This window comes from Schistocerca cancellata, chromosome 6, assembly GCF_023864275.1.
Source record: "Schistocerca cancellata isolate TAMUIC-IGC-003103 chromosome 6, iqSchCanc2.1, whole genome shotgun sequence".
In the NCBI taxonomy this organism is placed as follows: Eukaryota; Metazoa; Arthropoda; class Insecta; order Orthoptera; family Acrididae; genus Schistocerca; species Schistocerca cancellata.
Genome location: NC_064631.1, coordinates 268,400,005 through 268,887,591, shown reverse-complemented (window position 1 = coordinate 268,887,591; position 487,587 = coordinate 268,400,005). Strand labels below are relative to the sequence as shown.

The following is a 487,587-nucleotide window of genomic DNA, read 5'->3' as shown; positions in this document are numbered from 1 at the left end:
ATGTTGTACTTACCTAATGGTGATCATAACTTTTTCAGGGGTAATAGCCATTCTGAAATTTGTGTTTTGCTTCTGTAATCTATTTGAAACAGACGACACTATATAATCAAATGTCTCTGTACTCATTCTGGATAACTCCAAAATTTATCCTCATCTTTTCTCAAATCACTGTACCAATGATGAAATTCTCCTAAAGCCCTCCTCTCCTTGTTGACTTCAAGCACCCATTCACGACTGCGTAGAATTCTCAAAGCACTGTTTTCTAATAAAAAAAGAATTTACTGGGTCGAGGAAACACGACATCGTGCCGAGACTGCTCAATTGCTGGCCAGATCGCGCGCGCGCGCGCTGTATCGTGTGCAATGTGAACGCTCCATCGTATTGCATCGCTTTGGCCATTATGCTTCGCATCGCGCCGCATCGCATCGCAGGCAGTGTAAATGTACACTAACATAGCGCGGTGGATTTAGTGACGTGTATTTGATATCACTGCATCTTCATTTCATTTAACAGCATACAAAGAAAAATATCCAAAAAATTCGCACTGAACAAGGTGACTCCAATGGCTAGTGCACTTGACATTCTGGATGACGGCGGTTGAAACTCGCGTGCGGCCATCCTGATTTAGATTTTCCGTGTTTTCCCTAAATGCTTCAGGCAAATGCTGGGATGTTTCCTTTGAAAGGGCATGGCCGATTTCCTTCCCCATCCTTCGCTAATCCTATGAGACCTCCCCCAAATTAGCCTATAAATACTGCACATACAAGGGATAAACAATTATTTTTGCCAGAAAAGATAGTGGACACTTTAAGTTCCAGACATTCCAAATCAGTGTGTCAATTACAAGGAGGTGCGGTTTTTCTTTTTCTCATCTTTTTATTTTCTTTCTTTTTTTCATCCAAAGAAGTGACAGTTTTATACATTATTAGTTTTATTTCAGGTGTTGATGACCACGAGTTTATTACTCCAACACAGACGGTTCTGTGCCGAGAGGACATGTACGTATGGAGAAGATCACAAACATGTCATGTAAGTTATGGCGACAGTAGGCTACGTGTTTCCTTTGCAACATCTATGGATCACACAAACTAGTGTGTTGAAAGACAAGCGCTTACATTGTTATGAGCAGGCATTCTGTTGAGAACAACTGTTGTGAGTACTATACACCAGACTTGGGAACATGCTGTACAAGATCCTGCTTCTGACGGTTGAAAAAAAGTTCTTTAAGTAGTTAGTGTTAATAGAAACAACTGGTAGTGTATTATATGTGGATATTTAAATAGCAGTATTGATTTAATCTCAGTACTGTTTGGGGGCACTTCATTACTGATGTCTCGCATTGGTTTGTCTCTACCACAACATTCCCCACAAGAATAGAGAGAATATAGTGCCACTGTAATTGATAACTTATTTTTAATTCAAATGCTCTTTCTTGAAGTAGATGTGAGCCTATAATGAAATGTTTATGTGCTTATGGTGATCAAATGATACATAGGCTACCTATCAACCATATTTTGCTAAGAGTATAGTCTCACAAAATTATAAGTGCTGTCTGAGTTAAACTATTCAGAGATAATTTAGGGGAGACCAGGGTAAACTGTAAACACTTTCTACTGATACAAGTTATACTTTACCCTACACAGCCCCCAATAGCAGTTATCATCAAATGTGAAAACTAATCTTATTTCTACATTTTTCTTTTATTAAAAAGTAGGGTTTAGAATACTGGTACATGTTTTAATTTAGTCAGTCCTTTAATAGGTTGTTTACATTATCACTCACTGAGAGATGTAATTATACACCAAAATTACTGGTACTGTATAGCTGTAGAAATGAAATATGTATTACTAAACATTACAGGCCTAGAGTTGTTTAAATTGCTTTTTTTTCTCTCCTTAATTTAGATACAGGTATACAATTACCTGTGTTCACTTTTTGATGGGTGAGAAGTCTAAGAAAAATGAAGAATACAGTTACAGTGTATTATTAAATATGTTTACAAAGTCACATCTGTTTGAGGAAATACATAGCCATCATAAAACCTTTAATATCTTAATCAAATGTGAAAATTCTAATTTTATAAAAATCAAACAATGGGAACTTCAGGTTGGAATATCAAAAATATCAGGAAAAGGATAAATTGCTACTCACCATGAAAATGACACCTTGAGTTGCAGACAGGCACAACAAAATACTTATAATTTAGTATTTGGCCAAAACCTTCTTCAGGAAAGATAGCAAACACACATTCAAGCACACTTCATGAACACATGAGCACCATCTCTGGCAGTTCAAACTGGAATGCAACTGTCACTTTGAACAAAAGCAGCAATCTGTAGGGGCCAGGGAAGGGAATGAATAGGAGGGTATGGATTGGAGGAGAGAAGAATGCTGTTTGGCAGAGTGTGCAGGGGCTAGGTGGACACATAAAGGCTGCCAAGCATGGCATAGGGGACAGTGGAGTAGGGATGTGTGGGGGGGGGGGGAGGGGTGGAAAAGAGAGGAGGTGGGAGGGGAAAGACAGACAGGTGCTTGGCAGAGGGCAGCACACAATGAGGCTGAGGGGATGTGAATGAGTGGGTGGGGTGGGGGGTGATAGGACAGAGGGGGTGGAAACTATTGGGTGGAGGGTGTTGAGACAGTAAGTTACTGTAGGTTGATGGTACCATTATAATTTCATGAGTGGAGAATGTGTTGTAAAGGTAACACCTGTCTGCATAATTCAGAAAAGATGGTGGTGGATGGGAGGACCCAGATGGCCCGGATTGTGAAGCAGCCATTGAAATTAAGCATGTTATATTCAGCTGAATGTTGTGCCACAGCATGATCAACTTTGCTCTTGACCATAGTGTGGCAGGGGCTGTTCTTCCTGATGGACAGCTGGTTGGTGGTTATACCAGTATAAGAAGCTGTGCAATGATTGCAGCAGAGCTGGTATATGATGTGTCTGCTTTCATCCCAGGCCTGGCCTCTGATGAGATAGATAAGCCTGTGACAGGACTGAAATGTAAGTTCTGTGAGTGTGGATTGGGCAGGTCTTTCACCTGGGTCTTCCACAGGTATATGATCCCTGTGGGAAGGAGTTGGGATTGGGATAGTATACTGATGGAAGGCATGTTGTCTAGGTTGGGTGGTCACCATTTAAGGGGGGGGGGGGGAGGCAGTTGGTGGGAAGGATCTTGGGTAGGTTATCCTTCATTTCAGGGCATGATGATAAGTAATCAAAGCTCTGAAAAAACGTGTGGTTCAGTTGTTCTAGTCCGGTGAGGTATTGGGTGGTGAATGCAGCACTCCCTTATAGCTGTTTCTTAGGGGTGGTGGGTGGATTGGGGATGTGCGGGGATGTGGCACAGGAAATCGATCTGTGGAGTAGCTCTGGGTGATAGTGCCTGTCACCTTCAGCATAGTGGGCAAAGGAGCTCTTGTCACAGCAAATATACAGTCCCTGGGCGCCCAGGCTCTATGGGAGAGGTTTTTTGGTGTGGGAGGAATGAAAGCTGTCAAAATGCTCATTCTATTGGTAGTTGGTGGGTTTAATGTGGATAGAGATGTGGCTGGAGCCATGAGAGATGATGTCAACATTGAGAAAGGCGCCCTGAAATAAGGGATATCCTACCCAAGAACTTTCCCACCCAACATACTAGTCCTTCCCTATGACACTCCCAAACACAACCACTTGCCACAGGGATCATATCCCTGTGGAGGACTCAACTGGAAGACCTGCCTGATCCACACACCCAGCACTTACTATTCTAGTCCTGTTACATACTTATTCTACCCTGCCAGAGGCTGGTGTCATATACCAGCACTGCTGCAAAAATAGCACAACCTTTTATATTAGTATGACAGCCAACCAGCTGTCCACCAGGATGTATGGCCACCTCCAAACTGTGGCCAAGACCACAGTGGAGAACAAGCAAAGTGGTGCAGTGGTTAGCACTCTGGGCTCACATTTGGGAGGATGACAGTTCAATCCCGCACCTGGCCATCCTGATTTCGGTTTTCCGTTATTTCCCTAAATGGCTCCAGGCAAATGCTGGGATGGTTCCTTTGAAAGGGTACAGCTGAATTCCTTCCCTGTCCTTCCTTAATCCGATGAGACCAATGACCTCACTGTCTGGTCTGTTCCCCCAAACAACACAACCACAGTAGACTACCTGGCAGCACAACATGCCAGCTGAACATAACATGATTGATTTGAATGGCTGCTTCACAACCCAGACTATCTGGATATTCCCTCGACCACCAGATTTTCTAAACTGCGCAGATGGAGTTATAACTGTTCCCAATGGTTTCCACCCCCTGTGCCCTATCATCTTGTTCCGATTCACATTCCCTCGCCCTCAGTGTGTGCACTTCTATGCCAATGCACCCACCCATCTTTTCCCCTCCCTGCTCCACTTATTTTCCTCTTCAGCCTTTCCCTCTGCCCCCCTCCCACCTGCCTGCCCTATAGCCTCCCCAACCCTGTGCATGGCAGTCTTCATGTCTCCATCTGGTCCCTCCAGGCTTTGCTAGACAGTGCCCTCACCAATATCCTGTTATCCCTTCCCCTACACCACTCATCCAGATTGCTGCTTTTCTTCAGCGTTACAGTTGCATTCTGGTCTGAGCTGCCAGAGATGGTCATCACATGTGCACAAGTTGTGCTCGCTTGTGTGATTGAATGTGTGTGTGTGTGCTTTCTTTTCTGAACATGGCTTTGGCCGAAAGCTAAATCGTAAATCTATTCGCTGTGCCTAGCTGTGACTCAGCATGTCATCTTTATCGTGAGTAGCAATCTATCCTTTTCCTTATACTGTTAATTATATGAAAACATATTCTTATACAAAAAGCTACAAAATTTTTATTGTTCAATGAATTTTAACAACACATAGATCTTTATTCAGTCTTACAAAATTTCAGTTGTATGAGGAAATTTTAGTTTGAAGTTCCCCTCTGAACTTATAGTTGTAGCCATATGTTTTTGTATCAGAAAGATCAACTGTTGATGTATCTAGGATTGATGGCAAGAAGAACTGTGCTCTCCCTTTCTATAGAAAATTGACTGTAGCATATGCTTCACACAGATCTACCACCTGCACTGCATAAAATCTACATCATTTTTCCTTTGGAATTTGACTAGAACCCAGACCTCCAACTTTGGAGCAAGTTCTTCTTTAAAGAACTCTTCCTCTGTTGTATTTGGTTCCTTGCCACTCAGTTTGTAAACTGTTCCCTTTGTCAACCAGATACATCCCCTACTGGTTTTCTGACATTGAGCATTCTTCTGATTTTCTTTCACCAACTTCCCTTTTATGACTTTTGGTTGCCGCCTTCTTATACATTAAATTTTCTTCTATTTTTGATTTTCCTTTATGCTGTGAAGATCTTGCACTTGCAGCTTCATTAAGTCTCTTCATTATTCTCTCCACAGTTAGAACTTCACTACATTTTGCCTCTTTTAACTGAAGTGTAAGAGTTCTCTTTCACTAGTTTTGCTCCTATCCTCAGATCAACTAATTCCTTTTCCCTTATTTCACTTGCAAAAATGTCAAGTACTATATCTGTAGGTTTAATGGAAGATTTGTGTCTTATTCTGGTGCTCAAGTGTACAATTATTGTTTCCACTTTCTGCTATGTTGTTCTTCTTTTATATGGCTGCAAGTCTTTATCTGTAGTCATATTATCCAATTCAACAACTAGCCTAATCCTAGAAATGTGTGAGTTACATCATCCTACAGTGCCTTTTGATTGGACCTTTTTGCAGAGTTTGTATCACCTGGAAAGAAAAGGTTTGTGTCAAAATTAGGTGGGTCTAGAGGAAAGATGTTTGTGGATTCAAAACCTTTCTCACATTTTTCAGGCTTTATTCCAGCCTTCCAAACTGAATTTAACATTTCGAAGAACCTTCACTTACTCAGTCATCCACATCCAATACCCATTCCTTCTTTGCTGAATTTTACCAGTTCTTTATTCCACATGATTTTTAAGGGTCCAAATACACACTTATCAAGTGGTTAATTAAAGGACTGGGTAATATGACGAGACAAATTTTTGACAAAGTTGCTTTTTCAGATAGGTGAAGGCTAATGTGGCTGGCATGTTCATCAAATATCGATATTGCTTCTGGTCTGGTGTGCTGTCCATGTACCCATTGAACGTGTGGAATAAATACATCCATAAACCATTGGCAAAATATTTCTTTGATCTGTCCATTCTTTGTTGTCCCATATGTAGTTCCAAGGAATGCATCTTCATATGCCCCAATGACCTTGAACTGCCTCTCACATTCAATCAGTTATGGGAAAGCTGTGCCATCACCACCTATGCAAGCCAGAACTGTAGTGTACTCTTGGCTGGAACCATCTGAAACACAGTTGAAAGGCTTTCCTTACCCTCCAATGGCCCTCAGTTTTGTTGGATCACTTCCCATCAGCATTAAATACAAATACTGCCTTGCTGATTTCTACTTTTTCATTTATACATTTGAAGAGAGAATTTAAATTATAAAAAGAGTATACAACATCAGGATTCTGTCACTATTCAAACCTTCTGAAGACGTTTATGCCCTTTTAAAGAAATCTGGATTCTGAATAATGAAACCACATTAAGAGTCATCACCTGGCACATCATTTTTAAATGGGATAAAAATATTATTAGCTTTAATTTAACATGAAAGTACCTCTTTATGGTATGGATAAAACATTTTTGCAGGAGCTATCGAACACTGATCAACTTTTTCCTCCGTGTGAAAATAAAGAACTGTGCTTCTCACAGCTCCAGTTTTATTTGTTGATACTTTCATGCCTTTAATTGTGTGAAATATGACCGATATTGGAACTGCATACCACTCCCCAAATTCACAATAACTACTGTTATGATTTTCAACACCCCTGCCAGCATTTTGCAAACCCTTAACTGTATAGCTGGGTGGAGGCAGCTTCCCAATATAGTTTAGCATTGAAGACAGAACAAGACTTGTTAATAGTTACCTTGATTTCACAGAGTACTTGCCCACGATAGGCATAGCTCCCGAGTTCGGGTCTTGGTCCAGCATACACTTTCAATCTGCCAGGAAGTTTCACGCTGATTTCATGTCTACAATTAACCCATCAATTGAAAGTATGAAGTAAATGTAAATGAACCATAACCTGCGGAAATTGGTTATGACGAAGTCGGAAAATTAATAAACATATGAAATCTACAGCATACACACTGAAGAGCCATGACGAAGTTGGAAAATTAATAAACATATGAAATCTACAGCATATACACTAAAGAGCCAAAGAATCACACCTGTCTAATATCACCTAGAGCCCCCGCGAGCATGCAGAAGTACCTCAACACAATGTGGCATGGACTGAAGTAGTGCTGAAGGGATTTGACACCATAATCTTGCAGGGCTGTCCATAAATCCATAAGAGTACGAGGGGGTGGAGATCTCTTCTGAACAGTACATTGGAAGGCATTCCAGATATGCTCAATAATGTTCATCTGTGGGGAGTTTGGTGGCCAGCAGAAGTGTTTAAACTCAGAAGAGTGTTCCTGGAGCCACTCTGTAGCAATATGGGATGTGTGGGGTGTCACATGTCGTGTTGGAATTGCCCAAGTCCGTCAGAATGCACAGTGGAGATGATTGACTGCAGGTGATCAGACAGGAAGCTTACCGGTATGTATGTTTCACCTGTCAGAGTCATATCTAGACATCTCAGGGGTCCCATATCACTCCAACTGCACACACCCCACACCATTACAGAGCCTCCACCAGCTTGAACAGTCCTCTGATGAAATGCAGAGTCCATGGATTCATGAGGTCATATCCATACCCATACTTGTCCATCCGATCGATACAATTTGAAACGAGACTCGTCTGACCAGACAACAAATTTACGGTCATCAACAGTCCAATGTCAGTGTTGATGGGCCCAGGCAAGGCATAAAGCTTTGTGTTGTGCAGTCGTCATGTGTACAAGAGTGGTCCTTTGGCTCCGAAAGCCTTTCATTGAATGGTTCGCCCGCTGACACTTGCTGATGGCCCAGCATTGAAATCTGCAGCAATTTGCATAAGGGTTGCACTTCTGTCATGTTGAAAGATTCTCCTCAGTTGTCATTGGTCCCGTTCTTGCAGGAGATTTGATGTTTTACCAAATCACTGATAGTCATTTGTGAAATGGTTGTACAGGAAAATCCCCTCTTCATCACTACCTTGAAGATGGTGCGTCCCATCACTTATGCACTGACTATAACACCATATTCAAACTCACTTAAAACTCTATATCCAACCATTTTAGCAGCAGTAATCAATCTAATAACTGTGCCAGACACTTGTTGTCTAATATAGGCGTTGTCGACCGCAGTGCCGTATTCTGCCTGTTTACATATCTCTGTATTTGAATATGCATATCTATACCAGTTTCTTTTTTGCTTCAGTGTAAATCATAGAAACTGAATTCCAAGAAAAATAATAGTATGTTTTCACTTACTGAGACAAAGAAGAAGTAAGAGCTTGTTTTCTGTCTTTTTTATACACTTTCACAACCTGTTTAGAAACAAACAGCTGTGTAGAATTGGCACCAAAATACATTGACATGTTTGCTGACATACACACCCTAATTTTCACCACATTTCAAGTCTTTCTACTGGCAGTCTTAAATTTATAACTGCTTATGTTGAAATTCACCTGCTGTTTACAGTTACCATGATGAGCAATGGGAAGAAGTGTGCCAAGGACACAGAGTAAAAGAGAAATTTAATTCTTTCCAAAACAAATATGCTTACACTACCACTACTCCAATTTTATTGTGTGATAGATAGGACTTCAGTTGAAGCTAAGAGATATGGTGGTTAACATCTGAGATCAAGATATCTGGTGTCAAGAAGAGAGAACTTTGTTTAAAGCAGATTACTAGCTCTAATCCAGACTGAAAAGCTCACTACAAACAGTAATCTATTGAAAAATTATTTACCATATCATCCCAAAAACGGCACCACACACTATGCACAAAAAATTCCAAATACAAAGCAAAAGAATTTGGAGTATTATCCTGCATGAAATGAATGAAGTAGTAAGGTATTGTATTGTATTGTGTGGAACTGGGGACCTAGAAATGATGGAGAGGCTTCGTCCCTGCCATAGCCCTCAGTGGTACACAACCCCACAACAGGCTACAGCAGTCCACTCACCCCACTGCCGCCCCACACTGAACCCAGGGTTATTGTGTGGTTTGACCCCGGGAACTTCTCACACTAGACGAGTATTAACCCCAATTTTTGCATGGTAGAGTAATTATGGTGTACATGTAGGTGGAGAAAATGTTTGCGCAGCAATCGCTGACATAGTGTAACTGAGGCGGGATATGGGGAACCAGCCTGCATTCGCCGAGGTGGATGGAAAACTGCTTTCAAAACCATCCACAGACTGGCTGGCACACCAGACCTCGACACTAATCTGCCAGGGCGATTCGTGCTGGGGACTGGCACGTCTTCTCGCTCGGAAAGCAGTGCATTAGACTGCATGGCTAACTGAGCGGGCAAATAGTAAGGTAAATTATACTCAACTCCCAGATGACAATAGCCGGAACACAAATGATATTAATTCAAATAATTGGGCCCAAAACTCAGTCTTCTAATGGCCAAGAAAACACAAGGACAAAAAGATGACCATTGTAAGCAGATCAATTGAAATTAAACTAGACACTGAATAGCCGTGGAAATGAAATCACATAAATCATTAGGTCACTGAAATGCACTACTGTTCTGGTTAAGATGGTATTTTAATGAAAATTATTAAAATTTTTTGGTAGTGTGGCTTGGTCTTGAGTTACTTTTCGTAACCAGTCAATGAATTTAGATGTATTTTGTTGAACACTGAAGTATGCAGTAGTAACAACTTTTTGGGAAAGTGGAACATTGGAGGACTTTCCAAAAAAGGTTTGCTGATGATGCGATTGGTAAACAGTCCAAACATATTCATTCCAGACACAGTGTGGAGAATAATGGAACAGACTTACAACTGATAACAACTTACAACAGGTAACAACTTACAACAGGTAACAACTTAACCCTTAATTTTACAAACACTCATGCTATGTAATTTAAAACAAATACAAACAAAATGACTCACAGATAACAGAAGTAAAGCTCAATGAGTATACACTGAATAAGGCTCCAAATGTGAAGTGCTTAGGGATCCACAGAGATAATTCATTGAGGTGGCGCCAGTGTAGTTAACCAAAAGATCAGTTTTTCATGCTTAGCACTTAGAAGTCTCTCCCGCAGTGTTGCCTGTAGACAGGATTGCTAGCACACTTTGATTACTTTCATTGAAAGCTATTCTGTAGTACAATCTTTTGGAGCAGTGCAGCTTAAGTTAAAAAAAAATTATTCTACAGAAGTATGTAGTTAGCATATTCTGCAAAGTTGATAAGCAAATATCTTGCAGAAGCCTCTTCAGGGACCTAGGGATTCTTACCCCTTCATGTCAGTACAGGTATTCCCTAATGATATTTGTGATTAATCACAAGAGTCAATTTAGAATGATGTAGGCAATGGAAAATTGGAGAATATTTCATATAAGTTTCCTGTTCATGTTATAGTTTTACATGGAGACTGCAACCTACCAGCTATGTACTGGGAGACTGAAGACATTAAGATTGGCTGTAGGGACAGGGAACAGTGCGAAATTGTTCTGACTGCCTTATCCAAAAATTACCTTGACAGTTTATCAGTGAACATACTCAAAAAGAAAACATCTTAAACCTGCTAATGATCAACACATCTGAACTTTTTGATGCAGTTAGCATAGCACACAAAATTGGTGATCATAAGCCCATTACAGCATCACAGTATTTGGCTGTAAATAGGAATACAAATAAAACAGGAAAATCTTTCTGTTCAGCAAGAGCAGAAAGAAACAGATTTCAGATTACCAGAGAATTCAACATAAAAATTCCATATGCAGCACTGACATTGTCGAACAGCAGTGGACAAAGTTCAAGTGCATTGTAAAACACTGCGGACACGTAAGTGCCAAGCAAAATTGTGAGTGATGGAAAATGCCTGCTTTGGTTTGACAGCTGTATTAGAAAGCTGCTATGAAAACAAAGAGAGATTCACTGCAAATTAAATGTAGCAAAGCCTCACAGACAAACAGAAACTAAACAAAAACAAAATTAGTATAAGGGGGGCAATGTGTGAAGTATTCAACGAATTTGAAAGTAAAATAGAATCTACCAACTTGATAGAAAAACCTAAAACTTTTGGTCTTGTGCTAAAGAAGTAACCAGATCGATGTCATCTATCCAGACACTGTGACCATAATGGCATTGATGCAGAGGATGGCATCTATCCAGACACTGTGACCATAATGGCATTGAGGCAGAGGATGGAATGGAAAATACTAAATGTCTTTTTCCATAATTGTTTCACAGCAGAAGATAACACTGTAATTCCTCTCTTAAATTGTTACACGAATGACAAATATCAAACTAAGCGACAAAGAGATAGATAAGAAACTGAAATCACTCAGCAGAGGAAATACTGCTGGAAAAGACATGGTACCAGTACAACAGCAGTGTACTATTGGATTCTGAAGGAGCTAAGTGTTTATAATGATTGGAAAAAACATTTTTGCATGTAATCAATGCAAATGTGGATAAAGCATATTCTTAAAGCCATGCACTGGAATGGGATAAATCCACATGGCATCATGTAACTGCCAGCTGTTTGGAACTGATAGGTCCATGTGGAGCAATCTGCCACTGACCACTCCCTCATTGCTGCCTTCCATCCCACTCTCACCTGCTGCCTGGCTGAGCTAGCCTCAGCAGTCGTGTGCGCACGCTCGTTAAGCATGACCCGTGATCAAACCTCTCTCTCCATATGACAACAAATGACTGTCGTGTAACTACATATCGATCCAGTAAATGTTCAACTATTCTTTTAAACTTGGGCCATAGTTACTCTGCATGCTCCTGCCCTGTGATGAAAGTTTCAAGTTTCTCATTGAGATATGACACTACTGATGTTTTATCCAGTTTACCGAAAATATCTATCTTTATGCTTATTTCAGTTGCCCTTAGTACTTTGGTGATCATTGTTGCCACAACTGTGCCATGATCACTGATACTTGTTTCAATGTGGAATCCTCAAAGAGGTCAGTTCTATTTGTTGCCATTAGATTCTATATATTTCCATCATCAATGGGTTTTGGATTAGCTGTGCTAGGTAGTTTTCAGAGAAGGCATCTAGTAATGTTTCATTGATTGTCTTACCACATCCACAACTAACAAAGCTGTATTTTTCCCAATTGATTGTTGGACAATTAAAGTCTCCACCAATGATTACGCTATGATTGGGGAAATTTATGTACAACTGAACTGAGGTTTTATCTAAAGTTGTGTAGGTGTGACCTGTGCTTACTTCAAACTACTGGGCACAGGTTTTGTTCAAGGGCTCTACAATAGATTATAGATAAAACAGGGCTAAACCAGCCACAAATTTAGTGTAGAATCTCATAGGGATTCCATCGGGCCCTAGGGCTCTGTTAAATTTCAACAATTTTAGCTGTTCCTCAACACTGCCGACACTAACACTTATTTCAAACATCGAGTCAGTGATATTAGGATTAAATTGTTGCAATTCTCCTGGGTTTTCCTTTGTAAGGGAATTTTTGAAAATGAAGTAGAGCATTTCAACTTTAGCTTTGCTACTGTCAATTTCAATCCCTGTTTCATTTACAAGTGACTGGACACTAACTTTGGTGCCACTAACAGCCTTTACATAAGGCAAGAATTTCTTTGAGGTTTTTGAAAAACCATTTGACAATATTCTGCTACAGTAATCATTGAAGGGTTCACACATTGCTCTCTTGACAGCCAAGGGCATTTCGTTTAGCACCTCTGTATCTATAGTTCTATGCTTTGCGTTATGTCTTTTATGCAGTAGTCTGTTTTTCTTTAGAAAGTTCAGTACAGTTACTCCATACCATGGAGGGTCCCTCCCATTATGAACTGTTCTACTGAGTACATATCTATCCAATGTATGGTCAACTATTTTTTTAAACTTGAGGAATAGTTCCTCTACATCAGTGATTCCCATCCTGCCTGAGAACATTAGCCCCACGTGCAGTCACGTATTAGCTAGTAGCCCCTCTTCCTCCCTCCAACCCATCACCTTCAGCATTAGTACCTAACTAAATTTTTGGATGAAATAATTTTCTTTGAACACTTAAATTTTAGAAAGGTATAACATAAATGATATTCGGCCGGCCGCGGTGGTCTCGCGGTTCTAGGCGCTCAGTCCGGAACCGTGCGAATGCTACGGTCGCAGGTTCGAATCCAGCCTCGGGCATGGGTGTGTGTGATGTCCTTAGGTTAATTAGGTTTAAGTAGTTCTCAGTTCTAGGGGACTGATGACCACAGATGTTAAGTCCCATTGTGCTCAGAGCCATTTGAACCATTTGAACCATAAATGATATTCCTCTGCCCCCCCCCCCCCCTCAATGAACCATGGATCTTGCCATTAGTGGGGAGGCTTGTGTGCCTCAGCGATACAGATAGCCTTTCCGTAGGTGCAACCACAACGGAGAAGTATCTGTTGAGAGGCCAGACAAATGTGTGGTTCCTGAAGAGGGGCAGCAGCCTTTTCAGTAGTTAAGGGGCAACAGTCTGGATGACTGACTGATCTGGCCTTGTAACATTAACCAAAATGGCCTTGCTGTACTGGTACTGCGAACAGCTGAAAGCAAGGGGAACTACAGGCATAATTTTTCTTGAAGGCAAGCAGCTTTACTAAATGATGATGGCGTCCTCTTGGGTAAAATATTCTGGAGGTAAAATAGTCCCCCATTCAGATCTCTGGGCAAGGCCTACTTTGGAGGACGTCATTACCAAGAGAAAGAAAACTGGCATGCTATGGATCGAAGTGTGGAATGTCAGATCTCTTAATCGGGCAGGGAGATTAGAAAACTTAAAAGCGAAATGGATAGGTTAAAGTTAGATATAGTGGGAATTAGTGACGTTTGGTGGCAGGAGGAACAAGCCTTCTGGTCAGGTGTGTACAGGGTTATAAATACAAAATCAAATAGGGATAATGCAGGAGTAGGTTTAATAATGAATAAAAAAATAGGAATGCAGGTAAGCTACTACGTAGCATAGTGAATGCATTATTGTAGCCAAGATGGACATGAAGCTCACACCTACCACAGTAGTACAAGTTTATACGCCAACTAACTCTGCAGATGATGAAGAGATTGAAGAAATGTATGATGAGATAAAAGAAATTATTCAGATAGTGAAGGGACACCAAAATTTAATAGACGTGGGGGACTGGAATTTGATAGTGGAAAAAGGAATAGAAGGAAAAGTAGTAGGTGAAAATGGATTGAGGGTGAGGAATGAACGAGGAAGGTGCCTGGTAGAATTTTACACAGAGTGTAACTTAATCACAGCTAACACTTGGTTTGAGAATCATGAAAGAAGGTTGTATACATGGAAGAGGTCTGGAGACACTGGGATGTTTCAGATAGATTATGTAATGGTAAGACAGGGATTTAGGAACCAGGTATTAAATTGTAAGACATTTCCAGGGGCAGATGTGGACTCTGACCACAATTTATTGGTTATGAAATGTAGACTAAAACTGAAGAAACTGCAAAAAGGTGGGAATTTAAGGAGATGGGACATGGATAAACTGAAAGAACTAGAGGTTGTAGAGAGTTTCAGAGCGGGCATTAGGGAACAATTGACAAGAACAGGGAAAGAAATACAGTAGAAGAAAAATGGGTACCTTTGAGAGATGAAATAGTGAAGTCAGCAGAGGATCAAGTAGGTAAAAAGACGAAGGCTAATAGAAATCCTTGGGTAACAGAAGAGATATTGAATGTAATTGATGAAAGGAGAAAATATAAAAATTGCAGTAAATGAAGCAGGCAGAAAGAAATACAAACGTCTCAAAAATGAGATTGACAAGAAGTGCAAAATGGCTAAGCAGGGATGGCTAGAGGACACATGTAAGGATGTAGATGCATATATCACTAGGGGTAAGACAGATACTGACTACAGAAAAATTGAAGAGCTCTTTGGAGAAAAGAGAACCACTTGTGTGAATATGAAGAGCTCTACATCTACATCTACATCTACATCCATACTCCGCAAGCCACCTGATGGTGTGTGGCGGAGGGTACCTTGAGTACCTCTATCGGTTCTCCCTTCTATTCCAGTCTCGTATTGTTCGTGGAAAGAAGGATTGTCGGTATGCCTCTGTGTGGGCTCTAATCTCTCTGATTTTATCCTCATGGTCTCTTCGTGAGATATACGTAGGAGGGAGTAATATACTGCTTGACTCTTCGGTGAAGGTATGTTCTCGAAACTTTGACAAAAGCCCGTACCGAGCTACTGAGCGTCTCTCCTGCAGAGTCTTCCACTGGAGTTTATCTATCATCTCCATAATGCTTTCGCGATTACTAAATGATCCTGTAACGAAGTGCACTGCTCTCTGTTGGATCTTCTCTATATCTTCTATCAACCCTATCTGGTATGGATCCCACACTGCTGAGCAGTATTCAAGCAGTGGGCGAACAAGCGTACTGTAACCTACTTCCTTTGTTTTCGGATTGCATTTCCTTAGGATTCTTCCAATGAATCTCAGTCTGGCATCTGCTTTACCGACGATCAACATTATATGATCATTCCATTTTAAATCACTCCTAATGCGTACTCCCAGATAATTTATGGTATTAACCGCTTCCAGTTGCTGACCTGCTATTTTGTAGCTAAATGATGAAGGATCTATCTTTCTGTGTATTCGCAGCACATAACACTTGTCTATATTGAGATTCAATTGCCATTCTCTGCACCATGCGTCAATTCGCTGCAGATCCTCCTGCATTTCAGTACAATTTTCCATTGTTACAACTTCTCGATACACCACAGCATCATCTGCAAAAAGCCTCAGTGAACTTCCGATGTCATCCACCAGGTCATTTATGTATATTGTGAATAGCAACGGTCCTATGACACTCCCCTGCGGCACACCTGAAATCACTTTTACTTCGGAAGACTTCTCTCCATTGAGAATGACATGCTGCGTCCTGTTATCTAGGAACTCCTCAATCCAGTCACACAATTGGTCTGATAGTCCATATGCTCTTACTTTGTTCATTAAACAACTGTGGGGAACTGTATTGAACGCCTTGCGGAAGTCAAGAAACATGGAATCTACCTGTGAACCCGTGTCTATGGCCCTCTGAGTCTCGTGGACGAATAGCGCGAGCTGGGTTTCACATGACCGTCTTTTTCGAAACACATGCTGATTCCTACAGAGTAGATTTCTAGTCTCCAGAAAAGTCATTATACTCGAACACAATACGTGTTCCAAAATTCTGCAACTGATCGACGTTAGAGATATAGGTCTATAGTTCTGCACATCTGTTCGACGTCCCTTCTTAAAAACGGGGATGACCTGTGCCCTTTTCCAATCCTTTGGAATGCTACGCTTTTCTAGAGACCTACGGTACACCGCTGCAAGAAGGGGGCAAGTTCCTTTGCGTACTCTGTGTAAAGTCGAACTGGTATCCCATCAGGTCCAGAGGCCTTTCCTCTTTTGAGCGATTTTAATTGTTTCTCTATCCCTCTGTCGTCTATTTCGATATCTACCATTTTGTCATCTGTGCGACAATCTAGATAAGGAACTACAGTGCAGTCTTCCTCTGTGAAACAACTTTGGAAAAAGACATTTAGTATTTTGGCCTTTAGTCTGTCATCCTCTGTTTCAGTACCATTTTGGTCACAGAGTGTCTGAACATTTTGTTTTGATCCACCTACCGCTTTGACATAAGACCAAAATTTCTTAGGATTTTCTGCCAAGTCAGTACATAGAACTTTACTTTCGAATTCATTGAACGCCTCTCGCATAGCCCTCCTCACAGTACATTTCGCTTCGCGTAATTTTTGTTTGTCTGCAAGGCTTTGGCTATGTTTATGTTTGCTGTGAAGTTCCCTTTGCTTCCACAGCAGTTTTCTAACTCGGTTGTTGTACCACGGTGGCTCTTTTCCATCTCTTACGATCTTGCTTGGCACATACTCATCTAACGCATAATGTACGATGGTTTTGAACTTTGTCCACTGATCCTCAACACTATCTGTACTTGAGACAAAACTTTCGTGTTGAGCCAACAGGTACTCTGAAGCCTGCTTTTTGTCACTTTTTCTAAACAGAAAAATCTTCCTACCCTTTTTAATATTTCTATTTACGTCTGAAATCATCAATGCCGTAACCGCTTTATGATCGCTGAAACCAGTTCTAAGCAAAGAAGGGAAAGCAGAAAGGTGGAAGGAGTATATAGCACCCTATACAAGAGCGATGTACTTGAGGACAATATTATGGGTATGGAAGAGGACATACATGAAGATGAAATGGGAGATCTGATACTGTGTGGATGATTTGACAGAGCACTGAAAGACCGAAGTGGAGACAAGGCCCCGGGAGTAGACAACATTCCATTAGAACTATTGATAGCCTTGGGAGAGCTAGCCCTGACAAAATTCTACCATCTGGTGAGCAAGATGTATGAGACAGGCGAAATACCCTTAGACTTCAAGAAGAACATAAGAATTCAAATCCCAAAGAAAGCAGGTGTTGACAGGTGTGAAAATTACTGAACCATCAGTTTAGTAAGTCATGGCTGCAAAATACTAACACGAATTCTTTACATGCAAATGGAAAAACTGGTAGAAGCTGATCTCAGGGAAGATCAGTTTGGATTCCATAGAAATGTTGGAACACATGAGGAAATACTGACCCTACGACTTATCTTAGAAGATAGATTAAGGAAAGGCAAACCTACGTTTTTAGCATTTGTAGACTTAGAGAAAGCTTTTGGCAATGTTGAGTGGAATACTCTCTTTTACAGGGTGTATACGACCCGGGACAACCGGGAAATCCGGGGAAAACCCGGGAATTTTTTCATCCGGGAGAAAATCGAGAAAAACCCGGGAATTTTTCATTGTTTTAGCTTTCAGTTAAATTTTTTTTTAATTTTGGCTGCAGAATTGATTCTCTAGCAAAGAATGTTATTGTATCCTGCTACTGGAGAATGATACTGCAGCAATAAAATATAAACGAGAGGGGAAAAAAGTAAAACTTTAGTGACAAAGGAAATGTGCAATTTACAACAACAAAAAACTGTGCACGTACAAGCGTTTGCAAATAGCAAAAATATGTCAAAGGCCATAGGGCACAGACTAATTCTTCGTAACAATAAACTGCTTGCTATGAGCTTGACGTCACAACTGTTCACATTAGGTTCGTTTGACCAATTGCCAGCGGTCTGTTGCGCATGCGCTTTTGACTCGCGTATAAGCAGTACCTTCTCCCGCTACTTGAAGTTTGACTGTTAGCTGTGTCGGTAACAGCAGCAAGCAGCCTGATGCAAACGAGAAAAATTTTTCTCGCGCGCCATAGCTGCCAGATTCACGCTTGCACAGTGTTGTCCGAGATGTAGTGGGGAGGGGGTTAACCTCCACGTGACGCGTGTTTACCTTAAGTGATTTCGCTGCTTCTCTTCGTGTACAGCTCCCAAGTCAAATGAAAACAAAACGGATTTCTGTGGCCGGGGAGCTATCAAGTGAATTAAAATATATTCACATAATTATGGAGGGCAAAAATATATTATTAATTTCAGTTTTCTGATTTTATTTTATTTCCAAGTTAGTAGCAGTCAAGCATTAATCACCTTGCAGAACAGTGAAGTTATTTTTGCAAGTTTGCTAAAGAAATTTGGCTTTATTAATCTTTCCGCTGAGGCAATCATTTTATTTGAAACGAAGTGTTTCATTCTACAGTATTGGCTAATTCCAACTTTTCGCTGAATTTCAAGTGCACGTTATCATCTTCTGCCATACATAGCATTATGCCATAATAAAGAACCAAAAATGAGATCGTAGAGTACTGGTACTCCAAGAAAATTTACATCCCAAAAACCACACTGGAAAGCTTATTATCAGATGGGACATACTTCATTGTGAATCTGGAAAAAGCCAATTCGCATTTCAAGCCGAATTATGCATTTTAGTATGGTTTACGAAATTCCGATGCTCTTTGGAGTACCCTCTGTGCCCTGTTTCTTTTGTGGTGTAATGTAAGCTCTTTTAGTGCTTTATACACACGAACATATGGGCTTCCTACACCACTGCAGTTGCACACTCACAATAATGCCTGTTTTCTGGCGCTCTCTGGAAACTGGTAAATCGAACCTATTTCTAACAGTCTTCGGATAGTATTGCGAACGGTGGTTAGAAAAGCTTTACTTTCAAAGTAAATTTCTTTTTACCCAAGATGAATTATGTTACGTGTGAGAAAGTGGGATGGATATCTAAATCACAGGGCGTTCGAAACTGAACAGTTTGAGGACCAGCCACTTACAAGAATTTCGAGCCGAGACATTTATGTCATAATATTAAATTTACTGGCACATTTGTGTGATGTATCTTAAAGTATAACACACGCAAAAAAGATCAATATTACATGTGAAAGCTAAGATTATGTTGTAGCGTGTTACTCTTAGAGACTAATATTATATGTGAAAGCTTAGCTTTTATTGTAGATATACGGTACTGTGTACATTAATGTAAACCGTTAACTTTTCCTCTTGTGTGTTCGCGCTATTTAACCAGTGATCTTGCTATTGGCTGACTATAACACGTGTCCTATGCTCTGAATAGCTGCTGTCATCGGCTGACGAGATCTGGTGGCTTGAGATACGGCTCGCTTACAAAATGACATCGCAACCTCGGTTTCAACGATACGCAAACTAACGCGCTGTGTTTGGTGCAATTCGAATTTATACTTTCGTAATAAGAATATATGCAACGTATATGTTGCTGCAAACCGAAGGTCTTTCCAACACTTCTCTCCTTTTATTTTTTTATATTTTTATTTTTTATTAAAAGTCTCTTCAAAACTTCTCTGCCCGTCTTTTTTCTTTTTTCTTTTTTTTTTTTTTTGGAAAGTTCTACGCGATTGTATAAAACGTTAACCATTCAAAGAATTGATAAGTTTTACAGTTCCGAGGGAAAATCTACGGAAAATCTGTCACTTAGCACAGAAAAAGTGTATTTTCGCCCGGGAAAAAGTGTATTTTTTAAACGGGATATCCAGGAATAAACCGGGAATTTTTTTCCTTGTCCCCGTATACACCCTGTTTTAAATTCTGAATGTGGCAGGTGCGAAATACAGGAAGAAAAAGGCTATTTACAATTTGTATAGAAACCAGATGGTAGTTATAAGAGGCAAGGAGCATGAAAGGGAAGTAGTGGTTGGGAAAGGAGTGAGACAGGGTTGTAGCCTATCACTTATGTTATTCAATCTGTATATTGAGCAAGCAGTAAAAGAAAGAAAAGAAGAAATTGGAGTAGGAAATAAAATCTATGGAGAAGAAATAAAAACTTTGAGGTTTGCTGATGACATTCTAATTCTGTCAGAGATGTGGAAGAGCAGCTACGAACAATCCTGTTGGAAGAACATCCACAACTGTGCATGTTACTAGAGGTTGAAAATCCACTTCAGTTGTAAATTTCTTTTTTATCACGACTGGTTTTGGGCTCTCATAAGCCCAGCCTCAGGTGTTGCAACTGTGCTGTGGCCCCCAGGCACGGCGGTGGACATGTACTAGGGGCCGTGTGCTACCTCTGAGCACTGGGGGCGCCACAGCACAGTTGTGACACTTGAGGATGGGCTTACGAGAGCCCAAAACTGGTCGTGATAATAAAAGAAATCTACAACTGAAGTGGATTTTCAACCTCTAGGAAGAGCAGTTAAACGGAATGGACAGTGTCTTGAAAGGAGGATATAAGATGAACATCAACAAAAGCAAAATGAGGATAATGGAATGTAGTAAAATTAAATCAGTTGATGCTGAGGGAATTAGATTAGGAAATGACACACATAAGTAGTAGATAGAGAAAGTGTTTAGTAATGTTTCACAGGATGTCTTGTCATGTCCGCCACTAGCAAAACCATAATTTTCCCAAGTAATTGTTGGATGATTAAAGTCTTCACCAATGATTACAGTATGATTGGGGAACTTACATACAAGTTCACTGAGCTTTTCTCAAAAGTTTTCGGTTATTTCAGGAGATGAGTCTGATGGGTGATAGAAGGATCCATTTATCATTTTATGTCCATGCCTGGCACTGAGTTTTGTCCAAACAGTCTCACTTGCATCTTCTATTTCTATCTCAGTGGGTTTGAGTTTCTTGTCTGCTGCGACAAATACACCACCTCAATTTCCCGTTTTCTTATCTTTTCATTTTGCACTTAAACTTTTTGCAAATATTTCACTGCTATCAGTTTTAGGTTTCAGCCAGGTTTCTGCACCTAGTATTGTGTGAGCATGTCAGACTGCTATAGCAAGAACAAACACAATTTATGTAACATAGTCCTTTATAGAGCAACACATAAGATACGATGAAGTACAGGTTCCATCTGGCGCTGAACACACTGACTGGACAACAGTAATACAGTTTACAGAACTGGCTGACCACTCATTTGTGATTGCTTAAGTAATACTCTTTCTTTGGCAGCTCACCAGAAAGCATCAGAGGACTGATCCAAGTGGCCTCTATAAGCAGGCCTGTGAACTGCATGGGCTCATGATCTCTGAAATCGTATGCTTCATCAATGAAGGTACACCACTCCTCCCTTCTAATGGTGGGAAAACCACATATGTGCATAAAAACACTAGGCACTGAAAGATACATGGTACAAAAAATGCATGGTACAGAAGATAAGTACTGGTACCGGAAAAGCACTGGTACTGAAGAAGCAATGGTTCCACATAAGCACTAGTATTGTGGGGGGAAAATCTCTCAAGGCACTGAAATCACAAACCATGGGAAACACCAATGTTGGCGTGTCGTGCCATCAGTCGGTAATGGGACTGATAATGATTACAGGAAAAGGAAGAGAGCCCACTGCTGCAAACAATTAGCTGCCTTGTCCTGCACAGAAGCAAAAACGTTAAAAAGAGCAACCAACACCTTGTGATCTGTGATTAAATGGAACATAGAACCATAGATGTGAATTTTCTTCAGGGTGAACACAGTCGCTAAAACCTCCTTTTCAATCTGAGAATATAGTTGCTGAGTGAGAGTTTAAGACTTGCAAGCATAAGCAATGGGTCTTTCACATAGTTGTCTGTCAACACCACACCAAGACCATGTTGAGAGGCATCTGTAGCCAACACGAGATGCTGAGCTGGCTGAAAAGTGGCCAGACATGGGGCAGACTGAAGCTTAGATTTAAGCACACGGAACAGAAGAAAGCCACATTTTTATGCAAAAGCATGAAGGGGCTGAGCCAAGTGGATGCCTCCAGTAAAAGCTTACAGTAGTACACAACTTTAGCTAGAATTGTCTGCAGTTCCACAGCAAAGCCATAGTTTTGTCAACAAGGTGACACAATGACTTGACCCTTGTGCTAGAAACCTCAGAACCTAGCTACTCAAATAATGGCTGAAAAAACTGAGATTTGGCTAGTTTTCACTTGAGACTCTCAGACTGCAAAACAGAAAACAACAGTTGGAGATTTCTAAGTTGGTCTTTGTTGAAAGAACCTGAAACAACAATATCATCAACATGGTTGATGCAGCCAGGCATAGAGGCTGTTAGCTATTCTAACAAACACTGAAGAATTGTGAGTGTGCTAGTGACACCAAAAGCCAAGCTTTGATATTTGTATAGGCTGAAAGGTGTATTGACAATGATAAGGCACCCAGTGGTCTGATCCAAGGGGAGCTGCAGGTATGCTTCTGACTAATCAGTCTTGGAGAAGTAGTGGTCACCTGATAATTTTGTGAGCAAGTCATCAGGGCAGGGCAGTGGTTATGTATCTATCACAGACTGTGCATTAATTGTGACACTGAAGTTGCACAGAGATGAAGTTTACGCATCAGCTTCTTAATGATGACCAGTAGTGCGGCCCCTTCACTGGAAGAAGTAGGCTGAATGACATCAAGCGACATAACATAATCTAAATTGACCTGACAGAGTCGCACAATGTGACAGGCACCTGCCACGCAAAAAAAAAAAAAAAAAAAAAAAAAAAACCCTCAGAGCAGAGCGTCTGCAGTTGCTAAATTTACCTCATTGGTAAACACGGTGTTAAACACATATAACCCAAACAGGTCTGCAGTATGGGAATGATTCACAACAAGCTATTTATTGTAGCTAACTAACTTTCATTAAACTTTTGTGAGGGGAGTGCAGCCCAAGTTCTAGTACGTTTGTGCATTTACTAAAGTCACTGCAGCTTTCGTGTCCTCTTGCAGTTTTAGCAGTTTATTAAACACATGCGTTTCAATAAACAATTTATTTGAGGTGACAGTCATGTAGAGACACAGTTTATGTCTGTTGGTACTACTGTGTCTGCCATGTTTGTCAAGGAGTTACACACCGATGCAATGTGACCTTTCTTTTGACACTTGCTGGAAACAGCCCAATGCTTAGGGCACACAGCATGCTCGTGTAGGATGAAGCAGTGTGGGCAAGATGGAAGGGGGGGGCATGGCTGCTGTTGTGACATGGCCTGTTGCTGCCGCCCCATGTGACACTGAGTCATCGGTTGTAGTGCTGCAACGGCTTTATCGTACTCCTAACTACTTGCAACATGCCTAACAGGGGTTGACTGAGCATCTTCAGTACCTCCCTGATCACCTGTGGCCCATGACACTTCAAAGGACTGTGCTATATTGAGCATATCCGTAAGTGTCAGATTCTCACACTGAAGTGCTTTTTCCCACAGGCTTGCGTATCCAGAGTCAGATGAATAATAACTTCGTGCACCATGTGATCAACATAGGATTCATGATGGATACTAGTGACAGATTTACAACAATGGCTTAGCCCACGTAATTCTGCAGCCCAGGCTTCGTAAGATTGGTTTGGACCTTCCTGACAATGATAAATTCTACACATGTCGTAATGATATGCGCCCCCACAGTAATAGCTTGAGAGAAGCTTGCACATTTAATCAAATGATAAGGTAGCCGGTTCTTGCTAAGGCACAAGTTGGCACAACAACTGACAAATGCACAGTGAAAGTGAGAAAAGAAAGAAAGCCTTACACAGGTTGGCATCACACATGCAAAAAACCTGGAAATGTTGGCGTAACCATGTCTCATAGGAGTCCCAGTCTTCAGCTGATTCACTATGCACCTGAAAGGGAACTGGTTCTAGTGATGGGTGAGTAACTTGCCGCAAACAACTTTCCACATGATGTAGAGCAGTGACGACAGCCTGCTGTTGTTCCATGAAAGCTTGCTGCTGGGCTGTGATATGTTGGAATATTTCTTCTATCATGATGTCATGGGACTTGACACTGACACTAACATGTGGAGAAGATGTAACCCTCACTCGTCACCAAGATTGCTATAGCAAGAACAAACATGATTTATGGAACATAGTACTTTACAGAGCAGCACATAAGGTACAACGAGGCACAGGTTGTGCATAGCACCGAACACATTGACTGGACAATAATTATACAGGTTTCAGAATCAGCTGACACTCGTTAGCAATCGCTTAAAAAATACTATTTCTGTGGCGGCTCTCCAGAGTGCGCCAGAGGGGCAACCCAGGTGGCCTCTATAAGCGGCCCTGTGAACTGTATGGACACATGATCTCTGAACTCGTGCAGATCATGAGTGAGGATACATCACAAACTCTCAAACTGTGGCACTTTATTGCAAATACTTTGGTAGTTGCTTACTACTGGGGTATAATACTCTTGGTATGGGGGGCATTCTTTTGAATCTCACACCTGTGTTTCTGAGTGTGTTACAGCTGATGTTATCTGGACTGGATGGGGAGTCATATGATATTAAAATCCCTCGTGTGGACTGCACACACAGTTGGCAAGTTGGGTGACAGCTTCTAATGTGTAGTGTGCACCTGACCTATTTAAGAAGACCTTGCCTGTCTCAAACCTATTTACAAGTCCAGGAAGTCACAGCCAGCCCTTCCACTCGACTTAGAACCAGTGGGCTACAATCACTTCTGGGAACAATTCAGCTAATTGGGAGTTTTGTTGAAACTCTGTGCACAAGGCAGGTCTTCTCAACCTTATCTGCCAAATGCTGGAACCATCCAAGTATGACCTCTGATCCCAGTTGATATTGCTTGTTCCAACATGTGCCACAGTCTGCAACTGAGTGCACCGTGTTCCTGTCTTGGTTGCTGGCATAGCCTCTTCAACATGTTGAATGAGGCCCCCACACATACACACTGAGTGCAGTTGCTGTTCCTTCCTGTCCCTTGCTGCCATTTCCCAAAGGGGTACCATTATTCGCTGTATGTTTGAACTGCCAATAATTAGTAGACCCCCTTCCCTTTTGCATTTGCCTCATCATGACACAGGGCAAAGCAGGTTTTCCCAAAACAAGAGAAGTGAGTTCCTTTGACTCAGTTTCAGTGAAAGACAGCTCCTCAGACTTGTTTATTATGGGGATCAGTATAACATACTGGGTCCTCTCTGGTCCTTTGCTACCCTGCACAGGATCTACTAGTGATATACCACTCACAGTCAAGTGGACCATTAATAACATATCCAGTATTTCTTGCAGAGGAGACAGCAACAACTGGAGAGGATAGTACCTCAGGTACCTCTGTTACATGACTCTCAGGAGCTCTACTAACACACTAATTTTCAGCAGCTGCCAGTTGTTTGACAGCAGTCTGGGTGATTTCCAGCTGCTTACAAATGTCACCTAACTCATCTTGTGCTTGAGAACACAATTCACAGTGGGACTGCATTGTGGCTGGTGCAGTGTTTTACAGGACAGTGAAAAAATAACTTTAAACTAAGTCTGCTGACTATCTTTTAATCTGTTAAAAAGAACACAGCAAGTCATTCTCAATGGAGAGAAGCCCTCATATGTCAAGCAATCTTGCGCAATCTTCAAGGAAATGTTATGTGACCATTACTTTTCACAATACATACAAATGATCTAGTGGATAGTGTTGGAGGTGTCAGGAGGCTTTTCATGGATGATGCTATTGTAATAGAGAAGTTGCAATGCTAGAAAATTGTTGCAAAACACAGGAAGACCCGCAGCCAGTTGACACATGGTGCAGGAAGTGGCAATGAATCCTCAACATAAACAAATGTAACATGTGTTGAATAAATATACAGGGAGCCTTTTATATTATGATTATATGTATGATTTCAAAATGATCACTTGAAGCTGTTACTTCCATAAAATATCTAGGAGTGTGCATACGGAATGATTTGAAATGGAATAACCACATAAAATTAATCACTTGTAAGGGAGATGCCAGACTGACAAGGGAATGGTCAGACTTGACATGCCGAAACATGTATTGCTTTTTTTAGCACTGTTATTTAACTGTGCAAAAAGGTCCGTATGCAAAATTATAGCTGCTGACATGAACTGGAAGTCACCTAAAAAAAATCACGAACATGGCTGTGTTTCCTGCTTGGCGCTTGCAGTGACGGCTGGTCACCCCTGGAAATGACGAGTCGCGAGCGTTGTGCGCATGGTCGGGAAGTGCGACCGTCGTATCGCGGCGCTCACTAAAGAGGAATATCGCTATGCGGTTTTGTTGGGAAGGGGAAATGAATATTCGTTTCTGTGGCATGCACGTCCTTTTAATTTCTGGTACGTACTTCGAAACATACCATCCTGAAACTGGTTAGAGATGTGAAAGATGTTCTGTACATGTTCATCTATACTCCGCAAGCCACTTTACGGTGACGATTCAATCTCCCCTCACAGGTGATGGTGAACCCTGTAAATAGTTTGCTGCTTGCCATGGAGATATACCACAGACGTCAAATGAAGCAATCAACAGAAAACACGCGTGAAGACTATGTGTTGTGCGACATGGTTGTTAAACTTCTAGACGAGCATGTAAATGGCGCAGACATGTGGCTAGAAACAACTGAAAAACTCGATATTGCAGACTGTGAATCTACAGACGGCGAAGGTACCGACGAAAGTTGCACTCATGAAGACTCTTCTAGTGATAGTGCCACGTACCATCATCAATTATCTCCGAAATTAACAGCAGCAACTACAATTACTTTATCAGACAAAGAAAAAGCGGTGACGTACTGATTGAACGAAAGTAGTAAGAAACGCCTACGTGGGTAGTACTGTTCAAAATAAGTATCGCTTTGTCCGTTCTGAACGTGAATTGTATAGATGGAAAAAGGAAGTCGCTGGATGACGTAAGAGTCAACTGGAAATTGCGCCGGAGATAAATGCACGACTTTTTGAGCTATTTACCGATGCCAGACAACAGTCATTTAGTGTCAGCAATACAACTTTGCGTAATTGGGCGTTAGAGATTGCCAACGCGATAGGCGGTAAAGAATTTACAGCTTCTCAAAGTTGAATTAGTCGCTTCAAAAGCTCACATAAAATTGTGGCACGAAAAATAACAAAATTTGTATCGAGAAACAGGTTGGAAAATGAAGTGACACAAATCGAAATGATAGCTTTTCTTACGAATGCAAAAAAGTAAGATCGCTAGTTTTAGTGAATCGTACATGTACAATGCAGATCAGTCAGGTTTTCAAAAAGAAATGGGTATGAAAAGAACACTGTCATTCAAAGGGGAAAAACATATTGAGGCGATTGTGCAGTCCACGACTTCACTCACCCATTCATACACTATAATGCCCATAATTAGTCTGGATGGTTCATTGCTGCCTAAAATATATGTGTGTCTTCAAGAAGCAACTGGTCGTTTTGGACCATGTGTCAAAAGAACAATGTTCTACACAAACAATCTTGCGGTAGACGCATCGAAGTCTGGAAAAATGGGAAATGAAAACGTTACACTTTTTATGCGTCATGCTTATATTCCGATCTGCGGGAACAAATCTCTTCTCCTAGATTCGTGGTCAGGTCATAAAAGGTCTGATTCATTAAAGCTGTATTTCGAGCGCACCCTGACAAAGAAGTAGAGATACTTCAGATTCCACCCGGCACGACGAACATAATCCAACCTTTAGACAGAGAATTTTTCCGTCAGTGGAAGGCATTTTACAGAAAACTAACAGAGAAAATTATTGTGTGCAGATATCTGCAATTTCCTGTCCATCACCGTGACAATATTCTCAAGCTGCAATCAGTAGTACATTATCAATTTTCCTCCCCACGGTTTCAGAATTTGATTAAATATGCGTGGCACTCCTCGAAATATACTGATACAAGGCCTGATTCATTCCTAACACCAGCCCAGTTTTGTCTGCGGACATCTAACAACGTCTGTGATTCGCAGGGTCGTCTTTGCTTGTATGTTCTTGGTGCACAAAAAAACCTAGGTTTTGAACATTGTATCAATATTTCGCATTTTTGCGGTGATTACAAGAAATAAAATTTGGACATGTTCTAAACCGTATATTTATTTGTGTCTATTTCATTGCTATTTGGAGAGAATGTTATAGATAACATATCAGCCATATTTGTCAACGAATGTTTAATGATCATCCGATCGCTTTCACTGGGGAATCAGCTCTCTCACTGCTGTGGCAAGAGAGCGGCGCGTAGCTAACGCCACCTTGTCCCTAGATGGCGTTGGTATAACGTAGCGAGAGGTCAGGGTTGTACAAGAGGCAGTTATAAGCGCGGAAACCATGCGACAATAATGTCTTACTTCATAAAATTGTTTACAGACTTCCAGGTCATGTCAGCAGCTAAAATTCTGCATACAGACTTCTTGCAATGTTAACTCACAGTGGTTAAAAAAAGCAACACAGGTTTCGACATGACAAGTCTGACCATTCCCTTGTGAGATTCATTCGAAGAATCCTCAGGAGATGTAGTCCATCAACAAAGAAAGTAAACAACAGGAGCGTACAACCTCACAACATGATTCTAACAAATGAAGTAGCTTACAAATCATTCATTCTACTAGTAACTGAATATAGCTCATCAGTGTGAGATCCATATCAGTTAGGTTTGATAGAGGAAATAGAGGAGATTCAAAGAGAACCAGCATGTTTTGTTACAGGTTCATTTCATAATTGTTTCTATTGTGCAATCTTCTTTTGAATCCAAATTGTCTGCTGAAGCCACACTAGTGGACTTAAACAAAGCATTTGATTCTGTAAACCACACAATACTGCTGGAAAAACTATGCTGTTATGGCATTAGGGATCTGGAACTCTCCGTCATTAAATCATATCTCAGTAACAGAAAGCAAACTGTAAGCTACAACAGTCAAAAGTCACAGTTACTGAATGTCACTAGGGGTGTACCCCAAGGATCAGTGCTTGGGCGATTACTGTTTATAATATTTATAAATGACCTACCCAGCAATACACCATGCAAATCTGTGCTTTACGCAGATGATACAACTTTCATCAATTCAGGGAAGGACATAAATAAACTGAAGGAGCAAAGCAAAGGTTTTCTCAGATTATCCAATACGTGGTTCGAAGCCAATGAGTTAGCTATTAACTATGAAAAGACTGTAAATATATCCTTCAGCTTATACAATGCTGATATTGAGTACACTTCTACCAAACTTCTTGGCATATACTTAGATACGAAATTAACCTGGTGGAGTCACATAGGCAACATATCTCGAAAGCTTTCGCGAGTTATCTATCTACTGAAAAAATTACGCACCTGTGTTTCTGAAAGCCTGCTGATTAATTCCTATTATGCATTCTTTCATTGCTATATTAGCAATGGTATTCTTCTGTGGGATAATTCTCCATGGTTCAGGAAAATTTTTATGTGGCAGAAGAAAGCCATCAGGAGCATCTCTGGGATTACCAAAAATAACATATCATGTAGGTCATACTTCAAAGAATTACAGATAATGACAGTCCCTTCTCTTTTTATATACAGCTGCCTTTTGTACATAAAAGAAAACTTTAACAGTTACAACCTTAAGCAGTTCGTTCATAATCATAACACTCGTCAAACATTTAAGATACAACAACTCAACTCAAGAAAACACAAGACAGTTGGGAATACATGGGAATAAGGCTTTTCAACACATTACCTGTGCAGGCACATTGTGTCTCTCTTAATATATTTAAAAGAAAGACTAAAAATGGCTGAAAGACAAAGCTTTTTACAGTGTTAAAGAATCTGAAAACTCTTCAAAAATAGACCTGACTTACAAAACAAATTACAACTCTATTTGTACCTCTTCCTAACCTTTTTTTTTGTCTCTGTAGTTACACATTTATCTGTTAAACATGTGGAGAAATCCTTATGCATGAAATGTATTCTTTTATTATGCACATTCTTTAAAGTGCGCACTTTAGTTATGTGGGATATCTTTATGTATCAAATGTATTCCTTTATTATGTATATTCTTTTAAAATGTATACTTTAGCTTTGTGTGATACCTCACAATAATTATATTTCTTAGTATGTAAATTGTACATTACTCATGATGACATCAATTGCATGTATATGCTTAAAGATGGATAAATAAATAAATAAATAAATGCTCAGCCAACTCCAGTGGGGGATGCTGCAAGAGAGATGTTTCGCATGGCTGTACAGTCTACTGTTAAAGTTCAAGAATTTATGTTCATAGAAGAGTCAACCAGTATATTAATCATTCCTGTGTGTGTCTCACAGAAGGACCATGAAGATAAAATTAGAGAGATTCAAGCCCACACTGAAGCATATTACCATTTGTTCTTTCCACAAACCATATACAACTGCAGCAAGAAAATGGGGCAGTGATTCTGGTGCACAAAGTACCCTCTGCACCTACCATAAGGTCACTTCTGGAGAATAGATGTAGATGTAGATACTTTTCTGTCTCCATTATTGAACACTGGAGTTATTATTCCCTTTCCCCATTCTTCAGGCACACATTTCTGACTCTATATGCATCTTAAAACACTATATAACCATTGTAGCCCATTAGGTCCACAAATTCTTATCATACACTTATTTCATTTATCCCAACTGTTTTTTGTGTTTTTGGTCTTCTACCTGCGTCTTACACTTCTAACATTTTATATATTTCTCTTCTTCTAGGTCCATGTTCCCTTGTCATGGTTCCATTCCCTTTTCATTGCTATTTTGCATATTTATTTGTTTGTTGAATTACTATTTCCATTTATTCCTTATCTTCTCTGGTTGCGTTACTAGAACTCCACATTCCTCTTTCACCAGCTTTATGTTAGTGACTTCCTTCCCCTTACTCCTTATAATTCCATACAGCATCCTTGTACCCTCATTAACATCCTCTTCCAACTCCCTTGTGAATTCCTCCCAACTTTTTCTCTACTGTCAAATGGGCTGAAGTTGACCACTAGGGTGATTGATTTATTGATTGATTGATTGATTTATTGATCCATTTTCATCTACAGCTGCACAATGTGCAAGAGATATTTGGATTTTTTTTGTTAATATTAACAGTTTTAAATATAATATACCTATGTACATAATAAAACAAGGATGATGAGACTTACCAAACAAAAGCGCTGGCAGGTCGATAGACACACAAACAAACACAAACATACACACAAAATTCAAGCTTTCGCAATAAACTGTTGCTTCATCAGGAAAAAGGGAGGAGAGGGAAAGACGAAAGGATGTGGGTTTTAAGAGAGAGGGTAAGGAGTCATTCCAATCCCGGGAGCGGAAATTACGAATGAGACTACATTGGGTAAACACACCAAAATTTAGTTTTGTCGGTATTCATTTACTGTGTAAAAGCAGTGATCAACCAAGTACGACTTCCGTTTAGATTTGAAGTGACCAATGTTTTGTATGTGTTTAATGGTATCTGGTAAGGCATTGTATAGTTTGATACTAGGATGGATAAGGCTGTTTTGAAATATCTTTGTGTTGGCACTTTGAACATGTACAACCAATTTTTGTCTTGTAGCATAGCTGTGTATTGTGTGATTTTGAGTGATGAGTGGTCGTTTTGTATGTAAGTTTTGCTTTAAATACATTATATTTTCAAGTATATATATGCTAGGAAGTAGCAGGATCATCTTTTTTTGAAACAATGGTCTACATGATTTGTGATTATCTACCCCTTCCATTATTCTTATAATTTTTTTAAAAATTTTGAATGTTTTGATGGCATCTCCAGAATTTCCCCAGAACGTAATCCCATACCGAAGGTGAGAGTGTTCAACTGCATAATATACACACTGAAGGGTGTTGTAGCTGGTACAATTTTTTAATGTACGCAGCACAAAACAAGAAGTATTTAATTTTTTGTTCATCTGCTCAATATGTGCTTTCCATTTCAAGTTGTCTTGTAGATGAAGTCCAAGAAATTTGGTACAGGCTGTTTTGGCAATTGTCTGTCCGTATAGCTCTAGATTGGGTGATATCAGATTTTTTGTTTGTGCTGTGTGTATATCCATAGCTACAGTTTTTTCAGTGTTTATTATTAAGTCATTGTCATCAAAGTAACATGTTAGCCTCTTTTATGTTTTTTACAAGAGTTTCTTCTGAGTTTCCTGTAATTAGAACACTCGTATCATCAGCAAATTGAAATATTTTACTGCTGTCATTGCTTATGTTTAGGTCATTTACATAGAGTAAGAACAGAGCAGGACCCATTACTGATCCTTGTGGCACTCCATATTTAACAGTCAGTAGCTTGCAATTATATTTCCTAATGACATTGTCCCTTTCTTGATCTATTTCCACATATTGTTCCCTGTTTTTAAGATAAGAGCTGAGCCAGTTGTTAGTTGTTCCCCTAATGCCAAGATTTTCTAGCTTGTGTAGCAATTTGTCATGATTTATGGTGTCAAATGCCTTTGACAAATCTAAAAAGTTGACAGAAAAGTTAAAAAAATTCTACGTTAAACGACTCCACATTGGCAATGAAATTCTTTTCTTTTGGCTATTATAGTCACTATTCGAAAGCTCTTAATTTGTGGCAATGGCTAAATGTACAATATTCTGAACCTCATTGTTTTCAGAAGGACACTTTTTTTAACTTTTTTGATAAGCTAAAACTATTGTTTGTGTGATCAGAAAAACACAACACATTTGTCTAGGTCTTATGTATATTGGACATTGATCATTCACAGTGGCAACTAGAGCAATAACAGAAGTTAATCTATTGCACTTACCTATTCATAGACATATAACTAAAACTCTGCAAATTCTTGGTGGAATCAGGATAAAGTTGATCATCTTCTCTTGAGAAGTTTTTTAATGAAGAAACATTCAGAGTGCAGCAAGAATGTGACCTAATGAAAGCAACAGTATGACACAGTGTATGCAACAACAATTGTCTATAACAGTCTAGGGATGCAGTGACGATGTCACTATTACTAGCATCTGTGTATTAATGTATAAATTTCTCACTTAGGTAACAGTTCTGTTTTTGCATCATACATATCACAAGAGTTGTCAGTATGAAAATGCCACTTGTTTGAATATGTAAGCTAGATGAATTGGAGAAGTATGGTTTGTATGTTTTAGAACTATGTCTCACAGAAATTTTAAATGGAAAAACAAGCATTAGTAAGGCTAGCCAAGTGTATAAAATTTCCAAATGAACCCTAATAAACAGGAGTCATGGCCATTATGGTAAAACATAATGTGGGCCGCCAGTTCACAGTGCTAAAGAAGAGGAGAGGGTGTTTCTTCAGAATTCCAAAAAACAAATTTGTGGTCACACCCCCAGATGGAGTGAAGTTGATCGACACAGCTTTTTTCTTTTTAAATTTTATGATTTCGCAGAGCAGTAGGTAATGAAGTTCAAAAATTTTGGTACTACAGATCAACATCCATGCTGAAAGAAAAACCAATGTATTAATTTTGTTGGTTTCAGAAATATAAAATTAAAGTCCAAAATTGATCAACTTCACCCTATTTGATGGTACCACTTTCTTCCATTTCGTAATGTTTTGCTGGTATTTCATTTTCCTTTATTCCTTTATTTCTCTGTTCCATTCTTGCCAAGTTTTCTTCTTTTCTCTTACTGCTTATTTCACCTGCTTATTACATCATGGTGTCTCCCTGTTCCTCACTTTTCCAGATATTCTGCCAAAGGTGTTTACTAGACCAATGTACTTCCAAAATAGTTTCTCAAAGTCTTCCCAAGAATTACAAGAATCTGTGACCTCATCTGCCCATCCATGAGCATTTCCTTTATATAACCCCGTACAGGTGACATTATCTCCTTTTCTGCTCAGTTTCCAGGCAAATGATTAAATTCTATAATGAAATCGGTAGGGTGAACATCAACGTTAGGTTCAAAATTAGTAAGCTTTTTACACTTAACAAAAGCTGCTTCATTAGATACTGTACATATGTTGTCAGCAACATTTTGTACATTGTTGACTTTACTTTCAATTTCAGAAAACTTAGCTTTATATATAGCCTGCTATTTTTCCATAGATTCATTAACCTTACCAATTCTCTCTTCAATAATTGATGTACATTTGCCTTCCACCTCAATTCCTTGGTTTCTATTTTCCTGTTTATATCTAACCTCATCTTTACAATTTGTGACTTCAGTTTACCGTTATTTTTAACACACATTTTTATCAACCCTTGAGATTTTCCCAAACGGGAACAAAAAACTTCTTCTATCCAATCACTGCAATAGTTTTCACTTCGTTTGCCGTAGTTACACATTCATTTTTCTAATAGAATTTAGTTTTGTTTCCAGGTCTCTGTTCACATTTACTGGAAGCTAAGTAAGGCTGACTTCCTCTCATTTACGTACTTGCATGACTTGTGTTCACAGTTGTAGTGCTCAGTGAAATACTGATAACCATTAACTCCCCCCAAAAAAGCATCCCAGTGTTTGTGACATCACATCTGCAGAACTGTGTGTCACACAGTGATATGATTTCTCAGTTTTTAAGACATCAAATCTTCTGAACTATGTGTCATACAGTGACACGATTCTAGTGGTAAATTCCATGGTATATTTGGATCCTGATTGGAAAATAATGTTGTGAATAGAATTAGTATCAAAGAAATAATAAATTCAAATGTCATGCCTGATGCAGAAGTTTTACTGCATGGACAGTGAAAATGTAGTAAGTGAATAACTTTTCACTTTTTATTTAATGGTAAGACAGAGATATAGGAACCAGGTTTTAAATTGTAAGACATTTCCAGGGTCAGATGTGGACTCTGACCACAATTTATTGGTTATGAAATGTAGACTAAAACTGAAGAAACTGCAAAAAGGTGGGAATTTAAGGAGATGGGACCTGGATAAACGGAAAGAACTAGAGGTTGTAGAGAGTTTCAGAGCGGGCATTAGGGAACAATTGACAAGAACGGGGAAAGAAATACAGTAGAAGAAGAATGGGTACCTTTGAGAGATGAAATAGTGAAGTCAGCAGAGGATCAAGTAGGTAAAAAGACGAGGGCTAATAGAAATCCTTGGGTAACAGAAGAGATATTGAATGTAATTGATGAAAGGAGAAAATATAAAAATTGCAGTAAATGAAGCAGGCAGAAAGAAATACAAATGTCTCAAAAATGAGATCGACAGGAAGTGCAAAATGGCTAAGCAGGGATGGCTAGAGGACAAATGTAAAGATGTAGAGGTTTATCTCACTAGAGGTAAGATAGATACTGCCTACAGAAAAATGAGAGAGACCTTTGGAGATACGAGAACCACTTGTATGAATATCAAGAGCTCAGATGGAAACCCAGTTCAAAGTAAAGAAGGGAAAGCAGAAAGGTGGAAGGAGTATATAGAGGGTCTATACAAGGGCGATGTACTTGAGGACAATATTATGGAAATGGAAGAGGATGTAGATGAAGATGAAATGGGAGATACGATACTGCGTGAAGAGTTTGGCAGAGCACTGAAAGAACTGAGTCGAAACAAGGCCCCCGGAGTAGACAACATTCCATTGGAACTACTGACGGCCTTGGGAGAGCCAGTCCTGACAAAACTCTACCATCTGGTGAGCAAGATGTATGAAACAGGCGAAATACCCTCAGACTTCAAGAAGAATATAATAATTCCAATCCCAAAGAAAGCAGGAGTTGACAGATGTGAAAATTACCGCACAATCAGTTTAATAAGCCACAGCTGCAAAATACTAACACGAATTCTTTACAGACGAATGGAAAAACTAGTAGAAGCCGACCTCGGGGAAGATCAGTTTGGATTCCGTAGAAATACTGGAACACGTGAGGCAATACTGACCTTACGACTTATCTTAGAAGAAAGATTAAGGAAAGGCAAACCTACATTTCTAGCATTTGTAGACTTAGAGAAAGCTTTTGACAATGTTGACTGGAATACCCTCTTTCAAATTCTAAAGGTGGCAGGGGTAAAATACAGGGAGCGAAAGGCTATTTACAATTTGTACAGAAACCAGATGGCAGTTATAAGAGTCGAGGGGCATGAAAGGGAAGCAGTGGTTGGGAAGGGAGTAAGACAGGGTTGTAGCCTCTCCCCGATATTATTCAATCTGTATATTGAGCAAGCAGTAAAGGAAACAAAAGAAAAATTCGGCGTAGGTATTAAAATTCATGGAGAAGAAATAAAAACTTTGAGGTTCGCCAATGACATTGTAATTCTGTCAGAGACAGCAAAGGACTTGGAAGGGAAGTTGAACGGAATGGATGGTGTCTTGAAGGGAGGATATAAGATGAACATCAACAAAGGCAAAACGAGGATAATGGAATGTAGTCGAATTAAGTCGGGTGATGTTGAGGGTATTAGTTTAGGAAATGAGACACTTAAAGTAGTAAAGGAGTTTTGCTATTTGGGGAGCAAAATAACTGATGATGGTTGAAGTAGAGAGGATATAAAATGTAGACTGGCAATGGCAAGGAAAGCGTTTCTGAAGAAGAGAAATTTGTTAACATCGAGTATAGATTTAAGTGTCAGGAAGTCGTTTCTGAAAGTATTTGTATGGTGTGTAGCCATGTATGGAAGTGAAACATGGACGGTAAATAGTTTAGACAAGAAGAGAATAGAAGGTTTCGAAATGTGGTGCTACAGAAGAATGCTGAAGTTTAGATGGGTAGATCACATAACTAATGAGGAAGTATTGAATAGGATTGGGGAGAAGAGAAGTTTGTGGCACAACTTGACCAGAAGAAGGGATCGGTTGGTAGGACATGTTCTGAGGCATCAAGGGATCACCATGTTAGTATTGGAGGGCAGCGTGGAGGGTAAAAATCGTAGGGGGAGAACAAGAGATGAATACACTAAGCAGATTCAGAAGGATGTAGGTTGCAGTAGGTACTGGGAGATGAAGAAGCTTGCACAGGATAGAGTAGCATGGAGAGCTGCATCAAACCAGTCTCAGGACTGAAGACCACAACAACAACATTATTTTTTGGATGTGCCAGCGTGAAAAAGTTTCAAAAATGTTTGATATTCTGTGTAAAATTTGTTGGCAGTCACTAAGTGCTTCCATTATCAAATAATGCATGGGTATAGTTTGGGTAACGTACAGTGCAAATCAAATTTTTGTTGGCCATGGTAGCCACTAGATAAGTAACATGCAAGTGGGTCCGGGTGACCATTTTAATTTTTTAGTAAAATAGATGGTGGGTACACATTGATTTTATATTGCGTAAATTGTCACACTGTGAAAGTTGTGAGAGTTTGTCAATATTATAGTTCATAAATCATCTGCAGATGTACTTATCAAATTTCTGGGAAGAATGATTTTCAGATTATTACTATTTTAAGAGATATTGTATGATTTACTAGCTGTATGTGACCACCCATTGCTGTGGCCCTTCAGGTTAAATGGAGAAGAAAGAGAAGAAAAAGCACATCTTTCTAATATGTTTAATTTCACAATGCTTGTCAATAAGCACTATTTTTTGTTGTTCTGTTCTGTGCATATATAGAGATTTTATGGTTTCCCAACTCTAGGACATGCAACACATAATTATCTGTGTGAGAAGCACTCATTGTCTATATCTAAACTGGCCCTGAGCTTTATTGATGGTGGCTGCAAACACCAATTGAATTTGGAATTTGAATCTTTTAAATTGAAATAACATACCCATTGGAATCACAGAAATGTGAGGAATGAGGATATCTTCACCTTTGAATGGTACTGTCATGATTGTTGCTTCTTCTATGTTGCTTATGAATTATTTTACTGCAGGCCAGGTGCCACTGCAAATCTTTGGGTGGTTGATGTTTTGTAGTGTTATAATTCGCACACTGATTTTCGGTGGCAGTACATGCAGTAGCATTCCTGGCAGATTGGGTGAATTCTGAATTTCTGTTGGATAATTAACCACTTCATCTGCTTCTACTACAGTGTTGATAAACTCCTATGTGACTGCCTCACTTTGAATGTTAGATTGAATAATACGAGGATGACTCGTAAAGTTCTTGGAATCAGCAAGGGGGGTCAGCGCTAGTGCAACGAGTTGTTCACGTAATATTCATTGGACTGTTACCTGTAAATATGTGTCACATCAGTGCTCTTGGAAGAGAGCTGTGGTGGTGACATGGCTCTGTTGTTGTTCCCGTGTAGTTATTTGCAAAGATGGAAGAAAATTTGAGATTTGACCAGCGATTAAGTACTTTAAAGAAAGGTATGCAACCAAAGGACATTCATGCCAATTTCCAGAAGACACTGGGGGACTCTGCTCCTTCCTATTCAACTGTTGTCAACTGGCAAATGAATTTAAATTTGGTTGGGAGAGCTTAGATCATGATCTGTGCAGTGGCGAGCCAAGACGTGTCACTACTCCAGAAATCATTGCAAAAGTGCACAAAATGGTCATGGAGTATTGCTGACTGAAAGTGCACGAAATTGCTCATGCTTGTCAGATGTCATCTGAAAGGGTATATCACATTTTAACTGAAGGATTAGAAACGAAAAAATTATCTGCAAGATGGGTGCCGCGACCCTTGACACTGGATCAAAAATGCATGAGAAAGGACATATCGGAACAATATTTGGCCTGCTCGAACAGTCCACGGGTATACTGCCGGTTCATAGTGGCCAACCAGGAGAAACTGAAGAATCACAATATTTGGCCTATTTTAGGAGATATGAACAAGATTTTTTGTGCTGGTTTGTGATCACAGATGAAACTTGGGTGCACTACTATACCCCAGAGACAAAACAAGAGTCAAAGCAGTCAAAAAATGCTGATTCTCCACCAGCGAAGAAAGCAAAGACAATTCCTTTGGCGGGAAAGGTCATGAAATCAGTGTTCTGGCATGCGAAGGGGATTCTGTATGTAGATAATCTCCCCACTGGGCAAACATTACTGGAGAATACTATGCTGACCTCCTGGACAAATTGTAACAAAAGATACATGGAAAAAAACCAGGTTTAGCAAGGAAGAAAGTCATATTCCATTAAGACAAGAATGCCCGCACACATGTACCATCGCCATGGCAAAATTACACAAACTAAAGTATGAATTGCTGCCACACCTGCCTTATTCACCTGATATGGTCCATCAGACTTCCATCTCTTCCCAAAACTGAAAATTTTTCGTGGCGGATGAAGATTCACTTCAAACGAAGAATTGAAAGCTGGAGTTGACAACTATTTTGTAGGTCTGGAGGAAACTCATTTTCAAAATGGGATCAAGGCACTGGAACATCATTGGACCAAGTGCATTAATCTACAAGGAGATTAAATTGAAAAATAAAAAAGTTTCAGTGATGCAAGTACTTTTTTCCTATTCCGTTCCAAGAACTTTTCAAACCACCCTGGTATTGTTAAGTTCGAAGACATCTTTATTCTTGGTGGCAAGCATAGCTTATACATTCAGCCAGTTATGATTCTTATAATTGGTTTGAATATTGGGTAATACTTTTTTAACCACTTCTTCTTTTGACATCACTAAGTTGCAGAAGTTATGAGGCAATTAAATTCCTCCTGAGGTCAGATCATCCAGTACCTTTCCATTCCCAATTTCCAAAAATTGGTGTGAGAATATCTCAGCTGATTGATCATTTTGCAGATGTTCATGCATATTTGTACTGGATTTCAATGTCTTTATGTGTTTCTGCAAAGTAGAGTATTTCAGGCAAGCATTTACTTCATCTGCTTTTTCCGATTGAGAAATTACAGATAGTGTTTGCTGAAATATCCTGCAACCAATATTAATGCCCACTCCAGTGGTCTGATGTTTCCATGTAAATCTTGCAATGATTCATCAAGAACCTTGAGTGAATTTTTTGTGTGCCATTGTGCATTCATTCCAAACTATGATTCTGCATTCCTGCAATATTTTTCCCATGCCAGATGCTATGGAAATGTTACATGTGGGAGTTTTAATGAACTGCATGTTCAATGGCAATTTCAAAGTGGGATGAGCAGACCTTCCACCAAGTAGCAATGTTACAACTGTTCTGGATGATGCAAGAGTTAAGAGTATGTCATTTTGGAGTCAAATTGCTGCCAGAATCAATGTACTTTCAAATAACTTCAGGGAATTCAGCCAGGTAACACTTTCCCAACATTTGCCAAGGTTGTGCACCATATTAATTCTCCTGCTGCCAATCGCATCAAGCAACGTGCTGGCTTGGCTCTTGTTCGTGAAAGGATTCGATGTTTGGATTCTGTTTCTAAAGAATTGTATCGTTTTCATTTAATGGTTGCATCTGAAGTATCTGATTTCACTTGTGATTGGTTGGTCGGTGCCTCATGGACTCAAGCTGACTGGGAATAAAACTCCGTCACTGTCCGGCATTTGGCAAAGTTTAAACATTTTAATCGTGTGGAGTCGGATGTTATATCTTGACATTCTGTGATAAATCTCACAGAGAAATCTTTTGACGATGCAACTTTATCCGTGCTAGGGAAGGGTTTAAATTTTGCACCCACTCCGAAGAGTTTGCCGGTAGTTGATTTTATTAGTTCAATTGAACAGGCAGTTTGTAAACTACCTCCTGACGCTGCAGAGGAGATTAGGAGGGAGGCATGCCGTGTTTTGACTAGGGCTCGTCCACCCAAGAGTAATGTAACAGCAGCAGAGAGGGCTGCTTTACGCTCTCTCAAAGTTGATCCTGATATTGTTATTTTACCTGCGGACAAGGGCAATGCCACCGTTGTTTTAAATAAACCTCGATTATGTACAAAAGATGCAACGTTTACTATCTGATTCAGCTTATCACAGAATTGATGCTGACCCCACAAAAAGCGTTGAGAGAAAGACCAACAGCCTCCTGAAGAAAAGTGGTTTGTCTCAGGACACTATCAAGAGTCTTAACACCTTTAGTGCTGTTCCCCCTAGGTTATATTGCCTTCCGAAGGTTCACAAGGAGGGGGTTCATTTCTGTCCTATAGTGAGTAACATCGGCACTCCGACATATCATGTAGCGAAGCGTCTAGCTTCTCTGTTGAGTCCACAAGTAGGTCAGTATGAACATCATATTAGGAACTCAGCTGATTTTTTACGTCGTTTGGGGGGACTGCGGTTGAATGACCCTGATATTTTAGTGAGTTTCGATGTGGCCTCTCTCTTCACTTGTATTCCTCTGTCTGATTTGTTACGATTAATTGAGGCCAGGTTTGGTGCTGAATTAACTGATCTCTTTCAGCATGTGTTGACATCCACTTACTTTTTATTTAATGACCAGTATTATGAGCAGACAGATGGAGTTGCGATGGCTTGTCTCCCGTGATCGCAAATTTGTTTATGGAAGACTTCGAGGAGCGTGCATTGGAGTCGGCGCCTTTGAAACCTGCCTGTTTCTTTAGATACGTTGATGATACCTTTGTTGTTTGGCCTCATGGTAGGGAGAATTTGAATGTCTGTCTAGAACATCTGAACTCGATCCACCCGAACATTCGTTTTACAATGGAGGTGGAAGAGGATGGTTGCCTTCTCTTTCTTGACATGTTGGTTAGGAGGAAGGATGATGGATCATTGGGACATGCAGTCTACAGGAAACGTACTCACACTGACTTGTACTTACAGGCTAATAGTTGTCACCATCCGGCTCAGCGAGAAGGGGTACTCCGTACCTTGGTACACAGGGCACGTGTCACTTCTGACGCTGAGACTTTGCCAGCTGAGCTGTCCCATCTTGAAGTTACATTTCATCAAAATGGTTATAGTGATAGACAGATTGAACGTGCGTTGCACTATCAATCAACTGTACATTGGGTGATTGATGATAATTCTGAGTCAACACCTAAGTCTACTGCCTTTTTGCATTACATAGGAAACACGTCCAACAAGATCGGTCGTATTTTATGGAAATATGATGTGAAATGTGTTTTCTGACCTCCATCTACAATTAGAGCACTTTTGAGTTTCGTTAAGGATGATCTTGGACTGCGTAAGGCGGGTGTATATCATATTCCTTGTAGCTGCGGCATGGCATATATTGGTCAAACTATCAGGACTGTGGAGGACCGATGTACTGAGCATAAACGGCACACACGATTACAGCAGCCAAGTAGATCTGCTATTGCTGAACATTGCTTGGATAATGGTCACCCCATGTTATATAATAACACCGAGGTATTGGCATGCACGTCCAGCTATTGGGACAGTGTTATTAGGGAGGCAGTTGAGATTAAATTAGCAAGCAACCTCGTTAACAGGGATGGAGGTTTCTGTGTAAACTCTGTTTGGAATCCGGCTCTCTCCCTTGTCAAAAAACAGAGGGACAGAGTCAATGCTACCTCACCTGCGAATTCATAGTCTCACTATCGATAGCTCTGACTTTGGTCATCTTTGGTGGCACTAGTGTTTAGTGTGTGTGTTATCTTTCCTGCTTCAGTCCAAGAACTGAGGTTTTAAATTTTCATGTACACCGCCTGCCCGTTGCAGTTTGCCTTGAAAATGGTGGGGTGTTCTCCTGCCGAAATATCAGCAGTCGCTGAAAGTGTTACCTGGCTGAATACCCGTAAGTTATTTGAAAGTTGTGTACACCAGGACAAACTCAGGTCTCAGAATCAATGTAATTAGAAATGTTTTACAAATACCACCTGTTGCATCTAAGAAGATTTCTCCAACCCCATTATTGCTAGGTTGCAGTATTTGATCATAAATGCCTTAGTGCTCAAGTGTTAGCTAAGGAATAAGTGGTTGCATATATGACAAACAGTCATCCGTGTTGTAATTTTTTTCACAACACAATCTTGCTTTGAATGAAGGAGCATAAGATCAGTTTGGTGATGGCATTCTGAATTGATCGAGAACTCTTATGTGTGATTTCTTAGCTCAAATGTTGAGTCATTATCAACACTTCATTTTAGTTTTTTGCTGTGGAATCTGTGTTCATATTTGAATTTTCCTCAATTATTTGAAAGAAAATATCATCAGCCATGTGCAGTTTATATTTGTCCTGTAATTCTGTTGGGGATGAAAGAGAGCAAGGGGTCAGTAGGATTTCAAACAATGTATGAATTTGTTTGGATATGATATCATTAATGCATACATACCAGAAAACTCAGGACATGACATGCACTACAGAATGTGGCATGTGTAACACCTTTGACAGTTCTCAGTTGCTGGAAAGACTTTGGACCGGACACATTTACCAACAGCATGCAAAGAAAGAAGCATTCTTCTTGATTAAGATGCATGATATACAGTCTACCTATTGTAGTTTCTTTGGATATGTCAGATTTTCCATTAACTCACTCTCATCATTTGCACCATTCAAATGATTTTCTGCTTGTTTCCATGGGTAATATGTAGGCACTCATGAATACAGCAGTGTTTTTGACAAAAGCATAATTTTAACTGAGACTGCAGTTGTGTGTGATGTTTGCATGAGTGCGTGTGTGCATGTGCGCTTATGTTTGTCTTTTGGTGATGAAGGCCTTAATGGCTGAAAGCATAGTTGAGTCTTTTTGTTGTGCCTACCTGCAACTTAGCATCTCTGCTGTATGGTGAGTAGCAACTTTCCTCTCATAATATTGAAAGTTAAAAAGAAATAGATGGCATTGAAAAACATTAAAAGCAGAAAAAAACTAAAAAAACAAAGAAGATATAAAACAATACTAACAAAATATTCTAATATAAATGAAAACCAGTCAACACAACTCAAGTCCAGTGCCAATTGCATTGAAAAATAAGCAAAACAGTTTAAAAAATTAGATGAAAAACAATAAGAAGGGAAAAACTGTAGTCGCGAAATGAACACTATGGTGAACAACAATGCAATGTCATATGAAATAGTTAAATAAAAATGAAAATAAATGTAAATGGTTTTTATTAGTCGTTTATTCTGTAGTCTATCAGAATATTTTGACACATAGATGTAAATCCCAGTTATTTCTGAAGTTTGTTTTACACAGATTTTTAAATTTTCTGGTGCATATATTGCTGTTAGTGTCCTGTGGCGTCAGTTAAGTCACATAAATAAAATAGTAGATAAGAACAATAGCTTAGCAGTGTAAGAGGAAGACTATTTTTTTTTCCAAAGTAGCTGCTTTACTCGTGCATGTTGTGGGCTGTGGATGCTTCTGCCTGTTGCAGTATAATGGAAGGTCATGAAATGTGAAACTGATACAATTCTAACTGCCTCTGAATATTTTTAAACAATATTTAAACTTGTATAGACTGGGATTTAAAATTCCTATAGGTAAATGATGGTCATCCCATCTTTCCCTTTGTGGAATTAATGAATTTCTGAACGTCCTTTCCTTTTTATACTGATAGACAAGTCTTTCATTTCTGTGAAGAACAGAATAAGTTACATATTTATAAGGTAATTTAAAATATTCTTGTAAATTCTCTATATTGTTTTTTCCTTATACTTTAATTTAATAATTATCTGCTTCATAAAACTTGACACTTCTCTAATTGCAGGACTATTTTTTGTTTATCACATCACTCAATGAGACAATTAAAGGAAAACCACTTTCAGTTGACTGTGAAAAGTCTCCAATCGTACATGAAATAGCTACACTGCTGGCAAAAATTGAGGAGTGGATTGATCAACATGTGCCTACTACCCTATCTCTTAGAGGAAGAAGTGAAGTTTTTAAGATGTGGCATGCCAGACTAAAGAATGTATGTTGACTTTACTCTGTCATTATAAAAAGCACATGCTTTTTAATTAATTACTAATTGTTATTAATTTCATAATTGTATACAGAGGGTTGAATAACACTTAGGCGGTTTTTTATTCTACTGATTTTTATTTGTATGAACTAGTTTTCAGTTTATTAGGCCATCTTCAGATAACTAATGGCTATTGTTTACAAGGAGCTTGTGTTCTTACCAACGAAACATTCTGCACTAAGATCCAAAGCACTTACATACGATCTTCAGTTGTGGTATTGTCTTTGAAATTGTCAAACGGGTCTTTTGACTTTTCGTTCTGTACAACTGTTCTTTAACATAATAAATCAGATTTTATGGTTTGTCAGTACCATGTATGACAACAATTAGAAATATTTAGAATACACATTATTACAAAATTACAATTTTTTGGTATTTGTTGTGAACAGTTGCACTGGACACTAATTGTTTACTTATTTATTTATTTATATCCCATAAATCCAATACTGCGAAACATTCACATGGATGCAGGATGTGCCAGAATTATTACAAATAATACAACAGGAATACATAAAAGTACCTCTTGCAAGAGGATATGTGTTATAAGACTAAATACACATTAATAGGTATAGAAAAAATTACATTAAAAAATATGGTAGATTTTAATATCTAAATGAAAGACACAGTAATGTTAATAGTGATGGTGAGTATCATAATGCACAATAGTACATCAAATTAGTAAGTGATAAAAATCAATTACAGTTAACTCTACTGAAATATTCTTCTACCAAATGGAAGGAATTATCCAATAAATACTGTTTGAGCTGTTGTTTAAATTTGGGAAGCTCTTGGATAAGTAATTTCGGTGATGGTGGGAGAGCATTGAATACCTTGCAGCTCATGTAATGGACTCCTTTTTGTACAATAGCAAGGTTTTTTGATTCATAATGGAGGTCCATCTTCTTTCTGGTATTGTGGGTATGGTATGAATCATTGGTTTTGTACGATTGTCCATTTTTACCAATGAAACATAACAGGGAGTAGATATATTGGCATGCAGTTGTCAGTATCCCTAATTTTCTAAAAAGGTTCCTATAAGAATGTCTAGGCTGCCCAGAAAACTATGCCATACAGCAATAATGCATGGAAATAACTAAAATAAGCAGTTTTTGTGGTGTCTCAGTCACATACCATGGAAATAATATGAACAGTGAATGTTGCTGAGCTGAGTTTTTTGTGGAGGTGCAAAATATGTTCAGACCATTTTAGACTGTTGTCAAAGTGTACACCCAGAAACTTGGTTGACTCAACTTCTAGTAACTCACTACCATTCAATGTAACACTTAATTGATCCTCTTTTTTCCTTGCTTGGAAATGCACAAACTGGGTCTTATTAACATTTAGTAATAACCCATTATTTACAAACCAATTACATACTTCGCTAAAGGCAATATTGGCCGATTCCTCAAGATTGAGGTTGGGAGTTTTGTTGATGAGGATAGAGGTGTCACCAGCAAAAAGAGTAAAGTGATTTTTCTAGCTAGTATGCAAGGGAAGGTCATTGATAAAGATGAGGAAGAGAAGGGGGCCATGTACAGAGCCCTGAGGAACACCACAGCCAATAGAGCCCAGCTAGATCACACAGAGTACCGCTCAGTCGTTCAACATGACCTGCTTTCTTCCAGCTAGGTAGGATTTAATCCATGAGCCAACTGAGCCACTTATACCATAATATTCAGCCTTTGCTAAAAGGATTTCATGATTAACTCTATCAAAGGCCTTAGAAAGGTCACAGAAGATACCAACAGGAGATAATTTATTATTGAAAGACTGTTAAGATTTGATGGGTGAAGGAAAAAATAGCTTGTTCTGTTGATACACCCTGTTGAAATCCGAACTGGCTACTGTTTAATAACTTATAATGCATGAGGTGTTCAGTAAGTCTTTTCTGAACCAGTTTCTCAATAATTTTACAAAAGGTTGTTAAAAGGGAGATAGGCCGATAGTTGGTAATGTCGACTTTATTGCCTTTTTTAAAGAGAGTTTTGACAATAGCATACTCTAGTCTCTCAGGAACAATCTCATGCTGGATGGATTCATTGAATATGTAACACAGTATTTTGCTTATTGGCTTATAGCACTCCTTCAGTAATCTTGCCAACAGAATTCTTGCTCTTCATTTCTCTAATTATATTCTCAGTTTCATGTACTGTGACAGGAGACACTTTAATCTGCTTGGTTTTTTTTTATTAATAGCTTTTTGAAGGGATAACATGGCTTCATTAACATAACACGTTTTTCCAGTTTGTACTGCTGATGCCAGAAAGTGGTTGTTAAAAATGTCAGTGATTATTTCAACATTATCATGAATGGTATCACTTGTTTTAATTTCTATTGTGTTTTCTGCAGCAGGGATTTTACCTGTTTCCCTTTTTATTATGCCCCATATGGTTTTAATTTTGTTACTAGAGACATCAATTTCTGATTTTATAGAAATACTCTTTGCCCTTCTTAGAACTTTTTTAAGGACAGAGCAGTTTGTAATGTTTTTCTCCTTTTCTACACTATAACTGGATTTTAGTGAGGCATACAGATTCCTTTTCCTTCTGCAAGATGTTTTAATGCCCAGAGTTAGCCAGTTTTTATTAGAGTAGGTCTCGCATTTGGATTGACAGTCCTTTTAGAAAAAGCTGCTTTGAATAGGCAGATAAATTCATTTAGAAAAGCATTGTACTTGTCATTAACATTGTCAAAGAGCTCAATCTGGTCCCAGTCTACTTCTTGTAGGGAATTACAGAAGCTATTGATAGACTGTGTGTTAATTACTCTGAAAGTTTTACTGCAGGAATTGTTCTTACAAAGAGGGCTAACATTATCAATTGAAAGTAGTTGACCATCATGGTCTGAGAGCCCATTCAATATACGCTTTACAGCTATGTTTAGAATTCTATTGCTGTCTAAGAAGATGTTGTCAGTTCGACTTGTAGAATTAGCTGTGGCTCTGGTGGGAAAATCCACCAGTGCTGTTAAGTTAAAAGAGTTCATTAAATGTGATAAATCATTTCTTCCCATGTTATCTATAAGAAAGTCAACATTAAAATCACCTACAATTATAATATCTCATGTTTGCAAAGAGATGAGTTAACAGAGATTCTAACTGCTTTAGAAAAATATTCATGGACAGGCTTGAAAAAACAGTTCCTAGAAAATGAACCCCTAAGTAATAACATTAAATACTGGTACAGATATGTAGATGATGTACTGTGTGTGTGTGGACAGGTACCAACAGACAACTGAACACATTCCTAGAACATCTAAATTCACAACACAGAAACATACACTCACCATGGAGCTAGATGAAAAATCCATTAACTTTTTAGACCTTAACATAAATATCACCACAAATACATATACTTTCAAAATTTACAGAAAAACCACAACAGACACAGTATAACCATCATGTTCACAACAACCAATAACACACAAAAATCAGCCTTCCATTCCATGGTGCATCGCCTCACATCCATACCAATGTCAAAACAAAATCTCCAAACAGAAGTAGACACCATGAAATATGTTGCTTATAACAATGGCTATAACCATAAATTAGTTGACAAAATCCTGCATAAGAAACAAAGAAGGAAAATCTTGGCCTACATTTATGCCCCCTCTGCAATAACAACCACACCAAAAACCAACTGGTGTACTACTCCATATCTAAGTAAGCTATCAGACAAACTAGCCAAAACACTGAAATCCCAAAACTATAAAACATCATGTTATGTAAGAGGCACTACAGCTAATCTCCTATCCGACAGCAAGGACTAAACAGTGGGGTCTACAAAATAACCTGTACTGACTGCAATAAACTGTACATTGGTCAAACTGGCCGGGCCATATCAACAAGGTTGACTGAACGCAAACACAGCTGGAGATTAAATAAATCAGACTCCACCTTTGCTGAACATGTGCTCAAAGGAGGATTCAAATATCTAACACACACAGAAGTGCTACATATAGATAACAAAGGCAGAAAATTCAGCCTACTAGAAGCACTTGAAATTAACAAACACTTACCCCTAAATCCCCAGCTGGTTCTAAATGACCAATTGCAACTAAACACATCACCACTCTTAATCTTTACACAATACAGTAAACCTGCTACTAACCACAAAGTGTCCCAATAGTAAAAAAATTCACACCCCAATATAATGTAATACCCCTTATGTGTTTACATTACTAATTGTAACAACTGTAAGAATGTGTGGCAGTTATCGACTGCAAGAGTCGACTGCCTCATCTTTGAGAACAAACTTCTTTGAAAACTGTTGATCTCAGTGTGTTCCGAACTCTGTATTCAAGTGGATGTGTTTGTACCGCTATGATCAAAATAAAGTTAATTCATTATAAATGAGCGAATACTGAATGTTGGGTGAGATATTACCGTATGTGACATCTCGATCCCTATACTGGTGACCCTGATGCTCACAAATGCTGCTTACGATGCCAGAAATGTGTACTGGAACATTGGCATGGACAAACAATGCAGCAACGCTTTGTCGGATTTCTACATCCATCTGGATGCAGTCTACAGGGAAGTGTAATTAGTGTGTAAATTCCCGACTCTTGTGTGAATGGTGTTCTTTGGTAACTTTCGCCACCTTCTCACACATTGACAATGCAACCGAGGCGCACACGTCGTCTGTCGAAACCCGCTCAACGCGTCGGTAATTTCACTTTTGGACAGTGCAGTGCTTCTTCACCGATTAATTTGGACTATTTTGACTTGCTTTTGTGTAATGAATTAACTTTGTGAAGTGCTTCGATACCGGACAATCATGCCAAATGATGGACTGCAACAAACGGGGACTATGTTGCAAATCCCAGTTCGCACGGACTCCGAACTACGGCTAAATTGCATGTCTGGTCGAATTCACAGGAACAATTTCATCAAGGACATCCTACTGATCAACGACAATGCATCAATTACACCGACAACAATGCCGGCTGTTTCTCAGTGCAACACTGGATGTGCCATGCCTCCCTCTACGCAGAACCTGAGCCACACCGACTCTGCCCGACCACTACCGACAGCGACGTCACGGCTGCCACCTGCTGGCTCACTGACCTCGACCCAGTCAAAACAAACAGCTGCGCGACATGCGATTCCGCCACGGCTACCGCACCCACATCTTGTCAACAACTCACCGACACTATGCACGCTTACCGCCCGGCTGTTCACTACTCGATCACGCCCGCAACTTGTTCACCCACCCTAGAAGACGATTTCAGCTGTATCAATGCTTCATACAGCAGTGAACATGTTCTCACTCCGCCGTCGCAGAGTACTGAGTTTCACATTCACGATCGCACACACGATCTCTTCTACTCGAACTGTTACGTCAATACTGTACCGCCGACCGTGTCTTGTACGCCAGGTTACCCTTTGATAGAGACAGATTCTGGTTTCAACCCCATCTTACTCAGTGATACACAGCAGACTGCTTCAGGACATACATTTTTGCCTGAACAACTGCAGCAGCTACGTGAGCAAATTGCGACATACAACTTGTTTGTACAAGATCAGTTACACATGCTGCAGGTGACACCGACTGAGCACGACATGCAATGAGATGCTCCTGTCATTGTTCCGCCTCTGACTGCTGACGATCCTTTGCCATTACTACCAGCTACAACTAATACCCTGACAATCACGCTACATGGATCTATGTCCCAGATGTCACAACTGTCATCATCACGCCGCCACAAGTGGAAATTCTACATTACTGATGTGATACAAGCAACTTATTTATGCTGCTGCCACCTTTCCTTGGTAGTTCCAGACACTTCATTTCTGTACCACAACATAACCAGCTACATTCCAGTGCTGCTTGCTTTGCCGCCCTCTTCACTACCTCCGCAATGTACGACCAACACATCTGCCATTTCTGCTTCGACGAGTGAGCATTTTTCCGCTCCGACACATGACCGTGCAGCAGTTTCATGCGAGCAGCTTGCAGCCTTAAGACTCGACCACAGCGCCGACAGTGACAGCACACACGCAGCTCCAGTTCCATCGAACTGTGTAGCCTCTCCGCCACAGACCAGTAGTTAATTTGCTGATTCGGCTTCTTCACGTTCACATTACGTCTCATCGCCTTCCTGCTCCGACCATGGTTTCGCTGACCACGTCCGCCTTCCACCACCTCTCACCGTCACCATGCCTCAAGCACAGAGCTCACGGTCAAGGCCCCCCAACCTTCGATCACGGCTGTTTCGCACATCGAAACACCGACACTGTCAGCTCCGCTTGAGACATCCTGCCATCTACCGCTGTAACACACACACCGTCCACGGACTCTGAGGTGACGCTACCATCTACACCGAAGTCATCTGCCTCCAAGATCAATCATATGCAGCTTGCTGTTTTCTCCCCTGCTGCGACATCAAGCGCGTCTATAACTCTGTCATTACCGCGAGTGTTGCTCATCCGGCATCTCTTACGCAACCTGTTAAGCCACAGCATGCTTGCTCCTTTATGTCATATAGCCAATAACATACTGTTACCAGATACATTGCACTTAACATGGCGCTCGCCGGCAAATACTTTGGCAATACATCGCATCGTATCTTCGACACACTCCGTGCCTTTGATCGAATCAAAACCCCGCTGCGCTGCATGGCCTCGCCCACGACGATGTTCTCCCCACCAACACGCTGCCGCCTTCTGCTTCCACCGTGCCATCAGCAGCATGGCACGGTCAACTTGTGGATGCCTTCCGTGCCTCCTTCCCTCCGCTGACCAGCACCTGTGCTCCACACTACCGGCGGGGGCCCTGTGGCAGTTATCGACTGCAAGAGTCGACTGCCTCATCTTTGAGAACAAACTTCTTTGAAAACTGTTGATCTCAGTGTGTTCCGAACTCTGTATTCAAGTGGATGTGTTTGTACCGCTATGATCAAAATAAAGTTAATTCATTATAAATGAGCAAATACTGAATGTTGGGTGAGATATTACCGTATGTGACATCTTGATCCCTATACTGGTGACCCTGATGCTCACAAATGCTGCTTACGATGCCAGAAATGTGTACTGGAACATTGGCATGGACAAACAATGCAGCAACGCTTTGTCGGATTTCTACATCCATCTGGATGCAGTCTACAGGGAAGTGTAATTAGTGTGTAAATTCCCGACTCTTGTGTGAATGGTGTTCTTTGGTAACTTTCGTCACCTTCTCACACATCGACAATGCAACCGAGGCGCACACGTCGTCTGTCGAAACCCGCTCAACGCGTCGGTAATTTCACTTTTGGACAGTGCAGTGCTTCTTCACCGATTAATTTGGACTATTTTGACTTGCTTTTGTGTAATGAATTAACTTTGTGAAGTGCTTCGATACCGGACAATCATGCCAAATGATGGACTGCAACAAACGGGGACTATGTTGCAAATCCCAGTTCGCACGGACTCCGAACTACGGCTAAATTGCATGTCTGGTCGAATTCACAGGAACAATTTCATCAAGGACATCCTACCGATCAACGACAATGCATCAATTACACCGACAACAATGCCGGCTGTTTCTCAGTGCAACACTGGATGTGCCATGCCTCCCTCTACGCAGAACCTGAGCCACACCGACTCTGCCCGACCACTACCGACAGCGACATCACGGCTGCCACCTGCTGGCTCACTGACCTCGACCCAGTCAAAACAAACAGCTGCGCGAAATGCGATTCCGCCACGGCTACCGCACCCACATCTTGTCAACAACTCACCGACACTATGCACGCTTACCGCCCGGCTGTTCACTACTCGATCACGCCCGCAACTTGTTCACCCACCCTAGAAGACGATTTCAGCTGTATCAATGCTTCATACAGCAGTGAACATGTTCTCACTCCGCCGTCGCCGAGTACTGAGTTTCACATTCACGATCGCACACACGATCTCTTCTACTCGAACTGTTACGTCAATACTGTGCCGCCGACCGTGTCTTGTACGCCAGGTTACCCTTTGATAGAGACAGATTCTGGTTTCAACCCCATCTTACTCAGTGATACACAGCAGACTGCTTCAGGACATACATTTTTGCCTGAACAACTGCAGCAGCTACGTGAGCAAATTGCGACATACAACTTGTTTGTACAAGATCAGTTACACATGCTGCAGGTGACACCGACTGAGCACGACATGCAATGAGATGCTCCTGTCATTGTTCCGCCTCTGACTGCTGACGATCCTTTGCCGTTACTACCAGCTACAACTAATACCCTGACAATCACGCTACATGGATCTATGTCCCAGATGTCACAACTGTCATCATCACATCGCCACAAGTGGAAATTCTACATTACTGATGTGATACAAGCAACTTATTTATGCTGCTGCCACCTTTCCTTGGTAGTTCCAGACACTTCATTTCTGTACCACAACATAACCAGCTACATTCCAGTGCTGCTTGCTTTGCCGCCCTCTTCACTACCTCCGCAATGTACGACCAACACATCTGCCATTTCTGCTTCGACGAATGAGCATTTTTCCGCTCCAACACATGACCGTGCAGCAGTTTCGTGCGAGCAGCTTGCAGCCTTAAGACTCGACCGCAGCGCCGACAGTGACAGCACACACGCAGCTCCAGTTCCATCGAACTGTGTCGCCTCTCCGCCACAGACCAGTAGTTAATTTGCTGATTCGGCTTCTTCACGTTCACATTACGTCTCATCGCCTTCCTGCTCCGACCATGGTTTCGCTGACCACGTCCGCCTTCCACCACCTCTCACCGTCACCATGCCTCAAGCACAGAGCTCACGGTCACGCCCCCCAACCTTCGATCACGGCTGTTTCGCACATCAAAACACCGACACTGTCAGCTCCGCTTGGAACATCCTGCCATCTACCGCTGTAACACACACACACCGTCCACGGACTCTGAGGTGACGCTTCCATCTACACCGAAGTCATCCGCCTCCGAGATCAATCATATGCAGCTTGCTGTTTTCTCCCCTGCTGCGACATCAAGCACATCTATAACTCCGTCATTACCGCGAGTGTTGCTCATCCGGCATCTCTTACGCAACCTGTTAAGCCACAGCATGCTTGCTCCTTTATGTCATATAGCCAATAACATACTGTTACCAGTTACATTGCACTTAACATGGCACTCGCCGGCAAATACTTTGGCAATACATCGCATCGCATCTTCGACACACTCCGTGCCTTTAATCGAATCAAAACCCCGCTGCGCTGCATGGCCTCGCCCACGACGATGTTCTCCCCACCAACACGCTGCTGCCTTCTGCTTCCACCGTGCCATCAGCAGCATGGTACGGTCAACTTGTGGATGCCTTCCGTGCCTCCTTCCCTCCGCTGACCAGCACCTGTGCTCCACACTACCGGCGGGGGCCCTGTGGCAGTTATCGACTGCAAGAGTCAACCGCCTCATCTTTGAGAACGAACTTGTTTGAAAACTGTTGATCTCAGTGTGTTCCGAACTCTGTATTCGAGCAGATGTGTTTGTACCGCTATGATCAAAATAGAGTTAATTCATTATAAATGAGCGAATGTTGGGTGAGATATTACCGTATGTAACATCTCGATTCCCATAAATGTAATATTTGGTATTTATTGATGCACAATTTTCTAATAACAAAATGTAACCCCCAAAGTAAACATTGCTGTTGTAGAACCAACAATTAGTGTCCAGTGCAACTGTTCACAACAAATACCAAAAAATTGTAATTTTGTAATAATGTGTATTGTAAATAATTCTAATTGTTGTCATACATGGTACTGACAAACCATAAAATGTGATTTATTATGTTAAAGAACAGTTGTACAGAAAAAAAGGCCAAAAGACCCATTTGACAATTCCAAAGACAATACCACAACTAAAGATCATATGGAAGTATTTTGCATCTTAGTCCAGAATGTTTGGTTCGTAAGATCACAAGTTCCTTGTAAACAATAGCCAGTAGTTATCTGAAGATGGCCTAATAAGCTGAAAACTAGTTCATGCAAATAATAATCAGTAGACCAAAAAAAAATGCCTAAGTGTTATTCAACTGTCAGTATGGAAATGTTCTATCAAGAAGTGACAGAAAAATCCATAAATGAAATTGTATACAGATTAAGTACTACACATAATTATTTTTATGTGGTATCCTTCGTATAAAATATGCACCTGTTTGAGTTGTTGTGTGTATTTTTTGGCTACAAAGCCATGAATACATTGGAAGTGACATACCAACAGGGACTTCCTTGTAGAATAATACAACTTGCCCCTCTTTCCTCCACAAGGAAGTAATTAATAATTTTGAAAGCTAAAGTTATGTTGTCTACTTTATTGTGTGTCTATTGGCAGTAATAAATATCTTGCTTCCTGAAGGCAAGTAAAAGCTAACAATTCTGTCTCATAATTTTATAGTTTTGTCAAGTGAATTTTCCTTTCGATAAATATAAACTGCTGTCCATTAAAATTGCAATACCAGAAGCACAGCACACAAGGGAATTTTACTTAGTGTGTGTACATTATATTAGGAACAATAAATAATTAAATTTATCGTGAGGAAGGGACATGCAATGTACAACGTATAGTACATTGTTACCAGCACTAGCAACATTAATGGCTACTATCCAGCTGGGCATCAAGTCAGACTGAACTTGGATGGCAAATACAGGTACATTATTCCACACAGCCTGAACTCTGTGGTACAGTTCATTAGTTACAGTAGTGTTATACCCCAGCCTCTTAGCATCCATGACCAGATTTTATCAGTGGGTAATATATCTGCAGAATATAATGGTCAGGGCAACAACTGAACAGCCTCTGTATTGAGCACAAGCAACTTGTGGTACTGTAAGCAACTTGTGGTACTGTTTTATCTTATTGAAAGATAATGTCGAAGACAACTGGAAAATAGGGCATAACCCCTGGCCTTAGCATGTCAAAAATGTAATGGCTGGTGCCCAGATTACTAACAGTATCAAACAGACAGAGCCTCACCTAGTCATACTACCTGCAGACTAAAGTCTGCTACTGGCATTATGAATCTTGGTGACTACTTGGTGCAAGACCTCTGCTAGTTGTCTGACTCCTCCACCTGTAAACTCTGCCAAAGTGATCCCATCGCAGAAGTACAACATAACCTGCTTAAAGCCTTAGGACTATTCCCTGAATCTGTTTCCCTCCTTACCCCTATGATACCCCACAAACCCGCTTTATAAATGCTCCCAAATATCCACAACAAATCCCCCCATTGTAGCTGGTTATTGTGCCTCCACTAAAAGAATTTCAGCCCTCACTGGCCTCCAATCAATTGTCCTTGTCAATGACACCAACCACTTCCTTCACTGACTCTCCACCGTCACCATCTCATTACCTCCTGGAGCCCTACTCGTCACTGTTGATGCCACTTCCCTATACACCAGCACTCCTCATGCCCATAGTCTTGCTGCTATTGAATACTAATGATATGCGTGTATTGATTCCAATCCATTGTATGATTAGCAGAGTGAGTTGGTGTGCAATTGGTGTGAGGGTGTGGAAGATAGAGGAGGATCCCATAGATAGTGCTCTAGTTGGAATCACATGCTGTGTACACATCCATAAGAGCTATTTTTCTGGGAAGTGTTTGTACAGGACTAGTGACAGTATGGAGTCAGGTGTTTGGGCACAAATGACCAGAGCCAGCTGTAGGAAATGATAATAACAGTTAACTGTTTCATGCTTTAAGTTGTCTAATACCATTTTGTCTCCTTGTGTGTGAACTAGTGTTTGCCAGTTGCTTTGGGTGCCAGTCAGTTACCTTGTTTGGAGCTTGCTTTCGAATGTTGGGACCTTGTTCTGCTTCTATGAACTAACGAACTTGTTTTATTTTGTAATAAACCTTTGGGTCAAGGTGCTGTGTAAGATAAGTTTTGGACATCATTGTGCTGGTGTACTAGTTGGCATATCAAATTCTTGTTGAACACAAGCTCACACCACTCATGGCTCTGCCAATGTCATAAAGTTTATTGAACAGTCATTCATTATTTCCACCACTTGGTGTGGCTGATGGTGCATTAAACTGTAAGTTGTGTGTACTTTTTGTAATAAGATGATGCATCCTGTCTATGAATCCTAGGCACATGGACAATATATTTATTGCAATGTTTATTTGCTAGAAACTATTGGATCAGCATGACAGATTTTGTCATTATTTCTTGTTAAGGTATTTGTTGCCAAGATTGTCTGACTAGTTGTTCAGTACTAAGTCTGTCACTAAGTAATTAAAAATTAAAAATGTTATTTCTGTTTGTTACTTTTAGTGGGCTAGAGCCCTTGATCTGAGCAACTGTGTAAAAATTTTGCTACCACAAAACAGGCTAGAGTTATCTGTAAGATTGCCCTAACTATTGGTTAAGGCCTACATGCACTGTTATCTTGGTTAGATGTTACGTTTTAAAAATTGTGTCTTGAATTGGTTAGTTTGTGTGAGCTAGTGCTCTTCCTATGGATTTATTGTTACTGTTTCTTCTCTTTTTTTTTTTTTTTTTGAAAAAGAGGAGTTATTTTCAATTGTTAATGTAAGTGGGCTATCACCGTTAGCTTGAGCAACTATTTAAATATTTTGCTACCACTAAATCGGGCTAGTGATACCTACCAGAGTGCCCTTATTAGTTACTAAGGACTTAGTCCATTATTCTATAGATCTGAGCTTACTGTGTTTAAAATTGTCATTTTTCTATTTGCCAATTTTAGTGGGCGAGGGCCCTTAACTTGAGTGCCTGATGCTTTCTTTTGCTAGCACCAGATCTGTTTGCTGTTTCTCATTAAACCCCCCTAATTAATTTTGGCAACCTGGGTCTGTGATTTTATTGATTTAAAGTTACTGTTTTATAAAAATTGCCTTTTAAATTTGTCAATTCATGTGAGCAAGCACTCTTAACTGACTTTCAATTACAGTATAACCTCATTAGAGCAAATGTGCATAAGATGAACTCGCTGTTAACGTGAAAAAAATATTGGTCCCACCAGGAATACATTAGTTCTTATGGTATGTTTTATCGGTTAACACGAATTTCGGTTAAGGTGAATTACAAACTCTGTTTCAGTTCCTAGTGTAATTAAATTTCACTGTAACACAAACTTCTGACCTTAGAGCATTCTAAAGCGTAATTTCTTTTTCTGAAATGAATTTAGGAAATGTAGCTACAAAGCTAATTATACTTATTGATGACTTGTTTTTAACATATTGTAGGTCGGTAGCCACGATTATCACCTCAACAATCAGCGTATGCTGTGCATTGTAAGACATTCAATAATGTGTGCAGCAGCATTTAGGAACCTACTCAGTGCCAAATTTGACAAGTGTTCTGTTAATCATAGCTTTATCGAGTTGGAATACTGAATAAACACTACAGTTGCAGCCAGTACCGTAGCATACGAAAATGGCAAAGAGGAAACAGACAGCACTAAATGTACAGTTAAAGCTTAAGATTCTAGATGAAGTGGACCGTGGTACCAAGAAAACAGCAATTGTAGAGCAGTTTGGAATACCTAAATCTACTTTATCTATGATTATTAAGAATCGAGAAAAAATTATTAATGCTGCGGCATCAGGTTCTGGAAACAAATCTAAACAACTTCGTACCGCCAAGTATGAAGACATCGAGATGTTACTGCTAGAATGGTTCAAACATATGTGTGCATCTAACATACCTTTAACTGGCCCTGTGATTCAGTCAAAAGCAAATGATATTGCTAAAGATACGGGCATCAAAGACTTCCGTTGTTCTGCTGGTTGGTTGTATCGGTTCCAAAAGAGACATTCAATTTCATCTGTACAAATTTGTGGTGAAGCAAATAAAGATGATGAAGAAAGTGTGAACAGCTGGTTGCATGAATTCAACCGAGTGAGGGAAAAGTATGCCTTCTGTGATGTGTTTAACATTGATGAAACTGGATTTTTCTACAATCTTTTTCCAACTCACACTCTGGGGATAAAAGGTGATAAGTGTCATCGTGGAGCACAAAGCAAACAATGTGCCACCGTTGTACTGCGCTGTAATGCTGACAACAGTGAGAAGTTTTGTCCCTGGGTTATCGGTAAATCCGAGAAACCACATTGTTTTAAAAACATAAATATGGACACTTTTGTGGAGCCGTCCAGCTTGTCGCTGCCGTCTGCATTGCTGCATAAGAGAACAGTAATTCTCCGCTTGCTCATTCTTTCTCCATGGCATGCTTCTCCTTTAACACTTAAGGTTTTAGAGGGTATGAGCTGGTAAAACAGGCCGGTTTCACTCACATTGTACACACCCAGAGATTTGAAACCTTCTAAGAGGGGCGGCAGCGCCTCTTATTTCCAGTGTTCAACACTTTCAGCACTAACTGCAGCACTCTCTCCGCATACTGCCCTGCAAATTATCACACAGAGTTTTTTGAACCTATCCAGCCAACCATTCGAAGCTTTGAATTCTGTTAGCACAAGTTTCCCTGATATCGTAGATGCTTTCATATTTATCAATGCCCCATCGATTGGTAAGTTTTCAGCATGTGCACCATTGAACCACTCCATTAGCTTCAATTTCATTTCTTCGTATGGTGACTTTTTAACATTTTTTTCTCTGCTTTGCTTTTGAACCGCACTGTGTTTCTTGATCCAGAATCTTCTCCTTATTCTTCAATATTCCTGACAATGAAGACTGTGCAAGTCCCAGGCATCAAGCCATTTCACTTACGGGCACATTTGCATTTCTCTCCACTTCCTGAATCAAGTTCACTTTCTCAACGACAGACAGAGTTTTTCTTTTTGCTGCCATAGTCAACTTCGCTACAACAACAAATATGAGTGAGCAAACTTATATAGAGCTGGATTCTCCCCACAATACACAAACTGATACAAACTTTTGTAAACTGATTCTATACTGTAATGCTGCTATGAACGAACATACTCGGACACAGCTCGGCTGCGTGCAAGCATGCAAAGCACAGAACAAGAAAAAAGAGAAACGCAACTCCCGTGTTAAAAGTGGGAAACACAGACCGACAGCAGCACCTCAAGTGGTATGGAGATGAACTAAAATATGAAAACATTGTGGGTTGCATCCACCTCTAGTTTACTTACGTTGTAGGCTTTTATTTTTCTTTTAATTCTATTACCTTATTTTTCTGGGCGTGCTATGTAATTATTTTGGCCGGCATCATAATAAAATAATTGAAACACAGCTATAGCACACTGTACTACAGCAGAGAGAAACTTATTCAATAATATTTTCAGTCTATTTTTGACGTTTGCGGGTGACAGACAAGAAAACATGATAGAAGCATCGACTGTCAGGTGCAAACGTCAAAAATAGACTTTTAAATTGACATGCTTATATTGTTATCTATCAACATGTAAAAGCTCCAGCATGTTTTATGGCTCATAAGAACCAAATGCAACACTTGAAACTGAGAGTCAATCGAAACAAGCTTGTAGTGTAAATAATTGAAGCAAAAGAAAAATAACATTGTAGCAGCTAAACTGGACTACAAATATTTCTGAATACTATCATAATTTTTACGTCGTACAAGCTGCTGGATCAATGGAGAAAAAAAGCCTATTATTAAGAGAATAAACAGCAGTTAAAGAGGTTGAATTAAGAAATATTTATCACAGTATTAATTAATGAAGAATTCTAAAATTTGTTACAAATATGTTTCAGGACTATAAGTTCTGAGTAACTGCCCAGCAAACTTGCCCTACTGACCATTAATTTCTTAAAAATGTTCATACATCTTACTACTGTAAATGCTTCAATACAAAAAAGAAAACATCAATACCAAGTACCAAAAGCAGGAAAGGTGGATAAAAACAGTGAAATGAAAACAAAACTTACTTTTTATTTCTCAAACACACAAGAAAAATTTTCTTTTAACTGTTATAAAGCTTTAAACCGTTTACTGAATTTGCCTTTGACAATATCAAGTCTTTTATTACTGATGGTGTGTTTCCAATCTTTCACATATTTGTAAATCAATAGAGGACACATTGTCTTGAAATATACCGTTCAGAAAAATGGGCCTTGCAAAATGTTATTTCCTCTGGAAACTTAAACAGTGAATAGAATGTATTCTCCACTGTTCCTGGTGTCCACATTTATCTAAGAATGCATACAACTGACTATGAACATTTGCTACGAAGAACATTAAGCTGTCACTGGCATACTATAATTTTGGGTTTAAGGCATTATATTCTTTGAAACTTGAAAATAAATGATGCTCTGTGGGTGTTGGTGAGAACAGGGTTGTTTTACAGTCACTACAGTTGGTTTCAGGTGTTATACCCATTTTTTGTAGAATGTAACCAGCTACATATGCTAGTGCTTGCCTGTCATTTCTTACATCAGCCCCACCACTACCAGCAGCAGCAGTCCTGAGCTGGGGACTGGTCAGTGCCGCCAGTCTCCTGTCACCGTAAACCACGGACATGCTTCAGTGACCACCGCATGGCGCGGCGGTGGAATGTTGTGTGCTGCGGGGAATGGTAATCTTGGCTTGACCGCCTGGATTGCGAGGAAGGTAAACCTCTATAAAAACCCCTCAATCTTACGGTGTGCTGCGCGCCTATAAGATGCATGGCTGTTGGGGTGGAACAGTCGCAAGCGGGCAACCTCTGGGGCACCTGCCGCACCCCAGTTGTATAAGGCTTACCTAGGCACGCGGGGCTCTGTCTAGGTGGACTTCTAGTTCCCTAGCTGCTCGTGGGGCCAAGATGGAACCCTCGAACTTTTATTCTTCTCCTGCCAGCGGAAAGGGTGGACCGCTGGTGGGTTCTAACACCCAATCCAACAAGAGGGCTCGTGTAGCCAGTCCTCCTGATTCAGGTACTAGTAACAGAACGCATGCTGCTTCGCAGAATGTGTTTTTCATAATTAAAAGAAAAGATGGGAGTTTTGAAAAAGTTTCGCCATTTTATATACAGAAGGGCTTAGAAGGTATTGCTGGCACATTAAAATCTGTAAAGCGCTTGCGAAATGGCACCTTGTTGGTTGAAACATCTAGCTTCCAGCAAATCCAGAACCTTCAGAAGGCACAATTTCTTGGGGAGTTTGTGATAGAGACTGAATTTCACAACACCTTGAACTATAGCAAGGGTGTTGTGACTTGCAGAGATCTCGTTGACATTCCCCAAGACGAAGTGAAGGCTGAATGGTCCCGGGAAGGAATTGTCGACGTGCAACACATTGTGAAACGGGTGGATGGTGCTCTCATAAAGACTGACTCATTTATCCTTACATTTAACAGCACCAAATTGCCAGAGCATGTGAAGGCAGGTTTCCTACGTCTCAGTGTACGGCCTTATTACCCCAACCCCATGCGGTGTTTTAAATGCCAACACTTTGGACACAGTACTCTCGGCTGTAAAGGGGAAGCCACTTGCGGGAATTGTGGTAAAGCCGCCCATGAGGGAGTTGGTTGCTCCTCTCCTCCCAAGTGTGTCAACTGCTCTGGGGATCACCCTGTGTGGAGTAGGGAATGCAGAGTTTTCCTTGAGGAACGGAAGATCCAGGAACTAAAAACTACAAAACGCATCCCGTATGGTGAGGCGAAGAAAATTTACAAGTCCATGCAGCCGCCCACGTTCGCTGCTTCCTTTTCTTCCGTTCTCAAACAACCAGTCTTGAAAACCGATGTCGCTACACAAACGGAGGTTGCTACTGTTAGCACTAGCACCTGCGCTTGTCAAAGTACGTGTGCTGCTGCCGTTCCTGTGACGCCTGCTGCTCCTCCCCGGCCTTCTGACCAGGTAGTGGTAGCTGACATCATGGAACTTCCTGCCCCTTCCCGGGTCCAGTCTTGTGCACTGCCCAGCACTGCTACACTCCCTACTGCTTCTGAGGTTTTGGCTCCAATGCCACCTCAGGCCAGAACATCGAAGCCAAAGACAAAGGTGAAGACTCGCCCACTAAAGGAGACTGCAGTTATACAGTCTCCTGATGTGGATGTAATTCTCTCTGATGTCTCTCTTGACTCCTCTTCTGAGGCGATGGAGGTTGATGTCAGACTGTGGCATTCATCTCGCCCCAAAACTGAGCCTCCACCTGTTGTGGCCTCTCCTCCCCGACAGAAAGTGAGGATGAAGGTACTCCCACCCTGATAGATGGCTCCCATTATACAGTGGAACATGAATGGATTCCGGGCACTTGTGAAGGAAGTGAACCTCATAGCACGGCAACACCCCCTGTGCTTGTGTTTACAGGAAACGCATTTACAACCATCTGATGCTCCTGTACTAAGAGGCTATATGTCATATCGCAAAGATGACCTGACTGGAGAAAGGGCCAAAGGCGGAGTCGCTGTGTTTGTCAATAATGACCACCACTCCTCTGCTCTCCCCCTGGATACTGACCTGCAAGCAGTTGCAGTTGAAATTCATTCACCTCAGAGGCTTACCGTTTGCTCCCTTTATTTACCCCCTCTGGATGCAATGACCTTAGACGCTCTCACAGATCTTATCGACCAACTCCCCCGCCCATTTCTCCTCCTGGGAGACTTCAATGCCCATCATGTCCTGTGGGGCTCCACTTCTCTTTGCACTCGAGGTCGAATTTTGGAGAGCCTCCTAACTTCTCAAGTGTTGTGCATCCTCAACACAGGTACTCCGACTCATTTCTCTACTGCTACAGTGTCATTCTCAGCCATTGACCTATCTTTCTGCTCTCCAACTCTCACCGACTCTGTTTACTGGGTGGTCATTGACGACCTTCATTCCAGCGATCACTTCCCTATCCGCATTCATCTCCTGGATGGTGTATCGCTGGAGCAGCAGCCACCATTGTGGATGATTGGCAGGGCTAACTGGCCACTGTTCACTCGGTTGGCTGTCTTTGTCCGCCACAATAACGTACAGGAATGGGTGGATCACATCACGCTTGTGGTCCATCATGCTGCTGACCTGTCCATACCACAGTCTTCTGGCACTCTTAAGCGGCGCGTTGTGCCTTGGTGGACAGAAGAGTGCCGTTCAGCCATCCGGGACAGGTGTGCGGCTCTTCGCCGATTTAAATGCCGCCCAACAGCGGTCAATCTTACCGCCTTTCGAATCGCGAGAGCTAGGGCATGCCGTGTCATTAAAGAGAGCAAGAAAAGGTCATGGCAGGAGTTCCTGGACTCCATCAGCCGTTCCACTTGTTCCACAAGAGTATGGGAAGCCATCCGGAGGATTTCCGGTAAACATAGCCGTTTACCAGTAGCTGCTGTCCTGAAACAGGGATGCCTCCAAATGACACCCAGAGCCATTGCTCAGACGCTTGCAGAGCATTTTGCACAAAGTACTGCCACTGCAAATCAGGATCCAGCGTTTCGTCGCTACCGTGCGACTGTCGAAAGAGCGACCTTGGACTTTCGGTCGAACAGTTCTGAGGCCTACAATTCCCCTTTCTCCATGTGGGAACTTGAATCAGCACTTACTGAGACTTCTGACACTGCACCAGGTTACGACCGCATCCGGTACTCCATGCTTCGACATCTGCCAGCGGCATCAAAGGAAATCCTCCTCGAATGTTTTAATCTCATATGGCAGACAGGAGTGTTCCCCACCTCGTGGAGGGAGGCAATCCTCATCCCTCTCCTCAAACCAGGAAAGGACCGCACATGTCCCGGTAGTTATCGTAGTATCGCCTTGACAAGCTGTGTCGGAAAGACCCTGGAACGGATGGTTAACCGGCGTCTGGTCCGGCTGTTAGAGACCAGACAGCTCCTTAGCCGCTTTCAGTGTGGATTCCGAAAATTTCGGTCCACGGTCGACAACCTGACCCTCCTAGAGGCGGCTATTCAGCAGGCTCTTCTCCGTCAGCATCACTGTATCGGTATCTTCTTTGATATCAGTAAGGCATATGATACTACTTGGAGACACTATATTCTTGCACAACTGCATCAATGGGGCTTTCGTGGCCGCCTCCCCATTTTCATTCGGTCTTTCCTGTCTCAGCGGTTTTTTCGGACCCGCGTTGGTAACACACTGTCTGATCGCTTTGAGCAAGAGAACGGTGTCCCCCAGGGCAGTGTTTTAAGCGTTACACTCTTTGCCATAGCCATCAACAGTATAACGTCTACAGTGAGGAGTCCAGTGAGGAGTCCAGTAGAGTGCTCCTTATTTGTGGATGACTTTCCTGTTTTCTGTTCCTCCTCCAGTGTTGCAACCGTGAGCCGTCAGTTGCAGCTAACAGTGCGGCGGTTAGAGGAGTGGTCTGCAAAGACGGGTTTTCGGTTTTCTGCCGATAAGTGTGTTTGTGTTCATTTTAATCGTTCTCGTCGTCTTTTTACTTTGCCTGCCTTGCATATGGGGGATACTGTCCTACATTTTAGAGACACAGTGCGGTTTATGGGCCTAATTTTTGACTCCAGGTTGTCATGGCTGCCACACCTACGTGACTTGAAAGCCAGAATGCTGAAGGCACTGAACATCCTCAAGTGCCTCAGCCACAGGTCTTGGGGTGCGGACAGGGCGCGTCTCCTTCAGTTTTATGGAGCTTTTGTGCGTTCACGGCTGGACTATGGGTGCACAGTATATGGGTCAGCGAGGCCATCTTATTTGCGGATCCTTGACGCTGTTCACCATGCTGAGATTCGACTAGCCACGGGTGCTTATCGGACCAGTCCCGTACCCAGCCTTTGTGCTGAGTCTGGCGAACCGCCACTTACCATCCGGCGGCAGCTCCTGCTGGTGCGCCTGGCTTTTAAGTTTCTTGCAGCTCCCAACTCGCCTGCCCACCGTCTTGTTGCCCATCCACCTCTGGACCGCCTTTTTTCCCGCCGTCCCCGGGCTACGTTGCCGTTTGGAATGCATGTGCAACGTGTACTAGAGTCCCTCAGTGTAGAGTCTGTACAACCCCAAATCCAAGGTTTTAACCGCCTGCCACCCTGGTTACTGAAGAGGCCCGGAGTGATTTTAGATTTATTGCAGTACAAGAGAGATTGCACTCCTGCCACCGTTTTTAATGCAGCATTTTCTGCCATTTTATCTGAGCACCATGACTATGTAGCTGTTTTTACGGATGGGTCGAAACAAGGGGATTCTGTTGGTTGCTCAGTTGTTTTTCCGGATCGTGTCCTCAAGGTCCGACTGCCTCAGACTTTTACTGTCTTTGATGCAGAATTGTCTGCGATCTTGTGGGCACTGGAGCACATGAGACATTCTTCCTCTCCTAAATTTCTTGTCTGTTCCGATTCACTCAGTGCCCTTCACTCACTGCAACGTTTGTATCCGGCAGACAAAATTGTCCAGACCATCCAGGATGCCCTTCTCCGACTACAGCGACTGGAGGAGGTTGTAGCTTTCTGCTGGGTTCCGGGGCATGTCAGCATTGCTGGGAATGAAAGGGCAGATCTCGCAGCCAAGGAGGCGTGGCTCGCCCCACAAGTATCCCAGTGTGCTATCCCCTTGCACGCACTCACCTCGCTGTTGAGCTCACGGGTAATGCGTCAGTGGGAGGATGAGTGGCTGGAAGTGACTGACAGTAAGCTCCGTATAGTCAAGCCCACAACGCGTGTGTGGTGTACTTCCTCTCAGCCCCATCGACGGGACGAGGTTCTCCTCACTCGGCTTCGAATAGGCCACAGCCCTATGACGCATGGCTTCCTGCTCCGGCGAGAGGACCCTCCAATGTGTGGTGCTTGCGGCGTCCAGGTCACTGTGCGCCATGTTTTATTGGATTGTGTTTTATTTTCTGACCAGCGGGTCGCGGCTGACTTGCCAGCGGACCTGCCATCTCTTTTAGGCAACACTCGGATGAATGTGGCTAAAGTTTTAAAGTTCTGTGCCCTGTCAAATGTTTTTACAAAGATTTTAGGGAGAGGATTTTAATTTGCTCACACATATTTTATGTAAGTGGCCAGCCAATAACAATTTCCTGTGACATTCTTGTTGCTATGTTTCCCCTTTCCTTAGGTTTTAATTTCTTATGTAGCATTTTCCTTCTTTTCCTGCTTTCTTTGAGTGTGTGCTTTAGTTTTCTTAGGTCTGTCCACATTTGTTCCTTTTAATGTGTGTCAGGGCGCTGATGACCTCGATGTTGAGCGCCCATAAGCCCCAACACACCACCACCACCATCTTCTCCTCTTGTTTTGCCTCTGTATGTGAGGATTTGTAACTGTGTCAGGTCTGTGTCTTTTAGCCGTTCTCCTTGTTTGGTGTCCGTCTTCGTCCCTTCACTGCATGTGTTCCTGTTTCTATGCGTTTGGGCGCTGATGACCACGCTGTTTAGCGCCCGAAAACCTCAAACCACAGACACACTCATTATCAGCAAGGGCACAATATAAAGCACTTTGATCTATAATGGAATGGTCTGTTGTGGAATCAAGAAAGTTGTCATCACTAGCTCCCAAAAATTGCCTTAAATTGCTTAATGGCATGCATCTATCATCCTCACAATTACCTAGTGACTTTGTAGGTAAGGATATGTTATTGACTATAACTGTTTTCAATGCTGCTTTGAACTGAAAGCAAGTTGGGGTGGTGTTTGCAACACCATGCTGCCTCACACAATAAAATACATTCTCCACTGGGTCTTGATTGAAAGCCCTCATGCTTAAAAAATTAAAGCCATTTTTTAATCTATTCCAAATGAACATCAGTGATCTTATTGTAGTTTGCCACCCACTTATGAAACTGAACATATTTGTCTTATTTCTCCCTGTGCCTATCTCCAGCACTTTCCAATTTTCCATTTCCTTCAACAGACTGTACCACATTTCAATATGTGGGGACTCTGCAGAGAGGGCACACTTATAAGACTTGCCATCTTGTGGATAACAATAGGAAATGTTCAGTGAATCAAATAAACAATCCATCTTTTCAACAAATTCGGCAGTGTATATTGCCTCAGCAGGTAAGATATTAAATGCCACATAAGTTTCAATAACTGCAGCAACTGTATGACTAAGCTGATTCCTGTCTTAAACATCTTCTGCTGATCCAGAATAAAAGCCCTGTGAATATATTCAAAACTGGCCTCTTTTTTTAAATCCAAACTGTATTTTATTTCCTAGCAGAGCATTTATAGTATTTTTTAATAGATGTGGGACATCATAAATGACTGCAATAGGTTCACCTCTGACTACAAAATGAAATAATAAGCAACAGCCTGCTTCCAGTTTTTATGTATGCCTCTGACCATGAAAACTAATGCATGATTTGCATGAACATTTGACCTCCATAAATGTCCTAAATCTTGAAACCCTGAAATTTCTTGTTTGCTTGCATTATAATACACCCCTCTTTCTAAAGACATTTCACCAAACAACAAAGCACAATATTTGTCATTGTTGTTCATTACTTCAACTTCTGCTTTCATTACATTCATCACCGAAGTATTCAGTCCTGGTTCAAAAGGTATAGAAGACAACAGACATTTCAGATACCTCACAGAAGGAAGATAAAAATGAACTGACAAATATTTGTATAGGCGGGGACTTTGTTTGTATAAGGATAAAGCAAATACTTTGTCCTCGGGTGTCCATTGCCTTGCATTTGCTGATCGATGAGCATTTCGTAATTGGCTGTTTATGAAATTTTTGGCAACAGAGTTTAAATTAGATTCTGTGACAGAGAAAGCACTGCTGTCATATAAATCTTTAAGTACTTTCAGTTCTGATTTTTCATGATGTAGCTTTGCTTTCAGTTTTGATAGCCTTGTTAGAGTATTCCTATGAATCTTGTACATTTTTGATTTTGTTGGAGTTAAGTCTGCTTTTGAAACCCCTGTACCTAAAACTCCACTTTCCTCATTACAAAATGTTTCAGATAAGAATGTGTACTCACTATCTGCAGATTCATTTTGAGGGGAGATAAAAAATTTAGGAGGTGCATCACTCAATGAATTACTCTGCTCAGCACAACTAGTGCTAGGTAATTCTCTAACACCAGTTCCACCTCTGGTATTGGCACCTGTATACTAAAGATTTTCCATGGTACCACTAGTGCTTGGTAAGTCTAATTCACTATTAACACCAGTTTCACCTGATCCACCTCTGATACAAACACCTACATGAGAACTACTTGCCACAGCACAACTAAGGCTTTGTAGTTCATTAACACGAGTTTCACTTCTGGTATTAGCAGCTGTAAAATGAACAGTTGCCATAGCACCACTAATGCTTGGTGGCCCAATTCACTATTAACAAGTGCTGATTCACTACCGATTTTGGCAATTCACAAAGAACACCTGTCACATGTTTTGGAAACACACCACTGTTTAGCCTACACCTACTTTTATTCATAAAATCTTCTTCGAAAAAATGATCTTCACAAACAAAATAAGAAGCACAGTTCACATCTGGTGACAGTTTACAAACACTCTTCCACTTTAGAAGCAACTCTTAAGGTTGTTTTGGAAACCTGTAGAAATGCTTGTTGCAAATTTTCTCCATTGAACCCACGTAATAGCCAGATGAACAGCTGGGGAACTTGCAGGAGTATTTCAACGTCAATCTGTTGTGTTGAATATTCTGAAGAGAAAAAAAGAAAAAAAATGGAAACCACACTGTTTAATTCATGATAGAATAGAATACTTTTCATTTATAAGCTACGAGATTATTTAATGAAAAATTAAATGTCTTAGCTCACAATTAATTGTGGACATTTTTCAGCAGGAAATTTCTCCAATTCTGTGGTGAGGTTTATGAATTTAAAGTAAAAAATGTGTTTATAATGAAGATGAGTAGTATGTACATATGAAACAAATACAAAGACGACTGTAACCGAGGACCACAGACTTCAGTGCAGAGCAAGACGATAGAATATTTCAAAACAACCACCATTGGAGTTTAGACAGCTCTCATTGGTCAATTCAAGCTTCGTTTGACCCCTAGTGCCTCTAGTAGTCTGGAATGGAACTACGTGGCCTTCCCCCCCCCCCTTCCATGGGGTGGGCTGGCAGCAGCATATGCGCTGCTCTTCAGCCGAAAGACATAGAACAAAAAATATGGTGAATATAGATATAAAAAAGGGGAACACCATGGAACGCAATAGACAAAAAAAGGGGCGACTGTAAAATGGAGATAAAAACTGTAAAAAAGTAGTGCACACAAAAAACCGCATAGTGCGACAATTAAAAGAACACAAGGCACAGTATGATCGGAGCACAAAAGTATTGACGGATGGTGTAGCACAGAACAAACACTGAGAGCGAACCACAAGGCAGCACACAATTAAAATCACACCTCTTGACGCACAGGAGAAACAGCACTAAACACAACACTGACGTGGCACACTGACGTGGCACACTGACGATGATCAAAACGGAAGATCTGCCAGGCGCAAGGAGATGAGGGAGACCGGAAGAGGGGAGGGAGGGGAAGAGAGGGGGAGATGGGTGGGGGGCATGCTGAAGAGGGCCAGGTAGGGAGGGATGTGGGAAGGAAAGAGGCAAGGATGTGGTGCAGGGTCTCAGGGGGGGAAGGAGGAAAATCCGCTCTGGTAGAAGGAGGGGAGAGGAAAAAGGGAGCCCTAGGGAGGGGGGGGGGGGGGGGGGAACAAGGCCATGTTATAGTTGGAAGGAAGGGTAGATGTCACGGCAAAGTTCATCATCCGGGAGGGGGAGGCGCTGGAAATTGCCCTGATGAAGGAGATGGAGGGTGTGGAGGTGGAGAGAGGGAGGGATACAGCGATAGAGGCGTGGAAACGGGCAGGGGGTGGAGAGGAAGGAGGAAACCTGAGGGTGGGTGGGATCAAGCCTGCGGACAATGTAAAGGACGCAGAGATGTTAGAGGAACAGGAGGAGGTGGGGGAAGGGGATCAGTTCATACAGGAGCCGTGTGGGGGAAGGGAGGTGGATGCGAAAGGGAAGGTGGAGCGCATGGCGTTCCAGGATTTGGAGGGCCTTGTAAAAGCACACACACACATTCAATCACACAAGCGAACACAACTTGTGCACATGTGATGACCATCTCTGGCAGCTCAGACCAGAATGCAACTGTAACGCTGAAGAAAAGCAGCAATCTGGATGAGTGGTGTAGGGTGAAGGTGAAGTGGGCTTGGTTGTGGGAGTAAGTGGCAAAGGTGTTCAGGTGGAAAACGGAGTGAGTGGCAAGGGAGATTTGTTGGAAGGTGTGGGGGCACTGAAAAGGGTGAATGTTTTGGAGTACAACAGTGAGGAACCAGATGATGTCCTCAGCCGTGGGGGGTGGATGGAAGGAATTGTTGGGATGGACAGGGGGATCAATGGGACGAACAGTGACTGTAAGCTCGGGGTTGGCTGGAGGGGGTTTGGCTTTAGACTTGTGGGAGTAGGTGGGATGGGGGCCATTGCAGGTGTTACAGGAAGGAGGAGCAGTGAGGTTGGGGCAGTTCTTAAGAGAGTGGGAGGCCTTGCAATGTGGACAGGTGGGGGGATTTTTACAGTTGGGAGTCAGGTGGTCATTGTACATCAGGCACCGCTGGCAACAGTAGGATTGGGGAGGGGATTTGGAGAATTCAACAGGGTGGCGACGGTGGTATATCAGGGCACCCTGGGTGAGGAGATGGTCAATGGAGGGGGCGGACTCAGAGAAGACCCACATGAGGTAGTTGGGACCAGAGGCATTGTGGATACAACGGGCAGAGCGGATTTCCAGGTCTGGGTGGGAGTTTAGTTCCACCAAAACTTCATCCTCCGTGATCACCGGGGTGAGCTTGGTGATCACAGTGGTGTAGGTAGGGGGGGGGGGGGGGGCAACGGGGAGGCTGGGGCTGACAAGGAGTGGAAGAGGAAAGGAAGGGTGTCAGAGATGCATGGGGACCAAACATAACTCGTGGGAGTTTACGGAGGAGGTCCGTGTGAAAGTGGGGGGATGGGAACTTGATAAGGACTGAGTCCCTGCGAGGAATGAGTTGGGAGATGGGAGCACCAGTTAAATACTTTCGTATCTCCATGGTGAGGGAACAAACATCGAGGAACTTAGTTGACAGGACAAAGGTGTGGAGGGTGGGGGTCGGGGTATGGGTGGCTGGAGGAGGGGTGGTGTTCATGGAGACGACAGGAGGAGGGGGAGGTGGTGCCGACTTTTTGTGGGAAGTGGCGGGAGCAGAGTTGGTAACGATGCGCTTTTGGGGTTTTTTGGAGACTGGAGGCTGGTAGAAGGGGAGAGGGATGGGGAGGAGAGGGAGGTGGCAGGTGGCAGATCCATGTGGCGTAATGGAGGTGCCAGGAGAAGCAGCCGGTTCAGTGGTGGCGATGTTGGCTCGGCGTGACGTGATGCGTGCAGGAGATGCAGATGACAAAGTGATGGGGTGGGTGAGAGAGGGGAAGCTGACCAACTGAGGGGTGGCAGCAGAGGTGGCAACAGAGGCGTATGTGAGGGTGGGGGTAGTAGTGGGAGCTGTTGAGGGTGTGGAGGCTGGAGGAAGGGTGTAGAGCTGGGGGTATACAGCAGGGGAGGATTTAGGGGGATGGGTAAGTGGGGGAAGGGGAGGTGAGGTGTAAGGAGGAAGGCCAGGGGTGGCACTCTAGGAAGTGACTGTGGAAGAGGGAGAGGGGGAGGTGTAAATGACAGTGGAGGTGGGAGAACTCATGGCGGACGAACGGCGACGGACAGACAGACAGCAGGTGACGGCGGCAGCGGCGGCGGCAACGGACGGATGGACGGACAGCAGGCAGCGGCGACGACGATGGATGGCGAGCAGGCAGGCGGACAGATGAACAGCTACAGCAGTGAGCGGCAGGCAGACAGACAGACAGACAGACAGCAACAGTAACAATCCTCGAAGACGGAGTTCCACCCTGAGAGTAGCCCAGGCTTTGCAATCAGACGTTTTCGATGGAGGGGATCCAACCCTCTAGATTCCCTACGTGGCTTGTTGCCTCTTCGCCCATATAGCTTTCACCCCTGTGATGCAAAGCGGCGTGAGTTTTAGCATACTGTACATTGTTAGTCTTCGGCTGCAGTTGGCTAAGTTCGAGCTTGCTTGTGCATGTAGTGAGGAATCGATATGGAAGATGATCAATCGTATCCAATATAAATGCTGGAGTTCATAGGTTCTTAATGCCTGTATTAGACAATGCTTGCACTTGGAGTGAAGTAGGATGTCATGCACAGTGGCCACTTGGTCAGGTCAGGATACCAAAAGCATTATTTCAAAATGTACTCTTCGACCTGCTAGGGCCACTGCCTAACTCTGACTGCTACCAATTCATTCTCTTGGTCATTGACTGTCTACCCTTAGAGCAGGGGTGAGCATTAATTTTGGCTCAGGGCCACTTTGTGGAAGCAGGGGTTAGTGGAAGGCCACACTTTTTAAAATGGTTGCATGCATTAGTTAACTTTGCATATCAGAAAAGACATAAATCATTATATAAAAATTCTGTCTGTTTTGGTGGGCCACACAAAAGCCAATAGCAGGCCGCAAGTTGCTTTTGGCTGCTATTAGCCCATACCTGACTTGGAAACATCACTGCAGAATCAATGGTCAGGGCTCTCGTTGATACTTGTATCTCCCATTTCGGTTGCCTGGCTTCTCTAACCACCGATCAAGGTTGGCAGAAGCACTTGCTCTACTGGCAGACTACATACTCCATGCACTGCTGATATCATCTGCAGATCTGCCCATCTTCACCGACATGTCAAACAGCACACAGCTGCACAGCCCTCCGAGAACCTTCATCCACAAGGCACTGACCAACTGAGCTTTTGTCATGCTTCGCAATGATACCATTTGGTCAGCACTCCAGCCACCATACAAAATCACTCACAAGGTTCTTAAATGTGGTTTCCACACATTTTACATTTTGCTTCATTGCAGTCCTACGATGGTCACGATCAATCAGCTGAAGCCAGCTTGGAACTTAACATGACAAAACTTCAATTAATGATGCAGTGCCTGCTTCAAACCATTCAGCCTCACCTGTGGCTGCACAACTGTATGCCATGACTGCCAACCCCTCCACATCCAGTGTCTTCGAAGGGCCCCTGAATGTCCAGTGCTTTCTGCCAGATGATCTACACATCAAACTAGTTGACAACTTGCTGGTGGTTGAGGAGTGGCAAGCTGAATGAAAATTCAAGAATGGATTTATTGCCTGTCAATTCTCACATAGTTACAACCTACCTAACGATGGGGATGCAGCTGCCATCACATCACGCCTATCGTCTGATGGTTTCCTCACATTAATGGACACCATGCCAGATCACTTCTACTTCAGTTGACCCAGATGCTTATAATCATCCCTATTACAGTCATCCCCATCACCCTCACTGCACCTCCAGAAAACCATATGTCTGCCATGACTTGGGGGAGGTATCCTTGCAATGGTGGTTCATGGGTACCTGTATTACTATTAATTACTATTAGTGGGGGATGGAGAAGGGAGGCGGGGAGCTCTGTGGGGATGCCACAAAGGAGGAACCTTGTGACGATCAACTCTGTCCTTGCCTGCTAGTATGTCCTTGTAAGGTGGACTCATTTTGCTCTATGGCTGCCAAGCAGTGTGATGTACTTTTGTATTTACACCATAAGTTAAACGAAAATGTTCTAACCAGCACCATGTCTTTACTAATTGAAAGATTCTACAAACCATTTAGCACTTCTTGCAGATAAAGAGTTTGTTGTGCAACCCTCACACCATGTGAGTGCATTTGCAAATTCTAGTTGAGAAAGCTGAATGGTGTTTCAATGTATACAGCAGCTTGCTTCTTAACCCTCAAAAACTAAGGGTAAGAAGGTTTTAAATGCCACATAGAACTCATCTTTTCTATTCATTGGCTTAAATAGTTTAAACAATGTATATTGTGAATATATGCCTCTTGGCATATAATATGACAATTTTAACATTTGATTCTTAATATGATGATGACAGTTGGGAAATTAAATATATCTTTGTGTAGCTTTGCAATATATTATCTAAAGTGTAATACATTTGAAAAGTCATAATATTTTGACCACATTCATTTCATTTCTGTGATAGACAAATAGTACTTAGAACATTCATCTCTTTTACATTTGTGAAACAATTTATGAGACCCTTAATTATGAAAAATGCTTTTAACTTGAAATATATAGAATTTCAATGATGTTGGCACTAAGTTGTGTTTTAACAAGCTCATGTTCACTAGCAGTTTATTTTCAGGAAGCAAATAGACTTCTTTCTGAGGCTTTACCTGAAGAATTTTACAATAGTGTAATGGAAATTGTGGTGTACTTCATGGAATCATTTGGAAGTCCAGTTCATTTTAACTATGGCCCACGCCATGAAATGTCATTTGGATTGTTTCTGTGTTGCCTCATCAGGATTGGAGCACTTACCGCAAAAGATCAAGAGGGAATAATTACTGTTGTGTTTGTCAGGTATGTTACAAGAGATCATTACTTTATTGTAATATAAAAAGAAATCATTCTTCTGCTAGTGGACACATAAATTTGTTACAAAAATATGAAGTGTGGACAATTTTGTAATATATCTTATTGTAATTATTGTAGTTATAGTACTGATTTTTCTGTACACTAAACATGAAGATAGACAAAACAACAAAAAATATGGACAACAGGGAATATAATCCCTTTCCATCTTTACAGTGGAAAATAGAAAGAAGGAAATGAGGCCAAATAAATAAATTCTTCATTTACAAAACAAGAATGCAAGAAGACAAGAAACTCTTCAAAAACAAAAAAAAAGCCTTCTTTATTGGAAGAAGGACACGTAAATCATGGAAATGTGGCAAAAACTTAAGTTCCTTCATAAACAGAAAGGATGAAAAATCAAAAAACACATAGTATATCTGTCTCCAATACTACACTCATTATGGTATCTGGCAGGTTCATAGAAGGAAAGACAATTGTAACAACAAACTCTTGTAATACCATGAGACTTGTTGCAACTGACCAATAGTTATAGCACATTCTCTCTTGCACGGTCAGTTAATGAGGACTCTGTACTGTGTGATTCTCTCCTGGACTGTGATTTGGACTTTCTTGTTACCTACCAGTGCTGCTTTGTTAGCACATGTACTTGCTGGCAGTAGCTTTAAACCACTTAGGACTGATGCCCTCATTGTAATAACACCCTGTATATGGGTATGCCAGGTTCCTTGTGAAATAGGAGGAGTACTATGCTGGGCCTGAGCCAGTATTTTCTGGATAAAAGGTATTAGATAGGAAGAAAAAAAGTTCAGAATTATCTACGAAAATCTGACCACAAGAATTCTGTCCTGTCATCTCAAATTGCAATAGAAGTTGAGAACAATTGGCTGCTTGAAACTCAAAGAAATTCTTAGGTAATTAACATCACTGGTGACATTATATGTGATAGATTTGCATTCAGAACACTTGTCAAGAATCATCAATTTACACATAAACTGAGGACTGGAACCCAAAGAACCTGGACACAAGAGTGGAAGAGGACTTTCAGAAAAGAAGATTAAAGACATTTTGGTACAGGAAGAAAGCAAAATAATCAACAAAATAATGTTAAGCCCATTCTCAATTGGGCATAAATCTATAAAAATTGATACTATTAAAAAAAGTCAAAGGTAAATAAAAGTTATCAGGAGTAACATAAGAGAGTGTGTGAACAAAGGACAACTTATGTGAATTAAGGACAACACATAGATAATTTATGCAAGGTATTATCTATATATAATTTCATTATTCGTGTGACAAACAAAAAGTACTGATCGCAAATTACTGTTACGTCATATACCCTCAATTCTCGTATTCATTTTGCTAGCTAGTAATTAAACAAGTAAAACACCTAAAAAGAGTGCTTAAAGATAAAAAAGAGCCTCTTCTGTTGAATTTCTAAGGTACTCCTGATAATTCTTGTGTGTTTTTTTATTTTTTATTTTATTTTATTTCTTTATTTATTTAAGATTGTGAAAATGGATACTCTACACACACACACACACACACACACACACACACACACACAAAGTGTTATGAGTCAAAGTTATGTGCTGTAACTGAGACAACTACTTCACTAATGATCTGTCACTCCGATGTCATTTGTGATAACTTTTACCAAGGGCTGTAAGAAAGCTCACATTTATGTCAACCTACTACAAATTGAAATAACTGCTTTTTAAAGAACTCTTCCGTATTTTCTTGCCCTCGTACAACAGCTATAACATCTGCGAACAGATCTCCTATTAATCAGAACATCATCTCCAATATGAATCACAGAGCAGAGCAGAAGAGAATGACCTTCCTCTTGAGCTACTCGAAACTGTTTCTGTGCATTGTCATTGTAGGCATGCCTCTTGCTTTCTACCTTCCAAAACAGTGCTGAGCTGCAATGCCAAAGCCTAAGTGACCCCTCCGTAGTAGATGGAGATGCCTAGTCATCATTATACCTTTGTGCTGTTACATGCTCGCACATACCACTCCGACTCTGTACATTGATAAAACCAGGGCACACACACTGGAAGGTTGTCTACAGGCTAACTACATAAACATTGTTTCTACATAGACATCTTTCATCTGAGTGCAAAGAAGAGGTGGAACAACATGTCACGCCATTATGCTGGTCACAGTTTAGTTCTCTTAAGATGGAATTCAGTTTTATCCCTTCACAATACAAAACTTGTGCATTTGTATTTCTTACTTCAGTCTTTTCAATGTGTGATTACTAGGTTCTACAATGATTGCCTTTCCCTTTTGATTATGTCTTTATCACATATCAGTGCTTACTTATCTAAAAAAAAGTGTCCTCTTGGTGCTTCATTTCTTTATCCTTCCTCCTTTTCTTATATTACTTTTGCCATTCAACTATTCATAATTAATTGCTAGATTTTCATAGTGAAGAGAACTCATAAAGGTTTATCTTATTTCACAAGGATTGATCATTATTTCATTGCTTTGACTCAAAGTTTATTTGCACCTGATAGTTTGTAAATCATCATCTACAACAGTACAAGATTCTCAAATTTTTTGAGACAGAAAAGGTTTATGTCTTTAATTATCATAAGGTGTAATGTACTGACATTTTAATCTGCACAACTTTCCACTGTCTCAAACCCCAGATATGTGACAACTGAACGTTTATGGAAAATGAATATTAATAAAACCAATCATCACCGAGGTTGGTCTAATTGTTTTGGACTATTTTGCAGAATACTTCATTAGCGTGATTAGCAGTCACATTAAAGTTTGCTACCTTAGTAAGAACTATGTTTACACTTGATACTGTTTGTGATGCTGGTCTCCCTCTCCTTACCCCTCTACAGAAAAGGAATGGTACAGGTCATTCCCTTCCTAGATTCACATGACCAAGGATTAGGCCATCCCTTCTCTGAATTCATCTATCCTTCCTCTCTCACATATCTTCATAAAATTGGGTCCACCACATACACACATCAAAAAAAGTTTTGCAGCACCCTAGTTCCAAGAACTCCTGAAGATAGAAGTTCACTGTGGATATTGTATCACAGACATAGTCCCTTTGACTGTTCAGAGATGTCACTAAACCTGCCCTTGCAAGAGCAGCGCCTACTAAATGGAGGGGGTCCGGCAGCCAATCAGTTCCAGTCATTCCAGCAGGAAATAGGTACAAAACTCGTGTTGTCTGTAGTTCAACCATGCCTAGATGGTCAATACCGCAGTTTGATCATGTCCGCATTGTTACTTTGTGCCAGGAATGGCTCTCAACAAGGGAAGCGGCCATGTGTCTCGGAGTGAACCAAAGCATTGTTGTTCAGACACGAAGGAGATACAGAGAGACAGGTACTGTTGATGACAGGCCTCGCTCAGGCCACCCAAGGGCTACCACTGCAGTGGATGACCGCTACCTATGGATTACGGCTCGGAGGAACCCTGACAGCAACGCCACCATGTTGACTAATGCTTTTTGTGCAGCCTCAGGATGTCATGCTATGACTCAAACTGTGTGCAATAGGATGCATGATGCGCAACTTCACTCCCGACATCCATGGCAAGGTCCATCTTTGCAACCACAACACCATGCAGCATGGTACAAATGGGCCCAACAACATGCCGAATGGACCGCTCAGGATTGGCATCATGTTCTCTTTACTGATGAGTGTTGCATAGGCCTTCAACCAGACAATTGGGGGAGACATGTTTGAAGGGCAACCTGGTCAGGCTGAACGCCTTAGACACACTGTCCAGTGAGTGCAGCAAGGTGGAGTTTCCCTGCTGTTTTGGGGTGGCATTACGTGAGACCGACATACACCGCTGGTGGTAATGGAAGGCACCATAATGGCTGTACGATACATGAATGCCATCCTCTGACTGGCAGTGCAACCATATCGGCAGCATCGAGGCATTCATCTTCATGGACTACAATTCGCGCCCTCATCATGCACATCTTGTGAATGACTTCCTTCAGGATAATGACATAGCTCGACGAGAGTGGCCAGCATGTTCTCCAGACATGAACCCTATCAAACATGCCTGGGATAGATTGAAAAGGCCTGTTTATGGACAACGTGTCCCACCAACCACTCTGAGGGATCTATGCTGAATTGCCGTTGCAGAGTGGGACAATCTGGACCAACAGTGCCTTGATGAACTTGTGGATAGTATACCACAATGAATACAGGCATGCATCAATGCAAGAGGACGTGCTACTGTGTATTAGAGGTTCTGGAACTCTCAGAACGGAGGTGATGCAAAACTTTTTTTGATGTGTGTATAAAAAATCTGAGATTATAGGGGCAGCTTAAGACCAATAGCTTTTTAACTTTCAATGATGAAGTCTCTCCATGTCCGAATGACTTTACCTGGCTATTTCAGATTGATGGTTCTTGACTTCTTCCCGATATTCTTACACATGATGTCAAAGGATATTCACTCCTGGTTTATTTTTGTTATTAGGTTATTATTTTCATATTTTTGGATCATCAGAGTGGTCACATTATGTTCTAGTGGAGCCTAGGTAGACACATAATAGCTACAAGAAGAAGTGGCTTTGGAACATACTCTCTTTTTCACTTCTTTACACCAATACCCTCTATGTATATGATAAGGTAGCTTCTCACTTTCTGCTGAAAATACTTCTACATTTGCTGTTAATCTCTATTCCATCACTCTTAATAATTGTAAAATACAAAATCTTTATTTAATAGCTCTTTAATTCTTCATTCTTAAGTTAAAAGGCATAATATATCCATAATTATTGCATTTTTATTATATTCACACGCACTTCTCAGAGATAACACAAGTTTTTGAGATTAATTTCCCTCCTCATCTGTTAAAAAAGTTATTAACACTCAGTGCTCTTTTGCAAGTGACAACATCCATTTGCATTTAGCATAGTCCATAGACTTGCATGTTCCACTGTTTCCTTTTCAATGATATGTTAGCTTGTTACAATCTCTTTTAAGGATGAGTATTAGCTTCCATCCTTTGCACTGCCTCCCCTTCTCCATTTATCTGGTATTGCTAACATACACTACAGACCACAACAGCAAAGATTTGTTAGCTTATCATGCGTCTGAAACACAATTGTCTACGTCAGTATGTCATATACAGGGTGTTACAAAAAGGTACGGCCAAACTTTCAGGAAACATTCCTCACACACAAATAAAGAAAAGATGTTATGTGGACATGTGTCCGGAAACGCTTAATTTCCATGTTAGAGCTCATTTTAGTTTCTTCCACCTACGCTCAATGGAGCACGTTATCATGATTTCATACGGGATACTCTACCTGTGCTGCTAGACATGTGCCTTTACAAGTAAGACACAACATGTGGTTCATGCATGATGGAGCTCTTACACATTTCAGATGAAGTATTCGTACGCTTCTCAACAACAGATTCGGTGACCGATGGATTGGTAGAGGCGGACTAATTCCATGGCCTCCACGCTCTCCTGACCTCAACCCTCTTGACTTTCATTTATGGGGGCATTTGAAAGCTCTTGTGTACACAACCCCGGTACCGAATGTAGAGACTCTTCATGCTCTTATTGTGGATGGCTGTGATACAATACGCCATTCTCCAGGGCTGCATCAGCGCATCAGGGATTCCATGCGACGGAGGGTGGATGCATGTATCTTCGCTAATGGAGGACATTTTGTACATTTCCTGTAACAAAAAGTTTGAAGTCACGCTGGTACGTTCTGTTGCTGTGTGTTTCCATTCCATGATTAATCTGATTTGAAGAGAAGTAATAAAATGAGCTCTAACCTGGAAAGTAAGCGTTTCGGGACACATGTCCACATAACATATTTTCTTTCTTTGTGTGTGAGGAATGTTTCCTGAAAGTTTGGCCGTACCTTTTTGTAACACCCTGTATTTATTACCCTGGGTTACTTGAATTGTCATATGACTTTATCTACAAAAACAAGATGTAATCAGCTCAATGTGGTGGTGATCAAAGATGAGTTTTAGCAGTAGAAACATATGAATCTGGACAGACAGAAGGAAATATTAGAATAAGTGTGTTAGGACTGAAGAAATAAAGAATACAGATCCCACTCCACACCCCAAGGTACTCTGCTTGATGGGTTCTTCACTGAGATGCTAGAGGATGAAGTGTGGTCGGCATGCCCTACAGAATGGACATGTCTTGGTTTCTCCTGTACAGGAACCTAACTACTCTCCTATGAGCAGCTAATAGAGACTGGTAACAACACACCAGTCGTCAGTAGTAATTAGTCTTGTCATCATCAGTCTTTAAATCAGTGGTCACTCACCAGTACAAGTCCTATTCATAATTTCTATTGCTGATAAACCTGCAGACGTATGGGGTAATTCATTCAGTATAGTCTGGTACTCAGGAATGAATTTAGCTGATGTAGTATGTTTGTTACCTTGCCACAGTGGTAATACTGGTTCCCATCAGATCACGGAAGTTAAGCATTGTCAGGCTTGGTTAGTACTTGGACGGGTGACCATCCAGTCTGCCGAGTGCTGTTGGCAAGTTAGGTGCTCTCAGACCTTTCGAGGCCAGTTGAGGAGCTACTTGACTGAGAAGTAGTGGCTCCGATCATGAAAACTGGTATGGCCAGGAGAGTGGTGTGCTGACCACATGCCCCTCCATATCCACATCTAGTGGTGCCTATTGACTGAGGATGACATGGTGGTTAGTTGGTATTGTTGGGCCTTCTGAGGCCTGTCCAGAGTTTAGTTTAGTTTAGTTTTTAATTAGTATGTTTGTTGGAACAGTAAGTTCTTTATAGACATCCAATTTCCTTCATTATGTGTTCACAAGAATTTGATAGCAGATGATATTTTGAGATGGCTATATGTTTTACACCTTTCCATGGCAAAAATTCCTAGAAGTTATTATTTGTAAATAGTGATGCGTTATCAGTAAGGAGAATACAAGGCTTGCCTACATCTCTAAAATAGCCTGCATTGGCTTGTTTAATGTAGTAAAGTTTACTGTACTTAGACCAACACTGTAGAAGTACCAAGATACAAGTTGCCCCTCCTTGACCTCACAGTAACTATTCAGAAAAACCAGCAGCAACAAATCAAGTAATCCTTTTGGTGTTATTGGATATAACTTACATATTAGATGGCTGTTATCATCTTTAGCCATTGACATACCTCACAGGAGAACAATAAGTTTACTTCTTTCCTGCTTAAGTTCTTGTTGTTGTTGTTGTCTTCAGTCCTGAGACTGGTTTGATGCAGCTCTCCATGCTACTCTATCCTGTGCGAGCTTCTTCATCTCCCAGTACCTACTGCAACCTACATCCTTCTGAATCTGCTTAGTGTATTCATCTCTTGGTCTCCCCCTACGATTTTTACCCTCCACACTGCCTTCCAATACTAAATTGGTGATCCCTTGATGCCTCAGAACATGTCCTACCAACCGATCCCTTCTTCTGGTCAAGTTGTGCCACAAACTTCTCTTCTCCCCAATCCTATTCAATACTTCCTCATTAGTTATGTGATCTACCCATCTAATCTTCAGCATTCTTCTGTAGCACCACATTTCAAAAGCTTCTATTCTCTTCTTGTCCAAACTATTTACCGTCCATGTTTCACTTCCATACATGGCTACACTCCATACAAATACTTTCAGAAATGACTTCCTGACACTTAAATCTATACTCGATGTTAACAAATTTCTCTTCTTCAGAAACGCTTTCCTTGCCATTGCCAGTCTACATTTTATATCCTCTCTACTTCGACCATCATCAGTTATTTTGCTCCCCAAATAGCAAAACTCCTTTACTACTTTAAGTGTCTCATTTCCTAATCTAATACCCTCAGCATCACCCGACTTAATTCAACTACATTCCATTATCCTCGTTTTGCTTTTGTTGATGTTCATCTTATATCCTCCCTTCAAGACACCATCCATTCCGTTCAACTGCTCCTCCAAGTCCTTTGCTGTCTCTGACAGAATTACAATGTCATCGGCGAACCTCAAAGTTTTTATTTCTTCTCCATGGATTTTAATACCTACTCGGAATTTTTCTTTTGTTTCCTTTACTGCTTGCTCAATATACAGATTGAATAACATTGGGGCGAGGCTACAACCCTGTCTCACTCCCTTCCCAACCGCTGCTTCCCTCTCATGCCCCTCGACTCTTATAACTGCCATCTGGTTTCTGTACAAATTGTAAATAGCCTTTCGCTCCCTGTATTTTACCCCTGCCACCTTTAGAATTTGAAACAGAGTATTCCAGTCAACATTGTCAAAAGCTTTCTCTACAAATGCTAGAAATGTAGGTTTGCCTTTCCTTAATCTTTCTTCTAAGATAAGTCGTAAGGTCAGTATTGCCTCACGTGTTCCAATATTTCTACGGAATCCAAACTGATCTTCCCCGAGGTCGGCTTCTACTAGTTTTTCCATTCGTCTGTAAAGAATTCGTGTTAGTATTCTGCAGCTGTGGCTTATTAAACTGATTGTTCGGTAATTTTCACATCTGTCAACACCTGCTTTCTTTGGGATTGTAATTATTACATTATTCTTGAAGTCTGAGGGTATTTCGCCTGTTTCATACATCTTGCTCACCAGATGGTAGAGTTTTGTCAAGACTGGCTCTCCCAAGGTCGTCAGTAGTTCTACTGGAATGTTGTCTACTCCGGGGGCCTTGTTTCGACTCAGGTCTTTCAGTGCTCTGTCAAACTCTTCACGCAGTATCGTATCTCCCATTTCATCTTCATCTACATCCTCTTCCATTTCCATAATATTGTCCTCAAGTACATCGCCCTTGTATAGACCATCTATATACTCCTTCCACCTTTCTGCTTTCCCTTCTTTGCTTAGAACTGGGTTTCCATCTGAGCTCTTGATGTTCATACAAGTGGTTCTCTTGTCTCCAAAGGTCTCTTTAATTTTCCTGTAGGCAGTATCTATCTTACCCCTAGTGAGATAAGCCTCTACATCCTTACATTTGTCCTCTAGCCATCCATTCTTAGCCATTCTGCACTTCCTGTCGATCTCATTTTTGAGGCGTTTGTATTCCTTTTTGCCTGCTTCATTTACTGCATTTTTATATTTTCTCCTTTCATCAATTAAATTCAATATTTCCTCTGTTACCCAAGGATTTCTACTAGCCCTTGTCTTTTTACCTACTTGATCCTCTGCTGCCTTCACTACTTCATCCCTCAAAGCTACCCATTCTTCTTCTACTGTATTTCTTTCCCCCATTCCTGTCAATTGTTCCCTTATGCTCTCCCTGAAACTCTGTACAACCTCTGGTTCTTTCAGTTTATCCAGGTCTCATCTCCTTAAATTCCCACCTTTTTGCAGTTTCTTCAGTTTTAATCTACGGGTCATAACCAATAGATTGTGGGCAGAGTCCACATCTGCCCCTGGAAATGTCTTACAATTTAAAACCTGGTTCCTAAATCTCTGTCTTACCATTATATAATCTATCTGATACCTTTTAGTATCTCCAGGGTTCTTCCATGTATACAACCTTCTATCATGATTCTTAAACCAAGTGTTAGCTATGATTAAGTTGTGCTCTGTGCAAAATTCTACCAGGCGGCTTCCTCTTTCATTTCTTAGCCCCAGTCCATATTCACCTACTATGTTTCCTTCTCTCCCTTTTCCTACACTCGAATTCCAGTCACCCATGACTATTAAATTTTCGTCTCCCTTCACTATATGAATAATTTCTTTCATTTCATCATACATTTCTTCAATTTCTTCGTCATCTGCAGAGCTAGTTGGCATATAAACTTGTACTACTGTAGTAGGTGTGGGCTTCGTATCTATCTTGGCCACAATAATGCATTCACTATGCTGTTTGTAGTAGCTTACCCGCATTCCTATTTTCCTATTCATTATTAAACCTACTCCTGCATTACCCCTATTTGATTTTGTGTTTGTAACCCTGTAGTCACCTGACCAAAAGTCTTGTTCCTCCTGCCACCGAACTTCACTAATTCCCACTATATCTAACTTTAACCTATCCATTTCCCTTTTTAAATTTTCTAACCTACCTGCCCGATTAAGGGATCTGACATTCCACGCTCCGATCCGTAGAACGCCAGTTTTCTTTCTCCTGATAACGACATCCTCTTGAGTAGTCCCCGCCCGGAGATCCGAATGGGGGACTATTTTACCTCCGGAATATTTTACCCAAGAAGACGCCATCATCATTTAATCATACAGTAAAGCTGTATGCCCTCGGGAAAAATTACGGCCGTAGTTTCTCCTTGCTTTCAGCCGTTCGTAGTACCAGCACAGCAAGGCCGTTTTGGTTATTGTTACAAGGCCAGATCAGTCAATCATCCAGACTGTTGCCCCTGCAACTACTGAAAAGGCTGCTGCCCCTCTTCAGGAACCACACGTTTGTCTGGCCTCTCAACAGATACCCCTCCGTTGTGGTTGTACCTACGGTACGGCTATCTGTATCGCTGAGGCACGCAAGCCTCCCCACCAACGGCAAGGTCCATGGTTCATGGGGGGGGGGGCTTAAGTTCTTAAAGTAATAAAATTTATTCATGTGCTTAATGCAATGGGAAAACCATATTAGATCTTCTTCCACACTCTGAGGTATGCATAATTTCCAACTAAATATGGCATTGTTTAATATCCAGAATAAAATACCATTAATAGCTGTCCATAATTCCTGCCTCGTCTGGTAACATTCTTGCATGTGTGCATTGCTGAAATTTGATGCTGAAATATTCATCCATTCTTGCTGTATCCTTGAATCAAGGGTTCTTACCTAATTATTGGTGATAATTGAAGTTAAAAAATTAATCACAAAAATGCCACCAGGTCTCTCAGTACATTTCATGTCATTTGTACCTAAAGGTAATTTTGATAGTGCATCAGGAACTTGGTTCAGAGAACGCTTTATGTATTTCTATTTGGAATTCTTGTAAAGACAATGCCCACTTCATTAGATGGTTAGGTAGTAGTCTACTTTCCACCAGGAATGCTAGTGCTTGATGGTCATTAGAGATAACTATCTTTGATCCCCAAATTGACATTTGGAATATTTATATATTGCAAACAATAGCTTATTACTCCTTCTCTGTGGATATGTAATTTAATTCATGCTTGTTGAAGCTGCTTCTTGTCAAAGCGATAGTCTTATTTTCACCAATTTCCAATTCTCCTTGAAATAATTAATAATTCTGCCATGACACCATATTCTGACGCACCTGTTCCTAACTTATATGCCTCATGTTACACACTTCACTTCACTTTCATTAGTGCTTCTTTAATATTCTTAAATGCTTCTGCTGCCCCTTCATCACATAAATATTTAGTTCTCGCAAAAGGAGGCCATGATGTTGGGATCACGGATTTACTTGAAACTTTGTAAACATTTAGTGGGCCATTATAGCAACATAATGTGCAAGTAGTAAGATGCACTTGTCTGGCAATTCTGAAAAAATCACAAGAGAAGTTTTACACTTCTGTCATGCAACTGATGTATCTGTGCATAGGTGTTGGATATTTATGTTCATGTTGGTCAAGTAGTTAGCATTCAAGCATCATAAGACAAACGTGTATGAGACAATGTTTTGACTCCCACACATACCTTCATTTTTGCAGTACAAGAATAAATTCTGTGATATTCAAAAAATTTATACCTGCGCTATTCATTCTTGCTAGATTAGCTACACTGTACCACAGGTTAACTGCCGAATGGGGCCGCCTGCTTGAAGCATCGAGGTGCAAAGTAGTTACACATACCTTACCAGACTGCATGTATAAGAGATTTCACAAATCATGACAGGCATACATTTTCAGGAAAACTCCATGCGTTTCTTCATTTGCTTGTCAATAGCTAGAAATATGTTTGTTCTAGTAATTAAATTTAATTAAAAATATTAAGTAGTCAAATGACTAAATTCACTAAACCTTCATGCAAATAAACGTGTTTTTTTTAATTATAATACCTCTCAAATGCCATGTAAATTAAATAATATGACCAGTAATAAAAAAATATAGATTAAAAATTAAGTTTGAATGGGAGTTGAAAAATTGTCTGATACTTGCACGCCTTATGATGCTCAAATGCTAACCATTTGACCACTGTGAACTGTAATTTACTGCACCTACATACAAATACATCTGTAAGATGATACACACATAAAACTTCTCTTGCGAATTTCTCGAAATTGCCAGAGTATTGCATCTTACTACATGCACATTATGTTGTTTTAATGGCCTACTAAAGGTGTACAAAGTTTGAAGTAAACCTATGATCCCAATGTTGAGGACTCCACTTGTTAGTTTTAATAATGATAACAGTCACGTATCATTCATTGCTTGACCTTGCACTTATCAATGATAAAATCAAGCTAATCTGATAACAAGTGGAACTGTTTTATATTCTGAGGTTGTCGCCAGTCATTTATGGCTCTTATTCTTTCCAGATCCATTTTAATGCCATGTATCCCTACCAGATGTCATAAGAACTTTAATTCCTTCCTGTCAAAATGAGACTTTGCTAATTAATAGTAATATCTTTTTCATAAAACTTTTGTAAAGTTTTTGGTAATAAATTGTGATGCTCTTTGCATGTTTTAGAAACTAATAAGATGTCTTCTACATATGTAATTAGTTACTGCAATAATTCTTTCACCAAAGCTCCAGCTGATGCTCAGAAAAATACTGAAACTGAAATATTTAAGCCAAAAGGTAGAACTTTAAATTGATATGACTTTCCATCAAACAAAAAAGCTGGATAAAGTTTCAGATTTTCATGTAATTTTACTTATGAGTAATCCACTGTCAGAAGCATTGAACTGAAATATTTGGCTTGTTCCAACCTAGCAAGCAATTCACTGATGCACATACGTAGGTCTATCTGTTTCAGTGTCTATGTGAATTTTTAGGATATGTGCATCTATAAGACCATGTGCTTTCTGCCTGTGAATTTTTTTAACAACTAGCAACAGATTGTTATACTCACCTATGCTATGACCAATAGCTTGATTTTCTATCATTTTATTTATATTTTCTTGTACTGCAGCTTGTAACCTTAAAGGTATAGGGTTTACAATAGAAAGAACTCTTATCCTTTATTTTAAACTGAAAAATGTAATTATCTATTATTCCCATTTATCAGAGAATACTGAACAATATTTCCATAGGATGTTGTATAGCTCTTTTTTCTGCTCCTCCCTGAAGAGGATAGATTCATAATCTTGAGTATATATTTGTTGTTATCATCTGCATACAGCTTGTAGGTTCTTCCTGGCTCATTAGTCTCACTTTTACAATTAAATGTATATTGTTGACTAATGTGTCTTGTTTACTCAACACTGAATTCACCTCAAAAGGTACTGCTGTTTTCGATAACACTAACTCTGCTTTAAAATCTAAAGTCACTTTATACTTCAATAAACAGTCTACACCAAATAATATTTGTAAATTAGCATTTGTTACTATCAATAAATTTAGCATAAATTGGCAATTACCTATACTTTTAGATACATGTGTTTCTTGTTTAATTAATTACCCTTACTTCCAGTAATCATTCTAAGAACTCATGCCTGAGTCTATAAAAATATCTACTTTCTTTCCATATAGTTCCCTAACTACTACAGGTTTTGGTGGGTTTGTTTAACTCAATTACCTAATTTTCATCTAGTAACCTTTCTTGTACAGGTATTTTATATGTAAAGGCTATAAACTTTTCTGTATATAGGCCTATGACTCTATTGTCACATCTTGGATTCTGGCCCTCTTCCCGGGATGTTCCATGTTTTCCATTATAATAACAGGATAATTCCCTTTTAGCACCCCTTTATAGGCCACAGATGTATTCATAGGTATTACATTACCCATATCATTGTTGGTTGCATTTTGTGCAAACACTTGCAACTGTGTGTTATTCCTTCTCCACTGTCATGAGTGACTTTGGCTATTACTTCTATTACTCACACTACATAAATCAGATTCTCTCTTTCTTGCAGAACTGTTGGGAAAGTGTTTACCTTCTGTATTAGTATTGTTCAGGTTCTCTTCTTGGATATTTTAATTACATTATTTACTGTATTTTATTGACTGTAAAACGCTATGGTCTATAACAATGCTATGAAAAGAAAAGTTGCCACTCACCATATACTGAGTCACAGATAGGCACAACAAAAAGACCATCACAGGATAAGCTTTTGGCCAACAAGGCCTTTGTCAGAAATAGATGACAGATAGACAGACAGACACACACACACACACACACACCCACGCACACACACACACACACACACACACACACACACACACACCTGACTGCAATCTCCGCCAGCTGAAGCCACACTGCAATCAGCAGCAGCAGTGTGCATGATGGGAGTTGCTTCTGGGTGGGGGTAAGGAGGAGGCTGGGGCAGAGAGAGGAAGGAATAGCAGGGTAAGGGTGAGGGACAATGAACTGCTGCTGGGGAGCTTGCAGGGATGATGTGGAGATAGGGTATGGCAGCTAGGTGCAGTTGGGAGGATAGATAGAAGGCTGGGAGGGGGGGGGGTGGGGTTATCACAAAAGGGGAGAAGTAAAAAGAATGGGTGTATTGGTGGAATTAGGGCTGTGTAGTGCTGGAATGGGAACAGGGAAGGTGCTGGCTGGGTGATGACAGTGACTAACAAAGGTTGAGGCCAGGAGGGTTAGAAGAACATAGGATATATTGCAGGGAGAGTTCCCACCTGTACAATTCAGAAAAGCTGGTGTTGGTGGGAAGGATCGATATGGCACAGGCTGTGAAGCAGTTGTTGAAATGGAGGATGTCATGTTGTGCAGCATGCTCGTCAGCAGGGTGGTCCACTTGTTTGGTGGTCCACTTGTTTTATGGCCACAGTTTGTCGGTGGCCATTCATGCAGACAGACAGATTGTTGGTTGTTATTCCCACATAGATCACAGCATGGTGGTTGCAGCTTAGCTTGTAGATCACATGACTGGTTTCACAGGTGGCCCTGCCTTTGATGGGATAGGTGATGTTTGTGAACAGTCTGGAGTAGGTGGTGGTGGGAGGATGTATGGGACAGGTGTTTCATCTAGGTCTGTTACAGGGATATGAGCCATGAGGTAAAGGGTTGGGAGCAGGGGTTGTGTAGGGATGGATGAGTATATTGTGTAGGTTGGGAGGATGGCAGAATATCACTGTGGGAGGGGTGGGAAGGATAGTGGGCAGGACATTTCTCATTTCAGGGCATGACAAGAGGTAGTTGACACCCGCAAGGGTAATTCAGTTGCTCCAGTCCTGGGTGGTACTGAGTTACAAGAGGAATGCTGCCGTGTGGCTGGACAGTGAGCCTTTAGGAGGTGGCGGGACACTGGAATGATAAGGCATGGAAGATTTGCTTTTGTACATGGTTGAGAGGATAGTTACAGTCTGCGAAGGCCTCAGTGAGACCCGCGGTATATTTCAACAGGGACTGCTCATTACTGCAGAATCACGACCACGGGTGGCTAGGCAGTATGGTAGGGACTTCCTAGTATGGAACAGGTGGCAGCTGTTAAAGTGGAGGTATTGCAGGTGGTTAGTAGGTTTGATATGGACAAAGGTACAGATGTAGCCATCTTTGAGTTGGAGGTCAACATCTATAAAGGTGGCTTGTTGGGTTGAGTAGGACCAGGTGAAGCAAATGAGGGAGAAGCTGTTGAGGTAGTGGAGGAATGTGGATAGTATGTCCTCACCCTTGATCCAGATCACAAAGATGTCATCAATGAATCTGAACCAGGTGAGGGGTTTACGATTTTGCACGTTTAGGAAGGATTCCTCTAGATGGCCCATGAAGAGGTTGGCATAGTATGGTGCCATGCGGATGCCCATAGGCATACCCCGGATTTGTTGTAGGTAATGCCTTGAAAGAAGTAATTGTGGGTGAAATATAGTTGGTTGTGGTGACTACGAAGGAGGTTGTTGGTTTGTAATCCATTGGGCATTGGGTAAGGTCATGGGCATTAAAGATGTTAGTGTACAGTGAGGTGGCATCAATAGTGATGAGCAGGGCACTGTGTGGTAAAGGGACAGGAACTGTTCATGGAGTCGGTGGAGGAAATGGTTGGTATCTTTTATAGGAGGGTAGGTTCCAGGTAATAGGCTTAAGTTGTTGATATATGAGAGCAGAGATTCTCTCAGTGGATCACAGTAACCAGCCACAATTGTGTGTCCTGGGTCATTGGGTTTATGTACTTTAGGAAGCATGTAGAAGATAGGAATGCGGGGAGTGGTAGGGGTGAGCAGAGAGATGGACTCCTGGGAGAGGTTCTGGGATGGGCCTAAGGATTTGAGGAGAGAGTGGAGATCCTGCTGGATTTCAGGAATGGAGTCACTGTGGCAAGCTTTGTAGGTAGATGTATCTGACAGCTGGTGGAGTCCTTCTACCAGGTAATCCTTGCGGTTCAAAACAACAGAGGTGGAGCCTTTGTCCACATGTGGCATTGTAACACTGGAATCAGTTTTTAGATGGTGGACTGCGGTTGTTTCTGCAGATGTGAGGTTAGTTTGCATGCTGAGGGATTTGAGGAATGATGGTGAGGCAAGGTTTGAGGTTAAGAAATTCTGGAAAGTTAACAAGGAATGATTTGGAGGCAGTAGGTGTGGACCACAGTTGGATGGAGGAGAGAACTGAGTCAGGCAGGGTTCAACATTGGTCTTTCTTGAGTCTGATTGGTAGGGTTGGTGACGAAAAAGTGTTTCCACTGTAGGGACCAGGAAAAGGGGAGAAGGTCTTTAACAAGTTGTGCATGATTGAATTTGGGAGTGGGGCAAAATGTGAGGCCTTTGGAAAGGACTGATGTTTCTGTGGGGCTAAGGCTGCTGGGGGAAAGGTTCATGACTGTATTTTGAGTCTGTTTAGGTTCTGGATTCTGTGTGGTGGTGGGAGGGAGTTTTGGAGTGTGGGGAAAATGTAGTAGGTCTGTGAGACAGAGTTTGTCAGCTATCAGAGGACATGGGGGAGGTTTGGAAGTTGTTGTAGAGGTTGTGGACAGTGGTACTCCAAAGCAGAAGTTGGAAGTGAGCAGGGTGGAGAGTTTTCTGAGGTGGCCTTCACCTACACCAGCCCGTTCACAAACATCACCTATCCCGTTCAAAGGCAGGGCTGTCTGTGAAACAATTCATGTGATCTACAAGCTAAGCTCCAACCACTGTGCTGCATTCTACCATTCTAGCCAACAAGCTGTCTGTCTACATGAATGGCCACCAACAAACTGTGGCCAAGAAACAAGTGGACCACCCCATTGCTGAGCAAGCTACCCAACATGACACCCCGCATTTCAATGACTGCTTCACAGCCTGTGCCATAGGGATCCTTCACACCAATGCCAGCTTTTCTGAACTGTGCAGGTGGGAACTCTCCCTGCAATATATCCTGTTTTCCCATAACCCTCCTGGACTCAGCCTTTGTAAGCCATTGTTGTTACCCATCCAGCTCCTTCCCTCTTCCCATTCCAGCACTATACAGCTCTCATTCTACCAATGCACCCATTCTTTTTTACTTCTCCCCTTTTACGCTAACCCCCCCCCCCCCCCCCCCCCCACTTCCTGCCTTCCCTGCCCTCTGTCTAACCTCCCAACTATCTACCCTGCCCTCCGTCTAACCTCCCAACTGCACCTAGCTGCCCTACCTTCTCTACACATCATCCCTGCATGCTCCCCTCCTCCTTACCCCCACCCAGATGCCACTTCCATCATGCACTGCTGCTTACAATGTGGCTACAGCTGCCAGAGACTGCAGTCATGTGTGTGTGAGTTGTGTTTGTGTGAGTGAGTGTCTGTGTTCTGTGACAGTTTTTTTGTTGTGCCTATCTGCAACTCAGCATCTCCACATCTCCACTATATGGGAGTGGCTACTTTCCTTTTCATAATATTGTTACATTCCATCCTGGATTTTCCATTGTTTGGTTTTTACTGTGGCCTATAAGATGGACCTTAATTTTTAAGCAGATTTTAAAAAATAACATTTTACCATTTTTATTATTTGTAAAGCCAGTTTAGTTTATAAAACCAAACTGACCTTTAAAATATCGGAAAATCAACATATTAACTTTCCTCTTCTTCTTCTTCTTGTTCCTCTTCACCATCAGTGTTGCCCTCTTCATATATAAGATTGTCTTCACTTCCACCAAGAGCATAATTTATGCTGCAGTTCTTTAAAGATTTAACAGTAATTTCTTCTCTCACTCTAGATAACTGATTTATCCACTGAGACACCAGTTTGACTGTTGGTAATTTTGAAGTTCCCTTCTGCATGAATTCATGTTGGGTTTCATCCATCATCCATATGTTCCATTCCTCTCTCGTACACACTTTAAATGGTTTATTTTTCATGACATCAAGAAGTTGCATTGTGAAGTAAGTTCTCCTGGAATAACAGCAAGCTCTGTATTTCCCTGTCTCAAATTCTCTTTCACAGAATTTTTCAAATGACTACTAAACTGATCTAGCACAAGAAGTGACTTCTTCTTTAATAATGCACCTTTCCTTCTCTTCCATACACTGTTAATCCATAATTTCATACCAGCTTCATCCATTCGAACCTTGTTATGTATGTGAGCAATGGCACCTGGAAATTAACTAACATCTAGACCACAGTCCAGATCTAATCCTAAATGACCAGACACAGCTCACCACTTCCCCTTTCCTAAACTTCATATAATCATCTCTGATGTTCATTACTTCTCACTCTGTCTGTACCTACATATTCCCATTTTCCTGTACTTGCTAAGTTCTATTATTTTATTGAAGTTGTCTGTGTATTCCATATAGACTGTAGTTCCAATTGTTAAGGCTCTCTTTTAACTGGTACTTGTATTAATGTCCATGTTTAATACCTCTTGTAGTTGTTTCATCAAATACTGTTTATATTTTACTTGGTTCATTTATTTAATGCACATTGTTGCATAGCCACAGTTTTGAATATAACGTTAATGTTTTTCCTGTTTGCTTCTTTTGTATTTGTGTATTGTTCAGCCTTTTTATCTTTTTAAAAGTGCAGTACCACAACACTCTCAAACATTGCATTCCCTGTATGTTCCCCCAAAATCCTCCATTTTCCTGCATTTATTAATTTATTTATTTCTGTTTTTCTATTTGATATTGCGTAAGTTCCATATGTATTCTGCTGTTACATCGATAATTTTTTTCTTCTTTTAATTGAGTTGTGTATCACTCTCCATGTTTTATACCTCCTGAAGTAGCCTTGTAAGGCAATAATTTTATTTTATTTTATTATTTTTGTTTATTAATAGAAACTGTTATGTAGGCATGCTGTTCCTATTTTGTGTTAAAGTTTTGCCTGTTGTGGTGACTATCGACTCTACGAGTGATATATCTCCACCATAGCAGGCTCTCTGACCCATGCGGACTTATTGTGGGCCACCATATTGCATTCCATTCTGTTGTGTGCTGCCAACTGTATAAGACGTTGTAAATATTCTCGCAAAATAAAGTTGTATTAATGCATGTTGGTGTGTTATTTAATGATCGCTGCCACTCTGCATATCAGGAATAACCACATTGGTGACTCCGATCTGTTTTAGTTCAATTCGCAAGTGCTATTAACAGTGATTTGTATTGTGCTACGAACAATGTTTCAACAACCGTTCAGTCCCTGTGATGCACTCCACAACCTAGCTCACCCAGGCATCAAAGCCTCCACCAGATTGGTCACGGAAAGGTATGTCTGGCCCGGTGTTAAACATGATTATTGGATGTGGGCTCATGCCTGCATACCGTTTCAGAGAGCTTAAGTGGGCCGCCATGCACGTCCTCTGCCAGGCACTTTAGACATACCTAAAGGACGTCTACAACATGCCCATATTGATATTGTAGGTCCCCTCCCTCCCTCCAAGGGCTTTCGATATATCCTGTCCGTTATTGATAGGGTCACTAGATGGGTCGAGGCAGTCCCTCTGGAAGATATTTCGGCTGAGTCTGTGGCTCGGGCCTTCGTTGCCACTTGGATTTCCTGATTTGGAAGCCCTACCTCACTGACCATCGACCAAGGTAGGCAGTTTGAATCACAGCTGTTCGCGTCCCTCTGTTCGTACTGTGGCGTCGCAAAGTTTCACACAACCGCTTATCACCCCCAGGCCAATGGACTTGTGGAGCGCTGGCACCGCACGCTTAAAGCTGCACTTATGTGCCCCGGTGGCCTGTGGTCTGACGCTCTCCCCTGGGTTTTGCTAGGCCTCCACACTGCATACAAAGAGGACTTGCAAGCCTCCCCGTCGAGATCCTTTACGGGGAGCCTCTGGTTTTACCAGCCGAATTCGTCGAGGATACGCCGTTACCAAGCTCTTCCGAGCTCCCAGCACTCATCGAGAGTGTCTGAGGGCACATCGCGCTCATCGAACCTCCCTTGCCCTCTGCCCACTGTAGGCCTCGTGTGTTCATGCATAAGGAACTAGCCACTTGTGAATTTATCATGTTACGTGACGACACAGTACGGACAACCCTGCAGCCTCCCTACACTGGTCTGTTTAAAGTCCTGTCCCGAGGCCCTTTCACATTGTCGATACTTAACAATGGCAAACCAGTAGCTGTTCCACTCCACCGGGTGAAACCTGCGTGGACCTCGCAGGAGCACTCTGCAAGTGACCCCAACGTACACGACACCTGCCCTCCTTCCCAGGAATCCGATCATGATTTGGATGGGCCCACCACCCCTCCTCCCCTTCCTCCCCCATTGCAGCCTACATCACGGGCCGGACGACCCATGTTTCCACTCCGTTGGCAACGTGATTATGTCCTAGCTTCAGTCGAGCTGGCTACACCTACTCCCAAGTGTTGTGAGTGTGATTTCACCATGGACAAGTGCTTTTGTGACCATCAAGTGTCCCACCCCCACCGGGCTGGCACAGAACTTGACGCACCACCGTGCTCCGCACTGCAAGGGGCGGGCTCTGTGGCGACTATCGACTTTACGAGTGATATATCTCCACTATAGCAGGCTCTCTGACCCATGCGGACTTATTGTGCGCCGCCATATTGCATTCCATTCTGTTGTGTGCTGCCGACTGTATAAGATGTTGTAAATATTCTCGCATAATAAAGCTGTATTAATGCATGTTGGTGTGTTATTTAATGATCGCCGCCGCTCCGCATATCAGGAATAACCACACTGTCTTCTCCATTTTTATTCACTGTTCAATTTTTTACTTTTTCAATGCATTAACACCACACTGTCAAAGATGTTACTTACTGCATGTCTCTGCTTCAGTCTAGACGTGTAACTTCTCTTCCAATGTTGTTTTCAAACATTGCAACTTCTTTGGTGACGATACTTGGTAAATGTCTGAAGATGGCCTTGCAAGCCGAAAATTGGTTAACACAATAAAAGTAAAACTGTAGAACAAAAGCAAACTGGTGCTTTTCATTTATTGTATATATTGGCCACGACATCTTGGTAGATGATTGTTGCAGTGTCTGTGTGTTTATGGGTTGCATTTTTTCATATGACTTGTCAAGCCAATGGCAGCACGGCATCTCTTGCCGCAATTGTCACAAGTGTATCTGGCTGCAGAGGCAGGAGCAGTGGTAGCATTGCGAAGCTTTTTCTGCCTTAATCTGTCTAACAAGTCTTCATCATGTTTTGACATTCCAGATGATATATCATCACGCCACTCTGGTCTCATGCTAGCCTGTGCCTCCCATCTGTTTGTGTCGATTCCAAAGCTCTCCATATCTCGTTTACAGGAGTCCGTGAATCTCAACACAGGACGTCCTACAGGTCTTTTGGCTATAGAGATCTCTCCAAGCATCACCTCACGTGGTAATCTGTCAGGATCCATACGGTGGACGTGTCCCAGCCAGCGGAGTCGTCTCTGCTTCAAGATAGCTGAAATACTGTTGCAGTTAGTTTTAGATAGCACTGCTTCGTTGGTCACTCGGTCCTTCCACGTTACTCCGAGGATGGATCTCAGGCACCGCATGTGGAAAGCATTAAGACGACGTTCTTGTTTGGCATAGGTAGTCCATGTTTCCGATGCATACAAAAGGATGCTGAGGATGCAAGTTTGATATACAAGAATTTTGGTGGTCAAAGAGAGTTTGTTGTTTTTCGAAACACGTGTAGAGAGTTTGCCAAAAGTTGTCGCATTTCTTCCGATGTGATCATCAATTTCCTTGCCAACAGATATGTTTGATTCTATAGTAGATCCAAGATAGCAGAAGTTATCTACGACTTGCAGAGTAGTGCCATCTAGTGTGATATTCGGCTTTGTGTTAGTATCCTGAACCATAATTACAGTCTTACTGCTGTTTACACTCATCGAGAATAGGTGGCATGCGTGACTAAATCTTGATACTAGCTCTTGCAGCTCTTCTGCGGAGTTGGCAACAATTGCAGCATCATCAGCATACAGGAGTTCATGAGCGACTATCTCGTAGCGCTTTGTCTTACTTTTCAGAAGACTGACATTGAAAAGCCTCCCATCTTTCCTAGTATGCAGATGTACTCCAACATTGCAATTCTCAAAAGTCACTTGGAGCAGACCCGAGAGGAAAATTCCAAAAAGTGTAGGTGCCAACACAAAGCCATGTCTTACGCCACAGTTCATACTGAATGGTTTAGATGTACTGCCATGCATATTGTCATGAAAAGATCTTATTAAAGACAGCAAAGTTGGGGGATGTCCAATTTTTTCCAGTATGCTGTAGAGTCCCTCCATACTGACGGTGTCAAAGGCTTTGTTGAGGTCAACAAAAGCCACATATAATGGCACTCTGTGTTTGTGACACTTCTCTTGTAGTTGGCACAAGGTGAATATCATGTCACTTGTGGATCTGCCAGTTCGAAATCCACACTGTGACTCAGGGTAGATCTGAGCAGCCAAGGTTTCCAGTCTCTTCAGGATTATCCTTGCATACGCCTTTCCAGCAATGCTCAAGAGAGATATTGCTCTATAGTTGTTACAATTACCTCTGTCGCCTTTTCCCTTATAGATTGTTACTATATTTGCATCTCGCATGTCTTGAGGTACTGTGCCTTCTTCCCAGCACTGCAGTAGGATTTGATACAATACTGGCAAAACACAGTCAAGTTTGATGATTTCTGCTGGTAAGTTATCACTGCCTGTACTCTTGCCTAGCTTTAGACTTTTAAGTGCGAGTTTTAATTCGTCAACAGTGGGAGGATCATCAAGCTCAGACATAACTGGGTAAGTTGGTAAAGTACCCAGAGCTTCTGAAGAAATGTTGACCTCTTCTGAGTATAGTTTAGCATAGTGCTGCACCCACATATCTAGCTGCTGGTTTTTATTGTTGATTGGGTCTCCATTTAGATCTTTTATTGCAGCGAACTTTCTGCTTGTTGGTCCAATGGCCTTTTTGATGCCTTGATACATGCCACTATAATCTCCTTTGTCTCGGCAGATCTGAATAGTTTTACAAAGGTTGGTCCAATATCTATTTGCACAATGGTGAGAAACTCATTGTAGATCTGCTTTGCAGGCCTTGTATTCAGCTGTTGCTCGTTGGTCTTAGGATTATTCATAACCTGTATATGAGCATTACGTTTCTTGTCTATATATGGATGCAACTCACTTTCACATTCAGTAAACCAGCCACTTTGAGTCCTACCCTGCATCCCAAATGTTCTGATAGCTGTCTGCATAATATTTTCTTTAGCTAGATGCCACATATTTTCGGCACTCTGTGCAGTTATAAATTGCTCAGGATTCAGTTTCATCTCAATTTCTTCACTGAACTTTTTGTACAGCGCATCATCTTGAATGGCTTTGGCGTTGATCTTCACTCTTCGACAAATGCTCTCAGCTGAGTGAATCTTCTTTGGTGTGAACTGTGATTTGGTCATAACTAAAGAGTGATCAGTATCACAGTCAGCACTGTGATATGTGCGGGAATTAAGGACATGACGTAGGCTGCTTCTTCTGGTTATGATGAAGTCAAGCTGATGCCAATGGCCTGAACGTGGGTGTTTCCATGTTACTTTGTGCACATCTCTGTTCTGGAAGTAAGTGTTAGTGATGCAGAGAGAAAGAGAGGTGCAAAGTTCCAGCAGTCACTGACCATTCTCATTCATATTTCCAATGCCAGATAGAGATAGGTTTCCTGTGGCATAAAATTTAAGACTGGCACGAATTTTAAATCAAACACTGGGCACTTTTATATTAATATTGAATGTAAGATGCACCCAAATTTTGGAGGCAATTTCTTGAAGCAAAAAAGTACATCTTATACTCCATAAACTATGGTCTTTAATGTGCCTAACTGTTTAATGGCAGTCAAGAAATTGTTAATGGTTCTTCATTTTCTACATCAAATTTTTTTTCTTGCCTTATGAGAAAATCTTTGTACTACTATTTTCACAAGGCATGCTTCTTCTATTGGTTTATTTAAATATTTCAATCTATTTAAATGCCATTCAATATATTTCTTGTAACTACTACAAGAACTATTATAGTATATTGGGTCTAATAATTCTACATTTGATTTTTCCTGTGTACTTGAGGACCCAAATTTTTCTTAAATTCCTCCTAAAATTATCCCAGGGTTTAAAATTCTGAATTAGCTGTTCCTCTTTTGGCTGTGTCTACTACCAAGTAAAGATGATTTTCTTCTTATCTTCCCTCTTCTTAGGTAATGATCTAGAAACTACTTGCAGAAAATAAGTAGGGTGCACTTCTTCATCAGGTTTAAACTTCTGTGAATATTTTGATAAACCCATATGAATTCCAAGTTGAAGTTCCTCTACTACATCATTTGATAGTCCATCAAAATAAAGTATTATGACTCAAGTTAAGGGTTGTAACTGTGTCAACAATTTCGCTAACAATCTGCCACCCTGATGCTCTTCGTGATAACTGTTACTTTTATTATTTTCTTACAGTCACCTTCTCATAGTTTCTTGAAGCTGTGGACCTGCTATGCAGAAAACACCTTGTGCTATGTGACTTCTTGTCCAGCTGCAGAGGGTTGAGGGGTGTAAAAGAGCTCACTTCTATGATAACCCACTTTGAAATGATGTTACTGATTTTTAAAGAACTGTTCTGTATTTTGTTGCTGTTGGATAACAATTACTACATTTGGTGAACAGATATCTTATTAGTCAGAACAACATTGATATGAATCTCTGAATGGGACAGAAGAAAATGACCTATTTTCTTCAGCTTCTCTCAACTGCTTCTGGGCATTGTCATTGTAGGCAGCACCTCTTGTCCTCTGCCTTCCTAACCGCCATCAAGCCGTGGTGCCAAAACACAAGTGACTCCTTCACAGCAGGTAGAGACACCCAGTCACAGTATGCCTTGCTGACATTGTGTGCTTGCACATCTCACTCCAATTCTCTTCACTGATCAAACTAGCATGTGCACAGTGCGAATTCGTCTACATGGTAACTAACTAAACATAGTTTCACACAGGCATCATTCATCTGATTGAAAGGAAGAGGTGGAACACCATGTTATACCACAAACCCCCCTTCCGCCCACATCCCCCCCCCCCCCCCCTGCCCCTGCACACACACACACACACACACACACACACACACACACATTCTCATAATGGGTGCTTCACAGGTGACCAGACACTTTGTACATATTACCTTAAATTCTTAATGTAAAAAGGAGGTAGACTCTTTGAAGACAACAATATTTAATAGGAAAAAATGTATATAAATAATGGATCTTTATGTACAGGATGAACCTGAAGTTTACTGACAAAATGTCAGAGGTTGTTCGTTGTTCGTGGATATTTTCTGAATATTTTGGTATAAGGGACACACAATATCTGGTGACTCATCACACAGTAATTTCACTTGATATAATTTCTTAAATTATTTATCTCTGAATCTCTATTACACTGATAATTTCTGCACAACAATGGAAATTACTATGGTACTGCTGTATGTCTTCTTTGGAAACAAAATTGAGATGATGATGATGTTTGGTTTGTGGGGCGCTCAACTGCGTGGTTATCAGCGCCCGTACAATTTCCCAATCTTTGCTCAGTCCAATTTCTCCACTTTCCTGGATGATGATGAAATGATGAGGACAGCACAAACACCCAGTCATCTCGAGGCAGGTGAAAATCCCTGACCCCGCCGGGAATCGAACCCGGGACCCCGTGCTCAGGAAACAAAATTGTTTCATTCACTAGTGGTACTTGCTGTTGACAGCAGTAATGCCCATTTCGCATTTTGCCATCACATTTGCATTTGGTACTACTTGGTTCTGTCATGAGTTTGTTTTTATGGTATTGTTAGTTGTACATTAACAGTGACACATTGTAATATGGGATGTTTTGCTGATTAAGAGTAGGCCAATATGTCTGTTCCTATAGTAACAGCAGCCACATCAGACTAGTTTTGCATCTATCTGAGGGTTGTTTCATTATTCTGTGTTTTGTGTTGTATGTTGTGGTGAGTGTAATTACAGAGTTTTTCACTGTTATGAATGTATTTTCACAGCTACAAAGGTAACTGAGGTAACAAACTGAATAACCCATAACTATGTTAACTGAATCTTCCACCAGTTCTTGGTAGAACAACATTATAGTAAATGAAATACTATAGAACAAAAGAAAACTAGCAGTTTTAATTTATTATAACCCTTAATTATATTATTATTCTATAATAAGCCATCAGACACTGCGGTTCCCATACACAAAAGTCAATAATAGACTGTCTGGTCAAAGTATCCAGATGTCCTTATGTAATGCAAAAGTGACCACTAGATGTCAAGAGAACCACTGACACGATGATTGACTGGATCAGCATGATAGTGCACCAAGTCATAAAGCAGCATCTGTAAGGCAACTGTTTGTGGTCGGTAACATTTCTGAAATGGACTGACCTGCCTTGGGTCCTGGTCTGCACTTATGAAACACCTTTGAGATGAGTTGGAATGTTGACTTCACTCTGGAAGCCAGTGTCCAACAACACCATCTTCTCTGGTTTCGCCTCTTGAGGAATAATGGACTGTCTTTCCTCCATGTCCATTCCCATAATTCTTTGAAAGTGTACCCAGCAGAGTTCAAGTAATCATAAGGGCAAAGGATGGACACACCCTATATTAATGTCCACTGATAGGTGTCTGGATACTTCTCATCAGATAGCGTATGATAAGTGTTAATGCATTTTGTTCTTGCATGCTGCTATAACTATGTAACCCACTCCCACACCCTCATGAATTTTATGTGATATGGTAGCCCTTCATAAAGATCCATGAAGAAGGTTTTGCTTTGAAATTACAAGTATTGATTTCAAAGATAAGAGTAGGGGCATTGCATCAAATGTTATGGGAAGTTAGGGAAGCAGCTCGGAAACAGGTTCCAGAGTAGCCAAAACTGGCTAGAATGATTATGAATGTTCTATAATATTCCAAGCAGGATATCCAAGAACATTGTAAGATTTTCTAGAATGTTCAATAACATTGTTGAATGTTCCACAGTGTTATAGAATTTTACAGGAGGTTTGGAATGTTCTAAAATTTTACAGAATGTTCAAGAATGTTCTAGAATGTTTGTATTGTTTTGGAATGTTACCAGAAAAATAATTAAAATAAAAATGAAGCCAAGTGGGTCTTATTCTGTTAGTATTCAAAGAAAATATTCATGAACAACTGCCAAAATTTTGACAGTGGAATTCGCATTCACTTTATATAAACCCCCTTGGCGAACCTAAAAGTTTTTATTTCTTCTCCATGGATTTTAATTCCTACTCTGAATTTTTCTTTTGTTTTCTTTACTGCTTGCTCAATATACAGATTGAATAACATCAGGGAGAGGCTACAACCCTGTCTCACTCTCTTCCCAACCAATGCTTCCCTTTCATGCCCCTCGACTCTTATAACTGCCATCTGGTTTCTGTACAAATTGTAAATAGCCTTTCGCTCCCTGTATTTTACCCCTGCCACCTTCAGAATTTGAAAGAGAGTACTCCAGTCAGCATTGTCAAAAGCTTTCTCTATGTCTGCAAATGCTAGAAATGTAGGTTTGCCTTTCCTTTATCTATTTTCTAATATAAGTCATAGGGTCAGTATTGCCTCATGTGTACCAAAATTTCCACAGAATCCAAACTGATCTTCCCCAACGTCGGCTTCTACCAGTTTTTCCATTTGTCTGTAAAGAATTCGTGTTAGTATTTTGCAGCCGTGGCTTATTAAACTGATAGTTCGGTAATTTTCTCATACATCTTGCTCACCAGATGGTAGAGTTTTGTCAGGGCAGGCTCTCCCAAGGCTGTCAGTTGTTCTAATGAAATGTTGTCTACTCCCGGGGCCTTGTTTCGACTTAGGTCTTTCAGTGCTCTGTCAAACTCTTCAAGCAGTATTATATCTCCCATTTCATCTTCATGTACATCCTCTTCCATTTCCATAATATTGTCCTCAAGAACATTGCCCATGTATAGACCCTCTATATACTCCTTCCACCTTTCTGCTTTCCCTTCTTTGCTTAGAACTGGGTTTCCGTCTGAGATCTTGATATTCATGGAAGTGGTTCTCTTTTCTCCGAAGGTATCTTTAATTTTCCTGTAGGCAGTATCTAACTTACCCCTAGTGATATACACCTCTACATCCTTACATTTGTCCTCTAGCCATCGCTGCTTAGCCATTTTACATTTCCTGTTGATCTCATTTTTGAGACGTTTGTATTCCTTTTTGCCTGTCTCATTTACTGCATTTTTGTATTTTCTCCTTTCATCAATTACATTCAATATCTCTTCTGTTACCCTAGGATTTCTATTCTTTTTACTTACTTGATCCTCTGCTGACTTCACTATTTCATCTCTCAATGCTACCCATTCTCCTTCTACTATATTTCTTTCCCCCTTCTTGTCAATCGTTCCCTAATGCTCTCACTGAAATTCTCTATAACCTCTGGTTCTGTCAGTTTATCCAGGTCCCATCTCCTTAAATTCCCACCTTTTTGTAGCTTCTTCAGTTTTAATCCACAGTTCATAACCAATAGATTGTGGTCAGCTTCCACATCTGCCCCTGGAAATGTCTTACAGTTTAAAACCTGGTTCCTGAATCTCTGTCTTACCATTATATGATCTATCTGATACTTTTTAGTATCTCCAGGCTTCTTCCATGTATACAACCTTCTTTGATGATTCTTGAACAAAGTGTTAGCTATGATTAAGTTATGCTCTATTGAAAATAGTACCAGTTGTAACATTATAAATAGATGCAATTTGCATGGACAATAAAACTTTTTTGCACAGTTATTTATTACAGAGTTACTGAAAAAAAACTATATTATTTTTTGCGCAGAGAAGGCAGTTACACCATGGATGGGGTCACAGCCTATCCCATGATCATGATCATGTTGAGCAATAAGGGCTAGTGTAGAGCACTTGAGTTGTAGGTGTTTTGATCCTATTGTTTGGCAAGGAGTCTGGGTGAGACCAGGCTGTTTGACTGATGAAACTCCTAGAAGTTGTAATGGGCAGGCCATTATACATAATGAGGAACCATTACCACAGGAATTTCTGTGTGTGTGTGTGTGTGTGGTGTTGCTGACATCTACAGCAGACAATATCACACTGTATGTAGGGTCATTCCATATCAAGTGGGCCAACTTTAGGAATTATCCCCACTTGATCATCTCCAATTTGATCTAAACAAAGGTTCTGCAGAATTTGAGCATAAGATACAAATAAATTAAAATTTTAGAATGCTTTCATAGGAGGGCCATAAAATGTGTGAATTCTATGGCAGTTTTGGTCTAATTTAACCTGGCCTAAAATGCAACTAGTAATTGTGTTACGAAACTACTTGGGTTAGATATACAACTTGCACTCTCCACATCATTAAAATTTCAGGGCTGAGTCAGTCACTTTTTTATGCTATATGAGGTCAAATTGAAGAAAAATCAACCATGATAATTTTTCAGCGATTTTGTGATGGTAGTAACTTGGGAGAAACAAATAATATTGAGTGTCATTTAGCAGACATAAAAGTCTTCTTAGTATGGCACTGAGTCCTAATGTAAGAAACTGTACTGGAGAAACCAAAGTTTTGACCATGGTTACAGTGGTCTTCTTCTGTGTTACTGGCATGCTTTAAGAGTCACTTATATTCCACCATTACTACTCACTGAGCATGAAATTGTGTCACTGTTTTTAAAAAAAAATCATTGTTATAATTGGTCTATTAGGGCAGAAAGAGTGGGAAATTCATTATAATAGGTTATTACAATGAAGGGAGTGGGGATCTGCTGATATCTATTGCTTCTTGCATTGTGTGTCATGATCAGTGGTCATCGATGAATGAGTCATGGGCTTCTGTTTTCCTCCTGCTGATGCAGGCTGTGCAGCTGCATTACTCTCTGGTAGCACTCACATCTCAGATGCTAAGTACACTTAGTCAGAATGGGGCAAGCCCTGAGACCGTCCTCTCTATTCATGTTGTTATGGAGTTTTTGAATTTTGATGGCTCCTTTGAGCTTGCATTTTAGCTAACCCGCTTGCTTGGCTAGTTTACTATTTTTGTTAAATTTTATTTCCTTGCTGGAATCTTGCTGATGTTTGAGCACTGCAGGCCCATGTTCTTGTATACGTGTTGCTACTGGACTGCTGGGTTCACTGACATATACTTCTCCACACTCACATTCCATCTGGTACACACATGCATTGTGTAAAGCATCTGCCGTGTCCCTGGTTGAGTCTAGCACATCCTGGATCATGAGGCTGTTGTAGAAGATGGACTGGTATCCAACCTGGCAAAGGCATTTGCCAATCCAGTCAGTGACATATTTCACACAGGCTAAGTGTGTTGTCAGCTGCAGTTTGTTCATATCTTTCCTATGTTGTTTTCGTTTGTTCATTGAAAAAGGTGGGTGGCTCAATTTATGGTCGTAACCATTGACAAAGAACATTGTTCACAACCTTTTGAGCTTATGTGCTATGTTTTGAGCATTACATGAGTGATGTACACAGATAACCAGTGAATGGATAACTGACTCCTTCTGCACTGGGTGGCGGTAGGATGGGGCGTGCAAATACCTGCCCATATGTGTGGGCTTCTGATATAACCTGTGTCCCACTGTGACCTCCATTGTGCTACATACTTCCACAGCTAGGAATGGAATTGTGCAACTCTCCTCTACCACAAGTGTGATCTGTATCTTGCTGTGTCTTTTATTCAAATATCTGTGAAACCTGTGTAACTCCATTTCACCATGAGACCATATAGTGAATGTATTGTCCACATATCTGAACTGGCATCATGGGTATAAGGGACTGAAACAAAGTGCCTTTGCTTTGAAGGCCTCCATAAATATGTGACTGTGAACAGAGACAGGTGAGATCCCATTGCTATGCCATATGTCTGCCTATAGTAATTTCTTTGCCATTTGAAGTACCGGTATGTTGAAGACAAACATAAGGTCGCATATGTCTGATGGTACAAGCTCTTGTAATGCAAAAAGATTCATTTATGGTGCATTTGTGAATAGTAACTTTACTTCCAACCTGATCAAGATGTCCACAAGTAAAATTGTTTCTTCTTTTATACTTTCTATAAAATGTGTCAAGTTCTTCACATAAAAGTCTTGTTTTGCCAACCAGATGTCTTAATTTGCAGACTAGATACTTTGCCATATTATATGTAGGTGACTTGATTCCATTCACAGTTGGCCTTAATGGATAATTTTCATTGTGTATTTTTGGCACTTCATAAATTCTAGAGCAATTTGTACTCTGGGAATGGCTGTGTCAGCATCAACTTTTGAGTCCTTGATTGAGGTCTGTGTCTTTCAAATCACCTTGTCCATTGGGTCCAACCTTAGTTCATTGTAGGTGGGACCATTTAATAATTTTTTCACTTTGTCTTCATACTGCGTAGTGTCCAAGATGACGGTGCTTTTAATGTCATAATATTGTTGTTCCTCTTCAGTTGTGTGATAGCTGCCCTTTCCTTGTGGCTGAGGTTATGGTTCAGTGGCTTGGCACGTAGGAAGGTTCAAGTGGTTTCCTGCCTAATTTTCTCAGCTTCTTTTGTGGAAATGTGCTGGATTGCTGCTTCCACAGACTCAGTGATCTTTTCTGTAGAGATCCACTCAGGTGTGACAATGAAGTTTAGTCCCTTAGCCAGTGCTTCTGTGGCTGAATTACTGTTAGAATGAGATGAGAGGTTTATCACTGTTTGGGATGTATTGTCTTTCTCAGTTTGATCCTCTTCCAAGTCACCATCTAGAACTTTCACTTGTTCTGCATATTCTTCTCCAGTGAGATCCAACAAATCTTGCTTATGTATCATATCTTGCATTCGAAATTTGCTGTTTCCGAAATTGTTTCCATCAAAAAATGGAACTCTATATTTGCTGTCATGTTCTTCATATATCTTTACAGTCCAAGCTGATGAACAGAAATTTAAAAATGCTTGTGCAGTAGTTACATTCTAAACTTCCAACTATTTACTTTCCATCTCTGGGTGTTGGATACATTTCAAACTGTAATATGTGCAGCTCGTGCAACAATTAAATCCTGAAAATTATGGCCAGTCCCTTCAGTTTTACATCACAATGCAGCAAGCACTTGAGGATGAACATTTCGCTCCCAAGCTGATACTCAGGGATGATGGCACATCAGTGACATTCATTGAAGGTTAATGTTTCCTTTACAAGTCACAGACAAAGCTGTGTGGGTGGTTAATCTTATGTGAAAAGACTGTGATGGGTACATGATACCTTGATATGTTGCAGTTGTGGTTGTTTCTGCAACTGACTGCTGACTCAGAGAAATTCATCTTCCAATAAGATGGGGTACCCACCCATTGGAGCATCAATGTTCATTGCTACCTAAATGATGAACTCCCGCATCAGGCTTAGTGGTGTAAATGATGTGGCTCTGTTTCCTTGTGGCCCCCCACCAGCACCCAAAAGGTTGCCTGGCCTAATGCCTTGCCTTGTAACCTTTTCCTTTGGCGGTATATTACAGACCATGTTCACATATCCCCACTACCAACAACGCTGGAATAGCCCAGAAACACATCAATGTTGATGTGAGCTAGTATCACCTGTGAGTTTTTGTACTAAAAGGTTCCTTTCTTATTGCAAGATCAATGTGCATGTCAGAAGTTTTCACTCACCTGTGACGTAATTGTTTACAAAAAGAGCAAAGGTTGGTCCTCCTCATGTTTCTCTTTTAAAATATGAATATATTTAAAAACAGGTGTTGTGGTGAGTAGAGATGAGTGGATAGGCTCCTGTTTTTGCTAGGTCCCCAGTCATTTTCCTGGATTTTGGAGGGTCATGAGGGAAGTAAAAAGTGTGTATATCTACATCAACATCAATACTCCACAAGCCACCTGACAGTGTGTGCTGGAGAGTAGTTTTGGTACCACTAACTAACTCCCTTTCCCTGTTCCACTTACAAATGACACATGGGAAAAATGATTAATGGCAAGCCTCTTTATTATCATTAATATCTCCAACTTTTTCATCTTGGTTATTTCACAAGATGTATGTGGGAAGAAGTAATATGCATAGCATATCAAACACCTGTTCTGAATCCTGTTCCGTCATTGTTATGAGTGTTAATATTACATAGACTGTTAACCAAAGCTGTTCAATCTCAGCTATTTAGCTTTCAGGGGAGAGAGGTGACAGCATAAAGTTCCTGGAACCAGATTGTGCATGTGTGTCCTGGATTAAAAAGTGAACCTCTCTTGTCTGCCTATTAGAGTGAGGGTATATGACCCCGTTGGTGGTGGTCTGTCCACTATAGTTAAGCTCAGTGGTCCCTTTCCTGCTAATAAAGAGGGGTAGACTGTGTACCTGTTTAATATCCTACCAACAGATGACACTGATAGTGGCTTGGATATAGTACTGTTCATGAGAGAAAAACACCACAAGAATTGTGAAAGGCATGCCACATGGGCTCAGCTACTCACAACAGTGGGCTAAACAATTAGTTACCACTCAGTATCAAATAGTATGCTACAGGAGCTCTTTCAAATATTGCCTAGTTGCTATTTGGAAACTGACTTGGCTGTGGACTTGGATGTTCTGATTACTATTATTGATATTCCTTCCATGTTTTGCTCATGATATACTTCAATATATTTGCTTGACGTTACCAAAGTTTGGGGAAATCTAGAATAATATGAAATATAGAAGGAAAAAGTTCAACACCCAAGATCACTGACTACAACTTTAATTTTGATGACCAATTTTGGCAAACTAAGTTGCCACCATCAGATCTTATGCAAGTACATCTCAATGAATCTCCTTCATCTGTAAAGTATTCCATGCCACGTCGTAATAAGTCATTCCAGGAACATGAAGTAAGTGATACATTGTCATCTCAAGTATAAAACAAAGTTTACATTAATGTCAGGCATATTCCACTGACTATGCGAGCTCATGTCCGTACAACAGTCAAATGAAGAGTGAGATCCAAAAGCCAGCAACAAACAGTATGTACTATCACCATATAAATCTGTGATAGTGAACAGACAGAAGTACATTTAAACTTATAATTTTTGTTGCATATTTCCAAGTGCAGGTTGAAAGTATTTCAACTCTAGAATATATTTAATTTTGTAAACTGCTTGGCATTTTATTAGCCTCAAAGAGTACTGTCATCTGTTCCAGATAAGAGTGGGTCTGCTAAGTTCAGATTGGCATATTTATTGTAAGGAGAGGTTAGTTGCCATTGGTGGTGGCGTTTTTATTGCAGTAAAGAATTTGATAATATGTAGCAAAGTTATCACAGACATCAAAGGTGAATTAATGTAGGTGAAGTTAGGCATCAAAGGTTAGTCAAAAATGTTAATCGGATGCTTTTATACATTGCCTGGGTCTGGAGCCATAGTGGTAGAGCTCCTCAGAGAGAACTTACAGAATATCATTAATAATTTTCCTGATCATACTGTTGTAATGGTTGGAGGTATAGATTGAGAGAGTGATGCTATCAAAACTGGTTCAGAAACAAGGCTTCATGTGGTATTATTCTGAATGTCTCGTCTGAAACTTACTTTGAACAGATAGTTAGAGAGCCAACTAGTGAAGGTAGCATCTTAGCCCCCACAGCAACCAAAAAATTTTGGCTTATCGAATCAGTTAATCCAAAGGAAGGTATCAGTGATCATAAGGCTGTGATGGTAACTATGAATACAGGTTTTACAAGGAATATTAAGAAATGTAGGAGGATATTTTTCCTTAGCAAAAGTGACAGGATACAAATTGCAGGGTATCTGAGAAGTCAGCATCAAATATTTAGTGATGACATCGAAGATTTGGAGCACAAATGGAAAAAAATCAAAAGCATCATTCAGTATGTCTTGGACAAGCATGTTCTGAGCAAGATCTTAAGGGATGGGAAAGACTCACCCTGGTTTAATAGCCATGTTAAAAAATTTCTCTGTAAACAAACAGAACGTCATCTCATATTGAAGAGAAACCAAAACCTAGTAGACAAACTAAAGCTGAACAAAGTGAAAATGAGCTTAATGGGTGCAGTGACTTTGAAAGAAAAATTTTGTCAATTGATGTAAGTAAAAACCCTAACAGGTTTTAGTCTTATGTACAATCAGTAAGTGGTTTGAAATAATCTATTCATTCACACAAAGACCTTACCGGCACTGAAATGGAAGATAACACAGAGAAGGACAAAATACTGAATTTGGTCTTCCAAAATTGTTTCATCACAGAGAATCATAACGTAGTCCCTTTTTTCAACCATCGTACTTACGTCAAAACTGCATATACTGAGATAACTGATCATGGAATAGAAAAGCCACTACAATCACTTAGCAGTGGAAAGACATCGGGACCAGATGAGATACCTGTAAGATTCTACAAATATTATGCAAAATAACTTGTGCCCCTTCTAGCATCAGTTTATCACAGATCACTGGAGCAATGATGTGTACGTAGCAAAGGGAAAAATGTGTGTAATTCCCATTTTCAAGAAGTGCCTCAGGACAGAGGCACACAATTACAGACTTATATTACTGAGGCCAGTGCGTTGTAGAATTATGTAACATGTTTTATGTTCAAGAATTCTGATATTTTTGGAGAATAAAAATCCTGCAAATAGAGATCCCACAGAACTCAGCTCACTCTGTTCCTCCATAAGATCTGTAGTGCTGCAGAAAATGGCACTCAGTGTGATGCCATGTTCTTTGACTTCAGGAAGGCATTTGACACCGTCCTCCACTGCTGTATAGTGAGAAAAATACAAGGTTATCAAGTATCAGACCAGATTTGTAACTGCATTCAACATTTCCTTGCAGACAGAATTCATATGTCCCTCTTAACAGAAGAAAATTGACAGATGTAAAGGTAACTTCTGAAGTACACCAAGGAAGTGTGACAGGACCATTATTGTTTGTGAAGTATATAATTGATCTAGTAGAAAGTGTTGGATGCTTTTATAGACTGTTCACAGATGATGCTATTGTCTACAGCAAATTAGCAGTGCCAGAAGACAGTATTGATGTGCAGAATAAATCTGTAGAGGACTGATGAATGGTGCAGGCTCTGGCAGTTGACCCTGAACGTAAATAAATGTAACATATTGTGCATACACAGGAAAAGAAATTCACTACTGTAAACTGCAATTGATGAGAAAATGCTGGAAATAGTATCTAACAGTAACTATCCATAGTGACCTTAAGTGGAATGAGTTTGAACTACCAGGTTGGACTGATAGAAGATCTGGAGAAAGTCCAACAAAGAGCAATGCATTTAATCTTGTGATCATTTAGTTGGGACAAGAGCATTACCGAGATGCTCAACAAACTCCATTGTTACAAGAGAGGCGTTGTGCATAACAGAGAGGTTTACTATTGAAATATCAAGTGAGCACTTTCCAGGATGAGTCAGACAATATATTACTTCCTCACTCTTACATCGCATATGAAGAGAAAATTCAAGAAATTAGAGCCAATACGGAAGCTGTTTTTTCATTAATACCAAATGTGTAAATCGTTCCAACTGTATATTGTTAATACTGCTTTAATTCCTCAATTCATTTTTCATTTATTACCTCAATTCATTTTTAATTTATTACCTTTGTAGTCCTCCCCCCCCCCCCCCCCCCCCCCCCCCCGCCCCCATGAACCATGGACCTTGCCATTGGTGGGGAGGCTTGCGTGCCTCAGTGATACAGATAGCCCTACCATAGGTGCAACCACAGCGGAGGGGTATCTGTTGAGAGGCCAGACAAACTCGTGGTTCCTGAAGAGGGGCAGCAGCCTTTTCAGTAATTGCAGGGGCAACAGTCTGGATGATTGAACTGGCCTTGTAACACTAACCAAAATGGCCTTGCTGTGCTGGTACTGCAAACGGCTGAAAGCAAGGGGAAACTACAGCTGTAATTGTTCCCGAGGGCATGCAGCTTTACTGTATGGTTAAATGATGATGGCGTCCTCTTGGGTAAAATATTCCGGAGGTAAAATAGTCCGCGATTCGGATCTCCGGGCAGGGACTACTAAAGAGGACATTGTTATCAGGAGAAAGAAAACAGCATGGAATGTCAGATCCCTTAATTGGGCTAGTAGGTTAGAAAATTTAAAAAGGGAAATGGATAGATTAAAGTTAGATGTAGTGGGAATTAGGGAAGTTCAGTGGCAGGAGGAACAAGACTTTTGGTTAGGTGAATACAGGGTTATAAATACAAAAAATAGGAGTGCGGGTAAGCTACTACAAACAGCATAGTGAAAGCATTATTGTGGCCAAGATAGACAGCAAGCCCACACTTACTTCAGTAGTACAAGTTTATATGCCAACTAGCTCTGCAGATGATGAAGAAATTGATGAAATGTATGATGAGATAAAAGAACTTATTCAGATAGTGAAGGGAGACGAAAATTTATTAGTCATGGGTGGCTGCAATTCGATAGTAGGAAAAGGGAGAGAAGAAAATGTAGTAGGTGAATATGGATTGGGGTTAAGAAATGTAAGAGGAAGCCGCCTGGTAGAATTTTTCACAGAGCATAACTTAATCATAGCTAACACTTGGTTCAAGAATCATGAAAGAAGATTGTATACACGGAAGAAGCCTGGATATACTAGAAGGTATCAGATAGATTATATAATGGCAAGACAGAGATTTAGGAACCAGGTTTTAAATTGTAAGACATTTCCAGGAGCAGATGTGCACTCTGAACACAATCTATTGGTTATGAACTGTAGATTAAAACTGAAGAAACTGCAAAAAGGTGGGAATTTAAGGAGATGGGACCTGGATAAATTGACTAAACCAGAGGTTGTACAGAGTTTCAGGGAGAGCATAAGGGAACAATTGACAGGAATGGTGGAATGAAATACAGTAGAATAAGAATGGGTGGAGTTGAGGGATGAAGTAGTGAAGGCAGCAGAGGATCAAGTAGGTAAAAAGACGAGGGATAGTAGAAATCCTTGGGTAACAGAAGAAATATTGAATTTAATTGATGAAAGTAGAAAATATAAAAATGCAGTAAATGAAGCAGACAAAAAGGAATATAAACGTCTCAAAAATGAGATCAACAGGAAGTGCAAAATAGCTAAGCAGGGATGGCTAGAGGACAAATGTAAGGATGAAGAGGCTTATCTCACTAGGGGTAAGATAGATAATGCCTACAGAAAAATGAAAGAGACCTTTGGAGAAAAGAGAACCACTTGTATGAATATCAAGAGCTCAGATGGAAACCCAGTTCTAAGCAAAGAAGGGAAAGAAGAAAGGTGGAAGGAGTATATAGAGGGTCTATACAAGGGCGATGTACTGGAGGACAATATTATGGAAATAGAAGAAGATGTAGATGAAGATGAATGGGAGATATAATACTGCGTGAAGAGTTTGACAGAGCACTGAAAGACCTGAGTCGAAACAAGGCCCTGGGACTAGACAACATTCCATTAGAATTACTGACAGCCTTGGGAGAGCCAGTCCTGACAAAACTTTACCATCTGGTGAGCAAGATGTATGAGACGGCCGAAATACCCTCAGACTTCAAGAAGAATATAATAATTCCAATCCCAAAGAAAGCAGGGGTTGACAGATGTGAAAATTACCGAACTATCAGTTTAATAAGTCACAGCTGCAAAATACTAATCTGAATTCTTTACAGACAAATGGAAAAACTGGTAGAAGCCAACCTCAGGGAAGATCAGTTTGGATTCCGTAGAAATGTTGGAATATGTGAGGCTATACTGACCCTATGACTCATCTTATAAGATAGATTAAGGAAAGGCAAACCTGCATTTCTAGCATTTGTAGACATAGAGAAAGCTTTTGACAATGTTTACTGGAATACTCTCTTTCAAATTCTGAAGGTGGCAGGGGTAAAATACAGGGAGCGAAAGGATATTTACAATTTGTACAGGAACCAGATGGCAGTTACAAGAGTCGAGAGGCATGAAAGGGAAGCAGTGGTTGGGAAGGGAGTGAGACAGGGTTGTAGCCTGTCCCCGATGTTATTCAATCTGTACATTGAGCAAGCAGTAAAGGAAACAAAAGAAAAATTCAGAGTAGGAATTAAAATCCATGGAGAAAAAATAAAAACTTTGAGGTTTGCCGATGACATTGTAATTGTGTCAGACACAGCAAAGGACCTGGAAGAGCAGTTAACAGAATGGACAGTGTCTTGAAAGGAGGATATAAAATGAACATCAACAAAAGCAAAACAAGGATAATGGAATGTAGTTGAATTAAGTCAGGTGATGCAGAGGGAATTAGAGTAGGAAATAAGTCACTTAAAGTAGTAAAGGAGTTTTGTTATTTGGGGAGCTAAGTAACTGATGATGGTCAAAATAGAGAGGATATAAAATGTAGATTGGCAATGGCAAGGAAAATGTTTCTGAAGAAGAGAAATTGGTTAAAATTGAGTATAGATTTAAGTGTCAGGAAGTCATTTCTGAAAGTATTTGTATGGAGTGTAGCCATGTATGGAAGTGAAACATGGACAATAAATAGTTTAGACAAGAAGAGAATAGAAGCTTTCGAAATGTGGTGCTACAGAAGAATGCTGAAGATTAGATAGGTAGCTCACCTAACGAATGAGGAGGTATTGAATAGAATTGCGGAGAAGAGGAGTTTGTGGCACAACTTGACTAAAATATGGGATCAGTTGGTAGGACATGTTCTGAGGCATCAAGTGGTCACCAATTTAGTATTGGAGGGCAGCGTGGAGGGTAAAAATAGTAGAGGGAGACCAAGAGATGAATACACTAAGCAGATTCAGAAGGATGTAGGTTGCAGTAGGTACTGGGAGATGAAGAAGCTTGCACAGGATAGAATAGCATGGAGAGCTGCATCAAACCAGTCTCAGGACTGAAGACCACAACAACAACAACCTTTGTAGTTTTTATTTATTTTTATTTATATCATGCATTTTTAGCAGTTGACCATCATAGAATGAGAGACCATTATCTGTGCGAATTACACTTTGATTTTGTAATCTCATTCTGTCTATCAAAAGTTACCAATAGCAGCACTGCTCCTGTTGTAAATTGTACGAGGGAAGTTAGATTATATAAAATGATAAGGGACTCAAATGGCTGGCTGGTGTGGCCGAGAGATTCTAGGTGCTTCAGTCTGTATCCGCGCGTCCACTACGGTCGCAGGTTCGAATCCTGCCTCGGACATGGATGTGTGTGATGTCCTTAGGTTAGTTAGGTTTAAGTAGTTCTAAGTTCTAGGGGACTGATGACCTCATATGTTAAGTCCCATAGTGCTCAGAGCCATTTGAACCATTTGACTCAAATGTAGCTCTAGAAATGCATGCTCTGAAAAATTAAAAATGCAAATCTCCACATAACATTACCATATACTACATGCAAGATAAGAAGTTTTATAATACACCAAACTGCTTCATATATAATTCAAAATTACCAGATGGAGCTCTGTATGTTGTGACTATTACTATTAATTTACCATAAAAATCTTACTTCTGAAGCACAAGCTTCAAAAGAATGGTTAAAGCAAAGTCTTTAGTTAGCAATGATTTTATATTTGAATCTGTTCATAATGTAAATGGAAACTACTCTCTCCATAGCTGACCAGCAGTAGCTAGATACTAAGTGATATACATTAATACTCAGTACATCTGCAGTGGTGATCAAATGATGTTCAGAAACACATATTATGTTGACATAGTTCATAGAGTGCAATTCATCCAAACAATTCAGTAGTCAATATATTTTATTCTTTAATGTTCTAATGTTTTGCTGTGATAAGTGTACTTTAAACTCGTTTCTGTCTTCAAGTGTATGAGGTTCCAAATTTTCAGTTATGTAAAATTATTTTAATGCTTATAGACTGACATCTGCGTTTCCCCTAAGGAATGTTGCTGGCCTTCACCAGTAATTACAAGGACACTACCATGACTTTCAGTGTTGCTCCACCATCCCTTTCCCGTTGAAAGAATATTTCATAAACCCAGCCAATTTCCCTTCCCATACCTACTAAGAAGCAGGCCATGACTCATAAAACCTACAGGCCAGAAGCATCATCGGAAACCAGATATACATTTGACCTTATAACTGAGAAAACCAGGCAATCTAACTTGATGCTGGCTTAACTCAGAGAGTTGTGCAGATGAGGCTAATTGGTATGCTTTGAAGCAGAAAGAAGCTTAACATTTGTATAGTTTGTTGCTGAAGCTATTGTTACTGGGTCACTCTTGATACTGTAGCCCTGAGCCCTGTCGGTACTGTTTTCTGCCACATCCATTATCATAATATTTTCCCTAATTCTCCCTACAACAACTATCCCACATTCTTCCATGACTGCTACCTAACACCAAGACTTTCTTACTTTCTCTGGAACCACAGGTTTCCTCTTGAAGGCATGATGTGCCTTGGGCACACCTAAGTCTGCTGGTGACTTTTCCTTTTCCAACCAAGATAGAATGGCAAAGCTGTGATGAAACTACCAGATACTGTTCTCTTCCTGTAGTCTCTGTTTCCTGCTACAGCTTCCCACTTCTCACTATCTATCTCCTGGAAAAAAAATATCCTAGCTACAGTCATAAGCTAAGTTATGTGGCACATTACATTATCAAATCCCAAGACAGTTAAAAAAAGGACCTAGAGAAACTTATATTTGATATGAAATGAAATACAAATCAGAAAATGAAATCTTCAGTATTGCTTACAGATCTGAATTTTGGACTGTACCAATTGGAGTACCATAGGGAAGTGTTCTAGGAACTCGCTTACTTCTAATTTATGTGAACGACATCAAAATTCCAGTTAGTAATACTCATATAGCACTGTTTGCTGATGATAGAATTTTTTTTGTAACTGATGTAAACCTAGCGTTGTCAACATCTGCAACTAAGTTATTCTATCTACCAAGACAACAGTAAATTCCATGGCTATAACACCAGAAACAAAAACAATCTATATTTCGAAATGAAACGTCTCACTCTGGTACAAAAAGGAGTTTACTACTCCAGCATTAAGCTGTTCAATGCCCTACCACTACATATCAAATGTGTTCATACAGAACTGCCAAAATTTAAACAAGTTCTCAAAGATTACCTGACAGAGAAATCTTTTTATACTGTGGAGGAATATCTGAAAGAAAATGTATACCACCACTAAACGTATTGTGTCTAGAAGTATTTCAATTGATTTTATTGTGCATTTGTGCATTAGCACACTTTTTGTAACAACAAATTGGCTGTACCTGTATTTACTCCTGTAGGCCTAATATCTGATTTAACTTTGTGCTCTTATCTTTAACCTTTATTTGAAACTCCTTTTTCTGTTAAATGGTTGTTATGTTATCTAGCTGACATTGTATCTATTACTGTATTTATAGTATGTCTTACTTAAACTATATAGAATTTGACATTGAATTGCCCTTGTATTTATTATAAGTTTAAATTGAAACCTGTACAATTTGACACATTCCATATCCTTGTGATTGACTCACTAACTGGATCTATGTAACAAGAAATGAATGAATGAATGATGAAATATTTACAAAAATGGTTTGAAATGAAGAACTTAACTTTAAATATTTCAAAAACTAATTACATCCATTACGGGAAAACAGTCACAAAATGACCTGGACCTCAGAATACAAAATAAATAAGTTAAGAGAGAAGCTGTCACAAAATTTTTAAGTGTCCAAACGGATGAAAATTTAAATTGGAAAGCCCACTGTCTCACTAACAAGTTAAGTTCTGCTTGCTTTACACTATGTGTAATTAGTAATGTGTCTAGTAAACAGTGTAGCAGAACTGTCTACTTTGCTTACATTCACACTGCTATGACGTACAGCCTCACTTTCTGGGATGACAATACGACAAATCTAAAAACCATCTTCACACTACAAAATCGAGCTGCCAGAATAATTACCAACAGTTCAAGGCTAACACTCTCCAAGCAGCTATTCCAAAATATTCTATCTTTACCAATACTCTGCATACAAAATGTAAGTAACAGAAAAAGGTGCATTGAAAATTTCAAAACCAACTCAGATCTGCATTAATATAAAAAACAAGAACGTACAATGATATCCATGTGTAAAGAGTAAACAGTGCTATTGTGCAGAAACAAATAAACATTCAAGGTACAAAATTGTATAACAAACTTCCAGCATGTATTAAAGAAATTAAAAAAAAAAATATCTACATTTAAGAAAGCAATATTCAAGTTTTTAGTGATCAGCTGCTATTACAGTGAAATGAATACCTCAACAACCTATCAGCAAATAATTACATTCGTGTAATTTGTTGATCTCATACCCCACAGAGAATGTCAATAGTATTTTCTGTCAAATGTTTGCTATGATCCGAATTAATATTCTCAACAATAAGTGTTACAACAATTATTTGTTTTTATTAAAATCTTAACAAATAAGTATTTCATGAAAAATATCTTCTATGTAATTAATAAAAGTTGTATATGCAATTTTAATGTAAGATTGTGTAGGGTACTGTGCACTTTTGTATATGTAGGGTACTATACATCCTTATATTTGTACATGTGTGTATATTTATTTATTTATTTTTCTATCTTTCGTATTTTATGATGAAATCCATACATTTATAAATTGTCTCTGGATGAATAAACTGCTACTACTACTAATACTACTACTAATGTTTCATATAGACAGGATACTAATGTGTATGTAAAAAGATCACAATCTCTTTAAACATACACTTAATACTCTTGAAAAATGGTTTGATTTGTGCTCTTGAAAAATGGTTTGATTTGCACACTTAAAATAATGGTAGAGATACTTAGTCAGAGAAATTATATGCTGAAATGGTGTAATATCATCATGAAAAAAGGACAGTAGAAAAATTTTGGTAATCAATCAACAGGGTGTAGAATTATATTTCACAGTTTATAGCAACTATAATGTACTGAAAAGTTTTTTTTTACAGTTACATAAAAGTGATTCACAAACTGCAAACCACGTATGGCTTGAGATATGCTCGGAGACATGGCGTCTGGCAATTAGATGATCCTATGTACCTACCATACATATGGGGCAGTTCTCAGCTCATAGGTAAGAGAAGGGAAATGACATGTATCTTTTATAATGTATATTATTTGCAAATCCCTGACCCCACCCCTTTCAAGGCTTTATCACAGATACAAATATGTTGACAAATACACACTTTCTCTCTTTAAACATTTTTTTGGAAATCTTATCTATGGTGCACAATTATACAGTATCGTTATTGTGTTCTGTTTCATTGTACTGCTCACTCATATGCAATGCTAGGTGGGGTACCTGGCTTCACTCAGGAGCTTGATACAAGACTGTGTGGTAGTTGGAACAAAAGGATTAAAGTATGTGAGGTAATTTTTTAAAATGAAAACTTATTCTAACTATTTACAGTACTTGTCAATGTGTAACAAGTAAAAAAGAAATATTGAAAACATATTCTAACTTTTTGCAAACCTTGTTTATAAACAATATTTTTGTTTTGTTATACAGAGTATATATGTTCAAAGTTTTTGGATTTCTTACTCAAAAGTGAGCTACATACAACTGACCCTGAGAGAGACAGAAGTTTTTGAGGTTGATACCACACTATTTTAAAGTCTGTCCTTGCACTTCGTTAATTGGAAGACTGTAGACTAATTTGGTTGGAAATTGCAGTCTTTGAAATTGGAAGGGCAGTTCAGTAGTATTCTGGGGATAAATGTGTTTCCTTTGTACTTTCCAGTCACAAGTTCAGCTTCGATGATGTTCTTTGATAGCTGTTTGACAAACATCCTTGTTCCATTACATAGTTTTGGTGAGTTGAGATTTCTGAGTAGTATGGTCAGAGATCCAATTTTAAGTTGAAGACAGTGTAATGGCATTGCTGATACCTGCAAAGAGTTTGAAAATTCTGTAGGGAAGTTCCCACTTTTTTCAGTATTTACTATCGTGTCAGTCATTTGTATATTCTCTCTTCACTGGGAATTTTATTTTGAAAGTAAAGTTGACATTATTGCCAATATTATTTTTAGTTGCCAAAATTTCCGTTTCAAATAGCCAGTCCATATTGGTATAGTTGTGAACAATGTTCGCATAAATTTGGTTGATGTGTTCGTTTTCATAAAAGTTGTTAGCAAAATGTGCTGTTCTTTTGTCTTTCGATAGTTCAACTCTCAAATTTTTTGTTAGCTACAGTATTTGTATTTGTGGCTAGAGGTGTGAAATTTTTTTAGCATATGTTGATTCATCTTCTGGTGTTGATTTGGGGTACCTGGAAGAGTTTGTCAAAAATCTCCAGAGAGTACAAGTAGAGCTCCTCCCATCACTTCAGAGTTTCCTCACAAGTCTTGTAATGCTCTGTCCATGGCATTGAGTGATTCTTTTATGTGCCATTGTGCATTTGTCCCAAAGGATAATTTTAGATTGCTTTAGAAGTTAACCTCATCCGGAGAGTTTACATGCCAGGAACTGTTCTTCAGATGCATTCATTGGTAGTTGTAGGGTGGAATGGGCAGTTCGTCCTCCTTCCATAAGTGTGGCTGCAATGCCAGATGATGCAGTGCAAGTGCAGTGTATTATTTAGCATATATTTCCACCAGCAATAGATTTATTAGAAACATTTTCCTCGTGTCGCCTGATGCTTGCATCCCGAGTTGTACTAAGGTCCGGTTGTTTATTGCTGAAAATTTATCTTTGTGGCAAATGATTGTTTCATTGAAAATGTCATCACTGAATTTGATGGTCAGGTCGGGATAAGCTTGTAGGATTTGGTACAGTATGTCATCACTCATGCTCTCTTTGAAGGAGTTCTATAGCTATTTTGGATTTGATAGATTACATGTTGTTAGAATTATGGTGAATAAGTCTCTCATTTGTTTAGCTGAGGCTGTGAGTGAGGCTTCTTGTAGTTTTAATTCCCAGTGGTTGTCTTTTTCAGTAGTCCTAAGCATTGGAATGCTTGCCTGTACATCTGGCATAGGTAACTGTCAACAGTCTTGAGATCTGTGAATTTTGGTGTAGCACCATCTGGAGATAGAAACATCGGCATTGTTCATATTTACAGTGTGTAGTCAGCCTAGTGCACCAGTTTTCATGATTCCTGGATGATCTTCTACTTGAATTCCTTGTTTTTATCATTGAAAAAATTTGTTTGTTGTGGTCCACATATAATAGGTAGGGATATTAACATACAGTAATGTTTTCACAAATGTATCCATTTGGCACAGTTGGTAAAAAGCTGTTAATGTTGTGTTCTGAGGTGGTGTGCTTGTAATTTTGCTGGTGGTGTTTTTTATGAAATAAACTCTCTGTTCCCTGTCCCTGTTTTCCAAATGTACTGCTACATGTTGCACAGTTGGTTCATGTTCATGAATGGGAAAACCAAAAATCCGCCATGTAGCTTTGTTACCGTTGATGTATCTTCCCATTTGGTACATGAGGATCTCATCATTTCTGTTTTGTTGTTCACTGTCTTTGGCTATTTGAAATACTGCCCTGTCACTGTGGAGGGTATGTTCACATACTTACAGACTTATTTGAAAGATTTCACCGACCTGCAGTATTCTACAGTTATGTGTGCTTGGAACGTTTTGAAAAGTAGTGTGTTATGTGGTACTACCGACTGATTATCTATTTCCAGTTCGTCACTGCCTCATATTCATATTTTTGCTGTGAAGTCACTGTTTTCAGGTGATCATCTTCTGTATTTGGGATAGCCATCAAGTACAGTGTTTGTGTCGTACAAGTATGGTTTTGGGTATCTTTCTGTACATTTTTCAACATTCATATATGGCGAATTTGGGTTTAATGGCCTGCGTGGTCCATGAATCATACTTTTCACTACTATGTCATATAGCTCCAGATCTTCTAGTGGATTGGGAAATCCAGTTTGGATGATTTTGTTGATATCCTTGGGATGAATTCTGTTGTATGGCCATATGAGATTCTGTGAGTGAGGCAGTCCTTGTTTTTGCTATTTGATTGCATGCATCCAGCTTCTAATGCTTCCAAACATGTGGTATTTTGTAATGCCTTCAATAAATCTCATTTGTGTTCGTCAGAAAACTTAGACTGTTACGTAATGTCAGTTCATGGGAGTTTGCCCGTATCTTAGTTGTTCTTTCATTTCTAGCCATGATGAGTTGCACGTGAATGTAATGAAGAAGTCTTATGTAGGTCAAGGATCTTGAGTGTATTCGTGCATGTGTCTCAGAATTCCCATGTACGATGAGGGTAAGATTACCATTGATCCAATCTCTTCATTGTCTCCGACATTTATGACTGCATCTAGAAGGTGAATGTATTCTTCCACACGTACTTTCTTCTGATTCAGTCTTATGTAAAGCATCCATTCTGCTTCTATTATTGCATGCATATCTACGAGGAATTATTGGAATAAACTGTGAATGTTGAGAATGTGATTGTATACTTCATTGTCTCTGGTCATTAAGCAGTAACTATAGAACTCCTTGGAAGTGACTTTTTATTTGTTTCTACGCCTGCTTCAGGCTGGATTTTTTCACATTAAAATGATATCCATCCTTTCCATGCAGAAATATTAATAGATATTGGAGGGCATCATATAAATGATGTGTCTCTGCAATATGTTGTAGTCCTTCTCTTCTTCGTTGTACAATTATGTCACAGCTTGTGTTTTCATTGTTCATTGGTGGCAACTTTGCCTATCTGAGGTGTGTTAAATCAATGTTTGTGTTCTCCAGGTGGTCTTTTGTTGGCTTGAATTATAACTTTATAGTCATCAGAAATCATTCAGTCTAGTGCTGTTTTGAATATGTGAATCAGTTGATTGTATTTGTGTAAGATCCTCTGTTAATCTTGGACTACTTCTCATCTCAATCCACTGATATTTGTGCATGACTGATAAATGTCTGTTTCTTCATTTCTTTTATTTATTTGTATACTTGTTCCATAGATCTGTACATATGAGCAAGTCACCCAGATGTGGAACGTGTCAATGTACATAATAAAATACATAGAATAAAGACATTGTTATAGTATTAATAACAGTGCACAAAAGTCATACTTATTAGCTTAAAAACTAGTCAACATAAATGTGAAGATAGCAGTTTCATATTTAGGGCTATTGCATCTATTTTAACCTTGAACAGTAATCAAAACTTCCCACTTTAAAAGTGACCCAAAAATGGAAATGAGAAAAACAGGAATTTTTACATTAGGGCATTATTACATTAGTTTAACAGTAAACAGTGTCAAAAAATTTAAAACATCTTTCCAATCTGGGTTTTACTTATTTCTCTGAAAGAATTCCTCTAGTGAATAAAGTGAGGTCTCAAGTAAATAATTTTTCAAGCTACGTTTAAATACTGATGTACTACTCCTTACACTTTTGATGCTGTTGGGTAGGGAATTGAAAATTTTCATTCCAGTGTACTTTACCCCTTTCTGAATAAGTGTCAAGTTCTTTAACTCACAGTGGAAATCCTCTTTTCTTCTGGTGTTATGTTTATGATGTGGGCAATTCGTTTCATACAGAGTGGGGTTATTTATTATGAAGCACATCAGTGAATATATGTACTGAGATGTTGCTGTCAGTATTTCAAGTCGTTTAAAAAGATTTCGACATGAGGTTCGTGGGGGTACACCACAAATGATTCTTATTGCTCTTTTTTGTGCTGTGAGGATTTTCTTTGTGGCAGGTGTATTGCCCCAGAAGATGATGCCATAACACATGACTGAATGAAAATAGCCAAAGTAAGCTGACTTTGAGATGGTAATGTCATTGAAGTGTGACAAAATTCGTAAAGCAAATGTTGCCGACGTCAGCCGTTTTAGTGTTTGTAGAACCGTGATGTTCCCAGTTCAGCCTACTGTCCACGTATACGCCTAGGAATTTTGATAAGTACACTTGCTTTATCATCTGATCATTCTGTGTGATAACTATTTCTTTTGGGTTTTTGTGGGTTGTCTGGAATTGGATAAAATTGGTTTTTTTCAGGTTTATTGAAAGGGAGTTAATACTAAACCAATCCAGAACTTCTTTAAGGATATCATTGACCTCGGATTCTAAGTCAGTAGTTGACGCATTATCCACCACAATGCTCGTGTCATCAGCGAACATTGTAAATTTACACTTCTTATTGATGGATAAAGGCATGTCATTAACATATATGAGGAACAGCAAGGGCCCAAGCACTGATCCCTGTGGCACTCCATGCTGCACAATTCCCCACTCAGAGTCCACTATATATTGTGATACACTATCTGAAACATCTAGAATAATCTTCTGCTTCCTATTTTCGAGGTACGATTTTAACCAGTTCCCTACAGGTCCTGTAATTCCATAATGACAGGCCTTCTTGAAGAGTATCTGGTGATCTACACAGTCGAACGCCTTTGATAGGTCGCATAAGACACCAATTGGCAGCCTCTTGCTGTTTATAGACTCTAGAACATCATTTGTGAATGAGAAAATTGCGTTATCTATTGAAGCTCCCTTTTGAAAACCAAACTGCTGACTGTTAATGATGTTCAGGTCACCAAGGTGTGCCACAATCCTGTTGTACAGAGCTTTTTCCAGGACTTTTGAAAATGTTGTTAATAGAGAGATAGGGCAATAGTTTGACACATTTGTAGCATCCCCTGCTTTGTACAGAGGCCTGACAACAGAGTATTTCATTCTGTCTGGAAACACTCCTTGTTGCATGGATGTGTTGCAGATGTGAGACAAAACTTCGGTCACTTCACTGCAGCAAGCCTTCAACAGCTTGCTTGAAATATCGTCGATACTAGCAGAATGTTTATTTTTCAAAGACTGTATGATTTTTTTGATTTCATTGGCAGTAATGGGAAGCACACTTATTTGACTGAAAGGTTCTGGAAAATTATTTTTCATTATACAGGCAGCTTTATCTACAGAACCATGGCAACCTATCTGTGTTGGGACAGTTAAAAAATGTTGGTTAAAGATTTCAGCAATTTCCTCACTATTAGTTATCTCTGAGTTGTCAACAGTTAAAACAATATTTTTGTCTTTGGTGTAGTTTACAGTCGCTGTTTCTCTCTTTATCACATTCCAGATTGTTTTAATTTTATTTTCAGAATTAGTAATTTCAGATGCTATACACATACTTTTAGAGTTTTTAATTACTTTGGCAAGAATTTTACAGTAGAGGTTATAATGTTTTAGCTGAGCAGGGTTGTTAGAAGTCTTTGATGCTATGTAGAGTTGTCTTTTTCTCTGACAGGAAGCTATGATGCCCTTAGTGAGCTATGGTTTTTTTGCAGACCTAGCAGGTTGGACTCTGTATGACTTTTTTGGAAATACACTTTCAAAGATACCTACTATCTCATTTGTGAATAAATTGTATTTTGAATTAGCAGTTTGTGCTAGATAAACAGGTATGCTGAAGACATGATCTGAACATTTGAATAGCTTCCTCACTTATTTTCCTTACTGTTTTCCATCTAAGTGAGGTGTCACTCAGAGGAATTCCCAAGCTGTTGAAAGTAACTCATTGTCCGTCATGGTCAGACAGACCATTTATAACCATTTCAATATTAATATGGTTGACTTTACTCTGATCAACAAAAACGTTATCAATGAGAGTACTGGAAGAGGTTGTGGTTCTGGTGGGCGAGCTAACCACGGGAACAAGGTTGTACGTGCACATGAGATTTTCAAACTCCATCTTGCAGGGAGAATTAACCAAGAAATCTATGTTAAAATCCCCAACAACTACCATGCCCCTATTTTTTCTACTTAAGTACAACAAAAGAGTATCTAATTGTTTAACAAACACTTTAAAATTTCCATATGGTGCCCTGTAAACTGCCACAACTGTTAATCTGGAGACAGTGTCTGGCACCTCTATAGCACATACTTCAAAATGTAGCTCAAAGCAGAGTCTTTGTACATCTATTGTCGTGAACAAGACATTGTTTTTTACATATACAGCTACTCCTCCTTTGTCCATATAGTTCCTGCAATAAGACGTTGCCAAAACATAGTTGGGAATAGGGACCACTTCAATACCAGCAGTGATGTGGTGTTCTGTTAGACACAGAATGTGGGCACTGTTTATACCTTTTGTGTCTTCTATATTTGCTGTGAACTGATCCAGCTTGCAGTATAGGTCTCTTATGTTCTGATGAAACACTGTTAACTTTTGTTTGTCTTTAATTGTATTGCTATTTGAGTGAACTTTCGTTTGTGTATTAATTACTTGTTGCAGATTTTTGTTACTGGACCAAATCCTGCTAGGGTTGGCCCAGCTCACTAGTTTCCCTCGTTAGTTAGGGCTATGACTGGTCTGCTTTCATGATCGTTATTGTTTAGGCCTATTATTTCATGAAAAGCTTTTCCGATGTCTGCTGCTAGTTTATTTTTGCCAAACTGATTTAGATGTAGTCCATGCTTTGTGAAGCAGTGTCTCTCATACCTGTCTGTATCCAGTAGTGTCACATTCGTAAACTTAGTGCAAAAGTGTTTCAGTTTACTATTCGTTAGGCGAATTTCTCTGTTCACACAAGACCAGTCTGCCAGGTCATATCTCGTGGGCACAGTTGTTAGTTCTGATGAAATATATGCGCAGAAATTTATGGTCTTCATTGGGTAGTGGTAATAGTGATCCCATGTTGTGGTAGATTTGTCCTTGGATGGAAAAAACATAATTGATTTCATCTCTGTTAATGTTGATTGAAGTGACACTGAAAGAAATCATTTGGAAGTGTGTGTTGTACACCTCCTTGTTCATGTTATGTAAAAATTCCTGCAGAGGTGCTGCCAGTGGTGGTAATCAAATTTTTTTCATTCATGTAAAAGAATCCTGGTGTTTCGATACTGAATTTTTTCATATTGCAGAATTGGCAGATGTTATCCACTTCTCCAATTACTGTGTGTTTGAGTTTGTTATATTCGTTTGTTGAGTCTTTGTGGAATGCTTAATTTGTTAGGTTGTATTGTTTACTTACCCTCAACAGCATTTCTCATAGGGTGGTATTTTAATGACTGCCTTGAGTTCGCTGTCTTTTATGATGAGATTCTATCACAGTTCTTGATCACTCAATTCATTTATTTTGTTGTTCTTCAGTTTTTCTGCTTCTCACAGTGCTCATTGTCATTCATTGGGAACTTAAACATGCTTCATGATCTTCCTTTGTTTTGGTTTTTCTCTGTTCTTTTTGTTTTCACTGTTTTGCTTCAGAACTGGCAAGATCTTCTCCTCTTCTACATCTGGGCATTGTCTAAAATATAAATCAAACCAACTTTTACTAACAAATACTCTAAGTATTTACCAGCCAATGATCTTCTTCAGTGCGGATGCACTCACATTGCCCAAATTCTTACGGGAATCGGTAGATTGACTGCCGCGAGTTGTGAGTATAGTGGGCAGGGGCACTACAAATGTAGTGTGTGGACAGTAAGTTGCAAGTGTGGGTATCATGGGGAGTGTGCCAGAGATAAGTCACTGCAGTTGCATTATCCTCTGTGTCCTCGGTGGCTCAGTCGGACAGAGGGTCTGCAATGTAAGCAGAAGACCCCGGGTTCAAATCCCAGTCGGGGCATGCATTTTCAACTGTCCCTGTTGATATTTATCAATGCCTGTAAGCAGCTAATGGTCTGGATTTCAATGTAATTTCACTCTAAGTACACTTAACACACTTTATTTTTGATTTATATTCAGTCAATCACTTTGACTACTCACACTTCACTGTTTGTTTTTATTCACTCACTGCACTAAGTTTTCAGTTCCTCCCTTCATCACTGATGTGATGTGATGTCATGTGACTAGGTCCTCCTGTCGGGTAGACTGTTCACTGGGTGCAAGTCTTTTGATTTGATGCCACTTCAGCGACTTGCATGTCAATGGGGATGAAATGATAGTGATTAGGACAACACAACACATAGTCCCTGAGCGGAGAAAATATCTGACCCAGTTAGGAATCAAATCCGGGCCATTAGGACTGACATTCTGTTGCACTGACCACTCAGCTACCGGGTGTGGACTTCGTCACTGATAAGAAACTGACATTCTAACCCACACCAGGTCTTGCTTTGTACACCCCTACCAATGGGTGGGAATTTTTGGAAGTGTTCCACACTATTTCCAAACATTCCAGAACATCCCAGATCATTGCGGAACATTCCGGAATGTTGTGGAATATATTGAATGTTTTGGAATGTTCTCAAATACTTTCAAATCTTCTGGAATGTTCTAGAAATATCTAGAAAGTGAAACTTCCTAGCCCTTATATCTCAAAAGCATGCCCTTCAGGTAAAAACGGGAACCTCCTTTACGGATTGGGGTTAGAGGGCTAACACATCTTGTAACTACCTTAATTTTACTGGGACTGTAACTTTTAGCAGCATGTCCACTGTACACTTACTTTTATAATATGTATTGATTAATATTGGTTTCATGTGCAGATATAAAACTCTTTGACAATCTACCAGACCCACTACTAGGATTTTCAGCTCCTCGGTAAGCATTCTTAGGCCTCTCCCCCAACCTTTTGTTTTAAGCTTTGGTTTTTTGGATAGTCAGAAAACTATAATACAAAAAATCAAAGAAAGCCTTTTTATGATACTTTTTAACTGTTGAAGTTTACATAAATTCAATACTCTACCAACTTGTACTTTCTTCCAAGGTTTTTCTAGATGCAAACTCTTTTATAACCCAGTATAATCCAATGAGCAGGCTAACTCTGACTCTTATTATGATTTTAGTTAATCTAGCGAGCCATTCTTGACACATTGTAGTTCTCAAGCAATTCTTAACCCTTGTAGGAATGCTGAACAACCACCCTGCTTGGGCAACAGTAACAGGCAAAATACAGAGAATCCATAAGGCTACCATTATATTTGGAAATATTTATTAAAATGGCATTCTTAGAGAACATTGAGATGGTGCAGAGGGGGTAGTGGCTCAGAGTCAAAGTTACCAGTATGAATCTTCTTTAACTGCAAAATTTCTCCTTTTGAAAACTCTTTAATAAACTCTGTACAAAGATGCCATGTTTTCTATGCTCTCTCATAATGTAGAATCATGACAGATTATGTAGTTACATTAGAAACCAAATGTGTCCATCAGGTTGTCTGTAGCAGCATACATGATAGTTAAGTTCGCAACAACTGTATCTAGAATAACAGTGAAAACATTTAGTTTCAAACTGTCCTCTAGGCTCACATATAAATCTTCTTCTGGTGTTTCATCTACAAAGCATGTATTTTTGCCTTTCATTTCTCTGCATTGCATACTGTTGCATTCATTTCAGGTGATATTCCAATATTTTCCCCTAACATGCAAATTTATGTATAAGTAATATCCCAGTTATTTCTCAATTTATTTACTCCCTTCACTAGATTACTAATATCAGCACTTTCAACATCTACTGTGGCTTCCATTGCACAAAGCACAATGTTATGTGTGTTAATTGTATCTAATACTTTCTACTACACTGAAGGCATTGTGACACACTGAAATTATTTCAAATACTTCTGAATGCCCTTTGGTTCAGTATGTGCCTCTTATATCAAATTAAAGTTAAAAGCAAGTTCATCTGCTCTTCATAACCCTGGCAGATGCTTAGCAAATGTACTCAGATCTGCACAGACCATCTCTTTTCTGTAGCCCTTGCAGGACAATCCAATATTTTCATTATAACTTTCCATCATTGGGGACTAGAGTGAAAAAAAAATGAGTTTTTGAAATGATTCTGAAAAAAGAGACTACACTATTGCAGCTCTCTGCAGCATGGGTGCCACAAAGATTTAATGATTGAGTACCAGAAGGAGAAAAATCGCCAATGGATTTTCTTTTAATTACTGCACTTAAGCTCCCTATATATGCAACTCACATAGCCCCCATTGTCGTCTCTGCCGATTACAGTCTGAAAGCTGTAAGCCATAACGTTTCAGCTTCTTGCAAATCATTTTAGCAATTGACTGAAGAGTCTTCTAGCCACAGTCAGCAAAGTTGAAAAAAACACTCTCTAATTCTATATTGGTTCTCTTCATTAATGGCAGTGAAGTACAGTAGGGAAATATCTTGCTCCCTTTGGGCTTCATCAGGAGCTGCATCTACTGTGACAGAAAAATATTTATTATATTAAACCTCTGTTAAAATAATTTGGTGAACAAAGTCTCCAGCAATTTCAAGAAAATCATTCTGATTATGGCATGATATATAATGAACCATGCATTTTCCTCCTTGCTGTGACACTTCAAATTTTCTTAAATGCTGATTCATCGATGGAAAAAAATTCACAAAAAAAAAGAAACCCAAGAAACTGCCATTTTGATGATCTCCAACAGAGTCCCTATCATCTCTTGCAAACCTAAATTTCTTTCCACGAGAAAAAGAATCACTTTGATTACACAATGCAATACTTCAGTCCAGTACTGCTCTTTGATTACAACATTTTGGTCTGAAAGATTTTCTGTGGCTGAACTACTATTTCTAATTTGCAAAGTACAAAGTGCAAAGTACAAAATTTTGTGCTCAGAACTAATTTTGTGCCCACTCACTTTTTGTTTTAGCTTTTTCCAGTATTTTGATAACCCTAGTTGTAGCTTAGAGCCAAATTACTTGTAGGAGACATCAGTGCATTGCAAAAACAACTGGCAAGCAATGAAAGTAAGTGTTTTCTTATCTTTATTTCATCAAGCCAGCACCTTTTTGAAATTCCTCCATTTTTAATATGCAGTCAAATTCATTTGAAGGGAAAGATCCATTGCTGTTTCAGACCCTCAACACTTGGTGTCTCCTCATTGCAAATGCCAACCTCACTGTTGTCTCTCTCTACATCAGTGTGGTCTCATTTCCGCACTGCTGATGCTACACATGCTTCTAAATACTGTCCTCTGTGCATATCAGCATTTGCAAAATTTTGAAAATGTCACTAATTTTTGCATGAGATGGTCGTACCTGCACAGCAACAACCGGGGACTGATGACCTTAGCTGTTTAGTCCCCCTTAAACATCCTAACAACCACCACCACCACCAACAACCTTAATAAGTGGAACTGTCTAACTAACGATGTACCTTGTCTCTGAGGCTGAGGTGACCAGAGATGGTAGTCTTGGGTGTGTGTGAGGTGTGCCTCCTTGTGTGACATGTTGTGTGTTTTCTTTCTGAAGAAGGCTTTGGCCAAAATCTCATGTGTAACAGTCATTTCATTGTGTCTATCTGCAACTCAACATGTCACCTTTATGGCGAGTAGTAGTCTATCTCTCCTTTCCACAATATTTCTGGTATTCCAAACTGGACTTTATATTGCTTGTACTTAATAAATTTTTTATTTTTGAGTTATCAGTTTTCTGATTGGTTTGATGTGGCCCACCACAAATTCCTGTCCTGTGCCAACCTTTTCATCTCAGAGCAGCACTTGCAACCTCTGTCCTCGATTATTTACTGGACATATTCTAATCTCTGTCTTGCTCTACAGTTATTAACTTCTACAGCTCCCTCTAGTTCCATGGCAGTTATTTGATGGTGTCTTAACAGATGTCCCACCATTCTGTCCCTTCGTCTTGTCAGTGTTTTCCATACATTACTTTCCTTACCAGTTCTGTGGAGCACCTCCTCATTTCTTACCTTATCAGACTATCAAATTCTTAATATTCTTCTGCAGTAAGACAAATGCTTTGATTCTCTTATGTTCTAGTTTTCCCACAGTCCATCTTTCACAACCATAGAATACTGTGGTCCAAACGTACATTCTCAAAAATTTCTTCCTTAATTTAAGTCCTTTGTTTGATACTAGTCCACTTGTATTAGACAGCAATGCCCATTTTGCCAATGCTAGTCAGCTTTTTATGTCCTTCTTGCTCCATCAGCCATGTGTTATTTTGCTGCCTAGGTAGCAGAACTCCTTAACTTCATCTACTTCATGATCAAAATTTCTGATCTTAAGTTTCTCACTATTCTCATTTCTGCTGCTTCACATTACTTTTGTTTTTCTTTGATTTACTCCCAATCCATATCCTGTACTCACTAGACTGTTCATTCCTTTCAACTGATCACTTTCACTGAGAATAGCAATGTCATCAGCAAATCTTACGATTGGCATCCTTTCACCTTGAATTTTAATTCCACTGTTGACCCTTTCTTTTATATCCATCATTGCTTCTTCAGTGTATAGATTGAACAGTAGGGGCAAAGGACAAAATCCCTATCTTACCCCCTTTCTAATCCAAGTGCTTTGTTCTTGGCCTTTCTCTCTTATTGTTGACACTTGGTTCTTGTACACATCGTATATTACCCATATTTCCCTATAGCTTACTCCTGTTTTTCTCACAATTTTGAACATCTTGCACCATTTTACATTGTCGAATACTTTTTCCAGGTCAACAAATCCTATGAATGAGTCTTGATTTTTCTTCACTGTTGCTTAAGTTAACAATCACAATGTTAGAACTGCCTCTCTGGTTCCTTTACCTTTCCGAAAACCAAACTGATCCTCAATTTTCTTTTCCATTCTTCTGTATATTATTCTTTCAGCAACTGGGATGCACAAGCTGTTAAGCTGATTGTGCAGTAATTCTTGCATTTGTTGGTTCTTGCAATTGTCAGAATTGTGTGGATGATGTTTTTCTGAAAGTCTGATGGTATATTGTGTCTCACACATTTGACACATCAATTTGAATAATTCACTTTCAGTGAACTGACTTCTAACAACATAAGTTGCCGCTCCACGTTCTTATAAAGCACAAAGACAGAGTATTGCCCTGGCAAAGGAATTCACTGTTTGCTGTAAGATACATCCTGACATAGTGGCCGTTCCAACTCCAGGCACCCAAAGAGCCAGTACATAATTGAATTAATAAGTCTGATCATCACTCTCATGTTGACTTGAAATTTGACTGGCTACCCATCCACAACCAACGTCAACAAAATATGATGGGGCGACTCACACAGGACATTAGGGATAGCCCCAGAGTCCATGAAAACATAGGGCCATCCAATGACTGACTTGTGGCTCGCCAACTGTTACAAACAGTTGCCAAATGGCCTATCTGATGGCTTGCCCAACACATGGCTTCCATGTGTGGACAGCCTTTCAGATGTGCAACAAATGGCAATCAGGACAGGAACACTGGCTCATCCAGTGTGCAGAAGGCGAACAATGCTGAGGATGCAAAAACTGCTGCAGACAGGAATTATGATGCAGTGACCAGAGCAAGCCTGCCAAACTTCATGCGTGTGATGACAGGCAGCACCTAGATGCCACTGCATCAGAATTGTTAATAGCATCAATGCATGCTGATTTGATGGCAGGTGAAACCACCTGTGGTATCCTGCAGGACACTGGTGGCTGTTTGCCATGCATACCTCATTGAGCCACCTGCTAGTTATCAGAAAGGATGACCCTTGCCATTACTGTCAGCTCGCGTAAGACCACAATCTGGGTAACTTCAGCTAAAGAAGGGTCGGAAAAAGTCAACGCCCTAGTATGAACCTCAGTATCATGTGCTAATCAGACAATCCTATTGTGAATCAATGAGTCCGCAAAAGAGGTAGTACATTTGGTACACTCAAGATGACACTTGCACAAGTGTCCCTGCAAATCAGTTATCCAGGCCACATATGACTGCCTTGGGCACTTGTGGTGCTGGTTAAACTGCAATCGTGCTGCCACTGTATGGGTTTCATGTCTAAAATACTGTCAGCAACTGACAAAGCTTATGAAAGGCGAGTTTCTTGGGCTCACTGGACAACAATAAGGCAGCCTTATCAACTGCCCAAAATTAACACAAGGAAAAGTAAAACAAAAAATAATGGTGTTACGTGCATGAGAACATCCTTCATTACAGCTTTAGTATCTGCACAGGCATGACAATACCAATACATTACACTGTTGACATGGGTACTTCTCTGGTTGATGGTGGATTAGTAATACTTGTGGAACAGAACCTTCTGAAATGGAAAAAAACTTGTCGTGTGAGTCAATTTACAGGAAGTAGAACTCTGAATCCTCGTAGAGACATGTACAGGCATAAACTCAGCATGTGGCTGGCATGGACAACTGTCAACTGAACATTCAGCAACAACACTCGGCATGTAGCACAAGGCGAAGTCTGTGGTAGCTGAACTTAGTGTAAGCACTGGTCTGTTCTGCCTATGGCTGCCTGCAGGTAAACACTTCTGTCAGTGGGTCTCTCCATACTACACACTGCATGCACCCTCCATGGTAGTTTTCCTCACAGTTCACTGCACTACCCACAGCAGCTCATATGCCTCCATCATGATGTCTGCTGGCAGGGATACCAGAATAACACTGATATAAAATGTAGAAAACAGAATGTACTTCATATATGCATTGAGTAATATGGGTACTGCAGTTTGAAATAGAGCTGGCATTGATCTGTTTTTAATGTCTTGTTCCATTCTGTTACATTAAAAATTTTCCATAGCAGATGATACAGAAAACAGATCACTTCGCCTTCCTAGAGTGTGCAAAACATATCCATAGGGCGTAACTTCCACTCTCCAGCATCAAAATCTTTAAAATAAATAGATCATTTTCCTAGTGCAGTCATAGTTGAGTCATTGATACATTTCTGCAGTGGTTTTGCAAATTTAGTAAATGATGTGTGTCACTCAATTTTCTTAGCCATATGATTCATTGCTTCACAATTAGCAATACACGAGATCTCATCTAATTATTCACTCATTAGCAATGAAAGCCTGGTCAGGCAGTTCACTTTTATTTTGGTTATGGACACCTCTTTGTTTTTGTTTGACACTTGGATACATTTGTATTAATATAACCAAATCCACCACAGCTGAAACATTTAAGCTTCTTTTTGTCTGTTGACTTTTCAAACTTATTTGATGAAACAACATTCCTGCTCATTTCTTTAACATTTGCATTGGTCGTGAATAGAGTGACGCAATCGTTTCATTTCTCCCTTACAGAAATGAGATAACTCATCCATTAAATATTTTAGTCTCTGTTGATCCTTAGATCTTGCCCACCATGACTGTAGTAGATTTTCGTAACTGTCAGGCAGTGTTTCAAGTAGCTACACCATTAATGATGATTCATTAGGTTTCACATTGTGTTGCTGCATATGAAGCACCAAGTTCTCAAAATCGGCTAGATGTGTCACAATGTCATCACTAGATGTGTCACAATATCATTACCAAAGACCATATGGAAATTGAAAAATTCTGACTGAACAGAGTTTGCAGCTTTCTTTCAAAGTGTGACCACACTTGAAAGCTATGTGCATTAGTGTTGTGACATCCGTGAAAATGTGCGAAAGAGCAATACTGTGAACTTCTGTTAGAGCCTGCCTCAGGTTCCTGTTGAAACCCTATCGTGATATGCTCAAGCTCAGTTAATATTTTATTACTGATTGCATACATTTGCCTCATCTTATTGTGTTCAGTGTATGTTATGGTGATTTGTGTACATGTACAGTCTAATAAAGTGTACTAACATTTTTGTTTGTGTTGTGTGTCTAAGTTACATCATCTTTGTTTTCCGTTCAAAGGTGGCATGTAGCTTGTCCCACGTATCTCTTGTAGTCTCACCTGCAAGCAACAGTGCCATGATTTTTTGCTTCAACAGTTGTAATGATGATGTGAATTGCTGCACAATCAGCTTTGTGCCATGTTTTTAGCACAGCATTGAACACATCTGCTTGTGGTGTTGTAGCACCCACTGAAAAAGCTGCCAGATTTTGCACTTTGTTATACCCACCTCATTCATGCTGTATGACAAACGGAATTTGTTTCATACTGAAAACTTCCGTATGGTCTAGTTTTCAGCTCTGTACAATTTTTCAGTGCCATGGGAATCAATGATAGACCCATAAAACAATTCAAATTTACAGCTGCAAAAATTCCACACAATAACAGTTGTTCATATACAGTATGAACCATGTAAATCACAGAACACACACAAATACATTTCACATGTTGAGATGTACAATAGCAGTACCCAATTTCTTTCATGAACCATGGACTGGGCTCATTACCTATTGTTATGTTGTGTTAACTAGGGACCTAGAAATGATGGAGAGGCTCCATCCCCGCCGCAGCCGCAGTGGTCCGCAACCCTATGACGACAACCGCAGTCCACTTCACCCCTCCGCTGCCACACACTGAACTCAGGGCTATTGTGCGGTTCGGCCCCCGGTGGACCCCCCAGGGAACGTCTCATACCAGACGAGTGTAACCCCTATGTTTGCATGGTAGAGTAATTGTGGTGTACGTGTACGTAGAGAAATTGTTTGCGCAGCAATCGATGACATAGTGTAGCTGAGGCAGAGTAAGGGGAACCAGTCTGCATTTTCTGAGGCAGATGGAAAACCGCCTAAAAACCATCCACAGACTGGCCGGCTCACCGGATCTCGACACAAATCTGCCAGGCAGATTCGTGCTAGGGACCGGCGCTCCTTCCCACCCGGAAAGCTGTGCATTAGACCGCATGGCCAACCGGGCGGGCTTACCTGTTGTAGGAGACAACATAAAGCACACACATGGCATGGCATAGTTCTTACTGCAAGGCAACATGATATTTAGGAGAACAACATGACATTTAGACATTGCACAAAGAGATATACTACATAGCAAAGAGTTAATACTTTAACAAGATTAACTAACTAATACACTGTTGCATACAGATAACTGGAGAGGGACTTGATGTTGGCCCAGTAATCCTGCATTCTCTGGCTATGTTTCTCCTTTGTCCAAAGGGAGTCAGTCTTTTTATGGGGTGATCTGTCAGGAAACCTCTTTTCTTTAAGTATCCTTCTTAGAAGTGCTTGGTTTCTAATATCACTTTCAGTTATGTCTAGTTCCTGGACATCTTTCTTGACTTCTGTCAGCCATGGTGTCATGGTATTCCTGCTCTTCCAGTAGTTGAGAAGTGAGTTGGTTAGTCTTGTATGGCCCATCCTTGTGATATGTGCGTAGAAAGTGAGATGTCTCTTCCTGGCTACATCTGTGATTTTCTCAGTATGATTGTATAGCTCCTGGTTTGATTGTCCTCTGTACTCACCATCTGTTTTGACCAGTCCCAGAATTTTTCTCAGGATCTTGCTCCCCTGAATCTCTAGTTTATCTGTCAAGCCTTTCCTGTTCAGATTCAAGCATTCTGAGGAATACAGGGCTTCAGGGCAGATAACTGTTTGGTAGTGTTTTAGTTTGGAATTGTGAGATAGGCATTTCATATTATAGATGTTCTTGGTTAATCCATATGCTAATTGTAACTTATTAATCGAAGTTGTTAGTGTTGTTCCTTCTGATAGATTAGGTTCCAACCATTCTCCTAGCTACCTGGATCTGTCAACTTTCTCAATTTTACCTTGTTCCAGCCGTAGTTCACTGGGAGTATCACTGATGTTGGTGAGGTATTTTGTCTTTTCTAGAGACAATTGAAGTCGTACCTTGGCAGCCTGGAGTTTGAGCATATTGATCTGCTTTACTGCCACTTCCACTGAGCTTGCTATAAGTGCCAGATCATCTGCGGAACCTAAACAGTCTACTTCTAGTCCCTTCTGTTTGTGTCCCAGATAAATACCACTCAGTATATTTTGTACTTCCATTTCTTTTTGTCACTCTCTGATCACCTTGTCCAGTGCACAGGTGAAGAGAAGAGGTGAAAGTCCCTGTCTAACTCCTGTCTTTATCTCAAAACTTTCTGAAAGTGTTGCCCTGAACTTGACTCGTGATCTAGTATTACTCAATGTCTTTTGGATAAGGCTGTGGGTTTTCTGGTCCAGGCCCATTTCCTCTAAACCTTTATTGATTACTGGGGTCCATAGTTTTGAAACATAAGAAATTTGTGAACTTTAAGTTGCTAGTGATTTATTGCTAGCCCCTGTCATCATAACATTCAAACAATATGCTGTCTAGTATTTTTGGAGTAGATATTCTTGAATGCTGTGTTCCACTTTCAGGCTCTTTATGAAGTAGCTTACCGTATTTACTCGAATCTAAGCCGCACTTTTTTTCCGGGTTTTGTAATCGAAAAAAACGCCTGCAGCTTAGAATCGAGTGCAAAGTAAGCGGAAGAGCTGAAAAATGTTGGTAGGTGCCGCCACAACTAACTTCTGCCGTCAATACATGTAGCGCTACACAGCCATGCTTTGCAGGCACAAAGATAAATATGGGCCCAAAACCTCTGCATCAGTAAGTAAATTAAAAAAAAGGTGGAAGACGAGCTTTTTTTCTCCACCCCGAGTTTCAACCACTGCATTTTCATACATTATCCAACGAAGTAAATACAAATTCCGTATTGTTCATCTTCGAATGTAGCAGCATTTCAATGTACTACGAAAATCCGACTGGCAAGACTATTTGGGATGTTTGTCAATATGGCCAACTCTACGTTCTGAATTTTTTCCTACCTGTGAGAATGATGATTGCTAATAGGAACTTTTATGAATTGTGAATCACATGCAGTATTCTCTTCACCATAAGAATAATGCGAATATAAACATTTTGCCATGTATTCTTTCGTGTTTGCTGCTATCTCATTTAAATCCTGTCTGCCTAATAAACTACGAAACTAGAGTCAGACAACAGCAAACGCGGAAGAATATACAAATTGTGTCATGTTTATATTCGTATTATTCTTATGCCTAATAGTGGTACAGTCAGAAATGAAGCACGGCAAGTGACTAGATTTTTAAATCTAAGATGACTCTAATTTCTGTGCAGAATGTAATGTACTAAAGAGGCGTCTGCAAAGATTTTCAAACGGAGAAAAACTCTCGTTCAGAACATCTTGTATCATACGCAGTCTATTATTTGGTTCTTGTTGAGCATTATCAAAGAAAGCAGCAGGGTAAATAACAACAAATAGCAGTCTCTTACCATTGTTTCTTTACTGAGACAATTCCTCTTTTTTTTTTATTGTAAGCGGCGGTAGCGCCCGTAAAAGCAAGCCATGTGGCGACAGGTCGTAAACACCCATTATCAGAATGCGACAAACAATGCCTGACACAGTACAGTAATGCATTTTCAGCTTAGAGTGACGTAAACACCTATAACAAAGAGAACGGCACTTATCAGATCAAAGAAATATAAGCAATCAATTCAAGCCAGACGAAGGACGTGAAAAAGGAAGGGTACCCATATAAATACGGACGGAGCGCCTGACGCATAGCAATGGCTACCTGGTAAAGCTTAAATGCTAAGCTAAGCTTACGACTCGAACCAAACTACTGTAGCTGTATCGTCATTCATTCGATCTAAATTGTGTCTCATATTACAATGGACCAACTTTGTTTCGATCTGGAGGTGTGACCTAAAACTTTTCTCTCTCCTTGAATTTCGAGTCTCAAATTACAGGTGCGGCTTAGATCGGTGATAATTTTTTTTCCTTGATTTCGAGTCTAATTTTTCAGGTGCGGCTTAGATTCGAGTGCGGCTTAGATTCGAGTAAATACGGTACTAATCAAGCCGGGGGTATATGCTGAGTATGAAACAAAAAATATATGTATAATGGCTGTATTGTATGATGCAGCATGGTCTGCTTCCTCAGCAACACCCATTTTTGTGGTATAATCTTTATGCTGCTCTCTGCAGCCCCTTCTATTAATAACAATAAAGTTTACAAATTGTACTCACAGACAGTAAGCATCATGGTTGCATTTGGATGTGGATTTATGTCTAGATTCATTGTGTTGAAGAATTTGGAAGCTGGCATGAAATAATAATTTCATTTGCATTTACTTAGCAACTTTCCAATTTGATAATGTTTCATGCATAATCCACATTGACATCAACATCCATACTCTACAAAGCAAGTGCAAGGCAAAGCATGCATTCCATTGTACCAGTTATTAGGGATTTCTCTCATTCCATTCATGTATGGAGGGCAGGAAGAATGATTGCTTAAATGCCTTTTTGCAGATTGTAATTAGTCTGGTTTTGTCTTCTTGATCTCTGTTGGGGTGAAGTAGATTTTTACAGAATAGTTGGAGTCTTTCTTCAAGCATCTGCCAGTTCAGTTATTTCAGCATCTTTGTAATTCCTCCCATGGATCAAACAAACATGTGGCCATTTGTACTGTTCTTCTTTCTGTGTGATCAATTCAGTTACTACTTTGTCACTTGTATAATTCATTTCTGCTTATAAATATTATTGTGTGACCAATTAAATATTTTCTGTGATGTGGCACTTGTTTAATTACTGTGGTATCTAAATATTGTGTGTTTCATTTTGTTCCTGCTCATTACTTTGACAATACCTTTTGCGAACTATTAATGGTTGTTGATTTCTTTTTTTTATCTGTTATCATAAACTTTAAACAATAAATTAATGTTTCAATGAGCTCAGTGGTCATTGCTGTTCCTTGGCACTTCTGTCAATTAGATTTATATAATGGATATACAGAATGAAGTGTGTAGTATACAATAAGTCATAAAATTTTGTGTTGAACATTAACTGAGTAGTTATTGCCATATTACTTCAATACCTTATATCACATATTTTTTCTTTTCTTTTTAGGTCATCCACATGTTTATCCCAGCTCTATTACTGAATCAGAATGTGTAGATATGTATTCACAAGATTATATGTTTCTGGCATGTGTAAAACATATCAATGAGGTACGTAACATAATCTAAAATCAACAAAAATTTTATCTGTGTAATGTGTAGCTCCTTCTGTGCGCTGGGTAGCACTCTGTAGGCTACTGAATGAAGTTTGGTGCAGAATGCTAAGTATATCATTGTCAGAAGGTTCCCATACCTTTCTATTTATGTATGGTGTATGGGGAAGAACAGTTGTATATATGGTTTTGTGTAAGTGCACATTTCATTGTAATGAGAGATAATGGACACTATATTCCACTCCATTTGAACCATAGTGCTGGTACAGTGCAGTCAGCTGGGTCAGTGTAGCTGCATAGTAATCTCTGAAGGAGGACATCACTTATAACATCAGCAGTGTTTTCAGTCTTATTTCTATGTTATCAAATGTTCAATCACTGAGCTACATGGTGATCTGTTACAACGGTTACTTCATTTATTTATATTTCAGTCTAGGACTTTCTGTTATTATAATTAACTGATTATGGCAGTGCATGAGCAGACTCACTGTGACATGGTGCAATATACTGATGAATGAAATTAGATAGCATGTGAATATGTAACATTACTTTTAGAGAGTAATTATATGCAAGTGCTATTTCATGTAAAAATCTCATAAATTAACATTTTGTAATTATAAAATGCAGGGTACAGAAATTATAGCCGGCCGCTGTGGCCGAGCGGTTCTAGGCGCTTCAGTTTGGAACCGCGCGACCTCTACAGTCGCAGGTTTGAATCCTGCCTTGGGCATGGATGTGTGTGATGTCTTTAGGTTAGTTAGGTTTAAGTAGTTCTAAGTTATAGGAGACTGATGACCTCAGTTGATAAGTCCCATAGTGCTCAGAGCCATTTGAACCATTTGAAAAATTATAACACCACTGTGTAAGAGCTTCTACATACACAGTTCAGATTTGTGTATAACAGTTGTACTAGTTAGTTATTAAATTTATTTGCTTTTTTATTAATTTAATTTGTCATTTTATGGTGTAAACTAATTAGTTTGATCTAAAATATTACAGTTGAGTAATTCGTTGTATTAGAACTGAGGTTTGTTATCCTAGTGTCTGAGTTACATCAATAGGCTTAATACTAATGAGCTTAATATATTGAATCAACAAAAGTGTGTTTCAAAAAACAAATCCAAAGGTTTGGCATTGATTCTTCCCTGCTCACAGGATTTTTTTGTTATAACATGTTTCACTTCTGGCAGTGCTTTGTATCTAGAAAACATTCCAAGTAGTTCCATGGTTCATATTTCATGTTAAACTGAAGATTCTGCTGTACCTAACAAAGGCATGCATGCATAATGTCCTATTTTGATTAAACTGTTTAGAAACAAGATTTCCATGAATAAACCCTCATCTCCCTGTCTTCATAACTAGAGAGTTTAATATAGGTAGATGGCTCAGTATCTCAGGGCTTCAGTTCTAAAGGCCTGGAGTTCAATCTCCAATCAGTCTGTCACTTATACCTCTTTCAGTTCTGGAAAAGACATATAATTTGATAATGTTAAGTTGTTCCATGATTCAGAGGCCATGTTAAAATGTAAGTCCCGCTGTAAGGGGGTGGGTAAGTCAGTTTAAAAGTTAGAGGAAAGCATTGGTTTATTGACTCCAAGAGGACAATACCTAGTATAGCACTGATGTGTTCAAACCAACATTCAGGATGATGGGAGCTTTACGTTATTGAGATAAAATATGCTTTATAATGTTTAAAGTCAAAGACCATTCAAGATTCTACACTGCCTAACAAAACATGGTATCCTCGAAAGTGGCACTGGGAGGGAGTTGAAGTCCAAGCTGGAAATCCTGCTGGGCTTGGGAGAACCACAACATCATGCAGACAGCTATTAGAGACAAAGACCATGTGTGGACAAGCATTGTCCTGTTGAAGAATGGCACCATGCTACTGTCAGATGAGAAGTAGCACATGAGTATACAGGATGCTTGTCGATATACTCTTTTGGCATCAGATTTCGCTCAGTCATTACCAGCTGTAACCTGGAGTCATACTCAATGACTCCCCACTTCCTGACTCCAGGAGTAACACTGCTGTGCTTCTCGAAACAATGGAAGAATGAGACCATCCCCAGGTCGCCACCATACTTCCTGATAATGACCATCTAGGGTAGTGCAGAACCTCAATTCATCAACACAGATGTGAAGGGGCTATGATGTGGTTGCTCCACAGTATGGCAATCCTCTGTTGTGGTGGTCAGATATTATCAAGTGGAACATTAATGATGAGTATGCCTGCCCTCACATCCCCATGCTGCCTCAAATCACATTACAGTCAAATCTGAATGCCTCACAAATCTAGGTACTGCATGATTCAATCAGCTGGCCAAATGGAGAGCTGCAATGTGGCCCCTTCCAAACTGTGTCAGGTGCTCATAAATGTGTCTCACATGAGTCCACGACATCCTCGTTTTCTTCATAGTGATCCCTGAACCACTGTCGCTCTTCATGCCACTCATATACATATATTCTACCAGCCCTGGTAACTACAGTAAACACAAACAATGCAAATGCCACTGATATGTATGTGTACAAAGTTACATAATAACTGGCTGTGTCTTCGGGGTGTCCCACTCTTTATGTCAGGTGGTGTATTTCCTTGTTATGACAATTTATTGAAAGATTGAAGGATTCCCTCTAAATCTTCTTAGCAAAATAATATTTGCAGGGTATTACCCACACCTTTAATATGTCCTCTGAGATAAAACATTGGTCCCACCTTACCTGCTGTTATTGTGCTATAGATATAAGCTAATTAGGAAGATCTTGGACAGGTGGTGAATTGGGTTGTAGCATTTATTGGGAATTTCTCAGAGATGGAAGCTTGATCATGGTGAAGTTTCACTGCAAATTTTTTGATGTCTCTCCTGTACCTGAATTATATAAGTTATCAGACTAATTCATAACTTATTACTATATTAGGAAAGAAATCTTCTTCTCTATGTAGATATATGTTGTGCTGGTTATATACAATAAGTCAAAACTGTCATGAGTTAAGAATCAAACTTGGCTCATTATTTTTTAAACTAAATTAGATGTTCATTTTGTTCTAATTGATCCATTGTGAGGAGATCCCCGGGGATTATACACTATAAATATTTACAAAATAAGAATAGATATATGAATGTACCTTCCACAGACCCAAATGAAATTGCCCTTGTGGATGTGGAATTGGTAAAAAAATTTTAAGCTTATTTACATTTAAAAGATATAAAACTTGCACAAAATTTTGGTAACATTTTTGGGAAAACAGTGCTCTTGTAATCTGTATTAAATCAGTGAAAAAACAGTCTCGATTGTGATGGTTATTTTATTAAAATGACTGGTATCGGGGAAGGCTTCAGACAGCACCATCAGCTGAAGTTGGCGATGCGTGGAACAGTCAGCTGAATGCAGTCACAGTTTCAGTGCCTGAGGTCAACTGACTTTTCCACACATCAACTTTAGCTGATGGTGCTGTCTTATGATTGCCTAAGCCTAGACCAAAATTGGACATTTTAATAAAATAACCATAATGATCAAGACTGTTTTTCATTGATCTGATATAAAACATGTCACCAAATTTTAAATGTTCAGTACATTTGAGTGCATATGATAATTCTTAGGTTATTGTGGCCATAGAAAAAAAGGAGTACAGCACTTATTTACAATGATCACATTACTGCACAAAATTTGAAGAGAAGTCAGATTGTACAGAATATTCACATTGTGTGATATTATTAATAACATACAAGTATCACACTGTTCCACGAGGAATTCTTGAATGAAGCACCAATAAATCTGTCAGATTCTTCTCAAACTGAACTTTATTATTAAACTTTTTGTGGCTGCTGGAATGTTATTGAAAATGAGTAAAGCTGAATAGTGGACACCTTTCTGAACCAAACTAAATTACGTTTGTGAAAGTTATTCTGATTTCTAGTGCTGATTCCATGAACTGTTGGTTTGAAAAAAAGATATATTTTTAATGACAAATTTTATTAAGGAATAAATATATTGGGGAGCAGTAGTTAGTATTGCCAGTTCCTTAAACAGCCCTCTGCATGACTTTCTTGTGTTCACACCACAAATAATTCGTATTGCACATTTTTGGTCTTGGAAAACTGCAGCTTGGCTTGATGAGTTTTCCCAGAAATTAATCTCATATGACATTACAGCATGAAATTAAGCATAGTACTTTAACTTTTTTATTTTTATTTCCTACTCTGACAAAATTCACATAGCAAATAGAGGTTTGATTTGATACTTCAGCAGTTCTGTGGTTTGCTCCTCCCAGTTAAATTTATTATCAAGCTCTAATACCAAGAATTTAACACTGTCAACTTCTTCTATCCACTTGTTGTCATATGTGAAGTGTATGGTTGGCAGGAAACCTTTATTAAGTTCTGAACTGCATAAAATATGTTGTTTGAAAGTTTAGTGACAGAGAATTTGCTAGGAACCATTATTAATGTCCTTGAAAATTTCATTAGCTGTCCTTCCTAAGACTATACATGATTTACTATTTATTGAAATGTCAGTATCATCTGCAAACAAACTTGGCATCTGGTAATGTTAATGATGAAAGGTCATTGATATAAACAAGAAAAAGGAAGGGTCCTAAGATAGCACCTTGAGGAACACCACATATTATTGGTCCCCAGTTGGATGATGCCTGATAGCTTAATACACATCTTTCCTATTGACACCCTTTGTTTTCCACCAGAGATATAGGATTTGAACCATTCTGCAGCATTTCCTATTACACAATAATAATCTAATTTCATTATTTTCATCACGGCAGCAACAAGACAACCATTACAAAATTGTCTTGAATGCAGTCCTAGTGGCAGAAGACATACGGTGCCATATGTAGTTTTACTTATGTTCGCAACAGGTTTATATCTGTTGAAGTTATTTTATTGGTCTTGACTCAGCCGCTGAGCTAAGACTTCTGAAGAAGGCTATATTATTGTAGCAGAAACCATGGTCAAGGTTGAAAATAAACATAATTTAGTGCAACTGTGGGCTGTTTTTCATTCGAGAAGTCTAATTTACATAAAAGGATATTGTCATTTACTCAGTTCAATGCTTTTGAGAGATCTCAAAATATACCAGTAGCCTGTAATTTATTGTCTAATGAATTAAGTACATTTTCACTGTATGTGTAGATAGCTGTCTTAATATTGGAACTCTTTAGAAATCTGAATTGTGAGTTGAACAATATTTTATTTGTGGTCAGGTGATTAAGAAGATGACTGTCGATTATCGTTTCTAAATTTTTTGAGAATGCTGGCAAAAGTGAAATTGGGCAGAAGTTTGATGGTATTTCTTTATCTTCTTTCTTATACAAAGGCTTAACTTCAGCATATTTCAGCAATTCAGGAAATGTTCCACTGATAAAGACTGGTTACACAAATAACTTAAACTCTCACTAAACTCAGAGGCACAATTTTCAACCAACTTTGTTAATATATTATTACAGCCATTAGAATTTTTTGATTTTTAGGGTTTTCTGGTGGACATTACTTCTACTGGTGTTGTGAGGGTCATACTCATATTATTGTAGTTATTTGTAGTGAGTGGACAGAGATATTTAATGGCAGCATCTACTGAACCTAATAACCCCATCTTTTCAGTAACAGTTATGAAGCGCTTTGTAACATTCTCCTCCAATCGTTAACACTTAAATTTCATTTGCCTGGGATTCATTGATGATTGAAAACAAAAGTTTCAAACATCACAAAATTTATTGACAACCAAACTGCACACTCCACATGTAAACAAAACACTGACTGATGACCTTCTTGCACCATCGCTTTATCTAGAATTTTAACAAAAAAATTTCAAAATAACTCATTATTACTTTTGTACAATTTTGATGTTACAATTAAAATTACAAAATGTAAAGAAGCTGATGTTACAGCTAAATAGGATATAAAATACAATATCGAATGACATAATTTTTTGTAGTAATATTTGTCGTTTTCCATAAGAAAGTCAATCTGAACTTTAATTGCAATAATGTCTCTTGTATTACTTTCGTTAAGTGATTCATTACAGTTTGGAATTGGTTACTAACATTCAGTGGCACTAAAGAACTCATGCTTTATCCAATTACATACATAAAATGCACAAATAAGGCCTCTTCTTCTAGAAATAAAAAAGTTGTGTGTATTTATTTATTTATTAGCAGCAAATGATGTTCATCTATGGAGTAAGTCCAAGTACATTTTTGCTTTGTCAGTTTTTCAATAAAATAGACTACTTTTACTGATTCTAACTACAGTTTTGCTAAGATAACTAATAAATTTTAGCCACAACATTTATGGAAATTAACATCATAGTTACAAAATTTTAGATACTGTAAACTGAACAGATTTTATGAGGCATACATAATGTATGTACCTAAATTACAGAACATTTAATCGCAATAATTCTATACTATGGGTCCATCATTTTATATATACGGTATAATACAGTCATATAGCACATACATATTCTATATCCTGTTTTGTTTACATTAAAAAAAATAACAGCAATAATACTGTAGAAAACAAAATATTTAGATAAAACAATGCTGTTAGGAAGTTAACACATTTTACTATTTCTTATTTCAGAAATAATGTCCATCATAAAATCTTTAAAATCAAAAACATCTAGTGGGTATGATGAAATATCAACAAAGTTAATTAAAGAATGTGATTCTGAGCTAAGTAACATATTAAGCTATCTGTGTAACCAGTCGTTTATCAGTGGAATATTTCCTGAATGGCTGAAATATGCTGAAGTTAAGCCACTGTTTAAGAAGGGAGATAAAGAAATAGCATCAAATTTCCATCCAATTTCACTGTTGCCAGCATTCTCAAAAATTTTCGAAAAAGTAATGTACAGTCGTCTTTATAACCATCTTATCTCAAATAACATACTGTCAAAGTCACAGTTTGGATTTCTAAAAGGCTCTGATATTGAGAAGGCTATCTACACTTACAGTGAAAATGTGCTTAATTCATTAGACAAAAAATTGCAGGCAACTGGTATATTTTGTGATCTGTCAAAGGCATTTGACTGTGTAAATCACAATATCCTTTTAAGTAAACTAGAATATTATAGTGTAACAGGAAATGCTGCAAAATGGTTCAAATCTTATATCTCTGGCAGGAAACAAAGGGTGTTATTAGGAAAGAGACATGTATCAAGCTATCAGGCATCATCCAACTGGGAACTAATTACATGTGGGGTCCCACAAGGTTCCATTTTGGGGCCCTTACTTTTTCTTGTGTACATCAATGACCTTTCATCAGTAACATTACCAGATGCCAAGTTTGTTTTGTTTGCCGATGATACAAACATTGCAATAAATAGCAAATCAAGTGTAGTCTTAGAAAGATCAGCCAATAAAATATTTGTGGACATTAATCACTGGTTCCTAGCCAATTCTTTGTCACTAAACTTTGAAAAAACACACTACATGCAGTTCAGAACTTGTAAAGGGTGTCCCAAGAGTATATGTCTAACATACGATGACAAGAAGGTAGAAGAAGTGGACAGTGTTAAATTCTTGGGATTACAGCTTGATAATAAATTCAACTGGGAGGAGCACACCACAGAACTGCTGAAGCGTCTTAACAAATCTCTGTTTGCAATGCGAATTTTGTCAGACATAGGGGATATAAATATGAAAAAGCTGGCATACTATGCTTACTTTCATTCCATAATGTCATATGGGATTATTTTTTGGGCTAATTCATCAAGCCAAGCTAAAGTTTTCCAGGCACAAAAACGTGCAGTAAGAATTATATGTGGTGTGAACTCAAGAACATCCTGCAGAAGCCTGTTTAGGGAACTAGGGATACTAACTACTGCTTCCCAATATATTTATTCTTTCATGAAATTTGTCATTAAAAATATATCACCTTTTCAAACCAACAGCTCAATTCATGGAATCAATACTAGAAATAAGAATAATCTTCACAAGAATTTAAAGTCACTTAGTCTTGTACAAAAAGGCGTGCATTATTCAGGAACACACATTTTCAATAACTTGCCAGCAGCCATAAAAAGCTTAACAACCAATGAAATTCAGTTTAAGAGAAGCCTAAAGGATTTATTGGTGGCCAACTCCTTCTACTCCATTGATGAATTTCTTAGTAAAACTAACTGATTTGTATATAAGTACAACATAACTTCTGCACAATTTCAGTGCAGTAATGTGTTCATTGAAAATGTGTGTGTGTGTGTGTGTGTGTGTGTGTGTGTGTGTGTGTGTGTAAGTATAATCTAACTTCTGCACCATTTCAGTGCAGTAATGTGTTCATTGTAAATAAGTATTACAGTAGTTGTATTACATGTTTATTACCTTATAAATAATGAAAAAACTTTTTTATTTTAAATTCAGTGCATTAGTATTTGTAAAATGACTCTTAGTGTTCATTAAAAAATGACGATCATTCCACTTGGGACCTGTGAAATGGTACATTAGCTTATTTGTTTTAGTTGTAAATATTTGTCATGTATTGTTGTTTTTCTGACATGTTCCACATCGAGGAGAACCTCCTCACTACGGATCAATTTGAATGAAACTAAATCTAATCTAATCTAATCTATACCTGTGTACATATTTTTTTTAGTGTACTGTACCTGTTTGCTTCAGTTATTTTTGTTTGAAATAAATTCTCTGATTGAATATAAAGGCGTTTCTAATAGCAGTTTTTTGATTGATTGTTAAACTTATCCTTTGATTTGGTATTAGTGATGTGTGGTGGTAAAGAGTTGTACAACCTTACTGCCATGTAACCACTGCTTCTCTCATATTGAGTTGTGTTATACTGTGTAATTCTTAATTTCTTGGTGTTTCTGGTGTGGTGGTGGTGTACATCTTCATTTTTGTTGAATTTGTCTTATGATCCCAAGCAAGGAGCAGAATTTTATATATGTACAAGCTGTAGAAGGTTAGAATCTAATATTTTTTTTTGAAAAGAGGCTTGCAACTATCTCTTGTCCTTTTGTTTCCTATTATTCTAATTGCTCTCTTTTGTAATTTGAATATTTTAATTGCCTCAGTCGAGTGGCCCCAGATTTCTATGCATAGTTCGTTATAGTATTGAAATATGAAAACTACACCATGCAAACATAATCTTCAGTTATTAGTGGCTTAATTCGTCTCAGAGCAATGCCAGCACTGCTAAGTTTATTGCTTATATTGGAAATATGATCTTTCCATCCTAAACAACTGTCTATGGTGATCCCTAAAATTTTAGCAGTTTAAACTACTCTTACATCTAGCTCTTGGAAATTTGTCAGTTCACTTGTTTTTCTTTTGTTGTTCCTAAATAGGATTGCATTAGTTTTCTCATTATTGAGAATTAACCTATTCACTGCAAGCCAGTGGGTGATCATTTCAACTGTTTGATTACTTTTACTTATGGCCTCCTGTAAGCTTGGTCTCACAGTTATGCTTGTTGTGTCATCTGCGAAGAGTATCAATACACTGTCTGCGTTACAAGGTAAATCATTTACGTATATAAGGAAAAGGAGGGGTCCTAGAATACTACCTTGTGGCACCCCATGTTTTATATCTTGTAGTTCTGATAACTGTTTCCCTTGATTTTCTCACACTTCCACTGCTTGTTTTCTGTTCTGCAGAAATGACTTTATTATATCAAGAGCAGTTCCTCTAATTCCATAGTGGTGTAGCTTCATTATTAACACATGGTGATTGACAAGATCAAAAGCTTTAGATAAGTCACAAAAAACACCAACCGGGATTTGGCCTTGATCTAGGCCTGCAGAGATTATATTAATAAGTTCAAATGCGATTATATTATTAAGTTCAAATGCAGCTGACACTGTAGATTTTTCCTTCTGGAAATGTGTGATGTGAACAATTGGAGGGTTAGGAAATGTAATTACAAAGAATATTAATTATTGAGGAGGACATAAAAATAAATAACAAGTGAAAATACATCGCTTGGTAATAACTTTTAAGCTGTTTCTCGAGGTAATGAGGTTCTATGTGTTACCCCATTAATCAAGTGCAATTATGGTAATTAGAGCCATTATTTATTTATGCCAACATTTCCACAGCCTCTTAATGTTTGCTCCTATATATTTATTACTTTGATTTCTCAATTAGATCTTTGATTTAGCATTTGTACATAATTTTGTTAATGTCAACAATCTTTTCACAATTACGACAATATGCGTCCTTCCAGAATATTCTATATGTTTTCACAAAAATACTCGGTGTTTTAGCAAATAGGATAGGTCGATATCTATAAAGGTGCACATACAAGGCCTTTGGAAGCACAATATCATCTGATAACTACCCGGATGCATATAAAAAAAGGCTGTCACTCCGGCCACTGGTTCACAATGCACATCTTAAGGAATTGGCAACTCACAGTCATCGGTCCTTTTGCTGTGTCCATCTTGTGCCTGCAACCCCTCTTTTCCTGGCAGTCTCTATGCTGTAATAGCACAGTCCACTATTAGTTTTACAGTTTCTAATTTTTACTTCCAGGTCAGGTGAGGATCTTGGATAGAGTTCTCTAGGTAGCAACTGGGATGAACTCGTTACTCAAGGTACTCGTGCAGGTTACAATTAAGGTCACATCAAGTATAAATATGTCAAAATCATTCACATATTATCCTATTCCTTAGCATATTTGTAAACAAAGTCACACAAAGGTAAGCATAACCAAACTGTAAAGATTTAGCTATATACAGATTAAAGTCATTGAACAAAAATAAATTATATCTGTATTTTTTTCTTTTTGATTAATATTTCAGTATATTCCACTATACAGTATATTTGACCCCCAGATCTCATTTAACTCTTTATCATATCAAACAAACTCACAGGCTGTTCCTCATCACACCATCTTGTAATGACAAACTTTTCACAAAATGTCTTTTGTCGCAGTGCAACTTGTCCATTTAGTAACACACGCATGTCTTTAACATTGTCCATTTGTAAATATCATAAAATCATGATCATGTCTGTAATTCTAAAAGAAGCACCCACAAATCAAATACATGCTCTACAGAGTATAGCTACATTAACTGGTCAATCACTACTGTAGGAAAGTCAAATTTAGTACATAGTTTACGTTTTCAAAATATTCCTCAAATAATGTCACTCAAAATTCATATTACATACAGAAAACTTATACTACAGAGAATGGATAGCATTTAGCATTACAGGTTTATAGACGAGTAAAAGATGTAGCATCTGAAAATGAAAAGAAGAGAATAGAATGCTACATAGCTTGGAGACCTAGTGCTCGCCATGCACTTGACACAAAGATGTGGTGTCCTCTTGAGGGCTTTAACATCATCTTATTTTTTCTTGGTGTTTGACACTTGCTTATATGGTTTCAGTTCAGGAATGTTACGTAAACCAAATAACCTTCCAGACTTTGGATACACTAACCTGTATGCATTTGGGTGTGGCATAGACTGAATTTTGAATGGACCAATGTAGAAGTCAAAGAATTTCTTTAATTCATTGCTTATAGTCTTGGATTTTTGATGGGTCTTCACCAGGAACAGATCATTGATTTTAAAATTTGTAGGGCCTAACTTCCTATCATGTTTGTTTTTCCTCAATTTCCCTTGTTGTTCCATTACTTTCTTGACTATTTCTTCTCTTTTCTGTGGACTCATAGCCTTACATGCTGGCAATTCAATTAATTCATCGATCAGATTCGTTGGTTTCTTGTGGAACATTATTTCATATGGATGGAAACCAGTAGACAAATGTTGTAAGCTGTTAAGTATATCTTCAAAGCTGTCTACGTAATCTATCCAACTTACATGATTTTTGTTGCAATAAGTTCTAAATAATCTCCCTCTTTCTCTCATGTAACATTCAGCCGAATTGCTTGACTGGTGATAAGCAGATATCAGAATATGGTTTGTGTTCTTATCCTCAACAAATGTTTTCCAAAGTTTAGAAGTAAATTGTGCTCCATTGTCAGAAAGTATGCTCTTTGGTTTTCATTGTGTTGTTGTTGTGGTCTTGAGTCCCGAGACTGGTTTAATGCAGCTCTCCATGCTATTCTATCCTGTGCAAGCTTCTTCATCTCCCAGTACCTACTGCAACCTACATCCTTCTGAATCTGCTTAGTGTATTCATCTCTTGGTCTCCCCCTACGATTTTTACCCTCCAAGCTGCCCTCCAATACTAAATTGGTGATCCCTTGATGCCTCAGAACATGTCCTACCAACCGATCCCATCTTCTGGTCAAGTTGTGCCACAAACTTCTCTTCTCCCCAATCCTATTCAATACTTCCTCATTAGTTATGTGATCTACCCATCTAATCTTCAGCATTCTTCTGTAGCACCACATTTCGAAAGCTTCTATTCTCTTCTTGTCCAAACTATTTACCGTCCATGTTTCACTTCCATACATGGCTACACTCCATACAAATACTTTCAGAAATGACTTCCTGACACTTAAATCTATACTCGATGTTAACAAATTTCTCTTCTTCAGAAACGCTTTCCTTGCCATTGCCAGTCTACATTTTATATCCTCTCTACTTCGACCATCATCAGTTATTTTGCTCCCCAAATAGCAAAACTCCTTTACTACTTTAAGTGTCTCATTTCCTAATCTAATACCCTCAACATCACCCGACTTAATTCGACTACATTCCATTATCCTTGTTTTGCTTTTGTTGATGTTCATCTTATATCCTCCCTTCAAGACACCATCAATTCTGTTCAACTGCTCTTCCAAGTCCTTTTCTGTCTCTGACAGAATTACTATGTCATCGGCGAACCTCAAAGTTTTTATTTCTTCTCCATGGATTTTAATACCTACTCCGAATTTTTCTTTTGTTTCCTTTACTGCTTGCTCAATATGCAGATTGAATAACATCGGGGAGAGGCTACAACCCTGTCTTACTCCCTTCCCAACCACTGCTTCCCTTTCATGTCCCTCGACTCTTATAACTGCCATCTGGTTTCTGTACAAATTGTAAATAGCCTTTCGCTCCCTGTATTTTACCCCTGCCACCTTTAGAATTTGAAAGAGAGTATTCCAGTCAACATTGTCAAAAGCTTTCTCTAAGTCTACAAATGCTAGAAATATAGGTTTGCCTTTCCTTAATCTTTCTTCTAAGATAAGTCGTAAGATCAGTATTGCCTCACGTTTTCCAGTATTTCTACGGAATCCAAACTGATCTTCCCCGAGGTCGGCTTCTGCTAGTTTTTCCATTCATCTGTAAAGAATTCATGTTAGTATTTTGCAGCTGTGGCTTATTTATTTTCATACCTTTGTGAAATAGTCTCTTCTAATTTTCAAAACAATATTCTTCCTTGTTGTTTTCTTTAACAGATATAGTTTGTGGTGCCGATGAGATCGACACCAGTATAAATCTTAGTATCATCTTTGGACTAAGCAAAACATTATCTTTGTGTAGTTCCGCCATCCAGTTCTGTGTAATCCTTTCTTGTGTGAATAAATGAACTCCTGATTATAAGGTGTTGTTTGGTGTATCTCACCCGAGCATCCACCTCACTGGTGACCCCGAGTTGTAACTTCTTCCGTTTTTGCCATTTTACTGTGTCCGTGGCCTCCGCGTCAGTTATTTTTGCGTGTATTACATCAACACAACATTCGAACAATGGATTCGGCTCAACGCCTAACATCGGATTTTGTGATCGACATTCATCGTATTGCGGGTGATGTACACCTGCCAGGACTGCAACATGATGTCTCTCACTTGTCGATTATGCCAATTTCGCTGGACATTTTCATGCCTGCAACAATAAGTGAGATTAGGAGTGTGCATGACTCCGGCTATCAAACGCCTTTGTTCCCGCCACATGTGCCCTCCCTCATCGACGGTGCAGCTACCTCTTACGGATCTCCGTGCAGTGCGGGATCAATGCCGATTTCTGCAAATATTTTGTTGGATAACCTACCACCGCCAGGACAATGGTTTGCCACACCACAATCCGTGCAGTACCACATGGATTCCTGCCACGTGGCCGGCACTGCTTTGTTCACAGGTCCACCTCCTCAGCATCCGACCACGCCTGTGCCTGCCTCGGTTCAGCATCAGCACATGCCTTCCTGCTTCAATACCTCGGCCTGCAACAGGAACAATGGCTTGTTATATGTGCCTGACCTCCATCTCCGTCCTACTGCTATGCCTCAGTGTTTTGTGCCACGATATTCACCTTATCCGCACACTGTTTTGAGTGAAGTGACTATGAACAGTGAACATTCACACATTCTGCCCGATGTTCAACATCATTTTCCTCACTGTGCTTCTGGACACTCCGCATCTCCGCAGCCTCCCTACAACACAGGTGGCTCTGACTCTGATAACATTTCGAGTTTTCCGTGGACCATCGCGTGTTTTCAAACTTTGAACTTTTTCTCACCTGTTGCCCGCGCACCGTCTCCAGTCGAACTTCCGCAACTGCAATTGACACATTATGATGTCTCACCCACATCGGCTTTCCTCATCGCGACAGATCGTGCTCAACCACAACGCATCACCTTCACACTGCCACCCGACCAGCTGTCGTCGACACATACCCTGGACACATACTCTTCTGGAATACTGCAGCAGCAACAGCTCGTTTCAGGCAGTGCCCCGACGAATTCAACTCAACCTGTTCTTACGAAAACTCTACAATGCTCTACAACGCTGCCGCCGTTCAATCCCAACAGGGTAACCACCTGGTTCAAAATTGTGGATGAAGTGTTTGACCATTTCAAACTCGACGAATCAACCAGATTTCTGTGCCTTATCACCCACCTGCACGACCAGGAGGACTTGATTGCTGACCTGGTCGATGCCCCGGACTCTGCTACCCGGTACTCTAGCCAAAAAGACAATTCTACGTCAGCTTGCGCGCTCAACTGAGACAGCAATATGGCAAGTGCTCCACATTGAGCAACTAGGCAATGACAAATCTTCACAACTCTGGAGGCGGCTACGGGCCCTGGTCGGCGGTGATCTACTCTCTGACACAGCTCTCCTCGCCATTTGGTCAGATAAACTACCTCCTCACATCCGCTTTGCTCTGTCACAGAGGTCTCCCGAACCTGTTGAGCAGCGAATGACAATTGCTGACAAACTACATGATGCTTCACTGCTCTATTTCGCCAGCCACTGCCTACCTGGCAGGGCTCAGGTTCAGGCTCCTCATCCCACGGCCTGACGCGGCCGGAGACACACTGTACCAACTGTTCTGCTTGCTCCTGGATGCAGTAAAGAAGCCACTGGGACGTCACCGGCTCTGCCCTCAGTCATGCCCCCTCCTGCAACCGAACCGGCTGCAGCCACCGAACCTCAACCACCGCTTCTGGGAACGAACACTTTCCACAGGAAATGCAACCGCACTGCCCATACTGTTACTTCCACACACGGTTTGGTGAGGCGGCACAGAACTGCAGACCACCCTGCTTCTTCCCAAATGCCAATCGCAGGTAGGTCCGGGTGCCGCCCCCTGTGCACAACATGACAGGCACCTCCTAGTGCTCCATTCTGTCCAGGAACAATCGGATAGTTATGGACGACTTTATATTAAAGACATTTCATCGGGACACTTTTCCTAGTGGACACAGGCGCTGATGTTTCGTTGCTGCCTACGACCTTAGTGTCGTCGAACATCTGCCCTCATCATACTTCACTGCAAGCTGTGAGTTCTACATAACTACAATGCTCGGGTTCAACCTCCCATGTCGTCTCACTCTCCGCAAACTGCAAACTCGAGTGGACTTTTTTAGTGTGCAATATTGAGGAACCTATACTAGTCATTGACTTCTTGCAACACCACAAACTTTCACCAGACCTAGTGCGAACACTGTGTTTTATCACCCGTCCAAAACTCACTTCCCCTGTGCTCTGTCGAGCAAACCCCCCCCTCCCCACGTCCCCCCATGACACGTTGGTCTGGGCTCATCTCATCAGTACATGCTCGGCTCTGTCGACGACGTTACAAGAAACAGCGCACAAGTGGCTTGAAAACGTCACTTGCCTATGCAAGGAAAACTTCGAGCTCTCCCTCCAACTCCATGAAACTCGGCTACAGCTATGCGATGCAGCAAAGGAATTACAGACACTGCAGCAAGGACAAAGCAAGGTCAGTAAGTGTGCCGAATCTGCTTTTAGTCCCAGCAATCGAGTCTCCGTGTGCTTACCACCTGCTACCCCTCGCAACTGTGCTATCAAGTCTACCTTATCGTCTACTGACAGTTCCACAGGACCACACCCCCCTAACATGGCAGCATTTGACACTCGGCTGGACACAAGTGCACATGCACGACGAGTGTCACCTCAAACTATGCAACGGCGGCTCCTGCGCGCCGCCGTGCAACCGCCACTGACAACACAAACACTGCACTCACGCCTAGCACTTCACCCGTGACCGTGCTGCCACAGGCCGCGCCCTCGGACAACGGACTCCCTAACACTTCATGAGCTCTACCGAGCCCATCCGACCACGGTGCCACTGCTTCCAGCCAGTGGCCATCTTGTCACATTGACTCCTGGGACACTTCACCACCTTGGCTCCCGTCTGATCTGCTGAGTGGCTCCAAACACCACGACCTCGCCTCGCCTGCCCCGCCCGCCGCCCATTGTAAACAAACCACCTCCCGTGCCGCCGGCAACATTTCCGTCATCACCAACGGCACGGTTCACAAGCTTCGCCTCACGCCAGGACGCCCCATCTCCAGTAAACCATGTCGACTTTGTCCCGAGTGCCTCTCTGACCTTAAAAAGCAGATTTCTGAACTTCTAAGCTCCGGTCTCATCGAACCCTCTGCCAGCAGCTGGTTTACACCCATTGATATGACACCCAAGAAAGACGGGTCCTGGTGCATGTGCGGAGACTACCATCGACTAAACGTACAAACAATCATGGACACCTACCCCATACCCAACACTGCCGACTTTACCAGTTCCTTCACAGGTGCAACCACATTCTCTGTCATTGATTGCAAATGGGTCTACCACCAGATCCCCATGGCTCCTGAAGACATTGAGAAGACAGCAATCACCACCCCAATCGGGTTATTTCAACTTCAATTCATGTCCTTTGGTCTGAAAAACGCAACCTAGACCTGGCAACACTTCATCAACGAAGTGCTATTCAAACTAAAATTCTGCTTTGCATATCTTGATGACATTCTTGTGTTCAGCTCCTCTGTTGAGGACAACATTTGACATGTGCAAACTGTTATAGACACTCTTGCGGCAGCAGGAATTGAGACCAACCAGAACAAATTGCAGCTACATCAACCCGCTGTCACTTTTCTTGGTTTTCGGGTCTCTGCTGACGGCATTTCACCACCCCCTGACAAATTACAACAATACTAAACCTACCCAGACCTCTGTCATTCAAAGAACTCCGGCGCTTACTGTGGACGGTTAATTATTATCGCCGTCATCTACCTTGGGCTGTGGAGATTCAGGTTCCACTGACGGACGCCTTGGCAGGCACCAAGACTTCTGGATCTCCGCCCCTTTCCATGGACCCCTGCTATGACTGACTCTTTCACTGCCCTCAAAAATCTTCTTGCTGAGGCCTGCACCATTGCGCATCCTCATCCCAATGCGTAGGTTTTCATCACCACAGATGCGAGCGATACTGCCATCGGCGCTGTCCTAAGCCAGGCAGTCGACGGCCACACTTCACCTCTGCAGTTTTTCTCGCACAAGCTCACCAATGCACAACGGAAATATTCCACATTTGACAGAGAGTTGCTCATGGTCTACAAAGCGATCAAGCATTTTAAGACCAATGTTTGGGGATGCCCTTTCTATGTTGTAATAGACCACAAGCCCCCGGCTGCGGCCATTTCTAACCCGCCAGCTGACCCACCTCCTCGCCGTTTCAGATACATGGACTTCATATCTCTGTTCACCACCGATGTCAGACACATAAAGGGTGCCGACAATATAGTTGCTGATTTCTTTTCACTAGTCGATGCCATTCATTTGCTGTTAGAACTCTCTGAACTGCCTAACCTCTAACCCGCTGACGAGGACACACAAAACCTGATTTCAGACTCTACCTCTTCACTACACTTCGTCCGCACCACCTTCTCTGGCATTTCTGGTGAGATCTGGTGCGACGACAGGACGGGCACATTACGCCCCCTCATCCCAACCACACTCCGTCGAGCTGTCTTCAACCCACTGCATAATTTAGCCCACCTCAGTGTTCGTGCGTCCGCCCGCCTCTGTAGCGGAGCGCTTTGTGTGGAGAAACATCAACAGGGACTGTCAACAATGGGCACGCTCCTGCGTCATGTGCCAACACTGCAAAGTACACAAGCACACTTCATCCCCCTCGGCGCCTTTGCAATCCCTCCTTGGCGTTTCCAACATATTCACATTGACATTGTCGACTCTCCCCCCCCCCCCCCCTAACGGCTTTCGTTATGTTCTCTGTCTATCGACCGAGCAACTCGCTGGGTTGAGGCTGTCCCCCTCCCCAATATCACAGCAGAAACTGTTGCTCGAGCATTTGTCGAGTCATGGGTATCGCGTTTCGAATGTCCAGCTATCATCACGACTGACCAGGGCAGACAATTTGAGTCGGCCCTGTTCAACGAGATTTGTAACATTTGTGGCATCCGGCGCATCCATACCACAGCAAATCACCCAAAAAGTAACGGGCTAGTTGAGTGCTGGCACCACACTTTCAAGGTGGCTCTTTGATGCCATGACTCTCTTTGGATGGAGACCCTTCTCCTTGTGCTACTCGGCATTCGTGCGATCTACAAGGAAGACCTCAAAGGCACAATAGCCGAGTTCATATAAGGCCAGAACATTGTTTTCCGTGGCGAACTTGTGAGCCCTTCCGCTTCTCTCCCTCAGTCTGACTTACCTTCCTTCGTGGACCGTGTCAGATGCCACTTCATCAACCACCACATCCCTCCACCCGCCAGCCATTCCCGCCCTAAGGTTCATGTCCCGAAATCTCCTGAACAATTGCGAGTATGTCATGCTCCGAGATGACACTGCCTGTGCTCCCCTCCAACCCCCATATACCGGCCTGTACCGAGTTCTTCAGCGCTCAGGCAACACCTATGACATCTAGATGAAAGATGCAACTGTTACAGTCTCTCTCAACAAACTTAAGCCTGCTCATGTCAAGCCTGCTTCTACCCCCCTTCAGGCCACAACCACGCCACTCACTGTCGTGGCTCACGATGCTCCGATCACTCCCTCCACGTCGGATTTACTCACTCAGTCGAGTGACTTCGAGCTCCAACCGTCGAACTCTTCTCCGACCTTGCACTCTACTCTGGTCTCACGCACTCCATTGAGTGATCATATGCTCCTCACGTCGAGCTTCCCTACGATCACGCCCTCACCACTGGGCCCCTCTCCGCTCCCTTCGATCTCTCCCCCATCGCCTGCCTCGCCCTGTTGAGGTTTCTCACGCCCCCCCCATCTTGAACGTGCCCTCACTCGAGGTGTTTGTGCCTGTCCCCCCGGACATAATCCACAACATCTCTATAATACTATGCGATGAGACACTGTTCGTCGTGTGTTTCCCTTCATCTGGTGCCCATGACACAACCTCCGCCATTCCCTGCCACCTGATGAAATGTGTTCCCCTCTCGCCCGACGTCGAGCTGGACATGCTTCGTGTGTTCGCCACGCCCACCGGAGACATCGTTGTCGTCGCTCCGTTCCTCCTGCAACCCGCCAGCCTACCTGTCACCGCAAGACCATCACGCCTAGTACGATGCCCGGCGCACTTCAACGACTTCTAGGTTCGGTGGCCAAACCTTCCTTCACGACATCTACCCACACAGCTCTCCGACGACGCTGTCGTGCTGACCATGGTCCGGCTCCCACGGTCCACTCCTGCTGTTAGTCACCCCCTCCCCCCCTGCCGGCCTCTCAGAAGTACTCCGCACTGCTCTGTTTACAACTTTGCTGTACCTACCAGTTGCTCCCTTAATTTTGATTCCAATAACAGCATATTCATGAAAGTCAGCACTATGTCTTATCTGGTCTCTAAATTTTTCAGAAATAGCACAAACAGGACTACCTGTGTCCAAGAGGCAAACTCCCTCATAATTTGCAAATTTTATACGTATATATGGGCAACCTAAAACTTTTTCCATCCTGCTTTCCTCATCTTCATGCAACAAATCATCTTCAGTCTCCCTAAAGTCCAAGTCATTTATACCATTTTTGTGTACACAATTTCTCTTACTTGTCTGTATTTTACTCAGAGCTACATCAGATGATTGCTTGATGTCATGTCCCTCTTTTACACACTGTCTACTTTTCCCAGAACTGATCTCACTGTAAGCCTGCTGATTGGTTATACCTTCCCAGTTGGAATGCAGTTCTTCACAAATAATCTTGATGACCCTTTTTACTCAGTTACTGTTACTATAACCCTTGTAAGTATCCCATAAAGTTTCTAGCATCACATCTAAATCATAATGGCTGTCCACATGTTCCTTATTTGATGATACCTTCCAAGTTTCCATTGGTACAATCTGGTTCCCATATTATTCCCAAATACTACTTACATCATCTTCTTCACCAATTATTAAATCTTTTTTAACCTCCATATACACCATGCCATCTAATTCTTCCTCCCATTCATCATTACTGCTGACACTTTCACTATCAATATTATCACACATGCTATCATCTCCAATACTAGACACTTCTACAACATCTTTACAGTGATCATCAGAACTGTTGACAAGTACACTAGTACAAGTATCATCCCTTAAGTGCTTAACAGAGATACATTCTTCCTCCATTAATTTACTTAATCCAAACTCATCAAGATTATTATCGGAACAAACATTTTCTTTGCAAACTTTCACCATGCTGATTATATAGAATTGAGATAGTTTCCTCCTCTAACGGAACCTCTTCAACATTCTTACAGACGCAATTACTTCTATCTTCATACTTTTCTAGAATTTACTGTCAAACTGTAATTTGCTAATCTGATGTGCTCTTCTTACATTAGTTCTGTCATTTCCACTCCAATATCTTTGATTATCCTGCCTTATGTATATACTTTCAATGGCTCTAGGCCAGTGGTGTCTAGCCTGATTTTGGTGGTTATTTCTCGCCCCAAACTGACAGGCTCCCAATGAGGCATCCATCAGTTTAAATTGCCTTGTCTTGATTGTTGATTATCTGATTGTCTGTTACTATTCTCCCAAGGGCTCTCCCTGTTGTCATGTCCTCTGTTTCCGTTCCAGTTCCTATGGTTGATCTATCTATTATCACTTCTCTTGTAGCCACTATCATTATTCTGATTTTCAGCATCACTCCTGCCTTGCTTGATTCCTGCTCTCATTCCAGCCCCCAGATGATTGGTTGGCAAATCTGCCATTATTTAACCTTTTGTCTCTCTCAAAGGCTCTATCCAACTTATTTATGTATCTCAAGAACTGATCTACAGAGTTTTCTGGTCCATAAATCAACTCCCACTGTACTCTGTTTGGTAATCTCCTTTTTAAGGCATCTATTTGTATTAGTTCATCAAAAGGTTTGTCTAAGTGTACTAATTTCCTTAATTTGTTTTCACAAAAACACTTCAAGCTACCATCACCTTCCCTATAGATTCGATGATTCAAAAACTCACTTTTAATCCTAGCTTGCTCAGATTCTGACCAAAACTTATTTAAGAACTTTCTTTCAAATTCATCATATGACATGGTAGAATGTACATTCTGATTGGCCCATGAGATTGCTTCTCCATCCAAAAATTGCTTAGCAAATTTAATTTTAACATTGTCTGTAATGTCATTAATAAAATTATCCCAGCAATGCTGTAAAAAATCAACAGGATGCAATTTCCCATCTCCTGGAAAGCATTTTAAAGGTATGCCACCCCATGCACAATTATTATTGCTAACAAAATTTCTTCGAGCTACACCCTCTTGTAATTCTACAACTTTCTTACTAAAATGTACATTATTTTTACACAAATCAATTTTTTCATCACACTTCAGTTCTACATTACTTTTTTGATTGGTAATGTCTGTGAGTTTTAGCTCAGAGTTCCTTTTGTAAGCTTCTACTTCTTCTTCTAAGATTCTCCTAGTCTGAACAACCTCTACTTTAAGTTTAGAATTTTCTACTTCTACATGTTTATGTAGTTTTTCGGATCTCTCCTCATTTTTGGACAACTCTTGTGTGAAATTAGCTTCTAATATCTCTAACCTTCCTTCTACTGCTCCTACACAAGTATTGAGTTCACCCTGTCCTGTCTCAACAATAATTCTTAGTGCTGCGAAACCCTCCTGGATTTCCCTTATCTGATTAGTATTTTTAGTAACAGTATTCTTTAATTCTGCCATTTGTTCAATAAATTACTGACTTAACTGTAGACCTTGCTGACCAGTATCCTTAATCTGTCCCATCTGTTCCGTCACTTCTTGCCTAATCTGTCCCATCTGTTCCTTTGCTTCTCTTATATGCTGCATTAATAACATTTACAAATCATCTCCTCCTACTCTTGATTGTGCAATTGGGGTACTCATGGTGATATTTTCACTTGAATCCTCTCCACCAAAACTTCGATCTACACTTAGATTACTGCCTACCCATTTTTCCTCACTTATTTTTATATTTTTGTTGTCACCCATTGTAAATTGCAAAATATAAAAACTTCCCACACAAATGTTTGTCACTGTCACAAAACTATTTAAAAAAATAAACTGTTACTCATCTGATGGTTGACGGTGCTGTCCGAGAATTTGGTTCTTTTTATCCACACCAACTCTTCCCATGGGGCAACTTTCATTTGTTCTGTGCGTCCATAACATAAGTTTTTCAAAACAAGTTTTGCTTGGCAGTCGTCTTACATTTACCTGAAGCAGTCACTTGTTAAACATAGTTCCACATTTCAAACATCCATCCCAGCTCAACTCCACCAATTATAACATTTTCCTTGGATCGTTAACACTTGACTTAAATTTCTTTTGCCAGGGATTCATTTGATTTGATCTGATTTGATTTTTTATTGGTCCATTTTTATCATACAGCACAAATTGTACAATTGCTATTGGACAGGTCAAAGATAAGTCACAATAATACATAGTATTAGCAAAATAGTAGGCAAATTAAAAATAGGTGCCTATTACAATTAATTTTGTTATGTATTCAGAAATTCTCTGCTTTATTAGAAATGCCTTTAGTTTAGCTTTAAATACTGGATGAGCAGCATTTTTTATTTCCTCTGGTATCTTATTGTGTAGTATTACACCAATGTTAATTATGCTCCCCTGATAGGTGGTTGTTCTGTGATATTTTTGATGTATATTTGATTACCCTCTGGTGCCATAGTTGTGTAAATTTTTGTTCTGTAGCAGTTTGCCTGTTTTCAGGAGGTAGTCCCTAGTGAACAAGATAGTCTCATAAATAAATAAACTTGGAACATTTAGAACACCAAGCTCAGTAAGATGGGATTTACAGGACTCCATCTTTTTAAGGCCACAAATTATTCTTAGAGCTCTTTTTTGTGTTCTAAAAACCTTTACACTGTGAGTTGAGTATCCCCAGAAAACGATCCCATATTGGACTAGTGAGTAGAACTGTGCTTAGTATGCCTGCAGTACTGTTGTTTTGCTTGTTGTAGCCTGTAAAATTCTTAGGCCATAGCGCACAGATGATAGTTTTCTAAAGAAGTTATTTTTAAGTGTGTCCCACTTTAAGTCTTGCTGAACCATAGGCCCAAAAATTTTGTGACACTTACATTTTCTAGGGGGTCATTTTTTAGTTGTGCTTGAATATACATTTGATTAGTTGGAGGAATTAAATGAAAATTGACACACACAGTTTTTTCAGTATTTATAATGAGTTTGTTTCTTGTGAACCACTCAGAAAGTCTTTTCATAGAACTTCATAGAACTTTCTGCTGTGGACTGCAAAGTTTCTGGACTGGATCCAGTGAGCAATATGCTGGTGTCATCAGCAAACAGGATAGTTTTTGTGGGACTCATATATTCAACTAAGTCGTCTACATTGATCAAGAAGAGTAGTGGACCTAAGACTGAGCCCTGCGGTACACCATATTTTATTGGTAATTCGCTAGAAAGAAAGGAATTGTTTCTTGTTTTATTCATTTTGTTGAATTCATACTGAAGTGATACTTTCTGCCTGCGGTTTTTTAGGTATGAACACGAGCAGCTATGTGCTACACCCCTCACTCCTCATCTTTCTAATTTTCGAGCAGAATGTTATGGTGCAGGACATCAAAGGCTTTTGATAGATCTAGAAAAATACCTACAGCTAACTTGTGTTGATCAGGGGATTTTAAAATGCAGTCTAAGAATTTGGAAACTGCTGTCTGTGTAGATTTAGACTTTCTAAAACCATGTTGTTGTACTGTAAGAGGTGCATATTTATTTATGAAACCAAAAAGCCTGTCATAGAAGAGTTTTTCTAGAATTTTTGAGACACGGGTTGGTAGTTTGATATTTTTTCAGAAGAACCTTTTCTTAGCAGTGGTGAAACTTTTGCTATTTTAAAAATATCTGGAAATACACAAGTTTTTAAAAAAGAGGTTGAAAATTTTTGCCAAGGGGTTTGCTATGTGGTGAGCACAAGCTTTTAATATGAAATCAGGTACTTCATCAAGACCACTTGACATTTTATTGCTTAATGATTTAATTTTACTTATAATTTCATTGGGGTTTGTTTCATAAACATACATAGAAGCAGTTGAGATCACTGGCTAGCTGGAGAGACTTGGGACTGGTCCTTGACAGTGTACTTGAATGAGGTCTTCAGCTAGTGAAGTGAAGTATTCATTGAATTTTTCTACAATTGAATTTGGGTCTGAGACTTTTGAGTCTTCTAGTGTTAATGATACATTCTTTTTCTTTGGAGTTGAACTACAACTTTCTTTCTTTATAACTCTCCATGTGGATCTCATTTTGTTAGATGAGTTTTGTGGTGTCACCGCCAGACACCACACTTGCTAGGTGGTAGCCTTTAAATCGGCCGCGGTCCGTTAGTATACGTCGCACCCGCGTGTCGCCACTATCAGTGATTGCAGACCAAGCGCCGCCACACGGCAGGTCTAGAGAGACTTCCTAGCACTTGCCCCAGTTGTACAACCGACTTTGCTAGCGATGGTTCACTGACAAAATATGCTCTCATTTGCCGAGACTATAGTTAGCATAGCCTTCAGCTACGTCATTTGCTGCGGCCTAGCAAGGTGCCATTACCAGTTACTATTGATACTGAATCATGTACAGTCAAGAGCGACATTCACCATTAATGGATTAAAGTTAAGTATTCCACCAGCTACGTCCATTTTTTCTAAATTCTAATGTCCTTGTCCTGTTCCAGACCTCACGCCAGCCTGCGTGAGCTAAAACGGGTGCCTTTCGGCTTCCTCTAGTAACACAGTGTTGGCTCTTCTGCCAACCCACAACAAGTTTCTTATCAAATTGTCATTCCACATAAGTTTTGCCTCTTTGACTACTCTACCATAGATTCTTGTGTAGGCTTTTGAATAATCTGCGAATTTTTGGGTTACTCTATATTTCTTACAACAGTACTGCAGAAATCTGTTTCTCTCATTGGAAATTTTTATGCCTTTAGTTACCCATTGCTTATTATTGTTAGGTTTTAATGTTTTTACTACTTTTGGAAATGCTAAGTTAAAATAGTTAAGAAAGATACTCTGAAAACTCACGTACATGCTATCAACATTGTTCTGAGTGGCCATGCTTTCCCAGTTTTCCTTCGCCAGTAAGAGATTAAAAGTTCTAATGTTAGCTTCAGAAAAGGTTCTTTTTTCAACTACTTTTTTGGAACTACTACTAATTGTTGGCATTTCTCTACACAGCAGCTGTGCCTCATGATCACTATAATCCATCCTCAGTACTCTGCTTGTGAAACTGTAATTTGTTTCTGATATGAATATTTGGTCAATAATGGAATTTGTGCATTATGTTAATCTTGTTGGGCAATGTATTGCGGGGATCATATTGAATGTGTTGGTCATATTTATATTTATCAAAGCATCTCTGGTCCTGCTGTCTTTCGAAAAATCAATATTGAAATCCCCACAAAGCACTATCTTCATATTTAGCGTACTGATCCTGTCCAGCAGAACCTCTAGTTTATTCATGAATAATGGCAGGTTTCCACTTGATGCTCTATATATGTTAATAACTATGAAATTAAGCTCTGGCAGTTTAGTGATGGAAAGTTCAAAGTCTTTTTCAATTGGGTCAATGTAACTTTTACTGACATCGCAGAACTTTATTTGTTCTTTCACAAAGATATCAGAGCCACCATGTTTGGAAAACTCTCGGTTAAAATGACTTGCTAATCTATATCCTGAGGTTGAGGTTAATTTCACAGCCAATGTTCAGTAATGCAAATTGTGTCTACATTTAGTGCATACTGGGGTAGTGCTTCCAACATGGAAATTTTATTTGAGAGTGACTGAATTGATGATTGAAAACAAAAGTTTCAAGCTTCACAAAATTTATTGACAACCGAACTACACACTCCACATGTAAACAAAACACTGACTGACTGACCTTCTTGCAGCATCCCTGCATCGCTTTACATAGAATTTTAACAATAAATTTCAAAATAGCCCATTGTTAATTTTGTACAATTTTGATGTTGCAATTAAAATTTGCAAAACATAAAGAAACTGATGTTACAGCTGAATAAGGTATAAAATACAATATTGAATGACAAATTTTTTGTAACAATATCTGCAGTTTTCCATAAGAAAATCAATCTGAACTTTAATTACAATAATTTCTCTTGTATTATATTAGTTAAATGATTCATTACAGTTTGGATTTGTTTACTAACATTCAACAGCAGTACAGAACTCGTGCTTTATCCGATTACATACATAAAATGCACAAATAAGGCCTCAAATTCTGGAAATCGAAAAGTTGTGTGATGTAATCAATTGGAGGGTTAATTAGAAATGTAATTACAAAGAATGTTAATTACTGAGGAGGACATAAAAATAGATAACAAATGAAAATATGTCACTTGGTAATAACTTTTAAGCTGTTTCTCGAGATAATGAAGTTCTCTGTGTTAACTCATTAATCAAGTGCAATTATGATAATTAGGGGCGTTAGTTATTTATGCCAACATTTCCACAACCTCTGGACATTTGTTGCTATATATTTATATATTCGATTTCTCAATTAGGTATTTGATTTAGCATTTGTACATAATTTTGTTAATGTCAACAATCTATTCACAATTATGACAATATGCGTCCTTCCAGAATATTCTATATGTTTTCACAAAAATATTCGGTGTTTTAGCAAATTGGATAGGTCGATACCTATAAAGATATACATACAAGGCTTTAGGAAGCATGGTATTGTCCGATAACTACCCGGATGCATATAAAAAAGGTGGTACCAGACACTTCGTATTAATTTGGGGAAGGCTGTATTGTTATAGCTTATTGAAAAGTTCAGCAACACTGCACACATCTGTTATCCATATATCATTTACTCTTAATAATATATGCTCCTCTTCCTCTCTGGTTCTAAATGTTTCTTCCTTCACTATATCCCATACTGTCTTTATTTTGTTATATGATGTGCCTATCCTTTTCTGATAATGCATTCGCTTTGATATCCATATTACTATCTTCAGTATTTTGCAGTATGTTTTGTAGTGATCTATGACATTTACATCAGAGCTGTTTCTGACCAATAGACACAATTTCCTGTTTGTCTTACAGGATACATTTATTCCTTAGAATCCATGGCTTTTTATAGACTTTGGTCTAATCTAGATTAGGTTGAGGGAAAACAGTTTTTGTTTAAGTTAGGACATTATTGTATAGGTGTTGTATCTCTCATTCAAGCTAAGGTATTTAACACAGCACTCCAATTCATGTCTTTGAGGTGTTTCCTAAGCGAATAAATGGCAAAGGCCTTACCGGCCAAAAGCTTTATTTATGACAGTCTTTTTGTTGCGCCTATCTGCAACTCAGTATCTCTGCCATATGGTGAGTAGCAACTTTCCTTTTCATAACATTGTTACATTCCATCCTGGATTTTCCCTCTCTTGACAGTCTGAATTAAGTTGAATGACAATGTTAGTGACTGCAATAAGTTCTTACTGGAAGAATTTTCAAGAAAATCTACAATAAAATCAGCAGCAACCACTAATTCTTAATTTTGTTGTTGTTAAGTAGGCCAATACCACTTCAAAGTGACTTATGAACAGATTAAAACAGATTAAAATTACCTGCTGGACTCAGTAAACACTTACTATTATGAATGATTTATTATGAAATTCTGTTTTTGTTGCACATGCTTCAATGCTCAATGCAAATTTTGTTATTAAATTTATGGCAGTTCCTGATGAATATGCAACTCCTCCATCCCCCCTTTCTGTCCTATGAAAGTGAAAAGCTAAGCTAAGTATCACTTAACGCATCTATACCAGTGGTCATATGATGTTCAGAGAGGCAGATTATGTCAACTAGATTGGATGACTGTAATTCATCAGTGCAGATAATATTAATTGTACTTCTTAGCCCTCGAATATTTTGACGCACTAAAGATAATTTGTATTTAATATTGACTGAGATAAAACTGGGTGAAAATAAAATTTCTACTGATTGGTGAAAGTTATAAACTAATGTCTGTGTTTGCTGAATCAAGATGCCACAATTCTGCTGTTTAGTTTCTTTCTCAAACTGAATGCTCATTTCATTCCTGACCTCTCTTAGAACTTGACTTCTTTCTGGCCTACCTACCTAAAAATGGTGCTGTTCCAACACCTGTGGTATTTTACCACTCATGGCAGTACCTCCTTCCCTTAAAATTTCCTGCTGTTGGCCCAGCCAGTTTATGCATCTCTTTCCTGTTGGGGTGTAGGCCATACCTAGTATAATCCCACCTACTCAGAGAATCAACAGGAACAACACCAATATGTGACCCTGCACCTGACCCAAGCAGCCATTCCAAATGCAAATTAATCCTCCTGACAGAAGGGTTCAGATGAGGTTGGTCATGGTGCCTCATAACAAACACAAACTCTATAACCGTATGTCTTGATGCTGATGAAATATTTTCCAGGTCACACCCCATGTTGTACCCAGGATCTCTGTCAGTACTGCTGCCTTCCCCACCGACAATAACCATGGTGTCTTCCTTGGTAAAGTCTTTACAGAATTAACCTAAATCCTCTGTCACCTGACACAGACTAGCACTAGATTTAAAAAAAAAAGTGGTGACCTGGTATACTGATTCTAGTTTACCATGCAGAAGTTGCCATAATAAGTACCTAACAACAAATCTTTATTTCTCTTTGCTGACTTCCCTACATTCTTAATTTTATACTGAAAGTTTCTTGAACCCTTTGCAGACTTTCAAATAATGATGAAATGATGTGGCCCTCACCTACGTACCCTCAGACTCAGAGTTGAAATATTAAAAGTTTTGGCTGGTTTCGTTGTCTAGAGGCTGGGATATGTAGTTGCCACATTACAGGCCAAATACTGCTGAGTCTGCAGTATACAATATGAATAAACACATGAGTGAAATGCTCGAAGGTTCCTATCACTTTGCAATTGCAAATTTTGAATGAATAGATATTTATAAATGAAAGATTGAAATTAAATAAAATCTGCAGGTGCTGTTCTTAATGACTTTAAATGATGAGTACGATAGTAGACGTACCTATAAGAATGCCGTTTATTACTACAAAACACTTATTGGTGTTGATGGTCCAGCAATTAAATAAAATATAAGTTGAATGACAGGGAAACAATAGATTTCTACCTCACGTAATTAGTTATGAACAACAACATAGCTCGCGAGATATTCACTTCTAAACGCATACTACATCTTCATTTCAGAAGCCACAGAAATCTCACAAGTGCACAAGCCGGCACTACGAAATATTTCTGTCTTCCGCTACCATGCATAAAACTCATCCACTCACCAAGTCTTTCCCACGACTGTGCATCCATCGCGCCGTACTGTCCAGGAATCTCTCATGTCCTCTCCCGTACTGTCCAGAACTCTCTTTTGTTCTCTCCCGTACTGTCCAGAACTCTCCATGTCCTCTCCCATACTGTCCCTCGCACTGCAGTCTTCAGAACTCCCCCTCCATTCACTTCTGTGGTCGCCTCCATTAGAAATGAGTGCTGTGATTGGCGATAGCACTCCCGTCATGTCTCCTAGTCAACGCACACTCACAAACATAGTGAAACACATTCAATACGGCTGGACCTTAAACATGCTCTAACACATGTTATTAAATACATAAACAAATCAAATAAACATATATAAAAAGGAATAGAAACAAAAGGTAGGCTAGTAGACTAATGTCTCTGTGCTTTCTAAAACACAGTAAATATTTGACCATTTTCTTCATGGATAGTATATATCTGATATAAACAAAGACATAGACGAATAAATATTTTTATGAGCATTCTGCTACCTTTTAATCGTGTCACTGTTTTGTACTTATGGCCTGATGCAATCTATAGTAATCAGCCACTTTGACCTCAAATAACTTATGTACTGTTCAAGTTACATGCCTGTAATTTATATCAATTTAGGTTTACACTAATAGCCTTCTAAAGACACATCGATCGACAAAATCGGATGAACCACTTAGATTTTGGAAATTCATTTCTGGGTGTTACTTGTATAATTTATCATCAGATATTAAACTTTAAACTAATGAGGATATTGAAAATCTGATTACACCATCAGAATCATCTTGCAAATAATGATAATGTACATGTTTCTTTTTGAGGTATCATGATTCCTCTGGCTACCATTAAGGTTTCACAAAGTCCGTCATCTTTGGCACTTCCGGCATGTCTCCTTCATCGACACAGCGTCACTGTAGAGTTCCCAGCCGTGCGGCCAATGGACCATGTGGTCCAGCCATTGTGCGGCATCATGAGGTTGATAACGAGCCGCGGCTTGCCAAGCGCCCCAGTGGTGGCCGCCAACTCTGAACTTAGAATATTTTCAGGGCACCACAACTCGCCCGTTACCTCACACCTTTCTACACTTACCTTTGCCTGAGGCTCCTCTTTGTAACTGAAGCAACAAGTCAAACTTTTTTTTACATTCATCACAAAGGTGTCAGATGAAGTTCTAAGTCTGTTTCTTCTATTGTGTGTTGTCACGTACCACCTCTCTTAACCCTTCTCCCTCCTTAACCTGTGCATATCGCCCATAGCCTGAATTTGCATTTGAATTCCAGCGTTGCAACTTACAGAGTTGTTGCAGTCTTTCCTTGTGAAGCAGAATTATAGCTCCTGAATTACATCTATATTAGCTGATATCTGCTAATAAAATCATGGCCTGCAAGAAACTCTTAAGAGAGAACACAAGTGAAAGTGACCAAAATTGTGAATTTTTTTTTGTTGGATCTTCATTTACTACATGGTACTGAAATTTGAGTTCCTGAATATTACATTCCAATTCTATTCCCCAGTGTGATAAAAGTAATAATTAACACAAGCTTACACAGGGCCATTCCCCTTTGTTGTTCTGTAATTCCTCATATTACTTATTCGTGTGATGTTCTCTTCCAGTTTTATACAGTCACAATGTTCGGAATAATTTGGTGCTTAGCAGATCTAGAATTTCTACAAAAGTGTGTGCAATGGAAAAGGTCAAAATCCTAATGAAAGTTACAACTCTCTGATAGGAAAACTATGCCCCTTGACAACATCTGTTTCCACAACTGCTGATGAAGTTGCAGTGTATGATGCTTGTTCAGTTTTTAACTGTACTAATTTTGACAGACTAAGGACTCTACAGTGGCTAGGATTTGATCCATGAGCTTTCACACCATTGATATTGTAGGAAATTGATAACAGGAGAATTGATGCAGCTGATATTGATGTTAGTCAGTTTAAGCTAAGAGGACAAGCAAAAATAAATAAATAATAAATAAATAAAATAAAATAAAAATAATAAATAAAAATAAAAATGACTGCTTGAGGAGGAGAATGTGTATAGTTTGCACTAATTCACTCAAATAAGGTAAGGCTAATACAAACACTGTCAAATCTTTGATTCAGGTTTCCCGCAACTTACATTTTGCAAACTTTATGTACCTTTTCCTCACAATCCACTGACATTATAGTGCTTAAATTTGGCGTGAAATTAGTACTGTAGTGAAACATTCTGTGGAAGGAATATTCATATATTATGATAGTAAGGCATTTATGTAACAGAAAAGCACTCAGATTTGGTATAATTACTTTCACAAAAATTTTGAGAGCTGTAAAAATATAACAAAAGAAAATATCAGTATTCTGTTCCACATATATTTCTGATAATGGTGTATCAACTTTTGTGCAAAAGTACTTAATTTCATTCTGACAGATCTTTCAAAAAAAGAACATTTGCACTCACGTTACTGAAAAAATTTCAGTTGTTTATAATTACAAATGTATAACTTCAGTAAGCATGGAAATATATGTGTATATCCATATAACATTCCTTAACAAGTGTGCCAAATTTAGTTACATTGCCTTGAAAACTTTGAGCTTTATAAGTTTTTTTTCCTAAAGTAATGCAACTTTGCATGTGTTACTCCTTAAATATGATTTTATTTCCCTGCTATGAACACTTTCAATGAGGTGTGTGAATGGAGGAATACCAGCCCATTCTGCCCCAAAGCCAATACCACTGAATGTAGTGATGTTGGATGCTGCAGTCTGGATCAAAGTCAACTTTCTTATTCATCCTAAAGATGTTCCATTGGTTTCAGGTTGGGACAATGGGCAGTCCAGTCTATTTCAGAACATTTGGTTACATAATTTGAATATACATCAGGAGATAGTACAGGTTCCTTGACATTGTCTGAACCTCACTCTTAATTAAGTGGTGTCCCATTCTGTTACTTTAACACCCCCTCAAGGGTTGTGCAGAAGAGACTTTGCCGTAGTATGCATGCACCAGAACTGGTGTATGTTATGCGGTAATTTTGATGTCTGCATCTGTCTGTGTTGCAATCTCCATGTTCTTCAGCTTCTCCATAGAATCATTAGTACAATAGGAATACATGTTCAAATCATCATCAGGAGGCATCTCACTTCTCCTTGAGCCTTTTTTTCCAGAATGTTTTGTTTGTCTCTGAAACAGTACACAGTATCTATTACCAGTAACTCTGTCAGAACACAACTATAGACAGTTTATAAGGTATTATTACTAGTATTTTCTTTTTCAAATGATGGATTCATGATTAAAATCTTATAAGTTCGAACAGTGTACAATTAAAATTTAAATGGCTTAGGTAATTATACTATCAACTAATTCAGGTGTAAGACAAAATGGCATCATATATATGTTCTTAACAAATAGCAGTGGGGATGCACACGGCTCATGTGGAACCAAAGTTAACAAAATTTGGTAATCATGAAATGTAATACTGTTTTGTCAACTTATCCAGTAGTCCGTACACTGAAATATAGTTTTTAAACTTATATTAGTATTTTATGTATCATATAACTTTAATATTTGTGACATAATAATCATTTCATCATTTTCAGTAGGTGTAAATTGCATTTCCTCTTAATGACATGTACTCAACTTCAGTGTTAGGCAATAGGTTTCAAAGTGGTATTATATACAAATAAATGTTAGTGTATAAATTTTGTAGTTCTCTCAGAATGGTCTTGTAGTATGAATATCATTAGTACTGTCATAAATTCATCATTCACAGATAAGATAAACAGCACATACACTGTACATAGATAAATAATTTCTCTCCTTTCTTCTGTATATCTTCACAAGTGTAATAAAACTGTTGTGTCTAAGTTCAATCTGCAATGTAGCAGTTTCAAAAAATATAACACTTACACCATCAGCAATAACTGTAGTGACAATAAGAATATTCACACTGTATGTTTCGTGGTTTAATATATAAATCTGTTGTTGTTGATGTCTTCAGTCATGAGACTGGTTTGATGCAGCTCTCCATACTACTCTATCCTGTGCAAGCTTCTTCATCTCTCAGTACTTACTGCAACCTATATCCTTCTGAATCTGCTTACTGTATTCATCTCTTGGTCTCCCTCTATGATTTTTACCCTCCACGCTGTCCTCCAGTACTAAATTGGTGATCACTTGAAGCCTCAGAACATGTCCTACCAACCAGTCCCTTCTTCTTGTCAAGTTGTGCCACAAACTCCTCTTCTCCCCAATTCTATTCAATACCTCCTCATTAGTTATGTTATCTACCCATCTAATCTTCAGCATTCTTCTGTAGCACCACATTTCGAAAGGTTCTATTCTCTTCTTGTCTAAACTATTTATCGTCCATGTTTCACTTCCATACATGGCTACACTCCATACAAATACTTTCAGAAACGACTTCCTGACACTTAAATCTATACTTGATGTTAACAAATTTCTCTTCTTCGGAAACGCTTTCCTTGCCATTGCCAGTCTACATTTTATATCCTCTCTACTTCGACCATCATCAGTTATTCTGCTCCCCAAATAGCAAAAACTCCTTTACTACTTTAAGTGTCTCATTTCCTAATCTAATTCCCTCAGCATCGCCAGAGTTAAGTCGACTACATTGCATTATCCTCGTTTTGCTTTTGTTGATGTTCATCTTATATCCTACTTTCAAGACATTGTCCATTCCGCTCAACTGCTCTTCCAAGTCCTTTGCTGTCTCTGACAGAATTACAATGTCATCGGCAAACCTCAAAGTTTTTATTTCTTCTCCATGGATTTTAATACCTACTCCACATTTTTCTTTTGTTTCTTTTACTGCTTGCTCAATATACAGATTGAATAACATCGGCGAGACGCTACAACCCTGTCTCACTCCCTTCCCGACCACTGCTTCCCTTTCATGCCCCTAGACTCTTATAACTGCCATCTGGTTTCTGTACAAATTGTAAATAGCCTTTCGCTCCCTGTATTTTACCCCTGCCACCTTTAGAATTTGAAAGAGAGTATTCCAGTCAACTAGTCAAACTCTTTCTCTAAGTCTACAAATCCTAGAAATGGAATGTTGTCTACTCCCGGGGCCTTGTTTCGACTTAGGTCTTTCAGTGCTCTGTCAAACTCTTCACGCAGTACCATATCTACCATTTCATCTTCATCTACATCCTCTTCCATTTCCATAGTATTGTCCTCAAGTACATCGCCCTTGTATAGACCCTCTATATACTCCTTCCACCTTTCTGCTTTCCCTTCTTTGCTTGGAACTGAGTTTCCATCTGAGCTCTTGATATTCATACAAGTGGCTCTCTTTTCTCCAAAGGTCTCTTTAATTTTCCTGTAGACAGTATCTATCTTACCCCTAGTGAGATAAGCCTCTACATCCTTACATTTGTCCTCTAGCCATCCCTGCTTAGCCATTTTGCACGTCCTGTCGATCTCATTTTTGAGACATTTGTATTCCCTTTTGCCTGCTTCATTTACTGTGTTTTTATATTTTCTCCTTTCATCAATTAAATTCAATATTTCTTCTGTTACCCAAGGATTTCTACTAGCCCTCGTCTTTTTGCCTACTTGATCCTCTGCAGCCTTCACTACTTCATCCCTCAGAGCTACCCATTCTTCTTCTACTGTATTTCCTTCCCCCATTCCTGTCAATTGTTCCATTATGCTCTCCCTGAAACTCTGTACAACCTCTGGTTTAGTCAGTTTGTCCGGGTCCCATCTCCTTAAATTCCCACCTTTTTGCAGTTTCTTCAGTTTTAATCTACAGTTCATGACCAATAGATTGTGGTCAGAGTCCACATCTGCTCCTGGAAATGTCTTACAATTTAAAACCTGGTTCCTAAATCTCTGTCTTACCATTACATAATCTATCTGATACCTACTAGTATCTCCAGGATTCTTCCATGTATACAACCTTCTTTTATGATTCTGGAACCAAGTGTTAGCTATGATTAAGTTATGTTCTGTGCAAAATTCTACGAGACGGCTTCCTCTTTCATTTCTCTCTGGCAATCCATATTCACCTACTATGTTTCCTACTCTCCCTTTTCCTACTCTCGAATTCCAGTCACCCATGACTATTAAATTTTTGTCTCCCTTCACTACCTGAATAATTTCTTTTATCTCATCATACATTTCATCAATTTCTTCATCATCTGCAGAGCTAGTTGGCATATAAACTTGTACTACTGTAGTAGGCATGGGCTTCGTGTCTATCTTGGCCACAATAATGCATTCACTATGCTGTTGGTAGTAGTTTACCCGCACTCCTATTTTTTTATTCATTATTAAACCTACTCCTGCATTACCCCTATTTGATTTTATATTTATAACCCTGTATTCACCTGACCAAAAGTCTTGTTCCTCCTGCCACCGAACTTCACTAATTCCCACTATATCTAACTTCAACCTATCCATTTCCCTTCTTAAATTCTAACCTACCTGCCCGATTAAGGGATCTGACATTCCACACTCCGATCCGTAGAACACCAGTTTTCTTTCTCCTGATAACAACGTCCTCTTGAGTAGTCCCCACCCAGAGATCCGAATGGGGGACTACACTCCTGAAAAAAGAACACATTGACACCGGTGTGTCAGACCCACCATACTTGCTCCAGACACTGCGAGAGGGCTGTACAAGCAATGATCACACGCACGGCACAGCGGACACACCAGGAACCGCGGTGTTGGCCGTCGAATGGCGCTAGCTGCGCAGCATTTGTGCACCGCCGCCGTCAGTGTCAGCCAGTTTGCCGTGGCATACGGAGCTCCATCGCAGTCTTTAACACTGGTAGCATGCCGCGACAGTGTGGACGTGAACCGTATGTGCAGTTGACGGACTTTGAGCGAGGGCGTATAGTGGGCATGCGGGAGGCCGGGTGGACGTACCGCCGAATTGCTCAACACATGGGGCGTGAGGTCTCCACAGTACATCGATGTTGTCGCCAGTGGTCGGCGGAAGGTGCACGTGCCCGTCGACCTGGGACCGGACCGCAGTGATGCACGGATGCACGCCAAGACCGTAGGATCCTACGCAGTGCTGTAGGGGACCGCATCGCCACTTCCCAGCAAATTAGGGACACTGTTGCTCCTGGGGTATCGGCGAGAACCATTCGCAACCATCTCCATGAAGCTGGGCTACGGTCCCGCACACTGTTAGGCTGTCTTCCGCTCACGCCCCAACATCGTGCAGCCCGCCTCCAGTGGTGTCGCGACAGGCGTGAATGGAGGGACGAATGGAGACGTGTCGTCTTCAGCGATGAGAGTCGCTTCTGCCTTGGTGCCAATGATGGTCGTATGCGTGTTTGGCGCCGTGCAGGTGAGTGCCACTATCAGGACTGCATACGACCGAGCCATACAGGGCCAACACCCGGCATCATGGTGTGGGGAGCGATCTCCTACACTGGCCGTACACCACTGGTGATCGTCGAGGGGACACTGAATAGTGCACGGTACATCCAAACCGTCATCGAACCCATCGTTCTACCATTCCTAGACCGGCAAGGGAACTTGCTGTTCCAACAGGACAATGCACGTCCGCATGTATCCTGTGCCACCCAACGTGCTCTAGAAGGTGTAAGTCAACTACCCTGGCCAGCAAGATCTCCGGATCTGTCCCCCATTGAGCATGTTTGGGACTGGATGAAGCGTCGTCTCACGCGGTCTGCACGTCCAGCACGAACGCTGGTCCAACTGAGGCGCCAGGTGGAAATGGCATGGCAAGCCGTTCCACAGGACTACATCCAGCATCTCTACGATTGTCTCCATGGGAGAATAGCAGCCTGCATTGCTGCGAAAGGTGGATATACACTGTACTAGTGCCGACATTGTGCATGCTCTGTTGCCTGTGTCTATGTGCCTGTGGTTCTGTCAGTGTGATCATGTGATGTATCTGACCCCAGGAATGTGTCAATAAAGTTTCCCCTTCCTGGGACAATGAATTCACGGTGTTCTTATTTCAATTTCCAGGAGTGTATTTTACCTCCGGAATATTTTACCCAAGAGGACGCCATCATCGTTTAACCATACAGTAAAGGTGCATGCCCTCGGGAAAAATTACGGCTGTAGTTTCCCCTTGCTTTCAGCCGTTCACAGTACCAGCACAGCAAGGCCGTTTCGGTTAGTGTTACAAGGCCAGATCAGTCAATCATCCAGACTGTTGCTTCTGCAACTACTGAAAAGGCTGCTGCCCCTCTTCAGGAACCACAAGTTTGTCTGGCCTCTCAACAGATACCCCTCTGTTGTGGTTGCACCTATGATACGGCCACCTGTATCGCTGAGGCACGCAAGCCTCCCCACCAATGGCAAGGTCCATGGTTCATGGGGGTAGGATATATAAATCTCTGTGTTCAATTCATGCGTGATCTGTGTAGGTGTATGATCACAAGCATGAGAGTGTTAACAGTACAGAGCATTCCATACAAAATGTGATTATTAGTGCGGTAATAAAGGTATTAGGTGAAAAAGTGTCTAATTAATTCTTGAGGCCTTTTGATGTGTATACTGTGAAAGGATAATATTTTAATATAAATGAAAATAATCTCTAAGTGTATTCAACAAACTTTTCAGTGTGTACCACTTTAACATTGTGAGCAGCTGTATGAAGGGAAGGGAAGAGTGTGTGTGTGTGTGTGTGTGTGGGGGGGGGGGGGGGGGGGGGGGGAAAGGCTTGTCAGGATAGATTAGCATGGGCAGCTGCATCAAACCAGTCTTTGGATTGAAGATCATAACAGCAACACACAACAACTAACAGGAATACTTACATTAAATACTACCAATTTTAACTGTATTATTTACCCTAGCCAAAAATATCGTATACTACTAATCAAAAGCTGTATCATCCTCCAGGCAGACTTGAGAACTCTTCTGCAATGTATCACAAATCATCATGATCTCACCACCTCATCAATAGGAAGAACATATGGCCAGGAAAAACAACAATGTGTCAAAGGCACCAGACATCCCTTCATTTTATGTGCAATTCTGAAGAAGTTACAAATACTGATGATGACATGGGTACTCAAATGTGCACAGGGAACATGTAAAGCCCTTGATAACCCTTCTTCCATCAAAGTGTCCTCACCTTGACAGAAGTATAAAGGGAGAGATAAAACAGGAACCCCATTGCTAAAATAGCTCTCATTTTACAATAAAGTGTAAATGAGTTCAGACTAAGTGTGGAGGAAACCCCAATAAAGAGTAAATATTAATTGTACTTATATCTGCAAGAAACACATTCTAAATTATTTCATATCTATGTGTTGGTGTTACAGCCATCATAAGAAATATGACCTAAGTTAGAAGAGGGTGAATGGTTATGTGAGGAAACAAATGAGGACTTCTCTCAGCTGTAACCAATTTTTACACACACAATTAATGACCCTATCTGTTGTCCATGCCTAGAGCACAGCAGTGACATCAAAGCCTGTTGTGGATTCATTTTAGAGCTAGTAAAGAAAGCTTTCACAATAAATATAATGTTGTCTATGCATAGAGCACAGGAAAGAAAAGTATGTTTTGCAAAATTACTTCAAAATGAAACACACAGTTTTGAAGATGATGTTGTGTTTTATGTGTGTGTACCTGCTAGAGAGTCGCATTAATGAACAGTAATGTGTTTTACATATACAGCAAGCACTCCCTGTGCCCATGTAGAAATCTGTCTATTTTGCTGAGTTATTCTGAAATTAATGGTTTCACTAAATATTGAAAACCTGGTTAGACTGGCTACCCTTTGTTTCAAGACCTAAGAATGGGTATTTTGAAATGTTGTAAGTTATAGAAACTTGTAGGGCTGTATGATTTTGGAGCAATGTTCATTTATTACTCTGTCAAAAATGAAATCTTTATGAGTTCTTTCAGAGCCGACAGCTGAACATAAATGTCTTTAATAAATTTACATTCATTTATTTTGCGGACTAGGGTGATACTTTTTCCTGAGCCTCAGTGTGTGAAAAATCCCTGGATGTTAAAAAATTATAAACTCATAACAGATGCCCAAATGGGAATGTTATGAGTGATCTGGTTATTTGGAATGGTTACATTTTGCTCAGGTTGAAAGTAGTCACTAATTAGTTGAGGGTGGATATTCTGTCCAGTGTCCATTCCACCAGATGACAGCTGTCTGACCAGGAGAGAGTTGTTGCGGTACAATTGTGCTAGTTGTGCTCTGCCTCGAAACCCATGTTATGTGTGAACTTCGATTATTCATCTAGCTAGCTGGCAGACTCAGGAAGACTGTACTTCCTCATTTTTGGATTCTAAATTTTGTTGAATAGCTTAAGCACTGTAAACATAATACACTGCTTCTCAAGTAATATCAACATATAATACCATGTTGTGAGTGGATTATTTTCATGTTAAGAAACTTTAATTGAACTTTATGTTTTTAAGAATCCACTTTGGAGTGAGTAATTAAGTGAATTTTGCTGACATAACTTGCAACTTTTTTGTCAGTTTATAAAGCTAAGGTAAGTGCAAGCTCTAAACATCCAAGTGTGAGGGGAAACTATGTTGTATTATTACATAATTAACTGTTGTAATGGACTTAACTGTGTTATTTTTTAAGAGCATGTTTCAGAATATATTTAGTCATCTACAGAGTGTGTTTTTCTTGTAAGTAAACAGTTGCCACACCACTAAATCTATTTCATAGCTTCAGCAGAGGAGTTGTTTTCCATAGAAAACACCAGAATTAGCCCACAAGTAGGTAGACAGTCAATGTCGCAGCTTATTCCAGTAATTTACAGTTGACAATACCATCCATCTGAGCTGACCATGGAGAGTGAGAGGGAGAGTTCACATTTTTGTAACTTAACAGGCAGTAACAATAGAACTGCACACATCCTCAAATCAGTAACTGTGTTAGGGCTTCAAATAATAACTGAATATTCCATCTTTCTGCTCCCTCTAAAACAAATCAACCAAGAGCTCTCAGCTGTCTAAGCATACATTTCCTTATCTTTCCTTATCTATGAGAATTTTGACACACACTTTATGTTACCACCTATTTCTACATTCAGTTTCTTGTTATGATCTTCTGCCATTGGTCTGTCATTTCTTTCTGATAACCATTTACAAATTTGTGTACATATGCCAGACAGAGTGGTGCTGGCAAGAGAATAGCAGGGATGGATGCTCAGCTAGACAGACTGCATGCTTCACATTGCCAGCACAATCCAGTACACCACTCATGCAACCATTCTAAAATTCTGAAGACAGCTAAGAAGGCGCTCTGTTTTCTGGTGGTTTGATAAGTGCTTTTCTGTAATCAGTGACAGATGGGCAGGTTTATGGAGGTCCAAGTGCAGTTCCACTATTGAAAACATTGAGAGCAAGTAGAAACCTTGGCAGGAATTTTTCATCTCTATCAATCAAGGTATTAAACCACTGATAGTGTGGGAGACAGTCAAGAGGATTTCTGGGTGGACTCAAGGTGTACTATTAATGCTGCAATGAAGCATGAGATTCTCCAAATCAATAAAGAAAACATCTGATTGAATCAGTACCATTGTTAACCAGCAACCATTGTTAACCAGCATTCATTTTTTCTGTTACTGAGAGTGTTCAGTGAGAAAAGAGGATGGGACTTCAGTGCTAGAAACCATGAAGTCTAAAGCTATCCTTGTCATCATGGGCGCGAGATTTGGCATTGTCTGTTTCGTGTCACCATGTCATGATAAGATCCACTGCAGCATGTTGTGCCACCTCATTACAAGTGCTAAAGAAATCCTGCTAGGGATTCATATACAGATCATAACAATTCACTAACTTGTGAAAACAAATTCTATCTTTATACCCAGCCTTAAATCTCAGAGAGCTCATGCATAATGAAGTGATGATAATCTTGTTCTCACTAGCTGTGTGGAAATCTCTTTGGACTACATTGGCAGCCAATACTTTGTCTGCATCTTATAAGGCAGGTAGCTACTTAGGTGCATTTAGTTGTCATTCTGAAAGTATCTTACCTTCATTGACAACCTGACCCTATATGAGATGGCAGGTTTTTATTTAAAGGCATCAATAAATAGAATGCATTGAATTGGAGTTAAAATGTGAGCTTTTGAAGATTAATATCATATTCTTTGTCAGGAGATAACTATCAGCTGGGAGCAATATCTATTTCCCTTTTAAGTGGCATTCAAGCTTGTGATTTGCTAGGTGATGCTGTTTTGAATTGTAACTTCTATTAGCAGTGGCATCACATGGAAGTTGGGACTGGCATACCCAAATGGAGGAAATTGGTGATGTTGCAGTATGCCCCCCTCCCTTACTGCGCTGGGATTAAGGGCCTGAAAGGAAATAGAGACCACCCTCAACATCAAATATCCTCTCATGAGCTGTGATTTGTGGTTGTATTTCTTTGAAGGCATTGTGTGTTAACTGCTCATCTTCATGCATTTTTCAGATTAAGTTGACCTTGTGCCATTCTGTAAGATTGTGTTCAGATGTCACTGATTTCTCAAAATTTCTGTAGTTAATGTGCGATCTTTGTTTAGTGTAGTGCTTGGCTATGATGTGGATTATCTGCCACATGTAGTTCTCATCTCCTCATCTCCTCTCGCATGGCATATTGTAGACAATGGGTACTCTTAAATAAATGCTATCTTTCACTGGACACAGCAAATTCTTACTTTTCTGTGGAGGTTGAAACACTATTCTAATACCATCTTTACATAATATGCACTCAGGTTTTGTTGGAGGCATTCTGTAGAATGGAAGGAAGGCCATGTGTTTGTCTCCTGTAGGCTGGATGGGTTTGTGATTATGTTTACCAGCAAAAGAAGCTCTGTCTGATGTACTTTGTATCTGTTTTTCCTGAACATATTCTTAAGATATTTCATTTTAGATACTGTTTTCACAGTCTGAATTTGTCTGCACCATGTATAATAAAGTGTTCAGGAAAGAATGCTTTTGAGTTGGATTGTGGAAACTCTGCTCATTTAAATAAAAATCTTTGTGTCAGCTTTCTGTGCATAAGATGATCCAACCATCCAATGAGTTTATGCCCCACCAACATGCCCAAAAAAGACAACTTGCTACTTCCATAAAAAATTTGATGTTTACATGTATGGGATTCAAGTGCTCCAAGAACTGAGATAGTGCTATCATTCCATAAATCCAAACTGAAAACGTGTCATCCACATACCTCTAAAAAGTTGTGCAGAGAGGAACAGAATGTAAAGTCCATTCTTTGAGACCTTGCATAAAGAAGTCAGCAACAGCTGATGATAATGGAGAGCCCTTAGCTTTACCATCAGTTGTTTTGTATTATTTCTCACTGTACAGAAAGTAAGTGTTTGTCAAAAAATGTTTAAAGAATTTGGTAATGACAGGTGGAAAATGGCCAGCTAGATGTTCCAATGCATCTGCTGTATGTACTTTTATAAATATCCTACAAGGATTTCATAATAAAAGAAGTGGTAAAAACATGCATTAACAGCTGTAACAGAAATTGATGTTATAATCTGAGTGGTGCCTGGAGACGAACACTTGAGACAAAACGTCTTCAAATAAATACAAAAAAAAGGTCATAATTCTTAAGGGGGCATGTGATGCTGGAGTTGTTCTACATTCCCTTTCCACCCCTCTACCATGATCCTGTGGGGGAAGGGTTCATACAGCTGCATTAACAATTTCCTTCATTTGCACATATGAATCCTGCCACATAGATGATATTACCCCAGCAGAAATCAGAAATTGAGGTGACAGCACAAGCTTGGACACCATATAAATGAAGCAGACTTAACTCCTGGCAAACAGTTGTCTTCTTACAGAAAAGTTGGTGTTCATCTCCAAAAGCTCATGTTTTAACTGTGATTGGACATGGTCAGAACATAAAGATGATGCTGCAAAAAACTTTGATGTTTTCTTAATCTTGAGAAGGTCTATGGTAATACTTGGAGACATACATGGGGTCTTGGGGGATGCCTTTCTGGATTTTACAGTCCTACTTCTCACACTATATAATAAATATAGTGCCAGTGATGTTTTCTCTGTTTTAATCAAGAGCATGATATACATTGAGGTAGGTTTTACATTTGCCTCTGTTTTTAAGAAAACTGTGAAACATGGAAGACAGATGTGTGACCTTCAGGTAGAATTAGAGATGGCTTATTTTGAATCAGATAGTTTGAAGGATCAACAAAACAATGGGAGCTGGTAGGCGAAAGGAGAAAACCTCAAACGTCACATTTCAAATTCTGACCAGCAGTCAGTTTGACTTTTTACCTGAAATAGAAGAAGAGCCTCAACCAGATGTTCAGCATAGCAGAGTGCAGCAGACTCATAGGAACAACTTTAAGGCCAGGCTGGTAGAAAGGCCAAGTAGAAAGAAAATATTCCAGATGCTAGGTAGCAATCATGGGAGGGGTGTAGGCCAAATGCTACAGGAAAAGCTAGGTGTAGAATACTATGTAACAAGCACCATGAAATGCAGTGCCAAGCGTAGTCAGAAGGCAGAAAACACAGGGGCTTATGCAGAGATTTTGATGGAAAGTGTCAGGTACTTAACAGTAGGAGGATCAGGGAACAGCCTGGCTAGCAACTCAAAGAGTATAGTATTAACGGTGGCCTGGAGGAAATAAGAGTAGCAACAACACACACTGGTGTGGGGCTTGTGCAGGTTCACCAGCACTGTGACTATCCCAGAGTTGACACAACTGTTAGCCATTTAAACAAAGAGCTGAGTGGATTGTTTTTGACTGTAACAAAGTCTTATATCTGTGCTGAGCCTGTTGCTGCAATTGGGATATGGGGTACAGAAATTATGGCCTGCAACTGAATATGAGGGGAAGGAAAGCATAGCTGGGCAGCTTGCAAAAAGATTGTAAGGGGGACCAGAAGGACATAAGTCAAAATTCCTGTGGTTACTTTTTTTAGGTTAGGGTTAGATTACAAACAGACAGTATCGAAAGAAATTGGAGCAGAACAGGAGACTGTAATATATGTAACAGTTTCCAGACAAAATTAATTTGTTTCATCAAAACATTTGGGGGTTGAAAAACAAGATAGATGAATTTCTTGTATGCTTACAAGATGTGAAAAATTCTGAAGTGACAGATGTTCTGTGTCTCTCTGAATACCTTGTAACCACGGGGAAGGAGAAGTCAAATATCAGGGATTGCAGACTAGCATCATTTTCATGGAGAATTAACATTGAAAGAGGAGGAGTTGCAACATATGTAGAACATCTACATCTACATTTATACTCCGCAAGCCACCGAACGGTGTGTGGCAGAGGGCACTTTACGTGCCACTATCATTACCTCCCTTTCCTGTTCCAGTCGTGTATGGTTCGCGGGAAGAACAACTGTCGGAAAGCCTCCGTGCGCACTCTAATCTCTCTAATTTTACATTCGTGATCTCCTCGGGAGGTATAAGTAGGGGGAAGCAATATATTCGATACCTCATCCAGAAATGCACTCTCTCGAAACCTGGCGAGCAAGCTACACCGCGATGCAGAGCGCCTCTCTTGCAGAGTCTGCCACTTGAGTTTGTTAAATATCTCCATAACGCTATCACGGTTACCAAATAACCCTGTGACAAAACGCGCCGCTCTTCTTTGGATCTTCTCTATCTCCTCCGTCAACCCAATCTGGTACAGATCCCACACTGATGAGCAATACTCAAGTATAGGTCGAACGAGTGTTTTGTAAGCCACCTCCTTTGTTGATGGACTACATTTTCTAAGGACTCTTGTTGGAGACAAAGACAAAATGAAACAACGTTTTTTTTTTGGATCAGAATGTAGAAGTGTGTGCCTGTGACTTGTTACTGCAGAATACTTCTCCAGTAATTGTAACAGTTTACATGCCCTTCCTAGGAAAGTTTCAGCTACTTATGAGAAACCTAAAAAGCATTATTGAGCCTCCTGTCAGACAAGATTAAACAATTAGCTGTTGGTGGAGATTGTAGTACAGATTTATTAAAATATATGGACAGGAAAAATTAACTGGAATCATGATTTAGGTGTTTCAATGTAATTTCACCAGTTAATCTTCCACATTATGTGCAAAAAGATAGTGGGATATTGACATTTTTACAGACAATTCTCAGGCAGGAACAATTTGTACCCAATTTTTGATGGTTTTGTAAATCCTCATCACAAGTTTTGTAAAGACCTTGTTGTTACTGCTGTGGAGGCCAAGTTGCCACTGTCATTACGGTAGGCTGAGTTTAAGAGTTCATGAAATGGCTTCTCATGCAGTACACTGCTAAGATAATTTCTCCCTGCCATTATTACTCACCTATGCCCAAGGGTCAGGTAACAGGATAGGAGAACGAAGGTTCTACAACACTCCAACTAATTAGTAACAAAGTCACACAAATGAGTTAAGAAGGTTTACTTATGTTTGTGACATGTTGAATAATGAAGTCAGCAACACTGCTTCTAATATAACACAAAAAAGGCCCTCAATGGCTAAGTGCAAAATAGGTAAACTTCACAGTACATAGCAAATGCAATTTACAACAACTGTCTGTTCACTTCTAAGAGTTCACTAAATGACATTCCCTTTCTAAATCAGTCCTGGACAATGATCTATAACCAACTGGGCGAGAGCTGCTCTTCTATCTTCCGAGTAGGCTTCTGTCCATTGTCATCCAGTCATTGGTGGATTGTACTTGGCTGACAACTGGCCAAGGCAAAGTTGATATTATCATCCTCAGCACCATCCATGGTGCTGGTGGAACTCACCCAAGTGGCGAGTCTCTATGGCACCGGCACCAGCTTGCATCTTTGCACCTGTGGTGCTTTCGCCATGGCTATGTCTTGTTTGGATGACACAGCTAACAGAAATAAACAATATAGCACTTTATACCCCTGAGGGAGGTTCATACAAACCAGTGAGGCCTATTAATGAGAACAGATTACAATGTTTTGTAAGCGAGTTAAAAGAGGTAGTATATGATGAGATATACAGGGTGAGTCAAAAAGGACTTTACAACTTTGGAGTGATATAGAAATTTACTGAGATAACTTACAGAATTGGTAGATGTGTCATTTTGTAGCAAACAACCTCAAGTTTGATTCACATAGTGCATCAGTACCCTGTTCCACCTCCAGGAGCAGCAGCACAGTGCGCAGTTAAAATGAATATTTTTGCGGATGTGGAGCATGAAACAAACTCAGCAACAACTGTTCAGCATAAATTTCACAACAAATATGCTACAGAAACTCCAAGCAGGACTACAATTTACTCTTGGCACAAGAACTTTGTTGAGATGGGTTATTTACCACATGATAAATCACCAGGTCACCCACCTGTTGATGATTATGTCAAACAAGTTAGGGAGAGTTTTGCCCACAGTCCACAAAAATCAGTGTGACAGATCATTAAAGATTGTGTGTATGTTCCTCTCCTACCAAACAATATAGCTAACCTGAAAAATCAAATCTATGCCATTGCACAAGTTACACCCAATTTTCTGCAATGAGTGTGGGAAGAAATTGATTACCATTGGGATGTTTGCCACATCACAAATGGTAGTTGCATTAAATCAAAATGACACTTGACACTTTTATGTGAACCTTGCCATTGTTTGTTACAAAATTACACATCTACCAATTCTGTAATCTCAATAAATTTCTATATAAGTCCAAAGCTGTAAATTCCTTTTTGACTCATTCTGTATACAAAATGAGATACTAATGTGAAATTCATTTTATTCAGTATAAATTTTTGTCCATATTTGAAGAATTGCTAGTACTGTAAAGATGACATGTTGAATTGTGGATAGGCATGGTGAAAAGACTGTTTCACATTTCAGCCAAAGCCTTCATCAGAAAACAAAAACACACACACCTTCACGCAAGAGAACAAGCACATCTCACAATCACACATAAATGCTATCTCTGATTGCTCTGGAAAACCTTTAGGGATGTTGTGGCTGCTCATGGCAATTAGTGATCCAAAGTTCTACTTGACCATCTGCAGTGCTTATTATCATCACTGGCAAGTAGATTTTCTTTGTGAGACTGAGTAGCTACTTGAAGTTAAAAAAAGTTCATAGTTTAACTGGGTATTGGGATTGATGACTGGGACGCATCTTGTTGATGACGATGGTAAGACAACATTTCAAGTGGTAAACAACTACCTAGAGCATTATTTGTGATTGTTGGAATAGCTTCATCAATCCTGAGTTCTCATCCTCCTCAATCTATGACAGCTTGTGATACTTGCAAGAAGTCCTATCCAAAAATAACATTATGAATACATTCTGTTGAATCAATAAATTTCTGTGGCTATTTTCTGTCATTGACAGTTATTCTTCCAGTATATGTTTCTGTCAGACATGCTGCCCATTTGCAACTTTCAGCACAAAAAAAAGCCCCCTGAGTCAAACAGCACCTGGACAGGTTTACCGTTGATGATGAGGTCAGAGGGATTTCCTGACAACTGCATGATTGTCATCCATGGAGGATTTTGTTGGTTGTGGTCTCATCTCCATAGTTGGTTGTGTGACATAGGTCTTCTCAATTTGGTGGCTATATGATCTGCTGCTATCTCTATACAGTGATGGAGAATGGCTGTGACTCATTGGGGAGCAACCTTGTTTAGGGCACTGTGATAGGCTTCATCCCACAGATTGGTTATAATCATCTACAGTTGACTGGCATGAACAGAACTGTTGTATTGGTTGACATCTGGTGGTGTAGTTATTGTCAAACACACACCTTCTTTGTCTGCCGTAGAGTATAACATGTCCATTATGTCCACAGTGGAAACTTATCAGCACATTGTCCCCTGTCCTCCAAATGTTTGTTCTTGTTGGTGGACGAATTGGTTGTATCTCTGTTGATTGGATGCTGGGTTGTCATCCAATATCAGTGACATTATCACAAACACACTCCCTGTTGCTAATAACAACAATCAATTATTCTTGTGCACTTTTTTAGGAATCATATCACTTTAGGAATCATATCACTTTCTTAAACAAGAAAGAAGTTAAAAATAATAATAATTAATAAACTAGATGTATTCATCTGGCTTTCATAGCTCTTCATTAAAACTATGGCTTGTTGAAAAACATAGCACTTTTATTTCCTTCATCTCATATTTTAGTAAAATGTTACAAATCCAATTTCCATTCTGGTACAATCCTTTCATTGAAGTATAACAATTTCATGAATTTCATGTTAACTTCATGGCTGCCAATTCACAACTCTCACCAAAACCATCAACCAGCTTCTAAAAGCTCATTATTTGTTGCACAGATCGACAAAATTACAAAGATACAAGAAGTTACAGTTTAGCAGTGTTAAAAAATATGGATTTCACATCCAAAGAGTTTCACATATATAATTAGATGATTCTTTTACAATTTTTTCAGAATAAAGTGTACAAATAGGAATAATGACAATAATTTTAAATTATAATTACAATTTCAAATTAAATTGGAAATACATATTGTGTCAGTATTTTATATATTACTAGCTGAAAAGACCTGCTTCACATGGTTTTTATTTTCATTTGTTTTCTGTGAACATTTCAGATCACTCAAGAACAAAATAAACATGAATATTTAAAAAAATCATATAGAGTTAGTATGCCACCCTACAAAGTACCCTTGTGTGGTGCGCGTACTGTAAGACCTTCGGTACACACACCATCAGATTATTTGACTTGTCGCTCTAACAAAGTAGGTGAGTGTCAGCAATATGTCTCGTGGTCTTATCGTGGTGAGTTTATCTTCTGCCGTTAGGTCAGACGATAGAAATGCCACTTGCATGCTTAGAGTAGCAGATTGACGGTGACCAACTTTAAACAGAACTTGATTAGTTTTCACACACATTTATTAAAATAATAACAAGCATAAAAATAACTTAACTTGGTTCTGGATGCTGTTTGAAATTGACAATCTGAAGTTCCTTTGGTCTTGGTACGTTAATCTTATTCTCACATATCTCTGATACTTGACAAAGTGTATATACATTTCTCTTCATAGCTATGTACAGGAATATGGTAATCTTATTAGGCGCAGACTGGAACTTGACTGCAGACTAGTGTAGACTCGTACAGACTGACTAATCGGAGGTCTGTACAGACTGACCCCTAATCGGAGGTCTGTACACTCGTTATAGTACCTCATGTGTTCAGGTATCACTGTGCAAGTGTGATCCGCAAGGAGAAAAGGTTCTACGTTAGCAGCAATCTCATTGGCTGCGTTACATATTAATACGCGGATTGGCGGAAGCAGAATTTGGTCCGTCTCTAAGACAGCGCCATCTCGTAGTGCGGAGACAGACGAGCGCTGTGCCTGCGCTGTTGTGCTTAGCGGGGCGCGCTCTAGTGGGAAATTTGTGTACGCACTGACTACGCAGAACTATGTACACAACACCTTGAATGCTCAAAAATATTCTCCAGTGCTCTTAAATCTACAGAAGTATTTAACAATAACATAATCTGAAACAAAGTACTGACAAAGTACTGTGCCAGTCACTTCTTTATAGAATACCAAGAATGTTCCAAAACATTTAAGAATGTTAAAAAAAATGAGGAACTTTCTAGAACATTCTAAAATATAGAACATTCAAGAAAATTTTAGAACATTCAAAAACATTTTTTAACATTCAAAAACATTTGTTGACATTCAAAAATATTCATACAACCTTGATAACATAGGTAAATCTCAAATTTATTCCCTTAAAATATACATTCATGCAATAGAGATGGAAGGTGTCTGAACGTTATCATTTCCAGTCAATGACTGGTTCAGTTGGACCACAGGACCAAGTCAATTCCATGTAAACACAGCCCACACCATAATGTAGCCACCACCAACTTGCACAGTGCCTTGTTGACAACTTGGGTCTATGGCTTTACGCAGTCTACCCTACTATCAGCTCTCACCAACTGAAACTGGGGCTCATCTGACCAGGCCATGATTTTCCAGTCATCTAGGGTCCAACCAAAATGGTCACAAACCCAGGAGAGGCACTACAGATGATGTACTGTTAGGAAATGCACTCATGTCAGTCGCTTGCTGCCATAGCCCATTAACGCCAAATTTCACCACACTGCCCTAACTGATATGTCTGTTGTATGTCCCACATCGATTTGTGTGGTTATTTCACATGATGTTGCTTGTCTGTTTGCACTGACAACTCTATGAAAACACTGCTGCTCAAAGTTGTTAAGTGAAGGCCATTGGCCATTGCATTGTTCATGCTGACAGATAATGCCTGAAACTTCATATTATCAGCACAGTCTTGACTTTGTGGTGCTCAGAATATTTAATTCTCTAACAATTTCCAAAATGCAATGTCCCATGCTTCAAGCTCATACTACCATTCAGCATTCAAAGTCTGTTAATTCCCATCGTGCATCCATGATCACACCAGAAACATCTTCACATGAATCACCCAAGTACAAAAGACAGCTCCAACAGTGCACTGCCCTTTTATACATTGTGTACACGATACTGCCACCATCTGTGTAAGTGTATATTGCTACACACACTGAAAGAATCAACCTTTAGATACAGACATTGTAAAACTATACTATATTCTCAACCAGATGTACTTAATTTAGTGAAAGAAAATTTTGCTTTGTCTTTGCTATATTTCATACTTAATAAACTTGTTCTATCAAAATACTTACAAATAGCATTTGTCATCTTGTTATTTGGTGAGTACATGTAAAAATTCTTTGGTTTTCCCACCCCTAGACCAAGCGACATGTAATTGACCATGAGAAAAGTATGATTTTTTTCAAATTAATACCATCATAGTATTTGCCTTTGTGCCATACTAATACTAAATGCTAATCTTGATGGGAATCATAGTCTTTTGAACTGAAGTTGCAGTTCAGTGGATATGAGTGAAATAATTGGTAAATGGTGTTTTTCCTTTCTCATTTCTTGATATTATTTTTGCTTCAATTATATTCTTTGATACCTGTTTACAACCTTTCCTTGTTTTGGAAGTTTAAATTAAAATCTACTTCTTGATTTCTTATTGCTAAAATGATTGCTTCAAATAATCAACTTGAGTAATTTCGGACAATGTTCTGCAAAACTTTATCTATTAATTTATTTGGCATGCTGACAGTGTTACATGTATCATTTGTAAATTAAATTTGGCCAGTTACACAATCAATTGTGTGAGTGCTTTCACTCATTTGTAAGAGTTGTTCAACAAAATGTTTCATTTCTTCATCATTGGAAAGTTGAACTCTCATATTTGTTGTCACTGAGATCAAAGAAATGATTTCTTCAGATAAGCATTGATTTCATCTACTGGAAGTTGATTTTGGAATAACTGGAAGCATCTACAGAAAGTGTCCAGAATGAGCATGTAATGTACCTCTTTTTAGTTCTGGATTACCTCAGATATATAGAACATTCTTAAATGTTCTGAAAAATTCTAAAACATTTTGCAACATTCTACAATAACTGTGAATGTTGTTGAAGGACATTCTGGCCAGTTTCACTTTGGCACTTGTTTCAAAGTTGCTTCACCACCTTCCCATAAGAAGTCCATTGAAGTGATGCCCTATTTTGACACTCATACCTTTCAACCTAACCCCTGCAGTTGTAAACCAGACCTTCCTTATGGATGAGGGATGGAGGGCTGCCATTCTATGTAACCCTCATGAGGCTGCAGGAGTTATAATAGCATGCACACACAAACATACAGTTATTGCATTAAATTCCCTCTTTGGATGCTGATACCTTCATAACTGACCCCTGCAGTTCCAAAACAAAATCATCTCCATGGATGGAGATTTCCCAGACAATATAACCTCTATGGGACTGTGACATTTGCTTCCAGGTGGGGAGGCTTGCTTGCCTCAGCGACTCAGATAGCTTTACCATAGGTGAAAACACAACAGAGGGGTGTCAGTTGAAAGGCCAGACAAGCATTTGGTTCCTGAAGAGGGCAGCAGCCCTTTCAGTAATTGCAGGGGCAACAGTCTGGTTGATTGACTGATCTGGCCTTTTAATATCAACCAAAAGGGCCTTGCTATGTTTGTACTGCAAATGGCTGAAAGCAAGGGGAAACTTCAGCCATAATTTTTCCTAAGAGCAAACAGCTCTGTTGTATGGTTAAATGATGATGGCACTCTCTTGAGTAAAATATGCAAGAGGTGAAATAGTCCCCCATTCAGATCTATGGGTGGGAACTACTCAGGAGGATGTTATCAGGAGGAACAAAACTGTCATCCTACAAATTGGGGCATGGAATGTCAGATCCGTTAGTCAGGCAGGTAGGTTAGAAAATTTAAAAAGAGAAATGGATAGGTTAAAGTCGGATATAGTGAGAGTTAGTGAAGTTCAGTGGAAGAAGGAACAGGGTATCTGGTCAGGTGAATACAGGATTATAAATACAAAATCAAGAATGGGTGATGCAGGTGTGTATTCAGTAATGCATAAGAAAAGAGGACTGTGGGTAAGTTACTGTGAACAGAATAGCAAATGCATTATTGTAGCCAATATAGATTTGAAGCTCACACCCGCCACAGTAGTACAAGTTTATATGCCAACTAGCTCCACAGATGACAAAGAGATTGTAGAAATCTATGATGAGACAAAAGAGATTGTTCGGATAGTTAAGGGAGATGAAAATTTAGTAGTAATGGAGGACTGGAATTCAATTTTAGGAAAAGGAAGAGAAGGAAAAATAGTAGGTGAATGTGGACTGGGGAAAAGGACTGAAAGAGGAAGCTGCCAGGTGGAAATTTGCACAGAGCTTCACTTAATCATAGCAAACACTTAGTTTAAGAATCATGAGAGAAAGTGTTATAAGTGGAAGAGACCTGGAGATACTGGAAGCTTTCAGATAGATTAAATAATGGTAAGCCAGAGATTTCAGAACCAGATTTAATTAATTCTCTTTCCAGGGGCAGATATGGACTCCGACCACAGTTACTGAACTGCACATTGAAACTGAAGAAACTGGAAAAAGGTAGAAGAAAGAACCAAAGGTTGTAGAGGGTTTCAGAGGGAGCATTAGGGAATGATTGACTGGAACAGGGGAAAGGAATACAGTGGAAGAAGAATGGGTAGCTCTGAGAGATGAAATGGTGGAGACGGCAGAGTATCAAGTAGGTAAAAAGACAAGAGCTTGTAGAAATCCTCATGTAGCACAAGATAAGAAGAAAATATAAAAATGCAGTAAATAAGCTGGGGAAAGGGAATACAAATGTATAAAAAATGAGATTGATTGGAAGTGCAAAATGGCTAAGCAGGAATGGCTAGGGGTCAAATGTAAGGATTTAGGAGCATATATCTCTAAGGGGAAGATAGATGCTGCCTACAGGAAAATTAAAGAGACCTTTGGAGAAAAGAGAACCACCTGTATGAATATCAAGAGCTGAGATCAAAAACCAGTCCTTAGCAAAGAAGGGAAAGCAGAAAGGTTGATGGAGCATGTAGAGGATCTATACAAGGGTGATGTCATTGAGGGCAATATTATGAAAATGGAAGAGGACAAAGATGACAGGGCACTGACAGACCTAAGTCAAAACAAGGCCTTGGGAGTAGAGCACATTCCGTCAGAACTATTGATAGCCTTGGGAGAGCCAGCCAGGACAAAACTCTTCCAGCTGGTGAGCAAGAGGTATGAGGTAGGAGATATACCCTCAGACTTCAAGAAGAATATAATAATTACAATTCCAAAGAAAGCAGATGTTGATTGGTGTGAAAATTACTGAACTATCAGTTTAATAAGTCATGGCTACAAAATAGAACAGTAATTCTTTACAGAAGGATAGAAATGTTACGAACATGCGAGGAAGTACTCATCCTGCAACGTCTCATAGAAGATAGGATAAGCAAAGGTAAACCTTCATCTATAACATTTGTAGACTTAGAGAAAGCTTTTGACTGTGTTGACTGGAATACTCTCTTTCAAATTCTAAAGGGGCTGGTATAAAATACAGGGAGCAAAAGGCTGTTCACTATTTGAACAGAAACCAAATGGCAATTATAAGAGTTGAGGGGCATGAAAGGAAAGCAGTGGTTAAGAAGGGAATGAGACAGGGTTACAGCCTCTCCCATATGTTATTCAGTCTGTATACTGAGCAAGCATTAAAGGAATGAAAGAAAAATTTGAAGTAGGAATTAAAGTCCAGGGAGAAAAAATAAAAACTTTGAGGTTTGCCGATGACATTGTAATTTTGTTAGAGACAGCAAAGGACTTGGAAGGAGTGGACAGTGTCTTGAAAGAAGGATATAAGATTAATATCAACAAAAGGAAAACAAGGATAATGGAATGTAGTCAAATTAAATCAGTTTATGCTGAGGGAATTATATTAGGAAATGAGACACTTGAAGTAGTAGATGATTTTGCTATTTGGGCAGCAAACTAACTGATGATGCTTGAAGTAGAGAGTGTAGGGCGGCGGGTGGAATAATTGGAATAAAAATGTTCCTACTATTTATTTATTTAATGCTGTTGTTTGCCGTTCTGAACACTGGCTCTCTAACTACAATAACGGCAACCAGAAAGTGATTAGCAAAATGTGAAGCCTGTAATTAGAATTCCTAGTGCCCACTTCATCTGAGAAATACATTTATAGCTACAGCTTATAGCTCTGAGGAATTAGGAGATTGTCTGGGATTCATAATCAAAAAACCATTCTTTCTAAAATGCTCACTATATTCTGAAAGTCACAGACTAAAAAGGATCCACACAATCCAACTACCAGAGCAGTTCAGAGTCTAATGATACATAAACAGATAATTATATCTTAGCAGTCTTTTCTAAACCTGAAAGAAAATTGCACAAGTCATGGCATTTTCATTTTTACACATGTGGTTGTAGCCGCTTTGGCTGGCGTTCTACACTTCCATTCACAAGGGTAGAGGAGGGGAAGTTGCTATGGTGTGCGTCCTTCACTTTCACTCTAAATTACATCGGGAAAGGGGAGGGGTCACTGTGAGTTGTGTCCAAGTCACTCCACACTTTCACGCAGCTACCAGGCTGCCATTATCTGGTTTGTCCTGTAGAACAAACAAAAAGAGTGCCTCAGACTCTGTTCACTTAATATCTAAGGGTGGGCCACAATGAAATGGGGATGTATACATTTTATCTTTCAATATGTTACTGGAACAAAGTTAACAGAACTTCTTCAATTTTACTCTCGCGGTTACTTAACTGTCATAAAATCGATAAACAAATGGCTCAAAACGCCGTTAGTCATGTACTAGAGAAAATTTATGCTCAAGGCATACAATCTTAAATCCTATTTAATTTCAATTTATTATTTCTGGGCCGGAACACTGAACCAATGCTCGGTACATTCCTGATACATTTGTATTTTATTTACTTAGCTGACTCATCTTCGATTACCTTATTCTTAGAGATAGTATGAGTATATTTGATTAGTAGTTGTCTTCTCAGCTTCTTTGTACATGTGAGTAACTTGTGGTAATAGTACAGTTCTGAGTGTTAAAAACACACTACGTTTAGTTGACTACTAAATCCACTTATTGGTGCTCTGCTGCTGTGTCAGTTCCACATCTACAATTATGTTCTTACTTCATCAAAGTCTATTTATGCTGAGCTATAAATAATGTTTCACATCTGCCATTATGTTACTCAATTATGTTGCTAGTGTATGTACTTATTTAACACTCACTCTATTAACATTTAACACATAGGATAGCACATTTATTTCATATCTATAGTGTATTGCAGCTGAACAGTTTGCTCATGTGGCAATTCATTTCCACTCGATCAGACGCTGAAACCACAGGTAGTCTCTCTCGACCTACCACTAAAGTGCATTAAGTAATTATGGACGAGTGTAATGCTAAATTCCTTAAACCTTTAGGACACCATGAGCTGCTCTGTCTCATCTAACATAAGAGAACCTATGGTCGCATTCACGCCTCCAACTCATAACCTCAGTACCTGTAGGGGTGTCACCGCACACCCAACACCAAAATAATGGCCAGCTCCAACCTTATAAATACTTCAGGGACGTGTCCTTCACGTCTCAACCACAAACACTACTCAATTCTATTACACTGCCATTCCTTGCTACACAAGGTGAGTTCATTTTTACAACTTATCTGTCTATTTTTCATAACACTAAGCACTCTCTCTTACCATTTATTAGTTAGCTCTACAGCATACAATAGGTTTCACTGCCACTTCAGATCCTGCTTGTACACAAATTTGTATATCTTTTTAAATTACTGTTCGTGGACCATTTCCAATAAAACAACAACTTTGTACTTATAATGTTACCAGGGTTCTATACATACTTGTTACTCAAATACCTTTGTATATTAATTACATCATACTTCTCTGTTGTTTATGTCACTGTTAGGTTTGTCACATTAGGTATTTTCTTCACTAATCGGTGGATAGAATGGTTACAGAACTCATGGCTTGATAGCCATGACGGAAAATTTTTGTATTGCAGAGAAGGAGTCGAAACTTTGGTGGATAGGAAAGATGAAGAATGAGTGAGACCTGAAATTGAAAGAAGATCTCACACAGCTGGGACTGCACAGCTGCCACACTGTGTAGAGGTTACAGAACAACCTCCTCCCTACAGAATTCATTAGTTTATTATTGGCTTGATAACCATAACGGAAAATTTAATTTGTTGGAAAGAAGAGGTCGAAATTTTAGGTGGATAGAAAAGATGAAGAATGAGTGAGACCAGAAAAGGAAAGAAGATCTCACACAGCTGGGACTGCACAGCTGCCACACTGTGTAGAGGTTACAGAACAACCTCCTCCCTACATAATTCATTCACTACCTATGAACTTCTTTAGGTTGATCACGTTCCTGAGACCGAATAGCTTTTTTAAAACCTGTCTCAGTTCTTCCTTCTGATTAGCTGAAATTTTATCGATTTCCTGCAATTCAGCTTCTATTTTGTCCAAAATAATTGCTTCTTCTTCTTCTTCTTCTGTGTTTAGCTTACTTTTACTAAAATTATCACCTTCGTCCCAATATCTCCTATTTTTCAGAACTCGTATAGGCAGCTCCCAAGTTTCAACATTAGTTACTACATGTTTATAAATAAAAGGCACCATAATTGCTCCGGTTATCGGCAAGACCATTTTTAACTGGCTTCTTTCAAAGTCAACAACACTCTGATATTTTGACAGGAAATCTATACCAATTAAAACCTCAGTACTGAGATTGTTTACAATTAAGCATGGATGATCAATTAAATTACCATTAATATCAAAGGGCAGGAAAGCTTCTTGCTTTACCGTTTTTGACACCTTGCCAGAAGCACCAGTTATTCTTAGTCCTGATACCCTCATTACTGTAAGCTTGTCTTTATCAGTTAATGCATCAAAGAAGGACTGAGATATCGCACTCACCTCACTTCCACTGTCTAAGAGACAACGTACATTGATACCCAACATATTCACTATTATTATAGGGTGGCTTATTCTAGTTTGTCCAGGTGGTTCCTCAAACTCATCCAATAGTTCCTTTTGGATTTGTCTCCAACTAAAGTGATCGACATCTGTCTTCATTACATTTAGGTCAAAGTGTGTAGGGGTTTCCTGAATTACATTTTCAGCTGCCTTTTCCAGTCGGTCTATTAATTTCAAATCGAAACACCCCATGACTTCATTACACTTAGTTTGCTGAACATGACCCAAATTACTGTAGTCTGAGCGATTCTGCGCCTCCAGACTGGGCATAACACTAGTTACAGCTAAACCACTTTCACTATTATCGTCGGGTTCCTTCTCAAGTGACAACTGGTCACAGCTACTGGGTTCATCGAGCCCCAACAGGCTATCCTCTGCATTCTCACTTACCTCCTGTCCTAAATCTATTAGTACAGTATCAACATCCTGCACAGGCACTTTAGATAAGAGCACATCATCCTCATCGTAAATGTAAGCATGAGCTACTTCTGCTTCTTCACCTGACAATTTAGTATTTGGTAGCTCTTCCCTACCATTACACTGCTGCGCCTTCTCTTTCTCTTCCCACTTAGAAAGTGTCTCTAACACGGTATCTATCAAATACTGTGAGTGATCTAATATTTCTGCTGTATCCTTAGATGCTACTGACCCCTCAACCACATGTTCAGTCTGAGTATTCTGATCTGTCTTACCAATTACTGTAATTACTGGCTTAGGAAAAGTAACCGCCTGGTGAGTGCCAGTGTCCTCATAGACGGGAACTAGTTTTCCTTCCTCGGCCTACTACTGTTTCCTTTATTTCCATTATAGTTAACTGGCACAGCATTGCTTTCCGCACTGTTGTTTACCTGCATAATTTTGTTCAGAACAAAATTACTATCGTTTGGATGCCATTGTTGGTTCTGATAATTATTTCTGCAATTCCTACCTCTCTTAAGATGGCGAACACCTACTGTTCTGATGTTTACATTGCCATTCTGCTCATTCTTAAAATTACTACTAGTGTTATTAGCATTTCTGTTATTACGTGCTTGCTCCTCATTGGCAGCCACATGCTCTACACATTCCAAATATTCAATGAAACAATCCAGTTTGTCTCTAGGGGCAGATATAATTCTAGTTTGCCAATACCATGGCAGTTTGGCTTCAACACCTAGTATTATCATTTCAGGTTTTAGCTTTTCGGCCAAATGTGACAAACGTGAGATCCATGACCTGGCAAACTCTTTAATAGATTCCTTGCCTACATTGAAGCGTTTTCCACTCCAAAATTCTCTCAACACTTCATTTTGCTTATTGCTAGACCAATACTCATTAATGAAAGCTGTTTTAAATTCCGCTAATGTTTTACGCTTAAACGTAACATCAGCTGACCAACGCATGGCATCACCTGTTAAATGGCTTCTAATAAATGAGATTTTCTCTCGTTCAGACCAAGTTGGTGGAATCACATCTTCAAAATCGTTCCAGAAATCTAGCGGGTGGATATTTTTATCCTGATCGAACTGCAAGAACTGCTGACATCCGATAAAAACGGCGTTTGCAGCTACAACTTGTTGCATACTACCATTACCAGAAGTTACTGAAGCTACTTTACTCTCAATGTTAGCAATGTTAGTACTAATATTTTCTACTCTCATTTCAACATTATCTACTCTTTGCACAATATGAGTAGTATCCATTTTGATTGCATCTACTTCTGCTTGACATATGTTTACTTTTATATTAACATCTTTAAATCTATCTGAGCACAATTCAGATTCCGCCTCGATCTTTTCTGTTAACTTGTGCTCCAGCTTCGCATCTTCCATTTGGAAGTCTTTGCGAACCTCAGTAACTTCGGATTTTACTGTTTTATACATTTCAGAAAATTGTTGAGCAACCTTTTTCTTAATATCCTCATGATTGTAATCAATTTTATAATTAAAACTGTCCAGATCCTCTTTCAACTTATTGCAACCAGCCTTGAAGGTATTGTCCATTACCTCCAATTGTTTATTAAAACTAGTTTGGCTGGCCACAATCTCATACTTCAATTCAGCTGTCATTTTAGCATTACTGGTAGCTATTGCTTCTAATATAACATTTAAATCAATAGCCCCAGTATCTTTGGGTTGCCCACTAGCTGGTTTTTTTATCACACTCGGGTGACAAAAAACTAGCTGCAATACCAGAATCATCAAAACGAAATGAAACATCTGATTGATCAGTCAATCTAACTTATCCTTTTTAAACTCTACCACCTCTGAAGACTGTTTCGTTTTTAACTCATCAGATAAACTATCATCCAATAAATTAACAATTTCTGATTTCTGCTTTACTCCAGGGGTCTCTATTATTGAATCATTGCCCCTTTTCACACTACTGTCAGGGGACAATACTTCATATTTCACTTTAACATTACTATTTTCATGCATATTTACACTTGAACCGTTGTCTGGATTTACAGTTCCCTCAACAGACATAGGTTCTGATTTAAGTTTAACCTCAGTTTCTTCTGGCGGTTCCATCGCCGACAGTCTTTTAGTGCAGGTTATTAAATTTTTTAACAGCTTTTCACTTAACTTAGTTCCTTCTGCACGACGTATGGCATTGCCGGCGCGACATACCAGGATTACTGATGCGACATGGCGCATTGAACTGGAGACGGCACTTCGACGGCTGCTGTGTGTTTGCGTGGCCCACAACTGCAGGTGCGGCTCCGGTTGCTCCGGCAGATGACTGCGGTGAGGCGAAATTGGCTTCTCGCAATGCCGGCAGCACCGCTAGACTCAGTGCCAGCTACGTCAATCCAGATGCGTTGTTAATCCAATTGCGTCATCCACATACACATGTAACACTATCACTGTTCTATTACTCAGTTGCATGTCGCATTTCACTCCCGAATCCGAATATTTAAAAATCACTTTCACTTTTACTCAGTTTCTTTCCCAGCCGATTAGCACCATATGTGGGGCGGTGGGTGGATATATCGTAAATGAAAATGCACCTCTTATTTATTTCCATTATATGCTGTTGTTTGCCGTTCTCAACACTGGCTCTCTAACTACAATAACGGCAACCAGAATGTGATTAGCAAAACATGAAGCCTGTAATTAGAATTCCTAGTGCCCACTTCATCTGAGAAATACATTTATAGCTACAGCTTATAGCTCTGAGGAATTAGGAGATTGTCTGGGATTCATAATCAAAAAACCATTCTCTCTAAAATGCTCACTATATTCTGAAAGTCACAGACTAAAAAGGATCCACACAATCCAACTACCAGAGCAGTTCAGAGTCTAATGCGCTGATGCAACTGTAACTGTTCAAATTAAATGTTTAAGTGAATGCTCACCATAATTTGATGATAATGTTCATCAAACGCCACGCTAAATAATGGTAGAATGTCTGTCCCGCAGCGGCACATGAAAATACCACATACGCAAACTGAAGATAGATCATTAAAGTCATCCCAGAATTAACACTTCACTCGACAACAATTTCATGGTTACGCGTATCCCGAGTAACTTATTACGGCATCCAAGGCTGTTTATAACAATGATACAGACGCGGCGTAACTCCCGGCACAGGTGGTGCGCTATTCAGCGTCTGGAGAGAACTGGGGCCTTTTTTTCTCGCGCAGCATTCTTACATATAAAGCCGCGGTGCGGACGGCTAAGGGAACGCCTGATCAAATCTGCTCTCCTGACTAGCCGCTGGGCTAGTAATGCACCACTTTAAGTTATCGAATAAATCATTGCTTCCTTTGCTGATGGCCGATGAAGCTCTCAATTTAATTGTGCAATCAGCACACAAGTAAGTAATCATGATAAAAGTCTGACGTGGCTAAGTCAAATATTTTGGGCGAAAGAATTCATTTAATTAACTACATGCAGTAGACGAGCTCTGAACTTGCTCTTTGGAGATACGCTATAGCTATAGTTTTATAGTTGTTCTGTTGAAACTTCTCACATCTTTATGATTATAGCGGATCTCCCTTCTACTTAAATTTAAACATCCTAGCCTTATTTATTCGCCTACTTAATCTATCTTGCTTCCTTAATTTCTAAGACAAAAACCAGAAAATCATGAATTTCAACTAAAATTTTAATTTGTGAGATCCAGAATACTATTTCTACTAAATTATTATGCAAAAGGAATCTAAATATAAATTTTTAAGTTTCTAGCTCTTTTCTGTTGCGCCAATGATTTTTACACAAAAACATCCAAATTTCGAAAATGGTTAAAGTTATTGAACTGATATCCAACACATATTGATTTAGTATTACTCCTGACATGCTAGAAACGTTTCAGGTTATTTATTTGATTTTTAAAGTATTGCACAACATTTATGATGTCAGAGCTAGTTACAGTGGACTAGGCTGGCACACAATGGAAAGACTGATGTGAATTTTATAAGGCGTGAGTATGCTGCTTCCCTATAAGAGAATATAAAATGTAGACTGGCAATGGAAAGATATGCGTTTCTGAAGAACAGAAATTTCTTAATGTTGAGTGTAGATTTAAGTGTTAGAAGTTTTTTTCTGTAAGTTTTAGTGTGGAGGGTAACCATGTATGGAAGTGAAACATGGACAATAAACAGTTTACACAAGAAGAAGCTTTTGAAATGTGGTGCTACAGAAGAATGCTGAAGATTAGATAGGTAGATCACGTAACTGATGAGGAGGTACTGAATAGAAGTGAGGAGAAAAGAAATTTGTGGTGCAACCTGACCAGATGAACGGATCGGTTGGTAGGACACATGGACACATTCTGAGGCATCAAGGGACCACCAATTTAATACTTGAAGGAAGTGTGTGGGGTAAAAATCGTAGAGGGAGGCCAAGAGGTGAACATAGTAAGCAGATTCAGGATGATATAGGTTGCAGTAGTTGCTGACAGATGAAGAGGCTTGTACAGGATAGACACAGATATGAAAAAATATAGGAATGAATTATGTTCTCAGATTTAAAATTGTGATTCCATTGAATCATGTCATGAATTTAATCAGAGTATCATATTCTACAATATGTGACAGAGATAAGAGCACTGACTAGTTCCATTACAATGTCCATCTGTTGTAGAAACAGAGATTATATTTTGAGCTCCAATACAATGAGGTACTTGGAACAGAATGGTCTCATCCATGCCAACCAACATAGGTTTCTGACATCAGTGACTGAAACCTATCTTGCACTTTCCTCGTGTGATATTCTGAAAGCTATAGATCAAGGCAATTAAGTGGCTGCATATTCTTGACTTCTAAAAAGCATTTGACTTGGTTCAATACAAATGCTTATTAATGAAAGTAGGATGATATAGGGGATCAACTGAAAACTGTGGCATGACTGAGAATTTCTTGACAGGTAAGACCAGCATGTTGTTTTGGTTGCTACCCTAGCTGTTGGTGTTGTATATTAATGACCTAGCAGACAGTATTAGTAGTAACCTTAGATTTTTTTGTTGATGATGCAAAATGATGCATACATGTACCTGTACCTGAAAAATGTGTGTCTTTATTCATTGAGATCTTGATACAATTTGAAAGTGATGCAGAGATTGGAAACTTGTTTTCAGTGTTCCAAAATGTAAAACTGTGCATTTTATAAAACACAAAGACAGTACCGATGAATCACAATTGTAATCAGTCAAATCATCCAAATACGAGGGTGTAACAATTTATGGGCATATAAAATGAAATTACTGCATAGGCTTGGTAGGAGAGCGCTGGGAAAATGCAGTCTATTCTTACAAAACAAACCATCCTTGAATTCTGTGCAAGTATGTGGAACCCAGACCAAATAGGATTTGAAGAATTGCACATTTGCTATTGGCTGTACAAATTTTTTACTTATTTGGTACTGGTTTTGGTCCTATCAGTCATGTTCACAGGAAGAAAAAAAGCTGTATATTAGATTGATAAGCAATTCAACTTTCCATTGGGTAAATTGAAAACCATTGGGGTTGTAAAAAATTTACAGGACCATGTATAACAGGCAAAGATTTTGATACCAGTGCAAAATTGACTGATTTCATATTACTACTTTAATGCTCCTTGTCTTTAACCCTAGTTAAATCAATTCTGTGCTGATATTGAAATCATGGTCTGTTATATGTGGTTCTGTAAACATTTTATGACTGATGGTTTTTAATTTATCCAGTGGGAAGTTTAATTGCATATCCATCTAATATACAGCTGTTTTCCTTACTGTGGAGATGGTCAATCTGGTTGAATGCCTGCTGGAGGAAACAGACCTGTTAGCAACCCCCCTCATGTTACCATGTGTACATACTGGCCAGTTATTTTCCTTGTGACCAATATAAATACGGCTGTCCAATGAATGATAAGTCAGTTCTGTGCTCACATCTGATATTGTTGATTACTGTGGCGACATCATGCAGTTACGTATTGTTGTACTGTGTGTCGTGTGTGTGTGTTTAGAAATGGTCACACTGTCAAACATTTTGTTTTGGATTTTCTGCTGTTTGGTTATGTTTTTTATTCTTTTTGTATCTTTCATACTGTTGATTAGTTCAAGAATAGTTACGAGACAACTCTGATGTTTTGTGTCCTGCATGTTAAGGTGTTTTCAATTGCAAGCTTGGAACAACTGAAAAAGTCATGTATTATTTGTTATCTCCTGTGGCTATGAACAATAAAGCTAACGCTAATATCGTTCGAGAGAGTTTTTGTGAAGTGTGGTTCTGTCATATTAAGTACACACTAGTTCTAATGGTTGAACGACTGTCTGCCCATCTTGTACGTACGAAGTGGTGGCCCCGATGTGATTTACCTGCATAATATCACTGGATTAATAAGTGCTTGCAGAAGATATAATGGCTGTAAGACTGCCACCTTTCTGGCCACACAATCCAACTTTTGTGGTTTTTGCAGGTGGAGGCCAGTTTTTTTTTTTTATTCTGGTTCAACAATACCCCATGGAGGTGCAAGATATAATCACCTCACCACCAGAGGATAATTCCCATGACTGTTGAAAGCACAATCGATCTGGCAAGTGTCAGCATCACAAGAAAAGCAAATTTGTCAGGTTCTCACTCAGGAGACATTGGAGACAGAAAGCCTTTGCAGTACTTACAGCAACTAAGAAGCAAAGCAAATGTCAGAACAGTTCCAGACAGCTTACTGCACACAATATGGAGCAGGCTTTTGCCACGACCTGTCAAAGCAATTATAACATCACAGTCTGACACACCCTTGGACATAGTAGTAGAGTTAGCCAATAAAATCCAGGATGTGATGACACCGGCCCCTGTCAGCACAATCACTGCGCAGTGCACTAGTGTGACACCAAGTGTTTTGTCTGCAGATTACTACACCTTGGCAGCCAAGGAAGATCTACTGATGCAGGACATCTGTGAACTGTTATCTTGATGTGACTCGAACAATAACAGAGGCCGGAATCGATACTGCCAATGCTCGTGCAGCAGGTCATTGATGATCTCTCCTCAACAGCAAGGTACCTGCTACTATCACTGGAAATTTGCAGAGCAAGTGTGCAGATGTACAACCCCTTGCACTTACCCAAAAGTCAACAGCGATCAGACGTAGACACCTCTTGTGATTGCTGATCAGTGTCTCTGTGGCTGTTTGTTAGTGATCGGCTGTCAAGCTGGAAATATTTAATAGACACTGCGTCTAATTTGTCCATTTAACCATGAACAAATGTTGAATCACCCATGTTATTCTGTCTGACTGCTACAAACAATTTGGTGATAACAACATACAGCACTCTGTGCTTGGAATAGACCTGTGTTTACGACAAGCCTTTGCATAGGATTTTACTGCTCCTGATGTCGCTGAACCTATCATCAGAGCTGACTTCCACACCCGTTATAATCTACTGCCGGCCATGAAGTACTCACACCTGGTTGACAACACCACGGGCTTAACAGCATCCAGATTTTGGCGAAATGCAGCCATTCATACTGCCAAAGTAACACAGGTGGCAAACGGCGAGTACGCAGAGCTACTGAATGGGTCTCCGGCTCTGATATGACCCCCTGGAACACCTAAGGAGGTAAGTCATCACGCTGTCCACTACACAGAGATGACCATGGTCCCTCACATCTCGCAGACCAAGATGTTTGACTCAAGATCATCTTAAAACTGTGAAAGCAGAGTTTGACAGAATGATTCATGAAGATGTAATGCAACCTTCCAGCAGTCTCTGGTCCTCATCGCCACATTTGGTCCCAAAAAAGGATTGTGCCTGGCAGCCTTGTGGTGACTATAGAGATGCCAGAACAATACCAGACAGATAACCAGTCTCACTGTTAGATGTCTATAACTGTGCATTGAGTGGTGCTGTTTTTTTAGCATCCTAGACTGTGAAAAAGTGTAAACACAGATCCCTGTAGCTGAACGAGATATTTCCAAGGAAGCGATCACCACTACTTTTCACCTGTCTGAGAGCAAATTTATGACTTTTGGGCTCAGGAACACTGCTCCGACTTCCCTTCTTGACTCTGTGCTACAGGGCTTAACTGTTACTTTAGCTTATCTGAATGATATTTTAGTTTCTTTGTCATCAGCAGGGCAACATCAGCAGCATTTAACAGCAGTGTTTAAGCAGTTGGAACACTACAGCATCATCTTGAAACAGTGCAAATGTGTCTTTGGCCAACTGCAAGTGAATTTCCTAGGGCATAGGATAACAGCAGCAGGATCACTAGGCATTAGTGGTTGACACTAACCAGATGGCGATCGGCGCAACATTGCAACAATGATGTAGTGACACATGGCAACCGCTCGCATTTTTCTCACACAAATTATCCCCCCCCCCCCCCCCCCCCCCCAAACACTGTGGAGTGCCTACGACAGAGAACTTTTGGCTGTTTATGAATCCATAGTATATTTCAGACCTCACCTGGAAGCTAGAGAGTTTATTATCCACACCAATCACAAACTGCTAACTTACTCCTTTTGCCAGAACAACATGAAACTGTTCACTTAGGCAACACAATCAACTAATGTTCATCTCACAATTCAGCACAGATGTCCAGCACATCTCTGGCATCGACAATGTGTTGGCTGACTGTTTGTCTCAAGTCGGAAGCATTACCAGCATGACTGATTACGCCAAACTCGCCACTGCTCAACAGAACTATAAGGACTTTTATCAGCAGGAATGTCGGCATTGACCTGCAACTTATCCAAATTCCAGGGAACGATGTCAAGCTGCGTTGTGACATGACCACATCGAAACTGCAGCTGTTCCTACAAATTACCTTCAGAATGGACATCTCCAATATGCTACATGAGTTGTGCCATGCTGGTATTTGATCGACAACCCATGGGTGAGGTGTTGTCTTAAAATGCCAACTCAGCAAGACACACAGCCACATGCAAGCACCATTCGGAAAGTTCCCTATCATGATGGCTCATTTTAATCATGTTCACATCGACATCGCTAGTCCATTGCCATTGTCTGATGGCCAACATTACATACTTACAATGATAAACCATTACACCCAGTGGCTGGAAGCTGCACTGGTGAACAACATCACAGCAGAAACTCTGGCTTTTACTTTCATGTCATATTGGATGTCACACTTTGGTTGTTGTTACACATCATGACAGACAGAGGATGACAATTTGACTCTGACCTGTTCAGACAATTCGTGAAGTTTTGTTACACAACTCACCACAAAATGACGAGCTGTCAGCCATCCAGTAACAGGATGGCATCGCTCACTTGAGGCAGCAATAATGTACCATGACAGTGAGTCGATCAAGGCCCTTCCCATGGCAGCATCTACCATGTAGTCACAAGGGAAGACAAGACAGCTGACATAACAATTAACGGAAAGGTGTCCACTGTTTCTATATATAGCATTAAACTAGCTTACATCTTCCAAGAACCAATAATACCAGAGTTTCCAAGACTACAGTCTCACCCACCAGCTGCCTCATCACAGCCTCTGTGGCTGCCAGTGCAGAGTACAACAGCAACGGACCTACCAACATATACCTCAAGATCCAGTCACCACATTCCTTTCCAGCCCACTATTTGGAATAACGCTCCACTTTCACCACGGGGCAACATCTCACTGTTATGTAGTGTTGTATCATGCATGTCATGTGTGTTTGTTTAAGAACAATCACACCATCAAACATTATGTGCCAGCCGCCAGAGGCACTTTGTTTTATACATCTGTGTAATGATTTTGTTATCCTTTGATTATGCATTATGAGATAACTCTGATGTTTTTTCCCTGCATGTTAAGTTATTTCAGTTGTAAGCTCAGAATGATAGAAAAAGCTCTGTATTGTTAGCTGCTTCCTTTGGTTGTGATCTGTAAAGCTAACATTAATATAGTTCGAGGGAGGTTTTTTGTAGTTCTGTTGTATTAAGTACACATAGGTTATAATGATGGAACGACAGTCTTCCCAGCTTGAACCAATAATTACTATCATCATTATACTATGGACTATTCAATAAGAACCCCGTTAGGCATTTGGTCCTTGTCTCTGATCATGATATGGATTGTGTCTCTTTTTACTCTTGACCTGCTGACACCATTGTGGTGAAGGTTTCCACTTTACATTTTGTTGTTTACATAAGCTGCTTTGATCTTGTTCATATCTGTGTCTTGTCTGGCATCAGTCAGCCATGTTTAGCTCAGATACCACTTGGTGTTATATTCTCTTCCACAGGTAGCCTGTGCCGCACAGCGTAGCTGTACGGTCTAAGGCATCTTGTTACGGTTCATGTGGCTCCCCCCGTTGGAGGTTCGAGTCCTCCCTCGGGCATGGGTGTGAGTGTTTTCATTAGTCTAAGTTAGGTTAACTTAGATTAATTAGTGTGTAAGCCTAGGAACTGATGACCTCAGCAGTTTGGTCCCACAGTCCTTACCACAAATTTCCAAATTTTACAGGTGGCCTGTCCACCTTGTGGCTTCAGGTTTTTATCTTTTGGGTTCTGAAGCATGTGCTGATATCTGACTATTTGCAGATATAGCACTTGATACAACCAAAACTTGTAGAAAGTATACAATAAAATTGTACAGCTAAAGGCAAATATGGAAGTCATAAAATTACTGACAGTCAAGTCATCTGATTAAATGGTCACATACATATTTGTTTGACTCATAGGAAAACATAGTGGTACTGCTAAAAAATGACCTTCGGAGGCAGACATGAATTGTCCTGTGAAAGCCTACTTAATAAAGTTTGAAGGACCTGTTCTAAGTGAGAAATACAGGGATTACTACAACCCTCCATGTATTGCTGTCGTAGGATCTGTAATATTGGACTAATTACAGTGCACGTATAGGTATATAAGCAGTCATTTTCTCTGCATTTCACACAAAAATGGAACTGGAAAAAATATTAACATGTGGGATGACTGGAGGTACTCTACTGTGCACTTCACACTGGTTTGCAGGGTATGGATTCAGATGTACTCATGAAACCAAGTCTCTCAAAGAGCTCTCACCTGCTTCAGTTTTACAGACATTTTAATGATCTTGATTAAATTATGGTTGCTCTGTTTATTGGTTAACAGGCCATCTTACCAGAAGATGCTAGATTCCCTCCACATTAATGCAATCAAACTGACTACAGGGTTTTTTAGGACCATAACTATCTCCAACTCTGTGCACAGGCTGCCACTTTCCATGCGGTGGAAACTCCTCATGACGTGACAGACCTACAAAATCTGCAATAGCCAACCATTACAAGCACACTCTAGTAGAATCACCCCCTCCCCCTGTTCAGGGTGTGATATTTTAACACATATTTTCAAGCTGTTGCATTTGGAAAATGTAAATGTTTTACACCTGCCTGCAGCAAAATGCTGCTGGGTTCCTTAAGAGGATCAGAATGATTTTAGATCTTATATATTTTGAAAGAGAAAGTACTGCAAATGTAGTTTTCTAATCTTCTGTTCATGAAATGTTTGAGAAGCACAGCAATTTTATTACAGTTTAAACGAGAAGTCCAAAATGGGTGGGAGCACCCTTGATTGCTGTGTGTTTTCCCTAGTCATAACCTTAGGATACACCTGTCAGAAATATTCATAATGTACAAGACTGTTTCCTACAAAATCTTGAGGGCACTGGGAGCAGACAATGCACAATCAAAGGAGAAATTTTCTTGTAATCAATTTTCTCAGTGTGCTATAGGCATTCAGCATTTCTGTCCAGCAGAGAAAATGATTTGTATATGATCCTCTTCTCCTGCTAAATATGCGAGAGAAGGTTATAGTATTTTGTTGGGTACCAGGGAATGGTGTGAGGCTGGAAAATAGGCAGACAGACACAGCAGCCAGAAAAATTTTGTCAGAAATGTCCTATGGTCTTTAAGCACTGTTTCTTTGTTATTTTACTGTTCAGTCATTAGGTCATGATCCATTGGAAGGATGAGTAGGTGGAAGCCACAGCCAAAAAGCTGCAGTTGAGAAACCAACTGTCTCACCATGGCACTTCTGCTTACAGGAATGGTACAAAGTCATGCTGATCTATCGCTTTACACTGTCTTGTCCACTGACAAATGGCTTTCTGTTCTGAAAAGAGGTCTCGGTTGTTGTGGTGCATGTGATGTACCCATTTCAGTTTTCAGTATTTTATAAAACTACATTTTATATTCTGACAAGAGGACAGAAGCAAACTTAAGTGGGTGCCTGACCTCGACTTTAACTGATGTCAAAAGAATGTGGTACATGTTTTAAAACTTTGTGAACAGTAAGACTCCACCCTACACTATTTTACTGTAAATTTTAGCATGTTACAGTGTCGTGAACTTCCATTTGTAGTTATGTGATTAGCCACTCATATGAATCTGGTGTAGCATTTCAGTCTATTTTTTTGTCATCTTCTGAACTAATTTTTATCAGTTTTAAATATCATTAAAATAATCTAACATTTTGGTCCATATGTGCATGCATGTGCAGTGTGTGTGTGTGTGTGTGTGTGTGTGTGTGTGTGTGTTTAATGCTTAAGACTCACTGTCAAGTTCCATAAAACCCTTTCAACATCTTCATCATGGAATGAAAGTTTGCAACACAGGAAGGTGATCCAGACTCAAATAGACTGTACTTGTAGGATTAATAAATACTGATACTGACCAGGAGTTGGAGTGAGAATCAGATTTATATGCAGACTGGTTTTCAGTTTATTGCTTCTAATGCATAGCTCTGATTCACAAAACTAGCAGAGTTTGTTTTAAGTGCCAAAATATTTTATCTCCATTACTCACATTTGTCTTCAAACTTGTTTCTCTAAGGCACATCATTAGAAAATCCTCATATTCCTTGAAAGTCTCATTCATTTGGTAACGTCATACTACAGCATGAAAGTCTATTTGAAGGATGTTGATGTGTATATTCTGAGCATTATAAATAACATTTCTGGCCACATTGTCAACTTTATCTTCAACCCTGAAGTCAGTTCTCAGTTCTGTGGAATGTCTTGAAGTGTTATTGACAAAGTACTATTTTTTATTTGTTACTGATTTGAAATTGCAGTAGTGCTAAAATTTAAAATGGGATAAATGCTGCTGTACTTTGACATGTATGGTATTTTTGCTTTATGATGACTACATTTATCTTAATTACTTTCACCATTGCAGATAAGAGCTGGCAGTATTGCTGAACACTCCATCCAGCTGTGGAATCTTAGTGGTGTTCCTTCGTGGCCCAAAATAAATGAGCATCTACTTAACATAAGATACCGGGAAGATGTGAGTATGCTTTAACTTGTAGTGTGTGTGATGAGTGTTAGTGCAATTCCAGAAATGAATGCTACAGGGATAATGGTCAATGGGACTGGAACTTTTGGTAATTAGTATCAGCTGACACTCAGCGTGGTGATTGATTGGTTGTTGTTGTTGTTGTTGTTGTCTTCAGTCCTGAGACTGGTTTGATGCAGCTCTCCGTGCTACTCTATCCTGTGCAAGCTTCTTCATCCCCCCGTACTTACTGCAACCTACATCCTTCTGAATCTGCTTAGTGTATTCATCTCTTGGTCTCCCATACCCGATTTTTACCCTCCACACTGTCCTCCAATACTAAATTTGTGATCCCTTGATGCCTCATAACATGTCCTACCAACCGGTCCCTTCTTCTTGTCAAGTTGTGCCACAAACTTCTCTTCTCCCCAATTCTATTCAATACCTCCTCATTAGTTATGTGATCTACCCATCTAATCTTCAGCATTATTCTGTAGCACCACATTTCGAAAGGTTCTATTCTCTTCTTGTCCAAACTATTTATCGTCCATGTTTCACTTCCATACATGGCTACACTCCATACAAATACTTTCAGAAATGACTTCCTGACACTTAAATCTATACTCGATGTTAACAAATTTCTCTTCTTCGGAAACGCTTTCCTTGCCATTGCCAGTCTACATTTTATATCCTCTCTACTTTGACCATCGTCAGTTATTTTGCTCCCCAAATAGCAAAACTCCTTTACTACATTAAGTGTCTCATTTCCTAATCTAATTCCCTCAGCATCACCCGACTTAATTCTACTACATTCCATTATCCTCGTTTTGCTTTTGTTGATGTTCATCTTATATTCTCCTTTCAAGACACTGTCCATTCCATTCAACAGCTCTTCCAAGTCCTTTGCTGTCTCTGATAGAATTACAATGTCATCGGCAAACCTCAAAGTTTTTATTTCTTCTCCGTGGACTTTAATACCTACTCTGAATTTTTCTTTCGTTTTCTTTACTGCTTGCTCAATATACAGATTGAATAACATCGGGGACAGGCTACAACCCTGTCTCACTCCCTTCCCAACCGCTGCTTCCCTTTCATGCCCCTCGACTCTCATAACTGCCATCTGGTTTCTGTACAAATTGTAAATAGCCTTTCGCTCCCTGTATTTTACCCCTGCCACCTTAAGAATTTGAAAGAGAGCATTCCAGTCAACATTGTCAGAAGCTTTCTCTAAGTCTACAAATGCTAGAAATGTAGGTTTGCCTTTCCTTAATCTATTTTGTAAGATAAGTCATAGAGTCAGTATTGTCTCACGTGTTCCAAACTGATCTTCCCCGAGGTCAGCTTCTACTAGTTTTTCCATTCGTCTGTAAAAAATTCACGTTAGTGTTTTGCAGCTGTGACTTATTAAACTGATAGTTCAGTAATTTTCACATCTGTCAACACCTGCTTTCTTTGGGATTGGAATTATTATATTCTTCTTGAAGTCTGAGGGTATTTCGCCTGTCTCATGCATCTTGCTCACCAGATGGTAGAGTTTTGTCAGGACTTGCTCTCCCAAGGCCGTCAGTAGTTCTAATGGAATGTTGTCTACTCCTGGGGTCTTGTTTCGACTCAGGTCTTTCAGTGCTCTGTCAAACTCTTCACGCAGTATCGTATCTGCCATTTCATCTTCATCTACATCCTCTTCCATTTCCATAATATTGTCCTCAAGTACATTGCCCTTGTATAGATCCTCTATATACTCCTTCCACCTTTCTGCTTTCCCTTCTTTGCTTAGAACTGGGTTTCCATCTGACCTCTTGATATTCACACAAGTGACTCTCTTTTCTCCGAAGGTCTCTTTAATTTTCCTGTAGGCAGTATCTATCTTACCCCTAGTGAGATAAGCCTCTACATCCTTACATTTGTCCTCTAGCCATGCCTGCTTAGCCATTTTGCACTTCCTGTCGATCTCATTTTAGAGACATTTGTATTCCTTTTTGACTGCTTCATTTACTGCGTTTTTATATTTTCTCCTTTCATCAATTAAATTCAATATTTCTTCTGTTATCCAAGGATTTCTACTAGCCCTCATCTTTTTACCTACTTGATCCTCTGCTGCCTTCACTATTTCATCCCTCAGAGCTACCCATCCTTCTTCTACTGTATTTCTTTCCCCCATTCCTGTCAGTTGTTCCCTTATGCTCTCCCTGAAACTCTCTACAACCTCTGGTTCTTTCAGTTTATCCAGGTCCCATTTCCTTAAATTCACACCTTTTTGCAGTTTCTTCAGTTTTAATCTACAGTTCATAACCAATAGATTGTGGTCAGAGTCCAGATCTGCCCCTGGAAATGTCTTACAATTTAAAACCTGGTTCCTAAATCTCTGTCTTGCCATTATATAATATATCTGATACCTTCTAGTATCTCCAGGATTCTTCCAAGTATACAACCTTCTTTTATGATTCTTGAACCAAGTGTTAGCTATGATTAAGTTATGCTCTGTGCAAAATTCTACCAGACGGCTTCCTCTTTCATTTCTCTCCCCCAATCCATATTCACCCACTATGTTTCCTTCTCTCCCTTTTCCTACTCACGAATTCCAGTTACCCTTGACTATTTAATTTTCGTCTCCCTTCACTACCTGAATAATTTCTTTTATCTCATCATACATTTAATCAATTTCTTCATCATCTGCAGAGCTAGTTGGCATATAAACTTGTACTACTGTTGTAGGCGTGGGTTCCTGTCTATCTTGGCCACAATAATACGTTCACTATGCTGTTGGTAGTCGCTTACCCGCACTCCTATTTTTTTATTCATTATTAAACCTACTCCTGCATTACCCCTATTTGATTTTGTATGAGGGACCGTAAAGGATTCTGCCATTTACACTTGCTCCCATCAACCACCACATTTAGTGTCAGCTTAGACTGCAGAGTACATGCTTTTAATTAGATAGGATAAACTTTTCTAAGAGAACACAGTGAACCGCACAATTAAATACTTTTAACAAATTATATGTCGTGTGACTAGGGCCTCCCGTCGGGTAGACCATTTGCCGCGTGCAAGTCTTTTGATTTGATGCCACTTTGGTGACTTGCACATTGATGGGGATGAAATGATGATGATGAGGACAGCACAACACCCAGTCCCTGAGCGGAGAAAATCTCCGACCCAGCCGGGAATCGAACCCGGGCCCTTTAGGATTGACATTTTGTCCTGCTGACCACTCAGCTACTGGGGGTGAACAACAAAGTTTAGAAAATACCATTTGGCAATATTCTGTTGTTTAAAAATTGTACAGCCAGAATTGAATATCTTTGCAGATAATGTTAGGTATGGGAAAGCTTTTCTCTTTGCTGATGACAGAAATGTTGTATTTACAGATAAACACAAGAACTAATTGTAGAGAAAGAAAATTAAACCCTCAGGGATGTTTACAACAGGTCAATAAATAATAAACTAACATTGATCCTAAAGAGAAAAAGCAGCATGAATTTCAGTTTCCAGGGGGAAAATGATACTATCACATTAAATGTAAGTGATAATTCCAGAGACCCAAAATATTTTTAAATTAGCATATGGTCAAATAGAAAAATTACTCACCAAAAAGGCAGCAGGAGAAAACATGTAAAAGATATGTTAACACTTGAACTTTCATAGATTATGTCTCCTTCTTCTGATGGAATGACTGAAGGGAAAGGAATAGGAATGAAGGAAAAGGAAATATTTCAAGATGAATATTGTCAGTCATTTGAATTGGGATGAATACTACTATTATGTACACAGTCTTAATTATAGTATAATTTTTTTTAGATCGTGCAAAAATATGGCTGCAATGGTATAAGTAATCTCCTTGGTGACAGCTATGATGAAGTTAGGGTGCTCATTTGTCCTAGGGTTGAGAATTTTATCCTAAAGGCCAATGAAGTCACTGACAATCAATGGCAGGAGACCAGGCAAGTAGAAACCTCTGCATCGAAGATACTTAGGGATATGTCAAGGTCTGTAGCCAGAATGAACAGAAAGAAGGAAATAAATGAGACAACTGATCATAATAATCAGAGCCCAGGGTCCAGCAGGGGAAGGAATCACTGCAAGGCTTCTCAGGTTGCCATTCAGTGAAATCCTCATAAAACCTCATAAAAGTAATAGAAAATTTTAAAGTGTAACATGGAATATGAGAACTCTACTTAAAGCTGTGAAATTACTATAATTAAGAGAAGTCATAAAACATGCTGAACTAGCACAGGTGACAGGTGTCTCAGAAACTAAATGGGAAGGCTTATGGGTAAAATGGAAGATCAATTTGACTAACATTTTAATGATAGTCTACTGATGATTTAGCTGAAAGCTTCTCCAGTAGATCTGTCCCTAATACAAGTTTACTTCCCAACAATAAACAGTAAAGATGAAGAAAGATGAAGCTATGTACTGATAAAATAGAAGAACTGGTAGGAACAACAAATAAGAAGACAATATGATGATAGTGGCAGACTTTAATACCTCTTGGTGCAGCCGTCACAATTCAAAATTGGATGGCAAATTTTGAATTGAAAACATGGGTAGCAGAGGCAAAAAGACTATTAGAATTCTGTGGAAATATGAGATGGTCCTAACAAACACATGGTTTAAAGTTCCTAACAGAAAAAGGTAAATGCAGGAAGCACCACAAGATAGTGGTAGATACCAAATGAATTATATTCTACTCAAAGATAAGAAAGCAAATAAAATCTAGTTATTCATAACCTGATTTTGACACTGATAGTTTTCATATAACAGTTATAGCTAAGTGCAATATTAGGTTTAAAAAAAGCAGTAAGTACAGTTAGGACTAAAGATAGCCTAAAGAATGAAGAAACATCTGAGAAATTCAGACTGGAGATGGGCAAGATATCTCAAGAAACCATAATGAGAACAAGCTCCTCATACAGGGAATGTCGACTGGCCATTGTGTCATCCTCCTCACTGAGGCATCATGAATAGAGTATGGAGGGGCTTGTGGTCAGCGCATTCCTCTAGTGGCTGTTTTTCCATCTGTCTAGACTGTGGAGCAACTACTTCTCATTCAAGTTGCTCCTCTGGGTGCACCCCAGTCCTTCCACCACCAAATATGCTTGGCAGGAACAGGAATCAAACCGGGGTCCTCTGCATAGCAGCCATCAGCACTGGCCACACAGCTATGGAGCGAGATGAGGAAACTCTTAAGCTGGAAGGAAATTAGATGTTCTATCACTAAAGGAGCACAGAATGTACTGGAGAAGAAGAAATCAAAGCCAAGGAAACTATTGATGCTACAAGAAATACTGGGTCTCATAAAAGAACAAAATAGCTTGAAAAGAATACATTTTGGCTGAAAGGCAAAACTCAGAAATGAAATAGCAACTACTCACCACAAAGAAACAGATAACTGCATCAGACAAATAAGTATGGAAATAGAAGAAGACACTGCAAAAGCAAATTCAGACAAGATGTACTAAATAATTGGACCACTACACTTTGAATGTAGAACTTGTAGTGACATAACATGGTCCAGTTACATTAATGTGACCACTATGTATGTTTGATGTCAGTGTGCAATAACCAATCTCAGACAGCAGGTGGCAGCACTAGCAGTGGGGGTATAAAATGTGTGTCAGGAAAAGTGGAAAATAGTGCAGTTGTAATGCAGAAATAGAGCGATTTATCTGACTTCCAGAGGGGTGTGATCATTGGCTTTTGGGCCAATGGTGGAAGCATTTCCATAGTGGGTAAGTTTGTAAAATGTTTGAATGCCACTATGGTTAAAGTATACCATGCATGATAAAATGGCACTATCCAAAACTGTCACAAAGGCAACTGTGGTGCATCATTGGCCACAGATGATGGGGATGAACGATGGCTATGGAGATATTTATGGGTGAACAGAGGTGCAACTGCTGAACAACTGACTGCGCAGATGCACCAAGGGGCTACCAGCAGCATCTCCTCGATGACCATTCAGCAATTGTTGCTGTTTATGAGCCTCCACAGAAGGCATATGGCTCATGTATCCAAGCTGACTGTTGCTCATTGGTGAGGAAGGTTGGAACTTGAACACACCAATACCACAACTGGACATCCACTGAGTGGTGACAGGTGGCCTTTAAAGATGCTCCATCAGGCAGATGGCCATTAGCACATTCAGCCTTGTAACAATTATTGGAAGGCTCCATGCCCGAGAAGGCAGTGTTATGGTCTGGGGAATGTTTTTATGGCATTCCCTGAGTGATATCATCATTCTGAATGGTGCTGTGGATCAACACAAGTATGCATTTATCCTTTGGGACCATGTTTGCCTCTACATATAATTTGTTCTTTCTTCAGCTTGATGGTATCTACCAGCAGAACAATGCAACATGTCACACAGCTCGAGGTGTTTCTGTGTAGTTCGAAGAGCACCAGGAATGAGTTTACTGTATACCCCTGGCCAGTATACTCCTCAGATTTAAAAGCAATCAGGATTCTGTTGAACCACCTTGATCAGGTTGTGTGTGCTGTGGATCACCAGCCAAGAAACCTGTGGAGCTGGCCATGGTACCGGAGTCAGTATGGGCCCACATCCCTGATGGTACCATCTAGAATCTCACTGACACACTTTCTGAATGTCTGCACTCCAAAATATGGTTATTCGAATTTTTGACAGGTGGCCACATTAATGTAGCTGGATCATTTACTTATAGATGAAAAAGATAACATACTATGGGAACAATTGATCTAGCAATTGAATTTTGGTATATGTTACCTTAATATAAACTTGTGTCTATGAATTCTCTTCCAGTTCTTAGTGCTGCTATGTAATAATGCATATCATGCGTTGCAAGAAATAAATGCACTTCTGTACAATTAAGAGACAAGTACATTATTATGTGTTGATGTACCAGCCCTACCCATGTAATTGACGTCCTTGACAGTGAAGAAAAAAGTTTCAGTGTGGATAATTTACTTTATGGTCATTGAAATATGACACCATAATGGAGGAAAATCATAATGTTTCGTACTTCACTGATGCTGAAATTAAAAAGTAAGATTGCCATGAGATTCCGGTTTTGGAGCTCTCTCTCCCTGCAACACAAACTGTAGTTACATCACAATGTAAAGAACCAAACAGCAATACAATGCAAAAGCCTTCATTAGCCTAAGATAAACAGCAGTGCATTTTTCACACCACAGTGCATTGCATATTTCTGCTATGTGAGGAAGTGAGGTAAGCCAAATGATAATAATAATAAAACTTACTGTTCAAGTGATTTCTTCTGCACCACAGCCATGTTCACAAGGAATAAAATGTCTATCTGTCAACTCAAGAGGTTCTTCCATACTGCATTTGTAGTTATGACACCACAATTCATGTCCGAACAGTGCAAATTTGTTGATGATCATGGAAAATATTGTCATGCTACAACACATCCCAGATGATCATGAATGATTTATGTTATTTATCAGCAGTTTGGACCAGCAGGCAACTGTATTAATGTCAGCAAGCTTACTTTGACTTCTGTGCTTGGTGGACTGTTCATTTCATTCAGTATGTCCTGTAATTCTTCCTGGCTTTCCACTGAGGATAGCAATGTCACAATGAATCATTATCATTGACATTCTTTCAACCCAAATTTAATTCCCACTACTGGGCCCATCTTTTATTTTTATAATTGCTTCTTCAATCTACAGATTGAACAGCAAGGAGAAAGACTACATCCCTGTCTTACACCTTTTGCAGTCCACACAGTTCATTGTTGGTCTTCCATTCTTACTGCTCCATCCTGGTTCCTGTACATGTTGTATATTACTAGTCTTTCTCTACAGCTTACACCTATTTTTCTGAGTATTTCAGAATTCTTACATAAGTTTACATTGTCATCCTATGAATGTGTCTTGATTTTTTCTTAGCCATGGTTCCATTACAAAGCACAATGTCATATCTGCCACTCTTGTGCCTTCACCTTTCCTAAAGCCAAATTAATTGTCACCAAATGGATGCTCAATCTCCTTTTCCATTCTTCTGTGTATTATTCTTGTCTGCAGCTTGGATGCATGAGATGTGTGGCTGATTGTGAAATAATTATCACACCTATCTCACCTTGGCATCCTCAGAACTGTGTGGATGATGTTTCTCCATAAGTCTGCAGTCTACACACTAACTTGAATATTTGTTTCATTGCTATTTCCTCCCAATGATTTTAAAATTTTTGGAGAATGTTATCTAAACCTTCTGCTTTATTTGATCACAAGGCTTCCAAAGCTCTGGCAAAGTCTGACTCTATGACTTTATCCAATTTGTCTTCCAAATCAACTTCCATTTCTTCTTCTGCCATGTTAGTAGATAGTTCCTCCCCCTTGTAGAGACCTTCAGTATATTCTTTACACCTATTTGGTCTCATGTTTGACAGTGGAATTACTCTTGCATCCTTCTTGTGGGCACCTTGGTTTTAACTTTCATCTGCCCTTGTAATGATCATATTTTTTTCAGATTTTTTACATTTTTTCTGTAACTTCCTTGCACTTCCAGTTTAAGTCCTAAGTATTCCTGTTTTTCGTTGTACAGTTTTCTACTTTCTCCTTCAGTCAATGGATAGAAGTATTTCTTCTCGTACCCAAGGATTCTTCACAGTTACCATCCTTGTATCTACATTTGTCTGTTCAACTTCTGTGACTGCCCACTCCTCTTCAACTGAACTGCCTACTGTGGTACTCATTACTGCAGTATCTACAGCCTGGAAGAACTTCAAATGCACATAATCATTCCTCATTACTTCAGAATCCAAGTTCCTTCTGTGATGATTCTTTCTGATGGTGCTCTTAGAAATACTTGTCATCATTACTAGATTTTTGTTGGGAACTGTGTCTATTTCTGGATGCACTTCACAATACAATATCTATTTCAGAATCCCTCTCTCATCATGATGTCATGATTGTCATCAGGAATTTTCCAAATATAACTCTTACTCTTACAATATCTGATTTCAGAACTTTTTCTCACCATGATGTTGGTACTTCCCATGTCTCCAGATCTTCTCCTAATATACTCCTTACTCTTGTTGTTTGAACAATCTATTTGCCATTACTTGATGAAATTCACAAAAGAACTCTTATAGTCTTTCACCTCTCTCATTACTACTGCTGAATGAATATTCTCCTGTAACAATGTCCTCCATACCTTCCCCTATCACAGCATTTCAATTCTCCGCTGTTATTAGATGATCATCTCACTTTACACACTGAGTAACATGTTCAGCCCCCCAGGGAGCTTAGGGTTCTTTAGTGAGTTTGTGTGTGGTGCACACGGGGCCCCAGGCTATTGCAGCCCATTCGTCTTTCCCTGGCTGTATTTCTTTCACCCTTGCCTTCCTCCCTCCTTCCCTGTTGCCCCCTTCATTCCCTCTCTCAGTGTTCTGATATATACTGACCTGGCTGTCGAACTGGTTTCCTGTCTTGCTTGCAATTTTGTTCCTTCTGCCTGTTCTTTCTTCCTTTTTGGTGTTTAGACCGCGCTTGAGGTTTGACCACGTCTAAATTTTCTGTTTATGGTGTGAGCCATTTGCGGAAGAACCCCCTCCCTAGCATCTACAGTGTGGATTCCTCTCCTCCCCCCCCCCTTCCTTCCCTGCTGTAGCCCCCCTCCACCCAGATAGGTCACAAGCACATGTAGCCAGTCTGTGTGGTGGAGCTGTTATGTACCCATTTGCCTGAGCCCCCTGACAACACAAGAATCACACTACTGATACCTGAGCTGTGTATGTCAAGTAATAGTTGCTTGTCTTCCTGGAGCATCGGAACTCCTGGCAATGGCCACTGTGCCAGGTGGCCCTTGCTGTGGCTGGGTGGCGCCCATGGGGAGAGCCCCTGATTGGAGAGGTGGTATCAGGGTGGAAGCTTGGCACATGAAACATATCAAGCTGAAAAAATATGGCTGTTCTCAAATGGCCATCTCTTTGAATGGTGAGGGATCATTGAATGCTGCTTTGTATGACCTGGCAGCCTTCCCTTCCCTGGCTACACACCATGGGAGGAGGGCCAGGCTCACCCTCTTGGGACAAAACACTTTCACCGCTACCTTGCCTGTACTGGGATGGATGGGGACACATTCACTTCCACAAAGCCATTGGTCTTTGGGGAGAATATAGAGGACAAATTTGGTGAAGTGAAATCTCTCAGTAAGCAGTTGGGGTCCCTGTCAATCAAAGCCTCGTCTGCCACCCAACCTGCAGCTCTTCATGCTTGTGATTTTCTTGGCAATATTCCAGTGTCTATTACCCCTCACCCATCTCTGAATATGGTCCAGAGAGGGATTTTTCATAGGGACCCTGTTTTGCAAACTGATGAGGAACTCCGTGCTAATCTGGAGCACTGCAGTGTTCACTTTGTTTGCAGAAGGGTCGCAAAGACAACCACACTGATACCAGTGCCTTCATTCTGGCTTTTGAGGGGATACCTCCCAGAGGAGGTCAAGTTTATGTGCTGCAGATGTGATGTGAAGCTGCATGTCCCACAACCCATGATGTGCTTTCAGCACCTGCATTTTGGGCATATGTCTTCCGGCTGTACAGCGGACCCTCTGTGTGGTGACTGGGCACCCAGTCAATGAGAGAAGCCCCTGTGTTCACCATCTCTGTGCGTCAGTTGTCATGACCACCACTCCCCTTGCTTGCTGGATTGCCCTGTTCATCAGAGAGAAAAGAAGATCCGAGAGTACAAGTCCCTGAATCACCTGTTTTATGCTGAGGCTTGCCAAAAATATTTAACTCCATCCAGCGTCATTTTCTTCAGTTTTTGCCTTTGTTACATCCTTTCCCCCTCCTGCTCCTGCCTCTTCCTTGTCCCTCTTTCCTACACTTCACCTTCAGTTCCCACACCCTCCCATTCAAATGAGGATTAATCTGGAATCTTTTGCAAATGGAGAGATCATCATGACACTTTTTCAGTTACAGACAACACGTCTTGTAGGTACACAACATGTGTCTTTAATACAGTGGTTTCCATTCCTTCCACATCATCATGCTGTTGATCATTGTTGATTTTCTCACCTTTTAGGAGCTGTTTCCCTCTCCAAGGGCAGCTGAGTGCGTCGGTCCTCTATCTGCCCCTCCACCCTCCTTGACATGGCTACTGGCAAAACAAGGGTGACTCCTTGCACCAGAAGCCTTTTGTAGCTATTTCTGATGATTTTAATTCAAAATTTAAGCATTGGCTGGGATTGAACCCAGGACATTTTAATTACAAGCCACCACCAACCACCAGGAAAATTCAACAATACTTTACACAACTTGAACTACAAAAAAATGACTAGGACATATTAAATCCCTGCTGAGTTAGTAAAGAATGCTGGAGATAAGGTGAAAGTACTGCTGTACAAATTTATGTGTGCCAGCAATGTGGATGGAACACTGCCAGTGGAGTTAATAAACAATAAAACAATACCGTCCCTATAAAAGGAAATTCCAATGACTGTTCAAATTATAGAACCTTGGTAGTACTAAGCCATGCTTCAAAAGTTCTATTCACTATTGTTAAGGAAAGATAAAAGCTAAAATTAACCAGTATTTAGATCTAGAGAAGGCTTGTCATAGAGGGAACTGGAAGATGTTGTTTGGAAAATTGAATAAATTTCTAATATAGTTGAGAAATGAAGGGAAGGAAGAGCAGACATTAAGTAGAAAATAAAATACTGCTTGGTAAATAGGGGAGAGTGTTGTACCTTGGTTCACTTTTCTGCCTTTTACCTCCAGCCCTGTAATAGAAGCTAAATATATTTTTTATTCTATTTTTAAAAGATGGCATTCACTTTTTATGTGCTGTGGTCATTTTATGAAATTACTAAACTTACCCCTGAAAATTAAGGTTTCTCCTGAAAACATGTTCCAAAGCAAAGTAAAACATGGCCATGTACAGTGGTTCGACAAAAAGATGGAAACACCGTGAGAAACGCATGCCTGAACATAAATACAGTTGCTACCCAAGACTGCATGTTGTGCTGTTGAATGTGACCAGAAAGCCACCTGTGCAATATCCTCAATGCAATGCTAGTGTCAGTTGTGGTCAGAAGAGTGTTCTATGTAGTTGTGAGTGCGTTATGTCAGAACTAAGTGACTCTGAACGTGAACAAATTGTTGGTGCTCATATGGTGGGTGGTACTGTAACCAAGGGAGCTGAAGTATTTGGTATTTCAAGAGGAACTTCATAAGCAGAGAACAGCAGTACAAGGTATAGTTTGACAACAGCTCATTGGTGATGTAAATGCCTGTAATAGAAAAATGTGGGTGTGAAGCCATAAAACATGGATTATGGGGCAATGGAAGAAAGCCATTTGGTCAGATGAGTTTTGTTTCACATTACCTGAGTTTATGTCCCAAGAGGGAAACAGGGCAGGGGTTTGATGGTGATTTGGGCAGTCATATCATGGTATTACAAGGGGCCCATAGTTACTTTGCTAGGTCACAATACTGCTGAGGATTATGTGACCAATTTGGCTGATCAGATCCATCTCATGGTGCAATGTGTGTTTCCCAATGGAGATGCTGTGTTCCAAGATGACAGAGCCCCTGTTAATAAGGCTCATGTCCTGCAGGACTGGTTTTTTTAAGCATAACGATGAATTATTGCATCTACCCTGGCCACCACAGTCACAGTAGACATGTAATCTACTTTGGAGAGAAGGGTGCATGATTGCTATTCACCTCCACAATTTTTATCTGAATTTGCCACTATTTTGTAGGAAGAATTGTATAAGATTCCTTTGGAAATTATACAGGACTTGTACCGTACTTACTCGAATCTAAGCCGCACTTTTTTTCTGGTTTTTGTAATCCAAAAATCCGCCTGCGGCTTAGAATCGAGTGCAAAGCAAGCGGAAGAAATACTGGTGGCAAAACTTCTGTGTCATTAAAAAAAAAAAAAAAAAAAAAAAAAAAAAAAAAAAAAAAAAAAAAAAAAGAAGAAGAAGAAGAAGAAGAAGAAGAAGAAGAAGAAGAAGAAGAAGAAGAAGAAGAAGGTCGAAGACAAGCTTTTTTTCTCCGCGCCGAGTTTCGAGCACTGCATTTTCATACATTATCCAACGAAGTAAATACAAATTCCATATTGTTCATCTTCGAATGTAGCAGCATTTCAATGTACTACGAAAACCCGACTGGCAAGAATGTTTAGGATGTTTGTCAATATGGCCAACTCTACGTTCTGATTTTTTTCGTATCTGTGAGAAGAGATGGTTGCTAGTAGGAACTTTTATAAATTGTGAATCACATGCAGTATTCTCGTCACCATAAGAATAATTCGAATATAAACATTTTGCCATTTATTGCTTCATGTTTGCTGCTATCTCATTTAAATCCTGTCTGCATAATAAACCACAAAACTAGCGTGAGACAACAGCAAACGCGGAAGAATATACATATCATGTCATGTTTATATTCGTATTATTCTTATGCTAAACAGTGATACAGTCAGAAATGAAGCGAGGCAATTGACTAGATTTTTAAATCTAAGATGACTCTAATTTCTGTGCAGAATGTAATGTACTAAAGAGGCGCCTGCAAAGATTTTCAAATGGAGAAAAATTTTCGCTAAACTCTCGTTCAGAACATCGTCTATCATACGCAGTCTATTATTTGGTTCTTGTTGATCATTATCAAAGAAAGCAGCAGTGTAAGTAACAACAAATAGCAGTCTCTTGCCATTGTTTCGCTAATGAGACGATTCCTCTCTCTCTCTCTCTCCTTTTTTTTTTTTATTTTTTATTTTATTTGTAGGCGGCGGTAGCGCGCACAAAAGCAAGCCATGCCGCGATCGGCAACAGGCCGTAAACACGCAGTATCAGAGTACGACAAACAATGCAGGACACAGTACAGTAATGCATTTTCAGCGTAGAGTGACGTAAACACCTATAACAAAGAAAACTGCGCTTATCAGATCAAAGAAAAATAAGTAATCAATTCAAACCAGACGAAGCACGTGAGAAAGGAAGGGTACCCATATAAATACGGACGGACCGCCTGACGCATAGCAGTGGCTACCTGGTAAAGCTTAACTGCTAAGCTTACGACTCGAACCAAACTACTGTAGCTGTATCGTCATTCATTCGACCTAAATTGTCTCATATTACAGTGGACCAACTTTGTTTCGATTTGGAGATGCGACCTAAAACTTTTCTCTCCCCTTGAATTTCGAGTCAGATTTCAGGTGCGGCTTAGATTCGGGAAATTTTTTTTACTTGATTTAGAGTCTCATTTTTCAGGTGCGGCTTAGATTCGAGTGTGGCTTAGACTCGCGGCTTAGATTCGAGTGCAGCTTAGACTCAAGTAAATACGGTATTTATCCATTAGAAGATGATTGAAAACTATTTTAAATGCCAAAAGTTTTCCTGCACCATATTAGGCATGGCAATGTCTTGTGGCAAGGTGTTTTCATTGTTCATATTTTTATCCAACAAAAATTCTATTATGAACTAATATACTATTGAAATTTAAAAGTGTTGCAATCATTAAAATCTAGACAACAGTGTATTTAGTCACCTATTTTGTTATTTCTCTACTACAGACCAATAATCGGTAAGTGAAATCAAATTTAGCAGAAGTATTATCAAAAACCAATTACAAGCTAAACATGTTTTGAAACTGAAGTTTTAGGGAACTAACACAAATAACCATTTTTAAGGTAGGTAAAAAATTAAGACATTACCAAAACTCTGTTAATTTGCAACTGTTGCAAGTTCCATGGTACAAGACCTCCTTCTGTTTCTCAGTACAAAGTGATGCGTGACCAATGAGGTATCTCTCAATCATTCACACGTTATATAACTAGTTTTAAAAACATGTAGAATTTTGCTTGCCATAAAAGTCTGTAACTGAAGAATTAACAATATACTCCAAATGGCTTTAATATATTACACAGCATTTTAATGTGTAAAACATGAAATATTTACAAAAGCTGCACAAAACCCAACCTCATCTGTAAACATATAAAAAAAACTGTGGAAAATGGCAGAAACTGCTTTTAGCAATGTAAAATCAGCCACTAGACTGAAGTACTGACCTAAAACCATTATATTTTCCTAAGTACACTGTCCTCCAGGTGCAACACTCTTCCCTACAATAATAGATGACAACATAATGGTGTTAAAAGAAAAACTGTAATGTCAAAACAAGCATTCAGAAATGTCAAACTTACTAACAAATAACAACTTCAACATAAAAATAAAATATAAATTCATTGAGGCATTTATTTGAGGCATTTTAAGCTAGGGTTGTAAAGGACAGACTGTGGGGAAACAAGAAAAAATGAGGGCCAATAGAGGTGTGGATTTGCAGCAGAGCCACACAAACGTCACCAACTGAAAGAAAATCTAATGAGAAAATTCTAAAAGAAATTAAAGAGAATAGCACATCAATTAAAATGATACAGAGAAGAAGAACTAAATTAATTTGACACAATATCTTCATAAAAAACACCTTGGAAGGAAAAATCCTGGAAAAAAAGTCAACACAAAGGCCTGACCACTCATATTACAAAATGCTATCAGTGGAATGAACTACAGCCACAGCAGCCAAATCAAACAGATAGCAAGGGACAGAAAAGAATAATCACACCAATGTATTGCCTTTAGTGACCACTGAGGATGAATATTGGTAACACCAACTGCCATATTGTGTATACTCTCTGTAGTTTCTTAAGTTCTGTGCATATTCTTTCAATCTCAACTTCTGGGAAAATCACTTTTATATACATTACTAGCTTTTTACCTACAGTATGGATATGTATTGTAGACATCTCCTCCTCCCCGCACCCTATATCCTTAGTCTACCCCTCTCTCTCTTTCCTTCTCCTCCTTCTCTCTGTTCATTACCTCCACCTCCCACTCTGTTTACTTAAATCAAGATTGCCTAGCTTTTTGGCATTGGCAAGCACCTCTTTACCCAAATTAAAAGCCTTTGCCACTCAACTGTTCATAGCCACACACTGTTGTTCTTCTGCAGTATCACCAGTGTGGGTCATTCAGCACGTGATTCAGTATAATTTTATTGGAATTGAATTTTATTTGATCCTGTAAGATTACATTGTGTACAGTAAATGTATGTGTAATATAGGACATGTCAAAGTAGTAACATTCATTATCACTTATTTTTCTACCCCTTTAGCTTACATTTTTACATCATTGCTAATGAATAACAATATATACAAATTTAATGGTGCAAATATTCTGCAACACTGTAAAACTCTTTTTCAATGAGATAGTCTTTAAGTTTCTTTGGAAAGTCATTGTCAAGTACACTATCTTGCAGGTTTTTAGGCAGACTTCTTAGAGTGGCCTACAGTGTGCGGGGTTATCCGATGTGAATGGGCCCCTGACACTGAGATTACCCTACCAAAGAACGGGAGAGTCCCGCTGGGGAGGTTTGCAACCGAAGTTGCAGGAAGTTGAGCTGAAACTCTTGCCACTTAGCGCCCGGAAGCGTTAAGCGGCTTGCGCTAGTTCGTGCCACTCAGTAGAGTGTCACTGGCAGCTATGCCAGTTGCAGCTTATTTGAGACCACTCCGAGGAGCTATCAACGGGCAGCTACGCCAGGTGCAGAGAGCAGCGTTCCGCTCGGGTCGGCTGCTCGACTGCGAGTCGGTCTGATACCAGAGTACTGGGGTCCTTTTTCTAGCATTGCCAGTTGGTGGGGTATGCTCCATACTTCATTGTTCCTTCTTGTATTGTGGGTGTGTACACTAGCATTTGTAATCCAGTCCTTACTACTTTTTGTGATGTACATTATTGTTTTGTATATATACAATGATGAAAAAGTTAAGATGCCTAACTTCTTGAAACTGTTTCTGCACGTTTCAGAGGTCTTTCTTCTTAAAATTGTCCTAATTGCCTCTCTTTGTGTGTGTGTGTGTGTGTGTGTGTGTGTGTGTGTGTGTGTGTAATGTGAACACTCATTTTGTCTCTTGTTTGTTTGAGTTTCCCCACACAATCATTCCATACTGTAAGTATGGTTCGAAAAGTCCATGATACACTGTACACAGAAGGTTCTTGTCTGAATACTGTGGTAGCTGCATCATTAAGAATATGACAGAACTCAGTTTCTTACAGACATTATTAATGTGTTTTTTTTTTTCCATTTCAGTTCATTATCCACAAGAATACCTAAGAAGCTAGCAGATTCTACCTCTTCTTACTTTACCACAACTAATGAGCTGTCATGAGCAGAGTTAGCTCTCTCTGCTTCCCTATATTTCCATTTTCCTTGTTCCTACTTTGAGAGCTACTTTTTTGCTATAGGCACTGGATATGGCTTCATTATAGTTTGATCTCTAGCTTGTATTAATATTTTTGTGTTATTTCAGGTCATTTCGAAATTGATTCTTCCTTCTGTTCACTGTTGACATTTTCCAGCTTGTTCAATTTTGCTACTAGCTGGCCCTTGATACCTCTATTAACCATTGTTGTTTGCTTGTTAATCAATGTTTATAAGGGATCATATTATTTCTTCTTTCTTTGTTCTTTTCCTTTTATACATTTAAGCTATAGATACACAAAGCCAAAGGTAAATTAATGAGTTGCTTTGTGGCAAAAATATTGTTGTCATACAAACAAGAGAAGAGATACACTCTTCAATTGATTAATTTCTGTATCTTCACCTGTGGTAGCAGGCGGACATATGACGAGATCCATTGTACCAGTATTGTTTAAAAATGTGTATTTCAGGCGTACATTAAAAGTGTTACAACAAGTTATTAGGAAGGTAAAATTTTAATCATATGTTCACATCGACCACACCTCTCCGTTCATCATTTCGCCCCTCCGAGAATCCTGCATCAGGAGGTTCAGATCAGACAAGAGGAGTTTGCACGAGCAGCTGAGGACCAATCCTGCAATGGCATTGTTATAATCAGGGCTACACACAATGGAATTAATGTGAAGAAGTACGTGGGTTAAATGATGAACATTGATCTTAAATTTACTGACATTGAAGGTCTGTTGATATTAGTACCAGTGTCAGTACAATGATATTTGTACCTTCCAATTTCTTTCAGTTATTCTTTCCAATTATTTTTTTTAATTATTCAAACAGCAATTATTAATCAGTTTCCATTATTTATCCACCAATCTATATGCCACTATTCAGTGGCAACCTTTTAAATGACGGCACCAAGCGGAATATGAACAGACCTTTCAATTGCTGAGAAAAAAAAATTTTTTTTGAGATAAATGATTCATTTTCACATATTAGATTGTGTTGACTGAGAAATGTCATTAGTCTAGTATAGATAATTTTTTCAGTTACCCCAGATACGATTGAGATGGGTTGATAATTTTTAGTTTTAGATTTATCATCTGTCTTATAAATCGGGGTACTTATGCTATCTTACCTGATGCAGTTACATCATTTGCTGCTGGGGGTGGCATGGCATCAGTTATGTTATTTATGTGCCTTTTTAATGTGTTGATAGATAATCTATCATAGCCTGCAGATCTATTTTTAGTGACCTTACTATGTATTTTATTTCCTTGCTGTTAGCTAGGGTCAAGCATGTGCTTTGTTTTGCTAGAATGCCCTTATATCTATACTGAATATTGCTGAAACGGTCATTGATTGACTTTCCAACAGGAGAAAAGTATTTATCAAAAACATCTGGTATTGGCTTTTGATGATATTCTCTTTATAGTTGGTGGTAAGATCACTAGCTGATATGTCCCTACAACCCCTAAAACTATTTATAGCTTTACAAACAGCTATACGAATGTTAATTGAGTTAGTTTCTAACAGCAGATCTTTGTAATAATCAAGATAGTTCTTAAGTTATACTTTTGGTCTATTATATTGCTATTCTTTAGCATTGCACATTGGAGAAATTTTAAGTTTTCATCCTCTTTTTCAGTTTTCACTTCAGTTATTTTTTTGTATATTTTTTGTATATTTTTTGCAGTCATGTACTAGAAATGTCATTTCTGGGCATGTGACAAAGGAACATTAATAATAGCTTGATGCAAAAACACTTAAAATTATGCACCTCTCTTCATACCATTGTAAGCTTTTCAGCATGCTGTTGAGATCTGCATGGGTGGTTCTTTTTGTCACATATTGTTTCTTTTTGCTTCTGACATGAAGATTTTGAGCTTCTATCACTACCTGAACAGCATGGTGGTCAGAAATGGCAACTTCAGAACTAATGCATTGTATGTGAAATGAATTAAGTGAGAAATGTTATTTATAATGTTGTCAATGAATGATTTGCTGCTATTGACCTCTCTAGTGGGCTCATTTCTCAGGAAAGATATGTTACAAGGCATATCCAGGAAGCATGTGTCCCTATTTTTAAAGACAAAGCAACATAGTTACATGAAAAACTTTATTGACAACAGGTCCAGCAATGTTTGAGCTATTTTTTGACTTAGTCACCAAAAGAATGAAGACACTTGTCATATCATGGGATTAACTTTTGTATTCCTGTGTCATAGAAGTCTATCACCTGTGAATGGAACCAGTGTGTGACAGTCGTCTTCAGCTCTTCATCATTGTTAAAATGCTGGCCAGATGACAGGAAATTTTTGAGGTGCATGCAACAAGGATTATGATATCTGTGGAGCTTCGTAATCATGAAGTGACAGTTCTCCAGAATGCACTCAACCAGGTGGTCACTGATGAAGAATGGTCACCCACTGTGCTCTTCATCATGGACACTTTAAAGACCTTTGGAAAAAAGACTACACGAGCAACCCAGTGTATGTTTGCTCATGATGTTGTGCCCATAGACCTGACAGGGCCGATGATGAATTTCGATGGGCAGTATGTTTTGTGCATTAAGGAACCTTACACTGACTGAACCTCGCAGGTGGGGGGAGAAGAAATAAGAGACACCATTTCGGGGTGGTTCTAGCACCAGGCAAGACCTGTGCAGCTGGCATTTGATTGTCATGTATTAGATCAGTTGCACATGCACAATTTTCCTGGCTAAATGTGTCCACTTTAAAGGAAACAACAATGGGAAACGTACTTTCTGAATGCACCTCATAAATTCAAGGGTTCCTAGACCCGAGAGGGGGGAGGGGATGAGGGAGGAAGGGGTGCTGACCACTCTCTCTACTCTGAGGGTAAGGAAAAATATAGTGTAGTCAGGTCTTTTCTTTCAAGAAACTGATTTAAAATTCAGTATTAAGCAGGTTTTTAATAGGGCCAGAACTGGAACTCTTCTGTGGCTATTTACAAGCCGTCATTTGTCTCCCACAATATTAAAACTACACCATACACCCAGGTCTAGCCCCAACCCCCCTCCCGCCCCCCACCCTCTACCTACAAGCTATCACGTGGGTTAAACTGATCTAGTATTAGGATTGATTTATTTGAGCTGGAGTTAGTAGACAGCAAGTCAGTGTTTGTATCTCCAGTTAGTATGCTGTTAACCCAGCCATTTTTATTGGAGTGTTTACTGTCTCTGTCAACAAGCAGATCATTAAGAACTACAAAGGAAATATCCACACTACTACATGGAAATCTGTGTAGGCCTATAATAATTAAATTCTCTCTTCCCCACTTGTAGTTAATTGTTGCAAGTTCTGTTATATTTTCTATGCTGAAAGTACCTACATCTATTACACTATAGTTGCTACTTCTCACTGCATAGATAGCTACCCCACCACCATATTTCTCTTTTCTGCTGAAGGCAGAGAAAATGATTGTGGAGAGCAGATGTTGTTGTTGTGGTCTTCAGTCCTGAGACTGGTTTGATGCAGCTCTCCATACTACTCTATCCTGTGCAAGCTTCTTCATCTCCCAATACGTACTGCAGCCTACATCCTTCTGAATCTGTTTAGTGTATTCATCTCTTGGTCTCCCTCTATGATTTTTACCCTCCACACTGCCCTCCAATACTAAATTGGTGATCCCTTGATGCCTCAGAACATGTCCTACCAACCGATCCCTTCTTCTTGTCAAGTTGTGCCACAAACTCCTCTTCGCCCCAATCCTATTCAATACTTCCTCATTAGTTACGTGATCTACCCATCTAATCTTCAGCATTCTTCTATAGCACCACATTTCAAAGGCTTCTATTCTCTTCTTTTCCAAACTATTTATCGTCCATGTCTCACTTCCATACATGGCTACACTCCATACAAATACTTTCAGAAATGACTTCCTGACATTTAAATCTATACTCGATGTTAACAAATTTCTCTTCTTCAGAAATGTTTTCCTTGCCATTGCCAGTCTACATTTTATATCCTCTCTTCTTCGACCGTCATCAGTTACTTTGCTCCCCAAATAGCAAAACTCCTTTACTACTTTAAATGTCTCATTTCCTAATCCAATTCCCTCAGCATCACCCGACTTAATTCAACTACATTCCATTATTCTCGTTTTGCTTTTGTTGATGTTCATCTTATATCCTCCTTTCAAGACACTGTCCATTCCGTTCAGCTGCTCTTCCAAGTCCTTTGCTGTCTCTGACAGAATTACAATGTTATCGGCGAACTTCGAAGTTTTTATTTCTTCTCCATGGATTTTAATACCTACTCCAAATTTTTCTTTTGTTTCCTTTAGTGCTTGCTCAATATACAGATTGAATAACATTGGGGAGAGGCTACAACCCTGTCTCACTCCCTTCCCAACCAGTTTCCCTTTCATGTCCCTCAACTCTTATAACTGCCATCTGGTTTCTGTACAAATTGTAAATAGCCTTTTGCTCCCTGTATTTTACCCGTGACACCTTCAGAATTTGAAAGAGATTATTCCAGTCAACATTGTCAAACACTTCCTCCAAGTCTACAAATGCTAGAAATGTAGGTTTGCCTTTTCTTAATCTAGCTTCTAAGATAAGTCGTAGGGTCAGTATTGGCTCACGTGTTCCATATTTCTACGGAATCCAAACTGATCTTCCCTGAGGTTGGCTTCTACCAGTTTGTCCATTCGTCTGTACAGAATTCACGTTAGTATTTTTGCAGCCGTGACTTATTAAACTGATAGTTCGGTAATTTTCACATCTGTCAACACCTGCTTTTTTTGGGATTGCAATTATTATATTCTTCTTGAAGTCTGAGGGTATTTCACCTGTCTCATACATTTTGCTAACCAGATGGTAGAGTTTTGTCAGGACTGGCTCTCGCAAGGCTGTCAGTAGTTCTAATGGAATGTTGTCTACTCCCGGGGCCTTGTTTCAACTTAGGTTTTTCAGTGCTCTATCAAATTCTCCACACAGTATCATATCTCCCATGTTATCTTCATCTACATCCTCTTCCATTTCCATAATATTGTCCTCAAGAACATCGCCCTTGTATAGACCCTCTATATACTCCTTCCACCTTTCTGCTTTCCCTTATTTGCTTAGAACTGGGTTTCCATCCGAGCCCTTGATATTCATACAAGTGATTGTCTTTTCTCCAAAGGTCTCTTTAATTTTCCTGTAGGCAGTATCTATCTTACCGCTGGTGAGGTAAGCCTCTACATCCTTACATTTGTCCTCTAGCCATGCCTGCTTAGCCATTTTGCACTTCCTGTCGATCTCATTTTAGAGACGTTTGTATTCCTTTTTGCCTGCTTCATTTACTACGGTACGGCTATCTGTGTCGCAGAAGCACGCAAGCCTCCCCACCACCAGCAAGGTCTATGGTTCATGGGGTGGCAGGGGGGGAGGGGGGGGGGAGAGCAGATGTCATACACTAATTAGTTCATCTGTATACCAATATTCACTTATGACTAAAACATCAGTCATCAATCTCTGCAGTGGTATCAAACTCATTGTGCTTATTGCCAAAACTTTAAAAGTTTTATTGCATTAATTTGAATCTAAATCTGGGTTGCTGAATGCTGGTTGAAGGTGGCACCCTACCAGGTTTGTCCACTTTACCTGACACGTTCCTGTAATTCCCATTTTGATGATTATTACATGCATTTTGGTTCTGGACATGGATTATGGTGGTAGTGGCTACAAGAATATTCATTCTATCTTCAGAGTTTTTTTTTCTTTAATGTGGAGTGATTATGGTTTAATAGTCATGGGTGACTGGAATTCGATAGTAGGAAAAGAAAGAGAAGGAAATGTAGTAGGTGAATATGGAATGGGGGTAAGAAATGAAAGAGGAAGCCGCCTGGTAGAATTTTGCACAGAGCATAACTTAATCATAGCTAACACTTGGTTCAAGAATCATAAAAGGAGGTTGTATACATGGAAGAAGCCTGGAGATACTGACAGGTTTCAGATAGATTATATAATGGTAAGACAGAGATTTAGGAACCACGTTTTAAATTGTAAGACATTTCCAGGGGCAGATGTGGACTCGACCACAATCTATTGGTTATGAACTGTAGATTAAAACTGAAGAAACTGCAAAAAGGTGGGAATTTGAGGAGATGGGACCTGGATAAACTGAAAGAACCAGAGGTTGTAGAGAGTTTCAGGAGGAGCATAAAGGAACAATTGACAAGAATGGGGGAAAGAAATACAGTAGTAGAAGAATGGATAGCTTTGAGGGATGAAGTGGTGAAGGCAGGAGAGGATCAAGTAGGTAAAAAGACGAGGGCTAGTAGAAATCCTTGGGTGACAGAAGAAATACTGAATTTAATTGATGAAAGGAGAAAATATAAAAATGCAGCTAATGAAGCAGGCAAAAAGGAATACAAATGTCTCAAAAATGAGATCGACAGGAAGTGCAAAATGGCTAAGCAGGCATGGCTAGAGGACAAATGTAAGGATGTAGAGGCACATCTCATGAGGGGTAAGATAGATACTGCCTATGGGAAAATTAAAGAAACCTTTGGAGAAAAGAGAACCACTTGTATGAATATCAAGAGGTCAGATGAAAACCCAGTTCTAAGCAAAGAAGGGAAAGCAGAAAGGTGGAAGGAGTATATAGAGGGTCTATACAAGGGTGATGTACTTGAGGACAATGTTATGGAAATGGAAGAGGATGTAGATGAAGATGAAATGGGAGATATGATACTGCGTGAAGAGTTTGACAAAGCACTGAAAGACCTAAGTTGAAACAAGGTCCCGGGAGTAGACAGCATTCTATTAGAACTACTGACAGCCTTGCGTGAGCCAGCCCTGACAAAACTCTACCATCTGGTGAGCAAGATGTATGAGGCAGGCAAATTACCCTCAGACTTCAAGAAAAATATAATAATTCCAATCCCAAAGAAATCGGGTGTTGACAGATGTGAAAATTACCAACCTATCAGTTTAATAAGTCATGGCTGCAAAATGCTAACGCGAATTCATTACAGACAAATGGAAAAACTGATAGAAGTTGACTTGAGGAAGATCAGTTTGGATTCTGTAGAAATTTTGGAACACGTGAGGCTATACTGAGCCTACGACTTATCTTAGAATATAGAGTAAGGGAAGGTAAACCTACATTTCTAGCGTTTGTAGACTTAGAGAAAGCTTTTCACGATGTTGACTGGAATACTCTCTTTCAAATTCTGAAGGTGGTAGGGGTAAAATACAGGGAGCGAAAGGCTCTTTACAATTTGTACAGAAACCAGGAAACAAAAGAAAAATTCATAGTAGGAATTAAAATCCATGGAGAAAAAATAAAATTTTGAGGTTCACCGATGAAATTGTAATTATGTCAGAGACGGCAAAGGACCTGGAAGAGCAGTTGAACAGAATGGACAGTGTCTTGAAAGGAGGATATAAGATGAACATCAACAAAAGCAAAACGAGGGTAATGGAATGTAGTCGAGTTTAGTCGGGTGATGCTGAGGGAATTAGATTAGGAAATGAGACAGTTAAAGTAGTAAAGGAGTTTTGCTATTTGGGGAGCAAAATAACTGATGACGGTCAAAGTAGAGAGGATATAAAATGTAGACTGGCAATGGCAAGGAAAGCGTTCCTGAAGAAGAGAAATTTGTTAACACTGGGTATAGATTTAAGTGTCAGGAAGTCGTTTCTGAAAGTATTTGTATGGAGTGTAGCTATGTATGGAAGTGAAACATGGACGATAAATAGTTTGGACAAGAAAAGGATAGAAACTCTCCAAATGTGGTGCTACAGAAGAATGCTGAAGATTAGATGGGTAGACCACATAACTAATGAGGAGGTATTGAATAGAATTGGGGAGAAGAGAAAATTGTGGCACACCTTGACTAGAAGAAGGAATCGGTTGGTAGGACACGTTTGGAGGCATGAAGGGATCACCAATTTAATATTGTAGGGCAGTATTGAGGGTAAAAATCATAGAGGGAGGCTAAGAGATGAATACACTAAGCAGATTCAGAAGGATGTAGGTTGCAGTAGGTACTGGGAGATGAAGAAGCTTGCACAGGATAGAGTAGTATGGAGAGCTGCATCAAACCAGTCTCTGGACTGAAGACCACAAAAACAACAACAATGGTTTATTTGGTTGGTGCATAGTAGTTTGCCTTGAGTGTCCTACTATTATTGTCTATGTTAAATGTGCTACACTCAGTTGCATTGCTCATACGATCTACACTGTTTTTTTCTACTTCAGTGTGAAGTTTTCATTTGTTAGAGATTGAGATCTGTCAGATGTAACACAGTCACTGGGAATGATGTTTAGTTCTCTATAGCTGAGTGGTATCGTGGGACCAATTGATAAATTTTCGTCCTTCACAGTTTTTAATATGAAATTTGTGATTGCACTTCTGCCTAGGTTGTTTAAGTGAAACCTTGGGATTTGCTTGCTTTAATTACTGTAATTTTTCTGTATTTTGAATACAGTTTATAGATCTCTGATTTTATACTAGTAATACTAGTAATTCTTTGTTCACACAAGACCAGGTTGCAACAATATCTCTAAATGGCACATCAACTAAAAACACTTTCTTTGATACAATACAAGGTACTTAATTTGTTAAAGTATTTATTAGATGTTGACTATTGTTGCAGGCAGCATCATTTGTTCCTGTTGCTGTCACTACAATATCAGAAGTGCATGTTTTGGGAGTGCTGTGGTTAATGTTTTTCAGGATGAAAGTTGCACTGGCCTTAGAGTAAACATAACCTAAACATTTGATGTGTCTTTATTTAGAAATTCACATACATTGTGACCTTGGCTGTTTCATATTCATCTAACAGCCAATCTTCCATCTCTTGTGTGTACATGGGACACACCCTTTTGTACTTTTGTACTATCCTTATCCTCTTTGCCCAGTGGCTTCTTACTCTCATGAATATTGCCATCTGCTTCAATGACTACAGCATCTGTAAAACCATTACAGGTGTTGTCTAACATTACAGCCTGCCTGGTCAGACACTATTTTAATCGTGCAGCTCCTGTACATTCATCCCTCTGAATTTAAAAAATAATTCAGTCCTTCATCAATATATAATTACTAATTAGGGACATGGTTGTGATGAATTCTTCTTTTCTGTTTTATTTCCTTGTTCACTGTGCTCTCGTGCAGTCTCATCTTCCTCATCATTCTATTCCTCCTTAGTGCCTTCATATTCTTCTTCTTCCTCTCCATTGGTCACTCCTTTCTCCTGTTTACTATTGCTTGTCAATTTCTTTCCTACCTTCATCCTTTTCCCCACAGACCTTCTGCTTCTGTGTCCTGTGCTTCCTTCTCTTACTTACTGAGTTCTCCATTTTTTCCCTTCTCTTTTTCTTCATCCATATGATGTGACTTTCTGCAAAATTGTAGCAGTAGTCACTATACAGTGAGTCCCATAAATGTTGTGACAAAAGTTGAGAGGCTGTAGAGGGTGTCTTGAGGAACAAAGAACCCATGTCCAGAAACAGAGAGTGTTGAAGCTATAGGTGCTGGCACTTGCCTCTATGCCACATCTTCAACAGCAAATGTGACTTTGTACACTGGTGGACTGTAGGCAGAATGTCTTGCAGTGTTGATTGTTATTCAGTGATGGCAACTGATTGCCTTGATTGCCAGTGGAGAAGATGGATGTAGTTGCTGCATACACAGGCCTTGTCTTCTACGAATGTGATGTTCTGTTGCACTGGTCGATAATGGTTTTGGATATGGGTTTCCATCTGCAGTTTATTTTCCTCCAAGAGGGTTCCATCAGAAAAATAAATTTTGGATGTTAACTGATGTCCAAAAGTGTCATCCACCAAGGCAACAGAGCATCACATTCATGGGAGATAAAACCTTCCTATCCAGTAGTTAGCTCCATCTTCTCCACTGGCGATCATGGCAATCATTAACTGTCACTGAATAACAAGCAACATTATGAGATGTTCTGCCTATGGCTCATCAGCTTAAAAAGTCATGTTGGCTGTCATAAAAAGGTGGTCAAGTGGCATGCACCAGCACCTATAACTTCGATGCTCTGTAGTATCATGGGATGATGTTTCCTGACACATGGTACTATTTGCTCCTCAGGACACCCTCTACAACCCCTTGAAGTTTGTTGAAACATTTCTAGGACACCCTGTACAGATCTCAGTTGGCACTCTTCAATCTCCCTCATTTTTACTGCACAATACATCATTATTGCTTACAATACCTCAGCATTCCTCGGTGCACTTGTCATTTGTCACTGAAATAGTTCTAAACAACTGACACCACCAAATTTCTGGCCATGATGTTGCTGTTGATTTACAAATGTACAATGATCTTCTTGCTGTTACTACCAATTTGATCCTGACTGCAGTCTTATGATTATGAGAACCTTCCATACACATTACTACATTTTCCTGTTTATTTGAACCTTGTTTTCTCTATCTGTCTTCTTCTCTCGCCATTCTTCTGTAGTTCTCCCCATTATTTTGTCTCCTGCGGCCTCCTCTGCTGCACCATTCACATCCATTGTTTCTGCTATTTCTTGGTGATCAACTTATATAAATCACATATGGTTCTGGTACTCTATGATAGTTGAAATTAGCTTCAGCTCATCCCACTTTCCTCATAAAGCTATCTAAATAACTCCAAGGGTCTCCTCCCACAATTCTCTGTACAGCCTTTGGCAGTTACATTCACAATACTGCAACCTGCAATACGTTGTTGGAAGACATCTCTATATGACAAAAGTTTGTTAATCATTCTCTGGTAGTAAGCTGGAACATTGCCCTCCCTATAACTAGGGCTCCATACAGATTGTCTCGCCACATTTGCCTGGATTCCATTGTCTCACCACATTTGCCTAGCTTCCATAGGACCAATATTTTTGAATGAATTTCTGAAAAAACTCTTCAAAGATTGGACTCAGATTTTGAATTTCATATGCCCATATCTTCTTTCATCAATCTGCAAGGTCCTTCTGTCTTCTACTCTTTGCTCCAGCAAATAGGAGTATTCTTTGTCAGTCCTTGTACAAAGTCCCTGGGGTGCATTGATCCTTCTCTCTTAAATACCAAATTACTAAATTTCACCTTTTCACAATGTCACTCAAAGTTTTCGCAAGGCACTCAATACCTGACAACCCTTCTTGAACCTTCTTGTTAGCCCACCTGATATATTTCTTCCTCTAAAGCTATTTGGTTCATTCCTGCAATGTTTCTGTTGTAGCTGTGGTGTTTTCCCATTTTTCAACAAATTCTCTTGCATTACCTTACCAGCTTAATTTGGTCAGATACTTTTGCTGCCAATTGATTTGTGAATTGTGTGATTTTCTTGTCCGCTGCCTTTTCTATCTCTTGTTTTTACTGTTTCAGTCTTCTGATCTAGTTCTTGCAATAGCATTTTCATCTCATTTCTACTTGCATGATTTCTATCCTGCTTTGATTACTTTTCACCACTGCTATTGCAACTTCTATTCCTTTCATTGCTCCCTATAGTCAACTCTGACCTGTTTCTATTTCGATTTTGCTTAAAACACTTCTTTTAACACTCTTCTCTGCAAGTCACTGCCCAAATACCTCACTACAACCTTTCCCCCTTACAAAACATCATAAGTCACCACACTAACATACAACCATTTCAGCTATCAACTTTCATTGTCCTCTATGACTTATAAGTATAGGTTACATTTATTCCTAACTGGGTATATCAGATGAGTCAATTTATGACAATTTATACAACACACAATTATGTAACAGAAACTGTATTCATGAACAGTTCATACTTATGTGCAAAGAAAATATACCAAGAAATATGAAAAACATTCCCACCAAAACAAAAACAAATAGAGAACATGGAATAACTTCTAACCAGGACAGATAATCACTTAACGAAATTCTTTATAATGTGCACAGAATATGGCACCCTATTTGAATTGCATAAAAAGGCCACAAGAACAATAACTGAAAATAATAATTGGGTTCATTGTAATAGAAAATCCATTTACAGAGTTGAAGATTCTAACTGCCTTATCTGAATACATATGCCTGTCAGTTATGGTATGAAAAAATATTATGAAAAGGATAGTTGCTACTCACCATATAGCAGATGTGCTGAGTCACAGACAGGCACAAAAAAGGACTTTAAGAAAATGAGCTTTCAGTCAGTCAATAAGGCCTTCATTGGAAATAGAAAAACACACGCACACACACACATATGACTGAAGTCTCTGGGTGCTGAGGCCATACTGCGAGGAGCTGCACATGATGTGAGATGGAACTTAGTGGTGGGGGTAAGGAGGCGGATGAGGTGGGGAGGGGGAGGGATAGCAGGGGAAGTGATGTAAGGTAGGGGTGGGGGACGATAAAGTGCTGCTTGTGGAAGCGTACAGGATGAGGTGGAGATAGGTGCAGTTGGGAAGTGCACAAAATAGGCACATCCCCTCATAGCTGAAAAACCCTGCCTCACAGACCTGTTACATTTACCTCACCTTCACCTTCACCTTCAAAAACTTCCTCCCACCACCACACAGAATCTAGAACCTAAACCAACCCAAAACACAGTGATGAACCTTTTCACCAAAAGCCTTAGCCCTGCAGAAGTATCGGTCCTTTCCAAAGGCCTCACCTTTTGCCCCACTCCCAAATTTAAACATGCAGGAACTTGTTAAAGACCTTCTCTCCTCCTCCTGGTCCCTACAGTGGACACATTTTTTCACCACCAACTCTACCAATTATACTCAACCAAAGGCCAATGTTGAACCCTGCCTGACTCAGTTCACTCCTCCATCCAGCTGTGATCCACCCCATTGCCCTCGAATGACCCCCTGTTAACTATCCAGAACTTCTTAACCTTGAACCTGCAAACTAATCTTACATCCATGGAAAGAACCACAATCACCATCTAAACCTGATCCCAACATTATAATCCTACCTGCTGACAAAAGCTCCACCACTGTTCATTTGAACTGCAAGGATTACCTGGCGGAAGGCCTCCACCAGCTGTCAGATTCATCCACCTACAAACCCTGCCCCAGTGACCCCATTCCAGAAATCCAGCAGGATCCCTAGTCTCTCTTCAAATCCTTAGGCCCATCCGAGAGCGTCTCCATGGAGTCTCTCTCTCTCCTCATGCCTATCACTCTCTGCACACCTACCTTCTACTTGCTTCCTAAAGTCCATAAACTCAACCACCCAGGATGCCCCATTGTGGCCAGATACTGTGCCCCCACTGAGAGAATATTTGCTCTCATAGACCAACACCCCCAGCCTATTACCTGCAACATACCCTCCTATATAAAAAACTACCAACCATTTCCTACACCATCTCTCCACAGTTCCCGTTCCTTTACCACATGGTGCCCTGCTTGTCACTACTGATGCCACCTCCCTGTACTCTAACATTCCTATTGCCCATGGCCTTACCGTCAGTGAATACAACTTTTCCCAGTGTCAGATGGATTCTAAACCTGCAACCACCTTCCTAATCACCCTAACCAACTACATCCTCATCAACTGTTACTTCACCTTTGAAGGAATTACCTTCAAACAAATCCTGGGTACAGCTATGGGCACTCACATGGTGCCATACTATGCCAACCTATTCATGATCCCTCTAGAGGAATCCTTCATTAATACCCAGGATCCCAAGCGCCTCATCTGGTTCAGATCCATTGATGACATCCTCAAGGGTGAAGACAACCTATCCATATTCATCCAGAACCTCAACGCTTTCTCCCCCATTCCCTTCACCTGGTCCTACTCAACCCAACAAATCACCTTCCTCAATGTTCACCTCCACCTCAAAGATGGCTACATCAGTACCTTTGTACATATCAAACCTACAAACCACCAGCAATACCTCCACTTTGACAGCTGCCACTCGTTCCATACCAAGAAGTCTCCTCGATAACAGCCTAGCCACCCATGGCTGTTGCATCTGTACTGATGAGAGGTCCCTCTCAAAATACAGTGAGGATATCACTGAAGGCCTTCACAGACTGTAACTAGTCTCCCAACCTTGGACAAAACCAGACCTCCCATGCCTTATCTCTCCAGTCACCCACCACCTCCCAAAGTCCCAGTATCTGGCCACTGATGAGCATTCCCTTTGTGACTCAGTACCACACAGAACTGGAGCATCTGAATCACATTCTCCACCAGGGTTTTGACTACCTCTTGTTATGCCCTTAAATGAGGAATGTCCTACTCATTATCCTTCCCACCTCTCCCACAATGTATACTGCCCCCCTCTGAACCTGCACGATATCCTCATCCATCTCTTCACAACTTCTGCTCTCAAGCCCTTGCCTCATGACTCATATTCCTGTAATAGACATAGATGCAAGACCTGTCCCATACACCCTCCCACCACCAGCTACTCCAGTCCGGTCACAAGCATCACCTATATCATCAAAGGCAGGGCTACCTGTGAAACCAGTTATGTGACGTACAAGCTAAGCTGCAGCCACTGCGCTGCATTCCATGTGAGTGTGACAACTAACAAGGTGTATGCCCACATGAATGGCCACTGACAAACTGTGGCCAAGAAACAGCTGGACCACTCCACTGCTGAGCACATAGCCCAACACAATGGTCTTCATTTCTATGACTGCTTCACATCTTGTGCCATCTGGAACCTTACCACCAACACCAGCTTTTCTGAATTGTGCAGGTGGGAACTCGCCCTGCAATATATTCTACTTTCCCGTAACTCTCCTGGCCTTGACCTTCATTATTCCTTGTCTCTACCCTCTAGCCACTACCTGTTCCCATTCAAGCACTAAATAGTCCTCTATTCCACCAATGCACACAATCTTTTTACTTCTCTCCTTTTCTGCTAACCTCCCACCCTCTGTCTAACCTGCTGACTGCACCTAGCAACCCTATCCTCTCTCCACCTTGTCCCTGTATGCTCCCACAAACAGAACTTTACCATCCCCCACCCTGCTATCCTTCCCCCTCCCTGCCACAGACTCCTCCTTACTCCACCATCCAGTTGTGTCTCCCAACGTGTACAGCTGTTCACAGTGTGGCCTCAGCAGCCACAGTGTGGCCTCAGCAGACAGAGACAGCAGTCATGTATGTGTGAGTTGTGTACATGAGTGTGTGTGTGTGTGTGTGTGTGTGTGTGTATGTTCTATCTCTGACAAAGACCTTGTCCATCAAAGTTCATTTTCTGACAGTCTTTTTGTTGTGCCTGTCTGTGACTCAGCATCTCTGCTATATGGTGAGTAGCAACTACCATAAATATGTTACATTCCATCCTGGATTTTCCCTCAAGAAAAATATCGGTTGTTATAACATTAACAACTTTACATGATCATGTAACAATAGCCAGATTTGATAAAAAATACCAAGAACAATTAAACAAAAAAATTAAAATGTTATTTTCTGCCATGAATCAAATTTTATAATAAATTGTCCAAGAAAATAAAAGAGATAACCAATAGCAGCATGTTTAAAAAAGCAGCTGAAGCATACACCAATACTATACAGCAATGGATTACTTAAATAATACAGAGGAGGAGGCTGGCAAAAAATGTATGGTACATAAAATTAAAAAGTAAATCATCTTTGTCATTCTACAATATGCTTTCAGAGTACAATGAAAGCTACCAGAAAATTGTATACCAAAGATCTGCAATGGAAAATTTGAACTTTCTTTTGTCTTCCAGAACTCACTACTCCTTCATTATGGAGTGATGGCTCAGTTTTCAGAGAGTCAAATGGGGATGTAAAAAGAATGTTATAGAGAGTCTGGGATATCACTGTAGTACTGATGTTAGTAGTAGGACATGCATATAGTGTGTGTGGGTGTAGTGTGTGCAATTACTCTTGATGAGATGTGAATAAATAGTGTAAAATTAATTTTGGAATTAACTAAATCTTTAAGTAATTATGTGCCTGCATACTTGTCAAATTTTAACTGTGTTGCATGAAGCTGACAGGTCTTTGTCCATGTCAAATGGAGGTTGTGTGAATAAACAACTAACTGTGAATGATCCCTAACCAGTACTTGCTTCAGATCATTGTGTGTTGGACTTGTGAAAAAATGGCAGCATACAAAAGTAGTATCATATTAGAACAGATATTATATTCTTAATACATTGCAGTTTGGGCTCAAGAAGGCTTGCTCAACTGAGAATGATACTTATATATTCACTAATGAAATATCACAAGCCTTAAATAAAGAAATATTTCCAGCTGCTATTTTTTGTGATCTATCCAAATCATTTGATTATCTAAACATGCTATTCTCCTAGACACGTAAACTGTTATAGAATTAATTGTATTAAAAACAACTGTTTTCCATGATACTAACCAAAGAGAATGCAAAAATGGTGCTAAACAAGTTAAACAATACAGAGAGGAGAGAAAATATTAGTGAATGGGAAGAAATCAGCAATGGAGCAGCAGGGGGTCAAGTTAAATTCAAGTACTTCTCTTTATGCAGGATATGTGAATGACATACTTTTTAAGACATGTCAATCAGAGTTAAAAGTTGTTTTGCATGTGACACAGGTGCAACAGTTAACTCTGTAAGATAGACTGCTATGGAAGGAATTTGTAATGTCTTTAAAAAATTATAAAGTGAATTTTTTAACTTATGTCTTTCAGACCCGGGTCACACAAATGATATCATAATTTGATAGCAAGTAGAGTACTTTACAAAGTAACTCATCAAAGTACAACTTCACATGATACTGTGGTGAGTTACTATGTAAAATATTCAAATGATCTGATGGTGATTTACTAAGAAGTTGAAACTGATTATGATACCATTTATGTAACCAGAGACTAAAATATAAAAGAAAAAAATGTGCTCTGCATTCCAGCAAGGCAGTGTGCCTGGTCTGTGTAATTATTAAGTGATTGTCTATAGAAGTACACTGTAATAAATAAATTTCAAGGAAATCTGCATGTATATTTTTGTACACAAAGTGGAAAAAACACAATTGATAAACATAACATGTGAACATGATTTTATAACTAGGGTAGAACGCATCTGAGTTGTTGATAAAAAATTGAATTTTAAGAAACATTATTGAGCTTTTCAAACAGCTAAGTAAGTAATTTTTGCTCTTCACATCATTTCTTATCTCGTGGACAATCCAATCAATATCTTAACACATTGCTACATTTTCACTAGGTGATGTTTGTTGAAATAATGAAATGAAATGTGCGTATGACATATTTCAGGCTGGGAGTCGCATTTTGGGGAGTTCAGCTGGTTGGTGTAAATATTTAAAAAAAAAAATTTGAAGCCACTTTGTTGACTTTCATGTTGATGATGATGAAATAATGAGGACAGTACTACAATCAGTCCCCCAGTAGGCAAAATTTGTGATCTGGCTGGGAATCAGAGCCACGCCCTTCACAAGGCATTCAGCCATGCTAACTACTCATCTACATAGGCAGCCCCTTGACATAATATGCTGGGTTATACCATGACATCTTGAAATATGTGGAAAGGTAAACTTCAGGGTATCTGTAGTGCCACCTAGTGAAAAATAGAAGCCCTGTTTCTCTTAATTTTCATAGCTATCATAAGCATTCATGGCTTAAAATATATTTGCAAACAAGAAGTGTGTAATACTATATTTTTTTAAATAGAAAATTGCACTTACCAAGTAATGATCCTAGCTCCTATTGCAGTAGTCCCCTTGGATATCTATAAACTGTTCCCAACATTTCTGGAGGTCTTGGAAGCAACCAGGGAAATTTTCAACTGAGATGCTACTAAGCTCATTTGTCACAGCCTGTTGGATGTCTGCAATATCTTGATGAAGCTTTCCTTTCAATCACCTGAAGAAAAAATTACATGGTGAGAGGTCAGGTGAATATGGTGGATGTGGAATGGCAGAAACGGAATGTCTGGCCAAACACTCAGTAACAGATAAAGAAGTATACAAATGTCTGCTTGTGTCTGTGTATGTGCGGTTGGATATGGGTGTGTGTGCGAGTGTATACCTGTCCTTTTTTCCCCCTAAGGTAAGTCTTTCCGCTCCCGGGATTGGAATGACTCCTTACCCTCTCCCTTAAACTCCACATCCTTTTGTCTTTCCCTCTCCTTCCCTCTTTCCTGATGAAGCAACCGTTGGTTGCGAAAGCTTGAATTTTGTGTGTATGTTTGTGTTTCTATCGACCTGCCAGCGCTTTCGTTTGGCAAGTCACATCATCTTTGTTTTTTATATAGAGGGGAAACACCGGTGGCTAAACATGCCTTGGTGCACGGCCAGCACATCTTGGCACAGTGTTACACCGTCCGGGTTATCTGGATACTTCCCACTGACACCAACCTATCAGAGCTCCGGAGATGGGAACTTGCCCTTCAATATATTCTCTCCTCCCATTACCCACCAGGCCTCAACCGCCGCTAATTTAAAGTTGCCGCCCCTCGTACCTCACCTGTCATTCATCAACATCTTGGCCTCTGTACATCTGCCTCAACTGACATCTCTGCCCAACCTCTTTGCATTTACATATGTCTGCCTGTGTCTGTTTATGTGCGGATGTGTATGTGTGTGTGTGTGCGAGTGTATACCTGTCCTTTTTTCCCCCTAAGGTAAGTCTTTCAGCTCCCGGGATTGGAATGACTCCTTTCCCTCTCCCTTAAAACCCACATCCTTTTGTCTTTCCCTCTCCTTCCCTCTTTCCTGATGAAGCAACCTTGGGTTGCAAAAGCTCGAAATTTGTGTGTGTGTTTGTGTGTTTTTTATTGTCTCCTATCAACATACCAATGCTTTCGTTTGGTAAGTTACAACATCTTTGTTATATATTGCAAAGAGAAGAGCATCATTATTCAGCATGAAAAAACTACAGAAGGCTATCAAACAAAGTAAAAATTGGTAATCAGCTGGCTTGGATGATATACAAACCAAACAAATCAAACACTTTGGCTTAAATACAAAGAAATGGATTCTCCAATTTTTTGATGACTGTGTAAACAGAAACCAAATTCCAAAGATATGGCGAAAGAGTCAAGTGATTGCTTTGCTGAAACCTGGCAAAGAAGGAAATGATCCAAAGAATTTTAGACCAGTTGCACTACTTTGTCATCTTTACAAATTGCTGGAAAGACTGATTTTAAATCGCCTATCAAGTGCAATCGACCCCTCACTTATACCTTAGCAATATGGATTTCGTTCAGGTAAAAGCTGTACTGGACAACTGCTAAATCTCACACAGTTTATAGAAGATGGCTTTGAAGCTCAGAAAGTGACAGGAATGGCATTTGTTGACTTATTAGTGGTGTATGATACGGTCAGTCACCAGCTACTACTAGTCAAGGTCTACAATCTGACCAAAGATTTAGGTCTAACCAGAATCATCGCCTACCTTCTGCAGAATTGCAGGTTCTTCTTCAACTTTCAAGGCCAGCGTAGTCGATGTAAACTACAGAAGAATGGCCTCCCGCAAGGAAGTGTTTTTACTCAACTTCTGTTTAATATATACATGAATGACCAACCTATAGCCCCAAACACCTGGAGCTTCTTATATGGTGAAAACCTCGCTCTAGCCACCGTGAGCACAAATTTTGAATTAGTGGAGAACAACTTCACAAATGCCCTTGAAGATCTGTCCAGATACTACAGCACAAACCAGCTTAAACCAAATCCTTCAAAGACCCAAGTGTGTGCTTTTCATTTGAGAAACAAGGAATCCACTCGCAAGTTGAAAATAGTATGGTCCAACTGGAACATACAATACTCCAAAATACCTAGGAGTGACATTTGATAGATCTTCTGCTTTCAAAAAGCACTGCATGAAATGCAAGTTGAAAGTTTCCACCAGGAACAATCTCCTACAGAAACTAGTCAGATCAGAGTGGGGTAGTCAATCTGAAACAATCCGAACATCTGCAGTGGCACTATGCTATTCTGTGGCAGAGTATGCCTGTTCTGTTTGGTATAATTCAAGTCATGCCAAACAGGTGGATATAGCTCTCAACAAAACCTGCAGAGTTATAACAGGCTGCTTGAAATCCACTCCAGTTGAATGGCTTTACCACCTCGCAGTAATAGCACCATCACCTGTTCGAAGAGAGATAGTTGCGAACAAGGGAAGAAAGGCAATGGAACAGGAAATTACCCATCCTCTGTATGGGCGTGAACTGCATCCGCAGTGACTGAAGTCAGGGAAGAGTTTGCTTAGGACATCAAAGGAACTTAGAACCACTGCTGAAAAAGCTAGGTTGCAACTATGGAGGGTTATGACCTGCCTTCCCCCTGGCTGGAAAAGAGTTGTTGAAGCTTTACTTCCAGGCTGTGGCGTGGAATAGACAACTTGGAAGTCCCTGAATAGAATGAGATCTGGAGTTGGAAGATCAAAAGTTAACTTGGCAAGATGGGGATACACTGATACAAATGATATTCAGTGTGACTGTGCAGAAGAACAGACAGTTGAGAACATGCTTCAGTGTCGACACTCATGTCGTGACACCCTCACTTGGCATAAGCATCCTGCTGACCTTCTTTGTGTCCATTCAGTATCACTGGTTAATTCTATTTGGTATGGATCCCACACACTTGAGTAAAATTTTAGGATGGGGCACATGAGTGTTATGTATGCGGTCTCCTTTGTAGACTGATAGAATTTCCCTAGTATTTTACCTATGAACCAGTCTGCCACGTGCTTTACCTATACTGAAGCAAAAGAAATCCTCAATCCAGTCACAAATATTGCTTGATACCCATAAAGTTGTACTTTTGATAATAAACATAGATGTGGTAATATTAAAATGCTTTTCAGAAATAAAGAAATAAGGCATCTACCTGACTGCCTTGATCCACGGCTTTCAGTGTGTCATGTAAACAAAGTGTGAATGATTTCAGATTATCTGTTCCTGGAATCCATGCTAGTTGATATGGAGGAAGTCATCCTGTTTGAAATGCTTTATTACATTTGAGCTTGAAGATTCTACAGGGATTTCAGGGATACTGGACAGTAGTTTTGTGGATCACATTTGCTACCTTCTTGTAGAAGGGAGTGACCTGTGCTTTCTTCCAACTACTGGGCATGGTTTTTTGTTTGAGGGATCTACAGTAGATTATAATTAGAAGATGGCCTAACTCAGCCACAAATTCAGTCTAGAATCTGACAGGGATACCTTCAGGCCCTGGAGCTTTGTTCAGTTTAACAATTTGAGTTATTTCTTGCAGTCACTGACATTAATATCTCTGTCATTCATCTCTTCAGTGGCATGAAAATTAAATTTGGAGTTCAGTATTTATACTTTTGCTTTACTACTCTCAATTTCAGTTTCTGTCTCATCTATGAGCAACTGGGCACCAACTATGGTGCCACTGACAGCCTTTACATCTGAGAAAAGTACCTTTTGGTTTTTTGAAAGATATTTTGGCAATATTCTGCTACAGTAGTCATTGAAGTCTTTACACATTTTGATGTGAGGGCAGGTACTACAATTTTCCAATTCAACAAAACCATCTGGTAATCACAGAAAATATTCACAGTGGTATCTATCATCCAGAAACATGACTTTTCCTTTCTTGGAACATGAAAAATTATGTGTGCACCTATTAATGTTGGCATCTGAATGGTGTGTCTCATTTTCATGATGTTCCCAGAATATTACAAAAAACTGAAATAGAGTTACTGAGAAAGCTAGCACAATGTTAGGACTCTGGACTTGCAATTCAGATGGATGGTGGTGCATTCCCTGTCTTACAATCCAGCTTTTAGTTTTCATAGTCTCCCTAAATTGTTTTGGGAAAATGCCACAATTGTCCCGTTGGAAAGAACATGGTTGATTTCCTTATCCATCCTTAACCCAAAATGAACATTTGTGCTCTATTTTCAATGCCATCATCATCAATTATGTGTTAAATCCTGATCTTCCTTCATCACTGAAACATGATCCCCTTTGTTTCCAATATCACAATGTGTTTTATTGATGACAGTTGTGTGTGATGACTGAGCAAAATGGCATAGCAGTTAAAACATTAAGCTGAAATTCAGGAAGAGTAACATATAGTTTTCAGCAGCCCAAACTGATTTGGGTATTCAGAAGTTTCATCAAATGCTAGTATTATTTCTTCAAAAGGATGTATTTAATTTTGCACTCCATGCTATCCAACAAAAACTGATGCATCACTTTTAATCATTAACGGAATGCTAAACTCTAATCTTCCTTTATTTCTATGGTAAGTACTTGTTCAGTGTAATATTTCTTTTTAGATAGTGAAATATTTTATTACAGAAATTAAATTAGGGGAGAAACACTTGCAACATATCATTTCCATACCGTGCCCATCAGCTAGTGCTGATTGCTGTTATGAATGGCAGCACTGGTTTTCTGGTTGCCTGGGACTGAAGCAATTCTCCATACAGGAGGTAAAGGAAAAAATTCCACTAATCTGGCTAGAATGAGTTGATCTGGCCTGACCTGGCTGTTTTCAATGCAAGTGGTTTCCACAGGATGACTGGCACTTCATAATTCATAATACCCTTCGGGAACAATCTCCTGAAAGAAGCACCTTACAGCGGTGCTATGACTATGACAGGAAATAGCCAATTGAAGTCCGTATATTCTGCTCTGAAGACTGATTGGCCCAAAGACTTGTGTGGTGAAGTAATTTGCTGGAGTTACTGGAAGCTGGAGAGGTCAGGGAGCCAGCTCACAGCCCTCATGGCTACCAGTTGGTGATGGTATAGAGATGCAGTGATCCACTGAGATTAACAGCCTCATCTGTGAAAAAATCACTATCACCAGTGTCACATGTCATCAGTCAATGAGATACCGTGAAAAGCTATGGGATTTAACTAATGATCTATGAGCCCCACTTCTCCATCCCTCGCCTGTGAACTATCACCACCAAAATGTATGCTATAATACAATAATAAGACAATAATAAGACAATAAATTTTCATTCTTTTTCTTAACATTCATTATGAAGATCAAACAATGGAAAATCCAGGATGTTTCATTATGAAAATGTAAGATCTCTAAGCTTGATATTTGAAAAAAAGTGGATTTCAAACATTTGTATTTTAATAATGTAAAAAGCTTATTTTTATAGTGTCACTTAATAACTGTTCTTCTTTACAGGTACTGGGGAAATTCCAAATCGTCCATCAAACACTTGTTGGCTCCTTGATGACAATGCAGCCATGTGCGAGAGAGCCTGAATGGATGTTTAAATTTTTTTGAATGACTTTAGGCACAGTTTCTTAAGAATAATTATGGAAATACCAGAATTGTTAAAATAAGCTTTATTGCTTTCTCAGTGCATGCAGCCTTATCTTTGGAGCCCAAAGAGATTGTGCAATAAAACTCTGATCTAGCTTTCAGTTGTTCCTCTCAACTTTTTGTGGTAGTGCTGAAATACTAATCATTTGCATATCCAAGCTTGTAGCACAGGTCATGCTAATTTGATATTTATTGCGCGCTGTCTCCACCATGTTGCACCTTTAATGGTCAGAAATGTACGATTACTGATCTCCTTCTCCCTCTTTGTTACTGGCCTTAAGGAACAAAAAGGTTGAGATCATAAGCACCCAAATCATAACTTAAAAGAGACTGGTTTTTGAGTAAATCATGCAATGTTTCTTGAAGTTAGGTTAGACATAGGAACCTAAATGACAGTAGCGAGTAAAACTATAAGAACTAATGATGGACACAAGCAAAAGAGACATAGAAGAGACTGAACTGAACAATTACAATGACCCAACTTTTTAAGAGGCTGCACAGTAAAAGTTTCTAAGACAACCAGCATCCAAGGTTGAAAATTAAATCTCCTTTGCACTGCTGCTATGGTTAGTAAAGCATAGAATGCATTCTAAAGCCTGTTTAGTATTTGTTGGAACCTTGGATAGCTCAGATAACAAACACACATTAATATGTAAAGTGTTAAAAAACCAACACTAGTTAGAAAGTGACATACTGTCAGTAGCTCATTACACTGAGTGCTAAATGGTGTGAGGTCATCAACAGATGGCAATAGCTGAGAAGACAGTGCCCAATATGTAGTCTAGTTGAAATTACCTTTTCATGGTTAAATAGATGAGATGAACCCACAAAGCCATAAGAGGAAGGGTTAATCTCCTTGAGTTTGTTATCACAGAAAGATAACCAGTATTCATGCCAGAGCAATAAAATGTTTCTATGTGTAGCAATGCTGAGATCATCCAAGGGGACAAAATATCTAAAAATCTGGGTAGTAGAATTTCAGCCTTATCAGCAGCCCATGCAAATGACACAATGGTACCAGCATCAGCAAATGAGTGAAGACAATCTTGATCCATTTTACTAAAGGGTGTACAGTGCACAGACGCTCTGGAATGTATTGACAGAAATAGAGAATACAACACATTTACAGACTCTGTGTCACCAGATATATAGGGGTGGCCTGATGAACGCCAAAGAAGTCTGCAGAAAAACTGAGCTCTAATCTAAATGGTAATACCTAAATGCTATTTGCTGATAACAAACGAACATCCCACACCATTACCATGGTATCATAAGTATAAACCAGTGGTAGTCAACCTGGTCCCTACTGCCCTCTAGTGGGCATTTCATCTTTCATGGTGGGCATTAGGCAGTAGTAATTTCAAAAACATTCTTATTAGGTTGTCATAAAATTTTGACATAAATGTAATGACCCATATATATTCCACATCTGGAGACCAGGTGTGCAGTTATACAGTGCACCACAAAAGTCGGAAGATGCTAGCACTGGCATAGGCCTCCACTCTTGGATGTGCACGCAACTTCTCAGTGCACTCTGATTTACAGCTTGTAGAATCAAGCCTGGCCAGCCTCGCTCTCAGTCGTATGTTGACGTTCGGCAAATGTGTATTGGATTAGTAGTGCAGCCACTCTGTGGCAAACATCTTCTTGTACCAATATTCTAAAAGTAATAGTGTTGTATCTTTTATTTACTGTATGTTCTTGTTTCAGAACAATAAAGTAATTGGTGAATATTATTATTATATGCTTTAACTTGCAGCAACGCTGCTTCACAAATTTTATTAAATAAAGTTACTTTCCACCATTACTGTAGTACTGGTGGGCTGTTAGAAAATTTTACTAGTAATAGAGATACAAAAGTGGGCAGCAAGTAGAAACAGTTGACTACCCCTGGTATAAGCAACAAGGCTGTCCCCAAGCTGTGTACTAAGCTCCAGAAACATCCAACAAATGATCAAAGCCAGAGCAATGTTCTCCAGAAGTGAGATAGGTCCCAGATGGACACGGACCTGTGCATAAAGTCAAGGGGGAAAGGGTCCAACTTCTTCAGGGTGTAAAATGTAATGTGAGATGTAGCTTTCAAAGTAGAATATGAAAACAAACTGCAGGAGGCAACAAAAGAAGTAGAATTTGCCTCATATTGGCAGTCAATGGTGTTATCAGGAAAGGAAACACAAGATTAGCTATAGAACATACAGTGCAATTGGAAAGTGAATTTGGAAAAGGGAGCATCATGCTGCAGTTATAGTGGTAGCTTAGCAGCTTCCTCACAGTGATTTAACTGGATTGGCAGGAAATGCACCAGCGACCAAATAGATCTTGCGATTATCAGTTGTGTTGTTGTTGTTGTTGTGATCTTCAGTCCTGAGACTGGTTTGATGCAGCTCTCCATGCTACTCTATCCTGCGCAAGCTTCTTCGTCTCCCAGTACCTACTGCAGCCTACATCCTTCTGAATCTGCTTACTGTATTCATCTCTTGGTCTCCCTCTATGATTTTTACCCTCCACGCTGTCCTCCAGTACTAAATTGGTGATCCTTTGATGCCTCAGAATATGTCCTACCAACCAGTCCCTTCTTCTTGTCAAGTTGAGCCACAAACTCCTCTTCTCCCCAATTCTATTCAGTACCTCCTCATTAGTTATGTTATCTACCCATCTAATCTTCAGCATTCTTCTGTAGCACCACATTTCGAAAGGTTCTATTCTCTTCTTGTCTAAACTATTTATCGTCCATGTTTCACTTCCATACATGGCTACACTCCATACAAATACTTTCAGAAATGACTTCCTGACACTTAAATCAATCCGTTGCCATTGCCAGTCTACATTTTATATCTTCTCTACTTCGACCATCATCAGTTATTTTGCTCCCCAAATAGCAAAACTCCTTTACTACTTTAAGTGTGTCATTTCCTGATCTAATTTCCTCAGCATCACCCGACTTAATTTGACTACATTCCGTTATCCTCGTTTTGCTTTTGTTGATGTTCATCTTATACCCTCCTTTCAAGACACTGTCCATTCCATTCAACTGCTCTTCCAAGTCCTTTGCTGTCTCTGACAGAATTACAATGTCATTGGTGAACCTCAAAGTTTTTATTTCTTCTCCATGGATTTTAATACCTACTCCAAACTTTTCTTTTGTTTCCTTTAGTGCTTGCTCAATATACAGATTGAATAGCATCAGGGAGAGGCTACAACCCTGTCTCACTCCCTTCCCAACCACTGCTTCCCTTTCATATCCCTCGTCTCTTATAACTGCCATCTGCTTTCTGTACAAATTGTAAATAGCCTTTTGCTCCCTGTATTTTACCCCTGCCACCTTCAGAATTTGAAAGAGAGTATTCCAGTCAACATTGTCAATGTCAGTTGTGTTACAGAGTCATAAGATGGATGGTCACACAGATGAATATACTATACAGCCATAGTCCAGCTTCATTCAGTTTGAAGATTGATACAGATAAAGAAGTACTGTCTAGACCACTTCCCATGAGGTGACACTTAGATTGCATAGGACCAACATAGTTTCTTGTAAAGCATTAAACCCTAGAATTTCTTGATTGTGATGGAGAGAAGAGCAGCACTGAGATGTAAGAGTGACAGATGTTACGGTGGCAGAAGCCAGTACTGCAATCAGTGCTCAAGTAAACAGATCCACTGAGAGCTCAGTAGGCCACAAAATCATCGATGAAGATAGAGCTTGAGATACCCACCCAGAGACATCCAATAATGGGGTTGATTTCTGTAGCAAATTAGGTTATGCTCAGCACAGAACTTTGAGGTACATCATACTCCTGAATAAAAGTGTCATATAGAAATGAACCCTTGTGTATATTATAAACCAGGTCTTTTCAAAACTCACAAATAAATTGGGGCAGCCACCCTCGGAAGCCTCATCTGTCCACTGTATGAAGGATGGACATCCTCCAGCAAGTGTCATTGGCTTTTTCCATATCAAAACTACAGCTACAGTTTGACACTTCCACAGAAAGTTGTCCATAATGTTGGTCATCAAGGTGACAAGGTGGTCAACAGCAGAAAGATGGCTAGTAAAGCAACACTGAACGTCTGTTAGAAATTTGTGTGACTCAAGCCACCGTACCAACCATCCACTGATCATTCATTTTGTCACCTTGCAGACACTTCAGGTGATGGAAATGGGGTAGAAGCCGAATGAAAGCTTGGGTATAGAGATAACGGTGCTTCGTACCATTGTGTGGGAAGTATATTGTTCTTCCAAATATGACTGTACACATGGAGGAGAAAGTGTTTCCCATCAGGATAGAGGTGTTGCAACATCTGAATGTTGATGTCATCTGGTCCCTGGGTGAAAAGTTGTGACAATGAAAGGACATGCTCCACCTTCTTCACAGTAAAAATGGCATTGTAGTATTCACGATTATGAGAAGTGAAAGGTACTAGGGGTGATTAAAATGTTCTCAGCCAACCCACTAAAAGTTGTCAATAGCCCAAATGTTTATGGCTATTTTTCAACATAGACTCTGTTAGGATCACATGCTTTTGCCACCAGTACTGCAAATCCATTATACCCTCCTTCATGGCAAAAATTTCTTCCCTTGCAACCATGATGTCACCATCTAATCAAAAATGGGTTACAGCTGGATGTTTCTTGAACTTAGGGAAGAGATGAAAGTCAGAGGGGGCGAAATTGGGTGAATAAGGTGGGAGATGAAGCAGTCTGAAGCCACAGGACACAATGGCAGACATCACAGTAATGAATGCGTGCATGGACGCATTATCCTAAGGAAAGAGCACTCATTTTGTCAACATTCTGACACATTTCACTTTGATAGCCTCCCTCAAACACTTCAGCTGAGCAGTGTAATATGCCTTGTTCACTGTTTCACCTTTTTTGAGGTATTTAGCAAGGATAACACCCCACTTGAATTTTCCTATCCACTTTTTCAAAGTGAAATAGGAAGGGGAATCCTCCTCTAATATTTCTATCATGTCATTATGGATTTCTGGTGCACTCTTGTCTTTTTCAGCAGGTACTGGATGATCACAAGCTTCCTCTTTATCAATTTTTCAAAATGTGTACACTTGGACACTTCAGTTTCCAATATCTGGAAAAAAAGGTATTAATGCATCCCTTATATGTCTTAGTCCTTTACTACTCACTTCCAAGTTAAGAAGGTATATGTAGAGCTTGCCAAGTGTTGCCCAATTAGTTGGCAGTATCAAAAGGAGCCACCTAGATATTGTTCTGAACAATCAGACCGGATACTGGAAGGTGGACCATTTGCCGGCAACATGATGAAGTTTACCTCAAACAACAGAAGAGGGAGTAGAATGGTTAAAAGAATTTTAAAAAAAGAGAATGAAGAGGTGTTTTTTGCTATTTCTGATAATTTGACAGCTCTTTGCATTCATTTTTTAAAAGGATACAGTGCTCCATCAAGGAATGGCATTCAAAGACACAGAGAGCAGATATTTGCTTGTGAACTGCATCTTGGTGTTACTCATTGAAACAAGGACTGGGTTTCTATACAAAAGGGCAGACATTGAGGGTATGGAGTGTTTAGTGGAGATGAACTGTTTTTGTTAAAGGATGCCAATGAGGAATAGAGCCTCCAGTCAGCTACAAAGAGCTGTCATCTTGTCTTATGCATGTACTGTACATGGCTCAGCAAACAGATCACACACAGGAAATGGTGCATTGAATCTGTATCTGAAACAATGGACCACTCTGGAGTGAATAAGCTCTATGCTGCAGAAAGAGAATCCATGTGTGACAATGAATGTGTAGAATCTGGAAGAAATGTAGGTTGCCAGTATTAAGAGGAACCATATTAAGCTGATGCCTGGAGTGCATCTCTCATGCAGGCCCTGGTACAGCCTCAAATGGAGTGGTGTGTGTGATGCAGTCACCAAACAGCAAGGGAGGTGTTGGGAGCTAATTGATAAGCAGCAGTAAGTCCATCTCTGTGAGAACAAGTGATGCTGGTTTGTAAATGTGACAAAGAGAAAATGTAATTCTGGGGAGGGAAATACAGACACCAACTGCATATAACTGGCGTTCAGTGAAATGATCTGGCAATGAACATTATCTCAGAAAATTGATGGAGTTTTCTCCTCAGGAGGAAAGTTGTGAAGTACCTGGGTGAAATGTAAAAGAACAGAGTGAACTTGAGGGCATATTTTAATTTCTTTCAGATATGTGACAGCTGGAAATTGTGAACATAATAAAAGCTGGAGTTACGGTCTATGCAATTTAATGTCATATTCATTCTATTGAAGGATAGTCATATTCAGGAATGAAAGAGATATGTTTAGTTAATGACAATTAACTTGGCAGCTTTAGAGTGCCAGGTTTTGTATGCATTGGACTACAGGGTTCAGATGCAGGAAGGCCCTTCTTCATTATTTCTCCAAATGTAGGGTTTTCCTCCCTGAATCAATCTGCTACCTCTAAGATAAAGGAACAACTGACCATTTGTGCTGATGGAATGGAGGTTAGCCAGTCTATGTTTTAGTGTGGAGTTGTTGCTGAGGAAGTTCTGCAAGTTGGGGAAGAGGAAGAATGTTTCTCTTTATTTATCTCCTTATTTCCTTTGCTTTTGGCAGACATGGATCCAGGCTGCCTTCAATGAATGCTAAGCAAAGGTTAATTTTGAAAGTTTTCCCTCTCAAATTTCTGTTTCTTATGTGACTGGCAACAGACTTGATGTGCATGGTAGAAAATTTTATAACACAATGTGAAAGTTCAGTAGTAGTAGATGAGGATGCAACTTTAGTGCTCAGGTATTTTACAACTGCGACAGCAAACTGGAGATGGCAGATCTGTGTGGCCATATCCAGTTTTCGTCATGGTGTAGCTATTATACTGCTTTAACTGCTGGATATTTGCATGGAACACTTTCAGAGCAACCATCCTACATGTTCTGTATGGTCTGCTCATTGGGGTACATAGGGCATTCATGGGATGGTCTCCTGTACAGTTGATGCAGAGTGTGTATGTGTGTGTGTGTGTGTGTGTGTGTGTGTGTGTGTGTGTGAGAGAGAGAGAGAGAGAGAGAGAGAGAGAGAGAGAGAGAGACAGAGAGAGAGAGGGTGTTTTGTTTGGGGTAGGGGGGGGGGGGGTAGGGGGTTGCAATCTAACTCATGTGCATCTCTGACACAAGTTAAGCATTTTGCTGCATTCTTACAGGACATGTGAATACGACAGAAATGTGCACACTAGTAGCAGTGTACTGGGTTCAGTGGATAGGGTTTTTTATTTATTTATATAGATGACCTCTTAGCCTGCCTTGATCTCTGATGAGAGGGTTCAAGTAGCCATTAATTCATTATCTATCTTCTTCAGAACCTGTTGAATGCTTTTATGCCCACATCAGACATGTAACCTTGGATTCTTCTTCAATCAAACTACTAAGCAGGTGACTGCTAGTAACTTGATGTGAGTAATTCATTGTGTGATTGGCCTCTACACAAACAGGTTACACTTGAGGGACCTTAGCTTTCTACAGTTTTTAGGCCTGAAGGTCTCTGTTTGTCTCTGTTAACAAGATTCCATTAAGTAGGTGGGAGGGTGACTTTGCTGGGTCTGCATTGTGTCCAGTCCTTGTAGTATACTGAAGAAATTTACTTTGGCAAAACACCACCTTTCGTGGCTGAGTCATCTAGGTAGCTTGTTGCAGCTGGAATACTCATTATTTTCTTGGCTTCATTCCATTTCTGTTTGTTGGACTGAAGTTGAGTAGATTGTTCTGGTGTACTGGTTGTGGTCTTTCATTCTGGTAGTTTCCCATATTGGTGTAATAATCTGTGTTAGGTGATTGTTCACACTACCTAGTCAGATGAACCAATTCGCAATTGGGAAGGTACCATGCTATGTTCTGCTGGTTCTTTATTGTGTGGCAGAGTAAAGTGTGATTGGGAGATAAGATTTCCTATTTTTCAATCTCACTCACATTATTATTTCAGCACACTCACCAAATACTTCTGATCAAACATTTCTTGAAGTGCTTCCATTATCATTGGAAGCTAGGGTTACAAACCCTTTACTATAACAATGAATTATAAAATTGAGATTCCAATTGAGTGAGTATATAACAAGTTTTCTCTTGTTCCCATGATATCATAGGCATTGTAAAGGCCACTTTTCCTCCACATGGCTTACACCATTTGACCAAGGCAGGATTTGATCACATGGAATAAACTGCCTGACCAACAGGTACCACAAACATAGTATGAAGTTTATCATTGTCCTGGCTTGCAGTTACGCTGTGTCATCCTTTTTGTGATACATGTGCATACATGAACATACATCCAAACAGTAGATTATATAATTCATTATGAAAATAAACTTTTTGAAGTGGCAGTCATCATTTGCCAGTTTTAAAAAATGCATGTGCAGCTGTGTTCCAGGGTTTCTTCCCTTTGGTGAATGACATCGTCACTGCTGTGAAGTACTTATCAAGCAGTAAATATTCAAAGTTCAAACCTAGTTTCTTGACCTTTTACCAGGCAATATTCCTTTTGCTATGGGTATGGGATTCTAGAAAACAAATATCTATTACCTCTATTTCATCTAATCAAATACATTTCTTCCAGAAATCAGATTTCTCTTCTCCAGCCCTACTCATAACACTTTCAGAAATCACTTGGGCATAAGCTACACCTCAAGCAAGCCTGTGAATAAAGCTTTTAATAAACAGATGTAAGAAGGGTTCCACAGTGGAGACTACTGAATACGGTAAAGACGGTCCAGGTACTCCAGGAGGAAAAGAAAGAAAGGAAAAGAAAGAATAAGGATGTTAGAATCTAAGTGGGAAAGAAACAGACCCCAAAGAATGATACAAATCCCATCATCGACTCCAGATTCCCTCCCTGATAGATTCTTTTTTGAGGAGCCAGAGGATGAAGTTGTTCGGCATACCCTAGAGAATGGACTTCCCTGGGTTCTCCCATACAGGACCTGAAAAGAGGTCCTAAAACTTTACTATTGGAGCCAAGTGGAGAGGGTGGCAACACAACACAGTAATCACATTTCCCTTTGTAAACTCCACATTCAAATTACACCAATTCCATGGACTAGATTAGCCAAACGTCTGATACAAAATTCCTATAAACCCACCTGAACTAACTATCATCTCCAATAAAAAATTTAAAAAATAGAGATTCCTGTAGGAGGAGTATGTGAGATTCTACAGAACTCGCAGAGCTATACTGGGGTATTCCTGTGTGTAGTTGTTACAGGGAACACCACATTCATCATCATGAGGCCAATTTCCTCATCAAACACCTTCAACACTCATAAACTGCCACTGAACCACAGGAATTACGTGTTTTGAACAACTAACAAGCATTTTTTGTTGGGTATTCTATAATCAATTACCGATCTTTCTAGTCCAGAAGGATAGCCTACAAATCTCAGACAATTGTCTCTTTATTATGTCATCTTTATATTAGCATATGGAACAAGTTAACAAGATTGACAAACTCAGGTAAATTCATGTACTTTGCTACTTTGGAAAAACCTCAAACCTAACTGTGCCTCCTCATGTAGTAACCATCAAGATATACCTCTTTCTGCAGAAAGATTATCCTTAAACAACCTTTTAATTTTGCACAGTGATAGTATTCCTATTTATGTATTCCCTTTTTTCTTTCTCAGATATAGGTCGTCCTTTTCCTCCAGGTCCACCTATCCTTTCCATCACACAACAAATACAGACAGATTAGGGTATAATATCCTGTTAATAGCATTTACAACTCCACCTTCTCCTTTTATGCATATGTATTGAGATAACCTAATCCTAGCAAGCTTGTATTCATACCTGGTTTCTAATCTGTCTTGTGTGCTATATTTATTTTACTCCTCTGTACATACTCACTCATTACTATAACTGAGTGACTTCCTATTGTATGTTTCAACAAATGGCCTCCTATTATATGGTTCAACAACTGTTTCTGGATGTTTGCCCTTCATGTTTACACTTCAGAGCTGAGGGCATATCCCTCTTGCTTCCATCAGTCAAAAATCTCAAGAGTTAACATCCAGCTCCACTTAGAATAACAGATAAGTTATCTAGATTCTGCAGTCTGTTTGCTGGCTTAAGTTTATGTATAAATTTCTGTTGTTTGCCTCATATATTTTGATCATATTTATATAACAGAGACTTTTTCCTTATGGCATCTGCAGGATCTGTAGGATAGGATCTTCTAGTTATGCAATGAGTCTGGAATCAAGAATGCTTACTCATTAGTGACATTCAATATTAAGCACTGCTTCCATAAAGAAGGTTGGTGAGTGCATCCAGGAGCCACACAATGCGTGTGGGTGGTGAGGCAGTGGTATGTTGCCTCAGCATAACAATGGCTGGCAGCATGTATGGCCTTGCTGATACAAGACTGGAGCCATTTTGGCAGTTTGAAAGCTTATGGCTGGACTTGCATATACTGTAAGCAGCCCAAGGTGGCTGGCAAGAGTGTGCAGATGCTCTGCATTGAACTCAGGGACTTTGAAGACTGACTGAAGTGTCAGGTGATGACACATAAGGGTGGCTTCACCTCAGCAGTGCCAGTTCGAGACACAGAAGCATAAGGACTACCTGACAGCAATTTGACCAGTGGCTTCACCTAGCTGACAATTCTGCTTGGTGTAGATGCAGCTGGCTGCCCAAACATTGGACCGATGACCGACATCGAGTTTATCATGGTGCTGATGGAAGTTGGAAGTCCAAAATAAATGTTGCTAATGGCTGAACAGGAAGCATTCATACTCACTCTGGCCTGGTGTGTTGTGACAGGAGCCCAATATCCATCACATAGACACCGTTTTGTGCCCCAGCTGCTGGTCTAATTGCTGCCTTGCAAAATACGATGCCATCATTATTTCAACACCTAGTTGAAGGATTTTATAGGTGCCAGGCTGAATGCCCATCAGCTGGCTGCAAAGTCTTGTTTGAGGCTGATGTGGCAACACACGGAGCTGATCACTGTGATCTTGCTTGAGATGTTGCATGATCATTTGATGATCATGAGTAACTGATGCAATGTCATAGTGTGCACCATGACATTGGCCACTGGAGGAGTGTCCCCTAAAAAGAGGCAGCAGTTTCACCAGTGCAGGTGATCACAAAAGAAACATTTATACAACCACCTTGATACAGTCTGATGTAGAAGGGAATAAGGCTATGGCAGATGGGTGGGAAACTGCTCTCTGATGACATCTGTGTAAACCAATGTACAGATCTCTCCAGATGCTCTTTCAGGCCCAATTTGGGACAATAACTTCTGAGCAATAGAGAATGTCCATCAGTGCATCTCTGGGACCAGCAGTCTGTAGCTCCTTCAGCTACTGGATGTTTCAGATACTGGTTTGTAGATTTACAGGGAGAGGTTATCCTAAACGGAACTCTGTCACCGATAGAGTGCTGGAGGAGGATGCTGCTTCTCCAGCTGGGGGTGCAGGTAGTTGAGGTTCCCAAAGAATAGTGGTGCCATAACCACAAGGAGGGAGGGGGGCAGTGGGATATCTCTTATAATGGCTGGTTTACTTGGGCAACTAGTGGAGGCTGATGTTGGATGAATGGAGGGAGTAGTACCAATGATCTAGTCGTAACAGTGTCAAAATTTGATGCCATTTTTATGGGATATAAGCAGCCTTAGTTTTTCAGGGCTTCAAAATATGAGAGGTGAGCAGAGGCCTTACATTTCTGGATTTTACTTTCCTTAAAAAAAGTAGTACTCTTAGGGGATCAAAGGGGAAGATGATCTACACAGTTGACACAGAATAATGGTTGCTCACAAAGGAGTTTTCATGAAGCATCTGACCTTTGGCTCCACAAATTGGGTTCTTCATTCAGTGGGAAGATATATGCCCAAATTATTAATTACCTCATTGGGTGTGGGGAAATATGGCTTCACATCACAACAGTAAACTCTGTACGTATAACTGTCTAAGGGAGCAAATCTACTTCTGTAATGATTGTAATGATTAGGAAAATCTCGTATAAAGATGTGAAACAAATACTAACAAAGAGATAGAGGGGCTGGCCAGTACGTACCTAAGCTCAGTACAGCCGATAGATACCAAAAACAAAACAGAAAATTTACGTATCCTAGCTTTCGGAACTTTGTTCCTTCATCAGGGAGGAGAGAGGAGAAAAAAGGGGAAGAAGGGAAAGTTGAGTTCAGTTACTCACAACCCAGGCTATGAAGCAACAGGGGAAAGGTAAACAGGGAGGGTAGCAAAGATGGAGCATCTTTGCTACCCTCCCTGTTTACCTTTCCCCTGTTGCTTCATAGCCTGGGTTGTGAGTAACTGAATCGACTTTCCCTTCTTCCCCTTTTTTCCCCTCTCTCCTCCCTGATGAAGGAACAAAGTTCCAAAAGCTAGCATATGTAAATTTTCTATTCTGTTATGTGTATCTATCGGCCGTACTGAGCTGAGGTCTGTAATGATTGTGCCATTGAAGCTTTATCTATCACTGTGATCAATGGTCTTCTACAAAGTACTTGACTACAGATATCCACTCCATATACTTCTGTTCATAATTTTTGCTTGGAAACTGATTGGTGACCTGCAACCACTGACAATAGCATTTCCTGTTCACATTGATTTACCAAGATCAGGCAACTTAATTCCCGGTGTACTCATGGGAACATCAAAATATGGTAGCTCCTTAGCAGTAGGGTTATAGCTATTGCTGGCCACTTTGTTTACACTTTGAACCTACAGTATCGATCCCCTATACCCACCTGCCACGCCAGGTGAGAAATGAGAGTTGCTATGTTTTCAACTGTGCACATTAAACTACTTTTCAGAGTTTCCCAAACATTGCCATGGCTCTCTGATAGGATGTTAACTTCATCTTGCAGTACAAAATGCTGATCATCTACTGATGATAAAACTGACTTATGCTATCACACAGTGGAGACTAAATGAGACTTTGTCCTATACATCACTATTTTATAGCAAAAGCAAAATTGTAGCAAATTGACCTGTACATCATCATGTCACATTGGGGCCATGGAGGAATGACTGTCAGTTCATATATGCTGACTGCCATTATGCCAGATACTATTGGGGCAATAATGATCAGCTGAGTGAGTAACTACAATTAACACACAGATACTAATGTGGGGCAATGATGATCCATTGGTATGATGACTGCTTTTACTCATGATGCAACTGTGACGGTCATATGACAGGGTTACTGAGCTGTTACCCTGCATGAGCAGTTGACAGGGTTGCTGAGCTGTTACCCTGCATGTGCAGTTGTCTCAACTCAGTAAAGTATGACATGCTTGGAGACTGTGTCAGTATGAATGCACAGATGTCAGCAAATCTAATCATGATGTTGCTTCTGCTTGCTTCTCCTAAATTTAGAACAAATCTCAACTCATCTATGAGCTTGCTGGCTAAGAGTGTGAACACATCTCAGTACCATATATACCATAACATACCAATAATAAATATTAAACACGATAGAAAATAGTAAGTCCATATTTGAGTTTACAAATGAAAATTAAACCTGGACAAATTATATAGTAAGCCTGCTAAAATGTTTAGTTTGGCTACTTTTTCCAGATGAATAGTTGCCAACTTTGGGGATATACCTGCATAAATCTGTAAGTTAACATATTTTCATTCACTGATGTCTTAAGGAGTAATATTCTGGGGTAACTCCTTGCTTTGGCAAAAGGTATTCATTGCACAAAATAAAGTAACCAGAATTATGCGTGGAATCCACACTCACAGATTTTGCAGGTAACTCTTTCAGTATGTGAGAATAATAAATACAGCCTCAAAGTACATTTATTCTCTTATGAAATTTGTAATCAACAATCCATCTGAGAGTAAGGGAGATGCTGAAAAGTACACCACTAGGATGAAAAATGATCTGCATTACTGTTAAATGAATCTAATTTTGACACAGAAAGAGGTGAAATATGCAGCTATAAAACTATTTGACAATCTAGCCTTGGAAATAAACTGTCTGACATAGAGCAACAGTGGTTTCAAATGCAGATTTGAACAACTTCTATACCACAGAGTTATTCTTGAGTAGAAATAATTAGAAGTTTTTGAAGAATTAAGCCTGTAAATGGTCAGCATTTACCCAAATAAATATTATTTGTTACTATTTTTTTAGTTGTGTATAAGTGTTATATGTTTGTTCTGTTGACACATTACACTTCATAATGTTTATCATGAATCTGATCTATGGAACAAGTAAGTAAGTAATTAACCTCCTGACACCAAATGAATATGGCAGTGAGGGAGAGTGAGGATTGGGAGTGCACTGCATTGTGTGCGACGTGAAGGAGGTTGCATCAAGATGTGGACATGTCCTTAGTCAGCAAGCTCGCAGATGAATCAAGACTTGTTTTAGGAGCTATAAGTGTTAGTGACATCATGATTACACTTGCTGATGTCAGCACATGCACACTGACACAGTCCTCAAGCATGTCGTATTTTGCTGAGCTGAGGTAAATATACATGCAGGGTAATGGCAGTCACCAGGTCAACTGACCATCATCACCCCACAGCAGCAAATGGGAGAATAGCAGTCACTATGTCAACCGATCATTGTTGCACTACAACAGTATCAGTGGTAATGGTAGTCACCATATGTTGGCTGGCCACCACTGCCGCACTGTGATATGGTGACATGTTGTCAGTTTGGTACAATTTTGCGGTAACATGGTCATGCATGTATGTAGCAATTTGTTGTAGTTTTGCTGTAAATTGGCGATGTAAGCACCAAAGTATCATGTGCCTCCATTGTGTGACTGTGTAAGTTAGGATTGTTAGCAGAAGGTCATGAAAGTTTTGTAGTGCTAGAAAAACTTAATACCCTAGAATATGGTCACCATAATGTCTAACTGAACTTGATATTGTTTGTATTCACACTAAGAAAAGTTCTTGACAAATAATATTTACAGATTGGACATTTACTTTGGTACAAACTTCAGACTGTTCTCATTGATAAGTGCACTGAAGCCTGTAGGTTAGATCAGAGACAGGGCCATTCATATTCAGGAATGTTACAGATAAATTCTTATGTAATTTGATAAGTAATACAGACTATTTTGGTTTATTTGGAGTGTGGCACAATAATCGAATGAAGCAGAGTTCAGTGAGGTGCTGCTAAACCTCAAGTTATGTCAGTAGTGCCATTATGTTAACCTTACGTATCTCTTTTAATGTTATATAACACCAAGTTATGACGATAGTGGCACATGTTTTTTGCCCTCAAAATATTTGCGTATTTTGGTGAATAAGACAGACAATTACATTTTGGAGCAAAAGACCGAATTCTTGTCCATAATCTGAGTTCAGTAATTACAGTTGGTGAAAGATGCAACTAGCTGGTTGCGTCATTCACTATCATTAACCGCTGCGTTGCTCACAAGATCCGACATGGTTCAAATAACAATTATACTTGTTTATTATGATAAGGAGCCTGCATGTGTTTTGTACTCGAAATCCTTATCTATTTCCTAAACAATTGTATTTTGGTGCAGATGTCGTATTTTCTAATTATCAAAATTTCCTCTCTGTGCTGAAGTGCCTTTATTTGTATAATATATACGGTACCATAGTCTAACACAGTATGGTGGAGCCCAATCTAGGATCACAGAGTGGTACTGCAGTGACTTCGGATAAATTGAGAAACAATTCAAGTAAAGAAATCGACATAGATGATTTGTCAAGCTCAGTTTCTACTACATCAACTGTCCCATCATCAGTGGAAGTGTCATTAACTCCAGCTGCAGCAACTACATCACCAGAAACGTTAACATTAACTGCAGCAGGATCAACAACTAGATCACAGTGATCCATCAAATCTACTGTAGTGTCACCACGGCCTGCAGCAGTCTACAATCAAAAGAGTGGAAGTGTCAATGACTCAGTGGAAGTGTCATCTATCAAAAGAGTGGAAGTGTCATCTATCAAAAGAGTGGAAGTGTCATCAGATTCAGATACATCAACAGCAGCACCTGAAACATTAACTGCAGCAGGACCAACAATTAGATCACAGTGTTCCATCAAAACCACTGTAGTGTCACCAAGACCTGCAGCAGTCTACAGTCAAAAGAGGAGCTTGAGGCCTAGAAAACCTGCTCTACTAAATCAAGATTTTTTATGGTTTCGCAACAAAAAGGGGAAAACCATGACTTAGGCAAGTCAGTCAGAAATGACACTCAGCAAAAGATCAATTATCTAATGAGTGTGTGCAAAAACTCACCCATTTTGAAACTAGCAACTCACTTCCTCAAAAAGTCAATACTAAATGTGATAAACTGTGTATTGTCCATCAAAATATAAGGGGGCTAAGAAGTAAACTAGAACTGTTGACAATGAATATTAGTGACAGTAATACTATTGATGCCGATATCCTTTGTTTTACCAAAAACCATGTAAAGGAGGGTATCAATATGCTGAATCTAGATGGCTATCATATTGCCTCTCACTTTGTAGAAACAGTGTGCAGGAGGGTGGTGTAATTATATATGTAAAAAATAATATAATGTATAGATCTCTAGAGCTCACAAAATACTGTTTTGATCAGCATTTTGAAGCTTGTGGTATAGAAATTAGCACCAAGACCTTGTCACTCATTGTAGTAACAGTGTATAGGGCGCCATCAGGGAAGTAATGTATGTTCTTTAAGCAACTCGAATCTCTTCTATCCCATGTATATTCAAAAGATAAAAATACTGTAGTCTTAGGAGACTTTAACATTGACTTTCTAGATTATGATAGTAGTAGAGCTGACCTGCTACATAGAATGAACACATACAACCTCAACCCATGATAGACTTCCCCACAAGGGTTACGAACTACTATTCATGTCTTATAGATAATATTTTCATTGATGAGAATAGAAACACCAATGCAACAGTAAAACAAATCCTAAATGGTCTTTCAGACCATGATGGCCAATTGCTAACTATCAATGATATATGTCCACACAGGAAGGACAAAGTCTGTAAAAGGTCATTTAGGGTAATTAATAATGAAAATCTCATGATCTTCAACAGTTATCTTCAACTCATTGACTGGAGTCCAATTTATAGAGCACTGAAAGTCAATGACAAATTTAACCTATTTATAAACGAATTTATGTGCCACTTTTAAGCTGTCTTCCCTGTAAGAACTGTAAGAACTGAAAAGAACAAGTACCAGAGCCATACCAGCAAACAGTGGCTCACAAAAGGAATAAAAACATCATGTAGTACTAAAAGACTGCTTTATCTTTCTCTCAGAAATACAAATGATCCTGAAATGAGAGCCCATTATAAAAGGTACTGCAACATCTTAAATGAAGTTCTGATAAAGGCAAAAAATATGTTCATCAAATCAGAAATAGATAATTCTGGCAAAAAAAAAAAACATCTGGGATATTATTAAAAGAGAAACTGGTAGTTACTCAAACAATGCAGAAAGTTAGACATAATGGAAATATCATTGATAAAGGTGAAAATGTTGCAAAAATTTTCAACAAGCATTTTTTGACTGCAGCAGATAAAATAGGGTGTAATGGTTCTATAAATGAGGCTCTGAATCTTTTACAAAGAAGTGGACTTAGTGCAACACCCCAGATTAGCATGCCTCCTGTAACTGTTGAGGAAATTAAGAAGATAATAAAGACCATGAAAAACAAAACCTCAACTGGTATTGACGGTATTTACATCAAAGTGTTGAAACACACACATTTTCATTTGTGAAGTCCTGTGCCACATCTTTAATGAATCACTGAGACTAGGAATTGTCCCTGATAGACTTAAATATGCAGTGGTGAAACCATTGTACAAGAAGAGTTACAGAAATGAAGCAACCAATTATCGTCCTATTTCACTCTTAACTTGTTTCTCCAAGATTCTTGAGAACCTTGTACACAGAAGGATTCTTGAACATCTTAGTAAATACAATATTCTCAATAAAAGTCCATTCGGTTTCCAGAAAAACATCTCAACAGAAGATGCAATATATTCTTTCACCAATGCAATTCTTTAATCAATAAATAATAAAATGTCTCCAACTGGAATTTTTTGTGACCTTTCTAAGGCATTCGATTGCGTGAACCGTGAGATTTTTCTGAGAAAGGCAGAATTTTATGGGTTAACTGGAGAAGCAGGGATGTGGCTTGCCTCCTATTTAAAGGATCAGAAACAGAAAGTCATGGTAAACGACACGAATGGGGAACCAGTGTCCTCTTCTTGGGGCACAATAAACTGTGGAGTCCCACAGGGCTCTATTCTGGGTCCTCTGCTTTTCCTTATTTTAGTCCGCAGCTCGTGGTCGTGCGGTAGCGTTCTTGCTTCCCACGCCCGGGTTCGATTCCCAGCGGGTCAGGGATTTTCTCTGCCTCGTGATGACTGGGTGTTGTGTGATGTCCTTAGGTTAGTTAGGTTTAAGTAGTTCTAAGTTCTAGGGGACTGATGACCATAGATGTTAAGTCCCATAGTGCTCAGAGCCATTTTTCCTTATCTTCATAAATGACCTTCCAATGTGTACAAGGGCTAAGATAAAATTTACTTTGTTTGCCAATGACACGGCGATTCTGGTAGACAATTCAATAAATACTAGTCTTGAGATCACTGTAAATGCAATTTTTCAGGAGACTTTTAACTAGTTTACCTCTAATGGATTATCACTAAATTTTGAAAAAAAAAACTCAATTGATTCAATTCCATACAAGCCAAAATATCGAAGTTGAGATTAATGTTAAATACAATGATGGGAATTTAGCAAGAGTGGAGCCAACAAAGTTCCTGGGTCTACTTGTTAATAGCAATCTAAATTGGTCCTTACACATTCCTTACCTATAAAAAACTAAGCTCAGCAATTTATGCTATTCGTGCGATTGCTTCCTTCAGTGACTTAAATACTTTGAAAGCTGCTTATTTTGGTTATTTTCATGCCCTGATGGCCTATGGAATTGTATTCTGGGGAAACCAGCCAAGGCAAACAAAATCCTCATAGCCCAGAAAAGAGTCATTATGATTCTGTGTGGCGTCAATTAGAGACATTCCTGCAGGAAACTCTTCGAAGAACTGAGAATACTCACAACAGTATCTCAGTACATTTTCTCTCTCATGTGTTTCTTGTGTAAAAACCATTCCCTTTTTGAAATGAACAGCATGTATCATAACTATGACACTAGGGTAAAAAATGATCTACATCTTGAACAAAAGAATCTAAGTATGGTGCAAAAAGGAGTACACTACTCTTGCATAAATATATTTAATGCTCTCCCTCAGGCAATAAAAATGTCAGTTACTTATCCACCTACTTTTAAAGATCAACTTAAACAGTATCTTCTAAGTAAAACCATTTACTCACTGGACGAATTTATGTGTGAGAATATGTGAATTGATTTTGATCTATTGTAAGTCTGTTCAATGTAATTTGTAACTTTAAAAAAAAAATTCTTGTAAGCATTTTTTCTACGTAAAATATTATTCATTGTACAACCTATTATTATAAACAAATGTCTCAAATCTATGTAAATGACTCTTTCTACACCCGAGTGATTTATCGCTAATGGGTCTACAGAACACGAATGAAATAAATAAAATAAATAAATAAATAAATAAGTGGTTCCCAACAGGTGGTCCCCGGACCCCCAGGGGTCCACGAGCTATGCCAGAGGGGGCCGCAAGATGCTATCAGAAAAAAAATATATTAAATATATTTCGTATGATAACAGATTTTTTTGTTTTGGCCGCTTCCTGCATGGGCAGTTTTAAGCTCAATATTTTTTCAATAATGAATATGTCAATATTTTTTCTAAGTACCAAAAATAGAAAACGTATTAAAAGACTCTTAATTTGCCTTTTTAGGTGCTTGATACTGTGATATGACAAGGTACCAATCATGCTCGATGAGGGGGTCCTCGAGAAAATTTTGTTGGGAACCACTTGTCTAACATAACAGTCGCAACATTCCGCCACGTTTTTGTTACCACTGACGATAGCAGCGACACAAGTGGCCCGCAAGCAACAATTCTGAATACGGTATCAGATGATTTAGCATATATACTACACGGGCAAACAAGGTTGACACTAGGCACTGTGGCTGATGGGAGCAACAGTGAAGGCATTTCCCATTTACAGTCGCTCCCATCAGCCACCGCACCAAGTGTCAACTTTGTTTGCGCGAACAATATTTATATATATTGATTTGTAACATAAGTTTTTAGAGTAGGGAGTGTAGGTAATACCATAAAAGCACATTTGTGATTACTTAGTTTGGTAAACACCTTGGGAGATACGAATTAAGGTACAGTTTATTTACGATACTCTTGTAATGTAGAGACATTTACTGAATAATGTCGTTTCCTTTAATAACTAAAAATTTCTCGTAGACACTAGAAGACCTGACAATATCATGTATCTATCCAACAAAGCAGGGTTTTGTTCTGTACGTTTTTGGCCAAATTAGTGAAAGTGGAATGTAAGAAACGTATATGGAATGTTAATACCCACATTATTTAACGTATCAAGTAAGCCACCACAAAACTGTAGCTTAAGGGAAAACCTCACAGGCGTGATTATAAATCGTCAAAGGCAATGAACTGTTTCCCAACAAAGGATAAACCAATTCAACAATTGTTGCTAAATCTGAGCCACGAACGTCAAGCATATTCGCTTCTGAAGCAAAAATTTTTGCATTTACGAAAATACTCGTGTATTAGGAAGTCGAGTGAAGTGTAAGAAAGAGCGAATCACTGGACTCTACAGAAAAATTTGTAAATGCCATGGAAAGTGTCTATGACAATAACACACAATAACAGAAATATATACTTCTCATGCCTGAAATGTGTTTATATTCTCTTGCTTCCAGCGGAGTAAGCTGAAAATACACACGTATTTGAAATATTTCTTCATGAATGACTTGTAGCTTATATCATTGAATCGGTGTGGTTCGGCTGTTTTTACATGTATTTCACGATGCTTCATGTCTCTTCGTAATTTACTCACGTAAAAATGTAACAGCTGTTCCGTTAATTAAGCAGAAAATAATTAAAAACAAACTTTATCCATACTAAGCATGTGACTATCTTCGACTATCTTCTTCCCCACCGCGCGGAGCGCTTGTGTCACTCCGATTGTCAAATGGCTAATGCTATGTGGAGATTTTTAATTTTTCAGAGCATACATTTCTAGAGCTACATTTGAGTCAAATGGTTCAAATGGCGCTGAGCACTATGAGACTTAACATCTGAGGTCATCAGTCCCCTAGAACTTAGAACTACTTAAACCTAACTACCCTAAGGACATCACAGACATCCATGCCCAAGGCAGGATTCGAGCCTGCGACCATAGCGGTCGCGCGGCTCCAGACTGAAGCGCCTAGAACCGCTCGACCACAACGGCTGGCGGACTGTAACAACCTTTGCACCAAAGTGTGTCGTGACTATATTTATTAAGATGAGTCCACACACCATACTATGCATCTTTTGTGGTCAGCTTTGCGCATACGCTTCTGTGCATGCGTAATTCCCTGGCAATGGAGGCTGCGAAACCCCCAGTCAGTGGGAATCTTTGCCCTTTTTAGCAGACAACAAATAGCTGAGGCTTTTGACTTCAAAGGAGGCACGTTTAAGTTGATAGATGATTACAGACATACGAGAAAGTCCTATGGAAGTGCCCCTCCTGAAGGTTATTTGATTAAAAATTCGATCTATTGTCCTGAGCGTCAAGTATTATATAAAATGTCTGTGAATACATTTTCTAAAGAGTAAGACACCGTAAGTTTAGAAGTAGGAAAACCGAGAAGAATAAACCTAAAATTTATGGAAAGTGTAGGCCTATATGAAAACCGTGGACGAACATTCATGCTATGGCGACTTGAAAGCATAACTGGGGGCCACACATTTGAACAAAAGAAGTGATGGGACATGTTTAGCTCCTCAAAAAAACCACTAAAACTGAAATTAAGTACATTGATGATGCAAAAAATACAGAATTGAAAAATAGAACCTCCATTTTTGTTGATTCTGGCGTCTACGAAATTCCCAAATTTGTCTTGTGCGAGGATATTAATTTACATATCATCTTTCATGGTTAAAGTTGTGTAAACAAATAAAATAAAAATTACACTTTGAAAGTTAATTAACCTTCACATAACCATTGAGAACCTCCCTTCAATATTTCTCAGTTTCAGGAGTAATCACTGAAATGCTTTGTTTTGAAATGAGGAATAAATGGTTCAAACAGGTGTACAAGTCACCATTTACTAGTTAACGAAATTTTATTGCCAGCCTCATCACTGCTATTTCCCAAGCAGAAAAAGTAAAATCTTGCTGTGACCTCCTTTGAAATCTGCAGAGCTCCCCCCCCCCCCCCCCCTCCCACCTACCCCTCGGGCGGAGGAGATAGGACGGAAAAATTTTTGAAAACTCAATTTTTAAAAAATGTGTTATTTTGTACCATGCATCTATTTGAAGAAAAAAAAACTATCGTTTGGCATTGAGGAGGCCCCATCCTCTGAAGTTCGGCTGCCGAGTTGCTAGTATTATTGCAGGTGGCGGTACATCGGGCGACTTGCGTGCTGGCGATGATCAGATGATGATGAGGACATCACAACGCCAAGACCACAGGCAGCAAAAATTTCCAAGCCCTCCAGGAATCGACCCCAGGCCCACTGCATGGTAGGAAGACCCTTTACCACTCAGCTAACCAGGGGGACTCTTTCTGAAGAGTTTGAAATGCAAAACATACTTGTTCGAGGAAATGTAAGCCATGTTATTTGGTCTTAAGTGTGCCAAAGTGTAATGTCACATCTCTTCACATGGCATTCTTCTATCGCATGTTATTGTATTTCGCTCTGTGGAATTCAGACATGTCTGTTGCATGTCACTTTATTTCTCTCAAAACCTATATTCAGGACTGGGGAAATGAAAATGTCCTATGGTGTCTCTCCTGCTCCCAGTCAGCCGGTCTGACATCCTGTCCCCGTTAAAAAAAACTCACGATTAATACTGGGTGGGACAATTTGTGAGCCAGAGAATGAGAACTCAGAAAATTTCTACTCTTTGTTGCCTGTTAGCTAAAACTTTCTCTTTTGTGTGACGTAAAATTAAATATAGGAAACGTAAGAGCAGTAAAGAAAGATACAATCAAGGCAGTACACATTTCTTCAATCCTTAGGTCCCTGCATTTTGTCCTTTGTAATCTAGGTATAGCTTTACATGGCATGCTTTCCTTTCTGTGAAAGAATCTATAACCTTATCAAAGTTCGTCGAGAGCAAGGCAAGATGGCGGCAAATGGTAGTGGTAAAGTTCTTAGCTCACGTAAAAACTCGTGTTTTGACGGGGAAAAGTGTAAAAAAATGTGGAAAAGTACTGAAAACCAGAATCACGTATAAGGAATGTAATAACTCATATCATTTTCGATGTGCAAAAGTGGTCTCATCTGTGAAAGAAAATAATGAATTTATAAGATGCTGGAACTGCAGTCAGTGCTGCGTTAAGAACTCAGATAACTATCATAAAGCAAAAATTTGTGACTGTAGCTGGGATTTATCTGGACTAGTCGACGATATGGTAAGTGAAATCCGGAGCCTAAAGGCTGAAGTTACTCACTTAAATAAAAAGATGTGTAAATTTGAACAACAACGCCTGATGAACGACTGTAGGCCTAAACTAAAAACCAAGGAAAGCTTTCCTTCCGTAATTACTCTAAACAGGTTTCAAATTCTCGATGAAATAGTGGAACAAGAACAAGTTCAGTCCGTGCAAACTAGAAGTAATCCTTCGAGCAGCAAAAGAACTGTCAGTGATAAGTTCAGAAAACACCAATTCCCAAACTTGCATGCAAACCGTGAAACTGAACGTAAACAAACCGTCCAAGGAAATGGATTCTGTGAAAGTACAAGCAAGAAATCGTCCCTAGAGAAAAACAGAAGAAACAACGAGAATCAGAAACACAAGAAGGGCCGGATTCTATTATATGGAGACAGCCATGGACGTGAAGTAGCGCAATACATCGCAACTATGAAAGACAACATTGCAGCTGTAGGCCACATGCAGCCTGGAGCCCCTTTTTCTGCTGTGGTGAAGCCGTTCATGAAGGATTGTAACTTTCTCATCCAATGACTGTGTCGTTATTATGGGAGGTTCATATGATGTAGCAAGAAATCAAGCAAATTGTGCAATTAGACACATGAAAATGGTACTGGGTAAGTTAGATTACACCAAAACAATTGTTGTCAACATTCCACAGAGGCATGATCTTGTGAAACAGTCTGTTGTGAACCGGTAATTTCATAAAACAAATGATAGGATTAAAGCTCTATGTTGTAAATTTCAGAATGTGTCTCTAGTAAGTGTCAGCTATCTAGAAAGGGAGTTGCACACATCTCATGGTCTGCACACGACAGAAGAGGCAAAAAGATTGTTAGTAGCAAAAATTGTTGAGGAAGTAAGGCGACATTGTCCACAAAGTGAAGAAAAGAAGTCCATTGCCATGGGTGGTACAACCCACCTCAACAAAATCTGTCACAACACCAGACACTGCTGACAAGCCAGGGGAACTTGTAAAGCCTGCTGGTCTCATTGCTAGTCCGAAATTATAATCTATGGTCCAGCAGGTAAAACTCAGCCTTAAAAATCATACACCAGAATCTTGGTAGTCTTAGAAATAAGCATAATGATCTAGATGTAATTTCACAGATTGACAAACCCGATATATTAGTTGTAACTGAACATTGGTACAATGAAGCTCTGATTAGCATTAGTCAACCACTGTGTATGAAATTCTGCACAGCCTTCAGTAGAAAAGACAAGACTGGGGGAGGTGTAGCAATTTTTATTGTAAATGAAAGTAGTTTTAATGTTGTGAGTGCCATCTGCTTGGAAGGAGTCTCATAATTTGCTGCAATAAACCTAACATGGGGTAAAGATAACATAACAGTTATCAGTGTTTACAGGCCACCTGAAGCAAGTACAGATATCTTTTTTGTAAATCTTTCTGACTTGCTTGTATATACAGACACAACATTTTCTGTGCCAAATGGCCATGTAAATATTATAGATACAGGGGATATGAATATAGATTTATTAACAAATGACGTCAGCATCAAAAAGTTACATCGCCTGTGTGATGAGTTTAACTTGACCCCACTCATTCTGGAACCCACTAGAGAAATTGGAAATAGTAAAACATGTCTTGACAACATAATAACAAACATGACCCACCTACCCCACAGTGCATCTGTTTTAAAACTAGCCATCTCAGATCACCATGCAGTACAGCTTAAATTGGAGCTCCATGAAGCCCCCACTGTCACCATAAAGCAACTTTTTGTAACTAAAAGAATAATGTATAATGATAACATAAATAGACTAAACTGCATGCTAGCACATATAAAATGGTTTTAAAAATAATAGCTTTTCATATGATAGCTTTGCTGCTGACTTCTATTACTGCTTTGATACCACATGCCCAGTTGTAATCACAAAAATGAAACAAACAAAAAAGTACAAACAAAAATATTTGGGTAAATAGTAATGTCACTGAAGCTGGGGAAAAATTAAAACTACTCCACAGTTCAATGCTGAATAATAGAGAGATTCCTGAGCTAAAGGAAGCCTTCAAAGCATATCAAGCACACTATAAGGACTTACTCACACAGATTATTTTGCAACTATTTTGCAAACAAGCTTCAAAACTCACACAACGTAACTGCTGGCATCTGGGAAGTGATAAACAGTTCTAGAATCTGCAATGATAAATCCTGTATGGACTTTACTATTAACCACAATGGCATGCTCATAGAAGACCAACTGGAAATTGTAAATATTTTTAATGAGTATTTTTCTTCTGTAGTGGAAGCCATAAATGACAAACATAAAAACATGCACTGCAGTTTTAAAGGTAATACAAGTGACCATAGTACATATCTAGCCCCCACAAACTGTGCAGAAATAATGGACATCATTAGTTCTCTAAAACTCCCTAATTCAGCTGGGCACGATGGCCTAAATATTAATGTTTTAAAAGTCTGTATCCAAAATGTCTCTGTACGTCTGTCTGTAGCAGTCAACAATATAATAGAATCAGGCACCTTTCCAGACAGACTAAAAATAACACATGTAACACTCATTTTTAAAAAAAAGATGACAACAACAAAATAGAAAACTATAGACCTGTCTCAATCCTGTTTATCTTTCCCAAAATAGTTGAGAAAGTTATATACAACACGATTATAAACTTTCTTAACAAACACAACCTGATGTTTGAAAATCAAAATGGATTCCTAAAAGTTAAATCAACTAGCACTGCAGCTGCTCAACTAATTGAAGAGGTGTTAGGGGGTATCGAAAGCAAGGAACATGTGGCGGGTGTATACCTAGACCTGGAAAAAGCCTTTGATTGTGTGAATGTTAACAGCCTATTAGACAAGTTACGGAACATGAGCATTAGAGGAACTGCTTATGACCTAGTAAAGTGTTATATGAGAAGTAGAAAACAGTTTGTTCTGCTTAAAACAGAAAGTGGTGTCTACAAACCAGAGATCACTTACATAAAATATGGCATGCCCCAGGGCTCAGTGTTGGGCCCCCTTCTGTTCTTGATCTATGTAAATGATATTAAATACTGTACTATAAATTTCAAAATTGTTCTGTTTGCCGATGACATGTCCATTGTGTGTAAAAAGGAATCATGTAACGAACTAGAGGCCAAGTGTAATAATGTGACAAAAGAAATTGGTCGATTTTTTAATGAAAGCCCCTTAAATCTAAGCACCAGTAAAACATGTTTGATGGAGTTTAACAAAAGTAGTTTGAATAATGAAATTAAATTATACATTGGCAACAAATTGGTAAAGAAAGAGTCTAGTGTAAAATTCCTTGGCGTAACAATCCAAAGCAACCTGAAATGGGACACACATATTGACTCCCTAGCAACTAACTTATCAAAAAATATATTTACAATCAGTACTATTAACACACTGTAGTCCTAAAGACTGCATACCATACTCTTTTCTCCTCTCACCTGAACTACAGTATTGAAAATTGGAGGGCAACAAGCAAAACTAATCTAGATAAGGTATTCATTCTTCAAAAATGGGGTGTGAGAATAATCTGTGGACAAAATATAGGGAATCTTGTCGCAACTTGTTTTTTTTTAAAAAAAAGGGGTGTTAACTGTTATAAACACATACATTCTAAAAGTCATATTACTTGTGAAAAGACTGCACCCAAACACTTTTTCAGATTTCCACCAGTGCAATACTAGAAATAAAGAAAGATTTTGCATTGGCAGCCACAGAACACAACTTTACGAAAAGGGGCCTCAGTACACAGGTATAAAATTAGCTAATGCACTGCCTAGTGCAGTCATGGCTCTTCCTACAATTAAACTGGGACATCAGCTTAAGAAATTTTTAATAAAACACCCTTTCTACACATTAGAAGAGTACCATACTTATATGAAGAACTACAAATACTTTGTGAAGATATGTGAATAGAAATCAGTAAACATCTTATTGTAATTTTGTTGTAAATTAATGACGTATTCGGAAGAATGTGTCTCGTGTATTGTACAAATAACTTTAATCATTACTGTTTCTTTGTAAATGTGCAGTGTACCACTTGATGTTGAATAAAGCTATTATTATTATTATTATTATTATTATTATTATTATTAAACGTTTTGCTACATGAAAAATCAAAATATCGTCGTCTAATACTGAAAAAACTGTTAATACAGATAGTACTTAAGACTGGTATGGTTTCTCGATTTGATTACATCTATTTTGTCACTGTTTGCTAAATAATACGAAATAGTCCTTTCTAATAACGCACCAGTTCTAACACACGCCGAATAAGCGAGACCATTTTGGCCCAAATGATCATTTTTATCTACCTCATCTTCATAAATAACACAACAGAGTATAATTCATGAAGTACCAACATCAAATTGGCCAACATCTATTTGGCCTACTCCAAGCAAAACATCTCCCAGGCTGTGGCTAAGCCATGTCTCCGTAATATCCTTTCTTTCAGGAGTGTTAGTTCTGCAGGGTTCGCAGGAGACCTTCTGTAAAGTTTGGAAGGTAGGAGACGAGATACTGGCAGAAGTAAAGCTGTGAGGACGGGGCGTGAGTCGTGCTTGGGTAGCTCAGTTGGTAGAGCACTTGCCCACGAAAGGCAAAGGTCCCGAGTTCGAGTCTCGGTCCGGCACACAGTTTTAATCTGCCAGGAAGTTTCAAAAAGTTTTATGTTAGGAAATAATTTCAGATTTCATTTGTATGCTCCAGTTTCTCAAATATGAGATCGAAAAGTAGCAGTAGTAAGAAATTATTATGTAAATTTGTAATCGTCATATTCTTCCATATAATTTGTGTGATGTCCCTGTTTCTTCTCCTAACAAACAATCTTGTTATTACTAATTCTGTAACTATTCCTGCCATTGTCAAAAAGCACTTAACTTCACTTAACCTGCCAGAATCATCAGTTTAGTTATCCCAAGTTTATTCTCCAATTAGATGTTATCATGTGTTCATACACACCATTAAGTGGCTGCTAACCAGGTACTGTACAGTTGGCCCTTAGTAGTGTAGCGATCTGGCAAAAATTTTCTGTCAAAATTTCATTTTGTTGGATACACAGAGAAGATAATATGTAACTTTTCTTAACTGTTATTGCTGTTAGTTGTTTACTTCCACTCTTGTAGTCTGAATCTATGGATTTCGCTAGTAATTATAATGATGCTTACCATTATCACACCCAACCAACCACATAAACAAGCAACGATCAGGTTTATTTGGCACAGCTTGTATAGCCCCATCCCCTTTCGTCTGTGGGAAAGCTTTTTATTTCTAGATGTGATCCTGGCAGAGGCATCACATAGACTATGCACATATTCAAAAATCAACTTATGAATCGTCAAGATATCAACTTAGAATGTGTTCAAAAACCAAGAGGGATGCATTTCAAAATCATATGAACAATTGATAGACCAGCCTGCACTGGATGCTAGGCACTTTGTAAAACCAGGTTTTTGTCTTCAAGCTTATGAATTTGGAGCTCACTGAAACTGCCAGTCAGAGCAGATGACCCAGTCTGCCCCCCCCCCCCCCCCCAATCCCCCTAGATCCAGGCCTGGTCTCACTGTCAGCTGCCTAAGAAGTATAAAAGAAAATTTAGAAGCTAGTTATTTTAGGAGATTTCTTTTCCAAACAAAAAAGTCTTCAAATCAAGCAAATGTGCAAAATATGCAGATGAAGTATATTCTGGTACTTGTACAAGCACATTCCTGCTGGTATTTTTTCTTGTTGTTTCAGTTACTTTCAAGAACAAAGGAAGAATTTACTTTCTTGGCAGTGATTTGTAATTTTTCGCACAAATTAAAACTACTTCACTCAACCAGCACTTTTGTTTAGCAGTGGGGGAGCTTCTACTTAAGTACTTTTTGTGATATACAGGATGAGTCACTAACTATTGCCACCAAGAATAACTTTAAAAGTATGATAGAAGCTGAAAAGTTTGTGGGACAAAAGTTGCATGGGACAAAGGGGTCATAATATGACGTTGGTTTTTTGTCGCTAGGTGCATCCACTTCAGAAATGTGAAGGTCAACTTAAAAAAAAGGGATGAAATAGTTTGGTACTTATTTTTTGATAGCGGCTATCGAGGCAAATCCAATGATGTTTAACAGTATGGTCTTTGAAGGTCAACGAAGGTCACAAAGGTGGCATGAACGTCAATTTACAGAAGGTGTTCGAAGTGATGACCATTGGTATCCATACAGCGCTGCAATCTTCTTAACATGGACTGAGTGGTATTCCTTATCACATCGGCATTTATCGAAGCACATGCTCTGACAATTCTCTCTCACATATCTTCAGGTGTAAATGGAATGTCTTTATAAACAACGTCTTTTACAAATCCCCACAAGAAAAAATCCAGAGGCGTCAAGTCTGGCGAACAAGCCAGCCATGACACATCTCTGCCACGTGCAATACAACGATTTGGGAATTGTCTTTGCAGCTCATTTCTAGCCATCAGCGAAAAATGTGCCAGACACACGATTTGGGAATTGTCTTTGCAGCTGATTTCTAGCCATCAGCGAAAAATGTGCCAGACACCTATTGTATTGCTACCACATTCTGTTCCTTGTTCCAAAAGGTATTTCTTCGAATAACAGACCTAATGTGGTGTACTCTCTACCGTTAAGATTTTCTTCGATGAAATAGGGGCCTATAATTCTGTTCTCCAGAATCCTAAACCACACATTCACTGACCATGGTTTTCGGTGTGCAACTTGCCGCACCCAACATTGATATTCAGTTGCCCAGTAATGCATGTTATGCAAATTAACATTTCCATGGTTCATGAATGTAGCCTCACCAGTAAATAAAATCAAATTAATAAATGTGTCATCCCTCTGAATCTGAAGTTAAGCCCATCAGCAGAATTCAAAGCGACACATGCAATCTGTACCAGTTAATTCTTGGTGGAGACTGATACAGTAAGGATGATATTTATGGCGATGCAGAACATGAACAACACTATGCTGGCTCATGCCAGATTCCCTTGCGATTTGATGTGAATTCACACAAGGATCTTGAACCAGAGTGGCAAAGTTACCAATTTCTGTTTCCTCGTTAGTACCTTGCCCTTGCTGGATATGTTTCCGATGTGTTAAAGATCCAATTGTTCTCAATTTATCATACACATATTTAAATGTACGAAGTGTAGGGTGAGTACGTGGAGGGTTTCTTTCAGGCTATAAGTCTCTAACTCTCACTGAATTTCATTGGCATTCTCCGTAAATGATGATGATGATGATGATGTTTGGTATGTCAGGGGGTCAACTACATGTCATCAGTGCCCATACAAAGTCCCACTTTTTCCACCGTCCAATTTTTTATGCAGTCCAATCTCATCACTCTCACGATTGATGATGATGATGATGATGATGTTGAAATGACGAGGACAACACAAACATCCAGTCCCCGAGCAGAGAAAACCCCCAACCCAGTCGGAAATCGAATCCAGGACGCTTTGATCCAGAGGCAGCAACGCTAGCCACTAGACCACGAGCTGCGGATTCCGTAAACGAGAAGCATATCGACTTGTTCTTCAAAGGAATACATCATTCACATTTGCTTGATCCGACAGTACTAGTCTAACTGTTCCTGTTAGTGTTGTATTGCAAAACCGTCGAATGGTGTTTACGTGTAATGGCACGTTAGCTGGATGTGCCGTATGCGGCGAATATTTACCATTTGCACGGTATACGAGAGAGAATGGTCAGAGCATGTGCTTTGATAAGTGCCGATGTGATAAGGAATACCACTCAGTCCATGATAAAAAGATTGCAGCACTGCATTGATACCAAAGGTCATCACTTCAAACACTTTCTGTAAATGGACGTTCATGCCACCTTTTTGACCTTAATTGACTTTCAAAGAACTTACTGTTACACCTCATTGGATTCGTCTCAATAGCTGCTAGCAGGATATAAGTACCAAACTACAGCATCCCATTTAAAAAAACAAAGTTGACCTTCATATCTCTGAAGCGACCCCAACTAGTAACAAAAAACCAATGTCATATTATCGTTCCCATTGTCCCATGCAACATTTGTCCCACAAATTTTTCAGCTAATATCATACTTTTGGAGTTATTCTAGGTGGCAATAGTTAGTGACATCCTGTATACCACTATGTAAATATCTAGTGTGTAGCTAACAGGTTCTCACTTTCAAAGAAAGAAAATATGTCTATAATTGTAATTTTTAGCACAAATTACAACACACTTCACTGGGGGAACTTCTTCTTAAGTACTTCCTGTGATACATACAGCTATGTATGAGTATGAAACATGCAACTTCTCACTTTCAAAGAAAGAAACGACAGCAATAGTTTCCAAATTTGCAGTGAACGAACCAGCTGAACATATAACGATCTTCTGCTTTAATTCATCTGCTGAAATGGCTGTCACAGTCATGACGTTTCTGAGAGCTTCTGGGACTTGTCATCATGTTGGTGTGTGGTTACATTTTCTGCTTATGTACTATATTTGGAAATAAAATGACATTTGATGAGCATCATGTATTTTATAGGACAATAATACAGTTTAGGTATATGAATACTTAATTTTAACTTTCTGTTGTTCCTTGCACCAAATGTGATACAATAGTCGAACTGTGGTCGTTGACAAGTCCAGCTTAACCTGCAAGTAAGGCCCTTAGTGCCTAGATACACCAGCATTGTCAGTATCTTTCCGTTTTTTTTAATAAATATTCGAATACTTTTCATTATGATACAGATTTCAGATCGTTTAGTGTTGCTGGAGACAGGGCAGGAGAGTGTGCCTAGTGGGCATGACCAGTGGTTGTGGCAGTTTCAAAGTGTAGACAAAGTGGCCTGGAGTTGCTATAGCACTACTACCATTCTTTCTGCATTGTTGTCACATCTTCACGTCAAGTCATCACTGATACCATAAACCGAGTTGCATATACGAACCATTTCATTCTCATGATGTATATTAGCGGTGCAGGGTCACATGAGGGCCTGGTATCAATTCTACATTATTTTGTGTGCTCCAAAGTGGCCATTGTCGTCTTTTAGTGGGTGAAATTAATATTTTAGCTGGTGAGGTTACACAGCTGCTCACAGCAAGTAAGAACTGCAGTGCCATAAATGGTGAAGCAATTGATAGCAACAGAAATGCACAGACTTAAAACACAAAGAATTACATTGGTTCAGGGCAAAGATGTATCAGCTAAGAAGAGTTACAATAGATAGAAAGCTACCAATAATCCTGAAGTAGTTCTAATAAAAGTCTATAAATATCTCCTTCACTCATAAAATAAATTTGTGTAAACCTCCCATTAGACAATTTCGTATCCTGTGGATCCTGATAAGAAATGCTTCTATCTTTCTGAAGCTATATCCATTGTATTCGAACTGCATAGAAAATCTTTAATTAAGTTATTTTGTGACTGAAGGCAGTATTGGTACATGCATTCATTTGAATACTGAAGTTTCACTACCTCAGTCTATGCGAGATGAATCTATTGATGTGGTATGTAAAACTTGTGTACCTGAAGTACATTAGAATGTGTAGAGCATCCCTTCCATAATGTAGAAAATGAAGCTTCCTAAGCTAGAGAGAATGTTCTGCGAAATTAAGATGAATGACACAACAAACTGCTAAAAACATTGTTACTCTAATAACAAGAGACCCTGAGGAAATAAGTGAAAATAAAAAAATAAAAATTAGAATGGACTGTGCCGCTGATAACGAAAACGAGGTGTATCTTCGACCAGAAGTAATAGATGCCGACTGAAGCCAGCAATGTAGATGATAGCGTTTGAGCAAAGAATCCTGGACCACTGGAGGACTATGGAACCGCAGACTGTGTTCTAAAAAATTCGAGAAGATAAAAATAGTGACGATATCTAAGTGATTGCTGCTGTTATTTGAAACAAGCGTCGTAAATGTGTAGCTTAATGACTCTACATACCAACCGAATTATCACGACAGTGAAAACAGCAGTACTGAAAGTATTTCTATACAGTTTTTATATCACTGTATTAGGCCTTCAGGTGATGGTACACGAAATAGAGATCTCTGTTGTTAATGCACATTGAATGTGCTGGTAGAAAATAAATGTGGAACTGGAACTGAACCCTATCTAAATTGAGTATTCACAAAATGTGAGTAATTTAGAGCCATGTAAGAGACTCATCAGTAAAATGTTTTTGCCACATTGGTTAATACGAGGGGACTAAGTAAGTTACTTATTATTACGGCAGACCAAGTAACTAATATTGAATGCTGCTCTGTACTTCAATAGTGACACAGATACATGGCACTATTCTTCAACATAGTCACCAAGTCTTTGTAAACAACGGTCGGAACGTTCTACAAACTGTTCAATTACTGCGCCACAGAAATCTGCTCCTTAGCAGTGGAACCGTTACAGACCGCTGTGTTTGCGCCCTCATTGTCGGAAAATCTGCGACAGTTCCTCTGTTGCCTCGACAGTGTTGTCTGTGGTCGATTTTGATGGCCTTCCTTCTCGATTAGCATCACTCATGTCCGTGCGGCTTTGGTCAACTTGGTGACACCATATCACAACGACTGGATGTGACACTGCATTTTTGGTCCATGTTGTTGTTGTTGTTGTCTTCAGTCCTGAGACTGGTTTGATGCAGCTCTCCATGCTACTCTATCCTGTGCAAGCTTCTTCATCTCCCAGTACCTACTGCAACCTACATCCTTCTGAATCTGCTTAGTGTATTCATCTCTTGGTCTCCCCCTACGATTTTTACCCTCCACGCTGCCCTCCAATACTAAATTGGTGATCCCTTGATGCCTCAGAACATGTCCTACCAACCGATCCCTTCTTTTTGTCAAGTTGTGCCACAAACTTCTCTTCTCCCCAATCCTGTTCAATACTTCCTCATTAGTTATGTGACCTACCCATCTAATCTTCAGCATTCTTCTGTAGCACCACATTTCGAAAGCTTCTATTCTCTTCTTGTCCAAACTATTTACCGTCCATGTTTCACTTCCATACATGGCTACACTCCATACAAATACTTTCAGAAATGACTTCCTGACACTTAAATCTATACTCGATGTTAACAAATTTCTCTTCTTCAGAAACGCTTTCCTTGTCATTGCCAGTCTACATTGTATATCTCCTCTACTTCGACCATCATCAGTTATTTTGCTCCCCAAATAGCACAACTCCTTTACTACTTTAAGTGTCTCATTTCCTAATCTAATACCCTCAACATCACCTGACTTAATTCGACTACATTCCATTATCCTCGTTTTGTTTTTGTTGATGTTCATCTTATATCCTCCCTTCAAGACACTGTCCATTCCGTTCAACTGCTCTTCCAAGTCCATTGCTGTCTCTGACAGAATTACAACGTCATCGGCGAACCTCAAAGTTTTTATTTCTTCTCCATGGATTTTAATACCTACTGCGAATTTTTCTTTTGTTTCCTTTACTGCTTGCTCAATATACAGATTGAATAACATCGGGGAGAGGCTACAACCCTGTCTTACACCCTTCCCAACCACTGCTTCCCTTTCATGTCCCTCGACTCTTATAACTGGCATCTGGTTTCTGTACAAATTGTAAATAGCCTTTCGCTCCCTGTATTTTACCCCTGCCACCTTTAGAATTTGAAAGAGAGTATTCCAGTCAACATTGTCAAAAGCTTTCTCTAAGTCTACAAATGCTAGAAACGTAGGTTTGCCTTTCCTTAATCTTTCTTCTAAGATCAGTCGTAAGGTCAGTATTGCCTCACGTGTTCCAGTATTTCTACGGAATCCAAACTGATCTTCCCCGAGGTCGGCTTCTACTAGTTTTTCCATTCGTCTGTAAAGAATTCGTGTTAGCATTTTGCAGCTGTGGCTTATTTAACTGATTGTTCGGTAATTTTCACATCTGTCAACACCTGCTTTCTTTGGGATTGGAATTATTATATTCTTCTAGAAGTCTGAGGGTATTTCACCTGTTTCATACATCTTGCTCACCAGATGGTACAGTTTTGTCAGGACTAGCTCTCCCAAGGCCGTCAGTAGTTCCAATGGAATGTTGTCTACTCCGGGGGCCTTGTTTCGACTCAGGTCTTTCAGTGCTCTGTCAAACTCTTCACGCAGTATCGTATCTCTCATTTCATCTTCATCTACATCCTCTTCTATTTCCATAATATTGTCCTCAAGTGCATCGCCCTTGTATAGACCCTCTATATACTCCTTCCACCTTTCTGCTTTCCCTTCTTTGCTTAGAACTGGGTTTCCATCTGAGCTCTTGATGTTCATACAAGTGGTTCTCTTATCTCCAAAGGTCTCTTTAATTTTCCTGTAGACAGTATCTATCTTACCCCTCGTGAGATAAGCCACTACATCCTTACATTTGTCCTCTAGCCATCCCTGCTCAGCCATTTTGCACTTCCTGTCGATCTCATTTTTGAGACGTTTGTATTCCTTTTTGCCTGCTTCATTTACTGCATTTTTATATTTTCTCCTTTCATCAATTAAATTCAATATTTCTTCTGTTACCCAAGGATTTCTACTAGCCCTCGTCTTTTTACCTACTCGATCCTCTGCTGCCTTCACTACTTCATCCCTCAAAGCTACCCATTCTTCTTCTACTGTATTTCTTTCCCCCATTCCTGTCAATTGTTCCCTTATGCTCTCCCTGAAACTCTGTACAACCTCTGGTTCTTTCAGTTTATCCAGGTCCCATCTCCTTAAATTCCCACCTTTTTGCAGTTTCTTCAGTTTTAATCTACAGGTCATAACCAATAGATTGTGGTCAGAGTCCACATCTGCCCCTGGAAATGTCTTACAATTTAAAACCTGGTTCCTAAATCTCTGTCTTACCATTATATAATCTATCTGATACCTTTTAGTGTCTCCAGGGTTCTTCCATGTATACAGCCTTCTATCATGATTCTTAAACCAAGTGTTAGCTATGATTAAGTTGTGCTCTGTACAAAATTCTACCAGGCGGCTTCCTCTTTCATTTCTTAGCCCCAATCCATATTCACCTACTACGTTTCCTTCTCTCCCTTTTCCTACACTCCAATTCTAGTCACCAATGACTATTAAATTTTCGTCTCCCTTCACTGTCTGAATAATTTCTTTTATTTCATCATACATTTCTTCAATTTCTTCGTCATCTGCAGAGCTAGTTGGCATATAAACTTGTACTACTGTAGTAGGTGTGGGCTTCCCCCCATGAACCATGGACCTTGCCGTTGGTGGGGAGGCTTGCGTGCCTCAGCGATACAGATAGCCGTACCGTAGGTACAACCACAACGGAGGGGTATCTGTTGAGAGGCCAGACAAACATGTGGTTCCCGAAGAGGGGCAGCATCCTTTTCAGTAGTTGCAAGGGCAACAGTCTGGATGATTGACTGATCTGGCCTTGTAACTATAACCAAAACGTTCTTGCTCTGCTGGTACTGCGAACGGCTGAAAGCAAGGGGAAACTACAGCCGTAATTTTTCCCGAGGGCATACAGCTTTACTGTATGATTAAATGATGATGGCGTCCTCTTGGGTACAATATTCCGGAGGTAAAATAGTCCCCCATTCGGATCTCTGGGCGGGGACTACTCAAGAGGATGTCGTTATCAGCAGAAAGAAAACTGGCGTTCTACAGATCGGAGCGTGGAATGTCAGATCCCTTAATCGGGCAGGTAGGTTAGAAAATTTAAAAAGGGAAATGGATAGGTTAAAGTTAGATATAGTGGGAATTAGTGAAGTTCGGTGGTAGGAGGAACATGACTTCTGGTCAGGTGACTACAGGGTTATAAACACAAAGTCAAATAGGGGTAATGCAGGAGTAGCTTTAATAATGAATAGGAAAATAGGAATGCGGGTAAGCTACTACAAACAGCATTTTGGTCCATATACCATGAAATTTCACCGTGAATCTGAGTGCAATTGTATTGGTATTGTCCGATGTTCTTGAACTCTGGAGTACGTTTCCAGTTGGCACATGATTTCGCTCCTGCATTATGATTCACCTTTTATCTGTGCCCCTGCAGAACTGCGTATGCAGGAAATCTAGAACTTATACTCTCCACCTCTGACGAATGTGCTGCTCTTCTCGCGCGGTAGTCTCAGCGCAGGACGAGATGTGTGACATAATTTTTGAATTACCCTCGTTTCTGCAAATAATCTGAGAATATACAATACTACTCTCTTTACAGTGAAAGAGGGTAGAGTGCGTGCAATGTTACATGGTCCCTAGCTGCACAGATGGCGCAGTAGGAGAGGGGACAACTGTAGTATAGGGGGTCCCTTGTGGACTGGACAGCGCAGTGGGGCAGGTGTATTTCTACAGCTTAAGCCTACACACAAGGCCATACCAACTCGTAGAGCTTGTAACCTACAGTTAGCGATTCAGCAAACAATAGCAATAAACAGATCATGCCAGCACGGCAACTAATTCTTCAAGTCAGCCGCTTATTATTAAAAACCCAGTGGTTACAGGATTATGCCAAAACTGCAACAGAAGAAGCGATTTATCTTCGCCTATGTTGCACAACTTTCTTCTTCTTGCTATGTTAAAATTAGCTTCTTTCCCCAAAACACAGCAGGGTTTACAGAATTTCACATCACTAACAGGCTACTGCAGTTGAAATTGCACAACTTATGAAAAGCTCATGCACAGTATAAAGACAAAAGTATGCTACCTTCATTTACATTGCTACAAAATCATACTGATCTCATTTCACCAGCTATCGATGGTCCTCCAAAGAATTACATTCTTTCACAGAAAAAACTGTAGCCACTCCTACATTGTAGTCGATAAGACAGTTTCGTATCTTGGCTATATGTCAAAATGCTCTCTGCTTTACAATGCAATCATTTGCTAAAAAATCGTTTCAGCATCTTGAACTGTGTATAAGATATGAGGGATATCATGAACATTTCACTTCACTTCATTGTTTGTGCACAAGATTAGTAGTAGTAGCTTTATTCATCCATAGATCTCTTTTTACAGGGATATACGACATGTAAAAGTATTTACAAATTTAGATCAATTTAAAATAATCTAATTCGTATACACATGTATTTACAGACTTCTAGTTAGAGACAATCATTAGATTTGCTCCTCATATACAATACTTCTTTTTACAAATAACTTATTAAATACTGTCATGCCACACTGTTCACTCATATCTCATTATCAGTCACTGCACACGCTATACACACATTGTTTCATAACATCTCACTCACTACACACACACACACACACACACACACACACACACACTGATGATCTCTGGGCCATTTTCTGTACTGCAGCTTCCCATTTGCTATCCTGAAAAACTGAGTCAGCATCCCTTCATAATGAGTGAGACGTTGAGCTCAGAAATAAGAAGAGGTGTTAATATTGTTCTATGCATAGCTTCGGGGTAAGTATTTCTAGAAAGAAAAAAACAGAAAGAAAAATGTAAAGTGAAGGTGTTATGTGGAATGTTGGATATTTGATAATCATTATTTATTTGTATAACATTTTTATCAAACCCCTACTCTGTTTTATCTAAGTAATCCTTCAATGTACAAAATGTATTGGATAACAGGTACTTTTTAGCTGCCTTTTTTAAATAAGTGTACTTTTTGCAATTTCCTTAATCTCTTTTGGTAATTTATTGTACAGTTTTATTCCTTGGTAGAAAATGCTGTTTTGAGTTTTACATTTATTTTTTCTTGATAAATGTAAGTTGAGTCTATCTCTTGTTGCATGGCCACGGACAGAGCTGTTTGTGCAGTAATTACCAATGTTACTTTTGATGTGTGCAACTGACTGGTAAATGTATTCACATGGAACAGTTAAAATTGAAACGTCCCCTTAGAAATATTATACATGACTGTGCTTAAACTGGCACACAATATTTTTAGCGCAACGCAATCTGACTATCAAAAATCCCTACAAAAGAATGGCCCCAACTAACATTAACCTATACCTTTCACAAATCACTTACCTCACAAAAATCTTCGTTACTCGAACTACTGCAATACAGCGAGCGCCACTACAGCTGGATAAATAAAAGATTCAAACAACTGAAGGCACTAACTACTGATAGGCATAGTTAGCAAATGAAAGATTTTGATAGAGAACAAACAATGTATTTACCTTAATAGCGTTCAAAATTCATAAATATATAGCAGTTCATGACATCCAGTCTTACAAATTTCAAAACTCTGCCATTACTCGCCCCACATCCACCACTGCTGGCGGCTCACCTCCAACTTCGCAACGCTACGCGCTGTTAACATCCAGCTGCCCAACACTACAATAGCGACTATTGCAACAATGCCGACCAGCCCCAGACTGCACACAGCACAGTCAGTGGTTTTCATATAGAGCGCTACGTGGCGTTACCAATAAAAAAACCTAAACAGCCTACTTACATAGCCCCCATGCTCCCCACAAAAAATTTTACAAATTGTTTTGGGCAGTGGCCAATACAGATTTGAAAAAAATTTTCAAAATTACAATAACAAAGAAATCAAATGTACACACTCATCGATACAATGTTGACCAAAAGCTAAAATTTTCTCACAGTCCATAAAGACAGTCCTGATCATTCATCACAGTAAAATTCCAGTGTTTTTCTCAAAGTCTGAGTAGTAAAAGAAAATGTACACGGAAGTAGTGGATTTCCATGCAATCTTGAAGAAGTAGTGTTGTGCTTCCAACGGAAAGACAGTGCTGACTCTTGACATGCAGACAGGTAATGGTCCACAACAGAGCAAACCCACAGCAGAGTCAGTCGAAGCTTTGAAGAATATTGGTAGGTAGGTCATCAAAGATCAGACCCACTGTAGTTCTGGTAGAGAGTATGGTATTGGTGAGTCATCAAAGGTGCAGACTCAGTGCAGTCCTTGTAGGAATAATGGCATCGGAGAGTCATCAAAGATGCAGACCCACTGTAGTCCTTGTAGAGACGCCCAGCAGCCAACTGTTGCGACTGTGCAGGTGCACAATCACCATTGAAGAGTCTTGCGGAGAATATAGCAAGTCCATAAACCACCACTTGTGTACTCACAAAGTTTTTGGATTTGTCCTTAGAACCAGCAATGCTGTTAACCAGTCCCTTGTTGAATTATTAACACACGTGCAAACACTAACAGTCCCTACTTCTCACATATTTTCCATATACTATGACCAACAGAAACATGTGTAGTGAAATGTAACTTACAAGTTACTTAATTTGATGAACTGGTTTCAATTACTATTTTATAACATAAGAATACAATAACAAAGGTACAAAATACATCATTAAAGAACATAACAATATAGATAACATTTGTAGTAACACAGGCTTTACAAAAGAATAGAAATAAACATATACATCAGTGTTACAGGAATTATGACATAAGTAAATATATAAAATAATGAGAATAGTTTTCGAAACATTAATTTCACATATGAGCACTGAAACAGAACAGAATAAATAATGTCTGAACATCTCTACAAAGTAAATAACATAGTATTAGAAAAATTCTTCAACATAACTCTCATCAACTAAACACATAAAGACAGGAAAAACACAAATACACAAGGTACACAAGGTATACAACATAAAAGGGAAAGGACAGGGTTTGTTTTCAGTGTAACATTTGGTACTGCAGTCCAACCCAAAACTTCATTCTGTAGATCTTTCCTCTTATTTCAACATTTGTTTCCACCAAAAAAATCCTATCCAAGCATGCTTTCTGTATTTATATGTTCACATATTTCTTACCTCATTATTTATTTTCCATTGTCTTACCTCATCATTTATTTCCAAGAAAATCCTACCTAAACCTGTTGTCCCTAAACCCTACTTTTTTGTTCATATCTTCTTTTAAAATACTTTTTTGGCCAAACCATTTTCTTATAGCTTCTCAATGCATTTCTTCCAATTCATCACAACTCGTTCTCTTATATAGCCTACCCCATCTTAATCTAACTTAAATCTGCTGAGCTCAGATGCTAAACTAAGGGACGAGGCAATGCAGCAGCACCAAACAAATAACAGAAACAGCAATGACACAAAAAAATGGAAATTGGCAAAGCAAGCAGCAAAAAAATATATATATATATAAATAAGCAAAGCAATTGCAATATTACAACTAATATAAGGCAATATGCAGCAAACAAGAAAAATAAATCAGTAGTAAAACTGGCTTAACAGCGTAATACAAAGTGAAATTCAGTAGCACTATGCTTGGCAAACAGCAGCAGCAAATGCAATAACTTATACCTAAATATGACATAGCTCATGCAGAAAAAATATTACACTAAAGACAACAATGCAGATAAGGGAAATGTCTATTCACGTCTTAATGTCTATGTAATAAAAAAGTGGTGCACCACAAGAAGTTATTCTACCAAAAAAATTACCAAGTAGTTGAAGAGAAAATTATGTATGCAGTTACTGTTATTAATCCATTCTTATTGTTCTCTCCATTCCAAGTGCTCCTTTTTCGAAGAATATGGATCATAAAATTATTATTTAATAGGTCTGTTGGCAGAAATTGTTCACATTAGCAAATGCACTTAATTTTATTTTATAAAGCCAATGCCACAACACAGCTGGAAACCAGATATTAAACAAAATGAGCAATCTCTCAACTAGAAAGACAATAGATGTAAAATGTTTCTCATCATTTCATTAGGCATTTTAGTAAATATCATAAATTAAAGCTCCACAGTGTAATCATACGTTTTCAAGTTTGGGCGTGTCGTATTTGCGATGCTTTCGACAAAGAAATGTCAATAGCGAGGATAATGGCCTCTTATTTTTCTCCACCTAATGGCTTTCTTTTGTCAGACGACTACCTCTCAGTTGGGCGCCCAAAACGCCTTACGTCAAGGTCACTTACCTTTCTTACTGAAATATTTACGACACCAGTTTGCACTACAGTGACAGTCGCATATAACAAAATTTCACAGGTCAAGAATTTGCATTACAAATGTGTAGAAAAAAAAATCTTATAAATACAACAGTGTCCAAAAACTTTTCAGTAGCATTGTGATACATTCACACATGTACACACATTTCATAATTCTAAAGTACGATTCTTGGTTTCCAACATCCTTTTCCACAAATCAGAGTCCCTAACCACTACTCATTATTCCTTACCTTATTATACATATACATATTCGTCGACACTTCTTCAGCATTTCATCATAAGAAATGTAGCATAATCAAATTCCTCATATACGGTAGCATCATCTTATTGATCATAAACATACCTCAGCAGCATAATACATATCGTCGTCGTAATAATATCATAACATCTCAGTCAATTCTCAAAATCGTCGTAGCTTCGTCCAATAATTTGAAAACCTAAAAAAAAAATTCTCTGCTCATTTCAATAGTGTCATCTACCTCAAACGTACTTTAAAATCTTGATCCCATACCAAATACATTATTCTGAGCTCTCATAGTATCACAATGGTTCCGAAAAAATATGAACAGTTCACAAAGTACAGACGAAATACAATTTCATAAGTGTGAAGTTATCCAACTGTGTAATTGCGTAAATATCTGTCACTGAAGTAGTAAAAAAAAATTGTCTCTCTGTTAAATAATCAGATAGCTGTGTAATTCTGTGTTAGAGAAATATGGTACCTATGTGTAAAATTGTATAAGCAAATACCATTTAGCTAGGGCTCCTTGTGTTTGCCAGAGACATAGTACACAATGTAGGCGTGTACCTCCTGAGGATTTATGTAATTATACCCTCAGGTGTTACAGATTACAGCAATGGAATGAAATGTATCACGGAAAACCTTTGTATCATTGTACTTCAAATATCTTTAAAAATAAATGTTTTAAGTACAAAATTAATCACTCAAATACGTGTACTGTAGCGCTACACTGTGCGTCTTGTTGTAAGATAATCTCTGTGGAAGTGTCGTAGTTATCGTCCTCCAAAAGCTAAGTTCTGCAGAAGTCAATGTACTTACCTCATGATAAACAAAAGTGAAATGCTTTGCGTATAGATATCTTAGTTATTACGCTTATTGCCGTGATGAAGAAAGTACTGTGCTGTAACATATTGTTGTGCTACGGAAAAGGCTGTCTCATTGTAGCTATACCACAAAAGTTACTACTAAAACATGTTTTACTTTCCAGAATAATTCAGAAAAACTGTGCAGATATAAAACAGAAACACCGCAAAAGCGACATTGTAAATTGTCACTCTTTAGTACCGTCATGATAAAATCGTGTAGCTGTCACATAAACTAACCACTGTCTTATCTGGTATCTCACAGAAAGTACTTTAAATCCAGAATGTATTTTCAAGTAAACCAAAATGTTGCACTAAAATCTCATTAGCAGTACTGGTAAATGTTCTAAGTATGTGAGCCTTATAGTTGTTACGTAATCGTGCAACTAACAAGCAAGAATGTACACACACAATAACACTGTGTCGTCTGTTCACAATAACAATGCATTCGTAAATTCTGTTTAAATAAGTTCTCTTGGTTCTTGACTGGATATTTAACTTCAAACATTGTTGCATGTTAACAGATTCTAAGTCTGACAAAGCATACTAGTACTGTAAAGTGAAAAGTTATATGGCAAAGACAAAGTTAAAAAGCAGATTATCTTTCAATAAACGGTTTTCCATGTGAAATGCGGTGTAAACCTTTACTCTTCCTAGTACGCAGAGTTTCAACTTCAACGCAATTATCATGAGGTATACGTCGGATTCTGAAAGGTCCATTGTAATCTAGAAAGAATTTGTGACTCAAGTGTTTCTTCTTATGTGACAATGAATGAGCTTTAATGAGAACTTTCTGACCAATATATAATTTCTTTGCATTTGCTTTACCGTGTAGTTTTCTCCTTTTATCTGCTGCAGAATTTATATTTTTAATAGCCAAATCAATTATATCTTTGTGTCGAAGTTTACGTGTATTCCGAAAAGGTACAAGCTCTCTGATTCTGTTCGGTGGTTCTTCATTCTTCAGTACAAGAATAGGTGGTAAAGCAGTGGAGTCATGAAGCATTTCATTCAGCACGTTTTGAAATAAGTGTAAATATCTGTCCCAATGCTGATGCATTCTGACAATAAAGTCTGCAAAGCTTATTGATTTCTTTCATAATCCGTTCAGACGGGTTACAATGTGGTGAGTACAATGAAATAAAACGGGTTTGATTTTATGGTTCCGAAGCATGCGTGGCCAAACACCAGATCTGAATTGCGGTCCGTTATCTGAAATGACTTTACTAACGTGTCCAACTTCACGTAAGAAATTTTTAGCAAAGGCGTTGGACACAGACCGTCCAGTGGCTTTACGTAACGGAGTGAAAGAAAAAAATTTTGAAGCAAATTCAACAGCGACTAGAACGTACGAAAATCCATTCCATGTTCTGACAAGGGGTCCCAAGAGATCAACAGCAGCAAATTCTTTTAATTTAGAAGGAATGATAGGAAACAACGGAGCACGATGTGAGATAGTAGATGGTTTCACCTTTTGACAAAGTTTACAAATAGACAAGACTCTTCGAATTCTCTTTTCCATATTGTTAAAATAACAAGTCGTTCGAAGAATATGATAACATTTTCGTGGACCAAAATGCGCGTAGCTGAAATGAATGTACCAAATGAGCTTAATATCAAAATTGTCTGGAATGCAAAGTACCCATAGCTTGTCATCAACAGTGCAGCGTTTGAAGAGTATGTTGTTTCTAACCAGATAATAATGCCGAATCTGAGTGTGCGGCTTTTCATGCCATTTGCTTTTGATGTCTTTCCAAATCGGATGTTTATCTTGTTCATGAGCAATGTCCTTTAAAGATGTGGTGATGAAGTTTTCAAAGGCGACTTTCTGAATGTAAAGAATACTGAAATTTTTCTCGAGGTTGCCTTCTGTGTTACTTTTCTCAAGCCCAGCCGGTGCGCGTGACAGTGCGTCCGCAACAATGTTCTCCTTGCCGGGAATGTAGACTATTGTGAAGTGGAATTCTTGCAGAAACAATGCCCAACGTTTTGACCTCTCATGATTTAATTTTAAAGACATAAGAAATTGTAATGCACGATGATGACTGTATACTTTTACGTGCTTACCAGAAAGAAAGAAACGGAATTTGTTAAATGCCCAAACGATAGCTAAAGCTTCTAATTCAGTAACGGAATAATTTTTTTCAGATTTTGTTAGCACTCGGCTAGCAAAAGCAATGGTTTTCTGAACAGTAGTGTCATTTTCTATGGCTTCTTGAAATAAATGGGCACCAAGACCGACTTTAGAAGAATCCGTGCTAAGGCAGAAATCTTGTGACAGATCTGGATGAGCTAGTATTGGCGCGTTAAGTAGCGATTCTTTCAAAGAATTGAATTCCAACTGTGCTTGTTCGTCCCAGTTCCAAATAGTATTTTTTCCAGTGAGAGAACAAAGTTTTGGTGTAACTAGAATTTGCATATTCAGAAAACGACGGTAAAAATTTACGAGACCTAGAAAACTGCGGACTTGTTTTTTTGTGGATGGAACTGGAATGGCTCTGATTGCTTCTAACTTTTCAGGATCAGGCTGAATGCCTTCAGAAGAAATAATATGTCCGAAAAACTTCACCTTTGTCCTACCGAATACAGACTTTTCAAAGTTAACTGTAATTCCAGATTCTGCAAAAATATGTAACATGCTGTTGAGGATGCGATTGTGTTGTTCCCATGAGGTTTCTGCTATCAGAATATCGTCCACATATAAGGTGATGTGACGTTTTAAGAACTCAGGTAATATGGAATTTAGCCCGCGAATGAATGCTGCCGAAGAAATGTTCAAACCAAAAGCAAGTTTCCGAAACTGATAACAAACGCCGAAACAAAGGAAAGCTGTGCATTTTCCACATTCTGGATGAAGTTCGATCTGATAAAAGCTGCATCTGAGACCAATAGAAGACAACACTTTTACACCATTAAAATTTTGAAGAAGTTCTTCTAACGTTTGCGGCCTGTCTGTTTCAGGAATGATGATAGTATTGATTTGTCTCGAATCTAAGACAAGCCTGATCGATCAATTTTTCTTCTCAACAACATGTAATGGATTGTTGTATGAGCTTACTGCAGGCTCAATAATACCCTCGTCAAGCATAGATTGTATTTCTGTTCTAACATGGTCCCTATAATGCGCCGGAATTACGTATGGTCTAACACAAAATTTAGTATGCTCACGAACACGAAATTGGTATTGAAATCCCTTGATTGTTCCTGTTTTGTGAGTAAAAACTGTGGAATATGCTTGTAAAATCTCAAAAAGGTCTTGCCTATCAGTGTCATTACAATTCTCAATTGTTTGAATTTTATTCTGAATTAACTCATTAGTATCAAATGTGCCGTCGATATCATCCCTGTCAGTACTTGCAGAGTGATTGTTAGTGTCAAGTTCCGTCGAAAATTCCGAACTGTTGTCTAACAGGAGGTAAAGCCGATTAATTTCTTCATCATGGTTTGAGAACCAATCTTCAAATTTCAAAGCTATTGACTTACCTTCTTTCTATAAACTTATTTCAGCATCGTGAAAGTTTAAGATTGCTTTGTATTCATTCAAAAAATCTGCTCCCAATATAATTTCCGTCGACAATAATGGAACAATAAGAAAGTTCATAGAGAAGCTGTGGCTTTCACAAAACAATTCTAAGTTGGTTTGTTGGCGTACATTTACACTTTTTCCAAAGATTGCACCTTGTAATTTAATCTTATGTAACGGAAGTGTGGTGCAATCGTTCGATTTGTTGCATTTGGTAAAGGCTGTTTCACTAATTACTGAAATGGGACTGCCAGAGTCAAGTAGTGCCGTAAATTTTACGTCATTTACTGTAATGTGAATCACAGGATATGCAATGTTGTTATGTTTTACGTTGTGTTCCTGGAGTAAGATATCCCTAATGTCTTCCATTTTTACGTAATTACTAGCTACAGCAGCTGCGTCGTCAGTTTCATAAGTACGTTTTGTGGCTGCCAGCGGTATGAGTCATTGCCTATTGTCTCTTCGTTGGCGCGCATCGTTATTGGGATTTGGAGATCTAACTTCTACAAATTCACCTTGTAGAGAGGGCCCTGCCCTGTTTGAATCCCGCCAGCTCTGATGCAATTCAGGTCTGTCGTTACGATAATATCGTCTGTCGTCATGTCGGTAGATTCCATAGTTTCTTTCTTGTCGGTCACGTGATGGAGAACTTCTCCCTGAATCGTAACTGCGTGCTGGACCGTTGCGTCTAAAGTTATTCTGTCTCCGTTGATAATAATTATATTGGTTCTCATATTGTCTGTTTCTCTGATTGTCTCTGTGATAATCGCTACCGCGGAGAGGTGATCTTTCTCTGTAACTATTATTCTGCCAACAGTTGTCATACGGGGGTTGTCTGTTTTGGTGACGATTTGTGTTGTGAGAATAGCCTTGTTATGTCCAGTTATTATTTCTTTCATCGCGGAATTGCGACAGATGTGACCTGTAATTGTTGTGTTCCTGTTTTCGCGTTCCGCGATTGTCAGTGTCAATTTACAATTCTTGTAACAGTTTAACAGTTCCTGAAAAGCTTCAATGTCGTCTTTGCAACGTCCTGCCAAAATAATATGTCGTAAATGTTCAGGCAATTTGATTAAACAAATGCGGAAGAGTTCTGAGGGGCTGTATGGGTTTGACAGGTACTGATTCTTGTGCAACATGTCTTCAAAATATTTCACAAGACTGGAAAATTCAGATTGTTCGAAATGTTTCATCATTATGATGCTATGTTTTACTCGGTCTTGTGTAGCTTGAGACCAATATGCTGAGAGGAAGGCATGATAAAATTCTCCTTCACTGTGACAATCGTGAATGACCAATCGCATTCTTACAGCTGGTTCATTCTCTAAATAGCCACACATTAACTCTAATCTGTGCTCTAATGACCAGTTGGGAGGAAAACAATGAGAGAATTGATGAAGTCACACTTGTGGATGAATGTCGTTGCCGGAATTCTTAAATGTTTTGAATTTACATGTAGTAATGAACAGCTTATAGTCAAAATCATCATGTCAGCAAGTCACATATCGGCCATTGTTACTTCGTTTCGGCTGTTCCATCTCAAAATTTGGTGTACCTTGCCAATTTCTTGCATAATTTCCAAAGTGCCTCATGTTATTATTTTGTGGCTGTTCCGTATTTCTATGTCCCTCTTCCCGTATTGGAGCGCGAGTGTTCTCTGAAATATGTAATTCTTGTATTACCTGCGTCAACTGATCTTGTACTTCCCAGATTTCTCTTTTGTACTGTGTATTGATTTGATTTTGATTTTGTTTGAATTTTTTCTAATTTGTTCATACTCTTCTGTGTCAGTGAAGGCTACAGGTCTTGTGTCATTCAGATTATCATTTACCTTTGTAGATAAGTTAGTGAACTGATCCGAAAGTTCGGCTACTTTCTCCGATAGTGAACACATTTCCTCAGTGTGTTTTTCTGAACCAAGTTTCAATGTCAATTTGTGTTGAAATCGAATCTACTGTGTCCTTTAAGTTTTCCTGAGTTTTTGGAAGTTGCGTAACCGAATCGGTAGATGCAACTGAGTCAATTTTAGCTTGCAAGGTGTCGTGATTTTCATGAACAATAGTTTGCAGTTCTTTTATGGCTGCTTCGTGATTCTGTAATGCATTTTCATGCCACGAAAAAATAGGTTGAAAATGCTCACAAATTTGTGTTTTTACTTCATTACAGACTTTTTGACATTTCGATTCAATGTTATGTAACTCAATAGTTAAATCTTCACGTGTTTGTTCAAGTGTGGTGTCTAACTTCCGAATATTTTGTTCCATTGTGTCTAACTTTTGAAGCTTTTGTTGTGTTTGTCTCTGGTTTTGTTCCATTGTGTCTAACTGTTGCTGTGTTTGTCTCTGGTGTTGTTCCATTGTGTCTAACTTTTGAAGCTTTTGTCCCATTTGTTGCATTAATTGTAATAACAATGCACTGGTGTCTGAAACATGTTCTTCAGTGCTATTTGGCAATGCATTTGAACCGGCAAGACTCGCATTTTGAAAAGCAGAAAATGTGTCTTGATTTATTTGAGAAATGGCGAGAACGCAAAACCTGAATCTACAGTATTTGCAAGATTGTGTCCTGTCATTTCGGATTCCTGAGGCAAGCTGTTGCCGAGCGATCGATCGATAATGCTTCCCTGTTCACTAATTGTTTCACTGCCTACACCATTATTTGCAGCTTGCTCCATTTCCCTATGCACAATTACCAAATTACTACTTTGAACATTAGTTAATTCATTACTCGGCGGCGCTAACACACTGCTTTCGTCTTCACTGTCATTTCTCAGTTTACTTTGGAGCCTAGTATTACGTTTTTCACACACCATTATTGTCACAATATTTCACATGACAACACAGAAAAACACAATTTGAAGAGCAAAACAAGAAAACACATTAACATAACATTGAAAATAATATCTCGTTAATTGCAAGTGCAGCTGCGAAATACTTGGTGCAAATCTACATGCATGCCACAACTGTTATACTGTACAAGAATGAAAAACTACAAATACAAAGGAAATTCTCTCTACAATTATGCGCTAGCAATAAACAAAGGCTGCACTAATTGCACAAACTACAAGAAAAATCAGAAGATTGAGGTATCCTGGCAGGGACGCCATATGAAATGTCCTCTTAGAAATATTATACATGACTGTGCTTAAACTGACACACAATATTTTTAGCGCAACGCAATCTGACTACCAAAAATCCCTACAAAAGAATGGCCCCGACTAACATTAACCTATACCTTTCGCAAATCACTTACCTCACAAAAATCTTCGTTACTCGAACTACTGCAATACAGCGAGCGCCACTACAGCTGGCTAAATAAAAGATTCAAACAACTGAAGGCACTAACTACTGATAGGCATAGTTAGCAAATGAAAGATTTTGCTAGAGAACAAACAATGTATTTACCTTAATAGTGTTCAAAATTCATAAGTATATAGCAGTTCATGACATCCAGTCTTACAAATTTCAAAACTCCGCCGTTTCTCTCCCCACATCCACCACTGCTGGCAGCTCACCTCCAACTGCGCAACGCTACGCGCTGTTAACATCCAGCTGCCCAACACTACAATAGCGACTATTGCAACAATGCCAACCAGCCTCAGACTGCACACAGCACAGTCAGTGATTTTCATATAGAGCGCTACATGGCGTTACCAATAAAAAAACCTAAACAGCCTACTTACAAAATCCCCAGTGTTCTGAACCTATCTTTACAATGAGTTTGACTAGTAGTTTTGGTTAATATTCTTATGGCACTTTTCTGGAGTTTGAAAATTGTGATCATATTTTGTGCATTAGTTCCCCAAAAAAGAATGCCATAGCTAAGAACTGAGTGTACATATGAATAATATGTGACTAAAAGACACTGCATGTTACATACTGATGATAGGATTCTAAGGGCATAACATGCTGATGACATTCTGTTTGCAAGTACCTTTGTGTGTTCACACCACTTCAACTCAGAATCAATATTCATTCCTAGAAATATTGCATTTGTCCCGCAGTCTATAGAGGTGCCATCTACATTTAATTTAACATTGTCAGTTTTCCTCTTCAAACTGAAATTCGAGGCATTAATTTTCATTATGTTCAATGTCACTTTAGTGTTTATTGACCAATCATAAACTCCCTTGAGAGTTTCATTTGCTTTCTCGGTAAGGAATTCTCTTGTTTTCTCAGTGACTATAACATTGCTGTCATCAGCAAAGAGAATTTTTTCACCATGCATAACACTACTGGAAAAGTCTTTGATGTATATCAGGAACAGTATTGGTCCTAATATGCTACCTTGCGGAACCCCTATATTAATGTATTTTGGTTCTGATAAGCATTTTACTAAATGTTTAGATCTATTTGAAGTATATGTTATCTCTACTCTTTGTACCGTATCTGTTAGGTATGATCGAAACCCCTCTTATTCCTAATGCTTCTAATTTATTTAATAGAATCTTTGGTCAACTGTATCAAACGCCTCAGAAACGTCCAAAAATATGCCTGTGACACACTCATCTTTATCAAGAGCATCAAGTACAACTTTTGTGAATACTACTTTGGCTGACTCCGTGTTTTTGCCACTTTGGAAACCAAACTGTGTTTGCTTAAAAGATTGTATTTATTCAGGTAATTCATTAATCTGTCTTTCATAATTGCTTCTATTATTTTTGAGAATGGTGACAGTGGGGAAATGGGCTGGTAATTTTCTATGTCTTCTGCATTACCTTTCTTAAGCAAAGGGTACAACTCTTGCCTGTCTTAATTGCTCTGGAAATGTCCCTGATGTGAAAGAATCATTTATTATATTTGTTAAGGGGCCTTGTATAATCCCTATGTTTCAGTACACACATTGGTACTTCATCTAAGCCTACTGACTTTTTACTTTTTAGTTTTTGAACAGTTTTATTGACTTCATTCTCTGTGGTTGGAATAACATCATTGTATTTAGTGAACATTATTGACTGGTGTTATATTTGTTTGGGGGAATTTTTGCTGTAACTTCTCTGCAATACTTGAAAAATGCTCGTTTACATAGTTTGCTAAGTGTTGTGGATCATTTGTTACCTTGAAACTTCCTGGCAGATGAAACATTGTTTTTGGGCCAAGACTCGGGTCCTTTGCCTTTTGTGGGGAAGTGCTCTACCAACTGAGCTACCCAAGCACGACTCACGCCCCGTACTCACAGCATTACTTCTGCCAGTACCTTGTCACCTACCTTCCAAACTTTACAGAAGCTCTCCTGCGAATCCTGCAGAACTAGCACTCCTGAAAGAAAGGATATAGCGGAGGCATGGCTTAGCCACGGTTTGGGGGATGTTTCCAGAATGAGATTTTCACTCTGCAGCGGAGTATGCGCTGATATGAAACTTCCTGGCAGATTAAAACTGTGTGCCGGACCGAGAATCGAACTCGGAACCTTTGCCTTTTGCGGGCAATTGCTCTACCAACTGAGCTACCCAAGCACGACTCACGCACCGTCCTCACAGCATTACTTCTGCCAGTACATCTCCTACCTTCCAAACTTTATAGAAACTCTACTGCGAATCCTGCGAGTTCGAGTCTTGGCCCGGCACACAGTTTTAATCTGCCAGGAGGTTTCATATCAGCGCACACTCCGCTACAGAGTGAAAATCTCATTCTGGAAACATCCCCCAGGCTGTGGCTAAGCCATGCCTCCGCTATATACTTTCTTTCAGGAGTGTTAGTTCTGCAGGGTTTGCAGGAGAGCTTCTGTGAATTTTGGAAGGTAGGAGACGAGGTACTGGCAGAAGTAATGCTGTGAGGATGGGGCATGAGTCATGCTTGGGTAGTTCAGTTGGTAGAGCACTTTCCCGCGAAAGGCAAAGGTTTCCGAGTTCGAGTCTCGGTCCGGCACACAGTTTTAATCTGCCAGGAAGTTTCATATCAGTGCACACTCCGCTGCAGAGTGAAATCTCATTCTGGATTTATTACTTTATCCCCCTTACTTAGCAGTATGTTATTCTGCATTTGTTTGCCTCTCCCTGTTTCCTTTTTTAAAACATCCCAGACTGCTTTGCTTTTATTCTCCGCATTATATATTATTTTGTCATTAAATGACTTTTTTGCAGCAATCAGCACCTTTCTATAGATATTTTTGTATCTATGATAGAAATTTAAGAATTCTGGATCATTGCGAATCTTTTTTATGGAACAGAGGCGTTTAAGTGTTTGGGAGGACTTCTCAATACCTGCTGTTATCCATCCGTTTTTGTGAGATGTTGATACAGACATACATACTTTTGGAAAAGCCTTTTAAAAGTTCAATTTAAACAATGTGAAGAATTCAGAGAATTTCATATTCACATATACACTTCATCCCAGCTTTGTTTTTCTAGTTCTTTTGAAAAATCTTTTATTTTGATTTCTGATTGATGTCGTTTATAGGCTTGTAGCTTAGGGAATGATTCGATGCCTGATTTTACTGTTGTTATTGGACAGAGATGGTCTGATAGTCTGAGATCTTTTACAACTACATCACATTTATCCCTGTCCATATTTGTGGCCACATGGTCAATTACTGATGAAGTCACTGTGGTAACCCTTGTTGCACTATTGACCAATAGGGATATGCCAAAACTTTGAAGGATGTTTATGAAGGTGCTGCTGAATTCATTTATGATATTAGTGTTGATGTTTATGTCCTCACACAGAATTATGTTGACCTTTGTACTTTGGACTTTATCTGGAACTTCTGTTAACTTATCGAAAAAAGTGTCCACAATACCACTGGGATATCTATACACATACAAAATGATTAATTTCTTGGTGATATCAAGCCCTGTTAATTCAATAGTCAAAGTGTTTGTCTTCAGTTACTGTATTGAGGTCATGTCTTAATTTGAACTGTGTTCCTTTTCTGACATAAATGCATGATCCTCCAACCCTTGAAGTTGTTCTGCAGTAAGAGGTTGCCTTTTCATACAATGATAATACTACAAGTCGGATTTCCATGTCTCTGCATCAGTCATCAGTAATACAAAATACTGTGCAGTTCAAAGATTGGAGCTCAACTTCTTATAGTTGTATTTTATTTTTCATTGATTGCATGTTTTGATGCAGGATTGTTAAGTCTGTGAAATGCCCCATGTCACTCTTTCCAGTGGTTAGTTTTTCTAAGTGACATCTGCTATATGTGATATTTGAGGTGTTAAAATCTGTGTTATGAGTGACTGTTTCAGAATTTTTTAAAGTGCTGGAGATACTCTTTAGGCAGGGGAACCTGTTGTCTGGATTTATCCTAAAAAGACCTACTTTTCCTATGATTGTAAGTGTCCTACACACAATTCATTTTCTCTAGATTGGCGATATAGTTCTCGTCTCAAAATTAAAGGAAAATAGAACACGTTAACTCCATTTAATATGCAGCAATATGTCATATAATGTGCAGCAAACAGAAAACATGGTGACCCCTGTTTTCACTGCAGTTCTGTACAGTACCTTACTAACTATAGAAATAGCACAATAACACCAGAGGAAGAAAAGCGGGTTCTTCAGCAGTCTTCTCCATATAAAAGAGCTCTTGTAGCATCGATGACAGCAACAGATAAACTGGACAAAAAGAAGCAGAGGCGGCTCAAGTCAAGAGATCAAGACTTTCCTGAATCTGAGGATTTTGTTTTTAGAGCGAGAGATGATTCGTTCACCATCGGTAGTGTTCTGGACAACAGTGCACCCACTAACGAAAATGCTGATTTTCTCTTTTGAGCAGATAAATTTTCTCACGACGAGGCAGGAGGAGATTGGGTAATGTGTCTAATGTGCACGATATGTGTGTGACTTCTGCAAGTGGAATCACTTAGAGTAAGGAATTTAATAACTGAAAATTGTATATTTTGTGTTTTCTCTAGTGCGCTATTATGTTATATAGTGTTTTCTTTGATGATGAATTATTAGATTTTTCACTATTTCTTTTAACCCTAACAAAGTGAAACGAATGGACTATTCCAAATTTATACCCTATAATCTGAAGAGCCAAAACTTTCAAACTTCATGTTAAGCCTAATTTACAAAGAGATTGTAAGCCAAATGTGAGCAACTAAGGAATTTGTGAACGAGAAACAAAACGATATTTTACATTTGTATCTATTTCTCTAATAACTTACAATCTGTATGATTCAGATAAGAAAACAGAGATATTCCCACAACATTTTTCTTATTGTGTGCATGCAGTTAATAGAATACAGCATTAAATCTGTAAGTGATGAAGGTGTGTATGAGCACCAAAATTTAATGCACAAAGCTGCTACCTTTGGCAGTTCAAATCCCTCTAACGTGACTGGATATTGAATTGAACTCAGCTTGTACAGTCGTGCTCAAAAGTATCCGAACGACCTAAATTGCATTTCGCCTCATTCGCATACAACCCTCATAACGCAGCTGTCTAGCAGCTCCTCTAATCGCTCCTCGGTACATTCGTTTGACTATTGAAAATGGTTCCAACAAATCACCACTAGAAAACATTGCTCTGTATTGCAATAACTCAAGATGTAAAGTAATACCACGATACTACAAATACCAGGGAACACTTTGTCATAGATAAGACTGTCCTTAAGGCTTGTAAGCTCACATTTATTACAATAAATGACATACCTGAAATGTTACCACTCTCATTATTACGTCAGATAGGTAATGCACGTAGTAAGTTCGTCGTATTCATGATTTCCTCTTCAAAGTAATATACCGTACTTATTATTTAACACAAAATGACATTAAAAATTTACGTTTTTCATGAGCTGCTAGTTGAGAATATATATGAACTTCAAATGACACGGCGAACAGTTTCGTTCTGCATACGGATTCAAACCCAGGTCATACAGAATAAGTAAAGATTTTGTGACTGACGGAAATTAAGTCATTCCTGACTAGGCATACAGAAAGTGATATACCTCGATTTTAGACAGTGTCAGTTAGCAAATATCAACTTTAAATTACATAACGTAAACATTTTTAACGGACAGGAATTCCTACCCACCATCTATTGTCCCTGTTAACGAACTACAAGAGATGTTAAATATTGCTTCGTCACAAGTAACTTACTTGAAATGCCGTGAGGTAAAGCTTTGTGTTGGACAGGGATTCGAACCAGAACCTAATCGGATTGTTATCGAAGCACAATCAACGGTGACATATCGGATTTTCTCGGCAGTAGCAAGATGTTTTAACTGAAATAACAAGACGAAACATTAATTTCCTCCTTCCCAGGACTCCAACCCGGCACCTATCGCTGTTATATTCTAGAGAAAACGAACGTTAAATATGGGTTTGTTACACTAGCAGCGACATGTGAGCATGTTTGAATTAGAAATATGTATTACGAAGAGTTCAGTGCTGACTGGTAATCGAACCCCACACATATCGTTGTTGGCTACACACAAAGAGACGTCAGCTACAGAATTTTTCTGCACCATCAGCTCGGAATAACGTCCTTGAACTTACAGTGATCTCGCAAATAGTTCTGTGTCTCATTGGGAGTCGAAACCGTCAGATATCGTTAGTATTGACAACGAATGAAATTACATTAAAAATAAAAATTATTGTCCACCAACAGATAGGTGTTCTCAAGCTAGAGCTTGATAATACATAATGAAAACTTAAGTGCCGGGCCAGGATTCGAACCCATTCACGTGCAGTATGTGGAGATGCTGAGGAATCTGCAGTATTGAAGAAACAACAAATTGTAGTCGAGCTGTATTGTCACGAAGGGATCAAGTTCCACGGCAAGGGCGGTCTGAGTTGCATTCCCAGTTCAGAACCAATTTTATCGACATACGGAAGCTGAAATAAAAGATGGAATAAGTGTCCTGTGACCCTACATAGCGTTTGTTTCGTCACTAGAAATAAATAACTAGTATACGAAAGGTTACTGGTGATAGAGTTTCTACATGTCGCCACTCCTGACTTTATTGTGGCTCGACCTAATGTCTACTTGGTAGAGAAGGAATATCATGTTTAATGTGAATTTCAGACCACAATGCCATTATACCTTCTTCACTTGGCGTAGCCAGAAGAGCATAGAATCTGTCTCTCCCTATCAAAAATCACCGGCGGAAGTTGGAATCGATCCCAGACCACGAGTATATGAATCTATCAGCATTCCAACAGACCACCAAATCCTCTCCTCTGGGGCTCGTTTTTCTACTGAAACGCCGTTGCGCCACACTGGATGAGAATTCTGACACACAGGCACCCTGTAGTGGTTTGTAGCATGTTCAGTACATTCATTAGCTTGGTTGACCGAATCGCCATGAACTAGCTGCCTCGGCTACCCAGTGCATACATTCGACTCTGTTTTGTAACAACCGAAATAAAATCACGTAACTGCCAGCTACACAGAACTGCCAACAGTGTAGGATGCAGAAATTTATATAGGAAGTGTTCCTTTCCACTTGAGCTACACTATTGCGCTATCTGTTTGTTGAAAACGTCTACATGCGAATATTTTGGGTTGAGAAGTGAAGGGAATTATGTTGAAAGTTCCATTAGATTGATAACTTCAGCAGACAGCAGAATTGCGTATTAAAAAAAAATGTAGCAGTGAATGAACTCGCGACGTTTTGTCTACGGTGCACTACACTTACCGTTACACTACTAGCTGAACTGTAGCTACACCACCTCCACAAGTCAACAACAATTCCTCCAGAACTTCCACATAACACAGTGTTGTGAGATAATGCTTATGGCCGGATGAAGACTTCTGAGAGACAGACAGTTACAGATTTTCTTTTGCACTGCACGACGTTTTCAACAAACAGATAGCGCAATAGAGTAGCTCAAGTGGAAAGGAACACTTCCTATATAAATTTCTGCATCTTACACTGTTGGCAGTTCTGTGTAGATGGCAGTTACGTGATTTTATTTCGGTTGTTACAAAACAGAGTCGAATGTATGCACTGGGTAGCCGAGGCAGCTAGTTATGGCGATTCGGTCAACCAAGCTAATGAATGTACTGAACATGCTACAAACCACTACAGGGAGCCTGTGTGTCAGAATTCTCATCCAGTGTGGCGCAACGGCGTTACAGTAGAAAAACGAGCCCCAGAGGAGAGGATTTGGTGGTCTGGTATACTCGTGGTCTGAGATCGATTCCAACTTCTGCCGGTGATTTTTGATAGGGAGAGACAGATTCTATGCTCTTCTGGCTACGCCAAATGAAGAAGGTATAATGGCATTGTGGTCTGAAATTCACATTAAACATGATATTCCTTCTCTACCAAGCAGACATTAGGTTGAGCCACAATAAAGTCAGGAGTGGCGACATGTAGAAACTCTATCACCAGTAACCTTTCGTATACTAGTTATTTATTTCTAGTGACGAAACAAATGCTATGTAGGGTCACAGGACACTTATTCCATCTTTTATTACAGCTTCCGTATGTCGATAAAATTGGTTCTGAACTGGGAATGCAACTCAGACCGCCCTTACCGTGGAATATGATCCCTTCGTGACAATACAGCTCGACTACAATTTGTTGTTTCTTCAATACTGCAGATTCCTCAGCGTCTCCACATACTGCACGTGAATGGGTTCGAATCCTGGCCCGGCACTTAAGTTTTCATTATGTATTATCAAGCTCTGGCATGAGAACACCTATCTGTTGGTGGACAATAATTTTTATTTTTAATGTAATTTCATTCGTTGTCAATACTAACGATGTGTTGTTGTTGTGGTCTTCAGTCCTGAGACTGGTTTGATGCAGCCCTCCATGCTACTCTATCCTGTGCAAGCTTCTTCATCTCCCAGTACCTACTGCAACCTACATCCTTCTGAATCTACTTAGTGTATTCATCTCTTGGTCTCCCCCTACGATTTTTATCCTCCACGCGGCCCTCCAATACTAAATTGGTGATCCCTTGATGCCTCAGAACATGTCCTACTAACCGATCCCTTCTTCTGGTCAAGTTGTGCCACAAACTTCTCTTCTCCCCAATCCTATTCAATACTTCCTCATTAGTTATGTGATCTACCCATCTAATCTTCAGCATTCTTCTGTAGCACCACATTTCGAAAGCTTCTATTCTCTTCTTGTCCAAACTATTTACCGTCCATGTTTCACTTCCATACATGGCTACACTCCATACAAATACTTTCAGAAATGACTTCCTGACACTTAAATCTATACTCGATGTTAACAAATTTCTCTTCTTCAGAAACGCTTTCCTTGCCATTGCCAGTCTACATTTTATGTCCTCTCTACTTCGACCATCATCAGTTATTTTGCTCCCCAAATAGCAAAACTCCTTTACTACTTTAAGTGTCTCATTTTCTAATCTAATTCCCTCAGCATCACCCGACTTAATTCGACTACATTCCATTATCCTCGTTTTGCTTTTGTTGATGTTCATCTTATATCCTCCTTTCAAGACACTGTCCATTCCGTTCAACTGCACTTCCAGGTCCTTTGCTGTCTCTGACAGAATTACAATGTCATCGGCGAACCTCAAGGTTTTCATTTCTTCTCCATGGATTTTAATACCTACTCCGAATTTTTCTTTTGTTTCCTTTACTGCTTGCTCAATATACAGATTGAATGACATCGGGGAGAGGCTACAACCCTGTCTTACTCCCTTCCCAACCACTGCTTCCCTTTCATGTCCCTCGACTCTTATAACTGCCATCTGGTTTCTGTACAAATTGTAAATAGCCTTTCGCTCCCTGTATTTTACCCCTGCCACCTTTAGAATTTGAAAGAGAGTATTCCAGTCAACATTGTCAAAAGCTTTCTCTAAGTCTACAAATGCTAGAAACGTAGGTTTGCATTTCCTTAATTTTTTTCTAAGATAAGTCGTAAGGTCAGTATTGCCTCACGTGTTCCAGTATTTCTACGGAATCCAAACTGATCTTCCCCGAGGTCGGCTTCTACCAGTTTTTCCATTCGTCTGTGAAGAATTCGTGTTAGTATTTTGCAGCTGTGACTTATTAAACTGATTGTTCGGTAATTTTCACATCTGTCAACACCTGCTTTCTTTGGGATTGGAATTATTATATTCTTCTTGAAGTCTGAGGGTATTTCGCCTGTCTCATACATCTTGCTCACCAGATGGTAGAGTTTTGTCAGGACTGGCTCTCCCAAGGCCGTCAGTAGTTCCAATGGAATGTTGCCTACTCCGGGGGCCTTGTTTCGACTCAGGTCTTTCAGTGCTCTGTCAAACTCTTCACGCAGTATCGTATCTCCCATTTCATCTTCATCTACATCCTCTTCCAATTCCATAATATTGTCCTCAAGTACATCGCCCTTGTATAGACCCTCTATATACTCCTTCCACCTTTCTGCTTTCCCTTCTTTGCTTAGAACTGGGTTTCCATCTGAGCTCTTGATGTTCATACAAGTGGTTCTCTTATCTCCAAAGGTCTCTTTAATTTTCCTGTAGGCAGTATCTATCTTACCCCTAGTGAAATAAGCCTCTACATCCTTACATTTGTCCTCTAGCCATCCCTGCTTAGCCATTTTGCACTTCCTGTCGATCTCATTTTTGAGACGTTTGTATTCCTTTTTGCCTGTTTCATTAACTGCATTTTTATATTTTCTCCTTTCATCAGTTAAATTCAATATTTCTTCTGTTACCCAAGGATTTCTAAGAGCCCTGGTCTTTTTACCTACTTGATCCTCTGCTGCCTTCATTACTTCATCCCTCAAAGCTACCCATTCTTCTTCTACTGTATTTCTTTCCCCCATTCCTGTCAATTGTTCCCTTATGCTCTCCCTGAAACTCTGTACAACCTCTGGTTCTTTCAGTTTATCCAGGTCCCATCTCCTTAAATTCCCACCTTTTTGCAGTTTCTTCAGTTTTAATCTACAGGTCATAACCAATAGATTGTGGTCAGAGTCCACATCTGCCCCTGGAAATGTCTTACAATTTAAAACCTGGTTCCTAAATCTCTGTCTTACCATTATATAATCTATCTGATACCTTTTAGTATCTCCAGGGTTCTCCCATGTATACAACCTTCTTTTATGATTCTTAAACCAAGTGTTAGCTATAATTAAGTTGTGCTGTGTGCAAAATTCTACCAGGCGGCTTCCTCTTTCATTTCTTAGCCCCAATCCATATTCACCTACTACGTTTCCTTCTCTCCCTTTTCCTACACTCGAATTCCAGTCACCCGTGACTATTAAATTTTCGTCTCCCTTCACTATCTGAATAATTTTTTTTATATCATCATACATTTCTTCAATTTCTTCGTCATCTGCAGAGCTAGTTGGCATATAAACTTGTACTACTGTAGTAGGTGTGGGCTTCGTGTCTATCTTGGCCACAATAATGCGTTCACTATGCTGTTTGTAGTAGCTTACCCGCTTTCCTATTTTCCTATTCATTATTAAACCTACTCCTGCATTGCCCCTATTTGATTTTGTATTTATAACCCTGTAGTCACCTGACCAGAAGTCTTGTTCCTCCTGCCACCGAACTTCACTAATTCCCATTATATCTAACTTTAACCTATCCATTTCCCTTTTTAAATTTTCTAACCTACCTGCCCGATTAAGGGATCTGACATTCCACGCTCCGATCCGTAGGACGCCAGTTTTCTTTCTCCTGATAATGACATCCTCTTGAGTAGTCCCCGCCCGGAGATCCAAATGGGGGACTATTTTACCTCCGGAATATTTTACCCAAGAGGACGCCATCATCTTTTAATCATACAGTAAAGCTGCATGCATACTAACGATATCTGACGGTTTCGACTCCCAGTGAGACACAGAACTATTTGCGAGATCGCTGTAAGTTCAAGGACGTTATTCCGAGCTGCTGGTGCAGAAAAATTCTGTAGCTGACGTCTCTTTGTGTGTAGCCAACAACGATATGTATGGGGTTCTATTACCAGTCAGCACTGAATTCTTCGTAATACATATTTCTAGTTCAAACATGCTCACATGTCGCTGCTGGTGTAACAAACCCATATTTAACGTTCGTTTTCTCTAGAATATAACAGCGCTAGGTGCCGAGTTGGAGTCCTGGGAAGGAGGAAATTAATGTTTCGTCTTGTCATTTCAGTTAAAACATCTTGCTACTGCCGAGAAAATCCGATATGTCACCGTTGATTGTGCTTCGATAACAATCCGATTAGGTTCTGGTTCGAATCCCTGTCCAACACAAAGCTTTACCTCACGGCATTTCAAGTAAGTTACTTGTGACGAAGCAATATTTAACATCTCTTGTAGTTCGTTAACAGGGACAATAGATGGTGGGTAGGAATTCCTGTCCGTTAAAAATGTTTACGTTATGTAATTTAAAGTCGATATTTGCTAACTGACACTGTCTAAAATCGAGGTATATCACTCTCTGTATGCCTAGTCAGGAATGACTTAATTTCCGTCAGTCACAAAATCTTTACTTATTCTGTATGACCTGGGTTTGAATCCGTATGCAGAACGAAACTGTTCGCCGTGTCATTTGAAGTTCATATACACTCCTGGAAATGGAAAAAAGAACACATTGACACCGGTGTGTCAGACCCACCATACTTGCTCCGGACACTGCGAGAGGGCTGTACAAGCAATGATCACACGCACGGCACAGCGGACACACCAGGAACCGCGGTGTTGGCCGTCGAATGGCGCTAGCTGCGCAGCATTTGTGCACCGCCGCCGTCAGTGTCAGCCAGTTTGCCGTGGCATACGGAGATCCATCGCAGTCTTTAACACTGGTAGCATGCCGCGACAGCGTGGACGTGAACCGTATGTGCAGTTGACGGACTTTGAGCGAGGGCGTATAGTTGGCATGCGGGAGGCCGGGTGGACGTACCGCCGAATTGCTCAACACGTGGGGCGTGAGGTCTCCACAGTACATCGATGTTGTCGCCAGTGGTCGGCGGAAGGTGCACGTGCCCGTCGACCTGGGACCGGACCGCAGCGACGCACGGATGCACGCCAAGACCGTAGGATCCTACGCAGTGCCGTAGGGGACCGCACCGCCACTTCCCAGCAAATTAGGGACACTGTTGCTCCTGGGGTATCGGCGAGGACCATTCGCAACCGTCTCCATGAAGCTGGGCTACGGTCCCGCACACCGTTAGGCCGTCTTCCGCTCACGCCCCAACATCGTGCAGCCCGCCTCCAGTGGTGTCGCGACAGGCGTGAATGGAGGGACGAATGGAGACGTGTCGTCTTCAGCGATGAGAGTCGCTTCTGCCTTGGTGCCAATGATGGTCGTACGCGTGTTTGGCGCCGTGCAGATGAGCGCCACAATCAGGACTGCATACGACCGAGGTACACAGGGCCAACACCCGGCCTCATGGTGTGGGGAGCGATCTCCTACACTGGCCGTACACCACTGGTGATCGTCGAGGGGACACTGATAGTGCACGGTACATCCAAACCGTCATCGAACCCATCGTTCTACCATTCCTAGACCGGCAAGGGAACTTGCTGTTCCAACAGGACAATGCACGTCCGCATGTATCCTGTGCCACCCAACGTGCTCTAGAAGGTGTAAGTCAACTACCCTGGCCAGCAAGATCTCCGGATCTGTCCCCCATTGAGCATGTTTGGGACTGGATGAAGCGTCGTCCCACGCGGTCTGCACGTCCAGCACGAACGCTGGTCCAACTGAGGCGCCAGGTGGAAATGGCATGGCAAGCCGTTCCACAGGGCTACATCCAGCATCTCTACGATCGTCTCCATGGGAGAATAGCAGCCTGCATTGCTGCGAAAGGTGGATATACACTGTACTAGTGCCGACATTGTGCATGCTCTGTTGCCTGTGTCTATGTGCCTGTGGTTCTGTCAGTGTGATCATGTGATGTATCTGACCCCAGGAATGTGTCAATAAAGTTTCCCCTTCCTGGGACAATGAATTCACGGTGTTCTTATTTCAATTTCCAGGAGTGTATATTCTCAACTAGCAGCTCATGAAAAACTTAAATTTTTAATGTCATTTTGTGTTAAATAATAAGTACGGTATACTATTTTGAAGAGGAAATCATGAATACGACGAACTTACTACGTGCATTACCTATCTGACGTAATAATGAGAGTGGTAACATTTCAGGTATGTCATTTATTGTAATAAATGTGAGCTTACAAGCCTTAAGGACAGTCTTATCTATGACAAAGTGTTCCCTGGTATTTGTAGTATCGTGGTATTACTTTACATCTTGAGTTATTGCAATACAGAGCAATGTTTTCTAGTTGTGATTTGTTGGAACCATTTTCAATAGTCAAACGAATGTACCGAGGAGCGATTAGGGGACTTGCTAGAAAGCTGCGTTATGAGGGTTGTATGCGAATGAGGCGAAATGCAATTCAGGTCCTTCGGATACTTTTGAGCACGACTGTACAATAAATACAGCTACGTCATCCCATGCTCCTTCGGCTCTGTATCAGGGGTTATCAATCGTAATGGCCGCCAAGCGATGCCCTATTGGTTTTTTGACAATCCATGACTAAATATTTTCAGTAGGTGACATCTGGAGAATGTGCTGGACAAGGCAAGTTGGAGCACCCTATTTATGTGGGTAGATCATTTGAAATGGGCAATATGTGGTCTTGTGTTATCTTGTAGAAAAATGACGTCACAGAAACCTCCCAGAAAAGAGCCACCGGTCTTAACACGTCAAAAACTTGCCAGATATCCGAACGAGAGGTGAACGTGTTGTGTACTGCATGGCATCCCATAACATGAGCTGTTTGGCGATCACGAATGCAATCTGTCAACGTTCCTTCTCGTCCAAGCCTCCAGACACGAATATCCTCATTGTGATGCTGCACTAAGTGCCCGGAACTCGTCTCAAAAGATGACATGTTCCAACTCCTGTGTCCAGTGTTGCCGTTGGACACGCTACCGTTACGTGGCACTCTCTGGTGCCGCGTCAAGGAAAACCGCGACAGTGGTGTTGACCGTCGGTGGCGCTTCAGGTGAAGTTGTTTTGTTCATGTGGATACTTGTCTTACTGCAAGCAAGCTAATTTCCAGACTAAAAGTACGTGACGTGGCTGTATTTTCCTGCTGAGCGAACACAATGTCTGTCCTGCAGGGCGCTAATCTCATGGGGACATTGTGACCCTCTATGGCGTTGGTCGTGGGTCTCCTGAACCCATCGATTCGAAACTAGCATAAACGGCAGTCTCGGCAGGCCACGATCCTGGGGCTGTTGAGGCATTCCGACATGTAGATGTTTCTCTTTCTTGGTTGAGGCATAAGACGTCCTTTTCACAACCAACCATTCAAATGTGATTTCGCGTTTGCTAACTGATACTTCAGATTGCATGCGTTGTGACTTGCACCAAGGAGCTTCCTCGTGAGATAAGAGTGGTCTCTACGGGGAGTTTCAACTTTCTTTCTAACGGTAGCCCACAAATATGATAGTTAATCGCATCATTGTCCTTATACACAGAATACAAATGATTTCACTACTGGCTAATTTTTGCGGTTTGGATGAAATTGCAATCATTTGCATGTCCTAGCACGCAGTACACTTCCTGCCAGTTTAACGTTTGTTGCATGCTGTCTTCATGTGTTGCAATTTTAATAGCCAATAATGCACATCATACGAATAAGTTCGGTTGAGTTGTTTGAGGGAAGAGACCAAACACCGAGGTCATCGGTCTAGTCGAATTAAGGAAGGAAGTCGGCCAAGCATTTGCCTGGAGTGATTTAGGGAAATCACGGAAAACCTCAGTCAGGATGGTCGGACGCGGTATTGAACCGTCGTCCTCCCGAATGCGAATCCAATGTGCTAACCACTACGAATAAATATTTGTAGGTGCACTTTTAGCTTAGCTCAGCGAAATAACGTGGCGAATTATCTGACGCGCACAAGTATTTTTTAACGTTTATTGCTGCCCGTTTATGACATAAAAAAACAGAAGATTTACAAACTTTTGTCTGTGGCATTGCAAAGAGCCTTCGAAGAGGACTTCAGCTATACATCATGTGACGAACTTGAACAATACTTGAATAGTAACAAGATAATCATGCCACAAACTACTATCCCGCTGTGAAAAGAGGAGCTCCCACAAATGACTGCCATATTGTACCAAATGTAAGCAAACACTCAACTGAGGAACAGTTCGTGTGTTTACCAGTGCGCTTCATGTCCACCAGACCGTGCTCTGCCGTTCGAGCAATCTTACGAATTAATCGTGACGCTGCTCAGGCTTCCGCGGCGTATACGAAATTCGAAAAAGTGGGTGTGGCGTTCATTTACGGCGAATGTCGCCAAAGTGTTACAGCAGTGCTGCGTTTGCACGCAAAAATGTATCCTATTCCTCTTCTCATTGTACCACACATTAAGGTTTCTTCCCGTTCCATTGGCTTATGGAACGGGCGAAAAGTGACTGCTTAAGTGCCTTTGTGCAAGCTGTAATTAGTTTGATCTTGTCTTTGCGGTCCCCACGAGAGCAAAACTAGAGGCTGTAGTCTATTTCCAGATTCCTCATTTAATACTGATACTAGAAACTTTGTAAGTAGCATTTCGCGGGATGGTTTGCTTTTATCTTCATGCACCTGCCAGCTCAGCTTTTTATGCATTTCCATGACGATTTACTGTGGATCAAAGAAACATGTGACCATTGGTGTTGCCCTTCTTTGCATACATTCAATGTCTGCTGATAGTCCTACCTGACATGGACCCTATACACTTGAGCAATGTTCTACGATCGGTAGCGCGAATGTTTTTGTAAGCAACGTTGTTTGTAGACTGAATTTTTTCCAGTATCCATCCAATGAGACGACCATAAGCAGACATCAGTGTTTGTTGTGAACGTATGAGATAATCTCAAGAGAGATATATAAGTGACGGTTTTAAACAGGAACTTATTTCAGCCGATTTTAGACGTAGAAATACCTGTAACGACCAATTAGTGATGGATAATATTAGGTGTAATAATTTTTTGAAAATAACTTCCCTGTTTTACATTATTTATCATTTTCTTTTTACATAAAATATTTACACGAAAATCTAAAAGTGCCAGATGTAGTAGATGGAAAAGAAAACTGACGAAATTTTTTCCACAGAGTGAGCGGGCCTTACGAATCGCTGCACGGCAGAAGTTACAATAATAATTTTGGGCTTAATCTTCATACGTGTAACTATTTGTGGTTCAGTAATATTTAAAATAAGCCGGAAAATTTGCGACATTCTTAGGTGTCTGAAGAAATGTTTTGGATAGTTCTTCAGCTGTTTTTAGAAGAGCTGAAAGTATCTACAGTCTAGACGTCCTTCATTTACGGAGAGCTCTCCATACCTCTCCTTCTTTCTTCTTGTCGATAACCATATATTTGGTGGAAGCAAATGACTGTTACTGTCCTCAGGCGATGCAGAGGATACTGTCTTCGCTTCAGACCACTACAGATAATGTACTCAGCCAGTGATACGAGTAGCTGCCGGGTAAAAGCTCCCGGCTAACAGTGCTGTGGCAATTGAAAGAAGTGGGTAGTGATGTGCGATCAGCGGGACTGCAGCATTAACGTATCCTTAGATCCAGAGGGCCGTAGATATCGATTCCGTGGTTGATGTGACTCTTGACTTCCAGAGAGCATTCGATGCAGTTCTGTAACGCGTAAAGTAGAGGCTTGCGAAATATGGGACCAGTGATTGGACTCAGGACTCTACACTAGACTCTACAAGCCGTTCTGAATGAGTCGAAATCTCCAGACGTGAAAGTAGCTTCAAAACTGTGCCAAGGGAGTGTTACAAAAAACGTTATTGTGTATTTGCGAACGTATAAGGGACTGGACTCGAGGGCAGCAGGGAATAAATGAATAACCTTATGAGCCCAAACAAAATCTGTTGTTGGGGGACGTTCAATACTGTGTTACGCGGATGAAGTGGCGCAGTGGTTTGCACAACGGACTCGCGTTTGGGAGGACGACGGTGCACCGTATACGCCATCCAGATTTAGATTTTCCGTAATTTTCCCAAATCGCTTGAGGCAAATGCTGGGGTAGTTCCTCTGAAAGGGTCTGGTCGATTTCCTTTCCCCATACTTCCCTAACGCGAGCTTGTGTTCCGCCACTGGTGGTCTCATTATCGACAGGATGTTAAACACTGATCTTCCTTCCTTTAATACCGTGCTTATCCATTCGATGTACGATAACATGTTTGGATCCGCCATGAAATGCTGTCACCGCTGAGACATTTCCTCTCAAGCCTAATTGACTCCTTAAACCCCATTGTGTAAGGAGAGGTTTCTGCGACGGCGTGCTGCAAGTCGCAAGTGGTCCCAAGCATGCTTAATCTGATTCACGTCAGCAGATACTGCGGATCATTCCATTCAGTTGGTTCCTGCTTCTACGAGGGAGGTGTTCACGGGGTGGGCTCGGTACGCTCGTGTATTATAGTCTTCAAAGACAAACTGATTGCCGAAATGTTGACTGTACGACTAGATAATGAGTTAGAGGATCCTGTACCGATGTTGCACAGCCCTTAAATTACCCTCGATAGTGATGAGAGGCACTGGACTCCTGTACATATAACTGGTCCCAAAACATGTCTTATAAGACTCCTTGCTGAATCTGCGGGAAGCAAGTCGGAACTATACGTTGGCACCTTGCCATCTACACGTTCTTCTTGGCCGGTTATCAGGCGGAAGACAAATCTCACACTCGTCGGCGGGGAAAACTCGATGCCATTGATACAGGTCCTACACGAAGTGTTCCTTTGCCAACTTTTCCTGTGCACGAAGGTGCTGGTGAAGACAGTAGGTAATTGATCGCGTGGATACGGTTGTGTGCTGTCTGGATGTCACAACAGCAAAGATACCTCCAAATAACACCGGGCGCAGTTCTATTGCATGCTTCTAGAGTTTCGTAAGAGCCATCGTTTGTAGATAATGATCATCAACTGGTGGTGGACTATCTTGAATGTTTTATGGGTCACGATAATGATTGAATGTGTGTGTGTTTAACAACTCGTAATTATCATTTTTGCGATATACTGCAAGGTCACTCGTCCTAGGATATATCACTTAGTTTTTTGAAATCATTTAGTACAACGTCACTTTTCATAATGTTCTCACTACCTACGTGTTACAAATCCATCTCCTACACTTGTTAAGTGTTCATTTTCTCTCGTCAATTTACGGGTATACATAATAAGTGTTCAATGTTTGTCGAAAATCGAGTTCATTGACATGTTATGCAGTTTGTGTAAATATTTTGGAATATGTCAATAATGCTGTAGTTGGTGAGCGGTGCGGAATGATTGTTGAGCGGCGCTCGGCGCGTCGCGTCGGCACCGTGTAGGTCACCGGCCCCGGTGTTGTCAGCTACGGCGCGAAGAGGCGTGTGGCTGTCTGGTCTGCTACGGGCTGCTGCGGCCGCTGCATGGCTGAAGTAGCCGGATGCACGTTGTATATCAGCTCGCCCGTGTGACATCTTCTTGCAGTGCTCCAGCAAACATGCAACAAGTTCACAGACAGTGTACTATCCTTATGGGAATTTTTCCTGCTGTGGGAAAGAACGCACACAGTTATTGGCAGTTATTATTCAGTAGGCCTTCACTAGTCTGGTTTGCACAATGTTTCGTTGTCACAGTAACGCGTTTTATGGGCACACAATATTTTTTTCACCATGTCATGACTTGTTATTAGTCACACGCAAGTTTTCACCTTAGAACAAAATGTATCTCTGTAGTCAATGCGCTTTCCTGGCGTCCCTTGGCACACAAAGAATTTTTTTTTACACACGCACAGTACAAGTTATAGCTTGACACTAGCTTGGACCACCGTCTATTATCGGCTCACTGTTCGTGTCGTGCTAGTTCCTTGTCCACTTGCACACACGGCGATGATACAGTTTCTTATTGCTTGTTCAAAACAATCTCGTGACGTATTGCTGCAGTTTTAACAGTTACTGTCTGTCTCTGCCACACAATACTGCACTTTTGTTTAGGTTTTTTTTTGTTACAATGTCCGTTGTGCAATGTTTTGTAACAGCACATTCGTAACTTCTTTGTTCGCTCTTTACCAAGTGAAACGTCCCCTTAGAACAATTGTACACGACTGTGCTTAAACTGACACACAATATTTTTAGCGCAACGCAATCTGACTTTCAAAAATCCCTGCAAAAGATTGGCCCTGACTAACATTAATCTATACCTTTCACAAATCACTTACCTCACCAAAAATCTCCGTTACTCGAACTACTGCAATACAGCGAGCGCCACTATTGCCAGCTAAATAAAAGATTCAAACTACGGAAGGCTCTAACTACTGATAGGCAAAGTTAGCAATTGAAAGATGATAATAGAGAACAAACAATGTATTTACCTTAACAGTCATAATGTATACAGCAGTTCATAATATCCAGTATAACAAATTTCAAAACTCCGCCATCTCTCTCCCCACATCCACCACTGCTGGCGGCTCACCTCCAACTGCGCAACGCTACGTGCTGTTCACATCCAGCTGCCGCTGCCCAACACTTCAATGGCAGACAACAATGCAAACTAGCCACAGACTGCACACAGCACAGCCAGTGATTTTCATATAGAGCGCTACGTAACGTTGCCAATAAGAAAACATAAACAGCCTACTTACATACAGAAAACATAAACAGCCTACTTACATAAAGAAAACATAAACAGCCTACTTACACAAGGTGTGTGATAATTGCGTACTTCGTAACAAATATTAAAATTTCGTATTAGTTTGCCCAAAAATCATCTATATTTACGTTCGAGTAGATTTTATTTCTGCATTCCAGCCGGATTCAGGCATATTGTTCAATAACTCCTTTGAAATTATGTCTCACTTTACTTGCAAGGTCCTACGTAACTACAGTGTAGTCTCTGTAGGCTAAAATTGACTTGGACTGTATCAGGCTAGCTCTTTTTACTGATTCGATCTGCACATGCTTCAATTGAACCTTCTTTGTGCGTAACTTTGTGTTACTTAAATTTGCAATAAGTGTGCCTCCCATGGTGCCCTCGGGTCACTACTGGGTGTATTACTCTCTTTGATAATACTGGTTTGAAAATAAAGTTCTCAGGGTCTCATATTATTAATATTATTGTGGGTTCGAATCTGTCAATCTGACAGCTACACACACACACACACACACACACACACACACACACACATATATATATATATATATATATATATATATATATATATATATATATAATAGAAAAGACTGTACCAAGAAATATTTCAAGTGTGACACACTATAGAATATCATGCAGTACACAAACTAATCACTGCTAAAATGTTCCTCCTGACTGATCTCTTTCACAATTTAACACTACAAATAATTGCATTAATCAGGTTATCTGTGCAGACATTTAGAGCATGTTTAAGCTAACACTAATTAAAAAGAAGACATAACACAAATAATCATAAACAAAAGAGAAAGTCAATCATATTCTTATAACTAAATACTTCTACATTAGTACATTACCTCTACAGATCACACATCATTAATGTTCATTCATTTCCAAAAGAATGGTGTACCTTCTTACACATAACACATAGGGCTATTAGTCATTTACTGTAGGAATATTTTCACATCCTTACGCGGATACAGTCCCCGTACTCTCCCTGAGTGGGGATCTGCTAAGAGATAGCTACTATTTCCTTCTTGGCCCAAGGAATGGAGTATGAGTCTCGACAGTACCTTTTGTGAGGGTTCACCTCGATGTTGTATTGATATCCCTTAACAATTCCTGGTCGTTCTGAAAATACATCTGCATAATTAGATAATAACTGTACCAGATCCTGCTGTTGCATTGAGTTCAAAATTTCGGACTGTGATACTTTGATCACAAGTGCGTCCACATTTGCTTTTAATTGATCACCTTGTACGTCTCGATAATAGAGATTTTGTCATAGAGAATGATTGTCTAAATGTAGTATCCACTGATTCCTACATTTTATGTTAATAGCATTACAATTAGGCACAGGTACCTCTTCAGATCCGAGCATGGACAATTCTATCCTTCTACCCGTTTTCATCAAACTTAATTTTCCCCGAGAAAGGTCGACTACTGCGTCCCTTTCTCTCAAAAAATCTACCCCCAAAATGCAGGCTACCTTTAAACCCTTTACTACCAGGAACGAGCACGCTACGGCTTCTCCCCCTATATACATCTCTACCCGCACTTAGAGTTTAATTATTTGTCGCTGTGCACTGATGGCTCCAGTGACTTTGCAATTGTTCACAGGAAAAGTCAGCATACGCTTTTCTTTCCCCAGTACTCTGAATAAGTCCATACTCATTACACTGACAGTAGCACCTGTATCTACGATTGCTTGCACATCAATATTGTTAATTTTGATCTCTATTATCGCTTGTACTTTGTCTTTGTTCTCCTTTATGCATGTGGGTGGTTCAGTTATTAATTCATGTCCCATCTATACCCCGTCATTATACCTGAGGATACAGATTTCCGATGTTTTGTTCGTGTCGGGCTGCTCTCACTCCAAACGTCAGCCGACGATGGAGAGCGTATCTCGGCTGAATCTAGTTTGTTGGATTATTACTGGTGGATGGGTGTGGCTGCTCTGTGTCGCTGACCTCCACTATGTGTAAGTTGTGTTGCGTCGGCCGCCACGGTTGCGCAATTGGCGCATTTTGTGGTGGCGGTCGGTTATTGTCATATCTTTCACTGTTATGCCGGTCCGGACTGGGCCTCTGGTTCTGTGGCCAAGTTCGGTTCGCATCGTTATACGTAATGGTGATCCACGGCCCCCTGGCATTTTTCCATCTACTATTGCTTGGTGGGCCTGTTTCATATCGGTCATCGAACCTCCTTTTCCGGTCATCGTTCACCGGCGGACTATTGCCGTTCCGGTCTCTACCTCTATTCCCATTTCGTACATAATCTTGTCTCCTATTGTTACCTCCGCCGTTTCCATTATTTGGTGGTGGCGTGTTATTTCGACCATTTCTGTAACCGTCTCCGTTACTTCTAGCCTGTTCAGAGGCTGCCTTAACATCCTCCTGAATCTGGTCAATTGAGTCCAGAGCAGACAAGAAATGTTCCATGTCGTTCTCCGGTACGTGTATAAGTTTTTCCTTTACGTGTATCGGCAAGTGTGACTTCAAAAGTCTGATCAAATCCCGGGATGAAATCTGCTCGTCCCAGTAACGGGTCTTATTAATGTATTTCTCAAAATATTTTCGCAAATTGCCTAATCGTGGAGAATACAGCTCTGGATTATATACCTCTTTCCGTAATCTCTCCTGAATACATGATGACCAATATTTGGCCAAGAATGCCTTTTCAAATTGCTCATATGTGTCGCAACTGTCAGCTGCTTCGGTTGCCCATAATGCAGCATCTCCTTGTATGTAAGACATAACGAACTGTATTTTCTGTGTATGACTCCAAACACTAGGTAAAATGTTTATAAATCCATTGATAAATACTACAGGGTGAACAGATTTCTTCTCCGTTGTAAAGATCTGGAACTGTCGGTTTTTTATCAGGCTTTCTTCAATCATTATTTTGGATCGACGTTTATTTGTTTCACTAATATTGGTTGCTTGTTGTGTCTCGCAGTCGCAATTTTTCACCGCTTTATTTATATGCCTATCATTGTTGGACCTGGCTGGCGTCACACACGCCTGTGCGTCGCCGTGCAACAAGCTGTTTTCCAGCTCCGCAAGACGACGGTTAACACTCCGCTGCCACAGCGGAATGTCAGTGTGCACCGCCCTTTTCAGGTCCTGCACTTCCGCCTTGGCCTCAATCGCGGCGTGCGCCTTCTCGTCTATTTCTTTTGTAAATGCGTTTTCAATTTTGTTCGCCTGTTCGGACATTTTCTGTTCTATTGCATGACTTGTGTCAATTTCTAATTTTTCCATCCTGTTAGCCAGGACACTGATCTCATCTACGATACTGGCGTTAGCCACCTGCATATAAGCTACTCTTTCGCTCAGTTCTTGCACCGCTTTGGGTATGGTTTCATAGTTTTGTCTCAAACTAACAATCTCACTTTGCATAGCTTCCAAAGATTGCATTAACTGTAAGTCTCTCTCATGCTGGCATCGATCACGTTCTGCTTGTTTAGCATCACGTTCTCTATCGCGTTCTGCATACATAGCGTCACGTTCTCTATCGCGTTCTGCTTGCATACGTGCAAATTCAGCTACCAATCTCTGGTCACGCCCTGCTTGTTCATGCACAAACGTAGCTTGGAAATTGAGCATGCGCTCGAACATAACCCTTAATGATTGTGGGTGGCACAGTATTCCTACTTTCAACTGAATCACTGGCTGGCAATGGCAACATTTCTTGCCCTTCTGCCCCCAGATTCTCACATTGTACTTCCTGAACTACCCCACTAACATTACTTTGTGCTCCACTTTCTAACTCGGTATCACTGCTTGCTAACTGTTTTGTTCATTATCCATGTTTATATTTTTCTGACTACGCAGTCTAACCATAGTCAACAAAAGAAACAAAATCTGAACTAAATATCCTAACACTCAGGTTTCACTGACATAGTCACACAAGAAATGGTCATATGTTGAAACACACTTATTATATACTACGATGACTAACTACTCAAATGTCCTGTTGTTTTAAAAAAAGAACACAACAAAAGCACACCACTAATGATCCGAGAACACCGCACTGAGGCTACTTTACTACCCACAGGACAACTACACTGTAGCTTTACCTTTTGGTGATCTATCTTGGGTGCAGCTGGCCCCTGATATTGTGGTAGCTAATTAATTTTTTGATATAATGAGCTCTCTTCTCAGCTTGCCTCTGGGTATATTGTGTTCTCATGCAAAAAAATCATATACAGGTATTACCACACAATATTGGTTAGGCAATACATACAATACATGAAAAAAATTATTAATTGTTCTCCAACAAAGTTCGACTACAATAATTCCCTAATTATCTCATGGGTACTTTGTGGCCACTGCTTATTCGAGCCCCACGTTGTTGGGCGCCGGTTTAATGAAAAAAATATATTTATTTATTATGTAAAAAAAATGAAAATGAATGAATGAAAATAGGGAAGAAATGGCTTTAAATATTTTTGTTATTTGCTCTTTCAGTATGAACTTTGTTGTAGAACCCCTTATTTACGTGTGGTAATAAAAATTAATTTAGACAGAATTAAGCACATTTAAAATTACGTAAACTTAAGCAACCTTCTCATGCTGATAAATTCATACTAAGTGATTAAGAACATTTATTTAAAAATCGTATAAATTAAATTTTTTTTACGTATTTCGGCCTTGGCACACATTTTCTAAATGCAGTGGTCTTTTTTTTTAAATACTTACTGAATTCTTTCACGGCGTTAGCTATGGAACACAAGACTGTCTCTGTTAGCATAAAATGGTTAAATATTGCCAAGCCGACCTCAACGTTTAATTATCATTGACAAAACACACTTCACTATACGTTTAAGTTATTTGCTTTAGAAATTGAAAGAACCAACAGATTAACAACTTCAACGTTAATTATCCGCCTATGAATGCACAAATGTAAAACCAGTAATAAATTCCGTCAGCCTCAGGATCGCTGTAAAAGAAAAATATTTCGTAATTCACTGCTAATTTTATTTGCTCCCGATTTACGGGTTTGGTTAATTTTTTTTAGCGGAACAATTTTTTAAATGTGCCGCCGCTGCAAATCATTCAGTCGCGGCACAGCCCAGCAACACCAACGATAATCGCTAAAAATGCTGAAAATTCTTTAAAGAAATATTATAGATGACATGGGCAAGCTAATTTACATTAGTAATACACAATTTTGATAAATTATAATGTATTTAGACCACAACAATAATTAAACTTACGTTACTTTGTCATTTCTCCTCTAATTTCGGCTAAAGATAGATATAGACAAAAGAAGTCTACTCATTCATAGAATGCTACGTCACAGGTTCCTCACTCTCTCAGCTCTCGAGGAAGACGACAAAGAATACACACTATGTGGTGCTTTTGATATTACTGCTGAAAATTAACATCTCTTTGTAATCCTGCAAAATTATTCTCCTCTGTGGCTATATTTTACATTTCTTTTTTCATCGCAGATATTAACATATTTCGTAATTACATTATGAGTATAGAAATATTACAATCATAAATACATCGAGAATATTATTAAAGAAAATATTACAACAATAAGGAATGTCCTTTATACAAAATTAAATAATATTTCTTGGTTAAACAATTACAGTACATACGAATTGCTTCATAGTGGCGTACATAGTACAATTAAATGTCATTTCATTTTATTAATAGTGTGTGTGCTGCCAGGGAACGTTAGATTGCCCCCTGGCAGCATTTGTCAAAGAGTTTCTATACTTTGACACAATGGTGCCAGTAACGTTCTTTACAATTCGGTTTTTTTTTTTTTTTATGGAATGGCTCTTTTATTAGTCCCAGGGTTATATATGTTCATGGCTCCCCCATTTGGGCGAAGGCAGACAGGAAACCTGGGCAAAACTGTGCCGGAGCCCAGCCATCGCAGTTGGTTCATGATTAATCTTGTCTCTTTAACAGTCATTGTTTTGAAATGATTTAGCAGTTTGTCATCAATGGTTACATAATATCACAGTCACATACAGTTAAACGAAAGTTTGTTGTGTGTGTTTAACAACTCGTATTTATCATTTTTGCGATAGACTGCAAGGTCACTTGTCCTAGGATATATCACTTAGTTTTTTGAAATCATTTAGTACAACGTCACTTTTCATAATGTTCTCACTACCTACGTGTTACAAATCAATCTTTTACACTTGTCAGTGTTCATTTTCTCTCGTCAATTTACGGGTATACATAATAAGTGTTCGATGTTTGTCAAAAATCGAGTTCATTGACATGTTATGCAGTTTGTGTAAATATTTTGGAATATGTCAATAATGCTGTAGTTGGTGAGCGGTGCGGAATGATTGTTGAGCGGCGCTCGGCGCGGCCCGTCGGCTCCGTGAGGGTCACCGCCCCCGGTGTTGACAGCACGGCGACGCACAGGCGTGTGTGACGCCAGCCAGGTCCAACAATGATAGGTATATAAATACAGCAGTTAAAAATTGCGACTGCGAGACAGAACAGGCAACCAATGTTAGCGAAATAAACAAATGTCACTCCAAAATAGTGACTGAAGAAAGCCTGATTAGAAACCGACAGTTCCAGATCTTTACAACGGAGAAGAAATCTGTTCACCCTGTAGTATTTATCAAGGGATTCAGAAACATTTTGCTTAGCGTTTGGAGTCACACACAGAAAATACGGTTCGTTATGTCTTACATACAAGGAGATGCTACATTATGGGCAACCGAAGCAGCTGACAGTTGCGACACATATGAGCAATTTGAAAAGGCATTCTTGGCCAAATATTGGTCAACATGTATTCAGGAGAGATTACGGAAAGAGGTATATAATCCAGAGCTGTATTCTCCACGATTAGGCAATTTGCGAAAATATTTTGAGAAATACATTAATAAGACCCGTTACTGGGACGAGCAGATTTCATCCCGGGATTTGATCAGACTTTTGAAGTCACACTTGCTGATACACGTAAAGGAAAAACTTATACACGTACCGGAGAACGACATGGAACATTTCTTGTCTGCTCTGGACTCAATTGACCAGATTCAGGAGGATGTTAAGGCAGCCTCTGAACAGGCTAGAAGTAACGGAGACGGTTACAGAAATGGTCGAAATAACACGCCTCCACCAAATAATGGAAACGGCGGAGGTAACAATAGGAGACAAGATTATGTACGAAACGGGAATAGAGGTAGAGACCGGAACGGCAATAGTCCGCCGGTGAACGATGACCGGAAAAGGAGGTTCGATGACCGATATGAAACAGGCCCACCAAGCAATAGTAGATGGAAAAATGCCAGGGGGCCGTGGATCACCATTACATATAACGATGCAAACCGAACTTGGCCACAGAACCAGAGGCCCAGTCCGGACCGGCATAACAGTGAAAGATATGACAATAACCGACCGCCACCACAAAATGCGCCAATTGCGCAACCGTGGCGGCCGACGCAACACAACTTACACATAGTGGAGGTCAGCGACACAGAGCAGCCACACCCATCCACCAGTAATAATCCAACAAACTAGATTCAGCCGAGATACGCTCTCCATCGTCGGCTGACGTTTGGAGTGAGAGCAGCCCGACACGAACAAAACATCGGAAATCTGTATCCTCAGGTGTAGATGGGACATAAATTAATAACTGAACTACCCACGTGCATAAAGGAGCACAAAGACAAAGTACAAGCGATAATAGAGATCAAAATTAACAATATTGATGTGCAAGCAATCGGAGATACAGGTGCTACTGTCAGTGTAATGAGTATGGACCTATTCAGAGTACTGGGGAAAGAAAAGCGTATGCTGACTTTTCCTGTGAATAATTGCAAAGTCACTGGAGCCATCAGTGCACAGCGACAAATAATTAAACTCCAAGTGCGGGTAGAGATGTATATAGGGGGAGAAGCCATAGCGTGCTCGTTCCTGGTAGTAAAGGGTTTAAAGGTAGCCTGCATTTTGGGGGTAGATTTTTTTAGAGAAAGGGACGCAGTAGTCGACCTTTCTCGGGGAAAATTAAGTTTGATGAAAACGGGTAGGAGGATAGAATTGTCCATGCTCAGATCTGAAGAGGTACCTGTGCCTAATTGTAATGCTATTAACATAAAAATGTAGGAATCAGTGGATACTACATTTAGACAATCATTCTCTATGACAAAATCTCTATTATCCAGACGTACAAGGTGATTAATTAAAAGCAAATGTGGACGCACTTGTGATCAAAGTATCACAGTTCGAAAATTTGAACTCAGTGCAACAGCAGGATTTGGTACAGTTATTATCTGACTAGGCAGATGTATTTTCAGAACGACCAGGAATTGTTAAGGGATATCAATACAATATCGAGGTTTAGCCTCACAAAACGTACTGTCGAGACTCATACTCCATTCCTTGGGCCAAGAAGGAAATAGTAGCTATCTCTTAGCAGATCCCCACTCAGGGAGAGTACGGGGACTGTTTCCGCGTAAAGATCAGAAAATATTCCTACAGTAAATGACTAATAGTCCTATGTGTTATGTGTAAAAAGGTACATCATTCTTTTGGAAATGAATGAACATTAATGATGTGTGATCTGTAGAGATAACGTACTAGTGTAGAAGTATTTAGTTATAAGAATATGATTGATTTTCTCTTTTGTTTATGATTATTTGTGTTATGTCTTCTTTTTAATTAGTGTTAGCTTAAACATGCTCTAAATGTCTGCACAGATAACCTGATTAATGCAATTATTTGTAGTGTTAAATTGTGAAAGAGATCAGTCAGGAGGAACATTTTAGCAGTGATTAGTTTGTGTACTGCATGATATTCTATAGTGTGTCACACTTGAAATATTTCTTGGTACAGTCTTTTCTATTATACACTCCTGGAAATGGAAAAAAGAACACATTGACACCGGTGTGTCAGACCCACCATACTTGCTCCGGACACTGCGAGAGGGCTGTACAAGTAATGATCACACGCACGGCACAGCGGACACACCAGGAACCGCGGTATTGGCCGTCGAATGGCGCTAGCTGCGCAGCATTTGTGCACCGCCGCCGTCAGTGTCAGCCAGTTTGCCGTGGCATACGGAGCTCCATCGCAGTCTTTAACACTGGTAGCATGCCGCGACAGCGTGGACGTGAACCGTATGTGCAGTTGACGGACTTTGAGCGAGGGCGTATAGTGGGCATACGGGAGGCCGGGTGGACGTACCACCGAATTGCTCAACACGTGGGGCGTGAGGTCTCCACAGTACATCGATGTTGTCGCCAGTGGTCGGCGGAAGGTGCACGTGCCCGTAGACCTGGGACCGGACCGCAGCGACGCACGGATGCACGCCAAGACCGTAGGATCCTACGCAGTGCCGTAGGGGACCGCACCGCCACTTCCCAGCAAATTAGGGACACTGTTGCTCCTGGGGTATCGGCGAGGACCATTCGCAACCGTCTCCATGAAGCTGGGCTACGGTCCCGCACACCGTTAGGCCGTCTTCCGCTCACGCCCCAACATCGTGCAGCCCGCCTCCAGTGGTGTCGCGACAGGCGTGAATGGAGGGACGAATGGAGACGTGTCGTCTTCAGCGATGAGAGTCGCTTCTGCCTTGGTGCCAATGATGGTCGTATGCGTGTTTGGCGCCGTGCAGGTGAGCGCCACAATCAGGACTGCACACGACCGAGGCACACAGGGCCAACACCCGGCATCATGGTGTGGGGAGCGATCTCCTACATTGGCCGTACACCACTGGTGTTGTCGAGGGGACACTGAATAGTGCACGGTACATCCAAACCGTCATCGAACCCATCGTTCTACCATTCCTAGACCGGCAAGGGAACTTGCTGTTCCAACAGGACAATGCACGTCCGCATGTATCCCGTACCACCCAACGTGCTCTAGAAGGTGTAAGTCAACTACCCTGGCCAGCAAGATCTCCGGATCTGTCCCCCATTGAGCATGTTTGGGACTGGATGAAGCGTCGTCTCACGCGGTCTGCACGTCCAGCACGAACGCTGGTCCAACTGAGGCGCCAGGTGGAAATGGCATGGCAAGCCGTTCCACAGGACTACATGCAGCATCTCTACGATCGTCTCCATGGGAGAATAGCAGCCATCATTGCTGCGAAAGGTGGATATACACTGTACTAGTGCCGACATTGTGCATGCTCTGTTGCCTGTGTCTATGTGCCTGTGGTTCTGTCAGTGTGGTCATGTGATGTATCTGACCCCAGGAATGTGTCAATAAAGTTTCCCCTTCCTGGGACAATGATATATATATATATATATATATATATATATATATATATATATATATATATATAGCTGTTAGTTTGACAGATTCGAACCCAGAATAATATTAATAATATGAGACCCTGAGAACTTTATTTTCAAACCAGTATTATCAAAGAGAGTAATGCACCCAGTAGTGACCCAGGGGCACCATGGGAGGCACAGTTATTGCAAATTTAAGTAACACAAAGTTACGCACAAAGAAGGTTCAATTGAAGCATGTGCAGATCGAATCAGTAAAAAGAGCTAGCCTGATACAGTCCAAGTCAATTTTAGCCTACAGAGACTACACTGTAGTTACGTAGGACCTTGCAAGTAAAGTGAGACATAATTTCAAAGGAGTTATTGAACAATATGCCTGAATCCGGCTGGAATGCACAAATAAAATCTACTCGAACATAAATATAGATGATTTTTAGGCAAACTAATACGAAATTTTAATATTTGTTACCATGTACGCAATTATCACACACCTTGGTAAAGAGCGAACAAAGAAGTTACGAATGTGCTGTTACAAAACATTGCACAACGGACATTGTAACTAAAAAAAAAAAACTTAAACAAAAGTGCAGTATTGTGTGGCAGAGACAGACAGTGACTGTTAAAACTGCAGCAATACGTCACGAGTTTGTTTTGAACAAGGAATAAGAAACTGTATCATCGCCGTGTGTGCAAGTGGACAAGGAACTAGCACGACACGAACAGTGAGCCGATAATAGACGGTGGACCAAGCTAGTGTCAAACTATAACTCTTTGTGTACCAAGGGACGCCAGGAAAGCGCATTGACTACAGAGATACATTTTGTTCTAAGGTGAAAACTTGCGTGTGACTAATAACAAGTCATGACATGGTGAAAAAATATTGTGTGCCCATAAAACGCGTTACTTTGAGAACGAAACATTGTGCAAACCAGACTAGTGAAGGCCTACTGAATAATAACTGCCAATAACTGTGTGCGTTCTTTCCCACAGCAGGAAAAATGCCCATAAGGATAGTACACTGTTAGTGAACTTGTTGCATGTTTGCTGGAGCACTGCAAGAAGATGTCACTCGGGCGAGCTGATATACAACGCGCATCCGGCTACTTCAGCCATGCAGCGGCCGCAGCAGCCCGTAGCAGACCAGACAGCCACACGCCTCTCCGCGCCGTAGCTGTCAACACCGGGGGCGGTGACATTGAACACTTATTATGTATACCCGTAAATTGACGAGAGAAAATGAACACTAACAAGAGTAGGAGATGGATTTGTAACACGTAGGTAGTGAGAACATTATGAAAAGTGACGTTGTACTAAATGATTTCAAAAAACTAAGTGATATATCCTAGGACAAGTGACCTTGCAGTATATCGCAAAAATAATAATTACGAGTTGTTAAACACACACAACAAACTTTCGTTTAACTGTATGTGACTGTGATGTTATGTAACCGTTGATGACAAACTGCTAAATCATTTCAAAACAATGTCTGTTAAAGAGACAAGATTAATAATGAACCAACTGCGATGGCTGGGCTCCGGCACAGTTTTGCCCAGGTTTCCCGTCTGCCTTCGCCCAAACGGGGGAGCTATGAACATATATAACCCAGGGGCTAATTAAAAGAGCCATCCCACATTAAAAAAAAAAAAAAACAGAATTGTTAAGAACGTTACTGGCACCATTGTGTCAAAGTATAGAAACTCTTTGCCAAATGCTGCCAGGGGGCAATCTAACGTTCCCTGGCAGCACACACACTATTAATAAAATGAAATGACATTTAATTGTACTGTGTACGCCACTATGAAGCAATTCGTATGTACTGTAATTGTTTAGCCAAAAAATATTATTTAATTTTGTATAAAGGACATTCCTTATTATTGTAATATTTTCTGTAATAATATTCTCGATGTATTTATGATTGTAATATTTCTATACTCATAATGTAATTACGAAATATGTTAATATCTGCGATAAAAAAATGTAAAATACAGCCACAGAGGAAAATAATGTTGTAAGATTACAAAGAGACATTCATTATCAGCCATAGTATAAATAGGAATACATAATGTGCATTCTTTGTCGTCTTCCTCGAGAGCTGAGAGAGAGAGGAGCCTGTGACGTAGCATTTTATGAATGAGTAGATTTCTTTTGTCTGTATCTATCTTTAGCCGCCATTAGAGGTGAAATTACAAAGTAATGTAAGTTTAATTATTGTTGAGATCTAAATACATTATAAATTATCAAAATTGTGTATTACTAATGTAAATTAGCTTGCCCATGTCATCTATAATATTCCTTTAAAGAATTTTCAGCATTTTTAGCGATTATCGTTGGTGTTGCTGGGCTGTGCTGCGACCGAACGATTTGCAGCGGTGGCACATTTAAAAAATTGTTCCGCTAAAAAAAATTAACCAAACCCGTAAATCGGGAGCAAATAAAATTAGCAGTGAATTACGAAATATTTTTCTTTTACAGCGATCCTGAGGCTGACGGAATTTATTACTGGTTTTACATTTGTGCATTCATAGGCGGATAATTAACGTTGAAGTTGTTAATCTGTTGGTTCTTTCAATTTCTAAAGCAAATAACTTAAACGTATAGTGAAGTGTGTTTTGTCAATGATAATTAAACGTTGAGGTCGGCTTGGCAATATTTAACCATTTTATGCTAACAGAGACAATCTTGTGTTCCATAGCTGACGCCGTGAAAGAATTCAGTAAGTATTTAAAAAAAAAGACCACTGCATTTAGAAAATGTGTGCCAAGGCCGAAATACGTAAAAAAAATTTAATTTATACAATTTTTAAATAAATGTTCTTAATCAGTTAGTATGAATTTATCAGCATGAGAGGGTTGCTAAGATTCACGTAATTTTAAATGTGCTTAATTCTGTCTAAATTAATTTTTATTACCACACGTAAATAAGGGGTTCTACAACAAAGTTCGTACTGAAAGAGCAAATAACAAAAATATTTAAAAACATTTCTTCCCCATTTTCATTTTTTATTTACATAATAAACATATATTATATTTTTTATTTCATTAAAGTAAAGTGGAATCAATCACTAGATGTCACGACAGGCGGACCCACCACTGAAAAAAGAGGCACGGAGTACTGTGTTTTCAGAAGAGAAGCATTAAAAGCAGGACGGATAAGTCGGGAGAATTGAGCGACTTCGAACATGGATGTGTCCTGAGTAAAAAATCTATCAGGAACATTTCAACCCTGCCAAAGTTGCTCAAGTCGATTGTTGGTGATGTGACTGTGAATCGGAGTCTCGAAGAAACAACCATAGCTAAATCAAGAGCAGGGAGGCCTCATGTACTGATCTACATCTATATCTACATTTATACTCCGCAAGCCACCCAACGGTGTGTGGCGGAGGGCGCTTTACGTGCCACTGTCATTACCTCCCTTTCCTGTTCCAGTCGCGTAGGGTTTGCTGGAAGAAGAACTGCCGGAAAGCCTTATTGCGCTCTCGAATCTCTCTAATTTTACATTCGTGATCTCGGGAGATATAAGTAGGGGGAAGCAATACATTCGATACCTCATCCAGAAACACACCTTCTCGAAACCTGAACAGCAAGCTAAACCGCGATGCAGAGCGCCTCTCTTGCAGAATCTGCCACTTGAGTTTGCTAAACATCTCCGTAACACTATCACGCTTACCAAATAACCCTGTGTCGAAACGCGCCGCTCTTCTTTGGATCTTCTCTATCTCCTCTGTCAACCTGACCTGGTACGGATCCCACACTGATGAGCAATACCCAAGTATAGGTCGAACGAGTGTTTTGTAAGCCACCTCCTTTGTTGATGGACTACATTTTCTAAGGACTCTCCCAATGAATCTCAACCTGGCAGCCGCCTTACCAACAACTAATTTTATATGATCATTCCACTTCAAATCGTTCCCTACGCTTACTCCCAGATATTTTACAGAAGTAACTGCTACCAGTGTTTGTTCCGCTGTCATATAATCATACAATAAAGGATCCTTCTTTCTATGTATTCGCAATACATTACATTTGTCTATGTTAAGTGTCAGTTGCCACTCGCTGCACCAAGTGCCTATCCGCTGCAGATCTTCCTGCATTTCGCTGCAATTTTCTAATGCTACTACTTCTCTGTATACTACAGCATCATCCGCGGAAAGCCGCGTGGTACTTCCGACACTATCTACTAGGTCATTTATGTATATTGTGAAAAGCAATGGTCCCATGACACTCCCCTGTGGCACGCCAGAGGTTACTTTAACGTCTGCAGACGTCTCTCCATTGAGACATGCTGGACAGGGTCTGTCGAGCATTGCGGGGGTTGGTTGTGAAAGATCCCATTAAATCAGCAGAAGGAATCACTCGTGAGTTCCAAATAGCTACCAGCAGTCCAGCTAGCAAAATGACTGTGTGAGAGAAGTTAAAAAGAACCGGGTACAGTGGTTGAGTAGCTCCTCATAAGCGTCACATTATTGAAGGAGAGGTTAAGCGATGCTTGAGTTGACGTAAAGAGCGACGCATGACTGCAATACCATGCGGCAATCAGATGGAAGTAATTAGGTTTGGCGATGGGGAATTTACCTGCCACCATGTGTGCCAACAGCGAGGTACGGAGCAAGTGGTGTTACGGTGCTAAATACGGAATGAAATGAACACATTTTACACCATTGCGTGCTATGTACAGCAGAAGAATATTTCGGAGGCGATGACTGTATCAGACTGACAATACACCCAGTCATAAGGCAGCATCTGTGAGGCAGTGGTTTGTCAGCTGTAACTTCCCTGAAATGGAGTGGCCTGTGGAAATCCAGACCTGAACCCAATGGAACACCTTAAGGATGAGTTAGAATATCGACTTCGCTCCATACCCCAATGTCAAATATTACTACCTTTCTCTGGTTTTGTTCCTCCATAGGCATTCAGACACCTCAATGAAAGTTCCCCAGCAGATTTCAAGCCATCATAAAGGCGAAAGGTGGCTACACTTCACATTGACGTCCACTAAGACATGACCACATACTTTTGATCCGATACCATATGCTAACAACCCTTGTTGCTGTAATATGACAATGCAGACGATCTAAAGCCTGAAACGACTGTTCAAAGCGTCCGGACGGATATAACACTGCACACAAGCCGCATTTCCCTGCTCAAGACTGGAGACATAGTAAACACTACTGAACTACACTCTGAGTGCAGCTTCAATTTTTGCTTCATGACACAGGTAGATGTAGGTATCGATTTCGTATGGTTAAAATAATATCGAGAAAAAACATTTGCAGTCAAAAACAGATACTATTCTAGTCATGAGGATGGTTCAAAATTATTTAATAAAACATTTAAAAAGTATTCGTGGCTGGTTGCGTCATTCATTAACTACTTTTTTGGACTATTTGCATCATCTGGCACATAAAATTGGAAGCTTCGTGTAACTGTTTGACGATGATGCAGGATTATATAAGATAATGGTAACGACCGGAAACGGCAGTGACGTGTGGGAAGAGCTGCAAAGCATCGATGCTTGGTGCAGGGACTGGCAATTGACTCACAACATAAATAAATGTACGGTAGTTGGTATCATCATCAGTTATCTGCTATATTAGCAGGTCCTTTGCCTCTCCATTTTCTGCGATCCATTGCTTCCTTCTTAAGGCTGTTGTATGTTGTACCGTCCATCATGTCATCCAGTATCTGGAATCTCTTCCATCCTCGCTTCCTTTTCCCTTCTACATAACCTTCTAAAACTGTTTTTATCAGTCCGTCATTCTTTCTTAATATATGCCGAATCCAATTTCTTTTTCTTCTCTTTATTACATCTAGTAACTGTCTTTTCTCTCCCACTCTTCTCAGTACCTCTTCATTTTTTACTCTGTCCATCCAACTTATTCTTTCCATCTTCCGCCATGTCCAGATCTCAAAAGCCTCCAGCCTTTCTCTGTCTTTTTCCCTCATAGTCCATGTTTCAGCGCCATATAGAAGTACACTCCATACAAGACATTTTATGAGTCTCTTTCTGAGTTCTCTGTCTAGACCGCTGCAGAAGAGTCTCCTTTTCTTATAAAACGCTTCTTTTGCCATTGCTATCCTTGTTTTAATTTCTGTGGTGCACTTCCAGTCGGTGTCTATCCTGCTTCCAAGATACTTAAAATTTTGCACCTGTTCTAGTGTTTCTCCATTCAGCACAATTTTTATTTCCTTTTTTCCTCCTATTGCCAATACTTTTGTTTTATTTGTGTTAATTTTCATTCCATATTTTTTTCCGTTAGTTGCAATGGTGTCCACCAAATCCTGTAATTCTTTTTCCCCTGTGGCTAGAAGGACCATGTCATCAGTAAATCTCAAGCACCGTACTCTTCTTCCTCCAATTTCTACTCCTTTGTGATCTAATGAGCATTGGTCAATCATATTTTCCAAGTACAGGTTGAAAAGAGTAGGTGATAAACAGCATCCTTGTCTTACTCCTTTCCCTAGTCTGATCCAGTTTGTACCTTCTCCTCTCACTTTAACTGAAACTTTTTGATTAAGGTATAATGAGTTTATAAGTCTTCTGGTTTTCCAATCAACTCTCTTTTCCCTCATAATAGTCGCCAGCTTGTCCCAAACCACATTGTCAAATGCCTTTTCTAGATCAATGAAGCACATATATAGGTCTCTTCCTTTTTCAATAAACCTTTCTCCCAAGATTCGTAGGAGCCCTATTGCATCTCTGGTGCCCGTATTCCGTCTAAAGCCAAACTGCTCCTCACCGAGATTCTCCTCTATTACTTTTTAAAGTCTTTTATTAATTATTCTTAACATCACTTTTGCTGCATGTGAAATGAGGCTGATTGTCCTGTGCTCGCTGCATTTCTTGGTTCCTTGTTTTTTCGGTAATGGAATCATTACTGTTGTCAAAAAGTCCTCAGGCCATTCACCACTGTCATATATTTTATTACATAACCTCAATACTTCTCTTATTCCATTGTGGTTCCAGCTTTTTAGTATTTCTCCCGGTATTGTATCTGTTCCTACTGCTTTGCCATTTTTCATTGCAGCAATGGCAGACTTTACTTCTTCCATTACGATGGTCGGACCTTTCTCTTCATCACTTACACTGTTGTGTGATTCAAGTTCCAGAGTTTCTAGTTTGCTATTTGTGTCATATAGCTCTTTTATATATTCTACCCATCTCTGGAGGACATCGTCACGGTCTTTGTACGCTACCTCTTCGTCTTTACTCAAAATTTCCATAGTAGCACTTCCTGCTCTGTTTTGTTCCCATGTCATAGTCTTTACTCTTTTGTATAGTAAGTCGTATCTTCCCTTCCTGTCCAGTTCTTCAATTTCATCGCATTCCTCTTTTAGCCATTTTTTCCTAGCCTGCTCTGTTTCTCTTCGCAGTTCGTTATTTAACCTTCGGTATATCTTTCTTGCATCTTCAGTGTTTTTGTTTTTCAATTTTCTTCTCTCCTCCACCTTGGAAATCATTTCTTGTGTGACCCATGGTTTTTTTGACCTTTTCCCTTTTACATATCCTATATTTTGCTGTCCTGCTTTAATGATTCCTTCTTTCAGCATATTCCAGTACTCGTTGGCATTATCAGGTGCTTCTTTGTCTCGTAATGTGTTTAGAAAGTCCCGAAACAGCATTTCTGTAATTTGTTCTTTGTTGGACCTTATCTTCTCTAGATCCCACGTCTTCACCATTGTCGCCTTTTTCAGTTTTTTCATTCTTATTTCTATTTCTGCCATAAGTAAGTTGTGGTCACTATTAATATCTGCACCTGGTAATGTGTGCACCTTCTTGATTCCATTCCTGTATCTTTCTTCTACCAGTATAAAATCGATTTGGTTTCTGTATTTATCCCCTGGTGATTTCCAAGTGTAGAGCCTCCTCTTATGGTTCTATCAGCTGCCTTTCCCTACATAAGTCAATTAACCATTCACCCCTGTCGTTTCTCTTTCCAAGACCATGACTGCCTACTATGTTTCCCTCTTTCCCCTCTCCCACAATGGCGTTCCAGTTTCCCATTACTATTTTGCAGCATTTTTTATTTTCGTCCATTATTCTCTCTATTACATTGTACGTTTCCTCTACAATTTGGTCATCATGTTCTGAAGTTGGCATATACACCTGGACAATCAATAAATCTTTTTGTGCTCCTTTCAGCCTTACACCAATAACCCAGTCATTTGCATAGTCTACATATTCCACACATTTAGCCAGTTCCTTTGTCATAATCATTCCTACTCCATTAATTCCTTTTACTTCTCCTCCTGAGTAGTAGAATACATAGGTAGTAGTAGGTAGTTGGTATAACTAGGTGGAAAGGCCCAGTCTTTTTCGATCACACCACTTACGATAAACAACTGGAAGTAGTAACAACCATATCCTCTTCACTCCTGAGATAAAAAAAATTTACAGGAAATTTTTCTTTTCATATTTTCCAACAAACTAGTATACAACCATGACACATATGCCAAAGAAAAAAAATGGTTATTCACTAGGGAATAAATAGAGGTCCACATGTGTGGACCTCAGGTCACAGTTATCATGATAATGTACTTGTCTTTGATTACATTTTTCTCTCTCTTCCTCAGTAAAAACACTTTTTTTCAACAAAATAATTATTTTATTGTAAACGTAACTACATATGTTAATTTACAGAGAAAATAAGTATTTTAATTTCAGTATTTTTAATTACAGTGTTTCCAATACAGGTTTCTGTTGATACTCCACAAATGAAAGAAAATAAAAAAAAATCATGCAACAACTGCTGCCAAATAATAACTTGAGATTGCCCATAAATGAATCTTTACTTTTTGTGATAGGCTTCAAAACAATTATTTTTCATGACACATACATTTCACATTTGATGCAGATGACCCTTGTCTTGGAACTGCAGCGATGATTCCTGCATTTTGAGGCATTCTTTGCCTTAACAAATTTTGGTAAATGGCCTACATTGTCAAACCTAAATTCTGCAATTGGTTGTGACAGAGCTCTTCTAGGCTTTTTATCCATATTTTGTACATCATCTACATCTTCACTATCAGAGGAATTGACTACAGAAGGGCGCCCTCTTCTTCTAGCTACAGGTTCATCATATTTGTAATTAATCGTAGCTTTGCCTACATGCATTTTGTAATCCATCAGTGACAACCTTCTTTGTTTGGGTATTTCATTCTCTGAGCACCATCTGCGCTACATCACCCAACAATTGACAATCACAAGATCTATAAAATGATTAAACATTCTTACAGGCCATTTTGATGTGCGAATGTAGCATCTGTAATATGACAAAAATCTATCACAGAGATCAACACCTCCCATGTTTTCATTGTAAAGCTTCACTGCCACTGGCTGAGGAACATATATCTTCTTTTTCTGTTCTCTTGACCACGTCTTACATGTGGTTGGAGGGCTCCTTCCAACACATGATGAGAGTATTAGGACACTTTTATTGTCTTTCCACTTAATAAGACAAATTTTATCATCTTCCCTAACCCATCCTTCCCATTCCCCCTGTTGAAATAGCCTGTCATTTTTCAATTTCTTCACTATTGGACCTAATCTGTTCTTCATAACTGTACCTGTCTGATAAATTTTCCTTCCCAGCAACATGTCTACAGATTTTATACTTGTGAAAAATCTATCAGTGTATACCCAATGCTGGTTGTCTCTAGGAACACTTTCTGTCATCATCTTAACAACTGCTGCAACGAGACCATATTCTTTCATATCTTCAGCTGACACAGTACCTGACCCAGTATAAAACATGAAGTCTAGCACAAGGCCATCAGGTGCAGCCAGAATGAAGCATTTTAAACCTAATGGATTAGGTTTTGATGGTACGTAACTCACAAAGCCACATTTACCAGAAAATGGCACCACCTGTTCGTCAATGGAAAGATGATGTGATCTTGGAAGGGTCAGACACTTCTTCTGCACACAATCAAGAAAAGGTTTTACCTTCCAAAGCTTCTCGTTGTGCTCACTTGTGTTATCCACAAAATGCATATAATTTCTCAGTTCATAGAAACGGTCTCTTGTCATACACTTAGCAATAACTGGAACCTGAGTATCTTGCTGCCAGTACAGCTTACTTTGTGCATAGCCCAGAACTCCCGTAACAACATGTATTCACGCTAAATGCAACATTTCTTCTCCACTGGTGTTAACAGATTTATGTTGTCGTTTTTGAACTGAATACAAATTGGTTTGTTGTGCATGTTCTTCCCAGAATGTCAGAGGAAGGTATTCCAAGAAAGATTCAAAAATTCCTTTCTCTTCTTCATAATCTGGAAGATGGATTTCGCTCTCACAAGGATTCGAATGCGGCATTTCTTTCTTTCTCCACTTCATAGATCGCACTGGCAGATGTTGTGGAACAAGAATTTCGTCTTGGGGATCTACAAATAAACAAAATTGTAAGAAAAAACACGAGTAAGTTCACTACATAATTTATAATATTATTGATCATTACTATATGGCGTAACCTTACCATTTCTATCGTCTAATTCTTCAGAAGAATCCACAGTCTCATGTACTGTTGCTTTATCTTCATCATTGGCTTCAGGTTCAACAGGAAAATCTCCAGTCAAAATTGAAAATTCGTCATCTTCCCCATCAGATAATTCGGCATTACTGTCGTTCAGAAGCGCTTACAACTGCTCGTCAGTTAATATTTCATTCATATCTGTAAAGTATAAAAAGGAGAGTTACTTCAGTACTCTACTGTCGAAGACGAAATAGAAGTCAGCAAATTCATATTATGACCTGAGGTCCACATACAAGGACCTTCAGAAAATGAGTTATTTCACAGTAATAAACAAAATATATTCAAATCGGAACTAACTCTCAACATCTAGAAGAGTTAACACACTTTAGAAAAAAATCACAGCATTTTAGACTAATATTTGAGCATAATAATTATTTACATACCTTTCCAACTTCTAGTAGCAGCCATTTTGAGTGCACAACCAGCTGTAAACAAATACATGAGTCGTTCCTTGCGAGGTGCTGCTCTCTCGTGTTGAAACTGAGAAATAGAAGGTCCACGCTGGTGGACCAACGGCCTGTAAGCGGAAAAATACGCGTATTTGGGGAGAAAAAAAAATAACGAACGTAGGTGCACATTTGTGGACCGCTGGAACGAAGAGGCATGTAATATCTAAAAGAGTCCGTCCGGAGTGAGTTAATGTGGAATAACCACGTAAAGGCATAAGGGTCGATCATAAAGTTTCCGTTCGAAGACCGCACACTCCAGAATCGGTAAGCGAATCAAGTAAAGTGGCCGTGACCACTGAGGCAATCATCCCACCGGTGCTCCAGGTTGAAGATAACAGTTTGGTAAAACACTGCATCCTGCTACGTGAAGTCCGTAAATGTCTGCTACTTATCCTCCTCAGACAGGAATCTTCGACCACTCAAGGCCTTTTTTAAGGGACGGTGGGTGTGATAATCACATGGGGAGAGATCAGGGCTATAGAACGGGTGTTCGAGTGTTGGTGTAACTTCTGCTGGCCTCGCAGATCCACCGGCGTCTTGTGTCGAGCCGCGACCAGCACGGAACTTGGCACATCATTCCGCAACGATGGTTTTCTACAGACATACTGCTTCGTAGACATTCTTCATCATCCGCTGGATGTCTACCGGTGTTTGTGCTTCTGCAGCCAAGAAAAGAATAACAGCATGTTGGTGCTGTTTGGACGCATTTGGTACTAACGTCGCCGCAGTTCACGTTTCCACATTTTTTCGGCACACACGCCGGGAAGAAACGAACGCCAGACTAATCAGTTGCCTACTTGTCAGTGCTTATAAAACGTCACTAGAGTCGCACTGCGTTGCATATACGGTGCAGCAACGCCCACAAACGGAAACGTTTCGATCGCCCATTATAGTAGTCCGGAAAGAAGAGGCCAGGTCTTGGATCACTGGAAGAATCGTGTGGAAGTGCCATTCACCTACGAAAATAATAGACTGCAAAACTCTCTTATGACCGATTTTTGAGTATGGGATACTTACTAGGTACGTTTAGTAAAATGATAGACAAAATCCAAGAAGAGCAGCACGTTTCTTTAGCGAACTGTGTTTAGTGAACGTGACATCATGTGGCAGACGCTGCAGGTGATCGTAGGTGTTTACTGATGAAATTACGGAGGGCTACAAACATCTAGAGACGTGAATATTGCAGGGAAATCTGGGAAATTCTACTTCATATGGAGCCTTACCAACAATCTTTCTTCCTGTGAATGCGACAGGAACAGATGAAAAAGATAGTGGTACCTGAGATATCCTCTACTAAACGCAGTAATAAGGCTTGTGGATTATACACTACTGGCCATTAAAATAATTACACCAAGAAGAAATGCAGATGATAAACGGGTATTCATTGGACAAATATACTATACTAGAACTGACATGTGATTACATTTTCACGCAATTTGGGTGCATAGATCCTGAGAAATCAGTACCCAGAACAACCACCTCTGGCGTAATAACGGCCTTGATACGCCTGGGCATTGAGTCAAACAGAGCATGGATGGTGTGTATAGGTACAGCTGCCCATGCAGCTTCAACACGATATCACAGTTCATCAAGAGTAGTGACTGGCGCATTGTGACGAGCCAGTTGCTCGGCCACCTTTGACCAGACGTTTTCAATTGGTGAGAGATCTGGAGAATGTGCTAGCCAGGGCAGCAGTTGAGCGTTTTCCGTATCCAGAAAGGCCGGTACAGGACCTGCAACATGCGGTCGTGCATTATCCTCCTGAAATGTAGGGTTTTGCAGTGATTGAATGAAGGGTAGAGCCACGGGTCGTAACACATCTGAAATGTAACGTCCACTGTTCAAAGTGCTGTCGACGCGAACAAGAGGTGACCGAGACGTGTAACCAATGGCACCCCTTACCATCAAGCCGGGTGATACGCCAGTATGGCGATGACGAATACACGCTTGCAATGTGCGTTCACCGCGATGTCGCCAAACAGGGATGCGACCATCATGATGCTGTAAACAGAAACTGGATTCATTAGAAAAAACGATGTTTTGCCATTCGTGCGCCCAGGTTCGTCGTTGAGTACACCATCGCAGGCGCTCCTGTCTGTGATGCAGCATCAAGAGTAACAGCAGCCATGGTCTCCGAGCTGATAGTCCATGCTGCTGCAAACGTCATCGAACTGTTCGTGCAGATGGTTGTTGTCTTGCAAACGTCCCCATCTGTTGACTCAGGGATCAAGACGTATCCAGAAAGGCCGGTACAGGACCTGCAACATGCGGTCGTGCATTATCCTGCTGAAATGTACAGCCATACGGATAAGATGCCTGTCATCTCGACTGCTAGTGATACATGGCCGTTGGGATCCAGCACGGCGTTCCGTATTACCCTCCCGAATCCACCGATTCCATATTCTGCTAACAGTCATTGGATCTCGACCAACGCGAGCAGCTATGTCGAGATACGATAAACCGCAATCGCGATAGGCTACAATCCGACCTTTATCAAAGTCGGAATCGTGATGGTACGCATTTCTCCTCCTTACACGAGGCATCACAACAACGTTTCACCAGGTAACGGCGGTCAACTGCTGTTTGTGTATGAGAAATCGGTTGGAAACTTTCCTCATGTCAGCACGTTGTAGGTGTCGCCACCGGCGCCAGCCTTGTGTGAATGCTCTGAAAAGCTAATCATTTGCATATCACAGCATCTTCTTCCTGTCGGTTAAATTTCGCGTCTGTAGCACGTCATCTTCGTGGTGTAGCAATTTTAATGGCCAGTAGTGTAGATGTGGATATATTTAATCAGAATTGGGAACATATATAAGCGTCAAAGAAATCATCTTTTAGAACTGGTTTGTCACCTTTAGATATTAAAGATAATGATGTCGGAGCGTTCAACAATAGATGAATTCTTCGGCACCAAGATACTGGTTCGTCAGATGGGATCTCTTTCGCCGATGTTAGATGAAGCGTTGTTTCCAACGTCTCGCTAAACAAAAGCACATCTGCTGTCAGCCCGTAAGCTAGCTGCGGCGGCAGGAGAGAAGTTCCCTCCATTAATCTGCAATCCAGTGCAGCATGAAGGAAGCGGCGCTGATAGCCTTGCCGTTGAGCGCCCGTAAACTTTAACCACACACACGCAGCATGAAGACGTCATCAGTGCGAAGCGCTGACAAACGATCCACACGTGACTGGTCGCCTAGCTAATATACTGTACACGTTAATGAAGCCATCCCGTCGCAGCCCGTACTCGAGTATATCACATCCCAGCGTTTCCAGCAAGGACAGGTCATAATTGAAATGGGACCGTGGTACTATTTCGCCAAGTGCGTAACTGTAAAAATATTTCGTATCGGATGTTATACAGGGTGAGAAAAATAATACTGTAATAGCAATTGCACTAATAAATGATGTGTCGAAGCAAATCGATCAATTCGGTAGTTCCAGACGTCCTCACACAACTGTCATCCTACCATAAAAAACGCAGTTATCTTTGCTGTACAGACGGCACACTGACATTGTAATGTCGCGGATGTGGATGTGAAGTATCACTGTGGTAGCAGCATTCTTAATTACTTAATGATTTTCAGAATTAGTGCTGAGGGAAACCGGTGTTTATAATCGTCTATGTAACAGAAATCGACAGAAAGAAAGTCACTTGTAAAATAGCAAGCTACATCTACAGACACATTCTGCAAATCGTTGTGACGTACTTAGCAGAGTGTACTGGACATGTCTCTACATATTAGTGTTTCTTTTCATTCCAACCGTGTGTGCAGCTTGAGAAGAATGATGACTTAAATGATGCTATGAACGCTCTAGTTAGTCTAATCCTGTCTTCTCGACAGCTTAACTTAATACTGGTTCTCGAAGCTTTGTACGTAGGTATTCGTGGGATGATTAGCATCTAACTTCGTGCGTCTGCCAATTCAAGTTTTTCAACATTTCAGTCACGCACTCCCGTTCTCAAATGGACCGGAGACCGTTCGTACTGCATTCCTTGGTATAATTTCAATATCCCCCGTAACTCCTATTTGATATGAGTTCCACACATTTGTGCATCACTGTAGGATGGTTTTTACAAGTGTTTTGTAAGACATGACTGCATTTTCCTAGTATTCCCCAACTGAGCCTATATACTATTCCATTTTATGATAATCAATATAGGCCGAAGCAATGGATTAAAATTTGTACAATGCTGAGATTCAATCCTGGGTGTCTTTCTCACCAGGCAGATGTGCTACCCACTGTACCAGCCAGGTATTGCAGCTAACATAGCTGCACAGATTACCCTAGTATTCTCCCTCTCTAATACAACTCCAATCGATGCCTCATACCATCTCGATGTTCTCCTTCTTAATTCAGATTTGTATTGCAGAGGCTTTCCAGCACTGGAATAACACCTTAGCATTGAACAAAATGGGGATAATACAGCCTGTACCCCAGATAAAGATGATATATTAATTAGATGAAATTACATGTTCAAGAAACTTATTAAATCTCAGCTTTATCTAAAGGTTAAAGCAATGAATTAAAATTTGTACTAATGCCGGGATTCAAACCCAGTTCTCCTGCTTAATGCTAAAGTACTATCCCAATGTTGCAGAGCCTCTACAATACTGATACAACTTAAGAAGGGGAACATCAAGATGGGCAGAGGCATGGGAGGTTTTATTAGGAGACGTGCTATTGTACTCTGTGCAGCCGGCCGAAGTGGCCGAGTGGTTCTAGGCGCTACAGTCTGGAATCGCGTGACCGCTACGGTCGCAGGTTCGAATCCTGCCTCGGGCATGGATGTGTGTGATGTCCTTAGGTTAGTTAGGTTTAAGTAGCTCTAAGTTCTAGGGGACTGATGACCTCAGCAGTTAAGTCCCATAGTGCTCAGAGCCATTTGCACCATTTTTGTACTCTGTGCAGCTGTGTTATCTGCAGTGCCAGAGTGGTGCAATGGTTTGCACATCTTGCTTCGGCCTGTATTCATTAGCATAGATAAAGTTAAGACTTAATATGTCTCTGGAACACATAATTTCATCTGATTAACATATTCCATTTTATATGCCCATAAACTGTTACACTCAGGAACGTATGGTCTGATTGTACATTGGTGTACAAAATTATAGCAACAAACTACTGTTTCCCAGTCCTGTGTCTAATTCACGATATAATCATACAAACAGCCAACATATGTCGTTACGATCGCGTTCTGCACGAAAGATGTCATTCAGATCAACTGACAACCACGCCAACAATCAAGCGGAATAGTGATTGCAGGGTAGTCCCACATCCGCAATCGCTGTGTACACAGTCACAGACGGTGCAGCATGGCACAGAGAAGATGCCTACAGATTCTCTACTGTGGAGGGCCATAGGAGGAATGGCAGCAGGGGAGTCGCAAACTGGTGTGGCTCGATGGCTTCATATGAATCGTCTGTTGTTTCTCGGATGAAGCAACAGTGTATAGACCCCGAAACTGTATCCCGGAGACCAGGGCAGGGCCGACCACGTGTGACAACAGAAAGAGTGGACTGTTATTTGGCTGTAAGGACACGACGGTACCGCCTTAGTACTGCACTGCAACTGGCATCTGACCTCGCAGAATCCCTGGACGTGTTGTGTCGAGGCAAACGGCGTACAGCAGAGTGACCTTTATTGTTGAAGATCTGCTGTGTGTCTACCTCTGGCGTGTCTTCACAAAAGGGAATGCCTAGAGTGGATCCATCAACATGCCACCAGGACGGTCGAACGGTGGACCAATGTTCTTTTCACAGATGAGTCACAATTTAGTCTGGAGAGTGATTCTCGACGGATTCGCATCTGGAGAGGACATTGAGCACGATTTCGGGACCCAAAAATTGAGGAAAGAGACCGATATCGAGGAGAATCCCTAATGGTGTGGGCAGGGGTTATATTGACCACTCGAACACCTCTTCATGAAACTCTGTGGGTGAATCAACAAGAATTAACAGCTGTCAGGTACCGTGAGGAGATCTTTGGATCTCATGGGCGGTTGTTGCGAGGTGCTGTGGGCCCAGACTTCGTACTGCTGGACGATAATGCTAGACCTCATAGAGCACGGTTGGTTGATGTTTCTTGTAAACGTAGGATACTGCACACATGGTGTGGCCTGCTCCCTCTCCCGATATGAATCCCGTTGAGGATGTCTGGGATGCATTAGGGAGACGGGTTGCATCAAGTCAGCATCCACCAACCACTCTCCAAGACTTGCGAGCAGCTCTGCAGGATGAATGGGCGTTATTGCCTCAACATGAGATTGATGAAATCATTCACAGCATGTCCCTTCGTTGTCAGGCTTGTACTGGTGCCAGATGTGGTCACACCCCATACTGAGCACATTAACCAGTTCTCAGAATGTATGTGCAATTCCGTTAAGTTGGAAAAAACGAAGAACATTTATATGTACCGTTATGCACGTTGCAGTTGATTACATTCTGTCTCGTTTACATTGTATCTACTTGACTGTCACCTGTTTTATGACAAAATAAAGGCAACCCTGCAAAATTTCAGTTTGTTGCTTTAATTTTGGACACAAGTTTAGTTGTGGCTCATTGACAGAGAACTGTAGTCATAGGATACTACAATTTTTCTTTTTGGTAAGTGTATAATTTTACATATCTGTTCATTTAAAGCAAAATTGTTTGCATAATTTTGAAATCTTATCAAGATCTGAGATTTTTCCAGACAGTACATCATTACGTAATTCTATGATCTTGCCAAAAGTCTGAGATTACCATTAACGTTGATTGCAAGGCCGTTAATATACAACATGAACACCAAGAGTCCCTACAAACGTTCCTGAGGCTACTTACTTTGCAAGTGACTTCTAACCCCATCTCTGTTACAAAGAGTTGACGAGCCGTCAGTTGAGCGGGTCAGGGAAGGCTGACTTGAGTCGGCACTCGAGTGAAGGAAAACTTTCGTTAGAATAAGCTCTGTAGTTACCTCCTCTGCGCGTCACAGAGGGCGAGAGACTGACGGCATCCACGATTGTCTTGCTGTCAGAGAACCAATCAGCTGAAGAGAGGGCAGTTTTTGCCCGCCGCCTGGATCACGTTGACGCAACGGAAAACGTCTTCAGACAGCCGACGCTTGGCCCCTTGAGCAACACAGCCGTGAACTTCTCAGCTCAATGCGCCGCTTAATTACAGCTCTTGACATTCGCAGTTAATATCCCAGGCTTTAAAATCTTTAGTCTCATCACGAACATATTTTATTTGTTTTTAACGCTTTGCAAAATAGCCATAAAGTTGTGCATTAGTCATCGTCTATTGGGAAACTCATGTTGTTCGTACTTATCTCGGCTCGTTTGCAAACATTTTGCTTTTTAAATTTACATTATGGAGCTAAATGAGCAATGTGGGCAAAGTGTAGTTCGATAATGTGTCATCTTACTGTTGATGTATTCACACTGAACTTCTTACATAAACGAAGAAATGTTTTATTGATTTATACTCTCGGCTGTGCTATGCTGTCTGACTTAGTGTAGTTTCAGAATTTTATATTTTTGAATTGACGTTGCATTGTCTTGCCTCACATTTTCTTAGTCGAAAAAAGAAATGGTTGTCCACTTTACAGATATTCTTATTATCTGTCTTAAATTAATACAAAATGCATCCCAGGACATGTTTTTCATGTAGCATATGTTTATATATCCAATGGTTTCACTCACGAATGCCTCTGTTAGCAGCTGTGCAGCCAGTCATACGAGGTGTGTGAGAAAAGTAATGAGGCTGACAACAGAGCGAGCGAACTGGCAACACTGTGATGTTACACTTGTGTCGACCGGTGTGTTCATCCCTTCCAGATGTTCAGTCCGAATTTCAGCTCCGTCCAGCCATCACATGACTTTTGAGAGCGCCAATCAGTGAAGTTGTGTATTGTTGTGTGTTACGAAAATGGAACAGTAGAATTTAGAGCAACGTTATATAATCAAGTTTTGTGTTAAACTTGGGAAATACGTGAGTGTGACCTTCGAAAAGTTGAAATAGGCCTGAGGAACATTCTTTATCAAGAGGCCGAGAAAACATTGAAGAAGAACCTCGCTCAGGAAGACCTTCAACTTCAAAACCGACAGAAACGTCGAACATGTGTGTGCTCTTGTGAGATCAGACCGACATTTAACAATAACGATGATAGGTGATCTGTTAAACTTAAACACTTTCACTGTATATCAAACTGAGCAGAACAATCGAAGAAACACTTGCTTTGATCTTCCTGAGAGGATTGCCAACGACGAATGGTCCAGTCGGGTGGTGTCGTGCATAAATAATTTGTGTCTCCAGGACAAAATGTTTTAGAAAGATGTCCTTGACAGGCCTAGGAAAAGGGTGAATCGCGTGAGACCTGACATTACAAACGTGACAACGCCCATGTCACACCACCACTTCCATTACGGAATTTTTGGCCTCAAAAGCCGTTCCTGTTGTTCCACAGCCCCCTATTCACCTGATCTAAGTCCTCGTGTCTTGTTTCTCTTCCCCAAATAGAAAAATGTTTTAATAGGACGTCATTTTGGAACTCTGGAAATCCGAAAGAAAGTGAGTGACATCTTTCAGCCCTTCTACAATGACTGGAAACAACGACTCTCCTGGAGTATATCTGCTGAAGGGAACTACTTTGAAGGTGGTAATACTGTTGCTTGAAGAAACTAAAAACTTTGGTAGATAAAAAAATCAGTCTCATTGCTTTTCTCACACACCTGTATCTTCCAGCTTCCTATAAAAACGAGAATGCCTACGAAAGCGAGACGTAGGGAACTATGGATACACAATCAGGATGATACCATGTGAGCACATAACTTTTCCCATCGTAAAATCTCTTTTTCTGTTTAGCATGATCTTCTCTAATTATAGATTTGCCTCTAATGTTTAATGGTTAATTCACGTTTCGTCTACAGTCACGTAGTAACGACAGAAGTTCTTTATATCTACAGCAACACTCTTCAAACTACATGACAGGGTGTGCTGGAAAGTACTTCTGGGACCACTAACTGATCCCCCCTTCCCTGTCCCACTCGCGAATGGCGCTTGGGAAGAATGATTACTATGGGTGACTGTGAAATTTTCAGAAACGTTTTGATGCTTAATTGTTTTGTCTGTGGTGGAGGTAAGTTCCTGTGGGACCAAACCGCTGAGGTCATTGGTCCCTAGGCTAACACGCTGCTTAATATAAATTAAACTAACTTACGCTAAGGACAACACTCACACCCATGCCCGAGGGAGGAATCGAACCTCCGACGGGGACAGCCGCGCGAACCGTGGCAAGACGCCGTAGACTGAGCGACTACCCCGAGCGACCGTTTTGACTGTCAGACAGGATGAAGTTATTATCGGATCGATGATAATTTTAATATAAATTTTTTAAGGGAATCTGACAAAGAAGGCAATCTAGAAATGCTATTAGCTATTTAAAAGTTAGTTATAGCCATAAATTTCCCCACCCGAGTAGCAAAAGGTAATAGTGCCCTGATAAATTATGTGTTCATTCGACAAGCAGAATGTAAACAAACACATATCAACAATCTGGTAAATGGAGTATGGGATTATGACGCTACTGTAGGAGTCATTTCCAGAAGATCCGAAGACTCGGTCGAAATCAGTCATTGAGGAAATAAAAATATTTCAACACACTATCTTGGCTGCAAAAATTTACCACATAATGAATCAGTTAGAATTTCCAAAGGGCTGTTCTACTGAACAGATCAACGTCAGCTATTCATACTTTCATTGAACGTTAATAACAGTTTTAGAAGATAAAATATCAGAAGCTGGGATTTTGGGAACTCATCGAGGACATTCGATTGTATCAGTCACAGAATTATATTAGAGGCATAAAGTTTTTACGGGACTCATGTTTAACCCCCCTTCCTACAAACATATAGCGCATGCAAACATATGGCCGAGAACATCCTTCATTGACCAGATAAACCTACTAACATACAGAGATAACAATCAATGACGCCGGAATCAACATACATAATTATCCAAAGAACTTAAACGACCTCTGGAGTTTAAAGTTCAGGAGAGAGCTGAAGAATTTATGTGAGAGTCCTAACCTATTACAAACAGAATTGTACTCAAGTGATAGCGATCGAAATGATGAAAATAAGGTGGCTACGATGACTGCTTATGACATGACGGAATGTATCGTCTCACAACAAGACTCACGCTCATCGATTGTAAATGAAGGTGCCTATATACGATAGATATTCCTACCGCCTGCCTTTACTCTGATTCCAATGTTGCAAGTGCAAGCTGGGAATCTGGGATTAGGGCGGCTTCGCTCTGAAGTTTTGTGGCTGCTGAACATCCACAGACTGATGTGCTTCAGAACTCAAAAAATAGGACTAGTACCCACTGTTGAGGGGAGCAGTCAAGGACCACCTGCTGGGGCTTAGAGAGCAGACACCATCTTTGTCCACATACGTTCCTCCTCATGCGGCTCCAACTATCGAAACCAAGGGGCTAAAATTTCATAGAGTATTTTTCTGTAGTGAAGGGTGTCGTCTGCTTACTTACGCGCCATTGAAATTGCATTTGAATAACTTCAAATAGCTCATGTTACTTTATTTTGTATAGAAAACAGTAAACAGCTGTGATTTCTGTATACATTGGCAGCAACTAGAGAAGTTTCAGTCGAAGTATGAGAATAAACTTTTCGATGCAGATAAAATTGCAAGATGACTCAGAACGTGTTCCTCCGCCCACTATAACTCCTTATTGCTCGTATACTGAACGTAAACCATCCAGTTAGAGCGGTTACCACCTGAACATTACCGAGAACAGTTCGAAACGCATTGTGGTTAGCTTACAGACACGGTGACTGGCGCAGAATCATGTTTTTCTGTTTGTATTTTAAGCACACAGTCACAGCCTCAAAAATCAGTCCACTATTGGCGAGAATATTTTTAAAAAATCATGTGTTATGAGTAATTAATACATGAAATTCAATAATAATAATAATAATAATAATAATAATAATGACTTACAAGGAAACAAAATAATTTTTTGAAATTTCATGTTTTCATTGTTATTTTATTTTTACAATGTTTTAATTGACATTGCATTTTTGCAATGTTTTTGCTGATGTTTAATTGAAACACGCTTGATATCTTGTCTTAAAACTGTACACCTCTGCTCAAAAGATCTAGATTCACATAAATGATTTACTCTGCAGATAAAATACTGCTTGAGCAGCTGTTTTATGAATTTCACATACGTAATGAATTTCTTCCACAACTTTAGTTGCTATAAACATTTGGTCACCGTTTATAAATGAGGAACTTCTTGACAACTGCACTGAGGTATTGTTTTGTGATTTAGTTTCACAGACTTTCGTAAGTAGCTATATGGCTTAGCAGAATAAGAGAATAGTGTAAGGTCAGAGCAAATTTCCTTATTTGCTGAGAATATTGTGACACTTTACCACTTGCTTGAAGTTCCAAAAGCTCCTTCAACACATCCATTACATTTTTACTGTGTTACTTATAAGAAATTGAATTAGATACTCTTTGTTTTAAACCAGCAACTGAAGTGTCCAACTACTTTATTGTACTTCTTCAGTAACACATTCTCAGCTCGTACTCCATTGCACCGTGCTTTCAGCTTTTTTTGGACTTAGAGGACAATAACTATGGTCAGCATTAAGAGGTGTACGAAGCACTGAATGGAGACGTTCCAAAACTACATCAGAATAATTTTATTGCATAAAAAAATAAATTATCGATGTCAGTATGATAAGTAAAATTAAATTACAGACTTCCTGTCTGCTACTGATGTCTCATTAACACCATTGCTTTGCAAACTGTCGAAAGTGTGGGTTCTGGGTAGTAGCCATTTTATCTTTTATTTGTAAATGTATTGGAAAAGTGAAGACAGTTGGTATTACTTTGGACTAAAGGAGCCTCTGATCATTTTTCTGATATTTATATTTCTCTTCAAAACGAGTTGAGCAGAATTAACTGCCTGTAGTCTGAAACCAGTAGTCACGAGTCATATTTATGACTCATATTTTTGGTAGCTCCTCGTCCTTTAATGGAAACTTGTAATTACTGAAAACCAAATTACTTTCCTGCAGTTTTATTAAGCGTACTTACAATCCCAATAGAGTCACTGACTCTTTAATAAACGTTGAAAATGTACATCATATATCAGTTACACCTACTAGTAATGTGAAAAATTTGTTGTTTTATCGTTTCAATTTATGCAAATTGAATGCTGGAGACACTGAAGATGCATTTCATTTAAGTTTTTTACAAAATCTTCCATAAAAATTAAATGTTTCATTAACAGCAGTGCAACTGACACTTCAAACACAAACAGCAGATCAGCTTGTCGTAATGTTTTGACCCTGAAAAACATCGCGTCCGAGTTAGTATTGACTGCTGCAAGGAGCGCTGTAAATTGTGTCTTAGCCACTCGATGAAATTTTTACTTGTTGGTCGAAACAAGGTCATTTTTGTAGCATGAGCCTCATCTGGGAAGAAGAAGAGCTGTCTAAACTTTTCCTGAATTTATCATTTTCCGCCATCTTGAGTATGCTGGCATTAGCTGTCACCAGCACACCGATTGGCAAAGAGGTTGCAAGAAGATCGATAATAGGCGCTGAATGAAGTGCGTGTATCAGGAGGGAGGCCAAAGACAGGCTCACAAGCAAGGGGCTGCTCATATTTAGATCGTTGCCGCGAACCAGACGCCTCAGTTTGTCGCAGTCTGTTGCAGTCCCAGTCACACAATCGGAGTCACAGTCGCAGTTGGCTCAGTTACTCGCTCAGTCACTATTCTAGTTGGCGTCAGTCAGTTCACATCACCGGCCACGAGAGTGTAGTGTTGATAGCAGGACTTGTACTTCACCAGCTGTGAGGCTAACGTGGACTATTACGGAAGAGCTTGTACCACAACAATTTCCTTAAAGATAAGTAGCTTCTTGTTCTTTTGAATAAGGAATCCTGTTAATCCATGTCTGCAGTTGTGTCGCAGAAAGAGGATACTGGCCACCAAACAACATCCTGTCCCTGGCTTCCCATGATACAGTGGCAACGACGATACAAAATTGGCGACGAGCGCAGATTTAAGTTCGTCAACTTGGCAGCAGATTTTGCTTGCTTCTCTCGTGTTTTAGCTTGCAGGGGTGATAATTTTGCTAATTTTTTGTTGTGTTCTTGCATGTATTCCAGGAGGGGAGACACAGAACTAATCAAATTTCTCTTTCCAAAGGCTCTGATTGCTTTCTGCTATAATGTATTAGTGTAAACCATGTCCGCCCCGACCCCTCCACACCCTGCCACCGCGCCTCAGCCGCAGACGGCCAATATGATGGCTTTAACACAATTTTTTTAAGTTACAGAACCAACAAAGTATCCACCTCTGGCTGGACAGCCGAAACCGACCAGCCCAACAAACACCGCCGCACGGCATAACAACATTCCGGCAATTTAACGACACAGAAGAGAAATGGCTCGAACACCTGACGCAGTTCCAATCACACTGTGAAGATCATCGTATTGAAGGTACTGCGGAACGACAATACTTTCTTTCGATTTCGGGGTTCCCAGTGTTCAGGTTAATACAAAAACTATTCCCGACCGCATCTCCCGACGAACGCCGCTATGACCAAGTAATCTAATCGCTGCTTTAACCAACTACCATTCCCGGCAAGTCCAAATAGCTGTAGCCAAATATCAGTTTTTTCGCTTGCAGAAAAAGCCGGAACAAGTGTACCGTCAGTGGTACACAGAATTAATGGGCATGACTAGGAAGTGTAATTGTGGCAACTTCAACAGTGATTTAATGATTAGGTATGCACTAACATTCAACGTCCCGGGTAGTAGAATACGGGAACAGATCTTAAAGTAGTCTGCTCCATCACTTGCTCAAGTATTGCAAATCTTAGAGCAGTATGATTCGGATGCCATAGCGGCTGATAAGTTTGACCAGACCCCAATTTGTCGCTCGCGACCGCCCCAAGCAGCCACACAGCCATGCGGACAGCCACGTAGATATGTAAACAGGTATGTGAATGGTTCAAATGGCTCTGAGCACTATGGGACTTAACTTCTGAGGTCATCAGTCCCCTAGAACTTAGAACTACTTAAGCCTAACTAACCTAAGGACATCACATACATCCATGCCCGACGCAGGATTCGAACCTGCGACCGTAGCGGTCGCGCGGTTCCAGATTGGAGCGCCTAGAACCGCTCGGTCACTCCGGCCGGCAAACAAGTATGTGAGTTTAGTGAAGTCTTGCCCTATATGTTTTGTTCGCCATAAAAGACAAGATTGTCCATCACATAACGCAACGTGTTACACGTGTAGGGAAAAGGTCATGTCCGAGCAGTTTGTTTGCGACCGCCTGAAAACGCCAATTTCTCTAGCTCACAGAAAAAACAGGTTCGTGCAGATGCAATGAACGTTGTTTCCCAAACCTTCTGACAAAAGTAAGATAAGGTTGTGCCTCCTTCTCACCCTAGTGCTGTGCAACGACGTTCTAAGAAACTGTTTGTCTCATTGCACGCTGCTGGCCGTCGTGTTAACATTCAGTTAGACACAGGTGCCTCAGTATCTTTGCTTAATCGTGCCACGTTAAGAACAGTTAGGCTCACCCCGCCTTTCTAAATCTAGAAAACACCCCACTGCTTACAACGGACAGGAAATTCCAGTCCCTGGACAGTGTAGTTTGCCTGCCACTTACAAATCTCACACTAGGTCAGTGAATTTTATTGTGTTGAAATGGAGAGACAGTGAGAAAATGTTCGGTTTAGATACCTTGATTTGTTTGGTTTAGCATCCAAGACAATGTATTTTCCATATCAGCTTTTGCGTCAAAAGACAGTGTCGCTGGCTTGCTTAAAGAATTTCCTGAACTATTTTCAGATGGAATGGGAAAAGCTAATGACTTTGTAGCACATGTTACATTGAAAGACAGTGCACGATCTAAGTTTTTTCGAGCCCACCCCGTTTCAATTGCTTTAAGAGACAAAGTAGCCAGTGAATTGAAAAAATTGCAAGATAATGGTGTAATTGCTCCCATTCAAGCTAATCAGTAGGCGTCCACTAGTTTTTTTGGCTACGTCTTCTGGTCGCATACGCATTTGTGTTGACTTCACGTTTGCCGTCAACTCACAGACAGTAGTTAACATCTATCCGTTACCTCGCCCTGAGGAACTCATGGACAGGCTTGGTGCAGGACGTTACTTTTCTAAGTAGATTTGCGTGATGCCTACATCCAAATTCCATTGGATGAAGAATCACAAAAGTGTTTGTTGTAGATACCCACTTAGGACTGTTCAAGTATTTGCGTTTGCCCTTCGGCGGTGTTTTCGCACTCGCCATTTTTCAACATTACTTGGAACAGCTGACTGCAAAAGTGTCATTTTGTTCAAACTACCTTGAGGAAAAGAGGAACACACTGCCAATCTGCTAACTCTTAACTGAGTGTTGTCAGAAGTAGGAATCAAGTGTCGTCTCGAAAAGCGTGCCTTTATTCAAACTGAACTACAGTACTTTGGTCATGTGATAAACAGTCAGGGAGTTCACTCCCTCCAGTCTCAATTGCTTGCAATCCGTGACCTGCAGGTTCCTCGCATTGTGTCTGAACTGCAGTCAGTACTGAGCAAGATGGAATGCTACACTCGGTTAATACTGAATGCCGCTCAGATCGCGGCTCCGTTGCATCGCTTGCGTCAAAAAAATGTACCTTTTGTGTGGACTAAAGACCGTCAAGACGCATTTCAGAAACTCACAGATGCTTTGCTTAGTGCATTTTTATCCTGCCAAGCCGGTAGTTTTGCAAGTCGACGCTTCTTCCTACGAAATCGGCGCTTTGCTTTCGCACAGAAAATTAGTCGTTCAAATGGCTCTGAGCACTATGGGACTTAACATCTGTGGTCATCAGTCCCCTACAACTTAGAACTACTTAAACCTAACTGACCTAAGGACATCACACACATCCATGCCCGAGGCAGATTTCGAACCTGCGACCGTAGCGGTCACGCGGTTCCAAACTGAAGCGCCTAGAACCGCACGGCCACACCGATCGGCGAAAATTAGTGTCTCAAAGTTTTTAACTCAAACACAGTACAATTACTCTCAAATTGAAAAAGAGATTCTCGTTATTATGTGTGGTGTGACAAAATTCCATCACTATTTGCTTGGTCGCAAGTTCTATGTAGTAACAGATCACAAGTCTTTGTAGTCCTTGTTTCATCTGTCAAAGCCGAATCCTACACGCAATGCTAAAAAATTGCAACGCAGGGCTTCGTTGCTTTCACAGTATCAGTGTGAAATTTTGTACAGACATACGGCAAAGCTAGCAATGCAGACGCCCTATCTCGCCTTCCGATTGGCCCAGACTCTGATTTTGATGCATCTGCCGCATTTTGTTGCCAAATCGATGCGCAGGACTCTGAATTGCTGGAAACTTCTCCTTGTGCCACAGACAAATTGCACAGGCCACGGAAGCTGACCCAGACCTGAAGATTTTGTTGCATTACATCCGCATGTCTTAGCCTCGTTCATTGGCCAGCACCCAAAACTCAGTTGTGCGCCGATATTTTGCACGTCGGCATAACCTTTCAGTTGTCATTTTAGTTCAAGATGACAGTGGACAATCGCTTGTGCTTATTTGCGGAAAAGGATGTATTGCAATTACTCCATCAAGGACAAAATGGTTCAAATGGCTCTGAGCACTATGGGACTTAATTTCTAAGGTCATCAGTCCCCTACAACTTAGAACTACTTAAACCTAACTAACCTAAGGACATCACACACATACATGCCCGAGGCAGCATTCGAACCTGCGACCGTAGCGGCCGCGTGGTTCCAGACTAGCGCCTTTAACCGCTTGGCCACCACGGCCGGCTCCATCAAGGACATTGGGGCATTGTTTGCACTAAACAGTTAGCGTGCCATCACTATACTTGGCAGGGCATGGACGCCCACATTGCCGGGCGATGTGGCCGAGCGGTTCTAGGTGCTTCAGTTTGGAACCGCGCGACCGCTATGGTCGCAGGTTCGAATCCTGCCTCAGGCATGGATGTGTGTGATGTTCTTAGGTTAGTCAGGTTTAAGTAGTTCTAAGTTCTAGGGGACTGATGACGACAGATGTTAAGTCCCATAGTTCTCAGAGCCATTTGAACCATATTTCGAAACTGCGACTGTAGCACCAGCGCGGTTCCGGACTGAAGCGCCTAGAACAGCTTTTTTAAAATTTTGTTCGTTGTATTTGCTCGTAGCGGACGTCACATGATATCCGTTGAAGTTCGTCGTTGATCCCTTCACTCAGTTTTTTTTATTATTACAGAGGCCAGCCAGCGAACCGCTTGGTCACAGCGACCGGCCCGCAAATGTCGCTTTGCGCCGCGCGATCTTGCTCTTTTCAGGGTTTGTGGCAACCGTGGGCGCTGGGAAAGAGGCGTGATCCAGGAACGCATTGGCTCTTATACGTACTTGATTGCAGGTACCGATGGTTTGCAGCGCCGCCACAAGAACCAAATTCGTGCGTGTCATTTGCCCCGTGATTCTGCTGCTGTTATTCCTCCAGATTCACAGCCTCATGGGATCGCGCGGCCTTGGCAGCCGTCCGCTGGTGCCACCAGGACACACCAGGAGAAGCGGATGGACTATGCGCCCTTGGCCCCGCCGTCCCCACTCTCCGACCCCATGGACCTGGACCAGCCATCGCCGTGGCCGTCATCGCCCCAGAACATGCCCTCAGGCCTGGATGTGTGCCCTGGTAGTAGTTTTCCAGATGATGTTCCTGTTGCCTCGCAAGACAGATGGCAGGGTACGGTCGGGAGTACGCCGTCCTCCACAGTCACAGTCCTGGCTCATCTCTACGTCCAGTGTCCTTACTCCCTCCCCATTGTCGATCGCAGCGTCCCTACATGACAATGGTGCGGCATTTCAGGGGGGAGGAACTTGCTGGCGTAGGCTGTCGCCAGCACATCGGTCGGCAAAGAAGTTGCAAGAAGATCGGTAATAGGCTCTAGACCAAGCGCTTCTATCAGTAGAGAGGCCAAAGACAGACTCGCAAACAACGTGCCGCCAACCCCCTCTCGACGGCCAGTATTTAGATCACCACCCTGGACCATAGGGGCCAGTCAGTCATTCAGTCAGCCAAGTCAGTCAGTCGCAGTCACCTCAATTACTAGCTCAGTTACTACTCTAGTTGGTGTCTGTCAGTTGAGTCACTGATTATGAGAGTATAGTGTTTACAGTGGGAGTTGTACTTCACCAGCAGTGAGGCTAATGTGGACTATTATGGAAGAGCTTGTACCATAACAACTTGCTCAAAGATAAGTAGCTTCTTGTGAACCCTTTCAATACATGAGTGCAGTTGTTGTACAAAGGGTATACTGGCCACCAAACAATATCCTCTCCCTGGCTTGCCATGGTACAAGACTATACAGTGGCAACGATGGCACAAAATTGAGCAAATACTCATATCTCCTCAAAATGATCGCGTCCGAATTTAGATTCCGGCGTACTGTTCCTCTGTTTTTCAGGAGTCTATCGATTGCGGTCTCCCTTCTCTCTTACTAAATTTGACAAGAAATACACTAAACCTATTGCACTCTAAATGATTGATAGTTATCCGCTCAATATATTTGTAGGCGGGCTTCAAACTCTGGCGCTTTGTTACGAATGCTTCTGCTGTTAAGTAAGAGGATTTTAATACTTTCGCCTGCGGGGGGCGTTCCTTGTCATATTACACTAATACCTCTGGGACTCCTACAGTTGTCGTTATCTGGACCGGATGTATAAACGCCTACTATACCCGTTTAGGGCGGCCCAAGACACAAGTCCAGCAAGCTGCAGCCAGCTTTTCACAGAATCTAAGTCACTGGTTCATTCCTTCCATGATTCAGAACGAGGGGGATGCAGTTAGGTCTGTGGACAATGCTGAAAAATTGAGCTTCGTTGAAACTCCGTGCACAGCTCTGGTCTTCTCGATCTTCTCTGCAGGTTACTAGAATGATTCAAGTATGAACTCGAAGCTCAGACGACAAACGCTGTTTGTTCCGACGTACGCCACAATCTGCAGTTAGAAACAGGTCACCTTTACGATGACGAAGAGAAAATGTACGCTGAGTGAAATACGTAGAAACAAAGTTAGACATAAAGACATATAAAATAAAACCGTTGAAAAGGATGTCTTGAACCAAGCTAAATATTAAAATAAAAGTGGAACGGTAATGTCATGAGAAGAATAAATCACAATTGGAGCAAAAAAACGATACAGCGCATATCTATAGAAGGTAAAAGGAGAAGGCGAAGCCAGAAAAGCAGAAGAAGAAGTTGGGATGAAGACTTTCCAGGACAGTCACGGCTAATGACAGTATGAGAGGCATACCAATGGGTGAAATAACAATAACAACAGAAACGTATCTTCATTGAACTTGGGTCCTCAGCTTCGACAAATTATTTAAATGAGTTGATACTGCCTGCAGTTGCCGTTATGTTTCGTTGTTGGATGACTGCACAAATTCAATTATCCTGATAAGTCATTGTGCGGTCATAAAGTGTATGTCGAGTGCGATGCTACGTAGAAATATATATAATTTTAAGTTTGTGACGTGCATCCGTATTAACTATGTTAGTGATGCTTGTTTTATGACAACTACAACATTTGCGCTCGCAAACACAATGGTAGTGACGCCTTTCCAACGTAACATATGCAGACATAATTATTACATTATATACCATCACTGAATTTTTGTACAATACGTTTTGATTAATTATAACATATTTTATGATTTGATTTCATACTATGTTTAAAGCTTAACTGGTTGTTAACGTACTGAATTCGTGTTCCTTTTCTTTATCAGGATACATGAAAATGGTCAAACCGAAATTGTACAGTTGTACAACAAATAAAAAATGACAGTTGCAGGCGGTATTAAACTATTTAACAACACCATACACCTTTATCCACCGTGACAAACAAGTCTAATGACAAACGGTAACAATAATAAATTTCTAAAGCAGCAGGTAGTCAAATGACCTCGAACGGTAGGTGATTACGACGCGCTGGTGACTGGACACTGCAGTGAATCATCGGATGGAAGACGAGTACGATGTTGTGTCAGCTGATGTGTGCTGCACTTTCGTTCCACAGATCAGCAGTCTATTCGCGATAAACAAGGTCAAGTGTCACTACAAAATTTCCATCAGCTGTTACACACCTCTTACGTTTCCTTTTTTACTGACAAAGAGGTTGTCAGGTGGTACGATTAGCTTCTAGTCACCGATTAATACCCGTTGTAACAAACGACTGTAAACATGGCCATTCGAGTTGGCACAAGATATTAGTCCTCTTTGTGTTCCATTCAGAGAGGTTCGAAGTGGTTCAGTAGTTGAAGCGTTTGCTCTGTAAGAAAATTTACTGCTGTAATAATTGGATCTGCTTTCCGTAAGTCATAGAAGAAGCTTTAGTTTCCAAGTTGTATGCAGACTTATGCTTATTGATTCAATACGGTGGTTGGATATGTAAGCTGAATTCATGAACTGTGATTATGATGAAGCAATGAAACATGTGTGTTAATTATATTACCCGTAAGGTGCAGGTATAACAGCATTAAATTAGAATTCCAATCATCCTCAGCATTAGAACAGTACAAGCGTTGCTGCATGGGAACCTCATGTATTTTGAAATCTAAAATATAGCTGACTGTCACCTCCCCCCCCCCCCCCCCCCAACTTCCTCTACATGACTTTAACTCTCTCTAAAAGCATCGCTTTTAATATTATTGTACCTAAACATTAATAGAACTGTATGTAACTTCTAGTATGAGTAACAAATAACATTTAATTATCAATATTTGTTTTGTGAGATAATGACGCTAAAAGAAAGAAAGTTTCTAGATGAGTTACGACAGTAACACACTACAACATTAAATTCATGTAGGATGTCTCACATTTTTCTGGGTTCTGCCCAACTGTTGCCTGAACATGAACATCCATAAATAGTGATGAAAACGATTGAAATGTTAATTAACTGAATATATCAAACTGATCCTAGAGCTATTTGTTATTTCCGATTTTTATATGTTCCACAGAAGTTGCACGCGCAAAATTTTATTCCACTGGCGTCACTTCACATATTTATGTAGGGGCGTGTGATTAGTATACCACCAGCTTTGGCGTTAATGTAAGCTTTAGATTTAGAGTTCATACTTTTCCTGCAAGTAGTTCTTTATTTGTACTGACGAAGAGAAGTGAACATTCCAATTCTCCTGTCCTCTAATGAAAGGACATTGAACCAGAGTTATTCGCATCTCAGGCACGCTGGCTACTCTGTTGTTTTTTGATACGTGTCAGTTTATTCACTTCCTTTCCAGACCTTTATTATTACTAGTCTTCTTATTATTTGTTCTTATTGTTTTGTGCCCCGTACATCAGGTAACGTGACTTTGTAATGGCACAGGGAAGGATTAGTAACTGTACTAGCAAAAATCCAATATGCAACAGAAAAAATGAAATATGAAGTCAATGCAAATCAATACAAACAAAGGGGTCGAATATACAAGTAATATTAACGAAACAGATCAAAAACGCAAATTATACAGGTCTGATGCGATTCTATACAACTTGTAGCAGACTGCTGTCCCGTACATATCTAATTACAAAATAACTTAAATATCATAATACGTGATTTTATTTCCCAGAAAAGGTACAGGTATTAGACGTTGTCCCAAACAATGATACTTATTTCCAGTTCTTCAACGATTGGTTGGAAAAATGAATTCTTTCACGACTCAGTCACCATGAATGAAAAATGACAATTGTTTCTGGGAACAGCAAATTGATGTCGATGTCGATGTCGACGATGGAGCAGAACCCTACCGAACTTGCCCATGATGATACGATGAGTGACCTAGCACTCAGCCTAATCTAGCTTCAGAAATGTATTGAGACCTACCCTGTACTGGCCATCATCGAAATTCTGTTTTGGCAATAAGTAAATATCTGTACTAAGTTTGATTCCAGCAGTCTGCGCAATGTTCTTGAATTCATTGAAAGATATATCTGTATAAACATGTCCTTCATATACACATTAAAGTTTTTTATACCTTATTCGAAAGCACAAAAGAGGTTAGAATTGTAGCGTACTAAGTGCCTGGCGATCCGAGAGGCAGTAATAGTATTTTGTCAATAAGAACATAAATAACTTCTTGTATTTTCCTGTTTCTCACATGCTACATTATGGAGATAGAGGTGCAGCTTACTTTGTCTGGAGGTGGTACTACTAATCTACCAGCAGACGAATTATATGTAAAGCCATCAATACACGATAAAATAATTTTATTTGTTGTTGTTATTACTTTTTGCCCCAGACATCAGATTACAAAAAATTGCAATGACATAGGGAGGAATATACAACTGTACAGGCAAAGATCGAATATACTAGAGAAGAGATCAAATATGAAATCAGTGGAAATCAGGGCAAACAAAGGAGGTCGAATATATAAGAAATACTAACGAAACATATCAAACATGTAAAGTTTTCGTATGACTGTATATAGTTCGCAGCAGACTGTTGTCACGTAAATACCTGGTTACAAAATCACAGAAGTAAGCATCCGTGCCAAATTGATTCCAACAGCCAGCGCAAATGACATTGAATTCACCGAAAGATACGTCTGTACCAACATGGGCATAGCTTTCATACATGTATTGCAAGTGCAAATGAAGTTAGAATTTATGGTTTTCCAGCATGCTAGATTAATTCCAGAACAGATTATTGTGTTAACGTGTTCAATATAAGAACAGCCAACATTGCTATATTCACTTTTTATTTAACTGATTGCTAGTTTCAGGTTACCTGAACCCATTTTCAAATCATCCAAACAGACGAAACAGTACTTTCCGAAGCAGTGTATAAACCATGTCAAAATTATACAGGGTGTCCACAACTAAAGTTCCAGTACCAAAATGCTGTAGAAAGAAAACCACTCCTCAGAAGGACGTCAAATTTGAACAGCATATTATAGACCCAGGGGAAACGTCTTGGAACAAAACAATGTAACGAAATTTTGACCAATAGATGGCGCTGTAAGCGTCTTAACGTAAATGAGGTCGTCTACATAATGACAGATGAATTACAATTCTGGCTATGGTTTCAGCTGCACATTACACTATCCGTACTGCTCAATATGCACGACCACACAAGTTCGGCAGTCAGCAGTTGTGGCACTGTTGGTTAGGTAAGCACATCCACCACGGCAAGGTCGTACAACTGCCTAATAAGAAAAGTGATGTCGGTTATTAATTGTCCTGGGGCCAAAAACTTTATAAAAAGCAAAATGACATCGATTTCTAATTGTCGTATGACTGGCGCAAGGCATGTTCAATATGCTGTCCACTGTTTTCTGCCACAAGGTGAAATTAAGAAACAAAATTTTCCACAAGAGATCCGAGTGTCTCGGGGGTCGCGTTCAGAATTCTGTGCAGTATATGTCCCTTCAACTCTGCTACGTTCGTAATTGCAACGCTGAACACATCTTTCAGATAACCGCACATCAGTTGATAAGGACGACCAGGCTGTAGGAAAGTGATGGCTGATAATTCTACTATTTCCGAAATGCCTCTGCTGCAACTGCTTCTCTGGCTTAACAACGTACCGGTCTTGAAGGGCTGGAATGACGTTGGTGCCTCTCATAGCGTTTACCAGTCACGGTACAGGAACTAGAACCCGCACGACTCACCTCCTCAAAAAAATACGGCCCTACGATGAACGATGCCGTCAACCCACACCAGAAGGAAATGGTACCGGTTGATGTGCGTGCGGATTTCCCGTTGCCCATGTTACGCAATTCTACGAATTGACATGTGCTTGGAGATGGGAATGGGCTTCGTCTGTCGACGGACTGTTGTATGCCTATTCATCGTCCACTTCTATGCGAGCAAGAAGTTCCAGAGCGAAAGTTTCTCGCAGGTCAGCGAGGAGCAACTCGCGAAGACGGGTGATTTTGTACCAGATGGAAATGCAGGAGTTTTCGTATGTTTCTTGCACCTTGCTCGCAGGCATGTCCAACGTTCGGGCAATCTCCCGTGCACTGCATGTTTGCAGAACACCGCTCGACCTCTCCTGCAATACTGTGACGACATCTTCGACAGACATCAGATCAACTGCTTTCCTCCCTCTGCCACGCTGAATTTTTTTGAAGCTGTCTTTCGAACTTGTAATTATTTTCTCCAGACACTTAGAAGACATCTGACCAATACCTTTTTTCATACCCTTGAGTGTCCGAAACATCTGCAGGGTTACTGGCGCACAGTCACTGTTCTTATAAAAGAGCTGTACCAGAAGCGGGCGATCCTTCATGTAAAAAATCGTGTTGGGCGTCTCTGGCATAAACTGAGGTGCAGCAATGTGACGCGAGTTTGTTGGTGTGCATACTCTGACGTTTACAGCGCCATCTACTGCTTAAATTTTCCTTACAGTTTTTTTGTTCTTTGACGTTTCCCTCTGCATGAACAATATGCTGTTCAAATTTGACTTCATTCCGAGCAGTAGTTCTCTTTCTATAGGGTTTTTAAACTGAAATTTTAATTGTGAATACTCTTTACATATACGTATAACAAAGTCAAGTTTAACTGGGAACAGTCACAGAACAAACATATCATGCAAAGTTATTTGTTTGTTCTGTCACTGTTCACGGCTAAACTTGACTCTGGAGCTATACGTTTATTCTGTCATTATTCATGGTTAAACTTGACTTTGTTATACAAAGTCCACCCACGAAAGAAGTGGTTCGCGAAACACTACTGCTGCTGATAAATTCGCATTACATGATTGGTTACGACTGACCTGCTAAGCAGTGATATCAGTATACTGCATCGGGTCCAATGCGTAGCTGTATAACAGTACCAGGATCGTATTATGTTTATATATCGCCATTCGAAAACAAAAAAAGACGGCATTTTCTTGCTAAGCGCTACTGAACAAATTTGAAGAAACTTCATTTATCTAAGACTCTCATCGGTAAGCCCGTATGTGTATATTCGACCTGTGTGTGTGTGTGTGTGTGTGTGTGTGTGTGTGTGTGTGTGTGTGCGTGCCGCTTTTGGGACAGAGCCATACACCAAACACGATAGTTGGTGCCATGCTGCCGGTCTTCTTGCGATCGTGCATTCTCATGGCCACCACTACAAGCAATCTACAATGAATACATTCCTCCCTAGTCTTTCTGCAATATCGTCATGCACGGGGATGCAAATCAGGTTTTCTTCCCATCCATACACATACAGAAGTCATAGGACCAGCCAATTCTGTAAGTGTGGGATGTGTTTACCGATACAGAAAAAAATAATGACAGATTAGTAAACTATTGGATGATTGCCAAATGATGATGATGATGTAGGAATGTATCGAAGACATAGTTTAGATGGAACATTTGGCAAAGCAAGAATACGACGAAAAGCGGCTCCATGCAGCAATACTCTAGACTGGGGCTGACATGGGGTAGTGTAGACGATAGGTTTGTTGTATAGATCTGTCGTCGAAAATATAACAGAACACCTATTTGCTAGAATGAGAAGGATAGTTACAGTGTATCAGCATGCTGTGGTTTGGACGCTGTGCATCTTGTTATTCCATAGGTTATCAAGTGAAAAGCATCAACAACTGTTCCCTCAAATATTGTACTTTTATTCCGCATATCCTAAGAAAAATGAGGGAAGCACGAGGGTTGGAACTTTAATAGTGGCAACTATTTATTTACAGCTTATACAAAATAGATATGTGTTTCAAAGTTTTACTGACCTTCAAAGTAGTCACCAGCATTGTGTATAACCCGTTACCAGCGATGTGGAAGTCGTAGGATACTCTTGTAGCAATGCCAGTTGTGTTGACAGTTCGAGCGGCGCGGTCTATTGCCCAACGAATTTGTAGCAGTTCTGAAGCGAATGCCGTGAAGTGTTTCCTTCAGCTTAGAAATCGAGTTGAACTCACGACTGCTTAGGTCAGGGGAGTGCAAATCAGTAACAGCTCGCACTGTAAGTGCTTGAGCATTATCCTGCAAAATGATGGTCAGGTCCAGCAGAAAGTGTCATCACTTCTGTCTTTAAGCTGGTCAAAGTTGTGTTACAAAAATGAACAGTATGAAGGGAGCTCCATAAGCAGGGAAATGAATAACGCCAATGTCCTAAACAGGAAAACATGATGCCAAAGTCATAAAACCTGATCTCTGGAACAATGTAAGAATGTCGGTTGGTCGGATAGATCTTGTTTCACATTGTTTCCAACTTCAGGCGTGTTTATGGGCCAAGAACGAAAAATGACCTGGCAACATAGGAGTAGTATAAGGGTAATATAGAGTGTGGTGGCCAGTACATTACTTCCTACCGCACACGTGTTGTGAATGAGTGCAACAATAAATCGCAAATGAATCTGAGCCTTACATACACTTTTGCTTTTATGCAGCCTACTTTATCTCGCTCTATGTGCTTGCTCCTAGGTATTTAGTAGTAGTTACTGCTTCTAGTGTCAGTGAATTGTATAGCAGAGGATATCTAGGTCTGTTTGTGTACAATAGTTCCATTTATCTTTGTTCAGGTCAACAGCAAACACCTGCACCACCAATAACCAAACCCCCACATGTCTTCCTGCAAGTCCCTTCGGCCTTACTATAGACAACTGTATCGTCCGCAAACATCGTACATCGAAACAAATTCCCTGCAAGCGATCGTACAGTACATGGTGGAGGGTACATCGTAGCATTTATCGAGTTCCCTTCCATTCCACTCTCATGCAGTGATTGAGTAAAAAAAAATAGCATTTATCGAGTTCCCTTCCATTCCACTCTCATGCAGTGATTGAGTAAAAAAAAGCCTCTACCCCTCTATAGATACCCTGCTTTTCCCGACCTTTTTCTTTTACGTATTCGAATGGAGATTAAAGCCTACCAACCACATGAGGTGATTGCTTCGCAGATCAGCCACAACAGGTCACGTAATGCGATTCTAACATTAATAGTGTTCTGGAACCGCCTCCGTCGTGATTGATTTACTTTTATCTCAGCCTGGCATCTGCTTCTGCCTTCATACAGCTATCTTATGACATGTTTCTTTCCTCACAATAGGACCTACAACCAGAAAATTCATTCAACAAGCCCACCCTGCACCGACAGATTTCATCTTGGTAGCCCTCCCCCACTACTCCAAACAGATATGGACAGTCATTAACAGTGGGCAGCAGCAGGTAGATGGGTATAGAAACACACCAGTCTAAACATCTAGTTAGATGTCAAGTGATGTTACTGTTCTCCAATGCGTATCATTGATGAACAATGGGACTAAGCGTGTTAACGTCGGGGTAGTAGCCGACATCGAGTTCGAAGTTGCAGTGGAAGTAGAAAATATGCAGAGAGGTATGAAAGTGAAGCTCTTTTAAATAGAGTGGGAGCAACTGTGCAGAAATCTGACATATACTGAAGGTCAGTTGACAACCAGGTACAGCCCATTCCAACTGAACGTCCATGTCTTCGGCAGCAGCAGTGGTGTGAGTGCATTAACCGTGGATTTGTTTGGTGGTGCTACATCACAGTTCACAGCTCAAGAGTCATGGCGGAGTCTGTTTCTAAAGTGTTGTGAACATATGTGGTACACAGGGTGCAGTATGTATTGCAGTTGACAGAGTAAATCAGTGGAGAGTCCATGTTAAAAAGTTTGTCACGATATTGTAAAGCATATATTAGGATGTAAAGTTCATGATGACAATAAGGAGTAAGGTAACTGTATACGTACATCTATCAGAAATTCAATACAAGATACAAAACCTAATCCAATAGTTTAAATTTATCCTTGTTATATGGATGTTGGATGTGGTCTGCGACTCTGTTATAAGATTATGTGGAAGAATTTATACTGCTATAGTCACTTTTTACTAATATTTTACTAGCTCATAAAATATTAGTAAAAAGTGACTGCAGCAGTGTAAATTATTCCACATAACCTAATCCATTAGGTTTGAATACAATACTGCAAAATTCGAAGCATACAAAAAAGCAATTCTTTGCAAAATGCTGCTACATGGTGGCTGGGTTTGATGTGGAACGAGGAAGAATGAGTATGTTTTAAATATGCAAAATGTGGGCAGTGTTGTCACTATATCAGAGCATTATGTATCTAAAATTTTAATAAACTGATATTTTTACGAGTTGCAATATGTGTTTAATTCCATCATGCATATTATTATACTGTTTCTCTGGGATATATATATATATATATGTGTGGCTTAACAGAGCTTAATACAATACTGTTTAGTCAGGAAGAGGTGTATCAGGGTGTTATGGCTATCTAGTTGTAAATCTCTATGCGTGTCTCTCCCATGTCGGAAATATATACACTGGTGTGTTTTGCCATAAGTCACAGTACCAAGATTACACTTAGAATACAATGTGAGAAATCTACCAAAGAGAGACTGCATACACTATGCTTACCATTGTAAGTATACTGACACCTTGCCACCCATTGATTTTAATAAGTCAGTAGGCATATCGGTTCACCAAAGAACAATTAGGTTTCGGCAGTAGTGTTATATGCATATTTTATACTTTAAATCTTCAATAAGTACTGGTTTAAGTCATACAGTCCTGCATCAGTAATATGTATATATATTTGATGGTACAGTACTGAAGAAACATATTTCTCTTGCTTCGATATAAAACTACCAACGCACTAGCATTTAATACACTGGGCCAGCCCTCTTCAGCATCAAACTCGAACAGTTCATTCCATAATTACAAACCACAGCTTAAGAAACCATATTGTTTTGCTGAAGATAATACAAATGATTTTACTTGAAGCGTATCAGGTTGCATAACTTTGTTCAGCATTCGGCTTGTGATTTTGATTTGGCATATGCATTTGTTATATATCTTTACATCTGGAGTTCGACCACGTTGAATAGCTTAGAAGTCGTGAGGACAATGTTCGGTAGTGACACATATCCATTTTGTTAAAAATCTTGCTCTATATCTTAGTCCATTGGCTAATATTCATCTATGCGAAGCTCCTGCAATAATTCATTTTAACGTCAGCCAATCTCACTTTATGTGGATTTCATATATTTCCACAAAATGGTCTCAAATTCTTCCTTGCCAGTTCTCTCCAGTATGCCTCTTTATGCCACAGTACTGCTCATGTGTAGTATAAACCCTAGTCTCGTCATGGCACGAATTATAATTATTATACAGGGTGATTATAATTAAAGTTAAACTTTCAAACCGCTGTAGAAATAACACCACTAGTTAGAATGACGTCAAATTGCAACGGAATATTATCGGAGAAGGGGGAAAACGTATGGCAGATCAAAAATAAATAGTTACAAAATGTAGCAACAGATGACGTTTTAAGCATCATAATTTAATGACGAATGAATCATACAACAATGCCTAAGTTGTGCGTTTGACATTAAACAAACTGTACTACTCAGTGTGCATGGGTGTACAGATCTGATACTGTTAGTTACGTAGGCCCATTCACAACCACAGCAAGGTCATACCACATTGGATGGGATAAATCGGTTTTTAATTGTCCTGAGGCCAAAAACCCAATAAAAAGCATCAATCAAAATCAAAACGGATTATTAATTTCCGTGTGACTGGCACAAAACATGTTCAGTGTGCTGTACACCGTTTTATGCAGCAAGCTGAAATCGACAAACGGCATAATGAGGCCAAGGTCCCGAGTTCGAGTCTCGGCTCGGCACACAGTTTTAATCTGCCAGGAAGTTTCATATCTTGACAAACAGCATGTTCCACAACTGATCGAAGTGTTTCCGGGATCACGTTCAGAATGTGTTGTGCAATGCGTGCCTTCAATGCAACTAAGTTTGCAATTGAAACACTGAACACAACATCTTTCAGATAGTCCCACAGCCAGAATTGACACAGATTAAGATCAGGTGATTGGGACAGACAGGCTGTAGGGAAATGGCGGCTAATAATTGTAGCATTTTCGAAATGTCCCTTCAGCAGCTGCTTAACTGGGTTTGCAATGTGTGGAGGTGCACCATCTTGCATAAAACTGATCCCATCCACACATCCAAGCTCTTGGAGAGCTGGAATGATGTGGTTGCGCAAAAGGCATTCATAGCGGTTCCCAGTGACAGTTCGGGTAACAAGACCAGAAGCATATGTTTCTTCGAAAAAATATGGCCCTATGATAAATGATGCTGTAAACCCGCACCACACAGTGACGTTTTCAGGATGAAGTGGTACTGGTTGATTTGCGTGTAGATTTTACGTTGCCCATATTCGACAATTCTGTGTATTGACGTTTCGTGTCACATAGAAGTGGGCTTCGTCTGTCCACAAAATCTTCCACGGCCAGTCATTGTCCACTTCTGCGTGAGCAAGAAATTGTAAAGGAAAGGTCTCTCTTGCTGGCAGTTCAACAGGAAGCAACTCGAGCACATGGGTAAATTTGAATGTATAGCAAGGAAGAACTGGCTCTGGCTCTGAGCACTATGCGACTTAACTTCTGAGGTCATCAGTCGCCTAGAACTTAGAACTAATTAAACCTAACTAAACTAAGGACATCACACACATCCATGCCCGAGGCAGGATTCGAACCTGCGACCGTAGCGGCCGCTGGGCTCCGGACTGTAGCGCCTAGAACCGCACGGCCACTCTGGCAGGCAAGGAAGAATTTTTCGTAGAATTTTACGCACCGTGCTCACGGGTATGCCCAGTGTTCGGGCAGTTCTCCGTGCACTACACCACTCGTCCCGTACTGCATTGCTGTGGCCACTGCTTCCACTGACATCGAATCAGTTCGTTTCTTCCCTTTACCAGGTTGCATACCAAAAGACCCCGTCTTTTCGAATTTACGAATTATTTTCTCCAGACACGCGGCAGTCATCGGACCAACGCCATTTTTCAAACCCTTCAGTGTCCGGAACTTCTGCAGAGCGACGTGTGCACAGTCATCATTCTTGTAATGCAGCCTTACAAGCAGAGCGCGATCCTGCATAGAGACAGTCATTGGGAACGTCGCAGACACGAAAGGAGAAAAAGCTTTTCTTATATTATTTATTTATTTCGATCCTCCGCCCCCCCCCCCCCGCCCCCCGAGGAGGGGCGGGTTGGCAGCAGGAGGAAAAGCTGTGCACCATGTGTGTTTATACCAACTTCAATGGGTCGTGCGCATGACAAGTGTTTTCATTTATCTATACTGACACATACAGCGCCATCTATTGATCAATTTTCACACTATTTTTTTTCTTCTGCCATACGTTTCCCCCTTCTCCGATAATATTACGTTGCAATTTGACGTCATTCTGACCAGTGATGTTATTTCTACAGCGTTTTGAAAGTTTAATTATAATCACCCTGAATAACGGAATTGGGATAATCTTCCATGCAGTACACTCCGATAGAGCATCAAGAACCTACTAGCTTAGCTGAGTGCAGAGTACAAGAAGCCTCTGGCATACTGTCTCCAAATCGCAACCCTGATTAACAGATGATACAGAACTGTATAGTGCAGACTCGGGTGAGTCTGTGAGGAAAAAATGGTGTTTCCTAATTCGGTAGAAGACTGCATACATCGGCAAACGATGGTATTCTATGCTAGTTCTATATTTTTACACTAAAATCATAATTCTTTAATGATGGCCAGCTTTTTGAAGGATGTGCACATGTAAGATATGGTATAATCTTAGCTATACTGTTAAGAGCTGACTTAAGTGGCTGATGTAGGAAGAAAAGGTCTGTATATTAATTATAGTGTATTATTTTCCGCAATGTATAATAAAATAATTGTATTTCCTGCAGAATTGTTGTTTACATCAAAATGCTCTTACAGACAGGTTTTAACGCACAACGAAAGGATAGGTGCTCATTTAATGCAAGTAAGAATACACCTGCATGGGAGGAACAGCACTCACATTTCTTCCTAGATGCAGATTTCACACAAGTGAGCACTGTTGAAAGTTTTCAAGGTCACATGTTTTTCTGATGCTGCTTTCAGTGTAGCAATTGTGTCAGCTTTCAGAAGTTTTGATCCAAGTTTAATTGGCTGCCCCTTCTCCAGTAATTATTGTGTCTTTGTTCTGAAAAATATTATCTTCAAATTCTTTACGATTTGGAACAACCACAAACAAATGCGTGGAAAACTACACAGCATGTTCAACCCAAGAGTAGTGCATTTCTTCCCAACTGTCGATCCTCCAACACAAGGGAAACAGCTTAATAGGATGTCAGCCTCACCTCATAAGTACTGACACAGTGACAACACTATTTACATATTACAAAATTGTAACATACCCCAGTCATTCTTCTTTGATCCACATCAGCCCCAATGACAGTGCAGCAATATTTCGAAAATAAATGTTTCTTCTATGCTTTGAACATCGCATTATTGTAGTCAAACCTACTGAAGTTTGTATGCTATCTTGTATTGAATTTCTGATACATGTACATATACACTTATCTAACTCGACATCATCGTCATCAACTTTGCATTCCGATATATGCTTTACAATACCGTGAAAAAAGTTTTAACATGGACTTTCCACTGATTTAGTCTGTCCACTACAATACATATTGCATCTTGTGTACCACATATGTTCACAACACTTTAGAAACAGACTCTGCAATGACTCTTGAGCTGTTAACTGTAATTTAGCACCACTAAACCCATCAACAGTTAATGCACTCACACCGCTGCTGCTGCAGAAGACATGGACGTTCAGATGGAATGAGCTGTACCTGGTTGTCAACTGACCTTCAGTATATGTCAGATTTTTGCACAGTTGCTCCCACTCTATTTAAAAGAGCCTCACTTTCATACCTCTCTGCAAATTTTTTACTTCAACTGTAACTTCGAACTCAATGTCGGACACTACCCCAACGTTAACATGCTTAGTCACATTGTTCATCAATGATACGCATTGGAGAACAGTAACATCACTTCGACACCTAACTAGATGTTTAGACTGGTGTTTTTCTACACCCCTCTACCTGCTGCTGCCTACTGTTAGTGCCTGTTCATATATGTGGTTGTAGGTCCTATTTGGAGGCTGAAGCAAATGTCAGGCTGAGATAAATGTAATTCCTTCACTAAGGAGGAGGAGGTTCCAGAACACTACTACTGATAGAGTAGCATTACATGATCTGTTGTGGCTGATCTGCGAAGCAATCACCTCATGTGGCTGGTAGGTCCTTACTCTCCATTCGAATATGTAAAAGAAAAACGCCGAAGAAAGCAGGACATTTATAGAGGGGTATAGACAATAATTTTTTTTACTTGATCATTGCACAAGAGTAGGATGAAAAGGAACTAGATAAAACTACTACAATGTACCCTCCACCATGTACAGTACAGTCGCTTGTGGAGGATTTGTTTTGGTGTACAATTTTTGTGGATGGTGCAGTTGTCTATACAAAGGCAGAAGGGAACTGCAAGAAGACATGTAAGGGATTGGTGATTAGTGCTGCAGGTGTCTGCTATTGACCAGAACGAAGATAAATGGAACTATGACATATAACATATCATAGTCATTCTTTTTTGATCCACATCTTCTGCTGTACAATTACACTGTCACTGAAAGCATTATGAAATACTCTCTACTAAATCCACTTTTATTGACTAGTGAATTATAGGCTAACACTTTAAAATAGTTTGACCGAGTGCAACTGGTAAAGGCTGATCAGTTAAGATTTGTACAGAAATTGTTCCGTACCATATCCAACAAAGATAATTAGGATGTCAGGTAGCAGTAATCGGTACATACTCGGTTGTTAATGTTCTGTGTCTTTTGTCTAAACGGCACGAATGAGGCAGTTACTCCCTTCGTCTGACAAAGTAATGATGGTTAACTCATCATAGGTCGTCACACGCTAGTATTCTTCATGTGGCACTGAATACACAATCCAAATCATGGGTGTCCGGCATGATTGTTGCGTAATCACGGTGCACAAATGAACACTTAAACACATCAAACAAATCACTCAGTTAACGTCGTTCACGTATTTTCTGGGGTTCTGGCCTACGGCTTTGTGTGACACACACAACTGTTAAACAATTGTAAACGCGGTCGGCCGTTCTGCCGAAATCCCCTCTCCTCGCTTAGCACTCAACAACTTATTTGCTCAGAGTCTCAACACTGACTCCTCTCTGGCACACTGTACACTCGACTGTCGACAGTAACTACTGCGACCTGCATGAGGCAAAGACAACAGTGTTCTTAATATATAAAGGGCTACAAAACAGATTACATCTAAATTACAAACTACCCTAATGACACAACCCCGAAATTGTTATTTGTTGAAACAATACTATCACATGTAGTTTATAACAAAACCCCTCTCTACCGCAATTGATGATCTGTATAACGTTGAATATCTATTGAATCATATTGTTATAAAACTATTTTCATTTCGGTACGTCTCAGCACGGTTTGCCATCCAGAACGCAACCAAAATCCTATTATATTAGCACCATACATAACAGAAAAAAACTGTCTCTAACCAGACTAGTACCTACTTAACCTAATACATCAGTGACCAATTACGTAGTAGATAACAAATAATACTTAATACAAATGCAGATAAGTGAGAATAATTTACTCTCTACTCAATAATGCATATACGAATCTAACATCAGTGTGGTCATTACTACATCAGTCTCCAAAGAAATGTGTTTCTGATTTGTTACAAATTGTGTTTCCTGCTTTTGAGTGTCTATTATTAACACAGTTTACAGAATGGTCCATCTCTGGGTCATATTAATACACATTATAGTATTCTAAATACTAATACTTCTCACACTGTAATGGATAGCTATACCTCAGTTCTTATATACAATTCATCCCTTAAATATGGTTACGTCTTTTCTCATCATGAAAACCTGTAACCCTGAAGAGATACAAATATAGTAACTAAAAGACAACAACAGAAACTTGAACACCAGTTCTCATGACCTTTATTCTCCAAATACACATAATAACCAAAAAACATCCATACACATTTATGTTACGTCTGGCTAGGCCCTGCATCATCGTCCTGATTACTTCTCTCTTCTGGGTTGCCCTGATCTTATTGCAGATAGTATCTCTTTATATTTTCAACCATGCACTCGATTGGTCTGAGCATATTCCGGCTCCACAGTATTGGGGTGTTCAATCTCGATACGTCTATGTGGTCCCTCGCATACATGGTTAAATTTATGTATTTCAGAATCTCTCTTATTCGACTTAGCGTGCACTTTCACCAACACTAGGTCTCCTACCCTGTAGATTATAAGTTTCACCAATTTATCCTGTCTTTCCTGTCTCTTTTTAGCCTTTTCTCTCATGTTGATTTGCACTAGTTCAAGTTTCCTATCCCAAGTTAGGTTATCTCCTTGTGGACATTCCACCAACTCACGAAAAACACTGCCAGGTTCCTGATTAAGTAAGATTTCGCGTGTGGCAAATCCTGTTGAATCATGCAGGGGGTAGTTCTGAATATGCTCAAATTCTTCTAGGTATTCCTTTCAAGTACCATGTTTCTTATGACAATAGGTTCAACACTGACGATTTAACTACTTCATCATCTGTTTGGCTGGGTTCAAGGCCAGTCCGTATCTACAGATGGTGATCTGTTCTATTTGATACCTATTCAACATTTATCTCAACTCCTTGGATCGGAATTGGGATCCATTATCACTTAGGATTCGTTTCGGTTTACATACACTGCTGAAGTAATCTTTTTCAAATTTATTAATGATGGCCTGGCTGATCGCTTTCTTTACTGTATAAAACTACGCAAATTTATATACTAATTCTTCTGCAACTAGAATTTGAGTGTAATTTCCTTTTCCCGTGGGCAAGGGACCAAACAGGTCCACTGCCATGATGTCTCCAATTGATTCTGATATGACTGGATGCAGGTAACCTTTGTGTTGAAGAGTGGTGGTTTTAGTTTTCTGACAGGTATCACAAGTGCTCAGAAACTTGCATATACGCCTTCCCATGTTGTTGAAGATGCAGTTCAATTTCAGTTTCTCCAGGCATTTCTTAGGTCCATAATGGGCATTGCTATAACGTGTATACGAGATTAACTTGTCTTTATATGCTTTGGTATACATGATCTACAGCTCTCTTCATCTTCTCTTATTCTCTTGTATAGTATTCCTGGTGGATACACGAGCACATCTATGCTTACTCTTGATTAATTTCGGTTTTCCATCCTGGTTTTGCTCTCCTCAAGAACCTCTTCACAAAATCTTCATGCTGTACTCTCTTCATTAAATTTATCTTCTCCTTCTGGTCCGCTCATGGCTGTTCCCCATGAATCGAGTGGCAGCCTTGATAATGGTATTGTATGTGATTTACCAGGCTTGTATATCACTTTGAAGTTATAATCTTGCAACGCTGTTGCCCGTCTTATCAAGCGGCTGTGTCTCAGTTTACGTGTAATTAAGAATGTTAGGGCTTTGTGGTCCGTGACCACCTTTACATGTCATCCTGCTAGATAATAACAAAATCACTTAAAATCCCACAAGACAGCCACTGCCTCTTTCTCTGTAACACTGTATCTCCTTTCCCACGCATTCAAGCTACTGCTACCAAAGGCTATGGCTTTTATCACCTCAGTATCTCCTTCCTCGTTTTGGTATAAATGTATGCCTAGTCCATAATCAGAGCTATCTGCTCCCAATAAAAGTCTCTAGAGAAATCAGATTGGCACAATCTACGTGCAATACACAATGCCTCTTTAATCCTATCAAATTCTTCTTGACACTCATCATTCCAGTGCCAGGTCATTTTGGCTGTAGTTAGTGTTCTCAGTTTGGGGGCAGTAAGCACACGTTCCTTCAGGAATTTTCGATAGGATTCACACATGCCGAAGAATGCTTTCAGTTGCCTTTTGTTACAAGGAATTGGAATTGCCTAATTGTCTTGAGCTTACTTGGGTCAGGGTGAGTACCCTCGTTCATAATTATGAAGCCCAAGAATTTTATGGGGGATTTACCAAATTCTGAATTGTTTAAGTTTGCTGTCACCCCAACTTCCTCTAACGCCTGCATGACTCCTTTGAGCTTCTCTAAATGTTCTTCCTATGTCTCACTTGCAATTAATATATCATCCACGTAAACAGTAACCATCTTAAGTAATTCTTCACACAAAATCTTGTCCACTGCTCTAATACATTCCGTGGCCGAAATGTTAAGCCCAAATGGCAATGCTCTAAAGTGATAACTTCTGCCAGCATACATGAAGGCAGCATACTGACGTGACTCAGGGGCCAGAGGTATTTGCCGGTAGCTAGTGGTCGGGTAAATGTTCTTCTAAGTATCTTTACAACCCCAAACCTTTGAATTAATTCTTCTATCGTTTCTGGCTTCTGCCACTCTGGTTCAATGATTTTATTTACCGTATATGCAGGTGGGAATTTAAGGAGATAGGACCTGGATAAACCGACTAAACCAGAGGTTGTACCGAGTTTCAGGGAGAGTGTAAGAGAACAATTGACAGGAACGGGGAAAAGAAATAAAGTAGAAGAAGAATGGGTAGCTCTGAGGGATGAAGTAGTGAAGGCAGCAGAGGCTCAAGTAGGTAAAAAGACGAGGGCTTGTAGAAATCCTTTGGTAACAGAAGAAATATTGAATTTAATTGATGAAAGGAGAAAATATGAAAATGCAGTAAATGAAGCAGGCAAAAAGGAATACAAACGTCTCTAAAATGAGATTGACAGGAAGTGTAAAATGGCTAAGCAGGGATGGTTAGAGGACAAATGTAAGGATGTAGATACTTATCTCACTAGGGGTAAGATAGATACTGCCTACAGGAAAATTAAAGAGACCTTTGGAGAAAAGAGAACCACTTGTATGAATATCAAGAGCTCAGATGGAAATCGGGTTCTAAGCAAAGAAAGGACAGCAGAAAGGTGGAAGGAGTATACAGAGGGTCTATACAAGGCCGATGTACTTGAGGAAAATATTACGAAAATGGAAGAGGATGTAGATGAAGATGAAATGGGAGATATGATACTGTGTGAAGAGTTTGACAGAACACTGAAAGACCTGAGTTGAAACAAGGCCCCGGGAGTAGACAACATTCCATTAGAACTACTGACGGCCTTGGAAGAGCCAGTCCTGACAAAACTCTACCATCTGGTGAGCAAGATGTGTGAGACAGGCGAAATACCCTCAGACTTCAAGAAGAATATAATAATTCCAATCCCAAAGAAAGCAGGTGTTGACAGATGTGAAAATTACTAACCTATCAGTTTAATAAGTCATAGCTGCAAAATACTAACACGAATTTTTTACAGATGAAAGGAAAAACTGGTAGAAGCCAACCTCGTGGAAAATCAGTTTGGATTCCGCAGAAATACTGGAACAAGTCAGGCAATACTGACCTTACGACTTATCTTAGAAGAAAGACTAAGGAAAGGCAAACCTACGTTTCTAGCATTTGTAGACTTAGAGAAAGCTTTTGACAATGTTGACTGGAATACTCTCTTTCAAATTCTAAAGGTGGCAGGGGTAAAATACAGGGAGTGGAAGGCTATTTACAATTTGTACACAAACAAGATGGCAGTTACAAGAGTCGAGGGGCATGAAAGGGAAGCAGTGGTTGGTAAGGGAGTGAGACAGGGTTGTAGCCCCTCCAATTTGTTATTCAATCTGTATATTGCGCAAGCAGTAAAGGAAACAAAAGCAAAATTCGGAGAAGGTATTAAAATCCATAGAGAAAAAATAAAAACTTTGAGGTTCGCCGATGACATTGTAATTCTGTCAGAGACAGCAAAGGACTTGGAAGAGCAGTTGAATGGAATCGACAGTGTCTTGAATGGAGGATATAAGATGAACATCAACAAAAGCAAAACGAGGATAATGGAATGTAGTCGAGTTAAGTCGGGTGATGCTGAGGGAATTAGATTAGGAAATGAGCCACTTCAAGTAGTAAAGGAGTTTTGTTATTTGGGGAGCAAAATAACTGATGATGGTCGAAGTAGAGAGGATATAAAATGTAGACTGGCAATGGCAAGGAAAGCGTTTCTGAAGAAGAGAAATTTGTTAACATCGGGTATAGATTTAAGTGTCAGGAAGTCGCTTCTGAAAGTATTTGTATGGAGTGTAGCTATGTATGGAAGTGAAACATTGACGATAAATAGTTTGGATAAGATGAGAATAGAAGCTTTCGAAATGTGGTGCTACAGAAGAATGCTGCAGATTAGATGGATAGATCACATTAATAATGAGGAGGTATTGAATAGAATTGGAGAGAAGAGGAGTTTGTGGCACAACTTGCAAGAAGGACATGTTCTGAGGCATCAAGGAATCACAAATTTAGCATCGGAGGGCAGCGTGGAGGGTAAAAATCGTAGAGGGAGACCACGAGATGAACACACTAAGCAGATTCAGAAGGATGTAGGTTGCAGTAAGTACTGGGAGATGAAGGAGCTTGCACAGGATAGAGTAGCATGGAGAGCTGCATCAAACCAGTCTCAGGACTGAAGACCACAACAACAACAACAAGGTGCATCCAAACCTATCCTAACATTCGCATCTTTCTTGTCTACCACAAATAATGGACTATTATATTGGCTCTTGGTTCTCTCAATAACCCCAAGGTCAACCATTCTTTGTGTTTCCTCTTTTACCGCTTGCCTTTTAACGTGATGGATAGAGTATTGTCAAAAATATTGAAAGGCATCTGTTCCTTAATTTTCAGTGTACATTCTGCCCCTTTCAAGATTCCTGGCTGCTGAGATAAGACTTTGCTGTGCTTAGGAAAAACCTCCGCTAACCCCTCCTGAATCTCTTCATCCAAATGTGTCATTTCTTCTAGTTTTTTGCCTATAGCATCTTCACTGCATTGATCCGCTTGTGCTAATCCCTCATAGAATATCAATATTTCCTCATCATTCAGTTGCTCTTCTGTTGGCCACTCCTCATAACACAAATTCAACCATTGGAACTCTTCTTCCTCTTCTGAGTTCTCACTTTCTAACAAGGTCAATTATCTCCTTTCACATTCGCTGTGCCTTCATTGAAATTTATGATTGCTTCTACTTCGTTCAGCCAGCCAATTCCGAAAATAACTTCCGTGTTAAGACATGGTACCACCAAAAATGTTGTTTCATATACTTCTCCCTTTACTTCAAAACCAATGAATGCTTATTTTTAATGGGCTTGGTTTTCACACCTACAACATTTACAAGGCGGACACTATTTACAGGAAAACTAGGTAAATGGTGTTAGTATGCAGTATCTGTTCATATAGCTTTTGTGATACAGCACACACTTCAATCCTGGTGTCAACTAGGGCATATAATGAATCACCTTCATCTAACATAACCTTTTTTTATAGAGATAACCGATACCATGTATACTATTGATTCTTGTGTAGGTTAAAATCATCTCAACTGTTTCGTAAAAAGAATTCATATGATTTTGTATATGATGTATTGTATTTCAGGCTAAAAGATATAAAACATAAATTAATGTGCTACAATCGATATGTACTAACATTTAAAATTACTCTTCTTTTAAAAATATTTGAAATTATGAAATTTCTGGTACACTTAAAATTTATGTTATTAATTGTTCAATCTAAACCTAATTATTAAATTTATTTCTGATTTATTTATAAAATAATGATATAATTTGGCGAAGATTCTTCTTTGGTAACCTCTTTTGCTTTGTAAACTCTTTGATATTATGTGAGTACCGCAAAATGTAAGTAGCGGTGGGCATACCTCTGATGGAAGTAGATGTTTCCAAAGTTTGTCACCAACACTGTAACTATTGTTTTTTTTTCAATGTGGAAAATGAAAAAAAGGTAGGATGTTGAAAGATGTAACAAAGAATAAAATTCAAGAATAAGACAGACAAATCTTCATCAGATATTTAGTCATCAAGACCCTACAAAATCGAAATTTCAGCTGAAAGTACGTACCCCTAGACAAGACTTTGAGCCATTGACAACAAAAACGAGATAATGAAGATAAGTAAAAAGTTATTCTTTTGTATATCTTATGCCTCTCGAAGCTTCCAAAATTTTTGCAAAGACAGAGAATTTTAATAATGATGTGTGGGAGTGTAAGATTACAGGCATCAATGTCAATCCACATGTCTTTATCCTGACTACAGGTAATCTAGGTTCTTTGGAACTCTGTTCCTTTTCCCTCGTGAGGTCTTCTCTCAGATCACCATCATCATACCTAATCAGATTTATATGGGTCCTCCTTTGTCTCATTCCCGACTGGACTTTATCAGGAGCGTAGTCTAGTTTACCAAACTCCTTTCCTCCTGATCTTGGACCTTACTATTTCTTTGCCTGCCACCTTCTCTCTCATATTCCCTTGTGTCTTCATCTCTTCTAGAATCACCTTGGAACCAACATCCATTTCCACAGCCCCTGCTCCCATGATTGTCTCCTCTCCCTCGGTTGAACGATTGATTATTAAACTGATTCCGTTGGTAATTGTCTTCTCTTTGGCCATACTCACCTGCTTGACTATTCTCTTGCCCATGTGTGGACTCTAGTTGCTCCAATATCTCCATTAGGGCTTCTCTATCTTTAATCAGACTTCCAGAAAAGGTTTCTTGCATTCTCTGACTTAATCTTCTCTTAATTGCTGAAATCATCATCTCATCATTTAAGGGTTGCTCTGATGTTTCATTCAGATTCCATAAATGCTCAGCAAATTCTCTCAATGTATTTCTCCAATTATTAAGAGACTTTCGATGAAGCAGGTTTTTCTGTTTTGCACATTGATGACTCTTTGACCATTACTGCTTTAGAAACTCTCCTTCAAACTACTCATAACTACTAACTTTGTCTTTCTTCTTCATTCCACATGTAAAAGCTTCACCTACCATTCTATCTACCGCAAATTGAATTTTGTCTTTGTCTCGAAAATGTGTTGGAAAAATCCCTCTCAGCCATCTCATGAAATTCGTCAGGTGCAGTGATCCCTTTGGCTTGTATTTTTGTCCCACATGAGCCTGTGGATGCCTATTGTCACCACTTATTAATGTCATCACTTTACCTTCCCCTATAGCCAGCATTGCATTACCAATATTCCTGTCAGTCTCCTCAGTTTTCGTTTCTAATTGTTGGATTTCACCTATAAATGTTGCATATCCTGTGCAATCCTCCTATAGTCTTCTTCCCTCTTCACTGCTATTGCGTTTCGTATATTTGGAGCTAATTCAGTGTGTTTGTCGCCTAGCCCCCTAATAGCTACTTCACATTGTTGTTGCTTCAGCGTTATCTCTTCAGTCCTTCCCCATAAAGCTTCCTTAATTTCTTGAACCTCTTAAGGGGCTTTCTTGGTTATCTCCTCTCCCATCTTCTTTTTATCTTCTCAGAGCAGGTTTACACTCTGCTGGAATCTGCCTTCTCTTTCCTCACAATCTTTCCTCACCTCTTCCTTGTAATCCCGTAATTCTCTCTTCAAATTTTCTTGTCCTTGTAATGTCATCTGAATCTTCTCATTGATGGTGTTAATCTTTTTGTGCATTATCCTTTTTGTTTCCTCGAATTTCTGATTGTGGCTTCGATTTTCTTATGGGTGGCTTCAATCTTTTCTTGGGCTATTTTATTGTCTTCCTTGATTTCCTGCTTGGTTTCCTCCATTATCTGATAGGTGGTTTCAATCTTGGCATCAGTCTTTTCTAATATCGCCAATAGCATGGCTTGCTGTCCTCCCTCTACAACGCTTGTTTACTACTCCTAGGTTTATTGGTCTCTCGAGGTAATTGGTGGACTGTGCAAACGGGCTTTCTATTGACAGTCTGCAGTCACCTGTATCCTCCTATTCTATATCCTTCTTCTCAGACTGTACCTCCAGAATCTCCTGTTTGGTTTCAGGAGGCATGTTTGGTCACGTATATTGTATACCAGCAATACAATAAATTAACCCTTGGATAACCTAAACATTCCTGACCACCTGACAATTTAAACAAAATAATGGCAGCAGTACTTCAAATAGCTCAAAACAGAAACAATACCTATTCACACTGGATATAAAAAAAACCTCGCCAACTTATCTGAATTAAACACCAATGGTAATATTCATCACCTCACACCAAAGCATCAAAAATCAAATATCACGAATTAACACTATAAAACTTGTAATCAACAGTTAATACTGCAGCATAATTGTTAAAATCCATTCGCTACTGCCTTGCTGGTGAAAAAACACACACACACACACACACACACAAACACACACACACACAAAATGCATACACAGACTCACTACAGCAGAGGCAGAAAATTTCGAAATGGAAGGAAAAATTACTACACAATTCTTGTAGCGTTACAAAATGTGATTAAAGTTTGTTATATGTTCTGCAGATAGAGTAATATAATTTGTTATTGCGCTGGCAGGTTGTCTTCACTCACAGCCATGATGCTAATACTTGTCGTGGATTTCGATGTTTGGTGCGTGTCTTGTTTACTGGTACTATTAGTCATGTCGCCACTCCTGCTGGTGGTGCTGTTGGCTTGTTCCATGCGGCGAATGTCGACTGATGTGTCGCTGTCGCTCGCTGTGCGTATAGACATGGTCTTCGAACTTCACTGATTTGTGGCCAGATGGCGCTGCGGACAGGATACTTCGTAGCTTTGCCATGAGATGTCAGCCTCGGTGTGTGTTGGTCGCTGCACAGTGTAGCTTGTCTATGCTATCGAAACTCTCATGTGCTTGGACCTGGTGCTGTGTCAAATTACTTCCTGACTGATGTTCTGTGTCGCGGCTGCTGGGCTTGTCTTCGTGACGCCACTCAACAATAACATTAGCCAATCGCATTATCACCTACATATCAGTATATGGGTCCACATCAATTTACTATATTTTAAAACGGTTTAAAGCCGGTTTCGTACATAAAGTCACAGTACAACACTTCTCTGATACGCGTGTAATGAATATGTGATCGGTTATGTCGTGATAATGTCTACCCCTGTCTCTCATTAATATCCACTTTGCACTGTTTTTCACATTAATTTCCATGCTTGTACTCCACAATACAGTTTATTAACGCTGTCCTTGTCGTCTGACACTGCCAATTACTTTTAATTATGAGGTGCTACTATGTTCTGTAATCCTACAAGTTTGCAATTACGTCGTAATGCACTGTCCAAAGTTTCTTATACAGATTTTCACAATGAAAACTATTTTAAATTATTGTTTATCAAAGATTGTTTTTCACACAGTTTTAAATTGTTCATACATACGTAAACTAATGTGAAGTTTTTGTTACCAATTCAACTTTTGCATAATGTATTAACACTGCCAATGTTCTTTCGTGATAAGCACAATTAAACCATTTATTGTTATTCTTCTTTTCTTATTGTCTGTCCGAAAATTGCATAATGTCCTTGCATGGAATGCCATGATGAAAGCCCATCATTGACTAGTGGATTATAGCCTAACATTTCAAAATAGTTTGACCGTGTGCAACTGATAAAGGCTGATCGGTTAATATTTGTATGGGAGTTGTTTCATATAAAATCCAACTAAGCTAATTAGGATGTCAGGTAGCAATAATCGGTACTTACTTTGTTCTTAATGTTCTATATCCTTTGTCTAAACAGCTCGAATGAGGAAGTTACTCCGTCGTCGCTATTAATGTCGTCACACGCCAGTATTTGTCATGTGGCATGAATACACAATCCTAACTGCAATCCAAATCGTGCGTGTCCGGCACTGTTGCTGCATAATCATGGTGCACAAATGAACACTTAAACACATCAAACAAATCACTCAATTACCGTCATTTATGTACGAATATTTGCTGGGGGTCAGACTCACGGCCTTGAGTGACATAGACAGACATTAAACAATTATAAATGCGGTCGGCCGTCCTGCCAAATTCCACCCTACTCGCTTAGCAGCCAATGACTTACTTGCTCCGAGTCTCAACACTGACTCCTCTCTGGCGCACCAGGCGCTTAACTGTTGATAGTACCTACTGCGACGTGATTGAGGCAAAGATATGTTGTTCTTAATATGTAAGGGGCGGTGGATCCCTTACAATTAACCATCGTAAAACTAGTGGGTGTAAGTATCTGCGTCATGCTTAAGTGGGATACATAGTAGCAAAAGCATATGTTGGTCCCAGATTCATTTGCAGGAATCTTATGGGAACATAATCCACTCGTGAAAGAAGTGGTTTACAAACACTGCTGCTACTGATAGAATCGCATTAAATGACTCGTGCTATAGGGTAACTTAAAATGAACTACATTCATCTATGACTGATCAATAATTCGATATGTGTATGTTCGACCCATGTGTGTGTGTGTGTGTGTGTGTGTACTAGGTAAATCCCATGCACCTCTTGCTTGTCCTGCCTAGAGATTCTAAACTACAATTCATCTTCAGAAGAAGTATTTTGTTTCTGAGATAATTACCACTATGCTCATAAGTACTTCCAATGTTTGGGAAGATATACTCTGCCCTGACCTAAATTTACTATCAGAACTCCTTCACCTTGGAATTATCGTCGAGTGTGAATGAACTTTGATAACATACAGCAGTTCTTTGCCACCATGCAGAAGTAATAGGAACAAATATTTTTGTAGTTGTGAAATAAGTTTATCATTACCGAAAGAAATAATGAAAGATCAGTGCTCTGTTGGATGACTATCAGATTATGATGTGTAGGAATATATCGAAGTCTGTAGTTTCCATGGAACATTTAATAATGATAAAAAATATGATGAAATGTGGTACCATGCAGCAATACTCTAAAGTAAGGCTGAAATGGGCTAGCATAACACTGTGTTTTTAGTGTGTATTTACTGTCAAGAATATTATGAAACACCCACTTGATAAAAAAAAAGGACAGCTAACTGTATCAGCTTGTGGTGGACTGGACAATATGCGTCTAATTATTCCATAGGTTGTTAAAAAAAATCGTCATAAACTGTTCCCACTGTACTGTTATTCCAGATATCTTAAGAAAAAGGGGGATTGTATGTATCTAATAGACCCATGGAGGCCCCTATTAAAGAAATTACTTTCAGATTCCTGTAGGAGATGAAAGATACACAGGTGTTAGACACAAATACGGAAACACTGTGAGAAATCCATGACTGAACATAAATACATGTTGTCTACAGGTTGAAGTGCTGTATTTTACCATGAACAGCACCCATGCATATTCCTCAGTACATTGCAAGTATCAGTCGTTATCTGGACAGTGTTCTGTGTAGTTGTGAGTGCATTATGTTGGAGCTGAGAGAATTCGGATGTGGACAAGCTGTTGGTGTTCATATGGTGGGTGCTCCTGTTACTAAGCTAGCCGAAATATTTGAGTGTTTCAAGAGGCATCATATCGAAGATTTATACCACATACAGGGAAACTCTAACCCCACCTCCCTCCCCCTACTCCTCAGTACTCCCCTCCCCTTCCCTTCCCTTCCCCTGAGCAGTTTCCCCCTCCTACGCCCCATCCCTCTCCCATGTTCCCTTTCTGTGCCTCTGTGCTCCTTCCTACCTTGTCCTTCCTCTTCATCTTCTGCCCCGCCCGTCTCCTGCCTCTTGGTGCGCCCCCTGCCCCCCTTTTCCCTCTTCCTCCCGCTCCCCAAGTCCCCCCACCATAGCTTCATCCTCTCTTTCTCTCTCCTCTCCAGCCTCCAGTCGCTCAGCACGTCCCTACCAGCAGTTTTTACTCTTTGTGAATGCTCCCGTCGCTACCAGTGGTTTTTTGTGTCTCGCTCTGTGTGATTTTTATGCTGTGACCGACTTTTAACTTGTGTTTGACTGCAGTGTATTGTAAGTGCGCCACGAATTGCCAGCTGTGTACGTTTAACTTTATGTCGGCCTTTTAACTGTCCCCTAGTGTATGTCCCTGTATTAGTGTATATTTTAACTCCCATATCTCATTTACTGCGTTTCTGTGTTTATTACATCCCCCTGTTTACGTAAGAGTTCCCCTTTTCCTTTTTTTTTTTAGACCATTTGGCTGAAGAGCAGCGGACAGCGCTGTTGAGAGGCCTCCTCTACCCATTAAATTACAAAAAAGAAAAAAAAAATTATTTCTGCAAGTAAACAGTGTTAGGTTGCGTCCCTTAACATTATTTTCATGAATTTGCGTGACAATGTGATACTAGTAAATGTTAAGAGCTATCCTTAACAGTACTTACTTGCCATAGTAAGAAATCCAGATTAGTTTTCTGTGAAGTGTTGCGGTATCTGTAAATGTAGCTATATGTTAATATCTAGCCTTCTAACAGCAATCCGTATTAAGTTACAGATCTGTTATTATGGAGATTCTCTATTACACATACTTATCTTTTTTAAGATTTTTTTCTCGAGAATGTGTGTGGGAGAGTGCCAATGTATATGTTATACAGCGAAAACTACTGTGGTGTGTGGGAATTCCTAAGGGACCAAACTGCTTAGGTCATCGGTCCCTAGACTTAGGGAGGACTCGAACCTGCAGCGGGAGGGGCCGTGCAGTCTGTGACAGGACGCCTCAAACTACGTGGTCACTCCACGTGGCTGATGTATAGTTTTAGGCGCTTCATTATTCTTACAACTGTGCAGAATTTTAATCTTATGACTGATTTCTTTTTAGGTTTAGAGGCTTCTTGGAGGTAAATTTTCCTCCGAAGATACACTATGTGATCGAAAGTATTCAGACACCTGGTTGAAAATGACTGCCAGTTAGTGGCACCTGCCATAGGTAATGCTGGCCCACCCTTAGCCTTGATGACAACTTCCACTCTCTCAGGCATACGTTCAGTCAGGTGCTGGAAGGTTTCTTGGGGAATGGCAGCCCATTCTTCACGCAGTGCTGCACTGAGGAGAGGTATCGATGTAGGTGAGGCCTGGCACGAAGTCGGCGTTCCAGAACATCGCAAAGGTGTTCTATAGGATTGAGATCAGGACTCTATGCAGGCCAGTCTATTACAGGGATGTTATTGTCGTGTAATCACTCCGCCACAGGTCGTGCATTATGAACAGGTGCTTGATTGTGTTGAAAGATGCAATCGCTATCCCCGAATTGCTCTTCAGCAGTGGGAAGCAAGATGGTGCTTAAAACATCAATGTAGGCCTGTGCTGTGATAGTGCTACGCAAAACAACAAGGGGTGTAAGGCCCCTCCATGAAAACCACCACAACACCATAGCACCGCCGGCTCCGAATTTTACTGTTGGCACTCCACATGCAGGTAGATGACGTACACCAGGCATTTGCCATACCCACACCCTGCCATCGGATCGCCACATTGGCCGGCCGCGGTGGTCTAGCGGTTCTGGCGCTGCAGTCCGGAACCGCGGGACTGCTACGGTCGCAGGTTCGAATCCTGCCTCGGGCATGGGTGTGTGTGATGTCCTTAGGTTAGTTAGGTTTAAGTAGTTCGAAGTTCTAGGGGACTTATGACCTAAGATGTTGAGTCCCATAGTGCTCAGAGCCATTCGAACCATTTGATCGCCACATTGTGTATCGCGATTCGTCACTCCACAAAACGTTTTTCCACTTTTCAATCGTCTAATGTTTACGCTGCTTACACTAACCGAGACTTCGTTTGACAGTTACCAGCCTGATGTGTGGCTTATGAGCAGCCGCTTGACCATGAAATCCAAGTATTTTCACCTCCCGCCTGACTGTCATAGTACTTGCAGTGGATCCCGATACAGTTTGGAATTCCTGTGTGATTGTCTGGACAGATGGCTTCCTATTACACAATTCGACCCTCTTCAACTGTCGGCAGTCTCTGTCAGTCAACAGACGAAGTCGGCCCGTACGCTTTTGTGCTGTACGTGTCCCTTCATGTTTCCACTTCAATGTCACATCGAAAACAGTGGACCTAGGGATGTGTAGGAGCACAGATGTATGACACAAGTGACATCCAATCACCTGACCACATTCGAAATCCGTAAGTTCCACAGAGCGCCCCATTCTGCTCTCTCACAATGTCTAATGATTACTGAGGTCGTTGATATGGAATACCTGGCAGTAGGTGGCAGCACAATGCACCTAATATGAAAAACGGAAGGTTTTTGGGGGTGTCCGGATACTTTTGATCACATAGTGTACTTGCAATAGTGACAATGGTGAAGCAGACGCTAAACATGTTAACGATCAACAGAGGATACGGAAAGGACGAAAGAGGCAAAAACATGGCAGTGTGCAACAGCAGATGAAGAAAAACAGGAATGAAGGAAAGTGGTATACGAAGTAGAGAGGTAAGGGTACCGTTGTTGAAGAAAAAAGGATATGCCTGCCATGCGAATGTTCTAAAGAATGTTTCCAGCTTATCAACGAAGTAGATAAACAAACAATATTCCGAAATTTCTGGGTAATGAATTGCTATGACATTCAAAATGCTTACTTACAAGGTTGTTTGCGATCAAAAACTATTATCTGAAAGAAGACAAAACAGGAGATACCTGAACGCAATCAAACAACTATTGCAAAACTACATTTATTAACATTCATGGACTTCAGAAAAATAGAGAGCGTATGGAGAATATCATGAAATGTTTGAAAATGATGCCGTTTCACCTACTTCTGAAGGCAGAGGTAAGCATACCAGTCATCCTAGGAAATATTCAAAGAATGTCATCAACGATTTGAAAGAATTTATTGACAAACTTCCGAAGCATGGGAGTCACTACACTTGAAAAGATTCATCGCGAGAGTACCTAAGTATGGAGTATTCCATGCAGCTCTGTTATGACAAGTACGCCGAGGAATGTCAGTCGGCAAGCAAAAGTTCTGTTTCTATAGACAAATTTCGACGAATACTTACCGAGGAATTCAATATAAGTTTCAAGAGCCCTAAAATGGACACCCGTCAACAGTGTGTTTCATTTGATGTAGCAATGAAGCATGCTGAGAACTGTGAAAACGAAACAGAAATACATTCATTGCGAATAAAGAGGGAGATTCACCATCGTAAAGCAGAAGCTGGGCAATGGAAATAAGCAAAGCAATGAAAGTAGCAAAACATGACAAAAATGTTCATGTAATCACGTTCGTTTTGCAAAAGACACTACCCACTTCTAAATTGACCACTGGTCCAATGGTTTATAAGCGTAAAGTATGGAGCTATAATTTTAGTGTCAATTCTTGTGCTGATTGCCAAGGACATTTTTTATCTGGGATGAAGCAACGGCTAAAAGGGGACCAGACGACATAGCAAGCTAATTAAAGATGTATTTTAAAAAGAATGACATGACAGGTGAAAAGCTGATTGCGTTTTACAACAACTGTGGCGGACAAAACAAGAATTGGACCATAGTGGCCTTCTGGCTATACCTGTTATACACTCCTGGAAATGGAAAAAAGAACACATTGACACCGGTGTGTCAGACCCACCATACTTGCTCCGGACACTGCGAGAGGGCTGTACAAGCAATGATCACACGCACGGCACAGCGGACACACCAGGAATGGCCGTCGAATGGCGCTAGCTGCGCAGCATTTGTGCACCGCCGCCGTCAGTGTCAGCCAGTTTGCCGTGGCATACGGAGCTCCACCGCAGTCTTTAACACTGGTAGCATGCCGCGACAGCGTGGACGTGAACCGTATGTGCAGTTGACGGACTTTGAGCGAGGGCGTATAGTGGGCATGCGGGAGGCCGGGTGGACGTACCGCCGAATTGCTCAACACGTGGGGCGTGAGGTCTCCACAGTACATCGATGTTGTCGCCAGTGGTCGGCGGAAGGTGCACGTGCCCGTCGACCTGGGACCGGACCGCAGCGACGCACGGATGCACGCCAAGACCGTAGGATCCTACGCAGTGCCGTAGGGGACCGCACCGCCACTTCCCAGCAAATTAGGGACACTGTTGCTCCTGGGGTATCGGCGAGGACCATTCGCAACCGTCTCCATGAAGCTGGGCTACGGTCCCACACACCGTTAGGCCGTCTTCCGCTCACGCCCCAACATCGTGCAGCCCGCCTCCAGTGGTGTCGCGACAGGCGTGAATGGAGGGACGAATGGAGACGTGTCGTCTTCAGCGATGAGAGTCGCTTCTGCCTTGGTGCCAATGATGGTCGTATGCGTGTTTGGCGCCGTGCAGGTGAGCGCCACAATCAGGACTGCATACGACCGAGGCACACAGGGCCAACACCCGGCATCATGGTGTGGGGAGCGATCTCCTACACTGGCCGTACACCACTGGTGATCGTCGAGGGGACACTGAATAGTGCACGGTACATCCAAACCGTCATCGAACCCATCGTTCTACCATTCCTAGACCGGCAAGGGAACTTGCTGTTCCAACAGGACAATGCACGTCCGCATGTATCCTGTGCCACCCAACGTGCTCTAGAAGGTGTAAGTCAACTACCCTGGCCAGCAAGATCTCCGGATCTGTCCCCCATTGAGCATGTTTGGGACTGGATGAAGCGTCGTCTCACGCGGTCTGCACGTCCAGCACGAACGCTGGTCCAACTGAGGCGCCAGGTGGAAATGGCATGGCAAGCCGTTCCACAGGACTACATCCAGCATCTCTACGATCGTCTCCATGGGAGAATAGCAGCCTGCATTGCTGCGAAAGGTGGATATACACTGTACTAGTACCGGCATTGTGCATGCTCTGTTGCCTGTGTCTATGTGCCTGTGGTTCTGTCAGTGTGATCATGTGATGTATCTGACCCCAGGAATGTGTCAATAAATTTTCCCCTTCCTGGGACAATGAATTCACGGTGTTCTTATTTCAATTTCCAGGAGTGTAGTCTGGTCGTTTCAGATACATCGAGCACACCTTCCCTCAGGCTGGACATAGCGTGACAGAGACTTTGCTCAGGTGGAGAAAAATGTCACCTCACATTGTCAAAGTGTTTATGGACCTGACCATTCTGAAGGAGTTCTAAGAATATCCCAGCTAAAGAAGACATTTAAGGTAATTATTATGACTCAAGAGTGTTTCCACAGCTTCTCTGCACTGAAACAGTTGTTCCACCAACCACAAGCATCAACTGCTCAATGCAAATTCAGTATCTGAAATTGTGTTCGACTCGTATTTTCTGCTGAGCTACAAAGTCCCACTCCAACATTAATGTTCAGTGATACATACAATGGTTGTCTAGAATCTGTTGCCTTATAAAAACGTGGAAGACCTGCAAGCAGTTCTTTCCTGACAGAGCTTAAACAGAAATATTGATGGTGGTGGTTAGTGTTTAACGTCCCGTCGACAACGAGGTCATTAGAGACGGAGCGCAAGCTCGGTTTAGGGAGGGAGTGGGAAGGAAATCGGCCGTGCCCTTTCAAAGGAACCATCCCGGCATTTGCCTGAAACGATTTAGGAAAATCACGGAAAACCTAAATCAGGATGGCCGGAGACGGGATTGAACCGTCGTCCTCCCGAATGCGAGTTCAGTGTGCTAACCACTGCGCCACCTCGCTCGGTAACAGAAATATTCTGGGCCTCTTCCTATTAAAGGAGACAAGCCTTAGCCAATTTCTCAAGCTTAGAATGGATATCTCCTGTATACCATGACTGGTACAACTCACTCCAAGCAGAAGGAGGTACTGCGCTTCAGCAACAACAAGACGAAGAAGAAAGATAGACAATCATGTACTGAGAAAACAATTTTTATGTAAAATAATAATGTCAAGTAAAAATCTTTTCATGTAAAAAATGTTAAGTAAGTGTATTGAGATTACAATGTTTCGAGTAAACAATGCTAAGTGCGCGTTTCTGAAATTTTGAAAAATTTTCGAGATGATGTTACGTACTAAAAATATGTAACTACTGATGCTGTGTAATAAAGCAATGCTGTACCTGAAAAAATATGATTTTCTATGTATTTCAGATAACTGATTTATGGGATTTTATTGAAATATTTGTGTTGCGTTTTCTCAGAACAACTGATCTGTCCCTTACCATTTTTCACTGCAAAGCCCTTCAAATATATTCCACAGCATTTTATTTTCAAAAACTTTTATCCATCTCTCTGTATACATCTGCAGTCTTGATACTACTGCCCCTTATACGAGGGTTGGAAGTTAAATAGAAGCAACTATTTATTCACAACCGATACAAAAGAGTTACATGTTTTCACTTGTTACTGTCCTTCAAAGTAGTCACCAGCGTTGAGTAGAACCCGTTGCCAGCGATGTGGAAGGCGTAGTATACCGTTAGCAGAGATTGTTCTGTTGATGCTGCGAATGGAGCGGCCTACTGCCTGTCGAATCTCTGGAACAGTTTTGAAGCGAATGCCACGAAGTGGTTCCTTCATCTTCGGAATCAAATCAAAGTCACAAGGACTTAAGTCGTATTACTGTGCGTTTTTGGAACATCATCTGCTACCAGCTTTGCGAAAGAAGCGGCGATACTTTCGGTGCAACCCACCCAACATTTTGCACGACAATTCACGGGCGCATACAGCGCAAGCTGTGGCTGCTCTATTCTGTCGATGGGACTTTGATTTGATTCCGAAGATGAAGGAACCACTGCATGGTATTCGCTTCAGAATTGTTCCAGAGATTCGACAGACAGTAGACCGCTCCATTCGCACCATCAACAGAACATGCTCCGCTAACGGTATACTATGCCTTCCATGTCGCTGGAGACGGGTTCTACACAACGCTGGTGGCTACTTTCAAGAACAGTAACTGAGACGTGGTACTTAGGGAAAGGCAGATTTCGGTGTGGACGGGGCCCTACTCAGTGAATACGACTCTTGGCTGTAAATCACGTACACTTTATTTGGAACCAATTACAAATAAGGTTGACAATAAGGAACAATTATCAAATTTGGTTGTTAAGACAATATCGAATTAAAAATTCTTAAGACCAATTGCATTCACGATTAAAGGCCTTACTGACAAGAAATTCAAATTATTTGTTGGCTGAAGGCCCCAGTAGTAATTATCAAAAAAACAATTTGACGACTGAAGGCCTAGATAGCAAATTCTTACTAAAATATTATAAAAAGGGAACAATCATATTAAGAGAAAATATATAATTAAAAGTTCTTAAGACAAATTGCATTCATGGCTGAAGGCCTTATTGACAGGCATCACAATTTCACCAAATCAAGAGAGAAGTGGGCCTCAGACAGTGCTCCAAGGATCGACCTGTGAAAGTCGCTCAACTTTGTAAACAATGAGACAGGCAGAGAGAGAAAATCTAATTAAAAATTCTTAAGACAAATTGCATTCACAGCTGAAGGCCTTATTGATAAGAAATACAAATTATTTGTCAGCTGAAGGCCCCAATAGTAATTACTCAAAACAATTAGACGGCTGAAGGCTTAGATAGCAAATCCTTAGTAAAATATTATAAAAAAGGGGACAATCATTTTAAGAGACAATATATAATTAGAAATTCTTAAGACAAATTGCATTCACAGCTGAAGGCCTTATTGACAAGCCTCACAATTTGACCAAATCAAGAGAGAAGTGGGCCTCAGACAGTGCTCTGACGATCGACCTCGGGAAGTCGCTAAACTTCGTAAACAATGAGACAGGCAGCCAAGAGTTGTATTCACTTAACCGGATGGCAACTCAAGCTAGTGACAGTTTAAACGCCGGCCATCACTCTTGCAACATCTACCTAACGTCTGATAACCAACAGAACGATGGAATAACCCAGGCAAGGCAGAACTGTCGAACAGCACTGTGTCGAACCACAATCAAGGAGGCTGTCGAACTATACGCCTTACTGGACAGCAGCAGCAAGGTGAGGAAAGGTACACTGCTGCAAAAATACGCTAACCTCCAGGGCAGGTAGCTGGGGCGTTCGCGTCCTCTAGGCTGATAAATACCGCTGGTTGAACTTCACCAATAAACACAAGGAATTCAATGATTAATAATAAAAGGTGGAGGACAGCTAATTAATTTCGCCAACTCCAAACACTCCACTCGTTGCTGTTCGTCTCAGCGACCCTGCGAGCGGCAACGTGTGAACAAACAGCGTGATCTCAAAATAGTAGAGGTTTCACTACTGGGTTAGATGTTCGCTCTACTCAAACGTCCTGGGTCCGGTGGAGAACGAGGTTTTCGCCCTCGCAACTACAGCCCCTCGATCCAGCAGTGCCCCTCGTGCCGCCAGCGGTCCCGGCAAGTCCTAGCACTGCCAGACCTCACTGCTGCTCCGTCCCAACCGAACTGCCGACACACTCCGACCCGGAAAACACTAGACGTCCTTCCAAAGATAGTACCACAGTTCTAGATATAGATAACCGCTGCTGCTACCACTCACAGACAGACAACGCTAGCAAACCTAGTGGCGCCAGTAAACACAAGAAAATGAGACGCCACTATCCCTATTACACGACGCCAACTACCAATTGCACCAACACGAGCCGCAACATGGCTCAGTAACAGCTGTAAACATATAACTCTTTTATCGGTTGTGAATAAATAGTTGCCACTATTTAAGTTCCAACCGTCGTAGTAATACTAGTCTGTCTGTCCAGTCACATTAATGTGACCACCTGCTCAAAGCCTGAATAGTTACCCTCTGCAGCGCTGACCGCTGCGAGACGTGGAGAAAGAGGGCCATTGAGGTTATGGAAGGTACGGACATGGATGTGGAGCCATACTGACTCCAATGCCATGGCCAGCTGTGCTAGGTTTCTCGGTTGAGCATATATGGTACGAATAGTCCGATCGTGGTTCTCCCACAGACCCTGGATTAGGTTCAAATTCGGAGAGTCTGGTGTCCAAGTCAGAATGGTACACTCATTCTGCTGCTCTTTGAGCCATAAAAGCACACTGCCAGCTGTGTGACACATTGCATTTTCCTGCTGGTAGATGCCATCATGTCGAGGAAAAACAAACTGCATGTTGGGGGTGGACGTGGACCTCAGGAATAGATACATACTTGTGTTGATCCACTGTGCGTTGCTGAATGACGTGATCATCCAAGGAAAGCCACGAGAACATTCCCCAGACCAAAATGCCTGTCCTTTGTTTGCTTTCAGAAGTTTGACGCTAAGAGCCATTTGTCCATGAAGCATAACAAATTATTCATCTGAAAAGGCTAGTTGTCGCCACTCAGTGGCCCTCCAGCTGCGATATTTGAGTGCAAATTCCAGCCTTCGTCGCCGACGAACAGCAGTCAGCATGGATGCATAAACCAGGCACCTGACGTGAAGGCGAATACACAGCAACGTTTGCTAAACGGTCGTTGATGAGACACTGTTGGTAGCCCCTTGTTTCATCTTGCCAGTAGTTGCTCAACAGTTGCACACCCGTTCGCCCGTACCCAACTCTGCAGCTGTCGTTCACTTCTAACATCTATGACCCGTGTTGCACCACAGTACCCCCGGCGTTGGTTTTGGGTAGCGCCATTTCTTCATGCACGGTATACTTAAATCACAGCGGCACGTGAACTCTTTACAAACTTAGTCATTTCGGAAATGCTTCCATCCTTGGCCTGAAATCCTGTTATCACGCCCTTTCGGACGTCAGATAAATAGCTCCGTTTCCGCATTACGACAATGACTGCATTGTTTTGCGCGTCCCCCTGACACGCTTTATATACACTACTGGCCATTAAAATTGCTACACCAAGAAGAAATGCAGAAGATGAACGGGTATTCATTGGACAAATATATTATACTAGAACTGGCATGTGATTACATTTTCACGCAATTTGGGTGCATAGATCCTGAGAAATTGTGCGGCTGATCCCGGCGGAGGTTCGAGTCCTCCCTCGGGCATGGGTGTGTGTGTTTGTCCTTAGGCTAATTTAGGTTAAGTAGTGTGTAAGCTTAGGGTATGATGACCTTAGTAATTAAGTCCCACAAGGTTTCATACACATTTGAACATTTTTTCCTGAGAAATCAGTACCGAGAACAACCACCTCTGGCCGTAATAACGGCCTTCATACGCCTGGGCATTGAGTCAAACAGGGCTTGAATGGCGTGTTCATGTACAGCTGCCCATGCAGCTTCAACACGATACCACGGTTCATCAAGAGTAGTGACTGGCGTATTGCGACGAGCTAGTTGCTCGGCCACCATTGACCAGACGTTTTCAATTGGTGAGAGATCTGGAGAACGTCCTGGCCAGGGCAGCTGTCGAACATTTTCTGTATCCATGTAATGTCTCTTGCAGCGGTCTCTCCGCGATATTTTCAGAAATTTTATAAATTATATAACTCAGTACATATTGCGAAATATCTCTTCTTATCTTACCGATTATCAATGCAAAATAGTTTTAAGCCCAATTATTCCTTGGAGCGTCCATTTACTCCATGGAATAGCTTCTCTGCTATCTATGTTTTCTCTTATGAAAAGAATGAAGGAATTCTTGCCGATTAATCGTGAAAGAAGGAGGATGTATATGTATGTATTGTTGAGCTAGTCGCCATCTTGATGAGATTCTGTATGAGAAGGAATTTAATACATGAACTAAACTAAAGTAAGTGTGTTCGCGTATTATTTAACTGATTATTATTGACAGTGTCTGCTTACTACGCTGTGTTCCACGGGATCAGTGGGGAACGTCTGATTTACCCTGGACGAACCTGCCGTTTTGTATGCTCAAGGTATCCAGCTTATTACTTTCAATAAATAGGCTACCGCGGTCTTACCAGCAGATCTCCGGTCTTCCCCATGTGATCACCGAAAGTTAATAATTACTACAAATGTTTTCAGGAGATCGACTGACAATTTTCGTCGCACCGAGGCTTCGAAATTGCTTCACTGCCTTATGGAATTTAAGTTAAGCTCAATTTAATCAGGATAGAACAGTATTGAACTGTGTGAATGTGATAAGCCTGCTTTGTGAATGAAAATTCCCTTAACATACGCATGTTTTTACTATCCCGATCAGTGAAGCTAAATCAGGCCGGTGTGAGAGAGGTTTTTAAATTTTAGATCCCACAAAAAAAAAAAAATTAAATCCAGAAAGGCCCGTACAGGACCTGCAACATTAGGTCGTACATTATCCTGCTGAAATGTAGGGTTTCGCAGGGATCGAATGAAGGGTAGAGCCACGGGTCGTAAAACATCTGAAATGTAACGTCCACTGTTCAAAGTGCCGTCAGTGCGAACAAGAGGTGACCGAGAGGTGTAACCAATGACATCCCACAGCATCAACGGCGGGTGATACGCCAGTATGGCGATGACGAATACACGCTTCCAATGTGCGTTCACCGCGATGTCGCCAAACATGGATGCGACCATCATGATGCGGTAAACAGAACCTGCATTCATCTGAAAAAACGACGTTTTGCCATTCGTGCACCCAGGTTCGTCGTTGAGTACACCATCGCAGGCGCTCCTGTCCGTGATGCAGCGTCAAGGGTAACCGCAGCCATGGTCTCCGAGCTGATAGTCCATGCTGCTGCAAACGTCGTCCAACTGTTCGTGCAGATGGTTGTTGTCTTGCAAACGTCCTCAAATGTTGACTCAGGGATGGAGACGTGTCTGTACGATCCGTTACAGCCATGCGTATCAGATGCCTGTCATCTCGACTGCTAGTAATACGAGGCCGTTGGGATCCAGCACGGCGTTCCGTATTACCGTTCTGAACCCACCGATTCCACATTCTGCTAACAGTCATTGGATCTCGAACAACGTGAGCAGTAGTGTCGCGATACGATAAACCGCAATCGCAATAGGCTACAATCCGACCTTTATCAAAGTCGGAAACGTGATTGTACGCATTTCTCCTCCTTATACGAGGCATCACAACAACGTCTCACCAGGCAACGCCGGTCAACTGCTGTTTGTGTATGAGAAATCGGTTGGAAACTTTCCCCATGTCAGCACGTTGTAGATGTCGCCACCGGCGCCAACCTTGTGTGAATGCTCTGAAAAGCTAATCGTTTGCATATCACAGCATCTTCCTCGTGTCGGTTAAATTTCGCCTCTGTAGCACGTCATCTTCGTGGTGTAGCAATTTTAATGGCGAGTAGTATACCTTCCACTGCTAGTGCTGTCGCCTGCCACATGTAAGTGGTTATTGCACGTTGACGTGGAAGATAGAGGTTGGTCACATTAACGTGACTGGATCATGCTGCTCTCTATAGATCCTTATTTTGGTTCCTCTTGAGCAAAATTTTGAAAATTTGTTGAGCTAATATAACACACTGATTACCGCTTTGATTCTCGCTTATACTTCTTTTTCCTTATCATTTCTGTTGTTTACTACCACACTCATATTTTTAAACTCATCTGCATCTTCAAACAAGTGGTTATCAGTTTCAGGGTTTCTATCCTTTTTAGTCGTTATTTCTTCCTATCCTCATGGACTTCGTTTTCTCATCACATACTCTCAATCCAGCTTCCCTTCATAGGGTTCATTAAAAAAGAATTGAGCTGGAGGTTGTAGAATGGAAACCGCTGAAGTGATCATTATGACACAGAAGGTGTGATTACTAGAAGAGCGCTGAGGTCAGACATTCACTGTTGGAGGGACATGGGTGCAGAACCACGTGACGACGGAGAGGACACGTGCACGTGTCGATTGTTCACTGAACTCTCAAGAGACCGCACCTGCTCGTCATGACCGATTTAGTCTACATTTATGGTATATGTAATACTTGGCCAGAAATGAGAGTGACAGAAGTGGGAGATGGCCAAGCACTTGGAAAAAATTGCATTTTTGGCGCACGTCGGGGGAGGGGGGGCGGGAGGGTGGGAGGGGGAGGGGAGGGGAGGGGAGGGGAGGGAGGAATGTGGTATTTATCTAGGCGTAGCTTCCGAGCAGCGGTTGGCGCAGCGGTAAGATGGTTCAAATGGCTCTGAGCACTATGGGACTCAACATCTTAGGTCATAAGTCCCCTAGAACTTAGAACTACTTAAACCTAACTAACCTAAGGACATCACACACACCCATGCCCGAGGCAGGATTCGAACCTGCGACCGTAGCAGCAGCGGTAAGAGTACAGATCCTAGTGTCGTGGGTTCACTCTTTTTTCCTTTTTGTATCTTCAACCGTTAGGTTACTTATACTGCAAATAATCCGAAACAATACTCAGCATATTATGTGTTCACTAATATTTTCATAAAAGGGTTGAAATGGAAAGAGAAAGGAAAATTTGGGGTTGCAAATAAAGCCATACGGGCAGGAGAATGAATTTCTTCTGTTAACTGGCACCTGGCAGTGGAGGTGGGGAAGAAAACAAATCCACAATTACAAGGCGAGATTTTCCAAGATGAAAAAGGATTACCATCATGCAATATTAAAGCGGCTCCCCTCAAACGTACTCCGGTAGTACAACTCTGCGATATGTATTTTTTGTCCTCAGGTAATGCTCCAAAATTGCTCTCATGTCATCGAGAGAGGAAAATAAATCGCATCCCCAGGAGACTGCGTCAAAATAAATTCCATTGTTCATCATCAGCTAACTTCGCCAATATTTGGCGCAATAATGCGGTACGCGTGTTTAGTTGCCAAATTGTATCATGAGGGAGAACCTTTTATGAATGTACACGACATTTGTTTTCTATGGAAACTTCAAAACTACCATGCGATGGCAAAAATGTTGCGTTTATAACGTTCGCAAGATGCCGAGCTAATTACTGCTTCCCCTGTTTTGACAATGAATATCACCCCACCACATGTAAATCGTCAACTGTGAAGCAATAAAAGTGTCTAATTTTATATTCGAAGTTCTCGTGTACGCCTTCCGGACTATATATTTTCAATCCCAAATCCTCCACTGTCTTATCTTTCCAAGCATTTTATGAAAATATTAACAAATACAATATAATGAGCATTATTTCTGTTTATTCGAAGATAAGAAAAGGTTCCGCAGAGGGATTCGAAACCATGAGTTTCAGATTACAGTTATATACTATTTTCTCTGTGCCAACCGCTGCCTGGGAACTACACTAATATAAATGGCTCATGCCTTACGCGACTCGCAACAGAAATTCTACTTTTTCTAAACGCTTGCAAATCAGGAGCTCCCACTTCTGTTACTTTCATTTAAGCTCAAGTCATTTGGACGAAATCGGTATGACGAATAGGAACGGTCCACTTGTCAGTAGTGCTGGAAACAGAGAAATTGAGGCTGCAAAAGAATGGCAAAGGCGGTAGAACGTTGTCTTAAAGCTGAGGGAATGCGAGTCACATCAATTCGTCGAAGAATGACACAAGCATATGAAGAGTAATGAACGTCCGTTGCAATTCCGACGCTCTATACGGCCTGGCGAGCAATGGCTGTCAGCGTTAACTCGCCTTCCTCAGTAAAGAGGGCACCCACGTGATGGGCAGTGGTATCGGTAATGCGATGTGGCGCTCCACAGTTCTAGATCGTGTGTCGTCGACCAACGACCTCCGTTGTTAATTGAATCACTTGTACCATGCCTTGACCCTTGCAACGGATATGTAGTGCTGTTCGTACGCTTGTGCCATTCTTTGATGAATTTCAGTTCCAACAGTCCTTACGCTGCACAGTGTGCCAACTCCCTTCAATACCTGGATATAATAAAAAAATGGATATAAAATTCTACAAAACTGTCTTCTTTTTAGATTCTTTGGGTCACTGATTAGGAATCCGATGCCCGATTAACAAAATTCAAAATGGTGGATCCAATTTGGCGGATCAAAAATTATAAAAGTAGCGGATTCGAGTAAAACTTCAGGTATAAGGCATTGCGAGGTCACTGGTAACGACATAAAAGTCGAAATTGATGTATGGAAACGTTTCACTCGATATTTCACTTTTTTTCAATCGAATTCGTAGTCTCATTCGTCGCTTGTGTCATTTTTGCTTTCAGAAGGGTGGCTGTCGTTCGCCAACTGGGAGTAGGTTCCAAAAGCAGGTCTTTACTTTCTTCAGTTGTCATTTTCTGGACTCTTGAGATGAATAGATCAGAAGATATCAGAAACCGATGGAACACGACATGAATCGTTTTCTCACGGGAATATTTGCGTGTGAAATCTTTATCGTAACGCCGGGTATCCTTATTCCGGACTTCTTGCACATCTTCAGACAGCTGACCAATTGGCAACAGAACTTCTATGACTATGGCAGATCCGTGCATCAAAACCATATGGACTGATGTCAGCGTTGGCGATTATTGTAGAATACTGTGAGTCCAGTTGCCGACTTTACAGAAATTTACGTCCCGAATAACTTCCTAGGAATTCTACAGATAACCCTAATGACATGTTTGTGTGTAGCTTATGAGATAATTGAAATAAAGATGGACCTATTTTTAACGCGTGGAACTGCCACATGGCAAAAATATCACCGTCCACTAAAAACGTGCAAATATGTGCACGAAAATACATTTGAACACGTTATCTACACTATTAATATAGTAGCAGAGCCATTTACAGGTGTGAAGCCATACAGAGTGTAACGAGACATCCTCCTCTAGCATTACTTTTCCTTAACAGTAGTTGTAGACACCAGTATTACTATTTCTCGAATTTGGACAGGTCAGTATTATCTCAGTTGCTTCTCTGAAAAATTTCATTCAATTTTGTACCCAGTATGTTATTTTTTAAGCTAAAATTTATGAAAAGGAATTACTTTATAAAATATTTTAGTTTCGATAAGTACTGCTTCTGAATGTTCAGTTAGAATTATATTTTTAAGAAACATTTGAAATTGCGAATTATTTGCACACTTAAAATATCTATTATTAATTACGCAATCCTGTACTGTTTACTGCTTTTATTTCTGGATTCATTTACAAAATAATAATCGAAATTAATAATATAACGAAAACTAGCAGAAATTCATTTGTTAAGAAAAATTGTAAACCCTTTGGAATATTGTTATTTCCGCAGAGTATGAGAGTCGTAAGCTTGCCTCTGATGTGATCGGACGTAATTTTGTATAATAGATGCGAACAATGTAATTTCGGCATTTTTAATGTGAAAAATCAAAATAATATATGATGTTCTAAAATGTGAGAATATCAGTGGAAAATATTTTTACGTAAAAAATTCTGCAACAGCGGCCTTCCAATTTATTTAGTTCAAACCAACCGTGAGGATCTGATGTTAGATTTTCAGCTTCAAGAAACTGACCCCTAAACAAAAAGAACAGGAGCCGTCTCAACATGACAAGCTAAATAAACTTGAGACTTTATTGTAAACTTCGCTCCTCTCAGATCTCAGAAAAGACTTTGCTTATTAATTGCTTAGACTGGGCATTATTTAACGTGAACAAATAGATGGAAGAAGGAAGGAAGGTGGCCGATTACAAGAGGAAATTATATAGCCAATGATTTCGGATAATAACCCCAGTATTCTAGTTTTAAGTCGATATACGTCATCACACGGGTTGAAAAGACATAGACATACGTTTCCGAGTGCTGCCCATCTTATTTTACCCTGAGAACTAAGCCGGATCTCTGTCTCATATTAAACAGGCAACACAAGCAATATCTGAAAAAATGTGTCGTTGTCGGATTCACTGTTTACCAACAACTGTCACAGGACGTATTTTATCAACTTGGGACTGGGATGAAACCACAGCTTTGGGCAAGTATGCACCAGTGCAGTCTACATGATTTCGCGGGGCTTAAGTCGGAACGCACCCTTTTGTTTTCCCGTTATGTCCAGGGTTTGAAGTGAGTTGGCTCACTTTATACTGGAAGGAAAATCTATACCGTCTTTGCTCTTATTTTGAAGCCTATATTTCTGTTTTCAGCAGTGCTGAGTGCAATGGACGATCTACGCGTGCACGTGGGATTTCGCCCTTGTCCCTCTAGCGGCGTGTTTCGGTCCTCAGTGCTCTTACAGGGACCACACCTTTTTCCGTAGGCAGTGGCATTACGACCTCCTCGAAGGAAACCTTATAGTTTTCTTGTCAGTATTTTAAGGTCTTCTAGACTTTCAGCGAGTTGATGTTTCTTTCTAGTTCTTTCCTTATTTCTGTAATCTATGATACTGTCGATTTCTTGTTCCAGAAATATAGAAAAATATGGCTCTGAACACTATGGGACTTAACATCTATGGTCATCAGTCCTCTAGAACTTAGAACTACTTAAACCTAACTAACCTAAGAACATCACACAACACCCAGTCATCACGAGGCAGGGAAGGAATTATAGAAATATTCGTTTCGTGACTGTGTTGTCATTCATTCGGTAGAAGTGTCCAAAAAAGATTAATCTTTATTTTGCCATTATGTCTGATTTTCTCTATATTTTTGTAGATCTCTTCATTACTTCCAATTTTCCAGCCATCTGTAGTTTAAATTGCACCCATTATTTTTCTAAGAATTTCGTCTTTCAAGTACTTCTATTCTATACAGCTTTTAGTTCATTGTTAAGCATTCACATCCGGATAAACATTCTGGTAGTACCAATGTGGTTCAGGATCTTAGTTTTGTTTTTCTAGATGGGTATTGCTTGTTGTAAATGTTAATTGTCAAACCATATACTCTCTTCATTTTGTTAACACTTACATCTACTGATAAATTATCTCGTTCACTCCGTTGTATTGTTTTTCCAAGATATTTAAATTAATGTACTCGCTCTATTTTACTTATTTGTGTTGCTATGAATTTGGCGCATTTTTTTTATTTGTCATGAATTTTGTTTTTTCAGCTGAAATTTTCAGACCATTTCCGTTTGCTATTTCTTCTAGAAGATTCATTTGAATAACTGTGACTGTCCGATTTTCTGAAAGTATTGCAAAGTCGTTTGCAAAAGGCAGGCAGTTTACTTTAATACCATTTGTTTTCATTTCTAGAATTATTGTTTCAATTTTGTGATTTATTTAGCTCCAAATATTAGATCCATACAATTTTTTCTAGAGAGCAGTTAAACAGAAAGGTGATAAACCATACCCTTGTCTAACACCAGGTTTATTTAAAATGGCTGGAACGCTTCTCCCATAACTTTAACTTTAGATATCGTATTCGTCAGAGTTTCACGAATTATTTTTTCTAAGTTTTTTTTAACTCCAAGTTCTCTAATGATTATATCTATTATTTCTCTATCTGATGAATCAAATGCTTTTTTCAAATTAAGAAATAAGGCTGTTATACACTACTGGCCATTAAAATTGCTGCACCAAGAAGAAATGCAGATAATAAACGGGTATTCATTACACAAGTATCTTATACTAGAACTGACATGTGATTACATTTTCACGAAATTTGGGTGCATAGATCCTGAGAAATCAGTACTCAGAACAACCACCTCTGGCCGTAATAACGGCCTTGATACGCCTGGGCACTGAGTCAAACAGAGCTTGGATGGCGTGTATAGGTACAGCTGCCCATGAAGCTTCAACACGATACCACAATTCATCAAGAGTAGTGACTGGCGTATTGTGACGAGCCAGTTGCTCGGCCACCATTGACCAGACGTTTTCAATTGGTGAGCGATCTGGAGAATGTGCTAGCCAGGGCAGCAGTCGAACATTTTCTGTATCCAGAAAGGCCCGTACAGGACCTGCAACATTCGTTCGTGCATTATCCTGCTGAATGTAGGGTTTCGCAGGGATCGAATGAAGGGTAGAGCCACGGGTCGTAACACATCTGAAATGTAACGTCCACTGTTCAAAGTGCCATCATTGCGAACAAGAGGTGACCGAGACGTGTAACCAATGGCATCCCATAGCATCAACGGCGGGTGATACGCCAGTATGGCGATGACGAATACACGCTTCCAATGTGCGTTCACCGCGATGTCGTCAAACAGGGATGCGACCATCATGCTGCTGTAAACAGAATCTGGATTCATCCGAAATAATGACGCTTCGCCATTCGTGCACCCAGATTCGTCGTTGAGTACACCATCGCAGGCGCTCCTGTCTGTGATGCGGCGTCAAGGGTAACCGCAGCCATGGTCTCCGAGCTGATAGTCCATGCTGCTGCAAACGTCGTCCAACTGTTCGTGCAGATGGTTGTTGTCTTGCAAACGTCCTCATATGTTGACTCAGGGATGGAGACGTATCTGCACGATCCGTTACAGCCATGCCGATAAGATGCCTGTCATCTCGACTGCTAGTGATACGAGGCCGTTGGGATCCAGCACGGCGTTCCGTATTACCCTCCTGAACCCACCGATTCCATATTCTGCTAACAGTCATTGGATCTCGACCAACGCGAGCAGCAATGTCGCGATACGATAAACCGCAATCTCGATAGGCTACAATGCGACCCTTATCAAAGCCGGAAACGTGATGGTACGCATTTCTCCTCCTTGCACGAGGCATCGCAACAACGTTTCACCAGGCAACGCCGGTCAACTGCTGTTTGTGTATGAGAAGTCGGTTGGAAAATTTCCTCATGTCAGCACGTTGTAGGTGTCGCCACCGGCGCCAACCTTATGTGAATGCTCTGAAATGCTAATCATTTGCATATCACAGCATCTTCCTCGTGTCGGTTAAATTTCGCGTCTGTAGCATGTCATCTTCGTGGTGAAGCAATTTTAATGGCTAGTAATGTAGAGTAGCTGGTTAACGTTTTTGGCCAATTATTGATTTTAAGTTAAAAATCTGTTCCGTGCAGGATCCTTTCTGTCGAATACCTCTTGCATGCTTATAATAAAACATTTTATTTATATTTTTTTTATTAAAGTCTTAGCGCCTGGCGACGTCAAGAAGAGCTATGGAGATACGGTTTGAAAAACAAAACCTAAACTACTGCCCTGTCTCTCACAACCTCGACGTGTGCGGATGTAGACTGCGTGAACGAAAGGCGGCGAGGACAGCAGCCTAGAGACTCCGCGGAGCGAGCGACGGACGCACCAGCCCAGCTCAGCCCAGGCCAGCGCGGTCGGCCGTGACGCGGGGTGCGCGCGCAGCCTGTGCTGTTCTGTTTTGCCGTTCACTGCGATTTAATCGGCGCTCACGTCGGAGCAGTTTATCCGCAGCGCCAATTACCGCCTAGCACGCTTACTATTACCGCCAGTAGCCGGAAAAACTACTGCCGCAACCACTGCTTGCGTCATAACTCGGCGTACATTAATTTTCGTAAGAATGTCCCGCGGGCATCAATTCGCTGCGAGCTGCAGTAAGCGGTGATAGTGTGTAATAAACCCCTATCGCAGGATAACACGAGAAAACAGACTGCTTGGTCCACACTCTTGGATTGCAAACACGTCATAGGACGTCTGCGTCAGACCGGCTTAGTTAATCTCATAAAAAATGTACACGACTTCTATCGTATTGGTGTGGAGTTGAGGCCGGCCGCGGTGGTCTAGCGGTTCTGGCGCTGCAGTCCGGAACCGCGAGACTGCTACGGTCGCAGGTTCGAATCCTGCCTCGGGCATGGGTGTGTGTGATGTCCATAAGTTAGTTAGGTTTAAGTAGTTCTAAGTTCTAGGGGACTTATGACCTAAGATGTTGAGTCCCATAGTGCTCAGAGCCATTTGAACCATTTTTTGGTGTGGAGTTAGTCGCTTTCCGGACTGCATCTGCTCGAAGTAACCATATTACTTTTTTACCCTCCGTTTTCGAGAAATAGGGACCACATGATAATTTCAGTCCCATCTCATTTGCTCCTTTTTTCCAGTACTCTATCATCTTTTCACTATGTTTTCTTCCCACTTGTTTTCTTATTCCTCCTGCCTTGGAATCATTATTACTGTAACATTCCCTCTTGAAAATACCGCTTTCTGCTGCTTTTCTGCTTTTATGTACTGTATTTCTAACTTTTTCAAGCTTCTCAGGTACAGGTTGTTCTTGCTTCCTTTTGCCAGGAATACCTGATGATTCGTCAGCCGCGTGTCATTCATTCTACATACATCTCCAAATAATATCAGTCTTCTTTAACTTTTGTTGTTTTTGCCGGCTGGGGTGGCCGAGCGGCTCTAGGCGCTAGTCTGGAACCGCGCGACCGCTACGGTCGCAAGTTCGAATCCTGCCTCGGGCATGGGTGTGTGTGATGTTATTAGGTTAGTAAGTTTTAAGTAGTTCTAAGTTCTAGGGGACTGATGACCTCAGCAGTTAAGTCCCATAGTGCATAGTAGTGGTTTGATACAGTTCATCAGTGGTTCTTATTTTACGATCTTATGTGCTTCTTATTCCATCTAAAAGTTTCCTTATTATTCTTTTCTCCTATATTTCTAGTTTCTCTAAGTTATAATCCAGTGCTAGGCGTTCATTAATTGTCTATAAAATTATAAAGGTCCTATAATCACGAGATGCATCTTATCTAGCATTTCAGCAGTTGAAAGAGAAGAGAGAAACAGGGACAGGCAACATACCAGCAGAACTTCTAAAAGGAATGGGAGAAAAATAAAAAATAAAAAAAACACCTTTTTGAGATGCTATTACAATGGCGAGATCCTGGAAGACTCTTAAGTAGAACACCCACCTTACTGAAGAGAGCAAACGTCACTGAGTGTTCTAACAGTAGAACACTAACACTTCTGACACAACTATCGAAAATATGGCTCTGTGTATTATGTTGGTGCATAAGTTCGTAGCCTTTCTCTATAAGTTTCCTGAACATAATAGATACACATAATACATAATTTACTCTTGAATAATATATTCTCCTTCATTATTTACAACTTTTCGATTCCGCGATTGTAGAAATCACGTGGTTTTGAGGAGAACTCGTGGAGCCATATTCGGAGTGCATTTTCATACAGAAAGCAGGTTCCTTTGAAACGTCCCCTTAGAACAATTATACATGACTGTGCTTAAACTGACACACAATATTTTTAGCGCAACGCAATCTGACTTTCAAAAATCCCTACAAAAGAATGGCCCTGACTAACATTAACCTATACATTTCACAAATCACTTACCTCACCAAAAATCTTCGTTACTCGAACTACTGCAATACAGCGAGCGCCACTACTGCCAGCTAAATAAAAGATTCAAACTACGGAAGGCACTAACTACTGATAGGCATAGTTAGCAAATGAAAGATTTTAATAGAGAACAAACAATGTATTTACCTCAATAGTGTTCAAAAGTCATAATGTATATAGCAGTTCATGATATCCAGTATTACGAATTTCAAAACTCCGCCATCTCTCTCCTCACATCCACCACTGCTGGCGGCTCACCTCCAACTGCGCAACGCTACGCGCTGTTAACATCCAGCTGCCCAACACTACAATAGCCAACAACAATGCAAACCAGCCACAGACTGCACACAGCACAGCCAGTGATTTTCATACAGAGCGCTATGTGGCGTTACCAATAAAAAAACCTATACAGTCTACTTACACCCAGAAGATTGTTCGATAGAGAGCGGAAAGGTGAAAACCTGAGGGCGCAAGCTTAGTGTTTTTTGTCAGGCTACAGGGTGCAGGCGAGTAGCAACACTTCACGCAGTCTTCCTGGTCGTTGGACTTGCATTGCGTCTGCAAGACGTCTCAGTTGTTGACAATAAACGTCAGCAGTGGTGGTTACATCTCAGGGAAGCAATTCTTAGTACACTACACCTTCACTGTTCCACCAGATGCATAAGATTATCTTTTGTAGATGCCCGCAGGTCTTTGTACGGGAATAGCTGCTTTGCTTGGGCACAGCCATTGCTGTCTTTACCTTATGTTACCAGTAACGATACAGGTTCGGAATAATCAGTGCTTTTCACGAGACAATTGATGGCGAACAAGCTGAAATACACACACGGTCACCAGCTGATTTTTGTATTTTTGGCTTAGAGGGTGCGTTACCTATACACGCGATTTTTTAACGTTCCCTATTGCATGCGAATGACGAGCGGTGGTGGAGTGACCATATTTCATCACATTTGCCATCTATCGAGTACGCTCACGTGCATCATTGTGGATTAATGTGTTTACTCGATCTTCATCAAACTACGAACGTGTTCCTGAACGTTTAGAGTCGCTAACGTCACAACGATCCTCCTTAAAACGAGGAAACCATTTTCTTGTCGCGTTCTTCCCAATGACATTATCCCGATACATGGCGCAAACGATTTTGGCTGCCTTCGCTACTGTCACCTTCTTTGAACTCAGGTAGAAAAATATGTCGGAGATGTTTGGATTTCTCCACTTGGCACGCCACTTTCTAGGGCTACAGCTCCACTCACTATGTCCAAATGACAAAATGACAATAGGTAAACTCAAATAGCGACAATGTCCTATAAATAAAAAAGACAATCGATAAATAAACCCGTAGGAACCGGAATAACAACATGCAAAATAGAAACGGTACGAACATATGCACCAACCTAATGTCATACTGGTTTGGAGTCAGTCGCTTTCCGGTCTGTATCTGCTTGAAGTAACTATATTACTTTTTTCCTCTCCGTTTTGGAGAAATAGGGACCACGTGACAATTTCAGTTTCTTCTCATTTTCTTCTTTTTTCCAGTACTCTATTATCTTTTCACTCTGTATATTTTTTATTTCTTCGGGCCACTTCCCACTTGTTTACTTACTGCTTGTTCAAAAAAAATGTTCAAATGTGTGTGAAATCTTATGGGACTTAACTGCTAAGGTCATCAGTCCCTAAGCTTACACACTACTTAACCTAAATTATCCTAAGGACAAAAACACACACCCATGCCCGAGGGAGGACTCGAACCTCCGCCGGAACCAGCCGCACAGTCCCTGACTGCTGCGGCCCTGACTGCTCGGCTAATCCCGCGCGGCACTGCTTCTTCCTTGGAATCCTTCCTGGTTTAACAATTTCTTTCTGAAAATAAGTCTTTCTGTTGCTTCTTCTGGTTTTATGTAGTGTATTTCTAATTTTTTTAATTTCTTAGGTAAAGCGTGTTGTTAATTTTTTTTCTAGGGATATTTGATGATCTGTTTTGTCAGACTTTTGTTATTCAGGCTGCATAAATCTCCAAACAATATCTATAAACTTTTCGTAATTGTTTTTGTTATTTTCTTATATTTTGATAAATTTCGTCAGTGATTCTTATTTTTCGGGCTCCTGAGGTTCTTGTTACACCTAAAATTTCCCTCGCTATTCTTTTCACCGATATTTCTAGTTTGTCTAATATATAACCCAGTGCTAGGCACTTGTCCAGAAAATAATAGAGGTCCCATAATCGCAAGAGAAGAATCTGATCTAGCACTTCAGCAATTGAAGGACAGTAAAGCAACACGACCAGAGAAAACACCAGTAGCACTTCCGAAGGGAATGGGAGAAAAATGAAAAAGAACTGTATATAATTGTGAAAAGTTATTACAATGCCGAGATCCTAGAAGACTGTAGTAAAAGTACAACATTCACCTTACCGAAGAGAGAACAGTCGAACATTAACAGTACTGTCGTAAGCATTCTAAATATTGGTCAGTGTAATTCAAAACAAAATTAAAAAGAAAACGGAACAATATACATCTCAGGACTAGTTTGGTTTCACATAAGGAAAGAGAACTAGAGAAGCTGTCTTAGCTGTAACAACTATTCTAGAAAGAGAACTGAATATTAACAAGAATACATACATTGCATTCGTATACACAGGGTATCCGAGGAGGAGTGGTCAGTATCGAGAGCATGACACGATCGATCATTCAAAACAAAAAAGTCTAATAAGCATGGGCTCTAAAATGCAGACATTAAGAGCTGTGGGCACTTCTTCTGTTTCAATAGTGTGAAACAAATCTCTTCGACTGCAAGGCCGTTGCTTTCTGTATTTTTGGAGGTGGCAGTATTAACAGAAACAAGAAAAAAAGTCCAGTACACATGGGCTCTAAAGTTCATACCTTAAGAGCTATGAGCACTTGTTCATTTCGCTGCTGCGAAACACATTTCTTCTAATGATAAGTACTCATAGCTCTTCAGGAACACATTTTAGAGCCCATGTCTACTAAATTATTTTTAGTGTCTTGGTCCATACCACCTCCCAAAATATGGAAATCAAAGACCTTGCAGTAGAAGAAATTTGTTTCACAGCATCGAACATGAAAAAGTGCTCACGGCTCGTAAGGTCTACATTTTAGAGCCCATGTTTGCTAGAGTTCTTTGCTTCGGATGATCGTTCGCGTAATATCCATGAGTATTGACCATTCCTCCTTGGGACACACACTACAGAGAGAGCCTTCGATAATGTGAGCTGGAAGCAGCTGTTTAAGACTATGAAGAACATAAGACTGGCCTGGATGGACCGAAGCCATGTTATGCACTTGTACAAAAATGAAAAAAAAACAGTGGTAGACTTGAACGAAAATGTAAAGACTGTTTCCGTTATAAGGGGAACGAGATAAGGTGGCGCACTGTCCTCGTACGTGTTCAACACGTTCATTGAGGGAGCCATTTTCAAACATAAGCAAAAGACCAATGGCGTCAAAATCAACGGTAAAGGTACCCGCTGTATAACGTTTCCGGTCGACATTATGTTAACTCCAGCTTTATCATTAACACCAGAGGAAGCAAAACTGAAACTGAGTACTTCAAAAACCAAAGTAATAACTATCAAAGAATCCTACGAATAGACACAAACGTCACGATAAATGGTGAAACGATACAACAATGTAGTTAGTTCTGTTACTTAGGAAACCCTGTCATTCAAGACAATAGGTGCAACAGCAAAATCAGAAGGAGAATTGACCTCGCAAAACACTCCTTGAGCAACAAGAAACAGCTTCTGACAAGTGGGCACCTGAATGTTTAAATTAGAAAAGAATTCGTCGAAACATGTGTATGGAGTGTTTTGTTATATGGCTGTTCTAATGAAACAGGAGGTACAAATCCTGGAAGCAATGGAAATGTGGATGTGGAGAAGGATGCTGAAAAATAAGCTACAGAGAAAAAAAGGCGAACTAGTGGGTCCTCAAGGACGTGGACGAAACAAGCAAAACGAACACTACCACGGAAAAGAGGGAAACAAAATTCACTGACCAAATGATATGCTCCAACGTATCGTATCGGATGGAAAGCTCTGAGGGAAGAAAGGAAGAGGAAGACCGTAGAGAAATTATCTGGATTCTGTGACAGATGGATTTAAATTCAGACTGTACGTTGCAGGAGACAAATTTGATTGCAGCGACAAGGCTTAAGCAGCGGAAGAAGATTGCGGTGATGGTGATGGTCGTTTTTATTGTGAACATAATTGTTCTACATACACTTCCCATCTGGTGAATCCTTTCATTTATGGCAGATTTTTCTAAATCATTTTTTTGAGTTATCTCAAAGATTTTGACCTATTTCTAAAACTCTTGTTGCATTTTTGGGATAGCGATAAATCTTGTTTTCTCTGCAGAGATTCTAAAAACCTGGTGTACTTGCTAGCCGTTCCAAGAGACTGAATTACATTTCTGCATCTGTGAGATTTTATCTTAGCACAACAAAATCGTCTGGAACTTCAATACATTGTTTCTTCCTTCCCAGCTTTGTCGGTGATACCTGATATCCACGTACCTCTAATTTCAAATTCTTGCTATTTTTTTCTGACACAACTGAAGACGATAAGTCATCACTTTGTCTTCCATCTGCATTTATTTTAACGGGTGTAGAAATTACATTCACGATATTTATTTTTCAGGCAGCGTCTATAGACGCATTAGATTTGCCAGTTTAGTTTAACATCACATTCTTGGATTACTTCGAACAAAGCTTTCCTTCCAAAAAGCGAATTCCTTTCTCAAAATCCACAAATATTTCAACTATGTCTTTAGAGTTCAGTATCTCTGAAAAGAGCCTGTCTCTTCTGAAGTTCCTCTACACGTTCGTTTAATTATCGTTTGAGAGTTGTTTCAATTCTGTTCAGTAGAATTTTTCGAAATACTTCGTTGGTCACAGGCAGGAGAGAAATTTTTCTGTAGTTATGGACGCATTTTCTGTCATATTTCTAATAAAAAGGATGAAAACACCCTTTTTATTAGAAATATCACAGAAAATATGTCAATGACTTCATATTCTTCTGGAATCTTTCTTATTTTCCACACGTCTTTCGAAACCATTAAGCATATCTTTTACAATTTTTGTTCGTGACAATCTAAAAAGTTCATTTGTTATGGTATGTTCCCCCCCCCCCCTCCACCCCACTGTTATTTTTCAGAGTTTGAAGTCACTGTATTGGGTATAGTACAAGATGTTCGAAATTCCCAGGAAATAGATGTAAGCGATAGGGAAAGATGAGTAATACATAATACATGCATGGGCCAAGAAGGAAAAATAAGAATGGAAGATCAAAAACGAAGTGCTCGGATTAGAAACGGTATAAGGTGGGCGGAAGTCTTTCGCCCCTTCTTTTCAATCCGGAAATAAGAGAATTGTTTGGTGGGTTAAAATTCTGCGTGAAACTATATCAGTGATAAGATTCGCTGATGACATTGCTGACCTTGTGGAGGAGAGGAGGAATTGAGTGGCCTATTAAATAGAATAAACAGTCTAATGAGCACACACTGTGGATTGAGACTAAAGTGTAGAAAGACGAAAGTAATAGGGAGTAGCAGAAATGAGATTAGCAAAGAACTTAAGATCAAAATTTGGGACCACGAGTAGTCGTAAAGAAGGAATTGTGCTACCTTGGTGGTAAAATACCACATAATGGAGGAAGAAAAGAGAACATAAAAAAGGCTTGAGTGTCACAGGCCAGGCAGGTAGAACATAACCGATCGAAAGAAATCTGCTAGTATCAAACATCGGCCTTAATGTGAGGAAAATGATTTCTGAGTGCGCACGTTTGGAGTGTAACAGAGAATGGAAGTGAATCATTGACTGTGAGAAAACCGGAAAAGGAGCTGTAGAAGGATATTAAAAACTATGTTGCTTAAGGACCTAAGAAATGAGGAGGTTCTCTGCAGAATCTGCGAGAAGAGGAACACGGGGTAAACACTGAGAAGAGAAAAGGGCAGGATGATAGAAGATGTGTTAAGAGATCAAGGAATAACTTTCATCGCACTTTGGGGAGCGGACACAGGTAGCAAGTGCTACTTTATCTCAAACACTCCAAACGTACACATTCAGAATTTTTTTCCCTCAGATTGAGGCCGATATTTGATATTAGTAGATTTCTTTTGTTCAGGAATGTTGAATGGAGTATACTGGGGCACACTTGTATGTGGCACCAGAATAAGACAAGAATATTAATAAATTAAAATGAAACTCGTATACTATAATCGACGAATGTCTCTGATAGGCTCGATAATGTGGATCGGTGACTGTGCGCGATCACAGAGCCAAAGATACTGTACTGCCTTGTTGGAGTAAGCTCAGTGCCCCAAGCTGTTGCTGCAGCACCTACTTCCTTCCTTGTGCTGTAGTCTCCCATTTCCAACTCTCCTTACTTCTCTTTCTTTCTCATGATGGCAGCCTTTTATATTGACACCGCTATTTTCTTAGGTTCGGTTTGTTTGTAGGTATCTTCATTCATTTCCCTTAATTACTTTTTGGCTGAAGTAATTCGGTTCCCCATCTGGGTTTGACCTCCATTTTCAAACTTTTCCATAGTGGGGAACTAATGGGGAAGAAGAACACAGTAAGTACTCGTAGCTCCTATTGCCTTATGTGCCAATGACCCTCTGCACACAATAACTGAGTAGAATCATGTATGCTTTTAAAAGCCAACACAGTAGCCAATCTGACTTGGTTGGATCGTTTTGAACTCTTTCAGTAGAGCCCGCTCAGGACGCAGGGATCATACATCTGATGTCTGAGTTGTGAGCTCCCCATGCATACCAAGGTGTAGAAGTCCATTGTCCTGGGGCATCAGGACTTGCAGTAACTGCCGTCATGCCCGATGACATTTGCTGATGTCACTTGTGGAGAGCCCTTGATCAGCGTAGGTGGCATCAGAGTGGACGTATTGTACATGAAAAGTGTGAAAATGAACCAAAAAATGGCCTTTCTGATCCAACAATCTCAACAGAAGGTCTAGATATTTCAGTGCAATCACCTAGAATCCTACTGATTTCCCTATCCTGGCTACCCCATGGGAAGTGGAACAAGCCAGACAAATTGGAAGAAAAGAAGTTATTCAATACATAGTGAGTGTTAGAACAGACAGAGATACTTTTCCGGTGACATAAACCATTATTATTATTTTTTTTTTTTTGTGAACACACAAGACCTTTTCTTTCAGCTGCGACGATACGTGCCGGCAACCTAGTGCCATATGCAGGATGTGAGTCACAGCCAGGTGACACAGTATTTCGCCATACCGGCAGCTTCCTCAGTAATGACCCAGTTCTCCGGGCAGTGATCAGCCTTTAGGAAGTTTGGATGACACTGAAGTAGGTGGTCATATTTGTCTTCCATTTTAGCAAGCCCCATTTGGCCGTGTATGTAAGGTGATGAAAAAAGTAATGAGGCTGACAACAAAGGGAGCGATCTGGCGACGCTGTGTTGTTCTTGTTTAGACCGGTGTGTTCATCATACTCAGTCCGAGTTTCAGCTCCCCACAGCCGTCATGTCAGTGAAGTTGTGTTTTTGTTGTGTGCTACGAAAATGAAATACTGGAATTTAGAGCGACGTTATACAATCATGTTCTGCGTTAAACTTGGTGAACCCACCAGTGTGACCTTTGAAAAGTTGAAGCAGACGATGCAGCATATTGTTTGCTACCAGCACAAGTCTTTTGCTGGCACAAACCTTTTTTGGACGGCCTATAACACAATGAAGAAGAACCTCGCTCAGGGTGAACTTCAAAAAGCGAAGAAAATGTCGTACAAGTGCGTGCTCGTGTCAGATCAGACCAACGTTCAACAATAAGGATGAGGGTGACATGTTAAATTTAAACACTTTCACTATACATCAAATTTTAACCGAAGATTTGCACATGCAAAAGATTTGTGCCGAAATGGTGCCAAAAGACTTCACAACTGAGCAGAAGGACAATCGAAGAAACGTGTACGTTGATCTTCGCGAGGATTGCCAACGATCATGAATGATTCACTTACATGATTACAGATGATGAATCCTGGATATTTGAGTACGATCCTGAGACAAAACTGCAAAGTGAGGAGTGGGCACACTGAGACATTTCCCCTATAGAAAAAAGCGCGAATGAGCAAATAAGAGATCAAAACTATGCCGATTAGCTTTTTGACAGTAGCGGTATCATGCATTAAGAATTTCTTGCTCCAGGACGACTGTCAGCCAAGTGTTTTACAAAGATGTCCTTGAAAGTCTCAGGAAGATGAATCGTGTAAGACTGAACATTGCAGACATGACAACGCCACATACCACATGGCCACTCCTATCTCGGAATTTTTGACCACAAAAGGTATTCCTGTGGTTCCACAGCCCCCCTGTTTACCTGCTCTGAGTCCTTGTGTCTTTTTTCTTATCTCGAAACTGAAAAATGTCTTAAGAGGACCTCATTTTGGGACTCTGGAGAACATTCAGAAGAATGTGACCGATATTTTGAAGGACTTACTAGCTGAAGCCTGCTACCAAAACTTGGAACAACGACTCCACTGCTGTATAGCTGCCGAAGAGAAGTACTTTGAGGGGACAATATTGTTGCTTGAAAGAAAAAGTAAAGACATTGGTACATAAAAATCAGTTTGATTACTTTTCTCACACACCTCGTATATCCCCAGGCTAGCCAAGCAGATGACTGACGTGGATGCACTAGGCATCAACATCAATAGCGCATCGGTCTCTGCTGCCGGACTCCAGGCAAATGCCGGGATGGTTCCTTTGAAAGGGCACGGCCGACTTCCTTCCCACTCCTTCCCTAATCCGATGAGACCGATGACCTCGCTGTTTGGTCTCTTCCCCCAAACAATCCAATCCAATCCAATCCGCTGCCGGATCGCCAACACTTTTCTGAAGTAGCCACTATCATGGCAGCCAGGCTGGGAACCAATGACAGCTGCTTAACGTTCTAGCCATCAGGTCGTATCTTCACTGCCTCCATCTCAATGAGGCTGCCTGCTGGGGATCATGCCACTGCCTCATCGTCCAAGGTATGGACTGGGGACATCCCAGTTCTGTGCCTCTTGGGTCTGGCACTGCCAGACACAGCGCTCTAGCCAGGTCAAGGGTTCGTCACCCTGAGCAATACTGTGACGCCACCTTGACACAGCAAGAGCCAGACATAGGGATGAGGTGATAGCAAACCCGCTTGTCACAAGGTCGCCTCTAGAGTATCACATACAGCAGCACATTCACACCAGTTCGAATGCGTCCAAGGCTCAACACCTGTCGTCTGCCATCTCCTTACACGGTGTACTACGTTTGTTTATGATTGACAACACGTGGCTGCCTACATCATCACTTCCAACCAACTTTCCTCCCCAAACCCCCACCCACCCAGCAGTGAACCAATCGTCCACTCCATTCATCCTGACACCTTCTACACATCATCGGTCAGAGTCAAGTATAAGGAACTATTAAGATCCTATCTTTGTAAGAGTGCTCTGAGAAGATTGTACTCCACTAGGATGTGAGCCACTGTGCCACCAAGGCGTCACAGCTACAATGAGCAGTGGACAGGGTATCCAGTTCTTAAGAACAGAGTTCTTTCATATACAATCCAAATCACTGTCACTGACATTGGCGTTGGCCGTTATTAGTACAGTTATTTACTTAGTTAATTAGTTACAAATGTAACAATGTACCAGTGAAGTTCTTTCACACTCATCAAGCGGACACGGGAAAGTAGAACGCATTATTCTACTTGAATGTACGGTACATCTCCTGACTGAGAACTCACTGCAACATTAGTCCTCGAGTGCGTAACGAGTGTTTAGGAACATCCTGCGTGCAAATATTTTAACAATTTTTCTGAAGAGGAAAATGTCAGCATGTTTGGTGTGCTGAATATGAGGAGAAACAGGACATACCAAGAATCTGCGGAAGTACCATAGGGTGGCAGGAGGTCACGCAACACCCCTTGAAGGTCTCACTAGAGGATAGCGGAAAACTCGACTTCATGTTTCATGAAACTTAGTAGAACTGAAAATGAGGAGCACGGTCTTCCTCAGAGAAGTGTATTTCGTGGCTATTGCCACGACCCTAATGAGAATCTTAAGTCCACAAAACACACAAAAGAAAATTGAAATCAGATAAAAAGTTGATTCCTTGGCGAAATATCGTACAACTGACAGTTTAGTGGGGCTCTCTAAAAAGCGGAAGATCTGAAACGGTAGAGTCAAAGTTTGTCTCACAGCTGCACTTAGTAGTTCTACAGCTGTGACTGAAATGTTAGTAAGTAATTCTTTTTTCTACAGTAGGAAGTTTTCAGCAAATGAATGAGAATTTGGTTCTGTGTGAATAGATTCGGTGAAATGAACTAGACAAACAGCACATTAACAGCCAGGTAAGTGACAATCTCCATACACTCCACGAGGGACATAAGAAAATAACAGGTACTTCTTTAAACACAACATTTCACTATTGTACCACTGTTGGTACCTCCATATGCATCTAAAAAATTACTGAATTAGGACGAAAATATACACATCAAAAAAAGTTTTGCTCACCCCGCTTACCAGAACTCCTGAAGATAGACGTTGACTGTGGATATTGTATCACAGACACAGTCCCTTTGGCTGTTCAGAGATGTTACTAAACCCGCTCACAGATGTAAACAACCATGCATGATCGGCGCCTATTAGACCGAGGGTGTCCGACAGCCGATCAGTTCCAGTCATTCCACCAGAAAGGAGGCACACGGCTCGTGTTGTCTGTAGTTCAACCATGCCTAGACGGTCAATATAGCGGTTCGATCGTGTCCGCATTGTTACTTTGTGCCAGGACGGGGTCTCAACAAGGCAAGTATCCAGGCGTCTCATAGTGAACCAAAGCGATGTTGTTCGGACATGGAGGAGGTACAGAGAGATCGGAACTGTCGATGACATGCCTCGCTCAGGCCGCCCAAGGGCTACTACTGCAGTGGATGACCGCTGCCTACGGATTGTGGGTCGAAGGAACCCTGACAGCAACGCCGCTGTGTTGAATAATGCTTTTCGTGCAGCCACAGGACGTAGTGTTACGACTCAAACTGTGCGCAGTAGGTTGCATGAAACTCCCTACGTCCATGGCGAGGTCTATCTTTGCAACCACGACACCATGCAGCGCGGTACAGATGGGCCCTACAACATACCGAATGGACCGCTCAGGATTGGCATCACGTTCTCTTCACCGATGAGTATCGCATATGCCTACAACCAGACAATCGTCGGAAACGTGTTTGGAGGCAACCCGGTCATGCTGAACGCCTTAGGCACACTGTTCAGCGAGTGCAGCAAGGTGGAGGTTCCCTGCTGTTTTGTGGTGTCATTATGTGGGGTCAAAGTACGCCGCTGGTGGTCATGGAAGGCGTCGTAACGGCTATACGATACGTGAACGCCATCCTCCGACCAATAGTGCAACCATATCGGCAGCATATTCGCGAGGAATTCGTCTATATGGACGGCAATTCGCGCCTCCACGTGCACATCTTGTGAATTACTTCCTTCAGGATAACGTCATCGCTCGACTAGAATGGCCAGCTTGTTCTCCAGACATGAATCCTATCGAACTTGCCTGGGATACACTGAAAAGGGCTGTTTATGGACGACGTGATCCACCTACTACTCTGAGGGATCTACGACGAATTGTCGTTGAGGAGTGGGACAATCTGGACCAACAGTGCCTTGATGAACTTGTGGACAGATTGCCACGACGAATACAGGCATGCATCAATGCAACAGGACGTGCTGCTGGGTATTAGAGGTACCGTTGTTTACATCAAGCTGGACCACCTCCTTTCTCTCTCTATATGGTGGTACAACATACAATATGTGGTTTTCATGGGTAATAAAAGGGGCGGAAATGATGTTTATGTTGAACTCTATTCCAATTTTCTGTACAGGTTCCAGAACTCTCGGGACCGAGGTGATGAAAAACTTTTTTTGATGTGTGTCGATGATGGCCTTACTCAACATACTTTGTCCGTACTAAAAAACTGGTGCTACATAAGACTTTAGACTTCAGAATACAGAGTACAACACATAAAATACGCAAGCACAGCCCTCGCTTCTGTAGTCATATAAGACAGATGGAGAAGAGCATGAATGGATTAAAACAGTCGTTAAGGTCTTTAATTGGAAACCAAGAACAGTAGTTCCCTGGTAAGTGAATCTCAAGAGAGATGTTGAGGAAATAGTATTACGATAAGAAGACTGACACTTCTTCAGAAGAGTCGTCTTGATTTTTGTGACTTTCTGAGAAGAGAAACGTTGCCGGCCCGAAATGAACAGGCGAATGCCATGCTAGACACCGCGCGTTGATGAAAATAAAGTGAGTAACAGGAAAACGGACGTCTGAATATGTAAATAAACTTATTGTGGACCCCAGCTCGATTATTAACGAAACAATAATAACAATTTTTATATCTACTCGATGTCGCTCAATTTTGTGTCGCCTAGCGTCGCACCTTCCACCTTTAAGACGCCTGACATGGGGGAAAACCCCTCCGCTATTGTTGGACTACCGCCAAAAGTTAAAGAGATGCCAGTTCTTAATGGTGGAAATTCCTACTAGGCAGCATTATCAGCATGATATCTTTAAGTACATACCTAATTTTGACAGATAGTTAGAAGCAGAAAATTATTCACTGTGCTGTATTGTGTCGGATATACGACGAAATACACTCCTGGAAATGGAAAAAAGAACACATTGACACCGGTGTGTCAGACCCACCATACTTGCTCCGGACACTGCGAGAGGGCTGTACAAGCAATGATTACACGCACGGCACAGCGGACACACCAGGAACCGCGGTGTTGGCCGTCGAATGGCGCTAGCTGCGCAGCATTTGTGCACCGCCGCCGTCAGTGTCAGCCAGTTTGCCGTGGCATACGGAGCTCCATCGCAGTCTTTAAACTGGTAGCATTCCGCGACAGCGTGGACGTGAACCGTATGTGCAGTTGACGGACTTTGAGCGAGGGCGTATAGTGGGCATGCGGGAGGCCGGGTGGACGTACCGCCGAATTGCTCAACACGTGGGGCGTGAGGTCTCCACAGTACATCGATGTTGTCGCCAGTGGTCGGCGGAAGGTGCACGTGCCCGTCGACCTGGGACCGGACCGCAGCGGCGCACGGATGCACTCCAAGACCGTAGGATCCTACGCAGTGCCGTAGGGGACCGCACCGCCACTTCCCAGCAAATTAGGGACACTGTTGCTCCTGGGGTATCGGCGAGGACCATTCGCAACCGTCTCCATGAAGCTGGGCTACGGTCCCGCACACCGTTAGGCCGTCTTCCGCTCACGCCCCAACATCGTGCAGCCCGCCTCCAGTGGTGTCGCGACAGGCGTGAATGGAGGGACGAATGGAGACGTGTCGTCTTCAGCGATGAGAGTCGCTTCTGCCTTGGTACCAATGATGGTCGTATGCGTGTTTGGCGCCGTGCAGGTGAGCTCCACAATCAGGACTGTATACGACCGAGGCACACAGGGCCAACACCCGGCATCATGGTGTGGGGAGCGATCTCCTACACTGGCCGTACACCACTGGTGATCGTCGAGGGGACACTGAATAGTTCACGGTACATCCAAACCGTCATCGAACCCATCGTTCTACCATTCCTAGACCGGCAAGGGAACTTGCTGTTCCAACAGGACAATGCACGTCCGCATGTATCCCGTGCCACCCAACGTGCTCTAGAAGGTGTAAGTCAACTACCCTGGCCAGCAAGATCTCCGGATCTGTCCCCCATTGGGCATGTTTGGGACTGGATGAAGCGTCGTCTCACGCGGTCTGCACGTCCAGCACGAACGCTGGTCCAACTGAGGCGCCAGGTGGAAATGGCATGGCAAGCCGTTCCACAGGACTACATCCAGCATCTCTACGATCGTCTCCATGGGAGAATAGCAGCCTGCATTGCTGCGAAAGGTGGATATACACTGTACTAGTGCCGACATTGTGCATGCTCTGTTGCCTGTGTCTATGTGCCTGTGGTTCTGTCAGTGTGATCATGTGATGTATCTGACCCCAGGAATGTGTCAATAAAGTTTCCCCTTCCTGGGACAATGAATTCACGGTGTTCTTATTTCAATTTCCAGGAGTGTAGTACGGTTAGGTGTACCAGACTGTGCAATAATTGTGAGGTTTGTTCACTGAGCCGAAGGGCTGATACAGATGCTGGCTTTTCTCCCCATTCGGTCCTTTTATTGTGGCACTTGTAGATGGTATATCCGACGGTCCTCTGTATACAGGATGTTATAAAAGGTGTCCCGTATTCCTAAACGATCTGTGCATCAAGGAGAGGTTTACTGTTAAAATTCCCAGATCGTTCGTTCCCAGAAGAGTTAAGCAACATGTTGCTTCTTGGTACATAAATCTCGCGTAAAGACTAAGATTGTGAAATTAGAGATCTACCAACCCACACTAATCATTGCTCCCGCGCACCATTCGCGTGAGGAAGAGGAAAGGGAGGAAGCGACAGTGGTAAACGAAGTGCCGTACACCAAACACCAAAAGATGGTTTGCAGAGTTTCAGTATAGATGCGGGTAGATGCTGAGTTCATGTAAACATACTTGGTTGTACTTGGGTTTGATCACAGCGTGGGAGACACGCTCCCGTAATGCATGTATGTTGCCAGTACATGAAGCATAAATCATTGCCCTTAAATTGCCCAATGGTCAGAAATTCAAACGATTAAAAGGTAAAATAAACCAGGAGGGCACACTAGTCGACCTTCCCAACAAATCCATAGCGAATTATAAGCTATGTATCTAACGGAGTCCGCAGCTCGTGGTCGTGCGGTAGCGTTCTCGCTTCCCGCGCCCGGGTTCCCGGGTTCGATTCCCGGCGGGGTCAGAGATTTTCTCTGCCTCGTGATGACTGGGTGTTGTGTGGTGTCCTTAGGTTAGTTAGGTTTAAGTAGTTCTAAGTTCTAGGGGACTGATGACCATAGCTGTTAAGTCCCATAGTGCTCAGAGCCTCTAACGGTGCTCCGTCATTCATAAACCACATACAGTTTCTGATGAAAAGCCCTGGACACCTCTATGCAATGTGGATTTGACCACTAATTGTCGTGAGAGGCGGGCCTGCCGACTTAAAAGGAGACGGCGAATGCTGCGCTGTCATTAAGAAGCAGGAACGATACAATGTATTGGCTAAGAGAGCTAAGTGACTTCGAATATGGGCTAATCATTGGATTTCATTTGAGTAACAGATCCATTAGGGAATAGTCAGTCCTAAAACTGCCCAATTCGACTGTTGGTGATGTTATCGTGATGTGAAGACGTGAAGGATCAATCGCAGCTGAACAAAGACCAGACATATCTCATGTACTGACATGCAGGGACCGTCGAGCATTGCGGTGGGTGGTTGTAGAAAAAGCATGAAGTCAGTGGAAGGAATCACTCGTGAGTTCCAAAGTGCTTCCAGTAGTACAGCTAGCTCACTGACTGTTTTCAGGGAGTTAAGCCACATATTTCCGTAGCCACGCCTGAGGCGTGTAAAAAGCGACGCCACTGAACAGTGGACAACAGGAAATGAGTGATTTGGAGTGATGAGTCACACTATTACCGGTGGAAAACCAGTGGAAGGGTTTTTGTTTGGCAAATGGCTTGAAAACGTTACTTACCATCAAGTGTAGTGCCAACAGTGAAGTATAAAGGAGGTGGTGCTACTGTGTTGGTGCGTTTCTCGTGGGTAGGGTGTGGTCTTGTTACTAAACTCAAGAAAAGAGCTAAACATGAAGGGATATGAACACATTTCACAGAATTGTGTACTGCGTGCAATAGTGAAACAGTTCGGAGACGCTGATTGTAGCAGCACGTCAGTAAAGCAGCATCTATGAGGCAACGGTTTGTGGGTAATAACATCCCTGAAATGGATTGGCCTGCCTAGAGTCGCGACCCGTATCCAATGGAACAGCCGACTTCGTTCCAGTACCCTCCATACTGACCTTCTATGGTCTCGTCTCTTCATTCACACACCTCACTGAAAATGTCCCCATCACAGTCTAAGCTTTCAAAAGGCGAAGAGTACACATTCCTCACATTCATGTCCACTAATAGGCGTCCGGATACTTTTGATCAGAGGGAATATTATAAATCGAGTGGCCCAGAGTCAGGGGACTGGTTGTTCCTTTTGAAGATGTGCCGTGTATGACACCCAAATGTTTCGGCTATATGTTGCGTGTATCGGGTGCATAAACAATATGTAATTCTGTTACAGACAGGTCGTGGACATGACAGCGCGTCGCGACTTTGAACGTGGGACGAAAATCTCTATAAGACGAGTGGGGTCCTGGCACATAGGAGATTGCACAAGAATTAGGGTTTCCAAGGTCAACAGTGTCTAGAGTGGCTCTTCAGTACTGCAGAGACAAGTGTTCCCACATGCGTAACCTACCAAGTTGGACGATCACAAGTGTCCGACGAACGGACGTCACGTCACCTCTGCAGAGCTATAAGGGGCAATCGATGGTCTGTTGTGAGTCGATCCGCTGATGGGAATGTGGGGCGTCAGGAATAGGACTGTACGGAAACAAATCCATCGTATGTGCTTCAGTAGACAACGACCCACTCGTGTCACAAAGTTTTTCCTGACTTTTGGCCACTCAATTTATTTCCGCGAGGTTAACTTTCTGTGTTAGTGTGGATAAACTGTGGCATAGAAATGTCTGATAAACTGCACCCGTTAATAACATGTTTCCAATAAATCGTACAGAGCATGGAATGATTCACCCACAATTCGTGATCACGTAAAGGGGGCGGACAAAAAAATGTTGGAACACCAGAGATAAAACACATTACCAAGCGTTCTATGCTGTAGGGAAACCGATGGCTTTTAGAACAGTTTACAGTCCTCGCGGAATGGATTACCCAGTCTGTATGGCTCTCAAGGGAATTTTGTATCATTCTACCTGCTAAATAATGGCAAGTTCAGGCAAGCTGTATCAATAGGTGGTCCTGTCGTCTTAGAACACAGCATTGGCATTGAAGAACGGATATTATACCTTAGGATGGACCTGATGAGCCAAAATGGCCACATAATCTTTGGAAGTAATATGATCTCGCGCAGTAACAGAGGGGATATGGAATATCACGATACTTCTGGCCAAGTTATCACTGAACCCCAGCAATGTTGCGCTTTTCGGACGTAAAATCGGCCAGAAGTTATAAATAGTGTGAAACAAGAGTCACTCGACCAAATTACTTTTTCCCATTGCTCCATATTTCAAGTTTGATTGCTTGGGCAGCACGTTTTGCTGTTACGGACATTTGCATCACTAATGAATAGTTTTGGAATCACCGCTCGCCCTGCAATTACGTGCTTATGAAACTCCGTTCGTGTTGTTTTGGCGCTGACAGGATTTGTGAATGTGACATTCAGTTCCACTGTGAGTTTCGCATCTGTCGTTCTATTACGTTTCGTCACAATCCTCTCAATAACCGTCCGTCATGATCTCTCAACACACATTCTTAACAACACTCTCAACACAGGATGTGACTTAGCGGTTGACGTTTTCCGCTTTCCGTGTATGCACTATAAATCGTCGATGCGGTGCCACTAGAAGCACCGAACACTGACTGCCTTGGTTATGGAAGCATTCACCATATGAGGACCAACAATTCGCCAACGTTCGCATTCTCTTAGCTCCGACAAAATGCTCTCACAATCACGTCATAACACTGTTCTGATTACAACTGGCATTTGAACCGTAACGTACTGAGGGTGCCGTTCGTGGTCGAATACAACTGCGCCACCTGCAGGTCTGGCTAGCATCTGAATTTATGTCCAAACATGCATTTCTCACGGTGCTTCCATACACTGATCAGCCAGAACATTATGACCACCGACCTGCAATCGACATAAACCCCTCCAGTCGACAGCAGCCTCACTTGGTGAGGAATGACTGCTAGTCAGACACACGAATGGTGCATGTAGTATCAGTGAGCGTGCTGCCGTGAGTAGAATGGGGAAGGTACAGGATCTATCTAAGTTTGACTGAGAGTAGATTGTGATGGCCCGAAGGCTTGTCACGAGCATTTCGGAAAATGCACGACTTGTCGGGTGTTCGAGGAGTGCTGTAGTGAGTGTCTTCAACAAGTGGCGAAACCAACGTGAAGCTACGTCCAAAAGCCGTGGGGTTGGCAGGCCACCCATCATTACAGGTGTCGGATATTGTAGGCTGGGAAGACTGAAAAAACAGGACAGACGGTGAAATGTGGCGGAACTAACATCAGACTTTAATGTTGGGTAGAGTGCAAGTGTGTCTGAATACACAGCACACCGAACACTCCTAACGATGGGCCTCTGCAGCCGGTGTCCCATCCATGTGCTATTGTTAACAAAACGACATCGGCAACTACGACTGAAATGGCCACGTGACAATCGGCATTGGACGTTGGCGCAGTGGCAGAGCGTTGCATGGTCTGAAGAATACCGATAGCTTCTTCATCATGCCGAAGGGAGGGCGCGAATCCGTCGTCTTCCAGGGAAACAGATCCTTGATACCTGTACTGCGGGACGGAGACAAGCTGGTGGCGAACATTCATGTGGGCATCCACGGGTCCAGTTGAGTTCGTGTAAGGCACCATGATGCCCAAGTACGAGGTGCATTCAAGTTCTAAGGCCTCCGATTTTTTTTCTCCGGACTGGAAAGAGATAGAAACATGCGCATTGTTTTAAAATGTGGCCGCGTTCATTGTCAATACGTCCCAGACATGGCAGCACCGTACGGCAGATGGAATTTTACCGCCAGCGGCGAGAATGAGAACCGTTTTAAATACTTAAAATGGCGACGTTTTCCTTACTCGAACAGCGTACAGTCATTCGTTTTCTGAATTTGCGTGGTGTGAAACCAATTGAAATTCATCGACAGTTGAAGGAGACATGTGGTGATGGAGTTATGGATGTGTCGAAAGTGCGTTCGTGGGTGCAACAGTTTAATGAAGGCAGAAAATCGTGTGACAACAAACCGAAACAACCTCGGGCTTGCACAAGCTGGTCTGACGACATGATCGAGAAAGTGGAGAGAATTGTTTTGGGGTATCGCCGAATGACTGTTGAACAGATCGCCTCCAGAGTTGGCATTTCTGTGGGTTTTGTGCACACAATCCTGCATGACGACTTGAAAATGCGAAAAGTGTCATCCAGGTGGGTGCCACAAATGCTGACGGACGACCACACAGCTGCCCGTGTGGCATGTTGCCAAGCAATGTTGACGCACAACGACAGCATGAATGGGTCTTTCTTTTCGTCGGTTGTGACAATGGATGAGACGTGGATGCCATTTTTCAATCCAGAAACAAAGCGCCAGTTAGCTCAATGGAAGCACACAGATTCACCACCACCAAAAAAATTTCGGGTAAGCGCCAGTGCTGAAAAAATGATGGTGTCCATGTTCTGGGACAGCGAGGGCGTAATCCTTACCCATTGCGTTCCAAAGGGCACTACGGTAACAGGTGCGTCCTACGAAAATGTTTTGAAGAACAAATTCCTTCCTGCACTGCAACAAAAACGTCCGGGAAGGGCTGCGCGTCTGCTGTTTCACCAAGACAACGCACCCGCACATCGAGCTAACGTTACGCAACAGTTTCTTCGTGATAACAACTTTGAAGTGATTCCTCATGCTCCCTACTCACCTGACCTGGCTCCTAGTGACTTTTGGCTTTTTCCAACAATGAAAGACACTCTCCGTGGCCGCACATTCACCAGCCATGCTGCTATTGCCTCAGCGATTTTCCAGTGGTCAAAACAGACTCCTAAAGAAGCCTTCGCCGCTGCCATGGAATCATGGCGTCAGCGTTGTGAAAAATGTGTACGTCTGCAGGGCGATTACGTCGAGAAGTAACGCCAGTTTCATCGATTTCGGGTGAGTAGTTAATTAGAAAAAAAATCGGAGGCCTTAGAACTTGAATGCACCTCGTAGTATTGCACACTGGTTGTAGACCGCGTACATCCCTTCATGACGATAGTGTTTCCCGACGGCAGTGCCTTTTTTCAACAGGTTAAGGCATCATGTCAGAAGGCCAGGAGAGTAATGGAGTGGTTCTTCGAGAGGAACCCACTGGAGAGTTATAATTGCTGTGCGAACCGCCCCCCCCCCCCCCCCCCCTAAACTCGTCAGATACATCTGGGACGTGACTGGACGTGACGTCAGACGTTATCGCCGACTTCCCGGAATTTACGGGAATTAAGTGACTTGTGCGTGCAGATGTGGTGCCAACTCCCTCCGGCGACCTACCAAAGCGTCACTGCTTCCATGCCACGACTCATCGTCGCTGTTATCCGTGCCAAAGGTGGACCTACCGGCTATTACGCAGGTGGCTGATCAGTGTATTTTTGTCCAGTCCCTGTATCTAAACTAGCTACATTCCTTTCTCGCATGATTTCTGGAGATTTTCACCAGTTCACATCAAGTTTTTTGGTACTTAAAATACACTACAAAGCTATGACCTACATATTTTAAGTATATTGCATGGTCATCTCTTGGCTTGATAACTTGCACCGTCTGAAAGCGTTATTGGTAAAGTACTCGCAAGAACTTGTGCAGAACTGAGCAGACAAGAGCGTGGTTGGTGGGTCCAGCAACTATGAACGTGTTTCAGGATCAGGTGACTCTTGTTACAACCTTTGCTCCACGATATCCAGTGTGCTAGCTGTGAGTGTCCCTGTTGGGGGTTACAGCTTGTCTGCAATTCACTGGAAAACTTGCTGAACTTTTCTGGTGAAAGTGGGCGTAGCGGATGTCGAAGACACACACGTGCATGCTGCGTAACGCTATTAATTAAATAATAGTTGAATTTTGTATGATTTTTCCCTTTTAATGAAAGAATTCTATTTCAGGAAGCAAGAAATGCATATCTAGAGTCGGAAATGTTTCTAGTGCCAAAGGACAAGCATAATCGTAAATATGGATATCAGAATTTAACTAAACATATACAGCGTAGAAGAAAAATTAGAAGAAATAAGAGAATGAGGACAGGATGTCACAAAAGAAGGGATCCTGGGAGGTTACCACTAAAAATACAAACCGTGAGGAAAACGAGAGCGTACAGGCAGTAAACGAACAAACTGAGGGCGAGTAAGAAGAGAACGTTGTTCCCACGGAACCGAACCACTAACCTTGTTTTAATATCAGAACAACCTCGACACGATAATTTGTGCCGATTATACGGAGTGTTTCCAAAATCTTTGCATCAAATGTCTATGAGTGACAGACGACGCTTCCTGGCGATACGAGGCGTCCTTTTGTATTGGTTGTGTCCCTGAGAGGCGACAGGACGTAGGCACTCTGTGGCCTGCGTACGCCTCGTGTGTTGCCTACAATACGGCCATCTGCTCCGTGTGATAGGGGATAGACCTAGCAACATTAAAGTGCCTGATTCGCTTTTGAAATATATTTCTCCGCTTGTAGACATTCATTCTTATGGTTTTATTGCTGAAAAGCGCTCTCTAAATTTACAGGGTTTGGTGTTTGTGGTGTACTTCTTTTTTAAAAAAGAAATTTATATTTTGATCAAATTATTATTCTCTTTTGAAGATTCAGAAATCTGTTGTGAGTTTTGCACCACTTCTTGGCGGGGAGAGCAAAGACTTTTCAAAAAACTTAAGTACTGTAAGTGATAGTTTATATTTCACCTGAAATCGTTTGCAGAAGTCGTGGCGTTCTCAAGATTAAGAACAGAGTTTGCATTGCCACTTAATTTACTTGTGTCGTGATCATGTTCGATAACGACCAGATATGAGACATAGCAACTAAGGACAGACAGACCTAAGGGACCAGACAGAGCTGGAAATTTTCTTTGCTATGCTACACCACACATTAAAAGAAGTTGGATTTAAATCACAAACAAGGTAAATAGCAATGCGCCTTCTGCCTTAACTACGACGTTTGCTAACATGCAGTCGGTCCCTGGTAGCCGGCCGCGGTGGTCTCGCGGTTCTGGCGCTGCAGTCCGGAACCGCGGGGCTGCTACGGTCGCAGGTTCGAATCCTGCCTCGGGCATGGATGTGTGCGATGTCCTTAGGTTAGTTAGGTTTAAGTAGTTCTAAGTTCTAGGGGACTTATGACCTAAGATGTTGTGTCCCATAGTGCTCAGAGCCATTTGAACCATTTTTTTGGTCCCTGGTAGCTGTATGAAAACTATAAAAACACCTTTATTTCTGTTGCTATTAATAGGAGATGGATAGCATAGAAATACTTTAAGTAATAAGCAGGCACTACAGCATTTGAGAGCACAATAACCAATATAATTACCTTAGTCAGTATTTCTGAGAATAGGCTCCGTACATGTCAATTTTGTATCTTGCTGGCTGTTTCTTTAAATAAAGTCCTTTAACATTTTCGACGTTTCATCTTAGCTGCACACATAAATTCTTACATAGCACCGCACAATAGCAATATTTCATAATAACTAATTATTGATTGCGGACCACGCCATATACGCGTCCGCTGTCTTTAAAAAATATCACGACTGTGGTAACAGAAGAGGATTACAATTCTTCAGCTGTCAAAACATAAGAAACACAAAATATCTCTATCGATACAATTTATGAACAATTCGTATTCCGCGCCGTGGCGCGTAAGGTATTCTTTGAAATATCACAAATTGTATGGCTTTTATGAGCCTGCATGGTTAGATTATCGAATGTAAGTTTATTTAAGCTATCGAAACAGATACTAATATTACATGGTATACAGCGACCCGGTTGGTAGGTCCTGCTAGTACGATGAAATCTCGTCATCTGGGGGCCGGCGAATACTAAATGACGCTTAGCATCACTGGGAAGCATCAATAAACATTTTGTCTCCATCAAAAGTTATTCCCCTGACATGATGTATCAGGCCTAGACGTTTAATGCAAAAACTTTGAAACACCCTGTATAGGAGAAACTATAACTATACAGGTTGTTTACCGGCCGGAGTGGCTGATCGGTTCTAGGCGCTACAGTCTGGAACCGCGCGACCGCTACTGTCGCAGGTTCGAATCCAGCCTCGGGCATGGATGCATGTGATGTCCTTAGGTTAGTTAGGTTTAAGTAGTTCTAAGTTCTAGGGGACTGATGACTTCAGAAGTTAAGTCCCATAGTGCTCAGAGCCGTTTGAACCATACAAGTTGTTTGTTTTAACTTGGAGCAAGCAAATATCTCTAAAAATATGCATCGCATGGAAAATAAATGTTCCAAATGAAAAGTTAATCTTTTAAAAGGAGGCATCTGTCTGCTAAAACTCACCACCCCTTAACTCACCACCCCCATGGGGGATCAACATTTTATTTTCGGATGGGAATCCCCTCTTTTTATTGCAGATTCTGATTCTACGTCAAAAAATACCTAGGGTCTATCCGAAACAATTTTGTCCATTCGTGGTAGATGGCGCTGTAATCGGCATGAGATTTAAGATGGCTGGACGGAAAAAAAAAAAAAACGCGGAGAACGGTCACCCCGGTGGTGGGATTTGGGGCGACTCACCGAAATCAAGTATCCTGATGGTGTGTGGCTCACTGAAATCAATCCTGAACGAAACTGAAAACTACGTTACGTTAAATGCTCCTCAGCTGGCAGATTTTTAATCTTTAAACGTAAAAGTTTCACTGTACGATCAAATCTGAAAAACTAACTTAAATTTTTAACAATGATACCAATGATTCAGAACAAAAATGTTTATATTGTAATGGAGCATGTTAAGTAGAATCCAATGAGTCGGTTCTTAATTGCAGAAATTGGAAAAATTGAATTTGATCGATAACAGTGCTATCTATCAAGAATGGAAAAAAATATTTTTCGTAAATCCTCGGTATTTTTTGGCGTAGAATGTAAATCTGCGGTAAAATCGCTGGTTCCCATTGGGGGTGACCAATTTCAGGACAGACAGACGTCTCCTTTGAAAATATTAATTTATCATCTAGAACATTTTTTTTCGTACGATACGTCTTTTCCGAGATATTTAGTTGTTTCAAGTTAATAATCATTTTTTAAATGTTGTAGAGAAAATAGGATCTAAATGTTCATTAGAAGAAGCAAGGCAGTTAATGGAATAGGCCTTACCCACACCATTTGATACAATTGAAATTTCACTCACCTCTCCTTCTGGAATTAGGAAGATAATAAACTCAAGAATAAAAGCTCACATGGAATTGATGGCATTTCCAGCAGGATAATAAAAGCTTGTTCCCAAGAAAGAAGTGGGATTCTTAGCCACATATGTAATAGCTCTGTGAATCAGGGTATTTTCCGAGATAGACTGAAGTATGCCATTGTTAAACCACTGCATAAAAAGGCGATACGTCTGATGTCAACAACTACCGCCCAATCTTTCTTCTGACTGCATTATCCAAAATTCTTGAAAAAGTAATGTATTGCAGAGTAGCTTCACACCTTTGTAAAAATAAAGTTTTAACAAAATGTCCGTTTGGTTTCCAGAAGGGTTTTTCAACGGAAAATGCTATATATACTTTCACTAATGAAATATTAAATGCTCTGAGTAACCATATGTCACCCGTTGGCATTTTTTGTGATCTGTCAAAGGCTTTTGATTGTGTAAATCATGGAATACTTCTAGATAAGCTCAAGTACTGTGGCATGAATGGGACAGTGCCCAAATGGTTTAAATCATACCTAACTGGAAGAGTGCAGAAAGTTGAAATAAGCAGTTCACATAATATGCAAAAAACTGGTGATTTCTCAAACTGGGGAACAATCAAGAATGAGGTGCCGCAAGGTTCGGTCTTGGGTTCTCTGCTGTTGTTAGCCGGCCGGGGTGGCCGAGCGGTTCTAGGCGCTACAGTCTGGAATCTCGCGACCGCTACGGTCGCAGGTTCGAATCCTGCCTCGGGCATGGATGTGTGTGATGTCCTTAGATTAGTTAGGTGTAAGTAGTTCTAAGTTCTAGGGGACTGATGACCATAGGTGTTAAGTCCCATAGTGCTCAGAGCCATTTGAACCATTTTGCTGTTCTTAATATACTGTATATTAATGACTTGCCATTTTATATTGACGAAGATGCAAAGATGGTACTTTTTCTCGATGATACAAGTATAGCTATCACACCCAACAGACAAGAATTAACTGGTGAAATTGTAAACGATGTTTTTCAGAAAAGTGGTTCTCTGCAAATGGACTCTCATTAAACTTTGACAAAACACAGTATATACAGTTCCACACAGTAAATGGAATGACACCATTAATAAATATAAACTTCGATCAGAAATCGGTAGCTAAGGTAGAGTATTCAAAGTTTCTAGGTGTATGCATTGATCAGGGGCTGAACTGGAAAAAACACACTAAGGATCTGCTGAAACGTTTGAGTTCAGCTACTTACGCTATTAGGGTCATTGCAAATTTTGGCGATATACATCTCAGTAAATTAGCTTACCACTCCTATTTTCATTCTCTGCTTTCGTATGGCATCATGTTCTGGGGTAACTCATCATTGAGTAAAAGAGTGTTCATTGCACAAAAGCGTGTAATCAGAATAATTGCTGGAGCTCATCCAAGATCATCCTGCAGACACTTATTTAAAGAGCTAGGGATCTTCACTGAAGCCTCACATTATATATATATATATATATATATATATATATATATATTCACTTACGAAATTTGTTATTAACAATCCGAATGAATTCAAAAGCAATAGCAGTGTACATGGCTTCAACACTAGGAGGACGGATGATCTTCACTACTCAAGGTTAAATCTAACTTTGGCTCAGAAGGGGGTAAATTATGCTGCCACAAAAGTCTTTGGTCACTTACCTAATAGCATCAAAAGCCTGACAGATAGCCATATAGCATTTAAAAGGAAATTAAAAGAATTTCTTAATGGCAACTCCTTCTACTCATTAGATGAATTTTTGGATATAGTATGTGGGTAATTTCACCAAACCCTACAAAAAAAATTAAAAATATTAAGTGTCATGCAATATTTTGTGTAATGTAATATCTGGTATACACACCTTTTATTAACCTGACACGTTCCACATCATTACGAAGTGTCGTATTCATGGTCTATGGAACAAGTACTAATCTAATCTAATCTAATCTAAAGCAAATCTCCTGTGTCGATGGAAAGTATAATGCTCGTTTTCTTGCAACGAAAAGTGTTCCCAACAAACAGTGCCTTTCAAATACGTGTAAATCACATACTACGATGTTTCAATACGTTTTGTACGCCAAAACGTGAGCCATGCTCATCGAGAAGCAGTCGTTATCGTGTGGTAAAAGTAAGCCACACAAAAAAAACCATGAGACACCACACAAAAAACACGTAGAATCGCTTCTAATCTTGATAATTCCATAACATTCTTCAGGTATTCCACAGCCAGCTGAAGCTACCCAGTGATTGTTAGCTAAAAAACTGCTGGGCTGTTGACTGCGCCCCACCCGCTATTCCAAACAGCCCCATACGGTTTCTATGGAATTAACATGTAATGGGATTAAGATCAGATGATTTGCGGAACCGACGAGGTGCGATGGGTTCCTCTGTGTTCGTCAAACAAGGAAGATACCTTTGCAGCCCTGTCTTCTTTGACAACACAGACTTCGGCTCATGAAGCTAACTGAAATTGTACTCCAGCGTTTTGTCAATATTACGATCCGCCCCCACAGCCGCGCGTTAGCACACCGCTTCCGGGATTTATGGAGGTATTCTGGTCCTTGATGGAATCCACGCGGTGGATTACCGACGCGATCCTGCGTGCGGGCCAGCCTGTATGTGGTTTTTGGGGAATGGTACGCACGTCCCGCCTCATCTCCACGGTTCGAAAACGTGTCGATTAAGTTCTCACATTTTCACATGCATAACACTAGTCGAAGTCAAATGGGGTACACAACTTCCAACTCGATGGAGGTAGGTGTGGCGGCAGGAAGGGCATATGGCTACTCAAATGGTTCAAATGGCTCTGAGCACTATGGGACTTAACATCTATGATCATCAGTCCCCTAGAACTTAGAACTACTTAAACCTAACTAACCTAAGGACATCACACAACACCCAGTCATCAAGAGGCAAAGAAAATCCCTGACCCCGCCGGGAATCGAACTCGGGAACCGGGGCGCGGGAAGCGAGAAGGCTACCGCACGACCACTATGGCTACTCTCTACCACTAATATTGCCAAATCCAGAAATCCATGCCGACATCCTGAAGACAAGTACTGTTTATGCCAGACTGCCGATGTGGTGGAGATTTGCTTGTATTCCGGAATGGAATAGGCCTACTGGGATCACATGTTGAAACTTGCGGCAATAGAAACAAACTGCACTACAGAAACGAGTGGTGTCTTTTCTGTGGGACATGTCCGACAGGACAGACACCACTTGCGATGAAGCAGCCGGGGCACATACGTGACCCGGGGTGAAAGGAATTGGGATGGGAAAGACATAGAAAGAAAATAATGATCTCCAACCGCACAGGGCAATGCGGCAATGCAACGGCGAGAGCTGAAAATTCTCGAAGGACCTGAGTCGGGATGCTCCACTTCTCTTAAATGGTTTCCTCAACCGCATCGGCCATCCGGACACGCTTTCTGTTGAACCCAAATTGCCAGCTCGCGCTCGCTCCACTGCAACGACCGCCGACCATTAGCCCCCTACTCGCAGATTTTAGTTTCCCATAGGAGTTCAGACGTTGGTTGTGCCTCGAAACCGAAACTTTTTCGTCAAACAACTGTTGTGTCCACAGAATTGTAAATATTACCCATGTCCGACTCCTATCTCTGATTCCCTGGGCGCGACGGCTCTTTGATTAAAAAGTTCCAGTGCAGAAGCAAAACCAATGTACGAATTCCTACAGGAACCAGAAATCTGCGAATAGAGGGTTAATGGGCGGGGATCGTTGCGGTGTGGGGAGTGAGACGTTGGGAATTTGGGTCTGACGGTATGCGTGTGAGGGTGGCCGATGCGGTTAAGTGAACCGTTCCAGACAAGCGGAGTATGCGAGTTTGAGTCCTGGAACAGCACAAATTTTCATCTCTCGCCGTAGCTTTGCCGCAGTGTCCTATGCCACTGGAAGTAATTCTCTTCTTCCTATCTCTTTCCTTTCCCGTTTGCTTTCCATTCCTTTCATACCAAAACATTCATGTAAACAGTTTTACTTTGTGAACGGCTGCTGTGTGGAAGTGTCTCGAAGCAATCTACACTATGTTTAACTATCTGGCAACTAATATTGATACAATTCACGTCTTCCTTATTGTGACTGTGCTCAAAATGTTGACCTTAAACATTAACACACGCTATAAAGCCATTCCAGAAAGACAATAATACACATCTCCACTCGCAGCCCAGGTCCGTGTCACGAGAAATTTCGTGTCTCTGGAAGTTATCAGTGTTTCCTTGTGGGCGTCATGTTTCAATCTTCCCCCAAAGACAGAAGTCCACAGGGATTACTATGGTGACTGTGTAGGCTATTTTCTGTTTCCAGACCGATCAGTCCAACGACTCCAAATGTTAACAATGTGATTATCTGCATGGAACAGGTTGGTCATCTTTCATGATGGCACCACATGTATTGCCTAGTGTCCAGTGCGATGTCTTCCAATAACTGTGACAACATGTATTTTGGAAAGTGTAGATACATGTGACTATTTAGACTCCCATCAATAAAACGGGGATGAATGATGCGAAATTTTTTGATTTTTTTTTTTATTCAAATGTGTGTGAAACCTTATGGGACTTAACTGCTACGGTCATCAGTCCCTAAGCGTACACACTACTTAACCTAAATTACCCTAAGGACAAACACACACACACCCATGTCCGACGGAGGACTCGAACCTCCGCAGGGACCAGCCTCACATTCCATGACTGCCGCGTCCTAGACCGCTCGGCTAATCCCGCGCGGCTGAATGATGCGACTGCTGAAAAACCCGCACCACACGTTGACACACCTAGGGCGTTCGTTATCAGCTCCTTTCAGCGTTTCAACTGACGAGTAATGAATATTTCCAGGATTGATTTGCCCGCGATTTGGAACTAATGCTTCAACCATAAATAAAATATTGCCTAGAGAGACAGCACGACTTGCAGTTTTTGTAGACACCATTCAGAGAACCATGTCTAATTACTTAAGTCGTTGCTATGAAGTTGTTAAAGGAGCAAAATTTTGAAAAGGATGAAATGCGTTGGAATACAATATCCATAGAACGTTCGTTTAGCTGTTGCCATTCGCACATCAAGCTACCTGGTAGTGACATTAGAACTGTGTGCTGTGCTCACATTTATCGCTGGCGCATTTTACTCCTCACACGTCAAGTTACCTGAAGTCGTTTTATGGTAATTACAAATCTAGATCGGGAAGGGGGGGGGGGCTCAGCTCGGTTAGTATACTTTTCATCATACAACTGCACCATTGCTCTAACAGTTGGGCAACATTTGCCATAAACTAAAACCGTATCCACTTCTTCGATTGTTATATAGATTGTGAAAGTATGAAAAATTTCACAAAAGCTTGTACAGCAGCAGACACACACTGGTGAACACACGAAGTGTCCCTGAGTTATATGTATACATATATTTAGTCATGAGTGGAGCCAAGAGGTGAAAAGGGAGGGGGCGGTGGAGGGGGAACCGGAGTCATGACCATCAATCCCTCCCAAAAAAATTAGTAAAAGCATTTATAATTTTACATTAGATTATTTACACATTTCTCAGTTAAGATTCGGAGAGTAAAGTTGCATGAAAACTAAGAATTTCAAAAATGGTAAGGAATTCTAGGTAACTGTAAGCTCTGCTTGACACAGGATACTTTTAAGTTTTTTTCACACGTGGAAAGAAAAGATTGATTTCCCGAACATAAGCGAAAACGGTTGAAAGAAACTGAAAAATCGACAGTTGGACGCATTCATGTCATAATGTGCGTACTTGTGTTCACAATCGAAGTGCTCCATGAAATACTTATAACGGTGAGTGCACATTGCGATTTTATGTTAGATAAGTTATGGTAAAGTTTTGAGAGGTTAAATTGTAGAGTAGCCAGAAGTCGCATTGTAGAGTGGCTAAAATTACATGTCACATGTGGCGCGAGCACCTTCAGAACTCCACTGCCCGCGGAGACTGAAGTTGAAGTTGATGCGAATCGTCATGAAGATCAACTTAAAGCGAGACTGCCTACAACTTGGTGTCATCCCAAAGTATACAAAATTACAAATTCGGAATATATCTCGCATCGCACAATGTTTCGTGTGAGCAGCAGAATTTTGAAGATGCTCAAGCTGGTCACGCAACATCTATATCTATACTAATAAGAAAACTGAAAAAAACATGATGTTAGTCTCTTTGTCTGTTTGAACACACTAATCTCCAAAAGTGCTAGACGTATTTTCATGGGGTTTTCACAGATAACTTGAAGGTAGCTTGGCGCAGTATGTAAGCCTTATGTCAATAAAATCGAATAACAGAAAAAAGATGTATATGATATGCAGTGTCTCTGGTTACGAATTATGATGAAATGATCCTTCAGACATGAAAGGTGACTACAGCCGTTATGAAACACACGAAATTTGTTTGCAGTAATTAAAATTTTATATAAAACTGTCATGTCTGTCTGTTTAAAAACGCAAATCCGAAAACTTCTAGATTTTCAAGGAGTTTTCACACACAAATTGAGCGTAACTTGAGGCACTAAATAGTCTTTATTTCGGCAAAATGGAAAAATATATCGTAATTTAAAGTTTCATCTAAAGCCGTCTGCTCAGCTTGGTAATTCGGAAGTTTAAGCATCACGGCATAGTACGTAAAATAACCAGCAGGTGGAGCTGTTACTTTTGTTTTACAGCAAAGAACCAGTTGATGGTATTGTTAGGTATTTCTGGAAGTTTACCTCGGTGATATTAAGTAATGCAATATTGTCTTTATGAATACAACCTAACAGCGAATTTACTTGGCTAAAACGTACAGATTTACTGATTTAAAACTTAACGAATTTGCTTTGCTTCTGTCAGCAGGTTTTATTTATATTCTTTGCAGCAAAAACGAATTTATTAAGTTTTCTCTATGATTTAAGTACCTACTCATCAAATTTTAATTTCGGTTTGTTTGTGAATAAAAATACCTGGAAAATGGTCGAGTCTTTCTGAGTGGACCAGGACGACTGAAAGACTGAGAGCTACGCAGTCTCAGAAATCCAGAAGAGATCGTGAGGCAAGACTTGCTGTGGATCGAGAACATCAGGCTTTAACTCGCTATTTAAAAACCCCTTCCGAAAGTAAGCAGGGTCAAGAGCATCATGCATTATCTCGCTCCATAGAACCCCTCACTAATAGAGCCTTTAGGTACATCATGAAAGCCTAGGCGTGCCCAATCGGTGGCAAGAGGGGACATTTTCTTCTCCCATCCTCCCACCTCCTGGATAAATTTCTGCGGACGCTTATCCCAGAACATGTAAACATGTTGATGCTCTGTTTTCGATAAACTATAGCGTGTAGTGTTGCGACGCTCGGGTATTTATTTATAGCTGTGCCCAAGGTTTCGTAAGAATGGGATTTATTTTTAAATTGTAGAAGATCTTTGTATACAACGTTTGAAGTAGTGTGATTGGGGAAATAAACGAAGAGCTTGTTTGCTTCACTAATGCAGGAGATGTCCACATAGAGCTGGCTGTGCGAAAAGCATCTGGACCTAAGGCCCACGTCAGCACGACACATCGTCTGGCCTCATGCTATATTTATGGTCGTGGCATAACATACGCCCTCTGAGAATTGCACACGATTAAATCGAAATGGTCAGCTGTTAAGTTGGATTTGATGTATAAAAACTCATGGCCTGTGCCACTTTTCATCAAATTTCGGGGTGCCATGGTGTTAAGTTGGAAATAAGTTGTTGACATTGAGACTCCGAGCGCCGCTCACGGCGATGACCAGTTTCGCGCCAGTGACCTTATCCGTAGTGAATCGATTGTACCCAGCTCATCGTTCTCGTAAACCAGCAACGATAGATGGAGAGGAAGGAGAGGCCATGGTTCGTGGCCAACGTCTGCACTAGCCCCCACTTTCTTCTTTGGCGGGACGTGAAGAGCCTTGTGTACGAGACGTCTTTAGAGACTCGACAAAATCTCCTGGCAAGCATTATAGCTGGCCGTCATATCGCTCGAACAAAGTCAGTATTCTTCGAACGGAGATGGCTGAAATTTAAGCAGTGATGCCACTCCTGCGTTGAAGCAGGGGGACGAAACTTCGAACATGTGTTGTGAGCGTAACACCTTATGTAAGTCGAGCAGATAAATCATTATAAAAAGCTGCCTACTTGCATATTTGTCATAATTTGCAGATCAACGGCAGGTTTGAAATTTTATGTGTTCCACTTACAACTTCCGACTCAAACGTTTACAGAAAATGCTCCCTACCTCAAGCCGATATATTTGCTCTTCTCCGTTATCACTGAATTTTATCACCATCGCAATAACACGCTATACGTGGCCCTCGATGGAAACATGCCGAAGGTCTGGAGTCACCTCGCACACGTCTTGAAGAGGAAGTGCTGAACATGTAATTTTCTCGGATAAGGTCAAGATAATTTAATCAGCACGCAGCAGTCGGATGTAGCGTTCACCGCGTGTGTACTGCTTCCTGTTGTGTGACGCATGCCCCTCTAGGAAGTTCCAAGCCGGTGCTTTTACTTAATTGTAATAACACCACTTTATCTCATCAATCAAGATGACATTGTTTTTTAATGACTATAATAAATGCCTCTTTGTATTGTTTATTTATCCTGTAGGTTAGTGGATTAATAATTCATTACGAAACACCAGCTGCGTAACTGATAGTAGTGTGTGCAAGCCGCATTTGGTACTGTGCTGTTACAGCTTTCAATCTCTAAGGAAGACGTTTCCATTAATTGCTAATAACTGAAGGCGAAGTTAGTTTCCATTCTTTCTGAAGCTGGCGTCGGATTTTGGACGATGAGATCTGAGCGCAATCGATGCCGTAGTTCTTGCCTAAGCGGAGGGTCAAGTCACCTTTCGCAATAAGCTAAACGAGCGAGGCGATGCAGTGGTTAAGACACCGAACTCGGTTAGTGAGGAGCCGGATTCTATTTCCCGTCGCCCCCATCCACGTTTGGATTTTTCGCGGTTTTGATAAAATTCTTACGGGAAATGTCACGACCATTACATTGAAACGAACACAGCCGACTTTCTTCCACGTATCTCCCCAAACTAAGCGGGTGGTCAGTATACTTGAGCTAGACCTCCATATGCACTTCAGTTTGTTCATATTGTGGACAATGATGTTATAGTGATTGTAGAAAGAGAAACACCTTTTCTCACATGGCATACTGAGAACTATGGATGAAGGGCAGTAGGAAGACTCCATATTTCTAGATTTCCGGAAAGCATTTGACACGGTGCCCCACTGCAGGCTGTTAACGAAGGTATGAGCGTATGGAATAAGTTCACAGATATGTGAGTGGCTCGAAGGCTTCTCAAATAATAGAATCAAGTATGCTGTTCTCAATGACGATTCTTCATCAGAGATAAGAGTATCGTCAGGAGTGTACCACGGGAGATTATTAGGCCGCTACTGTTCCCTATATACATAAATTATTTGGCGGACAGGGTGGGCGGCAATGTGCGGTTGTTTGCTGATGATGCTGGGGTGTGCGGGTAGGTGTCAAAGTTGAGTGACTCTAGGAAGGTAGAAGAGGACTTAGAAAAAAATTTTCAGTTGGTGTGATGAATGGCAGCTGTCTCCAAAATGTGGAAAAATGTAGGTTATTGCAGATGAGTGGCTAGATTTGTTACCGGTACGTTCGAACAACGCGTAAGTGTTACGGAGATGCTTAGGGAACTGAAATGGGAATCCCTGGAGGGAAAGCGACTTTCTTTTCGAGAAACACTATTGAAAATGTTTAGCGAACCGGCATCTGAAGCTGACTGCCGAACAATTCTAGTGCCACCAATATACATTACGCGTAAGGACCACGAAGATTAGATACGAGAAATTAGGGCTCATACGGAGACATACAGACAGTCGTTTTTCCCTCGCTCTAATTGTGAGTTGAATAGCAAAAAAATGACAATAATGGCACAGAGTACCCTTCTCCACGCACCTAACGGTGGCTTTCGGAGTATCTATTGTATATACATGTAGATGGAAAACAGCTGTAACCACAGTATGAGAAGCATGCGATTGCATACAATGTTTTTTACCAAAACCTGCATCCATTGCTCGTCGACCAACTCGAATGCACATTCTTTAGTAAAAAGGGAAAATTTGCCAAGTTTATAACAACAACTACATCTTACTGGACTGGGCCGGCCGGGCTGGCCGAGCGGTTCTAGGCGCTACAGTCTGGAACCGCGCGACCGCTACGCTCGCAGGTTCGAATCCTGCCTCTGGCATGGATGTGTGTGATGTTCTTAGGTTGGTTAGGTTTAAGTAGTTCTAAGTTCTAGGGGACTAATGACCTCAGAAGTTAAGTCCCATAGTGCTCAGAGCCATTTGAACCATTTTTACTGGACTGGCGCAATAAAACGGTGAGATAACAGTGATCCTTGTCGCACGCGCAGGCCTGTTTGCATTTCTAATCGTGTTCCGGATGTGCAACACTACATGAAACCTCTTCCTACTTCATATACCACACGGAATTGTTTGCATCAGTGTAAGCGATGTCGCACTTTCCCTCCACTTACCAGTGGCACATGAACAACGGTGTGACTACTGATTTCAATTCATTCGCTACAACGGAAGCGCTCTACAATAGCTGACATAGTTGTCTGATGATTAGTCTGTATAGTACATTTCAGAATTCAGGGTTTCTTAGAGTGATGATGGGTTTAGTAATTCTCTGGCCATTTAGCCTCGCAATAACATTTTAACATTGGACGTCATCACAGATACCTCCTTTTCGCGACATTGTAACAGTGGACGCCATCACAGCCAGGTACCTCCTGAGAAAAATCAGATTGTTGTATTTATCGAACTTTTGATGCCCTACAATCACACCCCATCTAAACCTAATCTGTTCTCTACAATGATTTATTCTGAAAGAAAATAACTCTTCTTCGTTGATGCATTATGTTTGTACTAACAGTACAATAACACTATATTGCTGATTGGGTTTTTGTCCGCCCCGGTAGCTGAGTGGTCAGCGCGACTGAATATCAATACTAGGCGCCCGGGTTCGATTCCCGGCTGGGTCGGAGATTTTCTCCGCTCAGGGACTGGGTGTTGTGTTGTCCTAACCAACATCAATTCATCCCCATTGACGCGCGAGTCGCCGAAGTGGCGTCAAATCGAAAGACTTGTACCCGGCGAACCGTCTACCGGACGGGAGGCCCTAGTCACACGACATTTACTTTTACATTGGGTTTTTGAAATTTTGGGGAGCGGGGGGTTCTACAGGCTGAAGTGTTTATCATTTACGAACAAGGAAACTATGTTGGAAATGTGTCGTGAAGTTTATATACTACTGTGAGAATGGTGTTTCTTTCCGTGTTCTGTGATAAACTTCAAACTTCGATTAAATGATTTATCTGCTCGCAGTTGCGAGAAATTTATTGGAAATTGAAATAGAAGATCTTTATCTTCACATATCCGATGATGCAAACTGATTTATAATAAAAGTTCAAAGTGGCTCTGAGCACTATGGGACTTAACATCTATGGTCATCAGTCCCCTACAACTTAGAACTACTTAAACCTAACTAACCTAAGGACATCACACAACACCCAGTCATCACGAGGCAGAGAAAATCCCTGACCCCGCCGGGAATCGAACCCGGGAACCAGGGCGTGGGAAGCGAGAACGCTACCGCACGACCACGTGCTGCGGACAGTTCAAAGTGACCTTTCGTTTTATCCTCTGTAAGATACCTTGTTGCACACTAGTGGTGCCACACGCAAAGATGTTCCCAACAAGCTCACCTAGACTTCCTACCAGTGCTGAGTACACATTGGCCTGCATGTGGCACCTTAGGAAAAAGTCGACAGTAATGCGGTCTGGGTGCGCGCAGGTCTTGGGACTGGGAATCCAAATCATTCTCTGTCAGAAAGTGTCCGTTAGGAGTGATCGGACCAGGAGACTGAAGTGGGATGGAGCACCATCGTGGTGCTACCATCCACTAGCACATAGTTGCTAGAAAAAATACTCCAGAATTTCACGCAACACGTACAGGGGGTTCAAATAGCGTGCCCCATCCAAACAGTCGGTTAAAATGACTGCTCAAATGTGGTGATCTCCAACAGCTGCTATCGAAATTTTTATTGACAATCTCGCCTGGTATCTTCATGCATAGGCAGTGTGTCAATTGTTTGCACGCTTTTGCTGAAATTAAAGATATTCTATCTTGTAAAAGCAGATCTGTTGTGTTCGCTTCACTTCGCTATTTCATCGTTGGATCAAAGGGAAGTTTAACGCCCAGGCCGTACTAATTTGCACTTGCAGAAAAATCTAATTCGGCATTTCTTGTTAGCTCGTGAAACCGTTAGATTTCAATCATTCTACATGCAGGATGTCTCAAACCTTTTGGGTCAAAGCAATTGTTAAGCGGTTCGCAACCGATTATCTTGAGATAGTTAACCAATGGTCGGATATGCATATTTATTGTGTTATGGACACACGCAGCCAACACAGCATAACAACAACGTAACTCACAGTTATTATTCAAGCAACGACCGCGGGCGCTGATGACCTCGATGTTGAGCGCCCATAAACCCCAACACACACACACACACACACACACGCAACGACCGCTAGTCTCAATGCAAGTATTGCAATGACGCACATAGTTCTGCCACACTCTCGGAAAGATCCAGGATGTCTGTTGTACACTGGAACAGGCAACAGGTGATAAATAGTGTACACTCCTGAGCACCAAACAGATATGCTGTACACAACTTAGCTCGTATGACGACGGCATACATCGTACCTGTGTATTAACCTGTGCCGCACAACACACCACTATCCCTGGTGTCTATTGTCCACTGCATCAAACAGTTTATGATGTGTCTATGATGAGGTGCGTTGCTGTGTGCGGCGCATGACGGGTAGTCAAAGGTGGCAAACATCGATTTAATGTACGGTATGGCAGTATGTAGTGCCCGTAAAGCAGCACGCATGTACAAAGAACGCTTTCTCAATAGGTGTTATCCTGATTGGCAGAAGTGTATCTCCGTGAATACCGGATTACAAACTTACGAGTGACAGGATGGTTCACGACACAGAGAGCCGGCCAAGGCTGCCGTCGAAGACATGGCCGAACACCAGACTTTCAGGAGATGGTGTTGGCTCGTGTGGTCGACCATTATAACGTTTCCTGGTAAAACATGCTTTATAACTATGCAATTACAATTTTATTTATATATAGGCACTGATCACGTCTGTGGACTCTGAATAATAATAGAATAGAGCCAATTATGTTATATTTTGTATTTGTAAAGGATTAAGTACTGGATTTGTGAAATAATATCTGTGTCGACGAGTTCTGAAACCGCCACAGAAAAGAATTAGTAAAGAAAAACACAGAGATTTTATGACAATCAGCCATTGTATAAATAGTAGTGTAAGAATAATAACGTCGTTGTCGTCTTCTTGGAGTCTCGTAGAGAGGAGGAACTTGTGACTATGTTTAACGCATAGGTAGCTTTCATTTGTCAAGGTTGTAAGCAGGACGCCATTAGGCGCTGATTATAAAAATGGTTCAAATGGCTCTGAGCACTATGGGACTCAACTTCTGAGGTCATTAGTCTCCTAGAATTTAGAACTAGTTGAACCTAACTAACCTAAGGACATCACAAACATCCATGCCCGAGGCAGGATTCGAACCTGCGACCGTAGCGGTCTTGCGGTTCCAGACTGCAGCGCCTTTAACCGCACGGCCACTTCGGCCGGCGCTGATTATAAAGAAAGGCGTGTGAACCTGTTATTATTCGAGTTTTAAATATAGTTATTTAATGAGAACTTGCATGTTATTGTTAGAAAGCTTGCCTGGTATTTTACCCATTTATTTAAGACATTTTCAGCTTTATAAGTAGAGTTCATGGTGCAGAGCTGCGACACGGTGGAACGAGCCGCCGCCGCGGCAGATTCAAATCTGATAATGAGGGAAATCATACCGCAATAAGCGATCAGGTAAAAAGTGAATTTAAAATTGTTTCTTAAAGAAGTTCGAGATCGGAGTAAAGCAGCAGACTTAATGTCGTGTTTCACAGGCGGACGCGGGCTACTAATATTGTAAACTTTAACTGTGTCAAAGCTAAAATACTTTCATGTTTCAAAAGGAAATATTGCTGTGCAAAATTCTGGACTGGTAAAAGTTATATAAAATCATTTTCTGGTTAATAATGATAGTCTCATGCTCTAGTGTTAGCCGTGGTACTGATTAATAATTAATGTAGACGAAAAATCCTCTTCAAGGTTTGAGGTTCTTTAAGCATTGCGTACGGTAACTTCATTATTTTTGATAACATAAATAATTTCAGAACATTTTTACAATAGTTGTAGCAGAGATGTATATGTTGTGCATTCTATTGGGTTACAGTGACAAAACAGTGTTCATTTAATAAGAATCCAGTTCCAGTATAATAATAATTAATCTCATTTGTTCGCAACAACATATTTTAGCACATACAATTAACCAAAGTAAACCAGTCTACAGAAAAAATATTGGAGCTCGAAACCATCCAGAAATAAGCACCTGTCAACTTGCCCATAAAAAGCACACTTATAAGGATACAGTACGGAGATTACTGGTGGAACAAGTATTACACCACTATCACAAAGAATGTGTGCACGGACTGGGACCCACCGCTTTTGACCCCTGTGTTCACATCTGTCGATGGATTAGCCACTGCAGTGTTGTAGTGCCGAACTTCGTACGGTTTGTAGCATTCACGGACGAGACCTCATTCAACCGTTACGGTGTATTCAACAACCGCAACACCCACATCGGTGGCCACCAGCAAAAAGATTCCCTGTCAACTTGTGAACGGGCATTGTCCAAGATCAGTTACTAGGACATTACTTGCTGCCTCCCCATTTGACTGGTCCCCGTTACCTGGTGTTCCTCCGAGATGTGCTGCCACAGTTCGTGGAGACTGTACCCCTTGTTGTCCACGAAAGGATGTGGTTTCAGCACGACGGTGCACCAGCCCACTTCGATGTTAATGTCCGCGAGCACCTGAACAACACGTACCCTCGTCGTTTGATTGAAAGGGTTGGTCCTGTCCCATGGACAGCGGGATCATCGGATCTCACACCCATGAACATTTTCCTCTGGGGTTACGTAAAGACGTTGGTGAATGAAACCCCCGTAGGGTCCAAGCTGCCCTGTCTCTTGGTACAACAGGCATCAGGGATCTTTGAGAGAATACGGAAGAATTTCATGCACCGCTGCCATACATGCATTTAGACTGGCAGTCGTCACTTTGTTGTTGTTGTGAGATGTGCACTGTATGTGTCCATAAGACAGTAAATATGCATAGCGGTCGCGCGGTTCCAGACTGTAGCGCCTAGAACCGCTCGGCCACTTCGGCCGGCTATGACCATTAGTTCCCCCTTTCTAAATATTCAGTTGTGGACCCACTATCACCAGTTTCAGTTTGACAGAAAAGATTTGAGACATTCTGTGTATTATTTTGGAGCGATTGTTAGTGATAATCCAATCCAGGGTAAAAACCCTATTCGTATTAAAATTCCTGCATGCTTTATTCCCAGTGGGCTTGTGTGTTGGTATTAGGTTCGATCTCATGTAAAGCAGATGTTTTCAGTCTTATGCTCTGAAGATGCATCCATAGAGCCTTAGTTATCAAACTTATTTCGCCACTGTTTACAGTCAGGGCCCCGAATGGAATGACAGGAACGGAATTTACCACTTACATACGTGTGTTGTAATAATGCTGCTTCACTAGAGAGAATTTCGTTTAGTGAAACACATTAACAGCGAAAAGCTCTACTGCATTATTTAACACATCAAAAAGTTTGGTCCAGCGCGGAAAAGTCTGTCAACGGAGGCCGCTATAGTTCCATTACATTACCATTTGTTAGTGAAACATATTTTTTATGGTAATTTAAGTAGTGGAGAAGCCAGACTACAGTTACAAGTGTCAGACGACATGAAAGGGAAGCATTAATTGAGAAGCGAGTGAGTGTTGTACCCTATCTCCGACGTCATTCAATACATCCACTGAGCAAGCAGCAGAGGAAACTCACGAGGAATTTGGAAACGGAATTCAAATTAAAGGAGAAGGAATAAAAATTTCGAGGTTCACCGATGGATGCCATTGGAATGCTGTCAGACACAGTAAAGGACTTGGAGGATCGGCTGAATAGAATAGGTAGTGTCTTGAAGAGATGAATGTCAATAGTCAATCAAGTCCAATGGAATGTAGTCGAATCCAGTTACTTGATTCTGAGAGAAACAGATTAGGAAACGAGGCAATGAAAGTAGTAACGAGTGAAACGTCCCCTTTGAACAATTTTACATGTGAAACGTCCACTTAGAACAATTATACAAGCCTGTGCTTAACCTGACACACAATATTATTTAGCGCAACGCAATCTGACTTTCAATAACCCCTACAAAACAATGGCCCTGACTAACTTTAACCTATACCTTTTACAAATCACTTACCTCACAAAAATCTTCGCTACTCAAGCTACTGCAAAACAGCGAGCGCCACTACTGCCAGCTAAATAAAAGATTCAAACCACTGAAGGTACTAACTACTGATAGGGATAGTTAGCAAATGAAAGATATTAATAGAGAACAAACACTGTATTTACCTTAATATTCATAATTGACATTCAGTCTTACAGATTATCAAAACTCCGCCATCTCTCTCCCCACGTCCACCACTGCTGGCGGCTCACCTCCAACTGCCCAACGCAATCTGCTGTTCACATCCAGCTATAGCAGTTCATGACAACAATGGCAGGCAACAATGCAAACTAGCCACATACTGCACACAGCACAGCCAGTGATTTTCATACAGAGAGCGCTATGTAACGTTGCCAATAAGAAAACATAAACAGCAAACTTACATAAAGAAAACATAAACAGCCTACTTACATAGCCCCCATGCTCCCCACAAAAAATTTTACAAATGATTTTGGCCAGTGGCCAATAATGATTTGATAAAATTTTTCATAATTACACTAACAAAGATATCCAATGCACACACTTATTGATACAATGTTGGTCAACAGCTAAAATTTTCTCACAGTCCATAAAGACAGTCCTGATCGTTCATCATAATAGTAATTACAGTTTTTTTTTTACAAAGTCTCATTAGTAAAAGAAATTGCACACAGAAGTAGTGGATTTCCATGCAGTCTTGAAGAAGTAGTGTTGTCCTTCCAACGGAAAGACAGTGCTGACTCTTGACATGCTGACAGGTAATGGGCCACAACAGAGCAAACCCACAGCAGAGTCAGTCGACGTTTCGAAGAATATTGGTAGGTAGGTCATCACAGAGTAGACCCACTGTAGTCCTGGTAGAGAGTATTGGTGGGCCACCAGAGGTGCAGACCCACTGTAGTCCTTGTAGAAATTGTGGTACTGGTGAGTCAGCAAAGGTGTAGACCCACTGTAGTCCTGGTAGAGATGGCCAGCAGCCATCTGCTGCGACTGTGCAGGTGCACAATCACCATCGAAGAGTCTTGCAGAGAAGATAGCAAGTCCATAAACCACCACTTGTGCACGCACAAAGTTTTTGGGAATTGTCCTTAGAACCAGCAATGCTGTTATCCAGTCCCTTGCTGAATTATTAACACACGTGCAAACACTAACAGTCCCTACTTCTCACATATTGTCCATATACTATGACCAACAGAAATGTGTGCAGTGAAATGAATGCTTACAAGTTACTTAATTTGATTAACTGGCGTCAATTACAATTATATAACATAAGAATACAATTACAAAGATACAAAATACATCATTAAAAACATAACAATACAGATAATATTTGTGGTAATAGGGGCTTTACAAAAGAATAGAAATAAACATATACATCAGTGTTACAGGAATTATGACATGAGTACAAAAATAAAAGATCAGAATCACTTTTGAAACATCAACTTCACACATGAGCATTAAAACAGAATAAATAATGTCTAAACATCTTTACAAAGAAAATAACAGAGTATTAGAAAAATTCTACAGCATAGCTCTCATCAGCTAAACACATAAAGACAGGAAAAACACAAATACACAAGGGTACACAAACACATAGTGGGATAACACAAAAGGAAAGGACAGGGTTTGTTTTCAGTGTAACATTTGGTACTGCAGTCCACCCCAAAACTTCATTTCGTATATCTTTCCTCGTATTTCATCCTTTGTTTCCACCAAAAAAATTCTATCTAAGCATGCTTTCTGTATTTATATGTTCACACATTGCTTACCTCATCATTTATTTCCAAGAAAATCCTACCTATACCTCGTTCCTGTATTCTATTCATATTTCTTTCAAAATAATTATTTCTGATTGTACCATACTCATTTGGGCCCAAATCTTTCTTCGCAATGCATTCTTTACCTATTCTCCATAGTCAGTTTCTTATATAGTCTACCCCCTCTTAAGCTAACTTAAATCTACTGAGCTCAGATATATATACCAAAGGATGAGGCAATGCAGCATCACAACAAATCAACACAAACAGAAATGACAAAAAATGCAAATTGGCAAAGCTAGCAGCATAAATTAGCAAAGCAAGTGCAATATTACAACTAATATAAGGCAATGCAGGAAACAAGAAAAACTAGCTTAGAAGAGTAACACAAAGTACAATTCAGTAACACTATGCCTGGCAAACAGCAGCAACTTATACCTAAACATGACATAGCTCAAGCAGAAAAAATATTACAGTAAAAACAACAATGCAGACAAGGGAAAAGCATATTCACATCTTAATGTCTATGTAATTAAAGTGGTGCACCATAACAACTTATTGTAAAAAAAATACTACCATGTACTTGAAAAGAAAACTATGTGTCCAGTTACTAGTTCCTTCTTATTGTTCTTTCCTTTCCAAGTGCTCCTTTTTTAAAGAATGTGGATCATAAAATAATTATTTAATAGATCTGTTGACAGAAAGAGTTCACATTAGCAAATGCATTTTATTTTATTAAGCAATGCTGTAACACAGCTGGAAACCAGATATCAAATGAAATAAGCAACTACGAAAAGCAAAGCATAAAAATATCATTCAATAGTCATGTGGCATTTCGTTTCATAAGTTAATTGCTCTCAACTCTCGTAAAAAGACACTTGTCATAATCAGGTGTGCAGATGTACAAATATTTCCCATCAATTCATAAGCATTTCAGTAATTAGCACAAAGTGCGAGTAATCATATGTTTTTAAGGAACGAGGGTGTCGCATTAGCAATGAAAGGCACATCCTAATGGCTTTGAAACGTCCCCTTAGAACAATTGTACAAGACTGTGCTTAACCTGACACACAATAATTTTAGCGCAACGCAATCTGACTATCAAAAATCCCTGCAAAAGAATGGCCCTGAGTAACATTAAACTATACCTTTCAGAAATCACTTACCTCACAAAAATCTTCGTTGCTCGAACTACTGCAATACAGCGAGCGCCACTACTGCCAGCTAAATAAAAGATTCAAACTACTGAAGGCACTAACTACTGATAGGGATGGTTAGCAAATGAAAGATATTAATAGAGAACAAACAATGTATTTACCTTAATATTCATAATTGACATCCAGTATTACAAATTATCAAAACTCCGCCATCTCTCTGCCCACATCCACCACTGCTGGCGGCTCACCTCCAACTGCCCAACGCTACGCGCTGTTCACATCCAGCTGTAGCAGTTCATGACAACAATGGCAGACAACAATGCAAACTAGCCACATACTGCACACAGCACAGCCAGTGATTTTCATATAGAGCGCTACGTGGCATTACCCATATAAAAATCTAAACAGCCTACTTACATTGGCCCTGACTAACTTTAACCTATACCTTTTACAAATCACTTACCTCACAAAAATCTTCGCTACTCAAGCTACTGCAAAACAGCGAGCGCCACTACTGCCAGCTAAATAAAAGATTCAAACCACTGAAGGTACTAACTACTGATAGGGATAGTTAGCAAATGAAAGATATTAATAGAGAACAAACAATGTATTTACCTTAATATTCATAATTGACATTCAGTCTTACAGATTATCAAAACTCCGCCATCTCTCTCCCCACGTCCACCACTGCTGGCGGCTCACCTCCAACTGCCCAACGCAATCTGCTGTTCACATCCAGCTATAGCAGTTCATGACAACAATGGCAGGCAACAATGCAAACTAGCCACATACTGCACACAGCACAGCCAGTGATTTTCATACAGAGAGCGCTACGTAACGTTGCCAATAAGAAAACATAAACAGCAAACTTACATAAAGAAAACATAAACAGCCTACTTACACAAGATTTGCTTTTTGCGTAGCAAAATAACTGACTCTGGCAGTAATGAAGGTAATGATAAAGTCTGTGTTGCAAGTATGTGACCGGGCTATTGACCTTAGTGCAGATGGAGATCAGCCTTTCTCCGAAAGTGGAGGATGGCAGGCCCATCGCCCTGGCCGGGAAAGATAACCAGTAGTTATCTGACAGCTGGCTGAGGGGACGTGGGGCCCTAATGGAGGTAATGGAACGAGGAAATATCCCCGTCCAGACTGGGACCGAAACCAGGACTTACACATTCAGCGTCTATCACATGAGGCGTTGCTTAATCTTGCTTTAAAACAGTGATTTCCACACAGTTGCGCTCTTCCAAAGCAGGAATCACAAACTGCACCACGTCTCGATAACGTGCGGACGTCATGGTGCCTCTGATAGACCCTCTGGGTTTATTCTCTTCAAAGAAGGACGGACCGAGAATAAAGGTGCTTTTGAATTCAAAAATGGTTCAAATGGCTCTGAGTACTATGGGACTTAACATCTATGGTCATCAGTCTCCTAGAACTTAGAAGTACTTAAACCTAACTAACCTAAGGACACCACACACATCCATGCCCGAGGCAAGATTCGAACCTGCGACCGTAGCAGTCGTGCGGCTCCAGACCCCCCCCCCCCCCTCCCCCGTGCTAGAAACCGAAGAGCAAATTCAGAACGTTGCTGCGGATCGTGAGATTCCAATTCCTGCACCGTCTGGATCTTATACGTGTAGCAATGTAAAATAGACAGCAAAATTTTCCGTCCTGTTGACCATGGGATGGACAATTCTCCTGACACTACACGAACACTAGCACTACCCGGTGCTCGTGCTGCATGCTCAGTTGCAGGAACCTCGTCAATAACTTCCACCTGGATAGGACACCTCCCTCTTCCAGGTGGCAAACCAAGCTTATCCGTGTTCCCGAATTTCATTACCATCTTCTTTAAACCATTTACTGACATATCTCCTCACCTCTCATCTTCCAGTCGGCGATGCTCTCTCAATGCAGCACTGTAATTGCTGCCGTTCAGATAAAAAAGAAGTTTCACTAACAGCGAATGGTTTCTCTTCCCATTAGCCAAACTGTTATGGCTTTTCATATGGCAACGTGAATGTCGTACCGTCATACAGACAGTATGCAGCACATGACTTTCACCTCGCGTTCAAAATTGGAACTAATCTTTTTATAGCGTAAATAGGTTCCAAATGAACGCATCAGCATATCTATCAAGTTTCGTTGTCATACGATAATTACAGCCCGCGCTGGACTTCCGTGAGGAGCTGCACTGTAATTATAACCACTTTGTACATTAATATTCATGGAGGAGATTATAGATCTCCAAAAAATCATAACGAGCGATCACAAAACGTATTCCATAATCCTACAACCGACTGACAGTGGTGATATAGACATGTAATTAAGCATGTTTTCTTGAAACAGAGATACAACAGCGCTTTTTTCCAGCCGCTTAGTACACTTCGTTGCTCCAGCTATCTGTGATGAACTGCAGCAGTATGCCGTGTATTACTCCTCGCCTGAAAGTGCGCCTGTATGTGATTTCTGCTCGAGGAGTATTCTTACTTAGCATGTAGTAAAGATATCTCTTGGTTATCAGAAGTAAGTTGTCTTCGCTCTGCACAATAACAAGGAATTGGTGCGATGGGGAAGCTTAAATTGAAACGGAGCGTTCACATGAGAATATAAAAGTGTGGTGTCACCGCCAGACATCACACTTGCTAGGTGGTAGCCTTTAAATCGGCCGCGGTCCGTTAGTATACGTCGGACCCGCGTGTCGCCACTATCAGTGATTGCAGACCGAGTGCCGCCACACGGAAGGTCTAGTCTAGAGACTCCCTACCACTCGCCCCAGGTGTACAGCCGACTTTGCTAGTGCTAGCGATGGTTCACTGTCTACATACGCTCTCATTTGCAGAGACGACAGATTATTATAGCCTTCAGCTACGTCATTTGCTACGACCTAGCAAGGCGCCATTACCAGTTACTATTGATGCTGTAAAACATGTACCGTCAAGAGCGATGTTCGCCATTTATGGATTAAAGTTAAGTATTCCACCAGCTACGTCAGTTTTTTCTAAGTCTAATTTCCTTGTCCTGTTCCAGACCTCACGCCAGCCTGCGTGAGCTAAAACGCGTGCCCTTCGGCTTCCTCTAGTAGTACCGGGTTGGCTCTCTTGCCAATCCACAACAAAAAGTTCATCACTATCACACAACATTACTTTTTTTTAAATAGAAACAATCTCGTAGCGTTCCGTTTGTAGTACTATAACAAACGGTGCTCTCTCACGACTTGATAGGAAGCAAGCTAGTAAGCGACTAACTTTTCCATGATCGAGCATTGTAGACGCATTGAATTTCCTTTTCGCCACGTTTACAACTTTCTTTCACAATAAATGTTATCTCTGACCGACATATTACTTTGGACTTAACTTTCGTTGTACTGATTTGCAGTTATTACTAAGACGTTTGATAGCTAATTAAAAATAACCTTACTTTTTTCCAGTTTTATACCATGACATACTCAGTAATTATTGAAATTGGTGTTCATCAAAACTTTAAGGTGTTATATTATTGTCAAAGTTGTCGTACCTGTCAGGATAACACTGTTCCCCACTTTAAATTATCATGACATTCTTATTTTGGTTTTCGGGTTTCTGGGGATATTACAATGTATAAATATATACAGACGCAAAACATTTATAAGTCTGCCACTCTTCAGTACAATGTATATTCAGAGGATGTCGAGACCTGACCACTATGAAAGTCTGTAAATGTTATTCAACTGGCAGACGCAAAATGGGGTCAGTGCATAAATGTTCGAACTTTAAGTACGCCCGCCGCTGGAGCTCTGGTGAAGGGATGCTTGCATCTCATTGGCAGCGAGGTAATCATTCGTTCGCGGCGGCCTAACCTGTCGGCGCGCGTGTTTGTAAGTGCGCCGCCCGGATAGCGGCCGATAGGGCACCTCTACTCGGCCCACGCGGAATGTATGGGGAAGGCACGAGCCATGGATAGTGACGAGGCTGGTTGCTTGGCTTGGGGCAGAGCAGATCACCCCACGTCCCGACACTGCGTCTTGCGAGCGCCGGCCCGGAAGACCGGGCGAAGGACTCATCCGACGGCACAGGAGTGCTTTAGAGGTTCAAATGGCTCTGAGCACTATGGGGCTTAACATCTGAGGTCATCAGTCCCCTAGAACTTAGAACTACTTAAACCTAACTAACCTAAGGACATCACACACACCCATGCCCGAGGCAGGATTCGAACCTGCGACCGCAGAGGTCGCGCAGTTCCGGACTGTAGAGCTTAGAACTGCTCGGCCACTCCGTCCGGCTGCTGTAGAGGACTCTGGCGACTAGCCGACGGTGTCCAGGGGAGAGGCGACCTGCGGCGGTGGCGGCAACGGCGTTGCAAGTGGGCAGGCAGAGACTTCCACCGGCAAGACTGCCTCAGGTGGAGGCACCCGCTCGGTAAGCTGCGTAGGAGGCTCCGTTGCGGCGGACGGATGTGGCTGCGTCACGGAAGCCGGACATCTTGCAGTGAAGAAATCTGAAAAAGTTTGATCTACGGCAGGATAAGTGAATTCACAGAGCCGTAGCTGATTTTGGTGGCGATGATGTGTGTCTGCGCTGCCGCAAATAATATACTGCGCCCTGAAAGCTGATGCGAGAGCGACGTTGGATTCCCATAAATGTGCTTGTTGTGCACTCGATACTGAATTCTGACGTTCGGACGAAACTTGGTGGTGAATTCTGAAGCTGGAGCAGAGCGGTGTGGATGAAGCAAATGCAGCCATGTCCGGTGGCGGCGCCCATGCAAACGTTTTGCCGGCGAAACGTCAGGAGCAGGCAAGGTACGATATGAACTCAAAAAATTCGGTAAGGTATCATGTCGTGAATGTCAGGCTCCAAGTTTTTGAGTCTTGAATGTTCCAACGAAACGTTCGCCCTCACCGTTTGACTGTGGCGAGGAGTGCTGTCCTGATATGCTGTATTGCATTTCGTTTGCAAAACTGTGCAAAATCCTTTGAAGAAGAAGGAAGTTCACTGTCAGAAACAAATGTTTGTCGCAAGCCTTCGAGAGAAAATACAGAAACGAGCGCCTTTGATAGTGCTGGCAGCATTCGTCAAATGCATTGGAATAACAGAAAGGTATTTGCTGTAGGCATCGACGATAATTAACAAACGTGTTTGCCAAAGGGAAAAGCAAAGTCTATGTAAAGTCGTTGCCACGGGGCATCAGAGGAGAAAAATTCCTGGCGCGGAGCTGCCTGATGGCCCACGCAAGCCCGACATTGTGCCGTCACGCATTCTATTTGCTTACCTAAACCTAGCCACGAACGATGTTGGCGCGCCAGCTGCTTAGTACCAACTGTTCCCCAATTACTTCTATGCAGATGACTTAACACCTGCTGTTGACCGAGCGGGGTGGCGCAGTGGTTAGACACTGGACTCGCATTCGGGAGGACGACGGTTCAATCCCGGGTCCGGCCATCCTGATTTAGGTTTTCCGTGATTTCCCTAAATCACTCCAGGCAAATGCCGGGATGGTTCCGCTGAAAGGGCACGGCCGACTTCCTTCCCAATCCTTCCCTAATCCGATGAGACCGATGACCACGCTGTCTGGTCTCCTTCCCCAAACCAACCAACCAACCAACCAACCTGCTGTTGCAACGAAGTGGGGATTAATACTATAGTCTGTTCGTCAGCCTTGGAAAGCAGAATCACACATCATTCAGAACACAATATATCTTGGCAATAATTGATCGGGAATACATGTGGCCGGCCCATGTGGCCGAGCGGTTCTAGGCGCTTCAGTCCGGAACTGCGCGACCGCTACGGTCGCAGGTTCGAATCCTGCCTCGGGAATGGATGTGTGTGATGTCCTTAGGTTAGTTAGGTTTAAGTAGTTCTAAGTCTAGGGGACTGATGACCTCAGATGTTAAGTTCCATAGTGCTTAGAGCCATTTGAACCATTTGAATACATTTGTGAGAGCGCAGTCCACTTTTGCAATATGACATTTTAGCAATAGTAGTGATTGGTCATGCTTCGTGGCTCATAAGACCCGACGTGAATCGAAAGGAAGAGAATGCAGTGCTTACGAATTTAAAGAATCACTATGTAATCAAGAAGCTTCCATTGCATCGAATGCTGCATCTGTGCTGACAGGTAAACTAGACAATTTGTCGGCCTTTGCGTGTTGTGCTGTCGGGCGATACATAATGTCGTACTGGTGACCATCGTTGAAGCTTTTGGGCCTTGGGGTGGGGAACTTGTTTCGGCGGATGAAACAGTGCAGTCCAAGGCTTATGATCCGTGACCAGGAAAAATTTTCTGCCATACAGGTAATGATGAAATTTGGTGACGCCACAGCTAGAGCTTCTTTTCCAGCCACCTACAATTGATCTGAGCACTGTTAGAAGTTTTGGAAGCAAATGCGATGGGACTTTCTGTTTTGCCAATTTTGTGGATTAAAAACGATCCTATTCCATGGGACGATGCATCGACTGCAAGCACAGGTGGTTTGAGCGGATTGTAGTGCATAAGGCAAGACTGATGCAGCAATGCTTTTTCAGTCATTGAAAAGCTTGGTCGCAGTCTTTTGACCAATGGAACAGAACATTTTTACGTCTGAGACGGTTCAGAAACGCGGCAATTTGCCCCGCATTTGTAATGAACTTTATGTAGTAAGACAATTTTCCAAAAACAGCTTGCAGTTCACGTAAATTCTTAGGAGATGGCAATTTCTGAATTGTTTGCATATGTTTCGTCGAAGGACCAGCGCCATTGGCGTCGATGATATATCCTAAGTGTTCTGTAGTTGTACTGAAAGAAGAACATTTTTACAAGTTATATTTTAAGCCAGCGCCGTGCGGGATTTGCCGAGCGGTCTTAGGCTAAATTTACACTGCCCGCGATGCGATGCGATGCGATGCCGAGCCGAGCGGAGCGATGAAGCGCTGAAATCGCGTGACAATGGGCAGGCTTGGTTTAGAGGCAACAGAGCGGCGCCCGTTTAGACTGCAGGCTGGACCGAGCGATGTGATGCGGTGCGATGCGATGCGATGACTCCTCTGTATTCGCAACCGAGTTTGCGTTTCGCGCGAGTGTTTGGAGCGATTGCTTGTTTGCGCTTGCGTCTGAAGTAATTGCTTGCTTGCAATGGACATCGAAAGACTAAGTAACAGTGTGCGAGAACGCTCCGTGTTGTGGGAGCAGAAAAATAAACATTACCACAATAGGGATTTTGTTCGTCAAGCATGGAATGAAATAGCTGAGGATTGTGGAACAGACAGTAAGTACAAAAAAGTAAAATAAATAGCTACATGACTCCAAGAAATAAGTAACACAAACAACTTCGTTTATTTTCTAATTTTAATTGTGTATACATACTATTACAGTATTTTGATAATGAAATGACGTTCACAATAGTTACAGTATTTGATTATTTCGACATGAAATATATTTGCGTTAATGACTGTTGACATAGTTTTTGAAGGCCTCTTTGACACTCCTCGCTCTTCTTGAAGCACTACTGTTTGCTCTGTGATTTTGGAATTTCACGTCTATATTTTCAGGCGAGGTACTGAAGAATAAATGGAAGAACCTACGTGACACTTCCCGCTCTGAACTAAAAAAAAAACTCGTGCTGAACGTTCAGGAGACGAAAGTGGCATGCCGCATTTCCAATCCAATTGGCCGTGGTACGAGCTAATGACCTTCCTGACTGACATAATGACGCCACGGAAGACCAAAACTAATGTTCATCACAGTAAAAGAACAGCATCGCAACGCGACGATGCACACGACGACGTACCATTTTCACCAGCTCCTACAGAAAGACAGAGTGTTTCACCTGATGAAACCAACCAAGCCAGCTCTTCAAGACTGTCTGTAAGTTCAGAGGGTAGCGTTTCGATGCCTCCTCCCTCACCCACCCTACACACAAACCAAAACAAAAGATCCAAGAATTCGACAAACTCTGAGTTGCTAAATATAGAGAAGCAAAAGTTGAAGCTAATTGAGCAACAAATGTCGAAATCAGAAACGCAAGATGACAGCTATCATTTTGTAGTGAGTTTGCTGCCAGCAATGCGAAAATTATCACCAGCAACTCAGTTGAGAGCCAGGATAAAAATTCAGCAGGTTCTTTTGGAAGAATTGGAACAATCAACCACTTCCACTGCACATTCGTTGACGTCACCCTATGCACCTGAAATTCCAGTTGAAATCGTAATTGCTGGAAATCCGCAGAATGAAATAGTCATTTCAGAAATCGAATCTGATGACATTGTCATTTCAAGCCACCATGATTCTGAAAACTTTGATACTTAAGTGAGTGAACTGTGATGTATTTTACTTCTCATTGTCAACTATGTCAAAATTTATTAAAAGAAAGTTTGAATCTATCACAATTTGTAAATCTTTCATAATAAAATGATTGCTGTAAATTTAATATTGTACTTACGTAATGATGATCATAACTTTTTCAGAGGTAATAGCCATTCTGAAATTTGTGTTTTGCTTCTGTAATCTATTTGAAACAGACGACACTATATAATCAAATGTCTCTGTACTCATTCTGGATAACTCCAAAATTTATCCTGATCTTTTCTCAAGTCACTGTACAAATGATGAAATTCTCCTAAAGCCCCTCCTCTCCTTGTTGATTTCATGCACCCATTCACGACTGCGTTGAATTCTCAGAGCACTGTTTTCTAATAAAAAAGAATTTACTGGGTCGAGGAAACACGACATCGTGTCGAGACTGCTCGATTGCTGGCCAGATCGCGCGCGCGCTCGCTGTATCGTGTGCAATGTGAACGCTCCATCGTATTGCATCGCTTTGGCCATTATGCTTCGCGTCGCGTCGCGTCGCATCGCATCGCATCGCAGGCAGTGTAAACGTACACTTAGGCGCTGCAGTCATGGACTGTGCGGATGGTCCCGGCGGAGATTCGAATCCTCCCTCGGGCATGGGTGTGTGTGTGTTTGTCCTTGGGATAATTTAGGTTAAGTAGCGTGTAAGCTTAGGGGATGATTACCTTAGCAGTTAAGTCCCATAAGATTTCACACACATTTGAACTTTATTTCTTTTTATGCCAGCCTAGTTACAACTTGAAAAAGACGCTCAACATTTTAAAGGTATTGTCCTGGTGTTTGTCCGGAAACGATAATAAAAACAAGAAGGCACCTTAGACGTTACTTGTTCGAGAAATTTTTGAAATAATGCAGGAGCAGAAACATTACCGAAAGATTGGTGCTGATATTCAAAACAAACCAACATGATGGTGTGATGATTATTCAGTCCCATACTCCAAGGCAGGGCATAGGGGACGATGCAGGAGACCCGCACCGTCGTACTAGGCAAGGTCCTACTCACAACGAAAATTTTATTTGTCCCTTAGTCCAGTGGTAACTGAAGATAGGCTTCTGCAAGATCACTTTTTATTAGTCTGTCCTCACGTTAGGTGATCCAAAAAGTTCCTCTACACACTGGAGCGGGTAGGAATCAATAACTGTCTGTGAATTTACTGTGCGTTTCTTATCCGCACAAAGGCGGATTTTTCCATTCGACTTACGAGTGAAGAGTAAGGGTGATGGTCAGTGACTTGCTGAAATGGGTTTTAAGACACCAACGGATTCCAGTCTCTGAATTTTTGTAGCCACGTCGTTGTGTAATGCATGCGGGACAGACAATGGCGGATTTAAAAATTTAAGCCCCTAGACACGCCATATTATATGCGCCCCCCTCCCCCCCAAGAAAACATGTTTTAAGTAATTATTACCCGATCACTTCACAGTTGCCGTTTTGGGTGGGAGCGATGTGATCTGTTTCCGTACTCTGCTATTCGTTGTTCTGAAGAACGTCGCGCTCAATCAAAATGTAATATTATTCTTGAACTGTACTTGGTGTACGGCAGCGGATAAAACGGACTTAAAACTGCATTGTGTTAACACATACTTCTGTCGAAAGACAAGCGAAACGAACACAAGGAAAATGACTTTCCTTTTATGGCTTAAAAATTCAGCAGAGCGTGTAGGAGACAACGGATTTTTGTTATACATTCACTTTTATATGTTGTTTTACACGAAACCGTTGAAAATGAAAATAAAAAAAGTCGTGTTACGATCTAAAAATTGAAGCGAACGTGTCGTACATTAGAAATTAATACGTACGTTCACATAGATGCGTTCAAAATTAAAATTAAACTGTTGTTTTACGATCTAATAACTTGAATGTGTAGCAGATAAAAAAAACACGTTCGGTATTAATACGTGAATCTATAGGAAAGAGTGAGAAATGAAAATGAATCAGAAATTTCGGTGCACGAACTAATAACTAAATTCAGACGAATAAACACAGAACTGGATTTGCTATTACATAATTTTACAGACTAGTGTGGAAAAATCAAATTTGTTTTATAATCTAATAATTAACGTGCAAAGCATTAGGGTCTGTGTAGCTAGATGCTGCATAATAAGTGTACACAATACCTTTAATCCATGTAAGGGCTGAACAGTTTTGTACTGCAGCTACTGCTCTCACTACAGCTCTTTCTAACGTTTTTAACAAAGATTTTACGTATTTATCGACAGAACTGAACGACGTTATTTATTAACACTTTTTCATCTGAACGTACTCTCCGATAACGCATATTTCCGCGATAACTATACATTTCAGGAGACGCCAAGAACACACATTAGTTGTAATATACTACAGTATCAGTATGACTTAACTGTACAGCGCCGAGCAGCCTGGGTCATTCGGGTATTGTTTAGTACTGTCGGCCGCCTTCGGTCACGTCTGCACGTAAGTAGGGCTTACTTCGGCGTTCTGCCATCGGCAATTGTATGTTTGTTTTGTGTTAAAAAGGAACGAATGAGTTTGGTCAAAAGTGGCTACGTATATACTTGTTTGCGAGCAGTACGGGTTCAGAGATTGTATTACTTAAGAATGAGGGGGTTTCGTGTTTAATTATTGATGTGTGAAGGGAGTGAGTAAATCAAAAATGGTTCAAATGGCTCTGAGCACTATGGGACTCAACTGCTGTGGTCATCAGTCCCCTAGAACTTAGAACTACTTAAACCTAACTAACCTAAGGACATCACACACATCCATTCCCGAGACAGGATTCGAAGCTGCGACCGTAGCAGTCGCGCGGTTACGGACTGAGCGCCTAGAACCGCTAGACCACCGCGGCCGGCAGTGAGTAAATCAAGGTAACCATCGATAGGCTGAATGACTGAGTGAGGAACATATGCTGAAAAGTCTTCACTAACTATTGAATTAAAATCTTCTACCAGGTGAATCTAAGTTTATTATAATCATTCTCAGTGTGCACAAGTAAGATAATAACGTGAGAGAATGAATCAGCATAAAAACGAATGACTATTGCAAAAATTTTAACTTTGGAATGAATGTGATTTGCAAGCTGTATTTGTGTTTCTTAAAAGGAATTTCCTACCTATATCAGCTGTAAGACACGGCATTAAACAAAAGCCTTCAGTGCCTGTATCAGCAACCGGTATGATGAATTTCTGATTTCCGCATGTATGATTCAATGAATTGTATGCTTAAATGTCGGCAGTACAACCTTTTCCGCGTGTCCTGCCAATCCAACTTTAAGTTGTGGAACGATGTACCTATCTGCGTAACGAACAAAAATAAACGAAAGAAAAGCAGATATTGTCGCACCATACCCATAAGTGTAACACCACGCTCACAAATTTTTGCTACGATTTGGGTGAGATGAGAGGTGTGAGTCCATTACTGGCCTCACACATCTCGTTTTCATTACGAAAATTCCATAAGTCACAAATAAACTCGTGTTTCTACCAATTGTTGTATACTTTATGCTAATTATGTTAATGATAACAGTGTTTGTAAAGATCAGGCCATGTTTTCCTCCCTGTTAATCCTGTCTTTTCCGATTGGTAGCTTTTGCATGTGGAATATTAGACAACAGTTGTGAGCCCTGGCCTTGCGAACCAGAAGCAAGCCACAGCAGTGCCTGCAGGCCGACATTCCTGCATTGACGTACATTAAGGGACAGAGAGTGACCTTTGAGGCCCTGACAGCAGGAGGAGGGGTAGTGCCCCTCATCAGCTACAGATGACCCACGTCATTCGCTGGATATGGTTCACACAGTGCCTGAAGAATTATCCCATGAGCTGTAGTCCGCTAGTGCACACAGCATGTATCTGGCTAAAATGCTAAGAATAATGAACAGTACTAAGATGTGCCCAAAATAATAATAAATGGACATTTTACAAGCACATCAGGTCATCAAAGCATGCTTTGTAGAGGGCTTTGTCTTCAGCCCTGTCACTTCTCAGTAGGCAGGTGCAGTGAGGAACAGTGTAAAGCAAATGACAACCCTGAGAGAGTGGAGAGATGTGCTCATTCGACATTCTTAAATCATAAAAAAGAGTGGAAAGCTAGGAGCTGACTTTATGAAAGTTTTGTATGTAGGAAGACCGAGAATTTGAGGACTGAAAAAGAAATTGATGACGGAGGCATGCAACGTATAATGCTGTAGGAATGGCGTCGGCGGGGAGCCGGCTGATTGGAATCCTTGGCGGGAAAAGAGACAGTGCCTTAACAGTTAGCTCATTGATCAGAGTTTGAAGCACCTTTTTCATTGCAGGATTATGTGTGTGGCAGGGACTCTGCTCAGAGCAGGGACAAGAGATGCGGTTTGGGAGACTGGGTGGAGATTAGAAACACAAGACACCCCAGTGTTAATACAGAAGAATTCAGACTTTAAGGACAGGACGCAGGATTGAGCAGAACTTCTGCTCTGTGAAGCAGCCTGTGTGTTGTCTGATGAGTACCAGTCTCAGTCAACTGCGCTACACACAGTTTGCATTCCTGTACAACGATTAAGGTGAAATTACCTGGTGGCATCGGGTAGTCAAGGAGTGAAGTTAGGTGTAGTAGGAGTAGTTGCATGTTGAAACTTCCTGGCAGATTAAAACTGTGTGCCCGACCGAGACTCGAACTCGGGACCTTTGCCTTTCGCGGGCAAGTGCTCTACCAACTGAGCTACCGAAGCACGACTCACGCCCGGTACTCACAGCTTTACTTCTGCCAGTACCTCGTCTCCTACCTTCCAAACTTTACAGAAGCTCTCCTGCGAAACTTGCAGAACTAGCACTCCTGAAAGAAAGGATATTGCGGAGACATGGCTTAGCCACAGCCTGGGGGATGTTTCCAGAATGAGATTTTCACTCTGCAGCGGAGTGTGCGCTGATATGAAACTTCCTGGCAGATTAAAACTGTGGTAGAGCACTTGCCCGCGAAAGGCAAAGGTCCCGAGTTCGAGTCTCGGTCGGGCACACAGTTTTAATCTGCCAGGAAGTTTCATATCAGCGCACACTCCGCTGCAGAGTGAAAATCTCATTCTGGAAACATCCCCCAGGCTGTGGCTAAGCCATGTCTCCGCAATATCCTTTCTTTCAGGAGTGCTAGTTCTGCAAGTTTCGCAGGAGAGCTTCTGTAAAGTTTGGAAGGTAGGAGACGAGGTACTGGCAGAAGTAAAGCTGTGAGTACCGGGCGTGAGTCGTGCTTCGGTAGCTCAGTGGTAGAGCACTTGCCCGCGAAAGGCAAAGGTCCCGAGTTCGAGTCTCGGTCGGGCACACAGTTTTAATCTGCCAGGAAGTTTCATATCAGCGCACTCTCCGCTGCAGAGTGAAAATCTCATTCTGGAAACATCCCCCAGGCTGTGGCTAAGCCATGTCTCCGCAATATCCTTTCTTTCAGGAGTGCTAGTTCTGCAAGTTTCGCAGGAGAGCTTCTGTAAAGTTTGGAAGGTAGGAGACGAGGTACTGGCAGAAGTAAAGCTGTGAGTACCGGGCGTGAGTCGTGCTTCGGTAGCTCAGTTGGTAGAGCACTTGCCCGCGAAAGGCAAAGGTCCCGAGTTCGAGTCTCGGTCGGGCACACAGTTTTAATCTGCCAGGAAGTTTCATATCAGCGCACTCTCCGCTGCAGAGTGAAAATCTCATTCTAGTTGCATGTTATTTTCTTTTCATTATCGGTATTATCGTACACTCATTACGATGAAGTTACATGTGATTAACACATTAGGATGTTACACTACTGGTCATTACAATTGCTACACCAAGAAGAAATGCAGATGATAAACGCGTATTCATTGGACAAATATATTATACTAGAACTGTCATGTGATTACATTTTCAGGCAGTTTGTGTTTATAGATCCAGAGAAATCATTACTCAGAACAACCACCTCTGGCCGTAATAACGGCCTTGATACGCCTGGGCATTGAGTCAAACAGAGCTTGGATGGCGTGTACAGGTACAGCTGCCCATGCAGCTTCAACACGATACCACAGTTCATGAAGAGTAGTGACTGGCGTATTGTGACGAGCCAGTTGCTCGGCCACCACTGACGATACGTTTTCAATTGGTAAGAGATTTGGAGAGTGTGCTGGCCAGGGCAGCAATCGAACATTTTCTGTATCCAGAAAGACCCATACAGGACCTGCAACATGCGGTCGTGCATTATCCTGCTGAAATGTAAGGTTTCGCAGGGATCCAATGAAGGGTAGAGCCACGGGTCGTAACACATCTGAAATGTAACGTCCATTGTTCAAAGTGCCGTCAGTGCGAACAAGAGGTGGCCGACACGTGTAACCAATGGCACCCCATACCATCACGCCGGGTGATACGCCAGTATGGCGATGACGAATACACGCTTGCAATGTGCGTTCACCGCGATGTCGCCAAACACGGAAGCGACCATCATGATGCTGTAAACAGAACCTGGATACATCCGAAAAAATGTCGTTTTGCCATTCGTGCACCCAGGTTCGTCGCTGAGTACACCATCGCAGGCGCTCCTGTCAGTGGTGCAGCGTCAAGGGTAACCGCAGCCATGGTCTCCGAGCTAATAGTCCGTGCTGCTGCAAACGTCGTCGAACTGTTCGTGCAGATGGTTGTTGTCTTGCAAACGTCCCTATCTGTTGACTCAGGGATCGAGACGTGGCTGCACGATCCGTTACAGCCATGCGGATATGATGCCTGTCATCTCGACTGCTAGTGATACAAGGCCGTTGGGATTCAGCACGGCGTTCCGCATTACCCTCCTGAACCAACCGATTCCATATTCTGCTAACAGTCATTGGATCTCGACCAACGCGAGTAGCAATGTTGCGATACGATAAACCGCAATCGCGATAGGCTACAATCCGACCTTCGTCGGAAACGTGATGGTACGCATTTCTCCTCCTTACACGAGACATCACAACAACGTTTCACCAAGCAACGCCGGTCAACTGCTGTTTGTGTATAAGAAATCGGTTGGAAACTTTCCTCATGTCAGCACGTTGTAGGTGTCGCCACCGGCGCCACCCTTGTGTGAATGCTCTGAAAAGCTAATCATTTGCATATTACAGCCTCTTGTTCCTGTCTGTTAAATTTCGCGTCTGTAGCACGTCACCTTCGTGGTGTAGCAATTTTAATAGCCAGTAGTGTAATTGTTTCTGAACACCAATTCCTCTTCTGAAACTCTGTCAAGTTAATCAACACTAGTTTTATCCAATCTCTTTGAGCTAATTAGATGTTGCTTTTGCTGCGTGCTTAATTAAGATCCATGTTAATGTCATTGTCTGACTTCTGCAAACTGAGAATGATTATAATAAACTTAGATTCACCTGGGAAATGATTTTAATACAGTAGTTAGTGAATTCCTTTTCCTAGCAGTATACCATTCATGATATATACGATAATCAACACCTAGGACTCCTTTACCAGGGCCACCACTTTGATATTGTTAAATCAGTTGCACAACAGTTCTTAATTTAGTATCTTATTTCACTGGGGAGTGACATAGATCTCAGTCGCACAGCTGATGCAGATTCTTTCTGCAGCTGGAGGGCTCTATTTATTAATTCGGTTGGAGCATCGCAAAGGTACTGAGAACAGCAGGGTGTAACACATTTTGGCATTGTTATGTGCAGAAATTTTGGAGACAGGATGAGTTTCTTGGAATACTACAATGAAATAATTATTGTTCTGAGGATTGGAACTATGGCATATTAAATTATCACTGTACAGGTCCACATCACAAACTAATGGTGAGCAAGTAAATGTACGAAGGAATAGGAGAATTGAAAAGGTATGTATAGGAGGATGAACCTTTCCTAGTCCTAGCTGATACGAATCGTATTGGCTGGTAGGTTGTGGAAGTAGGTTTGCGGGACAATCAATGAAAGGGGGAGGGCATAGTTCTAGAATTCTACCTCAGGTTTCAGCTGTTGATAGCTAGCATAAACTCCCAAAACTACAAAAAATACATATATTAAGAGATAACAAGGAGACATTCAAGGGGTAAAGAAAAAGTAGTGTACATTGAAACAGAATACTGAAAACTTTCGACAGAATGAGGCGCAGAGGAAATTCTTTGCGGCAGTGAACAATGTCCTAACTACAACCGTTGAAAGTCGTTCACTATAAGAGGAGCGGAATATAATAAAGAAGGAAATAAGACGTAATTGCATATAACAGCTACTGCGAGAACAGAAGCGAAGTTATCATGGGTGACCCACGAAATACACAATATTGTATATGGAAGAAGAAAAGATACGAATCTTAAGAATGAGTCAGTAAGGCAGCAGTAGATGATCTAGAATGCTATTGACAGGGAGAGCAACAAAACCGATGTCTACAGTTAATCAATGGAGCACGTAGATGGGGAAGGATAAGGGATCTCCATCAGTAATTGCACATGGAGACCATCAGGGAAGTAATAGTATCATCCAAGCAAAAACAGCTCGCTACCGTTGAAGCACTAAGGCCCACTACGCGACATTTTTATTACGTGGGATCTGTCGCCCCTGAGGGGTGGCATGAATCAGAGTTCCTCGCACCATCATCAAGACACCGCAAAGTAATATATGTTTATAGACAAAATAGAAGAAAAAGTAATGTAATGTTGTGTGACAGACATGTAAAGTCAACTGGAAGAATATGTAATATCAAATGAGATGTAATAAAGTAACCAACATCTTAGAGGGGTCAAAGGACCTTGTGCTCAATACCCTTTTGAAACGGAAATAAAGAAAATATTACTCCTTCACCCTTTCCACCTAGGAAGACCAGCCACAAACTGCTAGTACTTCTGTGAATCAGATTGAGGAAGATCTGAAGACTAGAGGAGAAAAGTGGGAAACAGTATCAAGACAACAAGTATAACAAGATAGAGCAAAATGGAGGCAAATTGTTCCTAAACACCCTACCCGGCTCACTCGAAGAGCACGAAGACAACGATGATTACTAAACGTGCCGCTGGGTATTCTCGTGTTACAAGGTTTCTGCTATAATTTAAGAAATCCCTGTTCGTTGAAGGACGATAGATAGATGCAGTTTAATTAAGTAGTTCCCAAGCTTCTGTTTATTTACATTATGTAATGTGCACACTTTGAAAATTTGGTTACCAGGGACAAACTGATTTTCACGAAGGGTTAGTTACAGCTTGTACAGACGCCAGACTGCAGTTCTAAAAGTCGAAGCCGATGCAAGACAAGTAGTAATTAAGAAAGAAGAGAAGCAGGACTATATCTGTAGCCGTTTTTCAATCTCCGTATTACGCAAGCACTAAAGGAAACCAAGGAAGAAATCTGAAATAGAACTGAAGTTCAGGCAGAAGAAATATAAGCTTTAACGTTTTCTGGTCACATTATAATTTGTCATATATTACGCCAAAGGACTTAGTTTAAAGGACTGAATAATATCTTGGAAAGGGGTTATAAGGGGAACGTTTATCTGACTAAAACAAGAAGTTGGTGTGTATTCGAATGAAGTCGGGTGATTCTGAGGGACTTAGATTACGAAATTAGACGCTAAAGTTAGTAGAGGAGTTCCGATATTTCAACAGTAAAATACGTAGTAATAACAGAGAAAATATAAGATACATACGTGCAATATTAGGAAAATCTCTCCAGAGAAAGAACGATACGTTGACATCTAATATAAATTTAAGTGTCAGGAAGTCTCTTCTGAAAATGTTTTTCGTAAGCGTAGCCTCATAAGGAAGCGTAACGCGGATGATGATCTGTACAGGCAAGTAGAGAATGGAAGCTTTTGAAATGTGGTGCCACACAAGAATACAGATGATTAGATGGTACTGAACTGGGATAAAAGAAGTGTAGTCACGTTGCCACTAACAGATGGAGTAGACTGATAGGATCAGGACGTTGAAACATCCGTGAATAGTTGTGGAGATTCAAAAAGCAAACAATAAAAAGGAGTAGTTAATTTGGTAATGAAAGGAAGCGCGGTGGTGTGAAAATTGTAGAAGATCATGTCTCTGAGATGTAAACAGGCTGAACTTGATGTAGTTTAGAGTAATCACGCAGAGATGAAAAGAACTACACAGGATACATTAGCGTTGAGAGTTGCAACAAGCCAATCATCGGCATAACTACCACAATAATAATAATTTTGCGACCGTGGCCAGTTATCATACACTTGATACTGCCTCGCTAGACAATGACTCGAATTGTTTGTACTGGGTGTAACTAAATTCCCTTTACTGACTGTTAAGTGGGACCAAGAAGATTGAAACATGTATGTTTTAAATATAACTGAAATTACGTAACTGACAGCAGTCTGAAAACCAACTGTTAGAATGGGGATGGCATGTGAACGCAAATAAAAAATAATTACCGCTCACGGCGAGTAAGTATGTATTCAGCACACATCAGATACAACACGTCTGTACTCTTGCGAGTCCTCCATACATAGCTGGATCTAAAGTTACCCTAACACATTACTCTAACACATTACCTTGAATCAGCGATCGCTGTTGAGCAGCGACGCTAGTATACAATCGGTACCACATTTGACCATCTCTGCGTATATATAATATTTTCTTACAAAACTTGAATTAATTTATCGTTTGTACATACCTTTACCGGCCGATGTGGCCGAGCGGTTCTAGGCGCTACAGTCTGGAACCGGGCGACCGCTACGGTCGCAGATTCGAATCCTGCCTCGGGCATGGAGGTGTGTGATGTCCTTCGGTTAGTTAGGTTTAAGTAGTTCTAAGTTCTAGGGGGCTGATGACCTCAGAAGTTAAGTCCCATAGTCTCAGAGCCATTTGAACCATTTTTTTTTTACATACCTTCCAAGGTTAAGTTTAGATTGGAACCTAAAGTCCGGCAACGTACATTTTTCCCGATACACGCAAAGTATCAGAGCACACTTTGCTTTTCGCCTGAGACCACTTACAAGTAGGATTCTATATGACTACCACGGCCATCAACACCATGCGGTACGTCCGTACCATTCTCTGGTACATACGATTACCAATCCCCGGTCCTCCAGCATCCGCCACATCCATAATCCGCCTCATTAGGTCTTCTTCGGATGGCAAAACGGTTTCGTAAATCAAGGATTTCATGTAACCACACATGTAGTGTCTAGCGGTCTCAAGTCGGGAGAACATGAACGCCAAGCGTTCGGGCCTCCACGATCTATCCACTGTTGGCCTAATCGTTGGTCCGATGACCTCGGATCGCACGTAATAATTGAGGGGGTGCGCCATCGTACTGGAACTATACGTTCTGACACACAAGCAGTGGCATATCTTCCAAGAGTCCATGCAAGGCGCCATCAAGGAACTGCAAGTACGCGGCACCCGCGAGATGTGGTGAAAGAAGTCACATGTCCATCCAGGAACCCTGCCCAGATGTTCAGACCGTATCGTTCCTGAATCCCTTGAGGGCGTGCAGTATGCGGATTTTCGTCAGCCCTCACATGACGTTTGAGGAAATTGAGAATGCCTTCCGTGAAGATGAAGATTGGCCGTTGAAGTCGGTCTCGTAGCTGCTGCTCCTGCAGAACAGCCGGCCGCGGTGGTCTAGCGGTTCTAGGCGCGCAGTCCGGAACCGCGTTACTGCTACGGTCGCAGGTTCGAATCCTGTCTCGGGCATGGATGTGTGTGATGTCCTTAGGTTAGTTAGGTTTAAGTAGTTCTAAGTTCTAGGGGACTGATGACCTCAGATGTTAAGTCCCATAGTGCTCAGAGCCATTTGAACCATTTTGAACCTGCAGAACACGCCAGGCTGTTTGGCGATCCACATTCAGTCTGTCTGCTTTATTTCTGGTACTCGTCGTTGCGTCCTCTTCCACATATGGAGTACATCCTCTTCAAACTCGGGTGTGCGGCGCCGCCGTGGAGCACCACAGTCGTTCCTTCTGGTGGTGAATGTTCCCCAAGGCCCGCTGGTACACCTCAGCAATGAGGGAGTGCAAAGATGTCTGGCGGTGTGGGAAACGCTCTTCATACAGCTAACTAGAAGCCCTCATACTGCACCAAGCTTCGACGTACAGTAGCACCGTATCGGCGTATTCCTCAATCGTATATTTCACTATGGTCAACAGATACACACTAAATATGAAATATACGTACAGCTTGCATTCTCTATTGTTGTGGATGAGTTCTGCTGTACTGTAATACAGTATGAAGAAAGAACACAATCACAACAGCAGGTAGAAACATCTCTGGGTGGGTACAGTAGTAACATATGAAGAAATTCCGCAAGCACAACAGCGTTTTCAAATTTCTCTGGGCAGATCACAAACTCGACTGAATGGCATGTAAACAAAGCTATACTGGGCATGGGACATCAGGTGATCGGTGAATGATGTGCGTAATATCCCAGTCAGTAGCGCCGAAAATGCGGGATATTTGAAAGTATGTTGTGGTATTTCGCGTGTAGCGGTAAAACGTTACTTTTCCAGACATATGTTCCTGTGACAAACTTAATCATCTTGGCCCCCACTCCAAGTCTTCAACGTCTGCTAAGAGAATTTAGTTATACTCATTATTTACATCCCTACGAAGTCTCATGCTACAGCCTCCAACATTTCTGAAAGGAAGTCGCCTGCCTACATTGCTCTCGCTTTGTCGGTGGCGTCCTGCCTATCCCCTCTCTCGGAAGCCGCTTTCGCCAGGATGCTGGCGGTTTATCGGCGGTATCGTTCGTTAATTCTGTGCCGTGACCTCACAGTCACTGACGATTCATTTCTTTGTTCGCTTCATTATTTCTTTTCCAGTACACCTTCAAGTAGTTTGTTCATCTCTCTCTCCTTAAAGCCATTTGAACATTTCACAAATTACTATATAGAAAATGATAGTGGGCACTACGTAACATATAATACTAAAATGTAATGGAATACGTTAAATAATTAAAAAAAGGAATACTATGTAGCTACTTGTTTTTCCATTTCCTTCCCCACAGACCCGTAGAGACAAAAGTAAACAATAACAGCATGCACGGAGAAATACTAAGTAGTGAATGGAACGCTAAAAAAAAAACAGTAAATAATCTCTGTTACTCATTTTACACTGATTAGCAAGATAAAGGTGTAAATGTAAACAGTTAAGGAGCACCAGAAAAGTGACACTCTTGTTCTTGTGGTTCGTCTGTAGGATGTAGAGTAATAGGGGATTTTCTCTTACTGTCAGATGAGATTCTGCTCAACATATTTTTCTAAACGGGATATTAAAAACTTGTTTTACATTCACGACTGAAGAACAGCGTATGCATTCGACATGTCATTCATTTGTGACTATTTCCCTCACAGATATAATCTAACTATGGAAAATATGTTAGTTCATTCACGGGAGTTCTCGTGACCGTAGCACACACTATGAAGGCTCGTTATATGAATTTCCTAGTTTTACACTGTTGTCACCACATAAGGTTTTATATAATTGTGGTGCATTAAAAATTGCTACTTATTTATCATCAGGGGATTCGCACCTCAAATATTGCGATCGTTGTTCAGAATCGCGCAGATATTCGTAAAATTATTTGTTTCATCAGTTTCTAAAATAATTTTGAACATATAGTGAAACTAAATTGTAGGACAGACACACTAATAAGTAATAATTATTGTCTTTCTTGGATAATGAGTCAATTTCAGCACAATCTTTGTGACTTTACTAAGAGGTCGTAGCCAATGTGTAGAGTGGCGCAGATATCTCATTTTTAAAGAAATATGTCATGAAATTCATCTTCGTAGCGTGTGGTTGCTAAGGCGGGAACGAAATTCTAGCAACTGCAACTACGAGGAAGCGTCAACTTGTGACCGAGGTTATGTACTGTTCGGTGGGCTCACGAGAAACCGTCTTGTTGACTTTCCGAAGTTCTTGGAAGCACGAGGAAACTGCGAGGTAATGACTGAGTACATTCACTGTCAATTCCATGTCCCGCGGGGACTTTACTTTTGCTTCGACAGAGTAATTGCTGATATTGCTAATTTCAGCAATAATTTCAGCTTCGAGAGTTGTCCTTTTCTTCTTTAATAGTGTCTCCCCTCACCCCTCAAGGACGAGAGTGTGAGCCGTCAGTTAGTTCAGAGAAAGGTGATCTTCAACTACACGTCTAAAAACAATCAAAAACGGCTGCTCTTAACAATAACATTTTATAAAATTTATGCTACTGAAGCGCTAAATCTTAATGAGCATTTGTGAATTACAGGGTAAAAGAGATGATGTAAGTGATCCATTTTAATATGGTAATGAGTTGTATTTCACAATTGAAATGCAAAGTATACCTAAGAACAACTTGTTGATTTTATTATAAGAACTTGATTTTTGTGAGGCTGGAAGAAAGGTGGGCAGGGCTATAAAATGAGGACAGTGTATGGAGCAGTCGTCTACTGCGTTTTCGTCATACAAGTACGAATGTTATGCAGAATTTCGAGAGAAAGAAGGAAGGAAGATAGATTAGAGTTTACCACCCGTCGACGACGGCATCATTAGAGAGGGAGCACCAGCTCGGAGAAAGGAAGGATGGGAAAGGAAATCGGACCTCCAAAGGAACCATCTCTGCATGCACCTTATGTTATTTAGGAAAATCACGTAAAGCCTAAATCTGTGTGGCCGAACTGGGACTTGTCCTCCAGAATATGAATCCAGTGTCTTACCACTGCATAATCCCCTCTGATTTTTAGTAGTGAGCGAATAAGTTACTTAACATTTGTGCCCAACGTCGAATTCTACGAACGGTAAGGGCAGGAGAACAGTCTCGATGTACATAATGGGTGAGACAGCGGCATGGTCTTTTAGTGCCGGCCAATTGATGCACCGTCCAGTCTCATTACTGTGACCACCTGTTAAAAACCCGAATAACTACCTTTTGCAGCGCGGACAGCCGTGGGATGTTCAGGGAGAGAATCAGTGAGGTTCTGGAAGGTGTCCACAGGGATGTGGAGCCATGACGACTCCAGCGCCAAGGTCAGCTGCGCTAAGTTTCTGGGGTGAGGATCCATGGCGCGAACAGCCCAATCGAGGTGGTCCCACAAATTCTTGATTGGGTTTAAATCTGGAGCGTTTGGTGGCAATGGAGGTACGGTTAACTTATGCTGGTGCTCTTTGAATCATGCATCTACTTTGCGAACCGTGTGACACTTTGCATTGTGCTGCTGGCAGATGCCATCGTACCGAGAAGAAAAAATAAACTCCATTTGTGGGTGGCCGTGGTCCATGCTTTTGTTGAGCCATTGTGCCTTCCAGAATGACGAGATCACCCAGGGAATGCAACGAAAACATTTCCCAGACCATAAAGCTCCCTCCTTGTTTCCTTTCAGACATTTCGCGCCGTAAACGCCAGCGGCCGTCTGCCCGACGGAGTATAAAACGTGGTTCATGTTCTAACAATACCACCACTTGCAAAGTAGGTTACCAATCAGATTAATAATGTTGCTCACGCAGCATATGTTCGCCTTATTGGGCAACAACAAAGTTATTGACTGTGGATGGTATCGTCAGAATGGAAATAATGAAGTCACTGTAAAAAATGTCATTAATTTTGGCACTTATCTCGAATGGATTCCCACGTAGAGTTCGTCGAAGTTGTTATGGCTCATCTTGTTGATTCTAGGGTGATTCCACTTTGACTGCTAGAAGGTCCAGATCTGTATTTTAGCAATATTTGAAGACCTACCAAATGCGTTTTTCAGGAAATTCTTAACGATTAAACAATCCCAGATCAGAACAAGGGTATGGTAGAAATAATTTTTGACTTGGTATTCACGATCCACATTTTTATTAATCTTCTTGTAAATTCATATATACTTCTTAATTGTCACATCATCAAGAAAACATTTTTGTGTCAATATTCATATATTTAGTATATATAATATGTAATATATATATTATATATATGTATATAATATATATTATACATATAATAATTTAATATATATAACACAAGACTTAACTGTTCTTTTACAAAGCGAAATAACAACTTAACTTCTGCAAAATGAAACAAAGACTGCTCTGTGCGCATTCGCGCCAAAACGGTTACAAGTAAGTCAAAGATTACGACAGTCTCACAGAAATGAATACACACAAGAACCATATCACTGTAAGATTTCGATACATCAGAGTACTTACGCATTAATAAAACCAAATGTGAATATTGTCACAAAAATATGTCTGTTACTTCGCAGAAAAGTAGTACGATACTACTGGTATCGGGAACTGGGGTTGGTCACGTAAATAGAGAACCATTACAATGTGAAAAGAACACCTGTTGCCATTTAGTGGACGCCCAGTTGCGGTACTGGCGTGCAAGTTGCAGCCTTCGTCGCCATTGAACAGCAGTCAGCGTGGGCGCATGAACCAGGCGCCTGCTGAAAATTCCCGCACGCAGCAACATTCGCTGAATGGTCGTTGAGGAGACGTTGTTTGCAGCCCCTTGGTTCATCTGATGGGTCTGTCGCTAAACCGTTGTTCGTCTATTCGCTCGCACACATCTCTGCAGCAGAGCTCAGTCTCCCTCCTCCCCCTTCCCTTAAACTAAACACCCTGAGAGTGGGGTTTACAAAGTTTTAAGTACCAGAACCAGCATTACCATGGGTTATATGTACTCGGTGCATCCTACCTGTGGATTAGTTATCAACCAGGCGGTTAACTGCGGTGAGTACTTTTACAGTCAACTTTTACACTCAACTTTAAAGGTCCCAGGGTCGTCTTACGCGTCTCGTGAGTGGCAGTATTAAATGCTAGGTTCAACCAAGGAATAGACCTGCCCAGTTTTGTCTGTGCTCGAAAATTGAATATTTGTAGAGCAGACTTCAAATTACGATTCACCTTCTCTGGCTGAGGTTATGAAGAATGGTCGATATATGAGATATACTGCCCTGAACGAAAAATCTCTTAAATTGCCTCGAAACACAAGCGGGTTCATTGTCACTCATTACGTACTTAGATGATCCAAATATGGAAAAGTTTTTGGCAAGAAGCCTAATCGTTAGTCCAGTTGTTATTACTCAACAAGGGGTCATTCATAAGAAACACGAAAAGGCATCAGTGATGACAAGTACATATTTATTATCCTTCTGCGTGTGAGTCAGAGGCCCTTTACATCCGACAAACATCTTCTCCATCACTCTCTCATATAACGTGAAATGTGGGACCTTGAAAGTTTGTAAAAGTGCTCAATCCAATCAGCCCTCTGGTTGAGAACCAGTCCAAAAGTAACATACCGATTATACATAAGCCACGTGAAGACTGGTCCTGGTACTTAAAATTTTGTAAACCCCACCCCCAGGGTATCTGGTTGATGGAGAAAAGCGAGATTGAGCCGTGTGGACTCTTATCGATATTGTGCCAGGTTAAATTGTTTCACTGTTACACAGCAACAGCTTAACGTGTGGTGCCCGAGGTGACATGAGCGCCCTTTTACAGGCGTACTGGGCTCGCGTGGTCGACTCTGGCGGTCAAGAAAGAAGTTTCGAGCTGGCAACAGACAGTCGACTCCACTCCGAGCAGACCATCTGGGTGGGTGTCTTCAGAGCAGAGTGTGGCCAAGTGCCTACGCGAGCGTGCGGACAGAAGGCGATGTGGGCAGCTATACATGGGGCAAAGGAATCGACAGGTCGCGGGGCGTGGCCCGAGGAAGATTGGCGTACCTGTGGCTAATTGTAACAGTTCCTTCTCAACCAAAAAGAACTAAACTTGGTGAGTACGTTTCAGAGCACTGGTGCCGCAGAGCCAGCTTTAATATGCAGTCCAGTCTGTTTAGTGGTATTTACCGGGCTCCACTACCCATTAAGTTGCAATTGGCTTTTTCACCTGGTGTTTGGTATCAGTTCCGAGTGACTTGAAAAGAGTTGATTATTTATTGTTTCAGTTAAATTGTTATTCCCGTTATTTTCTTCTTGTTATTGTGGGTCGTAGTTATATTTTTTTTGCCTTAGGTTTAAATTGCTCATTAATTAGTTTGAGTACCAGAGTGCATGATGAGAATAGATTTGAGTGGTACAACTGGTCTCATCTTGCTCAGCGAGTGCGTCCGGTTTCAACAGTAATTTATATGAATATTGTAGCTCGTCCTAGTCGAAGTTGGTCCATTCCTTGAGTCTATTTGATTCGCCTTACGTCATCAGCACTGTTTCTTATAAGTTTAAACCTAACCCTATTACGCTTGTACTAGGTTTGTCAGGAATTGTTGTTATTTTATTATTGAAGACTTAATAGTTATTTGCGTCAGATACAAACACTATTGTTTCAACTTATTCTTGCTTATTGGGTTTGGAATATTTATTAGTGTCAACACAGGTTATTCTAAATATATTTCTGGTGTGGCGCAGTGCGATTGTAATTTGGAAAACTTTGTAGAGACGCCCAGTTTTGAGAACTGGTTATTCTGTATTCGTTAAAAGTATTCTGTTTATACGTTTTCCAGGTGCTAATGACTGGGATGTTTGGCCAGATTCATTAGAACCGTGTGTCTAGTGCTGTGAGCTGTTACCGGCTTTGTGTCTTCCCAACTTTCAGTTGATTGTAAAAGGAAGCTAATAGGTATACCGCTGGCATTTATAATCGTACTGTAAAGCTTTGGGCAATGTTTTGTATTTTGGTTTATTTTAATAAAACTGACATTGTGCGAGTGAAGTTTGATGGCGTAGCCCTGCCACTACCCAAGCACGTAGTTCACTTGCCGTTTCAATCACCACTGGTCATGCTATGATTCGCATCACCACTAGTCACAATGCCTGTGATTTAGCATCAACACTGGTCACACTGGCTGTGATGCAGCATCTGCACTGGTCTTGCTGGCTTTGATTTCTGATCATGACTGGTCCGTAAGGGCCTGATTCAGCGTCTCTGCTGGTCATACTGGCTATGATGGGGCTTCATCACTGATAACACTGCCTGTGACTTGGCATCACTGGCGGTGATTCGGCATCACCACTGGTCATACTGATGGTGATTCGCCACGAACGCTTGTGACACTGACTGTGATTCGGCATCAACACTGAACATACTGGCTGCGATTCAGCATCAATACTTCTCGCACTGGCTGTAATTCGGCATCATCATTGGTCGCTTTGACCGTCATTCGGCAGAGAGAGAGAGAGAGAGCGCGAGAGCGTTATGGAGATGCTAAACAAACTCCACTGGCAGACGTTGCAAGAGAGGCGTTCTGCATCACAGAGAGATTTACTGTCAAAATTTTGGGATAGCACTTTTCAGAAGAAATAGGACAACATATTACTTCCCCCTAATACATCTCACACATTGACCACGAGGAGAAAATTCGAGAAATTAGAGCCAATATAGAGGCTTACTGATAATCATTCTTACCATGCACTATTCGCGAGTGAAACAGGGTTGGAGGGATCAGATAGTGGTACCGAAAGTACCCTTCGCCATACACCTTCAGGTGGCTTACGGAGTATGATGTAGATGTAGGTGCAATACTGGCCATGCCGACATATTTAAGCATCAACACTTGTCACACTGGCTGTGATTCGGCAGTGTCACAAAACTCATCCTCTCCTTGAGTAAAGGACAATTTATCCAGCAGTCTGACTCTCGTACTCAACTCTCATCTACCACCCACTCACAGACACACTCCCCAATGTATAACAACGACTAGGGATGTTGATGTTCTTCAGGGAGGCAGAAGATTTGCAAAATTTCTTCAAATCTGAATGGTGTATAGGACAGGCCTAGGAGAAGGACAGTGGATACGGAAGACAAGGTGACGGTTAGAACAGCTCAGTGGCGGTTAGACTGTCAGCGAGAGCAGCACCGCTAGTTCCTACTACTAATAAGGCGAGTACACCGTTCGCTTGTTACATATTTTTACGAGCTTCAAACAGGAGCGACTGCAGTAATGGATAGGGACTGTGATTGTTGTGTACAGATGCGAGCTGAGCTGGTGACCCTTCGCTCACAGCTCCAGGCTGATTTGGCTTCCGTCACACAAGGGGCGTCACTGTGTTGGACCGGACGCGGGGATGAGAGGGACGTCGAGCAGGTCCCACGTGTCCTCCAATCGGTCCACTGCCGTGGCCGCCCCTGTTACTGCCTCCACTGAGGTTGACCCCTCACCGAGAGGCCGATCGTAGGGCCTCCCTGGTTCGTTTGACGAACAGTTTTCGGGCGTTATCTGTGGCTGACGACGTCTCTGAGCCGGATGCAGTCGTCCACCCTGTTCCAGACGAAGCTTCTCGGCCAGCAAGGTCTGGGCATTGACAGCGGGTGGGTTGGCTGGTAGTTGGAAGCTCCAACGTTAGGCGCGTAATGGGGCCCCTTAGGAACATGGCTGCCATGGAGTGGAAGGAAGCCAGTGTGCATTCCGAGGGGAGTCATTCCGGATGTGGAAAGGGTGCTGCCGGATACCATGAAGAGTACAGGGTGCAGCCAACTGCAGATGGTGGCTCATTTCGGTACCAATGACGTGTGTCGCTTTGGATTTGAGCAGATTATGTCTGGTTTCGGGCGGCTGGCGGAAATGGTAAAGACTGCCAGTCTTGCTTCCAAGATTAAGGCGGAGCTCACCATCTGCAGTATCATCGTCAATGGAACCGACTGTGGTCCTTTGGTGCAGAGCCGAGTGGAGGGTCTGAATCAGAGGTACAGGCGGTTCTGGGACCGTGTAGGCTGCAGATTCCTTGACTTGAGCCATCGGGAGGTGGGTTTCCGGGTTCCGCTTAATAGGTCAGGAGTCCACTACACACAGGAGGCGGCTACACGGGTAGCGGTGGCTGTGTGGAAGGGACTGGGCGTTTTTTTAGGTTAGAGGCCCTCAGGGTACCACAGAAGGGACGTCCGTCTAAAACTGGGCAGGTAAAACACAGTAAGCTAGTTGTAGAAACGATTGGTATTGTAGTTGTACGGCAAATTGTCGTAGCTGTGTTGGGAAAGAACCAGAGCTCCAAGTCCTGATAGAAAGCACTGAAGCTCAAATAGTTGTTGGTACAGAGAGCTGGCTAAAGCCGAAAATAAGTTCAGTCGAAATTTTTTCAAACGATCTAACAGCGCTCAGAAAGGATAGATTAAATACAGTTGGTGGTGGAGCATTTATTGCCGTCATAATTAGTTTGCCTTGTAGCGAAACTGAAGTAGATGGTTCGTGTGAAATAGTATGGGTAGAGGTTATACCTGACAATCTGACTAAACTATTAATTGGATCGTTTTACCGATCCCCGACTCAGAAGATATAGTTGCTGAACAGTTCAAAGAAAACTTGAGTCTTATTTCAAATAAGTACACCGCTCATACAATTATAGTCGGTGGTGACTTTAATTTACCCTCGAAATGCTGGAAAAATTATACGTTTAAAGCCGGCAGCAGGCATAAAACGTCATCCGAAATGGTACTGAATTCTTTCTCAGAAAATTGTTTTGAACGCTTAGTTCATGAGCCCAGTCGAAGCGTAAATGGTTGCAAAAGCATACTTGACCTTTTAGCAACAAATAATCCTGGACAAATAGTGAGTATTGTGACGAATACAGGGATTAGCAACCACAAGGCAGTTGCTGCTAGGATGAATACCATAACACCTACAACCAAAGAAAAGAAACGCAAAGTATATCTATTTGAAAAAGCTGATAAAAATGCTCTTAACGCCTTTTTAAGAGACAGTCTTCACTCCTTCCGATCTGATCATGTAAGTGTAGAAAAGTTATGGAATGTTTTCAAAAATATAGCATCAACAGAAATTGAGAGATATATACCACATAAATTAATAGTGATGGTACTGAGATTCTGGTCATACATAAAGCACACCAGTGGTAAGACGCAATCAATACCTTCACTGCGCGATAACAATGGTGAAGTCACTGATGACAGTGTGTAAGTAGGCTGTTTATGTTTTCTTATTGGCAACGTTACGTAGCGCTCTATATGAAAATTACTGGCTGTGCTGTGTGCAGTCTGTGGCTAGTTTGCATTGTTGTCTGCCATTGTAGTGTTGGACAGCGGCAGCTGGATGTGAACAGCGCGTAGCGTTGAGCAGTTGGAGGTGAGCCGCCAGCAGTGGTGGATATGGGAAATGAGATGGCGGATTTTTGAGTACAGAATGGATATTATGAACTGCTATGCATATTATGCTTTTTATGAAACATCCCCTTGGAAAAATTATACACGACTGTGCTTAAACTGACAC

At 40.7% G+C, this 487,587-nt stretch overlaps 2 protein-coding genes across 2 annotated transcripts; one reads left to right on the top strand and one right to left on the bottom strand.

Moving 5' to 3' along the window:
* Window positions 1–734: 734 nt before the first annotated feature.
* LOC126191478 (serine/threonine-protein phosphatase 2A activator-like) lies at window positions 735–253,409 on the top strand. The gene is made up of 8 exons (XM_049932362.1): window positions 735–850; window positions 941–1,029; window positions 44,714–44,917; window positions 74,982–75,199; window positions 119,488–119,612; window positions 140,988–141,088; window positions 212,929–213,039; window positions 253,275–253,409. The coding sequence occupies exons 2-8, from the start codon at window positions 997–999 to the stop codon at window positions 253,374–253,376; spliced, it is 894 nt and encodes a 297-aa protein (XP_049788319.1). The 5' UTR covers window positions 735–850; window positions 941–996; the 3' UTR covers window positions 253,377–253,409.
* Window positions 253,410–343,337: 89,928 nt separating this feature from the next.
* LOC126088288 (piggyBac transposable element-derived protein 3-like) lies at window positions 343,338–344,189 on the bottom strand. Its single transcript, XM_049906417.1, has one exon. It carries the CDS (start codon window positions 344,187–344,189, stop codon window positions 343,338–343,340), a length of 852 nt encoding a protein of 283 aa, XP_049762374.1.
* Between the last annotated feature and the right edge of the window lie 143,398 nt (window positions 344,190–487,587).

Coding starts and splice junctions, on each gene's coding strand:
- LOC126191478 (XM_049932362.1), top strand. CDS start 997: ATGTACGTATGGAGAAGATCACAAACATGTCAT. Junction 1,030..44,713: donor GAAGATCACAAACATGTCAT/GTAAGTTATGGC, acceptor CTCTAATTGCAG/GACTATTTTTTGTTTATCAC. Junction 44,918..74,981: donor GGCATGCCAGACTAAAGAAT/GTATGTTGACTT, acceptor GTTTATTTTCAG/GAAGCAAATAGACTTCTTTC.
- LOC126088288 (XM_049906417.1), bottom strand. CDS start 344,189: ATGACAAGAGACCGTTTCTATGAACTGAGAAATTATATGCATTTTGTG.